Source organism: Excalfactoria chinensis, chromosome 3 (assembly GCF_039878825.1).
Source record: "Excalfactoria chinensis isolate bCotChi1 chromosome 3, bCotChi1.hap2, whole genome shotgun sequence".
Taxonomy (NCBI): Eukaryota; Metazoa; Chordata; class Aves; order Galliformes; family Phasianidae; genus Excalfactoria; species Excalfactoria chinensis.
Window position 1 is genome coordinate 71,078,352 of NC_092827.1, and position 576,716 is coordinate 71,655,067.

General features: G+C 38.1%; 8 protein-coding genes across 23 annotated transcripts in view; 3 read left to right on the forward strand and 5 right to left on the reverse strand.

The window, feature by feature from the left end:
- Window positions 1-4,926: 4,926 nt before the first annotated feature.
- On the reverse strand, window positions 4,927-242,437 carry RGS7 (regulator of G protein signaling 7). 13 transcript variants are annotated; one of them, XM_072332703.1, is made up of 18 exons: window positions 242,319-242,437; window positions 241,042-241,126; window positions 213,949-214,056; window positions 126,306-126,402; window positions 98,135-98,185; window positions 80,592-80,698; window positions 72,060-72,111; window positions 59,347-59,411; window positions 57,435-57,511; window positions 57,211-57,292; window positions 46,707-46,781; window positions 45,696-45,794; window positions 44,878-44,939; window positions 43,474-43,584; window positions 42,913-43,038; window positions 35,516-35,702; window positions 31,973-32,062; window positions 4,927-5,523 (listed from the first exon to the last, which is right to left on the reverse strand). In XM_072332703.1, exons 3-18 carry the CDS (start codon window positions 214,024-214,026, stop codon window positions 5,362-5,364), a joined length of 1,521 nt encoding a protein of 506 aa, XP_072188804.1. In that variant the 5' UTR covers window positions 214,027-214,056; window positions 241,042-241,126; window positions 242,319-242,437; the 3' UTR covers window positions 4,927-5,361. The 13 variants fall into 13 exon arrangements, with proteins under 13 accessions (XP_072188804.1, XP_072188792.1, XP_072188805.1 ...); XM_072332695.1 differs by lacking the exons at window positions 4,927-5,523; window positions 241,042-241,126; window positions 242,319-242,437 and adding exons at window positions 21,095-21,574; window positions 29,749-29,829; window positions 215,000-215,192; XM_072332694.1 differs by lacking the exons at window positions 4,927-5,523; window positions 241,042-241,126; window positions 242,319-242,437 and adding exons at window positions 21,095-21,764; window positions 29,749-29,829; window positions 215,000-215,181.
- PIGM (phosphatidylinositol glycan anchor biosynthesis class M) lies at window positions 242,232-243,746 on the forward strand. The gene has a single exon (XM_072332705.1). It carries the CDS (start codon window positions 242,308-242,310, stop codon window positions 243,613-243,615), a length of 1,308 nt encoding a protein of 435 aa, XP_072188806.1. The 5' UTR covers window positions 242,232-242,307; the 3' UTR covers window positions 243,616-243,746.
- Window positions 243,747-280,161: 36,415 nt separating this feature from the next.
- On the reverse strand, window positions 280,162-297,761 carry OPN3 (opsin 3). Its single transcript, XM_072332679.1, has 4 exons — window positions 297,327-297,761; window positions 285,917-286,236; window positions 284,662-284,913; window positions 280,162-282,920 (listed from the first exon to the last, which is right to left on the reverse strand). The coding sequence occupies exons 1-4, from the start codon at window positions 297,676-297,678 to the stop codon at window positions 282,657-282,659; spliced, it is 1,188 nt and encodes a 395-aa protein (XP_072188780.1). The 5' UTR covers window positions 297,679-297,761; the 3' UTR covers window positions 280,162-282,656.
- Window positions 297,762-303,541: 5,780 nt separating this feature from the next.
- WDR64 (WD repeat domain 64) lies at window positions 303,542-358,953 on the forward strand. The gene is made up of 28 exons (XM_072332207.1): window positions 303,542-303,692; window positions 304,346-304,476; window positions 309,858-309,960; window positions 310,472-310,575; window positions 311,971-312,000; window positions 319,845-319,952; window positions 321,013-321,227; window positions 321,673-321,807; window positions 323,877-323,956; window positions 328,896-329,035; window positions 334,596-334,719; window positions 335,873-336,021; window positions 337,805-337,928; window positions 338,947-339,116; window positions 340,823-340,999; window positions 342,145-342,275; window positions 344,858-344,950; window positions 345,761-345,863; window positions 347,153-347,195; window positions 348,869-348,933; window positions 350,215-350,320; window positions 352,025-352,086; window positions 352,464-352,573; window positions 353,339-353,509; window positions 355,275-355,374; window positions 357,877-357,957; window positions 358,121-358,154; window positions 358,865-358,953. The coding sequence occupies exons 1-28, from the start codon at window positions 303,542-303,544 to the stop codon at window positions 358,951-358,953; spliced, it is 3,129 nt and encodes a 1,042-aa protein (XP_072188308.1).
- Window positions 358,954-366,056: 7,103 nt separating this feature from the next.
- On the forward strand, window positions 366,057-379,986 carry EXO1 (exonuclease 1). The gene is made up of 14 exons (XM_072332597.1): window positions 366,057-366,183; window positions 366,376-366,543; window positions 367,656-367,775; window positions 368,666-368,789; window positions 369,444-369,581; window positions 369,801-370,013; window positions 370,518-370,705; window positions 371,447-371,543; window positions 373,249-373,465; window positions 374,085-374,337; window positions 375,552-376,002; window positions 376,497-376,601; window positions 377,744-377,937; window positions 379,830-379,986. Exons 2-14 carry the CDS (start codon window positions 366,383-366,385, stop codon window positions 379,969-379,971), a joined length of 2,403 nt encoding a protein of 800 aa, XP_072188698.1. The 5' UTR covers window positions 366,057-366,183; window positions 366,376-366,382; the 3' UTR covers window positions 379,972-379,986.
- Window positions 379,987-398,010: 18,024 nt separating this feature from the next.
- On the reverse strand, window positions 398,011-399,858 carry MAP1LC3C (microtubule associated protein 1 light chain 3 gamma). The gene is made up of 4 exons (XM_072332723.1): window positions 399,708-399,858; window positions 399,576-399,631; window positions 399,361-399,467; window positions 398,011-398,552 (listed from the first exon to the last, which is right to left on the reverse strand). Exons 1-4 carry the CDS (start codon window positions 399,763-399,765, stop codon window positions 398,345-398,347), a joined length of 429 nt encoding a protein of 142 aa, XP_072188824.1. The 5' UTR covers window positions 399,766-399,858; the 3' UTR covers window positions 398,011-398,344.
- Window positions 399,859-415,003: 15,145 nt separating this feature from the next.
- Window positions 415,004-426,170, reverse strand: LOC140250376 (ligand-dependent nuclear receptor-interacting factor 1-like). Its single transcript, XM_072333069.1, has 4 exons — window positions 425,967-426,170; window positions 419,055-420,136; window positions 416,467-416,655; window positions 415,004-415,215 (listed from the first exon to the last, which is right to left on the reverse strand). Exons 2-4 carry the CDS (start codon window positions 419,832-419,834, stop codon window positions 415,069-415,071), a joined length of 1,116 nt encoding a protein of 371 aa, XP_072189170.1. The 5' UTR covers window positions 419,835-420,136; window positions 425,967-426,170; the 3' UTR covers window positions 415,004-415,068.
- Window positions 426,171-454,863: 28,693 nt separating this feature from the next.
- PLD5 (phospholipase D family member 5) overlaps window positions 454,864-576,716 on the reverse strand; it is a 160,712-nt gene continuing 38,859 nt past the window's right edge. For 2 of the 4 annotated variants that reach the window (XM_072333156.1, XM_072333155.1), the window contains exons 2-10: window positions 550,549-550,692; window positions 517,290-517,458; window positions 510,674-510,788; window positions 490,097-490,224; window positions 468,662-468,859; window positions 465,176-465,315; window positions 463,071-463,236; window positions 458,494-458,608; window positions 455,634-455,958 (exon numbers count right to left, since the gene is read on the reverse strand). In XM_072333156.1, coding sequence (XP_072189257.1) covers window positions 455,723-455,958; window positions 458,494-458,608; window positions 463,071-463,236; window positions 465,176-465,315; window positions 468,662-468,859; window positions 490,097-490,224; window positions 510,674-510,788; window positions 517,290-517,458; window positions 550,549-550,598 — 1,317 coding nt within the window. In that variant the 5' untranslated portion in view covers window positions 550,599-550,692 and the 3' untranslated portion in view covers window positions 455,634-455,722. Of the gene's footprint in view, window positions 455,959-458,493; window positions 458,609-463,070; window positions 463,237-465,175; window positions 465,316-468,661; window positions 468,860-490,096; window positions 490,225-510,673; window positions 510,789-517,289; window positions 517,459-550,548; window positions 550,693-576,716 lie in introns of all 4 variants that reach the window. The other 2 variants (XM_072333154.1, XM_072333157.1) reach the window with 2 other exon arrangements.

The following is a 576,716-nucleotide window of genomic DNA, read 5'->3' on the forward strand; positions in this document are numbered from 1 at the left end:
ATACAATGACTTATTTCTCTGGGCTCTCCATAACCTTCCATAAATCCCAAGTACCCAGCAACAATGCAGTGGTAGTTTAAAGTCACCTTCAGACCTCCTCATTCTGCAGCATGACTTTGTCATCACCAATCTTGGAAACGTATCACACAAAAAAATTACCCAGAGACATTGCTGAACTGAAGCTGTGATAGGTAATTAGGGAGTTCTCCACTGCTCTTTGATCTGAAATGAGTACAGCAAAGTAGAAAGAAAATTCCACAAGCAAAGAAAGCAGTGAGGGCCAGATATTCACTTGGAACAACTAGAAATCTTTCCATCGGCCTCAGCTGAACACCACTAGCTCATTCCAGCTGCAAGCCTTACCCTAAATGTTTCTCACTGGAAAGCTGCTGCCATGTGTCCTTCCACATATTTCTGGTAATGACAAAGATCATTTGGTGATTATTATTACCAAGTTCTCCCTATCCAAATGAAGGGTACAATTTGCTGGGTTACTGTTCAGAATGTGAAAGTTGCATTAAGAAACAACAATATCTTGGCCTTACTTATTGCAATTAATTATCTGATGGAAGTCAAGCAATTAGCTATTTGATGGCACTGTTCTTAATTTTTGCATTACAGTGCCAGAATAGTTAAAGGAGTTCTTTCAGAAATTGACACCATTTGCTTAACTGTCAGATACATCAATCTGTATCAAAATGGCAATACCAATCTCCATGGTCCACCAAACTGGAGACAGCATTTTCTTCATGATTCTTACTGCTGGAGCTATGATTAGGATGTTCTCGTGGAATGCAGAAGAGTAACTGGGTCAGGTAAAGACCTGAGAAATCATCTTGATACTAAGGCTGAAAGCTTGGCTGCTTAGGAATGGAGCACAAAAGATTTGCTCTCTTCTCTGTACATACTCTGAAATGCAGAGAGCATTGGATCTGATCCTCCTGCTATAACAGAGTAAATCTCCTGTTCTAAAAACTCCCTGGTTCTCAGAAGTTTTGGCTAAACAACCCATCAAGTTCTGAGCAAAAAATAGAAGTGAAAAACATTAAAGGCAAGCATTTGATCACAGGCATAGCAAGGCTGTAGATGAATTTGCAAACATCAGTTATATCTCGATGCAATAGTCAGAGCTATCAGACTCTCCTTAATGCGTTACACAAAAGGGCTTCAGCACACAAAGCCTGGAACACATCAGTTTACAGATCCCAAGAGGGTCCTGTGGAGTCTATTACTTTGATGAAGTGGTATTTAAAACCGCATTACCCAGCAGTTGTTTAACCCTCCAGATGTTGCCCCTGTGGAGTGTTTAATATGATGTGAAGTGCTGGTAGGCTAGGCCATAACCTCATGTCATCTTTTCAGCAGGTCACATCAGGTCTTACTATCTTCTACTAAATCAATACAGGATAACCTGACAGCAGTTTTCTTCCTCTGCTGCGCTTCTCTAAAATAGTGAAATAGGAAAAAAAAAATAAATAAAAAAATAAAAAATTACAGGGAAAAAGAAAAAAAAAAAAAAAACACAGAAGGAAAAAGAATCAACCCAAAAGAGGAGAAAGGAGATCTGGAAGCACACAAACTCTGGGAAACTTTTGCTCAGTTAGGTTCATAGCTTAATCAGAGCTTGCACCAGCAGCATGGATAAAGCAGCCTGGTGCTGCCATCTGCTGTTTTTGACTTTTCCCATCCTTTTCAACACATCAAGAACCGGCTAAAGAGATCAACATCATGAATATATAAACTCTATTTCTAAACAGAAATAAGCAAGAAGTCTGTATGTGCTAAGTGAGATTATTGTCTCTTAGCATTCTTGACTCTTTTTACACCTCCATTCACCAAGTGATGAGGCATAGTTGTGAGTTCAGCTAATTTTATTTCCTTATGATGATGATTTAGAAACATTTGCTCGGAAATCTCATGTAGCTCTCACAAAGTTCATGGACCTGACACAATCTGTTTTTCATAGTTCAGATATTTGGTGTTACAGGTATTTGTTTTATAGACCTAACTTCTAAAGTTCAGAAAATCAATAATACCCCTTTGATTACAGGCGATTACAAAGAAAACTTTCTGTCCAAAGGTTCCCTGACTGCCTGAAGCTGCAGACTGAGCCTTCAGAATTAGATTCACCACACTTTTCAGAATATGAATAAAATCCCAACGTCTACCAGAAGGAATTCAGTTGGCATCTGCAATGCAATGGAAAACGCAGCAACAACAGCAGAGTAACAAAGTCCTAGGCTACAGCAAGCAAGTATACGCTCAAATGCAACAGCATTAGACACAGAAACAAAGGAAAGAAGCTACTTACCTTTGAAAAGCCTTAGGTACACACAGATTTCCAGCAAAATAGCCTTGCTTCCACTGCCAACCCTTAAATGAGGTCTGGGAAGGGGTGGATCCTGGCTGGGGTAGCCCTTCTGGTCACTCAGGTAAACTGCGTGCACCTGAGCTCTTCTGGGTTGGCTCTGTTTTCCTAACAGGTGCTCAGTCACTGGTTCAAGCTGTGACTTCACATTTCCATTACAGTATCAGATCTACATCATCATTCTGATACTTGGTTAGCAGTGAATCTGTTACCATTTGCATTAAAACATAGTACTGCTAGGTGTACTGTTTCAGAGAATTAGTAACAAAGTTAGAGGGGTGAAAAGCAGAAAAATTAACCGTTACATAAAACTCTGTTTTATTTTTGCATGAAAATCAATTTTACTTCTCAGTGAAATTTTTATTGAAGGTTTCAACAGGGCTAAGGTTTCAACCCTTGCTGGCTGCTGTTAGCACAACTTTGACTGCTGTTACTATGATATTATATCTAAAAGGAACCGGTGCTTAGAGAAAATAATAGTTTGCTGGCCTCCTTCTTAGTAAGTTTTTGAGATTGAAGTATCAAGTATGTGTTCTTGTATTGAGCTCACCATCCCAGCACAAATAATCTCTTGACACATGACTGCAACCTCAAAACTCAATGCCATCGTTGTTCTATCAAATTTGAGTGCATTGACCACTTCCTTTCATTGTTTGAAAATCCTACATAGGAATGTGAAGAAGATATCTGTAGCACATGGTAGCACAGGAATGGATTGTCTGTCACACCAAACTGTTGATAGAAATGTTTTCCATCAGCTGCCTTAGCCCTCTGCTATTCTAATAAACAGTCCTACAGAGTGAAATCTTTGGACTGCAGCTAGTTCTGGCATTTCCTTGTCTGATATTAACAACCATAGTAAAGCAGCATTTATTGTTACCAGAGGTTCTTTTCTGTAATAAACAAAGCAGAGATGTGCAGTAACTTCTTGCTCTGAGGAATGCTCCTTTGCACCTTTGCCAGTCCATTTCCTCCATCACCTACCTCTTTCCAAAGTGCAGGGCTCCTGTAGACTTCTGGCAGCAAGAAGCACTTGCACCTTTGCATCATTTTAGAATGAAACAGATAGAGTTTAAAGAAGTGTTTTGTATGCACTTGGGTGAAAAGAATTAAGCAAGTTAATTGAGCAGGTTTGTGCTTACAGAGTGTCAGAGCTCTTGCTGAAGGTGCAGTTGCTGTCAGCAGCAGAGAATGGACTCCAATCCTCAGAACTGCATCAGTAGCTCCAACGCTGATGTGTAATCACCACTTCAGGTCTTAGACTGAAAGTGTGCAGCCAAAAACTCCTCAGATTCAGACTCTGGGACCCAACGTTATAATGCTACTGATACACCCAGTATTTTACTCTCTTCCCTCTTCTCACTTCCCCGTCCACTGAGCTCAAATATCAATGGTTAATGTAGACATTTAGTGTGATGTAAAATGTAAAGTCAATTGGTAATAATTAAAAAATCTGAAATGCAGATATGTGGAGATACTATATCTGAAAACTTCACTGGTGTATTGGAATCACAACTGGTACATTACTACATGGAGAGTAAATATTTTCAACTCATCTTACCAGACTGGAGTCATTTGCACTCACAAGACTGTAAATGTAGGCCTGAAAATGGAGGTCATATTCAAGTCTATTGGGACCATCCAGGAAATAAAAATCACTGTTATTCTGACAATGTAGTTGCAAATTCATGCTATTTGCTTGGCAAAATTCATGTTTCCTTGCTTGATGCTTTAAGGGAGAGAACACACGCAGAGAGCAAGCTGCTTTAGGTGATATGGCAACTACGGCCAAATAAACGTTTACCTTTTCAGGTTGAGCATACTCCCAGTAGTGAAACCAGAAACAGCTGACCTGATCTTTTAAAACCAGTAGTATTATTTGCTCAGACTTCAAGATGTGAGTTGCCCACACATATCCTCACAGTTTCCTTTTCCTTGCCCTTTATTTTGTGAAGACTGCAAGAAAAGCTTTCAAAGACAACACTCCAGTGATTATTTTGGAAAAGAAAGACATCAGTAGTTCACTTGCTCACCACAGTCCTTCCAGTTGGAATTCTCTTCCTGTTCACAGACCAGTTATACCCTCAGTGAGCAGAGCTCCTCACCTCATTTCACAGCAGTCAGGTATGAGGATGGGAGACTTTACACATCAAAATGTGCCTGTGGAAAATGGATCTGTAGCTTTTGTTTTTTACCTCTAGCTCATGTCAACTCACAGCGTTCCCAAACCACCTTCTGCTGTAGCTGTTAACATCAAGACAATTTCCCCTGGCTTTCTTGGGGACAAAGATATAAAAAATAGACTTTGCTGGATCATTTTGCATGGTTCAGTTTACCTTTTGGTACCAATATCATGTTTAAATGGTTTATATATTAGTTGAGGACAGTTGAGTCATTACTTCATCAGATTTTTTTTTCATCTGATCTGATGTTTTCCATTCCAAGACCCATATCTTTAGTATAATTCTGTCAAAGTACTGTTTTCTGAACATCAGAGCTTCAAAAGTTTTAAACTGCTATTGCTACCGACCTATATTCAAAAGAAGAAACATATTTTTACTGCAGAGGAAAATGAATTTTTCATGCTTCTCATATATTATCTTTATTAAACATTCTGACAGATATGCATTCATTTATTATATGAATAACCTATGGCTTAGTCTGAAAATGCTGGCTGAAAGTTCACAAGAGCAGGCTTTTCTGTGAACTGTCTGTATTTATATAACCAGCCAGCACAATGCTTGAGACTAATGCCTGCCTAGCAGTATTTTGCACTGCACCCCCATGGCTACACCAGGGAAGCCGGGTGTTCTACATCTGAGTATTTCATAATCTCCGAGCAGCTTGATTGGAGCTTGATTTTCTTCTGAAATAGTGCGGGTGGTTCTGAGGAGAACACATAATGACAGTTATCTCCTACTCAAATCCTTAGTGGCTAACATACAAAGCTCCACTATTGCTCAGTGCTAACAGAGCTTTCAGTTAAGCAGAGCTTATGGAAGCATTTTGTAGTCACTAGAAAAAAAGTGTTCTTTGTGCGTGCTGTAGTTCAGAGCTGTAAGGTCTTTATGAATGGTTACTCTCAAAGCGCTACAGAAGTTTCCGTGTTCAAGGTGGTTCCTGGCTCCTCGGAAAAATGAATGTGGGGTTCCAGCCTGGGAGGAGAGAAATAAGTGAAAAAGGAGCATCCTTGACCTAGGCAGGAGAGCTCTGCCTAGTGCAGCTCTGCAGTGGTCACCAGTCAGCACGTCACTGGCTCAGAGGAATGAACACAGGTGAATGCTGACCCCAGTAAACACAATGAGCACCGCTGAATGCAAAGTCCCGACCAGAGTAACAGCTCCTCCAGCCTTATTTGTCAGAGGAAAGATTTTCAGATTACAAAACTAGGAGTCACTATGTGGTCACATAATCACATAACTTAGAACACAGAACATCCTTGAATGAGATCCAATTTAAACTTGAGTATGTCTTTTAGATTAAAAAAGCAACAACAACATCTATTCTCGATTTAAAAATTATGAATGAAAGAAAAGCCACAATATCCTATTGCTGTCCATGCCAGTAGATGCACATATCACTGGTGTAGCTGCTTCCTCCTGTAAAACTGCCCAACTCTTGCCACCAGATCTTTTTTATATCTTTATTTGCTAGATGGGAAGACCATTAGGCCTGAAGTAAAGACTTACCGTCCATGATTGGTCACTCTTTAACTTTTAAGCTCAGAGGACTGGGTACCCAAAGCTTCTACTAGAAGGTGCTTTCCAGTCATTTAGTTGCTCTAAGTGCTGTTGTCTTTCAGGAGAACTTTAGGAGTGCCTGAAGTAAATGGGATGCCTCAGAGCTCAAAACATGTATCAAAGAACAAGACTTCCCTGTCAAAATTCATATTCCCAGGAATCACGGCAGTTTTGGACCACCTTTTCTCCTTTGCGTTTGTGTTTGGCTGATGATCTGGACAAGAGACTACACATCCTGTTTAAAGTTCTCATGAAGAGTGCTCCTGTCAGCAGGCACAGCCTATACTCTACATTCCTCTTTGTTCAATCTCATTTTTGTCAGCAGTAGAAATGACTACTGTTCATTCAACTGCCATCAAATGACCAAGTGCTTCACATTTTCTCTGCTTCAGATCCTTTAATCTTCTATGTATGATAACCCTAACCTTTATAATATTCGACAATGTTTTTAGCGAAGCTTTTATTCTCTTGCTGATCCTTAGTAATCAAGTAGCAGTAAAGTAGCACCATATTTTTGCAGGATACTATCAGACATAAAGTTGCTTCCTGCTGAACTGTTCCACTGCAGAAACATTTAGAACACCATTAGTGTGTGTAGCTCCATTTCCCTGAAGTCATAAGTTATTATTCACTTAATGTCTAAGATATTGCCCAGAGTTAACTGTACCGCATTTTCACTTCAGACATCTCTCTCTAGTGATGCAAGGAAGCTTGGCAAACAAAAATCTCTCTATTTCTGTTGTGCTTCTCAGCTGAGAGTGACAAAGTCATTTATTAATTAATCAGCTTCATTTACTAACTGAAATAATATATACTCCATGTACTATCTGAAATAATAGATCATACATAAATAAAGATAAAGCCACAACAAAGATAAATAAAAGTTTCATGAGAACTAAGTGACAGAACATGAAGACGACCCTGGGAGAACAGTGGAAACAATGCTCTGGTGCCTTGTTTTCCTCATGAAAGTAGATTTTTTTCTGTCTGAAAATTGTTCATACAGTCTTTCCAGACTTGCCAACAGTATCTTGGGCTGCATCAAAACAGGAATGGCCAGCAGGAACAGGGAGGTGATTATCCCCCTCTACTCTGCCCTCATGAGGCCCTATCTGGAGTGCTATATCCAAACCAGGAGCTCTCTGCACAGGAGGGAGGCAGAGCTGTTGGAGTGGGTCCAGAAGTGGGCAACAAAGATGATTAGAGGGCTGAAGTACCTCTCCTGTAAAGAAAGGTTGAGGGAATTGGGCTTGTTTTGCTTAGAGAAAGAGAAGTTTCCAGGGAGACCACATTGTGTACATCCAGTACCTGAAGAGAGCTCACAAGGAGGAGGGGAACCAACTTTCTGCATGATTTGATAGTGACAGGACAAGGGGGAATGGCTTTAAACTAAAAGAGGAGATAATTAGGTCAGATGTTAAGAGGAAATTGTTTACTCAGAGGATGGTGAGGCACTGGCACAGCTGCCCAGAGATGCTGTGGTTCCCCATCTCTGAAGGCGCTAAAGGCCAGGTTGGATGGGGCCCTGGGCAGCCTAAGCTGGTGGGGGGCAGTCCTGCCCACAGAAGGGGGCTGGAACTGAGTGATCTTTAAGGTCCCATTCAATCCAAATCATTCTGTGATAAACTTCTATGGTTTACCCTATGCATCAACTCTCTTTTTTTCCTTTTTCACATGCTGGGTGTCTCTTGACGTGTCAGATGGGTCTCCATCAAACAATTCTCATCAAGCTGCCAAAAGCCACATGCATCATGTAGAAAAAAAATCTCATGGCTCCTCTGACACACGAATTTCTGCAGAAATAACCAGCTATAAATAAGCAGGGATACATATTTTCCATGATTCATGCTGCAGATTCTGCCATAGACTGAGAAGCTGTTGCACAGAAACTGTCCTTCACAGGAAAAATGTTACCAGCCTGTATGATGGTGAGGGAAGCCTTCCAAAACAGGAACTGAACATGAATCAGGTCAGGATGACTCAGATTGTTTTTGTGATTCTGCAGAGAGACAATCTGAGATAATAGCTGGGTTGTGTGAACTATTGCTATAATTTATTGCCATAAAAATTCAAAATACAATGACTTACATTCATATTACTGTTGTGAGATAGATTTTTACTTCTGCTATGTATTCCTAGATCCTTTGTGTGAACAGACACGTAGAATATATATATAAAAGTCTTCTGAATGTTTCTTAGGCAAAATGTGAAATTTCACCCTAACAAACACAGCAGCGTCCCTTTAGTGAATCAAGTAAGCACGTTTTGTTATGAAAACAGTACCGTCACAGCAGGACTGAGTTACAGAGGTAGGTAGACAGACTGAAGACACTGAAGAATTCATAATATGATTATTACGTGTTGAAGCCGGGAGGTTATGATAGAAAAACATTTCCTTTCCAGATGGTGAATAAATAAATAAATAAATAAATAAAAATCACTGGGAAAAAGAAGGCCAAGTCTTTGATTAAATATCAAAATTCATTTTCTGCTGCTTTTAATATGAGGAAAGAAATAAACCCAGGCAATTTCTATTTCACAGAATAAAATTACCACCTGGCTGTTGCAGCCAGTGTAGTGTAGGCAGCACAAAGTACAGTACAAGGACATCTATGATTTTTGTGTGCTGTACAGGCAGGTTAAGTAATTGGTTTTAATTTAAATAACCAGATCTTATGACTAAAGGTGCGAAAAATTCTTCTTTAGTGCTGTACTCCATCTTTGCCAGAAAGCTGTTCTCAATCAAAACTATATTTATCCATTATTTACCAGTTTAGTCAACTGAGGACAAGCTGTACTGAAAATATTTTTTTAAATCGGCCAGCCAGGCAGCAATAGGAATAAGGCAAGGAAAGAAAGAAGCAAAAACAAAACAGAAAGACAAAACACATCTAGAATTCCAGGGAAAGCCTTTCTGTTGACTTTACTAGGGTTTGGCTGAGAACTGAAGTCAGCAGATGAGAATGATGGTTATTAAAATACGTGAGAGAGGCTAGACACTCTGAATAAGTAGGAGACAGAGGGAAGGAAGAAGTCTGCAAGGTAAAGAGAAAACTGCAAACAAGTAAAATAAAAATGGGAAAGCAAGTTAGAAGATATGTGAACGCTGACAATAATGGATAGAGATTTTGGGGTTTTTTTTTTGTAGATTTCCCTGAGTGGGTGCTGGAGTCACAGGGTAGGCTTATTATGGCCAGGAAATTAAAACAGCTGCAAAACTTAGAGAAAGACTATGAAATGTTGGGAATATCACATCTAGGTAGTACTAACAGGAAAGATTTATCTTTTCGTTGTAAATTACAGTTAGTTTGGAAATGACTGGGAAGATTTTGTTATGCAAGTTATACTTTGGATCCTCCCCCTGTGAGAATATTTTAATGTGCTCTTTCTACCCCAACAAAATGATTTTAGTAGTGCAGTGGATTTTGTCAGAGTAAATATATATATATTAATGATGACAATGAAATGACAAACACTAGTGAGGTAAATGCACCTTCAGGAAGCCTTACACTAAGAAAGGACAGAGTCTGAGTTTTAGTAAGAAAAAAAAATCCCAACATGTTAAGCAATGTGGCTGTAATTCTATGGCTAGCAAATACTTCAAAAATGAGCCCTTGTTGGAAGAGTAAACATGAAAGGCATATTTTGTCTTTTTTATCCGTAACAAAGACTGACACACCTTCTGAAGAACAAAATACAATTCTTTCTAAACTATGGAGGCTTGACTGGAGAGCAAATACATGATCTGAACCACACCAAGCCTGGGGATGGAACAACCAACTTGCTGGGAATGTACCTTTACACGAATGACACTTAATGATCCAGTGAGTCTTACAGACCTATGTGTTTGTGCTCAGTGAATGCTGATGTTTGTCACAATGGCAGAGAAACCCTGGATATTTTTTCCTTGGTTTTTGTTTGTTTGTTTTTTAAAAAGAAAAAAGAAAAGAAAGAAGAAAGAAGAAAGAAGAAAGAAGAAAGAAGAAAGAAGAAAGAAGAAAGAAGAAAGAAGAAAGAAGAAAGAAGAAAGAAGAAAGAAGAAAGAAGAAAGAAGAAAGAAGAAAGAAGAAAGAAGAAAGAAGAAAGAAGAAAGAAGAAAGAAGAAAGAAGAAGAAAAAGAAAAAGAAAAAGAAAAAGAAAAAGAAAAAGAAAAAGAAAAAGAAAAAGAAAAAGAAAAAGAAAAGGAAAAAGAAAAGGAAAAAGAAAAGGAAAAAGAAAAGGAAAAAGAAAAAACTGGAAGAGCTCTTTTTTCTTCAGTAAAAACTTAAAAATAGGCAGATAGCATAGAAATAGGTAGCTGATCAACAGGTTGGTAGTAGATAGAAGCTGCTTGCTTTTTTTCTCCCATGCTTTTCTGGTTGGTAAGACTTTAATTTCCTTATCATGTTTCTGATTCAGCTTCCAGTGCAGTGAATGGTTTCCATTTTTATTTTGTCACACTTAGGAATTTACAGCTTTTTCTGTGGATGTGGGAAAGGACCTGGAAGTCTTTACAACATTATAAATGATGGATGCACATGCTGTCGATAGTCCAACTAGATGAACGTAGGCTGCCAAACTTCACATGAAAAGGCATTTTCACCCTAGTCTTACAGCCATGAATCGGGACAGAGATGATCCATCACCATAAATATCTTCTGCATAGCCCAGGTCATGGTCAACATCTTCTTTCACTGCACCAGGATACTGGTGTCCTTGTAAGCTGCAGCACCTCCTCACCTTTGGGTCCATGGAAGCATTGTAGACTGCTTGCTTCTGTTGTGGAATGCTGCTTCCAAGTCCACTACACCACTTCCAACAGTTATCTCGCTTGGGCTTCTGCTCCATGCATGTAGGCACCATGAGCTGATGTCCCAGGTGAGAAGGATATTGCTCTTTCCAATTTCTATGTAGGTACAATGTGATTCTTAGTACAAAGTCAAAGAAGAATCTTGCCAGTTCTCAAAATCCTTGGAGAATACAGTAAGGAGAGTCCGACTGACAAAAGCCACCTCCAATGAGAGACAAACAGTCACAAAATTGTTTCTTTTCCTAGCATGCATCTCAGCTTGCTAGATTGCTTTCATCAGTAGCACCCAAGTGGTAAAAGATTATATAGGATTGCACAAAAAGTTATGTAAAGCCTTGCAAGTAAGGAAGAAGATTATTTGGTAGCAGTCTCCCACATTGTAATGCTTCAAAAACATCAGCTCTGTCACTAAATGGCCTGCAGGAATCACTGAAGCTTCCAAAAATCCAGCATTTCCCTGGAAGCCATCAGATCTTCCTTCCTCCATCATCAGCTGACAGGTCTTGAGCAAGCACAAATTACTAGTAATAGTAGTATTAGCAGTAGGGTCATTGCATCATCTAGATGGGAAAAGGCTTCAGGACAATTAAGCTTAAGCATCAAGCTGACCTTCCTAAACTATCACTAAACCATGCCCATTACTAGGAGCAGCAGTAGCAATGATAGCAGCAATACTACTAGTAATGCTTGATCCATAATGCTCCTCACAGGACGCTTTGAAGACCAGTTTTCCAGCAGCGCAGTGCCAGTTGCACACACAGCAGGCAGCAGTAGAGCACATCTGTTTCAAAGAACACGCTGTCTGCAGCAGGCACTCCTGTGCTCATGTACACAAAGACACCAGCACACTTGCTGTAGGACACAGGGGGTTGGAAGATCTGTTCCTACTGTGGCCGAGGATGGAGCTGCGCTGCCCGTGCTGTAGCAGTAAGCCACATGCAGCCTGCATCCTGCTTCTCTGTACATGCAGCACCACACAGCAACACTCACCAGCACAACCTGATATCAGCCCTTCTGCTCCTTGGGAAGTCAGCACCGCTCAAAGCTATGCAAAATCCACAACCAGACCCCTTGGTTTTGGTTCCTGTGCCTGCCCAGCCGCATCACCAGACTCTCTCAATATTACCAAATGATTCATACAAGAGTGATGTCTCCGGGCACTCTGGGAATGTCCTGCCTGCTGTCCCACCTCAGAACGTGACCCCCCACTTTGAGTGCAGCCCTTTGAGTTATCCTTCATTTGTTTGTTGGTGTGTTTCCTCAGATCAGCAGATCGCTTTGATTATTTGCACATCTGGAAGTTGTCACACGCTCTTTCTGACCGTGACCATCTGAAATATTATCCAGCAGGACTTGAGGGAAACACAGTATGGAAACAAAAACGTCCTACTCATAACAACATGTGGCAGAAATTACTAAATGACACCATCCCAAAGGGGAGTGCCATATATCCAAGCAAAGATAAACTTCTCCCCATTCCCTAAAGCTGGGACAATTGCTTTACACTGCATTCGGTCCAGACATAATATATGTATATATATTAAGACATATATATATATATTACATGTAAGTACTTAATATATTTTTTTCATTCAGCATCATGTAATGAAAGTTATCTGTCTGTTACAAGGGCTGGGGTGTAACAAAGCCATTCCTTCTATCCCGTAAGTTTCAGAGGGGCAGACTATCTTCCCACTCCATGATTCTCCATAGATAAGCCTCCCTCAAAAACAGTTCAGAGGACACCAGGCTGTACAGCCTCTTGATCCCACACAGCCCCTGCGGTAAAGCTGCAATTTGACGTGCAAAAAACCAACATCAGATGGAGACAGCTGAAGTAACAGAGGCTGTTTCTCAGCAATCCCAACACACGGACGGAGTGGGGAAGAGGGCAAAAGCAGCTTGAGATGGCTGCCCGAGAATCCCGGTGTATTTGCACGCACGGCTTTCCCCGAGACCCCGCTCCTGTCCCGCGGCTCCGGGTGGGGGCGCCGTTCTTCGCCACAGCACCACCGCGCGGTGAGCGCCACCGCCTGCGGAGCCGTGCGCCCCCGCGAGGTGTCAGCAGCCGTCCAGGCCAGGGAGGGGAGAGACAGGGCCGCTGTCGGCAGCGCTGTACCGAGAGAGAGAGAGGGCTCGGTGAAAGGAAAGGGGCTTTCTGCGCTGTCTTTCCGTAAGCAGCGGTATTCAGCAAGGCTTAACCAGAAGTCCAAACGGAAAGAAAGGGAAAACGATCGCTTCAGAACAACTGGGGAACGTGAGGAAGGAAATAACAACAAAAGAGTCAATGAAACGAGCAAAGAAAAATACAGCCCCCCATCCTCCTCCCCCCCCCCCAGAACAAAAAAAGCCCAAACAAACAGCCCCTCCCTTTTACAGCACCAAACTGTTTGCTTTACTACGCTAAAGAAAATTGCTTTGACTGATGCTGAGTCCTCTGGTTTAGATTTTATGCTCTATTTAGATTCCTTAGATGACAGACTGTAACGGATACCAAAAACGTTCCATCCAGCGCAGATACAAAATTTGTATTTTAAACTATTACGCAAGTCCAAGTGAGTGCTACTGCTCTGATTATACTTTATCCTTAGCAGAATTAAAATCTTGGCCATACTGTGGCAGATGGGCGCTGATACACTGACCGTGCTGGTGATGCCGCATCAGTACCAATAAACAGTGCTGCAGAGCCCAGGGGAGAGCTGCTATGAGAAACCAGCACTGCGTGGTACTGAGGAGGGGTGCTGAATGCTGCAGGCAGTGTTTCTCTGACCAAGTAGGAACTTGCAGCCAGCCACAGGACCACAGGCAACTTTATAAGTCTTTGCCACACCAGCAACGTAGCTGTTTTTCTTCTTCCTTCTTTTCTTTTATACAGTGCAAACTTTGTTTAGATGAGAAGAAAACACAGGGGGGCTCAGCGTGGTTTGAAGAACACACAGATTAGGCTCCTCTGGTGCCTATCCTCGGCCTTTTATTTCTGTATCGAGCAGTGCCAGCAAGTGTGTGTGTCCTGCATCTCCCTCTCCTATGCCACTTCCCCCAGAGCTTTACTGGGATAAATGGAGTGGGGGCTGCAGCCACCCACAGCCACTCACAGGAGGCAGAAGTTGGTGGCTGTAGCACAGGCACCAGTGCCACTGCTGCAGAGGTTATTTCTGTGTCCTGATCATTCCTCTTCCCTTGTTCTATTCATTCCTCTGGGTCTCTTAGCCTCCAAACTCTTTGTTTTTCTTTTCTAGGGCTCACGAAAAGACACAGAGTGATCAAAGGCGCTCTGCCCCATCTGTGTCATTGGTGGAAAGAGACTTCAAAGGCTTCCAGAAGACATGTGCACATGCCCCACATAGGAGGTGGGGTGGGCAGCAGTGAGAGGAGTCGTCAGAAACATCTTTCAGAAGTTTTAAAAAAAACAAAACAAAACAACAACAAACAACACACCTTATTGTACCAAAGAGGTGTCACAGCTGGCATCCAGGTAGCAAGCATGATAGTACCCACTCAGCAAAAGTTAATCACACTTTAAGTCAGTCCTGGCAGGTTTCACATCTCCGACTGCAGTTTAAGTGTGCTGGGAGGTTGGGGCAGGAGGAGGCAGTGTGAGATGCCACCAGAGGCACTGGGAGATCAGCAGATACTCAGCTCTCCTTGTAGACAGGGACCCCAAAGTGCAGTTTTAATGTGGCAATGAGGTCAGAGTAGATAATAGAGGTCAATTAGTTCATCATTTGTTCCAGTCAGCTCTGACCGGCAGATATTTTAGAAATGATCAGCCAAAAAACAAACAAACAAACAAATAAAAAACACAGAACTTTCTTTTTTAATAAATAAATAAATATCTTTTCCCTCCGTGTAAGATGCCTAAGTGTCAATAGCAGATGAACACAAAAACAAAAATAAACAGATCTTATCAGCCTGTATGACAGGAATTGCACTTGTGAAGAAGCTCTTTGGAACAAAATGAAACTCTGACATTATGTGCTCTCATTAGAGGCAAAAAAAATAAACACAAATCAAAATCCCTCCTGCCTACACACGCACCAAGTGGGAGCACAGCTGGAGTGACTGCCCTGTGTCTGGGTTTTGGAACAGAGACAAGAAAGGATGAGGGGAAAAACATGAGAAGGGAGTCAAGAAAGGAAATCTAGACAGAGCTCCTGCAAGGCTATTTAAGTGATTCAGGTGGGGTAAAAGAAGAAAAGGACCAACCTAAACTGTCTTAACAATTACAAATGCATCCTAAAACTGGCTTTCTAGACACCTGTTTCATCATTAAGTAAACATTATCTGTCTAATTACCTTCACTGTATATTCAACAGTTTTAAACAGTCAACTGTTTCAAAACACCAGAACATTTTTTTTAAAGGCTATCTATTGATGAAACTAGAGACTTACCTTCCTTCCTTCAGAAAGCTGCCTGTACAACATGAGCTTCCATATAGCAGTTCATTAGTTTCACTGATAATACCTCCCAAATCAGCACAGAACAGCATTTAGAAATGCTTGCTAATCTTGAGCTTTAAGCTACCTTTCTGTCCCCTCCACTTTGCTTGTTAAGAGACCCAAGTGTTCTACATCAGCCTGTGGACCCTCCCACCCCTCTGTTGCTTGGAGGGAAATCCAAGCTCCTAATTACTCTGAATCACAAATGCCTGCAGTGATCAACCTCTGTGCCTCCACCACATCAAGAGTAACACAGCTAGACTTCCTTTTGACTATACCCGACCAGTGCACCTGAGCTGAGAAATATCCAGCTCCCTCCTACCTCCTTTCAGGTCCACATCTGGGCTTGCCCATCAGTTTTCCCCAGGACAACAACCTAGGCTCTTCCTCCACCCACACTGTTATCTGCTTGGGCCACATCTTGTCTACTTCTGTCATATATGTCATTTTATATGCTGTTTACCAACGTTAGCCAAGTTTAACTGGGAGGAAAAGAAGACAAGGCCAGATAGTCCACAGCTCTTTTACTGTTTCTGTGGCATCATGCTCGATATAAGTATAGGAGTCCCAGTGATCTGCAGGGCATTTGCAGCTAAGAAGGTGCCATCACTAACAGCCATCCTCTAAAGCAGGGAGTTTGGGCAGCACTGGCTGGAGGAAGAGTGGATAGTTGGTGGGAGCAGGATGGGAAAGGAAGGTCCTGCAAGATCAGGTCATGGTCAGAGGTATCATGTGAATCAGCCCTAGCCCCAGTTTCTGCCCAGACTTTAATGTTCTCTCCTTATTTTCTTGCAATTTCTTTCAAGTCCAAGAAGCATAAAACAGAGTGCAAAGACTGTTTGTGGTCACTGTGAAGGAAAAGAACCATAAGAGACCGAGAATTGTAAAAAGGTGTTATCTGGGGGGAGGGGAAGAGAAAAAAGAGAATCTGAAAGAACAGATGAGCCATATAAAGAACAGCACATAGAAATAGATGAACTCAAAGAAATGTCATAGACTTCAGATTATGCATTCAATAAAAAGGCAGAAAAGCAAGTTATATTAAAAATGCCATTGCTGTGCATCTTTCAAAACGAGAAGGTGGAAAGGAGTAAAGAGGTGGATAGAAAAGTTACATGAATAATGAAAAGCTTCATTCACGTGACATAGTAGAAGCAACAGCCACAAGGTTAATAGCAAGGGTGGTAAACAGCATTTGTTTTGAAAAGGTGACATCTACGATGAACTTAATGAGAAATTTCAAAATCAATTCATCAAAAAAGAGAGAGAAGATGAATGCATCAGAATATATTTTGTGAGCAGAGAACATGTATAATAAAAACAGTGCAAATGCCACTTACAAGGTAACACAATTGTGTCTGAATATTATTTGATATTTACTATCCATGTTTACCCTCGTAAATAATTTTTGCAGGTTCTCAGAGTCTATTGTCATGGCAATTGCTCTTAATAATCTGCATATACAGATCCCTTACATCAAATGCTGATGAAGACAGTCACAATCACTCATGCTTTAGCATTAAAGCGCTTGAACAGTGGATTCCTCATTCCCACTCATACAAATAAATACCATCAGGAAAAAGAAATTAAAAAGGAATACAAGTATTTCACAGATTAAATTAAAAAAAAAAAAAAAAAAAAAAGAGAGAGAAGTACAGTCTGAAAAACTAGGATGCTACTCAATGGAAAACTGAAGACACCCCACTGAGCCAGGAATAATGCACTACACACCAGTGGGAACAACACCTATGCGTTACCACAGTGCACAGTGCCTCGTAAGCCAACACAGTTCAGCGGTGACCACCTATTGCAACAGGGGTGAGCTCTGCCACTGTGTGTATAGGCAGACACACAGCTGGCACAACATGAACAGTAGTCCTCCTCCTTGGAGCCAGGGAAGGAGCACTGCGGACTCCACCCAGTGCTGTCCTCTGTAAAAGCTCCATAACGTCTCCAATCTGAAGGAGGGCAAAGGAGTCAACCCACATCAGTAAAGAAGTTATCCCTTTGGAAACACTGAAAGGGGCTGCAGCATTGCAGTGGCCATTTCCACATTTGGGCAATAATGGAGGGGACATTTTATTATAGTCAATGTAGCAGCCTCATAAAAAACTAAAGGGATAAACTGAAGCAAAGAAGATTTTATTGGGCTTCTTCAACATATCTTTAACGCGAAGGAGGCAAAAGCATTAATCTGTTCAGCCTAGTCAGATCAAAAGGCAAATGAGAACTATTTAGCAACACACTTAAATGAATTATGGACATAGAACATGTTCAAATAAACTGTTGGCAATTTCCCTTGAACATCATGGGATTAAAACCTTGTTTTAGAAAGGTTCCTGTAGCTATTAAATTCCCTTTAGCAAATTTTCTATGTTTTATGTACTTAAGTTAGTAAGTTCAGTGGTACTGGTTCTATGCATGACATCTCTAGCTAGAAAGGAAATTAAAAATATGCTAATTTTTAAGTCTAAATTCAAATAGCTGTTAATAACTTGGCATAAAGATAAATAAATGGAAGAGCCACAAAAAAATCACTGACGATTCCCAACTGTTACTTAAATAAAACAGCCTTCTCTCACTTCAGTCATTTACTTTGGCTTTCATTCATATTTTTAATAAGTAAATATCCTAAATGCATTCCTGCAGTTCTTATTTTCTGGAGCTCTTCTTTGCTCTCCTATTTGTTATTTGTTGAACGACTACCTGGCATTTATGCCTTAAGATTTCAAATAATATTAAAGGGTGCAGTTTGAACAAAGCCATTCCATATATTTGGTATTAAGAGCTTTCTTTCAGAAGAAAAATGTCTGAAGGAGCAGCCACAGCTGGTGCTGTTGGATGCTTTCTGCTGGCAGCCCTGCCTGGTGCTGGCGTCTCACCAGTGGCACGCTGCCTCTCCAGCACCCAACTGCTCTGTGTATGAGTTCTCCTCCCTCATCAGTTCCGTTCTGGTCACTGCAATTAATTTTCATTTCTTTCTTTTGTCCTCACTTTCAGCTCATTAATTTTTGGCCAGTCTCCATGGCTCTTTCAGCTCAGCATTTTGCTCCTTTTCCCTTCCCTCTTTAAGGCCTTTTCCTTCCCTTTTTGGTCTCGTAGGTTCGGAGAGAAGCTTTTAATGGCAACTTACATAAGGTCTGACATCCGTTCTGCTGTTCTCAGGTCAAGCAGTTCCTTTAAAGAAAATCAGGATGGTCCCAGCCACCTCAGGAGGTGCTGACTGATGGCTCTCCCCATAAGGCAAAGAGCACAGCCCCTTCCCATTGGGTTTCTCTTGGTCCTTAGTTTTCCTCAGCAGAATTAAGACCTCACTAGACTTCCTAATGGATACACCACTGTGAAACCAAAGCTATACTTTGTCTGCTTGGTGGTTGCCACAGTAAGAACAAATAAGCCTTGCCCTGGGTTAATCCTAATTTGTGGAAGTGGATTTTCATAATGTTTGGGGAAAAAACAAACAAACAAACAAAAAAAACCCTGTCTTTTCTCAGTGGGGAAGTAAAAAGATATCGTGTCTACCAGGAGTTTCCATTCCCACTGTGGCAGCACTGACAGATGACAGTGATCAGTGGAGGGATGAAGAGATCTCAAATAAAGGCTTTAGAAATCAACTGGGTGGAGAGCAGGTTTTGCTTGCTTATCTTTTTCAGCCAAATTCACTCACATGTAACAGTAGAGTTGCATCACTTGAAACACAGGCTCAAATGAAACATCAACAGAGCTACCTCACGACTTTAAAATCCTTCCTGCAATGTATACTTTAACCTTATAGCCATTGTGTTAATTTCTGTGCAAATACAGGAAAAGACTACTATTCAGTATAAGCTTCACATCTACTGAGGCAAAAGAAGGTCTAGAATAAAATGGGCCTAGGGATACAAATAATCCGCATATTTTTATTGTCCAGACAATGTTGCAAAATGCTTTGAGAAGAAATAATCACCATAATTTCCTTAGGGTAAAGTCATATGAAATATTCAATGCATGAATCTGAAGCGTTACTTATTTGATGGGAGTGATTCTTCAAAGCAGACATTGGTATCTAATTAGTTAAATCCTAAGGAAAAGCAGGCAGTATACCAGCTGATGCAATCGGTGGCAGCAGGAGTTGGGAAATAAATATCTCTATTTGGCACTGAGAAGTGAAGCAGAGCTCAAATTTCTGTGGATATCCTGGCCCCAAGTTCATGCCTCAGAGCTCTCATTTCTGCAGTAAAGGAAAATTAAATCTCAGAGTTTAAGATCTGGGGTTCAGTGTGACTATTTATTAGAATTCATCTAGCCTCCCTAGACTGAATATTTTGACTTGACCTAGATGGAGCTCTTGATAAAATGAAGCTCTCATGGGCATTACCAGTGTTCTGTGATAAAACTCAGCTCGGAAGCATTGTGCTGACAGAAACTGCAACACTTTAATGCAGTGATTATTATCCTAGTTAGAAACCAGAAACACCGCAGCATGTGAAAACAAAGAACAACAACAACAACAACAAAGAAAAAACCACAACAATTCCCTTCCCTTCTCCCAGATCTCAACCAAGTAAATAGCAGGGGGGCAGCCATTCAAGGTGATGAACAATCTGTTTGTTCTTGGGTTTATTCAGACCGTTTCTCTGGGGATGCTGCAGTCAGGGTTATGGCAGCTCAGCTCCCTTCTGCCCACAGCAGCCCTGTCCCAGCGGCAGTAAAGCAGGTAGGCATCTGGTGCTGACTGAGACGAATCCAGCACTAATCTATTCTAATGTACTGCTGGATTGTGTCTACGGCCAGCTTGCTTTGTGTCAGGAATGGGGGAGGTGGGGAGAAATATGACATTTTTAGGTTTAGTAGTCCCTCTGCAACAAGATCTCTGTTTATCAATATCATGCAAAAGTGAGTACAGCAGATGGTACCATCCCTGGCTGTCCTGAGCCAGTACTGTGCATGGCTAAGAAGGATCTTTCAGTACGTTTGTCCTACACACCATCTAATACCCTGGAGCTATTTGTCATTTGCCTTAGTTCATGCCACTGCTTTTCTACTCAGAGATTCTGCCACAGTCTCTAAATCATATATTAGGTGAAAGTGCAGCTTCTCTTCTGCAAGCAGGGATAATATGGCTTTAGCTCTGTTTAGCATCAGAAAGCTCTATATCCATTGTCTCATGGACAATGTCTACAAGCTCCTGTGAAATTAGGAGTAGGTCTCTCAGGTGAATATCAGTATTAGACACACATACAACAGCACATGTGAACTGAGCTCCTGAATTAAAATTGCAGGTTTCTTCATTTTCGACCCCAGGTTTGAGCTCTAGTCTCAGCACTTCCAAACCACCATCGTTTCAGCTTAAAATGTTGCAGCATACATGACGGCAAGGAGAAAGAAATGGTGACATATTTAGCGAAAGCATACTCATGTTCTCAGCCAGACTTGATCACGTCCATTCCTAAGAAAATGCAGTTCAGTTGATCTGCTCTTGGACAGCAACTGAATTGCTGAGCAGACTGTGTAGACTGCGCCATTACAGCTAGCTTAAAGAAAAGTTTGCTTATGTGATGATGAGCAAGCTGGAAAGGTCTCACTGCTGCTAGCTTGCTAAAAAGAAAATGAAGAGTAAATGATTGTCAATAAAGTGTGTTTGGTTAGGTGTCACTCAGAGAAAGAAAATGCCATTTCATGTCACTTTTTAGAAAGCACAAGGTATGTAACTTTTGGGAATGGCTTTGCTCTTGACTAATCTTCTGATTTGGTATTAAAATCTCAAACTTCCCAAAGGAAAGAGACTCTGCATATTTTAATGAAAGATAAAACAACAATATAAACATACACAAATTTACAGAGGAAGGATCAACTTTAATACATCTGGAGTAAAAGGTGTTCTTTTTTAAATATGGTATAAAAATAAATGCAAGAAACATTAACAGAGAATATACAGACAACAGACAAAGACACAGGCTTTCTTTCTCAATGTGAATACATCAGTGAAATGAAACCTTCTGTGCTAATTTATTGTGCAATAAATGTGATGCCATATGTATATTTATTAATATATGCATTTTTTACATTTCTTCCAGTTTTTGATTGACGTATTTTTTTTTAATAAACTGTGCCTAGCAGAAGCTTTTTTTTCACTGTACTTGAGCTTGCAGAAAATAAAAAGACACAGATCCAGCTTGATATGAAGGAGGAAGTGAGCAGACAGTTTTCGAAATGGAGGCATCGAAAGGCTAAAGAGTCCCTCGGAGTCTGTAATGCCTTAGTATACACAAAAGAAAACAAGTCAGGTCCTTGCTCATGCAACATCTTGTTCTACTGTCCTCTGATTCAGGCAATCAGTGAGCTACAAAGTATGTATAATGATTTGAGTCTGCTTCCATGCTACAAGGTGATCCTTTTAGTAGGACTGCACTAGACTGGTTAACCTCTTTGATGTGAGCGATTTCCCCTGAGGAAAAGATAAAAACAAAAAACAAAAACAGAAAACAGAGGCATGATCACTGCAGACCTGTTCATCAGCAACCACTCAGTGTTGCCACATCACTGTCAAATATCTAGGGGCACCAACTGGAGTCTGTCAAATCTTAAACCACAGGAAGCCCTGACACTTGCACACCTGCACTGCCAGCCAGCCATTCTGTTTCAGAGCGTAATCCAGCAAATTCAAAGGCCAGTTTTGAATGAGATCGGGTTTGGCTGTTAAGAAACTACTGCTGAGGGTTTTGCTGTTTTTCTCTCCCAGAACTACTTGAAGGTGGCCACCAGAAGTGAGGGTGCCTTGTGCTACAGCGATGATGTGCACACTCTAGCAGCTCCGTCAGATTGCAGAAAGCTACTTTATGGTTCAAGTAAGAAAGTAAGAGGCAGATGGCATACAGGCGGAAAAGCAGCTTTTCCATGAAATTTGCAATAGACTTGCTGAGACTGCATATAATATTTATGAGGAGTATTGGTCAGGTATGTTACATGGAACTACCTAACACTGCATAGAAGGTGTCTGGATTTTCACATTGTCTTTTTCCTCATCAGTCTTCCTGTTGCGGGGATGCTGTTTCAGTTTTTTAGGAAGTTCTGTCCCACAAGAGTTAGATGTACAGCGCAGATAGGATAGTGTAGGTATGTTGTGATGGCATATTTCAGGCAGACCTGAGCTTTAGCTGAGCCAGACAAAAGCCACAAAACCACACAAGATGTCAGTTAGCTCTCCTCATGCCATCCTGCTGTGGCACCAATTCAGCAGAGGCAGAGCTGGCACAGCAAGGTTACAGCACTTCTCAATACACCACAGGGATACCCTGATAACATACCATAAATAGATCATAAAAATAAAATAAAATAAAATAAAAAAATAAATAAAGGGCTCTATCTAACTTGTCATTTAAAGGATATTTAATATTTACATCTATTGTATTGTTCATTTTAATATCAAACTGACTTCAAAGAGACTCAGTAAGAAACGTAACTGTGAAGAGAGAAGACTTCTGCAGTAAATGGTAAATAAACTTATTCTACCTTATCAATGAGCTGTTAAGTAATCTGTTGTACTGTAACTCTGTGGAATTATGATATTTACTGTCTGTTTTCCTTACCAATTAATTTTATGCTCAAAGGGACATGCAAGTTGGTTTTGAACATTTGCTTAAATGCAATATTCCAGAATGGGTCTTGACAAAAAGAATAGCCATTTTACTCTTCATGCTATGAAATAAATGTCATACAGATGAAGGTGAATTTTCCCCCTACAGTGTAATCTTGAAGGGAAATAATGGTCTGTAATGTTGGATTAGATTCCTCATCTCTCAAGTTCACCATATCACCTGACAGTAATAGCACTTGCTTCTTAGAAAGACAGCATGTCTCCTTCTAGGCATAGTCTCCTCCCTTTATCTAGCTGTAACTGTGAATTTCTACCTACATTAAATTCACTTTTTTGGCATTAGTTTAGCCTTAAATTATGCTCTCCCATAGTGTGGTAAATAAGCTATTCACACCACTAAGCTAAACACTTTTTAGATAACCAAAAAGCTTCCACAGCTACGTGGCACTGGACTACTACAATTTAAGACGGTATGCCCAAATTTATTAAGTGATTTTAGAGGTGGTGCAGGGTTGTCAGCCTTGGACATAATCTAAGAAAATATTCAGCATATGCTGATCTTTCCTTCTCATGGTGATTTTTGCGCTTAATTTTGCAGGCCTACAAGCTTGACTACTTTTTGTAACTATGTAGGTGTTCCACAGGGTATGAACTGTCTAAAAATGAATTCCCTCTGGGAACTGGTTTCTATTAGTTATTAGAACAACTCCCTCAGTAATACACTGGAAGGCAGCACATGCTTTTATTGGGGGATAAAATCTGTGAATTAATTTTGTCTTCTCATCTCCAACAGCTGATTCTCTAGGAGTTGTAATTCCATGGAATACTGAGATGAACCATTCTGGCATCTATGGAATGAACTGGGATATTGCATAAAGTAGGAATTTTGGATCTCAGTGTGGGCAAAAAACTATACATTAATGAGTTGTTCTGACTTGATAACCTTATTCTATCTATTAACTGAAAATTTCCCTATAGATGCATTAAGATGTCATGAAAATTTTGTTGCTATTTGGCATCACTTCCTCCCTGGTTACTGCTCACCACAGTAAACTGAAAGACTTTGAATAGTTTTTCTCCTAATTAAGGATTTCTCTGGATGTCTTATTCTCCACCTTCCCTCCCCAGAGGTTAACCTGTTTCTTTCAGGTATAATGTTAACTACATTTCCATAAGCCAAATTTTCTCTTTGGTCAACTACAACAAATGGGCAAGTTCTAAAACATGTGGCATATGACTAATTACACATAGGAAAATGTTTGCTGTGCTAGCAAATTAAAGAACATTCAAAAACAAATTCAGAAGTACTAGATTTTCATCTGAAGAAGGAAAAGGAGAACTTTACTATTTTTATTGTATTCTTGCCATCAACATGCAGGAGTATAGGGCCAAATTCTAAACAAGAGAAGGATTTTTGTCTTTTAGGTTTAATTTGGACATACGAATTGAAACAATTTAACAATTTTATGATAGCACACCAGCCAAATGAAGCCTTGTGCACATATGCAAATGACCTTTAAAAACCCCTTCCTTCTATGATTCTGTGATTCTGTATCCCAACAAGGGAGTCCAGTACAAGCAGGCAGCAGAGCAGCTGGAGTCACTCAATTACATTGATGAAAACCAAATAACTGACCTCAGTTTTCTCTCACCTACCTTAATGTATTAACTTTTTAAATGCAGAGTTGTCCTTCAAACTGTACTTTTAGAGAGCTTGGGGGAAAATTACAGAAGTATGTGCAGATTTATGAGCAACAAATATGCTGACTGACCTGTTTATCTAGCTGGACATTCACAGCTCAGATAATCTGGCAAGTCAGTCAGCAACAACTTCAATTCATATGTGACATATAAGAAACCAATGTGAAATTTATATAGGGACAAAAGCTGAAATATATGAAGGTTAGAAGATTAGTTTTTGAATTCTTATTCTTTCTGCTAAGCAACCTCAGTGACTCCTTTTTCAAGTTTCTTGTTTGTCCCCAGGACTCATACTTCCAGCTGGTAGAACTGGAAAGGGAAACTCCACACATCCAAAAGGGAGAATGGCACGAACCCTATTTGGGTCAAAATGAGACAAAATGAGGATTGGCCCTCCTTGCTCTCACCATTCCTGATCAGCTTGTGCGTGGCATACATGCTGAACGCCAGCAGCTTGGCCAGCATCAGCAGGCATAGTTCCCAGGTGACATCCCTGGTGCCACACACAGTGCTGAGATAAACAGCCCTTGGCAGGTGCACATCTGGAAAGGCACAGGAGCAGAAACAGTAAGCCTCTGGCCAGGATTTAGCCAGCCCTTGCTCCTCTAAGGCAAGCAAATGCAAATGAATTTAGCATTGCTCAGAGGGTCAGGATTTTGCTTTGATTTTCATCCAGCTGTGCCAGCATATTTCTCTTTCAGGAAGGTGATGAAGAGGAAGAGGTTAGCATTTACTGAGTTTAGGGGACAAGTTCTCACCACTACCTTCAGTGCAGGAAAATCCTCTTGCCTATAGTGGGGATTTGCAGTCCTCTCCTAATTTTGCACTGTGTCTGTTCCCTGTCCTGGAGCAGTTCATAGACAAAAAGCAGTGTCTGACAAATGGCATGTTCTTTGTTCGGCATGTTCCAAACTGGGTGATACTCCCTCTTTCTTTCTCCTTCCCCAGTAATCCGCATATTCTGATGAGCTGCTCTAATTTGTGCTTACCCTACAAGCTCTTGCCAGATGGGATAGTTAAAACTTGAAAAGCCATTGGAAGGATGGGGTAAAATCTAAGATTTACTAAGATGCCAATGACAGCATGTACCATGACAGGTAGTTTGTTTTGGTATCATTCTGTATTTCTCAGTCTTCCAGTAGCTTAGGACACAGGCAAATATTTATCAGCTGGGAAATGGCAGTCACTGTCCTAATACCTGAATGGGAGTGCTCTGTTTCCTAATGGAGACAGTCCCAGCTGTGCCAGTACCACTCAGCAGCCCCTCTGCCCCAGCAAAAAACAAGGCAGCGCAGCTCATCATTGCAGAACTGGGCAAGGAGGCCAACCTTCACTGGGATCTCCTAGGGATTCTCCTTTTGATTTTTCTCATTAAGCTGGGCATCATTCCTCAAAAAAAACCCTAGATTTTTAGACTAATTATTAGTCTAAATCCAACATTTCAATTATTATTGTTATTATGTTTCCATTAAGTCATTTCTCTTCTAAAAAAGAGAAGGTTCATTTCTATGATAGTTTATTATTTTTAGGTGTTTTTTCTTTTTTTTATATCTTTCAAAGCTTTGTGCTTTTTTCTGACACACTGTTATTCTTCCATGTTTTAAGAATAAACCTGTAAGCAAATTTCAAAAGTCTAACTAGGAAAACTTCTATGACTGCACTTTCCACAATTGAACAAAAGGTCCTACAGCTGATATTGCATTAAAGCTTGTTCAAAATGCTGTTCTCCAGAAAAATATAGCCCATGCTTGGATTTCAGGGCCAAGTGGACTTCTGGTCTGACTCCCGGGTATGTAAAAAGTTGTTTTATCTGTCCAGAGAAAAATTTATTGGCTAACGGTAAATTAATATCTGCATTGTTTCTCAGTGAAGGGACAGTTCTTAACATCGCAACATCAATTTAAACATCTGTAAAGTCTATACCCCACTGAAATCAAGAAATGAGGAAGCTATTTTAAAGAGTTTTAATTTCCACCTCTAGACCATAATTTGCAATTTTTAATATTAAGTTATACTGGACATTGGATTGCGAACGTGTGCTGTGTTCTGTGGCCTTCATATTTCTTATGCATCAAATAGTCTAATGTTACTAGTTTGGAGAGGAAAATCCTCAAAGGAAACTGATAAGCAAGTGCTAAGCTAAGTGGAAGAGCACGGGTAATGTAAGAGATAGTGGTTTTAAACTCAGTGTTATTACATGGGGTTCTTGCTTATGAGGCTACAAGTGAAGACGATTATCATTTGATGACTCTGATTTAATAAATGAACTGAGTTTGCTCAGATTTTTACTGGCTGTTTTTTCATAAAACACCACAAACTTGCAACAAGCCCATTTTTTCACCCCTACAGTTAAGCAGCAACAGATAAAACTGTGACACTGGTGGTGGCATCTGAAGCTGTCACACACACATGCAGTGATGGAACATATCCCCAGGGTGGCTCTGAGGAAAAGACTGCACTTTCCTGCCCTGTTAACTGGTCTCCTGCCAAGACAGGAAAATTTGCATGTAGTGGAAAAGAAATGAGCCTATGTGCTGTAAATGAGATGCTTTGTTCTGTGTTTCCAGACCACTGATCACAGCTAAACACGGGCAAGTGATCACAAAGGTGTGTTGCTCAGAGACTACCCTCTGTGACTGTCACAGTTCCTGATGTGAAGGAGAAATTAAAGTCTTCCTTAAAGGACCTCTTTTCTCCCATCGGTGTTATCAGTGCACCTTCCTTCAACTGTGGTTTTAATTCTATGCTCTGATGATGTTACTACTTGAGGTGGAGGAAATTTCCTAACTTTATTTAGGAAAATATTACAAACAGAAAATATAAGTTTGTTATTACTTTACCTATATTGTGTCCTTATGTAAATACAATTCTGACACTATTCATATTGTCTCTTGCAGACCACCAAAAGCATTAGCAAATGCGCTGTATAATGTACACAACAAGCTAAATAGTGCTTTTAGTTGTGCACACAGGGCTTTCATAAAGTGTACTGAATTTTTGAAAGCTTGAAGGAAATGGAAAGCTAAGCCTAGATTTTATGTGTAGATAGATTCACTTCTGTTCCAATCCCCCAACCCCCAAACTAAAATACTGATTATCACTGATTATCTTAGGTGATTTCCATTTAATTTTATGATTAATGTAGAGGGATAGCATTTAGAAAGTTTCTAAATTTTTTAGCTTAGCAACTGCTTTCTGATGCAAGCATAACCCACTTCCAATTACTGCTAACAAAAGATTCAGGAATCTCTTATAGTTTCAGCTCAACAAATCAGGTTATGAATCACAAGGTCATCCTCTCATGTACAGTCCCTATACACATCTGGTTGGGTTTTTTAACATTTCAAATAAAAATACTGAGGTCTGATTTTGTTCAATGCAAAGCCACTTGGATGTAATTGAGAAAAATAACTGTGGAAATGAGTCTAAATTTTCTAAATTGTCAGAAGTGAAAATACAATTTCCTTCTTTATAAATCATTCAGAGAACACTGCATTCGGGTAAGCTGTAGAAGACCTGTTTCACATCTATTTTCTGTATTAATCAGAAGAGCAGGTCTTTTACCACAGCCTGTCCCTTCACAGAAGAACAAGTTAATCAGTAGGATATTCTGAGAAACACTTGCTTTATCCCTGCATGTTAGAACCAGTGTACCGAGGCACATAATTATACATTATAAACTCATCATAATGAAGAACAAGAATGGAAGAATAAGGATCCATGCTGGCAAGGGGTCCTGGGTCCGTGTGGGATAGAAACTCAGGTCTCTCACAGAAAAATGTTTGTACCTGAGAACCCTGATATTCTGGAGCTGTTCGAAAGCTCCTGAGGCTGCTCATCTCATCAGGAATATATACTCAGAAGAGATATTTTTTATTTTTGTAGCTGTCCCAACATGACAGATTCCACCCAAATTCATAGGGCAGTAGTTTGAGGAAAAGGAAATGCACAGCATTTACTTTATAGCTTGCGCTAAGAGAAAAGAATCACCTTCTTCTGCTGAAGTACTAATGCTTCACATTCAGAAATCCTCACTCCCCTCATTCTAGCTCACAGCTTTGTTACTGGGCCTGCCTTGCATCTCCAGCATCCTGCTGCTCTGTATTTCTGCCTGAGATTAGTTGCTGAACGTTGGGCATGCCGGCAGGGCAGTATGCTCCAGTGCTGGTGTACAGGGCTGATGCTTTTTTCAGAGACTAACTGTATTGCTTCCCAGTCTGTGTTCACTTTTACAATTCCGCATTGTGTTTTCCTTGCATCTGTCTGGAACTCACTATTTCTCTCCTTACAGCCACTTGTTTATGTACTTTTTACCATAACCAGTTACTGATCTGATGGCTATTTAAACACCCAGCCTATATATTGTAGTTTGTCAGGCACTGTGATGAGCAAAATCTTGCCTCTCAGAGGTCCCAGATGTATTGTCTGTGCTCTCTCTCATTAACCCAGGTTCGTTTATTACTGTGGAACTTCCTGTTAAACATCTCCATGGAAGAAAGTAGAATCATTACGTATAATGTTGTCACGTATAACATTGTTTTATAGATCAACCTGTTCAGACAACACACAAATCACACTGCAACATGCTATGGCAACACCACCATGCAAAAAATAGGGGTTTTTGTTTCAAACATTGAGATAGTTTCCTTTGTGACTGTTTATTTACTTTTTAGTCTCACTGACTTTGTCCCATTGAATTCAAATTTGTTCCTGATTGCAGTGGATTCAAAGCATATTATAGGAAGCCTTTACCTATAAGAAAGTAGTCAAAGGATTACAGTTTTGTTTTAACACATGAGATATTCCTAAAAACTCACAGAACTTTGTACTTTCATTGTGTTTGTTTCTTGTTCTGATTACTGGAATGTATCTGTAATTTAAATACTTGAGGAAACACTCTTAAGCCTCATTATACGGGAGGCAGTTTCTGAGAACTGCTTCTCCTTCCCTAGTAACTAAAAAACAAAAACCATGATCTTTGCTGAAAGCTCTCATATTTGTCATTTCAACGCACACAGCTCCACTAACCAGGTCACAGAAAAAGCCACAGATGCACACACACGCACAGCAGCATCAACTGCACAATTCAACAGACAATGCAGACAAACTTGAGTAGAATCCAAGATCTTTCTACCTCTTTTCATAACAGGTTAGTGCTCGCCCTCAGTGTTGGTGTACAGTTTTTATGGCATGGGAAAATAGGGATGTTTCTGCCCTACAAAAATAAATGCGTTGAATGCTTTAGTTGGAACTTTCACAAAGCTTAAAAAAAAAAAATAATATCCAAAGAAACCTGATAAGTAAAAAGAATCCCACATTTCAAGCAATCAGTGGATCTTTCGGCTGGTGGCAAGAGAATTCCCACAGCAAATTTACCAGCCTTCACATTTTTACCTTGGTAAAATATATTTCCAAAATTGTTATTAAAAAGAAAAATAATCAGTTGCTGTATTCATAATCAAATTGAAATCGCAGTCAAACCCTTCTCTATCATCAGCATCAATTCTTTGGTCCTAAAGAAGCTTTGCTAAGCATTAAGGAGGACAGGGAAAGGGAAATAATTATAGTTTATTTTTCCCTGTCCTCAATTACAAAAATGGGACAAATGCTTTTCTAGTAAAACAAAAAAAGAGATGAAATCCGATATACTTAAACTGTATCAGGCTTAGTATTTTGGGAGGCACCAATAGAAGGACCAACATCAAGCAGGTTTTCACAGATTCTTTACTACAAATTAAAAAAGCAATTAAAAAAAAAAAAAAAGCAAACAAACAAAAAAACAAACCCAAATAATTTAATGCTTCCTAATGTTAAAGTCATGTCTCCCAAAGTTCCATTCCTCCATGTGTGACTGTGGAGATCAGCAGGAAAGGGACTAGGGAGGAGGGGTTGTAATGAAAGTACATTACAAAGCTGACATTCCTAGGAAAATTCACAAACTGTGATAAACAGACTTTTAACTGTCAGGTTAGAGAAGCAAAAAGGGAATGGAAGGTTCAGTGAGGGGGAAAGGAGAAGGATGTTCCATCAGGTTTACTAGTCTTCCGAGGCAACAAACTTACCACATTGCGTGTGAATTTCTCAAAAGATGTTCGACGATCCAGTGTGTTTTCCAACTTAAATTTGAAATAAAATTAAAAGAAAAAGGAGGGAAAAAAGAAAAGCGAGACAAATGGAGTAGAAAAGGACTGATGAAACAATGGACTGCAAAACAAAGTTTGTATAAATAAGGAAGCAAACACAGGTATGAAGCTGTAATGGGACTCTGCAAAACAGCAGATGGGCAAAACAGATATAGTATTTGACAAAAATCATTTTTCATGGGGATCAAAATGGTTTGATTTAAAAGAAAAACTGAAAATAAAAAGAAATAATGAAGTGCACATCTTGTGTTAATGAACTGACAGTCACAAACTTAAGGACTTCACACGGACAGTTGTAGCTTTCTGGTATTTTCAACATCTCTCTCTATATTGGATCTTCAGAAATCAATGTTTGAACAAAAAACAAAATCACACAGTACTTTCATATAATTTTAGCTCGTCATTATAAACAATAGAATGCTACGATGTTAATAACTACCTTATTTCGGCAACGACAGGGCCCTAATTTTGCAAGCATATGGCTACCAGGCTGTTCTAGGAGATCACTATTTAGAGCCCTCTAATAAAATTATTTATCATTACAGAACTCTGCATTGCACAAGCTGCTTCACATACTCTGGGCTGTGCCTTTTCAGGAGTCATTCTGTAATCTGGGCTTCTCTAAGCAAACATTACATGCCAAGACATGAGCCTCTGATTGCATAAGTGTGACATGATCAGTCTTTCAAGTCATATTTCGAATCTGTTTGAAACTATTCATGGAATAATAGGGAAAGGAATAGGATTAGGAGGCCCCTATTTTTATAGTTGGAATCAGAAGTTATTCATATGAATGAGACTGTTTCTAAACACATTCTGTCGATTTTACAGGTGGAATAAAGAGAACAACAGTTATTACATAAGCAAACTTGCAAACATGAAAGACTATTCTTCTGGGATTTTATTTTATTTTTAATGTATTTGTAAAGCACTTTGCAATTTAAGGTGCTTCATAACAGAGAAAACAGTACAATATGGGATGTAAAAATAAAAATAAGTTTTGCTAGAATAACTTATTGCAACATGCCCACATGCAGGATATATACACATATATGTATATTGAACTCCTGTGTGTATGTGACCCTCCAAACACGCCAAGTTGGTCACCTACCAGATATCCAGTTGCACTGGCACAGGGGAGAGAAGACTGAGTATTGTTGCAAACATAACCACTGCTTTGCACAGTGGCAAGACAAAGGCAAGATGGACCAATACCTTTTTCTTGGCCTGTAGCAGCTCCTGGTAGGCACTGGATCGTATAAAACGAGGATAAGAATCACTTTTCATCAGTTTGTAAATGTGCTCCTGAAAGGAAAAGGAGGTGCTGTTACTCCCACAAAAGAAGATATAGGTGAAACAGGAGGCAGATGTATATCTTTAAATGTGTGCCAGCTACCACTACTTGGAACAGGAAACGTTATGAGGTAAGGTTGGCTGAGGTTGCAGTTACTCAGCTAAAGATGAGTTGCTTTCTGCTCTTAAATCAGAAATTCCACTGATCTGTTATATATGAGGGATACAGCATACCTACCTTAAACTTACTGTCCCTATTTTCACTACAGAATTATTTTTGCTAAGAATTTACAACTCACTTCTATCTTAAGGCCCAGTTTCAAACCATTCTTACATCAGTCAGTTCAGCTAAGTGACCACATCAGGAACCTCAGATCCTTTCCCATCAAATTTTGTGAACTAGTTTCTGGAGATGCTTTTCTGACTTGATATGCTTGAAAAGGTGGTAGGTTTCTAATTTAGCACTACAGATAAGTGCTTAAACTAGAGAGGGTGTCCCCTGGCTACTCTTGGAACCATTATTTGAGAGATGTTTATTCTGCTACCCAGCTGATAATATAATAAGGAAAATGTACATGCAAACTGAAAAACAGTTCCAGGCTAATCAAATTTTCAAGACATTTATTCTTCAGAGACACATAAAAATTTGATAACACTAATTGAGAAAAAAATGACACAGGCAGTTTATAGGGCTCTTCTTGCAACATTCTCATCTTTGTAAAATAAAATAAATAAACAAGCAAACAAACAAACAAAAAACACTACAAATCTATAATGTCAAACATCTTATAATCTCATTCCAGTTATGATGTTAGGAGAGGGATTTTTAGGAAAAGCAATCTGAACAGGAAATATCCTCACAAAAATATTTTAAGAAATGTACTGCATCATGTTAGCTGTTTTCATTTTCTTTTTCATTTAAACCCTACCTTTTACCACAGGAAGCTTTAGCAGAGATAGCAGGAAACAGTAAATAAACTCTACAGGAAATACGGTTTCTGAGGTTGGTGCTGCATGCAGTTAATGAATAGAAAAAAACCACCATATTAAAATTATAGTGATGTAAAATTAAAGCTGATTTTTTTATCTTTGATTTGTTAGAAACTCTAGAGAATGATTCTAAGTGCCTTTCATTGTGTTTCCTACACTAAGCCAAGAAGTTCTGGCATATAGTCAGAACTGAGGCTCGTTCATTTGGGGAGTTTTAATTCCATTCAGCTTATACAAGAGCAGCTGATTCAGGCAATTGAGTGCAGAAGGGACTTTGGTACTGGTGTACACATCAGTGATGATGGGCATTAAAATTCTATATCTGTGCAAAAATCTACCCTATAAAAACAAGACAAAATTAGGTTGTATTAATATTGTTAATGTACAAAAAGACAGGAATAGGGGATGGATATTATTTAGCACAACTGGTCTATTTTTTATTTTTTACCACTCTCATTTGATACGGAATCTCACAGTACCATCTTGCAAGTCCAGAAATGCTTTTCAAAGCATTTTAAAGCACAGTTAAATGACTTGGTGTCTGTCAAAATGAGTTGTTAGTGGTCCCTTTCCCAAGAGGAAGAGCCTCACACCTGACTGAACTCTGCCACTGCAAGTGAGGCACAATGAGAGGTCCTAATGTATCAAGCTGGAGTTGGGCATGCACCTTTTACTCTGCAAAATGGATCCTTCCTGGTTCCAGTTGTATGCTGAACTGCATCAAATACACAGAAGCCTGACTGCAGGAAAAGATTATTTCTTGCATATACACAGCATACTCTACCTCTTTCAGAAACTGAAGGGGAGAAAAAAAGAGGGGAAAAAAAAAAGAGTGATCTGGAAGTAAAATGATGTTGAAACTTTACACCTATTTTTATGAAACAAAAATTGGACGCTGGCAAGGAATTTAATTTTCCTTTTCTGACTCAATTGCAAAAGTGTGTTTTCTTTTCAACCTTCAAACTTGCTAGAGCTTTTATTTGTGCAACTTGTCTTTGCTGTACGCTAAATTCCTAAATCTCCAGTGGTTCAGTAGATGTAAGCAACACCCACGTTTGGCTTTATGCACAGTAACTAAAATCAGTATGAATGATATAGTGTTTAATGACAATATTATTGTTGCATCATAGGTTGCTATTATAATAGCAATATGAGAGCACACAATTTTTCTTTCTTTTATATAGGTAGAATTATTTCCTTTCCTGTTTGGGGCAGAGGCACTTTCCCAAAAAGTAGAAAGGTCAGATTCAATTTCCCTTCTGCTTTGACGGACTTACAGCAGTATCTGCTGGCTCCCAGGCTGATGTCCTAATAATCAAGCTGTAAAAAATTCTGAAGGGATATGATCTCAATCTCTCCTTTTGACACCATTTCACTTTTCATTAATAATTAAATTTTCATCACTAGGCTGCTTATGAAAAAGGGAGGATGGGAGTAGTTCTGCATCTTTGATTGCGAATCCAGTTATTTTCTGTTGCATTTCTCAGAAGTCTTCAAATATAAAATATTAAGCTATGAGTCAGATGAAGTTTCTTTTCGTACTGAAGTGCTTGTTTGTTTGTTTTTTATTTTTTTTTCATTAGGGGCATTTTTCTATTTTACTGCTTTGTTTTAGCTTTTGCTCCCATCACAAAAAGTAAGCATTTTCACAACCTAGCTTTGATCGAAAGTATCTTTTGATTATGAACATCTAAAAATGTTCTAACTCAAACCCCCAAAAGCCAGATAAGACATTTACAGACTGTTCTTTACTCCTATAATACTGCTTGTCAGAGAACACATCCTTAGGAAGTTCTGTAGATGATAATTTAATAAAACATCCATGGAATACAATATTTCTGCACAAGCCACTACCAAGTTTTTTTTCTCACAAGTCATATTTTCTTCATGATGAGAAGCCTCACTATTATAAATGACAACAGCACTTTTGGACAAGCATGCAGAGAACAGACACTGAGCCCGTATCAAGGGAAGCCCTTCACAGGACTAGAGAACTAGAAATTAATACATGTCAGACCCACTTGAAGACTCAGGATACAGAAGTTGCATGCACAGAATTAATCATAGAATCATAGATGTGTAGAATACTTAGAGTTGGAAGGGACCATCAAAGGAGTCAAACTCCCCTGCAATGAACAGGGACACCACAAGCTAGATCAGATTGCCCAGGGCCTGATCCAGCCTTGCCTTGAAAGTCTTCAGGGACAGGGCATCAACCAGATAACTAGGCAATCTGTTCCAGTGCCTCACCACCCTCTCTGTGAAAGACTTTTTCCTCATATCTAACCTAAACCTATCCTCTTTGAGCTTGAAGCCTCCAGATGCAAATAAATATTATACATTCAAATTTCCAAAATATCTGTTTGGGAAACAGAACATTACGGTTTAATTCTCAAATACATCTTATTTTATGCATGTGCATTTCAGTAGCTAGTGTTTTGTTTCAGATGTCCACAAAAAGAATTGCAAACTGACCTGAGCATCTTCAAATGTGTATCTTCCAGGGTCCTTTACATTCTGCGTGGTTTTGTCATAACTTTTTGAATCTAGATTGATGGCACTGGGTGCACCTGGAGCAAGAAATTCTTGCCAGATTTCTTGGACGCGAGCAGGAACTTCACGGATAGGCCTCTTCTTCAGATCTTCTACTGCTAACCAGAACCTATGGCACAACACAGCGTCTTGATTTCCAGCTCAATATAATCACTACTGAAATGTTGACACTTTTCTTTGCTCTTAAAAAAAAGAGTAAAGTAACTAAAGGTTTCATTTATAACATGTGAAAATAAGTAAAATCTATCAGTTTATGCTGGGATCAAGACTGGTATGCCATAAAAAGCAATTACAAGCCTAGACAAGACAGATGAGAAATCCTTCATTATTTATGTATGTGTCACTTTCTTAGGAGAAGTTTTTCATTTCACTGTAATTAAAGTGTTTGCTCAGGTTTCATTTCACCTGAGCTACAAGGTCTTATATCACTTATAAACCTATTGCTTTTTGACATTCCTTCAAAAGCTAATAAGAACTTATGCTCTTGATATCAACGTAAATCTAAGAATTCCTGCCAAGCTATCAGCCAAATAACTGTATCAGTAATTTTGCTACTTTTACTCCATAAATTATCTATCAAAAGCAAAAGCATTTCTATAGTTTCATTTAGTTGTTCAGTATTGCATTTCTATACCTTTTTTTTTTTTTTTTATCTGCAGTGCTGAACAGAAGCACCCATTCTCTCTCCTGCTGCAGAACAAATAAGAATTGGGCAGCCACATACAGAGACAGCCGGTTCATGGTATCCTCGTTCTAGAGATGGATCGCTAGAAAGGGCTTGATCAAGCTGTGATCACAGCCAGCTAGCTATAAGCCTTGTTATTCTGTTATTACCTATTATGAGCTCTTTATTCTTACCTCTCTTATGACTATTCGAACTCTCACTGCACAAAATTCAATTGAATTCAATTCAATTTAGTCAGAATCTCATGCTTATGTATGCTGCCGAACACTTACATGGTTGTGTTCTTTGAGCTCAAAGAGCTCAATTAAAGTATGATTTTTATCATGTTGCATATGCAACCACTGTAACTTTTCAGTATTGTTTTGACATGGTTGGGCCTATGAAACAGGTTGGCTGAAGTCTGATGAGAGTTAACTGTGAAACAAGTCAGATTTTTACAAAGCTGACAGCTAATTTGGGTGGACCTTTAAAATGTGGTTATAAAATCAAATTGAAATCTCCTAGCTTTGTCCAACAGTGAATGGTTGGAGAGAGGAATTGTGGATGTGTGTTCAGGTAAAAAAGATTATACCACACTAAGTCCAGGTCATAATATACTTACTGCAACCACTCATAAGTAAAAACAGTAGAGCACTATAAAGAAAGACTTAGAGTATTCCTCCTATGACACATTCTTCAATTGAGATGGTTTACCTTCTGGGCAGCAATTAATCCTTCACAGTTGTGTTTTGAAACTGCTCTGTAGCACAGACGGAAGGAGCCCATGCTCATGGCTTCCAAGCCACTACAGTTGGTGTCACAGTACCAAGCTTACTATTTTAGGTACTTCTACACCTTCCAGTTACCACAGTATTTATTCAGTCTTTCAGTCTGTTGATCACTTAAAATTCTCCAAGAGATAAAGAAGTAATATTGTTGCAGTTTTGCAAATACATTAATAATGTACAGTGTTTTCTACAAGGACGCAGAGTCTGCACCAACACAAAAAAACTTGAGTTTCAAATATTCTGAGGAGCACCACTTTTTGCTATGATCTGCAATGTGAAATGAACAGTTCTGCACAAAGCCCACAGATATATTCTGGGAATCTGATGGCAATGCAGCAAGTATAAAGGCCTCATAACTCAAGTTTAAAAACTGCACAGCTCGGAAACTCTTAACTTGTCTCATTCTGTCAAGTTTGGGCAACCTACTTTGGTTTCCTTAAGCTACTTTTAATATTTGCATTTAAAAGTGCATATCCTGCAGTGCCAACCCCTTTAAACGCATCTTCTGGGACTGACTGATTACTCATGTGTATCGAAGTCAGGTACGGAATAGAAAAATGAAAGAGAAGGACGTTCTTTGCAAACACACATTTTCTGTCACTCTGCAGACATCCTGAGTATCTAGCTCAAAGTTGTCGCATTCTTGTTTGTTCCTTTATATGACTGCCAATATTTCTGGAAGTCACTACAAGCATGCCTTAGGATGCTATTTTCTTTTTCAAGTAAACAGTTTCCATACAGTAGGTTATACTCAATTATGGGAAAATAGATGGGAGAGAAATTGGACTTCTTTGAGTAAACAAGAAGCTTCCAATATGGAATAGCAAGGTTGTATAGATACATTCTCACAGGCTGAACATCAGATTTCCAATAAATTAATTTTATTCTACCCTTCTAACATTAGCATTTAAAAGCTCTATTGAAAATATAAATATAGAAAACACTTTAAAAGCATGAAGAAAATGCTGATTTCTGCAGCATGCTACATCTAAGAAGCTTATTTACAGCCAAAACGCAGTTCAGTATTTTAATCTACTTTTCAATTTCTTAATCTACATTTAAGAAAAAATGCTTACCCTCCTCCCACATAAGAGTTGAAGTCAAATACACAAAATTAGGGAAGGCAAAAAATGAGGCTGCTACCTCTTGCATTTTCTAAAATAACATTTTTGAATATCACATGGCTACTGAAAGCACAGATTATTGAAGGAAGTGGAAATGGATTCTACAAGATCTCAGCAAAGGCCTCAAATCAAAATATGCACCTGTCCACTTTTATAGCTCAGCCTCAAAGTCTGTGACCAGAGCAAGGGAAAACACCAGTAGCAAAGGGTATGTCTGCAATAGTAAATATACAAAAGGGGAAGAGAGGAGAGAGGGGATCCCAACTGCATTTTCTTGACATATCTATGCACAGACTTGGTGCTACACTTCACTGAAGGAACTAGAGCATAGCTTCTTTCCTTGGATGAAACTTGAAAATCCTGCTGATATAGGTTTGCTTCAGCCATAGAGACCTTCTCTAGAGGATGTTCAGTACCATTTGAATAGACAGTCTGAGGGCCTGGGTGTAAACCTTGCTGCCTTGTTCATCCTAGCATTTGGGCTGTCTCATGCTGGCTCACAAGCCAGATGTACAGCTAAGTGAGAGTGTACAGTATATGAGAGTTGTACCTCCAGCCACATGACATGATAGGACACATGTTGAAAGACATCTGGGGCTTATGTCCTCCAGCTGGACTACTTTCACAGTGTGGGTGGCCATGCCAGATAAATAGCACAGCTGTATCACAGCTTCTGTCCCATTAACTGACCTAAATGTCTGAGGCAGCCAACAGCAGATCCCAGATTAAGCTAATCAGTTATATTTAGCACTTAGGAACATAGGAACACAGAGCGAGAAAGAAAGCTGCAGTGATTCTCTACAAATGTGTGAGAATTAAGCAACATCAGGAAAGCAAGGTGGGTTTTCCATGGGCTTTGCAACCAATGTATGTGTCACAACAGGTCAGAGACAGACTCCAGCACTTTCTGCAAGACCTTAAGAAATTTCTTTGAGAAAAACAGCTAGCATTTTTTTCCTAGAGGCATGAAAGATTGACTCTTTGACTCCTAAAAACAACCTTGCCAAATACAACTTCAAACTTCAAGATATAGTAGGGCAAGAGTTCTTCAAAAATATTGGGAGAGAATTAAATCTGACAACTAGTGTCTTCTGATCTGCAGAAATTACAATATCTGGGGGGCTTGGAGTTCACACTTCTGTCTGAAACAGAAGTAAAGCACAGGAAATTTCAGCCTCAAAGATTACATTCTGGCCATGTGAGCACTCAGAACAAGGTCTCATAACCAATGGTATGAGAAATAAACATTACCTGTGACTCAAAGAAAATGTCATTACCAATGATTCTGTTCAGCTTTGCTACACTATCAAGTATAGTTAATTCTAGTCATATGTTAATAACTTCCCTGTTAGTGAAGACTGGTCATCAGTAACAAAAAGCAACAGAAGAAGAAAGTGAAACAAGCTGGATTAACAAAAACAACTTTGCCTCTTGCACCATTTTCCCTCTAGTGCTCTAGTAAAAGTACTGTCATGCTGTCATTTTAAAAATTACCAGTACCACTGGAGTAAATAAAATTAAGCACTATGACTGAAACAATTTGTGGGCAAAAATACACATTTTGGTAGTACATTTTAATTCATTTATTTTGTAAGACATAATCACAGCATCTATTTCCACTATAGAACATTTTTACAGCAATTTATGAGACCATGATAAAAACCTCACACAATATCAGCTTGCAGAGTTCTGAGCACATCAACTTCATTAGGAGAAAACAATTTAACTAGTTTCTCAGTTCTCCTTTCTCTGAACAGACAGAACGCAATACCTCTTTTCCTTAACTTGTTCATTCCTTATGGAAGATAATAAATGAGGGTCAAAGGAAAGGGCAACAGGTCCAGTGGCTTTCGCTTCCGTGTATCATGGATGATGGTCTATCACTGCCCTCCATTCATTAACTTGTGAGGCATCTGCAACTTTGGAGATCACCCCTACTGCAGTACTACATAATAGACTATGGCAGGCTTTCAGACTGGAAGCACTGAAACCATTTAGATCTTCCAGTCATTGTCAGTTCCTACAAAACAACCACATACAGTTCATATATGAATGCTATTTTTCCAAAGAAATCTGTAGCATGAACACAAAAGAAGGATATGGAGAGGAATGGAAATTTTCTACAGAGATGAAGAAATTCCATTTCCAGGTACCACATTTCAGTAAGATTCATTTCACAAAGTGAAATCTTTGAAAATCCCCTTTCACATGCTTGAATAATCTTGCAACTGAATTCAGTAGCACTGGATCATGCCAAAACTTCAGTCTTGTGAATTCTGAATATTGGTCGCCGTGTTAGTAATAGAGGGAATTGTTATAAATTATCCAAACAGTATGTTACATCAGCTGTTTGCTCTCTTATGTGGAACTGTATGCAAAGTGATCCATTCAAAACAGCTGCATGATAAGGAAAGATTGCAACTCATAGATATGTTATGTGATTGCAGAATCCATTCTGGCTATTAATAAACTGCAGTCAAATTTCAATTAAACTGCTGTGCTGATAAAGCTGATCAGACTTTTTCAAGAGCTCTTTGCTAAATGATTAAGCAGAGCTAGATCCATGAGATGACTTAGAGTTTTACTGTATGTCTCAGTTCTCTCCCTCAGAAGCAGGACAGGTATTATTCTTTTGCTACCCTTTACTGCACCCCCGGAGAGGGAAATACTATTAATTCCAATTTACAGGCAAAGAAAAAAAAAAAAAAAAAAACAACAGAGAGAAACAGAAAAAAGAACTGAGCTCTGATTGCATTCACCTTGATTGCACAGTTCCTAGTTTTAACTCATGACTCAAGTTTCTTTATCCCTGTTCTGTTTCTTAAAGCACAGTCTATATCCTCTAAGACTCAGATTCTCAGCCAGATTAGGCATTCTCAGTTCAAGTTAATGAAACAGTAACAGTGGGGACATTTAACTACTTAGATGATCACACTTGAATACAAATGGCGTATCTGGTAGACTTAACAAGAGATCCACATTTCAGGCTTTCTTTTTTTTTTTTTTTTTTTTTTTTTTAAGAGAGGTATAAGAATTCTAATCAATTAATACTGAATCTCTCTGTAGTGTCTGAATATCTTTTGTACTGTGTTGGGTGTCTTGAATCCACAGTCCCAGCTGTCTTACCTCCCTCAGGTTTAATGGCACTTATCATAAAACTTATCATGACTGTATCTGTGACTTGAATTCACACTGTTGCAGTAGGAAGATGTGAATGGAAATAAATATTTTGTTCAAAGTGGCTGCCAAATCCAAAAATAAAAACAAAACAAAACAAAACAAATTGCTGTAGTGAACTTAATAGCTGAGACAACAAACAAGTATTCTTTTAAATTGAATATTTCTCTAGCAATAATGCTTGAAACCCCAATGCCCCACATGCTTTTAATTTCTATTAGTATGACCTGTAATATTTTGACTCTCATACACAATAAGCCTTACAAATACATGCTCTGTAACCTGATTTTACTATTTGAGCTTAACTGTGGATTGATTTCCCCAGTTTGAGAATACATAAATGTAATTCTGAGCTTGTGAGACAGTTTTCAGTTAATCATCGCAGAAAGCTCCTTCAAAGTAAGAATCTGATCCCATGCCTGATTCTTCTCAGTGATGGCCTTTAAGCTCATATTCTCTACTGCTGCTATATATTTTATAATACCTAAGTAAAAATCTAGAGAAATAGAAGACAGCATGCCAAGGAATCAGCTCTGAACAAATTTCTCTAGTGTATTTTTCTGGATCAGTCACTTGCAGTTTGCCTGTGGTTAGTGTTGTAAATAGGATTAGAGAAAAGAGCTGGGGATTATGTGGGTAACACTGTAGTTGGCAGAGAGACAAATGAATCACAGAAATGCACTGAAACTGCAGTACATACTAGACTGGATAGGTTTTTGTTTGAACAGCTGCTCTGCATAAGGAATTGCCAGGATGTTTTGTGAGTGAAAAAAATGACTTTTTCCTCTCTTTTGGTATTGTGCTGATTTCACCACTGGATTTGTTAATTGATAAGAAATTAACATATGTTACTAATAATCTTATCAGCATAAAAATTGGGCTGTATTTCCATGTTCAAGCTATACTTCCAGGGAGGTAAAGTAAAAAAAAAAGTCATTTGGGAAATACAAGGTATAGAGTACATAATTTAGTTCAAAGTTCAGTGTATGAACATGGTCAGCAACTTAGAGAAATCCATCTCTAGTTATTCTGCAGACAATGCTAAATTATCAACAAGGAGGTCTGAGCATTTAAGGAAACAACACCACAAACTGCTAGATGCCTTTTGTAAAATAGCTACATTGAGCTAACTGCTATGAAAGATTATACTGTACTGCTTTGGAATAGGCATGCATACACACAGAAAAAAAAGAGGTTCAGGAATTTTCTAAGTTTTGTAATGTATGCAAATAGAATTTTACATTCCTTATACTACTGGTGAATGAGAAGTGGTACAGATGACGTTTGACAAGATGGAACATAGATAATATTGCGGCATACATGCTTATGTACTATATGCAGTCTGACTCATCAACTGAAATACTGTTCCTGGTTCCTCTGGAGTAATCCTTACTATAAGACTACCTCAGAACAGCAACACCAAAAATGCTGTAAGACAATGGATGGAAAATTATTTCTTTAAGTCAAAGAATACCTCTCTTGAAATATTTGGAATAGTACAACACATATATATTAATAAGAAAATAAGACATATCTTGGGAGCTACTAAAACATTAAGTCTTTCACCTTAAATTTTCTGAACTGAATTCTGACTCCAGGAACTTGAGAAATTGCTCTCTTCCCACAGGGTCTTTCAAAGCTTCATCCATGCCAAATCCCCATCGCTTCACCCTCTGCTGTCCTGGTTCTTTGCTACAGGAGAGGGAGCAATAAAACTCACAATCAGCAATACTTCCATGTTTTAGTGCTCTATGTACAGAATATAGTAGATAAAGTCCTACAGTTCAGCCAGAAATTTCTCACGTTCCAGGTCACTCACACCAGTGCAAACTTCAGCAATGGGTTACGAGGATGTCAGTGCTCATACAGGATGAAGATGAAATACATTCACTTTTGCAGAAGAATAAGGACTTCCAACTAGGAAACGTTACCAGATATCTTTACACAGATTTACTAATCCATAGCTCTTCACATGTTATGAAACTAAAGCTAGAAAGTCTAAAAGGATATTGCATTTACTTTTGCTTCAGCGCTTTCCTTCAATACCTATTTCTGTCTGAAACTTTCACATTTCAAAAGAAGCCTCTTAAGAACCCTTCACACAAAAGACAAAAGAAAAATATATACCTTGCTTCCAGTTCCCAGAAAGTGGTGTCATCAGATATCCAAGGGTTTGAGGGATCAGGGGGCACAAGAAAAGGATCATATTCCAAATACTGCTCTGTATAAGCTAATAGACTAGGAAAACAAGAGTATCAAACATTGTCATTTCAGGAGAGGAGAAAACCTTATCCTGTTATCCAGTCAAGAAGTCACTGTGCCTCAACCAAACCACTGTAACCAGGTACGTATGCATTCCAAAACAACCTACAAGCTCAAGCTAAAATAGGTTTGCTCTGCTTTAAAATAATTAATGATTCTATTAACACTGAACCTGTGGATCCTTGAAGAAAGTGGGTGCTTTGAGTCTTTCTTATCAAGATCTGAAATAAAATAAATTACAAACTTTCCTAATATGTCCAAAATATCCCCAAAAAACCCACAAAGCTGTTCTTTTTTTTTTTTTTTTTTTTTTTTTAATCTTCAGTGCTCATGAATTGGTCTGACTCCACACTAAAAGCTTCTTTATGTTGTGTTCTGTTGTGTTCTGTTACTTTATGTCACCCATGTTCTAATTCTCACTTTCTTTTGCCTAATTATTGAAAATCATTGAACACTGAGCAAAAATATTCTTTGGTTTTATTTACTTCTTACAGTGTATTTAGTCTGTAATCAATTTTAATGTTCAGCAAGCAGAACACAATGCATGTGAATGCATAGACATGTATATATAAGCAAACACTTGTGGACCCACCCATATGAGAGTATGAAGATGTGTTCAGTTTTATTTCCTTCAGTTGACGTTATGCAGCTTAATCTTTCTGCAATTTATCTATATACTTTATCTATATACTTTTATCTATATACTTTATCTAAATACCTTTATCTATATACTTCATGATCCATAAGATAGAGCAGACATTTTCTTTACCTAAACTGAAGGTGAACTTTCTAAAGAGCCTTTTTGAATGGTTTGGTTTCTAGCCCCTTACTTGCATATTTTGTTCCAAGTTGGAAACAGATTTCTGCTAGTGTTATGTGCTCCTGTTGGATGTAAGTTCAAACCCACTTTGCTCAAGCTGAGAGCTCATCACCCAGCCAGCTCTATCAATCACATCCCTTGCTTTGTCAGTGATTACCCTTTTGAAATATCAGAACAATAACCCCAGACCTATTTCTAGTTGGCCTCCCTGTCAGTGCAAGGGGAAATTTGAGAACACTTGGTCAGAGGCCACTACAGTGACTTGAATTTATCAGGAATATCTGGGCCATCTTTTATCAGAAAAAACTTCATACCTCACACTTAAACTCTCTTCAGTTATTTCTGTGACGTGAGTTCTCTTGCCTCTCTTTCTTTCAAGCTATTTCACACTGACATTTTCCCAATAGTTATCAGACTAATTGAAAAAAAAGATGTGACAAAATACTTACCTCTCTGCAACTTTTGACATTTTTAATCGATGTCTGTCTAATTGCATTTGCCAGTGCTTAATCTGCAAGAAAGGAAAGCAGTGTTATGAGTAATTCATTGCCTGACTCTATTTCCATAACCTTTTTTTTTTTTTTTTTTTTTTTATTAGGGCTGTAATTTACCCTGGGGCACAGAAAAGAAGTATATCTGAAATAAAACAACACTTCATCAGTGAAGTTCTAAAATAAATGGAATTTTCCATCAAAGATAAAGATTATACAGAGGCAAAAAAAAAAAAAAAAAAAAAAGAAAAGGACTCAGCGTAACATTTTCCCTACAGGTTCATCAAAAGAAATCCAATTAGCCTTTTTTAGATTTTTGAAGAAAGCTACTAACTCTTCAGACATTTACCTTCTTCCAGTTCTAATGCCTCAGGAAAGATTACTGAAACATTAACAATAGATAAATGTGTGAATCCATATATGCACACATATATGGTTAGCACGCCCCCATAGCTCAAAGTGGTGAAAGGAAGGGTGATTGAGCAGTCTACTACTAAAGGAGCTAGTGGGCTTAGCTATGCAAAGAACCCATCAACTGGACTGTTTCTAACTGTCTTCAATTGTTTAATGTGAGATATAAAAAATGTCACGTTTTGTCTCCATAATTTTAATAGAAATTACATACCTGAGTCTGTATATGTGGTGCCAGGAAAAGATATACTAAGCAATTCAGAGATCTGTTCTGAACATGCTTCCCAGGTAGGACAATTTTTGGTTTACTACCTACTTTCTAAAAAGTTCATTTAGAAGTAAATGCTTGTAGTTAGTTTTCAAACCTCTTGGTGTAGTTCATCTTCTGTGGGAGGCTTAGTCTCTGGTACTGGTGTGTGAGTAGGGCTATGACTTCGGATGTCATTCTGTAAGCCATAGACAGACTGGAAATAAAAATGGAACAATGATAGTTGCTTTTAGACAACATTTTCTACATAAGCCCACAGTACATAACCGGGATAAAGTGCTCAAGACTTTATCCCAGATCAACAGCTTCTAAAGAAACTGTAAATAAGCCATGTGCTCACATAAAAATTTGTTTCTATGTATTAATAAATCATACAAAAAAAACCCCACAATTTCCTAAAGGCATCAAACATAGCATCAATGTGTATTTTTTCTCTATATTAACAGCACAGCAAACATGGGGGATGACACTGAAAGACAGCTATTAGAGTAAGTTGAACTGGTCAGTGGGAAAATAATCTAAATTTAGTTTCCTTTTGAAGACACTAAAATGTACCTCAAAAGGCACACTTTAAAGTTGGACTCAGTCTACATTAGGGGAAAGAGGATTTGACAGAAAATGTTATTTCATTCCACCTCTATGTCCCTAGAGAACTTAAAAGAGTTCGTATTGGGATCCTAGTGTAGGCTTATTTTGTCCAGTTTTTGTACACCCATTTGAAGCACAACTGTAAAGCAGAGGCAACCTTTTCATTAAGGTCAGCACAAGAAGCACTACTGCTGTAGTTTACACCGTATTTTTCATTATTTTCCTTAATTAATGACATAAACATTTTAATTTATTCAAACTACTGAACAACATGAATGCAAAAATGATTTTTATTTTCATAGTCTCTGGGTATTCCTCCAAACACTTTCTTATGTGATAACATTTGCTTAGTATTCGAAAATTTGTAAATAGTAATTAATTTAAGAGCTCGTTAAGTAACAAAATATGTTCATGTGCTTATTCCTTGCAGCAGTAAGAAAAGAAATATATTAATAAACTATGGAACTTCATGCAATAAATTACTTCCATCTCCTGCTTCTTATATAAGAGTGGTACTTACTTTTCTTGTTTTATGTGGATTTCTCATTCTTGAAGACTTTTTTATATCCACTTCAGTAGTGTTTACACATCCAGGCTATTAAAAGAAAAAGAAATGAAAGCACTAGTTTCTTTTAATTTATCTTTCATATTTTTCTTTAAATACTAACTTCCTGTAGAAGTCTGTTCTTTATTCATTTCTGGAAGCAACTAACAACTATTACCCTCTCCGGTGAGTTTTACCTATTGATTCTAAAGGGATTAGGTATCCGACTGAGAGTGGGAAGTAAAATATCTGCTCTCTAGTGAGTACATTCTTAGTGGAAGTAGGTTTGTTTGTTTTGTTTTTAGTGCAATTCGGAATGTTGTTGTCATTTAAAGTGGAATTATTATCACACTAACGGCAAAATTATTAGGACAGCTCCAAAAGTAATGCCTCCTGTTTCATTAAATTGGCTCATAATATCAGAGGTGGATGCTGGTGGTATGATAGTCCAAGTTGAACCTTCCCACTAACATTCTGTTACATGTTGTTGCCATGCAACAAACAGCAGCAGAAGGGCAATCTGACAAAATGCCATTTGACATGGAAGTATGCATGAAGCAAAGGTGTGTCACTGAATTCCTTCATACAGAAAAAAACGGGACTCACTGACCTTCATCAATGCGTGCTGAAAATTTATGGAGAACAAACTGTGAATGTGAGCAGAGTGAGGTGGCGGATGGTGCATTTCAGCCATAACAACAGTGACAGTGAGGTCACCTCTGCTGTCACGCAATCTCTTGCTCAATGCTGGTGAAAATGCATAGCTAATGGTGGTGAATACATAGAAAAATAGTGTTTTGTAGACAAGAATCTGCTCTATCCAATTACTGGTATTGTGCTCTTTTTATCTGTTGTAGTTTCTATGGAAATAAATAGGAGATATTACTTTCAGAGCAACCTACAGGTCTCCTCATCATTCTGCAAAATGCTTGATACCTGCAGGTGAAAATCTTCAAAGAAAAAAACGTTTAAATCTTCCTTATATTGACAGAGCCAAGAAACAAATACATTTCATTAAACAGGACAACGGTACTTTATCTCCAGAAACCTATTTCAAATAACAGCCTGATTTTAAATGCAATATTTTTTAAAAAATTACACTTTTTAAACTGTAAAGTACTACAGTGATATGTATTTTATTCATATTACATTGCCAGAATAAACAGTTCCTCATTACTAAGAATATACATAGTCACTGGGATAATATCAAGACCGGATCTGTGTAAAGTACCAAGAAAACCATTTTATTGCAGAATTTGTATGCAAATGCATTCAAATTCCTTTGGATCAGTACAGAACATTAATAACCCATATATTGAGACTTTTTTTTCCCATGAAAATATAATGTCCACAAATTTTAACATTATCCATGTTACATAAGAGGAACTGTATAAGCCCATTTCAGGGCACATCTGAAATGTTGTGGTTTTTTTCTCTTTTTCCTACAGCAATCATTACACTGTCTTCAGCGCCACTCTTCTCTGCAGATCTATTGGCAATAAATTCTTCTACACTGTTTTCTAATATTATTATCACTGAAACAGCTCACCTGGTGGCTTTCAAGAGTAGGGAAGGACAGTGATTTAACAATATTTTGACTCTCTGTGAGCATTGCTAGATTAACCAATGATTAGACTGTCAAGAATCACGTCTTGCTGTTGTATCTAAGCTGTCGTAGGTGGGTTGGTATTATTTAGGGGAAATAAAGCTCTACCCAAAGATATTTTCATCTTTTAATTATGTAATAGTGAAATAAAATATAACATTTTTTTTCACCACAATAGCATTTCTCCTATTCAGCAACAAAAGTTAATTTTCATTCTTCCTGAGTGCTAAACCTCAGAATATCTTGTAACTTTCAAACCCAACAATAGGTTGAAAAGTACAAAACTCCACATGACAATCGATTTAAAGGCTGAAAGCAATTTCACAGGACAGCACACTGAGATACAAAGTTAAAAGGAAAACATTACATCTACTCCAGGATTGTGGCAGCAGCTGGCCACGAAGAAGACATGAGCTTTTAACAGTATTTCCACCCCTAAAACCAGCAATTTGAATAGCAGGCACACTTACATAAGGTACAAACTGTTACAAGTTTTTTTCAGTCTTCAGTTGTAGTTTGTTAAAAACATGTCTTAAAACAAAGCATGAAACGCATCCGAGGCCTCTTGTTTTGAAACATTTCAAGTCCACTAGCAATAAATGGGCATAACTAGATAAAGCACTTTGACCAGGTAACTTACAAGTTTTGCAGACTGATGACAACAGGAAATTCTGGGATACTTTTAGGAATGGAAGAAGGGCAATGCATGCACTGTTCAGGAGACCCAATCCAATACTGAACTTCTAAAACATGTGGTAGAGTCTTACTGAAACCTGATTGTTTACAACCTCTTGTGGTGATGTTGTGTTGCTGTGGCACAGCAGGAGCAGCAGCAGAGTTATGCAGGCTGGGAATTTAGGAAGCTTCATTGAGCAGAGGGAGGCAGCAAAAGGCACTATTACAGTACTATCACACGCTAGGGTAACAGTAAGGGCTTAGCGCATCTATCACCACTATTACAAGAATGTTCTCATAATATGATTCAAATCATAGCACTGGGAGTGCCTAAAAGAATCAGGGTCATACTTTATTCTTGATTAAAAAATAATTATTAAAGTGATTCTTGATATAAGTTTTCTTCTTTCTGTGGTGCTGCCACACTTCATCTGTCAATATTTAGAAATAAATAACAAATGTCTTTTCAATTAAAACAAAAATAAAAGCTTGCATCATTTGAACATCTTGCCAAAATAATTCAGAGTCTTTGCTGGAAAACCTTTGCTTTGCTGGACAATGTTTCATTTTATTCACATGCCCCTATTAACATAATAAGTATGTCTTTCAATACAATTACATCCAGCTGTGTTTTGTGTTGGTTTTTTAACCGGACTACCATAGTTCAAGTAGTGAGACGCCTGTCAGAGTGCTCGGCTGCAAGACTCCCATTTAGTGTGCAGTATATAATTTCCATACTAATACCATGAATAGTTTTCAAACAGACTTCCTGGAAGATTTGAAGCCTCTTATAAAAAAGTAAATAGAACATTAATTTCTTTCAGGACTAATATACTATATGGAAACAGTTCCCCCACAGACACAAAAACATAGGAAGCTCTTCTGACCTTGTTGAAAGGGTCAAACAGCAAGATCATAACCAGAATAGAATTAGGCCCTTATCTGATGTTAAATACGATGTCTGAAATACTGGCACATATTTAAAGGAACCTAATTTTCTTTTCATCCATCAGTTAACACACACTCCTCTCAAATAATGAATGACACTGTTAATTTACACAGAATCGCAGAGGTTGGAAAGGACCTCAATACAAAATACAAACAATCCACACTGTGGAATGCTCCAGTGAAATGTTCATGGCAGCATGAAATTCATCACACTCTCCTCCAATCTCCTCAATGGCAGAATGGTAGTTGCTTCCTCTGCTCTCTGACAGACAGTGGAGTGTGTTCGCAACTCACAAAAATGAACTAAGGGTTGATTTAAGGAAAACTAAATCTTACAGCCTCTTCAGCTAGAAAAGCATAGGTAATATTTAAATAATTACCTCCTTTCAGCATGCATGCCCTTAAATACAGGGTACATTAAAGCAGCAAATGCTTTAATATCCCTTGTAAAATTTCACTGGGTTTCAATGTCAATTCATTTTGAAATATATATTTGTTTTGCAAGCAGGAACCAACTGGTTAAATGTAATAAAAAATAATGAATTCAATGCTTTAGATTTATGCAATTTAACACAAAGTATCTCAGTTTCCACTTGGAAAAAAAAAAAAAAAAAAAAAAAAAAAAAAAAAGATGGTAAAAAACAGATAAAAGTTAGAGAAAGTCAAATACACAAATGTAAATAGAAGACAGAGATTGAAAGCAGTCTTTAGAAATGTTTTTAATAGGAGACTATCACAAACACAGCAAGCTTGAAATTTGAAATAGCCCAAGTCTCAAATGTTAGTGTTGCTTTCTGTATCTATTCTGCTATTTCTGTCATGATTTCTCTTACTTTATCAGGAAAGGCATCTTCTAAATCTCAGCAGTCACTATTTTTATTTCTCTCTTCTAAATGAGGGGAATGAAGATAATTGGATAATAAATACTTTGAAGAGTACCAGAGTTAAATTTTATCTGTCATTTTAATATTCCAGTTTACTTGTGGAGCTAGCTGGACTGTGCATGGTTGAAAATCAAACAAGAATAAGAAGATGAAAGATTATAAAAAAGAAGCATGGCAAAGAAAAAAATGCCAGTGGTGCTCAGCTGGAAAAAAAATAAATGAGAATAGCCAGAGGAATCCCCAGTTTGACCCTGGATATGTGGGAAAGTTTATTTTTCTCAGACAACGTCTAGCATCAAAGGAGAAATTAAAATCCTTTATTGAGCAAGTTGTCAGTAATGCCTAGGAGTGTTTCTCACAGAGAAAAGCACAAGCTATATTCTCCTGCAATGCAGCAATTTTTCATTTCCCAGAGATGCAAGTTATTGGAGTGTGCAGAGCCTGTGAAGGCTTATAAGGAAGGGCTGAGGTTTTGGTACATTTTTTTTTATATTATTTGCTTCTATCTCATTTTGCTCTACTTTATGCACTTCAGGGTCAATGAGTAAAAAGGCTTTCCTATGCAGGAGCTCAACTATTAATGACTTTGATGATGCAACGGAAAGTCATATAGAAACACTTCCAATGCACCAAGTACAATTGGTCAGCTCTTTTAAAAGACTTCAGAGAAACAACTTTTATCGTAAGGTCCTGTCGAAGGATGGTTGCTCTTTTTTAATCCTTTAAAAGAAAATCGAATAACTGTGTTTTTTGTTTATTTTGTTTTGTTTTTTAATGCTTACCTGATAGCTCACTTTATAACTAGTATCAATCAATCAGCCCCAAATAACTGACAAAACCAAAATCCAGTAGCCGTAGATTAGTCCATGGGAACATTATAAATTTAGTAAGTAGATTAGCTTGATTATGACTTTATATACAGATGCTACCAAGTTCTTTCAACTCCCCACAACTCCAGACAGACTTCTCTAAAATCATATCACGATATTTCTAGTTCTTCCCAAGGACTCTCTTTTCTGTTGCAAGTTAGCTTACCTGGGAAATACAGTGATGCTTTCCAATTAACACTGGTAAATTATAGTTAATGATTAGGAAGCAAATCCCAAGATTGTTAACAAGATAAATTCTGTAGCAGTTATGTTTCAAATTAATTACAGATGCCTTGCAAATTTGGCATGTAATCAGGAAAAAATTATTAAAACCTGCTTGTTCTACTGAAGTATTTTTCACAATTTCTTCAGCCTTTCCACCATTCATCTTAAAACACCTGCACTATGCTACTAAATGCAATCCTTATGGAGCATAAATAGAGTAAATAATGACAGTATTATGAATTCAGTCTGACGCTAAAATAAGTGAATACAATTTGGAAGTGGAATTGCATATAACAGCCACAAATTTGGTTATATTTCTTAATGTGAATATATATTTAAAACATTATTCATCTGAAAAGATGATGGAACTATCAACTTTGAAAATAGTGATCTATGCTCAAGTAATATTATGGAAACAAATTAGTATTACACAGCTTAACTGCTAAAACTTGTCTATATCAGCTGACAATGTACAATCTGTTGGCTTTTAATTACCTAAATATAGCTTTTCATGTTTTCTTTTTCATTTATTGAAATGGCATTTCAGACCTCGGAATACTCAATGTCAAACCTTATGAGAGTGGTTCCTACATAGGAAAGGGTCATCCTGGTAATAATTAATAAAAGATCTGTTAGGATCAAGTGTTCTCTCATGTTGAAGATTTTAACAGAGAACTATGCAGGAAGCACAGAGTGAATTTAAATGACCAATATATGTCCTCTTTAGTTAATTTCATTTTGAGTTATTAAATAACAGAGATATACAGTTACAAACTTATCCATTAAAGTGAAATGAATGAGCAATAAACCTGATTGTGTCATCCACTGGAAATATACTCATGCAGAAATAATAAATTCTTGAGAAACTGCAAATACAGGCATAAACAAAAGCTAAACCTACTATAGACGGTCTTTTGTAAAGGGCAACTTGCCATTTGTACCAATTAGTAAAATCAATCCATGCTTTAGTCAAGGATTTATTTGAAGAAAACTGGCTACTATTAAAATGGCAGAAGGTCCCCTGTTGTTCTGCAGTTTAGGATTAATCAAAACAAGGATAGCATTGCAATTGAAATCAATAAAAATTTAACCACAAATTGTCAAGTTCTCTTGTTTAGACAAGAAAAATGAGGTTCAAAGACTATCAGATACAGAAGAGATGATCAATTAGCTTGACCAAGCTTTAATTAACATGTGCAGTACAGTGAAGTCCAGTTGTTTTAAAAAGTAAGAGATGGAAAGTCACACTCAATAGCAAAGTTAGGGTCACTTAAAACATCAACATCTTTTCTGTATCTTTAAAAAAAAAGAAAGAAAAAAAAAAAAGAAAGAAAAAGAAGTATCCAAACTGCATGAGCTTCATCTTTATAACTGTCTTCTCAAACTACAGCTCAGATCTTTTCCCTGAGTAATATCAGGCACAAGAGGAATTGCAGTGACTTTTCACATAAAGGGTCTTGAGACAGGAGAAGAAGAGATACACAGAGATTTTCCAGACATTTAATATAATAAATTAAGCCATAAATTTAATCCATATGGGAGCACCTTTAATCATGACACTGATGCTTACATTCTCATTTCCTTGCTTGTTTAAGGTCAGATTTAGAACAAAACTGGGTTTTCACCTTAAGAGAATAGGATTGCATCATATCAATTCTGAAAATATTTTTATAGTCATTTCTATGTCACAGAAAAGACATAATATATAAAATTCACATGAAAGGGTTGTTGAAATGTAACAGTGCTGAAGAGTATATGACTGGACAGAAGTGAGATGCTTAATTCTTTTTGAAAGCTAATGCAATTTACAACAGGTTGTTTTAGGTTTGTACTGACTAGTTTTCAGAACCAGATATTACTGTACATAAATCATATAAATTGCATAGATTCAAAATTTGCTTAAGTACTATGAATTTTAATTATGGATGTGTTAATATGATTTTTGTGAAAATTACAGTATTTGTAACACTGATGAATAAGGGAATCTGTTAAGTCTATGTTTTGTTACTTACTGTACTTCCTACTTCAGCTTATTATTCCAGTTGCTACTAGAATTGAGTCTAAAAACCAGGTCAATTCATTTTTCTGAATCTTTACATCACCTCATCAGTTTTATTTCATAATTCTGAAAATGACACATTGTACAATACATTCATTTTATTAGCAGAAGTGTGACTATTTGAGGTTGCCAACAACTGTATTGGCCACATTCCCTGACTGTTGGAGCAGTAACTCCCCTGTGCAAAAGAAGATATGATACATCACCAGATAAGTTGGATGGCATGATTTATGTTTGTTTCCTATAGATGCTTAAAAACTTTATGAAAAAACAAAAAAAGTAAAGAAAAAAAAGGTAAAGCGAGAGAAGTGTTCTGTGGCTGAACAAGTAACTGGCCCAGAAAAGGTCAGGGACTGTAGCACATGAAGTGTGAAAAGGAGGACTGTTCCACGTTGGCCAAGTTAAATGCAGCCCTTTGCCAAGTCTTTGAGGCTGATCTTGAAGAACAGGATGGAAAAGTCATTAAAAGCAAAATAAATGAACAAAAATAAAAAGAAAAGAAGGCCCAGAACAAATAACCACAAGTATCCACTGCATGACCCTGAACACACGGTAATATTACCTTCTGGCTCAGATATTAAGGACCATGTTCAGACCACATAAATTACAATTTTAAAATATAAACAGGTCAAATGAGACCAATGGTAACAGAATCCAGTAAAACTTTTAATAGAGAGAAAAGATGAATGTGTGGAATGTGTGACAAGGCCCTAAGAAAACGACAAGGTTACTTTTTCCTTATTTTGCTACCAGGCAACAATATCATGAAACCCTTAAATCTAGAAATCAGAAGTATTTATAAATTTTATATCATCAGTGTATTGGTCTCATACTCTCTTTTGACCTTAACAGAGCCTGCCTAGATTCAGGAAACTATGAGTTCTTTTACAAAGCCTTCGATCCAGACATTTGATGCTACTTTTGAAAGAAGAACAACTTAATTTCTTTTCACCTTGGAGGAATTGTCTTCCCTGCCTTAGCTTGTTTTGTTACTGCTTTTTGACTGAAACCCTAATTCTCCTAATCAGTTTTCATTCAATCAGTTCCATAGTCTGCTATTTAGAGAAGTTTCAGAATTAGGGAAATGTTCTTTCTGGGAAGATGTAAAGAAAAGCTCTTAAGATATATTCACTTTGCCATTAAAAAATAAATAAATAAATAAATAAATAAAATTAATGTGTTGTTACGTGTAAAGGCCATTAGTCCCAGAGCTGTTAAGTACTATGTTACATACTAGCTGTAGTGTAGAAATTATGGCATGAACTTTAGTCTTAGTTTCAGCTGGGGCAAATTTATTTTAGGTCTGCCATTCAGGATCCCCAGAGAGATAATAAAGTCCTCCCTAAGATGAGTTTGCACAGTTTTACTATATTGGCATCTTAACTTAACTAGAATAATTAAAACATTCAATCTACCTAATGTCATCTCAAAAGAAAGCAGAACCCCAAAAAAAGAACTGTGGATGAAGGAAAAGCATTCAATGAAGAATGGACAGACGAGGTTGTTGGATATTTTTGTCAAGACAAACACTAGGGTACTATGCTTAATATTCGTAATTCTGTAAGGAAATCGTGTCAGTTTTCAAAGACTACAATTTGAAAAGACATAATATGCAAAATCATGCTGCTAGATCTTTATTTTATTTTCCATAGACGTTTTTATGAGAGTAAATTACAATAACATTTCCAAACCCACTTTTTCATTAATTAGTGACCTGTTCAGCCAAAGCACCAATGCTTTCCTTTCCATTCTTCTATTTACATCTCTCAAAGTCAGGAGCCTAGATCACTGACTGTAAACCAGTCTTTTATCTTTGACTTTTCTCAGGTATGTCTACAGACAGGTTAAAAATGTCAGAAAGACTAGGCAGATTTATCCACAGTTCAGTCAAAGCTCTTAATCGCATTCAATTTCCTTTTGCTCTGATGCCTTTAAATCTCTCCTTATTGTCTGTCTATACCTTAACACAAACCTTCAACTACTCATCTTCTCTTCCAAACGTGGAAACAGCATCTCATTCCCAGATTCAAATCCCCTAAATCCATTTCCGCAGCTAGTATAAATTCTGTCTGCCTTTAAACTTCTTATGTGCATAGAAACATTCTGTGTCTCTTCTATTGGCAGGTTCCATGAACATCAGGTGGCAGATTGTTTTTCTGCCCTCCTTTGTTGTTTACTGCCAGTGACTAGACAATAATGTTCTTGTATCCAATGCCTGCAGATTGAATCTTTCACTTCAAATGATTTCTCTCTACTTGATGTTTTAAATCCTACCTAAAAATCCATTTCTTCTACTGCTCTTCCAATACCACTCTATGCAAGTGCAAGCTGACACTGTTTATTATTTTTAATTTGAAACTTTTTCACCCCACTTTTTCTACAGGTTTCATCAAACTGACCTTACCTCCTCGAAACAATTACTGGGAACACAGCAACAGCTGTTGTTACAGTTTAAGCCATCTAACAACCAGAAATAAAAATGAGTAAGCTTTAGTTCCATACTTACTGTCAGTGGAAGATACAGTCCATATTCTATTTCACTGGTGATTATATCAAAACGTATATGTAGATTAATGCTACATATGAAAAACAGATATAAATCTACACTAATGCAAACCAGTGTGATTATTCACTACTCAAGGATCAATCAGATTTGTTGCGACATTTGGCATTTTCTAAGTTTTCACTCTCTGAAGCAGTAGGACTTTTTTTTTTTTTCTCATGACTTTGACAGAGAAATCTGACAAATCTTTTTAAGACTGTACAGCTTTCACAGATCAAAGCTAACAATAGCTAACCTTTATTCACATTAAAACAAGTTTGAAAGTATGACCAGTGAAATTGGAAGGCTTAGCAAGCAAATAATTAGATTAGGACATATTCTAATTTATTTAAAAGCAGATTTAGATATGATGATAATTTTGATGGTGTGACTCATACCTTGCAAAACATTTCAGACTGTAATAGCCAAAAAAATTTACTGTCTGATTCAGGAAATTAGATACAACAAATCTATTTGCTGAAAACCCTAAACTGTGTGTAAACTTAAAAGCAGTCTTAAACAGTGGAACCACAGAAACTGTTGATATTGCAAATTGGAAGGTGGGTCCCTTTACAGCCCTTTTACTTGTTCCCGAACTACCTGAACACCCTGCAGATACTAATGTTTAACATCAGTCCTACTCCCAGGCAGCACAACTCCACCAGCACTCACCACTGGCCGGTGCACATCCCAGAATGCTCGTTCCTGGCTGTCAAGAATTTTCCTTTCTATCTTGTCTCTCTTCTTGTCAACTCTGTCAGTGTTATAAAATATTTAAAAGAAACTGCGTTAGTGATTTGAAACATAAGAGGTTTCCAATATCTTATTTATCCCCTCCTCTCTTTGAAAGCACACACACATACACACACAAAACTCTCATCTTCAAGGAAACTTACTTTGCTTGTGCTTCAGCTTGCATAAAAATAAACTCCCACTTCCGAGCAAATGCTCGCTGTAGCCTGGCCAAGCTCTCCTGAAAACAGATCACAGTTTTGACAAGTTAAGTAGCAATTTAAAGTTTAATAGCTTTTGCCTTACCCTTTCCCCTTCCCATGCTTCCCCCCAAAAAAGATGTAATTCAAGCCATAGTGTGTACTGATGTAAATATAACTTATGATTTAAAGTGCTCGCAAAATACCAAAGTGGATAGAACATTACCTCAATCTACTTTTCAATGTCCTCACTATTCTTGCTTTGAAAATTTGATGATAAGGGTGGATGAAATCCTCTAACAGAACATGAGATTTCTGAAAGATTTCCATGTGCTGGGTGTTAGACTGGGTGATCTTGTAACAAAGTATAACCACATTCTTGTTTTATAAATACCTACTTGTGAAAGGTAACAGCAGAAATTTCCATACTGAATGATCCACATGACAATTCCATCAGTCGTCTATATGAGTGACTTGTGTTTGACAATGTTGGCTACATACAAATGTATTCAAAATATAATAATGAGAAAGCACGAATATTTTCACAATGTAGGAGTCTTTTAAGCTATCCACAGCTATTCTCATTTCAAATGAAATGCAGTCTAATGTTATTCAATACTGCATGAGCAATGTATATATAGTATATTCTACTGATAGTAATAGGAAGAAGAATATTTTCCAAACCTTGAGAAAATTATTTTCTCTGGTGACACTGGAACAGTTTAACGGTCTGTGATAGAGCTTTTCTATCTCTCAAACTTAAGAAGCAGCAGCATGCAGTATGATAACATGGAGAAGAATGAGGTACTTACGTTCATCAAGAAAGATCCCAGTTGCCATTGCACATTGTTTTTAATGAGATTAAGTGAAAAAACGTCTTTACATTTCCTATCAAAAAGTGTTAACTATATCTCTATGTATTGCAAAAGTATCCCAACAAAATTCTTACCAAAAAATAAGATTACAGACTGGAGAGAAGACTTTTTAGAGATCTTGTAAATACCAATAAAGGATCTTATGGACAGTACAGTGGAGGTAAATTTTTGAAGGTATGCAAATATAAAATGATGCATATCTCACAGCACAGTACACTGAAAAGGAATCTTTTGCCAGAAGAAGCAATGAAGTCTGTCAGCATGACGCTGAGGCTGGAATATTTGGCATGTTGAGAGGTCTGGCTGACTATCCTGCTATCATGTCACAGTAACACAGCTGGACAGCTTTCAGTGCAGAGACAGGATGGTGCATGAATTTTATGTTGACACTTTCATGAAAAATTCAGTAACTTTTGTGGGAACAGGGATGGAATTCAAGCCATCTCCTCGGTCAGTGCTTTTCTCATCACCTAATCAAACTCCTTCCCTCTACTGCTCTTCCTGGCCCCAATTACCTTGCTTTCTTGCCTGGGGCAGAGCACGACATTTAGAGAGTGGGAAGTGCCTCTACTCTGTCTTTGCCTATAGTATAACTGATGAGATGTAAGCTCAAATGCCAGCAACACTTTTAAGAATGAGATTCATATCTCTATAGCTACTAAATGCTTCTGAAAACATTGACAGACACTTCTCATTCAAGTCTTTACACTATGCAGAGTACAATTGCTTTCAAACACTTGAGGTGTCTGTGCGATTAGAAAGCAGATGTTTCTGATCCTTGCATGATGATCCAATATTAGAGACGTGCCAAAATGTCAACTCTTGCACAGCCAGCCTTTGCTATAGTCTCTCAAACAGCTTTTATGACTCCTGAGCAATGTCAAACCCGCATGCTGGCAAAAGTTGTATAATTACAGAATGCCCACAAGTTCTCATGCTTATCATTATTTTACATGCTAATAAAGATCAGCAAAGAAATGTACTTTTCCTCAGGTACTTACAGCTTCATAGTCTGCTAGCTCTAGCCTTGCTTTATTTTGCATTGTCCGCTTGCAGAGGTAAACCGCTGTAACAGAATAAAAATCATACAGGATTTGCTACAACCTCACGAACACAGCAGACCAGAAATCTAGAGGCTTCATCTGTATTTTACTGCTTGCTCTCTTTTTCATTTTGAATTCTTCTTCTGTTCTGAAAAGCTTTAAATACAGGACCAATGCTACAAGTAATTTAACTGAAATAATGGGTCAGATACAAATTCATAGGTTCATTAAATAATTACAGAATCTGTGTTATGTAACAGGTACCATATACAAAATGCACGAAATACTTGAAGTGGATTTGTTTCATGGCACATTGAAGACAAAATGGCAAAACCATCTTTAACTGTGTGCGCATTCCTCAAGAAATATAAAAATTGTGTACAGAAAATTTTAATTAGAAATTTAATCCAAAAAAAATTCAAGTCTCATACAGTACAGTCTGCAATGACTTCCATTTAAAACAAGATTAGATCAAAAAATGAAAAAGGAGTAGCTTGTATTAGATACAAAATATTTCATTCTTTTTTAAAACCAAAATCATTCAGCAGATCTGTTCTGTCTCCACCTCATGCAAAATGGAACTAAATACTGAAGGGATGAAAATGAAAGTTAAGGCTACACAGACAGCACAGTTGTTTCTATTTGAATAAAAGCTTGATTCTAAATTCTTTATTCTCCATATTCTTTATAAATCCAACAGAAATTATTTACTTCCCATCACCCCAAAACATTACACAGGATGCCCCAACAGAAAGATAAGGAGAGCAATACAATTCCTTCTTCTAAAGTCTGTCAGCAGTATCTCCCCACACCACTACTTCTGAGCACATTCTTGTGTGTAACATGGGAGAATCATTTGATCAGTGCAGGTAAGAAAACCTTAACATAACAGTAGTCTCTGTGATCAGCAAAATCAGCTAATGGTTCTGCCTAGGAATGGGCCACTACTCCTACCTCACAACTACTAGCTTTTCCACTATAGGTCACAAAGAGAAATAACTACATATAGGAACATCATTCTTGCAATCTCTAGGAAGAAGGAACTGTATGTTTTGTATTTAGCTTTGATTTTTAAGGTAGTCAAACCAATTACGTATGTTTTACAACTCTGAAGGAAATACATTTATGTCAAACAAATCACTTGCAAATGCATGGAAACCCCACTGATAGATGTTATTTTGGTGCAATTAATGACAATCACTTCTCATAACTCCAGCAGTAGCTACAAGCATTACTTGACATAAAATGAAGTTGATACATTTTTTTTGGTCTATTTTTTTCCTCATTCAGTATACATTACCTAGCCTATTTTCTTTCACACTTTTTTGATTCCTTTAAGAAGCAATGACCACTTCCTCTGTTTGTTATACTCCCATGTATATCCCCTCTGGTTCCAATGCAATTTCTTTGTCTTTAATGCATACAGAAACAAATACACTAATCACATACCCAGTATAGCAAGCAAAGAATTCCTATAGCTTCTGTTTCCATACATTCAAATAGTTCTATACAGATACACTAGTGCAGTGGCACACATACTGAAATGTCACAAAAAGGTGAGATGAATTCTGAACCCTTTGTAGCTAGGATGTATCCACAGTACTGGGAAAATAATGAGGACAGAGATGGTCTTTAATATTTAACTCCTCTGATAGTGAAACATATTTCCCCCTTTTCCTTTAAAATATTTTTCTGAACATGAAAGAACATTCCTAAAATCCTTGAAAATATCATCAATAAAATTAATACATTCATTCATTTATATACATATATACAACATATATATATAATAGAAATGTGTAGACAGTTCTAAGAATTCCAGAAGTTAGCTATTGTCCATTCCAACCATTTGAACAGAAACAAAACAATCTCTCTCTTCTCTGCACTTGCTTCTCCTCTTCTAAATCATATTTTCATGTTCCCCATTACAGGCACTTTTAATTAGCTTAGTACTGCCTAGAATCCCATTGTGGATAAATTATGGGATTGACATCTCTTGCTACTTTCAACAGAAGTCATTGCTGTAAAGGCAGCCAATTGTCCACCTTTCTGCCAGAGGAGGCTTCAACAGAAGAGGCATATTCAGATCACAGAGTACTCAGAACTGGCAAGACAACCACTAGGTCACCAGGAGCAGATGAGGATGGAAGAATTAGCTTTCTGGACTATTAATAAATTACTGTCTGTGAAAATCCTTGTCTTCACCGTGTGAGCAAACCACAATATATTTCCTGCAGAGTTCTCTTAATGATCCTTTTTACTTCAACTGCTTGGCAAAGAGTCCATACAAGAACGCTCGTTTTTCATCATGTACATAGTTAGCCAAGCCATGTTCATCCCCTAGACATTTTTTTCTCCAGAAAAAGAATTTATCTAGTCTCCAGATCTCCTCCCTTTCAGGAACATAGAGGTTATAATATTGACAATTTGGAATATTCCCAATAAAGATTTAGTTACCTGGGAAATATAACATATTTTCTAGCACAGAACAAAACAGTCCTCAAGAACATTCCTACTCCTTGACTCAATATACTGTCATTGCTGTGTGCTAACAATTACATCCTTATTATAAAAATGCATGTTTGAGGATCTATTTAAGATCTACTGTAGTCAGAAGAGAAACAGGCAGCAGGCAGCAGCTCAGGAATTTGAGTTCACTAGTTCACAGTCTTGCAAATACAAATCCTTGGCTTGTCCATAACAAAACTCACTAACTTGTTGGAATGCAGAAAGAAAGTGAAAATCTCTCATTTTCAGATGGAACATTTGAAAATACAGAGAAATAATGTTTCTTCCCTTTGAAGTTAAGAGCAATGAGAAATATGGATGCTGCTGTCTTTTTCTGCACCAAAACATGCAACTTCACATTGAGCATTGTGTCTCCTGATCCTCTACCAAAAGACAGTCTTGATTCCTTGGCATTTTAGAGAATGACAGTATCTGCTTTTCTAAGTTTATCATCTGAATGAGCTTTCGGTGATTTTACAGCTTCATTTGGAACTACAATCTGCAGTAAGGTTCTCAAACTAGAAGTTGTTCTATTTTCTCATCTGTTTTTCCAGCACAAAAAGATGATGCAGTTAATGACAACATACCCCGTGTTGTGTTTCCCATTTTTTTTTCCCCCTCCAAAAAATGAACATCTGCATTTGTAGAATGGAAATTACAATAACAGAGAAGACATTTCCAGCTCATCAGTGTTCATTTATGATCAGCTAATGGGAGATTTTTGGAACTGCATCTTAAACTGACTTAACAGACTGCATCATTATCAGATGGTCCTTGGTAATTGTAGTGTATTGGCAGTTCAAAAGAATCTGTAAAATTCTGCAGATTGCTTTTGTGCCTGAAGGAAGCAAGTTGTCAAAATATTCTTTTTGTTCTTACATATCTTCTTGTGATCCTACTGCTCCACATTAGAACTGTAGGCATTTCCAAGCTAGGATGGCTTATGCTTAAACAAAAGCTAGGATGCTGAGAGAATGAACAAAGTTTGAAAGACTTGAAAGAAGGGGGAATGTATCTGATTTTACCAAATAATCAAATTTTTTTGAAGACAGGTTCTATTAGTTGACCGTCAAAAACACAAAGACAGGGCTGCAAATTTTCTTTCAGTCTGTTTGAAGCAGAATCTGTTTTTGGGCCTGCACTATTCTAAACCTGCAGAGGGGGAGGTCCAATAATTTGTAGCAAATGCAATAAATGAAAAAGACATCTACTGAAAGTGACCCCCAAAGACCCTGCTCTTGACCCTCAGTTCACCATAGAGCTGTAAGTGATCTAAGCAGCCCATTCCAGGACCTCTTCTGACCTATAGTTAAGGAGCTGTGATTAAGCTCCTGCTTGATTTGTGCAAGGTATGCCTGTAACCAGCCCTGTATGCTACCAATGCTGCTCTGACTTCCTGGCTGAATCCAGGACTTTCATGGTGAGGGATTAGCCCCTGCCTGCACTGTTGTCACCCTCAAACCTGATATATCTTCTGTTGAGGAGCTGCCTGTGCTTGCTGTTCCTTCACAGGGTGTTGAAAAAAGCTTAACATATGGATGAATGATATACAGGGAACAGGGTCTGATTAATAACCTCAATTTGCTAAATATGGACTGCCACAAACAATCTTATTTTGATGTCAGGGTATTCTGATAGATTTTGCAATCAACATAATTGCCTCCACTAAAGTGAACTATGTATTAAATGCTATATGCTTTACAAGTTACTGATTAGCATGAGAAAACAGACTTTCCAGCAATTTAAAATGCAGTGTGAATACACAACATTTCATACTGAAAGATGGCCAGAGATATTACAAGAGCAGCTCCAAAAGTAATGCCTCCTATTTAATTTTGTTGGTCCAGAACATTGGATGCAGATGTTTGTGGTATGGCAATAGAAGTTGAGCCATCCCACCAATATTTGATTACATTTTGTTACCACGTGACAGATGGCAGCAGAGGGGCACTCTGATAAGTGGCATCTCACATGGAAGTGTGTATGAAACAAAGGTGTGGGACTGAATTCTACCATTCAGGAAAAAAAATGGCACCTCCATGGTAATAAATAGGAGGCATTATTTTTGGAGCACCCTACATTATATAAGTGGGTATTTGAACGACAAATTGGAATTAAAAAAGCAGTGTTATCTATGAAGCAAGCCTACTTGCTCTTGAAAACTCTGATCAGACATTCAAGAGAACCTGGACAATTAGAGAGCTGAAGGTAAAAATCAGAAACGTTCTTTGAAGAGGATGTATAAATGTTTCCAATTTTTTTAATTGTTACATACAATATAACATATTTTCATGGCTAATTACCTTTGCTTCCTGCTCAACTGTTCAACTGTACTTAAAAATCTATAGATCACAGTGATAACTGTAAGCTTCACTATAGAATCAAGAAGCTGGACTGCCTATTCATTGTGTTGAATAAACATACGTACAGAAACAAAAGAAACAAACAAACACCTCAAAACACAGAGCTTCCAACTGAAAGTTAAAGCTGGGAATTTAAGGTTGTTTCTAAAAGGGGTCTAAATCTATACACATCTGAGAAAAAAAGCTTCATCTGAATCCAATGGAAGTATACCCATATCTCTGAAGACCACAGATAATGCCACCTACACATTCACCACCGTGTACACAAACTTAAAACCCCTTACATAACTGTCCCAGTGCCAATAGAGTTACAGCTTGATTCACCCTTAAATGGTGGGTGTAACATTCTGTGAACTTCATTTTCTTCACTGAAGCCAGATTAAATTTATAGCCTCTCATTCCAGAGTCAGCGCCTAGTCATGCCTAGTCAGTATTTAAAGTGCAAAGAAAACAGAAAGTAATGTAAGCTCCAAGGGTTTCAAAGTGCCCTGTGGGCAAACAGAAGTTCTCCATATGGGAGCGTCTGTGTCAGATGGAGAATTACAGGACAATAAGCACAGAGCATGACTACAGACCAGAGAAAATGAAACCAACTCTATTTTAACATCATTTTTAACATGAGTACTTCAAGGGCTATTTATGCCATTTTAAGATCCGCTCTAAAAAAATAATCTTTGGTATTTGTGACAGCTGTTGAGTTTCACTTAATCATAGAAAAAAAAGAAGGTACTTTTAGGTGGACAAATGGGTCAACTTCATTTATCAGTATACATACCACACCCTTCAGTAAATGCTAATGACATTAAGCAAGACTGTGACAGTTTATGTGTGCTAAATATCCAAATAGTCCAAAACAAAATTTCTGTAATAGTCCTACGAGTCACTAGCTTTCACTCTGTGATCACAACATTTCTATAACATTTAAGGAATGTGATTTGATTATAAATTTAGAAAAGTAGAGCCCGTTAATTACAAATTTCTTAGATAAGTCAAGGACAAGAAAGGAATCCTATGTCAAAATATCAGGGAGTTCAAGAACTAGAGAGAGTTCAAGAAAAAAGCAAATCTATCTTTTTTATACAAAACATTCTCCAGATTATGTTGTAAAATTGTGCAAGGTGATAAAAAAATAAAAATAAAAAAAGATACAGAATAAAGGCCATCTAAAACACCTAAAGTTCCATAATTTTGGAGGTAAGGCTAAAAAAGACATTTGTAGTCGTGGCCTGAAATTTCTAACTTTGATATTAATAATGAAACATCAATAGAAACAAACAAGAAAAACATGTTAAATGTGGTAAACATGGTGATTTGAAAGCAGTTCTGAAAAGAATGTGATGCTTGCAAACCTCAGAATCTCTATTTTTAGGGAACCTAGATGCAGATTATCAATGCTTTTAAAGTAGCACTGCCTACTTTAGTATGAATACAAATGCCTTTGCCAAACACACATTGCACGTTACACATATTACAGAGATAAATTACATGTTCATGGGAAAAAAAATTAAAAAAATCAGGTAAGTGAAGAACTCTGAAGTGATGAGGGGACTGGAGAGCATTTTCAGGAAATGCCTCCTACTTACAGAGCCCTCATTGTGGTGGGCTGTCAGTGCCCAAATTAGCAAGTTTCAGAACAAAATTCAGGACGTGTTCGTTCAGGGAAACTTTCTTTTCGTCACTTGCATGACAGAAATAGTTCCCAGTAAGTGAAATTTGTAGCTCTGAAGTGTAATATAATGGGAAAAATCCAGAGCGGAAAAGTAGTTTACTTAGACCATCTTTCTGCTAATGCATTTCTCCTTAAAGCATGTTTCACGGGGTTCTACTCATATTAAATTTTATACTTAGCATGTACCAGACCCAGCCATATTTTCTTGAGGGATGATGTTGCTAGTAAGATTTTATTTCTCACCTAGCCCCATCACCAAGATCTGAGTCAACACATTCTGTATATCTAATTTCTCAACAAAAAAACACTCATGTAAGGAGAGACAAACAAGTCATACAATAATTTGGTAAATTACTTGAGATGGTTGGAAGACACTGTTTCTCAGTGCACCTAGAAATTCAGGAAATTCTGAGATATTTTGAGGCAGGTCCTTACAAGAGAGATTTTTATTAAAGACCCAAGTGGACACTTTACAGGAGTCATTGCTGACATACTGTTGCTGACACGAGGTGTTGAAAAACTGGGAACTAGACATCAAGATTCAGGATTATAGAATTGTAGAACTGTGCAAAAGCTATTTACACTATACTGGTGTTTTTTTCCTCTTTCTCATGGCATAAATTTTAACAAATACATTGTTATTCATATCTGACAATTTACATATAAGAAAAATGCTACTTTGCTACCAGTTTGCCCCAAGCTACTGACTCATATTTATGGATTTATATCCAGAGATGCTGAGCACATGCAGTTTTCCAGCAGAGTTCAGGCAAGCAATACAGCTTAATATTTCTCAAATCGACATTGCTTACTGCTAAGCTGTTGCCAAGGGAATCCCTCCTGAGCATTCGGGCAAAGAAAGGACATAATGCCTCTTCTGTACAGTCCTCCTTCTTTTCAGTTATTCCATGCAAAACAATGCAAAAAGATGTACAAGAAAAAAAAATATCCTAAGAAAATCAATATTTCTGATAGAGATTTGAAACTAGTTATATGCAAAGTAAGTAGGAAACAAATGCTGGAGAGAAAATTATGTGAAAAATTTCAGGATGTGCAAAAAAAAAGGAAACATGTTAGCAATTATTTTTTGAATGCTATGTATCTGTGTATGTGTGGCTGCAAGCTTGGCAGAGGACAGGCAGATGAGCCAGTTGCCATGGCTTGTGCTCAGAAAGGAGCGGCAGATGCTGAACAGAGAGAGGTCTTTTTCAGTTTACTCTTACGTGGTAAAAAAGTTTCTTTTAGCAAAGAAGCTTTGTATGGACTGACTTGTTAGATGAATTACGAAGAAAATGTAAACAGGACAAAATCTTGTTTTTATAGAAATGCTGGAGAATGATATATATGGGACAAAAGCTTTCACGTAACAAAAACAGATGATTTCTTTATTTTACTGTAACTAAGCTGGATAGGAGCATCATGAATATTTACAGAATTGCCATGGAAGTTTACATGCAGCACTTGTTCTTATTGAGATAGATAGCATATATATTTTAAAGGGAGTACTTAATTAAGGCATGTTATTGTGCATTCTCATTTCCTAGAATGCAGCATATACAGCCCATCTTTACCTGGAAGGCTACTAAATATATTTTCAAGATTTGTTATTCTTCAAAACACAAATTACTTTGAATATATAGAAAACAGCCTTATTTAATGCAATTTATTAAACATGTGGTCATATGCTCTTAATTCTCCATAACTTTCCAAGACTCTGCAAAACTCCATTTCTAACTCACCTGGGGGGAATGCACACACAAAAATTACAAGGCAGAAACAGATCCTCTTGCAACTATATAGATACTTATTTATTATTGTCTTCTAGTATTAGTTCAAACTTCTTTTACATTGTAAGTGACTGTGGCACTTAAACAATTTTTTTCTGCTTCTCTTTGAACATCTTTTTTTTACTATACAGTCAAGTGTATGTGAATGACTTTAGGTCTTTGATACTTTTGAGTGTAAACTTCAGCAAAAGTATACTAGAGAGAAAATGATTAAAAGTTAGTTACTAAGTGTCCTTCATATCTTATACACATTAAATTCTTATATGACTTCTGTATTGCCACAAATATTTCCCTGGGTTTGCCTAGACTTTGGCTTGAGATTTGCATTTGGTTGTGAGTAGATATTTTCCCTAGACACTTCTATTTCTTATTTAGCTCATTCAGTGAACTGAATCCCTTGAATGTGCAACAGATGTAAGTCACTACACCTGCAAGAGAATAAGACTAAGTCTTTTTAACAGGGATCCAATTCTGTTTGTCATAAAACCAAACTGAAATTCAAGAATATGACAACTCACAGGAAATGCAAAGTGACTTAAACTACACCGTCCTTTTTTTTTTTTTTTTTTCCTCCAAAGAAACAAAAGCACAAATACTAAAAATGTGAGATGTACATAATTATTTTCATTAATAAGATCCCACTGAAACCAGTGAGATTCTGCACAGAACAACATGTCCTGCATGGGTGGACTCCAAGACATATGGCATTAAAATAGGTCTCTTCAGCAGATGGAATAAAAGAATCCAAATTAAAAAAATATATATCTATATTTGCAATTTGAGGTATCAATCCTGAGATATCTTACAGCAGGATTTTCAAGACAAGATTTTCTGCAGTCTGTGAATATTAACATTCTCTAAGTTCTAGTATCAGAATGACCACATGTCATTACTTCAATAGTTAAAACCAAGGCTGCACACTTCCACTCTGACATTTGTTACCAAGTCCTGCTTTTGTCACTGAGACACAGCAATGCACTACTGCTTTATGAGGAGAACTAGCCTGAAGTTTCTTGAAATTTTGGAACACTGTTTTATATTATATTTTCTTCAAATATCTCTTTTTAATGAATGCTTTTTATTTTGCAAGCTAATATGGGACAACACATAGTATTTCAGAGATGATAACATACTTTATAAAAGTAGTAAGGGCATTTATTTTTGAGTTAGTTCTAATAAACTAACGCATGCTCTAACTCATTTCATTTCTGGTTAAAGATTGTTTTCTGTCTGTATTCTACATTCTGGACTGCAGTCCAGCTATAGGTAAGTAAATATCATAACACAGATTCTAAATTAAAATAATGCTGTAGTGCGCTTTAATAGACAAGTAAAATTAAGTCAGTCCTATAAAATGTTTTTTTCTTTGTTGTTTTCTATGATAAAGGGAGTTTACAAAGAAAGTAGGGGTTTTTTTTGTTTGTTTGTTTTCTTGTATGAAAAACACCTAATTCCCACCATTCATTTGTTTTAGGAGGCCAAAACTGAAATTTGTTCATGATACGTCCATGAAAACAGAAGCAATGCACAGCACTATAATACATGACAGATACTAAACACATTTATGTATCTGTAATAGAAAAAAATCTATTTATTTTCTAGTAGGTAATGATTACTGTGAATATCTGCAGAACCTTGTTGGAGTGTGTTTGAGATGAAACTCAATATCATCAAATCATTTCTATTCTTCTTTGGGTTTTAGAGTATTATTTATTTGAGTTTTCTTTTTTCTTCTAATGGCCATTTGCTTACAACAGAGATGGGATCCTTTCTGCAAACTGCTGTATTCTGTTCTCCAATTATCTTCCCTCTATATTTACAGAAAGACATTAGGGGAAAAAGTCCTAAGGCCACAAAACAAAGGCTAACTCCTGGGTCTGGGAAGATGCAAACCCAATAAAAATGTTATTGAAAAGTAGTCTTAAATTACTGATTTCCTGTTAATGCTCTAGCCTTTGTCATTTCTGGCAACACAAATATTCCATAGGTATGGACTGGGGAGGTTTCTTACAAGCTTGCACCTTTGTCTCATGATTTGAAGGTAGCAATGAGATGGCAGGGTTGGGGCTTTCCCTTCCTTCACCCCACTACAGCAGAGCTTAAATTCACCAACTGGAAATTATTATACTGGTCTCCCACCGAACCTCAAGGGTTCTCAAGCCATTAGACTTACTGCTCAACAATGGTAAGAATCTGATCTCAAATTAAATTCTGTATTTCTGACATGAAAAAGACTACACATTAAATAAGAATTCTGTTCACAATCTTATGCGTGTAATTCATTGCCCAGTCCAGTAATCAGCTGCAACTAGAAAGTTTCTTACAATTTAGATTAAGGGATATAAAAGGAAAATTTCTCAGCCTAACCATGAGTTCAGGCATGCTAGGTACATGCTTATTAGACTTCCCTCAGTAATGCCATACACGCTACAGCTGAAGAACTCAATGTCTCTTAAAACTGCAGCAAATTACTCTCTGATCTTTAACATATTAGGAGACTACATTGAAGGGCTCCTGTGAGGAAAACAAATCACATTTTCAATGAAAGAAAAAACATTTTAATAACTAGTAAATCAAGTATTCCTCCTTCAGTGGTTAATTCCCTCATATGGAGTGGCTAATCACATACTACAGGTGCGGTATGAACTACTCTTCCTTCATAGTCGTTGATGAATACTTGCTGGAAATCTTCAAATATTAGCATTTTCTAAGATGAACATTATTCTCATTCTATAGGATGAAGAAACTTGTACATTTTTCAAACTCTCCTTGAAGGTACTCAGCTCTGCTGAGAGTCTCAGTTTGAAACTGCTTTATTTAGCAGTGTATTTGAAAACAAATTTTGTCAGCTCTGGAAAAGTAAGAAGTGTCCATTGGAACCATCCATTGTCTTGAGGTTAAATCCAACAAGCAGAACTTGTAGTTTGAAATAAAAACTACTGAATCATGGAGGGTTTATTCTGCTCTCCACCCAAAACTTCCAGGTCAGGGGATAGAGTACCCCAATGATAACTGGTATGACTTTTAAAGACAGATGTAAAGTAGACATTGAGAACCTCAGTCTTTTCCCTATCCTCAGTGGTCATACTCTCTGCAGCTTCCAGTAAAGGATGAAGGCTCTTACTCCTCCTCTTACTGCTAATACATTTGTAAAAACATTTTTTGTTCCTGAACGTCCTGCTGCATTCTTTATATGCTCCCCAAATTGTCCATCCCTTCTTCCACAGGAGGTACCTTTTTCTCCTATGTCTCTTCGGTCAGTTTAAGTTAGTTGTCCTATTTCTGTGCAGCAATTTGTGCCCTCTAGTCTCTTGGCTGGCAGGACAGCCTAAGAAGTTGACAAATTAAAATGCCCTCGTCTCTGTACAGCACTGCTCAGCAACAACTAAAACATCGGTGTGTTATCAACATTATTTTTCTCCTAATATGGAATACTGATAAACCAGGACAAAGCCAAAACGCAATATTATACCAGACACTATGAAGGAAGTCAGCACTGTCCCAGCTGAGAACAAGACATACCCTTACAATGACCCCTACAGTTTTCAGCTCCCAAGCACTGAGACTGAACTCACATTACAAATAAATACCCACCTAAATTTCCAAAAGATTATAGAGACTAAAAATTTTAGTTTATCTAAAGGTTAGCCATCATGTGTGTGCTTAGTACCCTAAATAAGTGACCCTGCCTTCAGATGAAGTGAAGAGACTGTACATTGATAATCTCTTTTTATGGAAAAATTAGGTTATTTGCTGTACAGAGACATTTAATTCTGGTTATCAATTTTGGAAAAGCTTAGCCTGAGGATTTTTTGCAGGTCTAAGTACACATCAGTAATTATAGCATGCAAATTATGAATAGAAAATGAAATAATGGGAAAGTAAACAAGGTATTTTTTAATGCACTTCATATTAGAACCACAGCAAATAACTTTAAATTTCACCTATCAAAAAAAGAGACCATAACATGTTACATCTTTGGATCTGAACCTGAGAATATTGCAGAGCTATCAATAAAATGTGTTCTGCTTCATTAAGACTTTGTCACTGTAAATGATAACACTTCCTGGCGGAAATAGAAATTGTAAATGGTAAAACAGATTGGGTGCCCTTTGAGGATTTTGTTATTTTCTCAAATTAACACCAAATCTGACGTCTGCTTTAATAAACTTTGAAAAGGGTAACAACGCATTTGTTTCAATATCAGCAATTATTGCACAGGAATTACATGACATTAATTATGTTTTTTAATGGTGGAATGATTAAACAAGATAGACTACAATGATACGTTCATTCATATAATACATAATTCCTGAAATAAATAGGAAAGATTTCCACACTGACCATAGTCTGTGTTTTCCGGCTCCCAACAATTTGATGGCCAAAAATAGGGCGTCTATAGACAAAACAAAAAAAAAAGTAGGGAATTCAAGTTAGACAATGCAAGCATTACACATTTCTTGGATTTACATTTTTAGCAGATCTACTATAATATTAACTTGATGATTTTGAAATAGGCATCAAAATAGAAAATTAGTTTTGTATGTTCGTTTATTGAACTAGTGTCAGAATGGCACTGAAAAGAACAATATGTTCTTTGTATTTTTAAAGGTACTTTTTCATCTTCTCTAGCAACATACTCATCACACAACCTAAGAATCAGCTTTAGAGGAAGAAAAGATGGAACATACTTTTGGATACATTCAGTTCTTGGGTTTGGAGAGTTCTTTATTGTATGTTAACACTCAAGTTTTCTAGAAGCTATTTGTTAGAAAATGCTAATTAGCATATCCTGTCTTCATAGTTATCAAATTTGTTTTCATTTATGGAAGTCTATTATTTTCCTAATTATTTAACATCATTTAAAGTATGATTTATTAATGCAAAGCCAATAAAATGATTAATAACTAGTTCAATACTATGATCATGAAAGCTGTGCAAATTGCGCTGCTAAAACACTTCTTGTCTACCAAATGAATATAAACAATATAGGGATTTTTCACATCAAGAACTTCATTTTTAAAAATCTAGCTTTCCAGTGAAAATTTAAATGATTATGATATTTATACTTAATGCATTCTTTTATAAATATACATATGCCCACAAGAATTATATATAATTTGAGAAGTTGGATTCACCTAACTAAATACATGCGCTAGTACAAGCAGATTTATTTCAAATTACAGGTACCTCCTTAGGCTCACTTTCTGCTTCACTCTCCCTTTCCTGTTGTTTTTTCTCAAAGATCCGTCAGCAACACAAATGCAAACCTCTCTTGCTGCCCACTTACCTCAAAATTGTTTTAATGTTTATCCAGAAATCAACAGGACTGAAGGGTGACACTTTTACACCCACTACCAGGTGAAACATACATTGTGAAAAATCTCTCCATTGTAAAAATGACCTATCAACTTTAATAACTGCAATTTAAGACTTGCTTTTTACTAAGCAATAACAATGAGCTAAAGGATGAAAAAATAAAACCACAAGCTAACTTTGAAGGCTGAGACAAGTTTCTTGCCAGTATTTTTCTTTCTCTCTAGTGAAGAAGCAATAAGTCACTCTTCCTACAAACTGTTCCTTCATTGTGCCACTAAAAGTGAGTGCTACAAGCACAGATGGAAAGAGAAAGTGAACTCAACAACAAATAGCACTCAGAAAATCCTGAAGAAGCAAGAAGGTATAAAAATAATTTAACCATGCCAATCACATAAAGCGTAAAGTTACTTTCATTTAAGTTTTAGGACCTGGGGGGAGAAAGAAGTACATCCTTTGATACAAACTGCGTTTTAGGAGACGCCTAAGAACAAAAGCTCAACATCTGCTTACGCTTGTTCAAGCTAAACCTATCAAGGAAGAATCCAACAAGGGGGAATCATCAAACATGTAGAAGTCTCACTCACTCAAACAGGTACTGAGCTGAAACTGGCTAGAGTTCAGATATTGTTTGTGAATGAGTAGCAAGTTGTGGTGGAAGAGGGCTAGAAAAAGATACAGCAAAAGAGCCTTTTCAGAAGTAAAAAGGCAAAGATTCTTACGATTGTAAAAATATTTGCAATACTTCTCATAAAAACTTCAGATTTCCCTTTAGAAATTAGATAAGCAACCCTCCCCCCAGCCCCTCATGATGATAATTGAAAAATAAATTTTGTCTTCTGATTTTAATCCAAACCCATGAGATTATGAGGCAGTGCCAAAGAAAGTCTCTTTGCAGAGGTTTTCTTAGGCATGGAAGGTCCATTGGGAAACAACTGAAGGATGAAAAGGTGGAAGGGAGATCACTGTTATTGAAAGAGACCTTACTAGGCATTCAATTACCTTTAGAGAGAAAACACAGTGACAGACCAGTAAAATGACACTGGCAATCTCCAACTAGCTAAACTCAAAAAGAAATCATTCAAAAAGCAAATAAATATACATATGCTAGTAAGGAGGAGTCTAAGCATTCCCATGACACCATCCCTCTGGAGATAAGATGGGAAGATAAAACAGAATATAACATAAGATTTAATTAGCAAAGTACACAATAAATACTTATAAAAGATTTTCTAATGTGTTAGAAGGTAAGCCAAAAGACAAAATTTACTAGAAAGTAAACACTGCATCATGGGAAAGGGGTTCGCATAACAATACATACAAACACAGAGGTCATTTCAATGCATTCCTTGTTTGAGCCTCCAAAAGAAGGGTGACTGTGGAAGACAAGAACCTTTCTGTTGGAGAATAACAAGCAGGTATGAGCTCTCCTTGTTGCTGCTCTCAACTAGGCAGGCACAAGCAGCCTCCCAGCTGCAAGCTGTGACCTTGTCTGCACGGTGCTTGAATGCATTTAATGGGACCTGCTGAGAAGCACAGCTTAACCGCTCTAGTACTGCAAGGTAGCCAGAGCTGGCCTCAAGCCAGCAGGCTCCCAGTGGGAACAAAGTTCAAGTCTCCTCACAATCAGCCATGTGAATATGCCTGAAATTAATTTTGATGTGAAGATAAGACTACAGGATAAAGCACAGAGGGGAAAAACAACAACAACAACAAAAAACAACAACAACAACAACAGGAAGAAAAATATTACATGAGCTCAAATAGAAGCCTGATAAAATACATCACAGTACTCTACTTCTAAACATAAGGGCCAAGTTCACATCTTTTCTCTTCTGTTCCAAAAGTCTTCACATAGTTTCACAGTCCAGATATCTAATAGCCCCATAGAAGAATTTGCTGGAGAGTTTATCTATGAAGACAATGTGAGGATGCTTTTACCTTATTCAACATGAAAAGATTAGGAAGGAAGAAAATATCAATAGAAAGATCTCTGGTCTCAAGGAATGAGGTTAGAATTGAGAAGAAGAAGGGTGTGCAAAGAAAGATGGCCGTTCTTTTCTGATCTACTAAAACAATCCTGCAGCCATGCAAGGAGACTCTGCTCACATAAATGAACTTATCTATACCTGGGGAATGCTAACAAAGATTGGTTTAACTATTTCTTACAAATTATATTCAGAGTATATTGTATCATTATTACAACATCTATTATGTAACACATAGTCCTATAATACAAACATTATACAACAAATGTACCTTGCCTTAAGATCTAGAAACTCTGCATAGGTAAATGCCTTCCTCAGGAAAGTCTCAGAGGTGGTATAAAATGCTGTAACTCAACATGACCATTTTCAAAGGCAAAATTATAAAATATCAACTAGATTTGTGAAATGTAGAAAACCTGGTGGAATTTTACTTTTCCTCAGCAGGAAATGTGAAGCAGTTCGTCATGAACAAGTATTAAACAGGGAACATTTGTCATTTTGCCATGACATCCCACTTATAGCCGGAAGGAAGGTGGGTGGTAGAACAGTTTGGAGAAAGTCAAGTACTGTTTATCAGAGCAGGCAGAAACAATGCTGCCAGTTTTTATCAGTATGCACTGATAAGGCACTTTGTTTAACTGTATCTGCAATTTGAATAAGCAACCAGTCAGCAGCTAGAGAAAAGAGGCTTACCAAGCACAATATGTGCTACCATGGAACCATTTAAGCACTCAGAACAGAACAGGCTGTCATAAGGTTTTTCGTGACCATTGGCAGAGCACTGGTTTTGCACTCAAAAAAGCACTCGGTTTCTCTTGAAGTATAGACTTATATTATAAGCCAATGCTAACCACAGAAATCCATAATCCTCCTTTTAATAAAGTCACATGAAACAAAATCCCATAACATAGCGCCTATTCTGCACTAAACGATTTGTTAGAAGTGGCTGCTATGCATGGTGAGAGATCCTATGATAAAACAAATACATCTGTTTTGGGTCTACTGTTAAATTAATCAATAATAATATGTGAAATAATGAAAGAGACACTTGTGAAAACCAGTGTTGCCCATCAGCCTTTATAGAGCATGGTTAATTTCTATGCATTAAACTGTATTACTGCAGAAAGAAACCATTAAGCATCTTTCAGCTACCATTGTTGATAGTAGTAAGAAAAGAACTGTTTCTGAAGATGCTCCATGACATTTTTTAAATTCAGTAACTGGAATGTGGGAGGAATATTCAAATCACCCATAAACCTTCCTTGACATATTACAAAATCACAGAATCACAGTCGTAGAGCCTGTAATGGACCTCTGGAGATCATCTTTTCTAATTTCCCTGCTAATGAAGGTTCTCTACAGTCGATTACAGAGGAAAGCATCCAGGCAGGTTCTAAGTATCTTCAAAGGGGATTCCACAACCTCTCTGGGCAGCATCCTCCAGTGCTCTATCACCTTCAAAGTAAGAAGATTTTTCTCAAAGAATAACTGAATGTATGTTTGTCTGAGAAGAGTTTAAAAAAAAAGAGAGAAAAGGGCATTGATAGGATAGTCAGAAAGACAAATGGTCTTGAAATTATTTTTCCTGTTTGAAACTTTGACTGCGCCTGCATATGCTGCATATGAACCGAAAAGACAATGAATTAGTTCTTGCACTTGCAATTTCCAAACAAAATCTGTCAAGTCTGGAAAAGATCACCTGCTTCTTTTTTTTTTATTGCAAAACCTGGCTTCCAATAAAATGCTTCTCTCAAGGCACAGATGATCCAGCAAGACAGTGGATAATGGCTAGAGAGTTGAGATATTCAAACACACCTTAAACAGCCAGAGGCCAGATTAGACTGAGTCCAGAGGTGGTTAGCTGAGCAGGATGACTCAGTGATGTTGGCATTAACACTATTTTGCAACAAAGATATTAAAAGATCCCTACAATGACTGCTTATAATATATAATTTCCACTACAAATATAGGAAAAACAAGGTTGGAGAGGTAAATGTATTCATCAATAAAACATTACAGTGGTAGAACTGAAGACATCAGAGATGAAACCATCTTGCCAAAAGCATGAATTTTGCTTCAATCTTCACAAGCTTTCACAACCACAAATTTTGTTCCCATTTCCACATTTTTCTCACTTATGTATGCTTTCCAGCTTAGAAGTCGTAAGACAACAGAACCTAACTTTCATCTCTGAAAATTAAATTATATTAAATCACAAATCATTAAAAAATAAATAAATAAATAAATAAAAATTATCAAAAGCCCTCAATATTCCAGGAGTTTGTTTAAAAACAAAAAGTATTAAAAAACACTACTTTCATTATGAATGTTACTGAGTATGTAATTTGTAAAATAAATCAACATTCTTTACCTGGGAAGCAATTACAGAAGCGTAGCAGCTGAAAGGTTAAATCAGGCATTCCTCATCAGGTCAGCCATATTATCAGCTATGACGATACTGATGAATAGGCACTCACTGAGTAATGCCTGGTCCCTAGGAGATCTTTCCAATGTGCAACTTGCTTTTCTTATTTAAGCCCCTCATATGTATTAGCCTTTAAGTACAGAAAGGGAGGTAGTAGATAGTCAATTCCTTCTTTGGCCCCAGCTTTAAATAACATGCAAAAGCAATGTGCCTTATGTTCAGAATGGTTCAGAAAGTATCATTAAACCAAAGTTTCCACTTTGCTTTGTTGAGACGAATAAAAACTCGCCTCTCTCTAAGTAAGGTAAATAATATTTAGATCTATCCCCTTTGAGTTAAATTGCTATAGCAGGAACTGACCCAATTTAAATAAGTCAAAGCATGATTAGGAATGGTTGTTTATTTCTAAAGCCACATTGTTTAGAATACAGATAAAACTATAATTTTACAGTCATCTTGGTTGCAAGAGTAATAACTGAAAAAGCATAAATTTGTCTGTAGAATGGCATATGTGCAAATGAAGGACAATTGCTATTGCTTTTAGCTTTTTCTATATAACAATTGCATGTTTAAAACAAACTGGAAGTAATTTTACTGTCAGGAGTTAATGTGTCATCCTTTGGAACATGAAAAATGAAGTGAATGAAGAACATTATTAGAGCCAGTCTGCCAGTCTTTTTTTAGTAGGTCAGGTCTTTTTATCGTAGGCAAAGGTTTCTCTGCAGGGATGGCTTAGGAACTTTTCGATGCTGGAAGGCTCGGTGTTTTCTCTTTCTATTTAATACCTAGAAATTTGTGAATCTTGTCCAAGACTCTGAGGGTACTGTTTCTGAAGCATCTAAACGGCTATTTCAGTGCAGCATTCACGCATTTATAGTTATTTTCTCTATAGGGTATGTTATCTTCGTCTTCCAACTTAACAGCCTCAGAAGTAAATTTTATGCTAGCCTCATTTTGGTAAGGAATGTGGAATTTTAATGACAAATCTGGCTGGAACAAGTTCATTTAACAGTTGACACTACTATAAATTTATCTTGTGCTACACATAAACACATAAAATTAAATTGTTCTAACATTGTTAGCATGATAATAGTAAGGCAGCGGGTGCCACAGAGCAGAAAACTGCCAAAGTACTGCAATTATATACCAAATAACACTTGAGGAAAATAACTTATTTCATATGCTTATGTCAAATAGGTGCTAAGTCCTTCACTTACATAAATCAAATGACATCTTTTTAGCATCTAAACCTAACTAAGCCTTCATGTCCAGACATGTAGGCTGTAGACCTCTCCAACGAAAGCTTGTAAAAGGCTACTTGCAATACTCTCTGCTGCTCACAGTGCAACTAATATTCATCTACGCTTCCCCTCAGAAGAAATACAATGCTAGCAGAGGTGATGAAGATTTAGCAGAGTGTTTTTAGAGATAGGGTACTGGTTAGGCTGTGGTTGGACTTGATGATCTTCAAGGTCTTTTCCAACCTGGGTAATTCTATGATTCTATGATGCTTTCTCATTTTTGAAACAGTAGTATGCTGATACCGATGCAGAAGTCAATGTTCAGCACCCCTATAAATTTGTCCTATTCTTTGCAAAAGAAAATTCTCAGATATTTTGTCCTCCTGACATCTGCTCATGGAAAGAGCCAGGAACTGGAGCCTTATTCATTCCATGATTTCTTTCTACCTTTTGCTTACTCAACAACCACATCAACTTCTTTCCCTCAGAAGTAAGCTTTGCCCGTATGCCATCCCTCTCTTATTTACACAAGTGGTGTCCCACAGAGGCCAGTGCTGAGACTGATACTCTTTAATTTCAGTGACACTGACAGAAGGATCACAAGTGCAGTCTCAGCAAGTTTGCTAACGATAGTAAGCTGTAGGTTGCAGTCTGAACACCAGACGGATGGGATGCCACCCAGAGGGACCTAGGCAGGCTTGAGCAGTGGGCCCAGGCAAACCTCATGAGGTTTAACATATCTACAAGCAAGATCTTGCACCTGGGTTGAGGCAACCCTCACTACCTATACAAGCTAGGGGGACGAAAGGGATGACTGCAGACCTGAGGGTACCGGTGGAGTGGAAGCTGGTCATGATCCTGCAATATGTCCTTGCAGCTCACAAAGCCAACTGTATCCTGAGCTGCATCAAAAGAAGCATGGCCAGCATGTCAAGGGAGGTGATCCTGCTCCTCTACTTTGCACTGGTGAGGCCTCACCTAGTGCATTTACATCCAGATGTGGAGTTCTCAGTACAGGAGAAACGTAAACCTGTTGGAGTGCATCCAGAGGACAGCCACAAAATTTATTAAAGGGATGGAACACCTCTCCTACAGTGATAAACTGAGAGAGCTGGGGCTCTACAGCATGAAGAAGAAAAGGCTCTGAGGTAACCTGATAGCAGATTTTTGGTATCTAACAGCAAAGAACATACTCTTTAGCAAGGTCTGTTGTGATAACAAAGGAGGAAATGGCTTCAAGCTCAAAGAGGGTAGAAATAGGTTGGATATAAGGAAAAAGACTTTTACAGTGAGAGTGGTAATGCACTGGAACAGGTTGCCCAGTGATGTGGTTGATGCCTTGTCCCTGGCGACTTCCAAGGCAAGGCTGAATCAGGCCCTGGGAAACCTGATATACTTCTGCATGTTCCTGTTCATTGCAGGGGATTTGGACTAGATGACCTTCAAAAGTCCCTTCCAACTCTAAGGATTTTGATTCCATGATTCCCTGTTTCTACATGGAAATCATCTCATAAGAAAGAATACCTACATTACACTCCATTTTTAATCAGATCTCTTCTAGCGGCTTAATAAGAAAAATAACTCCCACTCTAATGTAAGACTATTTTCGGAATCATTGTCTAGAAGACAATTTTATTTCCTTTACTACACTTCCAAAATACTTCTACAATTTTCATTATCACACTAAGTCTAGGGGTTAAAAAGGTCATTATCATCTTAGCACAAGATACTGTCCTCATTTTCAACATTAAATCCTTCTACCATTTTTAACTTTAAGAGGAACTGCTACCATTTACGAGGTTATGTAAGAGAGAAAGTATTGTTAAAACTTACTATAAACATTAGCATGAATTCTTTAACATGAGCCACCCTTTGCACAAGTCACAAACATCTCAAAAACACTTACCTGGAATCGATAAAAGGTGCCATCATCCTTTAGTGTTAGAACATGGTCTGAGATTGGAAAAAAATAACCATGTGCTGCCATCAGTGTTCCCAAATGTAGAGCTTCCACTGTTTGAATATCAAAACAAGATAAAAAGACATTTTAGAAGTTAGATAACTTATTTTAAGCAATTTAGTTTTCTATTTCCTGCAGATAGCCACTTGAGTCAGTCTAGGTCCTGGCATTATGAAAGCACTCTCTTTTTTTTGTAATGGAATGATACAACCAAGAAAAGTCTTTACTCTCCTTAATCACTGGCTATTAGACATCCCATTTGTAGCTGTAATTCCCCATCAGCATTAGTAGGTGTCTACTGTGACATTCACAAACTTGCTGCAAAGGTGAAAACAGCAGTCCCTTTTATCCCGATGGTCTTGCCTCATTTTCCTCTTCTGAAGTTACAGAATACACAACTTTAAAATTGTTGACTTCTACTGTATGAGATATTCCTCACTAGTTTTAACAGAAAAGTAGTAAAGAATAGATTTTTTCTTACAAGTCTCTCATTATTGGGAAAATAATGAAGGATCACAGAATCACAGACTGATTAAGGTTGGAAGAGGGAGGTCATCTAATCCAACCCCCTCTGTTCAAATAGAACCACCTAGAATAAGTTGTCCAGAATTGCGTTCACTTTAGTGAATAAAACCATAATACGCAACAGTCAGGATTATATGTGTTCTTGTATTTTCAGTAAACCACTGACCATTATCAATCTAAATCATTATCTCTGAAGTCTCATTCATTATTGTTAATATTTGGTTGATGATAACATCATACTGTAGGAAGAGGTGGTCATTAGTCATCCACTTGATAACGTATATAAGTCCTAGTCTTTAGCATACTCTTTATCAACAGTTTAAGGACTCTAGTGCATGTCCCTAAAATACCTGCACACAGCAATTTCTGCTGTTAACATTAACTATTTCCTAGCATAACCTACTAATATAAGTGCACAACCACTGAAGCATACTAATTTTAAAAGATGAAGCTTGGAGAAGATCACAAGGGTTTCTGAGCTCCACGACAAAGCCATCTTTTATGGGAGCACAGCACCAGCAATGTGGAAATGAAACAGATCAATACAAAGGCCATATATGAGGACTGGGGAATAAGGGGAAGCTGGGAAAGAGAAGGATGAAAATGACAAAAGAAAGACAGAAGTAGTGAGATCTGCCTAATAAAGGAAGATGTTTTTTTAACTGAAATATGACATCAACGTGAACAGGTTTCAGGTACAGTAATGTCATGCAGAAAGAAAACTGAGTCCTCAGACCTATGAAGATGATGGAATCATTTATGTTTCAGACATTGTCACTTTGGACATAAGGATGAGATGCAAACAAACTTTTTCATCTATATTTCATTGGCATTCCAGAAAGTTCCCTCTTTCACCCATTTGATCACCTAAGGATATTCATTGGTACAGAAGGCAGCCAAAGCCAGCAAACGTGAAGAAAGAATGAAAGGGGTCTGGACACTAGTTAATTGAGAGCACACAACCCTAAAAGGGCTTATTTGATACCAAATAATTCTTGTGATCTCTGTGCTTTCCACAGTTTGTGATTTCTGGCAGAGCCTTTATCTAAGAAAATCCAGCACCCTCTCTCAGGCAGTGAACTCCTTGACTTGCTATAAAATGCCATAACCCCGTTAACAAGGCTTTTCCAAATTACAAGCCTACAAGAAAATTCAAGAAAAGAATGCAGTTGCACCTCTCCCAGCACATGGGATGTGTGCAAACCCACACATGAATTTTATCCTAATGAGCTTAAGCCCAAGTATTGTTGTTATTCATCTACCTCAAGCTATAGAATTATATTATCCTTTGGATAGGATACTTTGAGCAAATACATTCTGTGGTGAGTCAGTTTCAGATTTTCTTTTCATTTTGGTTTACTTTGCTTATTTTAAAATTTTATTAAGCTTTTCTTTGTTCTTCACACTGCAAGTCTAAAAAGACTTTTTTCCAAGCATTATGAATCTTTGTGGAATAAGAGTAGAAAAACAAAGGAAAAAAAATGTCATGACTTTTTTAGGGAAAGATTTCTTAGATTAAGGGTGACAGGGCTTACCACAGAGCTCTTGACGCAGATGAGAACGCATTCTCTTCAGATTTAGAATAAACTAAATAGGTTCCAGATTTGATTCATGCTTTTGTTGGTTTCTTAATTGTGATATTTTTTAAGAACACAAAGAGATCATATTATTACCTTTTACCTAGCAAATGATAGAGCATATCTGGACTACCATGCCCAGTTGTGAATACCACATCCACTCCAATACAAGAAGGACGTAAGTGAACCTGTCTGAGTCCAGAAGTGGGTTGCTGAGTTGGCTGGGGACCAGAGCACTGCCCTGTGAGGAGAAGCTGGAAGAGCCGGGCCTGCTCAAACTGAAAAAGAGAAGATTTTGGGTGTGCCCAGCAAAAGACTTCCAGTGACTAAGAAGAGATTACCAAATAACAGAGCCCTGATCTTTATAAAGGTGCATGACAAGTGAAAAGAAAATAAATTAAGAGAGACAATGGTCATAAACTAAATCAGGGGTGGTTCTGACTTGAAATATGGAGAACATTTTCATTCAGAGAGCAGCTAAGCAGCAGAAGAGGCTGACTATATAGTCTGGATCCTTGGTGAGTTTCAAGACTCAAAAAGCTGAAGTCCTGGACAACCTGCCTGATCTTACAGTTGATGGTAATTTGAGTACAGCATTGGACTACAGACCTCTTGAGGTTCCTCTCAACCTGAATCATATTTCAATTCTGTAACTCTTAAGTGGATGAAGCAGAAGTGGAACAAAGAACAGAAAGCAGGGATGTAGACAGGTGGAGAATAAATTATTTGGAAGCTGACAGTGCAGCCTATAATCCTGGGAAAGCTAGAAAGTAGGAGTAAGAGTTGATACTACTCTAACTTACTGCTGAGAAACTTACTGCATACCCAACAGCAGAAAAGACCGTGATGGTTTTCTCTAGGCAATTAAAGCAATTAAGGTCAGCTGAGATCTGAATTGTTCCCCATACAGACTATGTCTCATCTTCAGCTATGCATGGAGACTAAGAGGGTTATACTTTCACCTCAAGTACCTTATTCAATTAGGATGAATCTACACTGACTCAGTGTTAAGGTATCTCTCTGCAGAGCCATTACGAGGTAATAGAGACATATAAACTTCCCTGTATTGTCCTTCAACTAATAGACAATTAATTTAAATTTGTACGACTATCAATCCAGCAATTTATTCTGCATAAATATAAATGAATAAATATATCCTTTTAACAGCAACCTAAGATCTTCTGTAGCTCACATAGGTGAGCAGTACCTGTTCCGTTAAAAGAAAAAACGAAAGAAAAAAAAATAAGTGTATGGTATAGCAAAGACATTAACAGAACCATTCACATGGTAGTCTAAAATCCTCTCCATTAATATTATCTGACAATGACGTAACTGCATAACCAAAGCATTTTCAATTTGCACAGAGACTGAATAACACATAAATCAAATATGGATCAACTACCTGAAAAATGTTCACAAAATTGTAAATGGTGAAGAATGTCCAGAAATCTGCAACCCTGCCTCACATCAGACTGACGGAGGCCTAACACTTCACTTCTTGGCAGGAGAGCAATACAATTTCAACATAGAAAGATTCTTATTTCCAACAAACAAAAGGAACAGTTAGATATACATCTGATTTTGCTAAAATCAGACTGAAAAGCCAAATGAAGTACAATTGTAGGATTCAGGAAACAAAACCAGGAAACAAAACCATAAGCTTGAAGAGGAAACTGTAGCCAGCAGCATACTAGTCCTACATGCCTAAATGCCAAGAAGTTCAGTTCAGACAGCTCCATTAGTCCCCAGGTATTCCTGCATGTGGAGTCAGGGGATTTTGACCTAAAGAAGCATTATCTGTAAGAATGGCAGAGGGAGATTAGGAACATTAAGAACTTCATGAGAAGTTGGAAAAAAGAAAAAAAATCCAATCCACTAAATCTGAAAAAAAAAAAACAACTAAACAAAAAAAAACTTTTAAATATAAAAGATACAAGTTAAAAAGTGCCCCCGGTGGCACACGGTGTTAGAACCACCGCTTGCAACACCAGAGGGCCCGGGTTCAAATCCCCCTTGTGGCGCAAGGGGTAAAACTGCCGCTCTGCTACACTAGAGGGCTCGAATCCCGGGAGTTGGACTCGATGATCTCTAAGGTCCCTTCCAACTCGCACGATACTATGATACTATGATACTATGATGATGATGATAAAAAGTTTAATTAATTATATATATTTAGAATAGAAAATCCAAAAATAGGAGGAACATGGACTAAAAGCAATAAACTACAATTTCTTACAAGGCAAATGTACACAAACATGCAATGCAATATGTACATAACTGTTATTTCCAGGCATTTCGTCACTATGCATAAGAATGTGCAATCCATATCCATTGTCAGTTACACACAGAGAGTCTCACTCAGAAGGCATAAGTCAAACTGCAGCAGGCATAACACAGAAAAGTTTGAAAGAAGCAAACCTCACAGAGGTGTAACTGGTAGAACAGAGGAAATTTCAGCTTCCTCTCTTCTTGGCTGCTTATTTTGGAGATGGTCAGTTAAATGAATAAAAGGTTTCAGGCATTGCTTTCTAGCAGTGACAGTACAGGTAAGTAGAAAGTCATGTTCAAAAACCAAAATTACTAAAATCACTCTTAATATTTTTGTGGGTGTAAAAGGGCCTCTAAGTTCTAAGGTCTAAGTTAAAAATATATAAGAGAAAAGTATTAACTGAAAAACAAAAATAGGTCTTTATCAGCCCAATTCATTCCAACAGGGTATGAAATATTTTGATATGAATTCAAAATATTGCTGTGGGTGGAATTTTTACTCTTAATGTGTATGCTATTGCTGGGCTAAAAGCTGAGAGAAGAAGTTCATGTTTCTCTCCACTGTAGAACCGTATTTAGCTGAGTGGGTGAAGTGAACAACAACTGTACATTGATCAGCAATCCCATTTGGGAGAAGTAACGCTGCCCAGCCATCCGCTATGCCATTACAAGGAGAGTGATTCTGATGGATTAAATGCTAGTCACTTCTAATGCACTTTGTTATTAAGAGTGCTATTATAGCACTTTGGGACAACACAAACCTGATGAAGTCTAAAAAATAAAAATACTCCCTGGTTGTTAAATTTTCATTTTATTTTATTTTCAAACATAGTTCAGTTTTCTCCTTATTGTACAGGCTATTGCATGGATTGAATGCTCATTCATCTTAAATTGCAGGCTGTGGTAATATGCATGGAAGAAGGTGATTCTTATGACAACATTCACAGGGGAGGACTGAAGTGGATGGATTATTTGTTTTTCTTTGGAATAAACTTGTTTTTCTGCTTTGAAACCTCTCAAAGGGTATGATTTCATTGAGAAGTGTGGATTCTGCTTTTTCTTATGCATCTCAGGGTTTTAGGTGATGTAGTCTCTACATTTGTGTTTACTCGTAATTCCATAAAACACTTTACAGTTATCACACCACTGTAATTTCAGCCTCACTGCATCTGAAGTAGATTGTAGTATTCTCTGGGAGACAAAGGAAATGGAAACAGGTGTTCCACTTTAAAATGTCATTTTTCAGAGCCTGTTTTATGTTCTTCTGGGCAACTTCTGTGCAAGTCTCAGTGAAAAATTTCCTAAAAGGAATATCATTTGGGGCATTTTATGTTCTTAAGTTTGTTGTATGATGTAAGTAACAGTAAAAACCCCAAATTTGCAAGTCTATCATTCACTTTTCATTATGTCCGTGTCAAAAAAAGAAAAAAAAAAAAAAAAGACTGCCTCCCTTTCCATCAAACAATAAAGTGTTTGTTATTTAGGGCTTCTTCTCTGATCTAAAATCCATCACCATGCTCAAGTGCATGTCTATGCCACATGGCTGCCTGCAAAAAGAATTAATGACTCAGAACTTCACAAGCACACATTCTTTTTAAGTGCCGAATGCCAAGACATTATCACTTACTCTCACCTCACTCCTGCTGTCATTTCATTGCCAGTGTGAACACAGGCTGTAAGAATTAACTTAAGGCAATAAAATAAAACCCACTTCTGATGCTCACATAAAGCGTAGGAGAACCTCCCTCTCCGGGCCTGACTGCGGCATTTAAAAAAGGGAAAATAAAAGCTAAAAAAGTTCTTGAACACCCACATGACTCTGAGCTGTTCTCTTTTGTCCCATCTGAAGGATGGAATTGCAAAAGGAGCAGTAGTCACTGAGAGTCATTTCAGGGAGAGCAAAAAAGACAGTGAAGGAAGAGGCACTACTTACTTAAACACACTTAAAATGATATTCATGCTTACTTCCAAGATACCTTTCACAAACCTCTTTATTTGTCACCACAACATGTAGGAAGGGTTTTTTTTTGTGCCATGTGCTAGACAGTGGCTGCTGATGCCATCAGCAGGCCAGAGGCACCAGTAGGAATATCACTCAGCAGGTAAGAAGGAAAATCTATCAGAGATCTGCTAGGAATCCTCACCTGCCCAAGGACTGGTAACAACTACCCTGACAGTCTGACTTGATCTACATCATAAGGTCTCATGCACCTATCTCAGGACTAGAGACAGGGATGTATATGTGTGTGTGTGTGTGTGTGTGTTTGTGTGTGTGTGTGAAATAACTACTTTATTCACAAAAACTTCCAGCAAAGTAGTATTTGGGAACACTACCAGTCTTGCCTCTTATGCTAACAGGATGTGAGTGAATTGAGACTAACATAACTATCTGACATAAACCAGGTAGGATTTTACCCAGACAAGGTCAACAGAAATCATGTCACTATGAAAGACAAACTGAAAGGATAAGACGACCCCCCTACAAAAGGCACTCGCAATCTGAAGTCTCATGAGGCAGACAAATAGAAAGGTTCTGGAACTGAGCGGTGCTGAAACCCCACATCTGATAGGATTGGTTTGTTTGTTTGGTGTACTGGGAACAAGCAGTTACACAAGGTGGAAGAAATTCATCTAAGCTGCAACTATTATGCAGACCTAATATCAGGGAAAACAGCATACAGTGTCAGTTGGCCACTTGATAGTCAGTTCATTCAGCACAGTTCATTCATCCAGTAATGGAGAGTAGCTTGAATTTATTTAAATTTGCTGTTAGTTTCTTTGCCACCTCCCCAATATTTTACAGGCCGACGTATATCACACTAGTAATCAGACTTTCTAGTGGGGGAATTTAACTCTCTTGACAACGACCCATATCAACATGTAAAAATATATCTTCTAATTTCACTAGTACTTCTCATGAGTTTTTATATTCTCAGTTTTGCCAAAATCACAGTGTTCAGGATTATTATTGACATCTCTTGTCTCCTAAAATTGAAAAGATAGAAAGATGAAATCCAGACTCCTTTGAAGTACTGCCTTCCTCTTTTTCCCACTGGCATTTCCTCTGAAATGACAACTTTTTAGTTTGAGCTTTGATTCACATACTACTTCTAGGCAAAATACAGAAAATAAAAAAAATTATGTCTTGTTCCCCCTAATGATAGTCTGAACTTGTCTTCATAAGATATTTCCCAACACTTCACTCATTTCCCTCCCTACTATGAAACTGTACTCTAGTTTATACAGCCACATGCATACACTTTTGAGTGAACCTGCAAACAACAAAATGAAAATTATTAATAAAAAAAACAACATATTCCTGCAAATACTATACTTCAATATCTCAAATGATTTTTTTCCCCACAATTTCAAGTATCAATAAAAGATACAAAACATAGGACATAAATAACTTCTACTCAATAGCAGAATCTTTATATTATTTCAGTTTTTTTCTTGTGTACTGTTTGCCACTTGCTGTTTGTATGCCAGATCATCCAATTTTCCTCTCTTCCAGTGGCCTGGACTGCAGATGTGTGATCAATTCATTTGGCTGCATATATTTGGTGAGAAGATATGTGATTCTCCATGGCATATGGTACCCAAGAATTTGTGCAAGCACATGTCAGCCAGGAAACACATTTTACATTGTGGTTTCTTCAGACATGCCACTCTGTATGATGGCACATTTCCCTGCTACTATGTAACCACTTTTTCTTTTGTGACGCTCAAGGCACGGTACAGCTAGCCATATGCAACTCCTCTCTCAATCAACTGTTTGAAAAGCATAGGCCCACAAGCAGTTTGGGGCTGGGCTTCATGGGAGGAGACAGCTATCTAAGGTGCTGATCCAGAGCATCTGAAAAGCAGGTGTGGGCCAAGTACCACTTGGATTTGTGGCCACCAGTATTGCTCTAGAGTTGGCACAGGCTTTTTCAGTACACAAAATATTTGTTTCTGAAGGAACTGCAGAATTGTTGAATTAGAGGGATGGCAGCTAATGTGTTGTTTTTTTTTTGAAGTTGGGTGAGGGTAAACAATAGGTAGCACTATCTCGCTATGATTACTGCTGGTTAAGATGAATCATGACACCTTTTTAGTCTGAGTCTGTTTTGATATCAGTTGCTTACTACAACAACTATTAATTTTGTATCATTGTTACACATTGCTATCATAATCACAGAACACCCACTTATGACCAGGCAGTTCAGATAATACAAAGAACATGCTGCAGCAGCAAGAATAATAGTTGCCTTTTTCACTGCACTCTACACAGTAAAGATGAATTCAATCTTCTTCATAACAACTTTCCAGCTAACTGAGGGCATAAAAAGCTGAAGATAATGTATTTCTTTTGATGGGAAGAATGCTGTGCATTTAAAGTCCAGCAGGAGTTAAAAGCTTTGTAAGTAAAATGGTGTCATTCAGATGCACAGCAGGGAGAAATAACCAGAGCTCAGGCAAGCAAACTACAAAGATTGTGGAGATAGCTTTCCAGAGACTAACGTAGGAGTATGATCTGCAATGTCATTAGATACAGACATCTGGGATGAACATATATTTAAAAAGGAATTTAATATAAACTTAATTCTAGAGAGTTCTCTCATTAGAATTTATTATTTTGTCCGGTAAATTATATATATTTCACTGACCACACTTACAAGATAAAGATTCCATTTTTTTTGTTTTTCTTTTGCTTCTACAGTCTGAATCAAATGTTCCTACTGTCATGAAAATCCCCCTCCCAGTGCTTACTTCCCCTGTTGTAGCAGATTTACACAGATAATTGCAGAGAACTGACATTTCAGCCAGATAAACTCTGCTGTTAAAAATATGGAAATACTGAAAGAAACTCACCAGCAAAAATAGTTCAATGAAAACCCTTCCATCGGGGCTTCTTTTCCCACAGGAAAAAAGAAAAAAAAGAAAAAAAAAAAAAAAGAAAAAAAAAAAGAGCAAGCCTTCTCAGTGACTGACCTACTTTTTCTCTATTGGCAGGATTTAAATGTAGAAGGAAAGGATAGCACTGATGACAACAACAGCAATAAAAAAAATAAAATATTGAAAGGCTTTAAAACAAATTGATTAGATGAATATAAACATCTTGCTGGGTCAACATAGTGGTCACTCATAATGGTGACTCTATTTTTAGGCAAGTCAAATATTAACTAGCTGAACTGTTAGCAGCAGCATGCCATTTATCACTTAAATGACCTTAAGTCGAAAAGAAGCTGGAATACATGTCCTCAGATTTTAGAAAGATCTACAGGGGTAACTGGGAGCTGGGTAGGAGGCACGTGAATAGAACAGAAGCTCATAGAGACATCAAGATAGAAGGTATAATAAAGTGGAGAATAAGTATATATAAATGAGACAGAGGGAAGACAGGACACCATTACTGGATGATGCAATGTCTCAGAAGTGTGAGTGTTGTTATGAAGAATTAGTGAACATAGAAGGTTAAGAAAATCTGGATAACATATCAACTTGAACTTCCTGAGGGTTCTTCATGTAATTCCCCCAAATGTCTTTGTAAAGGAAACTAAGTGGATCTGTGATAGAAAGTCATGGTAAAATAATAGTTGGACAGATAGGCATAAAGGTTAGCCACAGTAGATCAGTTAACACAGGGAAGGGAGTCAGTCACTGTAGCTGATCACTGTCTTCAGAAATTATCTGCAGAAGAGTTTGATTGATGATATAACAAAATTTGCTGACAGTAATCATTTCTGAGCTAAGTAAAAAGTCAGTTTTGAAGAGGCATAGAAGGTCTCCACAATACTGATTCAGTAGACAATGCAACAGCAGATGGAATTGATTTTTTGTAAGTCTCAAGTACAAACTCTCCTTCCTTCCCCATGTTCGCAAGACTGTATATGATTATGTGAAGTTTTTTGCTCAAATCTCAAACTGGATCAATTATTTGAAATGGAAAACAAACCAGAAGACATCACATGCATAGAGGATAGCTTGCACACGCCATAAATTCCAAGCAGTGAACTGGTCATTTCATCTAAAACTATGTATGCATGGAGAGAAGTGTTAAAAATCACAAGGGGAATATGGACTGTAAGGGTTCCATACAACATGAGATATCACAAATACATAAGTGGATGGTGGAGGACAGCCATTAAAGCAGTTGGTAAAATCATGACAAGAGGAGCTGAATCAATGAGTAATAATAATTTGCTAATTCTCGTAACTCAAGAACTCAGAGTCAGCCAATGTGATTATCAGGCATATTCTTCCAAACAAAAAATACATCTATAGTATCAGAATAATCTCTGGAACATATTTTCACAGAAAGTTTTAAACACAAAAATGTCATTTGAGTATTATTAAACGTGAAGCTGAAAACAACTGAAGGTCAGGACCATTACACCATTTTTTTCCTTCCGTGATGCAAAAGGGACTGACCATTGCCAGAAACAGCTAATGTTTCAGATGTTCTGATTCTAGTGCTGCCTGTCTTCTGTTCATATTGAATTTGTTATACAAAATTCATTTATCTCTACTGTTCTGGAGTGTGCATTGGATATTAACTGATTTGGATTATTAACTATACTTTCTCTTGCTGTGCTTACTGATTTTTTAAAAAAGCTGTTACTTGCAATCATTATTATACTTAAATGACCTTAGAGGGCACAGTTTCTTTTCATATTAGAACTGAAATCGCAGTATATTCAATAGTGAATTGCTCTTCCTGGTCATAACTTTGACATGTCAGAATATCTTCCAAATGCACTAAAATACATGACTCCATTACTACTGAGAATAATTTCAGCCATCACTGCTATGATAAAAACTGCTGTGGATTGCTAAATTATCTTTAGTCTGTTTCTTGTGAGCATAAGTTTTGATCTGCTTCAGCTAACTGAGAGCATAAATTTTGCAAAAGCTCATTAACATGAACTTTAAAATGCCTGTTCTCTAGATAGTTTTTCCACATTGAGTTTCATTATGGTAGTGGTAGTTACTATCATTTAAAATTCAAGTCAGGTTTAACTGTGGAACTGTAATCCCCACCCTAATTTCTTTAAATCAGACTATTTTAAATATCGGTAGGTGAGGTGACAAATATATGAAGCTCATATAGAAGCTCTCAAGAAACAATATTTTCAACCTTTTTTATAAAGAAAAAATCAAACATTTGTTATTACCCTGAAAGACCTTCAGCAAAATTTCTTGATACAGCAGTTACTGTGACAAAGCAGATTTATTTTATTTTATTTTGCTTTGTTATTTGTTATGATATTGACTACGTTTGAAGATGTAAATAATTCCACAATGACAAAACACAAAAAAGTCACATTTGTAGTTCCTCATAAGCTTCCCAGCAAGTCTTAGAGCTATTTAAAAACTTACGTTTTCCAGTTCATTTACAAAAGAATTTCTTTAAATTAGACATTAATTAAAAAGCAGCCTTTCAAATGAAAATGTAAATTACTTGTTATAATTTCTGTATGTATAGCTGAGATAAATAGCATTTTTTTATGACTGGGTTCTATTACACTATATTGAGTTATGGCCTTAGAGGGAACTGAAATTTTTACTTTATGGATCCCACTGTTCAAAAGACAAATGAGATCTTGCAGCTACAAAAACAGAGTGGACACAGAACAGTTAAACACTTGATTATTCAGCTTCAATTTGTCTGTTTTCCTATGTGAAATTTGAGAATGTGACCAAATGCAACCAGTGAAATTAAAGAATATGTAAATGAAGAAGAAAATGTTAATAATAACCAACAGTTCTAAGCAGACAAGAACCAGATGACACAACAGTAAAAGTAAAGGACAAACCATGGAGATGAAAATGTAAATGACAGAAAATGGAGAAAATGAGAGAAGAGAGTATTGAAAAACAAGAGAGAGAAAGGAATATTTTTCCATTAATGGTGACATAACAAGCAATGTCTTTTCCTTAGTTAAAGAGAGCACCCAGCAGTTCACTTAACTTTGAACCTTCACTTTGCTCCTATATGGACAGCTGCATTTTCCTACATGTGGCATGATAAAATTGAAAATCCCCTTAAAGACAACTAGTAACAAAATCAAGAGAGGTCCTTACATTAACCATTCAGTCATCAAATAAAATATATTAAGAAAAAAAGATATGCAAGATATGAAAGTCATAAAAAAAATCAAAATATTTTTCTTCACTTAATTATAAATAGTTGCAGCAGCAGCTTTCAAGACAAAATAGAACTTAAACTACTTTTATTTAATTAAGTTGTTCAGATACATAATCTCACTTCCACCTACTTGTGCTTTCCATTGCCACACAACAGAGTTCTCTGGGAAACAAGGAAGCAGAAAGCTAATGAAGTCTCTAGACAATTATTTAGCTACTTTTAATTAAATATGCCAGCACGAATCGGGATTTACTAAATATTCTTCCTCTTAAACCTCTAAAGCTTGGTATGATCCCAAAGGTTCAGAAGAAAAATGTAAAACAGGAAAAAAAAAAATTCACAAAAAAAAAACAACTTAGTAACTGTAGTAAAAATAGAATCAAATATTTTATTATGATGATTATTATTATTTAATTCATTAATGAATAAGATTTATTTCTAAAAGGCATCAGAGTTCTTCTTACAAGAACATACCTTTCCCACGATTCTTCAGTTGTATTTTTGACTTTAGCTAAGTTGATAATTATGTTTCATTGTTTTTAACAGCAACAGTAATACAACAGGCTCTGGCTGTGCTAAATAAGCAAAAGGTGGCATGTGTAATGTACAGTTACAAAACAAGCAGACAAGATGGAGAACACATTTAAATTAGTAGCATTTGGTACCCAAAGCCAGTTATTCTAAGAATCTGATTTGTCAGCAGGAAATTAATACTGGCTAGCAAAATATTTTTCTTACTCTGAGATACTGGCTCCATATGCTGAGTGATGACATCACGTAATGCATACAATACCCAGAAGGAGATATCCAGCTTACATCTGCCATTTATTCTAGAAGTACATGGAATATTTTCAATTGAAAACTATAGAACAAAAAAATCACCTGATTTATTATTCAACTCCAAAAGAATTGAAAGATAAGCTTTTGGGATAACTCTGAACCAGTTTTTATCATATAGTTTTACATATAATAAAATAAAAGCTTCATCATAATGCTTTTTGATGAAGCTGTGTATTTTGGAGGTAATTTGATGGAAGAAAATTTCAATTGTGTAATTTAGATTTCTTACAGACTAATTTTTTCTGTGACAGAAAGGATAAAATAGATTCCTTAAATTGGTACAACAGAGCATCTGAAGCGCTTTCCAGTGAAATTATATGAAATTAATGCTTACTGATTTTGCAGTATCTAGTAATAGTTTTGGCGCTTTTTATCAGAGTATGCTTCTTTAAGTCATTTTTCTAATCAGAGTACTTTGTATTCTATTCAGTACCTCTTTCTTACTCTTTGCTCACCAAGACTTTGAAAGACCTCAGTGAAATAATGCTCATACTACCTTCTGAATTCCAGATAAAATGCTGTATTATTATTATTATTAGCTTCAATTTTTAAATTCTTACTGGCACATAAGAGGGGGGGAAGCTCATTCCTGGCTGCCTCTACTGCTCCATAGGCTCCTGGGTGTTGCCCTCTATACAGGGTAACACGCTATACCAAAGTGGAAAAAACTATAGTGGAAATGCATGAAAAAAACTGTATCCACTAAGTCTGGCTTCTCCAGTGGCAGTTTAACTACTGGCAATACATCCTTGTTCACCATTTCTAGTCTTTCCTAGGGCTTTTGACAAATACAATCACCTCTGCAAGCTTTTACCATTTCATCTCTGAATCTTCAAGATTGGCTAGAAGCCCACCAACTATCATAGGCTGCTAAATGTAACATGATAAAGGAAGACTGGCCTATATAGTTTCATCACAACATTAATACAACTGATAGTAAAGACTGCCTGTAAATGTTGACATTTTCTATTCCCTGCCCTTTTTCTGTCCGTCTAAAATTACAGACATTATTTAATTTAAATGCTACAGGACCTGACAAGCTCAGATCGAATTCACACTTGCTTTATTACCACTGTTTTGATTAATGCAAAAATTGCAAACAGAAGTATGATCTCTCCCCTCCCTTCTTTTTCTTTCATAAGAGGCTAGTTTCTCCTTCAGCAAGTTCTGGAAAACACTCCTATGCCTGCAGTTGGCAGGTGCTGTGTCCCAGGTTACAATGATTTGCTGCTTTCATGCTTCATGGCCCATGTTAAGGGTGAAGTGAGTGTTTGTAACTAACACACCTGAAAAATACTAATGATTCTTCACTAAACCAAAAATTGATACTGGTTGCGAGCAAGAACCAAATACAGAGCCAGAGACTGGGAAATTTCAGCAGACACCTTTAAAACTGTTCACCAACCCTAATTGTTCTATTTTTGGACTGGAAGGATTTCAATCTCTAGTGTGGTCAGCCTGGTACATTCACAGCACTAACTGTCATTTTAAAAAAAGAGAAGTACAATGTAGAAAAACAGAATAGATTTTCTTCATTAAGATTAAATGGCACCATCAGTGAAGAGTCAGCACTTACCCTGTAATGGCCAATTCAACAAACATATGTCTAAGTGGCAAACCCCATGCCATTACAATTCTGTAAACTCAGTTAATTGCTTCTTTTCAGATTGAGGTCAGGCTCATTTTTATGACAGAGCTAAACTTCACATTAAAAATAACTTAGATAATTTCCATTCCTTGAAATTTTACAGATGATTTGTAGGCTGAAACACAAACATTTTTTTTAAAGTACATACTGAAAAGTAAACAATATAACAGCAACTGTACATTGCACACAGCTATTCTAGGCAAAAGCTCTATTCTGCTCCTCTGAAATAACTTCAAATCTGGTATAATTCAGCAGAATCCACCCATTATCCTTAGTTTATTTTCTTGACAGAGATTTACAAAATCTTACAAATGTTCCACATAAACTGTTTTTCCACTTTAGATAAATATGTGCTTTATTTTTATTTATTTATTATTATTATTTTCAACCGGCAATTTACACTTGCAATATTTTTGGGGGTTGAAATTACTGTTTCCAGATACTAGCTTTACATTATCACAGTCTGTTTAACTGCTTTGTAATTTGCACATTTGCCTTGCTCATGTGAGTAGTTCATGCTGACATGGGGGGAGGGGGAAAGTTATAAATATTTGTTAGTTTTTTCCAGAGATTACAGAATATACTCTTAAAGTATGTGAACCAAGGTCTACATTATGTTGCGGATATCAGAATTAGTTGGAGATTATAACTTTCTGTGTAAACACAAGGATTATTTATTTCTGCATTGCAAAATTGCACAACAGCTTGGTAATACAGCTTTAAGGAGTAATTTTAAAAGAGATCCACAGTAAAACCCTGGCATATTGGTGAAAAGTAGACAGAAGATAATGGAAATCCAAATTATGGTGACAACAGCTCTCAGAAGGTTAGGGCTTTTTTACAGGAAATTCTGGACAGTCTTTTCTAGAACTGGAACAATATTTGTCAATAATATTGTCAAAATCTACAAAGAATTTACAAACCATAATTTTATCAGAAGCTTAGCCCTGTGGATAGCTCTTGCTTGCCATCTGTGAGGTTCACTGCTCTCTGGCAATTCTGAGTGCTACACAAAGGTAACATTTGGGGTAGCTGGCCTTCTAATGATTTGCAGCCAGACAGCTCCAGAGAGCTGGCTTTTGGCTGTCCAGTCCCTAGACTAGAACCAACATGAATAAGATATTTTTGTTATTGTGGACAGTCTTTCCGCTCATGCAATCTAAGGGGATATAACATAGCTCAGATAAAATTACCACTGTGTTCTGGTTATATATGCAAGTGGCATGTGTGCTTGTTTAATTTCAATTGGGTATTAACGTAGGAAACCATGTTTCCCATTTAGTTTAAGGTTTCTTTTATTGTAAAGTTTCACAACAACCAGATAACCTGAATGACAGCCTATCATCGTACTGCATTTCTGGTTTGACAAATAAAGTTTGAGCTTCTATATCAAATGGTAATCTTTCAAACTCTGGTAAGAATTAACAGGTGCACGTTTTTCAGTTGACAACTGACAAACAAAATACCACACCCATGTATGTGAGCTCCACATTGTCTTCAGGAAGAAAATATTTGACACTGTGTGGGAAGTAATACTAAACTGGCAGCAATTAGTGATCTCCTTTGTGAACTGCATGTTTGCAGATACTGAATTATGTACCCACAATATTATTCAATTTATAAACACGGTGATTTCACTCTTTCCTTGAATTCCACAGTGATTAAGCTTTCATTTCTGATAACACAGACAACATGTTTAAAATTAAAAACAAACAAACAATAGAAAATGCATTCTCAAAAAACTGAAAAAGAAACAGGAAAAATTGGGAGTTTTTTTGATTATGCTCTAAAGATGGAAGATTATCTTTCCACTAAAGAAAATATAACAGGAGTTTCCACAAAATTTTATTTCAGATATTCAACATTTCTACTAGAAAACATTCATTTCTGAAAATAAATATCAGACATGCACCAAGACATAAAAACTGAGCTAGCATCTGGCAGCATAATTAAACCTGTGGCACACCTGGAACGAAAGCTTTACTTCCATATTCCAAGCCAGTTCATTGAGCACTGACACTATTTGCAGTACGCTCTCTGTTTAAAATACTATAAGAGCAACTAAAGTTAATAATACAAACACAGCTCTTGCTAGCAGTACTAGAGAGCACATTTTATTAATTTCATTTATTCATTGATCTATTTGAAATTATGTTAAGAAAACATCATGTGCTTATGAAACTATTTAGTAGAACTATGAGTTAATTCCTAACAGTAGAGCGTAAATTAATTTACTACTAATTAAAGCACTTGTTTTCTTGGACATCATCTTGCTTCCCAGTACACGCTCCAACAAAATGGATAACAAAATCATCAGATTCTTAGCAAAAGTATCTAAATCTTGATGATGTCTTTTTTTTTTTCTACAAAAATTATACTGATGAAACACAGTTTCTGCATTGCAACAGAAGACAAACAGAATGCAATACTTTAAAAAGATAATCTAGAATTTTCTAATATATATATAATATATAGATTCTAATGTATTAAAAAAAATTACCTGGATCTTCTATAGATAAATTCTTTGTCAACCACTGAACAATGTCTGAACCTAGGAACAAAGAAACAGACATTTTTAGATTAATATATTTTCCTATTCTTCTATTCGCTAGATCTATTAATATTATTCTACATGTAAAAGAAATCTCTACCTTTTGGTCAGTTTCTCTAAAATCATCCAGACCATTACGTTACTTTTTAAAGTTAGTTTTTAGTTTCTCCACAGCTTCGGCCAAAGTAACATACCGCTCTTTCCTTCCCTTAGGTCAAGACTCATAAAACACAGAAATGTCAGATAACAGCCTACAGTTTAAATAGATATTATTGCAAAAATTTACATTAAAATCACTCTTCTAGAAGTCTGTATGACAGTTTCCCCACATTTCAAATTAGGTGTCAAATGAAGCCTAGGAAAAGTAAATGCAACACAGATGATTTTGCAATATATGACATTACATGCAGCAGGCCATCCCTGATGAAAGACCTCCTTGGGACCAATATGTACCATTATGAGCTCATTTTAGGACTTCAATTGTAAAAATTCAGCTTTGCCTTCTGAATTTTTATCTTTAGCTCTTGATAAAAATTATTTTTCTGTGGCGTTGAAGCCCTCTCCTTACCACTCCAGAAACTGTATTTCTTTATCCTTGCATTTACTGCCTATCCATTTCTTCTTATTTCATTTCTTTCACTTATCTTAAGGCCATATGTTATTGCTGTCCTCTTAACATCTGATACCAGACTCCTTGTTGTGTTTTACAACGAGTATCCTTCCAACTCTACCTCCTGCTTTCTAACTCTCTCTTGGCTGTGCACTTCCTATCACACTTCACACTTTCTGTACCAAGCCAAGCTGAAGGATGTCTCATTTTTCAGACTGCAAGCTGCAGTTGGACTTCACCACTCTGAGCATACAGAATTACAAAACATATTATGAAGCAGTTTGGCAGACAGAAAAAGACATTCATGATTTAAGCAACTTTAAAAACAAAAACTGGCCCAGGGGAAAACATACTCTAGACAGCTGGGGGTGATGTGCACGTTGTCTGTGTTGCAGAACGTCTCTATTTCAGATAAGCAATCTAAAGGAGAGACATGTCCCAATTTTAAAGTTTCCTTATCCATTTCTAAGCAACCTTCATTTTTTTATAAGAACTGTAAAAAAATTAAAAGATCATCAAAATCAACATGTATCAATGTAAAAAAAAATCAAAATAATAAAATATAACAAATAGACAATAATATAAAATATTAGAATCTGCAGATTTCCCCACCACTCTCAGTTCTTCCTGTACCTCTAATACTGCATTATTTTCTTTTATCTTTGTAATGCAAGGTGTATGAGGCACTAATAAACCAATTCAGAAAAGAAATTTTTATCCTGTAAGAAAGTTTTATCATGTATTTTAGAAAGCCCAGGTGATTCTAATATAACTTTTTGTGTGCATTCACATTAATAAATTGATTATATTGCAATGAAAACTGTGGAGATTTTACAACTGTCTCCAGAGAAAGATTTTCATTACTCTATTACAGCTAAATTTTGATAGATTAAACTTCAGTGGCAAAATTTCTCATAGTATTTACACTGAATTATTTATTAAGTGAAGCAATCTACCTTTACATGCTCTTAGTGTTGGACATATACAGAATGTTTCAGATGGATATTCCTACCTCAAAATATTATATTTTCGTGTATGTTTATAAACACCATTCCTTATTTTTATTCATATGATGTTTATGAAGCTGATGTTGAAGGATGCATTTTAGCTCAATGTAAGAGGAAACTTCATAGATCAATGACACATTTCCAAGCCTAAGCATTTATTTCCATTAGCTAAACAGAGAAATAATCAGTCTTAAATGTTTCCCTAAACCCTCAAAGGTCAGAAGAAAATGTCATCAGAAAAACAACATAGAATTTTTTAGAACTTTTGTTCCCTTCAAATCCCTCACATACCCTATGGGAAGAAATTTTCTACTTTTGATCTCACCTTAAAATGCTTCATTTCTCTTCACTTCTCCTGAACACTCTCCTACAGTGATATATTACAAATCTTAGCCCTCAGCTCCTGCCATTGTATTTGTGTACATGATCTACACATCAGAAATTTCACTTCCATATGTTACACTATCTTCTAAATAACAGTGGGAAATAGGATTGCTTGACAACTATAGTATCTGTTGCTGAAATATCACTACCATTCTATATTATTTTATAATGAAGCTAAAGCCTGAACAGCAGTTTAAATCACACTTGAACATGCTGCATGATTTGGATGACAAAAGCTCAGGCCAATAAATATTAACATTTATGTACTCTCCATCTATTGTGAGGGGCATTTAAATGAAGCAAAGCTACAAGTAGTTTGTCACATCACAAGAGAGAAATTTATCAGTCCATATTCCTTTGGGAGATCTTGTGGGCAACTCTACCTCTAAAAAGAATAATAAAGTATCACCTTTTATAGCTAACTGAGTGTTTTTTATCTGTTACTTTGAGTGTCTGATCAGTAATGTGATTTCATTCACTCACATCTGTCCCTTTTTCTAGAGTTTATTAATCATGCAAATGTGTTTCTGGAAGTGAGACCAGTACTATAACTTCTTTTCTCAAGAAAATAACAAAGCAGCAAAACAGGTAAATGCTTTAAGCCAAAACAGTATTTCATTGGAGTCCCAGCTTTGAAAATCAGGTGACCAGTAAATTTATGTTAAATTTTGTACACTGTACATCACATCTAAAGAAATCAGGACCTGAGAATTAGGTTGAGAAAGGTTACAGACTTTATTAGTTCAAAGTAAGACCTAATTCTTACATCATAACACACCTTTAACCTTAAATCCTGAATCCTTCTCATTCTTTTTAACTAGAAGGAAAAGCAGTTCAGTAGGAGAAATTACAATTCTTTACTTAGAAGAGAAAGTAAAGTAGTTTTAAATAAAGTATCCAGACTGTCAATGCTACATGAGAGATTTAAAACCACAATCCAAAAGATTAAAAATAAAAATAAAATAAAATAATAAAAATTGCTACATCAGAAACATATTCAGTTTCTGTCAGTTACTTAAGGTGGCAGTCACTGGTAATGTGCAATAACAAATACTCTGTAATAACATTTTCTAAGGAGATTCACAGCTGAAATTCCCCAGATCTCCCTGTCTCACTTTTGTGGGGCAGCTAAAGGGGAAGTTTGCTGTTAGATCTCTAATGTTTAAGAGACCTTACAGACCAACCACTAATTCAGTTTTGAAATCCAGCAACCCCCACCTCTCATGGAAATTCCTGCATGAAATACAGACCTTAACAATATGAAGGGATAATCCTCAGAAAACTTTAGAAAATGTTTGCAGCCAACCAGATAAAGGAAATAAAATTCATAAGATCTTATCAAAGTCCACAGTTACAAAAGACTTCCCCCTTTATAAAAGACAGCCACAAAAATACATAAAATGCATCTGCTGAAAAGCCAACTAGTGATTAATTTTAAATGAAGCAGTCTGAAAATAGCAGTTGCTGAAGTTGTCACGACAAGATCTTAAGGATTCACCAGGGCAATGCTAATGTTATCTTTCAAGAACAAAACCTTTAATTTAAACAAGGCTCTACAGAATACATTTTAAAAAGGTGTTGATTCTAAATTTCAACAAAATTAATGGGAATTATAGATATGTTTTTTTACATATCTATACAATAGATACAATGAGCCACGTAACCTCTGCTCTGACGAGAAAGAGGTTTAACTAGATCTGCAAAATCAAATTAATATTAAAATGCTCTATTATTTTAAAAGTTCAAAATGCATTTATCTGAGGAGCATCATAATTCTAAGAAAGTGCATTTTGTTCACCAGAATCACAAGGCATGAGCCCACTGAGAAATGTAACTGGGCTATATTGATCTGTCATTTCACAAGAAGACAGGTTTGATGATGCAAAAATATATATTATTTTACTGCTAACATCTAGCTAACTGAATTCTATTCATTTTTTCCCTTGTAGTCTTCAGAGTATTTACATAGAGTGAAGTACATGGGAAGTTTGGGAAGTTTTCTGCATTCCTTATACCAAGAGAAAGGATTTTGCTGATGAAAAGCCAGCAAAGACTGTATATTTATGAAGACATTTGTCATCTGAACTCAAGGTAACCTAATCATTGCAGAGTATTTCCTGTACTGTAAGAGCCAGGAGGCAGGGTTTGCCCAGAAGCTGCATGTTTGCTGAACTTGCTTCACACTAAGTTGCAGAAACCTGGAGAACAACTTACTGCAGGGAAAGTTTAATAAACATTACACACAAGGTATCAATTTCTAAATTTATGACAACATGATTGCTACTAACTTGATAAGGTAAGATCACTGCCTTTCTATTGGTTTATTATTTTACTTTTTGTCAGAAGAAAAGGGAAAAGTGTAATTTGGGTTTCTTTCTTCAATATTGTTGCTTTGTCACAGTGGGTGAAATAATACAAGAAAATAAATTTAGTTGTTGGGACACACTTCAAAATCCTTGCTCATAATGAAAAATAAAAAAATTAAAAAAAAAAAAAAAATCATGGGCAAATGTAGTCCTCATCATTTATTCAGACATTGAAAACAGAAACTGGATGTAGATCAGTTCGTCAGCACTCACACTTCTTTGCTCTTCACCCACTCATATAAATTGCTCTCTGATGGAGTTGGACTCTGTAAGAAAGTTCACTGATGAATAGGAGATGATCTACATTCTACCTGAAGTTTTCATGGTCACAAACCAAAGCACAGGCTATCACTGAATTATTTCACCATAAATATTTTACAGTTTCTTTCCTTCTTTCTGAGAAATATAGTTTGTATATCTATTCTGCATGCATACATATGAAAGAAATCAAGTACCATACAAATTTTATGGCAGAAGGGCTGAGAGAAAATAAGCATTGGCTGCCAAGTCTCACTGCCAACTCTTTTGATACACTTAAAGTTCTAAATATATTTTTCCATACTTGTATCCATATTGATTTATTTTCAGATTATTTTTTCCTTATGTAGATTATGGGTAAGCAAAAAGGCTGACATCAGACACTTGGTAGGGCTATGGATAGAAAAGTAAACAATAAAAGGGTGTGGGGACTCCTTTCTAAGGCTTGCAGTGGTTCTTGAAGAAATAATGAGTTATTTCACGTTAAGTTACAGCTCCAGTCAGTGCTAAACTGGATTTCAGTCTAAAAATAATAATAATAATAATAAAAAAAAAGAATACGAGGATGCTTTCATTGCTTTCTACCTTGAATTTTTACTTTAACAGCTTTTATTTTCTGTATTCCTGTGGATTATTGAAAGACATATTCATAGACTTAAACCAGTATCATGGTCTAACATAAATGGCAATAGAGCTGAATTTGTAATAATTTGAATACACTGCTGATTACATTTACATATTTAACATACTGACCTCTACTGTTTAAATATGCTGGCTTATAGAAGAAAGACATCACTTATCAAAGTGCTGCTTGATTAATGAAATTTGCATCTCAACTTTCACACGTCTATTTCTGCCACTTTCTCTTTTAAATTACTGTTGAAAATAAATGCATAAGCTTACTCTTTTGACTTATTACAATTCAAGTTGTTACACACATCTGCTGTAGTCCCTTTGCTCCTGCAGGAAGCTTGTAGCTAGTTGCAGATTTAAAAAGCCATATTTTATAATACCCCTAACTGTACAGAGAATGCAGAATATTTTAATGAATCTGCTCAAGCACACACACACACACAAAATATAGTTTTCTGGATTAAAAGCAATATAAGCTGCAAGGATTTCTCTCTCTCTCTCTCTCTCTTTTTTTTTTTTTCCCCAGTGTAAATTTGCAGAAATAGTCTCGAGTGAATCATCTTCTTGCTTTGAGTGGGGCCATTTCATTCCAAGCTCCAAACAATATTCAAAAACACTCAAGCCTGGAATGACAGAAAGACACTTTCTTCTGGGTAGCACAGCCATGTGAAGAATAATACATCTTTTGATATTGTCCAGTTACTGAATCTCTGCTTCAAAGAAGAAAATCCATTTACTTTCATATTGCAAAAGAGCTAATATAAGATGTGAAAATTCTCTCCTAACTCCCATACCTACATAAAAACACTTACTGGTGCTGATCAACAAATTCCAGGAATGTGAATTCTGCAGTTACCCCCTGCTCCATATCCAAGCTTCAGAACAAAAAATCTGTTCAATAAACACAAAAAAGGCCACTAGTCTAATCATGGCTGTGCATCTGCACCCACCCTTTCTTCTAACAGCACAGATACAAACAGGACCATGCTTTCTCCAAGCAAAAGGAACAGCAGCATTGTTCCACAAATATTCGCCTCTAAAGTTTCTCAAAAGACATCCTCTAGTCAGATCTCTTCAACAGCCACAAGTGACTGTTTTAAAGATGACTGTAGCTGTGCGTAATTGGCAACATACCAGTAACCACAGATGGGACCTCTACAATCCCAAAGCTGTTATAATAAGCACTAAAGATTAGCATCTTGCTGAAAAACCCTGCTTCATGATAAACATTTTCAAGACAAGAATGATGCCATTTAGAAAAACTGTGTGCTCTGAAAACGCAGCACAGATTTCTACAGTAAAGAAATTTTTATGCTTTCTTTCAGTATGTTGTAAAGCAATGTGATCCTGTTTGCCTATCAAGAAATATCAGTGTTCAGATGACACAGACAAGGAAAAGACTATTTTGTCCATTCCTTTGGCAGCCAAAGTTTACAATTTCGTCTAAGTAAAAACTAACTGTGGAAAAAAAATAATTAGAAAATATAAGTAAAATTTTTACCACCATAAGGTATTTTTGGGAAATCTTCATCCCCAAGCAGAAAAAAGAAAAAGCCTTAATTCTAAAATACTTCACATATACTGCAATCAAATCTTCTGAAGTCTGAGATGAGCAAGGAGCCCAGGAGGATTTTTAATGAGACTTACTTGATTTTCTGTATGTAAAATCTTAAATAATGGTAAAATATTAAAAGCTAAGTGACTTAAAGTTTTCTCATCCATATGACCTATCCATGATTCATGTTCTCCCGTCAACCAGTTCTGAGAGAGGAAATCTTCAAGACACTTGGGTAATACTAAGAGAGAGAAATATGAGAAATATGAGAATTCAGAAACCCATCATATTCTCCTTTCACAATTATGTTCAGGAACTCTCAAGCTAAATCCCATCCTCTGATTTGCATCAGCCTTCATATGGAGGGCAGGAATCCTCCCAACACCTGTCAACACCTGACAGTGCAACTGTCTAGCACTCTTCCACATGACTGTGCACAGAACAACTCAACAGGCAATGAAGCTGTAATGCAACCTCTGTCCCATCTCTCTCAACCTCACATGAACCCCATATGCAGGTGTGGGCCCAGACACCAGCCAAGAGTACAAACTCTTTTTTGTCTCTCACTGCCTGCTATTTCTGATATTTCCTGAAGCACAGTCTTCACCCAAATCTGCTCAGGTACATGTAGCTCAAGACATTTTAACACAAATGTCTCCATCTCAGTCTTCAGGCATTATTGTCAGAGCCCCTTTTAATTGCTTTACTGGAGTGGTAACAAGTTTGTGTTAAATAGTTTTGAGGGAACAGGAGAAAATAGATAACAGGAGAAAATACTTTAACTTCTACATGCTTAAATATATATATATATATATATATATTTAATTATTACTTTGGAAATTTTTAGGAACAAAAAAACCCAACACACTGTAACCAGCTGGAGATATGATTTACATTGTTTTTGCAGATTTCACAATTATAAAGTCTTGAAAAGAAATACAACTGGCAAAAATAAATAAAAAATAAAAATAAAAATAAATCAAAGCTACACCATCTAAAGCAACCTTATTAGCTTTCTGCAGTGATGTCATCACAAACTGCAGCTTCTGACCTCTCAGTTTTTCCTAAGATGCATATTATCATTAGTCACACATTCTTTCTGTCATATACACATCAACAACTGTCTTCAAATTGCACATTAATAATCTCTAAAATGCAGTAAAAGCTGCTTGAGATTTTTATATTACCTGAGATTTTTATATTACCAGTTTGAAAATAGTGGTTAAAAACCATTTTCAGGTCCAACAAAAAGACACTGTAAAAATCCTCAGCATGCCATTACTTCAAACAATTCTGTATTTTTTCATATTTTCACTTACATATGTCTAAGAAATATTGCATTTTCCATCTGAAATGGTTCTTCTAATTTTTGCCATACTGCCCCCCAAAGACACCCACACACAGATGGCAACGGAAGGAAGTGAAGCAGCAATGTAATTTTTACTAGGCACTTCACATCCATAGAGGAAAATCCTGAAGTTCTCATTCAGGGGTAGCAGAAGTACACATGAAAGCAATATATCATTTGTCTTACAATTTTGACTGCAGGAAAAAAGCCGGTGGAGACAGAGTGACTTATTGTTTTGATGTTTGCCCAGCAATAATGTCAATGTGATTCCTTCATCACAAAGAGCTCCCACACAACAGTTCATTTATACAGCTGGTCTGGAAACAGGTTTTTTCGTTACAGCTATTTCAAAACACTCTTTCAGTGACTCATGCTCTTACTCTTCTCTGTGTTTAAGAACATAGAAAAAAACCTTTTTGATAATCATGTATTTACTGAATTACCCAAGTTGTTTTATTAAGTTATTCTGAATGACATTCAAGGACAGGTAATGATGCTAAATACAACAGCATACAGCAATTTTATGCAGCAACTTCCAATACAAGCTGGAAAACTGAATATAAAGACTGAAAAAATTCCACAAGAACTTGCTCTTTAGCTTGTCATTCTCACAGCTGCAGGAATATTCACAATGCATAATTTCATTCACGATAAAACTCTAATAATTTGATTCATAGAAAACTCTACCATAGAAGCTATGGTAGAGCAACTGCACAAAATACTTGCATTCAAAGACAGCACCCAATGTGAGGGCATCAGCTATAACAAATAGTCCCAAAACACAAAGTTAATGCTGAAGTGCCAAAAAACTTTAGGATTAAAATACTTTCTTTTTGCCAAAGTAGTCACCTTTCCCTTTTTCAGTTTACTGAAACTGAGCAGAAACATTCATACCTAATCCCAATACTCAGGTGTTACACCAGAAGCATCACAGAATCACAGAATGGCTTGGGTTGGAAGGGACCTCAAGGATCATCAAGTTCCAATTCCCTGTAAACCTTGCTCAGGGCTTCTTTTTTACTACTTGAAATACAAAATATTCTAGCATTCAATAGACCATAGAAAATTCAAATGAATTTCTATTTTTGCTTAAGCTGTGCTGGATGGTTTTGTGCTGTTTCCTCCAGACCCATGGCTATTTTAATACTGCTGTGTCTCAGAGTTTACACATCAAAGATCTGCTGTAAGGCTACATTTTTCAAAACGAAAAAGTAATGAATTACAATTGCAGCTACCTATCGTTTGGACCATTTGTCTGGCTGAAAATCTAATTCCATTCAGCTTTTACCAAAATATGGAATTGTTTCAAGACTTTATGCTCAGGTGCTTGGTGTAGTAAAATCATTTACACTGCACACAGAATGAGCTGCTAGAAATAAAATTGATATTGATGCTTCCACCAAATTCAGTATATTTTTCATTCGCAGCCTTTCATCTTTATTTAGACATTATGAATTAACTTATTCTCAATATCAGTAATTGCATTGCTCTCCTGACGGCGTCTTTTCTCAAAGCAGTGAAAATCTCACAGTTCTTTTCATGGTAGCTCCCTACACATGCACGTCGGTTGTTCTATCACAATGAAGGCAAATGGTATTGTCTCTTCAAGATTATTCCTAAAGAAATGTAATGTGTACTGACAACCAAAATTCTCTAGCATGATTTATCTGTCAGTGTACATTTATCAAAAATTTAAATAGACAGGAGCTATCATTTAAATATGCAATTAAAATGTCTTGAGTTTAAGATATCCTTAATCATACCATACTCAACAAGTACACTACTTCATATAAATTTGAAAATTGAAGCATGGTGACTCCTCATATATGCCAATTTCTTTCAAAAAACTGCTCCCTTAAATCACAGTAAACTTAGCAAACCAGCTTACAGAAAATAAAGTCCTCTACATTTTAGCCCACTAAGTTCACTCCTGTGCTGATGAGTTTTCCTGGGGACATTCACATTAGCATTTCTGAGATATTAATTGCAGCTCTGTATCTAGTACCAGCTCTTTGATATTTTCATATAAATTGAAAAGCAGTTTTTGTACTCTCACAAATAACTCGGTAACATTTAAACAAGTGTCTCTTGGAAGCAAAGCATTTTCTTTTCCAGCAGTATCAGCTTCTGATAGCAGCCATGAAGCCATCATGAATGGCTCCAGTTTAGGGTCGTTTCTCAGTGTCTGGACAACAATGACCCCTGCAAAAAACACCTGGCTTCTCCCATCCTTACCTTCACATTCACTGTGTCCATAACTATCATTTGATATATTAATCCATTGGCTTCCAGAGAATAACTGAAAGTTTATGTGAGAGAGTAGGAGAGAGCTATTTTCAGCCACATATTATCAGGCAGAGGAACAAAAATAAAACAAAAAATTTTCTGAACAATGTTGGACCACTAGTCTGTGGTGTAAATGTCTGTATGTAAGAAGGAGGGATGTTTACCTCTATTGTAAAGATAATAGTTGCCCATAACATGCTGTGGATTCAGGCGACTGAGAGAACAGAAAAGTGCATTGAAAGGATTTACCTGTAAATATGGTATAATAGATAATATTGTGCATCTTGGAGCATGTATTCAATTCATAATATTTTAGTGAGTACATTCATGTTATATTTCATGAGAAGAGATAGTGCCCTACTGTGAACACAGAATGGGTCTTTTACAACTTAATCTCGTGAGTACAAAAGCTCTTGTGAGGATGAGGCTGTAGCTCTTTTATTTTTATTTTTTTCTTATTCACAAAATGCAGAAAAAAAATTAAGTTCATATGGTTGCCTAGCAGTAAGCAGTGACGTCAATACTACTTTTAGCACCTGTTGAGTCTTCACTGTTTACCCTGTCAGAGTAAGAATCTTTTAATGAATCATACACAAACGTATTTACAGATGTATCTAAAGCAGCAGTTCTGATCCTCATTTTGCCACCCTCCATACACATACAGTAATTTACTTCTATGTTAGTTTACCTCCTTAGTTATTATTTTAAGACCTGCACATATTTTATCCAAAATTGTTGATGGACATTTCTTCCCTAAGCATCGATTACAGACTCAGGAATGAATCACATATTTTTACCTTGGGAAAATAAAAGTAGGAAAATAAAAGTACTAGCTAAAGTTTTACACTACACTACACTAGCTAAAGTTTTACCTTGGGAAAATAAAAGTAGTTAAAATAAATAAATAAAATAATAATAATAATAACAGAAACAAAAACAAACAAAAAAACCATAATACAAATCCAGTACCTTCATTGGACTGACTCCAGTATGTCCATGTCTCACTTGTACTGAGGAGTCCAGAACTGGTCTCCAGTCTTCCTGGTGTGACCTCACCATACAGGATACAAGGAGAAGGACCACCTCACTCAACCTAGTGATAAAACTACTCCTAATGCATTAGTCTTTTCTGTATCAAAGGTACTTTGCTGGCTCATCTTCAGCTTGGTGTCCTTTCCTTTCCAGCTGGGTGGCACCCAGCAGGTACTACTATGTGAAGATGTGCCTTCCCTCACACAGAACTCTGCAGTTCTTACTGAACTTAATAAGGTTCCTGTCAACTCATTTCTCCAGGCTGTGAAAGTCCCAAACACTAACAGCTAGTAAAACATGACACCTAGAGATGTCACAACACGCAGAAGCATGACCGCAATCCAAACCAATCAGTGGAAATTAGTGGATGCAAGACCAGTGAGGCAATGGGTGCTATATATCAGCAGTTGCCACAGCAAGTCACCTCTGTTGGTGTGGATTTTTATGAGTACAGAATGCAGTCTCGTTCATTGCTGGCAAAAAATGCATAGATAATGGTGGTGGTTATGCTGAAAAAACAACGTTTTCTAGCAGCAAATTTGCTGTATCAAACAGTGTTACTGTGTTCTTTGTATCTGTTATAGTTTCCCAAGAAATAAATAGGAGGCTTTACTTACATATTCGCATGCTACTGAGATGTTCTTAGAATAAACTGATTATTAATTTAGGTGTATATATAAAAAAATATTTATAGATTCAACACTACAACTTTGATTTTGATATTTTTAATAATAGTAATGAGGCTTTGCTCTAATGTTATGCATCTAGAAATCAAGATCACCCAGGAAAGCAAAATAACAGGATCTTACCACAAGCAACACATCTTAAAGCTTCAGTTCTTTTTCCTTATTCTGTGTTTAGAATCATCACATAACTTGGCTTATAAGAGATGTACTTCTAAGTTGGCTTTTTTTTTTTTTCTTTTTAGCAAGTGAGCTAACAAAGATAGACAACTTCTTTTACAAAGAAGAACAAATGTGCACTGAGAAAATAGAGGAAAATTACAGATCTGTTCACAGTTTCTTAAGAAGAAGCACCCACTGTTAATTCGCTGCACATCAAGCAAAAATTTCCATGAAAATTTTACTTTGATGCATGCCTAAACTTGCTATATGTTAGTGGAGACAATGCCCAGGAAGCCAAGCACATGACAGAAGGCATAAGGTCTGGCAGAGGTAAAGCTACCCTGCAGTTTGGTGCTTGTTCATGAATTTCAGCATTGAAATATCTTATACTAAGTGCTATTTAAATACACTGGAAAAGCAAGTCTCTCTCCTAATAACCCTACAATCAGCATTTCTGATGTGGTGATTTAAATGGATAACAAAGACTTTCTAACAACTAACATTCCGTGTTTGCTCAATATAGCCCCCTCCTTCTCTGTTATCCTCTGAGTTTCCCCACCCTAAAGCACTAGTTGATGATCTTCAAAAGGATACCTTGTGAATAACTACAGAAATCATTAAACACCGAAGTTTCTACCATCCATCAACTTCTGAGGTTCTCAAACTTAATTTTATTCTAAACTGGAAGCCCAACATCAATCATGAAACTCTGTGAAAAATGGAAAATTCCAAAATACTTTAATGTTATCAAACTGTTTAATTCAACAGAGGCAAAGTCTTTTTTTTAGTATAAAACAGTGTTTCATCTTCATCCGTCTGACTCATAAGAAAACTTCTAATAGCATAACAGAACAATAAAATCAAAATGCAGTATTTCAGTATTTCCAGATAATAGTATCAAAAAATTCTCATGAAAATTCTTACGAAACAGTCCGTCTGTGAAAACATTTCCCAGCAGAAAACTGATTTGATACATAAAGCTTCACAGAAAGCTCTTAATGGATAATTCCTCTAAATTAAGCAGATGCAGAAGGTTGAAATACAACTAAGATGGATGTGCTTCATTATTCTATGATTTTCTCACCTTTCCAACAAGGCCAGAGGACAATGCTTTATGATCTGCTATACTGAGCACTCAGATAAAGTAAGTTGATAGTTTTAGACACAAGATGAAAAGAGAATAAAGGTCAACACCAGCTTCCATCTTAAGATATTACCTTGTCAATGATTAACTCTACTAGAATGAGTTATAATTGTTATTACAATATTAATAATAAGCTGCTTTCATTATAATCTAATTTGAATTCAAGGAAATTATCATAATGCAACATAAACACTAAGTACAGAGGTGATAATTCTGCTAAGCTCATATGCCTTGCTGTTGATAGTTAGTCGTCTCTCCTCCCACTGAGTAGTAAAGAAAATGTATGAGCCTTGAAAAGCTACCACTTTATGCAATTTCATATAGCAAATAGCATTTAGAAAATATATTTGTGTAATTACAACCCTTGTAACTACTATATATGTTTCCAGAGAGTGAGTTATGCACAGTCAGAATGAAAACACTTGGGAACACTTCAGAATTTAGTTTCTAAAAGATGATCACTTGAAAAGTGGAGTAAGATTCAACTTGGTATTTCAGTAGTTTCAAGCCATGTTTTAAGCTTTACTTTCATGTATATCTTCCATTTTGGTACTGCACCATAGTACTATACTATACAACAATTTCTACTTACTGACTGTGAAATCCAAAGGGATATCATAAAATCATTCTCTATCTTAGTTGCAATGCAACTCCACTATGGCCAATATAATTATCTAAATGTTACAAATCAATATAGTTTGAGGAAATAGCTAACAGAATTACTGAAGTATATCTCAAACTTCTTTCAGCTATGACAAATGCTGAGATCCACAGCAAACAAATTGTGATTCTGTTTCATAAGAAAACTGAAGTCTACTTTTGTATTATTTCTCCAGTGTGTACGCGTGTAAAGTTGTACTGAAGTCAACAATTTAGGGGTATTTAACATCCAAAAAAAAAAAAAAAAAGAAAAAAGAAAAAAAAAAGGAACTTAACTATACACTACCATACAGTTTTGTCCCCAATTACACCTTTGATATGTCTGTAAAATCTGTAAGTGTACTCATAGCAACTCATTTCTCCACAAACTGACCTCACTTATTTTCATAGGCAGGTGAAGTAAATACACAAGGAACTCCAATTCTTAGTCTTATTAAGGAAGATGTTTGGAATGCCTTTCATGGAGCTTCCTGCCCGATGAGAACTGAGGCAACTGTGCTCCAAAACAGACACCATCACAAACTGTTCTTTCTAAAGAGGAAGCATACAGGCTACTTTGGCATAATATACTTTGCTTTACAGAAGGCATTAGAAATACAATATTATCTTTCTTATAAATCCTTCATATCATTTGCATTGGTGACTAAGCATATGATCATTTTTTGTTGGGGTTATTAACCTTAGCATTGTCTTTGGTTTTAATATATCACATTGTATCCTATGTCTTTTTAAAGAAATGAGATTTGGAGAGGCTTGTTAGACTTTCTTTTATATAGTTAATGGAAAATATTTGCAAGGAATTTTGTCCATTTGCACTACAAAGCATGAAGTAATTATATTTATCATTACAGCTGACCACCACTGCCTGCCAGAGAATCTTATAAATCATTTTTTTGAAGAAAAAAATTACCTACCCTTCTAGGGTTAACACATTAGAAGTCAACATATTTTCATATTATACAGCATTCATTTAAAGTTCTTCTCTACAGCTTGTAGCTGCTTCCTACAGCTAATTCTTCATTCTTCTCAGTACACAGGTTGCTATTTTATTAACCATAGTAAGATTCTGAAAATGTCTTTGTATTGCAAGACAGTAAGCTTCCTAGGTAACAATGCCCTTGAGCTATATATCATCGTACACTAAACATTTTATTGTGTCTTACTGCTTAACTGTTTAACTCTTTTTTAAAATATGTTTCTAGATTTTTTTTTAATTTATTTATTTAAGGTAACATTTTGAGTATTAATATTTGACTCATGATTCAAACCAACACAGACGTCACTGATGAAACAGTGGAACCAGAGAGACTGGTATTACCTAGTCTTCATTTTTCTAACTCATTTTTATATATGTTGATCTCAAGTACTGTCATAATCTCCAAGATTCTGATTCTACCCTGCATGAAATCTGCAGACATTGCACTGTTTTGCCAGGTTTTCATTTTCTTAAAATGGTGAAGGGTAATGTAGGCTGAATACTTGAGCAAAAGAAAGAGCTTAACTTCAGGCTTTATTTTCATCAGTATTCTGCCATCAACATATATTACTACCAGATACAAAGATCATGAGAAAACTACAGCATTTCTATAACACTCTCACAAAGCACATAACTCTCTTTAATTCCCACCACGTTTTCTTTCCACTGCTCAAAGGGCTAAGATATACTCCATCTGATGTACTGCACAGAAACTGTTTTGCAAAATGAGCTTCTTTATTTTGCAGTTATGTACAGTTATTAAAGGACAATTTGTGCCCTTTGATGCTAAGTTTTATACTCTTAATAAACACCCTCAGCTGGAAACTGCAGAGAAGTATCTTGCAGATTCTGGGAAAATGCCTTCAGATACCTAAGGCAAAAGTGCAGATCCAAACTGGTGCATTCACATTTTGCCAGATTCTAGACATAATTAGAGAAGTTTCTGGCACAGCCACAGAAGAAGTATCTCTTTGATACGAGCGCACACAGTGCAGCACTGGTTGAAAGTAGTTTGTGGATCCCCAGATCTGCACTTCAGCAGGTGGCACCTCCACAGAATTGGCAAGTCCTCAGCTCCCAGCAGCAGCAGAAAGAGCATGGACTGACCTGATGACAGGGCTGAGTGGAGTACTTGGATTTCTCTAGCCTTACTAGGTGCTGTCTTACTTTTAGTCAATTAATGTTTGCAGATGATTAACTGGTAAGTATAAAAGCAGACATCTGATGATGCTGCCACACATACTTTATACATCAATGCTTAGGCACATAGTGCAGTGCAGATCCTGAGTAACGAAAGACCTAGTTAAATCTGTGCTCAATCTTTTCTTCTGCAGAAGATATTTTAAAAATATGTGTGCATACAAATCTTTCTAAAGAATCTGTTCCTTCTGTTAGCACTACAATTTTAATGTTTATTGCACAAGAAAAAATAATAATAAAAAAAACCACTAGTATTTTATTCAGTTTGAGAAAAAGTGGCAAAAGTGATATCCAATAAAAACACGTCATTTTGGATTCATCTAAAATTACCCATGCTCAGTGGAGGGGAAAGGCACAGAATTTATTTGGGATTTCTGTTTCTATTCTGTCCTTCCAAGTCAATACTCATTTCAGATGAAAATCATATTTTATCTTTAAATGATGTCAGCATGAACACTGTTTTGACTTCCTAAAATGAAAGAAACGATAATTCCAACATATTTCTAATATTGATCCAAATCTTTATTACTTCTGAGACACAAGGCTATAATCTAAATTTTATTCGCCAGATTTGTTGATTTGAGCAAAGTTTCAGCTGTCTGAGGACATCTCCTGCAAATATAAAAACTAACGTATTTGATTTTTCCTTTTGCTACATGTTCTGCTTGCTTTTATGCTTGTTGCATAGCATTAAAGCACAAAACAGGAACTCTCGCTTGTGATCTGTGCATTTTCTATTTATATTTCATTTTTCTTTGCTGGGGGGAGCGGGTGGGAGTGAAGGTATGTGGAATGAAATGTCCTACTTAGATAGCATATGATAAAATAAACAAACAATTTTGCATTTAAGTTCAGTGACTCCATTAATAAATCCAAGTAACACCTCAGCTTATCAAACAAATCTTCCACTTACCAGTACATACTGTCTCCAACAGAAGATTGTAAATCATAATTCATGAAAGGATTATCACCGTTGAATCCCTCTTTCTAATTCTCACTTTTCAAACATTCATGAAATGGTTTCAAAATTCAGACTTCAGTAGACAGAATACCAACGTAATGCACAGGACAGCCTAGCAAGGCATGTCAACAGTTTTACTTCTGGTCTCAAAGCACTTTGATATCTGTAGGGGCAGCGTACAGCACAAGGAAAAGAAAGGTAGTGAAAGTTTATTCACCTGTGCAGAACTTCACTTTTTTTCCACCACTTTTCCTCATCAGCTTGTTTTTCTCACTGTAAATCAAGCACCATTGTAGAGAAAATATACGAGCAGAAATAGAACACAGTTTCAGCTGATTCAAGAGTCATACTTAGTAGGAAAATCAGCTTCACACTCTTCTTTCTCATAGCCCTTCTACATCTCTCACTATGTCTTCATCATGAGTCCATTCTTGAGCACATATAATAGACACTTTCTATCCTTGTTTGACTAGTATTAAACTGAACACAGAGGCTCAGCAAGTTTTGATGTCTGAGTTGAGTTTGACGGTGTGGATTAAAAAGCCAGGCTCCTCAAGTCTGCCACAAGGACATTTCACAACCACTGAATTACAGATTTTTCCTCACCTTAGAACAAAGGATATTTGGCACAAAATTCTTAAACTGGGGTCAACTTCTCAGAACAACAACAATCATTTGATTCAAAATAGATCTAGGATATATAGGAGTAATTTGTTACTTTATTCACTGACTTTCACGTATATTTTAAATTAAATTTGGAAGGACATTTCCTTTACCAAGCAGTTCAGTCAACAGGTAGTGACTTTTACTCTGCTAGATTTGCATGGTTTTTCATAGGTCATCAACTGCTGGGTTTTTTTAGAATCATAGAATTGTTTGAGTTGGAAGAGACCCTTAAAGGTTATCAAATCCAACTCCCCTGAAATGAATAAGGGACACCTACAGCAACATCCAGGTTTCTTAGAGCCTGGTCCAGCTTGACTCAGTGTCTCCAAGGATGAGGAATCCACCATCTTTCTGGGTACCCTATTCCAATGCCTCATCACCCTTATTGTAAAAACCTTATATCTGATATAAACCAACCCTCTTTTAGTCTGAAAACATTTCCAGTCACAGTAGATGCTGCTAAAGAGAGTGCCCATTTCTTACTTACATTCCTCTTTGGAATTTAAAGGCCACTATCAGGTCTCCCCAAAGACCTTCTCCAGGCTAAGCAGCCCCAGCTTTTTCAGCCTGTCCTCATAGATGAGTTGTTCCATCCCTTGAATCATTCCTGTGCCCCTCCTCTGGATGTACTCTAAAAGGTCCACATCTCTCCTGTACTGAGGACTCCATATCTGGATGAAATAATCCACATGAGGTCTCATTAGCACAGAGGGGCAGGATCACCTTCCTTGACCTGTTTGTTGGTGGTTCCCATCCACCAGTAGTCTCAAGTCCATTTCAGCAGAGCTGTGCTCTATTTCCCACCTTGCACTGATAGCAGGGATTGCAACACAGGTGCAAGACCTTGCATTTGGATTTGCTGTACCTGATATGGCTCACCTGGGCCCACTGCTCAAGCCTGTCTTGGTCTCTCTGAATAGCATTCCGTCCCTCAGACATGCTGACCACACCACACAGCTTGGTGTTCTGCCTAATATACAACTTCATATTAATACAGCTGCCTCTCTATAATGTTCTTCAGGTGCTTCATTAGTTTATTATTTCTATTTTACATATCATAATTAAAACGTAGAAATAACGGTCAGTTATATCAAACTCAACTCAAAACCAGTTATGTGACTGGCTAGATTAAACATTGTACATAGTTTCCTATGTCCCTTGCAGGACAGACTAAAGTATGATCAAAATAGGGATAATGACATTTGGGTTTTTTGGGTTGATTGGTTGTTTCTTTCTGCAAAGATAACTGCATCTTTAAGAGGCAAAGAAAAGGAAAGTGAGACAAGCAGCTCTCTCCTTCTTTCAACAACTGTTGTAGAAGAGTGATTTGCTATGATGAATTTTCCAGACACTTTCTGGAACAATAGCCTCAATTTCAGGTCTTTAAGTGATCCAGGATTTGGGGAAATAATCCCTGACAGAAGCTTTCATTTAAGCATGAGATAAAATCAAGATTAAACTCCTAAATCCAGCTCAAAGAATGTGATGGTCTTGGTAACACATCTGTATTTCTCATCTACTTCCAGCCCAGACCAACCAGCTCAGAGCACAGGCAGAGCAGGCTGGGTCCATCTGCCAATGTTGATCATTGCAAGTATGTTTTTATGACTTCTCAATTTAGAACTCGTGGTCATTTTTTAGACAATCTATCAGCAGTCTGAAATATATATATATATATGTAGATAACATGCAATTGTATTTCTGTAACACATTATTTGACTGAAAGCACAAAAACAAAAGAGACAAGTAACTGCCTCCACCTTTCACTGAAATATACTTCTGATCTGTTCTATTGAATAAAAGCCTTTACAAGTATGAAAGGACTTGATAAAAGTGTTTTAAAACAACTACAGTTCAGACAGCAGAAACACAAGAACACTACTAGCTCAGGAAACAACTGAATAGAGAACACTGACTTTTTTTTCTTTTTTCACTTAAGAGCACATAAACAAGGAAATCTCAAGATTACTGAAAGCAGAAAAATCAGGAGAAGATAAATGGGGGAGAAGAAAAGCAGAAGATAAAACTTATGTAAACAAACCATTAATGAGCAGGCTCATCCCAGTGCCTTTTTTCTGTTCATAAAATATTTCCTGCTCTAGAAAGAAGCTGGGTAACAACTGGATGTTTCACTGTAGAGTTACTTTCTGTACTATCTAAAAATCTTTTATTCCCTAACAAGTTCACAGTATATCTGGAGGTACTCTTGACAAAAATTATGGAGGTCTGTAGGCCTATACTAAAGCATTTCTACAGTTTATCTATATCACATTCAATTATAAGAGGTTTAATCCAAAAATACTGACATTGGAGAAGCACATGGGGTGCCAACATCCATAAGATACTCATGTGCACAAGGTAATTTGGTATTTGGCTCTGCCGAGAAAGAAAAATGCAACCAAATGATCTAACACTTCCAACTACTACACAGCTCATCTCAATATCTTCCACAAGCTCGCTACATATTCTGAGCAAGAGTTAGAACGCCGTGCAGTAGCTTTAAACAGCTAATATCCATGCAGTTTACTACAATTTAATGAATATAAGGAATATCTGCATGTATTCTTGACAGAACCAAGATCCAAACAAGCATATTCAAACACTTACAATGCCTTTCTGGTGTTTATGTATCAAAACTACACATATAGCTGTTATACTACAAAAGATTACAGACATTTTCTGTGGCAGGGAAAGATGTGTATCACACTTCAGCTTTTAAGAACAGCTTTTTTATTTTCAAGCATTTAATACACTTCAGAAGGTAAATATTTCAGGAAGAGATGAGGTAGTTCAACTGTCTGCTACAAACACCCCATGAGTGGTGTTTTTTATATGATACAGCAGATATAATAGAACCAAATTCTCACCAACAACTGAAATTCTTCAGATATTATATTATTCTAACAGTGAGAAACTCATCAAATACCCAGAAGTTCCATTTTCTGCTTCTTCACTCATGCACTACCAGATGTCATAATCAAAACTATTATATTACAAAATGTATGTGTGGTGGAGGGAATATTAATACTTACATTCACTTCACCTTTATATACATTTATTTATATAAATATTCACATATAAATTCGCTATTATTTCCACTGGAGTTTGACACCTCTATGTTTTGACAAGGTCTGTATCCTCCTTCATGCCAATAATCCAGAAGCTGGACAACAAGAAATGGCAAAGTACACCAAAGTAGTTCAACCATAAAAGCTTTCTCATATGCTGATCAGAAGTACTCAGACTTCACAGGTACAATCCTTTTCCCCACCCCCCAAAAAATAATAAATAATTTTTAAAAAAACTTGCAAAATTTTACATACAAGAGGCTTGGAAGAAGAAGGTACAAGGACTGAGGGAAACATTTTCAAGACGAAACAACATATTAGAAAAAGTTAGGAAAAAACATTGTATATATTATCAGCAAGCCCCAGAGCTATTTATCTGGAAGCATACTCAGCTGTAAGGCTTCATGCAGCTCATGGGAAGGAGTGGATCATCTGACAGAGATTAGGAAAAGCCTGATATTAATACATGCCTGTCTTAAAATGAAAACAGAAAGCAAAACCATCATTGAATATCAAGGTTATTTGAAACAGTTTTTGACTTCTTTCATTTACTTCTCATTCCAATGGAATACAAGCTGAATGTTCTCAGGTAATCACAGCCCATCCCAGCATCTCACACAGCCATTCTGTAACCCCACAGCTACAGCACTGATTGATAAAACACAAAAGGTCTGTCAAGTTTTAAGCAGTTTAAGATAACCCCTCAATGGCAATACTTCCAATATGCATGACGTGGCCAAGACATGCAAGCAAACAAACAGGAATTGTGAGGTGATTGTATTCAAACAGCACTCAAATATCTACTTCTGTTTTGTCAAGTGGTAAAGCACACAAAGCATCACTAATTAATCAGTTCATTATCTCAGTATTTTTAAATGACTGCATGTCCAATCTTACACTGCAACTTAAGTAAGCTCTTCTACTAATGGCTCAAAAAATCATAAACACGATATCAATAAATAAGAGAACAAGCCTTCTACTGAAAAATATCAACTCCCAAAAGACCATGAACATATGAATGCAAATCAGTCACCTTTTGACAAAATAATGAATACAACACAAAGGAATGATTGGTATTTTAAATTCAAAATGACTACTCATTGGGGGATAGAGCATTATTAACTTTTATTCTCAAAAGTTCTGGTTTGAAAACTGAAACTGCAAAGATTGCAAGATCTTGTCTTTCTGAAATAGCAGAAAAGAGGGAATGAGCCAACTTCTGTCATTTCTGTACTGACAAAGATCTTTTTATTTCATCAAACCTTTTACTAAGATTGAACCCAATCAAGCCTGCCAGCTTGCAGCTTTAACACTGAAGGCTCTGTTTGCAAATAACAAGAGGCTGATCTGGCACAGAGTACCCAGCAATTACTATTGAATTATATGTGAATGCAGGAAAAGGGGGAAGGTGGGAGGGGACTTGAAGGAATTAAAGAAAGCAGGATCTTCTTACCAACCTAGCAATGGAGATACACTGAAGGGGAAAAAAGTACATAAAAATCAAGGCTTGGGATAAGGGAATCCTAAATTCTCCTGCATGGTTATTTTATTCTGGAAAAGATACCAAAAATGGAAATTCAAAACTCCTTGCATTTACCTATAATGCACTATTACATTGCTTCAAAGGTACCAGATGACTGAAGTATTATGCTTCTCTGGGGTTTTCTTTTCTGTCAATCCAAATGGTAGAGCTTTCTCTTGTATTTTTTCAGTAGGCAATTTTCAGTACTGAATTGGATAAACCTATCAGCTCATTTCATATGCAGCACTGAACGTTCATCAGATGCTAACAACTCATTACTCAGTTGGGCAAGATCAAAACTAATGACAGATGAAACACTCTCTTGTCATTAGCCCCCTGAGTCATCCAGTTTCCCCTATACAGCTCTTTTAATTTTTGCCTCTGTATAACAAGCAATACTATTGTTGTAGGCAGCTCCTGTGATTCATTCATATCTGGGGCTCACCCATCGATGATTTGTGGGTGACATGAGCCACCATGACACTGTTTTCTTCTAGAGTATCTCTCACTACCTCTCACCAGACTACGAGACTGCCAGTCTGCTTTTGGGTTGGGTATTTGAGGGTTAAAAATATAGATTCCTTATTTTCATTAAGCATACTATAAACACTAAAATAAAGATTGAAAAATAATGATTATGTGAACACATTCACAAATCAAAATGCAGCATCTTAACAATTTCCCCAGGAGAAAAGAATTAAGCATTGTCTGAGATTAGGAAAACTGATAGATTAAAATGTCATATGATGGCAAAAAACTTTCTAAAAATGGGAAAATGCAGTGCATATATGGAATAGGCACAATGCCATCCTCGCATCTAGGAATGAGAAAAAAGCTAAAGAGTTTATATGGATTATATTTTCCTGGAAAAGATAAATGAGTCTTTTCACCTTCTCTGTGACTCAGGAGACTTTATAAACCATCTTTCTACTGACCTTTGCCTATCATTGCTAGTTCAAGCTGTGACTCCTTTCTAAAAGTACTGAGCCACACAACAGAAACAGCAAGGAACAACTTGTATGAAAACTCTCTCCTTAGATACCTTTTATTCTGCCTCTGCATGTACACTTTAATTGAACTAACATTTCTCATACATCACCCCATTCCTCCAAAAAAACACTAAACAAAATCCCTTACATACATTTACACACCACTCAATGGGCATATTCTCCTTGTATTTTGTTCAGTTTTTTGTGCCATCACGTTCATGAGCAAGCATATCCAAGTACTACATAATTTAAAATCCTATAAAGCATCACTTTGGTAATCTGTAACAACCATGACATCTCTGCATCACTATATCTGCCTTTAAAAATATCCACATCCTGATTAGCTTATGAAGCTTTCAGTACTAGTATTGACCATCTGCATTGCTAAGATCCCTAAAACAAACCCCTGAGTATTTCAGAGCATTATCCACAAACTCTGAATGCTTCTTTCTGCTGGAAAGTGAACATCAAAACTTTGGCATTTACTTGCTATCTTTCCTTAGTAAAAATAAAGATGATATTTTAGAGCTCCTCCTAATCCTTATGATTCATATGTCAGACTCCCTACATTCATCATCATTTCAAGCAAGTTTTTTATCCATTTCCAGGCCTAATGGTGAACCATGTCCCTGGCAAATTGCCTTCTTTTTATTCCTGATGCTCTAATCACTGTTAGTAAAGAACACACATGACAATCTTCATGCAATTATTATTGTTGACTGGCAAGATGTCTATATAAACATCTTCACTCCTCCAAAGCATTTTAAAACCATGGAGACAATAACAGCAAGCCCTTCTTTTGTTCATCAAAATGAAAAAATAATCATATGGAAGGAGCAAATTCTCCTATTTTTTTTTTTTTTTTTTTTTCTGGGATCCTTTTCAGTTTCAAATCAAAGCCATAATACATATCCGATAAATAACATAATTATGACTTCACCTTTAGACTACAAGTTGTAGGTCCTGCATTATTTTAAGTTTAGTCAGCTATCAACTACTGTTTCAAATATGTGCTTCCTGAAAACTGTGCATATGACTGTGGTCATCAGAATTAATGGTACAAAATTTTGTAATGGTACAAAATTACTTTGATCCCAAGAGAAGGATAACTAGAATTTTACCACTGAATGGTATACCATCAAATTCCCCAGGAAACAAAACTGGTGTTAATTCAAGCTCAGTTTTAAATGCCCAGATTTGTAACAGTATGCCCAAAGCTACTGAGAAAACTGATTCAGTCTCTCCCTAAAGAAACTTCTAGCTTACGTGAACTAAACCAGAGATACTTTAGACTCTCTTATATGCTCCTAAAATAACACAATTTAAAAACAAACAAACAAAAGGCACCCATTTGTACAGCTCACCAGTTTTAAGTTGGAGCAGGGCAATAGAAAGTATGTTATGTGATAAACAAACTCCATACAAACATCTAGTTTACATTACCAGCACAATAAAAAGAAAACAGCTACTTTCAAATTATACTTACTGGTATACATCTCATGTGTGAAATACTCTCTTTTAGTTTATCCATTAGTCCTGCTGAAAATGCAGCCTGTCTCTACGGAGGTGTACATGTACATTCAGATTTGGCTATCAGTTATTCCTGAGTCTTCTTTTCACATACTCTCTCTTTAGATATCACGGTCTCTGTTCTGCACATTTTGATACAGACTCAAGGTGATCAAGAGACCGAACAGATAATAAAAAAGCAGTAAAATGATACAGGCAGAACAAATAATGCATATAGAAGTCTAGAAGAACATTCCATGGAGAAATAAAATCTAGTTGAAAGTCTGCTTCTGTTTTTTCAGAAACACTTACTTACTGTGGATCACACAATTAGAAGATGAACATGAAACGCCTCCTCCCTGGAAGCATTCAAGGCAAGGCTGTCTGGGACTCTGAGCAACCTGGTCTAGAGGGAGGGTGTCCCTGCCTATAGGAGGGGACTTGGGACTACATGATCTTAAAGGTCTCTTTCAATCCAAACCATGATTCATACCAATCCAAACCAAGATGCCCAAAGACAAACTCCGTGGCTATTATGAATTATGAAGATAATAACATGAATGGTCATAAGCAGACTATTTCTTCTTCATGAAGACCCAGAAGCTAGTATTTGAACAATGATATCTTCCACCATAGTGTGGCAATATGCTCAAGCAGTCACAGAATCTCAGAATATCCTGAGTTGGAAGGGACCTACAAGAATCATCAAGTCCAACTCCTGGCTCTACACAGAGCTACCCAAAATTCAAACTGTATTTCTGAGTGTTGTTCAAACACTTATCAAACTCCAGCAGGCTTGGAGCCAAGACCACTGCCCTGGGGAGACTGTTCCAATGCCCAGCTACTCTCTGGTGAAGAGTATTTTCCTGATGCCCTGATGCAGCTCCATGCCATTTCCTCAGGCCCTGTTGTCATCACCAGGGAGCAGAGCTCAGCGCTGCCCCTCTTCTCCCTGTGAGGAGCCGCAGCCACCTTAAGGTCTCTCTTCAGCCTCCTTTGCTCTGGACTGAACAAACCAAGCCACTCCTCATGCACCTTACCCTATAGAGCCTTCACCATCTTGATAGTTCTCCTTTAAATGCTCTCTACTAGATATTCAATTTTTTTAGCAATTTTTAAAGAATTTCCATTAGCAATGACCAGTGTGGTACTAACAATACAACATGCCTGTTTTTAACCAGTGATGTTCAAGGATGCAATGGCCCATTAGTCTGTTTTCTACAAAGCTCTCCACGCCTATTCATCTGTTTGTATCTACTCTGAGCCTAGCTGCAAATAACACTGTGGTGAATCAGCTGGATGTAAACTATCATTACAAAGACCATCTGCTACAGCACATTGTAAATCCTTTCTGCTCAAAGACCTCACAAGCACTCGCTGAATGAGGTCAAAGATTCAGTAAGGGCTAACGTCTATTGTAAAAATATTATTGGCCAAAATCACACTAGACATACAATATCCTGTTACAATGGCCCCAGAAGGCAGTTAGCATCAGGAATAATCAGTAAAGCACTATGCTGATTAAGCAACTTATAGCTGGGTAGTCAGTGGAATATCTGCTCTAAGAATGGCACAAACACTGGTATAAAAAAATTGAATGCAATGAAACCATTAGCTCATTGTATCTAAGAAGAAACACTGCAGCATAATTCTGAGGTTTGATATTTTTGTTGCTTGCCATGACAAATTAAAATGCACCACAGACATCTACTGATTAATACAACAGGTTGTAGGTCTGCCAGAAATACAAATTGAAGTCAGTAGTCAGCTCACTGTACTGCACTTCCAATGATTCTTTTATGCAAAGTGCCACTTGGAATTAGTCAAGGATGCATTCTTTCCTCTTCAGTATTTGTTCATTAATATGCATAATAAGCCCTGTCATTTCTGTTTCGAACTTTGAAATATACTAAGTTGTTCACCATAGTTATTTGAATAATATGAGGTGTAATTTTATTGTATAAAAGAATTCAAATGAGTATCATTAACATCACTGATGCTAAACAGCTGTGAGGAATTTCTGCAAACCAAGGGATGGAGTATAAGGAACAGGACATGCCTTTTTTTACGTCCTTGTTTTCAGTGTTTTGCATATTGGCACATTGGAATTCAGTCAAGACATTTTTTTCATAATTCATTTCACTTCCTAGATGTAGGTGACTGAAATGCTGTTATCCAAATTAGTCTGCAATTCACTAGCTCTAGTTTACACCACAGATAAATTTGCTGTTTACTCAATCTTGCACACTCTCAAATAAGTGTGCAAGCCCCTGATACATGTTATGTAGTATTAGTACAATAGTATTTTGACACATGTATGGGTTTGTATTCTTTTTCATCAAATAGCTTGCAAACTCAATCTAAGCATATTCTAATCTGCTAAACTCAACTGAATTATTTCTTCTTGAAAGATTTCAAGAAAGAAATCAAATGAAAACAGTGTTTGAATTCAAGCAGCTTATACATACCTGGGAACATATTCAACGGACTTCAACATTAAGCAATAGATCAGCCCTCCATGAAAACATGAAATATAAAGAATATGTTTTTTCAAAATTTCACAAGGTGAAATAATCTTTAGCATACCATTATTTTTCCTTTTCCTCTGTGGTGGCTTCTTGGGCACCAGCAGCCAAAGCTCATAAAAGCAGACTGTAAGCATTGTAAGAAATGTCAACAATTCAGCATCATTTGTAGAGTGCTATGATTGTTATCTTCTTGTGCTGATACTGTGATAGTTTTTATATTCATATGCTGCCCTATATCTTAAACTCTTAATACTTGCTACATAGACATGTTAAAAATCAGATCTGAAATGCAAAAAAAACTGCAATAAAAATAAATTGAATTTTTGCAGTAAATGAAGTACTGCCTTCAGAAAATCTACTGGGCAAAAACATATATGTGAAAACACATTCCACTGTGCAAGAAACATATCAACAATTTTTATTGTCAAAGTACTGAAAAGATAGTTGATGTTTCCTCAGACCAGGTAACTGTGTATTCCCTGTAACACTAAGGTAAATGTTTGTCATCTGAACATCCTCTTACACAAGGTAAAATGGGAATCTTAAATAATATCAAATCACACTGACTCTTACCAGAAAAGACACTGGGGATCTTGGAAAGAAAACTTTTGACTGTACGAATGGGAATTCCATTTTTCTCATCTTGCATGCGAGCTATGACGTCTTCCATCTGAACACAGATAAAAAAATAAAACATAAAAGAATGAATAAAGAAAGTCAGAATTATTCCTATAAAATCTTCTACAATACAACCTAGGCCAATCTTGCAGAATGCAAAGTCTGTTCTTGCTTCTTTTTTACATTTATGATTTTCATTTTAGATTTATTTATTTATTTATTTATTTATTTTAACAAGATGAAGTATTGGTAGTACTTTATCATAGTCAACAATAACTTCACGTATGGGCTCAAAGTCTTTAGAGAAGAAAATATCAATGCAGAAAAGGTATAAAGTAGATAACATAGTTAAATACTATTGTTGGGTTCAAAATTTAATGTTTGATTGTATTACTGGTATCGCATCAAGTAAAAAAGTATGATACATTCATTCAGCTTTCCACGGTACTGACACAGTTGTCAAAGGCTGTTCAAAACAAAAAATACAGCTTTTAAGTTCAAAGCAAAAAATCCCTCTTTTCTTTTGAGAAGTGGAAAAAACTATGACATAATGCAGTTTTGCAACCCTGGGAACAGCAGGGCCAGAAACAGATTTTTTTTTAATCGCTAATGGAGTGGATATAAAAACACTTAAAGTGTTTTTGTTTTATTTTTCTCATATTTTCCACATTAACCATTCTTTTTTTTTTCAACTCAGTTATTCAGGATAATTTGGTCCATATATTTTATAACTCAAGCTTAACCCAACGGTTCACTTTCATATGAACTACAAACACTTTTGTTGGAAAATACAAAGACTATTTAGACAGAATCATTGGCTGACAATGAATCTTTTTTTTTTTTTTTTTTTTTTTTTTTTGCAAAATTCATTGTGGATTAATATCTTAATTGTATATTAAATAACTTCCACCTTTCTTCTTTTTCTTTCTTCAAATGCCTTCTCAAAATATAAAATAATATTCTGGTGAAATAACTTTCAACTATCTTCTTTCCTTAAGTTACCAATGAAAGCCAAATCTGACTGAACATTTCATATTACTAGTCAAATCTTAAAAAGACCTGTGCTATCTCATCTGTGTTCCCCATTAAGTTCCAGGGAGAGGGGGAGAGAAGGGGGAAGCTTTAAAAGTTTGTGACTGGGTGATGTGGAAAAAAAGAGAAAAACAAATTATTCTAACCACCTTTATTCTGCAGGTCTGATGACTGCAATCAGAAAATAGCAAATCAGCATTATTAGCAACTGTGAATAAATTCCCACAATGAAGGTGCTGTACAAATGCAGAAAGGGAGAGGGAGCTGGGATCACATGCATGGCATATGTAGGGGGAAAAAAAAAATCCATGCCAAAAGTGAAAACAAAATCAAACACTTCCATTGCTTATGGAAAACCTATTTACATGGTGTCTAGAGATTCAAATGCTCCCTCTAATAACAGATAACGTATTAACAATCCAAGGAATACAAATCCAGGGGTGTAGTCCAAAACAAAGAAGTACAGAGAAAAAGCAGACATTGTCAGTATAGCATAGAGGAAGATGTAGAATGCTGGGATTACTGTTCTCATTTAAAGAATATACAAATACAACTCCAAAGAAAGGTAGTAGTGCTTTTTGTCTGTGTCAATTTATGATGTTCATTTAGCATGAAATTTAATTATTTAAGTAAAAAAAAAGCTACTAATAATGTTCCAAATAAACAGTCAAGTAGACAAGCTGTTGCCTACAAAATGGAATCTGTCCCCACGTTTATTGTCCACACAAATAAGTGCAAGTTTCTTTCACTCCCAAATTCAGATGGGAAACCATCTTTATGAGCTCCTAAATGTGAAGGAAGTCTCTCAAATTCAAGTGAGTATCTTTGCTTTAAACAAGAAAGTGCACTTAGAGATATACAGGTTTTCTGCAGAAATAAACATAAGAAAATTTGATGATAAATTCTGAACATGTATTGTAAGCAACGTAAAGCAACACGATAAAGATACACATACACTGTAATAAGGGGGACTCAATCCTGAAATATGATATTCCAGGAAATTATATGCAGATATTTCTTTCTTTGGAATGCACAAAGGTGCACACAATGACTAGCATTATTCATGCTGTTGGCAATCAGTCTTTTGAGTGTATATGGAATAAATTGTTAACTGGCATTCACATATGCTTCCCTAAACTTGCGTCATGAACAGGTTTTAAACTAAGCAGCATAGGACATAATTAGGACAGTGAGATGTTGGACAGCTGAACTGAAAAATTACATACCTCCTGCAGGTATAGCTCAAAATATTGCTCTGTGCCAATTGTATACACCCTTTACTCAAAAGTCAGCTCACACGCCAGACATCACTGTTGTGAGCAGCTTGGTTAGTTCGGCATAAAAAGATTACTGCATAATAACTGGAAATGATCTGACATTCTGACACAAGTTCAAACAAAACGCATACCTTACTCATTATAACTGACCTGGTAGTCTTTTCCATCAGTCAGACTCCTAAATTCTTATTTGTCTTGTCCCTTTTGAACCTAAAGACTAAAAGGTCATTTGTGTTTTACGGTCAACTTAAACCTCAAAGTGTGAATTCTTTAAAAAAGGAAAACTTCAACTAAATATTCAAAATCATCTAATCCAGGCTACAAAAGTGCACAGTTTAACTTCAAGTACCTGTAGTCTGCAGTTTTGGCTGTTTTGAATGCAGCAAACGTATAATCTCTTCCACAGAAAACATGTCCTCATTTAATTATATTCGGGAAGCAGCACTCAAGGCTGCCATTCATCAACAATGACTTAAGACAATGAGAAGGGCAAAATGTTTTAATTAGAGTGATAAACAAAAATGCTCATCTAAATTTGCTTAAGAATTCTAATCTGAGAAATACAAGCTGATGCCTGACATATAAATTCTCTTTTTTTTTTTCTTTTCTTTTCTTTTTTTTTTCTTGCATCTGAGTCACCTGACCTGATGCTCAGAAGGGAAACATAGCTCCTTCATTTCCCTTCACAATTAGGTTTTCCCAGTCTTTTATCTCCTGCTTACTTTGCTAAACCTGACCAGCTTTAACCATGCGATGGAATTAACTTTTTTAGCCCTAAGCCTTCTTGGAGAACTCAAAGAAAACAAATGCACAAACAACTGCCTCATGATCATTCTTAAAACAAAGCTTAACTTATATGAGAAAAAATAAGTTATATAAGCATGCTTCATAGCACTTCTCAGACACGGTTACAGAATTAACAGGGAAAGTACAGAAAGAGGTTTCCAATGTAGCAAGGATTCTGCAGGTACTTTTCTGAGTAATTCCAAACATCAAAGACTGTGTCATTTATTTACTACTGAGTCAGATCTAACCCTGGCAAAACTCATTAAACTTCTGATGCCTAAGGCAACTCAGACCAAACTTATAACACAATATTATTATTTAAAACTTCACACACCTTGTGAAGATAATTTGTAATCTTGGTCCTGATATACAGGGGTACTGTCAAATTTATTTCAAAGATAAATTCTACGACAACACTGACAATGCATCTTGTGAGAAGAAAAATACGATTGTGAGAGCTAGGAATGGAGAAGTGCATGGCCTACCACACAGGCAGAAACCACTGAAAACTGACAAGCCCACAGGCAGTGGTATCTGAGTCCAGCAGTTATCAAGACAGAAGCGAAGGTGAAAGTTTTCAGTTGAGTGTACTTCTAAAAGTTTGAGAAAGAACTGTGCTAATTTGGCTAATTTTCTTTCTTGATGGTCTTCCTGCCACAAAAAAGCCTCTGTCTTCAATCAGTTTCTTCCCCAAAGGTATCTCCATGATGGATAGTGGAAGGCTTGACAACAAACACATCCTAGTATCCGTTATATACTTACAGTTGAGAGAAATGAATCCAGCTCCTAGGAGCAGAATTTTTATAGCTTCTTAAATTTCAAAGACAAGTGGTTTGGGATAACCCAGATCATTACATTTCTAAATCTAAATATGAATTCCATTACTAAACATACAAATCTTGCAAAAATTAATCTCTGCTAATAATTTGGTATTGGTGATTCATAAGAAGCATTTTTTGTGTGAAGAAGTATTTAGCAGTATATTGATAATGAATTACCTATATTTGCTCTTGCTTTCAATAGTAATTTTCTTTTGAAACTCCATTTTACTACACATGCTCCCTCATGCACTCTCTACTAGAGATTTTCTGTTGAAATGCCCATCAGCTAAAAAAGCCTACAATTACAGGGTAAAGAGAATTTGTAAGAAAGCCTTTTGCTGTGCTTCACTGAGGTAAAAATCTGTATGTTTAGACAAACAGCTGAACTACCCCATCAAACCCACTCTAGCTGCTTCAGTCTTTCTTCCCATGTGAGCTGCTCTTTGCAAGGACTACACATGTCAACAATCACTGTAATATCCTTCTTTAATTAAATCATCACAGTGCCACCTGAGAGCTGCCCAACTCAGTGAACCAGGGGTCTTTTTCAGCTAGTCAAGCTGCATCACAGGGAAGTAAAGAGCACAAAATGCAGCAACTACAACTCCCAGGAGGCTGCACCAAGCACAGATACAGGGAAGCTGATCATAAGATAAAAAAATATCAGTTATCCACCAAACTAAAGCAAATCACCTCAGGTCAGGAGAGTTGACAACTGTTTTTGTAAATCATATAGCAATGAAACAGTATGACATCTGTGTACCTAAGAATTTTAGAATTTTTCCTTTCACAAAGTATTGGATTATTTCATCTCTTTCTTTCACTTAGGCTGAAACCAAAGTTTAAACCCTTCTCAAGCCTATAACATTACATTTGTCCAAACTACAAAACTGAAAGTTGGCTTCAAATATCTAACATTAGCCACACCAGTAGTGACAGACCTGCACAGGAGTAGAGAGCTGCCCTAAGAATATCAAATTCAAAAATAATTTATTCAATTAAAAAAATAGGACTTTTTAGATTGCTTCTATCCTCTTCAAAACCTCTATTCCTGCAAAAATTATTTGACACCATAAAATCAAATGGAGAATCATAGAATTTATCAGGTTAGAAAAGACCTTAATCAAGTTCAACCACAATCTAATCATACTACCCTACCTCTAACAAACCTCAGCTAAATCATGTCCCTGAACACCACATCCAAATGTTTTTTAAACACATCCAGGGATGGTGACTCAACCACCTTCCTGGGGAGCGTATGTGCAACACTAACATCTCATGGTCTTGCCTATCTTCAGAATGAAGTCACCAGAGTGAGGAAATAGTTCATACTCTCCCTTCAAATGAAGTGCTTGTGGAGGGCCAAAGAAGTTCTGGCTCCATAAGTAGTGAAATCTGTATTGAGGCATTATCTATGTTCAGTATTAATGATTGCATTTGCAATTATCAGTTTGTGAATAACTAATTAAGATTCAAATTTATTTGTCCTATTTATTTGTACTGTTTCAGATACAGAATATACAAACCATTCCAGACTGGCTGCAATGAGTGGTACAACATACGCTACAGGCATACTCTTACATTAAATGAGTGCAAGGCAAGCCTTTGTGTTTGTTAGGAATAATCTGAATTTGCTTGAAAATCAATGCTAGTTCTGTGTAATTATTATTGAGACCAGAATTACCAGGGCAAGTTAGAGTCTTAAGGACAATTAATGAAAATCTAAGTACAGAGACATCCACCTTTCAGCACTGTTGAGCTATATAATATTAAAGCCAAAGAAAATCATTCCATTTCAAATATGTGGTCTCAAAGAAGAAGAACGCACAGTCTTCATATAAAGTATATTGAAATCACATAGAATACTCAGTCAGTTAAGTTACTGGCAGTTCAAATGTTAATAACTATCAGACTGTAAAGAATCTTCCACAAGGTTATTTTACATGTAATTTAAGAGAAAGTATTTTTGAGTATGTAATAAAGTGCCAACATTAAAAATGCTGGGAAAAATTACAGGAAATGGTCTACTGAAACATTATTTAATTTAGTTCTGTTTTGTACTTTTTAGAGAAAGCATAAATTAAAGCATGCTTTGAACTCTGATGAATAACCTGTAATCGTATAGCCTGTTTAGAAGCTACAGCTGTCAGTGCCCCTAACTAAAGAATGGATTAAGGTTAATACCTAAAATATAACATCATACAATATTGAATTGAAAACCTTGAAGATACTGTACAGTACATTCTGCACACAGTGATTTAGGCCAGCTCAACTGGAAAGTTGATCTCTGTGGCCCCAGCCTGACATTTCAGAACAATACAGCAAAAAGGTTTGGGGAAAGCAAAATGCCAAAATTAAATAGACAAATGCCAGAACATGTTCTGGTACCCTGTGTACAGGCCAATATTATAAAGAATATTTTGAAGAAGAAGAAAACAAAAACACCTATTTTTACTGGAAATGTATAACTAGGGAAGATTTAGCTTATACAAAGCGCCTTCAACTACAAAAATGACAGACAAAGAATGAGGCACTGTGCCTTCAAAAAAAAAAAAAAAGCAACCACAAAACTACAGCAACAGGATATAGCGGAGTCAAGAAAGAAAAAGTGTTATTTCTCAGGAAAATAATTTTTTATTCCAAAATATTGTCATTCAATTTTAAAGTAGACAGAACAGATATTTTCTATGTTAGTACAGCCTTCTTATGTCACCTGATATTAATAGTTTTAAATCCAAATTTGTGTGGTTAGAGACTTCTCCTGTCTTATCAGATGATCCAAAACACAACAAAACCACAACACAGCAGCGTTTCAGTTTAGAAGCAGCTATTGCTAGGCAAGGAGAACTTTAAATAAATATCATTATTCTTCAAATATTGAAGAATGAAGCAGTAATTACAAAAATACTTAACCTTATATTGAGAGAAATAACATTACCAGGTAAATGATGGCAATAAAATAGAAGACCAATTTTAAAGATCAGCCTTCGTACTTTTTGCCAGCCTGCGGCCTGCTCTGGAGAACAGCTGGTGAGAATGCTGATCAAAGTAGGGCATTACTTGTCCATTCACAATGAAAATGCAAGGAGGGACACTTTAGAGAAGAAAGCCTAACTCGTTTGGTGATTTTTGTATTGTTTTCTATCCTGTGGTGATGGAAATGTGAAGCTGAACTTCTGATAACCCTTCAGCATCTAGGAAACTGAGATACCACATATGAGCTATGTTTCTAGCTCTGCTGGCCTTCAAATTTTTCTCACACATTAAGCTCCATTAAATACGAAAATACAACTGCTACCACCAAAACAGATTTTTGCCAATAGCTACACTCTTGTATTCATGTAACAAAGTTGTTTGTGAAAATTGTATTACCATATTATAAGCTTTCAGTGATCAATCACATCTGGCATTTGAAAATAATAACAAAATGGGGGTGCTGCTGATATAATGCAGTAATGTAGCATTACATGAGAGATGGACTGATTTCACTTTTCCCAAAAAGTTCATTCACCTTCTGTTACACAATTATTTAAAAACAATTAGTTTATTTTACCTTATCTGAATAGATGTAAACTAGAGTCATAGATATTCTGTTTTTCTGCTCTTGAAGCATGTATAATTTAACTGTTTTCACTTTAGGAACAACGTAAATGAAAGGAAAACAAATGATTTACTGAAGTACTGAACTGTCAAGCAATATTCTAAAATGAGAAAGAACAAATTCAACAGAAAATACAATCATTACACATTCTATATGCAAAAAATATATATAACAAGGAGTGCACTAAACAAATGAAACAGAGTAGTTAAACCATTTTCTATAAAACTTCAACAACTGACATTCCTGTTTTCCTTCCTTATTAAAAATCCTTTGAGCTATCAAAAATTTCAGGCCTGTTCATTGTTCCTACTACTCTTGAGAACATCACATACAAAAGTAGTTTGGCACATCAGTGCTACATAATATCTCCTGTGAAGTAGCAACTCAGGAACTGCAGTGAAAGGCACAGGTTTATATAAGTAAAACATATGTGTATTAGCCTACCCTACAGTGATATTTCTCAATGTCATTCTTTTCTCTCACACTCCTTATATAACAACTTTTAGGCTTTAATTCTATTTTGCAAATGCTTTTTATGGCTTTGAAATTTATTTTAATCTGAATTAGAGAAAAAAAGAAATGTCAGTGCTTGCTAAGAAATAAAACCATGAAAACAAATATTTCAAGTCAGAACTCTTTCATTTTGACAAAATTTCTGTCTTCTATTCATCAATAGTATAATTAAAGAGTAATTACAACTATTAAAGGTATTTATCAAAGAATGCCCAAATTACCATCATTTGATTTATAATTTCTCAACATTTCCAGAGATTTTTTTTTCAGTATAGGATTCTAGATTCTAATCTAATTCTGAGATGTAATTAAGATTTCACGACTGACTAAATGTTTTCATGGTATCCATAAATTTCTGGTATTACCCTAAAAATTGCTAAAATCTTGACTGAATGTAGCCCTTTGTTTCTCCTAACAGTTACATGGAAAAAAAGTCAAGAGTATTGACAGGGGTTTTAATTTTACACAATAAGCATACAAAACAGAAATGCAAATTCCTTGTTAAAAAGCCTAGTTATACATACTGTCTTATCACAGCAATTTTCCTGGAAGCTTTCTTAAAATGAATCTCTGAAAAAGTTCAGTAGAGCCAGTCTGATGAACTCCTGTAAAGCTTGTAAATATAATCTTATTTAGTTACCTCATGGACATACGCAGTTAGGGACTTGGCTTCATTTCTTCAATTAAGTACATATTCAATTTATATGATTTCTAAAAGCCCTGTCCTTCTTCATCCATTCATAAAATAAATGTTATTTTTCTCACTCTCACACTAAATTGCCATATTTTCACGAGGTTCCTCTACCCTGTGGCAGTTCAGGAGCTATTTCAATAAAGCTTTATTCATCAAAGCATTAAATACTTGGCAAACTTAAAGGCTGAATTCTTTAAGAAAAAGTGGAAGTATCTAGTCATCTAACCAACATTAAAAGGTGGTAGGCTGACACATCAAAACATAGAGGCTGGTACAGAGACGAGTATTTTATTGCACTATTGAAAAAGAACTCCATTCTAATATAATATTTTCTAGTTCAGAATTTGGTCACAGTATAATCAGCAAAATTTCCTTTCAATGCATGTAGTGATTAATCAGGTTTAGGAGTTTTCTGGTTGCTGGAAAAGAATTAAAGAGATTAAAATGAACTATTCCCTTCTGTGATAATTATATTTCTTAATATTTATTTTTTTTCTTTTATGAGCTTATGTTATACTACTAAGGAAAATCCAACTATATTTTAATTGCCTTTGGGAAAAAAAAAAAAAAAAAAAAAAAAAAAAAAGGAACTAATTTCATTTTTTAGTCTATTTTGCCATCAAAACACTAGCTTTTGAATTCTTATAATTTTGACACTTACAAGCAAATCATGTCTGAATGTTCTGTGCTTGTCCAATTTAGTCAGTTTGACATTTACTGAATCTACATTTTATTTTTCTTTGCACTCATATTCCATTTGATTAGAAATATTGCCTTTATTGTCAAATCATGAATGTGGCACAGAACAAAGTAGAGCAGCAACCACTAACAGATATGAAATATGAGTTCTGAGTATTGTGAATGATGGCTATAAAACCATTTGTTTAGTCTACATGATAGACAATTAGGAAAGGAGATATGCTTTTGTTAGAAACCAATTCCAGTATTCACATACTATTCCATTCTCTCTGGGTAGATAATGAGAGTAGAATAATACTAAAATCAGACACACTATAATTTACAACCAAAAACTGAAAATGGATTTGAGTGAGTTCAAAATCTAAATAATTTCAGGACTAAAGCAATCTAGTCATTTGTGCATTTGCAAAGAATGTTATTTTTTAGCCAAATTTGTTTTTGTCAGGAGGACGGACTCACTGTGGGTATAAGCTACGGTGAGCAGAACGCATGAAAAAAATAACTACTTTTGTCATTGCAAAAGATATACAAAAATATTCCAGCTTGTATCTTGTAAACTGACCTCTTGCAACCTAGTACAAACTTGTGGAAACACAGAAACTTACATCACCAAGAAAACATCCTTGGGAAAACAGGGGTGGACAAATTAAGTAATTAAGTGTCAAATTAAGTAATACTCGTCACACAATAATTTTGCCTCCCAAACAGATAACATGTATATTGAACCCTATTGGTGGAGTGTACTGAACATTCACATAAAAGAACATCAATATTTACTCCCCAAATCACTGATTGTCTAATACAGGAAAATTCCACATTTCAGGAAGGACTCTGTTACCAGAGGATAGAAGGCACATTGTCTCTTCAGTAAACTTGCTGTCCTACAACCTACATTTTCTGTGCAAACAAACCAAACACGTAAGTTCTTACTATGTCAAACTGGTCTAGAGAAAACCTGTAGATGACAATGATGTCTCCTGGAGTTGTATGTTGAAATAACAGAGTACACTGCATGTGGAGATAGGGGTTTTGCTTTCCACTATCACTAACTAATGAACTCACTCAAATCTAAATCAATGTACAGGAACAAAGTGAGCTCTGTTTTCCAATAGATTTTTACTACAGGGCAAAATAGCACAATACTGAAGTTTATCTACTCAATGGATGGATACTGAACTGTCACTGAGCTACCAGTTTAATGAATGAAATGGAGCCATGCACTTTCATGTGCACCACTGCTGTTTGTAGGACTGAAGCCTATGGTTAAAGTTAATGACTGATTAAATAACAAATTTAATTAATTCAGTATAAATCAATGCTTGATTCTTTACAGGCAGATAGCAGAGTACTTTAAATATACAGGACACAGCTAACAGTCCCTAGACTGGATGTCCAACTGCAAGGATAGACCAGGCACTTTCAGCTCAATAAAAATATCATATATTGCTTGAGGTAGCCAAATTGCTTATACTTTCCTCTAAAATATATTCATTTAGACATAGCTTTTAATGATAATTATGGGAAGAAATGATATAGCTCATCTCCATAATGGGAACATTTTTGTTGATGTTTTGTCACTTCAGATATATCTACACAATGTTTTTAACTGGAGGCTGTCCACTCCTTCAAAACACTTTAAGTGTCTATATTTCATAAAATCAGAAGAAAAACAAACCACGTGTCTACAGATTGAAAAAATCATACATTTTTTGAGTAATGTAAAAAAAGAAAAAAAAAAAAGTAATGTAATGTTAAACTTAAGATGTAAGCAACTTGAAGTGGATAACAGACTAACATAAACTAGCAAACTTATAAGGACATTACTTCAAGACCCTTCCATTTCACAGACTGCACTGAATGTGTTCTTCCAAGTGAAAGAGCTGCCCATCAAAACCATGTTCAAAAGCGTTGCAAGTATATATTTGAGGGATTCATACAATTAGCAGATATTAAACCACATGTATAATGAAGAGAGCATCAAAATTTTAGCTATCCAGGAAATGGAAGTCCAGCAGTCAAGAAGAATTACTCATTTCAGCACTCGACTGTGCCTCTTGTGGGCTGCAACACATTTCATTAGCTACCTAAGCTGATAAAGGACTGATGGGCTATTAGTAATCTGTGGGGCGATGGAGTCCTAAATAAGTTATTGTATCTCAGCAAAGAGTCATTGTAATATTTTTTTAAGCATAAACTGTCAAAAAATGCAAACCAAACGTAAAGGAATGACACAAAGTGCACTGAGAGCAAAACAGAATCTATTCTTAGGGTATACGCATGTGAGGACAGCTTGAAAAATAATGCACCCCATGTTGTTATGCTTGCCCACAGTGTCAGAGGTAGATGGTGGTGGTATGGCTGTAGAGGCTGAACCTTCCCACCAGTATTCCATTCCATGCTGTCGCTGTGCAACAGATGGCAGCAGAGGGGCAGTCTGATACAATGGTGTCTGACATGGAAGTGTGTATGAAGCAGAGGTGTGGAATTGAATTCCTCCATGCAGACAAAATTGCACAGACTAAATTCACTGAGATTCGCTGAATACTCTTAAGGAGCAACAGTGACTGTTAGCACAGTGAGGTGGTAGGTAGTGTGTATCAGCAGTGGCAACAGCGTCATGAAAGACAAGCAACATTCTGGAGATCCATGCACAGCTGTCACCCCAAAAGTCAAGAGCACTTCAATCAGTTCATCTGTGCAAATCAGCAGATTACAAAAAGAATACTATGTACGAAGCAGCATATTGGCTTCAATGCATTGGAAACAATGATGGCAACACTGGAAAATCACAAAGTTTGCATCAGGTGAATCTCATGCATGCTAGTACAAGTCTTGCACAGTATCTAACTGCTCATCCTGCTAAAGACAAGTGGCAGCCAGGATGATATAGCTGACTGTGGTTGTGCCAAGTGGGGTGTTATCCATTAGCTGAAATAGGGGATTTATCTTTGAGTGACCTAGCAAACATAGCAAGAATTTCCAGTCCTCCAATCCATTACCATGATCTCAGAAGGCCTCATGGGGCACTCGCATGTTTTGGAAGTATTTAAAGTATAACAAACATAAAAATAACTTTATAATCTAGCACAGCACATAAACACGTGAAAGATCATGAATTATAAATCTATCCATATGCTTATATGAGATCTTAGGGAATATGCTTTTTTCTAGCTTGCCATAATTTACATTTACTGGAATCCAAAGTTACATTGTTCCTGGTTCTGAATTACTAATTGCTTGGATGACTTTTTTCACCTAAGACATTTCTTACTCATGAGTTTCTCCCTCGTGCCTATTGAGCCTGCATTCTAGATAATGCTATTTTCTTACTTTGCCAGCTATGCTTTCTGTACATCAAGGTGAGTTAATCAGGTGCCTGTGCTGCAGTAGACTCAATAAGAATTCAATTAACCTTCCTCAAATTTAATTAATAATGTTTCAGGCAAACGCTACCCATCCATCATATAATTAAGGGGGGAAAAAAAAGATCAGTAAAAATATTTTTCTTCTGTTTTGACCCAAAGGAGGATACTTGTAGTAATACCTGTATTTACTGATTCAACTATAAGTTTGGACTGCTTTTAAACAAGCCTTAGTGGTCTTTACTCTGGGGTCAGAAAGCCTAATTAAATTTTTAATAGTAAAAAAATTCACCGAGTATTTAACTGAGAAGTTTGATCCACTAGTATTTGGAAACAAGCAAGTTTCATTTAGCAGATGAAGCACTTGACAAGGACTTGAAAATCACAGAATTACAGAGTAGCTCAGGTTAGAAGGGACCTTGTGAATATCACTTGTGCATTTAACTGTACTTTCCGAACAAACAAAATATACAAGAAATGTGCACATGCAGAATGCTCATTAGAAATAACCAGGTTGATTCAGACCTTCTCTCAGTGATGGTTTGCTCTGTGTTTTTTTTTCTTTCATATGCCAGTTACACTCATTATCCCATCAGAGTAATCCCAGTGCGTACCCTGAACTGTCTGAAGAAGTTGTACAACCAACTGGAAACCATGAATCAGAATTTTATTGACAGCACACATAATTAAATGAGTTACTGCTACCAAGGAACCATTAATAACAATAGCTTTTAGTCTCAAGATCTAAAATTTATGCTAGGTTGGTAGTTCAGATGCCAAATTCCTCCATACAAAAGATCAAAGAAATGTTCTATCTATAACAGAAAATTCCTCTTGTTCCTATTCACTCTAAGTTTTTTTGCTGTTCAACAACCAGAAACTACACAATTATATTGGCATAAGTATGATATTCAGTACACATGAACAACATCAACTAATTGATCAGCCCGACCAGAGTTTACTTCCCAAAGACTGAACCTAGTCATACACCTCCAGATTTATGTTACATATTAGTATGTAAATACTGAAGAGAAGTGGAAACAGAAACTATGTTGATAATTTATACTACTTTTTCTTTTTTTCTTTTTTTCTTTTTTTTTTTTGATCAAAATCTATTTTATTGCCTTTCATAACTAAGTGATCATGCACTGCTACATATATCTTATTTCTTAGTAATTTTAAAATAATGTAAATCCTAGCATGTACAGAGTAGATGAGTTTAATTAATTCTGGATTCTCTTAAAAAACTCCAGGTTGCCAAGCACTGGCAATAAACCTCCAGTTTTCTCCCCCAATCTCACCCTCCTTTCCACCAATTGTAACACTAGTCCCCATCTACAAGACTGTTTTAGTGAAACTAAAGCTTTCAGGAGTTGTAAGGATCTGAATCAACACTATGATTTCTAATCAGCGTGTCCCAGACACACATGTCCTGAGCTATCAAGTCCACAATTTAAAATGATTGTCTTCTTGTATTTCCTCCAGAAAGTTATTGCTGCAAAGGGTCAAATACTTAACAAACAGTTCAGAGCTGAGGACAATTTACAGCTGTATGATACTTTATCTCTTTCTTTTCAGTTCTACAACCTACCACTCTCTATCAGGCTAAAATTCTTAATATTAACAAACATTTGCCTATATAACAAAGTTTTAATATTATCTAGTCTGCTGTATTTCCTACAGTTATGCACTAGAATATATGAATATATCTTTTTCTATATAACCTCCCAAATTATTATTGTTGTATAAATACAACAGTAAATTGTTACAAAAAGCCACCAGATTCAAAAAAAAATCAAAAATAAAAAAAAAAATCAAAACCTGCTGCTAATTACTTTTACAATTACATTAATTTTCTGTTTCAACTACTATACAAATCTCTTGTGCAAAACCAGAAAGAAAATAAGCAATAGGACTGAAGAGCTACGTTTATGAAACTAGAACATAACATCCTCAATCCCATACTGCTTATCCAATTTATGTAACTTTTCCAGTACTACCAGCTTTCAGGAGAGTGCTCTATCTGTTCACCAGATACACCCTGAGGTATCTTTTATTCATGTTTGCACCACATATATAACACTTTATCAGTCAGTGAGGAAGTCTGGCACTGAAGGATAACATGCCTCATACACACACACATTTGGAAGCTGAGACACAGAAGAAGAACATCAAGAGAACAATCCCACAGCATACTAGCACCAACCATCATAGGTTTTGTGTGGTAGGTCTACTCTTTTCAGTAGAAAATATGGATTTACTTCTCCCTTTACACCAAAGTTGGTTTAAAAAGGGTTCAATTTCCATGAATCTAGACTTTCTTATTTCTTCCTAATTAAGTAAAATTGTAAGTTTGGATTGTAAATTGGATCAAATCAACAGAAATTACTGTGATGCGCCAAAGCAAATTTCTGGGCATCAGAACTTGCATCACAGTGGTGTCATCCTGGACGATCAATAAATTAGTATGACATCATGATAAATCCATTACTTACTTATGACCAAGTAAAAGAACTACCACTGAATCACTACCAAGCTAATACCTATTTTTTCAGATGCCTTTTTGTTTTTATTGTGGATAAACTGAATCACCCTCCTCGCAGCACAGAGAATTATTTTCAAACAACCAAGAGATTCTAAGGGCAAAAGCAATATTCAAGACCATGACGCTGGAAATACAATGAGTAGTGGTGGGTTTTTTTTGAGCTGCAAAGCTGCCATAATAAAATTCTGACATAATAAAATTCTGACATAATAAAAGTTCTGCTGTGTTCTATTTCCACATCATGCTACTCCAAGCTATACATTTGAAAGTGCCCCAATAACCATACACTTAAGCAAATATAAGCACCAGTTCAATGGAAAACTCATCAATAGGCTTGACTGTGAAACATCATACTTAGTCTAGGACATGTGAATGTGAAAAAGATAATGCAGACTTCCTGCCATCCAACTAATTTTTTATGTTCTTTTATTCTAAGATAACTAATTAGATTGTTAGTGTGTTGAAAGTGTGGTCATTTCCTAATATCCACTACAGAAACTGTGTCAGAAAATTGTAAATCAAAATATCTTATTCTTATCACCTTCTCACTTAATAGTGCAGCAACAAAACAAAACAGTGAATCTAAATAATAACACAGTATATTCAAATTATTTACAAAGAAATTCACAACATTCTTTATTGTTCCCATGACTATCATTTCTAAAGCCTTTTTTATTTATTTATTTATTTTAAGCTTTAGATGAGGCATAAAGAGTTTTCAATGAGATACCTTAAAAACAAAAAGAGAGAGAGAGAGAGAGAGAGAGAGAGAATAAAATTTTCAAATAAAGGTTGATGACAGAAATTCACCTGAATTCACCAGAGGAGAATATGAGATTCTTCAAAGGGTGTGTTAAGTCTAAATAACAGCAGACTGCATAACCAAATGCACCTCGTAGTCATGTTTTTAAAAATTGTAATACAGGGCTGAGCCCTCTCTGGCCTTTCCTTCAGGGTTAAGCACAGGGATCATCCAAACTCAGTCCCTCTTGTGGTCTCATATGGGCAACAGGACAACACGGACAACACAGCCTCCCTCAAGGGCTCCTTCACTGAAGTAGAAGTAGACTTTCTGTCTGCTTTTGCATCCTTGTCAAGTACATTAATACAGCAATAACTATTTCTCAGTCTCCATAGTGCTCACCTACTATCATTTCTGGAGTTCTTAAATGCCTGACATGATCAAAATTCAAATTAAAATAATTAATAGGTACTGAACTTGAAATTTACTTCACAACTTCAGATATATAGCAAGGCTTATAGACTCTAAAGATTCACAGTGGTTTTGTTACACTGTCTGCAAACCTGACAGCACATAAAACATTCAGCTTCTCTAGATTTTAAATTCAACTGTCAGGTTGGTAAATCAACAGTAACACTCTTTCTTCTGCATATACAAGACAAAAAGAATTAATATTTATGGGTGGAGAAGATGTACTGAAAACAAGTGAAGGGTGGGCAAGAATGAGAAAAGGAACAGAATGGGCTTCATGCTGCAAGTGATAAAATGTGGACTCAAAAATTCAGAACAGAGATGATCAAATGGTGAGGAGACAAATGTGAAAGACATGAAAGGCATAAAAATGAATACAGGAAAATTAATATTTCTCATGATACGTGAACTAAGGATATGAAATTAAATTATACTGAGCAAAAAATTTAAGACAAAGAAAGAAATGTATACGTAAATAGGTCGTAAGATTAGCAACTTCAATTTAACTAAATATAAATTGATGGTTATTTGAGCCTCTGCGGCACATGAAAGACTTTAAAAATTAACTGAGCAATATGTCAATCATGCTGGGATAAAAGCACAGCTTTGCTGTTGCAAAAACCTGTGTCACCGTTTTTAAAGATGCATAATCAACGCTATAACACCTTTAAATGTACTATTCAAATTAAGTTCATGCTTCCTCTGCCTTGGTATCTTGAAAATTTTGCTGTAAAAAGGATCGGAGGGTAAGACTGACAGTTTTCTTCTGAGAGCCTTTAAAACCATTTAATGCCTCAGTTAGGATGATGTATGACAGATGACTGCTATATATATTAATAGTTTCTTTTGTGCACACAACAGAAAATATTTCATACATGAAAGAAGGAAGAAAATAAGGTAGTGGCTCTACAATGAATTCACATACTAATAAAGTGAAATAACAATAAACTGGAATTTTTCTTTCCAAACAAACATGCAGAGCTGTGCATGCTGGCACATGGTTGAGCACATGGACATAAAAATCCTTTTAAAATTTGTTTCCCATAGACTTATTACACACTCATCCTTCTGTAAACTTATCGAAATTTCTGATAACCAGCTAATTAGTTGAGATATAAAACTATTTTACTTAACACTACTATTGTCAACATTTATCTTATTCCAATCTTTATCAAGTAATTCTTTTAATTCCATATTAAATTACTAAAATTGAAAACTGATTTTTTTTCACTGCAAAGTTTCTCTTCATACTTTTTCCATGCATAGGTGATGCTGGCAAACAAAAGGTATGGGGTGATGTAGACACGAGAGAATTCATATCAACCAAACATGAATGAAAGAAGCATACCCAAAGTGCTTGCATGTAATTAAAGTCGTGTCTACAACACAGCTCTTGTAGAGCTCTGGAGGAAGCTTTCATACCTTAGCAGGGAAATCATCACAACAGGATGCTACTCTGAAGTGCCTGTACACCAGTGCATACAGTAAGGGGAATAAAGAGGAGAAATCAGAGAGCTGCTTGCAGTTGCAGGGCTCTCATTGGGATAATGGAGACCCAGTGGGACAGCTTACACAGCAGGAGCTCTGCAGTGGATATATATAGGCTCTATTTGGGAAGGACAGGCTGAAATATGAGGATGAGGTGTTTCTTGTTAAGTGAGAGAGCATTTGGAGGTTCTACCTTGGGATGAGAAACCAGTGGAGTACACATGGGGACTGTGAGGTAAATAAATGCAAGTGATTGCTTTTTCTTTAATGTAAGGGTGACTGAACACCAAAACAGAGAGCTTGTGGAGTCCTCATCCTTAGAGATGTTCAAAACCTATCTGGGCATGAAAGTAAGAAGCCAGATCAGATTAACTCTATTTCATAAATGTGTAGAGTAGCATGGTTGACCAAGGTGACAATCAAGAAACAGCAACTTCTTTAATTCTTACATTTTATAGGGCAGTGGAAAGACATTATACACAACCCAGCTTTGACATTCAATATTCAACCGCTTTTTGCTGGTTCAGAAAGCTGAATGGCACTCCTATAGCATCACTTGCAATATCCCTCTGGCTAGCATGTACTTATGAATAAAATATCTGCAGATATCAAGGAATGGCAAGGAAATGAGAGCAAAAGGATCAATAATGCCTGAAGAGAAGCTTACTAGTCTCTGGATAACTGATTTTATGAAAAGGAGGGCTCAAAATTTTGAAAAATGATGAATGCCTTCATCTATACTGATTTCCATGAAATGATAAAGATTATCAGCAGTTAGCTGCTTGGTTTCCCTACTGACAAAATGAAGGCTTTCAATCAACTAATAGATGAAAGCTATTTAGCAACTAATGAATTACTTTCATTAATCTTAATGCACCTAATGGAAAATTAATTCAGTTTATTCTCTTAGTGCGATCAGCAAGAAAATATTCCACGTATAAACAATTTTGTAGCATCTCTGGACACCAAGCACAGACTTTTTAAAAAATACTTATTTAACGAGTATCTTTAAATGTTTTGAAAACAATGAAAAAGGAGAAAGTCTTTCTGGAAGCCAAGTTTTTTTTTTCAGCACAAATAAGCGGGGGAAAAAAAAAGAGAAAAAGAACCCAGACATAAACTATAGAATCTTGTCTATGAAGTCTCAAATCTCAAGTAGAATTATGAAACTTAAAAGACAGCAATAATACAAAAGGAGACTCTGATTGAAAGATACAGTCATTTAATACAGATAAAGCCTGAAAAGATCTTTTCAGACTATTTTATTCCATGCATTGATGTCTTAGCTATACAATGGATTTCATCAGTGCACTGGTGAATTTATTTCCTACTGCTGACGTGCTCATCTATAACTGAACAGTTTTGATTTTTTCCAGAGGAAACCAGTTTCCCCAAAAAGAAATTCCCTCTCTCCTCAGCCATATTCATTTTAACTCCAGATATTTCTCAAGTTTAAGGTTGAAAAAGTGAGTATGTGAGAACATATGGACGTGACAGCATTTTGAGAAGCAGTGTAATTTGTCTGCCTGAGAGTGAAGACACTTTCTCCATTCCAGGTCTTAGGTCTAAGATTGTCTTTACCAGTATTATTTAATTCTTACTCTCTCCCTTGTTTATTTTCAGTACATATATAAGAAAATATCATGTCATAATATGGACTTTATCTTTCCTCGCAGTGTGCTTTTATGGTAAAATGTTCTTCCTTCCTCTACCCAGCACACGATGACATTGTAGAAAGCTACCAAGTTGGTTAAGCACAATTTTCTCTTGGTGAAACTATGTTGACTACTTCTGTTAACCTCTTCCAATTGCTTAGAGAGTGTATCCAGAACAAGTTGTTCCATCACCTTTCCAGGAACAGAGGTGAAGCTGCATCTTATGATGATGAAAGCAAAAAAGAGACTAAAGGTAAGTACTACAAAGGAATTAAGGAGTTATCTGCCAAGAAGATGACAAGACCAGCTGCCCAGCTGAAATGCCTACACACCAATGCATGCAGTTTAGGAAAGAAACCAGATGAAATGAAGCCACTGTGCAATTGGAAAGCCATGATATAGTTGCTGTCACTAAAACCTAGTGGGATGATTCCCAAGACTGGAACATGACTATTGACAGCTGTTCAGAAGGGACAGGTGAAGAAGAAGGGGAGGAAACATTGCCCTCTATATCAAGAAAGGAATAGAGTGAGAAGAGCTGTATCTGAAGAATGGCCATGATCAAGTCACAAGTCAAATGGGTGAGGGTTAGAGACAGAGGCAACAAACGGAGCCTCATGGTTCTTATCCACCTGACAAAGTGGAGACTATTGATTAAGGGTTCTTCCACCAGCTACAGGAAGCATTGCATTCACAGACTCTTGTCCTCTTAGGGATTTCAATCACCCTGTCATCTTCTGGAAAAGTAGCATGGCAAGCCGTAGGCAATCAATGAATCTCCTGGAATGTATCCAGAATAACTTCTTTAACCAGAGGAGATGCAATGATAAATCTGTTGCTCACCAACAACTGAACTGATTGTTGACATCAGTATTGGAGGCCACCTGAGTTGTAGTGACCATGCAATGGTGAAGTTCAAACTCTCAAGAGATATCAGACAGGCAAAGAGTAAAATCATGAAACTTAATTTTAGGAAAGTCAAATTTCAGCTATTCAAGGAGACAGTCAGCAAAACCCCCTGGTAATCTGTTCTTGAAGACAAAGAAGCAGAACAGAGCTGTCAGATTGTTAAGGAAGCTTACTTTAGGGCACAAGAGCTCTCCACACCACGTGTAAAAAGTCAGGAAAAGAAGGCAAGAGACCAGCACAGATGAACTTGGACCTGCTGGTCAAATTGGGGAGCAAGAAGAAAATGCACTGGTAGTGGAAGCAGGGGCAGGTAACCTGGAAGAAGTATAGAAATGTTGCTAGGCTGTGTAGAGATGAAGTCAGGAAGGCCAAGGCACTACTAGAATTGGACTTGGCAAGGGACACAAAGAAGGATAAGAAAGCCTTCCATAGGAACAACAACTAGAAAAGGAAAGTCCCTGAACCCAGCTAAGATCCCAATGCTTCTGAACCAAAGTTACAGAAAACAAAACTCAGCTCTACCACTCAGAATTCAGGTAGCCCAGAAATAGCAAGTGTCCCCCATGTCATGGATCACTCAGGTACAGCCTGTAACTACCATTTTTTGATCCACTACAATGATTCATTTGTAAACTACTTGTAAATATCTTCAAAGCACCATCTTGGGATTCAATAATCTAATTCAGCAGACAGATGGCCAAGTGTTATTCCAACTCAATTATTTATGATTTTGTAGTTGAGTTATGTAGATTAATTTCTGTAGTTTCTTTTAAGTGTCTGGTAAAAAAGGCTGTTATTGACGGATGTTAAGCCAGATAATGAACACTGTGGATTCTTTACAGAGCAAGATGTACTGCTTCTGAACGAAAGAGAAAAAAATAGCTTGATTAAAATAGCATTAAAAGTTTTAGAATTTTCTTTGATTAGCGTTGAGCTCTTTCTATTTCCCTAATAAAACAAAGTAAAACACGCACACAAAGCAAACAAACAAACAAAAACTAGTATGGAAGATTTCCAAGCTGATGACTATCAGAATTTGAACAGGACACTTTGAGGAAGGATTGCTTCCTTTTGTCTTGCCTCTTTTGTGCTTTATCTAAATATCTGCACCTTCCTACACTGGATTCCAAAGACAACGTGTAAGTCTAGCTCTTCATAGAATCATAGAATCACTCAGGTTGGAAAAGACATTAAAGACCGTTGAGTCCAACCACAACCTGACCATACTACCCTAACTAACAACCCTCTACTAAATCATGTCCCTGAGCACCACATCCAAACAGTTTTTAAACACATCCAGGGATAGTGACTCAATGACCTCCCTGGGGAGCCTATTCCAGTGCTTAACCTCCCTTTCTGTCAAGAAGTGTTTCCTGATATCCAACCTAAACTTTCCCTGGCACAACTTGAGGCCATATACCTTCATAACACTGGAAGTGTTTTCAAGGGACTGAAATAAAAATCAATGATTAAACACTCAAGACATACTCAGACAATACTATAAAAGCAAACAGAACCAAACAAGAGAATTAGTGAGACCCCCAACAGTTGCTTCCAGCAGTACCCATTCATGAAGGCATTCAAGGACACAGTGGATGCTGTGCAGATGCTGTCTGACAGGAAATGGAAGGATTTTAGCACTGGGAGCTGACACATACTAGAGGATGCAACTGAAACTATTCAATCAAATGAAGCTACTGAATAAATACCTCTGTCAAACAAATTTACCTCAATCTTCTTCTATGCTAAGGAAGAAGTATCTGGAAGATGTAGGCAGGCCATGCTGATTGTGAAACAAGACTTAAGCACGGTTTCACAGAGAACTGTGCTGGCTTAAACATGAGGACAAACCATGGGGAGTGGGAACAGATTAAACTAGCAACACTGACAAAACATCTTGGGAAACCATTAACTCGGTTCAAGCCTCAATCTAGAAGTTTTCCACTTTCTTTGTCTTTAATTAATCCAGGTCTCTTTCTAAATGCTTGAAAACACTGTTGCCACTTGCTTCTTCCACAACTGGATAAAACAATACCACCAGCTTCTTTTATATGGATTACTAAGGAGGGTAATTTTAAAAGAAAGAAGAGCAAAAGGGACAGGAAGAGGAAACTGGAAGTTGGAACTGTTGGATAAAAATCCATGCACTTAGTATGTTGCACTGCAAATAATATAATCAACACATCTTCTGATACAATTACAGAAAGATGATCTATTGTAAATAAGAAACCAGTTTTACAATATATTTTTCTACTGCCAAATAGCTATGCTCCAGGATGGATGGTTTTGAAGAAGTTTGCCTTTAAAAATCATACAATTATAACTATTAATTTCCCTTTTCCTGTTCCTTTCATCAATAAATGGTTTACCTTTTCTTGTTTTTCTTAACTGGTTCATTACAGTAAAATTTTACTAGTAAATTCCAAACTTCAGCCACCTTCATTTGCCATACAGCACCTCCACAACAAGAGTAAAATGCTGTAGCAAGACAAGACAAACACTGTGAAGAATTCTGCATACCAAAAACCTAACTGTTGAAAATTCTCTGTAATGATTATTCAGGTTTAAAAAATGACGAGATTGCTAATGCTGTGGCTGTAAGCATCATAGGTACCACTGATATCAATGAAAAAAAAACAGAGATTTCCAAATATGGTGAAAAATCAAGAATCAGAAAGCTGTTCTGGCAGGCAGCCAAACTAAGGAGGTAGAAACTTTAAGCTGGTAAGACTCAGATATCTACAGATCAGATGATGATTTCCACTGATAGAAACAATTTCTACTCTTTCAACACTTCCTCTATTTAGAAGGTTGTCAAAACCAGATGCTTTTTTTTTCATGACACTCCTTCCTACATTGCTGTGATTTTTACAACCTTATCAGTGCCAAATGAATCAATTTGGTGACCCATGCTTCAATGCAGGGGCATTTAGTATCATCAGAAATAATGGCCAGGAAATCTTTGTCAGAAGGAAAAAACTTTTTTTTCTTGTTCGATATCATGTCCTTAACAGAATGACACTGAACAGAGTGCTACCATCTAATTCATTTAAACTATTGGTTCTGTCCATCCATTTGATGATAACTGACAAATCCAGCAGAAGAAGTAAGATTAGAAGTATTATTTCACTTCCATTTTAAGTTGTGAATTTTAATGTTTTTTCATTGCCTCACTTTCTCTGCCTCACTTAAGTGACCCAGAACACATTTTTCCTCTATCATACGTCTACCAGCTTTAATCCTCTACTTACTGCCCACAGGAAGAATCTCAAAAGTAAGAGCAGACTCAGATTGAGTAGGCTATAAACAGGTATCATTCCTTTCCTAATCTACAAAAGATAACACAAAGCATAGTGTTGGTTATAATCTGATGTCTGATAAACCTTTCAGTGTCAAGCTCTCAGAAGAACAGATGGTACTACAGAACACCTTGCTAGAGCTACAAAAATAGAAACATACTAAGACAACTGCTTTTTGGAATTCCCACAGCTGCTCCCCTTATACTGTAGCAAGCCTTCCACTTGTACACTTGCATTTTCTATGCAAAAAAGACAGAAATAAGTAAGACTTCATTGACAGTCAAAGATAAAAGGACTTCCATTGTGAGACAGTGGTAATATGTAATTTGTCCATACTCAAGAGTCTTAGTACTATATTTGAAAATTGTTGTCATTTATATACACATTCAAGTTTATATCAATGCAATTTATTGACCATAACTAAGGCTTTGTTATACATGTGTACACCATGAAATAATAACTTAAGTATTTCACAATGTCCATTACAATACCAACTATAATATAACCAAAATGCAGCAATCTTTTCAAGCCCAATTTACACATAATAAGTTAAACATAAAGAGCCTGATTTGCTTCTATTCCAGAATATGAAACTTCCAATCTTAGGAAAAAAATTCCTTTATTTCAGTATCAGGTACCTGCTTTAGCATAAAATCATAGAATCATGAAGGTTGGCAAAGACCTCTAAGATCATCTAGTCCAACCGTCCACCTACCGCCGATATATACCCACTCAGCTGTGTTCCTTAGTATGGCATCTAAACATTTCTTGATTGCCACCAGGGACAGTGACTCTACCACCTCCCTGTGCAGCCTGTTCCAGTGCCTGACAACTCCTTCAGAATATCAATTTTTCCTAAGACCCAACCTGAACTTCCCCTGGTGCAACTTGAGGCTATTCCCTCTAGTCCTGCTGCTAGTTACACAGCAGAACAGGCTGACCCCTACTTCACCACGATCTCCCTTCAAGTTAAGAAATTTAGTTCTTTTTAAGCTACCAGTGTGATTGGAATTCTTGCTGTTGTAAGATAACAAATTTAAAATCCTTCCTTTGATGAATTAGTGAGAAGGCACCCTCTTTCAAAGTTCCCAAGGTACATACGGACAGGAGAAGAAAGAATATTTAAATGATTGCATAGTTGCTTGCATAAGTCTAAGCTTAAAATTTAGGTAATCTTTCAGAAAATATTTAATAAACATGATCTTTTCATCAAGTCTCCAAAGGAATATTTCTAATCAGCCTTGGTCTCTGAAAAAATACAGGACATTATAGTAAATTTCTCAGCTACAATAGCCGCTCCAAGTGAAGTTATTTTAGTAATAGAGTTTTACTTAACTCATTTGCAAAAAAAAAGAATGAAATTCCTTACAACATGGAAATTGTAGCCACATTTTGTTTGAAAGCATGCTTGCTAATTTTAAGGTCAAAAATAAAATTCATAATGCTTTTATACTAAAGCTTGAATATAATGCCATGTCTACACGTTGTTCTTGTTTTTAGATCTTTGACGTCTGAGCAAAATAGTTACCTGCTGAGACTCAGGTTTAATAGCTTTGCTTTTTATTCTGCTTTTCTGGATTCAGAAATAATTCTTCCACTCAAACTGATGTTTATAGAAGACCCAGCCACACTAAAGGGTAAATGTTCATCTTTCAATTTCTGAAGCAAGGACACCATACACATACTCAATTTTTACATCTTCACTATGTAGTTCATTTTTTTTAACTAAAACTCTGCCCTCCTGTTCCATATGTCATGACTAGAAATTCTTCAAGCCAAGACCTCAACCCTGTTCTCAATGTGTGTTACAGATTTTTGCCTAAGTCTAGTCACAAGGTTTTCAAAATTACAATGAACAAAACCTCAAAGAATTTCAACTGAAAACAGGCTTTGCTTTTTACATGGCAACTGGGAAAAGTTTCTACCCTTTGCTGTTCTAAGGTAACACCTTAGAATTTATTTGGCCAGCAGCTAAACTGAAAAGGTAGAAACATTCAGTAGGTAAGACCCAAACAAGTACAAAGCAGATCTACCACTGATGGAGGGTTTTTTTGTTTTTTTTTTGATTAACATTTTGTCTATTTAGAAGGTTCCCAAATGCAGACATGGTACCTCATATCTGGTAACACTCTTTCTATATTGCTGGTGGTTTTCAGTCTTTCTCTGGGCCAAATCAATAATTTTTGTGATTTCTAAGGTAACGTTTTAGAACAGTAAGCTTCTTATTAACAGTCATAACAAGGCATGGTAATTCATATGGACTTTTTTTTCCCCAAAATGTAAGCTGCTGTGGTTTGGCTGACAGATAAATGAGTCATCAGTCTGTCAAATAAGAGAGTAAAAACAGTAGGTATGAAAGTCTTTGTTTTTCAAGGCATTTGGAGGTCATTCGAACAGTGGGATATGAATTTTAAAAAGAGATGGCGTTCTGTTAGAAAAGTTATTCTCAAGGTCGAGAAAACTACCTGGTACTGTTGGCATTCACTTGTTAAAAAGCACACACTGCTGTAGATGCACAGAGGCTGTACCGAGCCCCGTTTCAGGACAGCATTTAAGAGTGCAGCACCAAGGAGAGGCACCAGTGCTGAAAAGAGCCTGCAGCAGCTGGGAGCCATCTTCTCTTGGGGCTCCAGGCACACACCACTCTGTTCTCCCCAGCCTCACAGCAATAACATCCATAATCTTCTGACCATGCCTCTGTTTCAGCAGTGAAATGACTTTTCTGGTATTACTCAGCAGCAAACACGTGATAAAAAACCTGAGATAATTCTGGTCAGGTGCAGGGAATGCAGCCAAACTGAGTTAAGCATACACCACCTTCAGCTGCCAACACAATGCCTTCTAACCCATGATTTGTTGCCATGAATGAAATGACTGATTCCCTTTTCAGCACTATGGACACCTAGAAAAACTACAGAATACTATATGAACATGTGTTTTCAACAGCAGCAAGATCAGCGCTGGCAGGCACTCAGGTGCTGGCAGGGGCTACCCTGTGCCAGATACAGCTGTACCATTTTGGGTGAAAAATGGTTACTTTGTTCATCTCACAGATCTGTTGGGGACATCTGATAAAAACTACCACTGTTAAGAAAATTCAAGAAGGTAATCAGAACAGGCAAAAGCAGATATCCAGCCATTTCCCTTTTCTGTTCCCCCTCCTTTCCTTTTTGTGATCAGTCAGGAAAACGACTCACACACATACTACATTTTCATACTACATTTTTCTGGTCTAATGGTTTACTGAGGTGACATTTTTATAAACCAAGACTGAACTATGGTTTAGTTGGATGTAGAGCAAAGCAGCTCCTGAACTATATAAGAAGAGCTGTTATCTATCTGAGCTAGAAATTTCAATTTGACTTCTGAAAAAAAGACTTGATGGAATTTTGATTTAATATGATTTACCTGCTTCTCCCATCATCTCAATGACAAAGCAAAGATTACGCAATTTGAAGTATTCCAAGTATTGTGACAAATATTTTGATATTTTGACTATTCTACTGAGGAAGCAATACATTTTGACAAAGGCATACTTGCTTTAAATGGGTTATCTAAAGATCTCCATCTAGTTCAGTATAAATGTTACTGATATTGATGTTTCCCATTGACTTTTGCAGCAGCTTTCGTTCAGTGTTTCATTCATGTTTGTGCTTTTCATCCAAAATAATCACAGAAACTTTTAAAAATCTCTACATCCTGCATAGAGAACCCAATCAACAAGGAGTTTTCCTGCAGCAGCTAGTGTTTTTCGGCACTACAAAGTAGAAGATAACGTACTTTCGCATTATCCTATGTGTTGAGCCACACAAGTTTCATTAACAGAGAAGCAATAAATGAAACTTGCATGCTTTTTTTTAAGGTAGACACAAGTGACAGAAACTGAAGATGCCATGTTGAAAGTTTGTTTTTTAAATTCTTCTTAGAACTCAATTTTCTCATCTTAGCATTCTAAACTGTTCATTCTTATTATGCAGAAAATGCCTTCTTCAGCAAATGGTCTCTTTGTGAATGACTATTAAATGTCGCTTATCAAAACACATTTCAAATAAATAAAATACATTTAACTTCTTCCAGATTACATTGCCATCTGGAAGACACCAATATTTACATATGAGATTAATTTTTCCTAATTTGCTTTTCAATTTCTTTAGGAGAATTCTAATGTAGAGGATTCAGAAACAAAAAACTTAAAAATGCCTTAGGCTATGCTAAGTATAATGATGCATACGTTCATTCCAATTGGACTGTGATTTCTTTCACAAACAAGGCATTTATTATTTTTATATAATCATTCTTATTATACAAATATATGTAACCACTGTATGTATATAAAAATATTAATCAACAATAATTTGGATTGTTATTCAAGCATTAATAAATAAATAAATAATCACCATCAACAAAAAAATCCAGAGGAAAAAATAAAACAAACTTGTAATTAAGGATTGCCTGAACAGCACTACTTCACTGACATGATGTTCTCCATTTCTGACCTTAACATCTAACTATCTTTGTCTCTCTTCAAAAGATGAAAAACTAACTGAAATCAATGAGGCATAGTTGACAAATCCATATGATTTTTTTCTTCAGTCTCCAGTTCTTAGTTGTATTCTACTGAGTTTTTTAATCTATGCTCTCTGGATGTTAGGAATCCTAAACCACCATTTTTAAAAAAATGAATTCTGGGTCATTTCAAAGTAGAACCAGAAAACCTTTAAAAAATCAGAACATATCCAACTTTTCACACCTTTGGACAACACATTCACAAATGGCAAGCTTTCACAAATGAAAACAAAACAACAGTAATCTTACAAGAATTCAATACATTTGTGATAGGAAAACTCACAGGCTTTTTTATGTATGACAGTTCATATGCAGAAACCTAAGAATTAGTAACTATCCGCCTTTTGTTGTTTTCAAACAAAATCTACAGTTCTTTTGAATGCAGTCACATAGTCTTCAGTAAGTTTTAGAGAAGACAGAAGACTGTAGTACAGAACCAGTGTTTAAGTCTGTTCAATCTTGAACACAAATCCAGCAAGTTTCAACACCTGCTAAAAGTTTATTGAAGCTCTTGGATATGACACTCAAGGATGGTTTTTTCATAGTGCTGCAAAAGCATTTATCTGAGCAGTCCAAACTACTGTTGACATCACAGCTCACTGACAGACATTCACAAGCTGTTTCTTTCATCATACTCCTCCTTGTGATCAATGAAAATAACCACTGCTAGTCAAGTAGCAAAAGCACCAGAAGCAGCTGTAGTCACCACTGGTGGTAAAGACCTACAGACACCTCGTTACATTTTTTCCCCATACTTTTCAACCCAAATACGAGAATTTCTTGTCTAAAAACCAAGTGCAGCTCCCCTAGTTTTGCTGTAAAGATTTTCTGAAAGTGACTTACTGCAGCAATACAGTAAGGGCAAACAATACACCAATACCAAGTTGAATTTGGAGGTAATTTGGAGACTACCACCCTCTCACTGACATTAATCAACATCCTCCACTTATTACCAACTCAGGAACTTCAGGGTTCACTGTTGTCTATGACAAGACTATTAATAATCCAGGCACCATTTTGTCTCCTTTTCTGTCACCTGACTGAACGCACTCTTGCTCTGTTGTTTTTCATTAAGAAATAAATAAACCATGTTTCCTGTACTCTTTGCAAATTCACCTTGTGGGATAAAGAACACTGCTGGAGCTGTCTACAAATATTTGTCCCAGCACAGCACAGAAGTCTAATCTAGATGATTACAAAATCATATCCAATTAGAGATCATTACAGAAACCTCTTTCCTTAAATAAACGAAAACCTAAACACTCAAAAAGACGCCAGGTAAACTTCATATTCTAGAACATTTTCAAAAGGAAAAGTATCTGGTGTGTCTTGGAGGAGTTAGGAGGCCCAGGAATAAACTGCACAGGATGACAAATGGTAATAATGAAAAAGGTGTTCCAAATGTACAAATTGCAATACCTCATAAGCTTGTTATCGCAGTTCCAAGTGGCTTGCGAATTTAAACAGCAGCAACCTCATAATAGAAGTGATGCATATTACAAGAACAGTTAAAACAGGATAGAAAAGACAGTGAAATACAGGTGTGTTACCTGAATGTTCTCTCATTAAAATGTTCTCTGCTACACTTTGAGCCTTATCAGCTATTTTATATAATTACACAAATTAGAAAAAATGACCAAAGACTTGGTGGGGTTTTGTTTTTGCTTGCTCAGTTGGTTGGTTTTGGCTTCTTAGAAAATACTAATGCAAGATGAAATTAATAGGATGAAAAAAAAAAAGAAAAATTCTAAACTACCTGCCTTCTTTTTCTCTTTAGTAGCAATTCTGCAATTTAAAAAGTACGTTTGAAATCAGGAAAGAAAAACAAAACAAAAACAAACAAACAAACCCACCAACATACCTAAACCACTAACAGCACCCCATTTTTTTTATTAGAAATAAATGAAATGTTATTCCTTTTATTAGAAATAAATGAAATGCTATTCCTTTTATTAGAAATAAATGAAATACTATTCATTTTTGTTTGTGTCTGTTTTTTCACACCATTTAAGAAAGCAATGATGATTTCAAAAGAAGATCTGTACTCATGCCCATTTTAAGAAAAACAATAGTATAGTATAAGTAACAGGAATTACTCCTAGGTGAACAATTTTAAAAGCAAAGGCAATATACCCTACTTTTGGAAGTACTAGTTAACTAACCATGATCAAAAGCACCTGCTGGGTAACTTTAAGGACTGAAGTTAGGTTGGTTGTTAAGTGCCAAAATAGATTCATGTATTTTACCCATGTCAGCAAATAAGGGAAAGATTATGTTCTAAATGAGCTCATGTGTGACATTCTGAACAAACAGGAGCAATAACAGTCCATCATCTTGATTCCAGACATATCTTACTTCTGTTTCCCATGGAGAAAGTAATTGTCTATTTCTTGCCAGTTATATATTCCTAAGATCCTCCTTTGAAGCATGAAGGCTTCCATTCTTATAGTTCTTATATAAGCTTTTTCCAGGAAGGATTCCTGAATTAACCCGTAATATTTGCATAGTAGTTGTCCAAGGATGTTATTTAAAAAGAAAGCCATAACACCTGACCGAATACTCAGGACCTAATACACAAAAAAACGTCCCATAAAGTTTAGTAGGAGATTTACCTACATAAGAAGCACTATCCAGAACAGAGAGGTAAGATTTCTGCTCCACCAGCTTCCAGCCTGAATCAGGTTAGATACAATGTGCAGTGAAACACAGGGTTAGGCTTAAGATATTTATATTGTGCAGACAGGCACAATATAACAGTCATTATCTTAACGAAACTATAATCCATAGCATGATATAATGGCAAAAAAACAGCACTTGCTATAATACAGAACTTTTTGCTGCTTTAGGGTTAACCTTAAAAATAAGGTATTATAACTGTATTATCTCAGATCCTTTGATGTAGGTGGCCATCACTGAGCTTTTGGCATAGAGCTGGCTCACTGTCCAGATCACACACACTTTTTGTTGGTTGGGTGAGTGGGAGAGTTGTTTTGTTTTGAAGTGGAAGAAAACCATTTTTTAAGAATAGTTTAAATAACAAAATAAATAACAAAAACAATCTTAGATTTCGCCTGAGAGATGGCATTCCAGGAAGCCAAGGCACTGCAGATCACCTCTCCTCTGCCTCCAAAGAGATCTGCGAAGTCAGAAATGGATCTGTCCTATGCCTCCCCCTGCTTAACTAGTAAACAGCATCGTCCAAACACCTTCACCGATTGTTGCTTGTTTTTATGATGACACAGAATCACAGTCGTTGAGATTGGAAGAAATTTCTGGAGATCGCCTAGCCCAGCCTCTTGCTTAAAATGGGGTCAGCCAAATTACAATGCAAGCAGTTCAGAGGACCTGTCAGGTCGCTGCAAAACCTCTATGTTCTATTCAGTAATCTCAGGGCATTTCAGAGCAGAAGGAATTCAAATTTTATGTTGTCTGAAACTAACTACCTAAATCTTTATGTCGCACCTACAAGTCTTTGCATTGCCATTACATTAAACAACGGTAAACATTCTAAAACTGCACAAATGAATGAAAAATATACTTACTAATGAACATTAAATAGCACAACATAAATTAAGATGTTAATGAACATGAGATACTCCTCTTTTCATGCCTTAGGAGCTGCACCTCTGAAAAATAGCACTTTGACTCAGGAAAATTATTTATATTCATTGCTTAGTTTATCAATAAGAAGAATGTATTATTCTTCAAAATGCCTTTGAACTTCAAAATAATATTAAGTGCTGACATGGATGATATTTATTTTCCCTTCTATCCAATTCCAATGTGCAGAATTTGTCCAGAATTAATGCAGTGACATCCTGGCTTGTATCAGAAATACTACTGCCAGCAGAAGCAGGGAGGTGATCATCCCCCAGTATTCAACTTTGGGAAGGCTACACCTTGAGTACTGCAATCGGTTTTAGGCCCCTAGTGACAAGAAAGACATTAAGGCCCTGGTGCAGAGAAGGGCAACAAAACTGTTGAGGGGTCCAAAGCACAAATCTTATGGGTAGCAGCTGAGGGAGCTGGGATTGTTTAGTCAGAAGAAGAGGAGGCTCAGGGGAGATCCTATTGCTATCTACAACTGCTGTGGCAAGGTGGGTGTAACTAGCAGCAGGACTAGAGGGAACAGCCTCAAGTTGCACCAGGGTAGGTTCAGGCTGGATCTGTTTTCCAAAAGAGTGCCCAGGCACTGGAAAGAGCAGCTCAGGGAGGTGGCTGAGTCACTGTCCCAGGAGGTGTTCAAGAAATGTTTAGATGTGGGACATAGTTTAGCAAGTAAGTATTGATGGTAGGCGAACAGTTGGACTAGATGATCTTATAGATCTTTTCCAGCCTTGGTGATTCTATGATTCTAGGTAATTCAAATTACATACCTAACACTTTCATATGCTGTTATTGCCCTGATGTTGAAGAGCCTGAGGATTTCAGCCATCTCAGTGATAGCTCAATCTTTTTGCTGTTCCAAAATATCATGTAAAATGATATCAAGTAGAAAGTCTGTAAAATGTCAGTTAGGAAGTACTCCTTCAGGCAGAATACTGGGACTTACTTCAAGAAAGCCCAGGGGGGATTAAAAAAAAAAAAAAAAAAAAAAAAGAAAAAAGAAAAAGAAAGAAGAAAAGAACCCAAAAACTCAATGCATTCATTCAAGTTCCAGTTCTGCAAATACTTCACATGAAAGAAATCCTGTTGATTGAGAAAATGTAATGTGTACAAAGCGTTGAAAGTTTATTTGTTCTTTCCTTTTTCTACATACTTAATAAAGATTTCTGGTTTCCTTTCCTTCAGTTTGCTTGAGACTCCACACCACTTTGTTGTTTTGGTGATTACCTAAATTTTCAATCTCTTTAAGCTTAAGGGAGAAAAAACATTGACTGGCTTTGAAAAGCATACTGATGATGTACTCTCGGATACATTTTAAGAACCCAAATTTCACTTCCTATGAGACATAGAGCTTATATAAATTTGCACACTATATTCTACAAGCAAAACCAGCAGTATCCAGCGTACACTTCTGTGATGTCGAACTTAGCACAGCATTTCAGCAGATTCCTACTCCTGTGGTGTGACAACGTGGATGAAAAGTATTTCTGCCTATGACTGCGCAATCTACATACTCTGGCAACAAAAAGAAGCTCTGAGTCTGTGACTGAACACTATACCACCTATATCTCAACCCAAAGATTTCCTTTGTGTGAGTAGTCAATTGCAATCACACATAGTCTTTTCCAAAAGACAAGTTCTCTACAAATTCACTGTTATTGTCACCTATGGATCAACTATTTCCACCAGTTGACTAGAGGAAATAAGATGTCAGGAGTTTTACGTGCTTCTAAGAATGTGAGAATACTGAACAAGAACAAAGGCCTTTTCTTATATACAATTACAAACAATGCTGTCTGTTCACAACTATGTTATTCATTGGAAAAACAAGACAATAAGTCAGTCAATTGTTTTAGGCTTATCTAAACTAATGTTAATCTTTACCAACTCTGTAGTTCTGATCTTTTATCATGAAGCTCTGCCAATATTCTGCCTAATGTTCTGGCTAATATAAATTATGTATAACAGTACTGTGGTCCTTGTGCACTAAATACAGACCATTCACATCTTCTCTGTCAGCAAGAGGACCGAGAACTGCAGTGTTTACAGAACTTTTCCATTTTCAACTCCTGGTCAAGAAACAGTCTTTCTTTTCTCTAGAATGCTATCTTGTTACCTTATCTTAATTAAATAATGTGTCAGGAGAGGAGCCTATCTACAAAGGACTGCAGTCAGGAATTAGACCATGGCAGTGGGGGGAGCAACTACTGTACTCAATCACCTTTATGCTTTCACTGCAGTCACCAGAACTTCTATGTAATCTCAATCTCCAAAGTCAGCTATTGATTTGGAAAATGCATTTCTTACTTGTCAAGAGTATCTAAATTTAGCACTTTTGAGAACACTACATTCACCATTGGGAAACACGCCTATTCCTTGTTTGTTTGTTTTTTCCAAGTATTTTTCTTCTGCTTCAAAATCAGTCACTACAAAAACTAAAAATAAAAAATAATAATTAAAAAAAATAATCAGGTATAAGCCAACTTTTATGACATGGAGATGAATACCTTTTCAAATACTTCAAGTGAAACTTTCTGCTTCTAGTTAAGCATTTAAATCTACTACTCAAGAAAGCCTGCGATATGACATTTTTCCTCAGTTAGCATTTGTCCTTGTAAAAATATTAATTATTAGACTATCTAGTGTTTAAAATGTATTCGGAATAAACTCTATGAAAGGATGAATATATTCTGTTTAGAAAAGCTCAGCACATGCTTCAAAGCAATCTGTCCAGGTGAGACAGAATGACAGGACTGTGGCAGTTGTAAGATATTACATAAGGGAAAAAAAAAAACAAACAATGAAACAGCATCTAAGGAAGAGGTGTTACAGATGTTACATGAAGACTGGACTGATGCAGGCAAAACAGCATAGAAAGTAAAAGATTATGCTGGAAAGCTGACTTTCCAAATGTTAATTAACTACGTAATAGGTTTTTCCAAACAGGTGTTCATTTTGAAATCAATCAAACACAAAATAATATGTATAACCATTAAGCAGCCAGAAAAATACCACAACATCATGCTGCAAAGGAAGGCTTCCTGAATAAACTATTCTGAAACTTGCAGACAAAAAAATCTGCACATGAAGCATTTGTGGAACTTCTGCTACGAGAATAAGACAAAGAAACAGTGACAGCAACAGACAGAATAAAGAAATGATCTCTACAGAAGCATTTGAAAGGTATGTCTAGCTTGTACCTTCCTAAAACAGAAGAGAAACTATTTCAATAACCAAAATAATTTGACAAAGTCTAGATTAATGCTGCATATCTGAACAGAAAAAGTAAAAGAAATATTGTTCATGTCTACACAGTCAGAATCACTCATATTCTGAATTCAAGATGTATTTATCTGCCTGAGGCGTCCAGCAGCCAAGAAAATTGAAAAAGAGGTTTAGGAGACAAATCTGTTTGCTAGTTAAGCTTGCAGCTGAATACGTAAGTTAGTCAAGTAGATTTAGTTTGGACAGAAGATTGAGTTTGAAATAGAAAAATATTATTAGTTTAGAATAGTAATAGTAGCTGAAGTTATATCAAAAATAAAATTGTTCTGGAACTTAATCACAGAGGAAAATAAAGATCAAGAATAGAGGCCTACAGCTCCACAGACATCCAGCAATGGAAGATCCTATAAAGAATGAGTCATGGGAGCTTGGGTTCAAGACTTCAATAGAATACATTCCATGTTTGGTTCAAACTTCCAATAACGGTAATTATGTAGCAGTAAAGTTTTTCTCATGAGATTTAATATAAAGTGTTTCATTGATCCTCTGCCATGATACAGCTCAGGTCTACCACCACCCATGAAAAAAAGGAATTAGCATGAAGTCACAAGTCAGACAGTAAAAGCAGCAGAATGACAGCTGGCTGAAGAAATAGGGCTGGCAAGCAGCTTGCTGCTGACAAGAGGATCAGCAGCAAATCCAGCAGATGGCTGCACAGCGGGGACCTATGTGGAAACCATGCACATGGGTAGAAAAAGGTGAATTCTCACTGGAACTACTGCTGGCTGCATGTGGTCAGCTCCAGAAGAGGTTATAACCTGAGCATACCTGGTATTAAAGTGAATGAATCTATACTCTTGTACTAAATTGCTCCAGAGAACTGAAACAGTACCTGTTCCATTTCTATCGCTGAGCTTTTAAGACACTGCTTGATGGCTGAGATGCCAGTCATTTTTCCTAGGACTGGTGGCAGAATTCTCTTGTACATTCAGAAAAAATGTCTGTATATCTGCCACAAGCTGAAATAGAAGGAGGAACTTTCTTGCAGATTCAGAAAAAATGTCAGTATATCTGCCACAAGTTGAAATAGGTGTCTAAAATAGATGAAGAAACTCCAATTCCATTTTTCAGATAATTCATTTGCTTAGACTATGGCTAAGGTTGTTTCAAAATTGTGTTTAAAGAAGATAAACAAAAGTAACTTCAAAGACAGAATAAAAATCTATTGTAAACAGTTTGAAAACCATTTATTTTGGATCTGATGGTATTTTCATTTCCTATTTTGTATGCATACTTTTATCGTAAGACTCACCTTAAGGACAAGTGATGAGAAGCATTACCTAAAACCTTATTCTAAACTTAAACTATCACAGTAATCAAGACCACAACTCACATCTTTCTCTTCATAATCAAAACACTGACTGCAATTTTAGGCTCTGCTAAGGGATTATCTGAGGACACCAAAAGCATAAATTACTGTAGAAGAACAAGTTTTATCTTTGGCTCACTTCTGAGTGTCTTCATCACTGACATCACTGAGAATATTCACATGAATTATAGCTCTTAAAACATTAATGTGATCCTTTACAAGAACTAAAAGTCCTGAATAAAATAGGACTGAAATGTAGTAGCACAATATATAGATGTCTATATGCAGTACACACAAATATTATAAACAAGTTAAAAAGAAATCAATATAGCCAAAGCATAAAAACACACTCTGAAAAGTCAAAAAATAGAAACCCAGTGCCCAACAAATACAATTCAGTTTTATCAAGGTATGTAGGACACTCTGAAAGTAATGCCTCTTCTTTCTTTATGTCTATAAAAACCACAACAGATACAAAGATCACAGTAATACTAATTGCTAGAGCAAATTCCCAGCTACAAAACACTACTTTTTAACACAGTCACCACCATGAACTATGCATTTTGCCATATGGAACAGGAGCCTGCATTCAGCAGGCTCATAACAATCTGCACCAGTGGAGGTGATGCGCCGTCACTGACACCACTGCTGAAATGCACTACCCACCACTTCACTGAGCTCACAAGGCTCTGTTTGGTCTCCTGAAACATTCAGCAAGAGACAATGAATGTCAGTGGGTGCCATTTTTTCCCCATGGAGAAACTCAGTCCCACACTTTTGCTTCATATACACTTCCATATCACAGCCCATTTTGTCAGTCTGCCCCTTCTTCTGTCACCTGTTGCTCAGCAATGTAATGGAATATTTGTGGATATGTTCAGCCTCTACTGTCATTTCAGCAACATCTGCCTCTTACATCATGGGCCAACATCATAAAATAGAAGGCATTACTTTTGTAGCAGTCCTCATAACACTGTTTATGGTTTAGTAAAACAACTATTTAATATCAAAAATTCAATACTGCACATGATAAAAATCTGAGGTACACACTCCCTTCTGTCCTCAATTCCTTTCTTACAAAAAATAATTAATATTACTGAACACTCGCAATGGGAACAGTTTGTCTTGCTTTCTACAGAACAAAAGAATAGCAAAAGCAAAACAAAATAAAATGCAGCTAAAAGTAATGAACTTCAAATTTAGGTGGAAGCCCACTGAACCTAAAATATCTTGTGTAAATGGAACTCTTTCATGTATAGCATTTTCGGATGTAATCATAAGCCTGAATAAACACATATATAAACCAGAATGGAATCTATGAGATTTTTTGGAAAACGTTAAAGGTAGTATGCATCATTAATTATCAGAATATTCAGATGTTAAATGTAGGTATCTGCTAATAAAGTATTTTCCAATCTGTTCTTGATACTGAAAAATTATATGCAGTGCATTATGAAGAGCAATTACTCAAATATCTTTCCTTATTTTCTACAGATTTTTTTTTAATTGATTGAAGTAGTAGAGTTAGTATTTAGATATTGCATTTCCATGGCAATTTTCTTTTTTTTCTTTTTTCTTTTTTTTTTTTTTTTGAGGAAAAGCTGCAGTAAATTCACTGTAACAAAATAAAGTCCTATGTCTTTTTTAACTAGTGCACATGTCAGAAAAAAACAACAACCAAAAACAAAACAACAAAAACAACAAAAAACACTGTTAAAGAAATGAATAAGTACAGCAGCTTTCAATTTGTATGAGTCACCACATCTTTGGTTTGCTGCCATAAAACTGAGTTTCATAAATCCACATCTGTGAAGATTCTTCCAACATGTGAGCACAGCTGTCCCTCAGATCTAGCTTACTACACATTTTCTGATCTTCCTTTTGTCTGCTTGGCAAAATCAAGACTCCAATTAGTATTGTATAAATTATTCTGACACATAGTTAGCATCTTCTTCCCTCCACTAAACATCTGTTAGAAAAGTTGAGTATTCATAAGCAAATTATATTTTCTTTTGAACATAATCTTCTAAGATAGTGCTATTAGATAAATTCCTTATATTCATCATGGGAGGTATTAAATTGCACAAAGAGCAAGTGATTTCAACTTATCAATAGCCAGCCATTCTCAAGCAGTTTCTCCAAAAGCAATTTTATATATCAGACAGTATGTGTTAATGAAAACTCTACTTAAGCAGTTCATATACATCCTAAATGCATTCTGAAAAGTTTATTTATATTTTTCTTCAATGCAATCAGGAACACTGAGGTATTTCTTAAAGTCTAAAACAATATCTAATTCTTTTTTTCTGCTGATGACTTACTATAAAACATTATTCACACAATATGAGAGAACAGCAGTTTGAAAGTGAATTTCAGTCTAGTGTTTGCTAGATATTTTGAGTGTTCATTGCTCTGCCACGTGATTTATCAGCCAGAAGAGCTATTTTTATTTCCAGGCTTTAGTTAATTAAAAACAAAAGAAAAAAAAAGAAAAACAAACAAACAAAAATACCCACTTAGGTTAGGACCTAAAATTTGCAATCTGTATCCTTAGAAACATAACATGGAATTCTTATTACTTGGCTTCCATTTTTCATATATTTTTAACCTGCAGCCAGAGCACACAGCCTCCTGCACATTAGACATAGCTACACCACAAGTAGTGGCAATTTTTAACAATTGACATATACAGACTTATTAATTTCAGCATAACAAAACTGCTTGGGCTGAACAGTGAAGAAAACATTTCTGTATCTATAATATTTCAACATTTCCAATCACCTTAAACAACTGGTTTAGAACCTTTTAACCAAAACATCTAAAATAGTTTGCTTTCAATTATTTGTTCTGTGCTTCAGGCCTTGGAGGCCACTAGTAATATAAAGCTAGATAACTTCAGTATAGACTGACAAAAAATTCTTGACTTTTCTGCTCAAAGTGCATTCATATTTAGTTGCAATGAGAATGAATGGCAACCTGCTGCTTATCAGTGGCTTTCTAAATCTAATAGTGGAAATATAATTTGGAAAATCAGAAACTTTTCCTTTCAGAGAGTCTCTACTTAAAGGAATTTCAAGAAGCGGAAAGACAGTAACTGAAATACATGCAACATCAACCAAAACAAAGTTAATAGTTTTGCATGCTGGTTTAATAACTTCAGGTTCCGTACTTGTTTACCAGCATTACTAGCCTTTAAACTGCATTTAGAATCAAACATTATTTCCTAGTTATATCTATGCAGAATGATGAGGAATACCAAGACACAGACTGGACCAGGTCACAACACAGTGACAAGCTCAAGTACAGAATTCCTGTTTTATTCAAGCTGGAAGCACTTACCTACACAATTGAAACACACTGAAGGTTTCTGAGAAGTAATTCAGCCAATTGAACCATTTGGGCAGACACAGCCACGGTATGCTACCATGCTGTGCCTTGAGGAGAACAGTCAAGTTATGACTGTAGCTGGCATAAGACCATACATTGCAGGGACAAGGACACACTTCATACACTCACCCTGCCCATTTTACCTCTGGGCACGCACTTCAGCTTATGTTAGGGGTTTGTTTCCCAGTCCACAAAGCTAACCCTGCCTGAACATTCAGGTTGGCAATTGAATAACAGTTTAGTGCAGGTAAACTGAATTGATATTAATTGACTATTTTTGATGTAATGCATCAAAAAAGCAGAGAACAAATTTAACACATGATCAAACACGCTTACTAGTGCTATTTTTACATGAGGCATTTCCCCCAGTTTAAAGATAGCCCCAGGCATTTCATCTCTCTTCTTAGTTCTGAAAATGAATTTTCTTGCGACATAATGCCACAGGAACCATGCCACTTCCACTGAATCTTTGTCTTTCCCATGTGAAAGTATACATAACTTCAAATTTGGTCTATAATATCATCATAGTATCATAGTATCATGCGAGTTGGAAGGGACCTTGGAGATCATCGAGTCCAACTCCTGGGTTTCGAGCCCCCTGTGTAGCGAAGCGGCACTTCTACCCCTGCGCCACAGGGGGGGGATTCGAACCCGGGCCCTCCAGTGCCGCAGGCAGCAGCTTAAACCACTGCGCCACTGGGGGCACACAATATTATTATTTATACTGACATTTGTTTCTCATAAAATTGTATTTTGCATTCTGCTGTCAATTATGAAGTTTTAAAACATGTATCTACAATACACTACAGTTTTAATCTAATAAAGGAAATGTGCAAGTACTTCTCTATTCTTAATCTCTGTTGACTTGGAAGGTCTGAGCAAAACAAGGAATAAAACCATCCTCTATCTAATCTATAATACCAGTAGCACTTTTTCATGTAACAGGAAAAAAAAAAAAAAAAAATCCTAAAGCTCTGAGATCACATTATTTCAACTGAAAAACAAAAGCAAAGTGCGTTCCAAGAGACACTGAATTACATGAGAGCTTTTTTCTGCACCCCAACTAATCTCAGTTTTAGGCTGTGTTTCAGGGATACATATCTTAACTACTAGAGAATCCATGTTATCAAAAAGACAAAACAGATGTTATCAGTCCACATAGTCTCAAAATTAATACTCAGGTAGAGAACCAATGGTAAACCCAATAGTTACAATCAATCATAACTTACAAGTCTTTAAATTGGTTCAGACTTCTACAGAAGTTTGTTTTATCTGTCTGTTTGGGTGAAAAACATCAAATCAGCCGCTCATGTTGCAGGCAAAGAGAAAGCACATTACTGCTTCAACTTTGCACCTGACTCTTTTTCCTCTTTGTGTATTCACAAGTTCTTCTACATGACAAAAACACAATTGTTACCTGCAGAAACTTAGGTCAGAATGAGGAAGCTAAATGTATTTAGAGAAGTTAACCTACCATATTATTAGAGCCAGCTCTCAAAGTATTTCTGAAATGTAAACACATTAATTTCTTTTAAAGCTAGAGAACAATCTCAAGACTGACAGGCTAGACCATCAGATTTTGGCACTCAAAAATACTGGGCAATGTTAAACTACTTCGGTGGTACCCACAAGATAAAATGATGTTCCAGTAAAAAAGTAACCAAGCCATATTTCTTTGTTTTCTTTTATATCAGGTGATTCTTCATAATGGTGAGAATAACATGAATCACTGGGTTTTAGAAAGCTTTCAGTGTTGCTAATTGAAAATACTGAAAACACTGAAGATACTGAAATACTTTCCATTAGAACATATTAAAACCATGCAGAGGTATTCAAGGTAATCTCTGACAGAATATCCAAACTTGCTATATCGGTCTTTTGAACACATTTTAAAGATATATAATCTTCTAGTCCTTCTACTAAAACTCTTCCCAAAAAATTGCACAGCAGATTTTTTTTCAGCCATGAGCTATTCCAGATCAGAACAAGTCTTTAACAGTTTCAGAAATTCCCAAGGAAACTTCAGATGAATGAGACAAAAATAACAGCTCACCAAAGATAGCCCTGTTAACCTTCAGCAGCTAAAGAAGGAAAGAAGACATTTCTTCCTTATCATAAGGGAAAAATTTGATTTAAAGGGAGAAAGGAACAAAACAGAAGGAATAAAGCAATTTCCCAGCAAGAGCACAAGTACAGATAAATCAGTATATTATGCCTTATTTCAAAGAATTAAATTTTTTAATTAAATGTAAAGATAAAACACATTCCATTGCTTTTCTAATCGTAGTAGTTAGGTTAAAAAATAAAATAAAATAAAATAAAATAAAATAAAATAAAATAAAATAAAATAAAATAAAATAAAATAAAATAAAATAAAATAAAATAAAATAAAATCTAAAACACTGGGGTTTTTTCTCCACTAAATCAAAGCTTTTTGCATTAATCTACTGAAGTCTACACTGCTAAATGTTCGTTTTAAAATGAATTTTAAAACAACATTATTAGTTTTAATCCTACCAATAGACCCGTTGTCTTCAGCTAGGTCAGGCTGCTGTTTAAATACACTACTACATCAATCTGTAAAGATAATATCTCTTCAATTGTTTTAGACTTTATGAAGAACTAAAGTCCCTGGAAAAACATCCTTTCGTATTTCCCAATTAATTTAAGTATGAATTCCAAGCAAACAAACAAGCAAGGCCACCACTTTCATATGCAGGGAATTCAAACAGTTCACATGCGATATATTCATCTGCCACTAATGCATACAAATCAGTCATCCAGGTCAACTCAAAAGTCACTGGTGTTACTGGACAAAATGCATTTCAAAATCTTGCCAATGTGGTGCTGTAAGAACAGACTCAAAATTAGTTGGAGGAATGTGAAAGTTGAAGTATGATAAAGGATGATAAAATTCATTAAAACAGCCTACTTCCAAGAAAATAAGCATCTGTAGCTCTCCAATTATATGCTCTATTACAAACAATTACTCGCAGCAGTACCAAAAGAAACAAAGCCAACTGTAGAACTTGTAGACATGTAAGTATAGAATCAGGCACGAAGACAGACAGTGATCAAAAGCTTTGTTTAATTATCAGAATTTTGAATGCTGAAGCACATGAATATTTGATGTATGCTAAGGTACCATGTAATATTTAGAAATACTATTTTGAGAAGATACAAATTTAACAAAGCTTCTCAAATTTGATCCATTGCTAATCTACTTCTGTCTAATATGAGAGAATTCCTGTCAAGTACCTGTCTAGGTAGAATAGGAAATGAGTTATGTATGCTAAATAAGGAGATCATAGTAAGTATGCTGGTTAAATTTGTGTAAATCATTATATTTTTCAAAGCAATAAAATGTCACTTAACTAATTGATTTTGTACACCTTAACTATACAACTACAATTTCGTTTGTTAAAATCAATTGAAAAATTTGTCACTTTAATAGAAACCAAATAGTACTATTCTTGTCAACATCTCAACTATCCTTCAAACACTAAAAAAATACTTCACATAATAATGATGTTAAAAATTCAACTTTAAAATAAGTGATTTTTTTTTTCATGATAGCTATTTATAACTGATTCCAAAGAAGAACTGAATCACTAAAATTTTAGTGATTTAGGAAAAGGTAGAGCCAGCACATTCGTTTTAAACAGCCAATTGCAGGTTTTCCACTTGTAATGTTAAAAGCTCTATAGGTACTCAATTTCATTTGACACTGACGTGGAAAAGACTTGAACTTTAATTACCATAAATACTGAATGCACCAGCATTTGTGCATAAAGAGTGATTATGCTTAGTGAAACACGCTAACAGATGATGAAAATGCAAACAAGTATTGGCTGTGCTTTCACTAGCTGGTTTTATACTGATAACTGCATTGACTTGTAATCAGACAGCAAATGAAGATTGGGTTAACTGTATGCAGTAGCATTCTCAAAAGTGCAGGTCAACATTATGAAACCACAAAACTGATGAAATGACGGTGCCTCAAATGAGCAAATTATCAATAATAGAGACTCACGGCTTGACAACATTTTTTAAAAAAGGAGAAACAACAAATTAATTATTTTCCAAACATCATTTGTTGAAATTAATTGTTCTAAGAATTAATACCATCACTATTTGCTACTTAAAACATAACAGGGTTAGACTGCATAGGAAAACAGAAGAAGTTTAGTGTTTAAGAGGTAGCTGTCATAAGGAAATTTCCTTTATTGAGCAATTGAAGTGTTTGACATTGCAGATAAGTGGTTTTTAGATACGTATTAGTGACCAGATTTGCCATTTTTTTTAACAGTTTTTGGCATGTCTTGGATTAGGTAAATACGCTACAGAATTATCAAAGCATGGGCTATTGCATTCTCTCCAGAAGCACAGCATTTATTTTCTTTACGTTCCTGCTTCAGATACCTGCTTCCTTCACTGCAGTTGCTCAGGTCAAGGAAAGGGACCTTGGTGTGCTGATGGACAGTCGGCTGAATATGAGCCAGCAGTGTGCCCAGGTGGCCAAGAAGGCCAATGGCATCCTGGCTTGTATCAGGAATGGTGTGGTGAGCAGGACTAAGGAAGTCATCCTGCCCCTGTACTCAGCATTGGTGAGGCCTCACCTCGAGTACTGTGTCCAGTTTTGGGCACCTCAGCACAAGAAGGACATGGAGGTACTGGAGCAGGTCCAGAGAAGGGCAACGAGGCTTGTTAAGGGCTTGGAGAATCAGCCCTATGAGGAGAGACTAAGGAAGCTGGGGCTGTTTAGTCTGAGGAAGAGGAGGCTGAGGGGAGACCTTATTGCTGTCTTCCAGTACCTGAAAGGTTCTTACAGTGAGAGTGGGGCAGGTCTATTCTCACTACTGACTTGTGACAGGACGAGGGGAAATGGCCTCAAGTTGCGCCAGGGCAAGTTTAGGTTGGATATTAGAAAGAACTTCTTTACAGAAAGGGTGGTTAGGTACTGGAATGGGCTCCCCAAGGAGGTGGTTGAATCGCCATCCCTGGATGTGTTTAAGAGCCGCTTGGATGTGGTACTCAGGGATATGATTTAGCAGAGGTTTGTTGTTGTGGTATTGTTTTGTGGTTGTTTTTTAAGAGATAGGCTACTGGTTAGGCTGCGGTTGGACTTGATGATCTTCAAGGTCTTTTCCAACCTGAGTGATTCTATGATTCTATGATTCTATGATTCTAACAACTGGGCTTACCTCAGTGACCAGCAGTATTAGAAAAAATACAGAAGTACTCACAGATGCTTTACTTAACAGACACAGAAATTTGTTAACTCCAGTGTAGATTATTTTATAATGAAGTTCCATGAGCTATGTGTCAAGGATGAAAACATCTACACTATACTGCACTGGTAGAAGAGAAGCTAGAATATATCTACTGATATAATACGGATACAATATAGAGTAAAGTTTTTATCACAACTAAGGCAGTGACTTAAGATTCAAGATAGCTGAATAAACTTGATTATTTACTGCATAGAAGGTAGGGTTAAACATACACATACAGGAGGCTCTCCCATTGTGCCACAAGATTCAGAATGGACCCCCTTGCTTCTCTAAACTCCCAGAACCACAAAGGTAAAGAGCTTAGATGTAGCTGAATCTACTGTTAGTCCTAGACTTGGTCAATGGTTTATGCCTAAGGGATTTTATGTGTACAGTCAATCTAAGATATAAGCATAGTGAAGTTAATAGAGCTTACAAGCAATCTACAATGTAATCTTAGTGAGGCTAACAAAGCCTAAAACAAACTACTAGTAACTTGCTGAGATCTGTATCAGTAAGGCATCATGACACCAAGGTGTAAAGGGATTTCTGTGCAGGCATAACCTCAAGAGGCTTTCCTGCTCAAGGGGAGATCCTGTCATGCAGCCAGCTGTTGTGCAGGAGAGATTAAAGACTCTGAAGCCACATCATTATCTAAAACAAAAACTGGCATAGTTTTCAAAAGAGATGTTTAAGTTCAGACGTTAATATTCTAGAGGAGAAAGAGAAAGAAAAAGCTGCACAGTTCACTGAAATACAAAACAATCAGAAGAAGCTGTAAACAATAGGAAAAGCCACTGAGAATATCTCAAATGCACAGAAGAACCTAACATTCTGGCTTCATTCTCCAGTTCCATATTTTTGAATGTCACAGTCCATCTAGCTTGCCAATTGGTCCTCAGGACAAAAAGCTTGCAATGCAACTGAGACATACAGGGCTTACTTAAGGTAAGGAGCCACAGCAAGCAAAAACATTAATTAGCAAATCATCATCATTTTTTTTTTTTTTTCTTTTATATTAAAGTTGCCAAAAGCAAGAGAAGACATCTGCCTGTACCTATTAAAAATAACTTCTTCTGTCAGGAACTGAAATACAATTTTGAATTGCAAACAGTAGAAAAACGGAGAAACTACTGTAACTACCAAGTGCCAAGTAGCTGAGATTTGCAAAAACATATATTGCAGCAAACATTGGTTTGATGCAAGCAAATGACATTCAGCACCTCTTTCTTGTATTTGAGGATGCTGAACATTTCCTTACAAAAAAAACTAGCAAAAAAACTCTCAGGCCTACACTCTACTGACTGTTCTATCACTGAAGTCCCTCACACAGTTTTATGCAGATATTAACTATCATAAAAACCTAAACAGAGAGAACAGTTTTTAGAAAGGTTTTTTTTTTTTCCTCATGGAAAAAAAAAAAATTATCTCAGAGATAATTATTTTTACAGGAGAAGGCATTCAATGGATATTTAGCAAAACTACCTACTGTTTATTTTATTGCTGTTCTGTTATGTAAGACACTAAACCCTAGCCCAGCTAAAATGGCATAATTCTACCACAAACTGCACGTGGAATCTGTAAGCAAAACTGTAGATAACATACAGGTTCAGTATGCACTTCTGTTCACCAAATTTTAACAGCAGGTCCTTCGTTAGCTTTGGGATGCCTGATTCCAGGTCTATTGCAGTTCATAGGAATCTGTCCAACTGATTTCAATTAAGCCCTGAAAAACTTCTGCCTTCTGAAAAACTGCTTAGAAGTTATTATAACATTAAATGGGTTCATAGTGGAATTTCAATCAAATAAGTCTCTTCACTCTTGGCTGCCTTGTTTTCAAAAAAACTGTGATGCAAGCCTTCTTTTCACAAAAGACATGCTGACTGGTCCCAAGCATATCTATATGGATTATCTATGTCATACTTCTGCAGTTGTCCACTAAGTGTAATCTAAACTTCTTCTTGTAGACTTGTAATTCTTCAATTTCCACATCAAATGCTTCCTAAAACCCACCCTCATATTTGCCATTCTCCAATCTTTGGTGCAGAAAATTTTAAGGGCAAAGTTACACATCACCAATAGTAATACAGCTATTTCCTCCCTGTGTTCCTGTAGCATTCCTGAGTGAACACCATCTGTTCTAAGCAGTTTGTTATTAAGACAGTATTTGTTATCCAGACATACTGCAAGATTCTTTCTGTTGCACATTTCTATGCAGTATAGCAATCAGATATAATTAAACATTTCAAATTAGCAGTTCAGTAAATGACATGAATCGAATTCATCTGCTGTACTTTATTGTCTGGCTTTTGATATCTTCAGCATAAATTACCTGACTGCTTTGTGGAACTAGAAACCCCACTGACATACTGGGAAAAAGAAGAATTTATGGGGAACTCAGTGTTTTTTTCAATCAAGAAAAAGTAAGAGTAACTAAGTCCACTGAATTTCAACAGTGCACAAACTCACATTATATCTTCATAAATATGCAGATCCTAACATAGTGTTTATGGCAAATATCTAAGGATTCATTTTCTTAGATTTTCTTCTGCTAATATTTGGTAACATGTAGAGTACAGAGCAGAGTCCTTCAGCAAGTAAGCACATGGGAGAAGATATATCAAACATTAGTTAAGAGTAACTCGTATTTCACATTTAAAAGTTTCTCACACGATCTCATAATCATGCCTTAATCATTTACATAATAGAACCAAAATGGAATTCACAGACACAGCTTTGAAGACCTTCTTTGTGGTGTTTTCTCCACCAATAAGCACATACATTTTTACTAATTTTGACTTCTAATGTACTTATAAAAATGTCCAGGTTAGATGCTAGACCCAAGCCATTCTGCTTCGTAATGATAAGGGTCTGACTGATGAATGAAGTCTAAATGCCTCCATTATCTGAACTACCATGTTTCATTGATTCTTCGTTATAAAAGTCAGTTTCTTACTTCACAGCTTGAGGAACTGCCATGAAACAATGCTTTTGGTTCAAGGTCTGTGTTCATTATGTTGAACTGTTTGTCAGGCTTAAGGAACACATGGAGTGCTTTCAGTCAACTCAGTTATACATTATGAAAATTGTTTTTGTTTTTGTTCTTTAATCATATTATACAAGTAACACCAAGCATTGTTAGAGCCTTAGTATTTGATATTTTAATATCACATACATTAATAGCTTATATTCTTTCGTAGGGCAAATATTTCAAAGGACAAAAGGTAGTCTAGCACAAAATTGATATTCACAATCATTTTATACTGATTTTGTTTCTGAAAGTCCTCATCTCAGTTCCAATATGTTATGATATCTTTAGAAAAAGCTATTTTAAAATTCCAGGAGCAGTGTTTTCTGCTTTAAGTGTTTAACTCAAATGGTATCTTGGTATCTGGCACACTGAAAAGCACAATTGAAAAGAGTACTTTTTTAAAACTAATGTCTCCTCTAGAAAAAAAAAAAAAAAAGGACATACAAGTGAGTCTCCTCCTGAAACACAAAACTTCCTCCAACACTTTCTGATCAAATACAAAAGATCACAGGTGAAAAGGAAAAAAAGCCTGCAGATACAGGACATGTAAGCCAGACAGATTTTTCATGAAATAAAGTATTCAAAACTCAAATGTGGGGTTGTGAAGAAAGCTATGCCAGAATTTCTATCACAGACCTGTCAATCTAGAAGTCCTGGGAACCCCAGCTTGCAATCAGGCATGCTTGGAAGTTTAGTAAGGATTCTGGCACTCTGTTGCAGAGCTGTGACTCAGAATCTCAGGAGCCTTTGGCTGCTGTCATGATAATGTCATTGAGCAACCATAGCTCAGGAATGCAAAAATTTAGAAACACTGCACTTAATGTTTCTAGGAAAGAGAAAAGCAGAATCTACAGCTAAAGAGTAAATAAAAAATAGTACTGGCTACTTATGACCAAACCCAGACAAACACAGTGATAAACACAGAATTTCTTATGGATAAAAAATGCTGCAATTTTGGCATCTGCACTCACCATTTGTACCCAGGAGTAACAGATCGGCATTTTCACACATATATCTAAATAATTCACTTATCAGAAACTTCTGACCTGATTACATATAGGTTTGGCCCAGAAAGTCTACCTTTAAGATAGACTTTGAACATTCAAACATTATTCTTTTAGAAGTCCACATTATGATGGTTTGACAATCCTTTCTATCAGTTTCCATTCATTTCAAGGCTAATACTCAGAAAATAAATCAATATTACTTTATGCTTGTAGTGAAATACTTCTCCTGTTTTCTAACATTTCATTGGATTAGACATTTATTCACACACTGGAAGAAAGAAACAAAATAAGCTCCATTTTACTCCAAAAGGCAGCTACATAAAGGTATATTTAATATACCTTTTAAATGTCATCTTAAGTTGCTTCAAGACTTTCTTAAAATACTGTCATGCTCTTTTTCTGGTGACAGCAGTGTTCTAACTTGAATGCTATTGGTAGCCTCGTTTGAGCCCCTTTTCATTCTCAAATTCTGTTTCATTCTGGAAAAATGCATTATCCTGAAGGAGTAAATATTAAGTAAACACAGTTTTCTTACTACCTAGTCTATATGTCAGTGGAACAATCGTCTACATCCCAATTACCTCAGCATGACTTAAAACAACACAAACTGTTTTTAAGTAGTGGAATCATTTTTAGACATCTGAGAGACTTCCCGTGTAGGCAGATTAATACCTGGCAGAACTTGATGCACAGAAGTTAACAGAAGTGACATTTGCTTTCCACCATTTGTTTCCCCCCCCAAAAAAGGCTGAAAATAAAATTTTACCATTGAGAAAAATACTGGCATTTCTCAATGAAAGAGCATTCTGTAAGTACACAGCTGTCTAAGTATACAAAAGTTAGCTCCTAATATTTCAATCTGATGGAAAGTTTTGAATTCAAGTAAACTATCACTAAAGCAGCTATAGAGAAATCTCACACACACACAGTCTAATCAATAGAATAGTAGAATCAAGTACAAGAAGAGCACAGATGCAATTGCTAAAAGATACATCATGGTAAAATAAATATAAAAATGAAATACCAGGGAATACCCAGACAACAGGTAGTCAAATACAGAATCTTACTGTCCAGCAACGGCACTCATTGGAAAAAAACAGCTTGAAAAATCCTCACTTAATGAACCTTTCACAGTTTTAATGAAACAATTTACTAAATTCGTCCAGAGTTATTCATAGTTTTTTATTCCTTTTCAGTGAGATGCCAAATCAGAAGACAGCATTTATCTAGTCATTCCAAAATGAATTCTTCTGCCATATGCCAAAATAACAACACTGTGGTTTAAAAGTATGAAAAAATTGCTGTTCCTGTCAGGTCACACAGAATGCACATGGGGCAATTTTGTGTTTATTTTTACTCCATCACCTTTGGATTTTTTTTCCAGAACATAAATAAATGACTGAGAAAGAATGGGTTACAGGTTTTCAGAATCATAAAAGGTGATTATGTTTCTGAACCCTCATAGAAAGAAACGTAAAGTGAGTGACAAAAAAAAAACTTGATTATTTTAATTTTCCTGTCACCAGTAAGTTCCACAAACCCACAATGCAAATCTGCAAATGAAACTGTATCATCCAGTACAATGCTGACAAGACAAAAATAAAGTACAACATGTGCAGTCTACCTGCCCATTGGCTGTAGTGTTCAGAGTATAATCAAGATTCTCACAGTAGCACTTTTAACTTCACTTCTCCAGTACCAAACAAAAGATTTTTGTATCTTGAAAACATTTTTTATATATATATATACATATATTTTTTTTTTAATTTTTTTTTTATTTTATTTTTTTTCCAAGCAACTCTCATACTTTCCCCTACAGTCTCACAAAACAAACTACCCAGAACTGCCCAGAAGCAGCTTTGATTCCTTGAGGAGTTTCATCTATTAAAATAAAAAAATAAAAAATAAAAAAAATAAATTAATTTAAAAAAAAAAAACCAACATAAAAACCCTCCATTTGGGATTTTTGTTCCTCTTTGTTCCATTTCATGAAGAAAGCCTCAATGATAGAAATATTTTTTGGAAATAAGGGCAGGAGAATTCTTTCTTTAAATTCCATTAGCTTAAAGACAAACAAACAAACAAAAACTAACAACAACACCTAGAATGTTTGGTTGTACAGTCTATGTATATGCTAACAATCTTGGTTGTTATTCCACATGTTAGTACTGAACTTTCTACATACAGGTTTTAGGGCATTACTCCTTGTCCTATTGCTATGCACCACCAAGAGCCTGTCATCATCCATTTGCCTTCCACCTCCCAGGAGACATTTATAAGCATTTATCAGATCCCCTCTCAGTCTTCTTTTCCCCAGTTTACTCAACCTTTCCCCACCATCTTTATGGCCCTCCATTGGACTCCTTGGAGACCTCTGTGTTTTTTGAACAAGGGAACCCAGAACTGGACACAGTAGTCTAAAGGTGGCCACACCAGGGCACAGTAGACGGGAAGGATAACCTCCCTCAACCTGCTAGCCACGCTCTTTTTAATACATGTCAGGATACCACTGGCCTTCTTGGCCACCAAGGCACACTTCTGACTCATGGACAGCCCAGTATCTATCAGGACCCCCAGGTTCTTCTCCACATAGCTCCTTTCTAGCAGGTGATCCCCTAACCTGTACTGAAGCATGCAGTTATTTCCCACTGGGTGCAGGACTTTGCACATGCTCTTGTTAAACCTCATCTGGTTCCTCTCTGCCCCAATCTCCAGTCTCTCCTGGTCTTGTTGAACAGCCTCCTGGTATGTCAGCCAATCCTTCCAGCTTTGTGTCATCAGCAGACTTGCTGAGGGTGGACTCAGATCATAATGACAAATTGACAGAAGGATTCAAATGACAGATTAAAAAAATTAGGAGGGAATTTAAAGCTTTAAAATTTGAAGAGTGACAAAAATTCAGAGAAAGAGAAAGAAGCAGAAAATGCAACTGAAGAGCTGGAGGAGCAATAGAAGCAGCTGGGTGAAGGGGTGGAGAAAGAAGAATCAGTGCTGGAGAGGAAAGTTATGAAAGTATGGGGGAAGGTGTGGGAAAGAAGTGAGCAAGAACCTGAGGGGAGGAGAAAACTAAGGGAGAAAACAGACACCATACATTTTAAAGCATATATTTGAAGAAGCTTTGAATTTTTACCATCTGGCAGCATATGTATTTTATTATGAAGTGCTGGGATGTGTTTAGTGGTGTGGGGAGAACTCTTTCATGAGCTCATCTGAGCTAGATAACTAACATATAATTACCTTCTGACAACTGGGAGAGAGCCCAGCGATGACTCAGATGATCATGTCTAATCCCATCACCAGTACAAATTAAAAATGGTTTCAAACCAAAACCATATTCTCACAGTGATGCAAACCTCAATGCTCAGCTAAACCCCTGAAGGTGACACAGCAAATCTTCCTACTTTGAGACAATATATAACACTAGATTTCCTAGGAAATGCACTATGTGCAGTTGGTATGTTGTTGCTGATGTGCTGAACTTCACTGAGTCTGAAGTGACATGTTTGATTCTATCACTATTGAAGGGACAATTTCACCTAATAATTCTTCTGCTTTTAAGTTCATAGTGATATTAAAGATAAAACTTAAGAAAAAAAATTCCTTTTACAACTCAGTTCTAGCTGTCTCTTTACAAATAGCCATGTCTGACAACAATACTTGGGAGCAGAAGCTGGCAGACCCTATTGCGTCTCAATTAAAATTAAGCATACTTTACAGGTCTCCAAGATCTATCAATTATCAGACTTGAATTCAGGTTTCTATTTACTTTGACTCATTGGTGTCTATATATACAACACTCATTTCAGGGTGGAAAGAGTATGGTGTTTTCTGCTCAGGGCACTTGCAGACAAATCACAGAACAAACTAGCCTGATGAATAGAATCATCAATTTCAAAGAACTCTCCCTGCTTACAGGCACTAATCCGTTATTGAAGATAAGCCATGTCATAAATTCAAAGGCATAAGAACAGTCTGACACAGCTAAAGTTACACTGAAATCATATTAAAACTCCTAATTAACTATCAAGTTGTTTGCAGCCTTCACTTATCAGACTTTACTTAAATACTTAAAAAATTATGAATATTAGAAAAAGCTGAGTATAAAATTTGTCCCATGCAACCATGCTCACAATATTACACCTGTGTGTGTGGACAAAAAAGCTGAAAAATTTTGTCTAAAATCCACGAGAAAAAAAAAAAAAAAAAAAAAAAAAAAAAAAAAAAAAAAGCAGCTTATCTACTAAAATATGCTAAAAGAAATAGCACACACTTTCCTGATGAATTTATTCCAAACTTCTCACAAGTGTACAGGTCTAATCAGCAAACTACCAGAACTGAATAATCATACTAAAGTCTGAATGTTATTAAATTCTGCAGCTGCAGAGTTTGCCACACAATTTCTGTGGAAAATGAAGCATTAAAAAATAAGACTAGTGTAGCTTTTTGGTAGGAAATAAAACCCTAAAAACTAAAATGGCAATTAAGCTGTTGAAGTCATATTTGCCTGAATTTGCAGAAAGCCTGACACAAAAGCTCTGAATTACGTTTTCTGAACTTTCAGCATCACCATTTATTATTTTGTGGTTAATCAAACAGGCTTTTCAGACAAACCAAGCTGTCTCCCACATCTTGCACAGAATAAGCCCCTGTTATTTCTAAGCCATTACAAAGATTTGCCTTAACAAACTTTTATCACCAAGGAAATGACACTACACTATTTACTTTATAGTCAAAACTTTCAGTACAGATCTCAATTTCATCTTTTATGATGAAACCAATGAAAAAACCACCAGCTGCAGAATTAATCATCTTCCAGAAAATGACTTCATCCTCAGTATTCAATACAGCATGCTCTCACAATGTATATTTTTTCAGATATGTAGCCATTTTAAAAAGCTGCTTGTTTCCCAACTGCAATTTAAAATTTTCACAACTATAAAAAAAACATGCCATAATCCCTGGCAAACTGGTGCCGGCAGCCACTTAGCAGCCTTGGCCAATTTCAGAAGAGTCTTACATACCTATTGCAATGTTAGTATAACTGCAGAACAAATATATTTCTGACTGGAGCTGGTGTTTGAGATGATTGGAGAACTGAGGCAAATTTGGCAGGATCTCGATGTCTGTACTCATAGCAAATCACTTTGATTTCAATCTTCAGACAAACACAAGCTAACTTGCCATTATTCTTCAAGGCTTTCAAGGTAGATGTACACCACACTTACACAAATGCTTCATCAATGCTAGAAATCAAGTTCCTAAAAGGAATTATTTTTATAGAATCATAGAATCAGCATGGTTGGAAAAGACCTAAAAGATCATCCAGTCCAACCGTTCACCTATTACCAATAGCTCCCACTAAACCATGTCCCTCAACACAACATCCAGTCATTCCTTGAACACCTCCAGGGTCAGGGACTCCACCACCTCCCTGGGCAGTCCGTTCCAGTGCCTAACCACCCTTTCTGAGAAGGAATATTTCCTAATGTCCAGCCTGAATCTCCCCTGATGCAGCTGGAAACCATTCCCTCTAGTCCTATTACTAATGACACGAGAGAAGAGGCTGACCCCCAGCTCTCACTACAACCTCCCTTCCAGAAGCTATAGAGAGCAATAAGGTCTCCCCTGAGCCTCCTCTTCTCCAGGCTGAACATTCCCAGCTCCTTCAGCCTCTCCTACAGACCCCTCACCAGCTTTGTTGACCTCCTTTGAACACATTCCAGGGCCTCAGGGTCTTTTCTGCAGTGAGGGGCCCAAAACTGGACACAATACTCGAGGTGTGGCCTCACCAGTGCCAAGTACAGGGGGACAATCCCTTCCCTGCTCCTGCTGGTAACACTGTTTCTGATGCAAGCCAGGATGCCATTGGCCTTCTTGGCCACCTGGGCACACTGTCGGCTCATGTTCAGCTGTGTATCAATCAGTACCCCCAGGTCCATTTCCTCTACGCAGCCTTCCAGCCACTCCTCCCCAAGCCTGTAGCATTGACCGGGGTTGTTGTAGCCAAAGTGCAGGACCCAGCATTTGGTCTTGTTGAACCTCATCCCATTGGCTTCATCCCAGCTCTCCAGCCTATCCAGATCTCTCTGCAGGGCCTTGCTACCCCCAGGCAGATTGACACTCCCAACCAATTTGGTGTCATCATATATGCTTTAAATTCTACTCTGTATTAACAAGAACATTCATATTTCTCTGTTTACTTGTCAGTAAAGGAAGAGATGCCAGCTTGCATTCTCCAAAGCATGCTAGGGACTTAGGACCAAATTGGTATACACGTAAACTCTCTCAAAACTAAAGGAAGAGTGCAGAATTTGGTCAATTTTGGTCAATTATAATGCTTTCTGCAAGTACAAAGACTCAACCTCTTCAGGTATAGAGTAGCGAACTCTACTTTTACAAAAGATTGTGTTAACACTTACTTTAAGTAGACAACTTGTAGGTATCAGAAAACTTCATACTGAAGTCATAAATGGGTTAGGTGATGTTCATATAACTTACCATAGAAGACAGAGCCAGATTAATCCATGACAGGCTTCTGCCATTTTCTTCTGGAAGTTCAATAGGAGTTATCCAATTTGGCACTCTGAAGAGTGAGATTCTACAGCATCTAATGAACTAGGATAAATCTCAAAGGCACTCTAAGCTTTTGCTTTTTTAACACAAACCTAAGCTCCTATGTTGTTATGACAAAATGAATTTCCTGTATAATCAAATCATAAACAAACACACCTTTCATATATGTGACAGTAAAAGATGGAACTTAGTACTGAGTCAAGAAAAATATTTCCTTTGAACAACAGATCAATTTCAGGGTTAAATGATTTGTATATATTATGACAGATACTCTTTTCCCAAGAAATGACCAAGTTTGACCACAGCAGGTATGGCAAAGCACCCAACTGGGAGTGTAACTGTGCTTATCATCATAGTATCATAGTATCGTGCGAGTTGGAAGGGACCTTAGAGATCATCGAGTCCAACTCCCAGGATTCGAGCCCTTTTGAGTAGCAGAGCAGCACTTCTGCCACTTGCGCCACAGGGGGATTCGAACCCCGGGCCTCTGATGTTGCAAACAGCAATTCTACCACTGTGCCACCGGAGGCACACAACAAATATCTAACAAATATTTCCTTAATGAGTGGTGTCTAGTTTCTGTCAGTGAGCTATAAGTAGCAAAATAAAAGTCCTCACAAATTTGAAACAACTTCAGAATAAAACCTCCAGATTTTTCAGATATTTAATAAAATATTAACATTATTCAATTACAACAAATAATAGCAGAATAAAAGAGCATATCCAGCTTAGAATGGAAGTTCAGTAAGGCCACAGACATCAAATCAGTTTCTTCTCTATGGTTTTTCATATATTTCAGTCTTTGACCCATGATCACAGATGAAAATAAGCAATTTTATGAATGTGAAAAAGAATATAAAGAATGTCACTATGATTAGTACATCTCTTTTCTTCACTCTACAAAGATGTAAGTCACAGCCTTGCAATAATAGTGGCATAATTTTAGCCAGATCCTGGTTCAGAAATCTAAAGATAGGAAAAACAAGAGTGTCAGTGGATCTCAGCTGCCTGTTATGACATGCACTGGACAACTTAAAGCCTTCTGTGACAGAGCAGATTTAAGGATCTTTTGCATTTTGTCAATCACAACACAGATGAGATATTTTCAGTAGCCATTGCACACTGATAACTGTCATCACCTATCCCTTTTCTAGTTTGGTTCTTCATTTGGAAGAACACACAAGAAAAATAGCAGGTTTCTCTCTCAACAACAACAACAAAGTGCCAAAAAAAAGGAAATTAATCAATAGAATATGTCTACATCAGAATTAGCACTTATTTGCAGACACGTGCTATTTCTCAGCCTGCACCTGATCAGTTACCTAAAGCCTTGACTCTTGAAGCATGTGGCAGACAATGAAAAATTTCCTAAGGAAGGAACAATATGAGACCTATCATGGTTAAGAGTCTTAATTGAAAGAATTAAAGAATTCAGATCTTTCAAATGCAGGATAACCAAACAGGGAGGGGGTGGAAAGAAAAAAAAAGACAGCTTCTTCGCTCACTTGCTTAGTTACCAACTCAAACATTCTCTTACATCTCTGCCTTTATTCCTTAGTTTCCAGCCCTGTACTGTTTCATTTCCTCTAATCTCTGCTTCTTTTGTTGATGCAAAAAAATTTCACTAAACAAAATACATCTCAAGTAAAATGGGGGAAAAGAAGGTAAGGTGCTATTTTCAGCTTTGTTTCAAGCCTCCACTCAATCCAGCTTCCTGGTTCCAGCTTCAGAAGTTGCACCATTTCATATATTTACCGCCAATAAGTAGATGGCTGTTATGCTCATTACATTATAGTCTGGCTCATAACATCAGTTCCTTTCTATGGAAGGTAAATACAAGCTCACAGTATGTGAGACTGCTCCATGAAGCTTAGCAGTATTAGTAGGGAAGGACCAAGACCATAAGTAAGGAATTTAGTCACCTAAGTGATATTGTTTTGTTTTTTTTTTCAGTATGATAGTCATCATATCATTACAAATTTACATTACTCCAAGACTATATTTAAGTAATTTACTCTGAAGGTTCCTTTCTTGTACATATTGTTTTATAGGCAGGAAAGATCAAATGATCTTTCTTTCAAAGTTATTAAATATTTTAGTTTCAAATAACTATAATTACTACTTCTTTGTTTCCTTCTCCACTGAAATAATAGAGGTGATTAAACTATTTACAGGTAAGTTATTTAGATGTAAAAAGTTCCTCCTGTTCCTATTCATTTTACAGTAAGAAGAAATGCCTATTTTGAAAGACAAAGCAAGCTATAGGAAACAAGAGGTCACATATATTAAAAAAAAAAAATAAAAAAAAAAAAAAGCCAGTGTGTGTGCAGAGAAAGAGGCTAAAAAAGAAGTTAATAAAGTGAAATGGGAACACTTGCATATTCTTTATTATTGTATTATCAATTTATTTTTAATTATTATTATACTATCAATTAAAATACTAAGTAAACAGAAATACAGATTTATATTCCTTCTAGAATACAAAAACAATTTTTATATAGGAATTTGCAACTTGTTGCCCCCAGCTAAGAACAAATGCTTCTCAATCTAAAGTAGGCATTGAAATATAATTAGATTTTATAGTCAGGCTTGATTAAAGTTGCAGCTTCTGTTACGAACAAAGCTTTAACTGGGTCATCTATAGCTTAGGCAAGAGTTTAATCACAGCTTCTCTCTGCTTTTAGGATAAAAAAAGTAGGATTTTCTGGAACAGACCACTTCTTATCTTTAGCTTTTTCTGGTATTATCATCACAGTCTGAGCTGATTGCCATTTGTCTTGCCCTTAACATATCATTGCACATGATAAGCATGAAAATTCATGTTTCAAAAAACTGCTTCCACTGTGCTACTTAAGAAAGCCTCATCTTTTATTTCCCTACTTCCATCTCATCAAAGCAATTTTTTTTCTAATTTTTTTTTTTTTTTTTGGGGGGGGGTCATTTCGTTAAATGTTACTGACGTTGAACATCACCTTGTTTTCCTAGTGTGTAAAAAGGTGAAAACTGAGAGCTATTGAAAAGTTCTGGTCTGAGTTTCATAACATTGCACCCTCCATGCAAGATCAGATCATTTTAATCAGTTACTTCCTATGCATACTGTTGTTTGTAACCTCAGGCCAAATTTGCCTTATGTTGCTGTTCAGATTTACAATGACTGGAGAAGTGTTGTGCAACCTTTTGGCCACTGCCAGGTTTGTACACTGAAAGCTTATTCTAAACTGATTAACTGTGAGAAGGATATTATGCATCCAAAATCTTAAACAAATAAAAGCCATCTATGCCCACTAAATTAAGGGATTACAGAAGAAGAAATACTTGATTCAAGACATCAAGACCAAACAGCACTGAGAATATGCAGTAAAATATTTAGTACATGGCCTATTTGCTCTGATGTGCTGTGGCTCCGTACTAATCTTCTGTCTTAGAAAGCTGCTCTGCCTCATGGCATTCAAGAATATGTAATTCAAAAAGATCGACAGAAACGGCTGCCTTTGAAGTCAGCCAAATTCAGCTAAAAAGGCTTTATGATAATGCAGAGGCAAGTTGCCATTTTGAATGTATGAAGCCTTCTAATTTTTAACATACAAAATTCAAGCTTATTTCAATATGGAATATATTTTATTAGCTTTCAGCAACTCCAACTGAACTACATAGGACTTCAGTATAGACAGTTTGATGGTTCCTACAACTCTGTCTCCCACAGCATTGTTCCATAGAAGCTGGCAGCACATGGTTTGGACAGATACACCCTTTGCTGTCTAAATAAATGGCTGGATAGCCAGGCTCAAAATTGTAGTAGTGAACTGAGTTAAATCCAGCTCGCAACTGGTCCCAACAGGCATTCTCCAGAGACTGGTATCAGGGCCTGTCCCATTTATTGACGCCTCAGGATGAGAGCATTGAGTGTAGCCTTGGTAAATTTGCAGGGAAACTAGAAGGAACAGATTCAAATTGTACCAGGGAAGATTCTGGTTAGACATTAGGAAATGCTTCTCCAAGGGAGTGGTCAGGCACTGGAACAGGCTGCCCAAGGAGGGGGGTGCAATCACCAACCATGGAGGTGCTTACAAAACGTTTAAGATGTTGTACTGATGGACATGGTTTAGTGGAAAATATTGATGAAATGTGAACGATTGGACTGGATCGTCTTAGAGGCAATTTTACAATTCTGTGGTTTGAAATGTATTAGCCACAAATGAAAAAAAGTTCTAATGCTTGTCATATCCCTGGAAAACAGTAAATAAAAAATAAATAAATAAATTTGCTATGCCATTATCAAGTTGTCATAAAATGGCATTAACATGTATAATTAGTGAAGGAGACAAGTCTGTGATACAACACACACCAGGATTTGGACATTTGTTTCCATTTACCGCTACTGTTTCACTACTATTAACAGTGCCGCTACTGTTTTGACTAACAAAACAAAAATGTGTTCTTAATACTGAAGGATCTGAAATTACTACCGTGAGGACCGAAACAAATGCCAGGAAGCATTTCTATAGCCTCCTCTCCAGAGCACTGTCCTCTTCTGAGTTCTGCACTGTTAAGTCTAAGTCAACTTTTCTACACGTATTTGATTATTTCTCCTGGACATTGAGCACAGTGAACTACAAAAAAATGCCATCAAACTCCTCTTACAAAGTCATTGCCAGAATATTCTTCATCATTCCTTCTGAGGTGATGATGTCTCTGAAGCACCCATAGCTGTTGCTGATAATCCAGAATACAATTACCCTGATGCATGTCAGCAGTGTACAGAAAAGGCAAGATGCACAAACAGCACTTCTGAACACTAAAGCAAGATTTTCTTTCACGAACTCAATTTTACTAAGAGGGCTTCAGGAATAACAAAACTGTCCTGGAAAAAGACTGCTTTAGTCTCAGCGTCTTTTTCTTTATTTTTTTTTTTCTTTTTTTGCAAAAATGCTCAGATTTATTTTGTAGGGAAAAAAAAATAAAATAAATCAATATATTTAATCATCTGATGGTGGGAAATACTATCAGTTATCTGTTCCTGTGCAGAAGCAAATATGCCCCTGCAAGGCCTGTCAGGACCCTACCCTAGACAATTTAGGTCTTTCTTCTTTATTACATTTCTAGCTGGGCCAGTTACAACAGATCTTCTGGTTTCTAGCAAAGAGATGCATAATGAACTTCTTTGTGGGTGGGCTATGGAAACACAGACAAACCTGACCGTTTTCAATGACTTTTCTGTAAATCTCCTTGCTGGAGTGCATGTAAATGCCAGCAGCAGCAGTTGCTGCCATAGCAACAGAGTTATTTAGGAAATAATTTTAAGTGAATAACACAGCATATTCAGTCTCTCGTAAAAAAGGCAGAGTTGGTAGGAAGATGGGAAAAGGCAGAAAAAATAAGGTTCATGACATTTTTTTTTTTTTTTTTTAATTGAAACACTAGTTTACATGTTTCCCACCTACTTACCAATATAGAGGACTCTCTGTAAATCAATACTTTCCTTTGAAGAGTTTTGTAACTTTTACTGCATTTGAGAGCTGAAAAATTAACAAACACTTGTGAAGAACTTCACAGATACAGCATTTTAACTATGCTAAACCATGTGGAAAACTATTCTCTGAGAAACAGTCTACATGTCAGGTTTTCTTAGTTTAATGAAAGAATAAATTGACATCACAGTTTGTGGCACTGTACTTAAAATCACAGGCTCCCTTAGAGAAATCCAGCTTACTTACAAGATAAGAATGTTGGATCCTTACAAGAGAGGATTCTTAGTGACTGTGTATACCTAGATAAATGAAGTAATCTGTTTTGAGATTTTCTGCTTTTATCAAATTGAAAGTTCAGAGCTAGAAGACAATTGAATAGTTAGGAGACTATTTTAATTGCAGACAGCTTTTGGATTCTAGACTTTTTTCTTACTATCATTTCACATAAATATATGCAGTGTGGACAACATCTTCAGAAAGTCCAATGGAATTCTACATATCTCATATTTCTTATCTGCTCTCAATTTAGTCATCCATAGAGATAAAAGGCTAATACACAGAATACCACAGAATATCACTGCTAGGGACCTCTGTGGGTCATCTGGTCTAACCCCACTATTCAAACCAGAACACCTGGAGCAAGCTGCCAAGAGCCACATCCAAATACCCTGTCCAGATACCCTCCGAATATCTCCAAGGACAGCAAATACACAATTTCTCTAGGAAATCCACACCAATACTGTTTCCCAGACAGTTAATATAAAAATGTTTCCTGATGTTGAGACAGATGTTCTTGTGTTTCAGTCTGTGCTCATTTTCTCCTGTCACTGGACACCACTGAAAAGAGCCTGGCTCTGTCTTCTTTACACCCTCGCTTAAAGTATTTGTATATATTGATGTGCCTTCTCTTCTCCAGACCAAACAGACTCAGCTCTCTCAAACTTCCCTCATAGGAGAGACGCTCCAGTCCAACAATCATCTCAGTGGCCCTTTGCTGGACTCTCCCTCAAACACTTGGTACTCCACCAAGTAGATTCTTGAAGACTGAAGTGTGGGTTGCTGAAGTCCAACACTGTGATCTGGCTTTTTGTGCTGCTCCCTCCTCTTAGCATCCTGAACTCCAGCATCTCACAGTCACTTCAGCACAGCACCCTTATCTACACTGGATCCCCTACTATTTGGATCAGGAAGCTGCTGGTTGTTATCATCATTAACTCATACATTCCTTTCAAAATTTATGTGATTGCTTGGACACCAGCTTCTAAAGAGGAGTAAGAAGGAATAATTATTTAATTATTTCTCCTTGTTAACTAATAGAAGAGGAACAAAATGTTTCTAAAGAAAATATGAATACTAATGCCAAAGCAATAACATGATAGAAAACAAAGCCACATCACTTCATACTTACATAAACAAATAGTATCTGTACAATGTATGTAGCTGAATATAGAACAGATACATGAGGTTTTCTACTTTAAACATCTTCAAAGAAAACCTATGTTGGAGACCAGGCCAAGTATTACGGTCATCACTGGAGAAGGAGGACTTCTGTTTGTTTTTGAAGAGAAAAGGCCTTGAGTTACAGGAGCACTTTTTCACCAGCTGCAAACCCCACTGAACTCAAGTAGGCTTTACAGATCAGAACTAAATCCTGTCAGAAGGATTTGGCTAAAATCCCTTTAAACTTCAGAGAAAGCTTCCAGCATGAAGCATATTGTTGAAGGTTGTGTGTGGGGATTTCTGTTTTGTTTTGTAGTTTTGTCATTATTGTTTATCCTCCCTCAAACAAAATATAGCGACATACCTTTCAGAAAATAGACACAGGAAGGATCAGAAAAGAGGCTAAGAACAGAAAAGTGCTGTTGTAAGCACAAATGTTTCAACAATGACCCCCAAGAAATCTGAATAGTTCCTCAAAATCAAGGCCAGATACAGCACAGCATAAATTCTTCTGTATTTGATACACTATATGAGCTAAATTTCCATATCTATGCTTTCATTGCTCTTGTTCCATCATTTGCACATTTAGGGCAGCTACAGCCATGCAAATCAGTAGACTCATTTGCCTGCTTAGCACCAAAAATATTGTATAAACATATACGCTTCATTTTTTTCAAAGCGTGAATGTTTACAGTAATGACAACATAAATGCTCTCCTCAAACCCATTATTACATCACTCAGTCTTCTACATTTGTTTTTAAAAGTAATATTTACAAGTGTACACATGATTCCAAAAAGAGCCGTTAATGGTATTTGCTCACCTGCTGCAGCACTGGTGTAAACTGATACCATTGAAAAATATTGTGCTGTAACATTCTCTACAATATTCTCCTGGGTTAGCTAGAAATGAAATGAAAGAGCTAGACACATTTCTCATCTTTCCATCTACACCACTTTCAAGAGCTGGTACAAATAATGAAGTTTATAAACTCATTCCTAAAAGCCAAAAGTATTTTTAATGACAACCTCTATTATTTTAAATACCACAGAGTGCCACTTAAGCAAATACTAACAGCAATCTATATCAGTTCCATCATATTAACAAAAAAACCTGAATGTATCTCATATTCTGAAGTAATGTACTTTGTTTCTGACTGCTCTTCCTTCTTTCTGGATAAGTTATTATACCCTCACCTTGTGAAAGAAAAATAAAAATCAGCCTACAGTAAGTAGGTATCACTGTGTATTAGAATCCAATCAAAATTTCCCTACACAAGACTGGACAGCTGCTGCAAAATACAGATATCAGTGTGTAACAGGACTTTGAGACACGTCTTGTTCATGCAGACTATCGTAAGAGCTAGTTTCCTATTCACTTCTATTCCTGTCTCTATTTGTGCCTGACAGTTACAACGAAGTCTTTTTCCTTTTTCTAAATGGTAGTCAAGCTACAGTGCAGTTCTTTAGATCATGTCTTATTAATCATCACTAAAACTCAAAGTAAACATACTAGAAGTTTCTAGTGCTGGTGAGCATTTAAAAGTGGAACCAGACACCCCTACTCTTTGTTTTTTAATGTTCAAACTTACTAGAGGTTCCTCTATCTCTACAACTCCACAAGAACTATTGCCAAATGCTTTATCCCTCCTAAAAAACACATTGGGGATAAGTTAACTTTAACTTGTGCTGGCCCAAAACACTTTCTTGTAAATCCCTGCCCTAAATTAAAATCAATAAATAACACAGTACTGTCCTATCTTTTTCCCACCCTGTGTCCCTATGTGAAAGTAAATCATCCACATTATGTAATATACCACCATCAAAGATGAAGAGGAGTTTTTTCTTCACATCATGAGGTGCCGTTGCTTTCTGAGACATTTAACCTAAATTCTACAGAGCTCAGTTTGCAGTTACAGCAGGTTAGCTCACTTTGTCTTGCCAGCATTGCTCTGTTTGGAACAGGCAAGCAGTAAGAGAAATAAATAAAAATAAAAAAAGGAAATGCTTTCTACAAATGGGCACGCATTTCAAATGAGTTTGCTCCAGTCGTGTTTGTATACCCTTCCTGTATTCAGATGTCTCTGAAAAGTAACTTAGCTTTGTTATCAAGAAACAGATGCAGAAATTTCACACAGAATCACAGAATGGCCCAGGTTGGAAGGGACCTCAAGGATCATGAATCTCCAAACCCCCTGCCTGGCAGGGCCACCAAATTTCCTCTCAAGTTCCATCAACTAGAGGTTCACATGCATTACTACACTACAGGAGAACACTTCTATATGTGACAGGAACATAAATAAATAAATCAAACCTCATATCATTTAATAGTACAGGTCATAGTTTAGTCACAGTCCCAATTCTAGTAAGTAGACTGATGATTCACAGTATGTCTGTCTAGAAATTTTGGTTAGAACTCTGATTCAACACTTAAATGCCCCTTCAATCACTGCCAATTTTGATATGAACTTCTGGCAAAGAACTAGGATAAAGAAATATGGTTTATTATAATTGTAGCTCAAATCTTCACATTATCTGTCTACAAGCACTGTAAACAAAACTGAACCAAAGCATCACTGTCTCATATTTCTAGGTTAATCCACCTGCAAAATCAGAGTATTTCCTACAAAGCATTACCACATAACATTGGAGAACAGCCTACCCAGTAAAGGCAGGACAAACAGAATTACTGAGCAAGGCAAAAGCAAGGACAGATTTAGATGAAAACACCTGAAAAGGAGGCATCAGAGCAATCAAAGCCAACTGTTCTGTACGTGCATTGTTGTTGGTTTTTGGTTTTATTTTTGCTTAAAGAAAAAAAGACAATAGTAAATGTTTTTAGATTAAAAGACTTATTTTTACTATAGAATATACCCAGAGACTAACTGCATAGCAAGGCTACCATTTACATTCTGTTTAAATATGTTTTTAATATACAATTATGATATTTCTGGAAAAGAGAAAAGGGAGATTATGAAGATGTAGGTCACAATGACCAGAGACAAGGGCACAACCATCTCACTAATTAAAGTTGACCTTAAAGTTGATCACTAGCTTTTAAAACAACAATCCACCACAGACTGGTACCTCTCAGTCCCTATCTCAAGCATCGTATTTCAGGAATTACAGACCTAAACAGGTAAAAGCAAGGACTGTCAGAAAACATTCTTTTCTGTTTAAATCAAAAATGAAGAAGGGGAGGAAAAAAAAATATATATATATACATATATATATATGTATATATATATATAAAATGGCAAAGCAGCAAAGCCAGTTCATTCAGAAGCAAAAGAAATCTTCTCCATCTTGGGTCATAACACTTCCCAGAAAAACATGTCTTTGACTTCTTTAATAGGAAGTTCCAACAGATCAGTATTGCAGACTAACATGGCCTTATGCATGACACAGGAGAGGAGAACAGTCTCTTCTAATGAATTCTGTAGCAAACTTAAGTCTTTTAGCTGGATTTGAAAGAGGGGGAGAAATAAAACAACCTCCTGCATTCTTTGTATTCACAATTCCCTTCCTCCACCCCCAAAAAAACCTTAATCTTTCTACATAAAACAGCACTAGTATGAGAAGCTTTCCCTCTTTGGGAAAGACAGACAACATATTTTAATTAAATACTTTCAGATCCTAGTGAAAGTATTGGTTTAAAGGCATCCACACATAAGTAAAAGAGAGCTTTCACTGATTTCATTAAACAGAGTAACCCCATACCTGTCAGAATTTTTTCCTCTCAAAAGAGCGTGGCATTTTCTAGCTAAACATAAGGGTTTCAGCAGCACCTTGTCAATGCAGCTGTCATAATACAAGCAGAGATAACAGAGACAACTCCAGTTACCTAGATCAGTTAATCCACTTGCCACTGTGAATGCGCATTTAGGGAAGAAATTGTTCAGGAGTATTTAGGTCACAAATCCTTTCCATCACTGGCATCTGGTATTAGAATTGTGGGCATCTGCCATTTAATGTTTGTTCTAAATGTAGAAACAGTTTATCCTTGATAAGTAGTAAACTGCATATGACTAGGCCAAGAGATATTTCAGATTTTTTTATTAATAGAATCTGGTTGTGCTCTGTTTTCTAGATTTAATACTCCCATCTATATCTATATTCATTCAAAACATTTGTTTCTATGTTACCAGCTAGTAAAATTAAGAGAGTTCTTAACTTGAAACACAGAAAACACCTTCAAAGTGAAGGTAATATGGTGATAGACCTGCAAGAGCAAACGTTTCATGACATACAAAGCTTAGACTTAAAAAACATGTTGTGGGTTGTTCTGAAAGGAATAGCCATGCTTCTTTAAAAGGAGAAAGCACAATTGGTCGTGCCGCACAGCTTCCCTTAGCAGAGAACTGTCTAAGTAATGACCAGCATATCTTGGAGCTGCCTTCCACATATGGTTCCCTATAGCAATGCAGGAAGTAAACCCATCAGAAGTGCTCTGAGAGCACAGCAGCCTCATTCTACTTTGCACATGACAAAGGGTATAGCAGAAAGTTTCTGAGCATATGAACCATTTGTCATTAATTTCCTCAAAGATTCTTTCACCAGCATAAAATAATAAGGGAATATAAGCCAGAAAAGATTTGTCATAATTTTTCTGCAGTGTTCCAAATGTGCCAAAAAATAAACTATCTGGATAATCTGCATGCTGTGCGCCAGCACCCTTTAAAGTGTATTCTACAAGATGTAGTATCAGGAATAGCTCCACCAGCTGGATATTAGATAGATAAATTGGCATTAGGAACCAGGAAAATAATGAGATGTTTTGCAAGAGAATATTAATTAATCAAAAAGACAATAAATTAATGTTTCCCTTCCTTAAAAGATTACAGATTTCAGAACAGTTAACTAAAAAGCAGGTTTCTTTTATATGCAGCTGGCCACAGTTTTTTTCCTATTATCTCCACATGTTTTGGATACAGTTTGTATTTGGTGAGAGAGTGTGAGAGGTCTGCAATTTGGAATTACTTTCCACTAGCTTATTTTTTATTTTTTTTTTTAAACAAGGAAGCTCTATACTAAGCAGTCATTGGTGTGACAGTGGACAACCAATTACTGAGGAGCTCTGAGTCTGAAAGACTAACTCTGAAATGGAGAGGAAAGAGTAAAAGAAGCAACTATTCACCTTCCACTCATTTACGCAGATGTAACTATAGTGGCTCAAAATGAACTGGCTGGAACTTCTCACTTCACTAAGCAGATGACACAATGCATTATGCCTATTTTTGAAAAAAACAGCAGTTTTACAAGGCACAGATGCTTAACCAACCATTTCATCCACTCTCACAAATAACTGGAAGAGGGAAGTTGTTAAACAGAACTGGTTTCAGATTACTGTAGGCAATGTTAAGCAGGCAAACAAAGAGTAATTAAAGTTGTACTAATAGGAACACACATTTGAAACTAACATTATAATTAATAGTTATGTGAAAAGACACACACATGCCAACTCTTTGGTAATAACTGAAATAATCAGGCTTTTAAAGTTAGATCTGCATTTTGACTGATTTGAAGGAACACACAGTAAGTGAGTATTAAAAAAACAAAGGGATCCACACCAGTTTTTCAAATTAATCATCTTAATATTGCAAAAATGTAATCTTCTTTTCCTGAAGCTTCTCCATGGTTGATATTTTAAATGGAAATATTTTCATGTACATAGTATGTTATGCATTTCACCTATGTAGCAATTTATAGATTATTAAGAGAGCAAAACAGTGAATGAGTATTACTTGCAGTTAACTGCTGAGGATCTAGAACAGAAAGACTGATAGATTTCCCAATCTTAAACAGAAAGACCATGTAGAACAAGCAATTATCCTAACATATCTCATAGTCAAAGCTACAAATATACCTTTCTACTTTGCATTATACGGGCTCTCCTTAGAGGGCCTTGCCAGAGGGCCTTGTCTTATAAAATCAATATTAACGCACACATTTTTCTGTATGAGTTAAATTAACAAATTTAATTTCATTCATCTCAACTTAAAATTATTGCACATGCCTCCAAACAGAATTTTATCACGTTGACTGAATAAAGAAATGTCATTTTCTGCTAAAGCATCCAAATGTTGAAATACTGAGAGGGAAAAAAAGAAAAAGAAAAAAAAAAAATCAATTGTAAACTTTCTTCCATTAAAAAGACCTCAGATTTTAAACAAGAGTCAATGTTAACCAAATATGTCAAGGAAACCTCGCACAAATATGTTCGCAACACTTCTCTCTATTTCTACAATTCTTATCTCTTCTGTGATTCTCCCTTACAGCTCTCAAAAAAGGGAAGAACTGTTGGCATATCCATAAGACCAAATTTAGCATCAGGAACAATGATTTTTGAGCAGGCAACTAGAATAAATGATATCCAGAGTTTGGTTTTGTTTTCTTTTCCAAACAACATTTCCACAATCATACAATTACAAGCAGGAATGCTGAAATGCAAAGTCTGTCATTTGCAGAAAATAGGAAACATCAATCCAAATGTTTTGGAAATCTCATGACCCATTAAGCACAACTAAGATGCTCACTTGAAGCCTCGGTTTCTATCTAGTTGTTTTATTGCTTTTCAGATATAGAACTTTCCAGTGAAAATCAGAAAGACTAACACTTCAGCTATCAGAAAATGATATCATGGAGCACCAGCAACAATACCAATGAAAGCCATACAGCCTTTCCTTTTCCAGAAATGGTAGGTTATCTATTTCATAAGGCTGTCACACTGGCTTTTTTGACACCAACTATAATCACAGCATTTTAAATATAAATCTGAAAATAATTTAGAGATTAGAACCTCTCCAGTTCAATATTTTCTCTATTTCTATTGCATCTTCTTTCATTTTTGCCCTTCAAAATATGCCTTCAAAGGGATTTCAACAACAAAACAATACAGGTGGAGGGGGCTATTTAAATGTTTAACATCTTCTACCTTGATATGAGTGTGTTAATATCAAATGGTGTATTTCTAATATTTTGGTTACAATCAGCCATCTTCACAGCTTATCATATCACATTATTCCTATCAAGTCACTTTGTGTCTGCAGCGACTTTCACACCTCAGGAAGGTTATATATTCTCCAGTTCTGCATATGCATGCAAAGCTTTGCATTAGGAATGAATGTTTTCTGTTTCAAAGAGGATTGGAGTACGTTACTATTTACCAGTTGACTTAAAAGAACTACTCAAATATTGAGAAATTCAGACATAAGGCATCTTTACTGAACAGATCTGTTTGGAATATGGCAAGATAGAGTAAAATTTAATAATAAAAAATAATAATATAAAAAAAAAAAAAAAAAACAGGAAAATGAAGAACAACGAAGAAGTATTCAGCGAGAATAAAAATATGCTTTATATGTTAAGGCATAAGATACCAGAACTCTTTGACTTAGGGTCTACAAAAAGATGAACAGAAGAATAAAATTATGTCACTATCCAGAAAATAGCTTATACTTAGAAAACTCTTTCAGCGGCATCACAGAAATTGGAGTTCTATGTTATCTTTGGGCCTGCAAACTCAATCATATAATTAAAAAGGTATTTTATTCTCCTTTTGCATATTGGCACAATTGGCAGTTGGTTGAAGGACAAATTCCAAGTTTTCAGTACCATCAGCCCTAAAGCAGCGTACCTCCTATCCAACACAGACACCAAGTTCTTTCAATTTTCATAGCATGTCAACTGTTTTTGAGGAGTACACTCTGCTTTGTCATATAGAATGATGTCTGTATAACTGACAAAGGTGCAAAGCAGTTTGAAAAGTTACTACAAAACAGAAAACCAAAATTATGAAGGAATGATAAGTGGGGAACACTACAGATGAGGTTGCTCAACACTGCAAGTACAGGAGAACTACTATACAGCAAACCAAAGGCTGAAGTTGGTAGCTCCTACATAAACCCTTCAAAAATTGAATGTAAAGATAAGACATCATAGAGAACAACTTTAATTTTAGAAGAATCTGGATTTTAACCTCTTCTTGACATTTCATAAGACTACTTTTTAAGAGACCACAAGCCTGGGAAAGCCAGTCATTTCCCAAAATCCAAAACCAGTACACAAAAATAATCATTCTCACAATCATTTGCTGTTTAAAAAAAAATTAACAATAACACAGGCAGAGATGTTTTCAGAAACAAAAGATGGAAAACGTTTATTCATTTATTGTCACTTCAAACAAGGTTCATCTCTTCAAACGCATCCATTTACCTGCAAGTAGATTTTAATTGTGCACTCACAAACTCTTGTAAAACTCTATGATAAAACTACCATCTCAATAATCTTCCTGCTGTGCGCTCAAATGGCTTGAAAAGTTCTTCGTGTCCTTGGAATAAATTGACTCAAATACAAGAGTACAAGATACAAGATAAGCAGAGGGATCGATAGAGTAATGTGCAGGTAAGCAGTTGAGCCAATAGATACTTATCAGTGGCAAAGCAAGTAGTTTATATATAAAAACAACACAGTCTAAGATCATTGTACTGATAAATTAGAACGGCATCAACCACCAAGTGTTCCCAAAAGAAAGTCATCAAATGGCAAATGCTACCACGTGCAAAGTAGCATTAACAAAAGTCACTAACAACGAAATTGGCTTTATATCCAATAAAAAAGGTGCAAAATTCCTTTCAGAAGTTATTTGAAAACTAAATAATTTATTTAGATTTACATCTGTATTTTTTTAGCTTACAAAACAGAGAATAGCTAGAGAAAAAAAAAAAAATGGATTACAGAGCTAGGCAGGTACATGAAGAACTCTCCTGGGTAAAAATAAAAACAATAGTATTATTTCTTAAAATCTTCTCAGCAAATTTCATCAGCAGCTTATTTTGTTCTTAGACAAATATGGAACATCTGCTGTTGGTGCACTCAGTTTCACCATTGCTGTGAATGCTAAAATTATTTTAGAAGGAAACTATTTAAACTCAAATACACACCTTCAGTTGTATTACTCACTAGCAAACCTTTCCATGTGTTTGTCTCCTTAGAATAATGCTCTGAAATGCAAGAAGACGTACCATGCCAAAAGTCATGCTGGCCAGCACTGCAAATTGCATCCAGTAGCTGCTGTGTCAAAGACAAATTATATACAATTTGACTTCCTTGAACTACAGAAAGGTTCTGACAATATATCGCCAAGAAGTCTTACTAATGAATGGATGCCTTACTGTTTTTGCATCCTTAATACACTGCAACACTCTGAATTTTTTCTTCCACTAAGGTTCCAGCCTTGTTGCTGGTTCCTTCAGATGACTTGCATTCACTGAAAGAAAGGTGTTGATACATATCAAACTTCAGATAGCCACAACTATGCAGACAGGAAAACTACTACCACAGTTTAGCATACAGTCAATACATGAAGTGCCAAAAACTTTCTAACAGTTTTATGACTTGGTCACTGTATCAAGATCTTGTGATTCTGATCTTCCATTATTTAAAAATGTTTTCATTTTTCATTCTGCAACTGAGATACTCTTGCATAGTAGATTTCTTAAAAGCATGCACTAGTCTGAGAATTCACACTGACTCCTTAGTCACTTGCGGCATTACAGAAATGCTTGTTCAGACAAGCATCAATGGGTTGTATGTACAATATTTTCAATCCTTATGGTAACCAAAAACTGAAATGGTGATTGAGAATGGTTATACAGTCACATGATAGATGTGCTCTTGCAAATACAACCTTGAAATTTAAGAGCCTCATGAACAGAGAAGACAAGATTTTTATGACAACTGCAAATATCATTAAAAAAGAGTTTGTATATTTAATCCCTCAAATCTGCAATACAAAAGCCAAAGATTTTTTCTGCAACATACGTAGGTAACTCCAGAAGTAATGTTTCCTACATATTTCCATGGAAACAACAACAGAAAAAGAGCACAATAACAGTATTTGATAGACCAAATTCTCAGCTACAAAATACTATTCTTCAACACAGTCACCACCATTATCAGACTCACAGAAATATGCTGATAGAGACACTCCATTTAGAAGTGTGACATAGCCATTTAAAAACTTAGCTTATCTTTCACATCACTGCTGCCACTACTGAAACACAGCATCCATAGCCTCATTGTGCTCATATCCACTCTTTGGTCTCCAGAAATGTTCAACATGTGCTAATGAACATCAATGGGTGCCATTCCTTCCCCATGGAGGTATTCAGTATCACACATTTACTTCTTATGTACTACCACGTAAGACAATTAACTCACACTGCCTCTCTACTGCCATCTGATGCACAGAAACAAGATGAAATGGAATGCTTACGGGAAGATTCAACCTCTTCTGCCACACCACCAACATCCACCTCTGACACCACAGGTCAACACAATAAAATAGGAGGTATTACTTTCAGAGCATCCCTTGTACCTTCCTCAGCATATTTTTCCCCAGCAAGATGATTTGACAGAGTAAAATATGTTCATAAAAATAGTAGTCTTAACTTGCAAAATAAAGTTTTTAAACAATCTAGCTTACACATATAAACCCATCAACTCTTCCACTGTATCACTGCTTGGAAAATAAACAAACAAATAAAAAATAAAGAAATTTTTGGAAGATATTTGTATAGACAAGCATCGTATTTGAATATGTATTTCAAAACAAAATCAAGAAAGTACAGCGTAGTTTTCAATCATCCATGTATCTCCCTATAAAAATAAATAAATAAAAATTAAACATACTGAAGCAAAACTTCATGTAATAGTGCAACTGAATTCTAAAACTGAAAAAGCAATTCTAAGTGAAAGAAAATAAAAATATCTTCCCTTAGGGAAGTACGTCTGAAGGTAGTCGTGAAATAACATATACAACATCCTCCTTAACCTTGTGTTTATTAAGTCTCTTTTCCTTCAAAAAGAATCCATAACAGACAAACTTCAGAACCTGCAAATTCCATTTTAAAAACAGTGAATAGAAATAGATCTGAGACATTAACACATCACTTTTAAGCTTTAAGATCAAGCAATACTCTGTAGAAAAAAATCAATTTGTCAGACCAAAAGATGAAATGCATTTGCTCTTGCATTCCTAGTGAAGCACAGACCATCAAAGACTCTTTTCATCTGAACTGCAAAGTCTGGTGAGCAGTGCAAGATAGCAGATTGAAAAAAATACTGACAGTCAAAACCAAGAAAGGCCCTTGTAGATTATAATTAACAATAAGCTAGGAGGAGTCTGGCTTATTTAGAACTTCTATTGCTTTAAAGTGGCAAAGAGAAGCAATGGTTTGAAGTGGATCTCAAATCTTAGGCCATGGAAGATTTACAAGACAAATCCTGTGGCTTTCCAGGTACTTCAGAAAAAGCAAAAATTAGAAGCTTAAATAACATCCTTCAAATCTACAAACCAGATTAATTTGTTTTTTGCTATACTATGAAGTAATTTTGGTAACGTAGCACCCAAATTCTTGTAACTACTATCTATTAAATGTAAATAATTAGCAGAACATTGTATCTATAAATAAACAGACCTCTTAATGCAGATCTTCAACTGCACTGTGTGTGTGATTCGGTTTCTTGTTCTAGGATTTAGGATAAAATTTAAATACAATAAAATTAATCTCTTATTAAACTTCTGTACTGAGCTGAATCAGTGAAAAATGAAACAAAATGCAAAAAAAAAAGTATAATGGCTCATAAAAAAAGTTTTGTGATTGCAGAGGGAACAGCTTGACTGGACATGTATTGTAATTTGTCATACGCCTACCTCAGACACAACCAGAAACATTACAAAACTCAACATATCATCAGGCTTAAAATAATCCTACCCTGGACACTACCAGAAATAGCACAAAATCCAACATAACATCAGACTCAAAATCCTGCACCGTCTACGATTATGACTCAGCCTCATTAGCGTCCAACAAGACTCTAACAACTTAAAGTGATATCGATCTCCCTGTTATTATTTATAACTGAAAAAAAAAAGACATCATCTGAGGAGATGCTTTTGGCAACTAAATTGGTCTATAAGTGACATACTAAGGTGCTTTTAATCTTATTTAATAAAAGTTTATGAAAGTGAAAAAAGTTGGACTCTAATACAGAGTGGATAAAATATTTTAAATCATTAGCAAAGCTATCATCCCAGGAGCTACAGTTTTATGAGTAGAAGTAGTAAATGAAAAGAGACTTACAAAAACAAATTGCAGTATCTGCTGTAGAGGTTAAAAGGGAACATGTGGGACTTGCTAGCTCAGAAGCAATACTTGAAACAAAACAAAAAAAAAAAAATTGAATATATTTTGATGTCTTCAATTAAACAGTACACAGCTACCACAAAATTATCTGACAGAATAATAATGGTTATGAAATGCCCAAACCTGCTGATGCAGTCCTATAAATGAGATACATTTTTGATAGTATTTTCTCTAGGGGGAAAATCACTTCAAACACACTTCTATGTATTTTGCACAGATAGATATATGGCATTATAGTGAAAGAAAGGAACACATGCTGATCAAGCATGGATTGATTTATGCTGGACGGAAAAGCTTAGTCATAACTCAAACAGCTGCAAACACATGTACACGCAGTTTGGGGAAACAAATATTACTGGCCGTAACATGATGTCAATAACGTTAACCTTAGTGCAAAACACACATTATTTATAGCCCGCTGTTTTGCAAATCTACTCACATTTCACAGGAACACTGCACATAGAACAGCATAAGTTCATTCAGAGTCATATTAAACACATGCTATCCATACGAATGAAGATTAAAAACCAGGACTTAGCATAGTGAATGTTCCAACATTAAGATATACTGCTGAGAGGTACAATTACAGTATAGGTTACAAAAAATAATAATAATAAAGCTTGGTGAAAACAGTGTAAATGAATGCCTCTTCACTCACCTCGATTCTTATTCGGCATCCTGATTACATTTAAACTGCTAGAGAGCAAAATCCCTCAAACATAGCTAAACACGGCTCCCACACTCCACTTTAGATACAGATATCCTCTCTGTGTTTCCAGAATTTCAGAGTATTTCAAGTACAGCATTCATTGGCACTACAGAAATGAGGTTAGGCTACAGTGGTTAGAAAACACAAAATTCCACATCATCAATAAAGGCAAGTACTTCCAATATTCTTGTTTTAGCACACAAGTTTCCCTAGACAGTTTACAAGAAACTGAAACGAAGATAACCAAATCATTGGAAAAACTATTATAGGTGCCATCTGGTATTCACAGATGGGCCTGTACTGTAGGTCATGTACATTCCTTTCCTCTGTCATTACTCAGAAGAGAACTCAAAACAGGTAAAAGAACAGATAAGACGACTTCAGGAAGGATATTACCAGCACACCATTTGGAGATTTAACCACTGCATCTCTCCTCAATGCTCCACTGGAAGTCAAAGTCCTCCATGCTGGAAGAACTTCACTCAAAAAAAAAATACACAGAATCCCTTAATCACAAAGCCAAAGGTCAGATCTGTAACAAATCAAAAATCACAGCAAATTCTGAAAATTCAACTGGAGAAAGAGTTATGAGGGCAAAGAAGGCAATATTCATTACTGTGGTACTGCCATCACGATACTACCCACTGTCCAAAAACATAATGTTATCTTCAGTGTCTCTTTAAAGTCTAGTTTAATTCTCCATATATTACAAATGGAAAACTGAGGAACAAAATTGCAACCATTTTCTCAAACAGAGAACAATGAATCATATCCACACTCTCAGTGCCTTATTTTCTAAATGCAATATTTGACTTTAGTCAAGCTTCTTTGCTCTTTTGCAAACTGCATTCTTGTAATAGCACAACAATTCACCAGCCATGAGGAATCTAAGGTTTATGCAGTATGAACAGTTTTTGTAGTATCAATTTTGTTTCTCAAAAATATGGGTAAGGGTTGTTTACTTTTAAGATACACACTGATTCATCCATTTTAAATAACAACTATGTCTTAACTTAGCTGCATCCTAAACAGCTAAGCACAAAGGGCCTGTAAGTTTTTCTTCCTTGATATGCAGTGATTTTTTTCAAAACCATTCAGCTGCACAATGTAGACAACCTTATTTCTCCCAGGCTCAGTCTCCCTCTGCAAGACCACACTGAATCTTTAACAGAAGGCAATAGGCTGAGATCTGACAGATTAGAAGTGTGATACAACAGATCATTCATCAGAAATCATCCTAGCATTAGCAAAAAGTACGACTACTATTGCATTTCAATGCAGTATTCTATTTGCCACTGCTTTTCTACTATATTCTAATGCAGACTACATCCTCAAGACATCATTCACCTCTTCATTCATGAAAAAGGAGCTACAATGGCTATTGACTAATCTCGTTCATTCTCACTTGTCAGAAGTCATTCACTGCTTTAATAGTGACATTTACTTTGAAAGGAAAACAGAAAACACAAACAAAACATAGGATTCCGTTTAAAGCATTCTACATTACAGCCATTTTTGGTGAGAAAAGCTCACTTTTCACACTTCCAGCATGCTACCATCAGGCCACCAATAAATAAGAACTTCTGTAGCATTTCACCTTCACAGGCATGACTTTGTAATTTTCAAGAACTTAACATTAATAACCTGAGAGTAGACAGCATTTATTCTGCATTTGGGGACGCACAAAGTAAAATCCCATGTCAACACCTTTTTACTTTGTAGGAAAAAAAATAATAATAATAAATCACTGTTAAAAATGCAATCAGGCTGAATGCTTCTGTTAACACTATGAAGTAAAGTATAACTGCTAAAGAAGCGTGTAAGCACTCCATCTATTCAGCATAGCTTACAAAAAGAATAGGACAAAATATTTTAACTTAGCCAACAATATGGATAAACCTTTGACAGAAGCTAAGATTCATGTCAAATTTGACTACCCATCTAAAATCTATTTACCATGTCTCACTACAGATTAAACAATAAGCTCAAAAAGTGGGATAATGGGGAAAATGTGAGACCATACACAATCCCAATTATTTTTCTTGCTAAGGCCTGCCAGGACAACCAAAACCACTAACATATAAGAACAAATCACGTGAATGACTGAATTTGTAACAAGTTCCACTTCCATCTTGGTGATCCTGACATATTATTCTGAAGGTGAGGCAAAAACTATTCAACACATCAAGGAAAGAAATAGATGGAAATTAGCTGGTCTCAGCCTGTACTGAGCACTATCCGCATATCTCTTAGCCATCTTTGTTTTTTACTTAAGAGTGCAGAATTTCAAGCACAGAAATTATAATTTTCAGTTTGCTAGCAGAAGTCTAAAGCCCAACAACCTCCTGTGTTTAGTAAGTGCTGTCGATAAACTTGAATGTTTATCTTGCTTGGTGAACTCATGATTATAATGAAGGCCTTCCATCCTGGTAACCACAGATGAGAATTAACTGATCTAGTCTTTTTTTTTTTGGTTGCTTTTTAACAATTTCACCAGCACATCAACACCAACACCTACCATGGAAGGTGTGGTTTATGAATCCAGTACTCCTTCCCTCCTCAGCAGAAACCCTGCCAGTATCACGGTGCAATGTTTGTTCACTACCCCGGGGGAAGAGCACCACCTAGTGAAGCTTCGGCATTACTTGCAGAAACACCTGCAGATCGGTGCTGATCTCACTCAACCCTGCATGGCTCATATGAACAGATTGTAAGGGACAAAATGATGAAATGCTAAATATTTTCACTTCAATGCTTCATTTGCCGATTTTCTTTTTCCTTGAACTTACTCCATGTCTTTTAACACAGCTGAAAGCAACTAAGCGCCATAAAACGATCTAGCTCAAGAAACACGGGGACACGAAGAGCAGAATTTCAGTTTGAAGTCAAAGCATGAAATGTAGTTCCTCACTACGTTTAAATAGATGGAAGACAAATCAAAGGAACTTTAAAAAGCATACACGATTCTGCGTAATGTCCCTCCAGACAACATAAACTGAACTCTCAGCATCCATGGTTATCTTTGCAACTTGGAATAAAAAAGACTGAACCAATCTAGATTTACACATTTATACCTGTCGGACACCCTAGTTTCCATAGCTTAAATAAGAGCTCCTAAACACTGGAGTACAGAACTAAGAAGGAATCCAACTCTAGTTGAATTAAAGCTATCCCTTGCTTTTATTTTTATCCCTTTTATTATGGCCTGCCTGATCAATTGTGTTCCTGAGTTTTCTGTTAAAAGGTTAATGCGATAACAGCTACAGATCCATCAAAACAGATAAATATAATTTCATTCATAATTTTATATTAATAAACCACATCTATGCTTTTTTTTTTTTTTTCCTGGATATACATCAGAATGAAACACAACACAAACATTACCTGAAGGAGGACAGCACAATGTATTTAAGTAATTAACTGAATATGCACTTAAAAATCCAAACTTAGTTTTAACATTGGTGGAATTGCTGATAAAGCAAAAGATCAGGACTATTTTTGTCCACAATAAATATAACAGTCAACAATAGAGCAGTTGCCCAAACATTGAGAATTCTAGCACTTAAAGAAGACATGCAAGAATGAAGGAACTCATTATCAAGGGGTGTAGTGAATGATCAAGAAGTAAAGCTTTTGAAGTAAAAAAGATAGATTTGGATTACGCATTAGGAAGAAAAGCATTTTGCCTTCTTTAGGACACCAAACAAATGCTTTATTCTCATGAGCATTAGTATGGTTCTTCTCTTCTTGTCCATACTGTTTGCTATACTTAACCTCAGGAACCAGAACCTTATTTTTTTTTCCCCTGCTTGATTGATAGTCTTTGGTGCTACATTTGTGAAAAGTTACAAAAAAAACTTCACCTCTTCCCAACTTGAATGAGATTTGTGGTTGCTTAGTAACTATGGGGGAAAAAAAAAGGAGGTATTTGAAATCTAGTAATACTGTGAGCAGCTGGGTAGAACTCTTGTTCTTTATAGCTAAAGCTGAATTCCTATGATCACAGTGCTTTAGTATCTAATGTAGTACTCTGATAAATTTAGGGTACTCTGTAGAAACAGTTAAGTTTTACAGAATATCATCAAGTTTAATTTTAATATAGAACATCTATATTACAGATGACACAGATAAACTATTCTAGCCATAGAGAAATCTCAGCGCAGCCCTCTGTGATAGCAGGAATTGATAGAGTAAGTTTTACACTTGCTACTAAGAAGTCATCCCATTTTACAATATTGAATTTATTCTTCAGATCACAATTTTCTTGCCTGTATCACCAAAAACACCAGTCACGGTACAGCCATGAAAAATGGCACTACATACAGATAGAATCATGCAACATGGCAAGAATTCCTACTGTAAAACACCTAGCTTAAGGTTACATAATTTTGAGGGGGAGTTTTGTTTTTATTGAGCTTTGCCTTTCTATGTTGATACTGATTCTGTAATCTAATGCAACTGTATTGGCTCTCACTGATATCAAGAGCTACAGTGAAACTATACCTGAGGGCAGAATCTAGTTCACAGATTTATATTTCTTACAGTCTGCAGTTCAGAGAAGCGTAGGTGTTAAGAAGCCCTAATATGTCTTTCTTTTAAAAGACATTCAGTAAACTGCTTATTCATTCTGATATAAAAGTCGATCAGATAAACTATGTTTTTCCACCAGAATTTAGGGCACTTTGAATAACAGCTCTTCAAAATACTTTAGTACTGAAAACAGAACCTCAAAGAGCAAGGAAATTCTGATTAATTTTAGTCGCAATGCATGAACAGGTGGAATGAATCATATAGACCAATACGTGCAATTCATTTATACAGCATGGATACAGCTACATGAAATGTAGAGATTCTGTCTAAGACTACTACACTTTTATACAGTCACTAAACCAAGCTTTCTGTTCACATTTATGCAATTTTGATCAATTATGACTCAGTAATCATATTACGAAAGAAATGGTTGGTTGGCATAATATTCCTTCCAAAATAAATTGAAAGAGAACCAAAGCAGCATCTGAAGAATTAAACATTCAAACACGAGTACAGGTTTACAGGAGCACAAAAACAGGCCCCAATAGTAGAAGGCTAAATAATCCAAAGATTGTAAACTTCCCACCACAGTAAGGTGCCACATACACTCAGCACAAGTTGGTTTAGTCTTAAAGAACCAAGAACCACAAAGAAGAAAATTAGAAGGTATGATGGAACTTTTCAAAGAATAACTGGCTGCTCACAATACAGACCCACTCCTTATTTGGGGGAGTTCAGCAACAACCTGAAAGGAAAAAAATCTTAAATCTGCCATTGTATAACCTGTCATACAATTACTTCTGAATTCTCACAGCGTTAAAAACATTTTGAGTTCTAATTTAAATATCATTTTTTGAACATTTTTTTTCTTTTTATCTGAATGTATTTTTGCACAATTAAATTTAACAGGCTACAACATACAGACATTTAAATATTGCAGGTTGCATTTCTCTCCCATGTTTTGGATTGTTTGTTTGTTTTCTTATGCCAAACTCTTATCCCTGACAATTAAGAAGTTTACATGCTATCTAGTAAAAGACTTTACTGACAGTTATGATGGCTATATGAGGGGCTATTATTGTTCCTATAGCCCTTTATTTATTTATTTTAATCCAGCCTTCTTGCCTGCAGAAACTTCAAGCAGTTCCCACCCTGGAGATGAAGCTACAGTTCTAAACCCTGGTCCTCAGACAGCTCAGCTCTCACGTTTCCTACTCCTTCCCCCTACTACTGTAATTTGTTAAATAGAGAAACTAATAATGATGGAAAGTATTGGAGACTTTCCGGGTAGTATTTCGCAAGCTGAGCCCTGATGTCTCCCTCTTCTGTCGAAAATGGCATTTTCTATTTCACAAAAATAAAATAATAACTTCTAGCTTTTCTGCTGCTTTGACGTGTCACTGTCATGTCTCAGCTTGTCCATTAGTAGCACTGAGAATAACTACATGCATCTGTTACAAAAGAGATATCTTTTTGCAGAGATGTGCTTGAAAAACATATGTTTACACTGTATTTTGTTATACAGCCACCGCTTAACCCCTTCCCCAACACTTTGCCTGAAAAGTTTTACTGTATGTTACACAGCCATGCTCTGCTGACATCTTTATTCTAACTATTTACTTCTTCACAGTTTCATCTGTCATTTCAATTGCAAATGGACTACACAAACACAATTCCTTCTCTTTTAGCGGTCTTTACAGATTGATTTGAAGAGAGATTCATGTGTTTCATATGTTTTCATATGTCATCATCTGATACAGATTACTATAAAAAGAAATCCTGTACAGCATGTTACAAGTCTGAAGTAAAAAAAACAAAACTCATAACTCCAAAACAAACAGTTTCTTACTTCAGATTGCGCATCACTATCAATAGCATCATTGTTTCCATAGTTACAAATGTATACTGCTTCAAAGGCAAAAAGGAGAGAAACAAAAATGACAATACACAATCAAAACAGGCACATACAGTTTTCAGATAGCACACGTGGGATGGAGAAAGGAAGCAGCACAGTGGCACAGAATTCTGCAGTGTTTTTGTATTTGCCCAGTAATGCTAGTGATCAGAGCACATCGAGCTCAGAACAGTATGAAGCAATGAACCTCTTGCTGCAAAATTACTTTATACATTTCTACACATAGCGGAAGGATGAGGAGAACAAGTATGAGAATAAGAAAAATATCAGCAGGAATCACCAAAAGTAAATACACAGAGCAGGTGTGCCTCTCAACATCTGCAGGTCCAGCCACCTGCAGATTCAAGTACAAGTATTCTTAATCAAGTTTCCTTGGGTTGCATTATCTGTGGATTTGTATAGTTGTGAGACAGTCAATTCCTTCACACAATCATTATCACAAATGATTCCAAAGCATATAATGCTCTAGATAGTATTGACAATAACCATTGCAGGACGGGATACAGCATCAGATGGCACAGCAAGTAAATACAATGGATAAATCAGTATGCAAGAGAGATGAGAGCATACAACAAAATGTATTCTCACCACATAGAAGACACAGAATCTAGTAACTATACAGTCCTTCAGTATTAATTTCCTGCCCCCCAAATACCATCTATTTTACTTTAACTACAATCTCCTACTGACCAAACTATGACAACATCTCCATGATGTTCACTGTGAATAGGGAGGAAAATTCTATTCTTACAGTTGTAACTCCCAAGGTCCATAAACGTGGATATGTCAAAGTCAATTCTGTACCTACGAGAGTCAGAATGAAACCAAAAACAGCATCCACGCTCTGCACTAACTCCAACATCACAGTATAAAATTTCTCCCGAGAAGAATAGTGTATTTATTATACACTGTTAATATAATAGTGTGTTTACTCTTTGGATTAAATGACAGTGTTTCATGTCCCTTAGTCTGTCCTGGCATTTGCATTTACAACATAGTAGTAACAAACTGCAGTTTTCACTGGGAGCAAGACGCAAGCATAGGTTGTGACAGTGCATTCAGAAATACGGAGTATCAAAGCAATTATTATTGAAACGAGTGACAGCACTTAGAAAATTCCCACCTACTATGTCCTCCCTTGGTCTCACAGGCTCTAATGAATACCTTATCTGGCGTATTATCTGAATATCTGGTGTAATTTTTTTTTTAACTATCATCTTTAAGCGAACACTTGATCAAAGCCACATGAGAGCATCTCATTATATGCAGTCAACACAAAGTCATCACTTGTACAAGTAGATGATAAAATGGTAATTAGAAGAAGTTGGTAACAGTGCTCTAATGCTCTTTTACAACAACCTTTTTAAAATATCACATCTGGGAGGCTTAGTTTCTAGCAAGAATATCAGAAGATGGTAAGCTAAGAAGTACTTTGAGATTACAAATTTAGCATTTTCAATACAGGGGTATCAGCATATAGGACCTTCAACAACCAACACAAAAACAAAACACCTCATTAGCTTCATTACAATTCTGGATGCACCACTAGTAATTCTAATCAGCTTTGGCAAAAGCTCTTTTAACATGTGGGGCAATGAGGAAAGCAGAGAGAATCCAAGTCTCGGTCAAGAGACAAGAACTCAGACTAGGGCAATCTCACTGCTGCAAAATAAGGCTACTGCCTCTCAAATGAAGCTAGTTCAGACAGCAATGTAATGACCACCAACCTTCCAAATTAGAACTCTTAATCCTTTCAGTCTACACTTAACTAAAAAAAGTAAGAACAGATCAGAAAGATAAACAAAGGTTTAGAAGGACCAGCAGTATGCCTAAAATGAGGTTCTTCAGAAGACAGTTCCTACTTATTTAATTATCTGCGCCACACACAAGATGAAACAGGATAAGTTCAGCTCTGAAACTAGGGAAAATTGCACATTATAAAGACAATACTTCAAATGTAATGTGAGGTTTGAGACCTAACTTCCAGTCATAAATTAATGTTGCAGAAATCTAAGATTCCTGTATGAGCAAAGAGCAAGCATTCTAGTGTCTTATATCTTTTAAGTGCTGACTGAAATGGACTCGGTTGGAGAGGAAGTAAAAGCAGGAGTTTTAAATTTTTCATGTTGGCCTCAGGCTACAGGCAGAAAAAAAAAAAAATAAAAAAATCAGGAGTTTTTCCAAGGTATGTCAGTATTAATGATGTGTCATATGTCATTACTTTATAATTAGGCTGATAGCCAAATAGAATAATGCAACTGACATTCTATTAAAACAAAAAGTATTCCCCAAGGCATTAAAGCACTGACACACGAGCATCTTAAGAGTCAGGGTAAAAATGATATAAGGAGCTATTTATGTTTGTTACTAAACTTTCTATCACAGATTCAAATAAGCATTCAGAGTTAGACATGCACAGAATATTTAATTCAAAAATTCAGCATAAAAATATATCTCATTTCTGAAAGCAGAACGCAATGAAACTTTTCTTTCTCTGAGAATACAGGCTAATATGCTGTCTACACTTAATATAACTCTATTCTGCATATGAATAAACCTGTCTTTCTTCAGTCTCCCAGATGAGTAACTAATCACAAACCAAAGACATTTAAAAGAAAAAATAGAAAACAACAACAAAAAACAAGCCTGCATGTCAATATGTTTCTATGCACTTAAAGTGCAATAATGACTCTATAACAATTAAATACTTAATCTGGAAACACCAAAACATCATTCTGTAAAGAATTGTCTTAACATTTTCTATAAAATACTCCTGACAGAATGAGGATTTAGGAAACCCGGGACTGAAACTACACATAGCCTAGATTGTATTTAGTTCAGCGTATAGAAGTTAGACTAAAAGAATTATCAAAACTACAAAACCATGGTTTTTTTTACCCAAAGGCATTGTCTTCACTCATCATGGCCAAATTTTAGTTCTTCATTATCACAAAAAGATATCTCACCTATTTCTTGCAGACACATATTACAAAACACATGCTAATCCCTGTGCTGACTCTGTATAAACTATAGCCAAAAATATCCCAGCATTCATGTATTTCAGTTGTGTTATTTAAAATACAAGGCTTCAAATTCTGCTTCCTTCTAAAGCCAGTCAACAGGACTTCTTTTTTTTTTTTCCCACATGTATTGTGTTTCCTAATGTACTACAAGGAATCCCATGATTTACTTGTTTCTGTTAAAGAATGATATTCAGAGATCATATATTCTGAAGTGAAATGACTTCTACCTATCTTTTTCTCATGTACCAGACAGAATTTATAAAACATTCAACCACAGCACTCTTACTACAGAAAAAGGTAGGTGATTTTTGAAAAGGTTCTCTAATGTTTTGTTGCCTATTCCTTGAATTCTGCCATAGGAAGGACTACTTAGTTTACTCTTTGTACTCTAACCATCTTAAATGACCCTTCCGATTTACTATGACAAAAAAAAAAGCAAAAAAAAAACCAAAACAAAAAAAACCCAAAACCAACAACTTTGAAGTGCATAAAAATAAATATGGCAGAAGGTCAGCATTTGTGAAAGTTTAATACTCAGTCCACCACTTGCACTTCAACATCAAGAGGAGGATCACTGTTAGAGTGGATGACACAAAATTGATACCATCCCCATGCCTCTGATTTAAAGAAAACTGAAAAGAAATTTGAAACTGAGCGACTCCATGAGGCTGTATGTCCTACTCCCACTCCTCATTTTCAAATTTTCCCTGTATCACCAACATTTTGTTCACTTGCCTCAGAACTTTCCTTTTAATCTGGAAGCTGCTCAGGGGCAGCGTTAAATTGTGGCATAAAATTAGACTAAATACAGCGGATAACAAGCTCAGCCTGCTACTCAAACACAGACACCACAGAAGGAGACAGTTTCTGTTTTTTCCTCCTCTATCTACTAAATAGGCAGATAAAATACTTCCTTCTCAGCAAAGAAGTACATGACAAATATGAAAAGATGCTGTTCAGAAATGCCAGAAGCCTATGAAGGACAATATATGCTATACTTATTTAAAACTGCAAAGCACATTTTCTACATATAAATTCATGCAAATTATTTCATTTTGAAACACACTTGTCAAGTTACTGGTAAGGTATTCTGCATTTTTTTCCAGATGTATATTCTCACACATATGCATAACTAAGGTTAAGTTCATAAATCTCATTTGTGTAAAAAGCACAAATACCACTGGAACTCACTGAAACCAGCAACATATAGGAAAATAAGAATGAAAAGTATGTATCAGCCTTCATTTTGAAACTACTTTATAATTTCTGAGGAAAAAACACCACAGTTACCGATGATACTTCAGATCACCTCAAAAACTTATCTGAATATGTATCAGATCTTTCCTATTACAGTTAAATTGAAAAATAAAAAACAAAACAACAACAACAAACCTCTAAGAAAAAAATATTGATTTTTCCACCCAATAGAAACAACCACAAACAAGTTAGAAAGCACTGCATTCTAGGAATAAACAAGTAGTTACGTAATTACACATTTCAGTTTGCAAGAACAGCTATTCTTCTCCGTTATTAAAGTGCGTCACTCTCCCAATGAATAATAATAATAAAATACGATAAAAAACAATTGTCAAGTTTAAAATAAATAAAAATGGAACAATCCATCACAACATCCCCAAGCATCTACCTTAACAAAAATGAAAGTGAAGAGGCTGCATAAATCACACTGTTGGAACTCAGTGTCTGGAAATTTGTATATTAATGGCATTAGAATAACTACATTAGAAATGCTTTCCAGAGAGAATCCCCAGAGCATGTTTATGTTGTTGTGTTTTGTTTCAGTTTTTGGAGTGGTTGGAGTGGTTTTGGTTTTTTTGGTTTTATGTTCTGGTGATTGCAGATAAGTATAACGTATGCATTCATTTTACTAATAGATTTTGCCAGCAAACACTTAAGCCCACAACATTTTCCAGACTCTGACACATCACAACCATCACATATCATATGTTTCAATGCATAAAATGAAGTAAATACATGAAGTAATTCAAATTCTAAACTGTTTCTGAACACGATTCAAAGTTGAAGAATGTATATTTTGCTATTCAAAATAAGAAATCTAGTCACTTCATAAAATAGAGTCACTAGCAGTTCTTGAGATACAGATCTAGTTCTCACAAGCGTTCTGATCTGCCTTAGGTAGCATAAATGTCAGCAGCCAAAGCATTCCAAATCCATATCAGGTGACCGCATTCTGAAATCACACTGCTCCATTCATGGCAAAGCACAGCTGTAGCTTCTCTCCAGGAAGACGGAGAGAAACAGTAAAAATACTGGTCTCTCTTGCTAAGCATGAGAGTCAAGGACATCGCCATTTCCCGAAGCACCTCCCTCAGATTTCAAAGAACATCAAAGCTTACCTTTCTGTACACCAGCATGTTTGGGGATTCATCAGCCACCCCATTGCTGCTTTGCCCATAATTATTTCCTTGTGCCATGTCCCACAGATTTGATCCGCTTTTGGTGTGCTGTAAAAGGTACAAGTGATCTCAGTAAGACACTTCCTCAGATCTCCTTCCCTCCTTGATGATTAATGGACGTGATTTTATACCAAGACATTATAAGATTCAGTGTATGCTCTAAACTTCTATGGATATTTACACGGGAGCAAAGAAGCTAATTCACCATTTACTGCCATTACTCTCTTTTGCCTGTAAATAATGAATGTAACATGTTAATCTAATTCAGACATTAATGAATTGTTGCTCCAAATAGCTCCCTGACATCTCACTAAGCACCACATCATTAGGAGCCTCTCCCCAAGCACTCCCTCCTGACGTGCACTTCCAACCAGAGATACTCGTCACCCTCCTGACCACAGTTTTGACTTTATGTTCAGCTCTACCCTAACCTCGCGGTTAGGGCAAAAGCAACTTCCACAATCAAGCTGCAAGAACAGCCTCCTTAAACTTCTCTCGGCATCAAACAAGAAACACGACAGAACGCGCTCCCGCTTGCTTTCACCTACTTTCCTCATAGTTCACCGCAAAGCCTCGTCTGAGCCGCCAGCCCCGGCTCCTCCCGCCCTCCCCCCTCCGCTCACCCGGGAGCCGCACTGAACGCTCAGCCCCTGCCGTAGCTCCGGCTTTGCACGCAGGTGTAAGAATGTGCTCCATCTACAGACGGCACCGGAGGCTGCGGAGAGCGAGGCGGACTGAGCTCTGCCACAAACATCTCCCTCTGGAGCACCCCCCGGACCCCTCCCCAGTCCTCCCGATGGGGGCAGAGCCGCACCTCGCCCTCGGCGCGCCCCGCCCGGCGCCTGCCCCGCAGTGCCCGCACCTCCCAGCAGCCAAATGGCCGGGGGAGCCCTGCAGGCAGAGCGGCGCGGCTCTTTCAGCACCGCGGACAGCGGCAGCGGCGACCGAGAGGTCTCGGCACGGTCGCGGGGAGGGCGCGGAGCTCGGTTACCTCCCGGGCCAAGGTCAGTGCGGAGTGCCAGCGGCTCCTCGGCTCCTCCTGCCGCTGCTCCTGGCTCGCCCGGCGCTGGGGGTGTCAGCCGGCGGCGGGCGGAGGGACGCGGCGATCTCTCATCACACACACGCGCGCACGCACACACGCTGCGGCTGCGGCTCTCCCCGCTCTGGCGGAGCGGCGGCAGCTCAGCGCCCGCCCCGCAATGGAGCGGCCGTCACGTGGGGAACGGGCACGTCAAAGGTGCTGCTGTGCTGCGCTGCTGCCGCCGCTCCGCCACGCAGCGGCCCAACGCCGAAACCCGCGGCCAAGAAGCTGCAGCTGCCTGCGGATCTGGCGGTAGCCCCCGTAAACGAGATCAGACGGCCCGGAGGGCTGGGCAGGAAGAGAAATGCGGGCTAGGGAAGGAAAGAGAGTAGCCGGCGGTGAAAGACTATGGGGGAGCAGACGTCACCTGACTCTTTCTTACACATTTCCCGACAGTAACACGGGCATCTATCTGCCCGTTCCTCTGCCGGGGCACTTCCGTATTTCTTTTTTTCCCAGGATGAACTGGGGAGAACTCGTGCCCTTTTGGCACTGCAGATCTCTTAGCAGCGGGGAAGCAGAGAGCAAGTCTGTTCCAGCCAGCAGGAAGCAGTCCCGAGGACACCTCAGGACACCGTCAAGGCTGTTTTGCTAATATGCAGCAACCGCCTGATTTGCAAAGGCATAGAGCTGACCACGATAAAAATAAAAAAATAAGGTCTCTTAAATCATACTTGCTCATCACGTGGATTAGAATGCTTTCATTTTCCAAAAGCACTGAAATACCTCACACTCAACATCCACAAGAACAGCTAACTGGTTAGCTTTGGGATATTCCCATTTGAAAGTGTCCAGTCTGGAAAAACAAGCTCTTATTACAAGGATGATCTTGTGGAGGAAAAAAAAACTAAAACACAACAACGACCTGTGTTCACTTCACCTTGTGGATTGTGCACTGCTTGAAGTGTGTAATTCAAGCACAGAGATTCCAATACATACTCCATTATCCCACTTTTTCTACCTTACTCCCATCCCAACAAGATTCACATCAGCAACATCCTGCAGGAAGTTATTAGCAACTAGCATTAGCCATTAACTCCTCTTCCAAACTTGGCAAATATCTTGCAGTCCTTTCAAAAGTGAGCCATGATGGATCAAGCTAAAGCATAAATAGAGTCACAGTGGCCACTGCACAGTAAAGGAGTCAGGACAGAGTCAACGTGGACTTCTCAGAAAGCTGAGGAAAGAGTATCAAAAGTGACCCTGTAACAAACACTGGAGTAGAAAGCAGACCTCAAGCATGAATATGAATGTTCTTCAGGGAAAGCAGAAGTAAAAGTTGAAATGACCTAACAAAATAATTTCCCCAGCTTGAGCATACACTTTCTGAGTAAGCAGCACTGCAGTGGCTCAGAAATGCACTGGCAGTCAAGAGAAATATCTTCTAAGATATGTCAAGAATAGTTGTATGGCAGCAAAAAGAACTTGTATTCTTACTTATTAAGATACTGTTCAGATTTCTCTTTCAGAGTAAAAATAAGCACCGCATTAAATATTCTTCAAGTTTTAAGAGGAGGAAAACCAAAGAATGTTGATTTTGCACATGTTCCTTCATTTGCTTGGCCAGCCAATACTCAGTATAGAATTTGTGTTAAAGGACATAAAAAACAATCTTAAACAAGTTTCCAATGAAGTCTTATGCTTGTTTTCTTACTTTACCTCATCTAATTATAAATCCAAGTGGAAAAAAACAAAAACAAAAAAACACTACAGAAAACAAAATTATTTTGTCCTGGAATTCTTGGACTACATACAAAGTTGTTACAAGATGTCTCTAATCTACCTATTTGCTGTAAACAGAAAGATTTTGGCAGGGATTATGTGCCTTTGAAAAACTCCCCAACAAAGCTGACTAATTCAGGCAACTCATTACCAAGCTTTTACATTCTGAGGATCTCTTTTAAAGAAAAAAAAGGCAGGGCCAAGTTAGAATTTTGGCTTTGCTGCCTCCAATCAAACTTTATTCTTAAGCATTCTGATTAATTTCACAAATAAAGAAAAGTCATACTAATTGGGCAAGGTTTCTATGATTTATGATAATTAATTTTATTTTCAAAGAAAACTAGTTCTATAGTAAATTTGTTCAAGTATGCAGACAGAGCAGCAATCTAGACCTACTGAAGTCAGTATGTTTGCCCACTGACATCAAAAGGAGCGATATTTCACCGTCTTTAATCTTGTCCTTGAAAATGAAAGTCAGTCAATAATCACTGCCACTTATCTCTTAAGTACAGACTTGCTACACTGAAGCATATCAAGAAGTTTTCACTTCACCAGCTTGTCCATTGTCAAAATGGAAAAGAAGCTTTAATCTCAGAGAGGGCTAAACAGAAGAGCAAACCAGAAACAACCTAACAGAATTTCTGTCCGCCACTATTTTGTGATGAAACAGACCCCAGAGTAGACTGCTTCATAAATGCAAGGAAAAATAAATTAATTTATTTTTAAAATACATAACTGATATGATAATTTCATTCTAACACAGTTGGATATGCTTGCTCAATAACCTATAAAAGACTTTATAATTCATAAATTACTTACGCATCTTGTCATGTTGAGAGTCATCACTCATTTCATATACGATCAGCATTAGCATCCTCTGAAAGCACAGTCTGCCAGAAGAGGAATGTCTTGTTTCAAAACGCAAAGCAAAACTACTCATTAATAAAACAATGACGATTGGAAAGGCTGCCAAGGGGCAGCTTTATCTAACAAGGCAATAAAGTACACATGATTTAGCAAGGTGGTGACTACATTTTCTGTGTTTAGTTGGCATTGTCAATACAACTCAAATATTCCAATAACATCATATGCACATGGTACACATAACACAGGCATGTTTAAGTCAAAACATTAATGCCAGGATGTTTTTTCTATCTGAATTTAAAATAGATCAGAAATGTTTATCTCTGTTACACTGACCAGTGCTGTAGCATTACGTCAGTATGTGTCTATATCCATCAATTATCTCATTTTATACCTAGACTAAATGTTCCTTGGAGTAGACATGATGTGCAAACTCCTAGAACAGTATGATCTAGCTCCATGATGAAGCCTTTAAAACGCAACTGCATTATAAACAATCACATTTTAATATACTAAACTAACAGAAACTTTGTCATCTAGACTCTAAACCCAAAATACTGACATGAGTTGTTACTGTGCTGCCTTAAAGTATAAAATCCAAGTTCTTTTTCTGCTAGCATCGTTGCACACAAAGACAGTCCTACTTTAGTCTAATAGGTATAATTATGATCCTACAGACCTGAGAGTGTTTTAGTGCCAGGCTCTGAATTAGTAGCTAGAGACTCCTGGTCAAATTCACAGCCTTTCTGATGAAATTTAGAATGCCTGCTCCTTCAGGAATGAATGGCAACCAGCCCATTTAGTGTAGGTCATCAAATGCCATTCAAAATATTACAAGTTACAGTATATGTTTGCTAAAAGTGTACCTTGGACTGACTTAAATTTCACTGTTTCCTTCATGAAACTTAATTTTAAGCCACAGGAAACTAGTTTGCCACCTACCTGCCAAGTTTAATTACTTTTAGCAACTTATGATGCTGAAGAACAAATTATGTATTCATTTTACTAGGGCAAGGGGTCAAAAACAAAAAAACACAGAAGAGAGGATCTTTAAAATTAGAAAGTAAAAAAGTAACTAACACTCTAATGAGGAAAAAAAACACTGAACCAATAAAACAAAGCAACAACAAAAAAAAAAAAGCTAGGTTATGGTCATGCATAATCTCACATGAAGGGGAAATTAATAAAAATAAGAAAATCCCACATTCTCATTAGTATGATATACTCACACTATATAAATCACGCATAGCATGATATTAAACTTAAATGCAAGTAACTAAATCTTCTGGTGAAGATGTTGACTATTACTGTCATAGATAACCACAGCTACATAGATATTGATATTAAAGTGGCATCCACCTCATTCATCCATGGAAATTCATCAGCTTCTATAGACAAAGCAGGGCAACTTCAAGTAGTCGTAGCCCTGGCAATTAAACCAATTCTAATTACGTCCAAAAGAGGGCAGTCTTTCTCAGTTAAAGAGGTTACAGTAGATACCTGATATACAAAACTATCAACATTAATTTTCTTTCCAAACAAATAACTATCGCAACCAGCTATACACCCCATATTTCCTGAAATAGTAACAATGTTTACAGAAATAATAAATACTACACAATACTCCTTGAAAATTTCCCAGGACATTCAAGATTAACTACTCTTTAATTACTCTTCTTAAAGTCAAAAATCACCAACTTGAAAAAAATCACTTTAGCACGTAGGAATAGAACAAACATACAGGAAAGACGTTTTTGTTTTAGTCAAGTTTGCATCTTATGCCGGCATCCTCTCTTACTGAAGAAAGATTGAGAATCCTGCTCCCCCAAATCCCAAAACAGCCCTTGGAGAGGTTATTTCATTTTGTGACACAACATTACTGATGGAATGAACCTAGAGAATGTGAAATGGGACACTTGCTCTCCACTTCAGATAAAATATTTTAAATAAGAGTCTATTGTTTTCAAGCATCTCTTACACTACTTGCTACTTATGACACTCTCCTGAGTTGCAATGAATAAATAAATACATAAATTTATAGGCTGTTATTCACATTTTCAGAAATGCTTCACATCTCACGTAGTGTCGTAACTACTGAGCAACTTACATGAAATAAGAAAACACAATCAGAGAAACATATAATGGCTTAGGTTGGAAGGGACCTCAAAGATTATATAGTGGCTGTGATTTTTATGACTTTTGCAATAGCTGTAGTTCTTTCTGGCCAAACCATGAGTTTAATTCAAGCTGACACCAGTTTCAGGTTAAAAACAAACAACCAAACAAAACAAAAACAGACTTTTGGTTTGGGGTTTCATTGTTGTTTTTGCAGCTTAAAAAACAACTCTCAAGTGTTAAATTAGCATAATCCTTTTACTCAAGAAAATCATTCAGGCCTGATTTATGGGACTGTACTTGCTCAGATCAAAATAGAATAAGCCCCTTATTAAGGATTAATTAGAAATAAATCACTGATTCAGAATCCTTTATCATAAAAGGACTAGAGAAAGGAGAACTCCAACACCATATAGGGAAGGAGAAAAGTGCATCATGTATAAGAATGCCATGGTTACAGACCAGAACAGACTAATTGTTGAAAGGCATAAGGGAATTACCAAGAGTCACTGGAAACTAGATGGAAGAATAATTCACATGGCAAAGACTTAAGCTGATAAACAGAGATCAAATTGAGAAGTTAATGAGGAGATATTAGAGAAAACTGAGGAATTTTGAAAAATGAAAATTGTTCCTTACTCCACAAAGGGCTCCTCCCCTGCTTATGCAAAAAGAATTTCTAGAATCTTCTAGAATAGGAAAGTACTGAAATATTCTGTAATTTGGGAAAGGGTTGTTTATTTGTTTGTTTCCCAGTTGCCCAAAGTGGTTTCTCTTACTGAAATAAATAAATAAACAACTTCCTCCAATATACTTTCCCAACAGTAACCCAGGTTTCCACATATCACAAAAACAATAGAAGCTGAGGCAGCCAGCCGGCTATCAAAGAAATGGTGGCACCACACCACTGTAGGTTCCCCACAATAGCCAAATTCAGCTCAACAAGCTCACAAGCTACTACCGGAATTCCCTTCTTTACTAAATCCTTCCAGCAGCCAGGAGTGATGTGACTTAATTAGATTAATTCACCAAGCTGAACACACTAGAGGAAAAAAAAAAGCTCAGCAGTTTAAAAAGCTTTGTTTATCATATTCCTTCCTTCCCCCGCATTTCATTTCAAAATTCCCCCTATCATTCACAAACTCCCTGCCTTACATCCACATATAATCTAATCAAACAGCCTCCTCCCCCCAAGGTCGTTTTGTTTTTCTAAAGGTTTAAGTCAACTCTAGTCAATTTGCTGACTGAGCATCACAAACTGAGCCAGACTTTGTTCACTTATACCCAAGTACACGTGAAAAAAATATATATACATTAATATCCTCACAGAAAGAAATGGAGTTTTCATTCTTTTAAAACCCTATATAGCATTCTGACTGAAATGAGAGCTTTTGTAATTAAATTCTCCAGAGCCCCAAGAGACTGAAAAACAGAAGAAAGAATGTAAGTAGGTGTCTGGGTCATCTGAAGATTTCCATATTTTAAATGAACATGATAAAACCATAAACTAGGGCATTTCAAGGCATTTTTAAGGGTTGCTTTTTTTTCCCCCCCTCCCCTCTCAAACCACTGTATGAATTTGAGACCTTTCCAGAACTCACTCCATATCACAAAGATTTTCCCTTCAGGTTACACGATTATTAGCTGACATTCAGCTTCAATATATTTCCTCAAATATTAAAGGAAACTGCCTTAAAACTTGAAACTGCAGCTCTGAGAATATTCTATACTTTAAAATAATTGACTGACAAAGAAAACTGTATTTGTGAGAACACCTTGTCTGCACTTGCACTAAAATGATAATGAAAGTTAGAGCAAGAGTTGAAAAAACAACAAATATAAGTTCAAAGCATTCAGCTAAAAGAGTATGGATAGTAAAGAAAACTCTCATAAAAACACTGATATACCAAAACTTGCCTCAGCTTTCACTGCTTGGTGGACAATGAGTAAAATACACTTGTTTATTTAAAATAAACTGTAGTATCAAGGCATTTTGCAAGCAAAGAAAGTCATCATAACCTACAGCTGTTAGCCTGAACAACCAGGCAGTGAGGTAAAACAAGAGGGAGAAGGAAATAAAAAGATGCAAGACATGTAGGAGAAAAATTGATTTTATACACTCTTTCCAAAATGCCATCATGTCTATCATTATTGCAACACACAGTACCATTCTCTAGTTAAACAGGAGTGTGTGTGTGTGTGTGTGTATATATATATATATATACACACACACACTCCTGTTTTATATATATATATGGCTAGCTTTCTCACTGTCTTCTACTTCAGTACTGGCAGACAGTGAAGCTTGATATTTATATCATAAGATAAAACATTTAGCCTAAAAGGAATCATACCTTATTTTGTTGCAGAAGAGAAACTGAAAGGAGCAGTAAACTGGGACTAAAGAAAGTAGAGTTTTGGTGCACCTAAATAGGGAACATTCTACACAAGGGAATCAGGCATCCAGCAAGAGATTTTCTGAATGCAAAGACTTAATAAGCACTGGAAGAGAGAAAGATGATTAGTCACAGGTCTTTGGTAGCAGACAAGAAAGAGGTGGAGACAAGTGAATCAAGAGGTCATGATAGTCAAAGCAGGAAGGCAGCATGAATACAGTCAGACAGAAAAATGTTTCCCAGTGGGAAAGGACAGTACTACTTATTAAATAAGGAAGCAGACTGAAATCAGACTCCACAATCACAATGACTCTGTATGCCAAATGAAAATTGTGCAGCTGTCAGCGATGAAGGAAGAAGATGGGCTAGGATGAGAGAAAGGAAGCAAGGATAATTCAGAAAGTGAGGATTAATCCCATTTTCTCTGCAAACTGATTAGATTATCAGGATAAAATTAAGGAAAAGGAAACTAAATCCAAGGATATAAAGGAAAAATAAGCTGAGCACTACAGGATAAAAAAAGAACAATCTTTCACCTGTACAACAAAAAGAGAATTAATGATAGGAAAGGGTGAAGTTCTGGGATTCATAACAAAATGAAATACTTCAGGGACTGGACAAAAACAAATAAAAAGTGCACTACAGGTTACAGAGGGAACAAAAAAGGAAAGGAAAGAAAGTGAAAGTGCCCGTTCTTACTAGGCAAGGACAGACTGTCTTTAAAATTAATTGGTGCTAACCGCTTCCTGACTACAAATAGAGAGAACAACAACAACAATTAAAAAACCCAATAATTTATTAGTCTGAGCAACAGCAGTTCTCAGGGATTTTTCTAAAGACATTTGACACAAAAAGCTATAATAGGTGATATACACGAAAAAAAAAGGAAAAAACTTTTACATGACAGAGGAAATAGAAATGTAGAGTCATGAACTCACAGAAGTGTGTTTATTTTCTTCCATAATCTCCCTTTCTCACTCCTATACAGAATTCGCTTGTCTGAAAAAAGCTACAGAATACTAAAGCAAAGGTTATTTTGTGTGTTTGGCATAACAGTACTACTTGTTCTACATCCACGACAGTGGCTATGTAATGCATGCAGCAGATAATATTATGTCATTGTAACACAGTTATGCCTAGCACACACTAATCACAGAAAGTGGCTTCACATTGGCTCAGACTGTTTCAGGTAATTTAATAGAGGAAGTACAAACAGAAGTGAAATCTGGCTGTAGCTCAGTTAGTTCACCTCAAACTAGAAGCATGCCTAGCAAAAAAGCTGAATTCAAGTAACTGCCTTTGGCATGCCACAGATGTTCAGAAGTGAATGAAGTGGACTGCAAAGTCAGACTTAGCTCTTTTCAGTTGACTTCATGTTTCCTGTCTGCTTGCAGGTGACTTGTGTGTCCATCTTACCATTTCAGTACTCTTAAGTAGTATTCTTTTGTTCTAAAACACCAAACTCTGCAAGAACATTTAGGAAAAACAAAAAAAACCTTGAAATGGGAAACCAACCCTGCGATCTAGACTGATAACATCTAGCAAATTAACAGTCACTTTCAAAACTAAATTAATCTGGCATGACATATATCTAGGAAACAAACTGCAGATATGGAATTGTACGTATCTGTGCCTACCTAATCATTTTCTTTAGTCAATTAAACGCCACTTTATTTTGGTGAACTACATTCTGATAGACTGCCGTTAATGTCACAAATGCCTACACTGCCAGTCACAAGAGATCTTCCAACTACTTGTCTTTCCCAACTTATTCATGAGAATATGCACAGTATCTCCATCATCTGTTTCCCCACACTTACGACAGTGGAAAATCACATACATTAATTCAAGCAGGAAAAGAACTAAGTCATGAGCTTGTGTTGCTGATGGGCAATGTAGAAGTAGCAGGTTTCAGTTCTAAACGTTACCAGATAATAATGTTGTCATCACAGGAGGTTAGTGCAACACCTCTCCCTTCTGGCCTTTTCCCATTTCACTCCCCAGCGCTTGAACAATGCTACCTCAATAACCTCACCATGCCAGCAATTCAGGGGGAAATAAACACATTTTCTTCTTGTACACAAAAATAATTTATTTTCTGCTTCCAACAGCGTACACAAACATTAAAAAAAATTGACATTCAGTAGTTCAGTCTGCCAGTACCCAGAAGGCAGCTGCTCTACAGCACGTGCCAAAGCAGCCAAACTTATACTGCAGTTTTTCTTACAAATAAAAATCCTCCAGGTGTCCTACAGCTTCAAATAAGTCATTCCTGAGATAAAGTCTGCAGGAAGCCTTAGTAAAGTAACAGAGAAGCCCTCTTCACAGGTCCTCAAACCATCAGTGACACAGAGCTCAAGTGGAAGAATACTGTCGCCGTACTTAGTGATATCAAATAACTTCATCTATCAGCACAAGGAGGTGAGTGTAATGAAGTTTCAGAACTCCTGTCTTCTCTGCAATATTATAACTGACTTATTTTCATAGAGCAAGTCAGGTACACCTAAATCTCTCTAAACCAGTCTTCTAGAAAAAAAAAAAAAAAAATACAGAAAAATACAGCACTACGATTAAGAAGCAGAAAATCAGATAGAAAAATCAGATGAGACTTTTAAAGTGGCCTACTTGAAGTTGTTAAGGTTATGTCTTTTCCCTTAAAGGAATTAAAAAACTAAACACTTAAATCCAACACTCATTTTCAAACATGATAAGCACCCCTACAAACAAAGGAACCCAGTAAAGTTCAGCTAGTTCCCATGCAATATATAGTATGGTATTTCTTGCTGTTTTCTTGAAACATGGAATTCTAGGAATTACATGGAATCATACATGGAATCTAGGAATCAAACATGCAAAGAAGCAAAAAATAGAGCAGGGAAAAAAGGGGCTTTCTCACACATCACAAACAGAACGTAATGCAGGTAGGTAACTTCTTAAAGTTCTGCCTAATTAAAGGAAATATGTTACTCATGTGCAGGTGAAGTTGCTTTAGTCACCAAGTGCTTTGTCTTTTGTACTTAATATCAGTTTTAACCATACCACATATTCCATCTATGTAAATTAATTGATTTGTGGGAAAAATAAATAAATAGAGTATCTCCCCACTAATTTGTTAAGTAAACACTATTTACTGCATCCACCTTTGTGCCTCAGGTGTTATGGTTCTCATTCTCTGAGTAATATGCAATACAAGGGTCTGGGTACAGGGACTTTCCAGCTGCTTCTTGTTCCAACAAAGGATTTCACTTTCTGGAATCACTAGAGACTAATGCAAAAAAAAAAAATTCTCTTCAGGAAAGGCAAAACAGGAAGGAATTACTTGTCACCTGCCCTGCTGTATTAGAACTCATATATACACCAAACAAGCAGATTAACAATAATATCTGTCCGATTTATTTCTCAAAGAGATGCTGAAAAGTTTAAATATAGTAGCCATGATTGTCAGAGAAACACCTCCAACATAGAGCTTGGAGGACTTTAACTCCTCATCATGATTCTGGCAGCACGATTCACTTCTGGGTTGCTGAGAAACTACCCTCTTCTTTTCTTCCTGCATTGTTTTCTCTCGTTGGGAAAACACAGGCTTCCAATATGAGATGCTAGCTGACCTGGAAAAAAAACTCATTTCTTGTACAGTAAATTCAAAGTCCAACCTGCTCAGTGGGGCCTGAATTTTACCCTTCAGCCACAGTGTTCCAGCACTAAGATAGCAACAATCCTTTCTCTGCCTAGCTTTCTTCTACTCAATCCTGCACTTTTTTCTGTACTTTACATAAAGTACACCAAGCCAACTGAATCAGAAACATCACAAAGAAAGGTGTGTAATAGTACAGCGCACCTATCCAGCAGGCATTTTCTGTTGGTTTTTATTACTAAAGCTCATACAGGGAAGAGGGCTGGGAGAGAAGCTAAAGAGATAAAGACACTTACTTACATAACAGTCTGACTCTTTTTTTCTCTTTTACTAAGTTTGCCCTGGACCCCATACCACAAGCAATGCATTCAATGTCAAACCACTACATATTCCACAACAATTATAGGTAGTAAAAAAATAAAGTCAGATAAAGTAGGTTCTTTCTCTCCATTTTTTAAGCATGTAATCACATTCAAAAAAAAAAATATATATATATATATCATATATATATATCTTATATATATATACACACACACATACCCTTAAAAGTAAAACCAAACTACCCATACTGCTTGTTTTCAGTTGTATTTCCATAGATAGCTGCCTTTGAAAAATTAGACATCAACATGCTATTCACCCAATTCAAAGATTTCATTATTCTCTATAAATGAGTATACAGAAAACAGCCAAAACTATCAGGCTAGGATTAGGGTGGGGAAATAGTCAAGTCTACCATTATACCTGCATCTGCAGCTCAGCCAGTGTACAATAAATAAATACATAAATAGCTTTCCAAATTGTTCTGACCCACTTTAGATGAAAATGAAAAGCCCAGAGCTCTATTATTTGTTGTCTTACATCTTAGCTTCATTTAAATTGAAGCAAATCATCTAGAATTGCATTCAGGTACTCATATTGTATCTAACATCCACTACTTCAAATTAATTACCAGTGTTATTTAAGATGGGGACCTCTGCCAAACCAGCCAATTCCCTGGGCTGCCCAGCCAGGCAGGAGCACAGGAACATTCAAAATACCAGCACCCAATACAAGACAAACCTACCAACAGTTCAGAAAAACCCAGAAGCTGTTCTCAGGACAACCACAAATTCCAGACTTTTACAACATGATGCCTGAAGAGCTCAGATAGGCTCAGTACTTCCACAGTTTCCAAACTCCTTTTTTCATGGCAAAGTATTCCAAAATTGCAGTTAATTGGTATAATACTACAATAGGACAGTAATAACAGGGTAGCAAAGTCTTTGGCTACAGTAAATGAGTACAAGCCCAAACGCAGCAGCCACAGATGCAGAAAAGAAGGAAAAGAGCTGCTTACCATTAGAAGACCTCAGGTGGGCAGAGATCTCCAGCAAGAGATGCCTTCACTTCCCCCTGCCGACCCTCAAATGAGGTCTGGGAAGGGGTGGATCCTGGTTCCACACCTTCTGGTCACTCAGGCAAATTGCACGCACCTGAGCTCCCCTGGGCTGGCCCTGCCTTCCCACCAGGTGCTCAATCACTCTTTCAGGCTGTGACTGCACATTTCCACTAAAGGAACTTTAAAGTATACTAAAGGACAAAAATCAAAGCTTCAGCACTCATACATACATCTATGTCTGAAGACATCTGTCTTTCAAAAACACCTGGTCAGGTGTTTCTAGGATCACATAAGTATGTTTTGCATAAGAGTGAGAAACTAGAAAGAAGGGCTTGTCAAAAACCCAAATGAATACAGGAAAACATGACCTAAACTGGTTACCATTCCTTTCCCATCCCAGCTGATGCAAAAGCAGAGACACAATTGCTTCATGTGAAGTTGCCTGAGAAACTGACCTGTGGTCCTGGTAAGGAAGGTCTTTGAGATAGGACTGCTTGTTCAACTTCGTCTGAGTTCTCCTTGACAGACAGTGATATCACAGCTTGTGATATCAGTACAAAAGTAACAAGGTGTAAGATTACAGCTTCTTTATTCATTTTTGTTACTGTGAATATTCTACTTAGAATTATTTTCAGACTATCATATTGAAGATATGTTAAAGATATGCGACTCCTTCCCACTACTTTATAAAACCCAGGGGGAAGAAATAAGCTGAACTAGAACAGTTTGTGAAGATAACACATCCAGTACTGAAAAATTACAGGCAATGGCAAGAGCTATACACTTAGGGTATTTGTGCTAAGCATATTATTTTATCTCATTTCCAAATTTAGGCAGATATTCCTCCTACTGGTTGTATGGCAAACACTGCAATGTTGAGAAGTTCTGGGCTCTTGAAGCATACATGCACAATGTCTTGCAAAAACAGTTCTTATTTGTTCTTGTTTCCATGAACGCAGAACCAAACCTGTTTTGGTTTAAATCTAACATGCTAGCAAACCTCTTGAATTTCAGAGCATATTAAGGACTTCCCAAAGTAAAATATGTAGCACTAAGCATAATACATATGACTGAACGAACAAACATACAAAAGGCTGAGTTAAAGCTGGCTAACACTTCTCTTCAACACTGCTGAAGTTGTGGAGAAATCTGTCAAAACCGTTGGGCTAATTTCCACAAAAGGTGTTGGTCCTAGACTGAATTTTTCTGAAGTCTTCAGCAAGGTGGTGAAAGGGTGCCATGAACAGGTATTTCCCTACGCTTTTGTTTTGTACTTTTACAGACCAAGATGGAGGCCAGATTCTACATTTTGAACTGCTATCTTTTTGGAAGAAGGAAACTGCATTTTGTATAAAGATGCCACAAGAGATGAAGAGGAACAGATCTGTATGAAGAACAAAGAAAGACTTTCCTCCCGGAAGGGTCAACTCAAACATTAGGGAGTTTAAATAGGAAAGCAATACCAGAACTCTCTGGTCTTAACAAAAGGACATGAACTGAAAATCCAAGGCAGTAGACACTGTAACAGGGTAAGAAGGGAGTGCGAGATGGAGTATAGGCAGAGAGACAGATTGCAGATGGATCTGAAGGAGGACAGATATTGATTTATGCTGCTGAGTAATCCTGGAGTCACTTGTCCACTGAGATGCCTTTTTCAGATATACAGTCAAGTTAGCCATATGGATAAAGTATCCTAATCCAAGAACAAGGAAGACAGGAGGGTGACTTTCTATATGCCTGAACTGTCCGGGATAAGAAGGAAAAAGAAAATCTTCAACCGGTTACAGACAAGACCTTCTAAAGTACTTGGTGGAGTATGGCATCTCACATAACTTTAAAAAGTTAAAGATACTAGCTTTCTTTTTATGGTTTCAATTTTCACTTCTATCTAGCATTGTTGAAACCCAAGGTATATTCCTGCATATAGGAAGAAAGTCTGCAATCTTAACATATCACTTCAGGCATGGGGCCTGCGAACCAATGTACTCGTTTCTTTACAGAAGCATTTATATATACCTGCCATCTCCTGACTTTTATCTAGGAGTAGGTACTTCAGGATTTAAAGCCAAGAAAAAAAGCTATTAAATAAAGGAGAAGACTATATATTGAAATGTCAACACATTTTATGGCTCTATATATGAATCAGTAAAAGAAACTGAAGGATGGGCAAAATAGAGGCAGATGAGCCCACAGACAGTATCACAGATAAATGGCTGCAGAAAAGATAACGCTGAAGAGATAGAAAGAAACAAAATACATGAAGTGAAGTGAATGGGAGCAAAACACTTCCATAGGTGGACAGAAACTGCAAAGGCTGATAAGTTAATTGAAGGTAAGGCAGAAATAGTTTTGTAAATTAGGCCAATGAATAGATTTTTAGAAGTAGTTTTCCAAATTTGTTTTCTCCATTTTGGATTTTCAGACCATTTGAAATTTGAGTACAAAAGCTTTTATCCCCCACTGCCACAGAAAAACAACACAAGCTGTTCCAAAATTAAAACAAGGTCTCATTAACTCTTAGAGTTACTTACTCACACAGTCTTTTGATATATCTTGACATATCAAGATAGGCTTTGCTATTCAAAAGTTTTTGCTAGGTTCTAATATCAAAAGATTTGCTGATGGGGGATTCCTTGTATTTTCTCTACACATAATCAGAACTAGCTAGAAACATATATACATTCATTAATTTACTTAAGTGGGTTCCACCTAAATACAGGGCCTTTTAGTCAACAAAACTTTGGAACAGAAATCTAACAGTACACTGAGCTTATATTAAGATTTCACCACCACCCCCTCCCCACCCACCTTAGGCTCTTTATTTATTATAAAGGACTAAATTTAGATTATTAGTTCATATGCTGAACACTGTCAGAGCAGAAATGGTTCAGTAAAAGCCACCATACAATTACTACAGCCTTTGTGCTTCAGCTCCTGAATAAAATTCTTTATATGCCTCTCATTCTTCTTGGGATTGACCAAAATTGATTGATTATATTTGTCCCATATTATTTCTTTATTATCATCTTTCAGCTAAGATCAAATTCACAAACTGGCATTCCTGACTTCAGTGAAACTTGTTACTAAAAGGTATACACAGTATCCATAAACATATTTTATGTGGTGTAGGAAAGAGAGGCAATAGACACAGTGACCTTATAGCTTAGTGGGACAGAATTATTAGTGCCATGCCCTGCAAGACCTGAGGAAGGGAATTTTCACATCTAATGATTCATTTTAAGAGCATATGAAAGATGCATAGAAGCTAAGTATTTCTCTCATCTACCACTTTCCATCTGTCCTATTTTGGTGGAGTCATCTGTTCTGCTAACTGGACATACACCTCTTTTCATTAATTAGAGTAGCGATAGCTTAGGTTAGACATCAAGCTTGTAGAAAGTTAACAGTACACAGAGGGAATTCAGGCTACTTTATTTCAGTGCTATACCATGTAAGCATTTCTAGTCCATTCCTCCAGCAAGAGCATTCTGAAAGCAATCAGTTCTCAAATCTACAGAAGGTCAACTGGCATAGTTCTGCACTACTGGCTTGAGTATCATTAGTGACTGTCTAGACACCCCAAAACTTGGTATTTTGCACCATCTTGCTCTAAAAAAGAAAACAGGGTTATCATGGTGAATCATATTGATCCTGGAGCCAAGGACTGTTTTTAGCACTTTTTCAACCAATACAGATTTTAACTTTTAAAGGCATTCTGCAGAGGTGGAAAGAGCAAAGGCTTAAAACTTGAAAGCAAACAAAGTACTTCTTTAAAAATCAACACTCATCCAATTCTTTGCTTCAAATTAACCTCTAAAAGCTAGTAATCCAAACCTGCAAGACATTATAATTTATGTTTCCCTCTCACTAGCACTCTATTTCCCTCTGCTAACTCAGTTTCACCTTCAAAAAGTTTGATCCAGGTCTTTTGGAAACAATCTTCAAAAATATTGAAATCAAATCAACTCTCACATGGAACTGTTATTGCCAACCCGAAGTCTTTTTATGCTAACTTTAGAGAAATAGAGAAAAGACAACATTACTGAAAACTACTTTTGATTTCTCTTTGCAATTGTTTACTTCAAACAAATTTAAACCAGCAAACACCTGCCAAGTTCAATTGGATTTCCTTCAATTTTAATACGCCTCTGTATTTATGCAAAAAGCACTAAGGAAAAAAATGAGTAATTAATGTCATAATTGTTCACTGGACTAACAGAGAATTACAAAAACATCATCAGTACACATGCTGATATGTAATCAAAGATATGTTATGACGTACATAAAGCAGTTTAAAAACGATCAATGCAATCAGAAGTTTCCGGGAAGACTAATGAACCAACATTTTGCTTTATGTAATTGCTCACGTTTATCTCCTAGAATTTTATCCTTTTTTCCCTTTACTTACTTACAACAACAAAAAATTTACCCTTAGAAAATAAAGAACTTTTCAGAGCAGGCTTACTGGGTGTGCTTCCATTGTGCAACTGGGAGTTGTGCTCCAGTATATAAGCAAACATCCCAAAATAATTACTTCACAGAAAAATACTGATTGTATTCCACAGAACCATAGAATGATTTTGGTTAGAAGTGACCTTAAAGTCCTTAAGCCCACCCCCCCCCCTCCCCCCCCCCCAACCATGAGCAGCATTGCCAACCGCTAGACTAGGGGTTTGAAGGGCTGAGATAACAGCAGATCTGACTGGATCAAGTTAACACAGATTTCTGTAGTAGTTTCCTGGTCAAAATGTTAGGTTTTTTGCCTACTTATGGAGCTCTTTAAAAGCACCTGACACAGGTGCAGGACTTAGCATTGGCTTTGTAGAACTTTAAGAGCTTCATATGGACGCACCTCTGAAGGTCCCTTTGGATGGTGTCCCATCCCTCCAGTGTGTTGACTGCACCACATAACTTGGTGTCATTTGAAAACTTGCCAAGAATGCATTCAATCCCACTGTTTACATCACCAATTAAGATAGTAAATAATACCTGTCCCAATACAGATCCATGAGGGACATCGCTCATCATTGAAATTGAGCCCTTGACTGTAACTTTGAATGCGATCATCCAGTAGTCCATCTATTAAATTTATGTATCCCTATTGCAGAGACAAGAATGGTGTGCAGTACAATACCAATTGATTTGCACAAGCCCAAGTAGATAGCATCAGTTGCTGTAACCTCATTTTGGCCACTGAATTTTTCAGGTACAGTTTGCCCTTAATAAAGCCACAGTGGATGTCACGAATCACTTCTTGATCTCCACATGCCTTAACATAGTTTCCACAAAGATTTGCTCCATAAGCTTGCCAGGTGCTGAGGTGAAACTGACGGGCCTGTAGTTGCCCATATCCTTTTTAAAAGCCAGGGTTATGTTTCCTTTTCCCAGTCACTAGAAAATTTATCAGCCTTCCATGCCTTCTGAAATCTGATGGATAGAGGCCTAGCAACTTCATCTGACAGTACTCTCAGGCACATCCCATCGGGTCTCAGGGACTTAAGCACCTTCAGGTTCCTTAGACAATACTGAACTTGATCTTCTCCAACAGCATGCTCACTGTTCATACTTCATTCTCCCAGTCCCTGCCTTAGAATTCCATGGGTTGAGTAGTTAAGATAGAACCAGTACTGCTTCTGAGGCAAAAAAGTCACTAGTTACCTCAGTAATCTTTATCCATGTTCTGTGTAAGCAGGTCTCCCGTTTCATTATGCTAAGGGTCCACTCATTTTGCTTTACGATTTGTTCTGAACATGGATGCCCATTTGCTGCCTCCTCTACAAGCGTTCTGCTACAACTAAGGCCAGAGTTACCACCCCCAACCTTCCATCAGCCTATCTCACACCTTGCACATAGAAAAAAAATCACAGGTAGACAAGAATGCTCCAGTAAGGAAATCGATCATATGTGTAAACAATTCTAGATAAATTATGTCAAAATAAAGTAATGTTAAAACAAACAAACAAAACACCTTCATATGACAAGAAACAGAATACATTTCAGTTTTGAGCTTAGATTCCTGTTTTATATGAAATGGCTTATTCCGTCACCATCTCCATGGTAATCCTCAAAGCAACATCTTGAAGACCAAAAGAGAACATATTTACTGATTGCTCCAGCCATTATTACAAATGTTATTGTAAGCATCTACTTGTATGCAAGTTCTTTTTTGCTCCCCCTCCTCACAACTTCCCAAGAAAGTAAGAGAAAAGTTCCTCAGCTCTAACATCAATCTCAAAAGACAGAGGATAGTGGCCAGGTATTCTAGAAGTACGCACACACACACAAATAAATAAATAAATAAATAAATTTCAACCACTCTGAAGACAAAAATCACTTCTAGCATTTGTTTCATCATTACTTACTTATAAAGAGCTAGGTTTAAACAAGTATAATGTGTTAATATTTCCCATATTAAAAAATATGAAGTTTTAGAAGAACACAGATTAGAATTTTCTATTTTAATTTTCTCTAGTTTGTGTGAGAGCTGGATTAATTTTCTTCTTTGAAAGCGCTCCCCTAGAAATGCATGATACTGCTGTGATTGCTATACCACATGCAAAGAAAGCTGTGGCAATTCTGTGAAGCAGAAGGCGAAACAGATGAAATAAAGGCTTAAAGATTATTTCCTGTCCTGAGCTTGTGAAGTTCTTAAGAATTCTCCAAGGGGTCAAGTAGACACGATAATTTATTTCCATTGGAAAACACACACGAGAACTCGATCTTTTTGCCTTCACAGGACATCAAAGGATGTACGTAAAGCTTAAATCTCACCACGGTATTACTTTATACGTGAGAGTTACTCTTCATAGAAGACTGAACTTTCAAATTCAGAGGAACATCAAAAGGGATACTGAACAAATGAATCATTCTGTTGTTGATCATGCTAAGGGGGACTGCAGCAATATTCCCTAGGCAAGTGCTATTCCATTTACCCCTGAACAATTCCAGGGATAGCCCAGCTCTCAGAAAGGAAAACTGTCTTTATACTTCAATTGTAAAGCAGCCAGCAATTCAACAAAACAAAACATAGCCTTTACAGTTACTAAAAATACTTCAGCAGGAATTAAATCCTGACACGGCAGTTCTCCTGAAGAAAGCCACAGGTTTACTGATGCGGAAATCTCACTTTTCTGCTGCCTCTGCTTTATGTTACCTAAATAGTTCTAAAGAGTAATTTCTACTGAAAGTAGAAAATTTTTCACCTCTTCTGATTCCCAGCAGCTACTCCAGAAAGTCCTTTGAAACTAAACATTTAAAGAGGGAGAGTTGGGGCAAATAATTTATATTTTATACAAGCATGTCACATATTTCAACACAGCGCTAATTTTGCACTGTTCCAAACTGAGTAATACAGGGAACACTAAAGTAGATTCCTATCATCCTAAAATAGCACAGCTCAGTAAGTATCAACTGCTGACTTGCTATTTTTACAGAAATAACTACCTTCTTATACTGCCTTGTGTTTGTGCAAATAGCAAGGAAAACTACTTTTCATTGTATCAATATTTCAACCTAAGGTACACCTCGCCTGAGGGATATTTTTGTGCTGTATTTTTGGCACAATCAGCTCTTTGAAAGATTCATCAGATAAACATCAGATATAGCTGCCCCCCTTCTCTCCAAAGGCAGCCTTTCCTAATCTCCTACTTTACATAAACAAAGCAGGATCTGCTCTGCCACAAGAAAATTATTTGTTGACTCTCTGCTGACACATGCAAAGTTTATGTCAGCAGACTCAAATTCTGGCAGCAACCTGTCAAGCTCAGCGACCTGGCAGTCAGCAAGGACAAATATTGAAATTCAACACTAATCATAATGAAGATAGCCAAACAGTAGTGACAGAAAAGCCGTGCCCGTTACTACTTACACACTACACAGCGCAGAGGGAGAACGCTCCATATAATTCTCTGACAACTATGAACATGACTTGCCCAAATTCACTACTACTACCTTACATAATTTTTTACTTTCCTGATGATTTTTACTACTGAAACAGAGTGTTCCTTTCTCCTTTGATTCAGGTGCAGCAGACCTGCACAGCAAAAGGGGCTAAACAGTACTTTAAGGTTGTGTGCGAGGGAGAACATTATTTAGTACACCAAATGGGGGAAACTGATGAACAGACTGACGGCACAGCTGTCACTTGGAATCAACACTGAAAGAATAAACTCTGAAGACCAAGTTAAGAGATGCATGTATTTAAAAATCACGATAGTAGCATGCTATGCAAGGAGGGAACAGGTAGAGGTAGAACTGTAACTGCCAAAGACAGCACCAGCTCTGTTACTATGTAATTATACACTGTAGAAGCATCACTCTCTGAAAGCATATGTTAAGAGGTAGGGCTCAAACAGGAAGCGTTTGTAAACTACTAATCCAGCCAAATAGCTGTCAGACAGTTTGGATGAAGCATTACTAAATAAATATTCAGGAGATGAAAAATACTATTTAGTTACTGAAAAAAAAAAAAAAAAAAAAAAAAAAAAAGTCCATTTTCACAGACAGCTACACAAAGATTGATCCCCTACAGCAAACTCTCTCTACAGTAGCCCTTTCCTTTAGCTTACAGTCGTATAGTGCCAAGTATAACAGCACCGTAACCACTATGAAACACAGAATAAAACATCACAAAAAGAATTATTAGTCAGGGATATCTATATGACAAATTTAAAAATAATAATAAAAAATAAATAAATTAGAAAAACAAGTGTTTATTTTCCTACTAAAGCATTTAATTAATTAAATTGTGGATTCCTTTCCTGAGTAAGACCGTTCCATCACCTGAAAACTGTTTAATAACAGTAGTAGCAACATGCTATTTCAAAAGATATTTAACCAGTTCAAAATACTTAGGCCATAAGACAGAAAAGCCCTTTACTGGTTAAAGCCAAAAGCACTGCAGGTAGCAAAAAGAATATTTCATTTCCTTACCAGAGGGAATACCTTCAGTTTTATCCATCAGAGAACAAATGCTTTCTGTAAATCTTTCAGACACAGAAACCCAAGTGGTTTTCATACACCTATTACCTCATATATTTGTATATCCAGTTATCAGTACCAACAGTCATCCAGAACTCTTATAAGCAAAGCCAACAGAGAATTTATTTATTTATTTATTTTGCTTTCCAACTCAGACTTTTCCTACCCAGGTAGATGTAGCTTAGAAGTAAAGTTCAGAACAAGCTTTGGGAAAGTCACAGGATTACCCATTTCTCTACATGAGAAGAACCCCTAATGCCTGCTACTGTTGCTTTACCACCTTCCTGGCACAGAGAAGCTGAGAAACCCCATCTGAACTTTCTTCTAGACAGCCTGACTGAAAAACAGGAAATCAAACACAAGAATCTTCACGGAACAATACATTCCCTCTTCTACCACTTGCACAGGAGAAATCCTACACACTCCCCATGTTCACACTCTTACCTGTTGCAGCTCTTTGTATGGTCTGGAGCCCTTTCACCACAGTTAGCCTTAGCAGCCAGGCTCTGCCTTTCATAACAGCTGCTTCTGATCAGCTGCACAACCACAGCTGGGTAAATAGGCTTCACTGTGAGGTAATAAGAAGCCCCATAATAATCCAAAAGCCATCTAATTATGCTCATAATTTTTGCCAGTGCAGTGTTTAGAGGCCTGATACTTTTTAAAACTTCCTCGTGACATAATATCTCAGTCTTCTTACCCATTCCTGTGAATAGCTCTTCAAGACCTTATGGCAGTACAAGTAAAATCCAGGTGGTAGGACACGAACCCTTCACCCTAGCACTGTGATACGTTCCCACTGATCCCACATCCTCCCTGAATTATGTGTTCCCTTCTTTGTGTTTTGATTGTGTCTACATCAAAATGTCATCAGGAAACAAGAAGAAGGAAGGTTAGGAGACTCTTTTTATTTTCTTTTAATTTACCTGACAGTATTTGTACCCTGTGTTGAAGTGCAACAATGCTCTCAAGGTTAATGACAGAAGAAACATTGAAGATATTTACTGTTGAGAAGGAAAGGCAGCTTTTCATAAGGCTGTTTACTTTTTTCTTTTTTTCTTTTCTTTTTTTTTTTTTTGTCAGAAAACAGAAGAATTTAAGATATTAACTTCCCTGACACATTGATTAGTTTCGACCATAAAGACAACAGCAAAAAACCACATCATTGATTTTATTAAGTAATTTTAGAAACCTTTTAGTGCTACATAAGAGAACTATCTACGGAAGAGACTTGGAACTAATCTCTGTCTGCTGGGAAAAAAAAAAGCAGCACCACATCCTGGGAATTCCATTCAATACTTAAAAGTATAAGAAACAGAGGGGGAGAAGATCATCTCTTACTGTTCATCTCAGCCAATATTGCACAATTTAGTTTGAGATTATATCCGTAAGTGGAATTATCTGTCCCTACTTCAACAAGCAAATGCAAATACAAACATAGCCACAGAACTGCAAAGCCTGGTTCCCAATAGCTCTGTGTAACTTTGCTGGAAGAAGGGATCATTTCTGATCACAGCACTTAGGAGCAACAGGGTAACATTCATTCCCCAGTGTTTTGAATTCCTGCTGCAAACCTTTGTCATGCAGAAGCACTGAGAGCAGCTCTCATAGTGTCAGTCACCTTTCTCACACAACCAGCAGAAACAACTGAGAGCTGAGCTCCTCCAGCAAATCTTTTTTTTCTTTTTTCTTTTTAAGCAAGAACAAAAAACGACGCTAAAACAGGAGTTTAGATCAAACTATCAGTTAAAATCTGGCTTTCCCCACTATCCGCTTTCTCCAAGGTTCACAGCACTATTCTGCGGGGATGCAGAAAACATCCTTAAACTATTCCAAATGCATCTCAGAAAAATCACCTGACACTCAGCCCAAAGGGCATTTTATTAGAAGTTCTGTAAATTTACCCTTTCCAGTCTCTACACATTTTTTTTTTTCCAGCAGGAACTCTTAAGAAATGTTACCTGCACTTGCTAACAGTAAGCTGTAATTTTTGACAACCTTACTCGCTCAATCCGATCGCTTATTCTAGTTACGCTGAAGAACATGCCAAGTAATATGCAGAAGTCTATCACGGTGATGGTTATTTATATGAAACAAAATTGCAATAGCAAAGAAATTACATTTCACCTTCTTCCTTCAAAGGGAGAAGGTCACTGAAGAGAGTTACACTATTTTTTAACTTGTCTGTCATTCCCATTCCTTTCATTAAGGTAGCTTATTTAGTATTTCTCGTCGTAACACTACTTCTTCTTGCTCTCTTAACTGGGAGATTAAAAGAGCACAGCATAGATGGTTGCTCAAGTGGATGTAAATGGAGCTGTGGGAGGTTACAGCTTTCTGCTGTATTAAAGGCTTCATTAATTAGAACTGTTTCCATGCACTTTGGTCACAGTGAGTTCATATACATTGTGTGCATCTCCCTACCTCTACTGCAGCAGCATAATACTGAACCATACTCAGAGATTAAATTCCTGCTAACTTCATGAGAACAGGCAGTCACGTAAAGCAGAATTATGCTATGAAGAGAAGGTAGGGAAGACTGAGGAAAACTATGGCTGCTTCTTCCTCAGGATAAGATTTAACCAAATTTCATACCTTACTGTATCAGACTGAATCCAATGGTCATGTAAGCTAGAAGAGGTAAAGTTTCAAAGTCTCCATAATTCAGCTACCCAGAAAAGTGCATGGTCTGTGATCCGGTGCCAGCATGTGTTCTTTCAAGGGATGGAATAAAAATTCTGGCCTCAGCCACAGCCTCTGTAACTTTTGAGTCACAGCCCATAATTCTGCACTTATCACTTTAGCCACTTAGCCAAAGAAGTCATTTAGATCTATTTCCAAACAAATTATTGATGATTAGCTCTCGTGCCTTTTCATGTCTATAGCTCATCTGTTCCGAAAGCAGTGTTAGAAGAAAAACAAACTTAGTAGCAGAGCTGATATGATTTTCTTTCTACATTTGACGTCTATTTGTCAATCTAAAAAATAAGAACAGAACATCGAAATATAATTTTGTGCCTCATCCACCTATACGGATATGACCTCAGGAACTGGGTATTAGCAAAGGTCTCACCAATATAGAAGGTGGTGGTCTATCTTACACTCAAGAGAGATTTTATGTGCTATAACTACAACCTGTCTTTTATATGTGATAAAAGAATAGTGTGAGAAGTGTGAAACAGATACTTCCCAAAGTTTGTCTCTTTCCTTTCTCCAAATAATTGGAAAACATCGTATTAAGTGGTTATAGACTCAAAGTACACAAAGTATTTCCCATACTCACTTATTTTTTATGTCTTGTGACTGAAAGCTGTTTAGGACACTCGTGGCTGCCTTAAAGCAGGAACCTTTCCCTAGGCCAGCATCATACTTCAGAAGATTCAACGGTAGGGTTTTTTTCTGAAACGCTAACCTTTATCAGGTATCCCTACAAACTAATTTTTATCAAGTACTTGTTTTTCCCGAAGGAATAGCATTTTACTCGCTACTCCAACATACAGCCAACACAATCACTGCAAGAAGAACTCTGCAAGCAACACTTAAAGCTTGCTGTGAGAAACCATAATGTGATGAAAAAAAATTTCCTTTACAATCATGGCACATTCTCTGACTAACCACATTTTTAGCATAATGTGTGAATAAGGGAATAGATTTACCCATCAGTATGAATTAAATACATTAACACCAAAAAGAAAGTGAAAACTTGTGACTTTAAATTTATAACAGTGATTTTCTTTTGCGAAGAGATCTAATGTCTTTTTCATCTTATTTTTGAAAACCCTACTGTATTATTCATTCCGGTATTAAAGCAGAACTGAATACGTCATTTAGTATTAGCCATACTTTCCTTTTGCCAAAAATAGCTGACGTTCAACCCAACGCAAATATTTGAAAGGCATCACTTATATTTGCAGAAAATAATTTACTTTACCAAGCCCAAAATATCTAACAGAAACGTTACTCAGTTTTTCTATCAAATTTTATGTGCAGCAAGAAACAGATCGTACCAATTGCTTTATCAATCACACTGGCAGTTGGTAAATACATTATGCTGGGATGTTTCTCTTGTAAGGAAACATTTGAAGATCAAAAACCAAAGAAATTGGAAGGGAAGCCAAATAAGTCATAGCACAGCAGTCTACCCTGTTAGAAGCTCAAAGATCTTCCATCCTACATACTACCAAAATCATCTTAGAGTTCAGTTGACTTCTTTACACCTCTTGAGTAACCGCGAGTTTATGAAATATCTGATGGTATCACCTTTGAGACTGTGTAACCCAAATACACAATGGGTAACAGAAAAGGTCTGTATACCATGTGCACACACACACAGATGCTCATAAAATAAACAGATGTGCATATATTCCCATACGCATTTATATTTAATTCATATTTAATGCATGATTATGTTCGACTCCGCTCCACATTTTCCTTCATACTGTTTCCATCTTCAAGTACATTGGAATCAATCAGCTTCAGTCTCAGTGGTTCTATTAGGTTTTTATTTTCTAGCATTTTCTAAAAGTGGCTTCTCATGTCTTATATAAATAAAAGCAGCATTTTACAGGAACCATAGATTTACAGCTTTAATAAGACTGCCCTCCTTCCTGCATTAAAGTCTACAGTACACGACAAACCAGGTTAAGCAAGCTGGTATCAAATCTGAAGCCAAATACCTTTTTGAGCCAGACATTAATTCTCCACAGAGCTTCAGGCCTATTTTCAAGATGTTAAATTATTGATAAGGAAAATCAATTATTTTTTCAGCATGAGCAATGTCATACAGTTACATTATATACAACAATAGCTAAGGTAGTTCTTCTATCCTATTAACTTTAGAACACTTTAGAATTAAATTACCTACCTTTTCTTCCTTAGAATCCAGATAAGCAGTCACTAGGGACAGCCTCACAACTCCTGTTAACTTCAGTGGAGAATAAAATACTTGTCTGAAAACAAACAGAAACAAACAAACAAAAAAGCATCTTAGAGACCTCCAAAGGGATACGTTTCTTTATTAAACCCGTACTATTTAAGCAGCAACATTTAATTTTGACACACCGTCAAATGAACTTTGGCAAATCCTCTTCTAGCAACAGACAGGTTCCGCTAAGTACGCAAAACAATAAAACTTATTCCATTAAAGGTAGTAACAGAAAAATCACAGGGAGGAAATGGGGAGAGGGCAAGAACAGTTCTTTTTTAGCAATAAACTTCCTGAAACAAAAACTCAGAATTGAGTATCTACATGCGTGATTTTTATTGGACTTGTATTTTCATAGCATATCAAGCAATTTCAGTTCCAATGACTCTGTAAGCTTCTATTATTTCCTAGGTTTTCCAAAGGGTACCCTGGCCACTGCAAAAGATGAGGTGACAGAGCTTTCTGTACAACGTCCCAACCATTAAGGTACAAGATATATAAAAGGAGGAAGGAGATGAAATATCACCAGTCTTTCTTGTTCTGAAGTGGAAAAGCAGCAATGACTAAGCAATTACTTACGAAACAGCAACAACCACCCTCACACTCCATCCCAAAAATACCTTAATTATCAGCTTTTGGACTTAATGGTGTCATATGGTGAATTAATGGAGAAATTTCATGATGATTCCCATGAAAGGTGTCTAATTGGTATAAAGGCTGCTCTGAAAGTAATGCCTCCTATCTTATTATGTTGGCCCATGACACGGAAGGTGGATTTTACATGTTGTTGCCACGTGACAGACTGCAGCAGAGGGACAGTCTGACAAAGTGGAAGTGCTGATGAAACTAATATGTAGGACTGGAACGCTCTATGCAAAAAGAACTGTACCCACTGACACCCATCAATGCTTGCTGAATGCCTAAAGAGACCAAACAGTGGATGTGAGTACAGTGAGGCAGCAGGTGCCGCCATTACAGCAACACCACCACCACAGCAGCTGTGGAACAGTGGGTCACCTCCACTGGCGCTTGTTTTGAGGAGCATGGCATGCGGTTCCTAATACAAATAAATGAGAAACTTAACGCGGAAGGAAGCCGACTTAGGTGTTCTTTACATTAAGAGCTTTACGGCCCCGAAGGCTCCCCCTCACCTCGCCGTGCGGAGCAGCGGCTTCACCGCCACACCACGCACGCGCCATCACGCGCATGCGCCGTACCGCTGGGTGCTCTCCGCTGAGCGGGCGGAAGCGCGCCGCCATGGCGGGGGGGCGGCCGGGGTTGGGCTCGGCGCTGTGCGCGGGGCTGCTGGGCAGGCTGAGCCTGGTGCTGTACGGGCTGTACCAGGACGCGGTGATGCGGGTGCGGTACACCGACGTCGACTACCGGGTGTTCACGGACGCGGCGCGGCTGGTGACCCAGGGTCGGTCGCCCTACCGGCGGGCAACCTTCCGCTACACGCCGCTGCTGGCCTGGCTGCTGACGCCCAACGTTCACCTCGGCGAGCTGTTCGGGAAGCTGCTTTTCGTGGCCGGGGACCTGGCGGCTGCCGGCGTAGCCTACCGGGCCTTGCGGCGCCGAGGGGCCTCCCCGGGGCGGGCCTGCGGGTGCTGCGCCGCCGCCTGGCTGCTTAATCCGCTGCCCATGGCCGTGTCCAGCCGCGGCAACGCGGAGGCGCTGGTGGCTGTGCTGGTGCTGGCCGCCCTGCACCTGGTGGAAGCGGGCAGCGCAGGGCGGGCCGCGCTGTGCTACGGGCTGGCCGTGCACCTGAAGATCTACCCGCTGACTTACGCGCTGCCCATAGCGCTGCACCTACAGGGCAGCGGGGAAGGGGCGGCGGGTGCGGGGCGTGACGGGACGGCCAAGTTGACGCTCGTAGGGGGCGTCTGGCGGCGGGTTGTACGGGTGCTGAACCGCAACGTGCTGCTGTTCGGAGCGGTCGCTGGATCCGTGCTGGCCGCCTCGACCGTCGGGTTTTACCACCTCTACGGCTGGGAGTTCTTGGAGCACGCCTACCTCTACCACCTGACCAGGAGGGATATCCGACACAATTTCTCTCCCTACTTCTACATGTTGTATTTAACTGCAGAGAGCAAATGGAGTTTTGCCCTTGGGCTCGCAGCTTTCCTGCCACAGCTGCTTCTGCTCCTGGTTGTGTCCGTAGCGTTTTACAGAGACCTTGTTTTTTGTTGTTTCCTACACACAGCAATTTTTGTGAGTTTTAACAAAGTGTGCACGTCCCAGTATTTTATCTGGTACCTCTGCCTTTTGCCCATCATAATTCCTAATATTAAGATGTCATGGCGTCGCGGCGTGCTGCTGCTCTTCCTGTGGTTTATTGGACAAGGCCTGTGGCTTGCTCCTGCCTACTTTCTGGAGTTCAAAGGTTATAACACCTTTTTGTTTATATGGTTGGCTGGCTTGCTTTTCCTTTTTATCAATAGCTTCATACTTGTACAGATTATTTCACATTATCAACGGGAGACACAAGTTGTCAGGAAAGTCAAAGAGCAGTAATAAATAGACCAAAACACAGAAATGGCATCATTGTCTTCAGCAAGGGTTTTCATACCAGCAGCACTCTGGTGAACATAAATGTGTACATTATATAATGGATGCGGTATGTAAGCAATGCTTTGTTAGAGCTCTGAGGTTATTCACGGGTCTTAACTGCAGTGAGCAGCCTACCCTGATCGCTGGCTGTAAGGGAACCTGCCTGCTATATGGACTAAAACTGAATTGTAGCCTTGATGTGGCTGCCTGCTGCTGCTCGTAAGTGAAGTCACTGGAAGGACCTTAGAGCTGGTTCATCACTTACCACATCTGGAGCTGCAGGTGGACTCCATTACCTGTGCTTATCTCTGCCTGCTGTTGACAGATATGGTGGGGCTCTGCCGTGGCCATCAAAGGAATGGCCTGTGGTGGGGGCTTCTTTCTGGCTCATGCCTTCCCACAGAGCAGCCTCAGTTACGTTCCCCAACACCCTTTTCCTTACTGCCCTTGTTAAGGACTGTGGCTTCTGTCTAGGAAAACGCAGACGATTATAGTCAATAAAAGGGGATGTTGTGAGCTTGGTGGTCTTATACATTCCAGTAAGTGGGCGGTAGATTTTGCAGAGGTTAAGCTAATAAATTAAACAAATAAATAAAAACACAATAGATATGCTGGGATTCTTTTTTTTTTTCTTCTCACACTTCAACATATCAGGAATGTACTGTTTGGGGCCTGTACCCAGTCTTTCTTAGGCAAAGTAGGGATAAAATGCTTGTTTTGCACAATTCATCAGCTCTTGAAACTGCATTTCTTTTAAAATTCAGGGTTTCTTACTTTCTGACACATTTTTTCCCCTTTGTGGATTTCGAACAGGCAGACTTAATCTGTTCTCTTGCTGGAGGTAGAAACAAATACCTGTCTTGGATGACAGAAACATACAAAGCAAAAGTATTTGTATTCTTGCTGCCACAATCTTAAAAATAAAGAGGCCACTGCTTTAATCTGTGTTTTATTAGCAGTCATTGTAGATGCTAAAAGAAGCAAATGCAAAGTACAGCTCAAATGACACCTGTGTCCCATAAGCACCATAGTTGATATTAAAGAGCAATTCCAAATAGTTTCTCAGTAGTTCAATATCTCTGCTGTTAAAAATGAATGAAAAAGAAGGGATCTGAGGAAGTGTAGCACTTGCCAGAAGGGAAGTTTTAAAGCAGTTTTTGTGTCCTGTCAAAATGAGTTATTTATTCTCAGATGAGACAGGAGATGTGAGTGGTAGCAAGAGGAATCCAGAGTCATCTGGGAGTCAATACTCTCCTGAAGAACATGCTACCAGAGGCCTGCTCTCCACAGCTTTTGACAGAGGAAGTAATTAGCTGTGTGTTTTCTAATAAGATAGTCTGTTTAAATAGATAAATGCCAAGTTCAAGAAACTTATCTTTACCTCAACTTTAAGTTATGCCCTACCGAACTTCTACAGGAAAGTGAAATTTGTGGAGTAATGAGAAGAGTTCCAAGGCAAAGTAATTCCAACCAGTGCGACTCCCAGTGGTACCAGCAGGAAAGAACAAGGCCAAAGTTCCTATGTGATACTGCCTCTTAGAATCCCAAGATCTCCTGAGGGAGCTCTGCTTCCGCCAGGCTGCAGCAGCTCCACAAGTTGCTTACTGACAGGTTTTTCTGTCCCAGGCGTAGTTCTATCTCTTAGGCTGTGGGTTTTTGTCGTGTGAACTGAGGCAGTTACAGAAAGCAGAGGAAGCCCCAGTAGCCTCAAGCCAAAGGGCACACTACCAGATGCAGCATATCCTTGTGCTGTTCCAGCCTCATTGTGTGGAAACTGAATAGCTTCAGACACCGATAAAAAGCATTAAATCAAGTAACTGTAGCCAAGTGCAAAGCAAGTTGTAATTCATCAATAAGTCATAGCCATTAATTACAAAATCCTTAAAATCTTTCAAATTCATTTCCAGTGGAACATTACTGATTTTGCTAGTGTTCTGTTTTTTCCACTTTGTGATTATATACCCATTTTCCTTCTAGTAACTGGGAACTGAAGTGTCTGGATGGTAATACTAGCTTTCATTCCCTTCTGTGGGTTGTGAAAGCTGTAGTGCTGTCTATTTAAGTAAGAAACTGCAGAACTGCCTAACAGATCTGTGTTTTGTTTGTACATTTTATATATTACACTGAAGTCAGCCTTGAGATGCTAAAGATAAGATGTGAAAAGGGGAAGAAAAAAGAAAAAGTCAAATAACATTTTTACACTGTAGCATGTAGTCCAGAGGCTCAGAGTGAATTCACAAGAGCAGTTAGTCAAATCTTCAATACTGGATTGATTTGCTGCAGAATTTATCCATGAAATTAGTATAATAACATAAACAAAAACATCACAGTAAATGGTTCACTGAGTTATAGGCTGAGCACGCTAAATTAACATCTCTAACCCAGTAAAGGACAGCTTTAGAATGCACATCCCAGTGCTAGCAGCACTATGGGATAGGACAATGTCTTCAGTGAGATCAAACTCAAACCCATTCTTCCTCAGGCAGCAAGGATAGTGAGTTGGAAGAGACTTTCAAGAACCAGCTCATACTGATTATATCTGACTGTACCCATTTCACCAGTATTCTTTTTTAACAGTGTAAGTCAGTGGCACTTCATTCCAGATTTAGTTCCCATGACCATCCATTCACACTCCTGCTAACCTCTCAGCAGTTCCAAGTCTCTGAACTTATTTGTGCCTTCCATCAGCAGACCCTGAAACCATTCAGAAGTTATAGCTGTAGCAACACCATTTCCCACATAAATGAGAAGTAGTGTGCGTTATTATTTTACACTGAATTGAAGCACAGAAAGATTAAGGAAGTTATATAAGATGATAAGACAGGATATGGTAGCACAAGTTGTAAAAGAAAACACCAAATCTGTGACTCCCCTACAAAGCCTTAACGACAGTGGGGAAGCAAACTAGAACATCTGTGCAAGTAGTATCTAAAGGAACTGTCTGTATCTGATTCTGTAGGAGGACAGAACTTCTGCCTTGGAAATCAGTTGACACACAGGCAAACTGAGCAGTATGCTGTAGCAGGGAACAGACAATATTTATGTGGAAGATATTCTATCAAAGCACGCTTTCCTTTTCCACATGAGAAAAGTGAGATTTGGTAACAGTTATCAGGCTGAGTGAACATAACTTTGTTTCTTTCCTATTACCATAAGAAAAATCCATAGGATGTTACATCCTACAGTAACGCTTACAGAGCTGAGCAGGTGTGACTTGGAATAGCGTTTTAATAGACAATGCTGTAGTGAAGCAAGAGACAAGATATTAGTGTGCAGTAACTCCAAGAACACTTCTTGAAGGTTAACGTAAGTAAGAACTGATTCCTGCTTCACAGGCCAGCAGTTGTGTTAATAGAGATGGTACAGTTTCGGCAGTAAATTTCCAAGGAGATCTGCACCCTGCGGCCCATATGCTTCCATTCTGTGCTGAAGAACATTAATTTTAATCCCCTGTTGATCTGACAATCAGCATTTTTTTCAGTCTCTCTTGTCCCTCCCACTGATCCAGTAGATTGAATTAGCCAGGAAGCAGGCTTAGAAAATGAAGTGGAAAACAAAGTATGACTGTCCTTATTTCCCTTATTGTATAGTGTGAATATGTTAAATAATTAAAAAGATTACCTTTTGGAACGCAGCGCCACTTCAGCTTGAGGTAAGAGCACTTTGTTAATATAAGGCATCTTACCTAAACACACCTGAGAGAAACTTGACTCAAGGAATGACTGGATGTTGTGTTGAGGGACACGGTTTAGTGGGAGCTATCGGTGAACAGTTGGACTGGATGATCTTTTAGGTCTTTTCCAACCTTGGTGATTCTATGACTGAATGAGCCACACAGACTGCCAAACAAAGCTACAGACAGCCTACAGATAGCCTGTCCATTTCAATATTAGCACTATTTTGCTTCTAGAACAAGAATGTAACAATGACAAAAATATATATGTATATATGTATATATAACAAAATATATATAACAAAAAATAGCAAAATTTGTAAGTTGTAGTTTTAAACTTCTCTCAAAAGATTTTAGAGAACATACGGTCATAAACACGCTGAAGGAGAACAAATGCAACATCACGCACCACATTAATAATTCATTAATTATTATGCCTTTCCCACAGATAACACCATCCTGTAGATAAAAAAAACAACACTTTTTTTGGTAATACATAGTCCAGAAATTCACATGAGTCTCAAGTACCTCTCCACCTTAAAACTGTGAAACCTGTGTGAAAATAGATTTTAATTACCATTAGCACTTCCAAGTTTAGAGTTGGCAACAGCCAGCTTGTTAATTCAGGCTGTACAGGAACTGAAGTCATGACCAATTTTCCTTCATGCTCTAATAAACTGTTTGATTAAGTATAAGAAAGTTTGTCGCTGGAAGCAAACCAAATGTTATTTATTCACTGCAAAGAAATATGGCACGTCTAGTGCCAAAATTTACGCATGCAGGAAGGAGCAAAGTGATCAAAAAGCAAGGACAAAAGTGAGGCCCACAAGACCTTGACTATGATCTGGTTTCTGTCACTAATCATTAGCAAATGACTTCAGTTTGCTGTGCTGTTTTGCTCTGCTGCTTCTGGTTGCTTGATCCATTCAAATGGCTAATTCCAGCCATAATGGGCCTCCTGATCCATTCCTGCAACACACACTCAGAAAGTGATTGCAGTCTTGTTTGCAATGATTATAAACCTGATTGTTAGTAAATCATAAATGCCTGAAGAAATTGTGTTTTAAAAATACTCACTTTTTTTTTTTTTTGCATGTATATAAATCTTTTTTTTGAGATGTGTTAAATTCCCAGATGCATTCCAGCATTGTATTTATATGAAAGAGTGGACCAGAGCAGAAGTTAAATGAAGATTTAAGAGTGGGTTAACAGCATTCATGGTAAAAAGCTAGACAGTATAGTAAAGACACTTTTAAAAATAACAGGGTTATTTGATAATACAAGTAAATAAAATTTTATTATTAGCAGCCTGCTTAGATTGTATTGAAAGTGGTTATTGAAATGTATTTGGGAAATGAAACCACAGACAGCTCTGAAGCTGGCATAAGTAGCTGCTATTGTCTAAGATGCAAGACAGCACTTCAGATGTGAGATGTGTATTCATAAAACATCCTATACAACATGCTTTTTTGTTTTACACACAAAAATTAATAGCTGTCCTGCACTCTGAAGAAGAATAATTCTGTGTTCAGACAGAGGTGAAAATATTATTTCACTCCGATCTTCTCCCACAGGTTTAAATAAAAAAATATAGACTACCAAAATTGAATCCAGGCTAATGTACTGTACAAGGAACAGTTACAGGGAACTCTGCTTCAGCTTCCTGGGCTACCAGAACAAGTGCATGCTCAGTGCAGGAAGCAGTGTGAATGCACAGATGCAAACTTCCCCATGGCATGCCCAAAATAAAGCCTACCATGATGCTTAAGGCAATCGGATGTTGCCTTGAGATATGCAATGATATGCTGATATACTTAGTGAAACTGATGACTGCCACTGCTGTTGTTGTAAGGAATTCCAACTGCTTTTTAATTGTGAGGCCAAGCATGAATTCATATGCAAAACAAGAAGCAGGAAAATAAATGTGGCTCCAAGCAAAAAATCATATTTATTATATTTCTAATTCAGGTCTGGAAAGGTTAGATAGTCTAGAACTGGGTTTCAGTAGAGAGAAAACCAATGCAAAGACCAAATGATTGTGCAGTGAGAAGTAACTTTGACACTAGCCTGTTTCCATCATTATGTATTGTCAGAGACAAAGCTCTCACAAAGGATTTCTGAACTTCATTACACTCTTAAGGACACTCAATCATTTTTACCTCTTCTGAAGGCTTGAAGGGAAAAGTACTTGGCTCTCCCCAAAAGCAAACAGGGCCTTTGCAGATCTGCTAACAACAGAGATGGTGAATAAATGGTCTCCTAATTTTGGATGCTGAGAATGCTAAATTACAGGGCTATGAAAACAGGTGGGCAAACACACAGAATAAAAGTCTGCAAGGCCTCCTGAACACCAAGATATCCCAAAAACTTCAAGAATCCACTTTGCTGCAAGACATAGCAAACTAGCATTGTATTTCTGGACAATCTTTTCTCTGCTTCTCTGGCCAGATTTGTAATAGGATGCTGGTTTCAGAGAGCATTTGGTGCTATTCATTGTAGTTGTTACTAAGTTCATAACTAAAGGAGTGTCACCAGCACTGTCCCCATAGTCATTCACAGTTGTTCCCTTCCCTGTACAGCACCACGTGTCAGTCATTGCCTTAGTTCTTTCTGAGCCTGTGAGTGCCTGCTTGCTCTTTTTTCTTTTTTTCTCCCCAGAAAGGATGCTATCAGACTGGACCAGTAAAGCACAGCCACAATGTATTTCATTAGCATTTCACAGATGACAGTTTAGCAGCTGCTGGCAGATTGATAGGCAAGAAGATCAGAAAGAGAAATCAAAGCTGACACAACAAATCTGTTTGATCAGAGAGGGATTTGGGCTGGCTAGGCAGTTAAAAACTAGGTAGACTCAAACTACTATTGAGCCAGCTTAATTCAAGCATACTGAGTGCCTGGAGCTTGGCTTTCTTCTCTCCTGAAGGTAACACACATCTCACTTATGGGACCATATCTCAAGAGATGAAGGAAAAACAAACGTGCTGGCACAGCTCTGGTCATCCTTGTCAAAGTGATTTATGTCTATGACTTCCAGTACAGATCTGGTCCTTGTCTAAAACTATCCTTACAACATTTTTCCATCTTAATAATAGTTTACCTTCAGCTATGGAATGACACTGCTTTTTATAATGATTAAATTCACGTACAGGCAAGAAGAATGGTGATGCCTGTAGGAAATAAGTATGATCTCTTACCAGAATAGAAATCCTTTCAACATACTGCTACACTTAACAGGGTACAAGGTTAAAACATTTTCTAGAGTTAGTATCCAAAATATTAATTAAACACAGAAATTAGCAATGATTGGGGTATAGCCTGTGATAGAGTGACCCGTTTGGAAATCATTTTACCTTATAAATCCCTGCCAGGCTGAAAGCAGGGTTACATGGTGGGGCTCTGGAGGTCTCATTACATCTGTTGGCTCTCTTTGTTGTGCCCAGTTCTTCACAGGGACTTTCCCAAGTGCTCCCATCATCTGCCTGTCCCTGGCACATCACCTTTTCTCTCAGGGAAAAGCAGCAGACAAGTTTTCTGTAAGAGCAGCTCAGTCACCATAACAGAGAACAACACCATTGAGGTGTTACTTTGGACAAAAAGAATGCATTTGCTTTTTCAGCATTTTAAATGCAAGGGTAAAAAGAAAGCTCATCATGTGTAGCAGCAAACTGCCCATACCTTACAGGTATATGGTTTGGCTGCAGTCACTGAGTTACAGTTCCTATCTCAGTACTGCGCTGTTACATATACAGATACTTTTTGGATCTCATGGTGCTGCATAGTTCTGGTCCCAAGGTCTTTGCCAGTGTTAATCCAGTGCAAAAGAGCTGTTAATTTATTTCTGTCATTCACTGATGCTAATTAAAGAGGATTCCTTGCAAATTCAAAGAAGGCAAAAGCTATTAAAAGTCTAGTTGGTCTCTTTGTTTCATGCTTACATACTTCATTTCTGAGTTTTGGCATTGATTCACCTCTGAAGAAAGAGAAGCAAACTCTGGTTACAGAGGCATTGCATGCAATTTACAGTACCATATAAAATGCAGTTTCATTGCAATTCAGCAAGGCTAACACCATATTAATTCAGCAGTTTGAAATAACTACAACTAGTCTGATCCTTACTGCTGATTAGTATCTGACATTTGCCTAAAGTTAATCCTCAGGATGACAGAGGAGATCTCAGGTGGGCACTGAGGTGCTTGGAATTTGAGCATTATTTGGACTTAAATAAAAGCATACTTGCAAAAACTGAGAAACTAATACAGTTACATCTTCCTGTCAAGCCAACGTTTTAGAATTAATTCAGGTGCTTTGTCTGCAGGCCAAATGAAAGTGTTTAATGTGGCGTGATTCCTTTGTAGTCACTGAACACATGTATGGTTCAGCATCTTAAATGTCAAAGAAATTCATGAGAACATGTAATCTTATGTATGTTTGTCAAATGAATATGATGAACATATCTGTTGTAGAAAAAAGGATTAGAATACTGCAAGAGAGCCTTGTGGCTCATGCTTAGATGGGCAATGTGGATGTTAATCCAATAACAGACTTCTGCAAGGCAGTTTCAAAACCACACATGGAAAGTAAAAGATGTACTTCAACCTTGAAAGTTTAGATAGGTCTTATAGCACCACATGTTCAAATGAAAAAGCTGTAGGCACAGAAATAAATGAGGGAGCGAAAAACTGCCCCCCCTCACCACCCTTCTTTCTGCTCTGATACCATCCCTGCATGGATGAACTCTTCCAAAGGGCTTGCCTCCATCTTCCTTTCTTCTTCCGGTGTCCCTCCTTTTTCAGTCCCCATCTCTCCCATTCAGGATGTCTCTTTCCTCAGCTTCAGACACTGCAGTAATGCCATACAGTGGGGCAAGGCCAAGGCTGCTCTGCAGCCATGTGTTCTCCAGGCCTCATCCCCAGCTGCTCCAGACTACTGCTCAATTTGTGTTATCTTGCACTTTTTGCTAATGGTGCTGTAGCCTGAAGTGACTGAAAACGTTTTAATCTTTGAAAAATCTGTGGGTATACATTCCATTTAATTGAAGAAAAACCTGTGTGGACATATCAGCATTGGAAACTCAGGCTTTCTGATCCCTGTGGAAATCAGTGCAAGTACAGAAGGGTAATTAAGGGCAGAATTTGGCAATCACATTGGAGATTTTTCAGGATGTTTTTGCTGTGCCTCGGTGTGAAGGGGTACTTCCTCTCTCCCTGTAGCTGGGAGCACAACAAATCAAGTCTAGATGAAAGGCAATAGTCCTTCCAGATGAAAGTCTGCCACTGCAAGAATTAAGCAGAATAAAGACAGTGTCTCTAGATTTTCTTCTATTAAAAGAAAAATAATAAAATCATTTGTAGACAGATTAATTCTGAAAATCATCAGTCTGAAATCTCCGTTCATTTTTCCTTCCTGGAACAAAATGTTTTCTGAGGTTTCTTTGCCAGTATGGAGGACTGTCCCTCCTGGTCTGGCATTTGACATGAGAAAAGAATGTGCAAGAAGAGCATAAAACAAGAGCACCTGATCCGACCTGCTCCTGATAACCCTCACAGCTAACTTTCCTTTCCTTTAATTGTATGACAAGTTTCCAGTTCTTCACAGAGCTGCATCTTACTCATATATTGGAGATCTTTCAGGGCTTCCAATTTGGGCGCCCTAATTAAACACACACAGGCAATAAAGAATCTCTTGCAGGGACTGGGAGCTGAGCAGCTTTTTACTAGCAATTAGCTCGCATCTATGTCTGGGGAGATATGGTAGTCACGTCTGTACTTGCTACCAGTCAGTCACACCAGCAGCAGGAGCTCTTGTGTGAAAAGGCACACTTAGTGCTGTTACTTCTGTAAGTATGATCATAACTACAGCTAACCAAACAACTACGCTACGACAGACCCATTGCCCACACCTCTTCTTCAACAGCCATTTAGGAGATGAATTGTTCAGCTAGTGCCTCTGAAGAAGAGTTTTACTAATTTTCCTTAGTAATTTTCCTTAGCAATTTTCATAATTTTCACCTTATTTTCACTTTCTTTTCCTTTCACCCACTTAGTCATTGTAAAAAAAAAAAAAAAAAAAATCCTCCGTATTTTCTTTTTTGCTGTGTTCCCCATTATTTCCTGTAATTTTATTTTCTTAATGTCTGTTTATGAATTTAATCAAAGGCACAGAAATAGTTATTGTGGATAATGCAGTTGAACTTCATTAAAAAACTGCAGGAAATGATAATAGCCTTGTGGTGCACCAAAGTGGAAAGACACTCGCTGCTATTCTGCTCTCTGAAAACACCCTTATTATCCAAAATTACATCTTAAATTATCATATCCAACTATTACACATGGTTCTATTTCACACACTGGCAATTACTCTGTTTACATCTTTAATTTCAACCTCGTACTGAGGCCAAGCTCTGCATCTAAATTAACCATCTTTGGCCCTCTCTGCAGTCATTCTCCTTCCTTTGATTCAGATTATGGAGAAACTTCAGTACCACCTACAAAATTCAGTCCTGTGAATTGTCTAAAATGTATCATACTTGTAAAAAATGTGTATGAATTTGGCCTTGCAAAGCCATTTAATATACTGCATTAAAATTTAATCTAAATACTTTGCGTATTGACTGTACATTCACTCTGTGAAAGCCTCATAGGCTCATCCTTGGCCAGTAGACGTTCTGTAGAAAGTAGCATGCTTGAAGAGCTTTGCTATGCTGAGTCCAATACCACTGGTTTCAAAGGTTTTGGAGCACATATCAAAGGCTGCCTTACTATATGTTTCACCCATGTCACTATTGTCCAGGCAGCCATGGAAAACATCCCTTTCTGCAGGTAAATTTACTTGAAGAAAGCCTGCAGGATAGCTGCAATTGCTACATTCAGAAGTCTGACTGAAGGATTGCCCAAATCGGGACACCTGGCTGCTAAGACAGAGCAACATGGTGTGGCACAGTGTGGACTGATACTAACATCCACTTCTGTCTTCTTCAGCTTATACAACAGAAAATGAGTCAGGTGTAGCTGTGGATGAGATTTATATATGTAGGTTACAGTTCTAGCTCACAGTGGTCCCGGTGGTCATTTTTTCTGCTTTCATTCAAGGCTGATCTGCAGAGAATGAGCACACATGGCTCAATTAAGACAAATGATATTATAAAATATTAAATAATATTAAATAGTAAGACAAATAGCTGATGCTCTAACAATGCAAGAGACTGAGCCTAGTGGAGCAATTTCAGTATCATTTCAACATGACTCAAATCTCTTTTTCGATATAGGATCAGCTCTACCTGATGGAAAAAGCAAAAGCTTTACAGAATTCTTTTTAATTAGCTAAAGGTCAACTCAAACTACAGCCCAGTGTGCCCACTACATAAGGAAAAGTTCCAAGCATGGTCTGCAGGTGACCAAACCACCTGCATGCAGGACTGTTATCCCTGTTAGGAAGCAGCGTAATCTTGCTCAGAGCATCTCTGATGTGACACGTCCTTACAAGGAGACCTGCTTCAAAGCAGGCTGTGGGCTCTATTCTTCTACTTCAGCAAACTTTGGTCATATCTGTAGCACTGGTTAAACTGGCAGGTTCTCACCATCTCACCATGCCTCCATGTGATGCTCAAGATGTTAAATACATGATAACAGTATGAAAACACTGGGTGGATGAAAATATATATTTACCAAGCTTGAGTTTTCCATAAAGCACTGTTCTTCTGTGATGCTCTCCCTATAAGTGAGCAGTGTGCTTGTACAAAGAATTCTTCTTTAGAACATATTCCGCCACAATTTGACAACATTCCGGGAAATGGCTCCCCCCAACACATGCCAGAGCTTCCCAAATGCTTAACACTCCCCCATAAATCAGAGGCTCAGGGAACCTTTTTAGGCACGCATGTCAAGGAAGCAAAGTTCAGGTGATCCTGCAGTTCTCATGGCTTATCTTCACACCTTCAACAAAGATTACTCTTTTACTATTTGCTCTGTTTTTCACATATGAACAAACAAGAAGCGTTAGAAAGCTAACTGCAACAAACCAAACTTCCCAATCACTGAAAGGCAGAAACTACAAAGCAGGCAAGGCAAGTGATGGGTGATGCAACAGCAGCATTCTTCCGTCTGGAAAAACAGACAGTGTTGGTGTCTGCTGAGGCACAGGTGAAGCTGTTGTCACAGTTAGGACCTTAAAAGTCATGAAACCTGCAAATCTGCTGAGCATCACTGGCAGCTATTTTAGCTGCCAGTAGGAGTTATTTATAACAGAGCACAGTGCAAATTGCATGACTGACCACAGTGACTCATACGGTTCTAAAGATTCCTCACCTGCAGCCCAGGAGCATGGGATAACTCCAGAACTCCCTGAAGTTTGTACCAAAATGAGAGTCTGCTTCTGTTCTGAATAAAGAGAAAATGTTGTTTCTCTAAATTTTCACCTTTCTTCCTCAAGTAGTGACTTCTTCAAGGGTGGCCACTGAATACTGTCTCTGTCTTCAGGAGAAACAGCAGGGGTGAGACTGCTGTTTGATTGTCTTTCCTGGCTCTGTTCAATTAACATCTTTTCAAGTGACATTTAGAAACTGCAAATCTGAAAGAAAAATATGTTGCTGTTTTATTAAGGAGCTTTTCTATCTGCCAGCTCTTGAAAAAACTGGAAAGTTGCCGGCTCACACGCTTAGTGTCATACAAGCATTGAAACAAGTTATATGGCTGTTAAAAAGATCATTAAAAGCATCTCCTCCATCTGTTTTTAACTCTTTACAAGGCCATCCAGACCTTGAACAGTGACACTCTGTTCATCTCCCAAGTCTCTTTAGAAAATGCAAACCAGACATCAAAGATAAAAAACTGGAAGGAAATGAAGGTTGCCCGTGTAAATTAGGAAGTCTTTCTTGTACTGTGCACTCACATTCTGTAACAAATGGGCTGATCAAGTCCTTACATGGCCCTGCTTTCATCTAGCATAGGAATAATTCTCCTTTTTAGATATCTGTAAATTTAAATTGTAAAAGATGCTCTTGTCTTTGAGGTACCGGTATTCCTAATGTGACCAACATTCTTTGGGTTTTTAGTAAATACCTGATACGTGCTTATCATACTGGGAACTCTCTTACACAATGTACATGAACAAACTCTATTTCACAATTAAATTGCTCTTTATAAAAAAAAATTAAACAGGCAGCAGAATCATCTGCAGCTCTCTGTCACTGCTCTCCTTCCTCCGTTTTCGGTTCCCCATGGTGATAAGGAAAATGACTCTAAGCCAAACATTTCTTTGGGCTTTGCTGCTGATCAGTCTGTTCTCATCTGAGGAATCCAAACTCGGCAGCTGCTTTTGGTGCCATCCCTTCGTTTGCTCTCTTGGCAATCTGGTCTGCCTTGTAATATCCTGTGGAAGAAAGAAGGAAGGAAATGAGGGATTACTCATGGCTGGGCTTGAAAAGCAACAGCAATCACAAAGTGCTTTTACGATACTCAGCTATTAGACAGTTCTGTTACATTCTCTTTGAAAGCGTGCTTGGGACAGGTCTTCTCCCAGGCACTCCTGGGAAACCTCCTGAGAACAAAAGAGGTACAGAGACAGGACCCTGATCAGAGAGGAGCTCTTTCTTTCTTGACTAAAAACAGAACAAAAACTATGAGCTGTTTTTATTGCCTCCCTTAGCTCTTGTGCTACTGAAGCACTTTGAACAATAATTTTACACAGTTACATTCAATCATCACATTTTTTTCTCCCTAGCACTGGCTGGGGTAAGTTTACCTTCATGAAATATACACAGTTTTTGATCCTATATGGAAAACAAAAGAAAATATATGACCAGAGGTATATTTGGATTCTTGGGAGCAGAATAAGGAAGAAAGGCAGATGAGACAGTGAGTGTCACTATTATCTCAGGGTATTCAGTGACCTCAAAACCAGAAGAAAATAAGAAGAAAAACATAGCTCTGACATATAGGAGGGAAAAAAGGGAAGTTCACATTCTCCACACGGGACATCAATTGCACTCTGTCTTCTCCTGGTACCTTATCTCATCCTGAGCCCTCTGAGCCATACCCAATCAGTCTCCTGCTCTCCCCAGTGAAATCTTCTCCTCATAAGTACTTATGTAAAAATTCCCTATCATTTTTAGCAGCTCTTGATATAATGTCTTCCATGCCAGGTTCTGATCTGGCATTTGCATGAGTGTTGCCAGGTTGTTTCATTGTCATTGAGAGAACACTGATATAGACAGATAACATCTTAGGCCTATGTTGTATCAGCTATTTTTAGCTCTACATATACAGGAAAAGCACAGAGGAATTGGTGCTGTCACTTCTGTGACATTCATGCATGGTCACCTGTCTAACAACTTTATTTTTACCTACCCAGGGAAATCACACGAAATCATGATGAAATCATTTTCTTCTCTCTTTTTCTGTTACTTAGAGATCTTTGCTGCAACAGATGCAGGAACGGGGGAAAAAAAGAGGAGAAAAGAGTTTGTGCAAAGGACATAGCCTCATGGACATGGTTTTATACAGAACTTATTCTTGTCATCCCTGGCTGTCCAGGTTTTGTTCCCTCCCCCAACACCAACTGGATCCAGATCTGCCAAATGACATCCATTTTCAGGTGACTGTGCCCAGTCTCCACTTTCATGGAGGTTGTAAGTCACTGCTCTGTTATGTACACCGGCAATATAAAAGGCTCTTGAAGTGTGTGTTAATGGAAATTGTACCCTTTAAGGCCCCTTCATGCTGTGCAAAAGTTCTCACATGTAAATTAGAATCAGGTGTAATGGTTTTCAAACCAGTAGTATATAAATGGCAGTCATAGAAGGTGAAAATTCCTTTCATTGATTCCTATTTTCTAGATCCAAAGTGGGGAGGGGCATGTGCTTCTTTAATGCTTAATAGCTTACAGAAAGATGCGCTTAGAATGACTCAAGGAAGCTTATTGCAGATAATACCTCAGGCTACCTCTTTGCATGTCCTTCATACTATTGTTTTATTACTGTGAGGTCAACACTGTGGCAAGGCTCTTTGCTGTAGGCACAAATTCTGCTCAGAATGAAAGTGCTTCCCTTCCAGGATGGAAAGTCAGACTTGTCTGACATACCAGGCAGATCAGGATGCACATGATCCCTGACCTGTGTAGCCTTGGCCACGTGAACTCAGGACTTATTCTGCACCCCCAGCAAGAGAATCTCACTTTCTAGGGCTTAGCTAGAATAGTGGCCTAGCACAAGCTGCCTCTTCCTCCAGTTTAGGATTAAAACTATCTCCCCAGCAGTGCGTTCTCAGCATCATTCCCATTGCTGGGTTGTCAGGAGCAGGATATTGTGGCATTTCCAGGCAGGTTTGCTTGTGTGTCAAAGTGACTTCCATGGCTCCTCAGTCATGTCAAGTAGCCCTAGGGAGCATTTAAGTAGTCTCCAGCTCAAAGACAGCAAACCACTGCCGACTTTTGGTTTTACCTGTTTTACTCAAACAGGATGGATCCTACTTTTGCTTCCTCAAAGTCCACTTTTTCATATCCTCTTACTACCTTCCTAGCTTTGTACATGGAAATAAATTACCAGCTAGTTATCTGTGTTCCAGCCAACACTTTTTAAAGAGTAATCTGAAAATTCCTTTGGAGATATTCTTCCAAGTTTTCTCTGTATCTTTGCCAAATTAGCTTGCTGTGCAGTCTCACTCCCAGTGCTTTCTGGTTCAATAGCTCTGACCTCAAAATGTTGTTGTTGTTCACCTCTGTTCCATAAGCTTCATGTACAAAGCAAGTAGTCAAACATACAGCACCTTCCACAGTAAACTAAGTCACAGTGTGTGCTGGAAATGCTACACCACCAAAGCAAAACTAAAGGCATTTAGCTCACCTTGTATCCTTGACAGAGTAAGGTTCAAGGCGAACATTTGGAAGCAGTGTGGTAATTCAAGATATTTAAAATCTCATTTCCCAAGAAAATCAAAGTTCCGTCAGTCCCTCAGTTCTTGAGCTACTTTGAGAATTGAAATGAAGTTGCCCAAGCCACTTATTGGGCACCTCCATTCTATCCCAATATGCATAATTTCTAGAGATCACAAGCTGTTTCAGAGACTAAGACTAGTCCATATGCACTGTGGACTTACATCTCAACTGATTTAGGAGGCCTGATGCAGGTAAGCCCACAAACATATGGCTTAACTACACTTAGTCCTTGTGATAATTTGGATACTTCACTGCACTGCTGTATAGAAGCACTAAGTTAGACTCTTGCAAAGAGCATATTCTTCATCTCTCAAGTTAGAAGCTATGAACTCTTATGGTTTAACTTCCCACGGCACACTAATGAACCTGAAGATCCTATGTACTTCAAAAGGAGATTCGTAAGAATACTGATTTTTTATTTGTCTTCTAGAATGGATCCCCAGGTTACATAGTGCAATTGTGGGTTTTGTGTGGCTGATTCCCACTTTTCATCTGGGACATCTCGAGGTGTATTATTTTCATCAAAGACGGCGTGTATCCAATAGAATTAGCTAGCTAATTTATGATTTTATTTGAGCAAGTATTTTCTTGATTGATATTCATTGCTATTGACTGGCATCTGGTGAGACTTGCTCAGGTAGTAAGCAATTTTTTTAATTACACTTGCCATGAAAACATTTTCATTTGGCCACTTTCCCAGACACAGAAAGGGAATTACATACATATGCAGGCACATGCAAAGTTTCAGGTTTGCCCTAAGGAAAACAAAATCTTCCTGCTGTCACTGGCATTTTTAAAAAATCCAATGCTGTTTTACACCTAAATGACTGCTATGAGTTCAGGACTGTACACCTAATCCAAAACCAAATATTGTTTTGTCTACTAATACATCCACTCACATATTTCCTCACAGAATAAGGTTAGCTGGCTCCCACTGATCCTAGTTATTTTATTTTGCTTATCCTTTCACCTATTAGCTACTGCTTGGCATTTCGATTCCCTGACATTGAATCATGAAAGAAAAGAGGAGGCAGGATTAAAGGAGAAGACAGATTTTCAGATGCACTGATATTGTCAAAGAGAGCAGTAATGCGCTGACCCTGCTGCTGGGTGTCTTTCATGCCTGCTGGTTCACAGGGTTCAAGAGAGCCAAGTTTAGAGAGAAATCAAAAGATGTTCAACACTCTTTTCTAATGCTGTTATTAATTTTCCTTCTTTTGGGACTGGAATTTGAAATAAACTCATGCAAACATAAATTGCTGAAGAAGAGAAAAGAACAAAAAAATCAGCCACAGTCTTGTCCCAGTCCCTCTTTTTGAGCTTTTCCCTTTCCCTTCTTCTGATGTGCTCCTCTGGTCCGGCAGCTGCAGTCAGATGTTTGGTCTGGCCAAAAGGGCAAGCAGGATGAGCAATGGTGAAACCCCCTGCACAGGTACAGACTTACTATAACCATGTATTGCTACACATAGCACGTGCCATGGGCACAAATCTTACTCTGACTTACTTATTCAATTACATCCTCCTTTTGTCCCTGTGAAACTATAAAGTGCAATTGATTATGTAGCCTGAAAGCAAGAAACTGAAGCCACGTTCTTAGAAGAGGAATACTGAAGAACTACACAATTCACTTTCTAATATTATATGAAATAAAGGGCATAATTATTGTCAGACTTAGCCCCATTGCAACATTTGGTATGTTTCCTAGTGATACAGAGGTATTTATATTCCAAATAATGGAGCACCCTGAAGGCAGGAATTACAGAGTGCAAGCAAACACTATCTGGACCTCCTTTGCACTTTAAAAATACATGTTGCAGGATGACAAATGGGTATCTGCAGCCACAGCCCATCATGAAGTGAAGTCCTTCTCTTTCTCTGTGTGACAGCCTTCAGAGCAACCCTGTCTGCGGAATACCTCACCTCACTGTCAGGTAAAGGACATTGCTGAAGGAAACCAGCAGACCTTGAACAATGCTCAGTGTTTAGCTTCTTAGTTGAAAACAATTTAATGTGCTTGACATTTGCTTGCACTTCTAATCGGAACAGGAATAAAGGTAAGTGGACAAGAAAGGATGTTCAGCATTCAAGCCACATGTTCGTACAAGAAAGGAGGTGACTGAAAAAAGGTTTCCCTGGGGAATTATTGTTCATGAGGCAAAACGATGGGCACAACAGAGTATTTGGTACAATCAACCTAGGCAAAGAGCACCCTTGCTGAGTTGTATGGAAGAACGAGCAGACAGCTAATAAAAAATGCAAAACAATGACCTACATGATTTTGATATGAAATGTTACTCATTAACCTACAGCTGCAGTTTAACATTCCTCTGTAGTTCCTTAGCATATCCAATGAACACATGACTCACACCCTCAAAAGTCTGTATTCCCAGCTCTCTTCAAGCTCCTTACTGACAGCACTCTTCACCCTCTAGTTTGTATATAGTAGGATTTTTTTATATACACTGTTATTTAGCATTTGAGATCTTCAACATGAGAAGTAGGGAAGATGTTAGCCTGTTAGACTAGCAAAGAAAAGTTGCCATTCTCTTTCTGATACAACTTATTTTTAAATATGGTGAAACTATTCACTGATGTAAATCCTCAATTTAAATAAACACAGTGGATGGTGAAAGGGAGGATGGAAGGAGAAAGGAGTCAAAGAAAAATGTTGGTAAAAATGGCCAGTTTTGAAGTAATTTATGATTTACCTTTCTCACTCTATGCCTTGTTTTTGAAGTAGATGAATTCTGTGTACTCGGGCAGGCACCTGCCTCAGGCTTATGTCAACATGGATGTTCAGCTCTGTCACTTCCATCAAATGACTTTCTCATTAGTTTGTTGATCCCCCATTGGCTTAGACTGTGACAACACAGCTGCCAGTGAGGGAGATGCAGGCATCTCCTAAGAGGTTTTAGAAGTTTAATGCGTCTTTGATCTGAAGAACATTTGTTTATTAGAAGCTATGCTTAGCAGTTTTGGAATATGAATTTTTTGTATAAAATATCTAATATGGCACAGTAATCCAACAGATACAACTCCATGAGTAAGGCCCACGCTCTATACCATTTTCTTTTGCCCTCTGTGTATGTACCTTTATTTTTCCTTTCTGTCTACACACATACACACACCCATATACATATATTTGCTGATATTTACCATCCTGTATTGGTTGTTAATATACAGATGGTAGCAAATGTACAGAAGGAATAAGTAAAGGAAAACTCACCAGTGGTGGTGCCTTGGCTGAAGAAGCTGGGGCAGTCCTCACTAGTGAGCAATCTCCAAGAGATGCTGCCTCAGTGGGAGTCAGCCCTTAAATGAGGTCTCAGAGGGGGATGGAGTTGAGCTCCACCCCTTCCAGGAGCACAGCTACATCACTCTCACCTGTGCTCCCACAGCTGACCCCACACTTGCCTCAGCTGATTAATCAGAGGTTCAGGCTGTGATTACCAACCTCCCATACACATCCACTTCAAAACTGAGCCATATCAAAGCCTAAAGAACTTTTTAACAGTATGGTTTATCCACATCAGTCTGCATCAGAGCATTTTGTGGACTGTTCTGAGCTCTCTACATAAAAATATTTCATGGGCGTGTCATTAGCACTACTTTTGCAAAGCAAAATGAAGATTTTACAAATGACATCTGAGCTAAATATACCACAAGAAGGCATTTGTAAGTTATGCAGCTTCACAATCAATAAACTTCTAGCGTGATGTGGTAACAATTTGCAGCTGATCACAATGCTGAAAAAAAGCCAAATTTCTGCAAAACTGGAAATTATAATTTTGGGAATTTTATTATGCCTCTTCAGTATGCCGATCTGACTCACAAAAAGTTAGTCTTGCCAAAGGCTTCTAACAAGCTTCCTTAGTCACTTAGAAATATGCCTTGTTAGTTCTGCTTTGGTCATGCAAAAACAAACTATATTGCTTCATTTTTTTTTTCTGATGTCTTCTACTGTTAGGGTACTCCCCTCCAGAGAGCATGTTGTGTTCTTTTCATTTCTCTTTTCCTGTCTTTGTGTGACTGACTGTTTTATTTCCCTTTCCCCAGTCCTATATATTATTTACTATTGTGAATATATGTATTCCCCACAAAGAACCAAAATTGCTTCTGACGTGGGAAGAGCTGGGTTTCATTGGAAAGGGAAGAAAGAAAAGCAGAGATCTCCTTTATTGTGTCTTTTCACTTCTATTCCTATTTCTACTCAAAAAATGGTGCCAGAAAAATCCCAACGGTAGATGAGTCTACTGAAAAAAAACCCACATTTGCCAGCCAGCCTGCACAGTCACTTGTTAGATGTCAAGATGGAAAATTCGTCATCTGAGGATCTGAGTGAAGTCCTCCAGCAATGACCCAAAGCTGAAGGAAGTCTGGTCTTTCTCCTCCTTTGAAATTCACTACTGAGACTGTTAAAGTGCTTGCTATATTTTAATTTCCTTTTCTCTCATCCTCTGATTCTCTAGCTTTCACGCCTGCCCTTTTCTCTGACCTCTGCTTTTGTCCTTTAATCGTTATCCTGAAATCAATCTTTTTGAACTCTTTTATTCCTCAGTGCCTACTGAAACCAATTCTCTTTTCCCCTATTGCCTGTTGAAAGTTACTTTCCCACACAGCTATGGAGATTCAGACAGTGCAACTTAAGCTCCTCTGAGGGCTTCATACAGCAGGTGCTTACCACAGTACATGTGGCTCCCCTCCAGGGGTGATACAGGAAGGATCACAAAAGCTCACAGCAGTATGAGTATGACTTCCAAAACCAGGACAGGCTGAATCAGCTGAGGGAACCATTCTATCACTGCAGTCAGTAGCTTTCACTACGCTGTGTGACAAAGCTGTAGATACAAAACCCACTGGGTGTCTTTGTTGGAGCACGGACAGGTTAGCAACCAGAGTTACTCAGCTTGCTGATGGAAAGATTTCTTAATGGCTCCATGGGAAACGTGGCTGGCTGCTCTTCATCAATTCTTATGCCAATCCTGTCCCTGGAATGTACAAACAAGGTGACAGCCTTTTGCAAAACCAGTAAGAAAGCTTGAGATTAGATTCCTGGATTAAAAAATGGAACGTTTGATATTATGCACAAAAAGCATATAGCCCACTGGGAAAAGCATGCAGTATGTCCATCTGTCACAGTTAGCGGAGTTCCTGCTATGGCTATATTGGAAGGTTACATTTGAAGTTGCATATTGTTTTCTCTTATTTCCTGTACACTCTAGCTGGATGTACATTATTGCAGGGATTACTTCTACAGGGCAGCTTCCAACAAAAACAAGCAGAAGCATCAGCTTGTGAATATGCCACTGAGTCTCTTACCTAGAGTTACAAGGACAAGTGTTTTTAATTTTACAGTGGCTATCTCACACAGCAGGGATTATAAATGCTTTTTGAATGAAAGTGCTGCTACAAAACAAGTACCTGTTTCTGATCCATGTCAACTCTTCTTGATCAAATTACACATTGCCTAGTAGGTACAATATTTTAATATAACAGTGAACATTTCTCTTGGGTTGCAGACTATACACTAGTTTGTGGTGCCATCACTGTATATACTAAGGAGTACATTAAACCTAATTAAAAATATACCAGATAAAAGTTTGGCTCCCTGTCTTTTTTTCCTAGTAACTGTCCCAAAGTAACAAACGCACAGGGCTTTAGATGTCATTGATATTTAAACCAAGAAAGAATCAGTTACAAAATGCAGATGGCAACCAGTTGTACCTCACAAATGCACACGCACTGCAAACATTTTTATTCTTTAAGATAAAGAATGAGCATGTTGGCCCTTCTTGTTTATGTACTAGTGCTTTAGCAAAGCTTTGAACACTGTCTGTAGCAAGTCTGGGGAGACACAGAGGAGCTAAATTTTTCATGATATCAGTCCTCAACCAGCTTCAACTACAGCTGCAAAAGAGAAAGTATGCCCAAAAGTGTTGAGTTACACCGTGCTTGGCTGTGGTACAAACTAGAGCAGTCACCCAACTGCAGGATTGGGACCAATAGGTCTCCATGTGTAGATATCTCTCCAGAATCCAGAAAGAAGCTGGATGTGTTTTAAAACAACATACAGCAGCAATTACAGTGATCATGTCTATATGACTTGGGAGTATACCCTGAGAGCTATAGGGACAACTGGGGCAGGATCGGGATTTTAAACCCTGCTTTTCAGCACTAGCTTTGACATAGATTTTCTGTCTGGGTTTAGGCAATCAAGCTGACCTTCCTGGCTTGCTATCTGTGCTGTCTTCTTTCCCAGGCAATAATGAGAATTAGTATTTCTAAAGCACTTGAGAGACTTAAAGTGCCCCATGCTGCCCATGGCCTGAATTGCCTTTTTTTTTAATGCTTCAAGGCCCCTTTATGCAGTTAGTAATGTAGAGGTCCTTTACCTAAGTAACTGTTGGTCCCTACGTATCTGGGACACCCTGTTTTATCTCTGACACCTGTTGTTAGATCACTGTTATCATCAGGGATTCAGCTTTCCTCCAGCACAGGTGTCCCTCAGCTTCTCAGTGCTGGTGTGGCCCAGTTACCAAAAGTGTTGTCTTCCCACAGACTTCTTTTCTGTGAGAAATACAGTAGCACAATCCATCTTCAAAGTCTAAGCTTATTAAATGAAAATGTCTCAAGCAACCAATCATGGGCTTGAAAACATTCAGCTCAGAGTGTCCATTTCCACCTCCTACTGTAAAAGCAGCATCATTTTTCTCCCAGTGACTAGATCTGCTACCATGGTTACAGCTTCACACAGAGTAGGGTCACCTTTCCTTTCAAGAAAAATCAATGAAAGATTTCATTTCCACTAGCTCCATTATTCCCCACACCAGTCACTTTTTACACCAGTTTTGCAGCATTAACGTTAAATTCTCAGAAATGAAGAAGTACACATGATGTCACCAGTGAGACTGATGAGGGAAGCAGCTTTCAGGTTAATAAACAGATTCAAGAGCTGACGTATTAAAGAGCTAGACACATTAATGAAACCTTCAAGCGGCATTTCTTGTTCTCCTTTTCCACTGCACTTGTAAGCTTGCATTGACCACCATTTAGTATTTCTAAGAGAAGGAGCTTTTTGAGTAATTAAACAGGAAGTTTTTACACTAAGAGAATCCTTTGGAATCTCTCATTGAAGCATACCTCTCATGTCCTTGACAGCTATGTGCCTCCTGGCACACTTAATTACAGTGGACAAATGCATAAGTTCAAAACCTCTTTTTTAATATCTTTTTACCAACACTTATTTTCCTGACATGTCAAGATCATCCACAATAAGGAAGGCTGTAAAATCAGCTTTAGTAGAACTTGTCTCTGATTAAGGGAAAGAAGAGAAGGAAGTATCAAGGTGACGAAGGACCCATGATTTAAAATCAATTACAGATGTTATTCAATGGAAGGCGGTACTGGGGACTTCCAAAGTCCTGAGAAAATACTCGCTCTCTTTCAGCTCAGAATTCATTAATGAAGTGGGATCTTTTCACTACAAGTGTAATGTGGGATGTATCCGTCTTGAGGATGGTAAAGTACAACTACACCCGTTATCTCCTTCTCTGTCTCCCTGGTGCTCCCCAACTTGCTCTGTCAACAGACTAAGCAGTGACAGAACTGCCTGAGGATACTGAAGAATCTGTGGTCCTGGTGCCTATTTTACCTCACTAAAGTCCTGGAGAGCCAGGGAGGGCACATACCACTTGCTGCCAATGCATAAACATAGGACGATTTATATTGAAGGGACAGAGAGAAAAAAGGGAGAAGAGAGGGGAAAGGAGGAAGTGGAGGAAAAAGACAGGGAACCCAAGACACACCAACTGCTGTTGACCCATCTCCTGATCACCCAGCAGTGTCAGTAGAGGAAAATTGATTCCCCACATCCTCCCTCTAGCACTGGATCCTATCTCCATCCTTTCCACTACTGCCTTCTTATGACGTGATTAAATAAGTCTCTGCTTAAAACCCTTCACACTTAGGATGTGAAAATTTGGTTTTATCCATTCTGCTGCGCAGCACTGAGTTAGTTCAGTGAGGAAAATTTACTCTGCAGGATACTTCATTTCATGACACCTGTGATGCAGCTGACAGCAAAATGCTACCTGCGAAGGCTTTATAACAGCCCTCCACTGACAGATGACAGCCCATTGGTCTTGGTTTAGATGCCACAGCTTCCTGATAGAAAAGAGTTGAGGGAATACCATTCTATCTCAAATTTAAGATATTAAAAATTGAAAAAAGCACAGTTTCTCAATACTGTATCACTGAGTCAAGCAGTACTTTCTGCCTGCCAAACACTTTCACAGCTGGGAGTGAAGAAAACAGTCAAGCTTCCAGCTGTTTTGTCACTGAAACTGAAGGGTGCCTCTTCTGCAACAAAATGATGGCATTCCCATTAGTTTTTTGTAACCTAAGATAACCCTACCTGAGCATAGTATATAGCAACTACATACTGACTTTGAGAAGTCTTTCCTTCAGACTTGAAGAATCAGACTTATTGACTGATCTTACAGCAGACACTTTTAAACAGAGGATTCAGCAATGATGTGACTTTTAAAGAATGACATCAGGTATAAGCCTGCCCCAGTTTTTACCTCTGCCAAGTCAGCCCCTGTATTCCACTTGGAAAATATATTCCCATATATAACAGGCTGAACTCCCAGCATGAGTTCAAAAGGCAAATCTCGCTTTGAAGATGTTTCATTACAGCTTTTGCAGGTAGCAAGATTGCAGAACATTATTTAAGTTTCCTATCTGAAAATACTCCTTACTCATTATATCCTCCTTTTCATCTTGCACCTTCCACACTTTGTCTCTGCCCAAGGTGTCTACAGCTTCAGAATAATATCTTCCCTGACATCTTGCAGCTGGAGTAAGAAATACACTACTTCTAGTTCAAAAGAGAAAGTGTAGACATAAATATAAATACAGACAAGAGCAGAGGCACTGGAATTAGCTGGTGGGATGCCATAACAGCACTGCACACAGAAACGAAATGTGCTTCTTTCTTAAGTGCTACAAGCTGCAAGTGCCAGGGAAGTGATGCCATTGCAAGTCACAAGTCACAGGCTTTGTAGTGAATTTTCAAGGCCTGATGACCAAAAATTGTCAGCTTGCCCTCTGTAGACTTGTGGACTGCAGCTTTGCTTTCATTTGGTTTGGCTGTAACACAGATTTCCGAGTGACCATGCTGTGACTAATTTGCTTCGCTGTTGCTTCTCTTCATAATCAATTTGCTTTTCTTTTGGTAATAACCAATTTTTTTTTTTTTCATAGGCAATAGTAACAAGTAACAAATTATGTTTTATATAGAATGAGATATTTACAACTAACATAATGAGGTAGTATAAAGAAATGCAGGCCTACTCTGACAGGAGGAACCTTAAAGAGGGGCCATAGCAGCTGCAGTGCAGAGGAGTGCAGGCACAGAATAAGAAGAAGTAGGCAGGCCACAGACCAGCACAGGAGACCCTAAAGATATGAACAGCTCACCAGTAGACACAAACAGGGCACAGGAAAGGGCAGCTGGAGCAGCTTAACTTAAATGCAAAATACTACCAACATAGGTCAAAGTTTGATGTTAAAATGGCTTTAAGGAGTTTAATCATCATGTAATTCTTTAATTCGTACAGCCCCGTGTATTTCACATAGTTGTCTCCTACTGGGTCTCACTGTTGCATCTAAAGCCTTAAAATGCATGTGTTTCTTTGTGCTGTATTTTTCCTGCCCTTGAATTCCAGTGCTCCTTTATGATACCCAAGTATCCTTATGTACTAACATGAAATTCATACTAATAGCTTCTTCATGCTCATGCAAACCAAAAGGAGTCGGATAAATGAAGCTCTGAATCAATGGCTTGATATATAATAAGGACTTGATTCACTTCCCAATTACCACTAACAGAAAATGGCAGTTGCCAGGAATGAAAAGCCCATGGACCTTGATGGCGTATACACAATGCTGTTTATAGACAACTACTACGTAAGAGCTGACCTTGAGGAGCGCTGCTGGGTCTGCAGCTTAGCTTCTCCTCTAATGCTTCCTGTAAACAATAGCAGCTGTCAACATCAATGCAAAGAAACCGAGGAGAAATGGTATAGCCTCACTTAAAAAAAAAGCCACAGATAATGAAGGCAATTTCATCTGTTAAATGATTGTGTTTAACTCTGAAGAGCAGTGCCTACATCAATCTCCTACTGAATTTAACCTCTTCTGTGGTGAGCAAGCACAGCTTCTATCAGCTAACTGACCTTTGAAATATATTCTCCTCTAACTCAGCAAACTCAGCTGTAAAGGCTATTTGTCATTTAGCCCACGTTAAATGAAGATTCTTATGTATTTTTGGTATGGATTTCAGTGATTTTTAGTGACATTTCTGGAAAATCAGCTGTGAAAATACAGCTTCTGTCTATCACCAGCAGAAGAGCTATGTTTATAAGCAACTATTCTGTTTTCAGGATTGTCTGGGCAAGGAAACAGCTACTCCTAAGACCATCAGATTCCTGGCAACTTCTCCAGACTTCCTCTGCTCTCATCTCCTGTCCAGTAGATCTGTCATAGACCTTCCTCCTCGCGTCCAGAGCACCTTTGTTGCTGTGTCCCTTTTGCCATGCCCTGTCTATGGGTCAGATGCTTCTTAATTCAGTGTTAATCATTTGGCCCAAGCCAAAACTCTTTTTACAGCTATAAGCAGATTTTTCTCTCTTATCTTCTTCTTTCAGTGTTGCTTCATCCAAGTGCTTGCTTCTTGCTTATCCACCCTGCAAGGGCCCAGGCACAGCTTCCAGCATTACCTGCAAGGCATTCCATCATGAAGTTCATCCGTGAACACAAGATTATATTTTACTAGTCAAGATCAATCCTTGGTTATCTGAACAGTCTCTACAGTAATCACTCTTGCCCCTTTGGAGCTATTACTCCATGTGCTAAAACTTCCTCCAGCTAGATTTCTTGCAGAGGAGACAGTAAGAGTGTTAACACTTCTTTTCTATATGAGACACTATGGTTTGCAATGTAAGCTGTCAAATGCTTCAGATTAATATTGACTAGAACGAGCACGCTATAAAAGGAAAGCATTCAGACCCAAACTGTTTGATTTGTTAAGGTACTAATAATTTTCTAAATTTTACTACAGCTAGGGTTGGAGTATAATACTGATATCCAAATGTAAGAGTGCCTGTAGGGATATCTGACACATGATGAAGCTGGAGTAAGATTCCAAGATGGGAAGGCACTCAACCCCTGAGCTCTGTTTTCACGAAATTGAGGGAAAATCCATCTCCAAGACAAACAAAGCTAGCTTTGTTCAGCATTCTGAAGGTTAAAACTTATGATGACTTACTTCGTGCTACACTATGGAAAAAAAGCTACCATGTCTACCAGTGTTCCCTATAATTAAGTCATTAGCTGACAGAAAGATATGTCAACCATTACTATTACTGCTAACAACAGTATTTGAAAGAGATTCTTATATAATCTCAGTGGTCATACTGAGCCATGGAAAAGCATCTACTAAATCTTTATGTCCTGTGATGTTCATGCTTGCTAGCATAGCAGGAGTGGAAACATACTTAAAGATAGTTAATCTCTATTATTGTCATAACATGTTTTTTCATTCTAGAAACAATCATTGAAAAGCAATGACCTGTGAAATTTATAGTTAGCATTTTGTGACCTTTACTTCAGCAGCTATTTAAAATGAAGATTAAAAAAATAATTAGACACTGGAATTAAATGTAACTTTCAAATGTTCTTGAATCCCAAAATAGCTGCTAAGGAAAGCAGTGTTGAAAGTTGAGACTGTAAGTTATTTAATGAAAGACGATTACTTCATAAAAATCACCCCCCTGTGGCTTTCCGTGCAGAACCTGCTTTCTTCTCCTTCCTTGTTTTCAGCAGTAAAAGTATCTTCTTTCCCAGCAAGAAAAGTAGTTCAAATCTCCATTGGAGATATTGTCTATTCAGGAGTAGGACAATCCAAAGAGCACCAGGCTACAGGAAAGCATTCCTCTTGCTACCACTTTCCTCTGTGATGTTTCAGTAGATTGGATACTTTGATAAGATCCAGTACCGTACCACTGTAGAGGAATGTGAGAATAATTTGGGATACTTAGGCAATACAATAATAGTCACATGGAGATGCCCGATGCTCCAGGACTTCAGGTAGATTATATTAAAGCTTTATATTGAGGTCCTTTTTGACTTATATCTCATGCAGTTTGTTTCCTCAGAATGCAAAATGTACAGAAATCCCTGCCACATTAATTTGGCAGCATTTTGCATCTCCTTCCCACTGGCCAGCAATGAAACAATATAAACAAGTAGGAAACTTTCAGATTCAGATCACTGCTACAAGTTTGAAAGAATAAAAAACATTGGACTTGAAAGATTCTTAGAAAAAATAAACGTGTCAATTGACAGCACTCCACTCTTTATGGAGAGGTAAAAACTCTTTTTCAAGTTAATGTTCTGCTCCCAAGGAAAGTTGTTTAGCTTACAGCATGTTTTTCCTCTCTTTTGCTAAGTCTGCAGTATGTAGGTCACCCTGAAAGTAATGCCTCCTATTTGTTTCCATAGAAACAACAACAGATACAAAGAGCACAATAATACTATTTGCAGAGCAAATTCTCAGCTACAAAACACTTTTTTTTTTTTTTTTTTTTTTTTAACATAACCACCACCATTAGCTATGCATTTTCTCCAGCGATGAACAAGAGCCTGCACATAGTGCTTTTAAAAATCTGCACCATCAGAGGTAACCCACTGTTTCACGGCTGCTATGACAGCATTGTTACTAGGAAAATGTTGCCCCCATAGTTTATATTTTGTCATCCCAAACAGAGGTAAATCAGAAGGTAGCAAATCTGGATGATACAGTGGGAGTAGGACAGTCCAGAAAAGACTGGCGATGCACTCCACAGTCTTCAAACTGGTATGGGGCCTAGCATTCCCACGTCACAAGAGAGAGGCTGCCTTCTCTGGCCTGACTCTGGAATTCTGTGCCTTCAACTTAGTCAGTGCTGCTTCTCAGAGTTGACGGCTTTTCTGGATTCCAGAAAATCTAGAAGGATTCCCTCTTTCCTATCCCAAAAGACAATGCACATCCCTTTATTCACTGAGGGCTGCATCTTGAACTCTGACGGGAAATTCACATGTTGCTATTCCATGGACTGCCTTTTTGAACCAAGCTGGAAGTGGTGACACATCTCAACACTAATAATGAGTGATTCCAGGAAACCATCCACCTTCAGACTCATAGCGGTTCAATAGACCCTGACAAACTTGCATGTGGTGTTCTTTCTGTACTTATGCGAGCACTCATGGGACCCACTTTTTTATATTCTAATATTGCTACCATTGTTTCCAATGCACTGATGCCAATTTTCTGCTCCATACACTGTTCCCCCGTCATAATCCAATGATTTGCATGAATTAGCTGATCAAGACACACTTCATTTCATGGTGTAACGTCTGTACATGGCAGTCCAAAACATGGTTTGTCTTGCATTTCTCTGTCATCACTGCTGAAACACATTACCCACCACCTAAATGTGCTCACATTCCTTTTTTGGTCTCCAGAAATGTTCAGTAAGCATTGATGAATGTCAACAGGTGTATTTTTTTTTTTTTTATTTTATTTTTTTCTGTGTGGAAGAATTAAATTCCATGCCTTTGCTTCATACACCCTTCCAAGCCAGACACCATTTTGTCAGACTGCCTGCTGTTGCACGGCAACAAAATGAGTGGAATATTGGTGCAGAGGTTCTACCTCACCTGACATATCGCCAGTATCTGCCTCTGACATCATGGACCAACAAAACAAAACAGGAGACATTGCTTTCAGAGCAGCTCTTGTAGCACTACCTCTATCACTGGTTCAAGTCCATAGTGCTTCAGCACCTGCTCAGTTTGAATTGACTAAAACCCCTACAGACTGGAATGAAAAACTTTTTCTTTGTAGAAAAGACTGAAAGACCTCAGTTTGTCTGATTCTTCCTAAGTAGTACTAACAAAAAATATTCCATCTGAATCCTTTTTAGTCAGAAAAAAATGATTCCAAGAAAATCATACTGTTTAGTGGAGTTGTATTTTTCAGAGTTAAAAGTCATAAAAACTTAGCAGTGATCATGATGCACAGACAGAGCAAAGTCCAGACAACAGCTTTCCTCAAACTGCCAGCGGCATGATATAACTGTAAAAATCTGGGCCAGATCGTGCACCTGGATTAACTGTTATTTCTTCTGTCAGCATAGCTGCCATGGAATTAAGCTGTCCAGGTAAAGTTTATAGTATCCTACTGAAGAAAGAAGGAAAGACAAGAGAAACAGAGGAGGCAAGGAAACAGGAGTCCTCAGGTTTAAGCCAGAGAATCACCCTGCTCAAGAGCAGAGCTGTAGAAGATTCAAGCCCAAATTCAGACACCTGTATTTGGGTGTATAAAATGTAGTTACTTCAGTATGAACTCAGTGTATAGAGTCATAGAATCATCAAGGTTGGAAAATACCTCCAAGGTCATCTAGTCCAACCATCCACCTATCTACTACCAGTATTTCCCCACTTAACCATGTTGTAGCCAGTGAAGATATATCTCCATACTTCTGCAGTTATGTAGGTGCCTCCTGGCTACTGGGATTCTTTAGAGTATTCAACACATCCAGGGGTGACTGATAAATTTGATAACAGCACCAATGACAGAACTGCACCATCCCCCATGATTGCCAGTGCCTACCCTATGGAGAGGGTGACTGCTTTAATTGACAAAAGCCATGAACTCATCTTTCAGTTGATTCAAAGAAAACTCAAAAACCTTTACCACAAACAGCAGGACAGCTTTTCTAGGCTCTCTAGTCTCTGGTCATGTTTTACAACAGGGATTAGCTTTGCACCTGTGAAATCAAGAGAATGTTCTGTTGACATTATTGTGGATATAATTTTAGAGAGCATTAGGCTTTTTTAAGGACTACGTTGTAGAGAAAAATGAGACAATACTTCTGTTTGGCATTTCCTAAATACTAAATGGGCACTAAAATAGGCAGCAATATTGTATAGATAGTCAATATCTATGTCTTTGGATGGGAGCTTTAGACAAAATAAAGTTATAGGGGATTAAAGCATCTCATATTTGGACCTGCAAAAGAACGTAAGCTCTCCTTGGACTCACACCAACATCAATGTGTGAAATGAACAGCTCTTCTCTATGCATGTTGTATTAGACTGGTGGTGAGCATCATCTTTTACATGAAAGCAACTCATTTCTCCTTTCTTCTGTCACAGCAGAATGCTGCTTTCATTTGCACAGAGCATTGTGTACTCAGATATGATATTCAGATAACTTGCACTCTTGTGAGACAGGCTGTATTTCATACAAATTAAGCACTGCCCTTGCTACTTTAGAACAGAATGGACCTTTTCTCCTGTCTTTTTCCATTTGCAGAGAAACCATTAAGCATTTATTTTCACCTCTAGGAAGAACAATTTAAATAGATGGACTTTGCAATAGCAAAACCTGAAGAAACACAGTCATAAGCAATCGTGCAAATACTAACATATATATTTACATATATATTAAAAACAAAACAAAACAAAAACAAACAAACAAACAAAACTACCAAGATCACAAAAACAAGTCAAACTCCAGCAATAAATGTGTCATAGTTTTGCTTGGCTTGACAACTCAATGGCTCCCTCTGCAGGGTGATGCCTTATTCAGATAAATACAGTCTTTCTATGTAATCACTGCACATCTCAAGCTGTTTTCAAAGAAAATTACAATATTCTTAGGAATAATTAATTCCTTATATTCAGATATAAGCATGTACTAATTGCAAACTAAGCATGTGGATGCATTAGATTTAAAGTACTTGCCAATCTGACTTTACATCATCCTCTTAGAAATTTCTGTAGATCTCAGTTCAGCCCCATTTCCCCACAGCCAAGTTGATGCTGTCCTCACATACCTCCTTGCACTAAGCTGGAGTTCTCAGGAAGCATGTTGTATTTCCCTTTTTTACTCACCAAAAGCCACATATTTGAGGCTTTCTGTTAGAAAAGAATAAAATCTCAATGAAAGAGTGTTATGACCAGATGAAAAATAGAAAAATGTGGAGGCTTTCACTCAGAAAAAGCAATGCCTTATTAGTCCAAAAATTCAATTTCAAAGAATAACTGAGTACATAAAGAATGGGAGACATTGTTACCAACTTTTCCTATATTTGACAATTTAGAAAATAATTCCTTTTGTGTTTCATTATCTTTCTGAGAAAGACATCATCATTTATATGCCTCTTTTAATGTCTCAAGGACCAGTTATTAGGAGATAGTATTTGAAAGGTAAGGCTTGGGACATACTGTTCTGGGGAAATGTTCTGTTCACTTCAAGCAGCAACGTGTCTATTTCTAATCACTAATTTCTCATTTCACCTTGGAAATTGGCAGCTTATGTTCTCCCAAATTTAAAAGCTGAGTTCCTTCTACAACAGTACTCTGATCTGGATGCACAAAATGTAGTTAGAGGAAACGCAAAGTAAATATGATTATTATTCTATCACACGTTATTCCAACAATAGAAATCAATAAGCAGTTTCAGTACAGTTACTGAAGCAAATGTTCCCCAGTGTCAGGACATTTCATAGCGATTCTCTGGAAACCAGACATGCTATTAACTTTAATAGAAGTACCTTCAGGGCAAGAAAAGAAGATGGCTATGTCTAAGCTTTTATTTAAATTTTTAAGTACATCTAGTATTCATGAAGTGAACAATTTTGTGTAACCATAAATAGCTATGTTAATTGAACTACTTTTTTTTTATTTAGCATCTTTAGATCAGGCATCGTTTTAGTGTTTATGGGAAAAAAAAAGTCTTTCTACACCTTCATCATTGCCTTCTCCTGATCTATTGTCATCTCATTTAAAAATTTTCAGGCAACTGAGCATACATGTTTCCATGAATTGTAAAGTTTCATTGTTTTCTGAGTGGATCAAAGAAAACACTTCATTTACAACCATCTCTACAAATGAGTGATTCATGATTAAGAGAAGCTGGCATATGAAATAGAAGTTTAGACTGATGTTATGCGTAATTTATGTAAATGTTTTACTGTCTACTCAAATGATCATGCAAGCTTAGAGATGAAAGAAGGTTCAGAAGTGGACAAATGTCTCTTCTATATTTTAACTCAAGGAGGATAATTAGAATCCACATTCAATAGCATATAAATCATCCTTTAAGCTTTCCTAAGACCCAGCTGGTAGATAAACGTTAGTGAAATTGTGATTTAAAAAAATTAGTATCTAAGGCACTGCATTTCTTGCATATTTGACATAAGAAATTTGGCATATTGCCTGACTGTCTCTCTTCTTGAATGCTTCAGCATGCCTTAGTAAAAGGCAATTTCAGACAGAATTTGAACAGACACAATTCAAGACATCAGTCACAGCCTAGACCATGCATTCAGTACACCACTCGTACCAACACAGGAAAGCAAAGCAAAGACACGGCGTATTGAGTGTCTACTGATACTAAACAATTAGATAAACCATGAAGGCAACAATATATGTAAAAACAAAGTATTTTTTTCATTTTTTGCCTCAGATCCACTCATAACTGAAACAAAATCCCATTTCAGTTACAACCAGAAACTCACTAATGTAATAGAAAGTCACTTAATATAAAGAAGAGGATGGCAGCAAGTATCATTTCTGTTACATACCAGGCCTATTCAATAGAATTTATTAAGTCTACATCATATCCTGGCCTCAGTCTCATTCACATATCTATAAAAATGATAAGTGGAAAACCAATGTGGCTAACTGTCCTTTCTCACGTAAACCTCAACCCTACCTTCCTCTGGAGACAGCTTCAGCAAGGCAAAAAATGGAGTTAGGCACACTTTAACATGCTGCTTCAGCACCACACCTACACAACCTACAAAAAGCAGCCTTCTACCAGTATCTGCAAAGACATTACCTCTTCCAGATACCATAGTAAAGGATCAGATTTCCTACAGACACGTTATTCCCATTATTTTTCCAATACAGAGCCACATGCAACAGAACCAAATTACAATAGACTCTAAATAGACCTAGTGAGTCTTCTCATACACAGGGAAAATGCATAAGGAAAATCTATGTGTTATGAAGACAGGATCTTCCTTCTATTGTAGGTGTTAAGCTAACCACAAGAGGGGGTAAAAGCGCTGTTGAAAATAAATGAAACACCTGGTAGAAGAGCCAGGTCCAGGCAGCACTTGATGCTGAGCCTGTTGCTAATAGCCTGAATTCTAATTTGTAGTGAAAAATAAATTTAATTTCCTCTTCCGATTTAATTTGTTACAAGTAAATCTTCAATATTAATCTGTTAAAGAGAGAGAGAAAGAAAGAGAACTGTTCCAACCTCACCCCTCCTCTTTTCCTTTCAAGGAGTCAAAAATAGGGCTCCTTAACTGGTGAAATGGGCATCAATTCTCAGCAAAGTTTACATTAATGCCACATAATACCATTAACACAATAGCCATGCCCCAGCACTCCCTCTTCTTCTCATTTCAAGCTACTAAATATATCTTTGCTGCTCAGAAAAGCAAATTCCACATCCTTCACTGCTTTCCTGTGTACATCATCAAGGCCTACAAATCTGTTACTCTTCTATGTGTTTTTTTTCTTGAACCTTCTCCATTAAGCTATTTATACTTTTCTAGTGTAAACTTCTTTTTAAAACAAAATTTTTATGCAAAACATAATGCAAAAATTATTATCATCTCTATTGCTTATCGCTCCTTTTTCCATTGCCACTTCTGTTCACTAAGGTCTGAAAAGAGTAACTGTTTTCTCAGGCTTCCAGTTTGTATTATCTTCCAAAATTACTTCACAGATCTTTGACTCTTGATTTTTGTAATTATTTTCTTCCAACAAATGGATGCACTCTCTTTATATTTTATAGAAGAGGCTTTCCAAAGCAACACCGTCAGTGACAGGTACTGTAACTGATGAAATTAGTGGATGCTTGTATCATCAAAGACAAAGGCATCATCACTTTCCAGCCCTAAGGAAAAGTACCCCCAACTACTAACACAGTTCTATGCTCCCATTCCTTCACTGCTCCATCCTCCCATTTCTTTGAATCTCAAAACTTCATACCAAATTCTGTTACTGAGATGAAAGCTGTTGATAAAAGCTTAGAATAAATATATTCTTAAAAGCTGTGCTAAACCATCCATAAAAAACACTACACAGCACTTGAATACCCATTTCACTTCGCTGCCGCTGCACTATTTTGGCAGGAAACTGCATCCTCTTCCACTGCTGTTATGGAAAGGACAGATACACGACGGATAATGTTGGTGAATACTGATTGCCTCACAGATTTAATCACTGTGGTAAAAGATAATATCTCAGTACTATAAATCCAACTTTCCTGCATGAAAACATTTACATTCAGCATAAATCCAGCACATTATAGGAGTTGAAAAAGGAGGTCAAAAGCTGCGACAGATCTGCATTGAATATCCCATAGTTTCCAGTCTCCATGAAATTTAGGGCAGCAACAGAGACCTTGTGTTGGCAAGGCCCCAGACACACAGCCTTAGGTTCATGGCTGCCTCAAAACACAGCACATTAAGATGTATAAAGGTATCTCAACAGAGTGCTGATGCACTACTGGCTGTTGTGAGACAATTTCACTGTTTTAGGCTACTGCATGTCAAGGGTTACAAACAACATTCTAACATTCTAGCTAAATCATCATGCATACTTTTCCACTAGTGCACAAAAAAGAAAAAAAAAAAAAAAAAAGAAAAAAAAATCAACGAAATCTTATTAAAAGAAATTAATCTTCGAGGTCTTTTCCAGCCTTAATGATTCTAATTGGCTTTAAATCTGTCATGGTGCAGCTGCTTCTCTAGGCTTGATGGGATAATGATAATTCTTATCAACTAGCTTATTTAATACCTCCTAAAATTGTGTATCCTTCTCTTCCCTTCTTTCTTCTTCTTTTTTTCATCCTTCATACTTTTTCCTCTTTATACTTTCTCCTCATTTCCTCTTTCTTTGCATTTCTGTCACTTTAGCTACAGCTAATGGTCCAAATCTCAGTGCTGTATCTTCCTCTTCTATTCCCTGGAATGGGAGAAAGGTCTCTGCAACTCTGCTGGAATAAACCAGCCATGTACGACTCATCCTCAGAACAGACCAAAGAAAGATTTGCAATTTAAAAATGATAAACTAATCTGTACTAATCTGACTGACTTACTAGTCATAGTAAGTTTGGTGACGCTCTCAAGATCAAACATTACAATATTAAATTCTGCAGCAGAGTGTGAACTTTTTGTCAGTGCTGCAGATACTCACAGAAGACACAGATTTTACTCACAGAAAACTAAAAAATATGAGTAAGTGGGACCACAGTATGCTAACTGCACACAGCAGCACTTGTAAAGCTGGTGACATTTTACAGGGCAGCAAGAACAAGTTACTTTAAACACTTTAAAAATTCTATCATTTTAGGTCACCAATTTACAAGAAGTAGCCAAAATAACAAATTTTGAATAGTTTCTATTGATTAGCTTTCCTTTATAGTAATATAAGTTTAATTGTTCACAGTAAATATCGTGTCTTACCTGAATTATTACAAGTGTTCTTAATTACCTAAATTTTACCTTCGGAAATCTGAACGGTTTCTCCTTATGCCAAATTCATATTTGTTCTACAAAATATCAACTGTTAACTTGAAATGCTACTTTTTTTCATTGCCTGATGATAACCCTTCAAGCTGCCTCCAACAGGTGGTGATATCAAACCATCTTCCTCTCTGTGGGAAAAGATATTACACTGAGAACACATTAATATAAATTAGATAAATTTAATCACTTATTGAAGGCTCAATATACATAAAACACTAAAATATCAAACATTTTGGTAAAAGGATGGAATCACTGTATGTAACACTAGGGTATCTTTCTCTTTTTGCAAATATAAAAGTGCATAGATACAGTGACCAATGGCTGAGAACGAAGTTGCTGGCACTGAAATGAACATGCTTTTTGTAAGGGCAAACCCTTGACATTCTAAGACAATTTATCTATGCCTTTATAGGCATATATAGCAAAACAAAAATAACATGAAAGAAATGAGTAATTATCATGTTTTCTCTTAGCTTGTGATTTAATCTAGAAAACAGAACGTGCACTAGAAGTACTTCTAAACATGATGCAGAGCCAGATTGCCAGTGCTGATGTTCTAGAAGAGTGCACGTATAAGTAATGTGCCTCTTCAAAAGCACATGCACAAACATATATTTTGAGTTGAGGTCATCAATCCCTACTCCCAGGAATATGATGGTATCTTCAGAGATTGGGGCCAAAAGGTTCTGTATCTGGGGTCTGATTTTCCTTTATTTGAAGTCTTATTCTTGACCACGAGATCAATGGCTCCTGGTCCTGGCAGTTATTCTTCACATTGCCCTTATACCCCTCAAAGATTTACCCCTAGAGGAAGCAAGCAGTTTCTTAATAGCTTCTGTCACAGTTTTTACCAAGCTGCATGTTGTAGATCCACGCTGCCCATTTATTAGACTGAAGCAAATAAATTACATCAGCTTAATGGATGTGACAGAGAATCAGCTCCCAGAGCTCAAAATTAGTTCTCAAACTTACTCGTCCAACATGACAGGTGGCCCTGCCCAGAGCAGAATCCTACTGTCATTTGGTATGATCAACATTTACAAAGGCGAGAAAAAGCTGTTTCTGTTCTGTTTACTGAACAATAAATAGGACAGTCATTACTGACACTACAATGTAGGCAAAAGTTCCTCTGCTCTTCTTTAGCCACTACTTTTGCCAAAGTGCCAAAGCAGGTTAGCATTAATATAGCATGAGGCTCCTGTTAAACATATATAATAAACGTATGTGGGGTAAAGATGCATAAAGTATATTTAAACAAACAAACAAGCAAAAACAAATCAAAACTGATTATCCTTTTTCACTGGTTGTTTTTCATTGGTGCTTTGATTTGCATGACTTTATTACGCAACACAGATAAGGAATTCCACCAGGGAGCAAGAAGAGAATGGCTTACTGAGTACATATGTACAGCCATTAGGTGGCTTTTTGTTTAACCACTGCCCCAATCATTGTGGATATCATTACTTTGTTTTGTTTTTTTTTTTTTCTTGTTTTTTTTTCTTCTTTTTTTCTTTCTTCCCTGCAAAGCAGCAAGTGAGACAAACTAAACCTCAGCCAATTTCAAATACTTCTCCCTCATTCCTAAGAACTCTGTGCACTGGAAGCACTGGCAGTTTAGGGAATCATAGGATAACTCAGGCTGAAGGAACCTTAGGAATTCCCTGTTCTAACCTGTTCCATTGCTTGGCTGTTAAAAAAAGCTTTTCTTTATATACTATCTGAATCTCATCCTTTCTGCTCATGCCCATCTCTCATCCTTTCAGCACGCATCACCCTGAACATCCTGGTTGCATCTTCCTGAAAACTGCTTTGTCACTATTGGAAGATTGCTACTACATTCCCCTGAAGACTTCTTTTCTCCAGGCTTCTCCAACACAACTAGCTCCAGTCTCTCCTCACAGGCCAAGTGCTCCAAAACCTGACAATTTTGGCATACCCAATAAATTCACTCCTGTTTACAAGTGCCTTTCTTGTACTGGAGGTTCCAAAATTGGATGCAGTGTAAATGCGATCTAATGAGCGCTGAGTTGAGGGGCATAATCATTTCATTCAATCTATCAGGCTCAGCCATTGTCAGTGTAGCCCAGAACGTCAGTGCCCTTCCTTGTTCTCAGGGTGCACTACAGGCTCATGCCCTGCTTGTTTCTCAGAAGGAACTTAAATCCTTTTCCACTGAGCTACATCACAGACATCCAGGGCCTTTCCTGCTGTGCTGCACATGGCTCTTCTCCAAGCACAAGTCTCTGCACTTGGTCTTGTTGAAGTTAGTAATATTTCTGTCAGCTCATTCCTCCAGCCCGACCATGTTCTCGAGAATGGCAGAGTCCTGTCCTTGAGCCTAAAAATTGCTCATGCCAAGTTTAGTATTATCTTCAAAACTGAGAGGAATGCACTTGTCACTTCTCCAGGTCATTGATAAGGATGGACAGGTCCCACCACAGTCCCCAGCAGGACTCCTCTCTTTAGTGGCTTCCAGGTAGAGTACAATCCATTAAACACACTAGGATATGCTTTAAGGAATTTCAGAGTAGAACATCCATCAAGTCTGGCACAGATGTGAAGATTTCTATATTGTGACCAAAACTGAACTGCCAACAGAGCTTCTGATGCACAATTACTTCAGTACTTCACAGGTTAATATGACTTCCTTTGGCAGACCACAGGCACTATAACTGAAACCAGTCTTCAGCCCAAACAGTCACTGACTGGAGTTCATCAGATTCTAATGTCTCTGTATCTCTTCCCTATAGTGGCTTTACTTGGATGACATTTACTTTTGTCCCATTGTGTTTGCTGTTATCATCTATTTGCTGAGTGTCATCACTGGCAATAACAAAAATGATGGAGGAAGAGCTGAATGTCACTTTCTTCTTTGGCCTGTCCCCTACTTTCTGAGACATTACTATCGGTCGTATTGGTTTGACATTCCCTGCTCCTGAGGGCTCTTTCATGGTCCTCTGGAATCTCATCAGGCGAAAGCACAGAAGTTGCAAAAGGCATTGTCGAAACTGCAAGAGGAAATACACAGCATGAAATTACAACTTCCTAAGTGTTCACTATTATGAATGATTCAGTGAAGACAGTAATACAGTAAGTAACTCAAAATAACTGATTTCTCCTTATCCCCCCTTTGTTCTCAGTTGGTTTGAATGTTGTAATGAACATGGTGGCTTTTTAGTGAGCACTTTTCCCCCACAGACCCAAGAGGACATAGGATGACACACCTAGTAGAGGGTACTAAAATGCAATTTAATAAATTGCATTTTATTATTATTATTATTATTTATTAATAATCTGCAATCAATAAAGAAGACTCAGCCTCAGAACATGCTGTAGGTATTGTTCCATCTGAGTATTTAAAAAATTACAAAGTTCATTTAGCAGGGGAAGAATATTCTCAGAAGTACTTCATCAGAGGAGATAAAGAAGGAACAAAGGGCAAAGGGGAATTAAATGAAAGGGAAGTTTCCCATTCACATAACTCAAGGGATTGGAATTTTGACAAAACCACTGAATATCGAATAAAATTTCAGAAGTCAGTAATGCAAAACTAAAATGTTCCCTTTGAACAGGGAAGGAATCTTTCAGCTAACTAAGAAGCCACTTACGACACAGGTAGCCTGTTCCACATTGAGACTAAAAAATGCAAGATATTCAGTGAAAGCTCTCAGCAGTAAGTAAGATGACAATTTCAGAAGCAGCATCGTTCTCAATGCTCCAGTTATGGTCTAATCCTCACAAAGTAAGCATTCAAGTATGAGGGCTTATAAGATGCACCCATTCAGTAGTTCCAAGTCTGTGCACATCTAAAGCTTAAGTATGACCATCTGGGGAAATTCTCTGCTTTTACAAGAAATATGTTGGTATCCTCCTTTTAACTCATAACAAGGCATGCCTGAAGTGCTCTTGGAGAGCACTTCAAACACAAACAAAGAAAACAAACAACGAGCACACAAAAACAAACAAACAAAAAAAAAAAACCAAACACCTTTTCTCTGAAAATGTAGTAAGACATCCCTCTCAGACACCTTCCAGCTAGCTATTTTAACGATTATTCTATATTATCCTACATGGCCAATGACTTTGTTGTCTAGCAAAATACAATAAACTCTCCGGCACATCAGTTTGGAACAAGGTTTTATAACAGGAAATGAATTCTACTCTGATACAGGGGAGGCAGTAGATCTTGTTGGGAAAGGAACCTAAAAAGACAATGAAAGGTCATCTGATGCTATGTGAAAACACAGCAGAATGGTCATGCAGAGGCCTTGAATATTTCAGAGTTAATGTGGTACTTCTGAGTAGCATGGAAGCATAATCAGACTTAAGAAGGTCACAACAGTGAAGAATTGGTTTTTCATTCCCAAATTACCCTGAAAGATAAGCAAAAATATTATCACTTTGGTCTTAATCTGAAATGAAGTGAAAAGTACTTCTTCATGCAACTCCAGTACAAACACTAAGCTGAATCAATCTTTTCCCATCCATGACTTTACTGGCATTTTTACCTGGTACTGAGCTCATCTGCTTCTGGGTATCAGAACCTAGAAAATCTTCATCAGATTAAACAAATCAGTCTGACATCTATGTACAGAGTCACTATATTAAAATCACTCAATTGATAATACTCTTTTGGAATACAATTGTTGTCAAGGTTCGAAATGAAGTTAAACAGTTCTACAACCCCTTTCCTCCCTCTCCACCCCCAAGGTTTAGCAACCCATACCCAGGGCCAGCTCTTGTACCTACCTTTCTACTCATGAAGATGTAGATGACTGGATTATAAGCAGTACTTGATTTGGCAAAGAAAGATGGGATTATAGCTACTGTGGGAGTTACAAGGTTGCTATAGCCATATGTTACTAGGAGGGAAACAACTGCATAAGGCATCCAACAAATAAGGAAGGTAGAGATCATTAAGAAACACATTTTAGCCACTTTCTTTTCATATTTTAGAAGTTTAATCACTTGAGAAGTCTGAAAATCTTCCACACATCGAAGCTGTAAAAGGCAAAGGAAAATGTTAAAAGCATTGAATAGTACTATTTTTATTTATATAAAAAAAGGTTCACTAACAGTTTTAGGCCTACATGGTTATATGCTCATTTTATGAACTGGAGCTCTTCTGAAAGCTTTTTTCATGCTTCCCAGACTTTTACTGTGTATATTAAGCAATATAAAAACTTTAAAGAACTGGCTTTATTTCATCCATTACCATAGATAGGTTTGGTTTATATTTACTAGTCCTTTGTTTGTAAACTCAGGTTAGGCTGCAATTTTTTTCTTTCCCTTAAAGACTGCTGATGACAATTCCATAAATAGATTTCTCCGTATTCTCTGCAATTTAGTCTGTCACTCTGAAACTGTAAAATCTCTAAAGCAGAATTGTAGGCAGCATGTTCCCAATGTCATCTGAGTTAATGTAACAAAATGCAGAAAAATGGGACACGTATGTATGTTCTTTGCAAGAGCTGTCAGCTTTGCTATTACTGTTGATCACAAACTTGAATAACTTGAATGACATCATTAGATTTACTATCCACAGAACATGAAACACTAATACTTTCTAATACCTGAAGGTCTGGCCTGAACATGGAAAACTTGTTCAACAGGGCTTGGAATAATACACAATTATCATCTCAAGAGCAACAAGGAGGAGAGAGAAGGAGTTATTTAAAGGTAAGATCTGCAACTACTGTTCTCTCTCTTTTAAAGAAAGGATCTGCCATTGATTGGTAAGCACAAACAGCTCCCTAACCTGACATTTATCTATAACTTACTGCCTAGTGAAACTACTCGACAAATAGATTTGGGTAGTTCTAGGTTGATTCTCCTTCAACTCTACATCCTTTCTAACAGTCCTTCACGTAGCTAAGCATTAAGGTCCTGAAGTATCATTGGGAAGTGAGAGTGTAAACCTAGGCTCTGATCTGAATTTAAAATACAGTATCAGCATTTCACTGAAAATATCCCATTCAGAGAAGTCTTATTTCCATCAACTTACCATTCTTACTGCATATAGGATATGGCCATAGCAATAGGCCATGATCACAACAGGTGCTACCAGACAGCCAAGGAAAAAAAGTAGCACAAACGAGGTATCATTGGGATCTTTTGACTTCCAGTCCATTGAGCAACCTAATCCATGAATTTCCAGTGTGTATCTGTTCCAGCCCAAAAGAGGTGCTCCAGTCCAGGCTAATGAATAAAGCCAAATGTATGTGATAGCTCGCCAAGACCAAGAGAAGTCAATCACTTTTGCATGGACTACTCGAATGTAGCGTTCATAGGCAAGAACAGTGAGAGTCATAATTGAAACAATTCCTGTAAGAAAAGGAAAATCAATTTAATCATTCAGAAATGTTGTAAATTAGAATGAGTCCTCTTGATAACCTTGTAGCGATTGAAACATTTAACTCAAAATTAGCTGGCTCATTATGAATCTAACACCAATAAGCTTTTTTGCTGACAACTCTGAAATCATTATCAACTTACTCAAACAGCTCCTCTTACTTCAAAATTACTCAGAGCAGGGTACTGCAATCTGACCCATTATCTATGGAGGGCAAAAAAGAAAGCAGAACAACCAAAAAGAAAGAGTAAGTGCGTGCTTATCCCTAAACATTACTTTATTATTGAGGGCACATGCTTCAAAATTCTGGGGTTTCTTGCTTTGTTCTTTTTTCTTTCTTTTATCCTTTTAAGAAAAAGTTTTCACATAAAAACATGAGAACTAACAATAACAAAACCTATTATGAATCCAGGCAACTCAGAGTTGAGACTTAGGTCAACAGAAGCATTCAAGAACTGGAAGCATTGAAATACACCTGCAGTGTGAACAAAACACAATTAGCAGAACTCTAGATTCTTTAAAGAATTCATATAAGTCTTTCTGTTCCAAAGAACAACTGCTGAAGCAAAGTGACACATTGCTGAGGGAGTTCTGTCTGGAACTGATCTGGTTATTTTGAGTGTCCTTTACTATCTTGCTGCTACCATAAAAATACCATAGTCTTCATTTCAGTTACTTCTGCATTTCTGTCCTTTTCTGTCCACCTCTAATACACTACATGCTTAATTTGTCATGACAGAAATTGTGTGTCATTTCCAGCTCTCAGAACAATTCTATCCAGACACTTTTATAATTTAATGAAGTTGAGGTAATTCTGTCTTGATTGGAATATAAGGAACTCAGTTTGAGTGGTCTGTGGAATTTAATGCTCAAGAACAAATCTTCTCATTATACATATGTCAGTCAGTTTAAATCAGTAATGATTCAAACATCAAGCTCATCATACACACAGCCTTTTAAACAACACAACCTACACACAAAAGGGTTTCACAGCACACTGTAAGTATATTCAAATGTGTATGTTTTATCCGAAAGAAAGCATGAGTATTTATCACACATAAACACAGGGTTTCAATTCCACAACTGCAATCACATCTGTCATAATATATTTACAGAGCTATGAGAAGGTTAAATGTGCAGATCTGCTAAAAAGAGAATAATCCTTACATCAGAATCCTAATCAGAAACCTTCAAAGGATATAATAAATTTCTCATATCACCTTGAAAAAGCATAAGCATTAAGCAGTACAAATTTACAATAGTGTGTTTAAGCACCAGCAATGCGAATTTTAAGAAGACAAGAATAAAAAAAGTCTAGGAAAATATTTAATCCCTCTGCTAGTAGTATGCTTGTTTTGCTGATTAACTGAGTACCTTATAAGACATGCTTTAAGATCTCTGTTAGAAAGGTTGCTTTATTCTGCAAGTATTAAGGGTTATTTTAAAAAGGTTATGAGTTCAAAAAGCTTTCTTGATTAGCAGCATTAACACTCGAATGGAAAATGTGACATTTTATTGTTATTATTCCTCGTGAAGTGAAATAATTAACTTTTTAAAATTTTAATTATGTACTTTTTTTTTTTTTTGCCTGTGTTATCTGTAAACTTTCATTGCAAAGAAATGTGGATATTGATGGATATGCAGAAAGAAAGGTCTATTGATTTCACAATTTTGTATAGTTTAATTTTTTCTCATGCAAGTCATTGCAGTAAGAGTTTTTTCTACATGACTTTAAAGAGAAACTAGAGTATCAAATGTGAACCTGAGTGTGACAGAAAGACTTGAGGTTTTTCTTTCCTCTGTTTTTCTTTTTCTTTTTTAATTAAGCTCATTGGAAGTTCTTTATTACAGCACCCCTGTCCAAGACTTAATATACTGAAAAATTGACTGAAGGAATTGGAACTAAGCAAGACCTTAGCAGGAATCAGGAAATAACAGAATTACATAAGAGATATTCTATGCTGTTATACTCACAGAGGTATATGTTTTGTACAGCTAAATGTGATCTACTTCTTGAACACAAAGTAAGGCACGAAGATCACCTCCCAGCTCCCTGTGCACAGAAGACTAGGAATTATAAAATTTTACCTGATGGGTAACAAAATCTTTCTCAAATGTAGTTATGAAGGAGAAGTCTCATTATTCAACTCTAGGCAAAGTTAGGTTACCTGGTATATGAAGCTTTGTTTGTGAACAATGTAGAACAAGAGGACTCTGCCTCACACTATGGTGGAGCAAAATTCCTCATTTAATGCCTTGCTCTGCATCACTTCTTTCTGTTCCATTAGAAGCTCAGGGATATCAAGATGATAAATAAGGTACCTACAACATCATTTAACAAGTAGTGTCCCCATTTATACTTAATATTTCACATCCATATTCATATGCAAGCACTGACTTTTGGCTACGACAAAATCAAAAGCACACATGCTTGGCTGAATGATCTGAAAGCACAGGTGTTCAGTTCAGCATTAATAATTTACTGAGTCCTTGACATTTTCAAGAAAGCCACTGGAGGTTCAGTATCTCTAAGAAGTGGTTCTTCCACGTAGTTCAAATAGTTTTAGCTCAAGCCTGAAAACGGTGCTCCTTAAAAGGAAATCTGAGTTTTCTACTGGAAAAAGGGACTTTGTCAGCCAATGCGTACTGAAATGGAAGTGCTGGTTTTCTGGGTATTTGGGAAGGGTCTGATGACAAAATGCACATAATGCCAGTCAGAGCATATCAGGTTGCATTCCTCTCTTTGATGTGGATCTCTACTGTAACACGACACATGCAGTGGTCAAAGTAGTTACCAAAAAAAAGGAAGTCAGAAACAAAACACATTTCCAGGATAAGACAACATGTAGAGAATTTTGTCCCACAAAAGCTATTTGGAGCCATGCCTGCCTATTTGTGGTAGATGACAAGCAGAAATAACTGTAAAAAGAGGAACACCAAGATCTGCTCTAAAGAGGTATGTTTTATGATTTCCATAACTTGCCCACTCTCACTGAGTTGCTTTCTGTGGTGCATGTGCATTGCACAGGGCTGGCAGCACCCAGAAAACTCCTGAGCCAGGACAGCTCCAGGGGAAGCAGAACCTCATCAGGAGCCAGCAGTGTTCAGATGGTAGGTTTGGGGCTTCCCCGCAACTACAGACTAATTCTTAATACTGATATGCCTATGTTGAATCTAGCTATGATTCAATACAGCAATCAAGTTTCAAAAAGATCCCAGGACTTACCTTCCACCCGTTCTCTAGCAAGCAAATATTCTTTAACTAATCATAAGTGGAATCACAGATGCTGGCAAGTACATGTCTGCTGATGCTATAGAAACTATCATTAGTATTGATGGTATCAGTTTATAAGACTCCATATCCTGTGAGGTTGAGCCTCCATGGGGCTTGGAGGGCAGCAGAAGGTGGTTATTTGTCATCCTCAGTATCTAACAAATGGCTGCACACATCTGTTACTTAGCTCTGTATTGGCTAGTCAGACTCTACAGATTCTCTTTTATAGATGACACTGTAGTATGGATTTATTTCTTTCAAAGGCTAGATCTATGGCATTTCACACATCAAGTAAATGTAACATTCTTCAGGTATGCAACATTATCTGTCCTAATGCCACAATCCTCCCTTAGTGCTGAGCTGCAATTTTGAGTGGAATGACACCCATATGGAGCAGCAAAAACTGTCCACTGACTCTTAGAACTTGTAGCTGTTAATGCAGGAAAGAAAGGAACTCTACACATATTTTTTATCTAGAATAGGTACACATGGGAAAAAAAAATCTCACATAAGGGTTGCTCTGAATGTAATACCTCCTACATGGCCCATAACATCAGGGGTAGATGGTAGTGGCAAGGCAGTAGAGGTTGAACCCTTCCTGCCATTTCATTACACGCTTTTCTGTGTGACAGATGGCAGCAGAGACACAGTCTGACAGAATGGCATTTGACATGGAAGAGCATATGAAGCAAAAGAATATCATTAAATTCCTCCATGCAGACACCCATTGACATTCACTGACACTTGCATATGTGGATGTGACCACAGTGAGGCAATGGGTGGTGCATTTCAGCAGTGGAAATAGTGCCACTAAAGACAAGCCACATCCTGGACGGCCACACACAGCTGCCACACCACAAAATGAAAATGCCTATTGTAACTACTGAATGTAAAGGTGTTACTTAGATCAAGCCAAATCCTGGCAGGGTTCTGACAAGAGCACCCAGATGCAGGGCTTCTTGTGCAGCCCACACAGAAATGTGGTGCTCTACATAAATGCTATCCTTTGAGTGGGATCAGTAGTGGCAATTCTCACCTATAAAAAAGTCTTTTTAGCCCAGTAGCTACACACATCATCAGCGCTCTCGCACTGCTTCCTGTTACCTTACATTCTATTTATGTATGTACATAGCTGTTTGTTTCCACACATGAATCAGGTTTCGTGGCCCGGCATAGAGGAAAGCACTGAATTTTACATATTTTTTTTTCCCCTCTCTAAGCAGCTTTTCTACAAATGATGTAGATTTTGTCCTGAATGAGTTTTACATTTTAATATAATGAAGTATATGCTGATTAAGTAAAACAAACAAACAAAAGCGCTACAGAAAGCCATTATGGATATTACTTGGGTATTAGCTCCTGGTATGAGAAACTGCACTTGTTTTTTTTTTCAAGCAAAGTAGGGAAATATGAAAATATTTTAATTCTCTTAACAAAACATGCATTTAATTATTTTTGTTTGTTTTTAACTGAAGTTATTTTTTCCTTTTCCCAGACTAAGGCCCGACATTCTGAGGATGGATTTAATTTACTAGCAAAACAGAGATTTCCAAACTCCTTCTGGAAGACTTGACTAACCAGTATTTACAGATAATGCTCCTCTGATTTATAGATTGTCATCTCAGAGAATACTTCTTTCTCTGAGTGCTGATCATAAATGCACTGTGTTAAGGAATTAAAAACAAACTAACAAACATAACAAAAAAAAAAAAAAAAAAAAAAACAAAAAAAAACCACAAAAACAACCCATTACTTTCCTACTGAAATAGCGCATTTGGTGTAGGTTTCTTCACTTCTCATCTATATGATATTCTATCTTTTCTGTACCCCTGTTTTTTCCAGAAGTCACATTATTCTTGATAAATTACAGAATACCTCCAGCTAGACAGTGTAAGACATCACGAAGAAGAGCTCAACAGAGTGCCAAAGTGAGACTACGCCTTGTGTACTGTGTTCAGTTTTGGGCTCCTCTCTCAGGCATCAAGGCCCTGGAGCATGTTCAGAAAAGGGCAATGAAGCTGTGAGGGATCTTGAGCACAAGTCTTATAAGGAGCAGCTGAGGGAACTGGGATTGTTTAAACAGAAGAAGAGGAAGATCAGGGGAGACCTTATCACTCTCAACAACTCCTAGAAAGGAGGTTATGGTGAGGTGAGGATTGGCCCCTTCTCTTGTGTAACTAGAGTTAGAACTAGAGGGAATGGACTGAAGTTGCAGCAGGGGAGGTTCAGGTTGGATATGAGGAAAAATTTATTCTCCATAAGAGCAATCAGGCACTGGAAAGGGCTGCCCAAGGAGGTGGCAGATTCACTGTCCCTGGAGACATTCAAGAAACGTTTAGATGTTATACTAAGGAACACAGTTTATTGGGGAAGTATTGGTGGTAGGTGGATGGTTGAATGACCTTGGAGGTCTTTTCCAACCTTGGTGATTCTACAATTCTTTGTTTCTATGATCCATCTGAACTTCAGTGTATCATCCCATACAATGTGTGTATACTCTGACTTTCTAAATCTTAATTAGAACAAAATATTGTGACACCTTTCAGGTGGACTGAGCAGCTTTACAAGATAACTACAACCTAATGCAGCAATGAGATTCACTTCTAAGACAGTCAAAGTCTTCCATCAAAGAGCACATTACCATTGCTGTTCTTGCAACAAATTTTAACTGCAGTCCAATGTAGGCAGGCAAAAATCACTTCTACTGGACAGAACAGACTTGAAAGTATATTTCATATAAATCTGAACTATAGAAGTACAGCAGAATTAATCAGCTCCTCCAAATTGAATCCTGCAAGTGATTAATTCACTGCAAACAAATTGCTAATGCTGAAGGAATACCCATCAAGTCTCCCGCTGCCTGTAACACAAGATCCTAAAACCGTCTGCCAAGTAACAAAATGCTTTTACTGATATTACATCAGTGCACATAACATACACTGGTAATGCAAAATGGTGTTACAGGGCAGTATCCTTTCACAGTACGTAGAAATAAAACAGATAAACCTGTAGATGCACAGTTATGTTGCACACATCACATTCTACAACAGTCACTATCATTTTAAAATCTTATTTGTGAAGAACCAATAGATGCCAACTATGATCTTAGCCAGTTACTACACAGCTAAACAAATATTTCAGGTAAAGGGGTAACCATCCCTGTTAAATAAGACATTAGGATGTATTTAACTGTCAAGTATCTTCTTTTGCTCTTAGACCCAAAACTCTACACCCTCAACAACACAAAACCTTCCAAGTGTGAGTTGTGTAACATAATCAGATTTAGAGATTACACAGATCTCTACTACTTGCATCATGGTTGACTACTATAGACAGGAAAAGATTTACAAACTTTCACATACAGAGAGGGGGGCAGGCTCGGTGGCACCAACACTGAATTGACTACACATCTCTACAGAAAGGTGAATCCTACAGATTAAACGCATCACTTAATTGAACTATTTTACTCCATCGGGATGGTGCACCTGCTAAAAAATAAGCATCAGAACTGAGTAAACAAAGCTAGATGGGAATTATTGTCCAAGTCATACTACCACGTCATCGAAACTTAAACTTGCCAGTACTCATTTGATATATGTCATTTTCCCCACACTGGTATATGGAGTGCTGAGAATGGCTATGCAATGCGTATGGAAGCTCTTTTCATGACCTCTGCTGTGATGATGTAGGCACCTCAACTATAGCTTGTCTTACATGCAGTATGTCCCAATTTATACAAAAAAAGGAAGCAGAAATTGCTACACAGGCTTGCACAATGATAAAGTTATGATAACGCAAAAGTAGACTGCTGCAAGGAACACAAAAATAGCTGTGTATTCCTAGGCAGACAATCAATCTGTAGCTCTGTTACCTTCTTCTCAACTGAAAAGTTTCAAAATACGTATGTTTGCTTATAAAGCCTAAAGTTCTCATGTGCTTCCATGACTGGTACAATCAGAAGTACTTTTGCAAAATAAATATGCAGATTCTCTGATGCAAAGTTTCTATAAGAGATGCAGAGAGGGCTCTCAAAACAAACAGGTTTCTTCATGACTTAACAAAGACTTCTGAAAATGCAAATGCTACCAGTTTTTTTTTAAGCACACACTCTGCCTGTAACATTATAGGTGACAATTAAAAATACAGCTGCATGATCATGACTTTCAAAGTGAATCCTAATTTTGATTTATTAGCTACAGTAATTGGAAAGAATCTGATTTTCAAAACTTGTTGAGAAAAAAACTCTGTGTTTAAAACAGAAGTCACAACTATTTTAAAGTAGCTTTAATCATATATTCTAAACAATTTCACAGACAGGGAAAACTGTAGTTTAAATTGTTAAAAACCTAAATTGCTCAAGACTGAAGTGCTATAAAGTCAATAGTGAATATCATCCTACTATTTGAAATTGTTTCAATTCATCTTCCTCAAGGAGGCAGTTTGAATTCATAACATGAATAATACTGTGATCAGAAGTCGAACGCAGAGTCAGGAGAGGGTCTGCAACTCAGCATGATAACAAATTATTAGAACAAGCTGCAATAACAGGCATAGAATGGGTAGTGCTTTTCAGCCTTGTATATCTCAAATCCAAAAGCTTTCCTCCCAGTTCTTATCTATGCACCAACTACAGACCATACAACTATTTCTGGAAGGCATGTCCTTACCAGGACAGGCTGAGGACACTTGGGTTATCTAGTTTGCAGAAAAGCAGGCTAAGAAGCGACCTTGTTCTCAACTTCCTGAGGAAGAAACCAATCCTGGAAACCAACCACAGGACAAATGGGAATGGCAAAAAGCTGTAGCAGGGGAGAGTTTCAGAAAAATTTCTTTACAAGTGTGAACACAGGAACATACCTCCTAGCAAGGTGGTTGATGACCCATGCCTGTCAACATTCAGGAAGAATTTGGATAATATCCTTTGACTTTTGGTAAGCCCTCAAGCTGTCAGGCCATTGGACTCAATGATCTTTTTAGGACCCTTCCACATGAACTATTCTAACTGCAGAAGACAGCTTAGACCAATGTCATGGGTGTTCTCCAAAGAAAAAAAAATTAGCTTGAAATTGACCAGCCTTTGGATCAGAAGAATGCAGAATGGCTTGTATACCAAAGACCAAGTTTAATACTCAAGAATATAATCACATCACTTTAAATAAACAGGTTCTGGTCATTTGGTGTGAAATGAGCTGAAATGTGTCCAAATCCAGCAGACAAAGAGCCACAGAAGCGAAGTAACCTCACAGTATTTGTCATTACAAATGAAAGAACTCCATAGAGATATCCCCTCCCCTTTATTCTAGAAAGGTCTTCACTAGACCTCTGGTTTACTGAAGTTTGCTGAAGTTGAAAGCTGCAACTATTTTGCTTAGTTAGTGAGGTCTCTACTTTTAAATGTCAATTTAAGCTGTCAATCTGATCAGATAGTGTACTATTCCCAGAAGTTCTCAAACGAAGAGTGCTACACTTATTAACTACTAGTTATTATGAATACAATATTTCATTATTTTACTTTCCCCCTGCCAACCCTCACCTCAAGAAAATAGTTGAAGTGGGCTTTTATATACAAAGAGAACTGTATTTGTGGATATAATACCTGGTTACACTAATAGAAATCTCCAAGTAGCCTGTTTGATACCACCAAAATAGAACAGTATCCTTAAGTCACTGCTTTCTTCACAGGCATATTAAAATGGAAAGCAGAAGCTGTGGTGACAGTAGTCCAGATGATAAACATCAAAGATGCTACCTGCAGGGCATTTTTTTTTCTTCAGTATTTACATGCCTCTGCTGTCCTACTTGCTTAGGTGGTGAACTATTAATCTTCAGTGGCAGAAGAGAACAGTCTCTGTATTTCCAGCAGAGAATTTGGAAGCAAAAATATGCATGAGAGGGAACCTTTTGACTGGAATTAACTTTAGTAGGTTGGAGTCAAATTATAATATCCAAGTGAAAAAAAAAATTATTACTTCACAAGGCAGCTGAATGAAGCAGTGCTCAGGAATACTGAATGCCTGAATTAAGCAGTGCACTTACCTTCCACTTCTATGTGAAAGACAGTACACACAAATGCATACTTTAATACACCATAAAAAACTTGTTTACACTGACACACACTACCTAGAGGAAAATAACATGACCAACCAAGCACAAGAAGATGTAATTTTGCAAACAAAAATGCTATCTGAATCATTCTGTAAATAAGACCCATGAATTTGACTTCTTTGGAAATAAGTTTTATACCAAAGCAATGCAAGAAAGAAACTATATATATGGGATGTATAGTGACATAACAGAAATGAAAAGTCACATATGAGCAAACATTTCACATCTCATTATTTCTATTTATTCCAACTTTGGAAGATAAGAGATGATTAGCATAGTCTCTTTCCATTGCCCTTACTACACATCTTATTTTTTGACTCTACACCAAATGCCTTCACCAAAAATCCTAAGCAACACATAAAGGATAGAGAAAGGAACAGAACAATATGTAACTTCTCTTGCACAAGCTTAACATTGAGCTGCCCAGTACAATCAGCTGGAAGTACTTGAGTGGGCTGACTGATGCAGACAGCCTAATGCTAGATGTGTTCTCTGGTACTTTCTCTTGTAACACAAGGAATCAAAAGTCTAAGAGCCACGCACAGTGAAAATTATGCAATGCCAAACCTCGCACAAAGGTCTTAATGCCTCCTGAATGCACCCTGCCTTCCAAGATCCAGCATTTTGGCAATGCCATCCAGCAGCAGCCAAGTCAATCAAGAGGAAGCATATGCCTTCCTCCCAGCAGCCCACCAGAAGCAAACTACTGAGTTATGTGAAGTGAGAATTAGGCAGGAAAGCTTCAATTCTTACAGATAATAATAACAATAATGTACTTAATTATTTTGCTTTAATAACATCAACTTTCTGTGTGCACACATTATGTGCATGCACACAGTGACCCACCTCTCACCTACATACCTCTGCCAGAAAAAAAAGGAACTTTTCTTAGAGATCGGATACTAACTTTAACCACTAGAAACACAAATGTGTTTTTTACAACATCCTTTGTCAGCAAAAAACCAAATCTCACTATTCCTTTTAAAGGATAGCACATCTGTTTAAAACACAGCTGGACTGCATCCTCTGCAGATTTCTGTAAAGGGAAAAAAAAACTTCAGGAAAGAAAACTGAGACCCATCATGTGGGTTGGTGGTGGTGGTTGGTTTTTGTTTATTGGTCTGCTTTTTAGATGGAAGTGCCTCTGTAGCCCAAACATCTCATTTCACAGCAATCGGCGATTGCCCAAACACCCCTGTTGTGGCTGAAAAATCACACTGAGTTTCTCATGAAGAGAAAAAAAACCCTCAAGCTGCTGCCACGTTTTGGATAGTTTTATTGGCAGAGAGGTTTGAGTACTGGGGAGGCTGCACCCCTCGCTGTAAAAGGAGACACTGAAAGCAAGCACTCCGTTTTCTACCAGTCCCACTGACGAAACCGTACGTATCCCTTATCCACACACCGTGGAAAACACAATCTGTTACACTCAATAAGTTCGTACGGGCACCTCTAACCACGTTTTCGCCGTTCTCCACAGGTTTCCCCTCACACCGAGGAACCAATCGATGACGAACTCGGGCCGAGCTCGGCCATCAGCCCCCCCCGGCCGGAAGGTGCCTCCCGACCGCCGCCGAGCGCCGGGTGATGGCGAGGGCGCACCACGTTGGGATCCCCGGGAGCGCGGCAGGGAGCGGGGGGACCCAGGGCCTCAGGGGTCAGAGGGACGGGAGCGGCGGCACCCACCGAAGAGGCTGTTGCTGAAGCCATCCCACACGCATCCGGCGGCGTCCCACACCCAGCGGCTCCGCAGGCAGGACATGAAGGTGAGGCTGACGCCGCAGACGGACACCAGCAGGTCGCTGAGGCTGATGTTGACGAGGAAGAGATTGGTGGGCGTGCGGAGCCGCTTGAACTTGTAGTAGAGCACCAGCACCAGCAAGTTGTTGCACACGCCCAGCGTGCCGATGGTGGCGATGAGCAGCGCCAGCAGCTCGTAGGTGCCGGCGCTGAAGAGCGGACGCTCGCCCGGCACCTCGTGCCCCGCCGCCGCGGATTGCGGGCGGCTCGTCGCCCCCGTGCCGTTCCCAGAGTGCATGGCTCAGTGCATGGCTCAGTGCATGGCTCAGCTCAAGCCGCGGCCCGGCCGGAGCGCGGCCGCTACCCAGGAGGAGGAGGAGCGCCCACCGCCTTCCCGCCCACGGAGGGCGCGCCCTTCGCCCCCGGTGTGGCACCTCCCAAGCTCTGCTCTGCCGCTTGCCGCAGTGAGCGGTCTAGATGGGGTTAGCATGGTGCCGTTCCCTGCTCTTGAGATGCTCCGCGCGTTTGGGCTCGGAGATGCTGCCGTCTGTGCGTGGCAGACCTTTCAGCTGTGCTTCAGGAAGACGTAGAAACTGTTAAGCCAATATCCAGATGTTTCACCAGCACAGTAAGTGAAAGCCCTTACAGTGAAAATAGCTTACGTTAGGACTGGCTTCTTTTTGTGGGTGCATCTCCTAGTGAGGCGGAGTTAGCAGTCTCCACTTACACCTATCTAGGACTAGCGGCAGAGGGGGAAGGTGCTTCCCGTGGCACTCTGAGGTGGCTGTAACAGCTGTGCCTTCACGAACCGACTGGCAGCGTCCTGTCAGGGATAACCTTGTGGGGCAGGTAAGTTGTGGCATAGTTGTACCAAAGCTCACACTTCAAACTAACCAGTTTTTACACCATTATTTCCAGCACGTGTTGTGAGAAAATGGTATGGAAACCTTCCTGTGGACAAGTCTAGCTGGAAGTAGTCCAGATGCACCACCAGCCACCAGCTGAGCTAGGTCTGATATACTGTCTCCAAACTTTGCATCTCCCTGAATATGTATCACTGCAGTTTTTGCTCAGCATGGCTTCAGGCTTAACACATTGTGCCAGAACAAACATCAGTCTTACCCATGGGAAGACTCCCGTTTGTTTTCTTTACTACCTGACTTACATGTATTGTGATCGAAAGGTTCACTGTATGTGCTGGTGCGGACCAGCATTCACAGGTGTGAGGGAGGTAATTGTCTCACCCTACTCTGCCCTTTTAAACTCCACCTGGAATACTGCAACCAGACCTAGGGTGCCCAGTACAAGAAAGATGAGAAGCTGTTGGAGTGGTACAGGATGCCCAGGTGGGTAGCAGCCCTGCCCATGACAGAGGCTTGGAACTGGATGATCTTTAAAGTTTCCTCCAAAACCAAGCCATTCTGTGATTCTATGATAAAACTCAGTTTAGATCTATTCCTGGTTTAGACTGAAAAAATAACCAATTGGATGCATCATCTGTGGAAACAACAGAATTTTCATGGAAACGTGGCCTGGCAAATTTTACCTGCTTAGTTTGTGTTTGTTTCCTTGTTTTTCCCTCTCAGTACAAATAGTGGTACTTAGAGGGTTGGTCTGAGAGCATGATTCCTTGAGGACTGAGGCTGAATTATAGGTAGTTGAAATGGTCTTGATATCTTCAAAGAAGCACTCCAGTATACAAATTATGGGCTTCAAGTGGCAATCTTATGACAAAATACTGTTGGAATGCAATGGGTCAGGAAAATGAAACTCTGCTTAAAGTGTCTGTTCTTATCAATATAAGCTTTACTTACAGTGTTTTCAAATCCAACAAATACAATATATTCAATAACTGAAACTTACTTTAAAAAGCTAGTTCAGTTTATCGCTGGTCTTCTGTCCTTGCTGCTTACAAAAGTAGAAGTCTTTCTCAAATCATTTCTGTTTTCCGCTCTGAAATTTTGGTTAGTGGAAAAACACATTCAAAGCTTCTAGTAACACACCAGTAACACTTCAGCATGAGCATTAGGGAAGCCTTAACTTTTATCTTTCTTTGTTAGTAGAAGTGATTTACCTGTGCATGATGGACTGTGTGCAAAATTATTATGTCAGTACACCATCATGGGTTGTTTTACCAGCTGCTGCATGGTAGAAGTCTAATCATTATAAGACATGACTAGGCTAAGTAGTGATGCACCTCATTAATGTGAAAGGATCTCTTTCTTCTGCTCTTAAAGGAAAGCCTTAAACTGAGAGCATACCTTACTTTGCCCTGTAAAATGAGAAGGAAAAAAAAGCTGCTAATTTAGTGAGGCAAGTAGTAAATTCTAGACAACGTACTGCCCACTGGCAGATTCCATAATATATTTAGAGTTTACAAGTAATATCTCAATTACAGCACCTGTCAGAAACACTCACTCTAGGTGTCTTCTGGGTTTCTCAAAAATAGGAGAAAGAGAATACATAAATTAAGTTTGACAAAGATGATATCTCATAATTCCTGATTAGTGATTCTTTTTCATAACAAAAATAAATAGATCCATAAATATGCAATCTCTTCAATGCTTGATTTTTGTTGTGGTCACGTTATCAATACAGTCAAATTGCAAACATTATTCAAGCGACCTTGAATTCTTCTGAAGAGCAGCGTTCTGTTTGTCTTCCAGGCAAATGCAGCATCATAATTCATTTGAGGGCAAACAAAAAGAAATGCTACCTTATTGTATCATGTCAGACCAAAGAGAAAGCTGGAAACTGGCTCCTGGCTTCGAGTTCTAGTCCAGCACTTGTCCTGCCTAACAATGCAGATGGACGCAGCCAGCGTAGCTGTGTCATCTAATTAATTCCAGTATACAGTATTGGAATTAATATTATTTAATATAATATAAAGTCTCCATTGCTGTACCTTAAAAGCAGTCCTTGAAAATCCCTCAGTACTCAGTAAGTTTGTTCACATATCAGATGGTGCTGGATTTTTGTTGCTTGTTTTGAACTCTCTAAAACTTATTGTTTCATAGGTATGGTAGAAAGCCAGACTGCAATCTCTGAAAGAAGAAGAAAAATAATAATAATTACATAAGAAAACAAGAGAAAAAAGGTTACTAGTCTTCAGCTTTTTAATTAGGATTTCTACAGCCTTCTCCTAGCATTTGTTTTCATACATGTTCTTTTTGCCATTCTTTAGCCTTAAACGCAAATGAAAGCCCAGTGATTATTCTCTATATATAGCTGCAGCACCTATCTATAGCACAAGGGTTTATGGAAAGAAGAATCCTTTTATCTTGGCATTAAAGTGCACTTGACATTAAAAAGAGTTTTTTAATATAGATGGACATCTGCTGATAATGCAATATATAAGAAAAAAAACAAACGTGCAAACCTAATGGCAAGAGTTCAAAATTAGGCCTTGATCTTCCAGAATTTGTAATCCTAGCTATACAATGTAGTCTGTATTGGGATGTGAACTTTAAATCATAGAACAGGGTAGACAGAAATGTTGTAAGAATCTGGATTGAGAAAAGAGGCTGCTTCAAACACAGTTCAATGAGGCAAGTGCAGGTACCTGCAGCAGGGAGGTGACCCAAATAGGTAATCCTAGGAGGTGGAGATACTGTTGGAACATCTGTGCCATATCTGGAAGTTGACTGCAGCATGTACAGTAATGTCTGAGCTCCAGAACACCTGGTATGTGTACAAATAACTGTACTAGATGCAGGTGCAATTCATCTCACCTAAATGAGGCATTTAATAGTTAAACACTTTAAGACCAAGTGCTTATTTTGTTTCACTATTGATTGGGTTATAAGCTGGCTTGATAATTAATTTAGATACCTAAGTGAGATCGCATTAATTTCGACTTGTCTATAGAAATCTGTGGGTTTGCAGTACACAGTTGGCATATGCATGTTGATACTTCTGTGGCACCTGTTAATTACTAAATAGAGCGAGTAAAATAAGTGATGATACATACTTGCACCAGCTGACAACATATCTGCCCCGGATGTACAAGTACAACTCCTAGGGAAGCTTGAACCTTAAACAACCACGTAAACCTAAATCAGACAAATATCACCAGCTTTTGCAACAATAAACCCATGAAATTCACTAGTGATAGGAGCTTTATTTTATAGGGATTGTTTTCCACAGGAGTTTAGCAGTTCCACATGCAGCAATTCACGCAAGCCTTGAGCAATGAGCCTGTCATCAGTCTTGGCTGAAGTAATACAAAAGCTGATGTGGAGATGAACAAAGAACAGTACGAACAATTTGATCTATGTAGTCCAGTGACAAGAGAGTCTAATAGATAAATTTAAGTTCATTATTTGACCAGCATGACAGTTTGCTTATTATCATGTTATATGATTTCAGCATTTTTTAAAGATATTAAAAACACTGAAAAATGCAGTAAAAAATCACAGAGGTTATTTTGAGGCTGGAAGAAAAGTGTGGTATGAGCTAAAGAGCTCAATGTGCTTTAAATAACAAGAAAATGGAGATGTAATTCAGATACATAGGCTCCTAATTGGAGAACCACCAATTATTTCACCAACTATGAAGACATTCCAACAACTGCCAAATGGAGGCTGAAGCAACACATTCAAATGAGAGGTTTAAATTTAAAATATGTGAGCAGTTAACTTTTGGAACAAATGTGATGGATTCTCCATCTCTTGGCTTCTGCATGTGAAAACTGGATACCTTTCTGCAAGTTGTGCTCTAGAAGAACACTGCTGGGAATGATAAATTGCTGATATTTAAAGATCTGAGATACAGAAGATGTTGAAGCAGAAGAAGTAATGGTTTGTTTTGTACTTAAATGTTATGAATTCATGGTGCCACTCTTCAACATGGGAGTAGGAATTCTAATTAGGGTAAGAGCATATTTTGGCCTGCCTGTTTTAATCAGATTTTCTTATCCAAAATCTAATCAATTGTCTGCTTAGTAAAGCATCAATGTCTCCACTGGATTTTAAAATAAATAAATCCAGTATTGTATAAATTATATACATGAGTGGAATAAAAACATAAGGTGTTTCTTACAAAACCTTTGGAAGATATATTTTTTTAGTTATTTATTTATGGGATGACAGAAAATACCAGCCTCTATTCATTATCACTAATGTACTTGTCTGAAGTACTTTGGAATTTAATGACGATAGAAATGTATTTTCATTAATTAATGTGAATTAATGACTTCACTAGCAGGAAGATCGGAGAATAAATGTGAAATTTGCTTAAACTTGGCGAATGCCATGAAAACTTATGCTCATATTTGGTTTGTTCTGCTCTTCTTAATGTAGAAACAGGCATCTTTACCTAACTGAGGTCTCTGACCAGGGCTTACAACAGTAGCAAGTGCTAGAATATCATCGGACTAGTTTAAGTCCTATCACCAGCAAGTACAAAAGGAGAACTGGTGCTATCATTCTTCACCAAATACTGTGTGGATCCAGGGGACTCCACAACAGCAACTGTTCCTAACTGCATTAGTTGGTAGGCAGCTCTTGGCAGAAAACTTGAAGACAGTCCGAAGTGTAAGAAAACAAAATGAAATTTAGAGATAGCTGGTATAAATTTCCTTGCTCCTCATTCAGTACAGAAATCTGAAAGATAGGACAAACTTGTAACAGGTATATTCTTACTAGAGAATGCTATCTTGTATTGCTAAAGCAAAGCCAGCTGAAGCAGAATTGAAACCTGATTAAGTCAATGCCTGGCTCTGTAAGTGAGGAAATTCACGTATGTTCAACCACCAACTGTGCCAGATTCCGAGAACTGATCTTACTTCCCAAGTTATTAGTGATCAAGTGGGTGACAACCTTGCCTGTGCCAGCAAGATTGGAACTAAATGATCTTTGAGGTCTCTTCCAACATAAGCCGTGCTATAATTCTATAATTTTGGTTTGTGACCTAGGGCTCCTCAGCATGTAGAATTCTGTGATGTATGGGAGGGTTGTGACATCAGCTATTCTCTAACAGGTTTGCCAACTTGAGATGCTGAACTAGGGTCACCTTGTTATGTACTGTTTGGTATACCTGTTGTACAGCTGCATCTCATATGAACTCCTGGGGGAGTCTAAGATTTAAGGAGCAAAACAAGACTTGGACCACATTGTAAGGAGAGCTTTCTCTCCTACCATTTTGTCTTCTCTTATTAAAGGATGTCTGAATCAAAGGGTTCTGATAATGAGAGTTGCTCTGCTCTTGAAGTGATGGATTTCAAGACTGCTTTGGAGCAGTTCCAGAAACTAGTTGAAAAAACAGTAGCCCAGAAGACAAAGGAAAGATTAGGCTTGTATATTAAGGATGACGGTAAGAGATATACTTTCTCATTGAATGTGTAATAATTTTCACATTGATAGTAGGTGCCATAGAAAAAAGACAGTAGGAATAATATCAAACTGATATTCAAGCTGTGACTTCTTGACTTGCCCTGTGAAAGTGATTTTAACCTCCTTTTATGGCTTATGGTAAATTATAAAGCCATAGTAATTGCTCATGAAATACAATTGACAGAGTTGCCACATACACATATTAGCACTTCTGTGGCATTTCCACTGTAGAAGTACCTAATGCATTATGTGAGTCCACTGTCTTGATTGTAAACAGTTAGGACAAAGTTTTGCTTTTTTATTCAATGCAAGTGACTATTGCCTGAAAGGATAAACTTTATCCTAGGTCATTTTTCAAGTTCATTTCAACAAAACAAGATTGTATTATGGAGTTAAGGGAAGACAAGAATAACTAAAAATATTTGAGGTATTATTTTACCTATCTGTTTCCTATCATTTTTTTTCTAAATGGGTGGTTTTAGAGAGTAAAGCTGAACATCTTTTTTGGCAAAATGCTTTAATGGATCCAGCGTGAGGAGCTAAAACTTGTATGTTACTGATGCTGAAAGAAAAAACAGGAGCTAGGGAAGATAAGGACAGTTTTTAACTCTGGATGTTGTCTCTCCAATACAGATGAGATAGATTATGATGAGTTCTATAAAACCACGCTGACACTTTTTGGTCCAGAAGTCAAGGAGCATAATGTTAAGGTCTTTTTCAAGAAGATGTGCAACAATCCTGATGCAAGGACAGAATGGTGTGAGGTAAGGATATTTAATATTTATTAAATATAAGCAACTCTACTGCTATACCACCAAAATTCACCTCTGTCATTGTGGGCCAACATAATAAAATAGGAGGCATTTCTTTTGGAGCATCCCTCATATGTCAGCTGACCTTTCAAATCAAAATTCTTGAACATAAATTATGCTACACTGTTTATATGAGTTTGAGGAAGCTGTTCTCTGTTCTAAGGTCCTTGAACCAATTACACTCACACACATGAATGCATGTTGAATAGCCTGACTGAATAAAAACATTTTTCCTGCTTGTTTCATGAAAGAGCACTGAGATGTTTACCAGAGCTGCTTATCCTGAAGCAATGTTTGATACACTGAATTCCTTACATGGCAGATGGATCTGGAGCATGGACCTGAGGCTAGAAATCAGTATGTCCAGCCATGAACTACTTTACTGATACACATTTGCCTCAGGCATTGTGATGAAATGCAAGAAATATTATCACTACAGTATGCAGTTTGTGCCCTGGGGCTAGGTCTAACTTTAGCTAGACCATCATAAATTCTTCCTCTCCCTCCTCTCCTTCCACTTTACTCAGAGATAAATCTGCACCTTACTTTAAATGGGAAACATTAAGAGCTACACTACCATTTTAGAAGAGCGTTTTGTAACAAGAGCATTCTTCCTTATTGAATTCTGTTGTAATTTATTTTTCTGTCTCTAATGGTAAAGAGCAAATTTTGGAGAGGAAAAAAAAAACAAAAAAACGAAAGAATGTAATAATGAGGTAAGTATGAAATAGAATCTAATTTACCCCCTCCCAGCTTCTGATGGCATATAGCTTAAGGATTTTCTGTGCCAGATTTGCAGCTGCAGAAATGCTTAGTATCCTTCAATGGGCTTCTTATCTAACTGTTCATAAATTACTTCTGCATTCATCAAAAAAAAAAAAAAGAAAAAAAGATCAGTATCCACACTACGGTATCCACAGTTTTATTCTTTTTGTGAAAAAGTATTTTCTTCTGTTTCTTTTAATCATGGTGTTCTGTTTTTCCTGTATTTTGTTTGCCTGCTTGTTTGTTTTCATTTATTTTCTTTTTTGGGGAGAAGTATTTATCACAGAGTTGCTGTAAGGGAAGTTGTAGTTCCGTTATTAAATGTACAAAAGGTCAGACTATTTACATCATTCTGACTCTGATTTTTTTTAACTTGATGTGGCTTTATCCATCAAAGTTTGAAATACAATACTACTTCATTGAAAACCTGCAGTGAATTTTTCAAATTTTAATCCTATTTAGTAGGAAATTAGTTGGTGATACATATCATCAGATATATGTGCATTATGGAACATGTTATCAAGCTCTGTTCATGACAAGAGGATAAGATTTGCTTACAGGAAGTGTGGATATAGAGAAAGAGATGAAAAATGAATTAAGAATTCTGCAGATTTAGCTTACACCAAAAGTACATTGTACTGATCACCTGATTGTCATTTGAGCCTAATTTACATCAACTGTAACTTGAATGTTGGCTTCTGATCTACTGTAATTGTCGTAAAATCCTTTCTGATGTGAGTAGACCAAGACAGATATTTTTCTATTCTTTTTTTCTCTGGCAAACTAGTTTCAATTTGGTCCATTGAATCTTGGAGAGCTACAAATGTCAGAAATTAAGTCAGTGTTCATTTCTTCTAACTATGCTGAGGGTTTATGACTGTAGCTACACTGCAGCTCAGTGGTCTTCGTATCGCTTTTTCCATTCTCAATATTTAAAAATGTGTGTATTTATGCACTGGTAAGAATGACAGATTTATTTATTTATTGCACTTATACTTTAAGCCACTCCTATTTTTCTGTTTTACTTTTTTGAAGTTGAATTTATTTAACACTTGGTGAGCTTAAGTCTTGTTTGCTTTTCTCATCCTCCTTAGGCTCTTCATTGCTTTTAAGTAAAACTTTTATTCAAAGAATCAAAATTTCTGGCTTTCCTATTGCAAACCCTATTGGAGAGGTAACTGTCCTCTTAAGAGACTGAAAACTATTCTAGGTATTCTGCTTGTAACCAGTTGTTTGAGAAAGACAGTGACAGAAATAAATAAGTCTCCTCTAATTGATACATTCATTCGTATAATGTTCATTAAACTACTAATTATATTAGACAAATCACATTTCTGACCTGCAGCTGAACATATTAATTGCCCCCTGTGAAAAATTGAAGTAGCTTTGATCTTGCCTTAGCTTCCTTTTCATCATTTATTTTTTCAAATGTATCATCGATCACGATTACTTTCTGTAATATACCCAATATTCATCACATTTTCCGCCATCTGTGTTCTAGTTTTTGAATTTTATTCTACAAGGACTTTATTTCATCCCTGTTCTCCTGAATTCCCCTGCTGTTTTTTGACACTGGTGAGCATTTCATGTATCTTGAAAGCCAAGGAAGATACATACATGTCACTTCATTCCTTTGACATTCCTCTTTCATCATCTCTGTCTCTCTGCTTTCCCAGAACTCTTAATTCTGACCGTTTTCCTCTCTTCTTGCTCTCATGGTTATAAGCTTTTCAAATTTACCTTTCTATATCTGGTACCTCTTTAGCTTGACAAAATCTGCAGGATTTATTTCTGTGGCCTAAAGGAGCAGGGCCTTATGTGAGCGTTCCATTCCTTTCTCTTCCAGATGTTTCTCTTTTTCAAGTACCTTCATTTTCAAGAGTTTCCTAAGTCTCCAGCACTCTCCACAACAATATACCTATACTCAAATGGTACTTTTCTGTGAGAGGAAAAAAAAAAAAAAAAAAAAAAAAAAAAAAAAAAAAAAAAGTGTACTTTTAAAAATCTTCTATTTAGTCATGTTAGATCCTACTCCTAGGCATTCAGTGGCTTTAAAATATATCCTAGTCTAACAGCTGTCATTTATCAAGACCTTGAGAAACCTCTGCATTTCTTCCCTGAAGGTAGCTGACCCTTTGGAAACTCTATTTTTAGTGGCAAACATGAAAGATATGTAAATTGCATTCTGCCTCATATTGTGTGTTCTTTCTCAGTCTCTGCTATGTGCTGTGCGTTAGTTGAAATCCCCTGTCTCCATGTTGGAGTCAGCAGAAGCCATGTATGCTGCTCTGAGGAATTGCTAAGATCATAGACTCCTAGAATCCTTAGAGTTGGAAGGGGCCTTTAAAGGCAATCTAGTCCAGCTCCCCTGCAATGCACAGGGATATGCACAGCTAGATTAGGGTTGCCCAGGACCTGATTCACCCTCACCTTGAAAGTGTTCAGGGATGGGGAATTTACCACATCTCTAGGCAACCTGTGTCTCACCACCCTCACTGCAAAAGATTTTTTATTTACATTCAACCTAAATCTACCCTCTTTAAGTTTAAAGCCATTTCCCCTTGTTCGGTCACCACAGCTCCTGCTAAAGAGATGTGCCTTTTTAAGGCAATGTTCTGCCTGCTGAGAAGGAATGAAAGATTAGACATGTCATTGTCTCATGTCTTCAGGAGGCATAACAGGGCACACCTGGGCATCTCACTTAGAGAGCATCCACCTCTCTTGGCCTTAGGTCAGCTACTATGCTGGCCCAACCATACTATCAAGACTCAGGAGTGACCTCATACCAGGTCAGTTTACTATTTAAAATATATATATGTTCTCCTACTGAAAACAGTCCCGAGAAAGGTAAAGAACTAATTTGCCTGGAAAAATGGGAACTTGCTAAAAACGCAGTGTCACCCTTGTCTTCTAGCAAGATTAGACGAATGATCCAGGGAACTAGAGGACTGTTAACCTAACCTCAATCCCTGATGAAGGTGATGAAACTACGAGTTCTAGAAAACATATCCAAACACGTAAAAGATAAGAAAGTGACTGGGAGTAGTCAGTATGGGTTTGCAAAGGGGAAATCTTAGAAATCATGCTTAACCAACTTAATAGGTTTCTACAATGGCATGAATGTCTTGATGGATAAGAGGAGAGTGATGGATGATGTTTATCTTGACTTTAATAAGGCTTTTAACATTGTCTCCCATGACATTCTCTTAGTTAAGCTGACCAAGTATGGGTTAGCGGGCAGGGAGATGGAAAGAATGCTAGCTGAATTTCTCAGCATCACAAAATCCAGTTGAAGGCAAGACAATATTGATGTATGTGCCAGGGATAAATATTGGGGCCAGTGCTATTTAATATCTTAATTGATGACATGAATGATAGTCATTCCAGGTGTGCACTTCTTACAGAGATTCAAACATGAATCTGTAGTTCAGATTCATATTTGGAAAAAAAGATGGAAAGACAAGGTGATGGTACAAGAAATTAAACAGAGAAAAGGATTGTAATGGATGATATTGACTGATGTTTTCTGACAGACAATAATTGTGTATGTAGTAAGGAGGGCGCTATGAAATGAAAGACAGAAACTAATATTGTTCTGTAAGATTATGCAGAATACTTTTTGTTGAAAGATGGACACGTGAATTGCTCAGAGAAGAAAATGGGAAGTTCTGGTGTATGAAAAATATTAAACTAGAAAGAAGTGTTAAGTTTTGTCTTGGGTACTAATGGGCTTTGTTTTCAGAACACATTAAAGAAAGTGACTATATTATGTCTACAATATGACAAAAGAGATGAAAAAGTATCTCTGTACAGCTATAAGGGGCTAACCTCATTTCCTGAGGAGATGACTAACCTACAGTTGGGTGCAGGGATTGAATTGCTGTGAGAGCATTTCAGCTGGAATGTTTAGCCACCCTGGGAGAAATTAGCTACCCACCTGCATTTCCCCTCTGGGAATCTTCATTACCATTAGTACAAATGAAACAATGCCAGGCTGAAGGAAGTAGTTGAAAAAAAATCTTTTTAAATGAAATGTATACTATTTTTTGTTTCTCCCCCCAAGCTAACAGGAATCTATGGATCTTCAGGGAAAAGCTCTTTTATGCAGACTAACCATTCTGCTACTTTCAATCAGTTTACAAACATAGTGATTTTTGTTTCATTTTCCTCTTCCAGTCTTTCATCCTAGCTGAAGCTCAGGAAGCAGAAGTAGGTAAAAATAGAAAAAGGAAATAGAAAGTGGTTGTCATGCAGGCAGTCATGACAAACCAAATTGATACTTTATTGATAGATAAATCAATTAGTCTGCTTTTATTTCCGGAACACCATTTCTCCTGGCTTCTTTCCAAACACTGATGAAAGTTGTGCCTGGCTAGCAACTCACTGCAATCTAAAGTCATATTGACAGTTAATGACTGAGAAATAATTGAGGGAAATTTCTTAGTCAGGAATCTGAAATGATAGAAAAATGGCAGATAAAAAGTTGACTTTATTTATATAAGCATGTGTTCTAGATAGAGATAGTATAGTTTTAAACTGCTGTCTGTGTTCTATTTTGTTTTGTTTAGATTTTTGGCTGTTTCATAGGAGGAAACAGTGCCATGCCTTCCCATGTGCAAGGAGAAAACACAGTTTTCCTTACATCTGAAAAACAGCGGATTACTTATCCAGGTGAAATATTTCATCATGTGTTTAAAACGGAAACTCCCAAAATGTGTCTGTTCAGTGCTCCCCGTTGCCCATCTTATTGAAGTTACAGTGACAAAATCTCAGGGCTGCTTTTGTTTACTTATCATGCTGCTTCTTGGGTGTTCCCAAATAAGTTTTTTACTAAGCTACCTGAGCATTTCTGAATCATTTTGAGATTACTAAGGTGTCTGACTCAGACTATTTGCCTTTTTGTGTGTAAAATGTATATACTAATATATGTATTATAGAAAGAACTAGCACATGTATAATGTATTTCTGTTATTTAAAAATGCAACATGATTTTTAAAATCAATTGCAGAATAATATGACATAAGGTTTTACTGCCTTGGAGTTGGTGCCAATATGTATTTCAGGAAGATAAAATGTTCTTAGTACATGGTTTTATTTGTTTAGTATTATGGGAGTTTTTTGTATGTATTGTATGTAGACTTTCATGTCTGTGAGATGAAGAGTCACGTTGTATCTTTTACAGTTGTCAAGGAACGAGATATGATTACGAGCATGGTGAAGGTGCCCCATCTGGATTTCACTGTAACATCCTCTCAGAAAGGAGTGCTAGCTATTTTTAACAACAAGGTAATTCTGACGCAAACAAACTTTTCCTTATTCCAGTATATATATGTAGAATACACATGAACTGAGCGAACTGTGATCTTGTGTGCAAACTTGCCCACAAAAAAACAAGATATCTTTTTTTAAGTTAACTTTTCCTATACTTTTAAGTGCAGTGGTAAATGTACATTGTTATTTTTAATTATAAACCTACCCAACAATCCATAAAAGCTGATAGTAACTAGAGATTGCCAATAAGAAAATGAATATGTCAGTTCAATATAAGATAACCTGCCTTTTTTTTTCTTTCTTTTTTTATGTTTTCTTAAATTTGATGTATGTTATTGGAATTGCATACAGTGGAAACCAGAGAATTAACTGTTTTCTACAGCTACTGGGAATATTTAGAATGGTGCCCAGTGCAAATATGCTTTCCACAAGATCAATTTAGTATTGTTCTGTCTGTTCTTTGGAAAGCACATTTTTAATTGATACTGTGTGAAACCTGAGAATAGTTTAAAAAGGCAAAAAAACTAATTTACAAATAAGAAGAGCAATACAGAGACTTCAAACCCCCACGCAGCTTTTCAGTGTAGTAAACTTCAGTTTAATGTGAAACTTGTTTAGCAGTACTCTTCTCAAAGACCATCCTTACTAACACTGAGCATCACACCTTTATGAGAAGGTATACCATGATCACTGCTTCTCATTTTATGAAATGAGGAATTGCTGGGACTGGAATGAGGCACTACAGGTTTATTATGGATGATAAACACGGGCAAGTGGAGGTGAAAAAGCGTCTACTGGTGTTTCAGGAGAGAAAAGACTCCTTTTGAAAATTGAACATAGAGCTAGAGCACAAAGAAGGTGACACCCTGTCTCTGCTGTATAATGGCACCAGATATGCCTACCTTCCTGTGACTTCAACATATTAGTTTTCAAGACATATACTATGCTGTCTGTCAATAGTTAACGTTTCTGATAGGTGCTATATCAATATGGCTATTCCTATTTGCAATGTAAGGTACTGGCTCTACCTGCTGGCATGAGTTCACATAATCTGGGCCAGAAATCAGCTTGTGTTTCTGTATCCCACATCCTACCTCTCATGGGAGTTCAAGCTGTGAAATAACATTAGAAGTTCAATTTCATTAGGAAAAACAGCAGATCTGTACTCCACTATAAGAAAGCTCCATCAAACAAATAATAAAAACGAAGTGCAGTAACTGTGGTAGAAAAAGAGAATTTAAGTTCCTCACTTTACATATAAAGGAACAGTCAGTAGGTTTAAATATCTTTCTCAGATGTTAACCTCAAACCTTCTCTTGGCTAATAATCTTCTGTTCTGCTGGTGGTGCAGCAGAGCTGTTTATAGACTTCTGGTTTAAATGCTAATGAGTTATTATTTCTATTTTTCAGATGAAAGCTCTGGCAACCACCACTGTTAAAGTAAGTTCATTTTACCCCTTCTTTTAAATCATTTGAAGTAAAATTCACTAAGTATTATGGTGAAATAATAGAGACTGAACATTGTTGCAATGTGTCTTCTGACCTTAAGATTTCTGCATAATCTGACATGGGGTGCCATTGGATGAACACACTCAATTTTTTCCTTTCCTTTCAGTTATGCAAACATTTATGTAATCTGATTTTTTTATTCTGATAAAAAGAAATCTGAGATAAATTTTGCTTTTTTTCTACCACACTGTCTATTGGTAGAATTTCTACTCATTACTTTTCTAAGACATTTTCTTCTAAGCTCTAACACTTCCTCTGTCAGTGTAAAAATGAGAGAAAAAATAAAACTTTATTACTGAAAAACAGTTCTACATCTCGCTTGTTGGATTGGTAGGCTATATAGCGTGTACTTTAAAAGCTCATTTTACCCTGTGTGAATCACTGCATGTTTTAGGTAATTAATTTCCTTCAGTTAACCTTCAGACAAGAGAAGTGCCATCAGACCTAACATAGTGATGTGATCCCTTGACCTTAAAGTCTCTGTAGGTGTCTTGTGCCAGGGGACGGTGCATTTTTTGCTGATTCTCTTTCACATACCATGAATGTTATAAAATGAAGTAGAAATAGTCCAGGCCACGAGGCCAAACTCTTCAAAGTTAGCAAGTCTGGGCATGGTTTGCATTTAATTTGTTGCAAGGCTAATCTGTCCTGTGGAATCAATGTGGAGAGTGAAACAGTAAGGAACATTCTTGAGACCTTTTGACTTTTGTAAACAGCCTAGGATCAACTTAGAGCTTTTCTTACCAGTCTTGCAGAAATGAATTTTAATCATTTGTTCCTGCTTCATTTCTAGGAATAATTTTTCCAGTCCACACATGTAAAGATAGAATTAGATCAGAACAGTGTTCAGTGGTTTTCCCCAGAGACACCAGGAGGAAAAATCTGGGATGCCAGCCTGATATTGCATTGGGCAGTATGTGGGCATATGGTCCTTCTTTTTCATTTAGGCACTAGATACTAATTTTAGAATTAATCATCAGTAGAGGTTTTACTGTGGTAGTGGGAAAACATTGGGCTGCCATGGCAGAATTTGCACTGTTCAAGGAGACCTTTGCCATATGGGGGAAAGGAGGGTGGGTTTAAAAAGACAGTACCTTTCCACTCGTAGTATAATAATTGTTAGAACTGTGATTTCAAATGGATACAATACCATAACTGGTACATTTTACATTGTCTGTGAGCGCAGACAGCTTCAGCTCTGCACCATCTTCTGTCTCTTTTGTTACATTCCACCTTCCAACGCTTTTCCAGCTGAGGTTCACCTACTTGTGTATGTTTCCCTAGGGAAAGGAAGAGGGAAGATAGAAATAGTTTAGATTCTTTGCCTTTAGGGTGGAATATCATTGCTGCTGGGTGTCACTGGATTGGTGGAAATCACTGCTGCACACAATGCTATGAAACCCTTCTAGCCCTCTGGAGGATTAGTGGTTGCTAATTCCCTTTTTTGGTATTAGAATTGTGAAAATTTCACCACTTTTGTTAAAATGTCCCTCTTCTTCTTCCTACTCCGTCTTGTCCAAGAAAATGAGTAATGTTAATTAAACATTCCTATTTAAATTTTTGCTCTGCAAAGTCTTCTCCTTAGCTAATACAGCTTCCTCTCATTCTTCCTCTAATTACTGCACTGAAAACAGAATTAAACTTGCTATTTTTGACTGGAACTTCTTGATGCTTTTAAAAGATTTAAATCTTTACAGAGCACACTGTTTTAAGCTACTTTATTTTTAAAACGGAGATGCTATATCCTTATCCCAAATTGCCGTGAAATAAAATGTGCTGAGAGAATAAGTTCCGCTTTCTGGGGAGGGGTAAGAGAATAAATTCCACTTACTTCCCATGCAGTAGAAATGTATGTGGAGCAGAAATACTAAGTCATGGCTTGAACCAGTGATTGAGTATCTGGTGGGAAGGCAGGGCCAACCCAGGAGAGTTCAGGTGCAAGCAGTGCACCTCAATGACCAGAAGGGATGGAGTCAGGATCCACCCCTTCCGAGACCTCATTTAAGGGTTGGCAGTGTAGGCAAGGGTGTTCTGCTAGAGATCTGTGTGTAGTTGAGGTTTTCTGAAGGTAAGCAAATTCTTTCTTAAAGCAGAAAAGCTGTGAAATACAGTAGTTTAGGAACAAAATCAAGTAAGTTGCAGCCATTGGAGCTTTTCCAGTATCATGATAGAATAAATAGAAATTGAACTATGACTACATCATATCAATCATCTATGATTTTATTCCAGATATTTCACGGGGAACAGGTCACTTCAATCAAACCTGATTTCATTCCTTGATGAGATTATGTAGCTGAGCAGAAATCATAGAGGCATAAATATCAAACTTAAAACTGTTCTGTATTTGACTTATTACCACACGACTTTCTATTTTAAAATATGACCACTGCAAAAGAAAGAAATACTGAAGTGCGCATTAAATGGGTTAAGGACTGTCCGACTGACAGGTACCAAAAATAGTAGTCAGCATGGAAACTCTGTTGAATGGGAATACTGATAGTGAATAGGTTGCTTCTCTTGAAGCATGGGGGTGAAATGCCTTGAAAGACAGAAAATACAGAATAGCATAGACAGACTTAGTGGATGGAAGCTATAGTCAGACAAGATAAAAAATTGTATTAGAGATGACAGAGCGAAGACAGAGCCCTGGAGTGACAGGATGGAGGAAATGGTGAAAACTGGTGCAGCTGCTTGGGTTGTCTGACAAGTACTGCAGTGTAAAGAGGAGAAGCACATAAAGCTTTCACTCTAAAGCTGAATTTAGGCCACATGTTTTGCTTTTAGTCTGTCAGATTCTCCTATCTGCAGCTTCTCAGTGAGTCAGATCAATCTGTCAATGAGCACATTGCTTTCTTCAGGACTTCATTCTGTTTCTGATAAGTCTCAAGTCCCACAAGGGAGTATGTTTTGGTGAGAAATTTCATCGTGGATCTTAAGGATATAACATCATACTCTACTATTTACACAGCCTGTTTATTCCATAGGCTAACATTCTTGAATATAGAACTAGCCTGGAAGAAAGCATTCAACTTGGGCAACAATCTCTGCATCTCTATTAAGCTCTAAATTTCTCAGTGGATGTTCTCTGGAGCGTGCTATGAAGAAAACCAAATTGAGTTGTCTCTGCAGATCTTTGTATCTATGGGTCTTTGGTGTCATTTAAGTAATTTCTCTTGAATTATTTAAAACAAATTTAGTGCAGCTTTTCTTAAGATATGAATCTTTCATTTATATATGTAAAAAAAAAAAAAAACTCTCAAAGAAAGAAGAAAAATACTGCTGTAACGGGGTAAATATTATTTTCCATCTCTCTGTTGATGTTTCATGAAGACTTTTTTTTTTTTTCCATTTATAGAATGGCACTGGAGGTAATTTACTTCCCACTGTAATGGCTAGTAAGGCCTGTCTTTCATTCTTCTAGACGCTACTTTGCAGTATTTTGTCTCCTTTTGACTGAAGAACATTTTTCACTCACTGGACCACCTGCTGATCTTACAAGATGTGTCTTTTCAGACTTCAGTCCAAATTCAATGAAAACAAAATCCTTAAAAGATAATAAATGTGAAGAGTTATAAAACTGTTTTGTAGCATAGCAACAACATTATGCCACGTGACTACTAGAACTAGCATGGTATCTTTGCAGCTTATAAAAATATTTGCTATGCAATTACATATGTCATCATATTCACCATTAATCTGAGTTTTCTAGCCTGGCCCTCTCATTCTTATTAAACAATGCAGAACTTCTGAACACCCTAGTAGCACCTAGTGCTAGTTTTAGAAAACTAGTATGTTTATAGAAATACTCTGATAACCTCAGTCTCTGTAGTTAATGGATTTTTTCATAAACCATGAAGTTTTGCTTTCTGAAAATAGTTTTCCATGTGGAGGGACACTAAGTACTTCTATAGATTTGTGAGTTCATATATAGCTGTAACCAATGAGCTATTTTCTTATCTTCTACTGAAGACTTTATGGGCCTTGATGGCAGCATGTTGTTGAAAAAAAAAATCTACAGATTATTAAGGTCCTAAAAGAAGTTATATCCAGCTACATCTGTACTTCTAGGTTAGACAGTTATACCTTATAAGGTATGACTATTTCTTGCATTTTCAACAATATTTCTTTATGAGTAATTTCTTGTATTCTTCTGTTTCTGTCTTCACAGAACAAATTTATTTACTGCAGCAAATTATAGGATTTCCATTTCATTTTAGATCAGTTGATTTCCTTTCGAAATCTAGATACTTAGTAAATTTTCCCCTTGCTTTCAACACATAAAACAGAAGAGGTTCAATCCATTTGATCTTTGAAAACAGTAGATTTTCAGGCAGGCAATAACAATACAAATTTTTTTTTACTGATGTGATATCTTTAATAGAGATTTACTTTTTATTTAGATTTTAAGTGTTTTTGAAGAAACAAGCAATTGCTGCTAAAATTCAAGTCAGTAAATCAAAAGGACAAAAATTTGTTATTTTCCATTTCTGGAAGAATTACAGCCTGGTTCTTTTTCAAATGCACTACTTGTCCTGTCAAATCAATGCTCTTTTAAACCAGGCCTCTATTTTTGAACCACTGATGTAGAAAGGCTGTGTCATTTCATAAACAACAACAAAAAAATGAAAGTGATAGGTGATGTCAGTATTCTTCTTTAGACTATACTGGGTTGTCAGTAATCCACAAGCTGTACTGAATTTGTAACTGCATGGAGCAAGATCTTTTTACAAATCTCTGGATGCCTTACTGTTTCTATGAATTAGTTAAGAGGCATAGGGAAACAGTAGGGAATCGTTTTCATATTTTGTAGCATTGTTTGAAAGCATTTGCCTGTGGTGCCTATGTACCTTTCTAAAAATGTTTGAAACTTGGAGATTTCAGATAATCAGGAATTTCTACTTCATACTTCTGTGCTAAATCTGAACAAGACAGTTACCTCTTCTGTTCTTTGTGGTATACTTATGCTTTAAGAATTACAGAGAACCTTTATTTAGGAATTTCAGCAGATAGTGAGCAGAAATAGCAAAAATAAATGTACTCCTAGTACTGTCCATTTCTGTCATCATCAGAAGAACAATTAGTATGCATACAAATTCTAAGAATAACTAGATTTAAGCTTTTACCAGGTAATCTCACATATTCTTCTCCTAACTGCATTCTCCCTGTCATGTATATCATTATAATTGCACAGAATTACGTATCTGTTTTCATTAATGCAAATTGTTTGCTTATGAAAAGATGTGCTCCTGTGATTGCTGGAATTGTTACCCTAAAAGATGGTGTGCAATTCTCCAAAATCTTATTTTTGTTTTTGCTACTTGTTAATTTCTTTGGTTACTCATCAGGGTCCCACACATTAACTGGATTGTTTCTCTTAAGTAGGTGAGAAATACTTGGTGCTCACCTGGGGTAAATCCCTCCAGAAGGTGTGTACTGACTGTCTTTTGAAGATTCAGTTACCAGGACAGTATATTCAGGGAATGGGACTTTCAGAGGAGGAAAATGTTTTAGCTAATAGTATCAGATGTCTTCTCACATCACAGTCCTATAATGTGATTAGTTTTGTTTATTTGTTCCAAAGTAATATCTTTGATTCTTGGTTGTGTTTCTAGGCAAGTATTTGAAAATTATTCTGGTTTCTGGTTATCAGGGTTTTAAGTCCTTTCATTGGGGCCTATTTTATTTCCTAAAATTTAACTACAAAGCGCACACACACAAAAAAAGCCTCTTAGACTTCCACTGTAAGCAGTCAAGAAGTGCAGAGGTTCTCCTTATTGCTTGAGTTTGGTTATCCTTTTGCATCTGTGTCATCTCACTGCATATGGTAGCCTTCGAAGCCTGTGCAAGATGCAGCTTGGTTATTCTGGCTGCATAAGCACAAACAAGGTCTACGAGGTGGTAACTTAATTAAAAATGTGAAACCATTTTTTTTTTCATATCAGTTAGTTGTTGTTATCTGACACAATTGTGGAAGCCTCAGATAACAGAGGCTTCTGTAAGAATTACTAAGCATTCTCCATAGCATCTGGTGGGCTATAGTTTTCCTCTTGTCTGTTAGAGAAAAACAAGAAAATCCTTGTACATGGATTACCATTTGCACATGGTCATTAGAAGGGAAAGGAACAATACAGTATTGACATCGCTGTCAGGATTACGGACCCTTTACACTAACAGCAAAATCAATATTGTGTACAACATTTGAAACAAAAGTGGAAGCATCAGCTGCTGCCTCGTCCTGTCACGAGTGAGTAGAGACCAACCTCACTCTCGCTGTGAGCACCTTTCAGATATTGAAAGAGAGCAATAAGGTCTCCCCTCAGCTTCCTTTTCCCCAGACTGAACAGTCCCAGTTCCCTCAGCCTCTCCTCATAGGGTTGATTTTCCAAGCCCTTCACAAGCCTTGTTGCCCTTCTTTGGACCTGATCCAGCACTTCAATGTCCTGTCTGTACTGGTGTGCCAAAAACTGAACACAGTACTTGAGGTGAGGTCTTACCAATACTGAATACAGGGGCAGGATGACTTCCCTAGTCCTGCTCACCACCCCATTCCTGATACAATCCAGGATGCCATTGGCCTTCTTGGCCACCTGGGCACACTGCTGGCTCATACTCAGCTGACTGAATGGTGAACTTCAGTTCACCATCATTTTAGTCTTGTGCTTTTTGCTTCCTAATTCACTTCAAGGATGGAAACTGTATATTGAGCACCACAGATCCCTGTTTTAGCTATTTATCAAATGCTTCCATTGGAGCTACTGTTGGGTAGATATAGATTCCTTGAAGATCTGGGAAAAAGAAGGAATTTAACTCTTTATCATAGTTTAATTGTAACTTTTAAAATAATGGTTTTGCTGTTATAGGTATATCAGAAATCGTCATGTATTTCAGTGCATGAAGTTAATATAGAAGTAAGATAAATATAGGTAGGATATTCAAGATAAGTAGGATAAAACCTATTAATAAACCATGGGATAAGATTTCTGAAAGGAAACTTTTAAAAGCTTTAAAAAAATAAAATAAAAATTGATACAATCTGGAGTATATTGCTTTTCTACCCCACTCTTATTTTAGGAAGGTCTATTACATTTTCAAAAATTAATAGTTGTTCCAATATAGATATATATCTAACAGTTAAACAAAAGTGAATTTCGGGGTACTACAGTGAATTTGAGTCTCCACTTTGCAAGATTAATTATTTTATATTATGATATATATAACTGCAGGTATATTGAAAAGATGGGTTAACACGGGCATATATACTGCATATATTTGCAAATATAGAATCTACCTATTAGAAATATAGAAAATATTTCTTTTTAAAGGCTTTCATTTTTGTAGGATTTACTTTTTGTGTAGGATTTCACCTACAGCTGGAAATTTGAGTGCCTGTAATCGTGTTTGCTTTTTTTTTAACAAATCTGTATCCAAGGAAAAAAAGTGCTTTTAACACAGATGTGTAACTTCTTAATTTAGATTTGCTGAACTCAGAATAATATTTTTTTTCACTATCATCACAGTTCATCTAACAGTTTACTTGTGTTATGTACAATCTCTGCATCTGGTGTGAATTACTGATAACAAGCTGAGCCTAGCTACTGCATTTGTGAGCTACAGCTGGAGTTAGCACTGTCTCACTAGCCTGGACTGGACCTAGCAACGGTTATTGCTGAGTATGTGGAATTTATACAGAGATAGATAAATACTTCTTAAAACAATAGACAAGGTTATAAATTCTCAGAAAATCCTTGTTTAGCCACTCTTTTTGCTTTCATCAGGATGCTGCTTGGATCAATGGATGTGATTTCCTAACTCAGCTGAAATGTGTTGTGGCTGTAACTGAAAGGACAATCGTCGTATGGGACTATAACTCAATACAGAAACAGGTAGTGTGTTGGATCAATGAAATATGAAAGGAGGTTTGAAAAAGATTAATCTTTTTTTATTTTTTTTATTTTTTTTTAATGTGTATTCGTATCCCTTTTGCCCAACAGGATGAGTGCATTAACTTTTGTCCTTGTAGGAAGGAACTCAACGAAACAATATAATTCATATTAAAGAAAGAATACTCTTTCCATACCAGATTTTGTTGTTAGACTGTCTTAAAACTTGGAGGGGGGAAGGAAAGTCTTGTCCTACTGTTGCAAACAAACTGACAAAGCAGTTTTTCTGCATATATCTAATGCAGAATGTGTATGTATCTGATGTATGTGCACAGATATCTTGGGCTGTATTAAAAATCAAGGGACAGGTCTTCCAAAGGAATTCATCATGGACTCCTTTGAGGTAACTTCCTGATTTAAAGATGATCTTGCTTCACATATTATATTTTTGTTTGAACTTTTCATGCCTTGGATCTTTTGCCCAGTTTCTGTGGTTTTCTCGGCAGTTTTGGGGATATTTAAGTAAAAGAAGCAAAGTAAATATTTTTAGATGTGATAAAGCTTTATAATTTTTTTCATCTGTTCCCTTAAGATTCAAAGTCCTATTCCCATGCTCAGATAAATCAGTGGAAGTCTTTCTTTCCATTCTGTTGGAATTCTGAATAGGAAGGCTTGAACCTTCTCATAGAGGTTTTCTCCAGTCATATCAGTGAGAGTCAGGTTCAGGTTGGCAAGGTGCTTTAATCAAATAACAGATGGAGTCCAGACAGTATAACCGGTAAGTAGTGTAATGCAGATGACCATAACTACTATTCCCAGGGCTTCTCATTGTAGGAAAATACCACAGTGGCTTGGAGCTTTATTCATTGCCCTGTCTCAATATCTAAACCTGCCCATTTAAGCACATTTGTTACTCCTAGGCTGTATTAAATTCTAAACTGTATGTGTTACTGTTCATTTTATGATTTGATTGATTCTGTAAATCGGTATCTCAAACTCCCTGTTGACAAACAGGATCTTAGTAGATACACCATCCCAATAAACTGTTTACTGAATTTCACAGGGTAGTTACTTTATCATCAAACCAATAGAAAACAGTCTGCTCTGTGTTTGCACCGCAACTACGTCTGATCAACTGGCTGAGGATACCATCCTAATAGGAGATGACAAAGGTTATGTTTACCTGATCAAAGTAACCGGTGATCATTTGGGATTGAAGCAATGTAAAAATAAAAAAGGATCTCAAGTTCAGATCTTGGATTCCAAAGATTTTAACATGTAAGTTATTTATGATAAAATATTTTATGTTGGGCATTATTAGTTAGTTTGAGGTGTTCTCTGGCCTGAGTGAACGGTCAGCTAATTTGCTTGTTGTTGTGTGAAGGAAGTGATAGAATTTTCAGTAGATCCTAGAACAGAAAGGCTGGAGAGTGAAATTCCAGGGAAGAAATCACAATTGCTTTTGTCCAGACATAGAAAGATTTATTGTGTCTTATTAAACAGAAGCATTGTTATTACTAGAGAAGAGCATAATTCAACTCTAACACTAGCTCTGTTCTAATGTTTGCTTTTGAGATGAAAGAGGTGTTCTGGACCCGGCTTGGATATTAAATGACAGTATTTATTGTGTACAATCGTACTGACAAATATTCTGCCCAGCTATGGGCGTGTTGCAGTAGATGCTGCTAAATCCTAATAGTAACATCTCAGTTTATATCCATAGTGTTAAACGCAAGCTACACGATGACTGGGTTTTGAAAGTTAAATACATTTCTGACCTAAACTGTTTTGGATCCTGCTCCTCGGACAGCAATCGTTCATTTGTTTTGGATGACATAAAGCGATTAGAGGACAACTTGTAAGTATGTGACAAAGTAAAAAATAAAATAAAATAAAATAAAAATAAAATCTTGCTTTATAACTGCATCAGATTGGTGCCTTGCAAGATGTCATTTGCTGCATTGAATCTGTCTTTTCTTAAAGCGCTGATAATGCATATAAAAATACCACTGCATGAATACTTGAATGTTTTTGTTTCCTAGCTTACAGTGTAGTAAGTACTGAAGCATATGTTTATTGGTCATCTCTAAAAATATACTACATTGGCAGTGTTGTCTGATTTACTTCTCAGCAGGAAAAATTTAGTTATAAAAGACTGCATTGTTATATGTATATCATTTATCTACTTATTTGAACTTGATATTCCTAAAAATCAAGGAGGATTCAGTTACAGACTTAATTTCACAGGATTCAGCTTCACTAGCTTTAATCAAGAGAACAGTATGTTCTGGGAACTGTGAAATGTCCCATTTGACTTTTCTGTAAGTTTTGGAAAGCTAGAATTAATTTGGAAAGAAAACAAAGGGTCAAAAATCAGAATAGTCAGAAGCATACATGCTACCACCAATCACTGTTTCTTATATAGAATTTTAACTGCAAGTGTCTTCATATGTCTTTTCCAATCAATAACTCTGAATGCAATAAATACATATCTCTAAGCATTTTCATAAAATGGCTAACTGAAATTATATTTAGTCAACTGAATAATAACATTCTTAAAATAGCTATGCATCAAATCACTTTGAAATGCCCTTTTCATAGGTAATTGTGATTCCATTATATGATTTATTAGTGCTAACAAAATAAATTCCCCCAATTATGTTTCCAGCAAGCAGTTGCTACTGTACTTGAAAAGGGATGGAATGTGTCATGTCTTCTGTGTGACTATTTAGTTTCTTTGTAGATGATGGCTGATGAGTGGTTATAATCTTTTTCCTGTGAAGTACCTATGTTTATTAAAAAAACAAAGTGTGGCAGAGATCACAAGGTACTTTTGTTGCAAGGCCATGACTTGGGCAGGATCTCACACTCTGGAACCCCTTATTCATGCTGTTATGGTAGACAATCAAGCTGTTTGTTAAGGGGTCAGTAGAGAAGTATCCTTAATTCTTATATTTAAAATTTCAGTAAAAAAGATGAGAAATCATGAAGCTATCTGCCAATCACACATTTAAGTCAATTACTTGCTATTTTACACCGTAAAGATAAGGCTCCTTTGTTAGGGCTCTGGAAAGAAAGCTGTTCTCCCTTTAGTTAATAGAAACTCAACAGTCTGTTATGTAGATCTACCTAGAAAAAAAACACTTTCATCCCCAATTTTTTCAGAGGCTTTCATATTTACTGTCATCCACAGTTATGGTTTGTGGTGCCTACAGTTATTCTCTCATTCAGAATAAATGAACTACCTACCTGTCCGCATTTCAGTCAGAAGTGCATGCTCATTTCAGTCTGTCTAGCCTAATTACATTGGCGATCATTGTTTCCAGGCAGAGATGAGTATTAGCCACGCTGTTGCTAAATCCCAAATATAAGAAAATTCTCATTCATTGGTACCAGCGCATGAAATGTGAAGAGACGAGCATAGGTTGCCCAAATGATGGGCTTAGATGGAACAGAGTCAATCTCTATTTGTTGGCTGAATGCCTGTTTTGGTGGTGTTTTGTTTTAGTCAATTAGGGAATTTTTGTAAAATTTATTTCAGGATCTTGTCAGTCTCTTCATGTTCTATACAAGATAAAGTAGGTAAAATAGTGACTATGTATGAAATAATATGAAATAAACAGTGGAAGAAAGTACTTGGTTTATGTAAAATAGTAACCATTCTATATCCAAAACAGACAGTTGATTTAATACTTGGAGCATGCTCTAAGCATGTTCTTTTGTGAAGGTGGACACTTCATCGTATTCCAGTTTCATTTGTGCTAGTATCTAAATCACAAATATAGTAACTTGTTTAAAAAAATAAAAAATTAAAAAAAAAATTAGACATTATGCAAACAGATATTCTATATACCACTGAGGAATGAAGTGAAATTACTCTTGTCTGTGTTTTCCTAATGCTTCTTACTCTTTTATTAATGATTACAGACCAGTAAAGGAATTTTCTGTTCCTAGAGGAGTCAACGCCTTCACGTACTGTGGGAAAGCAAAGGTCATTGTCACTGGGGGTAAGTATGAGGCTTATATATTTTTGAAAGAGAGTCATTTTTACTAAGATATTGTTCTAAGCTTTTGTTATCAGTCAAAGATCAACTGAAATCTGAATTAGTATTTTAAGTGTATAAATAGTAGCTTCTTTCTTAAATGACGGGAAACAGAGGTCTTGCTTATGGTTGCTGGGAGCTTGGCTCTGAAGAGATGCAGTTCCTGATAGGAATCTAATAAGGACTCAGTCTGCATTTGATTTGGGGATTACATTATTTATATTATAAAACAGGAGAAAACAGTAGTTTGAACTACTATAAAACACTTCTCCAAGCTATAGTGATGACTGTCTTGGTCAGGTTTTAGAGATTTCTGCTTGCTCCCTTCCCATTACTCTTTAGCCTTTCTTTCTTGTCATAAGCAGTCACACTGGCCCACTCTAAAAATAGTACTCTCACATCCATTTCGTCTCATTATCTAACATTTTAAGAGCTTTTCTATTGCAGTGGTCATATTTCATTCTATAGAAATGTGTCTAGAGTATGGCAGCAGTCTTGTTAGTGTATTCTGTTTGATATAGTAGTGCTTTGGAGTGACTACAGTGATGCTGTCTGTTGCTGAGTCTTCAGTACCACAATTCTGCCTAAGATTTTGTTTGAAAGTTGTTTTGCATGTACACATCACATCGTAATTCTTGTGTTTATATTCAGTAAGAAGAAAAAAATAGCCAAGGCTCTGCTGCTCAGCCTTTACAATAAGTAAAACATGTTAAAAGATATTTGAGGGGAGGGGGGGAAAAACACCTAGACAAGAAAATAATGTAATTCAGGATGAAGTGAAAATTACTACAGGGAAAACTAAGTTATCTATCTTGTCTAATATTTATATTTAGATGTCGTAAATTCTATTGTTTGTGGTTTTTTTGTTTGTTTGTTTGTTTTTGTTTTTATAGACACAAAATTAAAAGGGAAAGCAATAGGGCTATTAGTGAAAATCCTAAAGTACAGCCTTTGAGGAGACCTTATTTAGATTGATTATTTGTCACAAAAAGATAGCCTGCAGAAATTTAGTGATGACATAAAGTAGGGAAGCCCTATAAAACAGAATATGATTAGTATTTCTTGCAGGTAGGACTAGAGAATTTTTCTGTAGTGAAAAAAACGGGGTAAAATATCTGAGCAAGGCAGAAGATAATATACACAAGAAATAATGGTTTCTGTTACATGCTGGAAACTCTTCCTAGGGGAGGAAAAAAAGTCTAGATGAACTTTCTATAAAAATAAGAACAGCAATGGTATAAAAACAGGGCAATCATGTAGCAATACTTGCTTAAGATGCTTGTGCACCTCTGAATAGTGAAAGTAGCAGAATTATTCTCTTCAATTTAAAGCAGCACTTGAAATTTTTTGCAAAAGATAGATGACATATTTGTGTTGGCTAGACACTAAACTTGGATTGTAGGGCCTTCTATCCTATCTAAATCACTACCTAATCAGAGTATTTTTATAAGATGTATTTTTATAACTTTTGCCTTTGCGTTTTGATTTGTCATGACTTTCACTGCACAAAAGCACAGAAAGCATAGACAACATGGCAAAAAATTAATATTGTGTTCAAGAAGGACATCAATTATGTCTTTGAAGAATTATGCTTGCATATAACAATCTTACAGTTTATTCTTTCTCATAACACTTATATACTTTTGTTTGGGACTTCTGTCTATCTTGTTTGCCCACTGATCTGCACTGACGTCAAAAGGCATCCTCCTGCCTCACTCTTATTTATAGAGCTTAGTCTTGCTGCTTCCCTTGAGTACAAAAGGAAATAATTCCTCGGCTGTACTACTTATAGTCACAGGCAAGAGTGGGAATGAATGGCTAAACCAATTAAAAGATGTGAAAGTCCCTTTCAAATTTACTGTGACATTTAATGAACAATGAATAATGAATGCAGGCCCCTGAGTTAGTAAAGTCTTGTTGACTAGCGAACCTGCACTTTTATCTGTAATATACCCTAAAAATCAATGGCCAGAGCAGCTAAATAATCCTAAGAAATCTTTATATAAGATTCCTAGAATGTACAAACAGTTCTAAAAATTATTTGTGTCATATTCAGCAATTAAAAAGAAAATTCAACCTTTGTTTGCACAATAGCTTTTTGTGTAATCAAGAAGGGTGGCTTGCTAATGACTTTGCTAAGCCTCAATCTATTCTTTTTTAGTGATATATTTATAGTACAAGTGGTATGCAAAGTACTGAATCCTACGATGCATTTTACACTAGGAAGAGACTTTAAAAAGTGATTTAACACTGCTGCTCTTCAATCATTTATTTAGTTGTGTTTGAATACTGTAATCTGTTTCACTAGTACTGTGATACAACTGAATTTTGTCTTCCAGATGTTTGACGTTTATGGTAATGAATGAGAAAGATAGAAGCAAAACTGACACAGAGTCCACTTTTCTTGCTAAAACCTATATTTCTTTAATGAATGAAATGATATAATCCCATTAGTGTCTTAAAATATAGAGTCCGTGGTAGTTTAGAGTAACTTAGGTGTAGTAGTTTGCATTATTGTTATGCTTATAGTGATTTTCCTCTTACTTATTTCAGTTCTAACTGTGTCTTAGTCAACACATCAGGGAACAGTTGCAGTAAAAAGCAAATTATGTATGTATACAAAAGCTGAACGTTACCAGTTTTAAATTATATGATACATCCTCCTCTAACCCCATTAATTTTTCATATCCAGTTATTATTCTCCTGTGAGTAATAAAGCAAAATCCAATCTGTTAGTGATTTCATAGTCTAAAAGTAGCTGTTTAGAGTGTATGAAAATAGTCTTTTGTGCTTACTCAATAGCCTTTGCACATTCCTGGCACAAATAAAGTAACTGGTAAAAACCAATGGCCTAATCTGGTACCCTTCTGTGATGAAGCGTTGGTGTGAGTAGACAAAAGAAGGGCAGCTGATGCCATTTATCTGGAATACTGCAAGGGCTCTGATATGGTCCTGTGTCACATCCTTATCTCTTAATTAGAAAGATACAGATTTGAAGTCTGGACTATTCACTGAATAAGGAATTGATTGAAAGGTCAACAGCTTTTTGTCCAGGTGGAGGCCAGTAATGTGTAATGTCTCACAGGGGTCTGTTTTGGGACTGGTATTCTGCAGCCTCTTTAACAATAATGTAGAGAGTGAGGTACAGTGCACTCCAAGAAATGTTGTTGAGGACACCAAGTTGAGTGGTACAGTTGTTAAAAGGAAGGGATGCCATCCAAAGGGACATGAACAATCTTGAAAAATGGGTCCATAAGAACCTAAAGAGGTGTAACAAGGACACTTTATGCTTAGAGGTTGATGAGGCTCTGGAATGGATTTCCTGGAGAATCTGCAGATGTTCTGTCCTTGAAAGTTTTCAAGGCTGGGCTGGATAGGGCCCTGGGCAGCCTGGTCTAGTTGGTGGCAACCCTGCCTATGTCAGGGGGATTGGAACTAAATGATTTTTTTGAAGTCCCTTTCAACCTAAGCCATTCTATTGTTAAACTTTCAGAGAAAGTCTTGGAATCATAGAAGCATAGAATCAACAAGGCTGGAAAAGGCCTTCAGGATCATATAGCCCAACTGTCCACCTACCACCAATGTTTCCTCACTAGACCATGTTCCCTAGTATGAAATCTAAATATTTCTTGAGCACCTCCAGGGGCAGTGATTCAATCACGTCCCTGAGCAGCCCATTCCAGTGCCTAATCACTTCTTCAGAGAATATATATATTTTTCCTGATATTCCCTAATATTCAACCTGAGCTTCCCCTGGTGCAAATTGAGGCCACATTCCCTCTAGTCCTGTTGCTAATTAAGTGGAAGAAAAGGCTGAACTCACACACCACTCTTTCAGGCAATTGTAGAGAGCTGTGTGATCTCCCATGAGCATCCTCTTCTCCTTCCTGAACAGACCTCATTACCCTAGGCATTCCTTATAAAACTTGTGCTCAAGACCCTTCACCAGCTTCACTGACCTTTCCTGGATATAGTCCAGGGTCTCGATGCCATTCCATCCTGTTAAGTTTTCTTGAATGTGCTTTGCACCCATGCCATATGCATTCTGAATCCTGAGGGCATATTTGGATCACTGAGAGAATAAATGTTCCAGTGAAGCTGTGAATATTTGCCCAAATAGTTGTTAGGGCAGGATGAGCACACAGCTTTACAGTAACAGGGCTAGCCTGGCATTAATCCAGAAAGAGAGGAGAGAACACATCTACTATAACCATTCCACCATCATCTCAGCATCAGTAAAACAAACTAATCTATTTCATGTAGGTAACATCATTTTACATAGGGAAAGGTTTTCTTTCCTAATGAGACTTATTTACCTAAGATATTAAAAAGAAGAATAACGAGTATTAGTGATTCTGTTGTTGAAAGTAATTTCAGTGTTTGAACACACAAATAAAAGGAGAAGACATAAATCTCATTTATGTTAAGACATAAAATCACTCATCAGTAGTTACTATTCCACACCAACGCTCAACTTTCATTTGTGCTCCCCTTCCCATTACGTATGACCACCCCCTTCACTAAGTGGACATAATAATTACTTTGATCATTTTCTTAATAAGATCTTTGAAGGAAAAAAAATCTACCCCCCTATTCTGTATTTAGTTATGTGTTAAGCTTTTACAGGACTAGTACATGTAATCGCAGCTAGTGACTGACATTCCTATAACATAAAAGTCTTCAAAATGCATATTGGTTACATGGCTTTAGTAAATGCATGAATGAATTTTATTGAATATATGTTAAAACATAAGCCAAAATGCAGCTTTTAGAATGAAAAGTTCTCACGTGAGTTGACTGTACACTGAAAGCTGAGATGTATGAGCAGCATTAGCTCCATTAAGAAGCTTACTTACATTAGTGACTAGTCAGTCTCTTTGAATATATATATTTTTTCTCATAGGTAATGACAAAGTCCTTCGTTTGTGGCATCCCTGGATTAATACTAGGCCTACAGGAAAGCTGTCAGGACATCAGCACAGTGTTGTGGAAATTGTGACGAATGAAAAAGATCAGCAAGTTATCAGCCTTTCTTTTGCAAAGGTAAAATGTTATTTTTAATTTTGGAAATCAGTACTTACTACTGATAGTGTCTGGTCCTGATCTTATTGCTCGTCTGTTTGTTTATTTTAATTAAAATGTAGAGTTTTAGCTTAACATTTCCTTATTATTTTATTTATAATGAGAATTGACAAATTTGACTTTTTTTTCTTTCTGTGTGTGCAAAAAAAACCAAACAACAAACCATAGTAGATATTAAATTTCTGATAGATTCTGTGTTACCTATCAGCTGACAGAACTATTACATAACTAGTATCTGAATGCTGAACTCAATAGCAATAGTCTGCAACCATGCAACCACTTCCCACTGCTTCCAGAGCTTAAGCACTGGATTAGGCTCCCCGGGGAGGTGGTTGAGTCACCATCCCTGGATGTGTTTAAAAACTATTTGGATGTGGTGCTCAGGGACATGATTTAGTGGAGGGTTGTTAGTTAGGATAGTATGGTTAGATCATGGTTGGACTTAATGACCTTTAAGGTCTTTCCCAGTCTGAGTGATTCTATGATTCATTTCCCTTCTTTCTACTTGTCAACCTACGAAATCTATATATGGGTTTTTTTCTTACACTGACTACTCTATACGCCATGATAAACTTTCAGTCTCTTTCTGAATAGTGTCAATTATCAAACTTAGTGATTAAAAGTATTGTTCATTAACAGAAATAGTGCAGATTTTTACAAGCACGGCAGGCAGACTCTTGTTCATCGCTAATAAAAATGTATACACAACAGTGATGACTATACTGAAAAACAGTGTGAAACATTTTACCAAAATACAGACTTTTGCATACAGCACAACCTCTTTGTTAAAGTAGCTGTATCCTAAGAGTCTCCTATTAGCCTACAGTAAGGGTGCCTAACAGTAAATAATTTCACTATCTGATATGGTAGTGCTTCTACCTGCTGTTCACTGGCTACTGCAGCTCAATCCTGTCATGTTTAGGAACAGCCAAAAACTGTGAGCAAATAGATTCTCACTGATAGAGTGAGATATCTCAACAGAGATCACTATTAACTGTCCCTCCCTATCTGTAGTTATTTTGCCCATTCTTTTGCAGCTAGAAGCAGCTGTTGTTATTATTATTATTATTATTATTTTAATGCTGCAGAGCACTTTGTATGCATTCAGAAAACATTGAGGGGAAAAAGAACAGTCATAGCTGTAGGGGTTTTTAAACCTGGAGATGTGGTAGGAAGTAGGTTGTTCTCATGATCTTTCCCTCAGAATGATCTATGGACATGGGAAGATTAAGGACAGTGGTATAACACTTGTACTGAAATGCTGTGCGGCAGTGAAAACCATTGTCTCTCACTTAGTGTGAAGTGGGAATTCGGAACTAGAACAGTAGAGACCAAGGTATCTTGTCTTGTCTGCTAAATTATTGATGAAAGCCACTAAGAGAATTGTCCCACTAATTTTACTAGAACTACTCCTATGGTGGGCCTGGTTGAATTAGGCTGCTTAAGTGAGTCAGGTGAGCAAGGTTTGATACTCCAAGCTTGAATGCATGATATCAATTGTTGATCAATGGGGCTAGGATAAGGAGTGCATTCCTGTATAACTTTCTATGCTATCCCTTGTAAACAACACAAAACTTTTATTTTCAAATCAGTGGAAAGAATTTTGCCTTTCTTCTCTTTAAAAGTAATTTCATTTTTGATAGCTAATACTTAAACAGTGTGGTAGGAAAGTACTGCAATTGTAATAAACAGGTTCATTTCTTGAGTTTCCATTCTTGGGCATGATAAAATTTCACTCCATTCATAATCTCTTCCAAATCAAATGCAGCTGTTTAGATATATTGTTTATAAGCATATAAACAATCCCTTGGATTTAATTTTCTTCTTTGGATTTTCATGCAACTTACCTACCTTTCTGGTATTTTCAATGCAATTAACCTTTTCTGCAAGTAAGAACTGCAAAATTGGCATAGAGAAGAGCAGGCTCAGGGAGCTTCTCATCAAAGAAGAGCAAGGCTCTTTTCATTGGTACCCAGTGACAGGCACAGGGCAAAAACTGAAACATGGGGAAAATGATGCACACATCAGGAGGCACTTCTTTACTCTGGTGGTGGCTGAGGACTGGCACAGGTTGCACAGACAGAGAGGTTGTACACTTTTGCCATTGGAGACTCTGGTTATGGTGGTACCTTTCCAAAATGCAGTTTTTCAGTTTATATGAGAATGCATGAATTTCATTTATAATTGAATTGCCTTCATATATTTTTAGCATGTGTGAAAGAAATGATCCAGTAGATTTTCTGTTTCCGGGCAAATATTTGATTTTAAATTTGATTTGATTAAATATTTGATTAAATAATCTCTATTTGATGCAGAAAAGATCAAGATCCATATTCAGCCTGTGTTAATTTCTTTAGATTTTCTAACCAAAAACTGAGATTTAAAGATTAATCTACATTAAAAATAAATTTGCAGACCTGTAGTTTTCTAGTTCCTTTGTTTTTTGATTGGTGAAGGAAGAAATATTGGATCTTAAAATGTAAGTGAGGTGTTTACATGAAGATTACTTCAGTACTACATCTAAGGTGAGAACTGTGTCATGAGCAGGAAGAGCATGACTGTTGTTTTGAGCTCACCCAACCCAGGTGTTCATGGGCACAAATCTCTGTCTTAAACCTCAGACTTCTTCTACAGCTCTTTTACAAAATCTGTCATTGTTTAGCATCCACTAAATAGCCTGCAGTCCCATTAATTTACAACCAGGCTCACTGTTGCTTATTACCCTGTTTAATTTTTTTCCAATATCTCTCCATGACTGGGAAAAAGGAAAAAAAGCCTTACATATTACCAGGTTAGTGGTACTATTTAAGGAGGTGATTTGAAGTGTATGTAATTTTGAACTTCACCAAATTACTGTCTCAGTAAGGCACTAGGTATAGTATTGGCTGCTGCATAACATTGTGTTAGTATGCTTAGAGCTAAATCCTCCTTGCCTTTGCCTCAAAAGCAATTCCATTGACATCAATTTGTTCCTAAGTCTTCTAATAACTACAGGGAGTTCTAGTACTTTGTAGGATCACCTTCAGAGATCAAAGGATGCAAAACTGAACTCCACAGGTAACTTACTTTATTGAATAACATGGCAAGCAGAACTGTAGTTTGACCTCTGCTTCATGCTTGGTGATTTTTCTTTGAGGGTTCAGACTTTTTGTATAAATTTGTGACTTACAACATGGAACCTTCAATGACATGCTGAAGTAGGTATGCTATGTAGCAAATAGAATCCCTGAAGAAGGATCTCTGCACAAATACATAATTACATAATAATTACATAATAACTGAGCCAAACAAGTATTTTTCATTGATGTAAGTCAGCACTGCAGAAGGTATCACTGTTAATGTAGCTTAGGTGTTCCTGTATGGTGGAAGCAGTGTGAAGGATGAAGACAGTAATTTTCAAAAGCAATTAAAGATCCTTCTTGCTGCACTCCACCTCCACTCCGATTTTGTTTTCTCAGAAGTAGTCTGTGTGTGATTTCACAAGACACAGTCAGAAAGCATTTTACCATAAAGAGAATGTTTTCAAAGGGCTTCAGTGATTCCCAACACTTAGCAGGATAGGGAAGTTCCTCAGTGAATAAATAGAACAGTTTTAACAAAGTGTTCCTCAGGCAACTCCCCCAGTCACCTCCTACTTTCAAATTAAGAACGCCTTTTGTTTCTTTTCTTTCCTCCTGAATTCATACACATTCAGATGTGCTGGTGCAGATGAGCAGCATCTGTGACATTGTATCACACAGCCATGCTCTTGGTGCCTTGTGTTACTCATATGAAACAGTGATTTGTATAATCTCCCTATCTGATGCCTCCAGGATGGAGAAGGAAGAAAGGTTGAGTGGAAGGAGGAAATTTATTAATGACCAGATTTTTGCTGTTACTACAAGTGACTACATATTCTTAATGTGGCATTGACATAAATGGCTGAAAACAAGCAAGAAACGGTACAAGAAGTTCTTACTTGTGCTGTAAAATCATTTCCTCTGTGATCTACTGCTGTGATAAAATGTCAAGCTTATGTTTTGACTGTTGACCAATTTTGCTTGAAAAAAAACATGATACTATTAAAATTGTCTGTCTTCAGTTTTATTCCAATTTATATCAGTTTTATTGCAATTTATAATAGATCTGGATGACGTTTCCAGGAAGGTCTCTGTTCAAGGACTTATTCTTCTCTCCTGACTAGAAAATCTCCACTGGTACTTACTTCTGATTAATCTTCTGTTCTTGGAGCTGTTTTTACACCTCCTAATTGAGATTGTGCCAGAAATCAGCTTGGAGATTTACCTTAAACATTGCCCTAACTTTTTCAACTTTTTCAACACTGGCGTATCTATTTATTTTCTCTCCTTTTTCAGAATTTTGCTGGATCCTCTGTAAATTCCTTTAAAATCAGGTTATAGAAGGAAATTACAATAATCTCTACCTCTGTCTATCCATCTCTGTTCTTGATATTGCATACTCCTGTATAATTTCCATCAATTGCTCTTGCTTTCAATATTTTATACTCCCTCATTTTGCAAACAGTGTAGTCTTCTATTTTATTTCTTATACTGTATTTTTTCTATGCTGAGATTGTATTTTAAGGAAAAAGATTTATACTTCAATACTTTATTCAGACTAAGAAATTGAAGTTCTTAGTTGTGTAGCATATATCTTCTGAAGAAATCATCAAACCATTCCTGGCAATTGCACTGAACTTTTCAAAGCATTAACAAATGCATAAGTGAAGTTTTCTCAATGATCAAGAACATGATTAAGGGCTGAGCATACTGTCTGTGAATTATAATGGGTACAAATGATGTTTAACAGAAAAATAAATAAAATTCAAAATGAAGAAAGGAGTGGAATATAATGAGGAAAACTGAATAAGTCAAAGCTTTTGTTCTGTTTCAGAGTACAGCTTTCTGTGTGTCTTTTGGGAAAACATTTACTTTCTCCATTTAAATGTGTGACTTTCTTGTTCCTGAGTAGAAATATTTAAGCTTGTACATAAATAGACAGATAAGACTGCAGAAATCCCTAATATAAAATATATATATATATATTTTCATACATATATATATGTATAGTCCCAAATTCAAATTTGGAAAAATATTTCTGAGTGGAATTTTGCTTTCAAATATCCTTCTAATAAAGAGGGATTAAAATCAGAGAGTTGAATTTTCTGAATTGTCATAAATGAATTTGACTGTTACTATTTTGATTTTGAGTTTGACAGATGTCACCTTCATGTTTCTTTCTCAGAGTTCTTTTATGTTCTGCATTGGTGTTAGAGAAGATGAGCTAAAAGCCAATGTTTTTCAGGTCAACATTGCAAAACTTAGCCTTTCTATGCCTTTTATTCTCAGTAAAATCAGGATGAAGATGCCTTAGGTATTTGTCTTGTTTGTTTTTGGATGTAACACACGTAACAACGTGACTTGCATTGGATGCTATGTCATTTTTCTCATACAAATGAAAAGTATTTGAAAACTCAATAAAGATGCAGCATTAAATTTTCTCCCCCCACCACTCTCTCTAGATTTTCATTGTATGGGATCTACAGACCCTTTCAATGCTGCAGGTCTTCCAGGATCAAGAGAGTCCTAGAGGAATTGAGCCCCTTGTTATGGTATTTGACAATGCTTGTGGCACACTTATCACAGGTATGTTGCTGTAACTAATGTGTGAGAGCTTCTCCCCTCTATGTAAACCACTTCAAAAGTAACATCTCCTTTTCATGGGAGTTACAACAGCTACAAAGAGCAAAATGACCCTATTTATTAGTGCAAATTCTCAGCTACAAAAAATAGCGACCATCATTAGCTGTGGATTTTTTGGCACTGATGAACAAGAAAGAGCCTGCATGAAACTCTCATAAAAAATCTGCACCAGCACAGGTGACCCTCTGTTGCATAGCTACTATGGCAGAACCATTACTAGGAAAAGGTTGTGTATGCAGTCCATCTTTCATCAACCCAAACAGATGAAATCAGAAGGTGCCAAATCTGAACAATATAGTCCTCATGAAAATGAGATAGCTTTGTCCTTACAAACGAAGACTGGATGGAGCAGTGCCTAAATATCTGTAAAAATCTAGTCCTGGGCTCTGTTAATGGTGCCATTACAAGGTTAAGTGAATTTCCCAATGCTCCTGAATAGGACAAAAGACTTGAGGCTATATGTGGGTACATTAATTCTTATGGCTATGTACCTGATTTTATGAAGGAAATTTTCAGCTATTAGTTCACTAACATCCATAAATTACGGCTCACCTTCATGTTTATTTGAATGCTGCCACAGGTTTCCTTCTGTGTCTTTTTCCAAACTGCTGTCCTGTGTGCCTGGGCTCTTACCAAGAATTATGCAATTCCATCCTTTGCTGTATATTCACTGCTGACCGAGTTATTCTGCTGTTACAATGTAGCTGTGCTGGAACTGAAATAGGAGTCTGGATTGCAAGCCTGCCTTATAAAAGCCTTCTTTCGTCTTGTCTTCCATATCTGCCTTTCTGTCTATGCAATCCTTCTGATCAGAGAGCACCAGAAGGTGAAACTCTGTTCAGACCTGCAGTGCTGTATAAAGGAAGGTACAGAAGAAATCTCACTGCATGTAGATAAAATTGTCTTTTGTCTAAGGAAGTGGCTTGAGGCAGGGACCTACTTACCTATCATTTAACTGGGTTGTCTCTTTCCAAGAACAGATAGTCTCAAAACACAGACAAGATTCCTTATGCTCTTCAGAAAAACTCGAATAAACATTTACTTCTTATATGAACCGTTTTATAAAATATGCTTTCTCTTGTCTCACTACATGCAGGGGCAACTGTCATTGATATTTATCCCCTAACACAAGTGATACAAGATACAAAGCAGGTCCCAAAGACACATGAGAAAAGCATAAATGTTCTGGCTTATAACAGGGCTTTTCATCAAATCCTCACTGTCTGCTCTGAGTCAATACTGAAGGTGAGTTGTCCTTTAAGCTGTAAAAAGTCCCAGATTTTTTTTAATTACAAATAAGTAATTGGGCAGTTAGTTAACCAATTAGTGTTTATTATTTAAAGAGTTGGCTTTGCGGCTATTTTTGTGCCCACATTCTTCAGGGAAGAAGTAGTCAATGATGAATCAGATGTATTAGATTGAACAGCATTAATTTTATTAGAAAACTGCTTCTCTGACTTGTACTGCAAACACCAGGAAGATTGAGCAAGGCTTTGGAAGCAGCAATTTTATTTGTGCTTTTATTTCCTTTGGCCATATTTTGGTATACTTCACCTGTTTGGAAATGGATAGTACAGCAATAATGGTGTCCTATTTAGTAGCTGCCAAGCAAAACTTTAAATGCCAGGTCAAATATGTATCCAAACAATAACTCATGTAAGCCTTATTGCATGCTGTTCTTCAATTCAGAAGGCATATATCTCATGAACATCTCTTTAGGTACGGTAAATGCTTGAGTCCCAGACAGCTTAGTGGGATACAAAAGCATACTTCAGATGCTCCATGGGTTGGTATAAAACATGAATAACCTCACTTTGTAAAAACAGGACTATGGAAAAGATGCTGCTCTGGCATTAAAAAAATCTTTAACTAGCATTGTCTCTCAGATATAAAGATTCTTTTACTAAAATTGAAAGTTTTGATGGTGCATTTGGTGTGACCAAATCACAGAACCTGATTCATTTATTTTTTTTATTCTCCTGTTATTCCTTTTTTTTTTCCTGAATCTGTTTCTGTTTGACTAGCAGATTTGGAGCCAATTTGCTGACCTTTTGCAGATCCTTTTATCTTTCAATTTCTTAGAACATGTTGTTCTGAGCCTTTGGGATTTCAGTCATACAGTGAGAGAGAAGTGTTGAATATAACAACCAGTTAACAAGAAAAATAAAGTGATGGAAATGTCTCACAGTTCTTACTTTTTATTACTGCTTCGTGTTGAAACACTATTTTAAATATTAAATATGTGTATTAATTTGAACCATTAAAAGTAGTCACTGAACAAATATTAGAAAACCCATAGACAAATATAACGAATCATTACAGGTGTAATTAGCAGTGTGATACTGGTTGTCAGAAGCACTAATGACCTGCAGTTTTCATTAATTACTGATGAATTTGAGTTGCATGATTTGCAGGGTGAAGTAGCTTCTCTTATTGAGCCAGTTGGTGGTGCATACCATTTCTTTGGCAGAAGGCTTGTTTGTGTAAATTGTCTATGTTATACTCTCAATAGGATGTTATTTCTCATTGTAAGCCTCCAGCTTCTTTAGATCATGATGGCTACAAAAACATTACAGATACAAAATAGTTTTCAGCATCTGTTGCTGAAGAACATCAGATCCAGACAGTGCTTAAGACATGAGAGACTACTTCACAAATCAAGTTGAATCTGGAGGAATTACGTTAGGATCTCAGTAGAAGGACATGGTAGTGTACTATTGAGTCTGCTGAAATAACAGAGAATTTATTTCATGGAAGTTTAAATATGTTCTTGGAAGGGAAGTATGCATCTTTATACAATTACACTAGAAAAAAAAAGGTGTGAGGAGTTTTAGAGGATGTACTACAAATGATTAACTTTTTCTTTTCTTTTCTTTTCTTTTCTTTTCTTTTCTTTTCTTTTCTTTTCTTTTCTTTTCTTTTCTTTTCTTTTCTTTTCTTTTCTTTTCTTTTCTTTTCTTTTCTTTTCTTTTCTTTTCTTTTCTTTTCTTTTCTTTTCTTTTCTTTTCTTTTCTTTTTTCTTTTAAAGGTCTGGGATCTAGAAACAGGATATCAAATATATCAGATTGAAGATGCACATGGGCTGAACATTGAAGTGACCTGTGCAGCAATTGAAACAAATGGTTTTTATCTTGCTACTGGGGCTCGTGATGGTAAACCAACTGAATAATTACCACTAATGGTTGGACTGGAAGATCTTTTAGGTCTTTTCCAACCTTGGTGATTCTATGATTCTATTCTATGATCATTTTATGATGTTTATGTGAAATGACATGTAAACAATCAGAACTCTTTGTCTTGAGCCACTTTGTCTCAGTGATAGAATGAATTTCGGCTTTCATCCAAGGTGGGAGAAAGTATTCTCACAAAGAATTACAGGGCTGTAGGTTTTGCTCTTGGTCAGAAAAGATATCTCCTTATCTCTGGACCTAGATCTCTTGTACAGTGAGTAAATGGCTCCAGGTGGCTACCATTCTGTAGTGTTTTTTTCTGATTTTATAATGTCTCAGATCAATACGGTAATGAACACCAGAATATATATATATATATATATATATCTTATGTGTTTTCCGACTTTTCCCCGTGTTATATAAGGTGCATCAGTTATACAGAATGTGAGAGGATCACTCCAACATATTCACATATTTGGTGCTAGCTACACCAAATTCTGCAGCAACTTCAATAATTCTGTAATCTGTAAACACTGAAGAATAATTCTCCTCACATTCAAATGTTCAAGTATACACCTGAATTATTAAAATATGTGAAATATATGAAGGCTGCTTCACATAAAAGGAAAATACCCTTTTCCCACACAGAATACTGAATAATATTTAGAATTTTATATTTTGCAATAGAGATTGAACTCTGTGGATCGTAAAAGCATGACCATAGTTGAATGCTATCAAGTCATACAAAACTGGAGTCATAAATAATAGCAGCCTGTCATGGTTTTTCCTGGTTTCCCTGACAAGGCAAGACTTGCTTGCTTTCTCAATAAACGTATATGCAGTTAAATCTTCTTGAAGATGATTGACTTAGCTCTGCACCTTCAATTCGATTTTCTTCTTTCTTCTCCTTTCCCTATCCTAATTCAAGTTCCTGAGTGTGAAGCATTATCAGTTGTTGAAAGTTCATTCCCTTTTGTGTATGTTTCTTATTCCTGTCTAGGAACAGTGAAAATTTGGGATTTTGGCAGTGGACAGGAAGTTAAAACCTTGCCTTTGACCCAGCACAGCAAGGATGAGCATTGCGTGCTGAAGTTAGTCTATCTGAAGGCTAATAAGAGTCAGCATGTTCTTCTCATTTTGGAACAGAGTGGGAAGATGAAAATCATTCAGGTTTTTTAACATAATTATATATATATGTGTTTGTGTATATATATACATATGGATACATTCTGATTATTACTATTTCATTTATTAGCTACTAATTTTCAAGGTAACATAAGACTTTCTCATTAATCAGTAGATAAATGTATAGAAACTATCAAGAAGTTATCCTTTCTATAACTCATCAAGTTAACTTTTCTTTGTAAGTTCATTAGTCTATTGTTGTTTTGAGCATTCTGTTCATTTCTTTTCACATACTAGCTATAATGGAAAATAAGTATTTTCTGTTTGTGATTGAGACCTTTTGATTCAATTTCTTAATAGATTGTCACAGTTATCAGGCTCTCAATCCTGTTAACAATTAGTTTCTAAACAAGAGAACCAAGAATTTGTTATGCAGCCTTGGATATTCAATACACATTGTTTAGCTAGTTTATACAACACTACAAAAAGTTAGGGCTTACATGCATAGATAGAAACCAGGAGCCTCACAGTGAGCAAGATTGGAATGGGCTGAGTCATGGCTATGTGCAGAACACCTTGGAGCCATTTACTGTTCATGGCTTGTATAGGCAAATGCTCCCCTCCCAGTGCATTTAATGTGTATGAGCTGGCAGTTCACAAAGGGACAGGAAGTACCATTTCACTCCTAAAGATAATGTTTGTGTTAGGAAGCAGCTGCTTAGTGCCTTGATTGCATTCGTTAGTGCTGATGCAACAAGAAGTTTGTGTAAGTTCACTCTGGCTGCTCTGGAATTTTCACAACCAGTGCTCACATACAGAGCTCCAGATCTATTTGTTATAGTGATAGACTTTATGCTTTTGATACTAAGTGATATCTGAAATTCTACTGCGCACCAATTACTCTGCAGTGTTAGTACTTGAAGTTGCTGAATTATTCATGCAATGTAAACGAGCCCATTGACTAACAGGTTGGTAAGGAGTTGAATCTCTTCTGTGTCTATGTGAGTCTAAGTAATTAATTCTATTATATATAATTGCAGAACTACCTTTCTATAAAACTGTTCCAGTAATACTGAGTAATACAGGTTATTATTATGAGAGTTTAAAGAGGCTCTAAACACAATAGCAAGATAAACCTGAGTAGCACTCCAAACACTGTTTAGAAGAGTCAACCGTACTCACTCACAGTTTTCACTCCTTCCCCATATTTTTCTTTTATTTTCTTGTCTGAGACAATTAATATTGTAGGACTTAGTGAAATCTTAATCATTGCTCTGTTCTGGAGCTTGAGACAGCTGTGAGAACACAAGAAAACCTAAGAAGCTGATTTTAGTACCATTTTCCAAAACAGAATTTGTAAGGTTAAAAAAGGAACTGGTTACTAAAGAAAATTCAAAATAGTTGGGAAAACTGTTAAGGTAATTTGCGGGAGCTCTAGGTGTAATGGGGAGGGACTGATAACTCAAAGCAGTGACTTAAGTATGGCTTGTTCTCACAGAAATGAGATAACCATCAGCTGTGCTAATATGCTAGATATGAACTGGAGACTACCCATGTTAATAAAATAAGTAGCTGAAACTCAAGTTTCTTAACTTAGTTTAAATGGGAAATTAAACTGCATATGCCAGATAAAGTTTGAAATGTTTTTTTAAATTAGGCACAGAAAACAAGCTTTAGATGCACCCTTGCTGATCATTTTCTTATGAGTAACAAAATATTTTCCTCCCTCTTTCGTTAATTTATTTTAACAGGGTAATGAAACTCAAAGATACCTAGAGGTTACATGGGTGCTTCCTGAGGCAGTGTTGTTTCTACAAGGAAGTCCAGTTGAATTTCTGTCACTGAATCCAGACACTTTACAAAAACATGAATTTTTTCCAGATATCCAGCTACCATCTGACACCAGTTCTCTAAGCAGTGATGCAGAGGTGAGAAACACTTTAAAGTTCCACATCGTTTACAGAAGATTGGAAAGTAAAAAGTTTACTGTGCCCTTGAGGATCTCGTGGTTTAACAGCAGGATAAGAACCAACTTAGTATTCCATACTTTCCAGTACACTGGAGGTCTTAATAAATTATGTAAGAGAGCTATTGTTTCTGAGATAGATCTGCTTAATAACTCATTGCACTGTTGTTGCCATGGTTAAGGAGCTCTGAATACACACTTCATACTCCTGTACAAAAAAAGAAGTTGAAGTCCTTGTGTTAGGAATCTTCTAGAAATCAAATTTCCTTCAGTGCTATAGATAGCCTGGCCTTCAGTGATAGTGGCACATGAAAGTCAAGGTGAGTGTTAAAGTGATATCTGTTCCCATGTTTAACAAGTCCTGCAGCTGCAAACACATCTCCGATTCCTCCTACTTGTTCCCCTTGCTGCATACACTGGTGTACAGGCACTTCATAGAGGCATCCTGTTGTGATTTCCCTAGTAAGGTGTGAAAGCTTTTTCCACAGTGATGTCCTGTGGTAAGGGCTTTATTTGTCTTCATGTACTTAGAGTGGGTTCATTCATTCCTTTTTGGTTGATACGAGGTCCCTCATATCTACATCACCACATATCTTGTTTACCAACCTGGTCCACAACCTCTTTGCTTTATTTTTTATCATTGTTTCCCTCCCCTGTTAGTCCTAATTTAAACCTCTCTTCAAAGTTCGCCAACCTGTTGGCAAATATGTTTATGCTCCAGTTTGTCAGGACAGCCCACATATCTCTTGGGAAGAACATTTATATCCACTGGGATATGCAGGGTGTACTAAGTAGTCTGAAGGCTAGGCAAACCCCAGCAGCCTCTTCATAATATTCCAAATCTAAGTTACCACCAAGCAGAAGATTTCCCTGGATAGCAAGACAGGTTGGTAGATGGAGGCCTTCATCCTCTGCAGAAGGGAGTTTATCATTACTCTCACTCTCTGCTTCCTTCTGGTTCTTCTGTCTAGCTCAAATACAGTAGTATTAGAATAATATTGAATATGAACTGTTGATTGACACATCATATTAAGTTAGCAGTTAAAAGAGATCATTCTGTAGTGTCTACATTGTTCCAACTAAATTTTTTTTTAATGTTCTTTGTAGGGATTTGTACCTTCTGTGGAAATGAAGTGCTTTGATGTTTTGAAAGTAGAAGGACATAGCTTGATAACTACAGGAAGTGAAAATGGTGCAGTAATTCTGTGGGATTTTGAATCTGTCTCTGTCAGATACATGTAAGTCTTGCTTTTGTGGAGGAATTTTCTTATCTAGTATTTCATATGAACCTTCCAAACAGCATATTGGAAGTTCTGAGGTACTCAACTGTAAAGGATGAACATCAATCAAGAGTTAAAGCAGAAATTTGACTGGGCCCCTCTCCCTCCCACTTCAAATCACTTTGCTAGCTAGTCCCCATGTTGCAGTTAGCAGAAGTAATTAAAAGAGTCACTTGTGAAAGGAATGAAGTAATCAAGAATAGCATTTTCACATGTCAGCACTGCCACTGAAGGAAACTTACTGAGCAAGTCACTGTCATTGGTTAATGGCTGCTATGGAGCCATAGAATTTCCTTATTTATTAAGTTTTGTGTTTGAGAGGATATCTGGAAATGAGAATATTTCAGCTAATGATCATGGATGTATTACATTCTTGCTGACTTATGTGACTGTAGTTCTGCTCTTTATTTGAACTTATTTCTTCATATTTCTTTTGGAAAGAAAGGCGCCTAATAAATAAATAAAATAAATAAATAAAGTTGTTCTCTTGCTATGAAAATTTCTGGCAGTGTAGAAATGGGCAAGTAGATTTGATGTAAGTTTTTATATGTCCTGTACAAAAAACTGCCTAGTTTCTTCTTATCTTATGGTGTTTCTGCAGTACAAATGTTGAAATAGGTAGGTTGTTGAATCATCTCACTGTTCTTGTTTGCTTGGACTGATGATTAGTCAAAATATTTTTCTCACTAGCAAGGAGATGACTTTCACAGGTGTGTACCTGAATTCCAGCCATTCATTGAAAAGGGAAATAGAAATGTGCAATATTGGCCTATATTGGTGGTATTATTTCTCTTTGCTCTTTCTGATTTCAAATATCTTCTTGGTCTTACCTTCAAGTCTGATTAAAATACTCTCCTTTTGAAATATCTATCTTTTCTTAAAAGTAAGACATTTTACAGAAAGGTTTTTTTTGTTTGTTTGTTTTTTGAAGGTTTTTTTTGCCCACTCACTGGGGAGCAGCAGCATTTTGTTGAAAGACCTTTGTGATTCAGACGTCTGGCTGCTCAGATAAGATGCCATACCACATATTTTTGAGTGTCACTAATCAATTTGCTTAGTTCTAGCAAATACTTTAAATAGTTCAGGAGTATTAACTTAAAAATTCTTGGTTAATTAGTGCAGGTTTCTTTGGAAGCTGAACAGAGGGGAAGAAAGTATGTTTTGAATTAGCATGACCTGAAAACTTGTTTCATTTGCTTCACCTCCAAGAGTACAAAAATTGATCAGGCGATAATGCTCACTTCAACTTGAAATTCCTAGCTCAGATATTTGTGAGAAAGAGGAAATAAAAAGCTTGTTTCAGAAAACTGCAACATTGAATATCCTCTTCACTCATTAAGTCCCTGGCTAAGGTACTCCTCAGTAATTTGGTGATATGGACTCAGGTCCTATTTCTATCTGCATGGTTTTAAACCCACAGCTCTCACAGGAGTTCTGTAACTATCGTGTTATAAGATATTCTGCAGAACATAAGGCAAGAGGGAACCTTTGATTTTATTTATTTATTTATTTATTCTGGAGTAATTCCAGCTCGCAAGGCAAGAATGATCCATGAACCCAGGTCTAGTCAATTATTTATTCACAGTGGAAACAGGAAAGGTAGAAAACCTTCCTTTACTTCATCAGAATATGTACTAATTGGGTACCTCTTTGCCAGTGTCATTACTGGCAGTTTTTCAGTGGTTGCTTTGAGGTCATAATTCTCTTTACCTAGAAAACTATCGTATGACTATGTATAGTCGTATTTAACAAGAAGTCTGAAGTGATTTTGGATGTTTGGGAGTAAAACTCTTTCACTGAAAGCAGCAAAATGGATGGGCAGGATATTTCCAAAAATTGTTGCATGGGATGAGTTACTACATCAGAAGGGTGAATAACTGAACATGTCTGGTTAGACTGAGTGGTGTGGTACAGCCAGTCTTCTGTGTTGGAGATGGAATGTAAGTCTTTTTAAGACCATAAAAACTCAAGACTTAGCTATCCACTCCAATAGTTTCACATCATCTGTAATGTGTAGAATTGGCACATTTGTGAAAAAGTGAGCCGAGTTTTACTTACACCACAGAAAATAATAAAAACTGCAGTTCTAGGTTTGTCCCTTTGTTTTTACTTCCCCATAGATGAGGGGTAAATCATTGCTTTGTAAGGAAAGTATTTTACCCAGAATTCACACATATGACTGGCTTGAATGCCAGGAACAAGGTATTTTTCTAATAGTAATGTAACTGGTTAATTTTGACATAGGTTACTTCAGTTTTCTCTAAAATTATCTCAAAATTATCTCAATACTTGGCTGAATGAATTTACATTACTCCATTTGGCTCCTGATTTTTCTTGCACAAGTACATTCTTTACCTACCTTCTTACTATCATTAATCCATCACAGTTATTTAACTAATGAAAACTGTCTAAAACCTTAGATGACATTTTTTAGGAAATGAAATGTTTAAACTTTTAGATATGAATGAAGTATACAGGGTTTTCTGGAAACAATACACAAGAGATCTGATACATTCAGTACAAACGTCATTATTTTTCAGGTATAAAATTAATGAGAACAGCCAGGCCTCAGTTCCTCAAGCATCAGGAGTCAATGCTGTATTATTCCTTGTGCATAGTGCTTCCTCTTCCAGGTAACTGTGACTTCCACCATGACAAGGGTTATCATTTGGAATTCTACTGTTAACGTTAACCAAGAATCCGTATTTAAACTGGAAATTGTTTTGTATTTAAATAAGTTCAAATGGTTAATTTGCTTTTCAATCCATAAACTTTTGTTATATTTATCAACCCACATTGATATCAGGCCTTTTCAGTGGTGCCCAGTGCCAGGACAAGGGGCGGTGGGCACAAACTGGAACTCAAGAAGTTCCATCTAAACATCAAGAAGTACTTCTGTATTGTGCAGGTGATGGAGCTCTGGCATAGGGTGGCCAGAGAGTTATGGAGTCTCTTTGACCTTTCTTGATTCAGGAACAGACATGAAACACTACAACCAACTTTTTTTTCCTTCCACACAATCTTATTTCTGAGCATTATTTTAACAAACCGAAAAATATTTTTTATAATTAGCTAAAAACTCTTTGCAAAGAAAAACACTGTGTAAAATGAAAGGGGAAAACTCACTGTCATGCAGTGAATTTTCCCTCTTTACTTTTGGAGGATAAATATCAGTGTTAATTTTGATTTACTATCGATTTCACTTGCTCGAAAGTCTTGATGGGAGAATTTGGATGTGCAATACTGTAAATCTTATCAAGTTATTTGCATAAATTTCTAAAGCACCAACAATTCTTAGTCTAATCAGTCCAATCATTTCTGGAAATATTTTATTGTGCATTATTACACTGAACCATGTTGATTTCCAGATAGCAAGCAGCATCTTCAAGACGGTTGGTGATCTTTTCAACCATCTTAGTCCAGTTATTCTTTTTTTCATACAGGAAAATTAGTTCTCTATCCTCTACTGCTGTTGTGAGTAGTGATATTGATAATGATATAAGTGATCTTCCAGAGTACGAGAACAGGTATTGGAACAAGAATAAGGTGGGCATAGCAGTTTCAGGTATTCAGTAGCATCAAAAACAGATTTCTTTTTAGGTTTTAAAATCTTGTAGATTACTAAAATCTCTTCATAAAGCCATGCACAGAAATTAGGATCAGGAACTATAGAAAAAAAAAAGATCTTTCAACTTGCATTGGGAATTAGGTAGAGAATTAACAACACATTCTATTAGTCAGCTAGATCTCTGCTACATGGAATATCTGACTACCTAAGTGTGTGTCAGATGCTTGTCACTAGCAATTCTGACTTTCAAAGAGGAGTATGAAGAGCTAGAATGGGAAGGTAAAACAGACAAATTACAAAGTACTTGAATAAAAAGAGGTTTGTATCTGTGATGCAACCACATTTACTTGGATGCAATTTCAAGGGCATTTTCAAATGACTGATAGGATGTTTTTAAATTTACCATCAAGTTGCCTGTATCTCAATCTGCACATTTTTGCATTATTGTAGTCCTTTTATGCCAGAAGAATATGACATATCTGCAGAGCAGTAAGTAGCAATTAGGTGAAGGGAAGAAAATCCTGCTCATTCAGTTTTTTTCCCAGTATTTTGTTTCAGCAAAGCACTGTATAGATTCCTAAGTAGACATAAGCCTAATTAAAATATACAATATTCTGTGCTATGTAGTTATTTGAATTAAAAAATGGACAACCATTTTCAGTTCTCAAAAAGATCCTCAGAAGCCCAAAATGTGAACTCTTGCATATTGATGGGATAAGGTTGAAAGGGCTTTCTTCTAAACCTCAAACACTCATAGACACAATTTATCTGACCTAGCAATTTTTGAAGCCAGTACTGATTGCTGTCAGTCTTGGGTCTCCTCAGAAGCCAATATAATGAGAAACAAATGCAGCAATTTTCACACTGAAGATATAGACATGAGTAAATACAGTGGCTATTCATTCATGTTTTCATCTTTACACAAGACAATAATGACGATAAGAATATTTGGAATTACATTCACTAAGAGATCTAGGGCACATTCATATGACTATAAATGATGAATTTTGTTTTTCCTAAAATATAAGTACCCTTCAATCAAATTTACCTTTAGCGTTCTCCTAGCCTATTCCAATTAATTCCATCTGTGATTTTTTCATTTCTAATTTTTATTTCCTTCGGATGAAATGCTATGGGATGAATAAAAATTGGGGAAAAATTGAATCCTCCATTTAAAAAATAAATTCCTGAAATAATTTCCACTAGAGAACTGTTCCATCCGAAGTTCCATTTTACAATTCTGTTACATTTTATTCCTTGCTTCTAGGACAATGCAAGAAGTAATGAAAATAATACTCAGATAACAGCAGGTATGAAGAACCACTGGTTTTCATTATCGTTTTTATTGATCCCTGACTTCTGCCTGGATTATCATAGTGACTGTGTCAGTTTTTCTGGTAAACTGATTTTAGAATAACAGAGCTACCATTGTTTTTGTGGATGATACACTTCTGTTTTGCTCATCCCTGCTCTGTAGTTATTTCCCAGAAGCTAGGTCAGGATGCAGGATCTGAAAGGCTCTATTGCTGTTTTTTTCTAAATAGATGTGATTTGATAACCTTGCAGAATTTGGGATTGTCAGTAATAGAAATTTGTCTCCCACATAAGCCATGAATTTTTGAAATGGTAAAGCAAGAGCCAACTTCAAAAAATTCAAGTAGAATTTTAATAGGAAAAGTCTTTCTTAGGTTGCTCCAAAAGTACTATGATACTTATTTCTGTGGAAATAATACTATATTCAAAGAGCATGATACTACTATTTGATAGAGGAAATTCTCTGACCAAACACTATTTTTCAACATATTCGCCACTATTAGTTTTTGTTAGTAATGATCAAGAGCCTGAGTGCTGCACTTAGGGAAAATCTCCATGGCTCACTGGAACATGGCTTGTCTTCATAATGCTGTCTCCACTGCTGAAACACATCACCCACCACCCCACTGTGCCACTGAATGTCAATGGGTGCCATTTTTTCCATGTGGAAGAATTAAATGACACGTTTTTGCTTCATACGCACATCCATGTCAGCCACCAATTTGTCAGACTGCATCTCTGCTGCCATCTGTCACGTGGCAATAACATGTAACGGAATACTGGTGGGAAGGTTCAACCTCTACTGCCATACCACCAACATCTGCCTCTGATGTCACGTACCACCATAATAAAATAGGAGTAACTATTTTTGGAGCAACCCTTCTTTATATCCTTAAACAACAGAAAAATAAAACAAAACAAACAAACAAACAAAAACAAAAAAAAAAAACAGGCAACCATGTGCTTAATAGTTAAAGCTGTGCAAAGGGAGTTAGTGCATTTGCAAGAAGTAGATCCTCTGGATTCTTCTGAGACCCTTTTTTATTATCCTCTGCTTGAAAGCAGATTTTCTCAATAACAACAAACATGGTCCCCTGAAATGTGTTTTTAGGCTAAATATATTCAGCAAAGGAAGCATACTCTGAAAACAGAATATTCCTAAGCCTTGTAGCTGCTCAATGAAATGAACACTCATGCTTTGTCTTGCTGCCAGTGAATGTCTAGCTTTGGGGAAGTCAAATCACAGCAGGAACTCAGAAAACAGTGTGACCACTACATTGAATTTATCTTTGAATTTGAGAAATGAGTATAAAGATCTATGATTTCAGTCAGTAAGTGTTATTTAGTTATTAAACTTTGTTTAATTGCTAAATTTATAGTCAATTCTGGAACCCTCATGCAGAGGCTTCAGAACTGCTTCTCAGATGTCCTGATAACCTCCTTCACTCTCACTAGCACATGCAGTTTCTGTAAAATCTATTGCTATGCTCTGAAAAAGGTCCTTGAAGTAATAATTCTGGCCAGCTAAGATGAGACCATTTAGATAGTTTTCATTTCTTGTCAGCTGTCTTCCATCTGTATCTGTAGCATTTTCATGATAATGCCATCTTTATGTTGAAGTTTATTTTCAAATTTAGTTTTTTCTTGTGTTATGTAATTTCTCATGTAGGAAGATACTCACCAGTGCTGGCTTCTGCTCATGAAAATGGCTACATCTACCTATGGAGTATTCAGGTACCTTTCTGAATGTATTTGGGATGGGATTCGACTGTTAAAATGTTAATTCTACTGATCTTTGGAAACCTGTTTTTCAAGTAGCACTTGCAGCAGTAGATATTTCATCGTTGTTTGTTTGTTTGTTTTCGTTAAGAGTTTCTTCCACAGACAAAAAAATAGTTCTGCTTTAATAAAGGTAGCAGAGAGTAACATTGGGTGGAAAATGAAGAAACATAATTTATAATGAGAACTGGCTGTAAAGTTATGTGAAAATGTAGGAAATGATTTTTCACCCACTTCATGTACCATCTAAGAAAGTATAAAACACAAAGCAGAGTATCCTGGGCTCTGATGAGGAGAAATACGGCCATAGCATTTCAGAAGCCAGTTAACACTAGTAGGGTTACAAATTAGGAGACAATAGTATCTGAGTATGTCTAATCTGTAGCTATAGTCATGTAAAGCCAATCTTGAAACAGAACACCAATGGTTTAGTTGACATATCATATCAAATCCATAAGACTATCCCAGAAAGCATGTTATTCTAAACAAGAAATGAAAAGTAAATACAGATAGAAGGAGGAGCCTAACAGGAAGCCCTAGGTTCTTGTAAAACAGCAAATGCAAATTCTAGGGAGAATTCTTCAGAAAGATGGTGAAGTAGCTTTTGATGATGTTTTATAAACAAACAAAACAGAATAGAATGGTAAATGTTGACAAAGTAGATACAGACTTGGTGTGCTTAGATTCCTATAGGAGTTCACAAGTTCAAATGATGGTGATGTCATCACTGACATGATCATTATCATCATCACACTGTCAAGATTCTCCTTATCTGCATAACTTTCCCTCACCTCCCAGACCTGAAGGGATAGTAGGGGAGGAAGACTACTGGTACTTGCTTGAAAACAAAACAGGTTGGTGATGGAAACATCATGTGTCAATTTTCAGCAAGAAATAACAGGCCAGTAGAAAATGAAATGCATAGTGATATTTCAAATGAAAGGTAAGTGTTGAAGTAGGGATAGGTGTAATTGAGTTGTGAAATGGAATTGCCTCGAGAGTAGAGCCTGTTGTGCTTTTGATGTAGAAGAGATGACAATCCAGAAGAATACATCTCCACTATATTGGTTGTTCATTAGATTAGGAAATACTTTTTCAGCAGCTTTCCAAATGGGTATAAGCTTGGCAGTGCTGAACAGATCAAATGAATAGCACTCAACTTCTCGTGCATTTATTATATATTTTTTTTCATGTAGATGTTATAAAGAGAAATATGATTTAATTATTCTATTTTAGGGGAACTTACTGAAAGAAATTTTGCCATTTTCAAAATATCATCCAGTTGCTCTGACAGCAATGTGTACAGACGTCTCTACTAAAATGCTTCTGGCAGGCAGCAAGGGTAAGTGAATGTACTAGTCATTCTGCTCAGGACAGTTTGTAGAACTCATAAGATCATGCTGTTTATGTGCCAGAAATGTGAAAATGAAGGTGCAAATGCTGCTGGACTTTCTCCATCAAAGCTATAATTAAACAATTGAAAAGGGTATTTCCTGGTATGAAAGGCTGGTAGATTAAAGCTTTGAATTAGTAGCATTATCAATAGTCTTTCAAAAAGACATTAAAATTGTATTTATTTACAGAATCTGTATACAACTTCCATCTGAATTACTGCATTAATACCAAAGGCTACTAGGAACAAAGAACAAACAAAAATATCACACCTGCAGTAACATAACTAAATAAAACCTGATCCTTTGGCTGTACCAAGAGCTGTGATTCAGACAGTGATACTCTGATATGGTATGCACAGTAATGGCCTCATTGATACACAGCTGTGTAAGGAAAGAAAGCACTTGTGGTCTGTGCTAGCAGCTCACTGTTAGACTTAATTTCAAACCAAATCCGGCTTTTATCTGGGAGAAAGTCTGAGAGTTTATCTGCTGTCTGACTCTCCCCCAAACCTCTCCGTTCACCTTGGAAATGTTCTGCATCTGTCATATGAGATCTGTGTCCTGTCATGTGCCACTTTTCTTCTGAAGTATCTATTAGAACTGTTTCCTACTGGTTTCCCACTATTATGCTATCAACATTGGGAAAGATTGAGGTGTTTGGGTTTTTTCTCTTTTTTCTCTTTTTTTTTCTTTTTTTCTTTCTTTCTTTCTTTCTTTTTTTTTTTTTTTTTTTTTTTTTTGGTTTGTTTGTTTGTGTGGTTTTTGTTCTTTCTTATTTCATCTGGCTCAAAACTGAACAAGAAATTGAAGTGCTGAAAATGAAGAGGAGTTTCCACTCTTCACTGATTCAAATCAATAAGGTAGCGTGCACTGAACAAGATTTTAATTAACTGTGGAAAAGCATCCACCCTATTACCTCTTCATCTGACACTCTCCCTTTGTCCTTTTGTTTTTGCGCCACTGAGCGTATATGCTTCTCATGCCTTCTGCATTCTTCTCTTTTATCTGCAGTGCTAATGTCTTGTTCCCTTTACTGACTTTCCTTTTTCCTTGCTCGATAATGCTCAGTCCTAAAAGTCAGATATGTCCAATATGAAGGCTGGAATAACACGAGATTCCTCTGTCTAGTAGTAGAAATTATGTATGTAAGAGGCAACAACAGGTCTTGAGAAAAATGGTTCTTTGATTCTAGTTCTACTTAATGCACTAGATGGTCATATAACATTAAGCCTTCATTATATATGCAATTAATCACAAACTTTGTCCATTTTACCAGGACTGAAAAATAGTTTTTCATCCTCAGAAGCTCATATATATCTTGTGTAATAGATAACAGTCTGGAAAAGATTACTCTTGTTACTAACTCTTGTCACTCAAGGAAAGAACTCTGCATTCTTTCAGTTTCAAATCTATTTAAAGAAACATTATTCAAAATGATATGTGTATTTATTTGCATACTACTAAATGTGTATTATTTTCTACTCTGTGTGCTTTGACAATGAGATAGTGATTTTCCCACTAAAATAATTTCCACTGACCTGTGATTTTGTTGTCAAGCTGCCTGGTGTTTACCAAGAACATATGTTAGCAACAAGAAACTGTGTAGCAGTAATGAAATTTATTGACGTTCTGCTTTTTCCTTTTTTAAATAGAAGGACACGTTATGTGCTGGAGCATTGTCTCATTCTTAGAAGATCCAGAAAGCAGTAAAAATGTAAGGGAAAATCTGACATTTTCTTAAACTGAGTAGTATAAGAACAATAGCAAAAATAAATATGTATGCAGACCTCTAAGGGGTCTAAAATTGTTTCCTGAACATAAAAGTCATAAATGAACAAGCAAACAAACAAAAAAAGCCATAAGTAAAATGCTGATAGCAGCATCCTATTAAAAGAGATTACATTAGAATGAATTTATCCCTGTCTTCTAAGCACAATTTCTACCACATACCATTTGCAGCCTCTTTGGTGAAGGGAACAGGAAGTCCTCACTTAATTGTCAGAAAGCCTTGCTGGTAAAAACTGCTAAGCCAGTAACCACGGTGATGTACAGAACTGCCTAAAATGTGGTTTTGTTGCTTTTCCCCCTCAGCAAATAAAGGAGGAGCTCTGTTGGATGGCACACTCTGCTGAAATCATTGGCTTATTTCACGAAGAGCAAAAAAATGTGGTAGTAACAGCATCTGTTGATGGTTCAGTCAGGTACACAGTTCCTAATACTTATTACTTCTATGGCCAGTTAGTTGAACTGCCTCCTAAAATCCCCTTCTTGATGGACTCACATGTAGACTGGGACTTAAATAAAGTACAACATTGGATACATTTTCAGTTCTGCACCTGCAAGAGCTAAGTTTCTAATATAAACACTTCTACTTTTCTCAGTAAGCCAGACCTTTTACAAGAGTGTCATTTTCTTTCCTAGACTGCATAGGAAACAATTCCATATTTTTAGAAATGACCTCCTGTTCTAATTCCATTTTGGCTTTTAGCACTTGCTAAGTTAACACAGAGTGTAGCAAATTAAACCATTGTAATCTCAAGCCGCTTTATAGAAAACTGTGTGATTCCTTCTTGGCTAAGAAGTACATTTGAAGGGGTGCCTTTTTTGTTTCTGTTGTTTTGGTTTTTTTTAAGGAGTCAGTGAGGAAGTTTTGTATGGACCTTGCTGTGGTGACAGCACCTTACTGCTGGAGCAGTTCAGGATATTGGTGCCTTTGTTCCTCAGTTTAATTATAATGATGAACTATTTATTTGTTTTTTGACATTTACAACATCCTCAGAATTTTTGCTCTCAAGTTACTTACATGGTAAACAGAGAACTTCACTCTCGTTGATATTTTTTTAGCTAACATACTGCACTCTAGAGCAGTGCTGCAGAACCTGATAATGTATTTTCACTCTTGCTCCACTTCTAAAAGCATTAATTTTCCTTTCTGTCCTTTGGAACTACTTTTACTATATCTGTAGACTCTGGCATGCCATGAATGGATGCTATCTTGGTTACTTTGGACAGCCCAGGAAATTTGAATTATCGGATATCAGTCGATTGATTTTGCCCTGTGATGTTAAAGATGTTCCAGTGATAATTAAAGAGGAAAGTGAGCATATGGAACAGAAGAGCATGACAGACAGAGACAAGTAAGATCTCAAATATTTACGTAGATGCGTGAGTGGGGGAATAATTCTGAAATATTATACTTTCAGAGCACCTTTTTTTTGAAGATCATAGAAGTAAAAATGTTTCCCGTGAGGAACTAGTATTATCCTCTAAAAAAAAAAAAGGTTTTACAAACCATGGATAAATCTCACTATTGTTATAAGTAGGTGACTGTCGTGATTAGGTGATCAGCAAGGTTTGAATTGTATAATAGTAACAACTAGATAATCGCCTCTGACTTTAGCCCAATTACAGTTTGCTTGTTATCTACACTGATCAGGTTAGTAGCCTATTTTTTTCTTTTTTCAGTTCCGCAAGCTGTTGTACTTCTGGGATACCCAAAACTTCATTAGAAAAGCTTACTGTGAACATTTTCAAACTAGAAACAATATTTCCATTTAAAAGATGGTTTAATTAAGTTTGCTGGGATATTGTAGATGCATTCACATACCTCCAATCCTAACGTTCTGACACTGACATGAATTTCGTATACTCAGTGGCAGTGTTGGGCCTCTTTCCCTCTAGGCTCTCAAGGGATGTGGTAGCTACAAGTCAAGCTGGAGAACGTTGGTCCTCTAGCTAAGGCTGTAATAAGTCCCAGATCTCCCTGTTTCATTAGCCAGTGTTTTGGGGAAATGCAGAAGCAAAATGCATATGGCTGTTACTGACAAACTGAAAAGTTACTGTATGGCTTAAAGAAGTCAAACGGGCTTTAATTAAAAGGTTTCATGTATTCTGTGCATTTTTAGGCTGACTTTTAATCAAGGAATTCTGAGAAAATGGGAAAGTACTAAGATCCTTTACTGTTAGCCCATTTAGACTGGTCTCTTGCTAACTTGTTACACAGAATTCTTACTAATGTGAGCAGTCCTGCTGAAGTCATAACAGTAACTCATCAGTAAAGAGAAGTTCTTGATTGTGTTTGAAGGACTAATCCCTACAGTCTTTTCGAAGAGGCAGCAAATAGTCAGAAAACTCTGGAAATGCTAACAGCTCATCCTGGGGGCCCCAGGCTTGGACACACTACTCTAGATGGGAAATCACAAGGGCAGAGTAGAAGGGAACAATCACCTCCCTCTCCTTGCTGGCCATCCCTCTTTTCTTTTGATGCATCCAGGATACAGTTGACATTCTGGACTGCAAGAGCACAATGCTGGCTCATCTCCAGCTTCATTTCTATCCAGACCCCCAAGCAGGGCTGCTGTCAATGAGTTTGTCTCCCAGTCTGTACTTGTACCTGGGATTTCAACTGAAAGTCACAATTTTTCAAGTATGACAGAGAATGGCTTGGCAACCACATCAGCCAGTTTCTTCAGAACCCTAGGATGCATGTCATCTGGTCCCACAGACTTGTACATGTACAGCCTCGTAAGGCAGACCAGAGGGAAGCTTCTCTGATATTACAGAAGCATAGAAGAATTGTAGTCAGAAGTGGGAAAAAAAAACATTACCAGACAGTGAATTAGCACTGAGTTGCAGTAAAGACTGTTTTGTGTATTAACTTATCCAACTTCCCAAAGATGACAAGCCAGTATCTGGATTGAAGAAGTGTTGGTGAAACACTTCGGGACACATTTGAAGCTCCCAATGTAAATTATATTTTGAAGATATATGTATCTGTAATTTGTAATAGTAATTTATACTTCAAAATGATTCTATTTTGGTGCCAACTACAGTGTTGAATTTCAATTTGCTGTTTAGATATGAGCTTCTGATTTTTGGTCCTTTTCTGTTTTATGTGCACAGGTGGAAATCCCTACCCAGATCACCTTCAGTTTTAAAAAAGGATAAACATGTGGACAAAATTCAGAACTTGAAGTTTTTCAAAGCTCTGGCTTCTCGGAAGGTATTTGATGCAATTACTGATTTGTTTCAGTTCTGTGCAACATAGTAGGAACTGCAACTGCATTTAGAGAACAGTCATAAATAACCCCATATAATCTCATTCAGTAAAGAAGCTAGAACAAAAATGCATTAACAGGGAGATCCATGAATTCTGTGTTTTTCACTCTCTTTGTTTTACACTTCTAAATTCCAGTGTAGAACAAAGAGCATATTGATTCACTTGTTTGGCTTGATGGCATAAAGAAACCTACAATCAACAACAACAAAAAACCTCAAACCCAAAATACTCACATGGTTCCACAGAAGTCCATGTAGTATCCAAGGTTTACTAGAAGGATGTGAGCAAATATTAGAGCAATGGTGAGCACCTACTTTATATATAGTAGTTCTTTCTACTGCTCTAACCGAATAATGGTGCAACTCCTCCATCTTTACATGCCATAGCTTTAAAAGTCATGGGAACAAATGAAACTTCTCCTTTTGGAACTGGACTAGAAAAAGATGCAAACTCTATGAGCACTTGTCAAAAAAAGAAAACCTGCCATTAACACCTTTCTGACTATTCTTGCCCCATATTTAGTGAGGACTATGAATTCTTTACATCCTTTCCTAAAATGTATGGTACATTGGGTCTCCTATGTACCACAGTTCATTCATTATCCTAATACTAATATGGCCAGCTAAGATCTAAACAGCAGTCAGTGGAAGTTATTACTCCTTGTAACCAGTTCTCTCTGGGTAGCTTGGGTGAAATGACAAGGAGAATGAAACACACTTCTCTAGTGTTTCTTGCCCCATCTTGCCCAAACAGTTCTTTCCTTTTCCTTGCCCTCTGATACCAAGGATCAGCACTCATCTCCTCTGAATGTTCAGCTAGTTGGAGATAGCAGATTATTTGTTGCCAAGCATAAAAACTTTGAGGCATTCTCTTGAGGTATTCATTTCACCCCAAGGCAGCAACAAGATGACGAGCTCCCTTATGTAACAGTTATACCAGTCATGGATGCTACACAGTCTCTAAAGTGACCTCTGTATAAATCAAGAAAACTGCTTTTATACAGAAAGAGCACACAGTACAAAGTAACAGCAGTTGAACACCAATCCCCTGCTGCTCAGTAGCTGTAGACACAGCAGAGTATAATAAAAGAGAAGTGTAAGTGGGAAAAAATATGTTGATGCTGTGAACAAAACATGAAGTTGATGGTATCAGTCAGTGTCTGAGTATACCGTGGGACAAGCCAGTAGCGGTGAGTGCCACCTTGGCTTTTACATAGTCATTTGAGAAGAAGACTCACAGTGGAAAATACCTGCCTGTTCAGGCATGTTGGCGCTGGAGCTTTTGCTAAGAAAATGGTTTGATTTCTTTTCATTAGCTGTAACGAAAAATAAACTGAGTTCAGTTTGCACTTCAGACTAGAAGTTTGCTATTCAGTGGCTGTGCAAATACCAAGAGTGTACGATTAACTCATTGTAATCCAGATGTCCAATCATCCTGAAAAAGTGTAATGCCTAGTAATTAACATACATAAGTGATATCTGGAATGAATTCCTTGAGGAACGTTTTTCATTGCTGAAGATGTGATATTTCAAACTGTTATTACTGCACCACACTCGGTTGTGTGAAATAATGTTTGTAGAAGGTCTCTGTGTGTTATACCATTTCAAACTAAGCTCACTTTCAGATGGGGTAGAATTGCATTATTTGCACTATTTCAGTGTTTAGGTACATTCTTTTTCCATGTTAGAGGACCACGAGATGTTCTCCTAGGGTGAAATCACTACTATGTTATGTAAGAACAGTTAGATTTCCTGCCCTGTCTGTCTGTATAATACGTAGGTATGTCTAAGGATCCATGTGAATGTGAATGTGGATGAACTATCAAGGTAGTTGAGGTATTTTCACTAATTTGAAGCTTCCTACAGTTTACAACATCAATGCCTTTTTGTTCACTAACATCTTTCCAAACTGGCTGCTGAAGTGTTTGTGATTTGCATAGCTCGGAAGAGTGAGTCAGACTGACAGTCTGTAGATGAAACTATCATGTGGGAAGGAGTTCCTACCCCATTAGCCTTCATCTAGCTTTCCACTGTCCTCTAATAGCATGCATCCACCAAAACAGACAAGTAACATGAAAATGATTCCTGTATTGAACTTAACAAAACATTGATAGGTGATATAGCTAAGTATTTTAAACAGATTTAATTTAGGTGATTTAAAATAATAATAATAGTAATTGCTATTAACTGCATTGAATTAACTTGGGAAGCTGGACTCTTGCCTGCTATCTCTTTTTTATAGCAGAAGAAAAATCCCCTTCTGATCTAAAAATGTTCAAAACCTGTGCATAAACTACAATCTCTCCACATAGTAATGATATTAACTTCTGCAGATAACATGAATGCTACCCATGCTATTCAATAAAAGTAATAGGATGTAATAGGATTTCTTCATTACCTTTTGTTTTGAACTAGTATCAAACTCACATTGGTTTCCATTGATCAGCTCCCTAGACAACCTTTGGAGAGCATTGTGTCAGGAACCAGAGTGACTGGTGCAGTATATGGGCATCTCCCTTTATATAAGGTAAGCACAAATGCTTCGCACACCGTGGTGTTCAAGCAGCAGAAGTCCTCAGCACTTGTAATTAACATCATGTGCTCGCTCTGTTGTTAAGTGTTTCTCAATTTAATTTTCTGACACGCTCTGACTTACTACCAACCCAACTCTGTTCTCTGTTTGGTGGAAGCTTAAGAAGCCAGCTGAAGAGAGCATCCTTCAAAGTGAGTAGTCCAACCACTTATTTCTCCCGTTCACCCTCAAGTCGTTAAGTTATTGTTTCAGAGTCTTTTCTTTTAGCCAGACTATTGATTCTACACAATCTGTAAGTTAACTGTAAGTTAATACAATGTTGTAGGTACTGTTGATTAGATTTATTATGAGCTAATGAGGCTTCCTAGGTTGCTCCTTATTTGGAGTGAGACCAGAACTTCCACAGCATCATCACCACCAGTAGAGGGTGGAAAGAATCACCCCTTGAAGTAGTGCTGATTTCTCTCTGTAGAGAATGCCTAGTGAACCAGCTTGGACAAGACTGCAGATATTTAGGTGGTTCATTAGGTGGAATGAATAGAGCATTCAAATATATATGACTTATGGTTTTAAAAAGCAGAATTACAGATGGAGTATCTCATCCGTACTAACCTAATGAATGCAGGAGCTTATACGTATTGTTCAAATGGATGGCACATATGCTGTTTTTCTGACCATTAATGTGCCTTGGAACTCTATGTTTTATTTTCTTCCCTGACAAGTTAGGAGCAACTACATTGAAGCCAATGGCACCACAACAGATTTACATAAAACATCATCAAATTTTTTTGTGAGCTGAATGCACAACAATTTTTTGTCTGTGCTGTTACAAAACACTAGAAAGTGGTCTGATTGTAGGTATATTTATTATCTCTTGAAAAACTGCAGTTTATTTCTACAGATCCTCAGTGGAAAAAACCTGAAGTGTCCACTCTACCTGAACTGACAGTGGAGACAGAGCTCAATGAAGAACAGAATCAAGACGAGTAAATATTATGTTCATATTAAGGCAAGTAGTTTATCAGGTTCCTTGAATGTATAGAAATAAAATCTCTACATCCGTCCCAGTTCTTCAAGCAGTGAAAAAATTCTAACATGATTATAACAAGACACTTACAGAAAAGCCCATCTTGTTCCACTTCTTGATAGTTAAGAATGAAAAGCACCTTACTGTGATTGGCTGCTTTTAAAGATTCAGGGCCATAAATCTGCAAAAAATACTTCTATTGCTGGCATGCAGATGTCTCTGAAGAGTAAGAAATGCACTAATTCTGCCTAGGATTAAGCTAGTTTTTTTCATAGCATTCCACCTGCTGCTGTGTTTTGATTTGTGATTTAAAAAACACAGTAACAGAACAATGTTGTGGCGATTGCTACGAGTTGTCATCAAGGTGTTTTTTTCCCCCACTCCCAATTATTATTAACAGGATATTAATTATTAATAATTAATTAATAATTAATAATTATCAACAGGATGAGAGAGAACACATCTGGTATGGCTGACATGAACTGACCAGAGATATCCCACACCATATAATGTCCTGCTCAGCAATAAAAGACTGGAAAAAGGAGGAAAAAGGTGAGGTGATTAAGGCGTTTGTCATCTTAAGTAACTACTAAGTGTGCTGTGGTTGTGCTTCCCAGCTAGTGGCTAAACATCTGCCTTGAAGTACTGAATGAATTCATTCTTTTGTTTTTCATATCAGAAGAAAAGCAGAGACACCCGATTTTATTGAATAGGCAATCTACTAAAGCACCGGACTATACAGAATTAACTAGAAGAACAGACACATTGTATCCTAGAGAACAAAGGATGCTACAGGAAAGAAATTAAAAACAGAGAAGTTCATGAGGCTATTTTTCCCCTAGCATCCACAGTTATATTTCAGGTTTAAGTGTTTTAGGTATATCAGTTGTTTTGTTGTTTCAGATCATTACTACATTATGGAAAGGTATCTTAATTAAGACAACATCAGCATGGCAGAAATTTATGCTTGAACTGGCTGCAGTAGTTAGTTTGCCAGAATTTCATTACAGCCTTTGCTAGTGCTTTACAGAATTTGGGAAGTTCTTTAGGTGCCCTCACCCACTGTGGTAGTTCAATCTGAATAGCATCAACAACACCAGAACGTCGGGAACCAAAAGTCTTTGTTATATATCCACCACTATAATAGTTCCCATTATTTGGGCTAGGATTGGATGGAGAAGGCACACAAACATAACTGTTATTTTGGTCTTCAATATATTTACCCAAACTTCTGTTCCCTGCAAGCAAAGTCTTAAAAGACACACCTGCTAGCTGACTGGCCAGATGTCGAATGGAGGAGTTTGATGCAGAAAGGACACCTGAGTTAAGAGAAGTTTTTGAAAGCATATAACCTAATTCTATCCACTGTTCAGGATGTGCTTGTCCATGAATATCCAGAATCAGGCCCCCTGTCATCTGTGATTTTGCAGTGGTCAAAAACCCCATGTAATCCTCCCAGGCCTGTTCTGCTAGGGGAACTCCAAAGGTGGCCTCTTCCTTTCCCCTGTTGGCATCCATCTTGAACCTCTGTAAGTGGTTTAAAACAATATGTGGAAAGAAACCATCAGTAATTTTGTTGATTTCTTCAGCAAGAGCCTGAGCCACTTCTATTGTGTATCTGTCTTGTTTGGTAGATACTTTACACTTGTCATAATTTTGAATGCTTCCAGGAGGACACTCATGAGAGAAAATACAGGAAGATGTCTCTGCATCCCAGCATCCAGCCTTTCGGTCAGGGATGTCTTCAGGTTCCATTGACCCACCATGTGGGACTGAGAGGATCAGGTTCATGTTGCCCACTTGATACTCAGTGAAATGGTTATGGCCAAATATAACTTCTCTGCTGCTAGTGGGTTTCAGAAGCAAATATAGAATGGAGAGGAGGAACAGATACATAGTTGTCATTTCCTGCTGGAAGACTCAGCAAAAAAAGAGTATGGCAGTACCTGCATAAAAGTAAAAGACAGACTTCAGATTACTTACAAATGGAAATAGATGAGTGTAGAACAGCTGCTACTAGAAAAATCAGTTACGAATTAACCTCTTCTGATTTAACTCCAAGTAGTACAAAGAATGAAAGTACTTTCAAGAGACACAAAAAAGGAACGGGGGACTTTGTGTGGATAGATGTAATTGATACAGAATAACAGGGCGAGGGAAATGGCAGGTTATGGGGAATAAAGGAGGCCCAAAGAAAGAACGAAGATTACTTGATCATATTACGTGACACCAAAGAATCACTAGCATAAATATTTTAAATAAACATTTTCCTAACTAAGTGTTTCTTTTTCTCAACCCGGAAACATCAAGAAAATTCTAAGAGAATTTGAAGGAACGTCTGTATCTCATTGACTTGAGTGAAGTATCTTTCCATTATCCACGTGCTTTCAAAACTAGAGGTTATGTCAGCTCAGACCATCTCTATGTTTGTCTAAAGTAGATAGGCTGATAAAAATTGAGTGCTGCTAAGGTCTACCTTTGGCTGTTCTCCAGGCTGAGTTACTGTGAAATCATCACAAATGTATACAAGTCCATTGTGGAGCAACTCTCTTTAGTTTTCATGTTTCTTTTCAAGAGAGCTAAGATACTTCTAAGCTGTCAGTAAATATGACATTTTTTGGAAAGCTGTAGTTCAGCAAGATACTAACAGAGCTTTCAGGCATGAAGGCATCAGACTCATAGAAAATCCAGTCTTACACATAATCAAATAAAGTGAATAAATAAAGTTGGGGAAAGCAGAAGAAAAGGGTACTTTCAATTCCGCCAATTAAAAAAGCTTCACATAACATAGGCCAGTTGAGGAGTTTGTAAACAAGTACATTAACAGGCTGTGCTGTTGTCTGTCCTGCCTTTATCATCACATCACCTGCAGAAATACAGAGGATTTGAGATATAGCCAAAGAAGAGCAAAAAAGCTGAAAAACTGCAAGACTCTGTCTACCAGACTTGTCCTGAGAGTATGTATTACAGCATCTATGCTTACCTATATGGAGCTTCCTTATACTACTGTGCCCCACATTTGTCAACAAATCTGAAGGAGCAGTAACCAGCAAAGATATTTTACAACCTACACTTGACATGCTGCCATAAAGCTTGTTTGTTTTAAAGGATCTTCAGTCATTACACTAGAGTTTCCAGCTTAAAATAAGCTTTTATCCACATCAGTACATTATTCATTCTTCCTTAGGTTTTACCAAGGCATAGGCCTTTATCTGCTAGTTCACTGTGTGCACTACCAGAAATGTGAAGAAAATAAGTATTTTTCAGAATCCCCTTTTATCAGAGACAAACAGCCCACCTGTAGAAAGCAGCACAAGCCATCCACATAAGTCTAAGCATAGCTTACCTGAGGTGCAGTGAGGCTCAACACCAAATTAAGGAAGTCTACAACAACACCTCCTAGGTGCTACTCAGCTGAATCAGGAATCAAGTTTCCTTTGCCTCAGATGTTCAGCTTAAATGTGATGACACAGCTGTTCCTTTCCCATCACCTCCCAGACCAGTTTGTTTGCATCTCTGCAATTTCCTGTTAATGATTGAATCATACTGTTAACACTATTAGACCCTGTTTTAAAAACGTCTAGATACTTAGCTCTGTATGATTCCCTAACTAGGAGAAAATCATGCAGGCACAGCTCAGGCTCTCAGCAGCCTCAGGTAGAGCAGAGGAAACCAGTGACCTGGGACTGGTTTATGGTTTTCTGGGTAACACAGGTACTGCAGAAGAAAAATGTTACTCACAGGAATACAGACTTGAAGGGTATTTGGGGCTTTATAGCAAAACACACATCTTCCCAAGGGATTTGAACATCTGTTCTTCTCCTCCAACAGAGGAACACCTGCAAGTAGGGAGGAATGCACTGGAAACTTTACCTGTTTGTTGTCTTCTCCATAAGGAGGAGGTCCATGCGAACAATAAATAATTGAACCCTGTAACAGGCTCCACGTTTTCTGTATTGGAGATAAACATATATTATTGTGAGGTTTAAAAAATCCTCAGTATTTTAAACTGGTAGAAATTGCTGCAGGAGTAGTTTGAAGATCTATCTACAAAGAAAGGGAGAGTGAGCTGCTCCCAAATCAGTGCCTTCAAAAGCGAAACTGAACTGACCACTGCGCTGGGTTTCACTCTGGACTCTGAACTAGCAAGTCTCTAGTGGGCAGGCCGAGTCCTGCAACTGCTGGCACAGAGACTTCTTCACCTGCACCTCGATGTATAATTTCACGATGCAGAGATCCCAGAAGGGAAGATAACATATGTGCTGGTATACTATGTGCTTAGTGAACTTTTGTTCTCTGTGCTGACATCCGTTTCTAGAGATCAAAACCAACTTGTCACAAGCACCACAGCCACACCAGAACTCTGAATAGCTGATGTAATTAGCGAAGATGAAAGTATGTGATTATTCCACAACCTCTTTTTGCCATCGCTTATACCTTTATTTCCTCCTAAAAAAAGAAATCATTAGGTAAAGCGTAACTAGCCACAATGCTGTTATTTCACTTGGAATCTGTTTGTGCCGATGATTCCACCTTTTTTTTAAATCAAAGAAACAAAAAAAACAACCCTGCATCTGGGTATCTGGGAGGAGAGCTCCTCACAGCCAAGAATTACTGCTCACGTATTCAAAATGAAGTTGCAGAACTCACAGCAGTGAGGCAGATGACCAAATCAGAATGTTGGCAACACATTGGGGTGGCAGACAGCCGGTTCCCACTGGCAGTAGGGATCACATCAATTATAGGTCAGTGCTCATTTCCATAGGATTACTCACGAGCAGCTTGCTTCTGCTACTCACTGTCAACGTGTAACAAGTAGGTTCATGTTCTTTTGCAAGGACACAGAGAGGTCAGATGTTCTTGGCTCTGACAGACATCTATTTCAAATACTTCTAATCTGGGTTGTTGTTTTTTCCCCTTTTGAGATCAATGAGCTTCACAAGGTATTACTTAGCAGAACTGTGTTTGCTGCATAGCCGCATTCTCGTGAAGTTGATGGGTATGGGTCTTACCTCAGCAGACTTCCAGCAAATAGAGTAAGGTTTGGTCAGGAATGGAATGCCAGAATCACATTCACTCATCTTTTCAATGGAAAATGATTCCATAAGCTGTGTGCACCCAGCAGTGAACAAATCGTGACCAGCCCAGATGCCAAACCTCTGACAGTGAAGTAAATGTAGCTCTGATGCAGGAAATCGATACGGCTGCTCTTCTGTTCCCCTCTGTACCTGTGCAGAGGTCTGCAAATGGCATTAGAAATTTAACAGTTGACTGGTGAAATAAGGCCAAAGCTCTTGGCATAGCCTGACTGCGGCAGGCATCTGTTACAATGTTAACTTAAGGTTTTTAAGGACTTTACTAGCGTTATTGATACAATCTGATTGAATATACTTTTAACAAGCCAAATACTAGTGCGTATCGCCCACATATTCCTACAGACACACTTTTGTGAGATCCTTGTTAAAAGTAGATTTAATTTATTTCCACATGACATCTTAAATTGTACGCTTATATCGTCTTCCCTGGTTATCCTCCATCTCGTGAGCAGAATAGCTTAAGGAAAACAGAAATGTTAAAACCAATATAAGAATGTGTTTTTAAGATAAGCGATCACAATCCAAATTTCAATTACATTGAAAGTAGAACTGCAGCACTAACGTGTCAGGATGTCTTATATTACACTGCAACACAAGCATTGGGAAATATAAAGGTATGCTCTGACTAGCTCAGGCTGGGCTCTTCCAGAATTGAGAGCGGGATCTCACTGGGACACATCAGACCAACATGGACAGAAACAAAGAATGGACCGGCAATTAGCTGATTTTCATGTTTTGCAGAAATGGGGAACTTTATATATAGAAATAATTCAATTCCTGTCTGTAATCATAAAAGGGCCTGATATGCAAACTCGGAATTATCATGAGAAGTACATTTGATTCTTCCTCCATCCCTGTAGAGTCCCTTGCTGCCCCAGTTTGCAGGATGTGCAGACCATGTGCCAACTATCAAACTACAGCTGATGTGTTTAACGTGTCAAATAAGCAGAATGAGATAAAGCAGCTGAATAAGCAGATGGTTATGTAGGAAGTCACTCCCATGCACGAGAGGTCCAAAACCATTAACTAGATCTCCAACATAAAAATGTTAGCTTTGTGCCTTTTTTCATGTGTGGCTGGACTACCACAGTCAGACTTTGGTATGAGATATGGATGCTCAGGGCTTTGTTTTTTTTTTTTTTTTTTTTTTTTTTTTTTTTTTTTTTTTTTAATGAAATCATTTATAGTGATACATAAATACAGACTTTAAATTCTGACTTGGAACACCGATTCTGACATTCACCCCAGGGTTTTGTCCCTCAGTACAGGAAGGATGTGGAGCTCTTGGAGTGGGTCCAGAGGAGGGCCACTGAGATGATCAGAGGGCTGGAGCACCTCTCCCATGAGGAAAGGTTGAGGGAACTGGGCTTCTTTAGCTTGGATAAGGGTAGACCTCATTGTGGCTTTACAATACTTGACGGGAGCATTTAAACAGGAGGGGAACAGCTGTTTATAAGGGCAGACAGTGATAGGACAAGGGGGAATGGTCTTAACCTGAGACAGGGGAGGTTTTGGTTAGAGATTAGGAGGAAGTTTTTCACACAGAGGGTGGTGACGCACTGGGACAGGTTGCCCAAGGAGACTGTGGATGCCCCATCCCTGGAGGCATTCAAGGCCAGGCTGGATGTGGCTCTGAGCAGCCTGGTCTGGTGACCCTGCACACAGCAGGGCCCAGCGATGAGCCCTCCCCACAGCGACGCTCGGGGCCAGGCGCGGGAACACGAAGGCGGCAGAGGAGCTCAGTCCCGCCAACCTAAATGGCGCCCAGACCCGCCCGCTTGTACAGAGCGGAGCAGCCTCCCGCCCCGCCGCCATTCGCCCGCGCGGAGCACTCTGGGATTCGTAGTCAGCTCCGGGGCGGGGCCACAGCGCAGAGCGCGCGCTGCTTAAAAGCCCCGAGGCGGCGGTCGCGCGTTACGGTTGAGCGCGGCGCCGGGCAGCGGAACCGGGCTGCGCTCCGCTTCTCTCCGCTTCCCTTCTCTTCTCTTCCCTTCTCTTCCCTTAGCGGGGCAGCGGCGCGCGGGGCCTGCGGCCGTTGGGGGCCGTTGTCCCGCTCTCTGCTTTGTCCCCTCCCGGATAGCGGCAGCGCGGGCCGAGGTAAGGGAAGGGGTGACGGGAGTGCCCGTGGCTGAGGAGGCCGCATCGGCCTTGTCGCCCTTGGGCGGACTCTGGAAAGCTCTCCATCAACTTGTGGGGGCTTCTGGGCAAGGCCGGTGCCGCCCGCCGCCTTCTCCGTACGTGGGGGCTGCGCTGTGGGCGCGCTAACGCCGCGCGTTTTGTTTCCCGTAGCCGCGCTATGGGGATTCAGGGGCTGCTGCAGTTCATCAAGGAGGCCGCGGAGCCCGCCCACGTGAAGCAGTACCGCGGGCAGGCGGTGGCTGTGGACGCGTACTGCTGGCTGCACAAAGGATCCTATGGCTGCGCCGAGAAGCTGGCCAGGGGAGAGCCGACGGACCAGTAAGTCACGGGAAGCCCTCGGTTCCGGCCCTTCCGCAGGCCGAGGTCTCGTTTACCTCGGAGTTTTTGAGTTAAAAGCGAAGTTAATGCAGTTTCAGTTGAGTTCTGGTAGACACTTGGGACAGTATTTTGCACAGAGCTTTTCATATATTCATATATTTAGTTTAGCTCGTTCTTAGTTATAGTAGCTCTTGTCTGCAAGATGAATTCTTCCTTTATGTAGCCTCATTTCTAAGGAGAGGCATCAGTAAAAGCTGGCCACGCTGCAAGTCCAGCTTTGGAGCATGGGTCAGATTGGCATGAGTTCTTGTCCTTTGTTCTCGCTCTAGAAAATGGAATTATCTTTTAGGCTTTCTTCTAGAATATTTTTTTCTGCTTTCTTTTTAGAAATAAAAGTACTAATTAGTCTGGACTCAGCTTCATTCATGGGGTTTTGATTAAGTGTTTGGCTAGAGACAAAAGAGCTCTGATTACAAATTGATTCAAAACCTTAATTCCTGCTTCTGTTGATAAGAACAACTGCAGAGTTTCATTCAGCTCTGCTGCTTGTCTTTGGAAATAGTGGAAATCCCTTAGAATTCTATATATGTTTTTAAGTGAATTAACAAGAAACTGGTAGTTCAGCATTCCCTCCTGGTCCATACTCTATTTTTAGTGCAGTTTGGGTTACTGTCCCATCTCTGAATGTTCTCAGTAGCCTGCCTGTAGGTTTAGGGTCAGAGGATACTTTTACATGTCTATGTATATGCTCACGTCTGTACATACCCACCAACTGAGAATTGGATAGTTCTGTGGTTAGAAGCTTTATACCCCATTGCTCTTCTAAAGTGCACTCAAGGAAACTTTTAAAAGGCTCCAGGGGAAGATAACGTAGAACGCTTGCAATCTATTTTATCAGAGTCAGCTGAATGCTGCTTGAATTCTCAGTGCATTTTGTGCAAAGAAAATGGAGCGTGGTCAGCTCAGACCTAAGCTGGGAGGTAAAGCATTTGTTTATTAAGAATGGGCATTCATGTGTTCTTAATCTTCCCGTGATACAGGAAAGATGTAAAGCTTGTTAAGATCCCTGATCGCTGAAATGAAGTTTTTTTTCCCCCCTCTTGTTGACACAGTTATGTAGCTTTCTGCATGAAACTTGTTGACATGCTTCTCTCGTTTGGAATTAAACCAATTTTGGTATTTGATGGATGCACCCTGCCTTCCAAAAAGGAAGTGGAGAAGGCCCGAAGAGAGTAAGTATTGATTTAGCAGCCCAGCAGTGTGTTTAACACCATCGTCCATTTTCAGAGTTGGGAAAACTTCAAACTCGTTAGGCAGTGATCTTTGGTGATTCTTTCCTGCAATTTAGTTTAACTTCCCTAAATTTACACTTAAAATTGTATGAACGTCTTCTTAGAGATTTAATTCCAAAAATAGAAATGTTTCATAAATGAAAGCATTTTTAGACAGGAAGGAAGTAAACTACTGCACACTGTTTCCTGTAATGTGTTTAAATCCTTTCAGTTCACCCAGAGCTGATTGATCTCTGTGGATAAAAATATTCTTATGCAATATAACTTTATTTAAAGTTAATACCACCGTCCTTTTCATTCTCTTCAAATAAACAGATAAAACTATTTGAGCTTTGGATTTGAGTCCTATATAACTGCGTCTTGCTGAAGCACTAAGAATTTTTCATTCAAGTGTTGCTGTTTATCAGTTATAGAGCACATATTTCCTCAAGCATGGTGCAAACCATTTTCAACATTTGAAAGCAAGTAAATAATACCTTCCCTTCTGTAAACCAGTGAGCATCATCAGATGCTCCCAAAATCCATGACGCTTATTTTACTGCATCCTGATTGTGAGTGCAACTCTTCTTTTTCACTGCTGACTTCATGTGGAGTTGTTGCTGTTTTCTCACTGTGTGTTTCACCATGCCAGTCTAGGTGTCTTTTTTCATGTGGTGGCTTGCAGTTTTTTCTGATTTTGAGAACACAACACAGTAGAATGGATTTGGCGTGCATTCAACTGCAACACAGCTTTCCTGCTTTTCCTATCACTATTTCCTGGTCCTTTCTAATACCTGTTCTTTTAAGTAAATATATATATATTCAGTGGTCAATGGATGTTTTTCTTTCAGGAAGCGTCAAGCCAATCTTCTGAAAGGAAAGCAGTTGTTTCGGGAAGGGAAGTTTTCAGAAGCAAGGGACTGTTTTGCTCGCAGTGTGAATGTTACGCATGCTATGGCTCACGAAGTCATTAAAGTAAGTTGTCAGTGCTGCTGAAATGAACCATATCAAACAAAAAAATCAATGCAGTAAATAGCGTGTCTTACTCTGCTTTTCTTTGTCTACAGTGCTACCGCATCTTAATAGGAAGGAAAAATATTCCCTATACCTCCTCTTAGTCTTCAGCATATACTTGATTGTTTTAGATGCAGTTAACTTTGCTTCAGATTTACTATGCCCAGTTGTATGAACAACAGTGATTTGTCAGTCTAAATACAGCTCTTTCAAAATCCATGAACTGACTTAAGCAGCATCTTGAATGTTCAAAATTAGATACCCACCTCAGAAAGTTCCTGGAATAAATTCTGGTGTCTTTAAAACCTTCCCAGGTTCCCTTGCATTACTCCACAGCAATTATAGGACCTTTCTTTAGAAAAACTGTTCTTTTTTTTGTGCAGAATGTACTGTGCAGGAGTGTGAAGCATGCAGTTGTGAACAGTGTATACAATGCTATATGCCAGCACAGAGGAGGCTGTTTTGTAAGCCTTCCTTAAATTCTTTGAAAATTGAGTTTTAAATGTGAAAGATAGGACTTTAAGACAGGGGAGAGTGGGAAAAGAGAAGGTGGGGTGTACTGGTAAATAAAGAAAATGGTTACTAAATGCTTGTATGTTTCCTGCTTGTTTACAGGCTGCACGAGCCCGAGGAGTTGATTGTATTGTTGCTCCCTATGAAGCTGATGCTCAGTTGGCTTATCTTAATAAGACTGGCGTGGTTCAGGCCATAATAACAGAAGATTCTGATCTCTTAGCTTTTGGATGTAAAAAGGTATGGAAGAAAATACTAATAGCCCTTAATCCTCAGTGATCTCTTAAAAGCAGAGTTGAAAGTTGCTAAATGTGTGTGACTTGCTTTGTTACAATAAATTGGGGAAATTGAAGAGATAAGAACAGCACTCGCCTCTATTATTTCTGCCAAGTGCAATAAGCCAGCATGTTTACAAATGGAACAATGAGCCTGTATTGACAATTATTGTTTCATTTTCAGGTGTTTTTGAAAATTGACAAATTTGGAAATGGGTTGGAGATTGATCAAGCTCGGCTAGGAAACTGCAAGCAGCTCGGGAATATATTCACTGAAGAGAAGTTCCGTTATATGTGCATTCTGTCTGGTTGTGACTACCTCTCATCAATTCATGGAATTGGGTTAGCTAAAGCATGCAAGTTACTGAAATTAGCTAACAATCCAGATATTATAAAGGTAATCTTGATTTAGCTTTATGTTGGCTATTTGCGAGCTTATGTCTCTGTATATAAAGCACTGAATTGAAAATGTGAGTGGTTCTTAGCTTTCTCTGTTTTGAGAAGAATGGTCTAAATTGTTTTGACCTGTGCTGTAGATATTTACTTGTTGGACAACAAGACTTTATGAAGTGTTGGCTTGTGATAGTTATGGCTATAAACAGCTAGAATTGAGTAAACAATACACAGGGCTATAGTTTTCCTGATTCATCTCTCCTGTTTAAGCTGATATTTATAACAGAATGCATTCCACACTTAATGATAAAGAAAAATACCTGATAACTGGAATGTAATTACCTTTTAATTACTTGAGTTGTTTTGGAAAAAACTGTTTCTTCTCTTCACATAATATTTCTATTATTTGCTGAAATAGGAATTCTGATTAAAGATTGAAGGGCTTGGAATAATACTTGTGAAGGCAAACATGGAATTATGTTATTTGTTTTTTTTCCTTTTTGAACAGGTTATTAAGAAAATGGGGCACTACTTGAAGATGAATATAACTGTATCAGAAGAATACATACAGGGTTTCACACGAGCCAATAACACATTCCTTTATCAGTTGGTTTTCGATCCCATCAAGAGAAAATTAGTTCCTCTGAATGATTATGCTGCTGATATTGATCCAGAAACACTAATTTATGCAGGACGGTATCCTTGTGGTATTGAAGCTGGGAGGGAAAATTCTATGTGAATAGTTGAGGTGCAGTGAAAAACAATGCAAGACGCCACCACTATTGGCTGAATCCTGCTTTTTATGCAGCATTGTAAATTATAAAGGAATAAAGAGTCTTTCCTTTACATAATAAGTGACCTATCATTTTATGTAGCTGCTATTTTATTTTTTAATAGGAAGTAACTCCTGAAGTACAGGTTATTCTTCAACTGTTTGAGTTCTTCCATGACTGTTGTTAGTTTGTGCCTGTGTTCTGTGTTGTAGTCTCTGTCACTTTAGATTATATACTCATAGCAAGAATTAAACATTCCCTGTTTTACCAGATATGTCTTCCTGCAAAGCAAGTATTAATACTTGTCATAAATTTCAGCATGGAAAATGAAGAGAACAAAGAGAAGGGACTGTTTAAGTAGTTGCTAGCTTTGGATGTTCTTCAGGTTAGCTAGTCTGTCATTTCAGATGCCAGGAAGGAGGAAGATGGTGATTCTTCCAATGACTTCTATTCAATGCTTTAATGCTTACCTTTAGGCTTGCTTAGTTTGCCAAGCACTGCAGATACATTATGACTCGTTGGATCATACTGAGCCATAACTATTAGAATCAACATATATGGTTAATGCTATATCACAAATTCAGAAATAGCTGTTCTAACTCAAATGCTACAGTTCATTTATTGCACTATTCAGATATATTTTCCTTTATTATGATGGGTACAGACACTTTGGAGATAGCACTGGTTTTCAGGTTGCCCTTGGGAACATTGATATTGATACGATGGAACAAATTGATAACTACAACCCTGATACTGCGCAGGTAACACCTTTGTTCTGTAATTATATACTGAGATAATAACACAGGTTTGAACACTGGTAGGAGAAAACTAGATGTCGGTGAAAGCTTTTCTGCTAATACAGGAACTGTATGTTCTCAGAATTGTATGAAGAAGTATGATACAATGAGCAGTCTGGTATCAAATGTTTTAAATTCTGACTATGAATAGGGTGTTAATATTTCTTTGACGTACAAGTGACATCTAGTCTACAAACTATTGCAGCATCTTCCAAAACCTAACTATAGTAATTACTGAAAATAATTAAACCAGTAGTTACTTTTGTGGCTTTACAACTCATCTAGTTATTAAAGAGACCACCAGGTAATGCCAGATGCTGATACATTCAGGCAGTTCTATAATTACTAATCCAGGAAAATAATCTTATGTGGAGTAAACTGTGTTTATGGCACTTGAGAACTGAAATTTAGGTTTTTAACAGTCATAACCAGTAAAGTCTTCTAGAGTATCTCATCTAAAACGTTCTGGAAAATGTAAATACAAAGGCATGGTTTTAAGAGCCATTGTTTTGTGACTGTGGTTCTGACAATGCATGCCTTCCAACTGCTCATCTGACTTTAGTCCTTTCTAGTTGCCAGTCTTCTGCGTTGCTGTACTTATTTTGACAATGGTAAAATGATCCGTGGTCACCTCATCCTCTAGTCTTGTCATTTCCCTTCAAATTATCTGCATTTTCTGAAAAAACAAGCAGGAAAATATTGTGACCTGGATGGCCCTTGAACACATTAAACACGAACTACAGTGGCGCTAAGAAAGAAATGATTTGGTTACATCTGGAAGAATCCTTACTGGATTCTTCCCTCATGTGCTACTTGCTTCTGATCGAAAATTCTAAAATAACTTCTGTAAGTAAATAGTTGTGCAGCCAAGACTGTACATTTTCAGAGTTAAATCTTCTATGTTTACTCTGGTGGTTTGGTGTGCTTTCAGTTTTGTTTTTCCCTTATTTCTTTAATGGGCATGTTAGTAAACATAAGTATAGATAAACATAGGAACAAATTATTTCCTGGTGAATAGAAGGCTGTTAATGGAGCTCATTAAGTGATACGTGAGACTTGGGGGATTTTCTTTCCATTCCTGACATGATTGTGTTCATCCAGTTCACATCAGGGACTTGAACTAAGTTGTGTTGGCTAAATGTTGGTACTGGGGGATTTGGAGAAGATGACCCTAAATTAGATGACCTGTAGCATATAGATCCTTAGTTCTCATTCTCTGTACAAGTAAAACATCACTTGTTAGAGTATTTGTCATTTTGTTTTTTTGTTATTTGTCTGTTTTACCTCCAGCCTTTTTCAGTAAGTCCTATTTACTGAAGTAACTAAGATTTATTTTTTTAGTGGTTTGGAGACTGTATTTCTTCCAAGTAAATTCAACTGTGAGGAAAATATTTTCCAAAATTATTCTATTGAATATTTAAGCTTCTAATTTTGAGAAGAGCAGGTAGCAACTGATGGCGTATTGGGATAAAGAGGTCATGGCAGCACGGCAGAAAAGGAATTTGTAAGAAAGCATAAGAAATTTGGGAACGAAATGGAAATGTATCTGTGGAGTAGCCATGTCAGCAGTGGTGGGTGTGTGTCAAAATGCTCTTATGCTCAATGAGGAAATCTTATTTAGAGGGCAAATTTATAAGACTATTTTTAATTTTTAATTTTTCTTTCGTAGCCTATGCAGCAAAGAAGCCATGGCTGGAATGACAAATGTGCTAATCGTGTAAACAGCATTTGGAGCAAAGACTACAAGCTTGGCCCTACTATGGATGATGCTCCTCATACAACTCATGTACCAGAGAAATCAACAACAAAAGGCATTGAGAAGATAATCAGTATCAAAGGGTTAAAACTTCCAGGCAAGGAGCTCTTCACAAAAAGGCAAAGGAGTGGTATGTTTTTAATTAAGTAAGAGTAGAAGCTTTTATAAAAGTAAGGATTTTACTATGTTACAAAATGCTGTCCCTTTCAGTTTTGAGATGCAGTTCTTAAAAATGGAGAAAAGTGTACTAGATATTTTGTGTTTTAATTTCTATCTTGTTGCAGCACATGAAGAAATGAAAATAGTCTTTATCAGAGAGCTGAGATTAGGCTGTATAAGAATTTGGCCTGATAAGTTTTTCTCTGTATTTCTTCTTTTGCATCCTCCTTTCTGTTTACACTACTAGGATTTCATTTCCACCTTTGTTACTTTAGTCAGTCTTCCTACTCTTTAGCTTATCAAAATTTTTAATTAGTTTACTAGACACATGCCTTGTAGCTTTTAGTAAAGTTTGATTTCAAGGTGTTGAAACTGTAATATGCTCTTACTCTCAGCTGGTTAGGCCCTCTCTTCATTTACCTTTCCAAAGTTACTTTAAGCTTATGTAGTACAAAGTAACAAGAAAAGCAACTTCTGAGCCATAATGTCAAGAACACTTTTTAAGGTAGAAGAGATGAATAATGTTTATTTCTCTCATAACTGGTTAGTTTTAAAACAAGCTTCTTCAGTGATTCTTGAATTGTCCTTAGATTTAGAAGAACTCTCAGATGGAGACCTGTTGAGTCAATATTCATTTTCAAAAGCAAAAAAATTCAAGGAGAGTGGTGAAGATGGTCAATCACTGAAGAGCGTTTCTGCAATACAAAACATTGATTCTTCAGGGAATTCTGTCATTAAGGAAAGCTCTAACTCTCTGCCCAGAGTTAGAAATAAATTTGCTTCCTTTCTGCAAAGGAAAAACAAACAGACAGATGCTGTGATTGTTCCAGGAACAAGAAGCAGGTATGCTTGCGTCACGTGTTTCAGTGAATAGCAAGATACTATTTGGTATCGTGGTTACTGAAATGTGAATACTGAGAAGTTGCTTTAGGCTTTCTTAAGCAACTGTACCAATGCACTTGTAGTTTTTAGTTGAGATGGGCAACTTCTTGTAATGAATGTGCAATATGAGATGCTTAGGTAGATAAATAAGTGGTTTTTTTAACTGCAGAAATAAAGGCTGTGACACAACCCAATACAGGTTAGTCTCTATATATCAGTTATCTAATGTTGGCCATACTTCATTTTCATATGACAACTCATTAAAATAAATAGACATAAACAGGGAAAAAATAATATAGCTGCCTTGGTCAAATAAATAAGCAATACTTGTGTACTGGCTTATCTTTACTTGAATTTTTGTTTACTTGTTTCAATAAAGCTGTACCTGGTTATGCTGTATGATACACCACTTATTATCTGAACAGAATTGGGTAAGGTTTCTTATTTTTCCAGCAACAGTTTGAGAAGAGGGACTTTGGGTATCTCAGGTTTTTGGTTTGTATTAGACCACAGCTACTTGAACTGGTTTTTGCAAACGAGTGTCCCAGATCTGTCTCAATTTTTTTATTTTTTTTTTTTACCTTGAATAATCTGGAGATTTGTGAGAGAGAGGTACAATTTTATAAAACAATATTGATATTCTTTAACTCATACCTTCCTTGAGTCAGATATTCAGCTTAATCGAAAGCCAAGAATTGTCAGATGTGGCAGGCTTTTTTCCATATGAAAGCTCAGTTTCTATAAAGTAGAGAGGAGGAAACTTGACTAATACTCACTCTTAAGAGCTGCTCCTATAGCACTATAAAAGAGCTGGATAGGTTCTAGATTTCTCAGTGAGAGTTTCATCATCATTTAGATTTATAATAATATTTATCTTAAATTTTGTATAATTTCTGCTTTCTTTCAGAAGAAGGGCCTATTATTATTCTTAGTCAATGAGTGACACATTTACAGATGTTTCAATGGAAAAAAAAAAGCATAAACTAATTTTACTGTTTTCTTTTAAATGCCTTCATGAAGGACTCAAGAATTAAAACCATGGTGATTTGTCTGTGGTCAAAACCATCTGTCATTTCAAGAGTCAAATTGATGGATAGGGTGTTAGAGATGACATGCTCACTTGCAGTTACTTTTCTGTTGCTTTTATCTCTACTAAACTTAGTTGTTTTTTTTAGGTTTTTCTGCAATGATGCAGATATGCTTGGTTTTAAAGCAAAGGAGGACAGTGATATAATTCAAGATGTTGAGGAGGACTGCAAGCAACAGGAGGTAGAACATGTAGCTGAAGATGAATCTCCTATTTTAGAAACTGAAAAATCAAAGACTGTCTCATCTCTTCCTGGAGAAAGACCGAAAAGTTGTTTTCAGTGGCTCAGCATCCTTGGAAATCATTCAGGAAATCCTGGTCCATCTCATACCGTATTTTCACAGCAGTTTCATCAACAGAAAAGCAACTGCATGGCATCCCGGGCTGATGACAGTAATGGCGTACAAGCAGAGAGTGGATCCATGTGTAGTGGGTCAGATGAAGAGTCCTCTCCCTTAATAGAACCGCAGTGTTTCTCCCAGTCTCAGAAGTCTTTTGAGCCACCAGAATGCAGTTTGGAGTCTTCAAAAATACTAAAGGTATCTAACAGCAATTCAGACACAAAACAAAAAAATAAGAGACATTTCAACCTTGGCTTACTTTTTAAGATAGAAATTAGGTTGTGAGGTTCTCATCCTATGACTTATACCCTACTGGTTATGTAACTTCTACTCTCAAAACCTCTTGGTGTTTGTTGCAGTTGTGTAGTATGAATGACTTACTAGCTTAAAGCAAGTATATATATATATTTTTTTTTTTTTCCCCTATCTTTACATTGCTGTTACTGCAATGAGTTGCAGCAGTGCAGTTGTAGGCTACCTGCTGTTCTCTGCTTTTTGAGTCCAGGAAGAAGTTATCTGAGAGAACTTGTGTCTCAGACTGGTGTTTCACTCTGAAAATATACTAAGGATTTTATGTAGGTTCTTAGAATTGCTGGAAATTTACTTTATGTAGTATAGATATTTAAATGTTAAACAACATGCACAGTGTAAAAAGGTGCTTTGAAAGCAAAATTTCATTTTTTTCTCTGAAGGAATCTGACTCCAATTCAAAACTGCTCAATAACCAATGTACTCAGAGGGCTCCCGTATTTTCTGCTGTTCAGACTGACAGAAAGAATACGGTAGCGAAGATCAAGGTAAGGATTCCTTTAATTTTACTATTCTACTGAACACTGAAAATGAGTCTTCACAGTCTAATAGTTTGTTCTAAAACCTTCAATGTAACAATGTACCTGTTAGCAAGAGAAAATTACTTTCTTTACTCATCTTTACCAGAGCTGAGATGAAATATATGCAGGCTCCCTATGACTGGTGTGATTGAAACTTGCTTATTACGAAGTCAAGCTAACTCAAAAAACTCACTTCTTTATTTTCCTCTGGAATGCTAAAAACAAACTTTAGGATGCAAATTGCAATCATTTTAGGTAAAGTTGCAAGATGCAGTCTCATTTTGTTGCACGTATGGATGAGTCCAGTAGTTCAGCAGCTTCTTGCCCTTTGACTAGAGGAAGCTTTTTAACTTAAAAACCTGAAAAAAGTTTTAACTAAGCTTCCTTAGTTGTTTTAGTTATAGGCTCTATTTGACATTAGACTACTCAAGAATAGTCAGTTTCCCTTCACAGCCCACATTTTGCTTACTTTTCCTGTTGAGGAATCTTACGTGTCTAAGAATGAACTTGCATTTCCTGTCTTCACGGCACTTTTAAGAGCTGTACCTGTCTACTTTACAAAGCTTCTAAAACCTTAACTTCTGAGGGTACTTTAATAATTCCTTAGGTGTTGTCATTAGAATTGGTTAAAAGGTTCCAAAAGTCAAGGGTAGATGCTTTTGTTCTTTCATGTACGCCCCTGCTTGTTTCTTTCCCATAGACAATGAGAATCAAAATCAAGCTGCTTTGCAAAGCACGAGTACCGTGCATGCTGTACAATAGTGACATCTTGTGGTTATTCTCATAGTTTCTAAGTTAAAGACTTAAATTCCAGCTTCCTTAGGGAAGACCTGTTATGAAAACTAGCGCTTATTTGTTAGAATAACACTTTGCCTGCTTCTCTTCAACAAAACTAAGCCATGAACTGGAATCCCCTTAAGAACAGGGTTGCATTGTGGCTATTTAAGATGCAAAGATATACAGAAACTCCATGTGAGATAAAGATTTTGGATTAGAGAAGCTGTCTAAATCTTTACACAGTGTAAAACACTTCTGAATTAAACAACAGATTATGCTGCTTATAGGTTTTTATTTTAATCATTAATATTCTGGTGTTGAAAATGTTGCAGGTTCCTGGTTTACGCAAATCCAGTTCTGTGGGGTCACATATTGTGACAAAACTGAAGCCACTGATACCAGCTAAAGTAAGTGGATTAAGTAAGAAACTGTCTCCTGTGCAGAAGAGAAATCACTGTGATGCTGAAAATAAGTTGGGACTCCAAGCCACCATTGGTGAACTCTGGAGAAACTTCCAGTTTAAGAGGTGAGATGCTTTAACCCTTTACTTAAGACCTTTGTAAATCTTTGAGTCTTTGAAAAAAAAATTTCTTCAGGTATTCAGTATTGAATCAATTGGAGGAAACAACAAGGAGAATGTCTTCAGGTATCTATTTCTACACACAGTTCTTCATTTCCTGGGCAAATTTATTTTTGTTGTTCAGTATAGACATGAGTTATAATATAAAGTAGATATATTTTCTACTTCTAATATTTTTTCATACTAACCAAAAAGAACCCTCAGCTAAAATCAGTCTGTTTGAAGTACTGCACTTACTGTAGTGTGATTCATATGTAAGTTATTGCTGCTAGGCTTTACATCAAATACCAACAGGCATTTCTCAGCTCAGATACAAAAGCAACCTGAAAGTTGCCAATCTTGATGGAAAGCATATTGGTTTTATTTAACTTTGATTGCCTCTCACACTCCAGAATGGCTGTTTGTTGGATCTGTTTTCCTTTCACAATGGTGATGAGATGATGAAGCATTGCTAAACAAAGCCTCGTCTTGTGAGAAACTTTTTTACCTCTTCGGACACTAGAAAATGCATTTTCCCTGTGTAGATGATTTATTTTCCTATCAATAACAAAAATAATATTAAGTGTGTAGGTGTTTTATTTTGTGCTGTTTCCATTTGGGATCATGTTCAAACTTAAATGAACTTTTTTCATTCTCATTAACATGAGGTCCCTTCCCTGTCTCCACTGAGAAGATGAATACTTTAACTTTGGAAAAAAAAATAATCTGATAAATGATGTAGATAGAAACAGAAAACGTTAATACTTAGATTTGTGTATTGATTTGAACTGATGTTTGACCCTTATTGTGCAGGAGATGCCTCTTATTTGTAAGAAAAAAAGCAGAAATGCAATTAGTATGGAGAAGGGACTGAGCCTGCATGTTAAGTCTGAATAACTGTTGATAAGTTTGGGCCTCATGCAGGTTATTGTAAGTTTACAGTTGTTTTCTGTTTAAGAAATATTACTTCTGGTACTAACGTCTCTTAGAAATCTTACTTATCCTTTTGATGCTGATTAAGACCTGGTTTCAAAGTGCTAGTGACAGTGTTTGTGTATGCACTGCTTGGCTTCTGATTGGGAATGTCTGCCAAGGATTGTTAGAGAATCATTGTTTTCATCAATGATGAATGCAGATGTAATAAGACAGTGAGCCTAATAGCACTGGCACTGTGCTCCTTTACTCTGCTGGTGGTTTTAAGACTTAGGCCCCAGCATCCACACTTCTATCCACATTTTTGCAGGTCTGTAATTTCTGGTGATATACCAGAAATATATATTTTGAATAGATTGCTTAATTTTATGCAATTAAAATAAGCTTCTTAGTTTAAGGGATGTTGTTTGTGAGTCTTCTCAATGGGTTTTCCTCACTGAGAGGGATGGCTTAGATCTGAGTGCTCTGCTTGCTGTTTTTGCAGATTTAAGTGAACTTCTGAAATTGTCTATAGGCCATTATATTGTCGGAGGGTAAACAGATCACACAGGACTCTAATCTGTTCTGTCCTTAACATTCACAAGATATATACAATATTATAGTCTTCCAGAAGACATGGAAGTTAAGGAAACACGTACAACCCAGTGTAGAATGCGGTACATACTACACTTCAGATGTAAAAATAATAGCTCTTGTTCCACTCACAGGATAACTGAAATGGTTGAAATCGGTTTCAGTGAAACTGTTAGCAATAGTGAAATTGGACATAAAACTTGCATTATCACTTCTGTTTTGGACTTGCTGGTGGATGAGAAGGTGGTTGGATGAGAAGTCTAGTTTTTGGTTAACCTGTATGTTCTTACAGGTGTGTAGTTATAAACACAATGTCATAACTTTGGGTTTTGTTTTGTCTGTTTTTTCTGCAGAGACTATGAAAAGCTCCCTTCTTGTAAAAAGTCAGACCCACTGTCTCCAATCAAAGATAATATTCAGCTCACTCCAGAAACAGAAGAAGAAGTCTTCAATCACCTTGAACATTCTCATGTTCAGCGAGCTATATTCCAATGAACTGTATGCTGTGCAATAGAATACATTTTTATCACTGTCAAAGTTTTTTTTTTTTCAGACTTCATTAATATAGAAAAGATACTTTGAAAGTTAACTGTATGTTTTACTCTGATTACTAGTCTGATTTCTCATCTTTTTTATAAAAAGCAAGTTGAAAGGTACAGTTTTATACTGACTGAAATAAAACCTTCAGATCTCCATTCCGTTGTTGAAAATTTAATGCTGTTTTGTCCAAACCAATTTCAGCTGATCCTGAATACTTTTTGCAGGTCACGTAGACATGATAGAACTCTGTACAACAGCTATGGCTTTACTTTTGCAGAAGACAGCAGAACATGTTTTTGTCTTAATTTGTAAGATCATTATTCAGTCATCGCTATACTCTGATAATGATTCTTTCACTATACGGTAAGATCTTTTCTCTCGATGGTTAGCTTTCTGTACTTAACATAAAATGCAGCCATGTTATTGGTGGGAATAACATGGGAACTGCTGGAAGGAATATTACAAGTACAGGGATGAATGTTTATGTTCACAGCCATAGAACTATTGGCTAGCATAAATTACAGTGTTGCTGCAAGTATGTTAATAGTGATAAAACTGAAGTTTTGAAGGGAGGACATGAACTAATTGGTTGCTTTCATCACTTAGTGTGAGAAAAGTAGGGTTGCTTTGTACAGCTGCCCATTGCCTGTGCCTTTCACTGAGAGCCAGGAGTTCCTGTGGTAGTGGAACATCAGAAGAGACAAACTACCATTGTCAAGGGCAGGTACTTCCAATAGGAGTATAGGACCTCTGACACAAAAGCAACAGGTATGGACAGAACTGAGGTTTTAATTCTGTTATCTGCGGACATATCCTTGCCTAATTTTGTGGTTTAACTATTGAAGATACCATCACTTGTTCTTCTCTAGCTTCTTCAGACAGAGAATCAGAGGAAATAAAGGAGGCACTACACATACGTGTTTTGGCACAACTTTGTCACTAGTATGTACCTTGTTTTGTTTTTCCTTGTGTACCCTTTCCTGAGGAGTATGAAAATATAATAGTACCTTACACACAGGATGTGTAACAATTTGGTAGAGTGTTATTTCATTGGTAGGTATGGTGGAAATCCTTTATGCAAGAGTACTTCTCTGTCCTTCTTGTTCTTAAAGTAGACTTCTTAAGATTGTTTGTTTTTTAACTTCTGTTTTGTGCTTCAGAAATCTTGGGTTTTGACATGTTATGGGGGAGCCTTCAGAAAGGAGCACTCTAATATCACAGATTTCTACTTCACATGTAAGCATATGATAAAATTACATGTAAAGGTTATTGTTAAGCATGGAGTTCTTGGGCTGATTGCTTTTTTCCTTTATGAAAGATGCACAACAACATATATGCAAACTAATATCTGCAAAACTTTTCCCAAGTTCAGACTGATTAAGGGAACATTCCATAGCAATAAATAAATTCAATTTCAGAATAGCAGAAATTGTTCAGATGACAATGGGACAGGAGAAGAGGGGGAAAAGTGTCCTAATGGAAAGTTTAGTTTAAGAAGTAGGTGTTAAAAAGCTGGAGGATATAAGCATTAAAAAATATATATATATGGATAAGTGAGAGCAGATAGCACCATGGGGATATGTTTGTGCTGGGTGTTTATTAGTTTGCTTTAATATGACGTTCTTTTTACGTATTTAATTCTCCATAAATAATCTCTTCGTCAGCAGGACTTCAAAATGTTCTTATGAAATGGATGGAATCTCTGTATCCTGTGGAGGGAGTGAATCAGGTCTATAAAGCTAAATATACTGATAGTGGTCTAATCAAGCTCCACTTCTGGAAGTGCTGGCTAGCTACTCCTGAAGCCAGAAGGTAATCTAAACTGCAAATGTTCAGTGTGATAGTGAATACTTATGACAATGAGCATCCTAATCAAATGTATGTTTGATAGTACAGGTAAGAAGACTTGGGTTTTGCGGTCTTGGTTTTTTAGAAAAACACACAAAATTATTGTAGTATTTAATAGAATTTGCAGTGTTTTGGTGTTTTCTGTTATGTGTTGGCAGTTACTGATACTTTAAGTGTTCCTATCCTCATGTCTGCTAAATTTTTTTGTAACGAAGTCATTTCTTCACTCTTCTGGAAGTGTAACTACCAGTTCTTTTTTCATTATAGGGCTTAATTGTAGGTATAAAAATATTACAAAGCATTGTAACCAGATCAAGCATGAGATTAATAAAGGTACTGACATAGAAGGGGAAGGAGGGGAGCTAAATCCTTTTCTGAACAGTAGAGGTCACTTCATGTTGGTAACAGACCTGAATCTGTCTGCAAAAACCTAAACTTTAGTGCTGATAATGATAAAGAAATGTGTATACTTGTTCCTTTCCTGTGGCCTTCTTGTGTTATTACATACTTCTGAGTTTGACAGTGAAATCAAGGTCATAGATAAGGGAGATTTTGCTCTGCCGTGTTTGGATTGGCAAGTTTAATTCTCTTAGTCTCACTTGAGTGTGCAAGTGCTCAAATATCAGGACTTTGGATTAGTTCTACTCAAAGAAAACAACTGAGCAAAATCATCATGGGGAGGCTCAGCAGTAGATTGTATGCAGTTCATTCAGTTAGAGATTGTACATTCATTAATGAAATGATTACTACATAAGAAGTGATAGCAACTTTTTTCTTCATTGTAGAAATTCTCTTACCATGCATCAGAGGCTGAACTTGAGTAAATACATTTGTTGTGCTGTGATTTAAGAAGATTCTAGTAATCAAGAATGCTCTAAGAAATTAATCTAGTTAGCTGGCATGATTGTACACGGAAATGCTGAAAGAGTTATTTATGTATTGGATGTTACAAATGTTACTGAATTTTAGGACAAAAGGTGATTCTGATGAAATTCCAGGCCTTAGCTGTCCTGGTTATTTCTCTTAACAATTTTTGATCTAATTAAGCAAAACATCTGCCACAGAAACATTCATGTGACACAAACAGAAATAGGTATCAGAGTATTTAGTAAAATTTAGTAGATATGATCTCAGCTGATAATTTTCCCTTAAGGCATTCAGTGAACATGAGATTTTTGAGGTCAGCACCCAGATTTGCATCATAAGCACTGGTTTTTGACAATTAGCAGATACATCAAACTTTTTTAGTCTGGCGTTCATTGCAATGACTGAGAATAGCTGGAATAACATTGCCTTTGACAGAGATGAGCAAATGCCATCTTGATTAGTTCCATTTTGGTTTGTTTTGGTTTGTGGTTCATGGTTTTTCATGGTGGTTTGGTTTAAAAAAAAAAAAAAAAAAAAAAAGCAAGAAAAAGCAACATGTATTTAAAAATGGAAAAAGCTGTTCTCCCAACATGCACTGAGCAAAGAGGTTGGTTAATGGCCTGAAAAGGTAATCAAAGCCAAGCAGGATGATTGCCCTGTAACTAATGCATGAACGTTCAGAGACATTACAAATAATAATTAAAAATAATTAAAAAAACCTAATATTTGTGTTGGCTTAAACGTAGTTCTTGGAGGTCAGTCACAGTGAGAACGTCCATCTCGCTAAACTATAAAAATAATATAATTTTGGAGGTTTCTGTGGTTGGTCTCATTTTTTCTCTTGGTTTCCTGTGTCTGACATACAGACTTCACCAATGCAGTGTTCTGAAGCGTCATCTCCCATAACTTGCCATTGGAAGATCTGTGCTCACATGAAGCTGAATTCTGTTCTGCTGCTGTTTTCTGACAGATATCTCAGACCTGAGAGAAGAACTTGGTCCTGGTGGAATGCCTGCAGCTTCAGCTTTTAATAGAGAGGTTTGTTTTAAACTGGAATGTAAAAGAGCAGAGGGAGTCTTCAGTCTTCGGAGAAGCACCAGTCAGTATTCTGTGCTCATGAATCTTTGGATTGTAGTGAAGTATACTTATAGCCATCAGAGTACATTGCAACTAAGTAACACTGTCATAAATTTAATGACAGTAACAGATAAACCAGGGTATGACTGGGGGGAGGAGTAAGGGAAGAAAATGGAGGAAAAAAAAAAAATGCATCCTTTACCTTTTAGGGTCTATAAGAACTGCCCACCACCAGGTAGTATTGAGAGGTACAGTCTGCCTCTTTCTACCCAGTCTACTGCACCAGCAACTTGACAGATAGTTTTCTTCTGACTTCTTAAGTACTTCCTGTCAAGATACAGGAAGGAAGAGTAAGCCAGAGATTATTTCAGTGGACCAAACCACATGGTAGTTGCAATGATAGCATGGCACATAGGGGGTTCTCCTACTTGAATTTCTAAAGGAAAAAACAACTTAAAAAAACAACACCAAAACATGTCTGTGCATCTGAAGGTATTTTTTCCCTCTAAATGAATAGAGTTCATCATAAAACTGTGTCAGGCCTTTACAACACTCCAACTTTCTTGTATTACCTACTGTTTGTTACTTAGAGTTCTTATGTTTTAGTCTTCCAAACAATTCACTAAGTACTTTCTCTGTCATTGCTGGTTTAAAAAGCAGATAAAAAGCAAAAGAAATTTTGTTTTTATGAATGAATAAATTAAAGTGAGGACCAAGACAACTTTCTACATTATTTCTGGTGAGGAAATACGGGTGGCAGATAAAATAGTTTATCTATACTTGTATTAAAACTTTGGCTGCCACAATGTATCTGTGTTACCTGCAGTTTTTATGTTTGTTAAACAGAGTTTAACAAAAAGAATTGTTTTTATTTTCTTGAGTATATTGAAGTTGTACTTATACAAGTAATGGAGGCTTTTATCTATCTTTTTATTGATCGAGTTGTGCACTGCCATTAGGTATACTTCTAAACTGGTTTTTTTTGTTTGTTTGTTTTTATTTAAAACCAATTTAAGTTCAGCTTTTAAAAAATTGATGAAAGCATAGTAAATAATGGGATTGCATCTCTGGAGCTCATATCTCTAAATCAGTGGTACAGTCCACTCTAGCATGAGTCTGACTCTGTCTTTCTCTGTTTTATTATTTATTTTAACAGAAATTCATCTTAATAACAAACAGGAGAAGTTTGCTTTGGAAGAAAAACAAGGTTCTTTTTCTGAAATAGCTGGTAAAACACAAGGGAATAGACAGTAGTTTGTTCATACTGTGTAGTAGGAGATCTGTGGAAAAATAAGCAGTAAGTAATCTAAAATCAGAACAGCACGTTCTCTCACACCAAGAAATAATTGTGCTCTCAGTTCTTCTTAAAAATCAAAGAAAAACAATTAAAAAAAATTTAGCAAAGAACATCATAATTTTTCTGTAATTTTCTCTGTAAAATATTATGTAGTGTGAAGCAATGCAATGAAGTAAGGGGTTTTCTAATCAGTTGTAGCATTTACACTGTTACTATCTAGGGCATTAAATGAGACTGTTCTGCCAGAATTATTAGAAATCAGAGGTAACTTCTGGTTTCCTGGCATACTGTGTACGTGCCATATAATATAGTAAAACAACTTAAAACTTTCTGGCCTTAAGACCCTGATTGTGCATCTGTTTCCGAACCCACTTTTCATGTGGAAAGAGCATCTCCAAATATTAATGGTCAGCTTAATAAAGAAAGCTCACTGAACTTACCAAGGGTTAGCATATTTGAGCACAATGAAGTGATTCTGGGGTGCAAATGTTCTACACAAGACATGCAAAATATTTCCTCCTCTGTCTTTGACATACTGGTAAAGCTCAGAGTACTGTTTTGGGCATCATAATTCAAGAGAAATGCACACCCACTGGAGTTGGTCCAGGAGGGAGTAAGAAGAATGTGCAGCAGTCTGGAGGGAGCAGGCAGGACTGTGGAAGGAACTGGCATTGTTTAGTCTAGAGAGAAGACTACAAGATAAAACAACGGCCTGTAGAACTGTTACTGGAAAGTAGAAAATACATAGTTTGGAAAAGATATAATGAAAAAAACATTTGTTAAAGTTTTATTAAAATTTTGTCTCCATTTGCTTTTCAGTTTAAGTGTTAAATGCAAATACCTGCCAATATTGTGCAGTGCAAGAAAGCTCTGTACATATGTTTTAACTTCAAAGTCCACTCTTAAAAGTGTTGTAAACTTATACTGGAATAACTTGATGTTTGTGATATTAAGTACATGTCAGCAGGGGATGGGGCCCTGGACAGACTTGTCTAGTAAACATAGAAGTTTGGTGGCCCTGCCAGGCAGGGGGGTTGGAGCTTCATAATCCCTGAGGTCCCTTCCAACCCGGGTCATTCTGTGAACAGTAGATCATAGCCACTTGAGATGACAGGATTTAAATTTCTGAATTGAAACTGCACATAATCTATTCCACTATAAGTAGTGGCGTTCAATTTTTATGTGGGTTTCTATCTGACTTTTCACACCAACAGGAAAATCTCATGAGATGATACTTATTCAATCTCATTTTCTCATTGAGGTTTGTCATTGTATAGGCTATTGAATAGAAGTATGAGTTTTGCTCCTGCTGTGTACACTCTGAGCCACTTTCTTATTTCCTGAACTAAGCCAGTTTTAGACTTTCAATCCATAGCTTTTCAGTTGTTCCAAATCTTTCTTTAAACAGGAAACTTTTTTTCCTGTTTATATCATCTTTAAGTAACTTGGAATGTTTTGAAGTGAGTTTTCAGTCCCTGTCTTCTTGCTCCATTCCTGCTACAGATTAATATGATAAATTCAATGGAAAAATCTGTAATAGCTATAAGCAAGACATAATCAATGCAGGAGAGATATGTAGATAAACATAGCATTAAACAAAATCTCATTTAAATATCAGGAAATAAGAGAGGAAATCCTGGGGAGGAAATCATATCTAAAATGACATTTTAGGCTCCTTAACTGAGCCACTGGACCTTCTTTCTTCTTATTTGTATAAGAATCCAAATCATAGTGTATGTGCTACTCACATTTGCTTTATTCATGTTTTCAGAGACTTGATCTTTAGAAGGAGAGTTTATCTGTGATCCTAGTAAAAGAAGATGAAGATGGAGTTTCCTGGTCAGAGTGCTCTTAGACATCACCAGAAGTGTCAGGTAGATGGTGTAACCTCCATCATAACTGTATTTTACCTACTGCATTATATTTTACTATGCACTCTTCTTGATGATGCAGTTCTTCTAGAATATTTACTGTCTTCACAGAATATACTAACTGCAGCACATACAGTTAATAGAGAGACTTCTGCATGGCTTAAACTCTTTTAAAGTGAGAGTTTTCAGCAACCAGGTGTCAAAGCTAAAACTATCAGTGGTCTTGTCCTTGTTTATAAAAATCTGAGAAAAATAAAGGATTGAAGGTGGGAGAACGGCTGGTGTAAGAATGTATTTCCACTGGGGCTGAATATGCAGTAACACCGTGAAGGAAGGCATTCCATAGCCTGGGCAAGAGAGCTGGGTGCAAGGAGGAATGCAATGCTATTTTCAGATTGCTTGAGTGCTTACTCAGAAAGAGAGACTGCAGTTCTGCTCTGGTAAAAAGTTTACATGTTTTACAGTAAATAGGATGTAGTGAGGAGGGCAAAAATGTGAAGAAAATAGAAACCTGTTTTTTAGCTCATACTACCAAAGGCCAACTATGTATGCACACTTCCTTATTACAGCCTGTACGTGAGATATTTTAAAGTTTTGTGTAGATAGCATTTAAACCTAGTAAGATGTCATAAGGAAAACAAGACAGTCATATTCAGTGAAGGTCTAAGATCAAGCTTTTATAATTATGCTCTGCTATGCCAGCAAAAATTGATACCCAAGTAGGAAGAGAAACAAAAAACGTCAAAAAGCAAAACAAAAAAAACAGCAGTTAAATCTGGATGTGTTTTTGACACTGCCATGTAATTGCTATGAACAAAACCAGCTTAATTCTATTACAATTTATATCATAGCATTTCTCAGCTAGCCTAAGAAATATCCTATCTTATCCTAGCCTGGGATAGCTCGTTTTGCATCAGTTAGAATTTCTTTTCATTTCAGTCGCTGTTTTTCTACCAAAGCATTGCACTACTGTGACATATTTTATTTATTTTATGTAACCGAGTTAGTGCTCTTATTACACTGCTGTATATCCCATGGCACTTTTGCAGGAGGAATGATTAATCTCGACAGGCTTATCTAGTGAAACTCTTCAAATAACTGTGTGTGAAACATATAGTTTAAGATAAAAAGCATTCTGAGAGTGGAATAATGCCAGGAACAGCAGCTGTTGCTAACTGTGTAGTGAGATTTGATAGAGGGCAAACCAAAGCAAACTTTAATCTTCAAGAATCCTTGAGCTTACATACTCTAGTTTAAAAAAAAGTACAAGGCTACAAAGCATTTACTACTTTTAAGTTAAAAATGATGTGTCTTTTTTACCATCTTGTTTACCATTGAATTGTTTTCCTTTCTAAGTAGGATGAAGTGTCAGTATGTAGGGAAGCAGAGACAGCTGGTAGTTATCGTCTGGAAGTTTCAGAAAAGTGGAAGGCTAGCAGGGAGAAACTGAGGTGTGTGATAACACATCAGCTTCAGGATTCAGAGCGGTAGAGTGGCTGGTTACTGATTTATTTCTCAGGTAAAGCTTGGAATCTGGAGTAGGTGAGACTAGTGTTTGTTCCGCTATAGCAAGTCTGAGTTTTTGTGCATTTTGTCCATTTGGAGGAATCTGTGGAGTAAGTATGGTAGGCATAGAACTTCTTCCTTCAGTCCATCTTTCCAGCCCTGTAAATAGAAGACTACTCTTGTAGGTAACCATCTGAATTTGTGACATTTGTGGTATTTTTCTATGTCAAGTCAGTTTTGACCCCTGGATGTGACATGTGAAAGCAGCGCGAAACAAAATTGCAGTAGGCAGAAAGTCCTTTATCAAGGCAATACTGAGAATTTGAACTAAGAATCGCTTTCCAAAAAGTATGCAATTTTGCATTTAAAAAATGCTAGAAATAGGTAACTAATGCTGTTAATTTCAATAGCTCTCCTATGTTCTTCACCTTCATCAAACAAAAAAATCTGTCTTGTTTTGCTTCATTTCTTTCTGGTACTGATCTTACTGGAGTTTTGTCATTCATCTCCTGGACTGAAGAGTCCATCACCAATGCTTCTTGCCATTAGTAAGGATTTTGAGTGTGTGTCCTAGATAAGGTAAAGAAGCTGAGTTCCTGAAACTTTGTTCTTTGCAGGTTATCTTTTTTTCCCACTGCTTGAATGTTTCTCTTTACAGTTCTCTGTTTTTCCAAGCTGCAACATCAATCCTGAATTGTACGCATTAGCTTGGATATAGCAATAGTCATTCTAGTGCCAGGGACAGAAGTAGGACAAATTCTCTTGCCTCTACACAGATCCAGTGACTGTATGAGCCTTTTCTGATGATTGGCAGCACCTTAATATCATTGTTTGTTCTGCAAGACAAACCTCTGTGTTATCTCCTGTAGTTATAGCTTCTACTCTGACTTCTATGTAGTTCTCATTGCCACTCTATGTGCTCACCTCCACATCATCCAGTAGTAGTGACCTGCCCTTTGTTATATTGTGTAATACCAAGGCAAAAAAAAAAGGCAAGAAACGTAACATGTTAGTGTGGATACCTCTATAATCATAAACAGTAATCCTATTGAAGACTTCGCTAAACAAGTTCTATTTTCAGTGCACACATTGATATTGATCTCCTTTTAAACTCTCAGCAGTTAATCTTAAGTCCTTGATACACCCTACAGGTATCAATATCAGGCTTGAAGTTTTGTGTTTACCTTTGCTAATTCGTTTACTCTTTCAAAATACTATCACAATATTAGCTTTCAGTTAATCCTCTCCTGTTTTGAGTGCCTTAAATGATATCAACTATGAGTCTTATATGGTTCAGCACCGGTAACTGCCATTTGATGATTGGAAAGTCAGAGCATAACTCTATCCGTCTTCTGTAAAATGGATATAATACTTGCCTAATCACAGGATTCACTTGCAGGAGCGGCCAAGTTATCTGAGACCTTTCTCTGTTTTTAGGGGCTCTGCTGACCTCTGGGACCAGATGGATCATGGATATAAAGATGCTGGCAGGAACAGGGAAGTGATTGTCCCCCTGTATTCAGCACTGGTGAGGGCCCACCTTTGAGTACTGTGTCCAGTTTTGGGCCCCTCACTGCAAGAAAGACATTGAGGCCCTGGAGTGTGCTTGAAGGGCAACAAAGCTGGTGAGGGGTCTGGAGAAGAGGAGGTTCATTGTTCTCTATAACTTCCTGAAGGGAAGCTGTAGTGAGCTGGGGGTCGGCCTCTTCTCTCAAGTAACTGGTGATAGGACGAGAGGGAACGGTTTCAAGCTGCACCAGGGGAGATTGAGGCTGTAGGTTAGGAAATGCTACTTCTCTGAAAGAGTGGTCAGGCAGTGGAATGGGCTGCTCAGGGAGGTGGTGGAGTCACTGACCCTGGGGGTGTTCAAGGAACGTTTGGACTTTGTGTTGAAGGATGTGGTTTAATGAGAACTATTGGTGATGGGTAGATGATTGGACTGGATGATCCTGTAGGTCTTTTCCAACTTTGGTGACTCTGTGAATTGCTTTCTCAGCCTACAGGAACTCTGCTGACTTGTTCATGGCACTTTTGTAAAGAAGTTTTGTTAAACCACATCTTTTCCAACTGCTCAGCTTCTTCAGTTTTTCATTTCTTGTTCTACTTTACAAAAATGCATGTAGTGTCTTCATTTGGCCATCTCTGGATCTTATGCATGCAAAACAGTAAACTTTCTTACAGATTTATTTGCTGGCAAACTGCTCCCTGCTGCAGCTCATTGCTCTGCTTCTCTGTTTTTTATAGTTTGACATAGGTACTCCTCTTTAGCTTTATTTTTTTTTATGTAGTACTGCAGTTAACAAATCATCCACAAGAAAATGGCCATAAAACACAGTGTGACCAAAAGTGTGTGACTGTTATATGTAACTAAAGCACACATGAAGCCAAACAGTGATCTTCCCAAAAAATTATTATGCTGAGAATTACCAGAAAACCCACCTTGCTCTTAAATGAGGAGACACCTAGAATAGAATAACCTGTATTTGCTTTTCGGTGTTACCTGTATGCCTGTTCCCATACATACCACAGTTTTTTGCTGCAAGCCGCATGTATTACTCTACAGTCATCAAGCATTTTCTTTCATTTGTCTTTTCCCCTCATATTAAAATAGCAGAAACAAAATTAATCTGGTAGGTAAAAACTACAGCAGTCTGAGTAGGGAAATAATGGTTGGCAAAAGCATATTTAAAAAAAAATCAAAAACAACTTTCCAACTAATTAACTGTAAACTTTTTGTGTCTGCAACATTTGTGTCTGCAACAGTGTTTGACCTTCTGTTCTCCACCCCCCCCTTACTTAAGCTCTTCCTCCCATGTACTGTAACATGGTAGCTGTACCTCTGCTGCCTGTGTGGCTCTAGGCAATGCTCAGTGCAAGCTCTAGCTTCTACTGGAACTGCTTCATTTACTTTTATAGAGTTATGAATCAGGCCCTTCAAAACAGCCTATGTTTTTTCCACTAGTAAAATTGAAGCCTCTCACACTGTGTTACAGTTGGATAATTTCCAAAAAGAAAATGTAAGCTGGAGGTCTTCATAGGAGCTGGGTTCAAACCCTGCAGCCATGCTCTTCCACTGTCTCTCTGTGACGATGTAGCTTCTAGCTGCACCACATTCATTTTTCTGTGCTGGGTCCAGGTGCTAACCAAAGCCTGCAGTGTGGAAGATGTGGCTCTGGCTCATCAGGCACAAGGGTAACCCTAGCAATGTCTCCCCAAGTCCAGATAAATTATTTATCTGTTGAGTTATACGGGATGCTCTGTGAAGTACATGATGCATAGTCATGCTCCATAGTAGCTTAATGGACCAGCTGTCTTGGATGACAGAACCGAAGAATTCCTTCCTTTAGGGTCCTCGTATCATCTTCCGAGTCAGTTATGGCAGCAGCAGTTCCTCATGCCACCCCAGTTTCTTGTAACATGCTCCCTCTGGACCAGCAAGCCCCATCCTTCCTAGAGATTGCCAGCATCGAAATATCTTGTGTGAAGCATCCTCCTTCTGTGGCAACATCAGCTGGGTGAGCTGAGGCACAAAATAAACCTGCATGTTAACCCTGAAGCTAAAACAGTTCCCCTAAATGATCAGCGCTAAAACATACAGCTGTTCTTCAGCTTATTCAAGAAGAGATTGGATGCTTTTTCTATCTCAACCAAAATTGCTGGAAGGGAGAGAGCAGTAAAATGACAGTAATGACCTCAGTTATCCTATCTAAACTCCTGTTCCAGGTCTGCCAGAGACACCAAGTCGTAGCCAAATTTCATGGCTCTAACATCAGTTAAATTACAGTAACAGAACAACTGTGAATTCTCATACAAGTGTGTTACATGGCAACAGAGCGTGTATTATTTATAGTTTTCAGCACTCTTGGAATCTGTACGCAGGTTGTGCACAGAAGGCCTGATTCCTTTCCAAAAAAATTATAAAAAAGTCAATGAGCACGAGGATGGATGGGAAGAGCTGGGGGTTAAATCACATACAGCTGCTTCCTAGGAAATGCAGTATTTCTCCTGAGGCCTCTCTTGACGGTTTTGACAGGTTTATAACCAGGCCAATGCAGTTTGGAATAGCAAAATTATCTTCCTAACCCCTGTAGTGATTGGCTTACCCTGACCGTCTAGACTGCACAGATCTGTCTGCACTAAGTCACTGATCCTCCCCTCACCTGTAGCACAGCAGCTGTTTTTCCTATAGATGACTATTTTATTTTGTTGATGAGTAATGCGTAAAGCTGCTGGAAAATGCTCTTCCTCAGTCACTCAGCATTCAAACATGCCATTCATATCACTATTTGACTTCTAATTTGTAACCGCAGATGCAGCTTTTTATGGGAAGGAAGGTCAGACAGAGCCTATGTCCATCAGTGTTAGGTTTTTAGTTTCTTGGAGCAAAGGCCAAGTCTTCTTGTGAAGTGGTGCCAGCACTACGAATAGAATTTCTCTGTTCACCATGTCTTCCTTTCAGCACTCTCCAGTGCTTTATTTTTTTTTTTCCATTGACAGAGACCATTTTATTCAGGAAAAGGCCATATCCACAAGTGTGTGCATGCATGTTATTTCTCATAACTTGTCTTTTTGAGCTAATGGGTGTAATAGTTATTTGAGTGATGTCATACTGAGGCTCAGGCTTTCCGTTCAGTCACTGGCAGGCTTGTAAAGAACACATGGCTGCAGCTGCTTTGGGTGGGAGCAGTGATACAACTCCTCAGTGCTTCTCTCCACTCCATCCCCTCTCCTCACTCTCTGGTTGGCTGACCTAAAGATTTCCCTGCAACCCCATCTGGCAGGCTGTAAAGTCTTGGCTCTGTTCTTGAGAACTGGAAGTGAGCTTCAGGTCTATCAAGGGGCTCAATCAGTGGCAATGAACCTGGCTTTTAATGTGGAATCAACAGCTTTCTCACCTTTCTGACATAAATGGAGTTGGGCAGATAGCCCAATTAAGAACCTTACTATGCTGTTATACGCAGAAAGTGAAGTCAAGTTCTTGCAGTATTTGCAGAAATAAACACTGCCAGCCAAGCCCACCCTTCAACAAATCATGAGCGACCTCATAAAGGTCCTTTGCAGCCTCATGCAGGACATGATGTAAGTGTTGAGTGGTCTGTGCAGCCCCTGCTGGCTCCCCTCCTGCCTGCTCTGGAAACTGCACACACCCACAGGGCACACTGCCCACCTCCCTCTCGAGGGTCTGCCCTACTGCACTGCCCTTCAGGTTCCAGCATCAGTACTTGCTATGGCTTCTTCAGACCTGCCCAGAGTATGCTGCTGCTGACAGTTGTGTGTCATAGAAACGCTACAGTCAAATGCAAAATAGGCAACATGTGGAAAACAGGAGACAGGGACAGACACAAATATGACTGTAGAGGGGAGCCTTAAGGGCATTGGCCACCTCCATTTAAATTACATTCATGTTTCTCTAAACTAAGGCCAGATTGCTAATTATGATAGAACCCACCTGCCCTCATGTGCTATGAACTATATACAGACAAGCAGCAAATAGCTATGAAACTAGTGCTCTTCAGGAGCAAAAAAATAATGCATCAATGGAAAGAGCTGCGCACAGCAACCACTGAAGGCATCTTAGAAAAAGCTAAAGCAGTTAAGCACATTTCTACAGGTAGAACTTGATTATTTTTTGCTGATCTAAAATTTGGTAAAATTTGGCCTTTTTCAACTCAAGATATTTTGTGATTCAGAACTGTATGAAAGGAACGACATATTTTTATACATAGCAGAAGTATCCAGGGGTATTTCTCGTACAGTGATGCTTGGAGGATGCGTGTGTGGCATTAGATGTTTTGTGCACTGAAATTCATCTTACAGTACAACCTATTTCTCAGTCACCCTTTAGAAACCTCTTGGGAGTTTTCCAAAGAAACTGTCCTTCTCTTCCTTCTCCACTCTATAGCACATACATCACAAAGCACTGCTCTGAAAGTGCTTTATCTCCTGATTAAGTCTTTTGGTTTTATCCCTGCAGTTTCTGTAAGGACTTTCTTAACAGGGGAAAACAGCAGTGCAACTTGATGCTGAAGGTTGTGTTTTGTCCTATTATTTCACTTGGCTCTCCAAATTTACTGTGCCATACAGAACTCTCCCCCATCCCAGCCAAAAAAAAACCAACAGAAAACCCACAATCCAATTTGAAGAGGAGGAGGATGCAGTCTGACACTGAGTGCGGATGGTTGTTTTTGTAATGTTATCATGAAGCCACCACCACTTGTAAGCAGTCAGCAGGCAAAAAACAATAGAAAGCCCATCTAAATTCACAAGACTTGCTGCCTGCGATACTTGAAAGAGAAGATTAATAACCCCCTTTTGTTCATTAGTTCTATCCACACAAACTTAAGTGATTTTAAAATCCAAACAGCTTGGAAAGCTCCTGTTGATCCTCACTGCACCAAGGCCCAATCTGAGGTTACCTTTGCTTTGCAGCAGCAAATGACAATTTGCACTCTATAAAGCATCGTATGCATTTTGTGGCTGTATGTGTACAGCTCTAGGATGTCAGCTGTGGCATGGAAAGTACTGACAGCTGAATCTCTGGTCTTAGCAGGCACAGAAAAAATATGATTTCTGGCCAATTGAAATTCAGGTTCATCAGTGAGATGTTTTTCCTTTTCTTTTTGTTTTGACCAAAGCCCAGAGATAGATGGTTGTTTTCTAAACTACTCTGATGTTGTCCTCCAGCTGTCCTGATGAGTGTTAGGAGTACTTGCAGCCTGCACGATATGCTCATTTTGCATAACCTTTGCTCAGGCTTTTTCTGAAGAAAACTGTCCTGTTCCCAGAGCAGTCTCTATGCAGGCATATATTACAAAAACAAGTGATACGCTTATTATTATTACAATACCATTTTGTGCAGCAAAACTCCTGATTCTAATTACTTTTGTATTTCCCTTTCAATACCACTACTAATATCTATGGTTATTAACACTTGGGCTTTCCAAGAGACTTGGTGAAATTAAGAAAAACAGGCCTTAATATTTTTCCCCCCGGTGTTATTTCTGTATAATTCCACTGAGCCAACTGTGTTGAATCACAACCCCCCCAGTGCTCTATTTTACACAGTACTCACTTAAAAATAAATAAATAAATAGATAAGGACTTAAAGGACTCAAAAGCAAGGGCAGTTTCAGACCTCGTTCCACACTTTAGTTCAACGTCCTTTCAATTAAACGGGCTTCACATTTGAAGAACTGGGAGATGAGATACAAAGTTTGACCTCGCAAGGAGCCGAGGGCTGCGCACCCAACCTGACAAGTTACTTCCACAGAGCATGTAGATTTGGAGCCCGAGAACCAAGCACTTTCCAGGGATTACCTGGTAGCCTAGAGCAAAAACAGAGCATCCTCAGCGTGCTTTCTTTCCTCTGATGCAGCTTTTGAGTATTAAAGAGCCAGAATCCATGTAGTAATTAATTAATAAGTGAATACACTTACACAAACATTATCTCTGCCTTCCCTGTTTACATTGGTGTTACCTAGGAGAATACTACAGAATTTATTTATTGAAAGCTTGCAGTGGTATCCTTCATTGCAAAAATTACGTACCCGTCTCTAATCAACACCTGATAGCTCAAATATTAGCTCTTCAAACAGCAGCTCACTGGAAGCAGCTGTGGTTATCTCAGCTGCTTATGTCAGTCATCAAAGCAAAGTTTCTGTGTTTGCTTCATTTTTAATTGCTGTTCCCTGCAGTCCAAAGAATAGGTTCCATTCAGAGCTTCTTATCACACCAAGGTGACTCCACCAACAGATTAAACAATTTATTTGGACATCTAATTCCCAGCTTATTATTTTGAAAACTCTTTGAAAATTGTCTTTGATGATAAATCCTACTTGCTTTGACACCTGATAGAAGGGTATGCCTTGTTTCTATTACCCAATGACGGAGCTTTACCAGGCTCCTGTGATTTGGCTCTGGGTTCAGCAGGCCAGTTTAAACAGGTTTATAATGATGCTCTTCACCTGCAACTGACCTTCTTCCCATGTCACTTTATTATTATTTTTGCTAGACCTCTGACTCAACCCATTAGACAACATACAATCTAATGTCAGTGAAAGCTGGAAGGGCCAACATTTAATCCTTAGCCACTACATTACCAACTGGAGTCAGCTGTCAGACACAAAACTGATCCAGCCAAGAGTCTGTAGCACTTTTCACGTACCACACAAGACAGGAAGACTACCACAGAGAAGCCAGTGAAGCAAAATATTAGCTAAGCTTTTAGGCTGGCAAGAGAGCCTGAACATGGTAAGACTTCCCCTTGCTTCCACACTGTGAAGTTCTCACAGCTGTTCAACATCCTTGAGTAGTGCTCCTGCCAAACAGGTGTCCTTGCCTTCCTGAGGGCTTCTAACAAATGACTATTTGCATTCAGTTTCTGAAATGGAAACTACTGTTTCCATTATGAGTAGAATGGAACTCTATCCAAGTAACAGATTCTGGGATCCCAAAGCCTGTGTGTTTTCATAAGCTATACTTTTGACATAGCCTGCCCACTTCTAGTGAGGTCAGGTCCATTTCTTTGTGCCTGCCCCTTCTCCCCATGTTTTACGAGCTGGCAAATAACACCTTCAGTGATACAGGTGCCCCTTACAGGGAATACAGTAGCTTTCAGGTTTAGAGGCTTGAACCCAGGTATGCTTAAAGCTTTAAGTTCAGGAGAGCCACTACAAAAAGCTCTTCTGCTTAAGGAAGGGATGTATGTATGTATGTATGTGTGTGTGCATAATTCAAACACTGTCAACATTTCTTTCAGTCCAGCATCTTCTACATGGACCATCCTGCAAATCAATTCTGTACTGAATAGAACCATTATGATTCAATAATTTCTATGTAACAAATAGTCAAACTGTTATATTCATTATCCTAAGCTGAGGCTTCTGAAGGCTAACTGCATGCTGCAACAGATTTTGACATAACCTGGTATTCTGATTATGCACAAACTGAACATTTACAACTTTCTGACACGTTCCTCATATATTAGAAGGCCAGCTTGAGCTGCACTTCAGCTTGAGTCTCCTGTCAAGAGATTCTTCTAATTCATTGTCAGGAAGCTTGTACATTCAATGTATCAGCGTGTCACTACATGACAGTCTTGACATTTTCCAGAGATGCTGACATACCTCTGTACGGTACAGCACAAACACCCACACTTGAGGCAAGGCTCACTGAAGTCCCTCAGCAGAAGAGCTGTGCAGGTGCCTGTAGGTGAAGGAGATGACTGGCTTGCCTAGAGACCAGACTAGCAGAATTCAATAGAAAGAACAGATTCCTGAACACTGACCCCTATTCTAGCACTGATGCAACCCTGCTACTCCAGGTACTTCACTGTTTGTAGGTATGAGTCTACTGCTGCATGAGCAGACTTGAGTTTTGTTATCTCATTGTAAAACTGAATGAGTGGCTGTGCAAGCAACACTCCATTGCAACAACTCCATTCTAGCTTTGAGCCCAGAATCCAGAATTATTCCTAGGACCTTTTCCCAGAGAGTCTTCCCCCAAATTAAAACTGACATTGAACCTAGTACTTAAAAAGCTTCTTTATTTTATTCTTAAGCAACACCTTAAAAAGCAGTTACATCACAAGATCGGCATTGCAAAAAGAAGTGGAGGTGTAGTTCCAAAACAAAAACAAAAGAAAAACCCCACAGTGCCTCCCAAGTATAAAAATATACATCTAAATTATCATCCATGGAAAAGTGTACCACCATCTCTGCCTTGAGCTGGTCCTGCCAGCTTTTGGGTCATAACTCCGCAGTACAGAGCTCAAGAGCTCATACTGGAGGGAGCATCTCCGAGTCTCATGTCACAGGCATGATTCATAGCACAGTGGCTTAGCTGCAGCATATAGACCCCAGCATTAGGTTTTATGGTGGCATTCCATAGTTTTCCCTAAGGTGAGTGAGCAGCATCCGAACATCTCCTGGGAAGCATATGTCATGTACACAAAGCCATCTTCATCCTTGTAGTCCCTGTACACCTCTGCCATGGTCAAAGACATACTGGCTAAGCTCTTGTTGTTCACCAGCAGGTAGAAAGCTTGCGTAGCAGTCAGAGCCATCCTGCTTCTGATTGAAGAGGGAAAAGGAAATAAAGGACCAAGCATTAGCAAAATTAAGAAGGTTTCAACCTTAGTCTATAAAATACATTAAGCAGAATAGTTGCAACAGTTCTTGTACATAGTTTACGCACAAAGACATTGCTTAGTTTGATATCTCCATCAGAAAGTTAACTGTACTCAGAAACAGGAGGCTTGCTCCAGGGAAAGGCTTAAGCTGCAGGACCATAGCTGCTACTGAGCCTGAGCTTGGGGCTGCCCATTCCCAAGAAGTACAGCTATAATAGGGAATTTCAGCACAGCCTGTTAAACATAAGGCCTGCCCGCCTTCAGAACAGTCTCACCTGGAGACTTTACACATGAAGACTGGCTGACAAAAGTATCTTCTACTTAATACTTTCCAGTTAATAACTGGAAAGATGGCTTCTACACACTTTTTGTCACTGAAAGCCTTACAGTTCCCCAGCACTCCTGCACAGAATGCCCCCCTATAGGAGACTTCTTTGCCAGTGTATTTGAAAAGAACACCTGGGATGGAGATACCACAGGTTTGGGCAACCTGTAGGCGCAACAGGAGCAGCAGGGCGGCAGCAGCCAGATGCAGAGCACAGCCCAGAACCACCTTCAGCAGGCAGAACGGGAGCAGAGCAGAGCAGCAGCCTCGCGCCGCCCTCATCTGGCAGTGAGGGGGAAGAGGGACCTCGGGAGCCCCGAGCTCCTTCCCCGTCAGCTCTCGCAGGGGAAGGCCGCCACAGGTCCCTCTCACGCCCCGTGCCAGGCGCGGGTGGTACCGGGAAGCGGCATTGCGCGGCCCCTACCTGATGATGGTGATGAACTGCGTCATGGTCAGCTCCTCGGGGACGAGAAATTTGGTTTTGTCCAACAGGGGAAGGTATTTCTCCTTCTGGTACCTCTCAACGATTACCTGTTTTTAATTAGAGTCACTTAGAAGCCCCAGCGACGTTCTGTTCCCCTCCTTCCAAAATACTCAAGGCAGAAGCCGGGAGCCTCCGCCCGCGGAGCAACGAATTACCGGGATCTTTGTGGGGAACTTGGCCCTGATGCCGGCCACCTCCTCCCGCCGGGTGGCTGCGCGGGAGAGAGCACAACCGTTACGCGCGTGCCGCCCGCCGCCCCGTCCCGCCGCCCCGTCCCATCGCCATACCCAGACTCTTGCGCAGCTTGAAGGGCCGCACCGCCTGCATCCCGGGACCCGCCTGCATCCCGCCGCCTGAGGACACCGCCACCCCGCGCCGCGCCTCTTATGGGCCGGCCCGGCGCCGCCCCGCGGAATAGAGGTGCGGCCGCGGCCGGCCCCGGCCCTCCCGTGGCGGCCCGCCCCTCACGGCGTGCGGCCCGCTCCCAGGGGCGGCGTGTGGCGGGCGGGCTGCCTGCTTCGCATTGGGTTGTTGCCTTGGAAGTATCCATTCCAGCATCCATCCCAGAGGTGCCCAGCCTTGCGGAGTGAAGAGGAATTCCCTCTGGCTGCGCGTACATGCTTTGTACCAAAAGGAATGCCTCCAATTTATTTCCACAGAAACTGCAGCGTATTCAAAGAGTGCACTAACACTGCTTCCTGGGGCATGTTCTCAGCTATGAAACACTATTCTTCAACGTAGTCACACCACTAGCTGCGTTTTCACCGATGGTGAATAAGAACCTGCATGTTGCGCTCGTAAAAATCTGCCCCTGTGGAGGTGACCCACTGTTAGCACTGCTGAAATGCACCACCACCTCCTCACTGCGCTCACATCCACTCTTCAGTCTCCATCAGCATTCAGCAAGCATCAATGAATGTCGGCGGGTGCCATTTTCCACATACTGGAAGAGTTCATTTCTACCTTTTTGCATCCAAAATGCATGAAATTATTTGCATAACTCGAGTTATCACCGCACTGCATGCTCCCTGTGCCCTGGTTTCAGCCCAGACAGTGCTAACTGTATATCGATGTTTGCTTGTTGCTGAGAGATGGGTGCACATCCAGGGCCAGACCGGGCTGCTCAGTGGGCATGTGCTGCCGTCACGATGGCACAGGGTGGCCACAGCATGGTCTGGGTTGGGCACGTGGCCCATGGGCTGCAGATTGGACATGCCCGATCTATTCCATCTGTCATGCCAAAGGCAACTGGGAGCTGCTGAAATCTGTGAGTGAAGGTCTGCAGGTGGTGGTCTCAGCTGCTGTTCTGAGACAAAATCAATGACTGTCACTGTGCATACTCTTACTGTCAGTCTTGCAGTGTGTTCTGCAAGACTCAATTCTCTGCTCTTGAAGTTTTCCGATTGAAGGAGAACCTCAGCTCTCATTTAAAAAGTAGAATTAGGTTTGTAGCTTCAAAGTCTTTGTTAGAAGTGTTGTGTAATACTGAACATGCCCTAGTGAAACAGTGACCAGCAGGTCACTATGAGAAGGAGCATCTTTACTGAAATGCATGTGCAGTTGTCCTGATTTCCAGCTGCCTTCCAGAGTGTACCACACAGGGCTGAGGTCAGGAGCACTGCTGAGCTGTCAACTCCTCACCTGGAAGTGCAGGTTTCCATCACATCACAGCTCCCCAGATGGCACAACGAACTGAAGTATGTAGAGAGGACAGGGTGTGTTGCTCTGAGGAGCTGCTGAGCCTCAGACTTGGGAGGGGAGCTGTGTTGACAGCACCCAAACCTACCACAGCTCCCCAAGGGGCCCATCCCCAAAGTAGGCCTCCCCAACTGAGCAACAGAGCTCCTGGGCTCCAATCAGAGATGCATGTGGAGCACCTGGGCTTGGTTCCATACAACCACCAAGTGCCTTGTTTCCAGAGGGATGATAGCCTTCACAGGCAGCTGTTTGACAGAAAACTGAGCACCTGACAAGAGAGAGAACTGAAGAACAGACTTTCTAATGAGATTCTCGGTTGTGTCTCTAATTTCTACTGCAGCTAAAAGTGAGCACAGTTAGCAGGTGCCCTGCATTACATCAACTGGAGACAGAGAGCATGGGAGGTCATCTGTGCGTCTGCATAGCACCTGTGCTTACACTAGCATCAAATTATCCAGATTCAGACTTGAATGTGGAATGTGATCTTTTTTCTCTCCTTTCCCTTGGAAGTTTTTCTCACTTGCACACAATTATTGAACTAGTGAAGCACTTCTGCACAGTGAATGGAGTTCTCAGAGCGCCGCACTGAAGCACAAGGAAGAAAGGTAACTGTTATTCTTTCTTTGCCTGCTTGCATGCCTGAAGACTGCACTGATGGGAGTCCTGTAAGTTCATGGACCTTAATGAAAAAGGTTGGCCTTTATAATCTAATCCTGTGTCACTGCCATATTTATAGCCTTTTCCAGGTTGTAGCTGTATAATTGAATGTTGATCTATCCATTGTCTCTAATGAATTGATCCCAACCTCACTGACCTACTTATTAATGGAGTCTGGTTCAGAAGAAGTTAGCTTAAATTATGCAAAGAAGGAGCGTGTTCTTTGCCTTGTTTCATTCTAGCTAAAGACATTAAAAACCTCTGTCAAAGTATTAAGGTGCTTCAGGCAGGGAATTGTTTCCCCTGCATAAGAGCGTACAGGGGGTCCGTAGTTTTTGTTTCGGTGGTCACAAAGGATCTCCCGTGATAGACAGAACTGCAGTAGCCTGAGGTGAGCTAGTAGAAACTTCCCAGGAAAGGAGAAAGTTTGGTTTGTCCTGAAAGTGTTGCTGAGCTCTGCAGTGGTACTGCTGGAGGGGAGCAGCGAGTCAGTCAATGACTAAGCAAGTGCCTGCAGGCTTTGCTTCCTGTCCAAGTGAGATGACTTTCTGCCATGGACTCTCTAGTCTTTGTGAGTTACCTGTCCAAAAATGTAACTGTTTTGCCTGCCAGATTGTGTTATACTTTCAGGAGATTCACTACTTTCCTTGATTCTTGAACTTTCTCATCCTGATGTTTTGGTGTATCTTGTTGTCTTCATTGTGTTTCAGAGATTCAGGATGAGGGTGATGAATGGGCTCTAATGTAAATCCTTGCTTTTAGACTGCTGTTCTACTCGTGCTGGTGTTGCTCTGAGAAAGATCTTTATCTGCATTAGAGAAAAGCCTGATGAATTAGAGAAAGCACATTTCCCCAAACTGTTCTTAACTGTAGAACTGCTTTAGTTGGAAGGGACCCTTAAAAAGCCATCTAGTCCAACTCCCCTGCAATGAACAGGAACATCTACAGCTACTTCAGGTTGCTCAGAACCCCATCCAGCCTGGCCTTGGATGTCTCCATGCATAGGGCATCCACCATATCTCTGGGCAACTTGTTCCAAAAAGCAGATCAGAAAAAGAGAAGCCTGCTCTGAAGAACTTGAAATCTGAATTTCCCAAACAAGATAAAATGAGGCAGAAAGAATTTCAGCAGCTGCAAAAACCTGAGGTGCAAAAAATGTGTACAATAGTTTGAACACAGTTTCAAGGGGAAGACTACAGTACAGCAGACAACTGCTTCTATAGTCTTGGAGCACACAAAGATTAAGATCATCACAGCACGGGACCAATCTGCTTCTTTGGAAATTCAACAAAAAGAAAGGGGGAAATAAAATAGATCAAGCAGGCAACCACTGAGCCTTTGTGTGACTGCATGAAAAACTCTAAAAAGCTATAACATCTCTGGCCAGATCCCCCCAGGCAGTTGAATTCTGCATGTTAAAAATCACATTTCCTAAGCTTTCCAATAGCTCCTGCAATAAGAATAAAGAAATATAAAGTCACAGACTGCTTGAGCAGGTACAAACTGCTTCAGACAGTGCTCAGCCCTTGCACATCACAAAGGCAGGCTTGCAATCACATATCAGCCTGTCAAGTGTGGTTGTGCATGTGCGTCCAATTGCAATGCAATGGATCTGTAACTTAGTCTCGCCCTGGTGGGAAGTGCCAAATACGTCTCCCAATGGGGGATTCTCTTTGGGCTTTGTGAATGCTCCTCCTTTCCTGCCCTGAAGCAGAAGTTCCAAATTATATTTCTGTAGCGTGTATGAGAGTTTGGATGACGTTAGCTGTGATCCACTGTGGTTATGGGTTGGTTATTCTAAGCTCTGTAGCAACAACACATATAAGTGTAAAAGATGCTGAGGCTTCTGCATCACTTTATTGGAATCTCCTCCTCCCTTCTGCAAGTGCTTTTGTATCCTCAGATGTGTTGTAAGGCACAAAACACAAGCAGGCATCTGCAGGAACTGCAGCACTGCTTTCAGGTGCATATAAGATCTGCTGTGGAGCTGAAGACTGAGAGCTGCCTGTGCTGATCAGAGGACTGGGATGCTCTGCTGCCAGCCTGAGCAGCATATGCAAATGCCAAGAGGCTCTGGCCAGTATTTGCCAGCTGCTGAGAACATTCAGCTGAAGTCCCTGTCTGCAACCACGTGGCATTCCTGCTTTGGAAGCCTCTGCAGTGCACTCTGTGCCTGGGTACAAGCCCAGGGTTCAGAGTCAGTTGAGAGAAAAACTCAATAAATGGAAAAACATGGATTGATTTAGAAGGTATTTGTGCTCCTCTGGAAATGATTCACTCCATGTTACGTGGCAAAAGGCATCCTGGTACCCCATAAAGTGAGATTAGCATTGCTTTGTCAGTCAGCATGTAAGTGTTAATCCCAGTGCAGCACAGCTTGGATGACAAACGAAGCATTGCCCTGGTTATAAATTCTGTCCAGCATTAATGGTCCTGAATACAAGTTGATATATCAAGTGAGAGGCTGAGGAGTTATGTGCAGAAGGCTCAGAACGGGTAAATGTAGGCTAAGAGCTTAAATGCAAATTATGCAGCATTATAAGGACAGAGATTTATTAATTTAAGCAGCCTAGCTGAACAGGAAGAAACATTGCAGTGTGATGTTCAAGGGAAAAATGTGAGCTGGTAAAACCATGGCTTATTTGTTGCCTGTGAAGGTTTGTGTGTAGTTGTATTAAATAAATGTTTTTGTGAAGGCTGTCTATATGTGAAAATAGAATATTTGAGTCAAGAGAGGTTTGGAAAGCCCTGAAGTGGTCAGGCACAGCCAGCCAGTATAATGGTTTTTAAGAGAGCCTTCCTCAGCATAGCTAGCTACATGCAGGGTATCTTTTGCCTCCTTTCCTTCTGCAGCTCCTCACCTGCCCATTTCTCCTCCTGTGTCACAGAAGCAAACCACCAGTCTACCTGTGTGCCGTGTTTTCTATCTACAGAACAAACAGAACTGAATCAGCCAGATTTCTTGGTCCTCCTTGTGAGGAGGAAATACTCCCCCATGCGGTCAAGGCACTTAGCTTTTCTTTGGAGTACAGTGCTTCAGGCAATGAATTTCCCTTTGAGGAATATCATGACGTGTATTTGCTGCTGCTGTATGGCTAGCAGCAAAGGAGCATACTGAATGATGCTGCTCAGGGGCTCCTGATAACAAGGCTCTCCAGTGGATCAAGACTAGTTAATGGGTGCTGCTGCCAGATCACTGGCTTTTTTGGGAGCTTGAGCCTCTTTTCCTGTTACAAAGAACTGGTGGTACTTCACATGCATAGCAGCAACAGCTGGTGCAAATCTTAACAAAGGGGAAAATGCTAAAAATTTTGCTCTGATTGGAATTTAGTGAGCATCTGTTTGAATAAACCTGACTTTTCTGATGTCTGTTTTGGGCTGGAATTTTGGAATATATTTTGGACCATGATTTCCCTCTTCTGGTAATGAGTCTTCTGTTCAGTGTGGGAGCATATTTGCATTCTTTCTTGCTGGTTTTAGTAATATTACTGTGCACTTCTGCTTTGGTGAGAGAAAACAGCATGCCATAAAATCATAGAATCACAAAGGTTGGAAAAGACCACTAAGGTTATCTAGCGCAACCACTATGCCCACTAACACTGTCAACTCAGTGCCACATAATGTTCCTCGTGTTCTGTAAAAATGAGTTTAAAAAATATGCTTTGCCCATTTAAGATAGAAAACTTCTTCAACCCATTTTGCCTTTGCGTACCATGTTTTAAAGCTTTCCCTCAAGTATGGCTGAGCTGTTTTTAGATGGGATGTCAATGGCTTTGCCTCCAACCTTTTCCTGGCCTCCCTGTGAAGCCTGCCAAGACTGTGTCATATGGTGTCAAAAGTAGCTACTGGGGTTTGGGTTGTAGATGCAGAAACTGGCTTCTATCTCAGCCTTCAGAATGGGTGTTACAGCTGACAGAGATCAGGGGATTTTAACAATATCCTTAGCATGTCCCTGCAAAGCTGGCAGCTTTGTCATAAGTCTGCTGGAATACTGGACAGAAGAGCCAGGAGACTCGCTGTCTTTTTGAGCAGTGATGAAAGAATGGCTCACTGGGAGAGTGATGTACAGCAACTCCAGGAGAGGCCAGGTTCCTTGGGCACATCGCCTTGAGGCGCATGTTGAAGAGGTTGGATCTCTATCAGGAAATTGCTCTGCACCTCGTGAAAATCTGAATTGTTTGAGATGTCCAAATTAAGCTCTCAGAAATGATGGCTCTCAAGATTTGTAGTCCTTTTAAATTGTTTTCAGCAGAAACATCTAAGGTTTATGTCCAAACTACAAAACTACAGGAAAACAAACAAACAAACACCACAAAAACAAAAAATAACAACAAAAAAGACACCTCAAATTATGAAGGAAAGATTTGAGTCCCTGCTTTACAAATTCAACTCTGTCACTTTGTCTTGATCTGATAAGGAGACCCCTTGGATTACTATTTCCAGTACATGCTTGACTGTGTGATCTTAAACAAGTCCTGGAAGAGCAGCCAAGCCCCTGAGCCACGTCAGGTACTTTTCTGCACAACAGAGGTGTTACAGGGCTTGGCTAATGTGCCTATGGCAAGCACAGAATTTGACAGGAATCATGTGAATTTGCTGAATATGAAAATGCTGACACGTGGTTTGACTGATACAAGATTACTGAGAATCCCTGTAGTCTTCTTGCTAGTGTAAATCCTCTCCCCTCACAGGCACACCTGGCTCTGCACTGGTGCTGTGGATGTTTTGTGCTGCTGCCTAGAGGACTCATTGTCTCTGGGGTTCGTTAGCCAGAAGTGTTCACCTTTAGAACCAGCTCTGTTTGCAGCTTGGGATTTTTCCTTCAAACCAAACATCTCCAAGAAGGCTGTGATCAGACTCTAGAAGGAGGCATTGCCTTTTTCTTCCTGAACATTGAGCTGTTCTCCTTACTTATACTCTATCTAGTTCAGTATATCTCTACAAATTTCATCAGGTGCTTCTCCTGCAAATAGCTTTACCTTTATATCAATTTTTGTGAGCAGTATCATGATATATCGAATATTTTATAACTGAAATACACATAGAGAGGTGTATTTGCATGTATCACTGAGAGCTAACTGGGAAATCAAGTTAGCTTTGTAACAGCTGTGGCATACATTTGTATGATCTTAATGTGGACAATCAAATTAGTCAGCCTTGTTCCTTATGTAGCATTAGCTCCATGGAACTGGTAACTGTAACAGCTGAAAAGAAATGTTTATTAACATAACATTTCTTATATTTGAAATTTCAATGTTCCCAGTGTATTGAGTCAAGAAATTCTGTTCTTGTAATTTCTTTAATGAAAAGTGAGCTATAGTATCACATCAGGCAGCGCATGTATGCGTACATACAAATATACATAAATATGTCACCACATATTTTTGTATATATTTACACATGGAGAGGTATATGCCATTTCTTTTCCTCTCTGAAGGCTCATAGTCAGACATGCACTGTGGATTCAGCAAGTTGCTATGGATGTACATGATACATAATGATTAAACAGGTCAGCTGTCTGTGGTCAAATGAAGCATTTCCCCAAATGCTTCTCCAAAATAAAAAGTCTTCCAAGGAGTGATTTATAATTTAGACCTGTAAAACGGTTTCCTGGATAGTATTTGTTTCTTATGTGTAATGTGGTTTGAAATCTGCTTCCTGATCCAGCTCTCAGCAGTTGTCTCTGAAATGGGTTTGGTGATGGATGCTGGCAGGCTGCCTGAAAGTGACTAGATCTAACATCTGCTTCCAGAGCAGTGACTTAGTGTCTAGCATCGTGTTAATGTCACGCAGGAAATGGAATGGGGTAAGAGAGTCACTAATCAAAAATGACTTGAGCTGGACTCCCAGAAGAAGAGCTATGGAGCCAACTGCCTGGTCTGGATCCTCTTCTTCAATCAAGCTTTACAAGTCTTGTCAGAGAAGGTTTTGATCAAGCAGAGCAGCTTTTGGGATTGAGTTCCTGAATAGGAGTAGAATCAAAACTTGCGTGTTGAGAAAACCAAAATGGCGGGATGGGTTGAGGAAATCAAAATGGTGGGATGGATGAAGCTGAGGCAGGTGCTCAGTGATGATGGGACCCTTGGCCTGGGAAGGTGCTGGAGCAAACCTCTGACTGACTGAAAGTCTTTCATCCTGTGTTATCTTCAGTGACCTGAGTCTTGGTGTCCTGAACATGGGAAAGTCCTACTCATCAGGAGGCAGTCAGGTGAAAGCTCCTCCCCTCTTTCATGCCCATCAGAGCCTCCCATGCAGTCTGGTAACTCTCAGTGAAAATATCTTTACCACTGGGCTCCTTGCCACTTTTATGTGGCTCTCCTTTTGTTTCCCAGAACTGAAATGTCAGCTAGCCAGTTGTGGCCTGTCCCAGACTGTCATCTGAGAGCTGCCTATAGAGCTCTGGCACCACGCAGCAGGTCATTACCATGAAATACTTTGTTTTAGTACTTCAAATTATTTCAGGAAAAGTTTGCCTTGTGTTAAGCCTCACAATGGAACTCTGGCTGCTTTTGGAGCATCTTTCCCATGGGATTTTCAACCAAGGTGTCAAATACCTTATTGCAGGGATTAGCAAAATGCTACTTTTTTCTGATTTGGAATACAACTGGTCTCTTGAAATCTAGAGAGCAAAGAAGATGCCGTCATTTCCTATGCTTAGAACTGGGGCTATCCTATGAATATTCTGTATAGAAAACTGATATTTATGAGGCTATTTCTTAAAAACAGAATTGCGTGCTGTGACTCGTGCATATACTTTTAATTTAGGAGCTAGGGCACTTTTTGTCAGATAGTTTTGAATAATGAGCAAGTTCAAGTAGTCTGAAGTGTGTTCATGCATCCAGTAAAGATGTAAGGCTGCATACGGTCAGCTTACCCAATCTCTTTTATTTTTTCTTTGCTTTTAAATTACTAAAATATGTAAGGATGAGCATGAGATGATCAAATTAAGCAATAAGAAATAGGCTGCCTTTTCACAGCATGCCCTGGTGTTCATCAGGTTTCAGATAAAGTGGTTGATTCAGGCATATCAGGTATGGTCCTTGTTTCCTAATTGGGAGCTGGGGAAGGCAGTGGTGTGTGTCCATGCCATAGGCAGCTCTGACTCAGACACACAAGGAGCACATCTGCAGAGCGAGCAGCAGTAGTTTTTCATACGGACTATTTTCACACCATAACTGCACTGTGACAGACTGGAGCAAAAACTTCAGTTAACCTCTGGCTCTGCACAGAAAGCCTTGCACTGTCAAGCAAATAGGGAACTTTTGATTGTTTGGCTCATAGACAGATGGCCATTTAGAGACTGGAAGTTTATTCCCTGTGGTCACTGTGCTTCTACAAAGATAGGAACAATATGCTAATGTGCTCCAGACTGATTTGTGCTCCAAACATGAAACAAGTCATACTTATTTTTTTCCTCCCAGCTGACAATAGGAATTAAGGCTGTAAAAGTTCTTCCTAGCAGGGGATTGTATGACTGTCTGTGAGAGACATAGCATCAAGACATTTTCACTCAGTACACCATGTCAGATGCAAGTTGAAACTGCCCAGGATGAATGCGATGCAGCCTAATGTTCAGGTGTGGTTTATTTAAGATAGTTGCCCAGTGAGATGGTTATCCTGGAGGGCCCTGAAAGGCTCAACAGCACTAGCAATGTTAAGTGAGTGTCTGTGTTCTCTTTCTGAGCACCTCTAGAAGAGTAATGAAAACCTTATGACTTTTCTTAACACAGGAATTCAGGCAAAGGAAGTCATCAATCTGCACAACCTTATTCTTGTATTAAGGGGAACTTTTCTTACCACAGAGCACCTGGGTTGCTAATTAAACAAAACATCCTTTACGTCTCCAAAAATAGTATGGCTGAATATCCACTGACAGAGAATTATATATTTTAATAATGGTTTTAATGGGAGTTTTATTACTTGTGTTTTCTTCTCATTTGCCTTCTCATGCTGAGTGAAATGTTCGCACTGTTCAAAAAGGAGGATCTTGGCATAAGAGTTCCTGGCCTGAGTGCGGGGCAGGACACTAAGGTGTGTAAAGGGGCAGAAAAGATGATTGCATGGCTGCGCAGCATGGGGGAGGGAGCTTTGGGGTGCAGACACGGGAAGATCAGCCACTCTACATGCACTAAAGAGAGGCCAGAAATATATTACTGATATGGGATGTCTTACAGGAGTTCCCATAAGATGAAAGATTTAGCATAGGCTCATTCCCATTTTTGTCGATGTGACTTGCTCCTACTGTGCAACACCTGGTCCAGTATCCACTCGATTTCTCCTTAATGCTGTGAAAACTGGTTCGTTAGGCAGAACTTCCAGATGAAGAGATTAGCTTTAGAGTTTCAGATGGAACAAGCTTTGTTTGGCAGATTCTAGGTTTTAGAGACTGCAATCTGAGCATCTGAGACAATCTGAGACAGCATCTGAGCAGCTTCCTGCAGAGTGAAGGGCTGCAGGGGAAAAAAGATTTCATCTCATTCAAACCAAAACTAAATTTGAGGGGAAAAAGAAAAATATCATGTTTCTGGTTAGCAGAAGCCCACTTTCCTGGCTGTCCTCAGTTCTAACTGGGATCCAGACATCTAAATTTGGGATGTCTGTGATTCTCGACCTCTGTAGTTTCAATAGACAAAAGAGAAGTATTATGACAGCTGATTATAATGAGTGATGTTAATGGGAAATGCAGAAGGGAATTATCTGCATTCAAACTACCAGCCTGTCTCCTAACACTGTTAGGTTTTTTTTATCCTAAATCTCTGAGAAAGTCAGACTAGACTTTAATGGGTGTGTTCTATGGTTCCAGAGGTGAATAATCTGACTGCTGGGTTTGGAAGGGAGTTTACGCCATCAAAGCCCAAATAGGTTTTAAGTCAGCAAAATCAGCGTGGCACTTTCACTGATTTGTACAGTGTGTGGGCCAGATGAAAAGGTCAGAGCTTCTAATGTGACATCAAGTATAACAACAGCCATAGATAGCGTGCTTTCTTCCTGTCTTAACTCTCTTCTTACACGAGAGTAGATTCTATCTTATTACTGGGTAGTTCCTAAGATCTACCCTTCTCCTTCACCAGGCCATTTAGGTCTTGCTTATTACACAGTGTGCAAGTTTCAAATGTTATTTCCATAGAGAATACAGTATAACATTAGTGTGAGTTTCAGGGAACACTCATTCATTCTTCCAAGTACTGATAACGAGAATTAAAGGACTTTCCCATCCACCTCTGAACTTCAGACTGGTTGTCAGCTGCTGCTCTGGGCTTAGTTTAAGTTGAAAACATAATTGAGCCCATGCTTTGTGACTGTTGCTTACAACTCTGTTCTGCTGGGCCTCTTAACTGAACAGTGAGGTGGTGTTTTAAGCAAGTGTCTCCATTAATATTTATCACATGCAAATTTGGGACAAAAAATGTTACATTGGTATCTATATTGGTCATGCAACTTTTAAATTTATAACTGCCTGGCAGCTACTCATTTTCACAATGGATTTTTGTACCTAGGATCACCACATAAGAAAATCCAGGGGAGAGCCGTTCCCCAGTACCCACCCTGTACCATGCAGAATCAGAGGTACATCCTTCTGTCTTGACTCAGTGCTGATGGCCAGCACTCCTGGCCCCCCTAGCTCAGGTGAGTGTGCTGCTTTGAGGTAGGGTGTAGGAGGGTTAAGTGAGCGTCCTCATGGGATTAGGATTCTTTCTATCACCAGTCTGACTACAATGCATAGCAAGTTCCCTTAAAGGGAACTCTCTTTGAACTAGACTTGCTGAAGAGATCTTCATCTGAATACCAACCTGCATCACAAACTGTCTTCTCAGTCCACCTGTCAATGCACACAAATCTGTGAGCAAAGCTGTGGTCCAGAGATGCTCCTTGGCTGTTTCAAAAAGCTCAGCACCTTAAATAGCAGAACTTAGTTATCCTGAATGCCACACCAGAAATTCTTGGAGCAGGAGGACATTGGGAAACAGTGAGGGGGCTAGCTGCTGAGGGAGAGGACAGAAGGCTTCTGCACAGCAGGATTGGGACAGTGGCAGGAGAAGCTGGGGGAGAAGCAGCTTGGCCACAAGCCAGCATGTGATAACTGCTATACCCAGTCTAAGCTGGGAGGAAAAGTTCTGTTAGCTCCAGGTAGCATTGTCCAGGCAGGCAGATGTGCTTGCCACACAGTTTAGATCACGCTGGTCAGATTTCCCACGCTTAAATCTTCAGATGGCAATTTTGACAGAAAGAGAAAATTTAGCTTTTATGGTTTTATGAAGTAACTGGCAGTTTGCATGGAGTAGACAGACATGAAAGCCCTATGAATGGTCACATTTCTGGTTCATGATTCCTACAGCTGCAGGAGCTACAGAAATCAAGTATTCTTCTGGTGAAGCTTTCTAAGGTCAGAAGTGACAATAAAATCAATAAAGATAAATGAACAATGTGTTAAAACAGGTGCAGCAGTGGAGAAAGTAGGCCCATGTGGTCCTGGCTGCCCACAGATAGGTGCTGGGTGCATTCATACTGACAGTCACAGACTCCACTGTAGTTTGAGTACCCAAAGAGCATAAAGCTTGGGTGGTTGTGAATGACTCCCACATGTCATTTGAATGAAGGTACTCTGGAGACTGGCTATTAACACCTGAAACAATTACTACTCTGCTCATGGATTTGACCACATCAGACAGATTAATCACAAGAGGGGTTTCACATGGCATTGCACAGTGAGAGCTTTCACTATAGAAATACCAAAGTCCTGACAGCAGCTTGTGACAGAAGGCAGTAATGATGCTCATTTGCACTTGGAATATTTGCATGCAGTGGTGTTTGTAATGTATCCTGAAGGCAACGTGGCCCTTCAAATCCAAATTCATCCCCTGCAGCCAAGGCCACTTGTTGCCCTTAGGAAAAGCAGTCACAGAGCCAAGGATGCCTAGATACATGTAAAGGGGGAGTTCCTATGTTATGCTGGAGGCAAGCTGTAGAACAGTGAGCTGCTGTGGCATAAAACACCAAAATGTTGGCTCGTGACTCCATGAAGGGGTCAACATCAGCAGCAGTAACTGGGTGGCTAATTAGAGGTAATTCTACATGGCAGAACTTTCTTCATGTGTCATTTTGAACCATCGGTAGCTCCCTGAGTGTGGCTGTCTGGGAAGTAATTCACATGCTTTTAGCCTCAGGGTTACTTGTGGCTGGATTCAGAAACATAGGTACTATGGTATGTCACTAATTTTTGATTTATAAAGTACCAACAATTTGATTTAAGAAATTGTCAAAGTTAATCTAGATTTTATGCACTGTAAATGCTTCATATACAATATACTTTCCTGTAAATATAAATTGTCAACATAAAAAATAAATTAGGAAGCCTTCTTTCACTTTTTTAATTAGCTCTGTTTCAGGAGCAGAGGCTCTGCACTAGGAATAGGTTTGGCAAGCATATTCCCTTAGCGCTTACCTGTTCAAGCACAGCAAATTTCTATTCTTAATTCCTGATTTTTGCTTGCCCTTCTACTGCAATATCATTTTTTATTTATAAAGCCCTCCACTGATGTACACAATATCTTATTTGGAAGCTAACAAGAGATGGCATAGTGGGAAAGGCTCTTTAACTGGACTCCTCTGAGATGCAGAGGGAAGTAATGGAGAGAAAGTGTTGGTCTTTGTTTACTGGAAGCAAAGAAATCCCTGGCGGGCATCCCTGTAAAACTGCTCTGCCACTCTTGAAAGGCAGACAAATAATTCTTAGCACAACACAAATGTTATTTGAATATGTGAAAGGCCTAATACCAAACTCAGTACGTTGTATCTGAGATTCACCTTCACCCGTCGTGTATGTGGTATTTTCCTGTATTACTTTTTTCCCTATGACTTATGAGGCTTTGAACTCACTTTCTGTCTCGAGATGGCAAACTCCAAGCATTTTTATGTACTAAAGCTATTTCAGAATTTTAGTGATAATTTCAAATATCTTTAAAAAAGATAAAAACCAAAAACCCACACAACACCTTGCGGTCTTAAATCACCTTTCCCCACCCAACCCCACTCCACCATCTCTGCTTTTCACAGTCTTCCAATATCTGACACTTGTCCCTTTGGAAATAACCTACTTACCATGCTTTTCTAGCATCAACTACTTCTCACGACATGTAAACCGTGGTTTGTTTGGTTTTGTTTGGTTGTTTTGTTTTCCTGGACTGTCCAGGTAATGCATTACTTCTTTATATCCTTAGAAATTGTTCTCACTTTGCATTTGATGTTGAAATATGGTGCTTCTCTATTTTTCTAAACGGACTACTTACTTTGCTAACAGATGCTAACCATCTTGTCTTGCATATAAAACACTTTGCAGAGGTTCTCTTTAGAAAGGGGAACTTGTGTGTGGAATGAGCTTCAGGAAGCATCAACAATCATGGGTTAATTCCAGTACTGCAACCTATGCACAAACCCAATTTTCAAGAAATTATCACAAACAAGAAAAAGGTAAGGATCAATGATTTAGAGGAGGTAAAACATCTTTTTATTGCTTGAATAATTCTAATTACAACAAGCAAAGTCTGAATAAATGACAAAACAAGAAATTGAATATAGTCTACAAAGAGAAGGATGTGGCAGTAGAAAATAGTGAAAAGGCAATGACAGTAACAATTACAGTTAATGAGAACTCGTAACACTGTTGGTACCTGAAAAGTTCTCAATATCAGATAGGCAAGTGGAAGCATCCGCGTGAAGCAGCTCTAGAATAAACATGAAGTGTTTCATTAGATATTTGATTGTACTTGATTTTTGGAATGTATGTTGAGAAATGAAAACGTAGATAGATGGAGAAACACTGTCAAAACTAAGAACCTGCCTTGGGCTTTTTACTGGGGGGAAAAAAATAAGATAAACGACAGCCAGCACAATTATATATATAATATATAATTATATATATATAATAATATATATATATTTGTTTTGTTTTTACAGCAGATGCTTTATTTTGGTACTGGAAGAAAGGAAAAAGCAATTCATACCTGTGCTCTTTTAAAATACTCTGGAAAGTATTGCTTTGTCTGGCTTTGAAATATTTCACAAAACAGTTATAGCACATTCTTCATGAATGCTGAATATGCACCAATGTTGTTTCCACCCGGGGACAATAAAAGTAGGTCTTTATCAAAGACCTTGGAAGTAGACATTGCTTTAAGATTCAGTTGACAAAAGGTGACAAAATGTTACAGACTGAACAAGAAAGAGATAATAGATCAAAGAGAAACAGTAACTTGTTACTGATTGTTAACTTTGCTGCGGAGAAGCAGCTGAATTTCATGGAAATGTTAACCTCTCGAGATGGATTCTTATGTCTTTAACGATACCAAATTTCCTTCTTAGTTCACTGTTTTCTTTCTGTTGTGCTACTCTCTCAATTCTCCTTTGCGATTCTTCAAATGGGAAAGCAGCCTTCTTGGGGAACTGAAACAAGAAAAAGTAGAACTTTACTGCTTTGTTTTGTGAATAATTCTGACTGCAAAGAATACAATCTAAGGAATCACTTGGTCTCAGAACACTGAAGCGTAATTCAGTCATTCCTGTCTCTTCAAGACAAGAAAACCAAAGATTGGGATTTCTAACTCAAAAATAGACTGGAGAAAGTGTTTGTATTATTGCAATAGAATTGAAGTAATAATAGCAATAGAGTGAAGCAGGATGAGCTAACTGAAAAATGTCAAGTATTTAAACCTTGCCATTCTCTCCAGGTAGATCATTTTTGTTCGTGTCTGCCTTGTCAGTTCAGATGGATTTGATCCAATGGCCAAAGAAAAAAATAAAAAAGAAGTTGCTAATGAGAAGAAAGAACGAAAACACGATCTCAACTTTTTAGAAGGTAAAACTTGTTTCTGTTGTGTTGGTTTTGGCACAGTGACAGAAAGTCAGATGCTTGAGGAACTGCTTGTTCCTATTTCTAGGAATGAATTTTGGAGAGAAGTGGCTATTTAGTTTGTACTATATGGCTTATGTGATACTTGCCAGATGTGGAGTGTTTGTGGGAAAATTATAGATGGGAACTCAGTTTTGCAATGATAAACTGGGGCTGTGAGGCACATACAGGCAGATTGCTATGAGAGCAAACCAGTGTAGAAAGCAACGTACTCCAGGGTTAGTGGGATAGGGCTCACACTTCACACATTTCTTTAATTTGCACTGTACTCTAAAAAGGCGGAGGTGAGGAAGCTTGTTGTCAGCGAACATACAAATTCACTGATGGATAGAGGAACCTGTAAGGTGGCAAATGTTATCTGATTTTCTGTCCTGATAATATATTCAGCATGATGTGCTACTCTTTGCAGAAATGACAGAATGTAACAAGGGAATGAAATCTGCAGAGTCAGAGTTTCCTGACTTTCAATAGCTGTGTATATGTCTGTGTGTGTATCTATGTATATACATATATATTTATATATGTATAGGTGCTGTAAATCTCTCTAAACATTGTAAGCTCGCAAATAGAAAATGTTTTATGACAAGGGCTCAAGAAGCCTGAAAGTTTTGAAGAGAGTACTAATGATATGTAATGATTACTTCAAGGTGATGAACACTGTATATTTTTATACTGAGAATTAAGTGTCCTCTGTATATGGGCAAAAACATCCTTTGACACACTTTTTTTTTCTTTTTTTCTTTCTTTTTTTTTCTTTTTTCCCATTTCTCTGTCCCAGTGGTTACCTTCCATTCAAATGTAGAAGCTTCGTCAAAATCTTCTTTGAGTTCACTGGGATTTATCCTCTCGAGATGTATTCTCATATCTTTCACAACACCAAATTCCTTTCTTAGTTCTTTGTCTACTTTCTGTTGTGCCTCTCTCTCATTTCTATTTTGGAGTTCTTTGGATGGGATAGCAGCCTTCTTGAGGAGCTGAAACAAGAAAAAGTAGAACTTTACTACCTGAAAGTGAATATTGGGTAGCAGTTTTCCTCCTGCCTCAGTTTCTTTCATATCTCATTTCTAGAGTCTTCTCTACCTCAGTCCTATTAGGAGGAATTAATTTAATTCAGGATTCAGCCAATTCAATTCATCTCCTGCCAGCTAGCCCTTTCTCTTGTCTTTAATTTCACTGTTGATTTAAAATATGATCATGATGGCACTCATCACCTGTTTTTAGAAACAACTTCTTCCTTGGGAGTGGGGAAATATTGGTGGTAGGTGGACAGCTGAACGGGATAGTCTTGGAGGTCTTTTCCAACCTTGGTGATTACATGAATATACTAAATCTGGACTTACTATTCTCCAAATAGCACTTTCCTGCTCACAGAAGTGCAGTGCTTTCACAATGACCATTGTCATGGTTACGTAATTTTTGCCATTGGTATTCCACATCATGACATCATGTGAAGCACAGACATAAAGAAGGCATTCAGAACCTCTGCCTTTTCCTTGTCCTCAATGGTCATGTTCCCAGCCACATCCAGTAAAGAATGGAGATTCTCCTTGGTCCTCCTTTTACTGTTAATATATTTGTAAAAGCATTTCTTGTTCCCTTTTACCACAGTGATCAAGTTGAGCTCAAGCTGGCCTTTTGCCTTCCTAATTATCTCTCTGCTCATCCTAACAACCTCTTTGTACTCTCCCCAAGTTGTCCATTCCTTCTTCCATGGGAGGTAAATTCTCTTTTTCTCCTGGAGCCTTATGAAAGCTCCCTGTTCATCCACACCTGTCTTCTTCCCCAGCAGCTCATCTTGTAGCTTAGGGGAATAGCCTGTTCCTGCATATTTAAGACCTCTCCCTTGAGGAGTGACCTGCCTTTCTGGATCACTTTGCCCTCCAAGACTGAATCCCAAGGGAGTCCCCCTACCAGTATCCTGAACAATTTGTTCAGTCTTCAAGAAGTCCAAGGTAGCAGTTTTGCTGTCCCCTATCCTGGCTTCACCAAGAACCATCTCATGGTCACTCTGTCCAAGACAGCTCCTGACTTGCATATCTCCTGCCAGACCTCCATTTGTGAACAGCAAAGCTAGCAGGGCACAGCTCTCCCTATGGCCCATAGGGATTCAACCTTATTATCCCCAGTTGCAAGCTCAGTTACATCAAAACACTCTCTAACATAGAGGGCCATGCCACCACCCCTCCTTCCTTACCTATCCTTTCTGGAGAACTTATAGCCATCCATTGCAGCACTCAGTCATGGAAACGATTCCACCACATAATTGTCCGGGGGGTGGGGGTGGGGGGGCGGATCAGTCTGGGGAGTTTTCTAGAGATATCCCTGACCCAGGCCCCAGGGAGGCAGCCCACCTCCCTACAGTTAGAATCAGGCCAAATTATAGGGCCCTCCATTCCTCCTAGAAGGGAATTGCCTACAACAATCACCCTTCTTACTTTTCTGGTGGAAGCAGTCTTGAGGTGTGGAGCTGACTACCTCACCCTAAACAACTTTGCAGGTAGACCTCCCACTGCATCCTCACTCATCTTTCCCTCAGGTTCCAGGGCCTCAGACCTATTTCATAGAGGTACCTGGGGAACAGAGGTAAGTTGTGATGGTGGTTGCCTGCATCACTGAGCTCAAACTTGTTTCCATTCCTTCTCTTCTCTCAGTTTGTTTCCTTCTGCTCAACTATGGCAGATGAGAGGGTCCACCACCATTTAGGGGGTATCAATCCAGTGTACTACTGAAGAGAGTTACTCTACTAGTCTGTCTCCCATTCACACTCCTTGATGACCCTTAATCTCCTCCTTAAGCTCCACTACCATACTTAGTAAACCATACACCTGCTCACACCTCATGCAGGTGGAGTCCTTGGCAGCAGCAGTTCAGGCTCTCCCTGCCACCTGAACAGCCACATTTCCTGGCAGGTCCTCCATCTGTGTCACCACAGTCTTCTTTGGACAAGCCCGCTGCCTGGTGGAGATCATGTTTAAACCTGTGGTCTCAGAGACTGCCAGAGAGCTAGTCTCTAGCAAAGAGGGTCAGCACTTCCATACCCTGCCACTTGACCCACCTCCCACACCTGCTGCTACAGTACCATATGGGCAGCATGGGCTGTGCTCATGCACTGATTACCCCTCCCTATTCTCAGTGGGCAGTGAAACTGTTTGCTAGCCATGTGTGATCTCCCTAAGACTGCTTATAGCCTTACAGCCAAGGGTCAAAGTGAAAGGCAGGCAGTGCCAGCTCTACCCCCGCTCACTGAGCAGTCCACCCACAAGCTGCCAGCCCCCAACACAAGCACAGCACTTTTGCTGGCTTTATAAAGCCCCCAAAAGAGCTTTCTTTGTCACCCTTTTTGCTTCAGATCAATTGCACAGTGCAGTCTTACCTGTCCTGTTCTTTCACGGATAGTTCTGCAAGTAATGAAAGAAACTGTGGCCTTCCTGAGCAATGTATGTTGATTATGTGTTTCCATTTCTGTTGACAAAGTTTCACATCTCATTATGTAAGGGATGTAGACTTCTCCGTTGTATATTATCATTGCATTTTCCTTAAATGGAATTTTCACTTTCTTTCCAATAGGGCTAATAGATGAAAGTGGTAAAATATTTTTATAATCCTTAGTATTAGCCAATGATCTTAGAATTCCTGAAACAACAGCATTGGAAGACTTTAAAATAAGAGGATATGATTTTGTCATCTTGCTGTCTTGCTCTTCTTGTGCAAGCTGTTTCACTGGGGTTACTTGGGAACATGTTACATCTTCACTTACTACATCAGGACCAGAGCAATGCCTTGCTAAGTTTGGGCTGTTTGGTACGAAGGAATTGGGAAGTCTGTCCCAGGAGTGTTTGTAAGCCTCTCCTACCTTTAATACTGGCCAAATATAAGTAACAGTTGGTATTTCTGTAGCCTCCCTTACTTTGGAGACATGTTTAATTCTGGTAGATATCAGTTGCTGCATTATAGGTGAGAAACAGGAAAGTGGTACTGACATGACTTGGGCTTGAGGTGGTATCTCTAGATTGTAGTTTAAAATCTCTGCTTCAGGATCTTTGGTAACCGTAAGATTTTCAGCAATTCCTGAAACCAATGCAGTGCCACCATGAGTAAATGAGAGGCATTTCTGCATATGTAGCTTTTTAGCTGAACTCTCATTGCTCTGCATATTAAGAACCGTTGAGGATAACTTCTTTTCTATCAGCAGAGGTCATGCCAACGTTTTCTATTACGTCGAAACTTTTAGTAGATAAATTTTCTTCACTCTTCGCTTGCTGATACTGTAGCATCAGAGCAGGTCTGTTACTGTTACTGGCAATGGAAAGCCATTATGTTTTTGAAAATGCATTCAATGCAGACAGATGAGTTACCGCATCAGGCAGTGATATACACTGATAAAGCTTCCAGAGGAAAGAGAGTGAGGAGGAAGTTTCAGTAGGTCTCATCCATCTTCATGTATTTCCTGAAGGGCTAACAAAATAAAAATTGAAATGAATTAAAATGTGACTATATATTTGTAAATGCACAGAAACAGCGGTTAGTTGTTGTTTTGTTTTTTCCTACTTGGCTGTTATATGAGATATGATTTTTAAATAAGATTTAAAAACAGAAATATATTTGTGATTAAAGTATTAACTAAAACTTATCTAGACAGGAGGATTTCTCTACAATAATCATTCTTCTGAGATACTTCCAGTCATGAATGAAACGAGCACTGACTTTCTGCTGGTTTCAGTATGAGTTGGATTTTACCCAATACTGCAAACTGCTGGTTGGCAGGATGCGTTTTGTTTAGGTGAAACACTCCTCCATACAGGAACATACGGTCTTATGTACCATGCCATTGAAACATATTTCTAACAAAATCGGGCTTGATCAAAGATCTTCAGACCTTTTTTTTCCTTGCTTGCAGAATTAATTGACATCTGCAGCTAGTTCCAGCCTACAGCAGTCTCTGCTGTCACAGAATAAGATCCACAAACTGCAGTGGTTTTTAATAAAGACAAGAAATCAAATATCTAGTTGAACCTATGACAGAAGGAAAGATGAAATTTGTATGGAGAGAAAGGTGAACACTCTGGAAAGGATTAAATCCAAATTAATTTTGAATTTTCTGATTGTATTCCAGTGCTTATGTTCTCTCAGGAATAACCTGCTTAGCGCTATAGACATGATTTTGTAGAAGGTAAACATAGATATTCACTTGTTTTGCATGTCAGTCACACAATTCAAATGTTTCTTATCCTTCCTGAATATTAATAATAAATCGTCTCCTCCATAACTGAAGAGTAACTACGTTACTGACAGCAACAAATGTCATAAAGACAGTAATTTCACTCTTACAAGTTCTGTGAGCCCCTGCTTTAGGGATCATGTAAATTAACCTTCCTTGGTCCTCTTAACTAGTAAAACTGAATACACTGAAAAATGATGTTTCTTCAGCTTCTAGGTTGTGCCTCCTGAATTTATGATGCACAGATCTTGATGTGATCACATAATTCCTAATTGTAATCATTCTTGATTAGAAATAGTTATATTAATTGTCAACAAATTATTTGAATAATTGATTGCACATGTGAGGGTAGTGCTGCACGTAATGAGACAAGCTGTGGTCTTGTAGAGCGTCATACTGTGGGAGTGTATTTCCATTTCTGGTGATAAAGCTTCATGCAGACTTTTCTGCAGAAAGAAATTATACTGGTTAGAGAAGTTTTATTTAAGACTTAAATCAAAGATGAGTGAGGCTCTCAAAAGCTAGAAGTAAATCCATTTCTTTTCCTTTGTTTCCTCCCAAGAGTGTTTTTGTTTGTTTTTCCACTTTTGGATTTAGAGTTTCTCTCTGCATTCTAAATTACAACATAAAACAAACAAATCCCATCACAACCACAGAAAAGCACACAAAATTTGCTTTCTCAATCTTTGCGGCACGTTGTAGGAAAGCTTTCTGAGCTCACTGACTGTCAAGGAGGCTCAGGGAAGCATGAAATTCCCTGTTATTATTGCAGGTGACCAAAGGCTTTGTGTCAGAACTGTTGAACTGGTTTAATTTCTCCTGCCAGCACAGACTAGTGCACTTTGTGCCATTACCAGTGAATAGTGCAGGAGATACATAATTTTGCTGTGTTCACCATAGAGGTGTCAAGAGCACTTTATAGACTGCAACAGGAGCAGGGAATGCAGCCCATATCTTTGACAAATCTCCACTGTACTGCAAGCTTGACTTGTGGCCTGTGAGTGAGGTGTGATTCACTAGAATAATTATTTTGGCCTATAACCATCTCCTGGTACCTTCATTCCTGTGAGAGCCATGAAGGAGCAAGAGGCTCATCAAGAAAAATGGTTTGCTAACAGCACTGCACTCCCAGCCACCATCTTCCTGAGGAAATTCAGGAGCACTCCAGATGTGTGTACATATGTACAGTATGCACTAAATGTGATAGTCATAGGAAGCCTGATAGTCATAGGAATGTCTGATCAAGGCATGTCTGCAGACGCCAATTTTTCAGTCATCTTGGGAATGTTAATCTCCTCCTTTGCCTTTGGAAGACATTGTATATTTTGTTTGGGCAAAAAATTGGGGCATCAGTTCTCAATACTGTTCTCATAATATAAAAGTGCAAAAATTTAGGGGCTTTGACTATCGTGAATCTGAAAGAAGACAACTCTAACAATCCCGCATATGACTGAAGACTGTGGTAATATTAGAATTACATAAATTAATAAAATCTTCAGTCCCAGCTCTTTGCCATACACAGCAACCTGTAGGCTGTGCTTATCCATCAGTGTTGGACAAACAAAGAGATACAGCTCCAGCTGAGTCAGTACTGACTTCAAATAACAGTAAATCACACTGATGAAAAAATGTATTCTACCTAACAGTTTTGACAGTACAGCAATGATGGCAGCTGTGTGATATTGTTAATCCTTAAATTCAAGGGATTACTATTTGCATCATGAATCCCAAGGTCCCTGATGCCTTTTAAAAATGAACAGTGATATTCACATACCTGAAAATATCCTTGTTTACACACAGGAAATAAATAAATAAATAAATAAAAATGTATGAATTTGTATTTTCTGCCTCTGCCTTAAAATCAGCTAACTGCAAATAGAGACTCAGACTTAGGAAATAAACAGATTCACTTCTTACTTCTAATTTATGCATAGAAATCTTTTCCATCTGAAATGATATTACAACATACATTTTACAAATGATTCACCAGTACTCTGGCTTAATCAGAGATGAAGGGAGCAAAAGTTTTAAGTGTACATATCTTACAAAAATATTAAAAACATTTTTTTTCTTACATTCACATGAATATTCCAACTTATGGAAATGTTTATGTTCTAACTAATTCTAATTAGATTTTCATTTGCAAAGCGTTGGCTTGGCATCTTAGCTTAGTTATGAGGTCTGTTATAAATGTTTCTTATCTTATTCTTAGCAACAGTCCAAGGTAATCCTTGAGAAAAACGTGGACTTTCTGAAATACAAGCATGACTGTTGCTGCCATGGCATAGACTATTTTTGCCTGGACTACATATAACTAGGCAAAATCCATTTCATGTGTTACACCAAAACACATTATCTTATTTAAGTACCCTTATTTCAACATCAGCTCTACATGGAAGGGTCATTTTATGAGGTCTCCAGGATTTCATAATGTGTGCTACAAAATCCAAGTACAACACAGGTCACTAGTTCTGCAACATGGTTTAACACACGTAATTCCTTTCCTTTTTCAACAGCTGACCCACACGCTGTCATAAGCACTGTGACAGTCCAACTGCGGTTGGACTTGATGATCTTCAAGGTCTTTTCCAACCTGAGTAATTCTATGATTCAGAGAGAGCAGTTTTGAGAGTTACTAAAACAGGGAGGTGTTTTATTGTAAGGCCGCTGTTGTAACAGTTCTCAGAGTTTTTCACATTTTGGGCAAATAGATAAGGTGATATACTGCTTTCTGAGAAGCAAGCATTAGTTTTTCAGGTTAGCAGCCTATAAAGCAAGCATATTTTGCTGTTAGCAATCTCTCTGCCAGGAACTGAATGTTAATAGTATACGTAAATTGTAATGGAAAACACTCAGTGAGTCAAAGCCTGAGCTGGCATTTCATCCTACCTCAGAAGACTGTTAAGACTCTTTCATCATTTACATATCACCCACAGTGCTGCTGCCCAGCTATTTACCCTCTTGCAGCCAAGGTTCCCCTGTCTGGCTCTTTAAGCAAGGCCGCAGCTCTGGCATAGAAGCTGTATTAAGCTTCACATCAAAGTTATTTTAAGAATAAAAATCAGCTCACCCCTTCTCACAACCAGTGACAGCTTGAGAAGAATACAATCTCTACCCAGAGAGATATCCTTCCAGTCACTCAGATGCATAGCTTGCTCCTGAGCAACCTGGGTTATCCACCCCTTTTCACCTGGTGCTCAACCATTGCTTCAGGCTGTGGCCTGGCAATTCCAGTGCACGCATATAGCATGAGGACATCAGATATAATTTATTTACAGCTAAGTAGCACTTATGAATGTTTAAAAGAACCAAATAATCACTTCGTAAAAAGCTCCACCCTCCTGAAGTTTGCAGCCTTGCACTAGTTCTGGAATAGAGGGTTAATTACACTGGTTACTCACAAGGGGATCAAGGGTCCTTCTAGCATAGTCCTTGACAGTAGCCAGAGGTGACTGGTCCACAAGTATCACAGAGTACATGGCTATACCCTCTTGAATAATCCCACCACCCAACAGCCACAGTGCAAGGCCTTTCAGAGCCAGTGAATTCCTTGCTAGAATGACACCCTGCCATGCAATGCTGCCCACATCCACCAGTTTCTGACCTTCATTTGTGCTTGGCTGGGCCAGATACAGCCATGAAATCTCCTCAAGTCCACAGTTTTGGAGACAGATTTTGAATTGCTTGGACAAGGTCTAGCCTTCCCAGTAAGGCCTAGCAGCTGCAGTGGGCTGGGCCCAGTCAGAGACAGCGCAGGGGTTCACAGTTTGGTTACCTTTACAGGAGCAGCACAGCACTCGAGAAGGAAGGCTCTGACGCTGTGGAAACTACCACCTGCACAGAACCTTCCAGAGTCAGGGGCCTGCAAGCACTGTTGGCTGCCAACTAATGGCTGCCAGCTTCAACAGCCTTTTCAGCACCAGGGGCTCTTGGGCCCAACCAGTGCTATTGCTGCTGCCCACAGTCAGGAAGGTTCAGGGAATGAGATAGAGACACACAGGGACCGCCCCTCCCAGCCTAGCCCTTGTTCTGTGCCCTGTGTGGCTGTCTGTACCTGCAGTGTTCACCCGCTGGGTCTCCACCCTCCTATGCTTGCTGTCAGTGCCACAGAGACTGTACTTGGCCCAAGTTTGACCTCCACAGGACCTCAGCACCGTACTAATCTTGTGGTAACAAATACAGTGTAACCCTGAACACCTTCCTGCCATCTCCCGGCCTGGCCCAGCTCCCTGTAGCTGCTAAGCGTCACTGGGGAGGCCAACTGTCTGCAGGTGAGAGACAGAGCACACCTCCTGGGGGTGACACACTGCAGCATGAATCTGGAGGAGGGACAGACTTCTGACTGACTTAGAATCACAGAATCACCAAGGTTGGAAAAGACCTAAAAGATCATCCAGTCCAGCCATTCACCTATTACTAATAGCTCCCACAATGCTATTAACAATGGGACTTAACAATGCCCACAGCTGTGTAATTTTGCTTTCTTCCACAAGCAGCAAGATCACCTAAGCCCTGGTGATGCTGAGGTGCTGGCCATGAACAGGAATTGAAGCTGAATGCCCATAAGCTGCCTATGACTCAGCTGCCACTGGCTGGAGGCTCAGAGCAAAGCACTATGAGGAAAAAAAAAAGGGCTAGCTCAGATGCTCAATATTTCTAAGGGAGGATGTCACCACATGAGACTTAAACAGTTGTTACTTCTATTTGACTCCCAGTATGATGTGCTCTGAAATAGCCTACAGTCTTAGAAGGTGCTGAAAATGAGTAAGCTATTTTATTGTTCTTGTCCAGTTAGCAGCTCCTCTTAGAAATCTCTCCACAGAGCAGTGTTAAGCTTTACCCTGGAAGGCAGCTCAACATCAGGTATCCATTTCTTTACGCCCTCCAGCAGCAAAATGCAGGAGAGAGTTGAGATAAAAACATAGAACTAGTGGGCTGACATAAAAATTTACTAAGAAAAGGAAAGAAAAAATAATAGTAATGATAACTACCATATATATTGATATATACAGTATGCACATGTATTTACCACAGAAGTGATACACAAAGCAATTGCTCATCACTCACCAACAAACGCCCAGCTAGTCCCCTGCAGCCAACTCCCCCAGTTCTACTGTTCATATGGTATGGAATGTCTCTTTGGCTGGTTCATGTCAGCTGTCCTGGTTCTGTTCCCTCCAAGTTCCTTGTGCCCCCACAACATCTTGCTGGCAGGACCGCATGAGAAGCAGAAAAGACCTTGACTTGTTGCTGAGCACTGCTTACACAAACTAAAACATCAGTGTGTTATCTGTGTTGTTTTCCTCCTAAATTCTAAACAGCATCATACCAGCTGCTAGGAAAAAATTTAACTCCAGCCCAGCCAAAGCTAGAACAAGCAGAGTTAGACACTTGCTCAAATCAGTGAAATACAGATAGAGAGATATGAAACAGGCACAAAGTAGCTGGTGAGATGCATCATGAAGATACCTGGTGCTCTGGGTCTGAGTCTGTTCACCTTCACTGAATTTCTCTAGCAGTCATTAGATTAAATTCAACCTGATATGTGAATTTCCTGAGATTGTTCACTGTCAGCCACCATCTGCCAACGATTTTTATATTTAGTCAGAGGACACATTTCAGAACTGTCGTGTGAAATGAACACCAGCTGCTTCTTGCTTCCCACAGCTGTAAGGCTGCTGACGTTCAGTATTTGTTCTCTGTTAGTATCTACGGATGCCTCAGAAATCAAGGCCACTTCCAGTCAGGCAATAAGAAATATAGTCCTTGCTCCAGAGAGCTTATCAAGCAGAAACTTCAGAAAGACAATAAGGACTTTTTTCTCCTCTTTCTGCTGACCTACAGAATTTTGCTGAAATGATGCCGTGTTGGGGATATAAGCAGATATGAGAAGCATAAAGAGACATATGTGGTTCTAGCACAGACAACAGCTTTCTTGTGGGCAAACCTAGGAATCACCCCAATGTTCAGCATTGTCTCTGAGTGTGACAAGATATTCAATGTCAGCCTCTTACATGCCTATCAGCAGATTTGGTGAGAAACAGAAGATGTAATGGAAGGCAAGAGTTGAGCTGAAAGACAAGGGTAAAGAGCAAAATCAATCACAATTTTGCTCTTCCCTCTCTTCTTCCTACCAGCTTCTTTGTGTGAGCTGGGAGACAGTGTGAGTAAAGAAAGAAAAGCACTTTGGCTGACTGTGATGTGACCACCTACAGCTTTGAATAAGAGGTATTTTAGGGAAGATAGGAGTTGTTGTGCAGCCTGACACAGAATAGGATACAAAGATGTTAACCCTAGCTAGTGGCATCTAACTGGGCATGACAAGAGCAGTGGGCGTTCTGACTAAGTACACATGTGCTAGTGGGGGAAAGGGAGGATTGCGAGGCAAAATTTTCTGTACAAAGCACCATGTTAAAAAAGAGTATTTGAGCCTTACTGTTTCAGACCTTTCTCTGCCTCTCAGCTGGTGAACATACCTTCTGTTAGGTTAGCAGAAATTCGGGGCCCTTCCTCTGGCACTGCTTTTTCTTACATCCTGCAAATGTTGTCTTCTGGTATTACTCGGTCACACATCAGAAAGGAAGATATGGCATTAGGTTAGCTGGGAAGTTGCTTCTAGCATTTGGAAATTGCTCCTTTGTGTTAACCTTGCCTCACACTCCTTGGCCACAACTATTGATACCTGTTCCCTTGTAGTTATTCACGACCTTATGTCTTTGCCAAAAATTGACCATAAGAAAAAAGAAGGAAACATCTGAATTTTCCCTGATGCATTTCCATGATTCTGCCCTTCTGGTAAGAGGAATATGAGCCAGCAGACTGTATTCCTTACCAGCTCACAGCTTGGAAAGAAGGAAAGAGGTTTCATTAGCAACTCTCCTTCTCAACCTTCTTCACACAGAGTTGGAACTTGCTAATTAGTTAGGGAATAGTTCAGTGATAGAGCATATCACAGGCATTGAGTAGGTGTTACACTTCATCTTTATTAATTTTTTTGTCTACACAACTGTTTTCTTTAAATGCCTGGGGAAATATTCCAATTTCAGTGGGTTCAGGACCAAGTCCTAACATTTTGAGTACTTGCTAATAATACACCCCTGTTTATTTATCCATTTCAGATGTTGATCTGTGACATATAAATAAAAGATACTGCAACTAGTTTGGATAGAGGTGACCTGAAATAAATCCTGACTGGGAACAACCCTCTAATTATCACTAACACACACACATATTATATATGTGGTATAAGGTACTGCTTGCAACACTGGAGTGTTTGCAGTGCTGCCAGCAGATGGCACAAGATACTTAACGGTCTGCCTTCAGGGTAACATGAAATGGATTTCTTTGTCAAAATGTCTGGCTAGCTTCTGCTTAATAGCATTGCTACGCGTGTACTCCACAAAAAGAGAGGTACTGCAGCATTCCTATGTGGTAGTGCTAGTGTAGTAGTGTAGTAACCACTGTAGTAATGCTACTTCATGTGCATCAAAAAAACAAACAAACAAACACTGAATATGGAACAGTGATATCTAGGTAATAGGAAACTCTAAGGAAATGGTATTGAAATGCCAGCTCTCTTGGGAACAGCAGAGTGACAGAAGCCTTTATCGTGTCAGAGAGAGTAATTATCAACAGCTAGGATCACATGTAATAAAAAAGAAAAAAAAAAAAGCACCCTTCTGGAAGTTAAACAGGAAACAGTGACATATCAAATAAGGGCTCTTAAAAAGCATAAAAGCATTAATGAAGTTGTGCATGCAGTCTAACTGGGTACCAAGCAAAGCATGACCTGTAGTTCTGTCTAGTGAAGCAGGGTTAACTTGATCTCATTGCTTCTATACCTCTTCCAGAGCTGGATGGATTGAGTTCACTCAAATAGCTACCTTTTTAAGTGGCTTTGATTATGTTGGTTCTTGACTGATGCCTGTTCCTAATTGATTTTACCTGACTACATGCAGGTTAGGGAGCTACGTATTTTATGGTCAGTAGCTCTGACATTAAAGATGAAGGAATTACCACTCATGTTGGCAGATTTTTGGGTCTGTATTTGGCCCTGAACAGACATTGCTTCCTACTTTTCTTAGTAGTAAATGTAGCTTATTATTGGGCACAATAGTACAGCAGGATTTGGAACCATACAAGAGCATGGATTGAGCTAAGAACTTTCACAAGCTCCCCTGTAGCCTGGCACACAGCAGGGCTCTGCTCCATCTGCACACTGCACTCCAGTATGATCTCTGACCTCAGGAACAGCTGTACAGAAGTTCTCAAGACAAAAACTAGAACAGGAAGAAACTGGAGAAAAGGGAGAGCAGGGAAGTTGAGGATGGACTGTTGCTAGCAGTTGCCACAGCTGAATAGGGCTGCTGTACCTGCAATACTCACATTATTTATCATACCTGGGAACCCCCATGGTCTGGCTCTTCTCTAGGTTATTTCTCAGTCAGCTATGGACAACTATGTTCACATCACAGTGCTTAAACCTTTGATGGTTCATCTGCAACTGAATTCAAAGGTATTTCAGCACTGAAGCTATTACTGACTGAGCATCTGGCTCCCAGAAAAGACAGACTACAGAGTAACAGGAGAGATGAACAGTTATTATCAGCCTGTCATCTACAGTGCTTGTGCTGACATCAAGATTATTCTGGCCTCAGAGCACAGGGAGATAAGGGGTTTCAAAATTAAGTGATGAGTACGAAGATAAAAGGCCCATAAAGCTGGCTTTGTACCTTTGTACTTCCACCCAGCTGAAATACATTGACTACAGGATTGGAAAAAACACGGGTGCGAGAGGGAGAGGTTATGCCTAAGCATAGAAACGTTCAAGACTGGACTTGCAAAACTGAGAAGAAAGTAAGTGCCCTGAGTAACATTTCCTTGTTACATAATGCTATCCGCTGGGATTTGCTATTAACAGATGAGGTAGTTCAAATGAACTTGGGATAAATGAGTCCACAGGACTAGAAGACATGCTGTCTCACAGCCAGATTAGCACAGACAGAATACTATTGTATTGTCAGCTAGCAGCAATGTTTGTATGAAATAGAACCAATTTTTAGAGATTTTTCACTTCTTACTGCCTCATATTTGTCACTGCGTAAGACAGTGTACATCCTACACTATGCTCATGCAGGCTGTTATTGCTGTAAGCTTCTTCCTCTGGAGTGAAAAACTGAAGCTGTTGTGTCGTGATAGGGTAAATGAAGCTTGCATGGTTATCCTGCATCAAGTGCAGCAGGTTGCCTAACAACCTGCTTCCCCAAGGACTAACGGAGTCAAAAATAGAAAGAGATCCCAGCACCTGCATTCAAGATTGCTTCTTGAGTGCAAAAACTGCCTGCCTCACAAGAAAAATGAATGGGCACATGGCTTTGTCATTGCTCACATCATTCCTGAACAAGGCAATGGCCATATTGCAGTGATTTTTCCACACTTCAATCTATGTAGAGAGCATATAGCAAAGAGTCTGTAGGGCAAGGTGTACAAGGAGTGGCTGAGGTCCCTGGGTGAGGAAATTAGGGAAAGCCTCACAGAGGCTGCAGCTCCTCACAAGGAGCTGGGGGGGAATGGGCAGAGCTGAGCTCTGTTCTCTGTGACAGCAATAGGGCCTGAGGGAACAGCATGGAGCTGTGACAGGGGAGAAGCAGTGGGGGTCAGGCACTTGTCACCACACTGAGCCTGCTGTAGCTTAAGGAATGTTTGCACAATGCTCACAGACATAGACTTTGACTGTTAAGTAGTCATGTATGGGGCCAGGTGCTGGACTTGATAATCCCTCCAGATATTTTATGACTCTATTCTACAGACTGTTTGATAATAACAAACTGGAAGGAAAGACCCTTGTGAAGTGGAATGATACAGAGATGATAACAGATATTCAAAAGGTTATTTACAGGAAAAACTCACCTGTATGGAAGCCTTCAGTCTGCTGGGAACCACTGAGGCACTCTCCACCAAGGAGCAATCACCAAGAGATGATGGGTGGTCAGCCCTTAAATGAGGTCTAAAGGAGGTGGAGTCAAGCTCCACCCCTTCCAGGAGCACAGCTAAATTATTCTCACCTGTGCTCCCACAGCTGACCCAACACTTGCCTCAGCTGATTAATCAGAGGTTCAGGCTGTGATTACCAATTTCCCATACAACCCTAAATGCAGGTGTTGTATTTTTCTACTTTTAGTTATTTTCACTGTTAGGGATGTGTGATTTTAGGCAACCTGGATGTTTAGGCTTTTTTGGTCTCTTTCTCTCTTTCTTGTTTTGAGTGCTCAGCTCTCGAAGGCTGGTGACTAGTTTGTGCCCCATTCCTTGTATGTGCTGCTCACACAGTAACAAATAGATTGGAAGTTCTTTTGCAGTTGGGTACGACATGTTGGATCTTGTTTGAGAACAGCAGCTTGGGAAGGCAACATTTAACTAATTGACTATTGTCTTTCCTGCTTTTAAGTGATTACGTGTTACCTGGAAAAATGTTCAAAGTTTTGTTTCATGCATTGTAGCAAGCACCTTTGAAAACATGCATTCGAGTTCTCCTGTCTTTTCAGAACCCTAACAAATATGGCTTGAAATTGTAATGGATGTGCTGAGATAAATGATAATTTTTTTTTATTTTTTAATTTAATTTTATTTTTTTTGACAGTGATCCCTGGGGAACGAATTGTTTTGCTTTGAACACCTCTATAATATCTTCTTTTTCCTATTTTTATATATCCTTTCACATTTGTGTGTCCCTTGAGAATCACACTGGTGGTGACGTAGGTGGCACAGAATGCTGGGAGGCATTAACTTGATTACAAAAAGGTGCCTAGATAGTTGAACATGCCCTACAGATGCTTCAGATTCAAAGGCTGGGCTTTGAATCCTCTTCTTGACACATGAAACCTATCAAACATCAGATTTATGTGAAATATGTGCTGAAAAAAAATGTTTCAGTTCTGTAATGGATATGTTAACTTTAGTTGTGAAGGTGATAGTTCTTAAAAAGAAACTTGTGCTGACTGTGCTGCTTGTGCTGTCTGAAAATTCTTTTTACCTTGCAGATCCCTTAGGAAACATATGCTTTAGTGACTTGTCACGCTGCATGCTTCAGGTTGATGAGATTTACTGTTTCAGGAAGGCTGATACGTAGCTTAATGACAACCTTATTGAGACTGAAATGATCAAGAAAGAAAATACTTCCATAGCATCTTGTCTGGAGCATCTATGTTTCTGTGACATGGTTATGTTATCCCTGTAGGTACTTCTGAATCCTTCCATCCTCACAAATGTTAAGAAACTTGCTGAAATGACTTCTGGAGATCCTTGGTGATCCAAAAGAACTCTTTAATGTAGAACAGTATTTGGTGTAAGATTACTGAAGGCATGGCTACATCTAGCTCATGAAGAAAGAATCTTTGTACAGGAATACAACTGAGATTTTTTGCTTTACAATTTTTATTCCCTAAGAACTCCAGTATCTACTACATGTCTAGCTATTGATCAAGTAAAGATATTTTGAGTATGCCAAGACAGTGGTAGATGGGTTTACTTGCTTGGAATGCTCCTCATTTTTTGATCATAGGAAATGATGAATTTATACCTTGTTCACTTTTGGTTTGTGGCCATGTGGGGTCAGAGTGATTAATAGAAGACATTTACTTGTCCTATCTGTGTTTAGTATTGTTATTTTTCATAAAATTTCCAACCCCTGGTTAACATTTCTGAATCCTGAGATTTTTCCTTAAATAATGTTGATTACTGTCAGGTACGGTGGATGTCTAAAAAGAGCGGGGCCTATTATACAGGTGTCTCCCTCTAAGCTAGTAAACATATTTTTTCTGATATTTGGGAATGTTACTGTTTTCCTTATGTCTTTCGCATGCGTCCCTACTTCATTTAGATGAACAGTAAAATCTAGTAAAGGATAAGGGTAGGAAAAAGTTGGATTTGTGTGCCGTTACTTGTTGTCAGAAGTAATTCTAGAAGCTTAGAAATTTAGTTATACCTTTGAGCTCAACTATTCAATTAGCAGGGTTTAAACTAAGCTGTTTTATATGCCCTAAAATAATTCTCATGTAACCAGCAGGGCACTGTTGAGGGCTGAATGTACAAAGGTTTTACAACCCATATAATTTTTTAATTGTAGAAGCAGTTTGATGCAAGAATAAGATCTCAGAATGTCTACCACACACACTGAAAACACCTTGGAATTTTTCTTAGATTTTTATTTATTTACTTATTGGTGCCTCGAGCTCCCAGGCTTCATGAGGGAGAAATAGTTTAGTCATTGCTGCACACTTGCAAACATCTCAAATTAGGTGCTCTTGCTCCTTAGAAGACTGATGCTCCCACTGCACCAAGTACACGTAGCTTTGTGCAGAGCACAGCTCTAACTGCTTGTTAATGATGGGCTGGAAGGGTAATGCTGCCTCTCCCCTCAACACTGTAATTAAGAACCTGTTGTCCAGAGCACTAGCAAGAGAGGAGACCTAGATTTGGTTCCTGTAAATCTTTGCTTGTGAAGTCTCAAATCACATGTTTTACCTTCCAGCTACGTCTTCACTCCCAAGCCTAGGTATTATGAAGATAGATCAGGTTTTCTTCATTCTTCACCAAGATGGGAAAGGAGGCAATCTTTTGGGACCCTCAGTGTGATGCATTTGTCATCTTCTTAGCAGCAGCTATACCTGTCATTAGGAGACAAGCACACAAAAATACCAATCTTTGACAGTATGGTATGCAAATTACTCGGATAAAGGGCAGGTAGTCAGCCTTAACTGCAGTATCTGTTACTTTTGGCATTCATTTCTTGCAGTTAGCTGTTAAACAACAGCTGTCCCATTTTAATGAACTTTTAAAAAAATAAATAAATAACACATCTTTTTATTTCTGTCTTTCCTAATAGGCCCATTTTAGAGGCCTTCAGTTACCAGCTCTTGTGATTTATGCCAAGCAGAACTCATTTCCATGACTATTAGGATAATTTGCAGAGAGTTACATATAACACAGCATATATTTGCTGTGAACACTCTCTGACAACTCATTTTTCTGTTGGCAGTGGCTCGTATCACAGAAGCACTGTGACCATCTGTGGATCTCCCTGCATCTGTGTGTACAGAAATCCTGTATAAAACCCAAAAGGTTAAATGAAAAGATCTACTGCCATAGAAACCTCCTAACTCTTTTCAGCAGCTCTGCTCTTTTAAATGTGCTAGGTCCCATTCAAAATTTCTTAATAGAAGGGACCCTCATTTTGTGTAGGACTTGCTTACATATATCCCAAACAAAAGGCAAATTCAGATGCATGAGGAGGATGAAATATGTGTCTGGGTGTCTAACAGAATTTTGCTCTCACAGTCTCAACTTTAATTCTCCAAATCTGCAAACAGGTAGCAACTTTGAAGGCTAAATAAAGCATAAGCATTCAGAGCTCCTGGGCTTTACTCATAAGACACAGTCAGGAGGACATTCAGCTCAGCATAGGTTCTTGCACAGTATGAACCTGCCATCGAGACTCCAATCCCAAAGTTGTTTACTGACAGTTAAATAGGGTGGCAAAGCTGGACCTAGTATTCAGTATCAATGTGTAATGATCTAACAGTTTTTGCAGTCCCCATTCTCCGAATTGAGGCATGCTCTGTGCAGAATTTAATATTACCTAGAAGACACATTGAGTTTAGGTAGAGCCCTGACCCTAAGTCAACAGAAGCAGTAACAAAGAGGTGATTATTGTTGCTAAAGGAGTTTAAAAACTCAGGCTGAACTTTATACTTAATGAAAAAAATACACTTTAGTATCTATCACAGCTGTCATGGTAAAGGAAGGAGTCATGAATTCTGACCCTGCACATATGAATTACAGAGACTTGCATTTGATTGCATTTTTCATATAATCATAGATTTTTTGCTTGTATTGTAAGAAATTATGCTTTAGATAACCTATCAGTTATACCTGTTAGAGCTCTTTCAGGCTGATGATTTTATCCCTTGTGTCACTGGGACTGAATACAGGGCATACACGTTTAGCTGCAAATGATATATGATGTTGTCTTGGCCAACAAGCAACTTTTCCCTGTGCTTTGTTCACCTTTCACTGTGTTCCTCTAGAGCCTCCTGCCTGTTGCAATAGCTCTCACCAACATCAGCTTTTCATCACGCTTTCTTTCCCCTGAATTAATCTGTTGCCCAGAGCTATAACCTGAACACATCTAGGAACTGAAAAGAGTTCTAAAATCAAATCCCTGCAGAGAAGTTGCATTTATTCTTTCCCAAATAACTTAAAAATGAGTATACCCCTTCCAGAAACAAAGGAATTGGTCCTGTAGAGAAACTGATGCTGCTGTTCCTTGTGAAGGGGACAGCAGAGAAACCAAATGCTGCTTCATACTGCAAGAGACCTTGGCGCAAAAGGCAAGGGACTGTACCTATCTTTGTATTTCCCTGTTATGCACAATGGGAGTGAGAGTCAAGCTGTGTGGTGTGCTTGACATGCTTGATGAGATGTCATTCAGAGAGAACTAGACAGGCTTGAGTGAACCTCAGAAGGTTCAACAAATCCAAGTGCAAGGTCTTGCACCTGGGTCATGGCACCCCCCACTGTCAGTACAAGCTGAGGGTTGTAAGGATAGAGCACTGCCCTGCAAAAAGGATCTGCAGGTGTATTGGTAGATGTCAAATTAGACATGAGTCAGCAATGTGCCCTTGCAGCCTAAACACCAACCATATCCTGGGCTGCATCAAAAGAAGTGTGGCCAGCAGGTTGAGGGAGGTGAGTCTGCCCTTCTGCGCTGGAGGCGCAGTACCTGGAGTACTGCATCCAGATGTGGAGTCCTCAGTACAGGAGAGACATGGAGCAGTTGATCCAGAGGAGGGTCACAAGAATTATCCAAGGGATGGAAAACCTCTTCTATGAGGTCTGAATGAAAGAGATGAGACTCTGGGGGGACCTGAGGGCTACCTTTGAGAATCTAAAGGGGAGTTATAAGAAGGAAGGGGAAAGACTTTTTAGCAGAGTTTGTGGTAATGGGACAAGAGGAAATGGTTTCAAGCTAAAAGAGGGGAGACGTAGACTGGATAAAAGAGAGAAGTCTTTTATATTCAGCGTGGTGAGGCACTGAAACAGGTTGTCCTCCATCTTTGGAGACATTCAAGGTCAGGCTGGATGGGACTCCCAGCAACCTGATGTAGCTGTAGGTATCTCAGTTCACTGCAGAGAAGTTGGACAAGATGGCCTTTAAGGGTCCTCCTTAACTCAAATGATTTTATGACTCTAAATGACCATTATCATATTCCTTGTGAAATCAAACAGAAAGCACTGCTGCCATTTCCACAGCTCCTAAGTTCTGGTTTATTTTTTTCCTTTGTTTACAATTGCACTTCAAATCCCAAGCTTTTTCACTGAATGGACATACTGCAGAAATGAACATACCTGCCTGGCAGACTACGCATGCTACCCTCTGCGTGGCAAATAACCCTGCTGCAGGGTGAGTCGTTCTGTTTCCAGTGTACATTTCTGCTAGGAAAGCCATTTTTCAGTAGCATGGCAGGGAAAGCAGCGGCCAGAAAAAGGTGACATCAGCATGTATTTACTCCAGCTTAAGCTGCATTACACTGAGAACATGCATCTTTAGACAGGAAAAGAAAACCAAAGGCAAAACAAAGCATTCGTCCTTCCCAGAGCTCTATAACGGCGACTGCAAAATACGGGCGTGTGAAAAGGACGAAGCCATGCGCAACGGCCGCCATTTCAGCACCCATCTGGTGGGCAGCGCCGGGGCGGCTGCACAAGATGGCGGCTGGGCAGGAGAGGGACGGGGCGTGTTGTGCGGCGTGTCGAGGTGGCTGCAGAAGCTTCTAGAGCGTCGCGTAAGGTAAGGCAGCGGCAGGCTGGGTTTGGCGAGTTGGTCTGTTGGTTTCCATACCTGGTGTGGAGCTAGATGGGGCCTGGTTTCTGTTGGTGTTTTTTGTTGTGTTTTTCTTTTGTCCCGGCTGTGAGGCATAGGCAGCAGATGCCTCAAGGTGCTTTTGTTTCTGTCAGGGCTATGATAATTTGTGCTTCTTCGGCATAGCCAGTCATAAATTTGCAAAATTTATGAGCTGCTTGCAATAGAGAGGTGGTATATTGGGAGGCCATTTAGGACAGAAAATAGTTTCTAGAGTATCGCAGATTGCTGTGGGACCAAATGGGGGATAGAAATGAACACTGTTTTAACTGAAGTTAATGGATCCCTTGCACTGGAGCATGGGCGTCCAAACTTCTGGCTGGCCTGGGCCAGCTGAACGAAGAGGAACACATATATACAATAACTATATTATATACTTTATAAGCAACAAAGCCTATTTTATTTTTTAACACTTCAAAAAATTATTAGAACATTTTAAAAAGAGGAGCACAGCAAAGAATTGGTGGGATATGTGACCTTGTTTGTGTGATTCATCAGCCTGGTTTGCAGGCAGTGGCTACAGTTCTTAGTGAGCTCTGAAGATATTTTTTTATTTTTGATGAAATTTACTCTTCCTGTGCTTGCTCCCTGGAAGAAAGTTGTTCACAAATGTATGCACTGCCTGACAGCCATCACCACAATAAGGCATAACTGCAAAGCAAGGGATGTTTCTCTCTGGTAAGAGGAGACTTGTGAGAGTCTGGTCAAGAGATATGATCATGTTGTTGAGTTGAATGTCTGATGGCAGCTCTATACACTCCATTTGAAAATTTGGCAGGCAGTTTATTTTATTGACTGGAAGTGGAGTCACAAATACACAAAAAAAGGATGGTGGTTCCCTGCCTTCTCCTCCCCCAATCTTGAAACCTATTATCAAATTCCTTTATGGAATTTGAGAAGAACTGAAAGGAAGGCTACATTTTTTTTTTATTTTATTTTTTTTCCTCACTACTCATAGGACTATCAAAATGCTTGAATTTATTTGCATAACTTGCGTTACTACTTCACTGCACCCTTCCCTTGTCCTGGTTTCAGTAGAGATAGTGTCAATAGCACACCAGCGTTTGGTTGTTGCTGAGTGCCTGGGGCTGAGCCAGGTTGCTTGACCAGTATGAGCTGCTGTGATGCTGATACAGGGTGACGTTGAACTGGGATGCATACAGCCTGTGGCCTAGACGTGCCTGAGTTAAGTCATCTAGGCTCCTGATGCTAATTTCCTGTTTATATCTGAGTAATATCTGATTTATATCTGAGTTTATATCTGGTGTTACTGATCTTGTTTCCTTCATTTTACCTATGCAGTAGTTTTGCAGACATTGGACCAACATGACACTTCAACTTTAGGAGCAAGAGACATCAGTCTTTGTACTAGAGCCAGTAACTGATCTCTGCACAAGAACAAGCATAGATCACTGTTGCCAAACTTCAGTGTGGTGTTTGTGATAATTTTCTCACTATATGGTGGTTGTGGACTGATGAAAAACAGGTGAGGCAGTGATTTCCAAAGGTAGAAATTTGTGCGGCTCTCTTCTGAGGCACTGCTAGGATCAACTGGTAATGATTGCATTGGTAGCTAAACTGAAGGTTTTGCTCGTTAACGCAGGTGATTCAGTCTTCTTTTGTCATTATTCAAAAGCAGTACAACCTAGCATTTTGTCCTTCAATTGTCACAGAAGTATTAGCAATGTATTGTTGATGGCCAGGAAGCAGTGTATTTATATATGAAATTGAAACAGTTATTCTGCCATCCTTTAAGTTTCTACTTAATGTTTAACAGTTTAAGTAGGAGAATCAGATCTGTGTGTGAAGCTGAAATGAGTAAATGAATGTGAATATGGGATAAATACCTACAAAGGTACCAATGTAGTTGCTGTTTTAATAGCACAGATACGTTCCTGGAAGCTTGTGTTATGGTAGGAGTGTGGCTGCCATAGAGTGGAGATGCTACCTGTAATGCTATAATGTGATAATAACAGCAGGCTGGCAAAGTCTTTGGCTACAGCAAATAAGAATAATCCCAAATACAGCAGTCACAGATACAGAAATGAAGAAAAAGAGCTTCTTACCTTTGAATGGTCTCAGATAGGCAGGGATGTCTGGCAAAAGATGCTCCCACCTCTACTGCCAGCCCTTTAGTGAGGCATGGGAAGGGTGGATCCTGGCTCCATCCTTTCTGATCACTCAGGTGCACTGCATATGCCTGAGCTCCCCTGGGTTTGACCCCACATTTCTACCAGGCACTCAAACACTGTCTCAGGCTGTGATTTAGCATTTCCATTACACTACTACGTGCTAGGAAACTGAAAATCCTGTTTTCTTCAATGTTGACTCTCTTATGACTCTGGGCTATTTCTGTGCTGCATTTCTTGGTTGTTATACATCACAAAATAGGGGAGAACCTTAAGTGTGCTGTATGAGGCCAGGCTGTGGTGTAGATTAAGTTACCAAGTTTTGCACAGTGTTTAGAGAACTGTTGAAGAAGTGAGAGACCAGGTTATTCCATTATTTCAAATAGTCATTTGATGAGACTGGTGGGGTGTTTTTTGTTTTGATTTCGATTTTGTGGGTTCGGGGGTCAGTTGAGATGATAAAGCAGTTTCATGAAAACATGCAAAAGGCCAAGGGCTGATGCCACATGGACTGCTTTTCATCCTCTTCTGTTTTGTGTGTTTATAGATATGAGTTGGACTCATATCTATAGAGGTCCCTTCCAGCCCCTGTGATTCTATGACTCTTAGCAGGGTCTGTTGTGACAGGACAAAGGAAATTGGATTCAAACTAAAGGAGAAGTGATGTAGATTAGATAAGAGGAAGTTTTGTTTTTTTTTTACAGTAAGGGTGATAAGGCTGAAACCAGTTGCTCAGAGAGGTGGGGGATTCCCTGTCTTTGGAGACACTGAGAGTCTGGGGCTGGTTGTGACTGAGCAACCTGATATAGCTGTTGGTGTCCTTGTTCACTGCAAGGGAGTTGGACTAGGTGGCCTCTAAGGGTCATTTTTACCTCTGATAGTTCTATGATTATGTGATCACAGACTATCCATAGTTGGAATGAGCCAGTAGGGAAGATTGAGTCCAACTTGCAGCTCCACACAGAACCATCCAAAATTCAAACCCTGTGTCAGAGAGTGTTGTTCAAACAGTCCTTGAACTCCAGCAGACTTGGTGCCTTGTATTTCTGTTCCCCACTGTGGAAGAGCCATTTTGCAGTACAACCTGCCCCTTCCCTGGCACAGCTCCATGCCATTCCCTGCAGCCCTGTCACACAGAGCAGAGCTCAGCGCTGCCCCTCGGCTCCTTGTGAGGAGCTGCAGCCGCCGTGAGGCCTCAGCTCCTCTGCTCTGGGCTGAGCACACCCAGGGACCTCAGCTGTCCCTCCTACACCCTGCCCTATGGATCCTTCACCATCTTTGTAGCTCTTCTGTGGATGCTCTCTCATAGTTTTATGTCCTTATGTTGTGACACCCAAACCTGCACACTGTGCTTAAGGTGAGGCTGCACCAATGCAAAGATCTTGTTATTCTTTTTCATATGTTCTACCACTACGGCAAGATGCTGTGTTGCTCTTTTTCTTTCATTGTACCATTTGCAATTGGCTTTTCACGGCATGCAAGCATTTCTTTTTTATTTTCTGGAGGTATTCTTGAGAGATCTGAAGCAAGCTTACCCTCTGTGCCTGTCTGTTTAATTACAACCAAATCTCTAATGACTGGTACCATGAGATTTCACCATTTTTGTTTGGGCTCTAATCTTAGGCTTCTTGTGATGTACTGTAGCTCAGAATTGGCACAGATATTTAAATTAAAGATACACAATCAATTTACTCAGACTTTTATCATCAGGTACTCCTGATGTGTGTGCTATTGCTCCTTTGAGCTGTGACAGTTCTGATACTTGGCAATCTCTGAAGTGTTACATTTGAGAGCCAATAGTTCCTGATGTAGTTGAATGTTAGACAGTCTCAGTGAGAATTTGAGTCACTGTGCACTTGTCTGGGTCGCTTGGGGTCTGGGTCGCTTGGGGTCTGGGTCGCTTGGGGTCTGGGTCGCTTGGGGTCTGGGTCGCTTGGGGTCTGGGTCGCTTGGGGTCTGGGTCGCTTGGGGTCTGGGTCGCTTGGGGTCTGGGTCGCTTGGGGTCTGGGTCGCTTGGGGTCTGGGTCGCTTGGGGTCTGGGTCGCTTGGGGTCTGGGTCGCTTGGGGTCTGGGTCGCTTGGGGTCTGGGTCGCTTGGGGTCTGGGTCGCTTGGGGTCTGGGTCGCTTGGGGTCTGGGGCTTGTTTTGACTCACAAATCTTCCAAAGATCTTTGATCTGACTTCAGTTGAGCCAAAAGTTGTTAAAATGTTAATTTTGCTAATAAATCACTAGCCACAGGATCATACTGGCCTATCTACAGGTGTGATATGTATCAAGTCAGGCTATATTTGGTTCTGAAGAAATAGGGTCAAGAACTGAGAATGAGCGATACTGAGCTTACAAGGAGAATGTCGCTTGGTTGAGAGCGTGTTCCCAGGTGCCCTGACTGCAGGGTGGTTTTTCTCTGGAGTGGGCTGGTGCTGTCCTGCACATGTTTTCAGGACACTGCAGATTTGTCTAACGAGGCTCCAGCAAATGCTGCAGACTAATCTTTTGGCCATTGTTCAGACCGCAGCCTATATCTCATGGAGCCCTTTTCTACAACATCTGGTTATTCTTAAGCATCCACCCAGGACTGTACTGTACACCTGACTCTGGCAAGTGAAGCCTTTCTGGTCCTTGCAGAGAATTTATCACATGTGAACTTTTGTGGGTCCTGTGGGAACACCAGTTGGTGCTGGGACCTGCTCTGAGCGCTTCCCTCCAGTCTTGTGTTTGTTAGAGTCTGCCTTTATTCTTATGGAGGTGCTGTTGTAAGTAACAGGTGTGCAGTATCAGGTGGGGTGAAAACCCAGAAGAACCAGGCAGCATATTTAGATAAAGGCTCCTTCCAGATGGGAGCTTCTGATTGTCTCATTAATCACCTAGCTATTAATATAATTCCAGCACAATTCCTGTAAGTGTTCCAGAAGCCATAATGGTAATATATACCCATCTTGCTTGTTACTCATCAAACCAAATTCAGACCAAGCTAACAAAAGTTGGTGGAACTGCAAATAAGAAGTATAATAGAGTATATATAGCTTACAGGAGCTGGCTTTTCTCATTCTTCTCCACTAAAATGGCAGTGGAACAAGTAGCATCTTATTTGAACTGCTCATCCTGGCATCTGTTACTAGTGTGATTTGTCTGTCCGTGGTATGCCATAGGCAGCAACATGCAGTCCTGACAGTATGGACTTTATACTGAAGATCACAATTTTGCCATTTTGTTTGTAGTTATGTTTTGTTTTTAGGTTATTCCAATATATCTGTTTGCACTCGGTTCACAGTAACGACAGTGCTTTTAAAGAGATTTTCTAGTAAAGCATGCTTTCTTGTGGCTATTGCTGTCTTTTCATGTGACTGTTTAGATAAGCCAGTATCTATGAAGTGTTTTGTCCTTTGTTAAATGTTAAGTTGTAGTATCCAGCTGCATGGTATTGCGGTAACTTAGAAGATGTTTTTCTCCAAGTCAGATGATCAAGAAAACAATGGCTTCAAAGGTGATCCTGCTGTCAGTTTGGTATTTGGAAACAACATAAGGGTGTGGAATTTACAGGATAGTAGACACAGATTGGAATGCTGTTTTTATTGTCTGCAGCCATTTTCTTTAGCTAGTGCCACCAGCCTCCTCCACCTCAATTTTCTGCGCATGTAGACCAAAGACCTTTTGTCAAAAGGGATCAGCGTTGTACCTTGGACTGGAAGCTGCCTGGCTGTCGGTTTTGCTGCTTTACTTGTCTGTAAGTACTGGCTGCACCGCTAATAGAGCTGTTGTCCAGTTTGAAAGAGCCATCTGTGAAAGTTGTGATTTCAACTCTAAATGTGATATCAGGATGAACTGGAATGAATTTGCTGATCCTTTTCTCTGTGCAGTTACTGCATTGGTTTAAATGGTGCATTTGGTTAGAAATGAGTTAATACAAGCAGTTCTGTAACATAAAGAGTGCATAGCTGTAGTAGTATGATAGTTCTATGCGTGTTAAGATGCTTTAAGCATTTATAAGCCTTTAAAATGAGCTTGCTTAAGATTGCTTTGCTGCACAATATGTGACCTTTCTGGTAGCTCCTAAGTCCCTTTAAAGTCCAGTATTAATATTTTGTTGGTTGAATGTAGTCTTTGAGAGTATTGCATTACACCAGCAGTAAAAACCTATTTGATGACTTAGTGCTCTGCTGATTGATTCTGGCTATAATCATTGGAAGGATACAGAGCAGAGGCTAGAATATGACCTTCTGGTATTGAGACCAATTCTGTGCATCATGTTGAAGGGATTGTTCAACCGTTGACTGCAAAAGTGATGTACTTCAGAAGTTTCATTGTAATGAGCCAAACATCTGTGATGTGTGTCTTTCTGGCTCTGCTGTTGAAGTCCATAATATATTTCCATCAACCTGGATTACTGTAAGCTGTGGCAACAGCTTAAAACCTGGGCTTTTCTTCAGAGGAGTTCTCTTTAGGCGCACCAGTTTGGTGTTGGGACAACAACACAAGGTATACACTGTTCAGGAGTCAGTCACAGCACTGTATTAGTGTGTAACATCCCTCCACTCCTTTAAAAAGTGCACCATTTAAAAAAGAAAAAGGCTTTTGGGGGGAGGTGACTGTATAACATAAAGTGAATCGGCACAGTCCAGAAGCATACCATAGCTGATTTGCTATTGCTTTTTCTCTGTTGTGCGCCATTGCTTGCTGGGTTCCTTCACTGCAGTGTGTTACTTAAATACATTTGTGACACTCAGTAAGTAGTGACTGTTGGGACTCAAAATTAATGAGAGGTTAGAGAGGAGCTGCAAAATTCTGATTTTGAAATGTCAACATCTTCAGGGATCAGTGCCCTACCTTATTAGGCCGTATCCCTGCCGTTCCTTCTGATGGACTGCTTGGCTCACAGATGCACACCTTTGTGGAAAGTCTCCCCCTCCCAAGCAGTGCAACAAGGTCTTTGGATAGAGAATTCTGTTACTATTTTTCATAATCGAGATTTTAGGATGAGAGGGGACCTGTGCTATCATATAGTACTGATTGTTTTCCTATTGTGCATTAATTTTTCAAATGTTTTCTTGCTCTTTCAGATCTAATGGGAGGTTGATAGTCTCACTTTATATTGAATTAGAGCTGCAAATAAAATTCTGAGCCATTGATTCAGGGTGTGCTGTCATTTCTGGCTGTATCCTAGAACAAACTATTCTGTGACTGAGCATCCGAGGGAGAAAGCAAGGAAGGGAAGCTGATATGCAATAGGCCAACAAGTCTTGTTCTTTAATAGCCAGAGCAAGTAATAAACAAGGGAGAAGAAATTACTCGTTATTTTATGCAACTTTCCAAGCATGAAAATAGGCTGTACATTTTCACACTTAATGTTACTAGCCTGTATTAAATGTCAGTGCTTCTGTAGGCTATTATTCTGTGCTAGAATAATTGTGAGTTAACATAGAAGTTGTACCTACTGTGCTGTTACTGAAGCAGCTACTTTCAGGTGTAAAGCGTGGAAAAAAGAAAAGAGTCTGAGCTTGTTACTATCTCCTTTATTGGTACCATCTGATAAGCTCAGCTATTCCAGTAATTTACTGCAGCATCTTCAGGTGCTTCCATTTCATTACCCAGTATAAAATGTTTTTTTCTTCCTGCTTTGTAATTAGCCTCCTGCTGGTGTAAGCGGCTGTAACCCCAAGAAGAGGTTGGGGCTTGAAGTGCAAAGTGAGGTTCTATGGCCTTGATTTTTGGCAGAGCTCAGATTAGACAGTTTTATTTTTTTCTTATACAACATAAAAAAATAACAGCAACAACAACAAAACCCAAAACAAAACAAAAACCCGACCCAAACCATTAAAGCAAAGAGCTCAGCAGATATTCTTTTCCTACTGTTAGAACATCTCTTCTAATAAATGCTGTTCTTTGTGTATGGTACAGTGGGACAGTTTATGGTTTCAGCAGCAACTGGTCCTGGTTAATTGGGGAAGAGCTGGAAATGCAGAGGCTGTTCCCTGCTGGGTTGGAGTGCAGTAGGTAAAGGACATCCTGGAGAAGGCTGCACTTTTGCCTGACAGCAAGAATTGCTGTTTAGGTTCGTATTTGGATGGTGTAGTGTTAAGGGTATGAGAGGGGCCAAGAGCGGTTCCTTGGCTGTATGGCTAGGCTGCATGGATCGATACAAGTTGCCCAATCTGTGCTTTTCCTCTTCTTCCCCAGGGCAGCTGCAGCCAGCTGTGCTCAGCTGTGGCACTGTCTGGTAGAGAGCTATAGCTGTGAGCCAGCAGGGGGGTGCATCAAGCTTGTATTGTGCCACCGCTTGACTTGCTGGTGTTGACTGTCGGCAGGGCTGCCTTGCAGACTGAGAGTCTGTTCAGTGTGGACACAGATGACAGAGGGCTTGATATGCCCGAATCATGTTTCTAGGCACAGCCTTAAATGCCTGAAGCTTAGAGCAGGGGTGAGCAGACCTGTGCTGCTGTTGCTGCAGCAGCACACAGCCTCAGTGGAAATCTGTCAGTGTATGCCTCCATCTGTGCCTCAGGGCTGGGAGCTGGGCTGGGCCATGCTCAGAGACACAACTGCTGACCGGAGCACAACCAAAAGAAAATAGGAAAAGCATCACATACTGAAACAAGATTTGTTTTATTTCAGTGCAGTACAAAGAAATAGGAGTTACTTTGCTTTGAACAAAAATACCGAAACTAAAAACCAAAGCTGATGAAATTCATTCGTGTAGTACTAGGAATCCTTGGATATCAAAGCAGTGAAAAATGATAGCTATGGTGCTGCAGCATTAAAAGAAATATTTACAGATTTTTAATGTGTGGTTTTTCTTTTTCCTTGAAGTAGTGTTATGTCATTGGTAGCTTAGTTTGCAGCAGTGCAGTATTACCCACTTCCAAACGCTGACAGTGCTCTGTTAGCCATCAGTCTTTCAGACAGTGATTTCCAAATGTGCAACATGCCCCGGTACAGCAGCACCCAACCTGTACCAGGCCACAGCTTCCCCAGTTGTTTTTAGTTCCAAAGAATGAATCTGCCCATTCAGTTGAGTACATTGAATGTTGGTTACATAGAGTAATGCTGTAAACAGTGGGCCCAGTTCACAGACAGATAATATGAACTCATTGTGGTAAGATCGTAAGGAAGTCGTTTCAAAAGAAGAAAACAGTAATAAAATAAAATTGCTACATTGCCTGTCATCCTGCAGCATGAAACACAGCAACTGCTCAGTCTGCGGATTTTAAACAAGAGGGTTTGCTTTCAGATTGACAGGTCAGCTGTTTCCCTTATAAATGCAGATGAGTTATGTTTCCAAAGGTATCAAAACATACCAGCGCACTGGTTTACATCAGAGTTCATAACCCCGTTTACAGACTCTGATTTTATTTTTTGACTAAGTAAACGCCCATTACCCAGGTATTGCTATGAACCAAGCCCATTGTAGAAAGGAAGCACATTTCTTGCCAAGTTAAAAGTCTTTATATAAGAACATGTTTTTATAATGGATTTGAAGAGCTGCTGTGTGAGTTATTAAAATCGTGTGTCTTCCTGCTTGCGCTTTGTAACAACACAGAAGATGGATAAATGTGGTAAAATGTAGTGTCGTTTAGAAAATAACGTGTAAAAAAAATTCAGTATCTTATATTAAAGCATTTACACTGCATAGGCATTCATATAAGGATATAGTATAATAAAACTTATCAAATATATAAGCATGCAGCAGTTGCCTTATTCACAGTTCTAGAAATGACCACACGTTGATTTCCTTAAATACAAATTGGGTTATCCAAAATAGATTTTGCAGCCACTCTCCTTTGCGGAGGCAGACTATGTTCTCATGTGCATTGCAGGTACTGACCTATATAACAGGCCTAAGCTATGCCACTGTATTGTACACATCTGTGATAAATACTGTGTTCTGAAATAGGAAGGGTGATGAGAAGGTACCCATACTTCTCATAGAAGAGCTTGGAGACTACACAATGCTCGAATTAACAAAATATATAAGCACATTTACTGTATTCTCCTTAGAGAGTAATACTGCAACCTTGCCACGTATCTAACTACTGCATAAGCTGGCCATGCAGTTTTCAAAATAAGTTTAGACAGATTCTTCTATTTGATAGAGGAGGCGTAGTAGTAAACTCGTATAGTACATGTCCTGTCTGCCTTGCAAACTTGATGATAGACTCCTGTTACTCTCAGCTTGTGTAGGGAAATATAATACAATGCAGTGCCAAAATCACACCCACGGGGAAATTTACTTCTTTTTTCATCTACTTTCTTGAAGGCAGTGTTTGCATATACAATAGTGAGCTTGAACTGTTCATCTGTTGCAAGATGACAGTACCTAGGTTAGACTTCTCAATGGCTGCAGGGAACCTGGTGGGGAAAGTGGGGGCTGTGGAGCTTGCTGCTGTGCATGGTTTTGCCTTGCTTGTTCTGCACAGCTTGGCAGCTTCACCTGGTGTGGGACTCGGGACAGCAGTGAGCAACAGGTTTGGGGGCAAAGCTTTGTGTTCAAGTTGTGTGAGCTTTGATGCTGATTATGACTTAAACCCCTTCTCCCATTCAGATATTTTATTCTGCTTTCCTTGTCTGTCAATGTAGTAAAACTAAGGTTAAAATGTTGTTTTCTTTAAACAACGTGCTCCTCTACCTCCTTTCTCTTGGCACTTCAGGTAAAGCTAGCAGAGGTAATGATGGAGGATGTCACAGCACCCCAGATGCAAGCTGCAGGGATTCATTGCTTTGTGCAAAATAGCAAAGGAGTCCTACACAAACCAGCGTGTAAGAAATAATAGCTCAAAAATGGAAAAGGAAAAAAAAAGCCAGGTAAGAAGCGGAGGAGGAGGTAGCAGAAACACTGTCTGGTAGAAAAAAATGGTGTGGAAAGAGAACAGGAAGAAGTGGAGGCAGTGGTAACTGGGGAGGAGGGGAAGGAAAGTGTAATCCTCCCTGTAGTGTTCAGCTGAAAGAGAAGCATTGCCCTTTGTTTTTTAAAAAAAGTAAGCTTTGGCACACATGTATGTGGGAGTGAAAAGATGTGTAGAACGGCTTTGGTTTGTGCTATTGGAATCTGTTATGTTAATGTATTTCTATGCTGTGGCCAGATTACTTCTGTGGTTTGTTATCTATAGTCTGTGTGCATGTTCTATTCCCATTTCCTAGTAGATGACACGCAGCCCTCCCCAGTCTGGGATGTGCTGTTTTCTGTCAGCCTCACAATAGGATGACAGCTGAAACAGTTACGATGCAAGAGATGTTTCTGGCTCTTCTGACGCAGCCATTTCTCCTATGAGGATGCGGCTCTGAGTGTTTGTGTGTGTGGAGCCTCAACTCCACATCAGGAATGTGGTGTGAGGACATTTGGAATCTGAGATGGATATGGGGGCAGCATGAACTCTTTACTGTATTAACTCTCTGACAAGTGCAAAATGTGTTTACAGTGTCCAGACTTGAGATTTCTTTGTTTACAACCTGAGGACTGTCAGAAGTGATGCCTTTTTTTTTAAGTGACTACTTGACAGTAGAGCTTGTATAAATGTACACAGAAACCTTTTTTTTTTTGCCTGACTTTAAGCTATAAACTTCCACAGGTGGACCATAAGACCTTTAATGCCAAAACTTTGGGCAGTGCATCAAAGCTAACCATACTCAGACTCCGCACTCTGTCGTATTCAGAGCAGCAGTTTACATGTGGTGACTGTCCAGAAATGTAATGGCTTGTTTATTTAGAAATGTCAACTTTATTAATGTGGGGTATTGTGCTGGCATCCCAGACTTCTTCCAGTTCTCATTTATTTTTTAAATGTTGGCAAAAATGAGAATGGGCTTCATTTTGATCGTGACTTCTTAGGCATCTTAACATTTGTATTAGGTTCCTTAGTTTTCTCACAGAATCTGCCATTCTTTGTACTTTCGACAGGGAAAATTCCTTCAGTCTTGCCTGGGAATTTATTTAAAGCATCTGCAGATCGTTAGAAGCAGGTGCTGCAGCTGCTTTTAGTGTGGTGCTCTCCTGGAAGTGGAACAGATTGTACTTCATTGTGAGCCCCAAGTTCCCACAGGTATGTATCACCTTTAGAATACAAATTCAATTCCTAAAGACAAGAGTCCTCTCTCCTTATTTTACACTTAAGTTAACAGCAAATTTCAGTCAATAAAATCTGGCTGTATGGTAAAATATATACATATATGTTTTAGACCAAAATGAGGCCATAAGAAGGCTGTCACCAGAACCTCTACATCACTTAAAACTTGCCAGATTTCTTTTTTCTTCCATTTTTCAATCCCCCTCCCACCCTTCTGTATGTACATTTCTGCAGTTGAACACACCTTCATCATGTTTTTGGGCTCCTTTATTATGCTTTCCTTAGTACTGTATTAGGTAAGGGCTCTCTGAAAAGGCAAAGGCTTGCTGAGCCGCCCATGGTTTTTATACAAAGCAGGTAAGTAGAATGTTTTTTTTCTTTGCTCCTTGGGCAGTCACAAGTGGAAAACCCAGAATGTGCTATTGAAGGAGAAGGAAACTGAGAGGGCAGGTGAGATTGGCTCCCCAACCTTTAGAAAGAAACAATTGCCGCGTTTCCTTTAGGGATCTCAAGTTTCAAGAAGAAAAAAAAATACAGGTACACTATCCCGTGAGGAATTACATATGAGGAATAAAGTGGAGTGATGGAATACTGAGGAAATCTACTGGAAAAATTTTGTTAGCAAGTCAGTCATTAAAATGTGGCTCCACACACTTCTACTTAATAGTTTCTCACTGTGTATGTTACATACTGTCTTGTTCAGACAATGCAACATATAATGTTCTGTGCATTTAATCTTTAAAATGAAGTTATTTCCCCATGAAGATCCTAGGAATCTCCTCAAGGTTACATTTGAAAACATAGTTCCAGCTTCTGAGTTGGCAGTAAACTTTATCTAGGCAGCGTTTCTGTTTTTAAAAAATAATAACTGATACATACATATGCTTGAGTGCGATTCATGTATCAGATTCGATGACCTGATGCTTGTGCTTAGTTTTCCCCAGTTAGTTAGTTCAGAATGATATCTGTCCAACTTGGCTGTATTTGTACGGTGAGAGAACATACCGAAATATGACATAGGATACTGTATCTGGAGGTATTTGCTGTGTTAAAACCCTTTGTTTATATAGCACTAAAGAAGCGTGATGTACAAGAAAAAGCTCCGTTTCTAATATTGCTTTACTTCTCAGGACCTGCTGCATAGAATTTGGTGGTCTCTTATTCATGCTGATTTCTTTGCTTTCTGTTACACAAATAATTTTGTAATTGTTGAAGTTTTTTCCTCCTCATTCTGGAAATAAATTATGGGAATTCTCTCCTGAAGAAGAGAATGGCAGGTGCCTAAGAAATGCAGGATTTTGCAAGGAAAGAATTAAAACAAGAACTTAGCCCAGAGCCTTTAGGTCAGCATCAAGTCTGTTAGCCCAGTCTGATTCAAGTTGTTTTGACTCTTTGGCTGTTTTTCCTTCCTTTCTTTCTATCCAAATTGCATGTAAAGCTGTTGAGGATGGGACTGCTATTAATTACTTTGCAAGATATAATGCCCAGTATGTGTTTGCGATGCAGGTACTTTATGTTATACAAATTCGTTGCTGTGTAACAGAACTTTTCAGTAGGAGCACAGAATAATCCTTTGGAATACTACAATCATGATCTGTGTTGCTATATTCTCTTTTATTCTGTAACTTCAATCAGCTATCAACCTTATTTTTCTTCTTAAAGAGAGGCTTACTATGTTCAGACACGCAGCTCCCTGACTATTACAGGACTAGAGTTCATCTGCCGACTTCAGCATCTACACATTGTAAAGTGTGTGAGTTCCTTTCATTGTCTAAACTGTTTTGTATGAGGTCTCTCTTCTGCATGCTAGCTTGGCAAGCTTCTAAGGCATTTATGTGAAGTAGTGATGCAAAAGCTACCTGATTCAACACTGAGAAATTCCTAAGTAATCAGCAGTATTTGTAGTGGAAAAATTACAGGTGAGGAAAGCATTCTGTCTAGCGTAACAGCTGAGCTACTCTAGTGTGTAGTGTTGTAAGTGGAATATGTTCAATGGTGTGTTCAACTCAGGAGGTATCACTGTGAACTTAAAATACACCAAGGATTCATTCTTTTTTTACAGTAGATTAAATTGGACGAGTGAAAAAATGTGAGTATATGTGTATAGAAAGGATAGGGGTGGAGGTAAAACTGCCGAAAATTAGTGTCTCTAAACATACAATAGGTGTAGTCAATATTTTTGTATTAAAATGAAGAGTTAATTTTGAAGTCCAAAATGGTAACTTACAACTCTCTATAAGGCCATTCTCAGGAGTCAAGTACATGATGCTCAGGAAGGTATTTGTAAAGGACTTCAATTTGAAAATCTGGAATAGCCAGCTGATGTCTTACCATCATATCGGAAAAGTCTGTGCTATTTTCAGTGAGTACACACTAAAGTCACAAAAAAACCACCATAGAAATGTTCTGTTTTGGTTTTTCCTTGGATTAGGATGAAACAGTAGGTAATATTAAAGTGGATCTTAGTTCAGTTTTTATATACGCAGTACTCAGTGAAGCAGTACAAAGAATTTAGGTGGTTAGTAGAATGCAAAGAATGAGTGTCTCTTAAGAGTAGAATTCTGAGCATTTTTAGTTATTCCTTGAGCTTTGTTCACTGTCTGGATTTATTAGAAGGAATACTGGGCCCTGAATTGTATAAAACATTGCACAGCAAGGCCAGCCAATTCAGTTCAAAAATGCATTTCTTACAATGGCCACATCTCTACCCTGACTAGAAAAGATTTAAGTAAGTTTATGTCCAGTTTACTTTTTTTTCGTGTGGTAACACATAATACATGCTTTACTGGTCACTGGAGCGAAAGGGAGAGTAGCTGTAGATACCTGTTCAGGGCAATCATTACATGCCCAGTGTACTGCATTTTTTTCCTCCAGTATTAAAAACAGAAGAACATCCTCCTTTCCTACACCCAAACAGACCAGATGCTAGAGGCAGGAAAAAGCAGTGTCCTGCCCAAAACTACTTAAGATGTAACATGTGAGACTTGTCAAGTGACCACTGTACTGGACTTCACGCTGTGCTTTAAAAGAAATCCTCTGGTGATGGTTTGCTGTCAGCCATGTGTTAGGAGACTTTCGATGTCACTTACTGTTTTTTATTCTTTAGCAGCACAGACTGCCTTGATCACTTTGTGGGTTAGTTGATAACAAATGCAGGAGTAGTTTGTGGAGTTCAGTTTTAAAACTGGGCTGGGATAAAAAGTTCTCAGAATCACATGCTTGGCATTTGGACCAACATTGCATGTACAGTTTTTGTCTTTTTGTGACTTTAGTGTCAGGTACTGACCTGTAAACATCACACTGTGTAGCCTTCTTACTTAGGAGGCTTGCTGTATGCCTCAGAACCAGGTACAAGATCTTAGCAGGACTTTGCTCGAGGAACAGTGAAACTAAAACTATGAGTAAGGCACTAGTAAATGCAGCAAACAACAATTACAGTCTGTATTCTTTAAGAATAAAGCTGTTCTGTTTAGGAAATTGCTTGTAATATGACAGAGTTACCAATGCCAGCTAGAAGGGGATTAGAGAAAGTGCATCTTTTGGATTATGTCTCTGAGGTCCACGAGACACAACTGAATGCAAATTCCTGTTAGGTTTGGAAATTGTGCAGTGGAGATATTCAGAAGAGCTGAAGCAAGAGGTAACTGGTCTAGACAGATCTCTGCTAACTCAATGTGAAATAGATTTGTTACAGATTTATTTACATTGGCAGACGGAGCTGAAGCCACATTTGAGGCTGCTGTGGCAAATCTAGTTAAGCAGGAACAATGCTAGCCAGAAACAAATAATTGGCTGCAACAGCTTTAAAAAATAATGTTTATATGATGTTTTTGTTTGTTTGTTTGTTTTCTCCTTAATTTCCTACTTGCTGAAGTCCAAGGATGCACTTTGTCTTTTGGCTAATGTAAAAGACGAAAGCCTTCTGTGCTGCTTTGGAGCCACTGCCATTCTGAACAGCTATTAAAACACCAACCTGTGCTTTATACCAAATGAAACTTGAGCCTGCCAGTCCGACTGTGGGATGGCTGACACTATTTCGCATTAGAGTTGCTTAGAGAAAACCAGACCCCTTCCATCATAAAAAAGAACATACTATTACACTGTGGGGGGGTCATTGAGGCATCAGAATTTGTTGATCAAGTCAGTAAGAATATACTTGTAAACAGATGGACCCAGTTAATGCTTAGGATTGTATTTCCCTAGAATCTGTCCAATGAAACTACGATTTGAATCATTCATTTGGTATACTAAATAGAAGGTCAGTGGTAACTCCATTGTCTCATCACTAAATACTAAATCGAAAGAGACAGATTTGACAAATGTCTCTTTCACTGTAATGTCTTCATTACAGGTACAAAACGCCATTTCAAAAGCTTAAGACATCGTTAGTATCCATAATGCGAGGGAGAAAATACTACATTGATTCTTCTTGAATATTATTGCCATCAGGTGCTACAGCAACCAACTCTGGACAGTGGGGAGAAAGGGTTCTGTGTAGGTTTTCTTTTCCCTTTTTCCAAAGTCTCAGTATTAAATTTACCTCGAGCCATAAGATCACCCATCCATGGGGACTTTCAATCTCTCAGAAAATTTACAAATATTACAACCTGTTTTTAAAAATGTTGTTTTTTAAATTATTTTTTCCCCTCTTGACTCAGAAGACAAAATTCATTGGTGATGTAACGCAGCTGAGGGGTGAGAGTTTCACCAGAGATGTATCTGGACTAATCCTTATTTAATAATAATAATAGAAAAGACACCGTTAGTTAAGTGCTGGGGATCTCTCCCATACCTGCTATACATATACTGAAGTTATATACAGAAGAAGGAAAATACAAAAGTTTTTCTTCGCAAAGATTTCTCCTTCAAACTCAGGTAACTTTTCTCTCTTCAGATTACTTTGTTTCTTAAATGAATGTCGGAGTATACGCTTTTCTCTCTATCTGTGAAGGCTAATAAATTGCATCGTTTATCTGAACGTTACAAAATGTTCCCAAGCATCAGAGCTCTGCACTTTACTGTAAAAGTTGACAACAAATAGAATTCTTCTCAGTAAGATGATGTACAGCTGGGAAATGGCAAAACAGTGTTTGTGAGATGTGTGCTTTTGCCAGTCCCAACTAGTTTCATGGTGTACGCCTCCATCTCCAGCGGGCAACTGGCAGAAAATGACATTAGGAAATATTAATAAGATGCAGTTTCAAAAACTCTGCTTACTACAGAATAAAACTTTTTTTAAGCCTGTAAATGAAACCTGCATTCCGAGTCAGGGTGTCCTTTTAATTGACTTGTTCTTAAGGTGAAAATAATCCTTTGAGACATTTCTGTTAACCCACTGCTTTCAAACTGTCCCTTCTGTAACCTTCAGCATGGTAACAACAGTCTGCATTTTGAATACAGTATATTTTCAACAAAATAAAGAATGCAGTTTGCTTTTGCGGCTGGATTTCTTCAGCAGCAGATGGTGATTTTCATTAAGAAACTAAGTTAAAACGGGGCTGGAGAAAAGTCTGTTGTCACACATTAATGCCTTTTCTTAAAGAGCAAATTCTCAGTTCTACAGAACAGTTACATCTTAGTGCAGCTGAGTCATGGTTGTAGAGGGACACCATCAATGCCAGCTGAAACTGGGGCCTAAATGAAGAAAGCATCACATTTCTGTTGGGCTGATAGATTCATCTGCATGGATGACATTCCAAAAAAAAAAAAAAAAAAAAAAGCCATTTCACTTTTTTTTTAAAATTAATATGAAGGGGAAAAAAAATATAGGAAATTAAACAATTTTTGCATGTATTTGCAGAACCCTTCACTATTCTAAAAAAAAAAAAAAAAAAAATTGTCTACATGCAGTTGTCCAAAAATGAGTCAGCAAGCAACTGCTGACCTGCACCAGACAGTATTTAACTTCAGTAACTTTTTCTCTTGAGCTTGCAAGAAAAATCAATGCTCGATCTTTGCTTTTACTGAAGAGATTTACATTGTTATACACCGCTGTAATTATAAAGAGCAGCTACATTGAAAGGAATCCATGTTACATTAATGAAAATTGATTTAACTGAGAGGTTCCAGGGATTCTGATGAATTTGACTGCGTCAACCTCAATCCCTCAATACCTTCATCCCTTTAGAGATGAATAAATTCCCAGTCACAGAGCTCGAATGTAATTTAAGGCTATTTAGAAGATATGTAAGAGCGATGCTCACCCTAAATGCTGAAAACTAGGAGAAACTTGCATGGCTGGATGTTTATTTAGAGAGAATTATTTAGATAGGTGAATATACCCTTATTCTGCTATCTTTTCTAATACAGTAAACCTACCACTACTTGCACATCAACAGTAACCCATCTTACAATGCCATTTCATAGCCAGTCTCTCAGTTCTGCCAAGGGTTTGTTCTAGCCTGGATGGCAATTAGGGAAATTCTTGAAACAGCATGAATCAATTCTTTTGTTTCTGTTAAGTTCAAATGAGGAACATAAAAAAAAACATGGAAGCAGAAATGACATTCAGTGTCACAAGTAACAAACCTTGAGAGTCCCAAATCAATAGAGAATATATTTTAGACAGTTTTTATATAAGTAAGTGTGCTTTTTCCTAAAAACAATTCCCCCCCACTCCCCAAACTTTTTTTTTTCTGAAGTCTTTTGTCTGTAAATATGAAAGAGGGCTACACCCCAACGTAATTCTTCATTGCCATACCAAACAGTAAAATAGTCTTTCTAGTTCACATTGCTCACGGCAGTCTTATTTGATGTTGCTTTACTGAGTTTGTGATTAAAGCAGTTTGGCATTTTTGTTGGTTGTAAACTTTTGGCATAGTGTGAATACCAGTCTCTTTCAAAAACAGCCTTGAGTTGCTTTATGATGCTTGTGCTGTTCCCCGCGTCTGCTTGGTTGATAACGAGGCCTGCTCCAGCGTTCTGCGTAAAAGCATTTCCTACCCAATCAAAATTACCTACGAGTAAAGGCAGGAATACACAACAAGTGAGAACAAGTTCCTTATTCAAAATTAGTTTGCTCTTGCTTTTTATATACTATGTATGCATGTATAAATACATGTGTGTGTATTTGCTATCAACCTCTTCAGTGCCAAGAATGAAAATACTTTTGGGCCTTGTAAACAAGCTGATGGTGATAGATAGCAGTTGCTCCATAATGCTGAGCTGAAGTATCTTTAGGTTACCTATTGACAATTACTTCAGGAAACTAAAACAGGATTTTAGGTTTTATTCCAGTTCTTACCACCTTTGTAAAAGTCTAAGGTAACGTGAGCATTAGAGATCTTGGTGATAGCAGGGAGGGTAGCTGCATTAACGGAAAACAGGTAATCCAAGTATTTCACTAGAACTCATAAATCCTTAAGATCTGTATTTAGAGCACATGGAGTATTTTGGAGAGAAATGCTGTTATTAGAGGTCAAATCTTAAAACAGTCTGTTTAAACATACACACATGAAGTTCTGAGGTATTTGAGAAACTTGCATCCTTTCCTTGGGAGTCATTTTAGCTGCTTCAATAGGAAATGTTAAGAATTCTGAAATTGTCAAGAATGGAAAATTGACACCTCATTGTAAGGAATCATTCTTCCTGTGCTTTCAAGGAAAAGATCTATCAGGTCATTAACATTATTGTGACACAGATTTAGTTGTATATTTCTTTGTCTGTAAATCCATGTGTATATCAATTTATATGTAGCAATGAAAATACAGATATGGGAAAGACTAAAACAAAACAAATTCCCAACAAAGAGCTTAGAACCAATCACAGAATCACAGAATGGCCCGGGTTGGAAGGGACCTCAAGGATCACGAAGCTCCAACCCTCTTGCCTGGCAGGGCCACCAAACTTCCACGTTTACTAGATCAGGTTGCCCAGGTCCCCATCCAACCTGGCCTTGAACACCTCCAAGGACGGGATATCCACAACCTCTCTGGGCAGCCTGTTCCAGGACCTCGCCACTCTCATAGAAAAGAACTTCCCCCTAACATCCAACCTAAGTCTTCCCTCTTTCAACTTAAAACCATTTCCCCACATCCTGCTATTATCAGCCCTTTCAAAGAGTTTACACAGTACTCCAGATGGGGCCTCACAAGAGCAGAGCAGAGCGGGACAATCACCTCCCTATCCCTGCTGGCCACCCCTCCCCTGATGGAGCCCAGGATACCATTTGCTTTCTGAGCTGCAAGAGCACATTGCTGGCTCATGTTAAGTTTCTCGTCCATCAGGACCCCCAGGTCCTTCTCACCCATGCTGCGTAGATGTCTTACAAGGCACTGCAAATTTACTTGGGTATTAGAAAGAATTTATAATGGAGTACAAAGATGAATAGGAAGCTCATACAATATTTGGGAGGGCAGAAGAGGGTAAGCTCAGCTACCTGAAGTGAAAAGTAAGACTTGGATAGATTGAGAGGAATGTGTGCACACATTAAGCGTGCATTAGTGCATACTCTTCAGAAATCTCATTACTTACTTTTCAATTCACTAGCTGTTTTTGATCCTGCAGCTCAAGCACACCTCTATCCTTTTTATTATTTTGTTAGTTTTTATCATGCATTCAGTGAGCATATGCTTGATAGTGAAATTTTCTAGGTGCCATGCACAGACTTAATACTTAAGTCACCTTCAACCCAAATTACCCATTAGACTTATATCTAATGATTAAATGAAAGAAAATGTCTGAGATGTTGGTAAAGTAAAAAGGAATAAGAAGATGTCAGAAGGGAAGGATGACTGCTGGTTGTATTTAGTAGAATTGACTGTAAGTTTAGTAATGACGTATCATAGTGTATTGTAGTAGCCTTTCAGTACCTGAAGGAGGCCTACAGGAAAGCTGGGGAGGAACTTTTTATAAGGGCAGGTAGCAACAGGACAAGGGAAAATGATTTTAAACTGAAAGACAGTAGATTTAGACTAGAAATTAGGAAGAAATTCTTTACTGTGAGGGCGGCAAGACACTGGAGCAGGTTGCCAAGAGGGATTGTGGATGCTCCCATCCAGAAGGTTTTTGAGGCCAGGCTGGGTGGTGCTTTTAGCAGTGTAGTCTGACAGTCGGTGTCCCTGCCTGTAGCAGGGGGGTTGGAACTAGATGATCTTAAAGGTCCCTTCCAACCCAGACCACTCTGATTCTGTGATGTGGGAAATGGAGAGCAGTCCATCTTTTTTGGATTGCAGAAACAGTATGTTAGTCATGTTTATTCCTGTTTCATGAAGTATGTTGTATTTGTATTTTCTGTCTGTTTTTTAGACTCTGAAAACATCACACTACTTTTGAGAAATCAAGTCATAGGAAAAAAGAAATTTAAGAGGTTTTAAATAAGAAATTCAAAGCTATCTTCATTTGGGTTCCCAGAGCAATCTTCAGTCAGGTTCCCAAAGAAATCAGACCAGTAACTTAATAAGTAAATCAGCTGTAGATTCCTTAATTATAATTGAGCATTATTTCAGGCTTGATGGCTACAAATTGGAATTGCTGGAGATATGGTTACTTACCAATGTATGCAGCTCCATCAGTCACCATGTATTTGTTACGGTTTAGTTTGGGAAGGGAAGTGTTCTTCTGATCTTTGAGAAAGCATGCACTCTCTTCCTCGAGGTCAAAGAATTTCTGCCATAAAACAAATGAAACTGAGGTTAGTCGGAACCATTCTATCATGGATTAAAAGAAATATTCTGCTCTTCTACTCTTCATTGGAAACAAGTTAGTGCTGTAGAACAGCTCAAGTTCACAGATAAGCATTAGTTTTATAGAACACAGCACATTGTATTACATACTGAATTCTCACTGTGATATTGAGTATTCCTTTGCATTGTGAAGTATACAAAGTAGATGGCTACTGCATATAGAAGTGCTAAAATGCTGCATAATAATGGCTGTGAAATGAACAGCAAAAACAAACAAACAAAAAAACCAACAAGGCAGAATTGTTGTTTTCTGCATGAGAGCCAGAAACTTGAGCTCATTTTCCTTTTCATCAAGGAATCCTGGCATTTGAAGGTTGCTATGGGATACACATTTCCAGGTATGACAACAAGTTGAATGCCCATCTTTACCTTAGGCATTGCATGGTTTCCAGAAGGAAACTTGCTGATCTTAGAAACTCTTCAAGAAAAAAAACTGATGGGCAAAGATAGAAATTTACCAGACGAGAAAAACACATCTGTTTTACCCAAAGAGAGATAGTCTGCTCAAAGCTGTTACACTTGCCTTACTTGGCTTAGTGCCAGCCAAAAATGAGATTTCCAGTACAGTGCTACATATTGTTTGTTCTGTGAAGGAAGCTCATAGCTGGACACACATTCCAAAAATAGAAATGGAGAATAACACAGTGAAGTGGAAATCAGATATTTACTGCATGACTTGGAAACTTTGAGGTGATGGTGTACAGACTCAAAAGAAATGTCATTCACAATATATTGTTGATGAAGGTAACTGGCTGTATGTTGTCTCTGCTATGGTTGCCTGAGAAATCTCTATACAAGCACACACCCACCCACAACAGAGAGTGTGTACTTGCAAGTTGGAGATGGATCTGAATCATTCTGAAATACCTCACATTTCAGAATAAAGCCAGAAGAAAAGGGCTTTCTTTGCTCAACAAAACAGGAACAGAAGTAATTAGCAGCCACCAGGTGTCCTTGGAGGGTACTTGCACTAACTCTTCCAAGCGATTTGGAAGATAAAGCAAACCACTGCATAGCTAACTATTGTTGTAGGAACTAGTCTAGAGATTGCGTGTGAGTATTCAATGCCACGAACCAAAACATGACAAGCTCTCTTCCCAGGGTTATGATACTTAACAAAAAATTACATATCTTGCCACAAAAATAGCCAAGCCCAATCATCATATCAACTTCGAATTGTCAGACTGAGATAGATTCAACAGACGTTGAAACTGAGAAATCATATGCTAGTTTCCTGTTTGTGTATGCTTGCACAAGAGAAAATTTCAGCCTCAGGAAGGAAAAGATAAGATGACTGAATATGTAACGTGTTCTCCAGCAACAGCCGACAGGTCATTCCTTGTCAGTACAGATACCAGTAGGGAGCTGCATCTATTCTCACAAACAGAGTACAGAAATTTCCCTTAGCTAAGCAAGCAAACCATCACCAGCAGCAGAAATACCGTGTTGATAACAACACCTTTTGCTAGGATTTCATTCATAGTTTCCATTCTGTTTTAGGAGTTTGAAACTTTAAGCACCAATTTTATTTTAGGAGTAAAAGTTTCATATTTAATGCACAACATTTTTTTGACTCATAGGGCAGCTCTGTTTTGATGTTTCTGTAAAATCAGTGAAAGGTTCTGTTTTTTCCTGTCCCTTACCTTAGCTGCAGTTGGTGCCATAGATCTGTATGCTGCTCCACAGCTCTCCTTCCTAGGCTCCAGTTCTCTAGTATCACATCTAGTTACTTTCAGTGGGCCCTTCAGAAGCATGCACCTGCCTGCGTTCAGCATGGTAACCAGCAGAGCTGGGTCTCGTCTACAGCTCCTTTGAGAGTTAGAGCATGCTTTCTTGCACTGTAGCATGTACTTAGAATGTCAAGCAAACTGAAGTGCAGTACTCAATGACAGGTCAAAGAGGCACACCAGTGAACTCTTCACCTGGACTTCATGATTCAAGCTTTACTTTCACAGTCACATTTGGTACAGTGTGGGGAGCGGGACAGAGAAGGAGCTGAACTGCTGAAGGAGCAGCAGTTTGATGGCAGCTTACTTTGGTGTTTGGCGACGTGCACCTTTTTTGTCCCTAAGCAAAGCTTTTTCCTCCCATATCTTTTTTTTTCCCCCCTCCCTCTGCTCCCAGTACGTGCACTGAGTTTACACACACAAAGCAGTGTCAGGAAGTTTTGTGGCAAAAGAGAAAAAAATGTTTCTAGACAGAGAATGTGGTTAAAATTCAGCGTTTGCAACAGGGAAATTGTCTTGCAGTCTGCGGCCTTCCTGACCTCCCCATCAGACTGCAAAATGACTGCTGTTGTTCTTGGTCAGGGCGCTGCTAGACACAGCAGGTTTGCAGAGCCCTGGTTTTTAATGTCGTGTTTGTACCAAAACTTGCTCTTGTCTGGTCAGTGGCCACAGGAATCCAGGAGGTTCCTTTCTAATGGAGAAATTAATCTGTGCTGCCCGCTCCAAGGTGACCGTGTACCTTGGGCTGCTGCCTTTGGCAAAAAGCTGCAGCTGTGTGCTTTGCTGTGCCTGGAGCTTGTTTTTTTGGAAATCGTTATATTTCTATTTTAACTAGATACTCTGGCTAGCATATCTAACTAGAAGTCTAGAAATCATGTGAGGGTTTTTTCCCCTATCACTCAGCTCTTTACAAAATAAGTTCTGTGCTAAAGATTTTAGCTGTTCTGAGTAGATGGCAATGGATATGAGTATGTACAGCAATTGGTGCCACTTCAAGAAAAAAACCAAACATTTTAAAACATACATAGAATTTTCATGCTAAATATGGAACAGGTTAGAAGTTAACCAAAACAGAAGTGGCTTAAACAATGTCAGTTGTATATGTGTTGTTGGTCTTCAAAATACACTTTATGCTGCTTCTCACTTAAGAAGAAACGGTGCCTTTCATAGGAAAAATCTCTGGTTTTAGATACGTATAGTAGATCCCACATTGCATGTGAAACGCAAACAGTACTTCTTTTTCCCCTGCAGTTCACAGTCACAGAACGGTTTGGGTTGGAAGGGAACTCAAAGCCCACACAGCCCCAATCCCCTCCCATGGGCAGGGCTGCCCCCCACCAGCTCAAGGCTGCCCAGGGCCCCATCCAACCCAGCCTTGAGCACCTTCAGGGATGGGGCACCACAACTTCTCTGGGCAGCCATTATTTTTTTTCTTGTACTTTGTACATAATAAACAAAAAGCAGATGCCTAAGCAGTTAAACAGTAAGGTTGCACAAATCCAGACTAAAAGATGTTCATGCTGTCACATTTACAGCCATAAGGCTCCAATTCTCTGGGTTAGCTTTGCTGTGACAGACCAGATGCGGTGTTTTATGCAAGCTGTCCCCCACACAGACTGCCTTTTAGTATCATTCTGTTCTTCTCTCAATTTCAGTGTCTGTTACTACTAGGAATAAATTTAGTTTACTATACTATGTAGGCTGCTCCACTATTGCTTGTTGCCACAGGAACTACAACAGGCGCGAAGAGCACAATAACATCTCATCTACAAAACACTTTTTCAGCAGTCGCCACCATTAGCTTAGCTGTACATTTTTGCCTGTGATGAAAAAGAGCCTGCATGCTGCACTTGTAAAAATCTGCACCAGTGGAGGTGTTCTGCTGTTTCACAATGTTGTTGCTGAAAGCCCCACTGTATGGTGACAATAATGAAAAGATGGTGGTAAATACCCAAAAGGTTATTTACAGGAAAAACTCACCCATATGGAAGCCTTCTGTCTGCTAGGAACTGCTGAGACAATCTCCAGCAGGGAGCAGTCTTCAGGATATACTGCCTTAGTGGTGGTCAGCCCTTAAATGAGGCCTAGAGGAGGTGGAGTCAAGCTCCACCCCTTCCAGGAGCACAGCTACATTACTCTCACCTGTGCTCCCACAGCTGACCTGACACTTGCCTCAGCTGATTAATCAGAGGTTCAGGCTGTGATTCCCAATTTCCCATACAACCACCTACTGCCTCACTGTTCTCACTTCCACTCTTTGATCTCCATCAACATTTCAGCAAGCACTGATGAATATCAATGGGTGCCATTTTGTCTGCATGGAGGAATTCAGTCCTACACCCTTGCTTCATACACGCTTCCACATCAGATGCCATTGTGTCAGAGTGCTCCTCTGCTGCCATCTGCCATGCAGCTACAGCATGTAATGGAATGTTGGTGCCATATCACCATTGTCTGCCTCTGACAGTGTGGGCCGGCATAACAACATAGGAAGCAGTACTTTCAGCTGCATCCATTTCCTTTGTTCTTTAATGGAATTAAAAGGCTTTGCTACTAATGGAGGATGCTTCTCAGATGTCAAATTTTCTTCATTCTGTTTTCAGGACAGGGCAGGGAGAATGGATAAGATTTCAAAGAAGGAATGTTGTTTATACTTACGACTTTCAAACTACAGCTTGGAACTTCAGTGCAGATAGCTTTGAGAGACGAAACAAAGTTAAAAGTAAGGGGATCTGTGTCTCTTGAGAAACTTATGAGGAGTCGTACTTTAATACTTCGTAAAACTAATGCTTCTCTTATCTTCCCATCTAGAAATGGCCAGTATCTGTGGAGAAAGAATACAGTATGTTTCACATAACATAAAAAAACAAATAAACAAACACAAAAACAGGATTTTTAGGCAGCCAAGCATAGAAGACTTCACAGGAAGAACTAAACGTGTGAATTTGATTTCCTGTTTAAGGAGTGCTGCTCTCATTTGCAGGAGTTCTCACTGAGAAGATTAACCAACATCCTGTTCCATGTCACTCTGTCCTGCCAGGGCATGGAGCAGTGCAGGTGGGGTAGCTGAGCTGTGTTAGCCCACAACTGTGACAGTTGCTCCTGCATCAGTGCCTGCAGTGAGAGTAGTAGAAGGAGCTACAGCTAGAGGGTGCTGCTTACCTAGCCCAGGCAGAGGAACAGGAAGGATTTTCTGCTGATTGCAGGCGTAAGGGAACAGGGACAATGAAGTCTCTGCCATGCTCTCCTTCCCTTCCGTCTCATACAGGGAGAGGAACGGAGACCTTGTGTTAAGTTCATGCTTTGAAAAGGAGAGCTGCTGCTGTGCATGGTGTCTGCATCCTTTAATAGCAGAAGGAGGTGGTCTGTTTAAGGAGGATGCTGCCTTTTCCTGAGAAATTCTGCCATGAACAGGATACTGGCCTCTGTGGTGCTGTTCTCACAGCTGGTGAGAGAGACCTGTTGTCCTTAGCTTAAGCATGGTGTTCCCAAACATTGGTGAAAGCAGGTCGGGGACAGGAAAAAATTAGACAAAGAGAATACACTTTTGTTCTAGCAGCGTCAAGACATTCAAGCTACTGAAATCTGAGCTCTGTAATGCTAGGAAATAAAAGTAAAAAAATGGAAGCTGACCAGGTAGGGAAGCTATGACAGTGCCTCAAATACAAAGCTACAGTGCTAATGTTGCAAAATTCACACAGGTGGCTTTCTTGGATCTCCCTGAATCCAAGGGGTTTCTGAATTATTTAAGCATGAGAACAAAGAAAGGTGGAATACAGAAGGTAAAATCGTGGGCAACACAGCTGCAGTTCTGTATACATAGACCCTTTCCAATCTAAGGAGAAATCAGAGGGATGGATGATGTGACACTGAGGTTCCTGCAGCTCGCAGTACTCAGGATTCCATCAGTGTGACAGAAGCTGTATGTAATGAGTTTATCTGAAAAACCCTCTTCTGGATTTGAAATAGTAAACAGTATATTAGCCAAACCTTTTTTAATTTTTTTTATTTTTTTTAATTTTTACTGACAGTTTTGAACAAAACGTATCTTCGTGCAAAACTGGAAAAAAGCACATTTGGCCTAATGGCAATCAAAGTGTAAGGGTACAACAGCAAGCTTAACGAGATGTCCTGTTCATAGGAACTGATACTGCAGGACCACTGGGTACTTGCTTTCTGAGCTTAATGCTTTTATAAAATGGTGGCTCCAGTTTTGAGTGATGGCTGATTTTGCTTTCGGCATTTCTCAGTTAAACTATCAGTTGTGATAAAACTTAAAATGTGATCTACGCTGAATTTGGAAAGAGCTTTAATGTAACTGTGTATTTCAGTAAAACTGTGACATCTCCCATGCTTCATACGAGAACTCACAGCACACAGTCTCACTTCTGCATGCACAAATACTCTCTCCTGTTGAATAGCAGTGTAGTTGTGGTATCAAAGCAGTGTGAGGAACAGGATTCAAGGATGTGTAGGTTCTTGTATTCCTGGGTCTCAGTCACTTGCGCATGGTCTGACTAGACAAGTTCTGAGCTCCTTTGAAAGGCAGATCCAAAGCTTAGGACCCTGAACTGGAAATGTCTTCTTAGGTCCCAATTCTGCTCCTATTTAAGTCAATGGCAGAACTCTCACTGATTTCAATAAGAGCAGAATTGGGCCCCAAGAAATTGGTCCACATAGCAACTAATCTCCTGTGGGTTCATTCTCTCCAGCAGACCTTACGGCATCGTGATAGCATGCTAGCCCTGCACATGGACACTCACCGTTTAGCATTTGTGTCAATGACGATCGGCAAGTAGTCCATGACAGCTATGTAGACAAACTGTTTGGCATCATCGATAACATTGTATATAGCTTCAATATCCAGGACTCTGTCCTTTGGGCAGAAGAGTTTAGGTGAATTCTGTAAAGGCAAAATTCAAATATTGCATTTAAAATAGAAGGACAGGTTCTTTTCTTCTCCCTTCACATGTCACAAGGTCGTAAGCAGTATCCTGAATTTCAGTAGAGACTGTTAACTTTACCCATCCTGCTGGAATACTCAAACATACAAGGTAATTTTCAAGGCTTATTTTTTCCTTGAAAACACCATCAGGTAGATACAGCTGGGTAAAATGTAGACAGCACAAGCTTGAAAACCTCTCTGAATCTGCTGCAGAGTCCCAGGACTGGTTACTGTTAGATATTGTAAAATCTGTGAACCTGATCTATTTACTTGCTACCAGAAATTAGTCTGTTATGTTACTCATGTGCCCATGACCATACAGTTACCATTTACTCAATCATTGCTGCAGGGAGATGCTGCAGTTTTGCAGGAAGCTTATCTTTTAAATCCTAGCTTCAGGTTTTACCTGGTACTGAGTTGGTAAGTAGCAAGCCTGGATTTCAGCTTTTCTGTTTTGTGTGTGGGGATATAGAAGGTGACAGCCTGCTGGAGTCACCCACCTGCAGCACAGGCCAGGGCCTACTGCTCTTTTGCCCAGCAGAGAAGAGGCGGAGCCATCTGCCACACTGCTCCTGGTGCCTGAGAGCAGGGGTTGCTAAAGGCATTTGCAGAGTTAGAGCAGGTACCAGTTCCTGCACTGCTGGCTCTGCCAGTGCACTGCTTTCCTTCTGTTGTGCCATCTCTCCCTTGTTTTCTGCTTGGCTTGCATCCAGGCTATATGACTTGTTTTTCTTTAGGGGTGTTGATATATTCCCCCTCCCTTTCTATGTACAGTGATGGTACCTGGTCACTGATTGGTGAGAAAAGACTTCCTACAAATAAAGAAGTTAGGAAAATGTTAGAAATTTAACAGTAGCAGAATTCTAAGACTAGTATTCCAGATGCATTCTTGAATACTAAGAGACCCAAACAGAACATGGGTTTTTTCAACCAGTCTGGAAGATGATCTTGTTGCTAAGCAACATTACAGCGATGACTCCTGACTACAAGAAGGAAAGTTCAGTGACTTAGTGTTATGTTTGTTGTTTTATATAGCATAAAGGTTGAAAGTGAAATACATTTTCAAGGAATAAGTCTTTAACTCTAGAAGAGGTGTAAAATGAATTTGTTCAACATAATTTTCCCATTTTCCCTCATCCTGTCACCAGTGAGACCAACCCTGCTCTCGCTGTGAGCACCTTTCAGATGCTGGAAGATAATAAGGGCCCCCCTCAGCTTCCTTTTCTTCAGACTAAACAGCCCCAGCTCCCTCAGTCTCTCCTCACAGGGCATACTCTCCAGCCCCTTCACAAGCCTTGTTGCCTTTCTTTGGACCTGTTCCAGCATCTCCATGTCCTTTCTGTGCTGAGGTGCCCAAAACTGAACACAGTACTCGAGGTGAGGCCTCACCAATGCTGAGTACAGGGGCAGGATGACTTCCCTAGTCCTGCTCACCACACCATTCCTGATACAAGCCAGGATACCATTGGCCTTCTTGGCCACCTGGGCACACTGCTGGCTCATACTCAGACAGCTAGCTGTCCATCAGCACACCAGAACATTTTAACAGGCTGAATAGTAAGCAGAGCCCCTTCACTGTAAGCAGGCTTTCTCTAGGATTAATGGTTTCCTTATGGATGGCTTTTGCTCAGCTTTCATGACTGAGTGCCCCCACATGAAAGGCTTCCAGCAGGATTTCTCGGTTTCTTACAGATTGCTTAGAAGAGAGTAGGAGTTCACGTAATTTTAATAACAGCAACTACTTCAGGGAGAATTCATTTTGCAGCTCCTCAGCTAACTGTCTTAAAGTAAGTTCTCTTCATTTAAGCCAATCCTTGAGACTCTCCAGAATCAATAGAAGTATACATGTCTCCTCAGAAGACCGTTAGTTGTGGCTGCCTTAGGTACTTCAGATTTTCACTCATTTCACTCCAGAGCAGCTCTCTGTGTCTCCAGTGACTATAAAAGTCTGGAAATCTGGGACACCTGAACTTTCTGTGGCACCCAGCAGGTGAAGGCAAATCACATCCCATTAACTACTCATCTGCATCAACATCTTGTGCAAGTAGCTTGTAAAAATCGAGAGCCACATACTTTGCATTGCTTTAGACTTACCTGGCTATAAAACAGCCCCTTGCTTTATGTAGAATGGAAAATAACTCTTACAATCTTCAGTATATTCCTGATTTTGATGGCTGTTTTATTTTACTTGTGAAATAATGCCCAGAAGGAAAGATCCTTCAATATCTATCAACCTGTGTACTTTTTTCCAGTTTTGCTACATCACATCTGAAATGGATGAGTGTTCTATTTCTTCCCATTAAAAATACAAACACACGGGCAGTGAATCCACAGGGAATGCTACTTGAATTTTAGAAGTCTGAGAATATCATTTAAAATAAAAGTAGATCATGTTCTACAGTAGCATGAATGCTCTCAAGGGAACAGAGTGAAGATCCTTATAAATACCATGGATAAAAATTCAAGCTCTGACATTAAGTTTATAATACATCATTTTGGATGCCTGATTAAGAATTCATTTACTTCAAGCTCTTCACCTTGTATCCATCATTGTAAGTAAATCAGCTAATTTGAAGGTCGTCCCTACCATTTTCTAGATGAAGGAGGAAAAGTGGTGAAAATGACAAAGGAAGGAATAAGAACATGGCACATGTTCTGCAGCACTTTTCAGTCATGGCAAATTGCAGATAAGAACAATTTCACAGAAATCAAAATGTAAAAATATACTGTGATTAGTTTCTTTTGCAGCACAGGAATAGATAAAACTTCCTTAAAACCTTGCAATTACTGAAATAACCACTTTCCCAGACAACAGAGTGATGTACAGATGACAGCTCTAGTGGTCTTATCTCTGTATCTATGTTTCCAGTCACCTGCACAAGTCTCAGTGTTAATAGCTGCTTCCAGCTGAGTACACAGCAGTAATGCACATCTTCTTCTCTTAGGGTCAATTGAAAGAAATGCTTAAGTACCAGCTTAAATTATACCGCATACGTTCACGTTAATGGTAATTTCTATCAGTTGTCCTGATAATTTCTAATGGGTTCACGTGCTTTCCTGAAGACAGATTCAGGTGCTTTCAAAAAGCCACAAAATGCTAGAAAATAAAATACAAGATATAAAAGCCAAAGTAGTGAACTGTGGAAATAAAAGCAGCTATTATCTGTCAGGGAGAACACAGCCATGTGATGGACTTCATCCAGGACACTGTTGAACACTTCTGCTTCAGTAAAGAGGCACTGCAGTTTACATGAGTTAAATCATCTTCTCCCCTTCCCTCCCTCTGCAACATTTCAGAACTTACCGACACAAAAGCTTCTGATTTTGTCTCATTCAGCTGCAGTGTCAGTTTGTTTTGAGTATCGTACACTCCATAGAGTCTCTTAGACCAACTTGGAGGTATTTTATTCTTGTATTTTAATGAACTGTACAGGGCAAATATCCTTTGTAAATCCAGGACGAGGCAGCTGCAGTTGTACACAATGACACCAAGTTCTTTCATCTGTGAAATTAAAAGTTCTTATTATTAGTGGTATTTTGGCTGAGGAATCTGTGGAAATAAGCAGCAAGAATGTAAACATTTCCTAAGAGGTGACTTCCAGAGGCGTACCTTGGGCTCAGTAGCATTACTCTCAGCTACAGGAACATTTGTGAGCAATACTCTGTTAAAGGAAAACACATGAGCTAAATGTTCAAAGTCAAAAGCAGCCAGAAGCTGTTTGTATGCATAGCTGTGTCACAGCCACGTATCCACATATGACAGTACACCACACCTGACGCATGGACACTACTTGAGAGCTGATGTCCATTTGTCACAGGCACCGTTTTTCTTGCAGCTGTTGCTCAAAAGTTACGACTCTTGGCTGGGATGGGTCTTATTTTATTATTTTTTTTCTTGTTTACAGGGAAAGCCTCCTTTCTGCTGAGTGCCAGGAGCACACAGCGCTAGTGGTGACAGCTTCTTACATCAGAATAAGTTGTCTTCTCTGACTCTCAGAAAAGCTGTATGCAAAGGGGCTTAAGTTATCTCTCTGCTGAAGAAGAAACACGTATCTTCAGCTTCTAATAAAAGCATGAACAAAACAGATCCTTCGTACTCTCAGCAGCTAGGTCCATTACGCACAGTGTGCTCCAGTATATGAGATGCACAGTTAAGACACAAACACATTTGATTCTTAATGCTGCCTTTGCTGTGGTACCTCACCTACTGGACTCCAGATTTCTGGACATCAGTTTTGTCGTGTGTGAAAACCGAGACAGTGAACCACTTTGAAAGCATCACTGTTCTCACATGTAAAGCATGAGGGAAAATAACCCAAGCAAATATTAGCAGTATGAGACAGTTAAATGCTTTAACAGTCTTCATACACTGCTTAAGCAAGGGCATGTCTTGTGATTATCCTTAAGTCTTGGTTTGGTGGAGATCTCATTAATTACACATACCCAGTACTTCTGCTGTTGAACTTACATATATTCCACTTAAAAGTTATTTTCTGGATTCCGAAATGAAAGTGTAACGACACACCCTCTGTCCCTTCTGTTTCTTTACACACTAGGCTCAGAAAAGCACTGCTGACGACACAAATGCTATTGACCTCTTATTATTTGCATTTCATACTACTTCAGCCATCTTCAAAAACCAAGACAACCTGCCTAAAACAACAACCTGCTATAAAACAACATACAGAACAAATATTTAGAGGACTGATGCAGTTTTTCTGCAGGCCTCTTGGTAGCATGTCCCAGAACTCTTCCTGACATGCTGAAGAAAATGAGGATATGGGTTCTCCAGTATGCTCATGCTTTCAGTGACACAACACATTCCTCACTGGTTGCATTCCTTCAAATGAGCTCCCCACAGTCACGCTGGGCAGTTTCTGATAGGAGCGTATCTTTTTACTGAGCCTGTGTGAACTCGGAGATGCACACAGTTATCTCAGGGATTGCTCCTGTGCAGTTCTGTCTGCGGATAAGAAACACTCTGCAAGAGTGGGCAGAGGAATGGAAAAGAATAGAGTTGAACCTTTGCTCCCTTCCAGTGGTGGGAGAGGAAACAGCAAACAGGAATATTTACCTCATAGTTTTAGCCACAGGAACATTACCCCAAATTGCTATTGCCTAAATCTTAATATTACTATGAACTTTTCAAATTTAATTTGGAGAAAAAGATGATGCTCCTCCACTAACCTGTAGTTAAGCCAACAGTTTGTAGGTAGTTGAAAAACACAAACTGCTTATTGCACTGCAGCCTCTTATTCATGAGCCAGTAAATTCATTTTGATGATAAATATAAATTATTCTAAGCTGTGCCCAGCATCCGAGCCAGTCTGTTTGGAATAACATCTCTGTTTTTTCCCCTGGGTACCGCTATCTTTGAAGATGCTCCTGTATTCAGTTTTAAGCTGTCTCTGGCCTCTGCACGCTGTTTGTCTCCAAACATTTTTAACTGTACATTATCTCTGTTTTCACCAAGTACTGCAAGTGCTGTTCCCTTAATTGCCAGGCACGTCATTGCAAGGGACTTACTAATAATATTCAGTTACATGTATCTGCATAATAGAGTTTAATCGGCTTTTCATGGCTGTTAGTTGATTCTGACATAATTATGTGGTTACAGGTTCCCTCTCACTTTCGAGTCCCACTGTTACCATCCCTCTTTATCCCTTTCATTAAGCACAGGGATAAAACAGTGACCAAACAGCAAACCAGAGCCTGCCAGCCTTGCATCTGTGTGAGCAGCTCTCTTCAGAGAAGTGTGCTTTCTCCCTCCCTGCAAATCAAAGTATTGTCCTTCTACCCCTGTGCTTCCTTACCTACAGAGAGGAGGAAGCAGCCTGGGGTGGTACCTGCTTTGTGCCTGTGCCATTTTTATGACCCACCTTGCATCCACTCTGCAGTGCTCTCTGTTCCCGACAGCAGGCCACAGCCCCAGCAAGGCCTTGCCTGGCACATGGGCTTTGGTGACACCATCCCAGGAGCTGCGTTCACATTGCAATAACAAACCCAGCTGCCCGCAGCACTGCATTGTGCAGTTCTCTTCTCTGGAGGCACAAGGTGATCAAAGCTTTCCCTGCTTCTGGAGTCATAATAAGAACTCTCCCCATGCAGGCTCACTAGTACATGATATAGACTGGACTCCTCCTTTTCCTCTGGCACAAGAGTATGCTCTTTTCCCAGCTGCATGTTTTCATTAAGCTTTATGGAGTTCAGTTCAAAATTGTTTGAACTTAGAAAGTAGCTTGAAAGTTACTGGAAAGGGCTGGCAGCAACTCATGCACTTACTGTGCAGAGCTCGTTTCCTTAGAAAATGAAGTTACATGTTGCTCTGTGGGCTTGTTGCAGTCTGGTTCAAGTCACCTTGAAAGGAAAACAGCATAAAAAAAAGCATAGAAACCTCAGCCCCATTGTTCTTGTGGAACAGCCTCAAGTAGGCTTGGAGACTAAAACGTGCTCCTGCTTCAGAAGCATCTTCCACACAGAGCCTGTTTTTACTCCCATACTCATGTGATGAGAGACTGCTTTTTTCCCAGTTAATCACAAAGCCTGTCATCCTGGAGGCACTTCAGAGAGTGGGCTGCAAGGATGCTCTGGTGACAGACTTAGCATGAAGTTGTATGGCATCCAGATAAGGGAAAAGATTTTCCCTTCAGTTTGAGAGCTGCTGTTATTACAGACATGAGGTTTTTTTTCCCTTTCTTTCTTTCTCTCAATAGTCTCAGAGGAGAGGCAGAAAAAAAACAACCTATATTGAAAGAGTCAAAATCTGTGCATTGTTCCCGACTTCCAGTGACTGAAACCTGCAGCTTAAGTATCATCCAAGATACCTGCTGTGGTAAAATCCTCCAGGCCTAGAGCTCATAAGGCAAGGGAAGTATTTCTTCAGCCCAAGCTTCAACACTAACTTACCTGGCAATGAAAATAGCAGTGAAAAATTAAGTGAAGAAGGTCTCAAAAAGTCAAAGTCTTAAGTCTAAGGAAGATAAATCTGAAATGAGAGTCACAAACTTGAATGCCTCAAAATGGAACAGAAATACTGAGATAGGAAAATCAGAAAAAAAAGTTGCTCATGATATTCTAGTTGATATTTTCAAAGCCTACATTGACATCTGGGACAGGGAATGTTGTGTCCTCTCTTTTCTTACTTAAGAGCCACCATAGGTGCCCTTTTCAAAGAATGAAAAATGAAGGAGAGGGCTTCCCTTGTTCTTGCTCACGCCATTTCCATTTGTACAGAGCAGCTATTAAAGACTACCAAATCAACATCTGTCTTTCTTGCCAGAGAAGCAGATGGTTACAAAGACCCAAGGAACAATGACAGTGGCCCTGTATGATGATGGTCTAACTACAGAAGACAGTTAAGCTGCAAAAAATAGTAGAAGATTAGAAAATTAAGAATTGTAATTAGAAAAACTGATTTTTATGGCAAGAGGAAGGATAACTTCCTAGACTGGACTGTGAGATAGATTTCACTCATATAAATTTTTGCTTGCTCTTTGCTCTAACGTGTTTGTTGGTGTCTCTAACCTAAAGCAAAAGGGTTGTGGATCTGTAACACTCAAGTTCCATAATCTGAGAAGCCGTGTCAGTAAGGCTTTTTAGAAACTTGTGGATAACGGGGTTAGGGTGCATGTTGTCTCCTTAGCCCACAGAGCACAGACCAGACAGCATGTTCTATATTTATCTTGGGATACACTGCAGGAAACAACCCCCCTGTGTAGGCAAGGTACTATCTGACCTACATAAGAGTGGTACAATCTGGTTCACAGCTTGTAGTATCTGACTTGTAAGCATAGCAGGAGGCTTTAGAAAATTCCTTATTAATTTCTTAAAAAATAATTAAAAGTGTAATGAATGCTCTGTCTGAGGTCTGGTCATCTGGTCGTGAAAATGCTGTGCAGCTCTCTTGAGGCACCAACTTTTGCCTGAAAGCACGGACAATCTACAGGCGCCATCCATTGCCTGTGCTAGAGAGGCACTGGAATAACTACAGGGAGTCTGCTGTTGGACTCTAAATGTACTCAGCAGACCTTTGTGTATTGGGCTGCCTGTGTTTACCTCCTGTCTGCCCTTTGTCTGTGTTTGAAAATGTACTTCATTATCTTTTCAGCCCTGTGGGGGGTTTTAATGAGCAATTTCCAGATGTATGGCTGAGCAAAAGCAGAATAACAACACTAGGGTAGTGGAGTAACAAGAAGCGTGATCTGTCAGTTACCAAGGTTTAAAAGGTCCTAAGATTCTTCTGTAGCTTCCAAAGAAAACTAACAGGCAATGTGTTAATTACCACCATAGAACAGGCTGCAGGTATTTGCAGTGGTAAACTCAAGATCTTCTCATCATATGTACTATAGATGCGTGGTCAGCCTGTGCTCCAGACAAGGGGTTCCTTTTCACTCAATTATCAGCCTCATCCTCATTTCCCCATCTCCCTCCAGTTTCTGTCTGGCAGCAATCAGTGCTCAGTGACTCTCCAGTCACACACAGCATCACCCTACGGCTGCTTTTACACCACTGTTCCACAGCCCTCACCAAACCCACTGAGAGGGACAGGAAGGATGTGTGCTGGGTGCCATGCAGCCCTAGTGCAGGACGACTATCCCCAAGGGAGGGAGAGGTGGGAGATCTGAGAAAGGGAGGAGTGTTTCTTGGTATCGTGGTGTTCAGTAGGACTATGGTAGCAGGCTTAGCTTTAATGGGATTATAGGAGTAGCACTCATCACAAATTCATTAGGTGTAACAGGCCCCACTCGGGTGGCTGTCACTTTGATGCACAACAAGAACACAGCCTGACTCTGAAGAGGCTGTGCAGGCTGCAGCACTTCTTCGCTTGTCTCGCAAAACAAATGCAGGCATTAGAGCTCACCAAAATAGCAAAGCACAAACCTCAGCTAATGCTTCACTAGAAGCTGCAACCAACCCCTGTGCATCCAGAGCCAAAATACTCCCGCCATGCCTGGTTCTTAATACAGTGCAGAGGCTTCACGGCCCTGAAATTCATAGAATTAAACTTTCAACCATTCTCCAATGTATTAGTTTGCAAGACCTGTTCATAGACCTTCCTGGTGCCTGGCCTACATTCCAGTGCTGTCTAGTTAACGTAGGAGTTACCAGCTGTATCACCTTGTCCTCTGGGACTCGTTTGTCCTAGGTGGGTTCTGTAACAAAATACACTGCATAAAACAACAGTTAAAATGTCTGAACAGAAGCTGTTGGAAGGGTTAATACTTTTACAGACCTACACAAGTTAAAGCACAAGATGGATAAACAGAGTCCCAGGCTTCTGTAGTTTTGGCGTGCAATTACAGTATTTAAATGCTACTGAGAGCAGGATGTTTGTGTTTCCACAAGATCCAAATCTACATTAAAAATAGTCAATGAACAACAAGAAAATCAAGTAAGAGGCATAAGAGTTAATTCAGAGAAGTACAGCTCAACCCCTAAAACCTGGGTGACAGTGAATGTATGCAAGCTTAGTGCTCTTTCACTGTAAGAGCAAACTGGGGGTGACCTGTAGCACTGCAGCACTGACAAGTGAAGTTTTAAAAGAAGAGAACAAGAAGAGTCTTTCCTCCTAGGCTCACGGTTTTCCAGACTAATACAATAAAGAAGAAAATATTACGTATGTATAAGCCCCTGAAGGCATTAAACGACCCCCCTTTCTGTAGAAGTTTCAGTAGCATGCACTAAGGCATGCTTGTTCAGTAATGAAAAGCAAAATGCGGAATAGCTGTTGATTTGGTATGGGAAACCCATTGCACAGCTGGAAGAACTAGAAATGTTGGGAAGAGGCCCGTATGTCAGTAAACATTATTGCAGTAGCTGTGCATAAAGTAGGGTAATGTTACAGAGGCATCTTTTCTAGCATTTCTGCAGTTTGGCAACTTTGTTTAGTTTAACATACTGACACCGTAATACAAGAACTCTGCACAAATAACTCCTTATGTTTTTCCGTACGGAGCTAGCTTTCTAAACGTGTACAATCTCATCCATGCCCCTACCACAGCCCAGTCCACAAGCTCTTCCCAGTTCCATTTTTTTGCTCCTCGTCAGTCCCAGTGTTTTCTCCTCCTTGGTCACTCACTTCAGTGACAAGCACTGGGCCCTGTACAGGCTCAGCCAGCACTCCCTCCATGGTTTCGTATATTATTTGCCATGGGACTCAGCTTTTCAGATTATTAAGTTTTCTGGGTTGTTTTTTTCACTGCTTTCAACCGTCTGTAAACACTGCTATCGCTCAAGGTTAAAGGTTAATTCTCTATCATCTTGGTTTTAAGCAACTCAAACATAATTGGCAGGCAGAGTGTCTACTAAACAAGAAAAAAATCCCTTCCATTTGACATCAGAATACAGTGTCAACCTAAGCTGGGAACTAGATCCCATCACTGAAAATGGAAAACTGTCATTCAAGCCACTGTGCTGAAAATAAGCCTGAACACGTGACTGAGGAGAGGTCACACAGTCGATGCATGGGGCACACTGCATTTGCATTGAACGTCAGTACTAAGCCATGCTTTGCTCTCACCAGACGACAGGAAGGGACATCAAAATGGACCAGTTGTACTCTGCTAGAGTACAACTGAATTGGCAGCCTCTAATCAGTTCACCGGCCTTTAATTCTCACCTCTAGAAAGTACATTTGATAGATTTCAGTCTGTGGTTCTCTCAGATTAGAAGTGCCAGAGAAGCTACAACTTCATCTGTTACTTTTGCTTTTATTTCCTAATGGTAAAAGGTTGCCACAATGAGGCAGATAATTCCAGAGCTGATAATTTGGTTCAGCATTTCATTTCTGCTGAAAGATATTGCTGCAGAGAGACAGAGGAAGCTAGAAATGCCAATGAAGGGACTTTCTGTCTGATGGCACGGACTGAAAAGAGATTTGTGGGGATGAGTTGGCCACGTATCATCAAAGTAGAAAACAAGAAATCCCCTGTGTCCTTGGCACAACAGAAAACAGCACATCATAATTCTTGTTTTTCAGCCATCTGTTCATTGGTATGGAATTCATCACAAATAAATGCACTTTTTCAAACAATACAAATCAAATTTGTTTAAACCACTGCCCACTGTGTGGTGACGTTCCCATGGAACCCAACACAGCACAGAGAGTGGAATTTGGGCTTTATTACCTCCATTGCTGCTTTCACTAACAAACCAAGCACAGCAACACATCACTGCCTGTCAGCGCAAGCCAGAAGGCAGAAGTGAATCAGTTAAAAATTTCCTGCTATAAACTCTATCAGCATAATTAATATCACTTGGCATAATCACAGCCTAATTTATCATTTTCAAATGACTGTTCAGTTTACAGTTTCATAACTCCTTCAAAGCAAGCACAAGTATCTCTTCAGGGAAAAAGCAAACTGGAAACTGCAAGAAACCATTTCTCCAGAATCAAGCTTGATTTATTTCTTTACTGTAGAATGCACATTAATTAGATTTCCTAACTTGGTTCCATTTCTCTTTTCAAATACAGTTTTTGTTCATTATATTAAAGAAAAGCTCTGGTTAGGAAGGAAAAGAGCACATGGTGCTGGCCGTGATTTCAGTGCTGACAAGATGCATCGCATTCAGCACCCATGTCACTCACATGAAATCAAACAACTCACTACCTTACTGGAACTGTAGCAGAATTAAAAGGTGATCTGAAGGATCCTGCTAGCTTCTGGAAAGCCCTGGAATCTCCTTTACCACACACATGCGCATACATGCCGCTGCCTCTTTCCGACACATCACAGTCTGTATCACCCTCTGTCAGCCCTTATCTTGCATCCTCCTCACGCAGCTGGAAATCACAGCGTGAGCTCTGAGCATTTGTTCTCACTCCTAGAAATGCTGCAAGGGGCAGCCTCCCAACATCTTCTGCTGCACAGCACATAGAGGAGAGCACAAAGGACTGACCTCAGAATAAAGGCGCTATTTGTGTGTAAACCTTTTCTATCAAAGTACAGTTTCTTTGGGCCTTTCAGATTCATGAGCTTCAGGGAAATGCAGCAGCACATAGCTGACTAATTGGATGCATTATTTATAACACTACTGACACACACAGTGGGTTTTCATTTTACAATCTGAATGTAGACTGGTGGCAGGCATGCTGCGGACAGAAACTGGGACAGTGCCTTTGCATATGAATTACTGCTGTAACTGTTCAGCCTTCCCAGACTACCTGATAACAGACAGTGAGGGCCAAAAGCTCTTTTTTTTTTTTTTTTTTTTCCAATCTTGATTAAAGAATTGTATAGGGCCTTAAAGAAAGCTAGAAATCCAACCAGCTTAGAGAAGTGATTTAGTTAAATATTACATAGGCATTACACAGGCAGGCCCAGGATAATGGCTAGCCTATACAAAAATGTGTTTAAGAAATCCATGCTTGCTCCTTTGTTCCTATTCTTCTGAGTAGTAGGTTTCAGGCTTTTCTGACACAGAAGCAATCACATGTGGCCATGTCCTCCAATGAAAAACAAAACAAAACTTAGCATTAAACTGGTATATCATATTCCTCTGAGAACTTAAGATTTGATGCCATTTTGCCATTTCCAATTGCAGTATTGAGTAGTAATCACTAACTTTATAGAAAAAGGAAAGAAACACCTGAAAACACACTTGAAAGTATGTTATTAAAATACAAAGGGATTGCCCTTTCGATCTGAAGATAGGAAGATAATACTTTTCTCATATAATTTCTTTTTAAACTGAGTTCCTTGTTATGGCGCTCAGAGTTGAAGGTACTAAAGTACCAGTCATGAAGATGATAAAAGATATCATCAATACTCTATATGTTAATAAGCAGAACATACATCATGAAACTGTTATATATGTACATGGTGTGTATACATGGTGCACATTTTCTGTACCCATATGGCAGAGCTACATACAAAAGGATCTGCTACCCTAGAAACCTACCATGCCATTAACTTTGAAGGAAATGCCTGTTAGTCACTGTATCGATTACAGAACTTTGATTGCCTAACAGAGGAATCCTGAAATTTCCTGAAGATGTATCTCACATTTCTGTTGGCATGTGCTGCCTCCCCATATATCTTCATCGGGCAGGGAATAAGTTTGCCACTGAGCACTTCCATGCAAACATTGGTGATCTCACTGCTTTGGAGACTGCTGCTTACTTGGCAAAGTTAATAAAGGTCAATGCAAGATGACTTCCAAACCAGGCTTCAATGCTTATGAAGACAATGTCAAAGTCTGAAAAAGGTTTAGAGGGGCTGTTAATTCTGCACATTCATATGGAAGGAATGCCTTGTCAGAATGTTTTGTTCTGCTCGATGACTTGTATATATAGAAAGATGAGATTTTATACTGAACTGTAGACTCGTTATTCCTTTCAGAGAATGACTGAAATGATTGTCCTTTGCCATACTCACAGAGATTTACAGCCTTGCCTTTCAGCTTGATGTACCAAGTATCTTTGTCACTAAACAATATTAAATCCAGTTTTCCTTGGAAGGGCTCCATTGTTAAAGTGAGACGACTGGGCTGCTGCACCAGGGAACTTTTAGGAGCTGAGGCAATTCTGAATGGAGATATTTACCTAGAAGGGAACTGTCTGTGCAATATCAGAGTATGTGTGTGTGGATGGAACCACTGACATATTGGGAATATACTGTCATGATTATTTTAATGCTGCTATTTTAATTGTTTAGTTGAACAAGACTGATCTGATGGGGTATGCTAATAGCTAAATTCCTCTGAGAGGAATCTGCCTCCATTCATTAACATTACTGACCAAGATTAGTTGCCAGCATGTTCTTGTGGGAGATGACAGAACAGGCTGTGGTGCATTACCTCCTCCTCAGAGATTCAGCTGGGTTTTAATGATCAAGTTCTCTTTCAGCTCAACATATATTATACAGAATTTACACCTTTCTTTCATCCACTTAAGTTTACTTATTTAAGACTCTGCCACCAGGCCAGTGCAGAAGTCACACAGCCTTCTAGTGCAGTACCTGTAGTCACGCACATTACCATCTCAGCACATCTTGCTACTTCAGGGTTTCTTAATTAACACAAGACAAATGAAAACACAGGACTCACGCTTGTAAATGTATTTGGTTGGAAGATCTATAAACTCAAAGCAAACCCAGTTTTGGACATTCTCTTCTGCCATTTACTGCAATCAGCTCTTATATAGGCTTGCTTAGACACCCTTCTCACCATTCTCACCAGTGACTTGCATTTTCTGTAATTCCTGGTTATTTTAAAATGTAGTGATTACATGGCAAGTATTAAAAAGCAGGCAAACAATTACGAAAAAGAATCATTCTAATTTTCTTTTGATTTTTCTTTGGACTGTGGTGATTCTCTTACATGAAATCCTGGGCTACCTTGGAAAGAAATGACTGCTTAAATGGGATGTTCCATTATTTCATTCTGTAGACTTATTATTTATTGATGTAACCAATTTATTATTGATTACTCCAGTGGTAGGTGAACCTCTTCTATAGAACTTCCACAATAAATGAAAAATAATGTTGAAAATAGATGTCTAATTTCAAAGGTCTGAGAGAATGATGAGCGCATTCTTTGAGTCAACAGAAATTGAATAAAACTGAGCAGCAAGATAGTTTGCCCTGTCTGACACTAAATGCATTATGCAGGTATGTGAGAATGGAACAGGGCATTAGGAGAGCTCGGCTAACAGGGAATGCCTTTCTACCATGTTGCAATTGGGGATTGGCTCTGCATCTTGAGACACTAGCAAAGCTGATGTGTCACAGGAAGTCTTCTTGGCTTTAAGTGCAAAGAGAATACACAGCCCTAGGCTATTTTCACTCACTTGATTGCAAAAAACAGAAATCTGCAGAACGAAGGAGGAACCAAAAGCAGTGCCAGGCAGCAACAAAAAGCACAAAACACAAACGTAGCAGCCACATTATCCATATTTCTATCCAGCTACAACCACTCTTCTGTTTGTTTGCAATGTACAGCATTGCTAGCAAGGGACGCAACAGCCCATTTGCTTCACCGAGATTTGTTTGTAAATAATGAATGGCGAGACAAAAAATTTCAAGCCGAGTGAGCATAACAGGAAAATGCTGACTTTCCTCATCTACTGAATGTAGCAGGAAAAACACGGCCTATCTCAGCTAAAGAACAAAATAAAGTGCCAGACTTCCAAATATACAAACTCTGCACCATGACAAAGGCATGTTGTCCTCTGAAGGACCATCTGCAATACCATCACAGGGATCTCTTAGAAAGAGTCCAGCAGAGGGCCACAAAGATGCCTGGAGCATCTCCCTTATGAGGAGAGACTAAGTGAACTGGGTCTGTTTAGCCTTGAGAAAAGGAGGCTGAGAGAGGATTTGATCCAGGTTTATAAATACCTGAGGTGTGGGAGCCATAGTGGCGAGGCTGGTCTGTTTTCAGTAGTGCGTGGGGACAGGACTAGGGGAAATGGGCTGAAACTTCAGCATAGGAAGTTCCACACAAATGTGTGCAAGAACTTCTTTACAGTGAGGGTGACGGAGCACTAGAACAGGCTGCCCAGGGGGGTTGTGGAGTCTCCTTCTTTGGAGATATTCAAGACCCACCTGGACGCCTACCTGTGTTGTAGTGTTGTAGGGAGCCTGCTTTGGCAGGGGGGTTGGAGTCGATGATCTCTAGAGGTCCCTTCCAACCCCTATAATTCTGTGATTCTGTGATCACAGCAGATCACACACAGAGAGAGTGATCACTTTGCTTTCTATACTACGAGAACTAGAAGCACAAAAAAGGTATTTAAGTGTCAGTACAGCTGTGTAACACCTACTCACGTATGTTTTCTTCCCATCTTGACTCATCCACCTATGCTTAAAGATCTGGGTTACATTTTAATCTTTATAACATAGGCTAGTTTTGGGAATAATCCCATTGCAGTCAATCAGACTAGCAGCATGAGTATTTTCAGGATTGCATCACAGAGTTAATAATATATAAAACTTAGTAGAAGCAGATATTCTCTGCCAAATGAGAGAGGTAACATGAAATGTGGATTTAGATGCAGTATACAGGTAGTCTGCTATATATACTTTCAGTATAACACTTACCTGTCTGAGCTTGCTGGAACTTTGCTGGATAATGAAGTTGCAGGAGTTGTTTTAAGTTGTTCGGCAGTTGAAACTACGCTTGACTGACTAATAGCAATAAGATACCTCTGGGACAGTAAGAAAATTAAGCAAATTATTAGAAGACGAGAGTAGGGATTGGCAATAGTCTGAAATGCACATTAGGGACATAACTGAAGTTCATACAAGAACAGCGTTCTATCAGTAGAAACACAATGTAATATTTGCTAGAGTGAAAAGCTCCACTAAGTGTCAGACCACGAATCTTATCTCCAAAGAACCAGATGCGCTGTTACGTAACTTCAAGAGACTAATTTAGATAAAAGTTAAAAAAACGACTGACCAATGATAGTGCGCTTCCTGCTCTGTGCCGCTCGGTGCAGATAAGATGCAACTGTCATTACTAGAAATTGCAAATGCACAGATCCTGCCTCAGTGATCAGTCCGGGGAAGTGGCTGCGCTACAGCAAGAATTTTGGAAGGCAGTAATAAACGAGATCATCATGATGTACTTTAAAGTGTAGAGAAGTTCAATACTTACATACATTTTTCTTATGAAAGGATAACATAGATGACACGAATAAATAGAAACTACAGTTTTTAAGGATACGGTTTGAGGAAATAATTATTCCTCTCACCTGAGGGAAAAAGAAAAGCCCCATAGACTGTATTTGCTTGCAGGAGCATTCAGGAGCATCCTGAGTTTCAGGAAACTCTGGCTTTAGACCTGTGTCAAAGGATCAGGCCCAGCCAGCATGGGTTTGTGAAATATTGATCCAGTCTGACCAACCGCATCTCCTTCTGTGACCAGGTGATTTGCTTGGTGGATACAGGAAAGGCTGTTGACATGGTCTGCCTAAACTTTAGCAGAATGTTTGATGTTGTCTCCCACAGCATTGTCCCAGAGAGGATGGCAGACTGTGGCTTGGACAGGTGCACTTTTTGCTGGGTAAGGAACTGGTTGGATGGCCGGGACCAGAGAGTGGTGGCAAATGGAATTAAATCCAGCTGGCGACTGGTCATGAGTGGTGTTCCCCAGGGGTTGGTACTGGGGTCTGGCCCATTTCATGTCTTTCTTGGTGATCTGGATGAAGGTATTGAGTGTATTCTCATTAAGTTTGCAGGTGACACCAATCTGGGAGAAGTGTGGATGTGCCTAGAGGGAGGAAGACCTTAGAGAGGGATCTGAACAAGTTGGATTGATGGGCTGAAGCCAACGGGATGAAGTTCAGCAAGACCAAGCTGTGACAGAAATAGTCCTCCACATACAATTGGGATGAGACTTCAGAGTAAGGAACTGGATGGATTGCGTCTCATTGATTTTACTCCTTGAGCAATCAGAGCAGTGCTCCACCAATATTCCCACAATCCCAAACTGTACACAAACTGCCGTTAAGTGCACTTCTTGATACATGAAACATCATATTTTTCTTTCAATTTCTGTCATCTCAAAGTGACCAGAAAGAAAAAGAGGTTAGGTTTTATCAGAGGTCATTTGTCACAGGCAACAAGAAGAGGAGAAGATGGTAGAGAAGCATTCTAGCTACTGCTTGTCTCCTATTTTCTGTTATTAGAGAGAGGGCCTGAGAAATAAACAAGTGCTCCTGCACTCATCCTGCTGCAAGCTTTCATGCAGCCGAGTTCAAAATCTAGTTCATACTAAGGCAAAATACTACCTAGCAATTTTTGCTTAAGATTTACACACTCAAAAAATGTACATTTTGTCTTCCCAATAGCTGCCTCATTCTTAATTTCAGAACAAATCAGAATCCAGCATACTTTCACTGTAAGGTTGCCCTGGATTACTCGTTTTCTGTAAAAAGCATAACCTTGCTTGTCTACTCAGACTGCAGATGCTTAATAAACTTTTTCAAAATAATTAAGTCAGCTCTCTGTCATTTCACACAGACAATCTGACTGTTGTTTTGAGTGAATTATTAATGGAATAAATGAATTAAGCAACTTACTCGTAGTTATTTAATTGTAACCGATAATTCATAATTGCTACAACTCTTTCGTACTTCAGAAATTAATATTACTGTATTTTTGCCCTCTTGAGCAATTTACTTAATATCTCAAAGGCACTGAATAAAAACCTGGACCCTCAGATAGAATAAGTCACTGCTTGTGTCCTAGGAGCGCTGGGACAGTGTATCTGCTTTTCTGATTAGCTTCGATTACGCAGATATGATCAGCAATTTCTAACTTATAACCCCAAAGGAGAAGAAAAGTACTGAGAGAAGTAAAAGTCAAAGTAAAAGGCCACTGACAGAGAGTATAGAATCACAGAATCATAGAATCACAAGGTTGGAAAGGACCTACAAGATCGTCTAGTCCAACTGTCCTCCCTTTACCATACCTACAGAAAACCCCTAAACCTTATCTCCTAGCTCCCTGTCCAGTACTGCGGTTTGTCTAAGAACAGACAGGGGGCAGCTTTTCTAGACGCTGAATTTTTGTGAGCGCACTTCTTTGCTGTCCACCTTGGAAGAGAAGAAGTCCCATCCCTTCAGGGAGGTGGCTGCTGGCCTGGGGCGCTGGAACACAAAGTTGGAGCCATCTCTGCTTTGTGGTTGCTCACTTTCACACCTCTCAGTTGATGCCAGCCAAATTCCATGGGGGCATCACAAGCCTCCATCTCCTCGCAGATCCCTGACCTCCAGAATCTTCCCCTACTTCTAGGATCCTTTCTCCAACCAAGAACTTAACCTTATTTTCAGGCCTACTTCTTTTTTCCCCCAAGACTGTTTCATCCCAGCACCCCGTCCTTTTCTGGGATGCCAAGACACACTTTTTTGCTCAATCTAAACAGTTTGTGTGCTGAAGTACAATGCAGGAGTGGCCTCCCAGCTGATGGTCCTGACCTCAGTCTCATAAATAACTGGATGACTCTGGGTGTGCCACACTTGTTTAGTGGTCCAGGTGTTCACAACCGGTCTACCAGTTACAGGGAAGGAGCAGGCAGCAGCCTGTTTGAGAGCTCACAAGTTCGGATGTGGACATTAACTGCACTCATATGCTTGCAAGTAGTAACCATAAAGTTGCGAGTAACCATAAAGTAGAATATGGCATCATTGCTCCTTTTATTGTTACTAGTGCAAATCACAGGCAGCAGCTGATAGAGTAAATCTGGGTAATTTTGCCCCTTCTTAACCAAATATTTTAGCAGGGATGCATGCATTTTGCTGACTAACAAAAGACAATGTGTGTCTCTACCTTAAATACATCCTTCAGTGTGTTGCCCAGCTCTGTCCCATAGATATTGCTTGGCTTGTTCACAGGTTGCAAGACTGACTTCTTAGGTGACAGCCTGGCAACACTGGGAAGATGCCTCACCAATTGCAGCAATTAAGAGATTAGGGTGATGACCACATTGATCTCTCATATGAGATAGAAAGTACAAAATGTGATTTAAATGTTTTTCTTTATAATCCACCTCTTCTAAGTGTGCCTCCTAAGACACATTCTAAAGGGCAAACAGCACCACAAAGAATGAGTGACTGCCTTTATATAATTCTTCCAGGTTTGCCAGCTTGGTGAAGGAATAGTTTATAGTCTTTTCACCATTTTATCAGTTTAAAAAATGTACAAGAAAGGATCTAGATCGGTGAAAAGATTATTTTACTGCTACAGATCTTAAAGGAGACAGGAAAACTTTTAAGGTTTCTATCCCAGTTCAGAAAGAAAGGTCCAGTGCAGCACAATTTAAAAGAAAACAGAACAACAACAAAAACCAAAATGCAGAAGAAGCAACAAGACCAAGCCACACGCTCAGTGTTTGAAAAGCATTTTCGCCAGCTCAGAGGACTGTGGAAGGTTTATTTCCCAGTCAAACAGAATACTACAGCTTTTTGTAGTGCAATAAAGAAAAACAGTAAGAGGAGCTTACTGTTGACATTAATTTTGAGGTGCTTTTAATGTCTTGGTTAAGCACGTAAATGATGGTGAAAACCAGAGCCTGAACAAGAAGAGGCAGACTTTCTCAGCTCTTGGCTCCCGGTCCTCACCCACCAGTTCCCAGTGCAGACCTCCACGCTGCACGCCCAGACTTTGTCTTTTGACAGAAACTCCACTCCCAGCCTCTTGTCCCTGATTCTGCTCAACAACCCGCACTTGTATTTTCCTGGCACATCATCAGACAATTTCTCACCTCCTAACTGATCTCACAACTCTCCATACCTGTGCAGCTTCCATCTTTTCAGCAAACCTGTCCTGCGATTTAATCTGCCTGGCTTCCTCACATAGCTAATTTCAGCTTTCCCTGGGATCATTGTTATTCAGCATCTTCCTTCCTTCCTTCCTACACCTCACCAGTCTCATTATCTTGCAGTGACAGTCTCCTGCAGGTTCCTCATCCTCCTCCCCAGCTGGCTGTCTTGCTGTTGCTTTATTCAGAGCATCCAGACCAAACCTATGTCCCTTGAGGTCCAGATCAGTCCAGCCAACCACTTATCTTCTCCTTTCTGGTCTCATCTCCTCCCATTAAACCTCTGCATTTCAGTGGTACTCCAGATCTCTCTGGGTCTAGCAGTGTCCCCGGGCTGAGGTCTGTAACCACATGGAAGCTCAGGGGATGAAGTGTGACAGACAGGAAAGGACTTCCTGAAGAACTACTGTTAGGCATTGACAAACGGCAAACTTTCAATAGATGATGTGATTGAGGAGTACGGGGTATATATTGTTAACAGCAGTAATAGATACATCCCTGACAAAATCTAGACCTGTTCAAAGAAAAGATCAGAACATTCCACTTTGAATAAGAAAACATTCATTTTTGTAAATTTCTTTTCTCAGAAAGGCTCAAGCCTATTTTTCAGTTGCCTGCAGGGTTTGACTTCAGACAAAAGCAGGTAGCTGGCAGAGATGGTTTCAGCCAAAACAATTACAATTTTGGAAATCTTGCAACCCACTTGAAACACAGTTTTACATGGAAAACGCTGAGCAAACTCAGTAATAGGCTGTGCTGTCAGTTTTGTCAGCAGTGTCAAAGCTCAGATTCAGGTAAGTACTAAAACTTTAATGGCAAAAGCACAAGGATATATGTAACTATAATTGTTATTCGGTAGGTAATATATACACAGTATATGAAAATGTCTCTCCCTGAAGCAGAAAAACTGCTTTTAAAGTTAATACTTAGTGCTGCTTCTTGTCAGTGATGGAATGTCAGGAGAATGGCAGCAAAACTTAGCCAGCCTCATATGAGATTGATTTCTGGTGTCAAGCTTATAAATGCAGAGAAGAGTCCTCCACAACTGTAAAAGGAAATCTGACACCTTTGTATGTGTAAATCCCGGTGCTGGTTTCAGAGAAGCTGTTCAAAGTTAAGTAATTATTTCAGCTTTAGATTTAGATTCACAAGAAAAGGACAGTGCTGTAACAGGTAGGGAAAGAACAACAATACAATCAAGTTGTACCTACCACAGTAACCCTGCATAAATATTCTGTTGTGCTGAGATTTGTGACATTACAATACCAAGCATTTAATGAGTTTACACTTCCAGCACCCCTGCAAGCAAGAGGTAAGAAGGGTAATGATTCTGGGACTGTAGCCCCATGTGAGTATTTGCCAATGTACAAAACTTGCTCAGGCTCAGAAAGCTGTGAAGCTGTTGTTGTTTTGATGTGTTTCTTTTAACTGAGGTTTGAAAATCAGGTAAGTGGAGTCAGGCTCCATTCCCAGCTCTGCTGCGGATTACCTGTGCAACCCCTGGCTTGTAAAACTTGATCTGAATACAAATGCAAACTGCCTGAGCACATGATGCATCCAGGGAAAAACATCTGCCAGAGGAAGGAGATGTGGAGATCTTATGCAGTACATTACAATCCTGATGGCACAAAAATGTTAATACATAGCTCCTATTTGAAATGTTCAGATTTTCAAATAGTTACTCTCCTCTATGACAAATAAATAAATAAATAAATAAAATCAAGCTAGAATAGTTTGTCTGCTACAGTTCTGTGTATGTGTTTCTACAGTAAACACCACCTCCTTCCATGCTAAAGGCAAGGCTATGGGTGTTTGAGTTGAGCAGGACACAGCAGCGTGAAAATCTGTAAGTAACTATGTAGGTAAAGACACAAATAATTGGGAAAAATATCGGTTTCTCAAGAGTGATTTTTTCTTGTAGAAAGAAACACGCCATACGCAGAGGAGAAATGTCACGGTAAAAGGGCCAGCTCACCACATTTCATCCTGTTAGTACCCTACACGGCCCTGAGAATATGCTCTTTTGTGTAGTCTGTAAATAAACACAGAAATCTGCATTGTTATTCCCTTGATTTGTACTTGAACTTGATCTGTACAACTGGAAGAAGAAATCTAAATGTACAGCCTGAATTAACTCCTCGAGCAGCCCACCTTGCAGCTTTATGGTTGCGTTGAGTTCCTGTTATTTTTTCCTTAGAAGTAGCCTGTCACTAATTCAGACAAGTAAATAAAGTTATATTCTGCTAACATTCATTTATCAACACGTACCCTCTAATTATCAATGACATCTTTTAAACTCCAAACCAATTGCTGAGGCTTGCATCGTTTTTTGTTAACTTCAGCAAGGTGAACACAAAAACTCTTGGTTGCAGAGTACGGCTCCGGCCTCATGCCTAATAGAATCGGAGATGTATTTGCACAGGTGATCAAATCTAACAGTCACCTACTTGTATTTAGTACATTGTTAAAAGTGAGCATCTTTAGCACTACCGCTGCATCAGTGGAGCAGGAGCTCCTATAGGAACAGTGCGGTGCAGTGGCCTGAATGTATGCAAAGCTCGAGTAGGGAGAAAGCAGTAAATATGCATGTAGAAAATACAAGGGGAGGCATTCAAAAAACACATGATAACTGTGCACAACTAAAATCTTAAGCTTTTCATTGCATTTCAGATACTATTAGATGTCAGTCTGAATGCACTCAAATAATTTACACTTAAAGCTGCTGAATAGAGCTGCTGCTAGTGACATTGTGACTGACTCACATGGAATGTTTTCTTTGAGTGAGAAGATGACTGCTGTGCTTGATTGGCCAAAGCACCATATGTTTCTAGAATAGCACAGACCTACTTTATCCTGTGATTTGCGGTCAGGGTGTTTGCTGATTCAACATCCACAGTTGTGTTACTCTGTAAGTCAGATGAGTTTTTAAAGAGGCCATATGTGAATAACCAGCAGCCCAGTCTGCTTTTTCACAGCCCCTTCCTTGTAGATAAAGCCAGGATGGAACAGTAAATATGTAGTGACATCTTCAGAGAATTCCCTGCTTTCACTGCAGAAATGCAGGAGTTCTGCCCTGCTGCCAACACTGCGAGCGCGTGGCTCTGGGCGATTCTCCCTGATCCTCTATTTCCCAGTTGTACTTGGTGTGTACTCTTTGAGGCTGCTTGAAGAGGAGGAAAGTGGGGCCTGATCCCTCAGGCACAGCTACACGAAGAGTCTGAGAACAAAAACCAATGGGAGCTGAGTCTCATTGCAACACTGGGCCCTGTGCACATGCCAGAAAATTCTCCTTGAGGAAAGCACTCAAAATAAAATGGAGGAACTCTGTGCTTGCTTTGCCTCTTAAGTGAAGAGCTCAAGACAGATTATTATTTTAAGAATGCTTATCAGATCTTTTTGACAGTAATTCTGATGCATTAACCTATAAGTCTGGGGTAAGGAAATTGGATATTCATACCTGATGTCAACAAAAAACGCACATCTCATGTCCTTAGGCTCTTCTGAAACCCCACCATACATTTCTCAGCTAATTGAAAGCATATTTTCTTTAACATCAACTTGCAAGAAGTACTTATTTTTTCTCCGTGAAAATATTCCTCTGGGCTTCGTCTTATCACCACGTAAAATTATACCGGTACATGATGGTAAGACCAACAAGTTTTCCAAACATATGCAAAAAGGACAATAAAATTAACAGTGAGGAATCATATTCAAAATACTAAAATAGCATCCAGTTTAAGGTAGGTATGCTATATGAACAAAGACTTACTTCACTCTGAGAAGACCTATCCTATAAAGAAGTCTTAAAAGCTTCATACCAAACACACCTCCTTCTTTATAAAATCCGTACAGTTATCAGAATCATGATGTTTTTTTATGTTCCTGCTCACATTACCAAAATACTTCTTAAATAGAAATTAATTGCTACCAACCTAGAATGCTTCCTTTTCTCTCTGTTGTGCAATACAAAAGTACAGGTTCCACTCCCTAAACATCACCAATTATGATCTCACATGGTTGTTTATGCTCCGTTGCACTATTACAGTCTTTTACATTTCTGAGATATTTGAGGGGAAAAAGAAAGCTACAGACACCTACAAAAAGACAAACAACATTACTGACTAATCACTTCTTCATAGCAGCAGATCGTAGTACCTCAGCCCTGGTGGTTGATGAGGCTTACTCTTTATACTTAATCAATAAACCAGAAACTACAACCTTCAAACAACATTGTCATCACAAACATCAGTAGAAGGCAATCTCTTTAAAAACAACCAACCAACCAATCCCAAAGCATAACTTTGAGGATAAATGTTTTGATTCAGAGAATTACTAATTACAGCACTATGCATTTGTCAATGCAGAAGAGTCAAGAGCCAGCAAATCAGAAACAGAAAGCAATATATTTCCACTTGTTGGCTTCAACAATATTATATGCTTAAATGCTGTAGGGTTAGTTTTTCCATTGAATTACCTGTCCCAATGATCTCCAGTCCAGGCTTGCACTTCCAATGTACACGTGCTGTTTATCAACAATCCAGAAAGATGACTGAAGGCGTCCTTCATTATATGCTGACATGTTCATATATAGCACTTCTGCACCTACAAATTTAGAGACACAATAATAAATAATATTGTTTAAAAGAATAGAAGTTGCAAGCATTAAAATGAAGAAATTTCACATTCTGTGGTCTCAACTATATAAACTGCTGAGGGACATAATTAAATATATTATTAAGACTTAAAACCAAGGGTAAAGTGTCACTGTCCCACAACATCAGACTTCATTAACATATAATTTATTAACATATAATTTATGGGGAAAAAAGGGTAAAGGAACATCCTCTTTGCTTATTTATTTCCCACTTAAAATCAGGTAATTGCTTTTTTTCCTGTATGTTCCTAAAACCAGTTTATTTTTGAACATCTCTTCTGTAACTCAAACCTGCCACGTACCATAATGACCTCTGAAATAAAAAACCCTTTCTGAAAAGCAAACTCAGCTCCTTTCCTCTGTGCAATGCTTTGAGTGCACAGCGTACATTGGGCTGCCACATGGAACAGGCGTGGGGAATACGACAGAGTGAGGAAGGAGACAGCGGCCTGAGGTACACTGAGACTGCTTTGTGCTGCTTGGCTGTGACGCTGAACCTGCTGATGTGAACGGCATGGTTTTTATTAGGATCATGGGCCACTGGAATCAAAAAACCTGCATGTGAGGAGGTAAAAGCGTGTTGGCTCCATCATGAGTGAAAATGCCTGGATCAGCCCTGTCAGTCTGTATGCAGCTCTACATCCAAAATACATTTAACCTTAGGTAAGTTCAAGGGGTTGTTAGCATCATCTTTTTTCAGTGCGATTAGTTTTTTTCAGCAATATTTATATTTAAGATCAAGTGATCAATCTGAATTAATTATTGCCAAAGGTAACCTACAGTAACCCAAAGTGACAACTGAAGTGAGACTGATGAATCAAAGTGGGAGTAGACTGGAAGGCAGTAACAGTGCCAGCCACCTCCCAGAAAGCATTCCTGTGATCATCAGTACCACGCATTTCCATAATGTCTCAAAAGAAATTACAACTTCAAAAACTCCAGGAAAATTAAATATATTTTTAACTTCTTATTTCTGACTGTCTAAGAAATATTCTCAATTTTAACCCACAACTACCAGTGCTGGATATTCCTTGTTTTTATTTTGAAAATTGTAAGTCTCACTTGAATGATTCTAGAAATTCAGGCAAGAAAATAGAAAGAAATTAGATACGGTGAAGCACCAAACACACAACGCAGGACTTTGAGCAAGAAAAAGAACACGCCTCATGGTCTCTACAGTTACATATACTTGGATCCAGCCAGCTAAGCTTCTGTTTTTTTCTAGATATCACCTATCCACATTCTTCAATTCAAGGGAAGCAAAGGAAAGGCTGGAAACAAAGCATTCCCCCTTTGAACATTCTTGCTTTCAGTCCATGCATTAATGAGTACAATTATGCTAATTAATGAGGTAACGTGTCTGAAATGGTAAAGAAATGAGAAAACATAGGGGCGTTAAATGGATTAGATTGTTTTCTGATGAATAAATAAAGGCAATTTCTCTACTAGGTAGGGCAAGCGACTCTGGAAAGCACTGAACTTCTAGCTGCATGTCTGAAAACTGCTGAAAAATCAAGTTTAACGTAACAGTTTGCTTCAATCATATTTTCTTACATCCTATTTGCAACATTAAACAGCAGTTTGAATTTAACACCCACGGCCCACCTACAGCAAATAGCTTATAAATGAAGTGTTAGCATTTTTATATAGGAAAGGTAACACTGTCAACAGAAACAACCATCTTCCTTATAACTGAGTGCCTAAAATAAAAACCTTTTAAAAATATTCAGTGCTCAACAAAACTGCTGATTGCCAAAGCCATGGCAGTAAACTATTTTACCAACAACATGAACATCAAAAACAATAGCCACGATCAGTAACCCAACACAAAATTCTGGCTATAAGCAGCAGTTCATGTATTGGTATGATCGCTGGGACAAGACTATTGCTCTAAAACATAAGGTAGGTTTTGATTACCAAAATAGTGAGTACAGAAGTGCAGGAGATATTGCTAGCACTCATACAATTAAAAACAAAACCTGGAACCTGATTTATTTTCCTCCAGGAAACAGCCCACTTACAGGGCTGAGGAAACAGCACCTCCAAGATAATTAAGAAAAAAAAAAGGCATGTGTTGCTGCAGAAGCTGCTGTACAGCCTATTAATGAGCCCTTAACTTTTGATGAAAGGAAACATGCATCAGTATTGATAATTGCGTCTGTTGCAGGAACCCTTGAGATGTTTTGTTAAAATAGGCTTATCGGGCCTTCAACACAATCCATCATCCCTAGCACAGCCCAGGTCCCACGAGGAAATTAAATTGGACTGATCAATATGTGAAACCATAACAGATCTCTTTATCATACCGCAGCCTCAGTTACACAAAGCTGGGTCTACTGAGTTCAAGCAGAAGGCACAATTTGTAGGTTTGATTGCTGCCATAGATACCAGACTCTTTGAAAATAAATCCAACAATTTTGGTTCACTAAACATTAAAGAGCAAGATGAGAGCCTAGAGAAAAACAGTGCCGCCACTCAGAACTCGAGTGGATTTCTCACAAAATTGTGCATAGTAAGAGCTGGTCCTGAGTGCCCCTTTCCCAAGGGAAGAAATAATGCTGTAGGTATCAAAGCATGCTTTAAGTGGCAGGCATTTCTCCAAGTACTTTCTCTTTTAGGCCTTAAGGTTCTGCACCCCAGAACAGAGCAGTGGCTGAATCAGGTTGGGGTGCACAGAGAGGACCCTGTCCTTGAACACCTGGTCTTTCTGCAAGGCAGGCTGCAGCAGGCACAGGGCTGCCCCTCAGCCAAGTTCATACCACAGACTGGTGGAGGCGAACAGAGGCTTTAGATCCCACATCTGCATGCAGCCTGGAATAGCACCAGGCTGACATGCAAATTCTCAGCAGTGCCAGTACCAGATGAAGCTCACCCTGGAGCCAACAAACATAATGCCCAGGGAACAGAAGCTGTGTTGCTTCTACTGTGGCTAAAATCGGCTTTCTGTCTTCATAACTTTCTTACTCTCACTGTGGTGTTTTTAAAACCAAAGAAGAAAAGGGAAAGGGGAAGGATCTATGGATTGAGAGAAGAGCAGACAGGTACCTAGGGTGCTACAGCAACAGTGAGGGGTGACTCACCACAGGCAGAGCAGTGATGAAGGCCTGAGAGCCCTGACAGAAAGAAACTGCACAGCAATAAAAAGTTGCTGGGAGAAACAGAGATAGGCAATCCGATAGCACATTTTGGGGCAGTTTGTGGTGCAGTGAAAGTAATGCTGCTTATAGCTCTCCGCAATATTTGCAGTTTGAAACTGGCAAATGTCTCCTGCACTACATCCAATCCAGTGTGCATCCCCCAGCCACCACTCCCCACATGTCACCATGCTGGCCGCAGGAGGCCATCATCTTACCCATCTTGCTGTCCCTTCACTCATCGCCATGTTGCGCACCCTTTGCTCATGGCACTGTTGTTTTCCTCTTCTCTGAAATGTTTGCTTGGGAATACAAGTAATGTGACTTTTCAAAAGGAATCTATGGGTTTGAGCCATGGCCTATTTGCTTTGCACTGCTGCTGGCAGTCACTTGGCACAAAGATATTCATTTCTGATCCATATATTTTGGACTGTGGCCTCAAGCTAGAGCCAAGAGCAGGCTTACCCAGTCCATACCAGGAAATCTAGAGCTCACAGGTCTCACATATACTTGAGCACAGGGGTGCTTGAGCACTCAAGTGCGGGTGGAGCATTACGCACTTCACACTGTGCTGCTGTTGTGTCAGGGGGCAGCTGTCCTCCTCCAGCTACTTTGACTTTTCAGATTGGCTGTGATGCTGTCAGTGTGCGACTCAAAGCTCAACAGAAGATCCTTTATTACCCCTAGACCTCAAACTTATTTTTTTAAATACAATTTGCTCACTAGGAAATATGAACGTGTGTACACTCATCTATGTAGATGTGCATCTTTTCAAAGTGAACATTTCCTTACATTATAGAACAGATGTTTCCATTTTACTTACTTGCTTTCAGCCACAAGACAAAGTACACCTATAAATAAAAATAAAGTTTCATTCTACTGAGACAGACATCCAGAATTTTCCATCCCCTGCCCAGTGGCAGAGTAGCTGCCCTGTAGTGTACAGACACAAGAGATCCCGGCAGAGGATCGGCTCCCCTTCATGCTTTCTTCTTAACCGATTGCAAAGCCTCTGGAGTTGTTCCAGAAGCTCCATTAGTGTGACCTGCCAGTGCTCAGAGGACAAGTACAAAAGCAGAGGAATGCACAACTTGACAACACAAAGTTGTTTTTGCCTCTGAATGATTAAAAGGCAAAATAGACTATTTACTATTTCTTGCTCTTCATGGAATATTGGATTTGAAATGTAATTTCAAAGTCTGCCTGGTTGCAGAAGGATTAATGATTCAGACTTCTATTATGGAGAGAACACTCATGGACTTTTAGGGAAATCTCTGATGTCAGGGCAGTGCCTTCAGTGCACATCAGCTGTTTGGCTTATATACTCTCCTGTTTCTCTCTCACACACCCCTCCTTCTTGCAAACAACCAGGACTGATCCTGACATTCTGGAATTACGTACTGTTCACCAGTTCAAACCCATGGTAATCAAAACAATACATCATCATACATACATTTTCTTTAGCAGCTCCATATGCAACTGCCACATACATACAAAAATGAAATAATTGTTACACAGAGAAATTACGTTCTAGTACAAGGCCAACAAAACCAAGAGAAACTACTTACTACAGCTCGTGGTCACAACACCTTGACCTTATATTGTCTGTCTTAAACTGTAGCAAACAGCCTTCCAGACAAAAATGTCCTCTTCCTGCATGAAATACCCACTCTCTGCTGATGTACAGTCATAAGCGACAAGCACATACATATCGTCTCTAAACAATATCGGTTCAGTAAATGGGTCTATTTCTATTTGAGACCTTATCATGGAAAATTACTGGATTGCTTGCTGCCTTACATTACATCATCTTGTAGTTCCTGATACAAGGACAGCTTTGAGGAATTCAGCATGCGGAAAAAGAATCACCAGCTGCAGCCCCACGGGCCCCTCCAGTCCATCACAGGAGAGATGTGAGTGCCTGCAGTTGCCCCTGGAATTGAACTGGATGGGCTCACAGGCCCAGGGCTGTAGTGTGGGTTCAGAGAGAACACACAGAAAGCACTCAGCTCTGCTGGCACGCTCCCCAGCCAGCTCGTGTGTCCAAGCCTGACTGTAGCTCAGAGGCTGCTAGGAGAGCTCTTCCCTGAGCAGATGGGCTGCAGTCAGGGATCTCCTTGCGGAGCTACGGGTGTGATCAGAGAGGCCTCTGTCACTGCCAGTTGCCTTCCCAACCCCCTCTCTGGGCACCCAGCCAGCTCCTTGGCTGCTTCCCTTGACAGACCATAGGATGCTGCTGGGCTCAGGCCTGTGTGATCAGGGACAGTAAACATCCATGTTCACCAGTGGGTTTTACATTGTTTTGCACCTATTTAGTGCATAAAAAATAAAGTATGTGAACCAATGCAGCCCCAGAAACTGCTCAGTCCTGCTTTTTAAAATTAACAGTGATAGAACACATCTCATTTTCAGTGACTCCTTCCCTCCAATAGCTCCTCAGCTGTGCCTGAGTCACTTTTTGGGCATCCTAATAATGCACTGGATCAGAAAACAGATTGAGTTAAAAATATAAGCATATAACAATTAAAATATATATATATATATTTCAAATGAAGAACAGTTCAACTAGCCCAATTCACCATAAAGCAGGGAACAACTTTTCTGACACAACTGAAGGCACAGCACAAGGATGGGAATGAGTGGCTGCGGCAAGATTTAGGAACTGCTTTCCATCAGCGCTGCCATTTAAACGTATGTCAGTGTGAGCAGAGTCTCGGTTCCTCTCAAAACCAGACACAGTCACAGTGCCATTTCCCAGTACATGTTTGCCTTTCACCTCGCATAATCACTTGCATCACAGAAACAAAGTAGATATGAGGGTAATATTGGTATTGGATTGTAGTGACATTTCCTGCATGCTTACACAATGGTTCAGATTGACATAGAAGATCCAGAGAAGACCAACCAGGGGATGCATGTGTGTGCAGAGTTTGCCCATGGTATGTGGAACAACAGATTCTTGAGAACAAAGGAAAGGTCAGAATTAATTTATTTCAATTGCTTGTTTAACTGCAGCGACATCTTGGGAGCTAGTTAGTTCCCAAGGCAACATTTATCCAAATACACCACAACAGTGGTTTCCAAGATTTCAAATGTCGGCCTTTGTTGCTTGTCCATGTAATCAAAATACCAATTTCTCAGCTAAGTACATTGCTCTAGACAGAGTTCAGCATCACAGCTCTCACCCACGTGAATGCATTTTACACTGACTGCCGTGCCCTTTGATTTCTTCAGCAGAAAACCTGACAAAAACCCAAAATGCTTCTTTCCATGGCACAAGAGGAACGAAAGAGAGGCCTGACAACATTTCTTTGTAAAACCTACTCACACAACTAAACATTTCTGATTCCCTAAACAAAACACCAGAGGTTCATTTTAATACAAGGTAGGCAAACCATGCCAAATATGACAGTGCAGAGAAGAGTTAAGAGACCATTTATAATGCCATACTTTGTTGGGTTTTGTTTTGTGTTTTGTTTTAATCATCTGCAATGGTGCTTTCCTTTCTTCCTGTTTTGACTTCTAAAATCCCGTGGTGTGTACTTGAATTTTTAGGTAAGAATTTCATCTGTCATTATAGAATTTTCCTTGCCCCATTTTCCACAAGAAAGCAGAAGAGTCTGTAAGATAACTGCTGTACAACAAAGTTTGATAGAATATGTATCTGTAATTTTAATTTCCACATCATTTTTTTTGCCTTCCGTTATTGGGAGAGTATGCTGCTCGTTGACTAGATGAAGCTATAAAAGTGATTGCTTTACAGATTGGGAGAAATTATTTCCTTTCTTGGCTGATTCAGGCAACAAAGCATATTATCACTTAAAGGAAGACTATTATACTATCAATAAAAGCATTTACTGAAGCTTGATTGAGACTTTTTTTCCTTTGCCTAATTATAAATGCATGAGTTTTTACTATAAAAGAAAGCTATTTTAAATATAACAGAGACTAGTAAAGTCATGCACTTTCCACTTTCAAAGATTCTTTACTTGGATTAGCATTATGAAGAACTAGATTCCTTTATATATTTCCTAGATTAAACATCCTAGAATTCAGGGACACTGTTTCATCTTACAGAGGGAATGAGAATCACAACCCCTAGGAATGAATATTTCAGGGTTCAATCCCTAAAAAGCAATTTTTCCTCTTATGGAAGCTACAAAAAGCCAGAGGAACAGCGTGATGTAGTCACAGTCATTTAAGCAAAACAGAGGCACAGACAGCACTAACCCAGGTCTTCTAGTGGCACAGCCATTTATTTTTACTACTCACTTCTCTCTCAGAATCTTTCCTTAACTCTTTCCTTTGATCCCATTCTATCACCTTGCCAAATCAGCCTTCAACTTTTCTACTTTTCTTCCCAGATCACTGCTATCAGAATTCCAATAGTACTTTCATCTACCTTGTCACAAGCCCACCAAGAATGTGCCTGGCCTCTTACCAGCATTCTTTTCTGATGTTTTCCTAAATAAATTGCTCAGTTTTCTGTTCCTTTCCTCTTTCATCTGGCTAATTCCTCATTAAATCATAGAATGATTCTTCTAGATCTACTTTTTATTCCACCTGCCCCGCTACTTTCCTCCCAACATCATTCTTCACACTCTCCCACTTCAGCCTTAGTTCATCCTTACACTCTCGCCATGCCCACTCAACCACTGCTCAGTTATTCATTCACTCCCTCATTCTCTCATTACTTGAGGACTATATCTTATTCTCTAACTATATAAGTAACATGATGCATTCTACAAGCCTAAACACAAAAGTCTGCAGAAAAGAAAGAATGAATTTTCCCGGAGTTTTAAGAGTGTTCACAGTTTTGGGCTCCCCAGTTTGGTCCTAATTTTATTTTGCATTTGCTAGAACACCTGCAAGTGTTAACTGAGGATATACAGCTCTTAAGGTAGTCAGATAACTGGCAGCTGCTGCAGATTCGGACTCTGTATTTTATTGTTTTCTTAGTCTCAAAACAACTGAAGTTGGGTCTAAGGTTTTTACCAGAACAAAGCACTTCTATAGTTTCTTCTTTAATAGCAGTAAGTATGCAGAATAGACTCTGCAGCTCTGCTGTATCTGGCTCAAGTGTCTCACAATTTACTACTGCCTCTGACCCATGTGGATGCATTTTTAAAGACTTTAGCATTCTACTTTGGCTACAGAGGTGCTCCATACATTAAAATGAGGAAACTTTAAAGGGACAGCCTTAGCTGTTGGCCATAAGTAGAAAAATCCATACAGTGCACTGAGAAAAAAACAGGAAGTTTGTAAGGAAAAAAATGCTTTGTCTCTGAGGAAATACATAGGGGACACAAATCAATAGCTTGTCAGTTAGCAGCTTTTTAACACAACTTGACTTTTATACCAGCAGCCTATTTGAAACCTAGAAAGCAAAATAAAAGGAAGTCACAACTCCAAAGATTCTGTCATTAACCGAGTGAAGGGCAAATGCACTGCACAGTCAAAAATTAAGCAACAGCACACTGAAATCACAGAGGAGCTTAGTGTCCTGAAGGACTGGACCACAGGTGTCATCTCATTTCTTCTTTGTAAATGTCAGCAACTGTCTGTGGAATAAAGATCCAACACTACTCCCTCATGACACCTTCATCAACCAGGTCTGTAGAATTTTCCTTACACTGGAATCCCTATGAAAGTGAAGTCAGAAGATAGCGCACACACTTCTAGTCCCAACAATCACATCATGGACTTGATGCCAATCCCTTCAAAGCACTCGCTCTAAACTGCAGGAATAAGTGCTGTCATTATTTCAGAGGCTCATCTGAAGTAGCTATCTGGAAGGGAAGCCTGAGGGATTAGAGTGTAAGAGAAAAGATAGAAGGGAAAATCAACTAGATTCAATGAAAGGTCAAACTGCCAGCAGTTAACAAGGTCATACAAAGCACAGGAAACAGTTCTGCAAGGGAAGGCCTTGGAATAAAGCAGTCTGCTGCTGAAGGACCCCTCTCATGTGTTACAAAAAGCAAAATGGAGCAAATAAGGCTAAGTTTCAAGAGAAAAAAGAATAGTCTCATATTTTAAGCTGTTTCAAAGTGCCTAGAATTTTCAGATCCCACAGTTGATGTTCCAGAGAGCTGCTCTGTGTGAAAGAAGGCAACACAGGACAGCTGCGAATTTCATATTCCAAAGACATAACTTGAGCTCTTGGGGTCTAATTTTATTCACAATGACGCTGATGCATATTGCCCACCTACCACCAATATTTCCCACTAAACCATGTCCCCCAGTACTACGTCTAAACACTCCATGAACGCAATTAAATAAAAACAAAATGAAACAAAAAAACCCCACAGATTGTGCATGTCAGAAACTGACATCAAAATAAGTGGCTGTCTTGGCACTTATCTCTGTGTCTTTTCCTCATATACAAAATGGGAACTAAGTTATTCCTCCTCTGTGATAACAATGGAAGTTTATTCTTGAATATTAATGAAGCACACTTATTTAAGCATTAACATCATAGAAAAGAGAAAAAGGCTGTCTACAGATTAAGTCTTGATCGGTGCTCATTAAGCAAAAGATGAGACTGCACAATGAAAATGATAGCAAAATAAAATACCATACACATGCTTACATGAGCATAAGTACCCCTGCACATTAAATTTGATAGGGTCCAGTGGGAAGAAGAATGTCATATTCAACTGACATCATAGCTATAAGAAGTTTCATGGCATAAAAAGACATGATAAAAAGAATGTGGATTTTTCATACCACAAATTTATGTTTCTCATATTAGGGAATGCAAAAGTGGAATATCAGCTCTTTATTTCTTATGAGGAATACATAGCATCGATTCAAGCTGCAACTATCAAAAAGCCCCTGCAAGGATGACCACTCTATACTTAATCTCACTGTCTTTGTAATGCTGATGCCTCCATCTCTCGAGCCCCTTCTGGTAATACTTGATTTCAGGAAGAAGGCCTTCATATCCCAAGGCTGTATGCTAAGAGGAAATGAAAAGCCAAAGAGAAAAAACTGTACTGGTTTCCTGGAAATACTCAAAAACATTTTAATAGAGGCTCAGTGTTAACATTTAATGTTACCACAACCCATCTCTTCCAAGTGATGATACAAATACAGTTATAAACCAGGCTAGAGAAGAATATTAGTTTTTAAATTGCATCCTTCAATAAGCATATTTGAATCATAGAATCACAAGGTCAGAAGGGACCTACACAAGATCATCTAGTCCAACAGACTAGGGTTCAAGAGATCAAAGTAATTAAAAAAATAGAAAGGAAAGAAGACAAAATGAAAGAAAATACACTTAGATAAGCTAACTGTTGAAATAAATAAAACAAGTAAAAGAAGATTTCAAGAAGCAATGGATATTAAAGCTGCAGAACATTGCTCTGCATGTAGTGCTTTGTGGATGACAAAAAGACAAACCGATTCAAAAGTGTTTCTTCCAAGATCAAACAAAGTGACAGATTTCTAAATTCCATCACAAGGGAGCCTGGAATCTACAGATTGCTGAAAGAATAAAAAGGGAAAACAGAATATTTTACTCTACTTGTTTCTATTACGCTTGTTGCATAAGCACGCAGTTCTGATTACTCCACCAAGGCAGACAATATATGCTCAGTTTGTGTTTATTACCTTATGGCTGGAAAAATTTGCTCAGTGACCATTTGCATGAAGTGTTATTTCTGAAAGGCATTGTGACCTTAACAACACACTGCTGACATAATCTTGAACCTTAACATAGATATTATGCAGTCCTGTAACTTCACTGATATTCTTCACATCACATGGCTCCTTAGATTAAAATCATCAGCAGCAGAAATCTGTTTCATTTTGAGAGATGCAAGTGACTATAAATTTCTGCACTAGATGTTAATATCTGTTTACTATATGCATTTAATATTCTGTCTGAAGGACAGAAAATTTGCTGAATGCACTCTCTTCACAAGTGTCAGCATTAGAGATATCACTCTGTAAGAATAGGTGAAGAGAGATGGAAATGATGGAGAGTAATGTAGAGATATCATTCTGGGATCTTTACTTCCAGATGAATTACTTCAGAGCAAGCTTAACGTAATTTCAATTCCAACCACTAGGCTCTATAAAAATTTATAAAACTCCTTAGCATTGTAGAAATCTAAGGTTACTTTGAAAATTAATATATGAAATCTACAGAAAGGTTGGATGGTGCCCTGGTCAGTTTCATCTGATGAGTAACAACCCTGCCCACAGCAGGAGGGTTGGAACTGGATTATCTTTAAGGTCCTTTCCAACCCAAGATATTCTGTGATTCTATGCTAAGTCAGCAGTGACAGATCAAAGCACAGTTCTAAGAAGTCAGTCAAGTTTCAAGTGGACAAGAAACATTCGTGACCTAGATGGGCAGACAAAATTCATCAGAGATAAAATACACTGTTTTCTTTGAACCCCTACATAAAATATCATTGGCAATCATCACCTTTTGGGATGAGACAGCACCAGTACTTTTGCAACTAAGACAGAGTGCGGGGTACCAACACTGCCACAGGTGGAGCACAGCTACCTAACAAATGTTTTTTGAGCTCATACAGTCTTGGCAACTCTTACCAACTCTTCCAGTAACAGTAGGTAGGAACTTGCATGCAATCTATATGTTGTAGAAATGTCATAACTAATTTTGTCTAATGCCATCTGTTATTGGTTTCTCTGTGCCAAAAAGTGTCAGTGATTCAAACCACTATTGTCATACAAAAACCATCCGTGCAAATTATCAGACAAGATTTGGAGATATTTTCTGTGGTGTGAACCTGATATAATGGACCTGACTACTTATCACTAAACAAAAGCAATGTGACTGTTCACAAAATAACTGGATTATCAACACTTCTAACTGTTCTGGAACTTGCAAAGCACAAGCACCCATTTCCACCAAATCTATGAATACACACGCACTAGTAACAGGCTTCAATGCAAATAAATTTGCAAACAGCAAACATGTACAAAAATACCAATCAATCAACTGTGAAAGACTTTTCAATTAAAGATTTTAAAGCAGAATTATGCCACTGTTTCTACTAACCATCTAACACGTTAGAAATGCCTTAGAGTGAATATAATCTTAATTCATCAAGTCAGATGTGTTCCTATTAATTATGGTTCTTTTAAACAATAGCTACATATATTGGAAAACAAATGAGTGATATTATATAATGCAAAAGTAGATACTACACATGCATTACCTCCAAATATATTCATTTCTAAACCTACATATACAAATGTTGTAGAACTTAAAATTAGACTTTGCCACCTGCATATCTGGTGTCTGTGGGCACCAAGAGGTTTTAGCTTATAAACCTTTTCCCCCTCTCCCTCTTTTGAAAACAAGTCAGTACAACCCAAGGCCCTGATTGCCTCTAGAAATAAAAGATTTTTTTTTTCTTTCTAAATTATTGGCATAACAGTTTCATACTACTGATTTCCTATTGTTAGAGAACTCTTTAAGGCAGACTGTGCCTAAACCCTCTTAAAATTGGTGGGTTTCAGACTCATAAGAGAAAATAAGCTGTTTCACACTGCAATCTACTATGGTGCCTATTTTGAGGATATTTGTGCGTCTGATGAAGTTTTAATTCCAGAATATGCATTGTTTCCCAAAGAATGTTAGACAAAAGCTGGACTACAGCACCTTATGTTTTTGAGCTAAGACATCTAAACTAGACAGTAGGCAGTGACAATGGAAACCACGCCATTTACCTCAACAACTCATTCAGAACTGCACAGGATCCATTCTTTGACCAAGTTTCAAAATCCTGCCCTGTAACCAGAAGCTTAAAACAATTCTTCCAAGTTTATTTTAAAATATGTGAGAGTAGCAGGAAGAAAGCAGAGCAAGTACTAGATAGCAGGCTTCTTCTATCCCAAATTAACGTCATGTTCAAATGAAGGCAGAAATTTGAAGAATTTCTGCAAACTGTTAGAGCTTAAATATCAAGGACCCAGATAGATCCTCTACAGAAAGACTATCTTCTACATTTCTTAAACCTTTGTGATCACACCCCCTATTTTCTGAGGTTAAGGATCTTCAGTACTGGCTCAGTCTGATTTTTGTCATGTGCCTGGTAAGGCAGGTAACTCTCTTTCAAGATGAAAATTTAAAAACGTTTACATGGATCAGTATTTTGAACCATTCTTCCACAATTCAGACAGATGTTCTGTGTCAAAAACATTTTGTCCATCTATACGCATCTCTAAGATGTAACAAAAGTTCTACTTGCCCTCTCTTTTTAGTCATGATTAATAAGGTTGGACATGGCTTGGCTTACCTTATATTGCAGGATCTAGCTCCCCAGCTGAAACAAATGAGAAACATTTCTTATGAGTCTTCATGGGATTTAGGCATAAAACCAATGCTGAACACTTCTGAAGACTTCAGTGGATGTGTGCACACATAGTAACATAAAATCAGTCAAAGAAGCTTAGGTGCCTAAATAGAAAGGTCTAACAGCTAAACAGGAGCTTCTGCATAATAGTGTTGCCTAGATGTTAAGTAGATACTTGAATGTCCAATGTGAAACTGAATTATGTGAAATTCAGATCCAAATTGCTTCCTTCAGGACTCACCCTTGATTGACTCAAAGGATCCTACTTACTTGTTTCTGAAAACCCAAAGATGAAATGAGTCTATTTTTGGTACTTCTGAATTTTAAGATATGAAACTTGTCTTTAACAACCCTCCTTCCACAGTCTTACAGAACCTGGCCTAGGAAAGACTGACTGATAAGAAAGCAGTGAAGCTACAACTCCATTCAATACCTTAGATATAGCCATTAGCTGGGTTTCAGTTCTTAAAAGCACTCTTCACACTCTCATGCAGCAAACATCCATTAGCATCCATTCCAGTTCCCCACTGAATGGAGTGTATTATTCCTTATTTAGCCTTCACTCTGTTTTTCACATTGATTCCCAGTATTATCATTATACCAAAGGGACTTAAGTGTTACTTAAATACATAAGTTTAGGTTATTCTTCTATATAATGCAACTACTAAAACTATCCTTTAAACAAGTCTAGACCAGTCCTACACACCAGAGATAAACACACATAAGACCGCAACTCATAGGGGCCTGCCTACTTTATTAAAATCTCCCATGGTTTCTCTTTCATAATCTGCTCAATGTTCACTGTCCACTTGTTTGGAATATTTTTTCTAATACTGAAACCAAATATTCTAGGCTGAAGATTTAAATTTAATCATGCCTTACCCAACCATCTGCCTACAGAAAACTGCAAACTCTCCCAGCTCTCCTCTCCGTCTGAACATATTTTATGTCAATATAAAATTATCAAAAGGTGCCCCTGCGAAATCTCATAGGTTTTTCTTTCCCAAAGAAGCAGTTTTCTCTCAAATGGAGGACTCCATATTCCTATGACTTGCATTACATTAACTGGACTGAGGTTCTCAAATGTTCTCCATATTTCGATAACAAAACACAAGTTTTTCAGTTTTTCTATAACATGTTATAACTACGAAATCTTCTTCCCATTCATTCACACCTTGACATAAAGAAAATGAATGTGATTGTGGTCGAAGATAAGAGCTAATGTTCCAAAAGCCTGACAGCTCTAAAACCACTCTAGGCCCTAAGTGTGCCAACAAAAGCAGACAGAATATGGTCTGAAAAACATTTAGGTATGATGTATAGATATTTAGCATATACAATAAATAAACACATTTAGTTAAATATTCACTACTACTGTCCGTTGGGGAACAATTTCATTAAAACAAAAGTAAATAAAAAAACCTTCTAAAACACTAAAAATTATGAAGTGTTACATGAACATGCAGATCAAGTCTGTCTAAACTAAGTTCCAGTGGTTCTGCTCCCACTGTCAACTGCAGCTACGTGTTTCCTATCCTTATGTGGTATATAACCTGTGAAATAACACACCGAGTAACGCAGAAATCAAATGCAAATCAGAATTATGCCAGTAGAGAAAAACAAAACAAAACACCTAAAAAATAAAAGCAGTCTGTAGCCAAACCAGCCCCCTAGACATATAAGCACTGGTGCAAGGAAGAAGGCAGGGAGGGGCAACATATGGTGGGGAGCGCAAAGAGCAGCTTGGAATCACGCAGCTGCCCAGACAGATTTGATTTGTCATGGAATGGTAACTGCTGTTTTTTGCAATCCAAAGTGCACAAATAAAAGCTCAAAAAGCTTACAGTGCTCCACTTTCTACTAATTTATTTGTTGCTCCACAGTAATAAATTTTGTCTTTTTTTCTAATTTGGTTGTATCTAACCAAGAGACGGTAACCCTGAGCAATGCTCATAAACTACTTAGTAAGTCAGCGTATCATCTTATGATTAGACTCTGCCTTACTTAACACAGAGACTTCATATGATTCATCAGTTTCTGTACTAAAATTCAATAGCTGTAAGTTCAATTCTATGATTTTTTTAAAAAAAAATCTTATTTGGAAACGGACAGAGTCCTCTTTCCTTATCTGCCACAGAAAGCACTGGCAAAAAGCATTCCTTGCAAATATATGAAAAATGGTTTATGAAATGGAAGTACTGGGGAAAAGGGGAAAAAAAAGAATGAAGCATTCGTATTGAAGAAAATGCACTGGCACGCCTTAAAATCAATACTGTCAGCTAAAATAATATTGTAATTAGCATGGAACTTAGATTCTGTGCACGTAAGAAATGATACAACAACCTGCTAATTGAAAACAATACCATTCAGATGTTGCTAAGGCACAAAGACCGGTGCATAATTATGCACAAGGAACAGGAGGGTTACAAGAAATGTTTCAATCTAGTGAATCAAACAGCTGAGAAAAGGCTAAAGCAATAACCTTGAAAACAAGAATTAATAAGGTACTGTCACAGCACAGGAAGGATAAGGTGCTTGTTTACACAGTAAGCCAAATTTTGCCTAGAGGTAGGTCTACTTTTCAGGAGACAGTCATATACATACATGCATAGTATTTGTATACACATGTGAGAAAGTGAGTAACGCCTTTAACTAAAGAGAATCAAGAATTCACCCTAGATCTGCCTATTATGAAAGGTCCTATAAAAATAGCATCATAATTTGTATGTTTAGTGATAAACTTGGCAGTGTTAGAGCTGGAAAAACATACTTGTGTTTGCTGTTGCTTTTTAAGAAAAAAATGAACATATATATTTACAGCTATGATTATAAGAAACAAGTGCTTGGATCTAGCTTTTGGTGCCAGTGCTGGAATTAATAATTGCCAGACGTCCCTCAGGGAGAGAAGCAGCAACTGACCTGCCTAACAGTGATGCTGTAAGAAGAAATTCATTAATAGTGTATTTGCAGAGCACTCAGATACCACAGCAAGAAGCACTATGGAAAATCCTATGAGGAAATAAATCATCCTGTATGCAGTGTAGGATCCGGCAGATGTGCAATAAAGAAAGCCTGCAGACATACATTAAATACGAGATAAAAAAAGATTCTACCCATTATCAACAGAGATAATATCCCCTGAATGAGCATCTTCTCCCTCAGGCATTAAATGTTTGATGTATTCTCATTTGATACAATGGAAAAGTCTTCTGACGTGGTAAGATTACACCAAGAACCAGTTAGGTATTTCATGTAAAATATAGCAACAGATAATGTAATTAAAGTCTATCATAGATGTATGTTCTGGAGCTAGTATTTCCTTATTACTGAACGTCTAATTTTGCAACTAAATAACACTCCTGCAGTGCAACAATTATTAGCAAGTGTATACTACTGTAATGCTCAGAGGTTCCTATCACCGCAGCCCTAGGTGTGCTGGCAGACTAAATCTGTTCATGCTTCACAGTGCATTTGCTGAACTGGTTCTGTAATCACGCTACCGTTTTTTATAGCTAGCTCAAGTCAGTAAGGATAGCAAAGACATGGCAAGGAAAAGATCAAAAGTGGTGACAAAACCTGCAGGTTCGCTGCTAACTCAGTTATCTGTACAAACATCGCTCACTGTTCTGTAAATTACTCATTATATTTTACTCTACACCACTTCAGTTCTGCTCTTCTGCCCATGTAAACTGAGCTTTGTCTTAACCCATCATCTCAAATCTGAACTCAGAGTTCAACTTCCTCCTCTGTCAAACAGCAGGGACAAGAAGGATGTGTAAGGAAGACTCTAGGATGCACCCCTGGGATGGAAAGATCTATCAGAGCTATTTTCTGCAGTAGACCAGAAATGGTGTGAGGAAGCACGAAGACAACACTCACATCTGCCCACAAAAATGAAATATCTGATAGAATAAGCTGGTTTTTAGCTGTAGTCCCAATATCTGTGCTGAGATGCAGCAATGCTGTTACATATTATGGTTCTTAGTACCAAAATAAAAAAGAATGCATGAAGCACGCTACCTAAAGACGCACAGCGATAGAGACATCCCTGGGCTAAAGAAGTGCAGGTGATGTGTGAGAAGCCCTGACTGCACCATGCTTAAAGGGTTCTCAGGCACTATTTGAACAGGCACAACCTGTGGTTGATAATGCCCAAGTTAACACTCATTCTGACGCCAGGATCTAGACTGCACAGCAGAGGGGCACAGCTCATGGGTGCCGATCATCTAGTCTGGTGAAAAGAAAGACAAAGCTCTTCTACAACCTCTGTGCAATGGATAGGTACTATGGTTAGGCTGCGGTTGGACTTGATGATCTTCAAGGTCTTTTCCAACCTGGGTAATTCTAAGTATGAGGAGCGGCTGAGGTCCTTGGGTGTGCTAAGTCCAAAGCAGAGGAGCTGAGGGGCAGTGCTGAGCTCTGCTCTGTGTGACAGCGACAGGGCCCGAGGGAATGGCATGGAGCTGTCAGGGGAGGGGAAGTGGGGGTTGGGGACAGGGTCTGCACCAGAGGGCAGTGGCATGGAACGGGCTGCCTGGGACAGTGGTCATGTTCCCAAGTTTGCTGGAGTTCAATAAGCATTTGGGCAAGGCTAACAGAAATACGGTTTGAATTCTGGGTGGTCCTTTGTGCAGACAGGAATTAGACTCAAAGATCCTTGTGGGTCCCTACCAACATAGGATATTTCATGATTGTACTATGTGGAAATGGTCTGAGTATTCCACACAATCTGCTTTAGAAAGAAGATGCTAGTCTATGCTTACCTAGCAAGGGGAAGGCAGGCTCAGGAATGTGCAAAACTCCCAGAGACAAACAAGCTATGTAAGTGTTTTCTCTCCTCACCACTGCTTGCAGCCTTGGCTACATGAATATTTGCTGCTTAGGAACAACAACAGCTCAGTATATAGGCTGGTGAAGCATGAAACAGCTTGGACCCTCCTCTGCCCAATTCACCTTCTGATTGAAAGTGCCATGTCAAAACTAAGTTGTCTCTTAGGAATGCAGAACCAAATAAAGATTAACCAGTTTTCCTGGGAATAAGAAACAACAAACCAACATAAATGTGAAGCAATAGAGCTGGCAATCATTTCATCATCATTAAGACATTTTAACAAAAATTCAAGAATCTGAAGAAATAAACTAAAACACAGAATGAGGAAAAGCGTTCATACTTAGAAAAGCAAGAATTTACAATATTGATCTTCAGAAATGGCCAAAAGTAGAACAGGGTTCTAAGAGGACAGCAACAAAACTCACAAGAATTACTACGTAACAGTCACTTTGAATCTTTGTAGCTCAGAGCACTCAATTTTATCGATCTCTTCATTTGAATACTCTAAAATTTCCTGTCTCAGGAATCTGCATTAGTCATAAGGGAAACTGAAGCTAATAAAATAGTAAAAGCCTATGTTTTATTTGCTTGCTCAGCAAGTTAACGGATCTAATTAATTCCCACAAACTGACATAAATGTTAATGACAATTGGTTTCCTTTCCTAGTTAAAGTTTTTGCTCATCTTTCTTGGAAAGGGGATAATTTTTGATATTTGGCATACTAAATAAATTATATCTAAAATATCAGTTGTGAGGTACTCCAATATAAATGTACAGGTCCTACTTTTAACTGCATTTTACTCTGTGCAGCTTGGGACATCAGAATCACAGGGGAATGAAATGACTTTTTTGAAGACAGTTTCATTGGTGTTGATCTTAGAATAGACATTTATTTTTTGACACATCAGAAAAATACAATCCCTTCTTTCACAGATGTCTGCTAAAGCTGATGTAGAGTCTGTGGTTATCAAAGGATCAGTATCACCTTTAGTCATGCAGAAGAAATAATCAAAGCCCTGGAACAGGCAACGTCATGACGTGACAACTCTCCACAATGATTACATTAACACTAAAATAACACAACAGTCTTCAAAAAGTATGCCAGTCTTGTTCAAAAGGCAGTCCACCTAATGAAACAGGACTTCCACTTGTAATTTTTTGTTTTACTTTCCCAGACAGGAGATTATAAGGAATTTAAGCAAAGATCAATTTTTGTTGGAAAATCATGTTCTTTATTCTTTATCATACAAACACACGTTATGTTAGGGTGCTGGCACAAGCAGTAAACATTTACCTTGACCTATTTTTTTTATAATATCCTTTCTGATCCATATATTAAAGTAACCTGTCTCAAAGGTGATGATCATCAGAATATATAGATTATCTTTTCCTTTTAAAATTTATCCTAACACTAAAATCATGCTTTTATCAGATTATCTCAATACTAAAGGTACTTGACTATTCAAGATAAATGTGTGTGAGGTTATCAAAGCTCTTAAGAGATCCTAATTTCTTTTACCATTTCTTAAATCCTCTTCACTTTATTTTTTTTTCGACAGTTTTACATAAGGGAAGTTTAGTCATGTACCCTCAGTGTGCACCTCCTCTTTGAACAGGGATTTTGAATTTCAAAATAGTCCTTATGCAAGTAGGCACCTGAGAATACACACACAACACAGATGCCTGTGTCAGTTGGCTAAATCTGACTAGAAGTATTTTCCTGTGCTTCGGAATCAGCAGTAGCATAGGTATGTTTCATTAATTTATTTTGTCATTGCTTAAAATAGGAAACTACTTGGTCCCACAGAGTATAACAGCAAGTTCTCTCTACCACTAGTATGGCTGCAGTGAGTTTAAACATCTATCTAAACACTGCATCACCTTTTTAACCAGTGCAATCAGCAAACGTCTACTCCAGCCACGGTTAGAGTTTCAGATTTTTTATAACTATGAATCAAAGAAAACTGAAGGCTCACAGGACAACACCGCTCAACAACAGTTTGCACTTTATACATGCCATCTTGGTCTGCATTTAAAGTAAAGTGAACATCAGGTAGCAGTCAGTGTCATAACAACATAAAGATGTTGGTCTTACCCTTTGATTTCAGGTCGTTTAATACTTTTGATTCCACAGGCAGGATGTCACTCACTAGTTTTATCTCAATATTTCGGGATGCCAGTTCAAGCAATTTTTCAAAAAGACGTTGACCCTGGAAAGGAAAGTAAAAGTGGTAAAGCACTGAATTGTTTAAACAGCATATCACTGAATTAAAGATACATGTCATATACATAGCTAGTACAACAGGTGAGTAAGTAACTTCCTAAATATGGTTAAACCTACACCACAGGTTAGTAAGTTACTGTTCTGAAGGCTAAACTTGCCTTTTGCTTTCCCTAGGCATTGTTGTCACTGATGACAACAAGCAACGCACAGAGAGTGAAGTGTCTAGATCTAGATGCTGCATGAGTGTATTTCTATATTAGGTTTCTTGTAACCAGTTACTTCATGTTAAATCAGGAAAAAAGTGTATGAAAAAGACTTCATCACACACTTTCCCACTGATTATTCATTGTTTTTTTGAGTGGTTTGAACTATAGTGCAAAAAACTTCCATGTTGTCATATGCTCATATTTAGAAGAGCTACACCAGACAGAAGAACAATAATCTACATGTATTTTATGTACATAAATTTTCCCTTTTATGATGCATTATTTTTACTATATAAGCCCTATTATCTAACAATGATGTTTAATTTCTAGGTCCAATATTTACTTAAAGCAAAACACTTGGTTAGAATCATGTAGCTACATGACATGAATAAAATATCCTATGTACCATATTGTGCCGTGTTACTACGGTCACAAAGTTGGAGCTTCTTTCCTTGTTGCCATTTGAGCTTACTTCAGCAGACACCAGTTACAATTAGCAGTATCATACACAAAAACATTTGGGTCTAATCAGTTGAAAAAAGTGTCTGCTCTACCTGTATAACTCAGTAAATTCAGTATAATGCTAGCACTGGGGTAAAATCTTGCACATCAAGTTTAACAGTTACGCCAATTTTCAATTAAGCAGGTAGAAAACAGAGTCTTTCACAGGACTGCATTAGAGAATTCTTTGTACGCCACCTCCAAACTGTTCATCTGAAATTCTTAAAAGGATCTTTCTGTTCTACAAAAACAGCCACTGCAAAAGCAGATTCTGATGAAGGGATGTGATGTAAAATGGACTAACAAAAACTCATGCAGAAGCCCTCCTTCCTCACCACACCATGAAACAGCAGCCAATGGGAGCAGCTCTTTGCCCTGTAATGCCCATTGAGCCTTACCAGGATTTCAGCAGGTACAGAAAGTAGCTCTTCATTTGCGTACAGTACACATATTTCTTAAGGTTCACTTCCAAATGTACAAACGTATATGGCAAAATAAGAATACGCAGCCTCCTGAAAACTAGCTTTCTCAAAATTACAGAGCAGCCAGAGGCTGCAGTGGAAGCACAGATCTGCTCTTTGTGCCTGTTTGATGGCTCAAATCCACAGCACAGCTCCCTGCTCATCCCAGGGCTTCTGGGAATTTATTAGTCAACAATACGCTGTACCAATGAAAGCAAGAAAACTTAATGATAAAAGCATGATCTACATGAAGAACTAAATACTTATTAGACTCAGCACTTTTGAGATGACAAGGTGCTCCCATTTGGATGAAATAGCACACACATTTTATCTCACATACCTAAAAACCTTTGTTGAGCTTCTATGCAAATCAGCCATTCCCATTAGTCACAAAGCTAAAAAAGATCTTTCTCATCTTTTTAGTTTTATTTATTTTTGAAGGATGTTAGTTGGAAGAATTTATTTATTAAAGAAGGCAGATGTTACTAGAGTTAAGGATTAAAGAGATAATAGTGTGCAGGAGATGGGTGCTGCATACAGAATTATGCAGCAGCTCCAATGCAACCCTTGGGCAGCAGCATACTGCTACTGACCAGCACCCCTTGCTGCCCTGGATCCCCCTGGGTCTCTCCTATAATTACTGCAGACTAGTGCTGCTAGACTACAGTCAAATTTAGGGGCCACAATGAACCGCACTGTTTCCAGCCCGTGCCTTGACCTGCTGTACCTAATCTTAGCATTTGCTGATGTGTCCAGTGCAGCACCGTGACTGTCTTCTACAGGCCACTCTGACAGTTAGTGGCCCACCTGAGGGGTGAATACATCATTTGGAGTGATCCAGTTAAGACATCACCTCTGAAAACAGGTCTGTTTTCCCATCAGGAACATCAGAAGCTATGTGTCTATCGTATCCTTTTTTGTCCAAACATGTTCATACATAGTGAAACCTCAAACTGATAAAAACATTTAAAAATCTCTAAGTAGCAATTGTTACAGAATCATGAAGCGTGGCTGGCTAAGACTAGGACTGCACTCACTACAAACATCTGTGCTTATACAGGAATACAAAAAAATATCATCCAGCATCCGAACTGGAAATAAGTCCTTCTGGTACATCTCTTGCTGCTTAACTCCTTGCCAGATATTACAACTCCCACAAAGGCTTAGTCCAGGCATTCTAAACAACTATTAGAAATACACAAGTTGCTTTCAGAAATCCATATGTACTCTAGTAAAGTAGCATATAAGAAATTCCTTCTTGTTGTTGAAGTACCTGGCCTTCTTTTGCCATTAACATTAATTTGAAACTCAGTTTCTATACTTTCTGACATGTTTACTTGCAGTTTTACTGGTTTGTTCTACGAAAAAGAAAAGAGACAGGACAGAAGGTCTGAAGAGTTTTGTCATTGTTGTCAGCACATTTGAAATGCTTCTGTTAAGTACAAACCCTCATCCTGTCATACAGACCACACTTTCTATGTGAGACAATACTGGGCTGCTGTGCCACTATGTGACAGAGATCTGAATCACTCTTATGCAGTTAGATTGCGAGGACTGAGAAATAGTAACAAGCCAAGTGCCATGGAAATGCAGCACACTGCCTTTCACTGTATTTGCATTTTAGCAGACAATAACGTTAAGAAAACAGCTTCTCCTGATAAAATACTATCTGACATTTTCACAATGCTGTGTCAGAAAACCTACTGAAAAAGCCAAAATCACTTGTAAAAAGTATATATCAAATGAACAAACAGCTTTAAGCTACCATCCATCTCAAACATCCGTCCCAACTATCCATTGCACAGCAAGCTGGTGAATTACATTAAAAAAGAAAATAAAAAAATAAGTCCGAACTACCAGAAATCTCTGGAATTCCTCACAGAGAAATTTCTAATCTCTTCATAGGCAGACTGATTCTAGCCTGGATGATTTCCTTTGCTTACTGTTACCTTTGTCAGCCCACATTCCTCATTAAAAATAAAACAGGGGAGATAAAAACCACCAAATACATTTGCTGAAGTTTTCTAAAAGTGAGTGTCTGTCCCCTTCAATATCTACAACTTAGACAACGCTCAGCTTTTTATTTCAACAAAAATAAAACAGTTCTAGAATTTTCTTCTGAATTTATTTTACGTAGTTCTACTCACAGTCTTAACAAGTTGTCCTATCATCAGTTGTTAAGTCATATCTGTAAAACATCACTAACAAGCAGAGCACTCTGGCAGAAAGCAATACAGTAAATAAATGCAATTGACCCACAGCTCACATTCAGAGATTTTTTTACCAAGCTGGACAGCTGTCTTACACAAGATATTCAGGTGGAGTGGGAGACTTCTCCCATCAAGCCATCTGAGAACAGCTTCGGAAATAGGGACAAAGTCAGAACCAATTGGTTTTTGTACAACCATTGTAAAAGATCAGACACACAGGTCCATCCACTGATCAACTTAGGATACTCCAAATATCCATTCAGAGGGAAGTCTGCCATACTTATGGCAATATCAATAAACTAAAATAGCATTGATCCTTACTTGTTAACATGAAATTGGTGAGGAAAGACTTACTGAAACTATGTAAGGACACTGCAAATTAATGTTTTTAAACATTAGAAAACTCAGAGGAAACCAACCGAAAAAAAATCGTTACATCTGCATGATTTTATATTCCCATCTCCTTTTATTGAAACTGAACTATAAGCTATCTTCAAAATTGTTGTTTCCAATGTCTTCTGATACCTCTAAACATCAGACTGCCACAGGAGGATTCACACGTTCACATTCTGCAAAGATCTCAATGTCTTTTGTTTAACAACTACCCTGCTGTCTCGAAAACGCACGCAGATGACAGCAAAAACCTGCCAAAACACAGTTTTCTTCTGAATGAGAAAAGCAGGTATGGAAAGCTTATTCAAAAGTTTGAAAAACTAATATTTGTTTACTTGATTTTCAAAGCAGTGGAAGACCACAAAACATTTTAGCATTGTGTGTTCACATTTGAAAACTCCAATTCAGCAAGACTTGCGCTGAGCACATCGGTCAGCACTTCACAAAGAATTCAGTCACAAAACATGGAGAGACAACTGTTAAGGAGAAAAGGTAACGCAAACAAACAAAACTGAAGAAAAATAGAGTGGGAAATTCCACAATTTTATGTACACACATGATGCATACATATATATATGCACAATCATAGATAGACATATGGACCATAGGTTTATATGCATGTACGTGTGAAGCTAAAACTGTGAAATTTACCACTCTTTTTCTTCAAGATGTATTTTGGACTTACATATACATACACACAATAGATTCATGCATGTCCATAAATACACAAACACAAAGAACATAGCTAGGTCCTTCAATCAAGAAAAAACAATCTAGCCTACTCAGCCATTCTCCTCCAAAAATCAGGTCTGGTCAGGTAAGGAAACTTACTTTGTAATACATCTTACTATTCACCAAATGGAAATTCTAATACAGCAGGATGTGAATCCCTAAAGAAAATGGTTATGTTCTCAGTTTCTGACAAAAGCAGAGTCATTTAGGGAACGACTAGAACTGCCTTAACTATAACCACAATAGCACCTAGAAGTTTCGCAACACCCCCTGCATAACATTTCTGTTATGCGAGGGTAAATTTCCCTGCATCTGAATTTGTAAAGATCCAAGGACACTCGACTTTTGAACACTACCAGATAACAATTACTGAAGCTCCTCTGTCATTTCTCTTTCTTTTTATGACATTAAAAAGCAAATGCAATAATACAAGTTTTCTTCCCCATTTTTCACTCACTAAGCTTTGTATACACTCTCTAGGACAGCAATTTGCTAAGAATCCCTGCCTCTTTGGCAATTTCTTCAGCAATTAGATTGGCCAATAGCAGCACACTGTTTTAGGATGAATAGACAAGCGTGACAGAAAAATCTATCAGCTGTTCAGCCCACACTGCTGTACAAATGAGGGAATGACTGGAATATTAATCACCTTTTAAACAGAAGTAATTACTTTTGTAAGACTACTCCGTATTCTAAATAGAAAACTAAAATAGAATATTACTAAAAATATGTTACATTTTTATGGCTTTAACAGTGCATATAAGGGTGAAGAAGCAAATCCACTTACATGCCTCTTCTTCCTCTTCCCTGTTCTGACACTCAGCAACATCTCACAGTTTTTACTTTGCATGAAAATGTGGAACAGTGAATGGAATTGATGCTCAACTACTGAAATCCCAATTTCCAGTTTGCTATTTTTACTCTCTGTTTGGGATTTGTTCGGCTCTGCCGGTACTGAAGCAAATGACATGTTAAATTTTTTCAGACAAAATGTTTCTAAAAGATTCATGCACAGACCAATTCATGCACATCTTGAAAACATCTAAGGCATTCTCTGTGAATTCGTCTGCTTGAATGACAGAACATGGGTTTTAAGTTTCTTAGGCAATGAATTTCATAAAGCTTAGCTACATAATTACATTGTGAAACGCTTCAATATTTTGATATTCAATGAATTGATTCACGAACTCTACTCCAATATTTATAAGCATTATAAAAGGAAGGGTTTGCTCTAAATTTTCCATTTCAATGCTCAGCTCAGGTTTTCACTCATTTAAATGGACGTAGAGGAGATTCTGAAGAAAGTGGATGTATGCCCTTCAGCTATGCAACCGCCTCTCTAAAAAGAAGTACCATTCAGTTGATTATGTGAAAACATAGGCAGTTCAAAGCACCATCTTTGGTTACTGAGAATACCAGTCATTGCCTATCATTTAGCATAAGGCATTTTTTACAGCACAATATCATCCAAACTAGAGAGGAAAGTGAAAAGTTTGTGACATAGTATAGTATTGTAGATTCCTTATGTTTACCCTACTGTGATTTTAACTGAATTCCATTCCAGCTAATAATCCATTATTAAAAAGACACACTAAGCCCACCCCTTCTTCAATATATCAATTTGACAGGGTAACACTAAGTGGAAACCTGCTCTTACCCCATTTCTATGGTGACTACTATATTATAGACATGTTCGAATATTTATAGTTTTGCAAGTTTCTTAAGATTATACAATGACATTCTTTCCTAAGATGGAAGTGATCTGAATGAGTTAGATGTGTTCCCTAGTCCAGTGTGCTACCACTCCCAGAAAACTAATATCTTGGCAGAACAATCCTCATTAGAAAATGTTTGTGTGTTTGTTTTTGTTTGTTAAACTACCCAAACAAATCGGTTTGCTACATAGAAGGGATGCAGCTCTAAACAATTCACAGACAACAAAAACAGATTGTTAAAGTCCCATCTTTTTCAGTCTAGAACATACCTGGCATGCTGATGGATGACTGTGATTGAGGTCCCACTGGGAAGATACTATGTCAACAGACTTTTCAGCCATATTAAGCAAATTCATCCAGCCTTGGAAAAGAGACAAGTGGGATGGTGCACTGTCTGAATAGTTGATCCCTTCAGGAATATTTTCCACAAGAGCAACCCTGAGAATAGATAAGGAAAAAATAACCACTTAACATGAACACTTTTCTTTATAAAAAAGTCTCCAATTGTAAAAAAATAAATAAATGCCAGGTTTGGGCCTGTGGTTCAACATCAGCTCCCAGAAGCTCTCAGCAGTCCGTTATCTCACAACTCATTCTGAAGTTGCCAACTGCCATGCTCTGCACTTCCCCAAACAATAAAACATGGAGATGACCTAAATGCTAAGGCAGTAAAGCAATTAAAGCTTTTGAAGCCCTGAAACATCAGCTTAAACACAGAAAAGCTTAATTCTTATAACAAGATGGAACCAGTCCATAAAGAGAAGATGGGAAGCATAAAACAATCTCTTAATTCTTTGCAATTCTTCATCCTTGCATTTACTGTCTCTTCTCTAAGCAATGTGGCAACATGCATACTCCCTGACATCCTCTTACATCTGCTTTGCAGCTGACATTTTGTTATAAAAAAAGTGTCTACGTATGCATTTTCCCTCTCAGTTGCTCCAAGCTGCCTAGTTGTACTCTTAGGGTTTTTTTGTTTGTTTGTTTGTTTTACCTACATAAGGCTTTGACTGGGATCCTGTGGATAAGGAAAGGATGATGACTATGGGGGTTTTTTTGTTAATTTTCTGTTCGTTTTGAAAGGCTCCTTACTGTCAATACTGTTCAAAATGCTTGCAAATTACATACATTTCCATGCATCCAATCCAAGAAGCTAAACAAACCTCTTGATAAACTGACACTTTTAAATACGCCTCTGTTTCAAGGAAATTTTGTTTCATTCAGCATGCTTGACTTTCTTAAATTACAGCAGGTAAAGCTCCTCACTTCACTCAATAGAGGAACATTAAAAATAATCACGAGTAAGAAGAGTGCCTTTAGGTAAACAGGTGAAATTATCGACTCGTACAAGTTGCACTTCTGTAAGTGCCTCTTTTAATGTGACTCAAACAAATTAGATTTAGGAAAGCTGTAACAGGGACTCCGTTTCATTGCAATCAAGTATAACAAGTTTTTCCAAGTTTGTTTCTGTACTACTTATTATCAAAATTATCAACTTCAGCAATATAATTTTTTTTAAAGTTTTGTTTTGTTAGTAAATAATCAATATAAATATCTAATATAACTGAGAATTGCGCACTTTCTGCCCATGAAAAAAATAATAGTTCTGTATCTTCTATTACTGAAATTCATCCCACAGTGTTATATGGGAAATGTTACAGCTATTTCACGAAGTCTAACATGTTTGTGAAGCTCAGACACAGGAGGACTGAAGTTTAGTGCTCTTTAATACTATGGGGCAGGTTGGGTGAAGTATTGTGAGAATGTGGTAATTATCATAGGCTTATTCTTCCTGCCTGGCAAAAACAAACCTACACCAAACTAATAAAAAAACAGGCACAGCTTTTCCTTTCAATAGCTTCAAGTGTTCTCAAATTCCCTAAAACAACTCAAACAACATACGTATTGCTGAACTACAGTTACTGACGAGACATTCCACCAGATAATTGAACATACTACTTTACTGATGATAAACATTAAACTTAACAGCATTACAGTAACATAATTGTAACATCAACAAATTAATGATGAGAGGTTAAAAATACATTTTGTTTTTTAATGTCTTTAAGCATACTTTATTCTAGAATATTCTAACTACCCTGTTTATAATCTTTCAGAATAACTAGTCCTCAAAAAACAAACTACCCTTTTGTGCCTATTCGCAATGCTAAACTTTAAAAAATAAATTATTTTAGCCCATGTTTATACATACATTTCTGCTGCACCTGATATTCTTACAGAACTTATTAAAACTTTACATAAATCCCTTAGAAATCTAGTTTGCTTCTTTTGGCATTGTTAACGTTGCTAAGAGCCCTGACAAAATTATAAGTTTTCAGAGTCCCAGAGCTCTTTTAATACAACAAAGATACTCAGCTACTATCTAAAGAGAGAAAAAACAATGTACAGGAGGTAAAGTGATTTCTACATGTGCATAATAAAGAAAAGCCACCAACAACAATTGAGCAGCAAAGATGTTAAATTAATCCATGTCTTTTATGTCCTCTTCCATTGTCCACCCAAACACAAATGAACACAAGAAAGTGACTTTAAGTATTCTCCGAAGACATTTTACATATCAAGTGATTATTCCAAAAATAATCCATCATGTTTATTTCTGATTTAGCAATAATTTAAAAGTGCACAACATTTCCTAACAGCAGATCTGACGAAAATCTCCCAGTATTGCCTGACATTCACAGTGGTTTATGTAAACAAATAGACATGAACCCACTAAATATCTAATAGGATCAAATATGTCCAGATCACTTGCGGTGACTTGCAGCAGTGTTTCCTATGGACTGTACTGAACTGCTGCCTCACTGCAAAGCATTCAACTCTCCCCATCTTTGTCAAGCTATAATTTGATAAAAAGGTAACACTCTTATGGAACCACAGAAGTGTTAAGATAATTTAGGGATCACCTAGTTCATCCCTCAAAGCTGGATCAATCACAGCAGGTTGTCCACTCAGGTTTTGAATAGCTTAAGTATCTCCAAGATCAAGAAATTTAACATTATTTTTGAGATTAGAGCCTTGATCCAACCAAACACATAAATGCTTATTTCTGCCATATTGACTTCACCTCAATAGGTGTGAAGTAGGGGAAAACACTACAGTATAATGCATATACATTCTATACACAGATTCCACAAGCAGCTGGTAGCAATTTCATAGAATGTAATACAAACACTGCTGTGGATGTCAGCCTCTATTCTACATACACATTTGAGTACTGATACCACAAAGATATGGAAAAAAAAAAACCACCAACCCAGTTCGTAAAGTAAGTTATTTTTGTCTTCACAATCTTCCCTCCTCCTTGGGCATAGCAGCAAATGTCCAGACAAGATGACTTTTGTTTAACTTCCATCATAAAAATTTGAGTTCACAAGCCCCAGTTCCACCAATAAAATCTAAGCTTATTTCTGTTTTGTTCCACTATGACCCACAAAGTGCTTTTTTGAAGGTACTACAAAAAATTTCCAGGAGAGAAGGGCATTTGCAGACCTTAAGGAACATCAGACATGATGACACAGTTTAGTCTGCAAAAGTGTCAAAGCAAAACAAAATAAATGTAACACAGTGATTAAAATAGACTTCACCTATGGTCAAAAGTCATTAGAAGATAACCTTACACCTGTTAGATATTTTTCCTCTCCCTGATTTCCTGGTGCTTTATTTATTTCACCTAATTAATGCCAACATAACCTAGTCCCTTCAGTAATATAGCTGAATGTTCTCAAACCTACCTCAAGCAGACTTAGAAACCTGAAAGTAATGTATGATTTCTGTGATGTCACAGAGGGAGAGAAGGGTCAGAGATGAGATTCGTGCCCCTCTAAGTGAACAGAAAAGTGGTAAGCAGTATGGCTGTATTTAATGCCTTCCAAGGAACAGAACTTGACCTCTATAATAAGAGGCCTCTGAGCTCAGCTGCATGACTCACATATAGAAATTAAATCTGAATTCTGTCCCATGCTGAGGATTCTCCTTTTTCTCTGACAGTCCATAGGACAGGAAAAAAAGATTCATTTCTGTTCTCAGATCTTATTTTCTTCTCAAAAGGAAACAGTTTAGGATCTGAGTTAATTAGAGTAGAAAGAGCGCTAGCACAGTGAAAATTGGCCGAAGCTATATGCTTGCTGCTTCAATAAATTTATTACATTAACAAATATTTATAGCTTTGCATAAAATGGGCTCCAGTTAGTCTCTTTCCAGAGTCACACATGAGATCTGGTCTAATGCACCTGAGTGCATTCATTCCCTTCCAGAAAAAGTATAACTACTATTTCAAAATCACACAGAACAAACTCTCTGAGAGAAAAAGCTTCCTAAGAAATAAATAAAACCAAAGGAGGCATTGGCACAGTTTATCAATACATTTGGCTGTTCCATTACAGTTAGTGGTAAGGACTTGGAAGGGCTGCTTAAGAGGATTCTTTGATTTAGATCTGCACCAAACACAGAAGTGCTCAGATTTCTTGTGTTAAAGATTCTGCAAACATACAGCATAGATACAGAGCTTTACCTGAACATTTCTGAGTATTCAGGAGAGCAGACTACTGCGATGCTTAAATTAAAAAGCTGCTGGAAGTGCTTCCCTAATGAATACATATATTTTTAAATTATTCTATGCAATCAGTGATAAAACACTGCAATGAGCATATTAACACTTCTCACTTTAAGAAATCAAACAGCAACCATGTGCAAGATATGAATGGAAAAAGGAGAAAAATGAGGACATAGAACTAGATGTTCTAACCATATTTCCTAAATTTTCTTTCCCTGCATAATGAACTACAACTAAGAGGGACATACAGGCAGTGGATTAACAGTTGATAGCATGCACCTGAACAGGACCACCTGACTACCACATTCAAGCATATAAGGAAATCAAGCCTTAGCTACAGGCTAAAGCAGCAAAGCAACATTTCTCCCAGCTGCTTCAAGCCAAGGAAGCGTATATCACACTCCTGGGCTTTTGTACTTCATCACATATAGTCAGTCAGCAGCTCCCCAGTCACACTTGAGCCAGTGTGGATGCCACAAGAGCATTCTGACACAAGAAATGGCTACAACATTTTAGACCACGAAAGCAAGATACAATCTGCTAAGTAAACGCATAGCCAGAGACTGCTAAGCTGTCCTGCACCTATTGCAAAAGGTTTGACAGACCTTCTCACCCATGGCAGCTACAGTTTGTGACTGAAATCAGAACACACTGCTCTCTCTTCAGTCAAATGAGTTGCCCAGTTCTGTTTAACATGCAGCTGCAGGAGGCAGCTGTGGCATAAGAGTGGGAATAAAGAGCCTTGACAACTTCAAGTGTTCACTGACCTCCATCCTTAGGAGCTTCAGCTAATACCTAAAACTAGTAGCACCTTCTAGCTTCACCCTTCCAGGTTTGTGCCTTCTCTGCACCTAGTCCCCTTCCAATTCTTCCTATTGGTCTGCAGAAGGAATTAACACAGGCTATTACCCACCTGTATTTTCACATCTCATCACTAAACCTTTTTATACTTTTCATAAGCATCCAGGAGACCATTTCATTACTGCTATTCCCACACAGTTGCTTTTGTGCCCACTCACCACAATGTGTACAAAGCCAAATATAGCATTTAGACAAGTGCAATGCATCCATCATCTTAAGGCCCAGATTCTTAGTCAGTGGTTACCTCAGTGAAACAACACTGATTTTCAAAAGTTGAAGATTAGACTTGACTCTGAGACTCGAAAAAATAACTATAAGCATCTCCGCAATATCTCTTCTCTGCGGGCAGTCCTATGGATCATTATGTGAGAAAAAGATGATTGCCTCAAAAAATATATATATGTATATATCTCCTACTGTTTCAGCTCCCCTTAAGTGACACAAAATTTAACACATCACAGAGATTACTTTCAAATGAAAGACCTGCTATACATGAACACAAATCACCTAAGGTTCAAAAATGTGAACAACTTCTAATTAAATGTATTTTAGGTGATATTTCAGGTGTCCTATTTAATTATTTCTCTTCAGTGGGAATCCTACAAGAACTGATGAGCACCGGCTCATCAATATCTCAATCCAGCCTGTGTCAGCAGCTATTGAAGACCCTCTGTATTGCCTCAGAAGTAATCAGAATTGAAACGTAATACAAATTAAAAACTAACCTTAAGGTCCAGAACCCAGAAAAAAACACAAAAAGATGCTTGGAAAAGCTGATAAGACCAGTAAAGATATAGAAAAGACAGCAGCTGAACCAAATTAGCACAGCATTCTTCTGACTTTTTCCACATACTGATGGGATGTTCCAAAATTGGCATCATACTCTATATTACCTAGTCATCTAATTCTTTGCTTATTGTCATGATTTTTGTTTGCACTCTATTTCAATTGAATAATTCCCACTGATAAGAGACAGCTTTTCAAGATTCAAGTGGCTTTTGCTTCACTGAACAATTGTTTGAAATACTCAAAAATTGTTCTCTAATGCAACAGTGACACTTTTGTCAAAGAAAGCAACATTATCTCTAGACACTAATCATCATTCATTTCAGCAGAGACTGTAGCTGAATTTCACATATGAGAAAGCACATCAATACAGAGGTCAAATGTTCAGTTCATGGCTTTCTTCATGCGTAACAGAAATAAGCCTTGGGAATACATCTAAAATTCATTTAGTGGACACAGACTAAGAGTAGAAATTGCCATCTGTCAAACACATATATTTGGGCTTTAAAACATTTTCATTAGGCTATTGTAACAGTATGTGCTAACTGTGACAAGAAGTACTAAAAGTACTACTGACATACCCATCTTCTTCATGCTTAAAGATACTGCAAAACTTTGCAGCATACAACCATGACTGAACAGCTTCTATTTAGAAGATGATACCACAACAGGATTTTAAAGACAGTGCAGGAAGAACAGTTTTCATTGTAATGGTACATAAAATTTAAAAGAAAAAAAAGAGAGAGATAGATGAAGGATGCCAAATCAACACTTACAAATGGCTGACATTTTTCTATGGTCACAGCAGCAACCCAAAAGCTCATTCTGATCAACAAAACTTCAGGAGAGTAACAAATTTCTCCCATAAAACCTTCTCTATGACTATCTCAACTTTGTTTTTAATTCCCCTTGTTTCTTATCATTTCTCTCCCTCAGCATTTTCTAGATGCTCGAACATTCATTCCAGCTCATTGAGGAACATTAAATGACAGAGAACAAAGAATTTTTCTCACAGCTGTTTTACACAATGAAACAAACTCTCCTGGCCAGTACTCAAATTGCATCACTTTGAACGAACTATTCTGTCTTGGGAGATTTTCTTACCCATGCTCTTGCAAAAACGCTAGGAAGCAGACAGAGAATGGGGTCAACTAAGTCGTCTTGTGGGATCATTAGGCTTTCCAAGGCTAACTGGCTGAATCCTCCATGATTTTTTCTCTGCATTCTTTACACAGAACGGCTTGCTCCATGCATGTGCCAAATTTTCCTTCACCATCTTTTGCTTTAGTTCTTCTCTGCTTCCATTCCTCTGAGTTCTCCTTTGCCTTGACTCTTTTTTTTCCCCCTGAATATTACATGCTAAATGACCTTTTTATTACTCTTTGGTTTGTTCCCTGTAGCTTTCTGCTCATTAAATCTCTTCCAAATGAGTTCCCTGGCAGAAATCAGTGTTGCTGTGAAATCTGTATGTGTTCTGTTCAGCTCCTCGACTGTCTTTTGTCTGTGCACACTGAAAGCTCTTCAGTAGTAGAGTTCCTTGTTACACCAGCAGTAGTGGGACCCATCTACAGAAAAATCCTATTAATCTCTGCAGTAGAAAAAAGTAGCATGGGTCTATAAAATGTGATATTCAGGGACAGATTTCTAAGTGTTGATACTTAAATTGTCGTCACTCCTTATATTCTCCTTATATTATTAGTATTATCTAATTTGGCCATTTTTAAAGCGTGTTTATGAATATCTCAGCAGTTTCCCAGTAACAAAAAAGCACTGCTCTATCAACTAAGATTTCTAATTATTACTGCTAGTGATAGTGCTTCTTTGAAAGTTTGGCACAGGTTACTTTTATTTGTAATAAACAGGAAAAACAGATAAATGGATTTAGAAGCATGTTTACCGTATGTATGCACAGCTTACTTGGCAATACAGTAAGCTATAAACAATGTGTAGGGACTTAAGTAGAAGTTCCTATCTGAAATGGATAAGGCTTCATGGGAGATCAAGCACCCACATCCCTGCTACTTCAGGCATTTCTTTTCATATACTTTTACTCCTAAATTATTAAGATGAAGAAAAGATATTGGGACCAGGAAGAGTTTTTACCTCCACTTTTCAAATTGGTATATTATTATCTTGTTTCTATCGAAGGCAGAAATTGTCTCACTTTATATCCTTTACTGCCCTATCCTTTATCTTCAGTAGCTATCTTCCACCTTGGAATTCCTTTCCCCTATGATTTTTTCATGAATGACAATCATTTTCCTTCTTAGCTTTCACTTTCCATGGCCAAGTGCCTTTAGTGCCTTTTCATTAAGTATGCTTCTAATTCACAGGAGCTCCTTATTTTTGCTTGCAACTACTACTCAGCATGAGTTCAGCCTTACTGAACACTGATGGCAGCACTTCTACATAGTAATCCAGTTTAAAACTTACCCGCATCTTTCAGACTGACATTAATAATTCCTTTGCACTTCTAGATTGAAATTCTAATCAATTCTGTCTTCTTTTATTACAATTTCCCTATGGAATTGCTAACATCAAACATTGTAACAATGGAAAACTCAAACTGTATTTGGATTGTTGCCTAAAAGTGACTATAATCAAACTGTTGATCAAAATGGCATGTATATCCCCCTGAGAAATCAAAAGATAATTAAGATCCATTATAACCACACAAATTTGAAAGACTTCTCCCATTTTCAGTTAGAGGAAAGGGTATTTTTGTATCACCTATATTTATTTTCTGCTTCCAGATCATACATCTTCTGGTTCAAAGTCAATTCTAATGATGTCCATAGGGAATGTGTCTTTGGGATGCTCTATAATCAGTTAGTGTTTAGTTCACACACCTAGTTAGAAAACTGTCTGAAACAGAACTCTGCCATTGCCTGCTTCTGCAAGACTGCTAGGTTAAGTAAAGTACAGTGAGAGAACCAAAGCAAAAAGAAGCTAAGAACAGACCAATTAAATGTCAGATGAATGCTGAAACATGGAACAAACTCTAAAAAAATGTTTTAAACAACTCTCTTCTGAAACTGCAAACAACACTTTCTAGCAGAATAGTAGAAAACTAAGGCAGCTGTATTTCTCTGAAAGTTGCCTCTGATGATATTTTATCATTACTTTCAGTTCATCCAAGGCTACCACAGAACCTGAGCAGTGATAAGCTCCATGAAAAAATGAAACATGAGAAATGTTATAAAGCAGAGAGGACAAAAACAAGGTCAAACTATAGGAAGGCTGGAAAGAGCAATTTTGAGGAGTTAACCCAATCACTGATAAGAAATTGTAAAATTGTATCATGATGTGGATCTGCGGGAAAAAAAAAAAAAAAAAAAAGAAAAAATTCTACTTTAAGACCCAGATTTAACCCTTAGCAAAAATGCTACAGATTGTGAAAACAGAGAATCCCCTATGCTATACTGAATTCTATGGAAGGCAGACATCCCTACAGGAAGTGAGCATAAAGAACTCTCATAAGTGTAAGGAAGAACATCACAGAAAATAAGGAGCTCTGATCTGGACATCAGCAAACATACAGCAAACACTATTACCAAATAATTCAGGCTTAAAGGGACACACGGAGGTCACATAGCCCAGTGTCCTGCTCAACACTGTTCCACCCAGCTCAGCTTACTTAGCATCTTTCTGGCAAAGCATCGAATATCACCAAGGACAGAGATTCCAAAGCCCTTTCTGTTGTGTGCCTCTTTTGATATTTGACCTCTTCCACAATGAAAAAACACAAGCTCCATACTTGACTGGAGTTTGCTGTAATTTGTATCCATTGCACCTCATTTTATTACTGGGCACCCTCATGAAGACACAGCCGTCTCATCCTTATAATCAGTTATATTACAGCCATAGAAAACACCAAGATCTCTCTTCTGCCATTCTCCAGGTTAAACTGTTATCTCAGCCTCTCCTTGTGCCTACAACACTTGACTCTCTAGCCAGTCTAGAGACCTGCTGGATTTTCTCCAGCATGTCAGCATTTTTCTGAACTCCAGACTGGACACCGTACTTCAAGCGAGACCTCAGGAGTGCTTAACAGATGGGAAGAATTGTTCCTCTTGCACTGCTGGTTGTTTTGCTGATGAAAAACAGTTTGTAGCCTTTTAGTTTACTGTCTTAACAAGACTCTCAGGATCCTTTCTGTAACATTACCTTCAAGGCAGTTTTCAAACTAGGTGCAGGACACCACATTTTCTCACTTCTCCAGCCTGTCAGACTCCCTCACAGGACTTGCTAAGGATGACTCCGTCCTACTGCACAGGACATTAACAAACATATTAAACATTTTGGCCCCAGTATTGATAAACCCTGCAGGATGTCACTACTAATGAGCTGCTAGTAGAATTTGTTCAAATGATTATCACCCTCTGAAGGTAAAAGTACAGCTCATATTCTATCCAATTTCTGCTCTTTCTTGATAAATGACAATGGCATTAACCAGAGCTTCAGCTGAATAATCACAGGATCATAGAATTACCCAGGTTGGAAAAGACCTCGAAGATCATCAAGTCCAACTACAGCCTAACCACAGTACCCTAACAACCCTCTGCTAAAACACATCTCTGAGTACCACATCCAAATGGCTCTTAAACACATCCAGGGATGGCGATTCAACAACTTCCCTGGGGAGCCTATTCCAGTACTTAACTACCCTTTCTGTAAAGAAGTGTTTCCTAACGTCCAACCTAAATGTACCTTGGCACAACTTGAGGCCATTTCCCCTTGTTCTGTCACTTGTCACCAGTGAGAAGAGACTTGCCCTGCTCTCACTGTAAGCACCTTTCAGATACTGGAAAAGAACAATACTGTCTTCCCTCAGCCTCCTATTCCCCAGACTAAACAGCCCCAGCTCCCTCAGCCTCTCCGCATAGGGTTGATTTTCCAAGCCCTTCACAAGCCTCGTTGCCCTTCTCTGGACCTGCTCCAGTACCTCCATGTCTTTTTTGTACTGAGGTGAATAAAACTGACGGAACAGCTTCTTACTAAGACACAAATACAAAATGTATCATGTCTTTATATGAGTGAAACAAGTGTTTCCTGATTATTTGAATATGGTCCAACAACTACTCAAGATTATTTTAACATTTATTAAAAAAAAAAAAAAAAAAAAAAAAAAAGACATTATTAACTTAGAAATAAAAAATCTATGATTTTTTATTATCAAGGCTCCCGCAGTTCTTCATTGATAGCGCTCATTCTTATTTTCTCTCTGTAAATGAATGATTTTGCACTTTGGAATATTAAGCTCTATACTCCAAAACCATAAGGATCATCTATTTCTTTCATTCAGTAGTCCTTGACTCCTTCACAGAACTGCCAGGTTCTTTTCTAATTCTGACAGTGGTTCTTAAACACTTTTTTTGAGCAAAATACATTAATTAAAATATTAAATAGTGTTGATCTTGAGGATCGCATACTATTCAAAAACACTCATGGTATCTTTCCTGGTCATTACTTTTCAGTATTCACTGTTGTCTTTCCTTGTGATGGTTTCTCAACCACAAAACAATAGTGACACACAATAGACTCTCTGTATCAGCATGTTAAAACAGATACATTATCATAGGTAATACAAAATCAAGGGGTATTTTTATTCCTCTTTCCAATATCTGCATGCTGAGGAATTATATAACACTGAAGTCAGAATTACAGGCTCTAATGACTTTCTTTTCTTTTTAAATAAAGGATGTGTTGACCTACAAACACTACTCAGCAAAGCATAAAACTCCAAGTAACCTATCCCAAGGAGACCAGGCCCACACCATAACAGATGAAAATAATTTCACTTGACTTAATCATGCATTATAATGAGTAAATTAAAAAAAAAAATGCAATACAGATGTAAAAACATGCTTGCTATAGTCAGTTAGAGATATGGAAATGGATAATCAAACAGTTACAGAGCAATACCTGTGAAACATGAAAGGTGGATACATAAAACCAAAAGTAAAGCCTATTTCAAAGAAAAATCAGTAGGAATTCCAACTAGAAAAGCAAACATATTTCCAAATAAACTCCAGACACTGTGCTTATAAAAAGATTTGGAAATTTGCAGCTGATAATCTCTGCATAAATACATGTTTAAGTATAGAAAGACAGTATTACAGAATCACAGAATCGTAGGGGTTGGAAGGGACCTCCAGAGATCATCAAGTCCAACCCCCCTGCCAAAGCAGGTTTCCTACACCAGGTTTGTCTAAGCTGCCTGCAGTACCCGCACTGGCTAACTACCAATCTTTCCACCTTCTGATTCAGAATAGTTACCGTAAGCTATGTGTGACAGCATGTCATGGTAAATAAGATACCTAGACCTATAAAAAAATCAAGGATTATTTGACAGATGCACATGGCTAAAATTTTACTTCCCCACTGCAGGATATAAACATTTGATGAAAAAACTCAGCAATACTTTGAGGTCAGAAATATCGATCTTCTCAGCAGTTCCACCCACTCTAGCATATCTCCTGTGATGACTATTTTGTAGATTTAATGAAAGTTACTACAGCTGACTTTCTTATTAGATTGAAACTAGTTTCTTTCGCTTTATAATCCTTCATAATCAAAGGAGTTTTAGCCTTTCAAAACTCCTCTTCCTGCCTAACATTACAGGAGAAAGACATGAGGATTTCAGATCTCCACTGTTCCCGGCAGCAATGAAACCTCAAGGATGAGAAGGCACAGAGGACTTCACTTCTGTGTAGTGGTACTCACTATGTTTCAATTTCACCCCCTCGCCCCCCCCCCCCCCCCCCAATCTGGCAAGAGAAAAAAAAAACAACAAACATAAAACCAAAAGCCACACTTTCCTGAAAAGCAGAATTCCTATGCTTTACTTCTCTTTAAGCAAACCACGCAAATCAACAGAGACGCCAGGACAGGACAAAAATCATCCAGTAGGTCCTTGGCGAAAGTGGTGTTCCATAAACACAATATTTGATCAATGCGATGTGCAGCATCTTCAAAACAAAGCCACAGATACTGAAACAAGGGCAAGTCTACAAAGAGTTTTATATTAACGACAACAGGATTGGGAAAGGAAATAAAATATCAGGTCACCTCTCCTATTCATCCACTGGCAGACAAAGACACCTCACAAAATTGATGATGTTCTTCTTACCCTTCGCATGCCCATTTTTTTGTTTTAATGGAAGCTGCATTTCCAAGAATCCCCACGAGTCCCTTGTCTGAGAAGGCAGATGGTGGATTGTGGTGAAGTAAAACAAATTAAACACTAGCCTCCCTGAAGTCAATAATAAAATTCCTAACAGTTCAGTTGGAACAGAATTTAGCTGTAGCTTAATCATTTTAAATAGCCTCCAAAAAGCCTGTACATAAGGGATTCTACAGCAGTTCACTTCTCAAACCCATTAACTGTCTGTTTGATCTCATTAATGCTCATCTTTAGTTAATTCTGGCCCAGCGTTTTTTTGTATCTCATGAGTTTATGCACATAACAAAAAGAATAATCAGTATGTAGATGAACCACAACTGCTTTAACTTGTGAGACCCAAAAAACTGCAAGTGAACACTTTTAACAGACTAGCTTAAATGGTTACAGATGATCAAAAGCAGCATAGGAAGAAGCATGTTCAACGTGTACTGCAAGTCCCCCCTGACACACAAAACACAATCTTACCCTGGCCTAGTCCCTTCATACAATGATTAAAGTAACTTTCTGAAAGGGCAGATGCAGAGGAAAGCTTACTGCCCAGCTCCTGTGCACTCCATAAAGGCAGCAGCCACCTACTGACCTGGACATGAGTGCAACCTCAGGTCTGTGAGTTGGTTCAGTTTAAGTACATCTGCCAGATCAAGGGTTTCCCAGAGAAACATTCTGACTGAAGCTGACATTTGCTGAAGGGGAATATGGCTAAAATGGTAGCAGCTTTGGAAATACAGAGCATTGCAGGTTTGAGGTAAGCTTTTAAAAATGTGGTTAATTTTTCATTTTCCCCTTCAGCAGTTTTTAAACTAGCTTTCAGCTCCCAGATTCTGCCAAATTTTCATGTTAGAACACAAAGTGAAGTAAAAATTACAGTGAGGTAAGGTGAGAGGACAGTGATAGTAAAAACAATTGAGAGTACTCAAAATAATTTGAAAAAAACATCAATATGCTGATAATGACAACACAAGCTATTGCCTGGTCTACTCTAGCTCTAGAATAATTATACAATGAAGAATTTCATGGACATAGCAGCCAGAGATAAAATCAAGACTGAAAGACTGACTGACTTTTAACTTTGCTGAACTACAGTAAGGTCAGAACTCATTCTTGTGCCTGGGGAATATTATAAAATGTTCCAGTAACTTCTTTTAAAGAATTAAGATCAGGTCTTTGCTAAATAGTGTTTCCTCTGCTTTTATGAGTACCGCACAGATGAGAAATAAACCACTCAAGACTATTATCTTGACCAGGCAATTTCCATTCTATTGACCTTATCTTTATTAAGCTGTCTTCTGACTTGATTTTTGTGATGAATCCTTACTTACGTGATCAATACTTGCTTATGTTACAGACGCATTCCTAAAAGAACTTTTTCATATATTAAGTTAGGACCAGGAAATCTATCTTGGATAAGAAAATGTAGTTTAGATAACAACATAGCCATTACAGTTATTTAGAGCATGCAGGTAAACAATTGTAAATCATTCTTATTTTTTGCTCTGTATATCCCTCTCCTACCATCCTGTTTCCAATTCCAGTGGGTTGAAAAGACTCATCATTTCACTTGCTGCATACAATCAGAAAAATATGGTTTCAAAGACAAGTCTGCTTATAGCAGCAAAGATTTTTTTACACCTTATCTCTACATACACAGTAACATAAATATTAATCTTCAAATTGCACGACTGGAAAATAATTTGGGAACCCTGGGAGAAGAAACTAAAAAACACCATGAAATTCAAAGGGATTTCCTGAGTAATATGTCTCCTCAAGAGTTTGTTTTCATAAGTGAAAACAAAACTACAGAAGGATAAATTCTAATGGAGGGTATCAAAAAGAAAAGTAGCACAAGCAGGAAAGGTCTGAGATGAAAGGAACAAGCATTCAAACAGACAGAAGGTATGCAAGCAGTTCTTCCGATGCCAAAGGTACGCTCCCAAACACCATGATATATTCAGCCTTTGAAGTTTAGAACAGACTTCTTAGGTTCTGATACTTGGAAGTGGATTTGGCTTATTCCTGTTACTCCCTTCTGTGTAGTGTCAATGAAAACAAGCTGAAAGCAGAGAAATATGAGATGCAGACTCAAGATAACAGAACTGAGAACAGCTTGATACAGTGGGGCACATTCTGCCTGAAAACTGCTTTCAAATATAAATAGCAAGCTTTAAACAGAAAATAGACTCCAGACAAAAACAAAATACTGATGGTCCTAAGTGACATGAAAGTTGCCTCTTCTAGACACAGCTGGCACAGTCACCAAACATCTCTGACTGTAAATAAGTAAATCCATAACAGTACCCCAAAATGAAACAGGATATCTATGCTGCAGCAAGCACTGGTCTTCATAGTACAGAAATACTACAAAACCCCAGAATAAACAAATTAAAGTGGTTTGGAGACAATTATGAATGAATTCTGCTATGTATTTAATTCATTATTAGTGTGTGAATAGTAAAAGATATCCCAATAATTTTATCCTTTGACAGAACTGAAACGTTGGGTATTTGGAAAGACTGAATGAAAATGAATCAGGATGTTAGGTCATGTATCAAATGAATTCCAGATATTATTTGCAGTATTGTTGGTTTTTTTCTGTTTTTAAAGCAATGACACTTGAACTACAATAAGAAATCAAACAAAAGTGAGGTTTGTGGCAAATTGAAATTAAAAATTAAAGACTTTTGGTTTCTAGAGGTTTGTTTTCCTTTTAAATTTTAATGAACTCTCCCCCATTCCCTACATAAAGCAGCAGTTTTGAGCAGCAACTGCTAATTTTTAACACTCCTTTACATGTATGCAAACCGTGTCTTCTTCTAGGCTGTACTTCTTCCCTTTCTTCATTATTGCTGAAGTTATAATCAGTATTTAACAAATGCATTGTCATCAACATTTTGAGAGCTCTAGTGGAAGTCATGCATTTGTCACTTAAAATGATAACATTTCTTTCACTGCTTATAATTTAGAGAGAAACTCAAGTCAATTCTTGCATTCTAGTTCCAATTCCTGGAATGGGAGTACTGGAATACATGAGAATTCATGCACCATCTTCTCAACAGACTGCCTGACGACAGTGGGGTCATTTATGAAAACCAAATCCTTTTCTATTATATATATATCAAATAACCTAGTGATACCAAACAGCAAAAATAAAGATTAGGAAAATAAACTCACTTGTTATTGACAAAAAAGTCCAATTTTAAAAATAACTAAACACATTATGAAGCTTTGCTGACAGAACAGTGTATGACTGACAAATCCCTTTCAAACCTGTCAAAACTGCACACTTTGAGCAAGTTAAGGAATGTTTTGTTGTTGTGGTGATTTTTTCTTCCAGTTTTCACATAGGTGAATTCTCTCCTGAAAAATCAAGGCTGCATTGGGCTGCCTTTGCTTGTATACAGTGAGATGTCGACTGGTTAATATTTGGGCTTTCTATTGTGCTACAAGGTACAAAAAGATCATGAATGAACCCACTTCACAAAAGAAAATAAAATTACTGTATATTTTCAGCCAAATGTTGCCAAGAGTTAACCAAATGTTTTGCTTCTAGTTAGCAGACATGCAAAAAATAACAGCATTTCTAATGAAAATCACTTTTTTTTCCCCGAGGTTGACTTCAAATTCACTAGTTTAAATGTGTTTTCTTTTAAATCAAATTGTTTTTGTCCACTGGAAGTGAAATGTCTTCTAAAGGTGCAGCGAAGGGTTAATGTTCACTGAAACATAATCACTCCTTCCAGCTCACATACAGACTTCAAGTATCTACAACATATCATAAATGCTTTGCATACCAAATGTATTTTAGATTAAACTGAACTTTGTTCTTAATGAGACAAATCTTGTTACTAAGAATGTACTTTTTACTGTCAGCATATTATCTGAAAAAATCTTAATTGTTTAAATTGATATAAGTTTTTGGGAAACAAAAACACCTTATCTGTGAGACAGAACCTCTATAAACAAAAGAGACCCAAGCAGCCACCTGATGACCGAAAAACTACCCCAGCATAATCTTTTAGCAGCATTTTCAACATTCAACTCAGTAGGTTCCCACACTAAATCTCAAAAGTGATAATTCATCCTCCAAAGAGGTAACAATACTCCAAGAGAGAAATTTAGAAACATGAAATAAACACCCAAAGACTGCAGAGGGAGACAGCTTGCCCCAGGTCTTTGCTGGTCCCAATAGCAAATACAGCATGCTGCTAGCCTGCCTGTGGTTGGGCTCCTGTCCCACAAAGAGTCAACTGCTGAGGGGAGATTTGAGAAGCACTTTAAGAAAAAGATGGCAACAGTTTTACAAATAAGCAAAACGCTTGATGGTAAAACTGAAGGGTGTGAAGGCTGATGTAAAGGATGATCATTATTTCACTTAGCGATGTGACAAAAAATTCAGTAACTCCATCCTCCACTCTTGCAGATTGCCATCCTTTCCTCTTAAATTCAATACTAGTATGGGTCTAGCATCACAAGCCAGGGTGAGCTGGGAAGTGCTTTGCCTTTAAAGCAGTTGCAGCTGCAGCCCACAGCTGCTAAAAGCAATGGAAGAGAGCCTTCATAGATTTAAAAAGAAACAAACAAAATGAAAAAAAGCTGGAAACACACCCTATTCCCAAAAAAACCCAAAGAATCTTTCTTCATATTTTTCTCTTTCTGCCGCAGAGATGGACAGTTCTCATTTATGTTGCATCTCATGAAATCAGGTATTCTTCTCAGCTGGCCACCATACACACAATATGATAATCTTCCAGCATTCATTAGCTGTCTAAAATGCTGGTACTGAGCCATGGGACTGTATTTACAACATACACACATAAGGAAAAAAAACAACAACACAGAAAGCAGATATCAAAGTTCTTCTACTATTTCTGAACTTGAATGAAGACAGCAGCACACAAACAGAGTATTTCCTGGGGATTAAGGAGCAATATCTAAGGCTTTTCACTGTACCTCTAGCTATCTTGTACTCCTAGATTCCTAACGTTTAAGAAGACCATCCCATAATGTAGTTGTTATTAATAAAAGGCCAATCAGTATTCTTGCCTCCCAAGATGGTGAAAGGCGTAGAGAGCCTATTAAACTTAAAAGGGTATGTCAAAAGAAAATGTCCATTTTTCATCGCCATGTGAAGTATGAGTTCAGTGAGTTCTCACTAACTGAAACCTGGAAGGAAAAAATGTTCCCTACCATCATCATGATGGATTGCTGGGGCTGGAGAACACATGAGAGAGAGGATGCAGCAAGAAACTGATCTTTACCAAGTCCTTCTCTTGACTTCAAACACAAAGTAATTGAGTTTTAAATAGAAGGCAGCATTTAGAAAACAAGTGGTTACTCCTTGATCTTTGCTACTGATTAAATACCACATCTCTGCATCTCCCAGAGAAAATAAAAAGAAACCTTTCATTGTTCAGGTTTGAATCAAAGTTTTTACTGCCTTTAGTTAATATTCCAAATAAAATCACTTTGATTGAAACTAGAAACAACAGTCAAAATTTATGAGTTAAGATGCTAGCAAAGAAAAGTTCCAGTTTATTTCCAGATACAAGAGAAACAAGTGACACGAGAAATTCTAAGGTTTCAATTAAAGAAACCTACAAATAATTCTATGAATTTCTACAAGTGGTCAGCTATCTGATGGCACACTATGTCAACATTATTGGGGCAGGTGGAAAAAACAGAGAAATGTATTTTTAATTAAATTACTTACTTATGTTTATTTTCATTATACCATAAATATGTTAGGTCAATATGTAAGATAATGCATACAATATTAGTGCCATAATACGTATGCTTAATTTTCAGCCAGCTCGACTGATAATTACTCTTACCTTGCAGCATGATTTCTCAGATGCAGGTTAAAGACCAGGTTTGATACAGTGAGGGGTTAGCCAGCTGATAGGCTGTTGATTATTAACATGGAACTTCAAAAATAAATAAATCAATGAAAATCCAATGCAAACCAGTCTTTGACTGCTGAGACCCCAAAATGTAAACGCTCATTTGTAAATTGTGCCAGTGCTGCTCAGCTTCTCAAGAAGAGTTAAAAGTCCTTCCAGAATTTCTGGATACAATCCTTTATGGGAAGGTACAATTCCTGCTACCTTCATTAGATTTTGCTCTCATATATTACATTGAATACCAGAGCATGACCCAGATTTTTCTCAGAATATGCTATAAGAATGTCCGAATATATTTTCCTGACTCTCTTCTGGGTGCTTACTCAAAAATTAGACAAGATTGAAATATGCATATTAATTACAAACTGTTGTGGTCCACTGTGGAGCCCACTGTGGAAACTTGACCAGAAAGAGCTGCTGCTCCTTGATATTGCTGAATAAAGTAATGCTCATGAAGTATTTATATGCACTTCAGTAGTGTTATGAAAAAGTCTCTTTAGAAGAAGTATTATCTTGCCTTATAATTTATACTTGTGCAAAACATTCTGTAGGTACTAGTGACAATCCATAGAGACATTAACATGTTGAACTGCAAAGGACCAATCTTATTTGTCTGCATCATGAATTCTCTAATGTAAATCTGAAAGCTAAAATGAAATGTAGCAAAACAAACACAGTAGCTTAATGTAGGTGACCATGCTTATGGGGCAAAGGAGGGCTAAAGAGGATGAAATTACATTGTTATAGGAAGCCTATTGTTACAGTATGAAAAAAGCAGAGAGATTATCAACTACTTCATTCGTTTTCTGCCCCTGATTTAGAGACAAAAATTTTAAGACTGAAAACAGTCTTAAAATATAATATATGGGACAGATGATAATTTAAGCTGAGATGAAAGAAAATAATTTTTAAATTTTCTGATCAAAGATCAAAGCCTGTTTCCAATTCTAGATAAAGCATTCACTATTCTTTTTAAGCAAAAAGACAGAATCTCTCCAGTTCAGCACCCCACAGACAGTCAAGGACACAGTCCTGGGCCTTTCCCTTGGCCACTGCGCTACAGGACATCAGTGTCCACATGCAGTTAAAATCTCCACTGAATGAAAGCTGACCCTCCCACCCTGCTGTTATATAGAGCTTCTAAGTACAGTTACTTAGGCAGGGGAAGATGGTGCCATTTTGAAGCTTACAAAGAAGTCCTTCCTTTGTGCCCCAACAGAGCAGATCACCTCTTAGCCCATTATTTTCTATTAAAAGAAAAAGGTACAGACAGCAAGTACTCTGTGCCAAAGTCCTGAAGTGACTGAAAAATACTGGTGGGTCTTACTGATGGCATAAGCTTCTCTCCCACTGCTTGGAACTGTATTCCAGCTATACCAAAACTCCCCTAAATCCTTACTCAGCAGTGAAATATTTTAGAAAGCATTCCTTGGCATCTTGCCCTTCAGCAGAAGAAAATTTACATTTTTACAGTGTTTCAGCCTGTCAGCACTAAAATATTTTAATGGGTTTTGCAGCTGTGTGAGGAGAATTGAGAGATGGTCAGCGGATTCTTACAGCATACTGCTGGGAGACAAGTGCCCAAGGATGCTGAGGCAGGAGAAAGCAACTAACCTGATCAGTCTTCACACACCACAGAAAATCCAAACAGCGGATTTTACCTGCAATGAGCATGCCAAAACAAGGACATTTATGATCCATTGGCTCTTTGTAGCAAGGAACATTAAAATCCTTATTTCTCAGTTGATTTGAACAAAAGCAGCAGCTTTCTGTAAAAACTAATGAAAGAGCAAAAGCATACCTAACTGCAGCTTCAATTCCCATTAGCAGGTCTTAAGATCTTTATTGTCTAACAGCATGCAAGAGCAAAATCAGAGAAGCATGGTGTCCCAATGTTCTACTTGGAGGAGGGGATGGCAGGACATCCAGCTTCAAGGTGCTTCTTCTAAGGACATTACCTAAACCCACAAGCAAGGGGATGAGCCTGCCAGGGCAAGGAGGCAGCAGCAGTGCCAGGAGCTGTCAGCACATGCGGACTCAATGAGAGCTTCATGCTGATGCATCTGGCACAAGGAGATTGCAACACCACGAGCTCATGGGAACCATTCACTGTGCGGACACTAACTTTCAGTGGAAGGATTAAGTCCAGCAATCCAAGTAGTGAAGTAAACCCACATTCCTTCAGCTAAGAGCAGAGATGCACTCCTTCTCTATGCTTTCTTTTGCTTTATTTCTCCCTGAAAAAAGAAATTCCCTTGGCCATACCAAGAAGAATCTGTTGTCGCTGCTTCAGTACATTTTATTAAAGTCTACTAATTGCGGTCAGAAAAACATGGACTCACCATAGGAGAATTACTCCTATGCATAAGTATTTTGATTCAAGTCTAATAAAACTGAGATCACAAAAGTATATTCATTGGATTAACTATTTTATGCAACAATCCTTAATAATTACACCAAAGCATGTCTTAACTAATTAGCCAATTTTTTCTCTTAGTTATATTAATACATTAAAGTGTGGATTTGTTTGATATTTGCAGTGCTGTGGCCAACACAGATTTATCCCCGAGACACTCTCTCTCTGAATATAGACTTGAGATAGGGAATATGAATATGTGTAGGAGGAATCTTGTAGAAGTTCCAAGGAATGAAGTTTATGTCCCATGCTAAACCACTAGGGGATGGAATACCACAGAAAGGCCTGCATAGAAAATCCTAACTGAGACACAAGCAATGCTGTCAGAACCTCACAAAGCTGATTCTAAATGACAAGGAAATGAAAGAGAAGAAAAGCAGGGTTATGGAGTCTATCAAGGATCGGGAAAGGACACAGCTGCAAATATAAGAAAGCAACAAAAAAACTTACTACATGGCAAAATCCTATCAGGCCTTAAGCCGGAAGAAAACTAGTTTTACAGAGCAGTAACACCTCACAATATACCAAAGTATTCCACAAATATTAATAATTTAGCATACCACCATTTATCACAGAAAATGTTCACACTCAATCAAGAACTTTCTGAAATTTCTTACTACTCTGATTTGGAGTTAATGTGAGGAATGGGGTTCCTCCTCATTGCCTGCCAGAGTCTTGCCCGCAGCCACCATACTTCTGCCCTTGTCCTACAATCAAGGTGCTACATCACTCAGCACCTTAAAAAGAGTAAGGCCTTGCCCACGTCAAGAACTGATCCTGAGCTGATCTTATTTTGTTATTTTATTATTGGCAGCAAGGTGCTACCTTGAAGAGCAAAACACAAAAACATGGGATTCCTGAGAAACTTCTAAGGTGAAATGAAACAGAGTGCAATGATGTATGGATTACAGTTCTCCCACTAAAGAATGAAACAAGTGAACTGGTTCCAATGAATTCTGCACAAGAAATTTCTCTGCTGCCACTGTTTCTTACCTAGAACATAAAATACACTATAAACAAAGAAAGACTATATCATTTAGTTTTCTCGTGTTCACCATCATATTGTAATCGAAGATATACAGGATTTGCTTACTGAAAAACACTCAATTGTCTTGTAAGTTTCCAAAACTCACACTTAATCTCTACTCAGGAAAGAACAAGATCAATATTTCTAGTAACTAAAATCAGGCTTTAAGAAAATGCTATTTTTTCCCATCTCAGTTTCCATCTAATTTTGAGAAAAGACCAGCCAACTTCAACATCCATTTTTGGACTGGATTATCTTTGTAGGTCTTTTCCAACCTTGGTTATTCTATTATTTTTATTTAATAGCATCTTGCCAATCTTTTGCCCCTTAAAAGTTACCAAAAAATACTAAGATTGAGCTTTTTATTTCTGTTCCAAATACCTCCACTGCAACTTTATGCCACAGTTTTTCTTTACTCACAACTTATACACCAAAAAGAAGTTCACATTGGGCTTATTTTCTAACAGTTTCTTTATATTTTCCTAATTGTTACTTAATGTTTTCAAGCTTCACTGCCTATAAATTTTTATATGCTACTAATAAGCTATTAGACATTCTAAAATAACAATTTCCCAAACACACTGGTAGGCAACAGTTTCCCTACTATCAAGTGGGTGTATCCAGGCAGTCCCTGTAGGCAATCCACACACTTTCCAGTTGTAGCAACTCTGCATCTCAGCTTGTGCAGGCAGCTGTTTCCTTTCTAACAGTAGTTGCGATTGTGTTTAACTGTGAGGCATACACCACACAAACAGAATAAAGATATTGTTTTTCTGATAAATTAATGTGATCTTATGGTGTTGGCAGTAATTTAATGAGAACCTTCTAAGTAAGAGCTCTCTTTCCCAGAAAAGGCACAAAAGGATATTCTTTGACATTGTATTCTATGACCCAACAATTCATTAAGTTTAGTTAATGCCCTTCTCACACAACAATAACAAACAAAATTACACTGCAAAAGAATGAAGGAAAATCCAAGGTAAAACTTCTAGTCAGCAACTATTTGAAATCTGCACTGCAAATTCAGCAGATCTGCTGTAGGTAGAAAAGGTAATAAAAAACCACAGATGAAAAGAATAAAGTACTTGAAGCATTCATTCCCAAAGGGCATTGCTAGCACTCAGCACTCAAATTATAAAGGCAACAGTCTACAGAAATTTCCAGGAGATCTTAGAAGCATTAAAATAGATTTGTCCATTATCCATTGCTTCAAAGTATCTACTTATATTTCTGCAAAAAGAAAAATAACTTATTTTTAAAAGAGTAGATTAGTTTAGTCCATATACAATTGCAAATGGTGAAAATTACATCTGGTTAAATTTTGGGATAAAAGCAGGTAAAGAACAAGCAAAAAAGTATAGTCACAATGAAGAGAATCAAAGGGGCTCTTCCCAGAACAGACACAGGATATGTATCTTGATAAATTAGTCCTTATATTTCTATTGGAAGAGTAATTTTGGTCTGATGCACTTAAAGTAAGGCAAATGACCCCAATTCTTGCTTTTAGGTTTTACTAGAAATCATGAGCAGTTATTCATAGTTACTTTGTCCAGAATTATATTTTTTAATAGCAACATTCAAACTCCCAAACTAAAAGCCCTGAAAACATGAAAATATCCTGAAGTATTATAAGCACGACAGAGCCAGAACAGTCAGTAGCTCTAACAGAATCACTTGGCTGTTCATCCCAAATATTTGTATCACCTTTCAAGAGCAGCTCTGACATCCCTTGTTTTCACAGTGTTCTCCTTTCCAGGCAGTCCTGAACAACTGTTTTGACAAATGAGTGACTGGCAACAACAACAAAAAAAAGTAGTTTGATGCTACTTTTAGAGGTTACATCCCTGCTGCTTTCTCAGACCATTCCCATAAGATGTCATAGTAATGGACTGGCTCCAGGCTGTGGAAAGCTGTCTTTGGCTAAATCTGGAAGGTGTTCAGGATATCTTTAGGGCGGCATATGATGTACACCCATAAAAGTCACCAGATGGGGCAGCTCTTGAGCCCAGTAGCCCCAGTTGCATACATGAGATAATTCTACTAGTCCAGCACTTCAGCCTCTACGGCTCAAAATACTTCACCTGCAGTGTCCCACAGTACCCTTTATTACACTAAACATCTACTCTCTACAGTCATCTGCAATGAATTGCAAAACATGCTCTGTCAAACTGATACAAATGAACCAAGAAAGTCTGATGATGTTTTAACACTATTTGAACAAAAATCAAAGCTCTAGGTTTACACTTCAGCATCCCGTAGCAGGTATGCATCACTTTCAGTAAGCTTTGATGACTGGGAGCTTGCTGCTGCAGAAATGTGCCTGTATGTGTATGTAGGAGCTCCAAGTCTGCCCCTGAGGAAGATAGCGTATTCCACAGTAGGAAGGGGAAATGAATAGATTGCATGGCCTATCCATGGATGATGTGCCACTGAAAGAAATGGTAGGTGAGACTAGATGACCGTAGAGGTTTTTTCCAACCTTACTGATTATATGACAGTTGATGCTGGGTGTGCCCTAGGGTGAGAAGCCTGAGTTGCCTTCACCATCCCTTGTGCTGGACATCAATGCAATGCACTGTGAATGTGCAATGATTTCCTTCAGGAACACCTCTCTAGTGCAGAGGGATATACATCCTCTTCCCCTTAGTTGCATATGTACAGATTTTTCTACTGTCTTTACAAAAATCATTTGGTTTGAATCTTCAGGCATCAAATATAGCTTTGCATGACCACAAAATAGTGTACTTTCATTCATCTACTTTTCTAGTGAAATTTGTTATGGTTTTGAGAGTTTATGCATATTCATTGAGTTTATGTATATTTGTATCTTGCTAAGTTACTAGCAACACAGTATTTTTCTCTTATACACATTCAGAAGAAGTTAAGCTTCAAGATTTATTACTGTAGAGACTGATTCAAGTTCAGCTGGCTTGAAGATGTAGTGCATAAATGACACCAAATAATATTCCTTTTATTTTCCTGACTGTTCCTAAGAAATACATTGTAAGACCAATTAGCTATGTACCTGTCAAGCTGGCAAAAGATACCAGAAAATCACCTGTGTTCATGTTCATAAATATGAATCCAACATACTTATTTTCTGGGAGAACCAAGTAAATCAGTAATAACAGTAAGAGGTCAAAACCAACAGTTCTCATGTGCTGTTAAATACCCTTCAGGACTCTAGCGTCAGAGGCAAAATGAATCTTCCCACACACATTGGAAGGAATAAAAATCACCGATGGCTCTTAGAAGAACCATTTCAATACTTAGTATGTGAAGAAACCAGATTTAAACTTAAATTATGATGCTGTCAGCCTTGAAAACTAACTTTGAGCGGTACAATGACTTTCAAATAGCTTTACTTGGAGAGGCAGGACACTAAGTAGAGAATAAAGGACATGTAGTGACTTTCATCTGGCAGAAACAAAGGCTGGTATTTGTGCTTCATTTTTCTGTTTTTTGGTCAGATTGATGGGAAACAAATTTGTTAAGGAAAAAAACCCAAAACACATAACATGAAAAAATAGTACTAGTTATAAGATGGATCAAGATCTCCAGTACATTTTTTCATCTTGGTCAGGAGGGATTATATATGAGTAAGTTCAATGAGGGAAGAAAGCTCTCACTTCTAAGTTTAACAAAAGCCAAGCAGAAAGGTTCAGCTGTCCAACAAACAAGCAGTTTATTCCTAAAGCTTTATTCATAGACAATGATTCCGTGAACTAAATACACAAACACAGAGAGATCAGTGCTTCTGGCTCACAACTCTTTTGTTAATGTAAGGAAAATAATGAAGGAGAAAATCTTAAAAATTACATAATGTATTCTGAAAGCTTCAATCTAGTACATCCTACTGATACACAGAAAGAGCACATGAAGAAAACAGGCCTAGCAAACTTCAGCCACTTTCCACTGGGGCATTAACACCAAGATCCACTGCCACCTGAATTCAGCTTCAGTGCTACAACTGACAAAGTGTGCTGCGTGCTTCTGAGTAAGATGCTGTCAGCTCCAGCTTACCCAAGAAAACAGTACCAATATCTCTAGGATGCTGATGGGGCTCCTACCAACACCCCAACTGCTTACTCATAATTGATGCTGCCCTGGCACTCTGGGCAGATCATCCACCCATGCACTGGTTGGGGCACCAAAGGCAGTGTCTAGAGTGTCTCACCTGAACTCTTGAAGAGTATCAGATAACGCTTTCTGAAAGGACACTCAAAGAAGCACTGTAGTATTAGACACAGATCTCATCATATCTACTGTAAGCTGACAGGACATGAAGTACCTTTTAAAATACTGCACTGAGTATGGAGTAGCAATTAAAAACAAATGGTGCCACTGGATCAGGTGCTTACTATGGTCTGATACAAAGTTAGCCTGAGATGAATGCACAAGTCACCCTGAAACAGTGCATGAATTCAGACATTCTGGTGGAAAATTTATCCCCTTTCGACACAGAGGAAAGGAAGAAATATTTATCAGAGAGCTTTATTAAGTTGGATTTCTATTCTATTCTCAGCAGACAGAATAAAAACCTCACTGTTGTGTGGTAAATCAGTCTTCAAGATCAGGAGAATGACCAATAATTCCAGATTTAATAACTTTGTTTAAAGCAGGCTTACAGTCTGGTAAAGAAAATGACCTTGAGAATTTTATGAGTCTTGCTGGGAAGAAATCATCTGAGTTTTCTGCACACATTAAGTTAAGAAAGAATAAAGAGAAAGATTTGATTATAGAGAACATCCCCAGCAGACCAGACAGGAGAGGCTACCTGGTAAAACAACTTTTCTTCTTTCCCATTTACATCACCCAGGATCCATGAAGTAATCAGAATTTGATTTCTGCAAAGGTTGTAATATTTTCTCCAAAGTAAGCTCACAAACTCTGAGTCATGAAACAAGAAACAAATGAATACTCAAATTTATAAATTCCAAGAATACAAAACACATCAACCTCAGCATTACATCATAAACAACGCAGAGCATAATAGAAAAGCTGTTTTAAGGAGCCTCTGGTGCACTCGGTCAGAACACAGAGGAAACCATTAGATTTAACTGAGAAAAAGAGTAGAAAAACGTGAATTAGGACAAAACGAATCGAAGCCCAAACTCATCCACACAGTGTAATTAATGCTGGACCATCTTTTGGCAGTAATGCTGTAGAATAATATCTAAACAGAACATGTTCATGAGTTTTGGCACACATCTTTTCATTTGTGAAAGCATTCTTTATAGCTGAAATTAAACACAAAACAAATTGATTCTCTTTTGATATTGGCAAAGGAACAGAGGAAAGAAAAATTTATTCTGTACAGATACTGAGGAACTGTCAATAGAGTATCTTTTCCACAGAATATGTTAAAAAATAAAAATAAAAGGAAAGGTAAGAGCTTCCCCTGGTAAAAATGTTTTTTAAAATTACTGAATCCACCAGGTTTCTGTACCGTTCATCCACAAAAACTTCAATAGTAAGGTTGTTTTCAGGCAAAAATAAAAATGACTGAGAATATGGATTATTAAATATATATACATATGTATATAAGTGGTTTTATAGCTCATTCTCTCCATCACCCCAAAACAGGAGGACAACAGCCATCATGGTGACAGAAGGCATTCTTATGCCAAGTGCCATAAGTGTTTTGTAAATAGAAATCTTCAGCTGCTCTTTAACAGACTTGTTTTCAAAATCTGAGCATCTTGTTCTGTTGAGGCATTAAATTATTATGCCTGTCATAGTTTGTTTATTAAATAGAAATCAGTCGATATAAACCTTGCTATATTCAGAACTCACACAGCACAGAAAAAATCTCTCCCACAACCAGCCAGGGGCAAAGCATTTTCAAGGTATAACTATATAAGCATGTGGATGCTGTATGCTCCAAAGTGCTGCAGAACCCTTCTGAGTGAAGTAGCAGAGGTAGAGGTTTATAAAGCAATACAAAATACGATCAATTTTGGGTCCTCTCTCACAATACAACAATAAAAGGCACATCTGAAACCAACACGTACAACACAGAACTGATTAATGAAAAGTACATTGTGTATAAATAGATTTAATCTCTGAATCTCAGCGCTGAGCTCCGTTGAGGTCTAAATCTTAGCATATCAAAGGGAAGATTCAGCTCCTCTACAGGATACTGAAATTATGAAGGATACAAACCCTTATCCAAAACAATTCAAACAATTGCCAAAGCAAATGGAAACACAACCTTAGGATCATCATTTGCTTGCTGTAGGCAGAATTAGTCAGTGCCTTCCTACAAACACCAAAGGAACCACCTACACTGTCCCATTCACATCATACCCAAAGGCAAGTTCCTTCAATGCAAATCAAACTAGCTCAAGTACCTTCATTACTACTCTGAGGAAATGATAATCAATTAAAGTAGCAAAGCAGCATCACTGAAACAGAATCCAAGCCAGAATCAACCCTGAACACACACAAAACCAGGTTGCCAGGTTGGATGGGGCCCTGGGCAGCCTGGTTAAGCATTAAATGCAGAGGTTGGTGGCAAGGTGGTTGGAGATTCATGATCCTTGAGGTCCCTTCCAACCTGGGCTATTCTGTGATTCTGTGATTTGCCATTAAGAACTACTCTCAGAAATCTAGAAAAGCAAAAATCCACGAAACAAGAAAATCCCCAGAACACCATCAAGAAAAGGAGGAGGGGAGGAAACAGAAGAAAAAACCTATCCTCATGAAAACAATCTTTCTACACCCCAAACTGCAGCTGGGAACCATACAAAGTATCCATCATTACTACCTTTTTCACCTTGTTCCTCCTCAGTTCCCGGAGACAGACAGTACTAGACTCAAGGCCACAGAAAGATTGATGTTTTTTGCCACAACTGCTTCCACGGGCACTGGAGAGGCCAGCAAGACAAGAAGAATTAAGACAACGTGCAAGTTCTGTTGGACCCCTTGAATGCCTGCCAGCAGCAACAACCAGAAGAAGAGGTTTACTGAATGCTTGATTTACTGGTAACAGTCAAAAAGACCTTGATTCTAACACCTCAGATAACAGAGAGCATATTTTGTCAGATGTAATTTCTTGTTTTCCACACTTTGATTTTCAGAGATCACCAGCCAGTTTTAACAAAACCAAGTCCTGACTTATGTCAGAGGCTAGCCAAGATTTATTTAAATTAAATCAGCCATAAAAAGGTACTATTTTCAAATGACAATAATTTAATTTTATTGATACAGTGTCTAATGGACCCAGGACAAGACAGGCAAAGTTCCCAGACTGCTAAGCATATGCTCTTAACCAGCCTCATCTATCAGGGCCTGCCTAACAACATTACGGTGGGCATCTCAAGAGAATTATTTGCATTGCGTTTGAAGTGCAAACTGCAAAAAGCCCACTTTTCACAGTCATTACTATTTGTTATTTTTTTAATCTTTAAATGTCAATCAGTTGACGCTGCTTTTAATAGAAAGGGCAAAAAGCCATTTGTATTATGTTGTCTGGTATTCTATAATCAAATTTAGTGGAACCAAGCCAGGAACGCACAGCACTCTCTGAACTGAAAAGATGCATCTTAACCGACTTGATCCAAACGTAAAAATAAACATTTTTTTAAAGGATACAAGAACTGCTTTCAGTAAACCAGTTTCTCCATATGCAACTCCTGGTTTCAGTGTTATGTGGGAGACTTTATTTCATCTAAACCAATCAAGTTTGCCAGTTAGCAGAAGTCAGACTCTAATTTCAATTCCGAAGCCCAAATTTTTCTGCCAAATAAATTCCATAGACCTTTGCCCACCTCCACCCAACTCTAATTTTGAATAGCACTGTGTGTACCAATAGAAGATAGTAATTTTTACAATGGTTCTTAGTCATTATTTTTATGGTACATATATTTGCCCTACTATTTGCCCTTAACTACTAGGACAGAGTTGTAATTTCTTCTAAGTTACTAATTTCTGTACTACTATAAACAAGCTTAAAAAAACAAAATTCTGTATAGGAAGGAAAAAAAAAAAAAAAGAATAAAATAAATAATTTCATTCATCTCTTAGTCAAATATTGAACATTTGAGCTCTTCTTGAATACTCTACTCAGTATTATTGAATATACTGAATTGTTTACCTGCCTGTATAACAAAGTGGAAAACTGTTTGTAGCCTCCAGGCACCTGACTTCACACGGTGAGACACAAATGGCCTGTAAGGCAAAATGCTTTTTAGAGTTCTTGATTAAAGACTGAGCTTTTTAGCAAGAAGCTTGAAGGTTACAAATCAAGTCCTATGTGCTCATTAAATAGATGGCAATAAAACCTTCAGCAATTAGCAAAGACGTGTAATAAAGTCTGCTCTTCCACTTGCCTGCCAAGTCTTTATTACAAAGTTCCCAAGAAAAATAAATACAAGGGTTAAGAGAAAGGTCTTTTTTGACAACAAATTCAGTAAGTATTCATTATGCACTAGGAGTTTAAGAATTAACAAAAGAGAAGCCTCATGTTGAACTACAGTAATCTCATCTGGATGGTTTTATTCATATTCATGAACAACAATACAATCATAGTAATAAAAAGATGATATAGAGGGCTTACTGGAAAATACTGCTTAAAACACAACGATTTCTCTCTCGATCTAGAAAAGACTGGATTTCTAAAATGGCTTCCTTTTACTTCTTTCTGTTTTCTGTCACTCACTGCCTTTTTTATTTCTAGTTATAGAATTATTCTAGACCACAGTTCTCTTTTAAATATATTTTCCTATAGAATCCAAACACCGAAATGAGGTTGATTTTCAGTAGAAGAAAAGACTTGACAATTCAACAGCATTTTTCCCATCAAGCTTATTCACAAACAAAAATAAATCTAGAATCACAGGCATAAAACTTGTATTTGATAACAGTTTCATCTTAAAAAATGACATTCTATTGCCAACTGTCTCAGCACATCCTCCAAATGTAAGTGGCTGTTCCCGAATTTCAGTCAAACTCCTCACACAGCAGAAATATAAGAATTCAATAATTCTTGTCTTACTTATTAAAAGTGCTTACCCCAAGTACTAAATATATGTCACACAGCAATTGATCTCACAGCACTTCGGTGAAGTCTGCAATATATTTAACACATAAAGGAGCCCGATTTCCATCATGCAAAGGAGGATCCAATGTTATTAGGTACTAGCTACCAGCACTTGGATATTGCAATAGCTGTTATGAGAAATGGTTTATACATAGTGTTACGGTTCAAGTAGTAGTAGCTGGATCACACACTTGTATCTCTCTGACAAAGGCATCTTAGAATAGTGCTGAGATCACTTTTATCATTGCAAATGCAGAATGGTTTCATCGGCTCTAATGGCTAACATCAATGTGAAATAATTACTCCCAGATTTCACTTTCACAGTCCAAGAGAGACAAGCATGACATATGCCAACCAACAAAAAACTGAGCAAAGATGAGCACTTTTGGAAAGAGAGATTGCCGTGTCCCATAAAAAGCATTTGTTCTTTGAGACATGGAAAAAACCAATATCCTGGTTTACCATCACACTGTACACTGCCCCGCTCTTGTTTTTTGTTTTGTTTTTTTCCATTTGAAAAGTACAAAGAGAAAAACAAGGCCTTTCATGGTTAAGCCTAGAGACAAAATTGGGGACTGCTAGATTATGAAACTACAAGGAAAACATGGTCTATAACTGAAGTCATGTGCAGTGCACTGAAGCAACTTAGCAGAAAGAATTTCCCCTCGTCTGACCTAGTTCTGTCACAGATTCCCACATTGAGGAGTGGGTGTAGAGGTGACACATACAGTTGTCTTCAAAAATGTTGGAAGGCAACAACTGACAGTAAAGAATACCACAGACCCTGATGAGGAAATAAAAGCAAACTGAACTCCAGAAAATTCAGACAAGTATTAGAAGGCCATCCAGAACTGTGAGTGTACCATAAACTGAACAGGCCAAGTAATTTTACAAGGGAAAAAAACAACAAAGCCGGTGCTTAGAAAAATGAAAGCATGATGTGGACAGGTTTCTGTACCCAAAGAGGTAACACACCAAATCAACAACTTGTAGAGAAGATGAGAAAAGGTTACAACAAGCAATAACATCTGATTATTCTAATATATACAAGCCATCTCCAGATTGGAGGTTGGCCGAGCCATTGGTAGCTGAGTAGATTCCGCACATGTCCTGTGGGGTCTCCATTCTTACTGAGAATAAATTTTTTCCCAAAATGCAACCTGAACCTCCCCTGGCACAACTTGAGGCCATTTCCTCTCATCACTGTTATATGGGAGAAGAGGCCAACATCCATTTTGCTACAACCTCATTTCACAGAATTGTTAGGAGTGATAAGATCTCACTTGAGCCTCAATACAGACAATACTCTGGTCTTTCTCTCTGTACCCCTATTTTCCTCACAGTTCTTAGATAAGTCACTGCATATATTAGGGGTGTGCAAGAGCAGTAATAGGTTATATAAAAGGAGCAGTCTCAGGTCAAAAGCAATCAGTGACCTTCCCAGAAAGAAAGAAAGAAAGAAAAAAGACTTGATGAAAGAAAGAAGCAGTGAAATTGAGAACAGTGCGAGCTACCACAGGCCTCATTTATTGAAATGCAACAAACTTTGACCCAGGAACACAAAATAACTGAACTAACAGGAAGACCTTGATCAGAACATACCACAAAATGAAAGCGTTTCACTGGATGTTATCTACTTCTCTTACTAATTACACCACCGAACTACGGTAGTTACTACATATCATTATATAGTGCATATACGTTCTTATCCACCCCAAAAGAGAAGTTTTGTTTGTTACCTCTTACCGACAGTTATTTTGACAGTTCTTCTCTGAGAGTCCATCCTCATCTTCTCCCATAATATCCACTGCCGAAAATATCAGTGCAACAAGAATTGCAAAGCAGCATACCAGCGCAAAGATCACAATGCATCTTTGCTGGGACTGAAAGAGATTAAGATTAAAAAAATTTTAATGGAATGAGCACATTCCAGTCAATGACTTGAGACTAAAGACATTTTATTTTTTAAATAGAAATCTAGAAACCTTTGAAGACCTTACTGCCATAGCTGTAAACACAAAACACACCTCAGGATGAAAATATCCTCAAAACCATCCTTGAGATTATCACCTTGAGATGTGGTTCATACCTCTCAGGCATTATTAAATAATTCATGTCACAAATAATATTCATAATTTAAACTTGTCTTCTGTTGGCACCACAAGAAAAGCATTAAGAAAAAAAAAAAAAAAAGCATTATGCATTAACATAATAATTCTCACATTAACTATATACTTTCTGACTGCACATCACAAACACAATATACGCTTCAGCATGGCACTCAAAATCTTGAGAGTTTTGTTGTGTTTTGCTGAAATAAAACAAGTCATTGCAAGAAGAATGAAGAGCAAAGTTACTTATTGCTACAGAAAGCAACTAACATTGTTAAAACTGTTGCAGCAACTGAGACACTTTGGCCAGTCCTTGCCCCACAGCACTTAGGAAACAAAGAAAGCAAATTCACAAATGCTAGATTGCACTCAACAAAACAATTCGAGATTGCTGGCAAAAAAACAGCATAGCACCTCCTTGCTCTACAATGTGCAATCCTGCAGCACTAAATGGGATACGAGTACAGCCCTAGATAAATGTGAAACCTTCTAAAGGATTTCCTGACATGAAATTTATACAGCTGCACAAATAGAAAGATTATTTTATTCTGAAACCTACTGTTCAAATATACAAATATATTTTTCTTTCAAAGAAAATCTGCACAATCCAAAATATATTTAAATAACAATTAAAAAACTCTGATGTTACCATAGTTATTCTCTTATTTTTTATCACTGCCCTGTACATGAATTTTTACTTAATAAAAGCTTTATAAAGAAACAGGAAAGAGAGAAAGTGCAACCTTGTGTTTCTTCCTGAAAAACAGCTTCACAGTATTTCCATGTTATTTGACATTTAAGAGGTAATAAATTTCAGAGTACCACATTTGCATAAAGAAAAGGCCCAACTTTTATTTTTTTTAAAGTGATTTTCCAAAACTTCCAACACAGTAAAACAACTTCCTCAGTAAAACAGAAACAAATCTTAAGAAATTCAGTGAGAAATGTATCCCTTTACCTCACACTGAATAAATTTAGGTTATACGTGTGCTTTAAATATAATGCATGTCAAACATTTTTATAACTTTCAAATACATATTTAAATCCATGCCAATACATTATCTAAAATCTTATAAGAATGTAGCATAAGAAAACCCTCTTCAAGCATTTAGAAAACCTACTCCTGAATTAAACGCAATTTGGACTTGCTTTTCTGCTAGGTATAATCATGGCTATGTATAAACAAGAACTATAAGCGACTGCATTTGTGTGCCCCAAACTAAAGCTGCAGTCACGTGCACAGTAGGATTTAATAGAGAAACATTAAAACACTGCCTCATCATAGGAGCAAGAAAAACTAAGTGCCAAAGAGACATTCAGACCTGGGACACCGCTTTATGCCATCTCCTCAACAAGACATCTAATCTCTTGCTACAATGACCTTTGTCTCATGCAGTTTGTTACAATTCCCTAAGTGTATGTGCAGAAACTGATGCAGCTTCTTCCAAGCGCTGGGTTTATCACCATGGCAGCAAGACAGCTGAGCTACTCCAATGGCATTAAGCCCAGAAGAGCCAGGGCTTACTCTCTAGCCCTGAGGGCAAGGGAAGCCAGTCAGGACAGCTCATGACCCTAATGTTCCTTTCACTCTAATCACAGGATAACTGCAGTCATCCTGCTCACTGGGAACAGTCCTAAGCCCGTATTTTAGACAAAGATTGACACAACTGACACAACAGGCATCCTAGCTACTGCACAACACTGCTCCAGCAATTGGCTCCCACCTTCTTGCTGGTGTCCGCACAAACAGACGAACAAACAGTGAGTATCTCAGGGCCTCGAACAGATAGGAACACATCAGGCTTCAAGTCTGGGCCACAGACTAAGGCAGCAAGAGACGTGTTAAAAGGAGTTACCGAACATCCCTGAAAGTCCTGTTTAAAAGCCAAAAGCTATGTAAAAACTACAGAATATTTAAAATGATATCACAAGAAGGAAAAAACAAAACAAAAAACACAAAAAAACAGCAACACAAAAAAAACCAAAAGCAGGTGAGCCTGACACCTAATGTTCCTTCAATACCAGGAAATTTGATGGTAGTCATTTCCAGATGGTGATATTCCAGCAATAAACAAAGTGGGAGGCCAAAATAATCCACCTGATCTACCTTAAATCCCATTTCACATCAATTCAGGGAACACACTCAAGGCTTCTGAACTTCAGTGTTGTAGCTTGAATTTGTATTAAGTTTAAATCTCTATTATTTCAATTCTGAGTGTGCACATTTAATAAACTCAGTAGTCTGACCGCTTCTCAGTACAAACAGCATCAATGATGAATAAGACCGGGATAAAAAACTAGAACAAAAAATTAGGCATTTCTGTTTGAAAATAATGACAGATCAGTTGTTTCATTTTATATTTATTTTTTATTATTATTCTTATTATCTTTAAAAGTCTCAGCTCAATGGCATATTCACTTGTAGCAGAGACGACCTTTAAAATTCACCCACACTAGAAATAACCTTATCAAAACCCAGAAACTGATTTTTCTTCTTTGAATGAAAGATAACACAAAATATTCCACTTTCTGAAAAAGCAAAAATTCCAAGTTACCACTCTGCTAATCCCAAACTTTTAATTATGGGCCTGAAAGGCTGGGTAAAGATCATTTAGAAAAAACATTATACAGAGTAATATGTAAGTAGTACACCTCCTATAGTAAAGGGGGTTTTGAATGGATCTACAGTTGATATTACTCTTGTTGAGTAGTGACTTTTGATGACATCTAAACATCTACATTAGATAAGGTATGAATATTTAAGTACTGCTTATCTTCAAATTGATGCTAGTATCACAAAACAAAGAATGAAAAATAGCTGCTGGCACCAAACGTGTCTCCTGAGCTTTTCTTTTGACAGAGATAGTAAATCTTAATTTCCATCGCTAATGTCAAAACTGCAGGCAATTTTATAATAGGCTTTTTCTAATTAAAGAAGATCAGAACAGTCCATGCCTCTATTCTGTTCTACTATCCACATGTGCATGCATGTGTGAGTAACAGCAGGCTTGTTGAAAGAAATTAATTCAAAATAGAAAAGCTCACACCACAGAGTCATTAGAAGGAATCTGTTAGATTTGCTGTTTGGGCTCGAGTTCATGTGCTTGGGAAAACTGCTTGATGCAACACTGCTTTGCCTTAGCTTGGCAACTGGGCCTGTCAGCTCTGTCCTTCTGCTTTCTTCAGTAAATGCCTAAAACCCCTTTGTCTTTCAGACTTCAACACTTTGTTAAGAAATACAGAGTAGAGAGAGGCCTCTAAAGCTTATGTAGTCATTTTTTTCACAAATATGATTTATTCAAATACTACTTTAAGATATATTATCTAACCTGTCCCTAAGAATTTCCAGTTGAAAGAGATCCTACAGGCTCTTCAGCTAACCTACTCACATGTTAGTACCTTATTGATGCCTAACTTGCTAATCTTTTTACTTCCCATACATGTTGAAAACAGAGAAGAAAGTATTCTATTCTTTCCTGCTGCCAAGTCTGTGCCCAGAGAATCTGTTAGGTTGACCACACGTCAGAGGACAAGGATGACTGAGAGTTTCTCTCTCAACAAGTTTGGAGACCATTTCAGCATAAACCCGTAAACTCTTGCATGATAGATTTCTTCAGGGCTTATGAAAGACAGGGAAAGAAAATCCTGCAGAGATTAGAACCATCAAAAATGCTGTTATTTTCCACTTTCATGAGCAAAATGTGTTTCTTTCACCTGCCTCATCCAACTTAGTACCAACGTTGAAAAGAAATCTGTCAAAACATTTCATTTACTAAAATAAAACATGGTACTTTTCATGCTGTTATCCCCCTAGGTAGAGAGTGAGAAAAAGAACAAAATCTGCACAAAATGAGTATGCAGTGCAGCACCATTCAGAGAAGATTTTCATCTGAGAAGGACATTATCTGTTTATTTATTATTAAGAAAAATGTTAGTCTGAGTCGGTTAACGTTGCATTAGAACCAGTGCTATCCAAGCAGAATTTCAAATGAGAGCTAAAAGAAAATGCCATCCACTTTCGCTGCATACCCATTGAACAAATCCTGTTAAGAACTCTTCAATGGCTCATAAAGCTTTCACTTTCTTCACAAACAATAGGTATTTCTAACACACTAAATGTAAAGAGGAATTTACTTTTCCCTCAGCAGAGTACAAAGGAAAAAAAACAACCAACAACTCATCTCCCCAAATAAGAGCCATGAAATCACCACATTGCAACTCCTGAGAGAATAGAGTACATACCAACCAAACATGTCATGGCTTTGAAATAGTGCTTTATTTTTATATCTATTTGGAGAACAAAGGAGGCAGGATTTACTCAGCATAATAATACAGAGGTCATGTCTGCTTGTCAGAGCCACAGGGGCTCTGAGAGGTTTTCACATGTCTCATATTAGTAGCCTGCTCTGTGCTGGACTGTGTCTGAAGACCAATGTGAGAAGCCCTCACCTTAAGCACAAATAAACTGTCCAACAGCACATAAAATTCTGCATAACTGGGATTATATGACATGCTATGCTACATGCTTGAGTACTGTGTTTAGTTTTGGGCCCCTCACTACAAGTAAGACATTGAGGCTCTGGAACATGTTGAGAGAAGGGCAATGAAACTGGTGAGGGGTCTGGAGCACAAGTCTTATGAGGAGTGGCTCAGGGAGCTGGGGCTGGTTTGGTCTGGAAAAGAGGAGGCTCAGAGGAGATCTCATTGCACTCTACAACTTCCTGAAGGGAGGTTGTGATGAGGAGAGGTTTGGCCTCTTCTCCCAGGCAACAAACAGAACCTGAGGAAATGGCCACAAGTTGTACCAGTGGAGATGTAGATTAGACATAACGCAAAACTTTTTCCCTCAGAGTGTGGTCAGGCACTGGAATGGGCTGCCCAGGGAGGTGGTGAAGTCGACACCCCTGGGAGAGTTCAGGAGGCATCTGGATGAGGAGCTACAAGAAATGGGTTAGTAGCTTGTGGTAGCAATGGTAATGGGAGGATGGTTAGACTAGATGATCTTGTAGGTCCTTTCCAACCTTGTGATTCTACGACCTATGATTTGCCAAAGGTAGTATGCAAATAGACTTCAGGGATTAGAAATCACCTTTCTTGGCTCTTAAGATCATTATGTGCATCTAGTAAAGTGTTATGTAAAGGCTGTTTCACATTAATCTGGAATCCACATGCAGCAGAAATATCCAATGCAGTCTTACAATCTTACAGCTAGTATATTTAATATCTTTCACACTTAAGTTCCTATCATAACCAGGAAGGCACTGATAGGAGAGCAGTGGGATATATGTTATGTATTTTCAGACTGGTTTCTTTGTATATTTAAGGTTCAGGATAAGGTAAAGACAGAACTTTAAGCACCTTGCACTGCAAAATCATGAACGTGAATGAAGTATCAGAAGACTGCAAAAATGATTTTAAATTTAAGACAAAAATGTGGACAGGGCAATGGGAGTTCAGAAATAAACCAGTTATTCCAGCTTCCATTTCTAGAGAACTCTTGAACAAGACACAAAGACATTACATGTAAACATCTAGGAAATAAGAAATTGGACTGAATAATTATTTTGTCATGAAAAAGCCACATCAATCAATTTACTTTTCCAACTTTCCTAGTCTGAAGCCTTGTTATCCTGCTGGAGAAGCTAAGAATAACATACTTTGTCCTTTTATTAATGGAAAAAGGATTTTCTTGCAAACCTGAGTAACTGCATTCAGATTATTATAGGAGACATGTAAGGTTGAACTGAATTTCATACTCATTGAAAAAAGATGAGAGGACCCTTTAGATGGGATTAACATGAATGTGCTGCATGCCTGTTTTTGTTCACATCTTTATCAACGATCTAAATTGTGAAACTGAGGATATGTGCTTACTAAGCTTTCAACCAAAAAAATCAGGGCAAACTGAATGCATGCTGGAAGGTTAGACTGAAATTTCAAAATATTCTTGATAAATTTAAGAAATACATTGAAAAATGTTAAAAATCAATTAAGGAAGAAAAAAGAGCCACAAGTAGGTGCAAGCAAACCATTGCACAGATAGAGGAACTTAGAAGACATTAAAAAAAAAAAAAAAAAGAAGAGAGAGAGAGAGACAATAAAAATCATAGGCTGGAACAGATGCTCTAGGAAGAGAAAGCCAAACAGGGTACGACTCTGTACTTTGGCAAGAAGAAAAGTCATCAGAACATTCGGTACAGTGAAGCCAAAGGTGCTACTCACCAAGTATCACAACACCAGAAATGGGGAATGTTATTGAAACTAATAGGAGTTAAGTTTCAGACACATCAAGTGGAACTGAACATCTGGAATTTATTCCCACAGAAGTCCATGAAAGCAAATAGGAGAGCAGGTTTAGAATGGAATTATGTAATGCTTTCAACAACATGTCCAGAGCAACTGCTAGACGAAACAGGCAAGGATGCACTCTCTAATACAGAAGCTGGGTGACATGCTGTCACTGTTAAACACATAGTACAGGACTAGATATGCAAATGGCTGGCGCATTAGGATATATTTTCTGTGCTCTTGTGTTACCTAATTTTTCCATGGAAGGACCCACTAGTAATAGCAAAGCACAACATGAAAATGAATCAATCAATCATGACACACTCTAGTATTGGCTTGCATTTCTATGTCTTTCTGTAATGTTTGTACTGCATCCAAGACAAAAATAATCTCTATCTCTACTTAAGTATGCATATTTTGTTCACCTTTTAATACTGAATGGAGAGAGCTAAGAGAAATATCATCAGTAACCTTTTATTCATATAGTCACCACTGAAAGTTAATTCTCCAAAAGACAATCTTTAATGTTGGTGTTTTCCAAGCAAACAAGGTATATGAAGTCCCACTGTCTGCCCAGTATCTTTTGAATCTGAATTCAAAAGAAAGATCTATAAAACTGTAATTATCTCAGATGTTTTATGAAATCCAATACCCAAAATAGTGCCTCTACTAAGGGAAGGATGGTTGAAAGTTTCACCTTTGAGTGCATATATGCCTTAGCACCATGCAGCTTCATGCAGTCAGGGATGAGAAGAATCATCCCACAGGGTGTGGGACCTTTAGCATGCACCTGCAGCAAAGTAGCTGTGGTGGTTCTACTGCTTACTGAACAAATGTTTGATCAAGTAGATCAGGCATATAGCACAATGACAGACATATTACTATAAAAACTGGAAACTACCTCAGAAGAATTCCAAGGCTTTAAATACAACTTATCTAAACCTCCTCCATACAAAGCACTATATTACAGAAAGCTATTAACTTTCAGAATAGGAGCTCTAAGTTAAAAGCGTTTCCAGCACATGAGCAGCTAACCTCTAATGCATCATATTGACCAAAACTGGCACAAGAGAGGGGGCTGAAGAGACAGCATTCAAGTGTCATTTTCCTGAAACAGGGTCATAGAATCACAAGGTTGGAAAGGAACTACAAGATCATCTAGTCCAACCATCCTCCCTTTACAGAAAAACCACTAAACTGTATCTCCTAGCTCCCTGGTCCTGACATTTGACCAGGATACACTGACTCAATCTTTACAACAGTGTAACACAGCACTGTCGGCCAGGAAAGGCAGAAAAAGGCCAACATATACCCTAAGTACAGTCTACCCAAGTTCAGTGTTCAGTGTCTCCTGGAAGGACAAGTGTATTCAACAATCAGCCTGGCTTGAACAATCAACTCAGAGTACAATTAATACTCATTAGTTAAAAAACAAAACAAAGCAAAAAGTACAAAACAAACAAACAAACAAAACAAAACAACATAAAACAAAACAAAACAAAAAAAACCCAACACCATTTGTATTAATTCTATATCATAATATCAATTAACACATCTCTAAACCTGAAGCCTGTAGGTAACGACTCTTACCACAATAGCATCAACTCCATAGCTACCTTAGGAATATTGCAAATAAAACTTGCTGCTCTAGAGAACGCTTTCTTGATGAACACTTCTTCACATGGTGAAAGATGAAGTACCTTCAGGAAAGATGGACCAATTTAAAAGAAAAGTAAACAAAATAGAAACAGCACAAAACCCCAGAAGCAAAAACTGATGGTAACAGTACTTAATGAAGTTTTTGGGATGATCAAGGAAAGTTCATGAAGTACACTGAAGGGAATGGAAAAAAAAAAAAGAAGAAGAAGAAGAAGAAGTGGGGAAAAAAATATTCAGTGTACTCTTTGTTCAACTTCTAGTCTAAAGATGTTACCATCTAAACAGTCTGTCCTTAAACTGAAACATACCTAAGTAGTACAACAAGGTTGTTGCTAAATTTTAGAACCCTTTTGGCTGATACAATTTGGTCCTTTGTGAGCCTTTCCTGAAGAGCTAAAGCTGTCCAATAGTTGCTGCAGTCCTCCCTAGTTTGGGGCAGAACCATGATGGCAGAGCAATGTGGATTACACCAATTCAGGGGATGTGTTACAAAGACATTAAATTAGAAGAAAAAAAAAAAAAAAAAAAAAAAAAAAAAAATCACTTTCATTCTGACGAGATAAAATTTAGGGAGAAGTTTTATTAATGATATTATGTATTGACAGAAGTTCAAAAAATGAGATTATTTCACAGTTTAAGCATTTATTTTTAGCTCATTCTACTAGCGACACTTTGAGTAGATTTGCCACTCAGCCAAGCCAAGTTAATTCCACTGTCACAGAGAACACAACCAGTGTGACATTCATAATAAGAATTATGTCCTACTTTAAAGAAAGATAAAGGAAAATAAAAAGAGGCTTACAATCCAGAGCTAATCAGAGGGATAAAGGTAAACTAGTTAATCATAGAGATTATGTGTATCTGATCCATGCTTTCTTTGTTATGACAAACTTGAGAGGTAATTTAGCTACCAAGGCTTTTATCTTATAAAATTCTGTACTCTAATTAAATGACAGTGTTTATAACTTTTGTATCTTAAATCTACTTGTTGTATAATTTCTTTACTGGATAGAAAATACACAAGAATGAGTAAAGACTGGACTGTTGTTTTGAATTTGGATTCTAGGAACTCAAAATTGCACACAAAAAAAACTGGCTCCTACTGCTATTTTTGAAAACTGAAACATATTTGGTCCAGAACACTCCTCGCCTGCCCACTTCCCTGAAAAAAGGAATAGGAGACAAAAATCTTCCTGCTTAGCATTCCTTGTCTTTCTCACTCACCTGACACCTGTCAGTGATTCCACATGACCCTTTTTACAGTGAACAGGGGACAGAAGAGTGGGGTGTCACCAAGCTCTGACTTGAAGAAAGCCAGACTGGAAGTCTCAGCTCCCATCCCGTAAGAGCGCCTTGAATATCCTTGATGGGGTTCACCAAGGAGCTTCATTTTATTCATACTTTCCACGTAAAACAAATATTTCAGTTCCAATGGTTTTATCTTGTGGCTTTTGTTTCATTTGTGTTTGCCTGTTTTAAATGAAAGCGCTTCCTAGTGAAGCTGGTAGGTAAGATTTAAATAAAGAAAACAATTTTCTCCAAGTTTTCAGTAACTGTAATGCCTGTTGCTAGCTATTATTAATAACTGATAATTGATTAGAAAGGATCTCCCTGAATCACAACAAAAGAGAAAAGTTGAATAATTACTTAATTAATTAATTGAATGGATATAGATTTTTGAGCACATTAAAATATACAAGGCAAAGCGAACCCAGAAAAAAGCATCAAGAAATAAATAGCTATAGAGCTTCAGTCTTACATTCCCTTATGTTTCCTCTTTCTGTATGAGATCCATTATGGTGTTCTCCATAGAGCTCACTAGAAAAACAGAACTTTTCCTAACCCAGTGGAGGAGAAACACGTCTCTAATGTGGAGGGGAAACAAAACAAAACAAAAAGAATCAAGTAAACTGGCCAAAGTAAATTGTTTCTGGATGCCCTCTAAATGTCCACTATTCCAGCTATATTTACCTCCTTCCTTGCTACAGCAGACAACAAAAAAAGTCACTGTTCTCAGTTTCCTTCTCACAATTTCCATAACCTTATACATAAGGATAATCAGTCAACATCATAATTGAAAGAACATACATAAAAATAAAAATAACATTAGCTCAGTTTCTTATATGACCTGTTTTGTCCTTCTTGTTTGCATCAAAGTCACTGAAAATTCAGGTAAAACAGAGTTCATCATTTAAAACATTTCAGTGTGGACCATCACCTAGCCAAATGTTGTTTGCACAGCAGCTATCCTGTCCATTAGACCTCTTCTTCCCTCAACTCATCCTCAGTTTTAATGTCACCTGACTGAAACCTACTGAACACTTGTATCTTTCTGTTACAGTTTAAAACAAAATATAAAATACAGCTTTTTTGAAGTTCTACTTTATTATTCTCAGTTTTGCTGCACAGAATCTCCAAGGCAAAAAAAAACAAAACAAAAAACAACCAACTTAGAGAGATGAAGATGAATGCTGAATACAAAATCCTGTCAAGCAACAATTTGAAGTAGTAGATATGTGCATCTCACTGATGTTTCAGTGTTCCTGAAAGTACAGGAAGTGTATTGAACCACAGCAGTACAAGTGATGATGTATTTGAGGAAGTTCCACTAAAAGTAGCTGCACAACAGACAGTATCACTAAACGTTATCACCTTTCATCCTACTGAGCAGTCCAATATTCTTCCCAAGTTTTGTTTTGACAGCAAACTTCAGTGGGAATATTTAAGAGAAGAAGAAATTAGATTGTTTGCATTACAGGGATCGTATCAACTGAAGAAAACTGTTCTGAGCACAGATTTATGCTCACAAAAATCTTCAAAGTCCTTTCTAAACTGCAAAATGAAATGCAGTTTGAGTTCTCAGTGTAGATTAGATTAAGCATAGCAAGTTTGTTTTTAGACATGAAGGGGAAAAAAAAAAAAAGAAGAAGAAGAAGAAGAAGAAGAAGCCAGTCTCCATCTAGCTACTGTAGTTCAAACAGAAGAAAATTACCTAGCAACTTATAAACTCAATAAATAACACTGCGCTTATCCAGAGATTGCTCCAAGGACACTGAAACTATTTGCTATATTGGCAGAAATTAATACTGTCACTTGCTGATGTTTTGTAGCTGTACAAATTACTTTGTAGATGGCAACTCTGGAAATTTGTCTTTTTACTATATAAGAGCAGACTCAGAGACTGTAAATGACTGTTTGGGCACTTTGACAAAAAGCATCTCAATACAATATGTTTGGCCCAACGTGAGAAATTCCCAATGCTCTGTTCTCTGTTAGACAACCCCAATTCTTCACACAGCCAGATAAAAGAAAGCACCTGGGGTAAAGTTATTGACCGTCTGTGAAATCTACATACACACAACAACAAAAAATGCAGAGTGAGAAACTTTGCTGTCATCTTCTGCTTATTTTGCCTTGGATAAGCACAGTACAGATTATCTAATCTAGAGAATGGTTTGGATGGTATCCCTCTCAGAAAGCAATGCTCTACCTTCTCCTCCCTCCAACATCTCTATCCTGTCATAAAGCCAGCAAAGCTACATCAATCAAGGAGGGTACTTAATGTGTAGGTAACACAGGCTACACTTCTGAGGCAAGACAGGGGAAGGGAACAGCCATGCCTCAATATTACTGCAAGATAGAACGGCTACAGGGCAATAACAATGCCATCAAACTGAATTAATGCTCACTAGATTATGGCATTTCCGAGGCGGCCAAGGCCGATGAAGTTGCAGAAATTCTTTAAGGCCACTTTTCTCCACAGCAAACTTGACATATTGTACAAGGTGATTATAACTGAATTAGCAGATAGTGTGCTCTCTGTAATAGCCATTGCTGCTAAAAAAACCTTTCTTCTAAAAATCTTTATTATTTTTCCAAGGTACATACAGTCAGTAAGATCAGGTTCTGTTGATGTAATGTTTCAGGATCTGAACTACCCTTTTAGCAAATCTGAGAGAAGACAGATCTACAAACCAGGAAGAGGCAAGTCTATGGGGTGAAAGAGGACAAGAAACACAAACTGAAGTTGGAGCTAACCCAAGAAGAGTGATGTAATAATAAGATAGAGGATAATAAAGAACTACTTTTAGAAATGGGAAAAGATAAATACCACAAAAATATTAATGATATTTTATACTGAGTTAACCTGAAAACTGTATTTTGCTTTAGAGGCAAATCTGGCAAAAGCCTAAAGACTCAACTTTGAATCCTCAAGTCCAACCACTGTGAACGTTCTAGCACTATCATAGTATAACTACAGCACTTGAGCGCTTGTGCCTGCTCAGTGTCCTTGATACTGGAGCATGCAGTGAATGAAGAGAGAATCCTGCCATGGTAAATCTCATATGCAGAAATCTCTTCCGTAATGAAGCTATGCTCAAACTCCTTTAATTTTTTATTTTTTTTTTCCCCCTTCTCTTTTAGAATAAAACAAGGAATAAAGTCCATCCTTCTTATATAATGATGGCAGTGTATTTTGCTGCTGCTTCTTTGACTGTGTTATCTTCTTGCCACCCACTCACTGATCCTCCCTGAGTTTCAGTTGGTTTTTCTGCCTCATCTTTGAAAAGATGTCTTTGCACTGGCAAAAGAAGGTGCATTTAAACTTCACAGCATGCCACAACACCTTCACTCAAAACACTAGAGAGACTTCAGTATGTTCTACAAAAATCTTCTAACTGCTGTCAGAAGGATCAGAAAACATCAAAGTCCCCTAAGATTATGAAAAGGTGACAAAAACAGGAGCAGAAGCAGCAATATCCATCTACCATTTTAGATAGTCTTCATTTCTATTATGTATTCCAAAACTCAATTATTTGTTTGCCCCACCCTGCAGCCATAGCAAATAGCTTATTACTGCTCTTATTATAGCTTAGTCCACCCAGGATACCTTATAAAAAGCTAACAAAGTGTGGCACTTCAATCCAAAATGCCAGTCAAGTATTAGAACACTACATATTGACTGCCACAAAGACCTCCCTTATTTAGGCTACCTGAAGCACGTTTTCTACAGCATTATTTACAAAGTAAGAAAGAGCTTTTTTATCCTGTTTGAATACTACACTGACTTCAACCCCTGCTGTAAGAATCTTCTAAAACCACTAATCTTGTTTGAATTCTATTAGTTAATAGTTAATACTTTAGATACATTTAGATTATAAATACATTGCAGGTATACATAGATAGCACGGAGACCTTAAATTCCAGGAGTATGGAGGAATTCCCTCTTTCACTTCAGCATCCTCCCTCAAACTACTTCAGAGGCTGGGCTTCAATCTCAGTCCCAAAAAAATGAACTGGGATTTAGATTTATCTTAATTTAGACAGTTCTGAAGATTGGGAACCAAGAGAAACACTGTTCAACTTATTTTAAAGTGCTACTTGGCTAAAACCAATCTCAGTATCTCCCTCGTCTTAAATAACAAACCCCTCAGGCTCCACAGAAATTATTCATAAAATCACACCAGTAAATTACTGTAGAGTCTTATAAAGAAAAGCTATTATAAGACTTCCACCTCCAAAATTAACAAGTGTTTTTTGAATAAACATAAATTACTGCTTTCTTTGTTCAATTTTTTTGCTAAATTACAATTTCCTTTCCAGTAGGCAGACAGATGATGATACAGTGTTAATCTCACATTAGTAAGGAAGGCAACCAAAGGCAAGAAATGGCAGAAGGATCTCCTTATATGGAGTGACTGCACAGTAGCAAAAATAATGTAGCTACATACAACATAGCACACTAAAGTACACATGATTCTTCCAACTTTATTTGCCTCAAAACCAGATTTAGTCTGAGCAGCACAATCTATAAGCAAGATTACAGTTATACTAAGTAGTTTTATGGGAAATATTAACTAAGAGTCCAGAAGTCAGAGGTCAGCTGAATTACAGGAAAAGAAACAAAACATCAAAACAAAGTCCTTACATTAATGAATAAATTCTCAACATGCCCACAACCTTAAAGCCACATGCAGTTCTGATCAACTAATCTCAAAAACCACAGAGCAATAGGAAGAGATATGGAAAAAGATAAGGAGTGCAACCAATATTGTCGTAGAATATCCTGAGTTGGAATGGACCTACAAGGATCAACCAACCTTGTTCCCACAGGACCACCCAACATGCAAACACCATCTGAGCGCACTGACCACTCCATGAACTCTAGTGGCTTGGGACCATGACCACTGCACTGAGCATCCAGTGCCACTGACCACACTCTGGTAAAGAATCCTTTCTCAATCCCTGCTCCTCCCCTGACACAGCTCCACGCCATTCCCTTGGGCCCTGTCACTGTTAGTAGAGAGCTACCCCTCTGCTCCCCATGAGGAGCTGTAGGTCACTATGGGGCCTCTCTTCAGCTCCCCTGCACTGGGCTGAATAAATCAAAGGGCCTCAGCCACTCTTTGTATGTCTTGCCCTACAGACCCTTCACCATCTTTGTAGTCCTCCTTTGGATGCTCTCTCATAGTTTGATCTCCTTGCATCTTGGCACTCAAAAATGCACTCAGAACTTGGGGTGAGGCTGCACAGCACAGAACAGTGAGGGACAGTCCCTTCCCTTGTCTCACTCACAGTGCTGGGCCTGGTACACTTGAGGGTATGGTTGGATTTTGTGGCTGCCAGGTCCCAGACAGCCACCTCAGGAAGTCACTACTCCACCCTGGCACATTGACCAATGGCACGCACAGAAATAAAGCAGTCTACACCTTACATGGAGAAGCATATACAGTCCTGGAAAAGGAAGAGGAAACTAATTTTATTGCTGTTGCTAATGCCTCAAAATTTGCACCAAAGGATCGCCTAACTGATCACAACTCTTAGGGGTGCACCTTGTGAATTGAAGGAGGTTACTGTATTGCATGGGCTGCCACAAGAGACAGAGCTCTCAGCTGCACCTGCTTAAGAACTCTGAGTTTTCACTTCGGTTACAGATAAAACATTAGTACAGTTTACATGCATAGTAAAGCGTGACCATACAAACAGATTTTGTATCTATATGACTTAAAAGCATCAGCAAAGTCATGCTGTTTAAATGCTTGTAAATCACAGTAAAATGCACTTCTATCTGAACAACCTTGAATTTCCCAATTTCAGATATCACATGTACACTCCGTACAAGTAACAACTTAGGCTTTTTAAGCCTGAACTCTCAGCTTATCCTGGAGCCTTTCACTGAAGTATCTATTTTGAAGGACTTTTACAAGGTTTCTTTCTTGCATATCAGTGTGGAGTGACAATTGACATTAACCTGCCAGCTTTATTTAGTCACCATTGCAAAGGAAATGTATTACTTGTGAAAAATAAGAATAAAAATCAACCTGTGGACAGTTAAGTTAATTTTATCCACTGGATAGGAAGAGAAGGAAGAATAATTTCTAGCCGAGGAACTGTCAGGACTAATTGACAGGTGTTTAAACTAGGTACGAAGGGGGAAGGGGACAAAATGAGGGCCGCTGGGTCTGAGGCGGCAGTTCAAGGCTTAAAGCAGAGCGTGTTGGGTGCTGACAAAGGGGTTCAAAGGCATGGAGAGAGGTGGGGAGATGCTCCTTCTCTCAAGTGCCTGTATACTAATGCGCGAAGCATGGGGAATAAACAGGAAGAATTGGAGTTTTGTGTGCAATCGCATGGCTATGATCTCATTGCGATCACAGAGACGTGGTGGGACAGCTCGCATGACTGGAATGTTGTCATGGAGGGCTATGTCCTTTTTAGGAAAGATCGGCTAGCAAGGCGGGGTGGTGGAGTTGCTCTTTATGTGAGAGAGCAGCTAGAATGTATTGAACTCCACCTGGGGGAGAGTGATGTAGCAGTCGAGAGCTTGTGGGTGAGAATCAAGGGCCAGGCTGGTAAGGGGGACACTGTAGTGGGTGTGTACTACAGGCCTCCTGATCAGGAAGAGGAGGTTGATGAGGCCTTCCGTAGCCAACTGGAAGTAGCATCACGCTCCCGGGCGTTGGTACTTTTGGGGGATTTCAATTATCCAGATATTTGCTGGACGACCAATATGGCCAAGCATGCGCGGTCCAGACAATTCTTGCAGTGTATTGAAGATAACTTTCTAATGCAGATGGTCGAGGTACCGACGCGGGGCGGGGTGCTGCTGGACCTTATTCTCACCAACAAGGAAGGACTCGTTAAGGAAGTAAAAGTCGGGGGTAACTTGGGTTGTAGCGACCATGAGATGGTGGAGTTCGAGATCCTGAGCGGAGGAAGCAAAACAAAAAGTAGGATTGCTACCCTGGACTTCAGGAGAGCCAACTTTGATCTCCTCCGGGACTTACTTGGGGCCATCCCGTGGGCCAGGGTGCTAGAAGGCAAGGGGGCCTGTGAGAGCTGGCTAGCATTCAAACGGCTCCTCTTCCAGGTTCAGGATCGGTGCGTCCCTGTAACTAAGAAGTCAGGAAAAGGTGCCAGGAGACCTGCGTGGATGAGTAAGGAACTCATGTGCAAGCTCCGCAGAAAGAAGAAAGTACACGATATGTGGAAAAAGGGTCTGGCCACTTGGGAACAATATAAGAATGTAGTCAGGGACTGCCGAGATGCGACCAGGAAGGCTAAAGCCCACCTGGAGCTGAATCTAGCTAAGGAGATAAAGGATAATAAAAAAGGGTTTTTTAAGTACATTAACAGCAAAAGGAAGGCTAGGGAGAATGTGGGCCCCATACTAAGTGAGGGGGGTGTTCTGGTAACGGGGGATGCTGAGAAGGCGGAAATACTGAACGCCTTCTTTGCCTCTGTCTTTAGTGAAAGGGCTCTCCCCCAGGAATCCCAGTCCCCGGTGGTTGATGAGAGAATCTGGGGAATGGGAGATTTCCCTTTAGTCAGGGAAGAGGTGGTCCGTGAGTGCTTAGGAAACATTAATGTCCATAAATCCATGGGACCTGATGGGGTGCACCCGCGGGTGCTGAGAGAGCTGGCGGAGGTTATTGCTAAGCCGCTCTCTGTAATTTTTCAAAGGTCTTGGAGAACTGGGGAGGTGCCTGAAGACTGGAGGATGGCCAATGTCACCCCAGTCTTCAAAAAGGGCAAGAAGGATGACCCGGGTAATTATAGGCCAGTCAGCCTCACCTCTGTCCCAGGGAAGGTGATGGAACAGCTTGTGCTGGATGCCATCTCCAGACAACTGGGAGAAAAGGAGGTTATCAGGAGTACTCAGCATGGGTTCACCAAGGGGAGGTCGTGCTCGACCAACCTGGTGGCCTTTTATGAAGATGTCACTAGCTGGGTGGACGGGGGGAGAGCGGTAGATGTAGTCTACCTTGATTTCAGTAAGGCTTTTGATACGGTCCCCCATGACATCCTTATAACAAAGCTGAGGAAGTATGGGATAGATGAGTGGACGGTGAAGTGGATCGAGAATTGGCTGACTGGCAGAGTGCAGAGGGTTGTCATTGGCGGTGCGGTGTCTGGCTGGAGGCCTGTGACTAGTGGTGTCCCCCAGGGGTCTGTGCTGGGTCCAGTCTTGTTCAACATCTTCATCAACGACCTTGATGAGGGGATAGTGGCCACCCTCAGCAAGTTTGCTGATGACACGAAGCTGGGAGGATTGGCTGACACGCCTGAAGGCTGTGCAGCCATTCAGAGAGACCTGGACAGACTGGAGAGCTGGGCAGTAAGAAACCGGATGAGGTTTAACATAAGCAAGTGTAGAGTCTTGCATCTCGGTAGAAATAATTGCATACACCAGTACAGGTTGGGGGAAGACCTGCTGGAGAGGAGCTCTGCTGAGAGGGACCTGGGCGTCCTGGTGGACGACAGGTTGGCCATGAGCCAGCAGTGTGCCCTTGTAGCCAAAAAGGCCAATGGCATTCTGGGGTGCATTAAAAAGAGCGTAGCCAGCAGGTCAAGGGCTGTGATCCTCCCCCTCTACTCTGCCCTGGTGAGGCCTCATCTGGAATACTGTGTCCAGTTCTGGGCTCCCCAGTACAAAAAAGACAGGGATCTCTTGGAAAGAGTCCAGCGGAGGGCCACAAAGATGGTGAAGGGCCTGGACCATCTCCCCTACGAGGAGAGACTTAGGGAACTGGGTCTGTTTAGCCTTGAGAAAAGAAGGCTGAGAGGGGACTTGATCCAGGTTTATAAATACCTGAGGTGTGGGAGCTATAGTGGCGAGGCTGGTCTCTTTTCAGTAGTGCGTGGGGACAGGACTAGGGGCAATGGGCTGAAACTCCAGCATAGGAAGTTCCGCACGAATGTGCGCAAGAACTTCTTTACGGTGAGGGTGACGGAGCACTGGAACAGGCTGCCCAGGGAGGTGGTGGAGTCTCCTTCTCTGGAGATATTCAAGACTCGCCTGGACGCCTACCTGTGCGACGTGGTGTAGGGAGCCTGCTTTGGCAGGGGGGTTGGACTCGATGATCTCTAGAGGTCCCTTCCAACCCCTATAATTCTGTGATTCTGTGAATAAGACACTCCTTTATAGAAAACTTTAAAAATGTAAGGACATCGGTACCTGGATTGATGACAGTAGGCATTATTAATTGATTTCTTAAAATTAATGACACCAATAACAACAAGCAGTGACAGCTACATATAAAGATCTTCTACGTGAATTTAGAGAACTGGCTCCAGTGGCACAAAAAGAAGAAGAAAAATATAGCTACCAGGAGCAGTGTTTAAAGGGATGTAACATTATCTGATTCACTCTATCAAAAAATAGTAATTCTATCAATTTAAACACAGATAGTCGTGAATTGGTTTTAGCCCAGAGACATACATTTTTTGTGTTATTGTACAAGGCTTTGGAGCTGCATGGTCCTAAATACTAAAATATGTTCTGTACCAAGCCACAGCTTCCAGAAAACACTAGATTCATGAAGACAGCATTTTGTTCATCTATTTGCATTTTATTTTAATAATTGGGAATATTAAGTAATGTCTGTCTAACTTAAGATCAGTCCTTATATACCTTATATATATTGATTTGTGTGATTTCATAACTATATATTTCATACAAATGCAAGCAGCAATACAAATGAATCTTAATGACTGCAGTGACTGCACAGAAGTACTCTGTATTTTTGCTATATAGATAGCCTGCTGCTCTTCCACAAATCATAATGGAGGATAAATTTATTCTGGCAGCACCTCACAATCACCTGAGAAGTCTAGTCCTCAGAATTATCTCCACTTTAACAGGCACCTTATCAAGTTGTTTTGTACTGTTTTGAATAGACTGTGATTATAGTTAGAGATAGTCAACACAACTGAAAAATAAGTAAGAAGGATAGGTTTCAAGCTCTCTGAGTTGCTGTAATTACCAAAGATCTGGCATGACTCTCAGGAAACAAGGGCATTGTACACTTAACGTCAGTGAATGAAGGAGGATTCACTGAATTTAATGGAACAACTGGCATGAAAGTTGCTGTTTTACTTATCATTACAATGAATGAAAAATTTTCTGCTAGTCCCACTGGAAGCTTGACAAGGCCATAACTGATGGCAATTTCTCTTAAACAGAATTAACAACTAATAAACCACACAGAGAAGATAACCACCATCATCACATCACGGCCAAATGACCCAGGCAAAATGCATCTCATATGGCCAACACAAAAGAGACATATTGGATATATCTTTGACCAGTCTCAACAGAGTTATTCCTCTTCCTTAACTTAATAGCTCTCTCATACCCTATAAAAAAGTTTCTTTCTGTTCTGTTCAGGCTTGAGGAGTATTTGCAGTAGGCAAACCACCTAGCAGCAAAAATACGGAGTCTACAATAATTCTGTGATTAAATCAGAGTTTAAAGGGCCAAGACCCAAGGACCACAAACTAGTTGTGTAAGAACTAGAGTTATTAAAATAGAAAGCAAAATATAGATTCAGACAAACAAACAAAAAACAAAGTCAGATCATACCAGTAAAGCAAAGTCAACTAGGATTATAAAAAAATGGAAAGTTTCTTAATCTTACAGAGCAGGATCTCACTCCTAATTTATAAATGCATTCTAACATCTCTGCAACAGACTCACATTCCTTACACCTAAAAATGCAAATCCATCATGGAATTTTTTACTGGATTACTGGTTTCTAAAACTTAAGAAGCCCTAATATACATGAATAAAGCAAATTCCAGCACTCCTTGTCCTCTATAATATTGATTCTTCAGGTAGGAGGAATATATTCCAATTCAGAAGATGAATGAAACATTTGCCATTTTGTCCTATGTACTCTTCCTGCTTCTCTTCATCTAAAGATGTAACATGTACAAGACCAATACTGATAGCTCAATTAGAGTTACATTAATGCATTATGAATTTCTTAGAGTAACGCTAAAAGCAGCAATGAATCTTGAATTGAAAGGCTGAAAACGGTTCATAAATTCAGAGCATCAATAACATATGCATCTTTGTATTATACAGTCTAAAGGAGGAAAAACAATAGAATTTATTGCTTTTAGTCTGAACTTAAGCAATGAACTTGGAACTATAATCAGATCTAAAAAAAAAAAACAACACAAAAAAAAAAACAATGAGAGATGATTCAGTAATTCAAAACAACATTCAGAGAACTAGAGATCCAAATGACTTTAGTAACCAGAGAATAACTTCCAGTGTTCTCCTTTCTTAATATATTGCATTTTCTTTTATGCTTTCAATACTCTTGCCATTAAAAAAAATAATAAAAAAAAAATCAAAGATTGGTCTCCAAATCAAAGCATGTAAAACTACCATGCAGAAGACAACATCTTCCACTCCATAAAGTTAAAAACTTCTGGTTAATTTTTAAGAAAACAGATTCCTAATCTGATTCATTACAAGTGACTGGCTAGAAGAAAGGGATGAGGCTTCAGAGACAGAGGCAATATGCAGCCTGAACTAGGTCATTTAAGCTGCCTTGGAAGCATAGCTTGAATAGAGATGGCCTTGACAGCTTCCTGGAAAACCTCTTCCCTAATTACAGAAGTTGCACTGAACAAAAGTGATTATGAACCATTGTAGCTATTAAAGTCAGATGCTTGGAGCTGGAAGATTTGAATGTTCATTCTATATTTTAATTTTCAGCCATGCTGGAACACAGATTTATGAAATTAGAAGATATTATGGATGTACTCCATTCTTACTGGCTTGCAATGTTTCTTTGAACACTTGCAAATTCACAGCAATCACTAGAGACAAGCAGACTGATCCTGTCGGGGCTCTTCCATTATTTTCAGGCTACTAACTAACTAAAGCAGAAGATCTTTATACAACTGGAGAAGCAAATGCACAATTCTTTGTTGAAAACAAAGCTTGCTAGATAATTTTCTAGTAGTGCCAGGTGATTTGTAGCTCTCAAAATTCATACTACACACCTATCTCAACAAAAGTCATCACCAAAGAAAACTGAAGGCAGCAATTTTAACATTTTAGGCTAACTCCCCAGATTTCCCATTTCCACTTCTAAATTGCAAATATCATCCCAGGATGTTTTTGCTGAAGTCTTCAGCACAGAACTTCCTGGAAGTCCTTTTCTCTCAGTATTGAGCAAGGAAAAATCTGCTTAGTTTATCAGATCATCTGTTGTCAGTGTGAACTGCAATAAAGCATTAGAATAATGGTTGTGAGCTGGACAATTATTTGAAGATTGGAGAGAGTTTTCTAGAGTTTGAATTGATCCAATTTTTAGCTCTCCACTTTATGGAATGCAAGACAGACACGGGCCATTTTCTGATAACACACATTTTGAGGGCAAAGATTTGATGGCTTCGGGACTCTGCCTCCACCTCCAAGTACTTCCTTCCTCTTCATAAAAAGTTGTGGCACACTGACAAAACAGCATGAGGAAGTTTGGACTGCCACTGTCTAGGGAGCACATATTCCGTGGGCAGGCAGACTATTTCATTTGCCAGAGCTGTCAAGCCACCTCTTTCTACAAACACGAGCTTAAGACAAAATAAAAGAAAAATTACAATAAAATATTTTAAAAGCTGCATGCAGAGTGCTGGAGGAAATGCATAGTAATTAACCGGTTTCCTTGGCAACCAAGGGCAAAATGATCAAATCTACCTGTGTAACTTTAAATTCTTACATTTAGTCACTTAAAAGTTGCCCAACTTCGAGGTTTTTTAAACTGCAGTTGTTTTGATTAACAGCGTATCTCCTGAGGTACAGGAGCATTAGTCTATAGTTTTGGGAAGCTGAAGGCAGTAAGATTTCTCTTTCACAACTGCCAGTTCAGTATGTAGTATTGAAAGGGCCCAACGTGCCAATGCTTCAGCACCCACAATCTGTAAGCAGAAACGACCTTTCAAAAAATACAAAAAAGGTAAGACTACATTGAGACACTGAGACTAACTATGTCTGCCAACCCAAACAAACGCAGGTGCAAATGTAGCCTGCAGCATTAGAGCGTGTAACATGAAAGACATTAAATTCCTAGTGTCTAACTTAGAAGTGACAATTAATGGCACAAACTCAAAAAGAAATCTTGGAAAATTCCCTCTCTCAGTCCCCTCAGTATGCATCCACACTTCTTGAAAGGAACAAGAGGGAAATGACACAGGTCAAGTGATTATTTGTTATCCTGCATACGTCCTATATCCTATATATGTCCTATAACTATGCCTAAGTCCTCATCCTGATGGACTTCCTGCCTTACAAGCCTAGTATGGGTGCTCCACATACAGTGTCAGTCTTTTTTGCCTTCTGTTTGTCAGCATTGGCAAGCATGAGAACTCTGTAATGAGCTGTTCAGCAATGATTTAAAGAATTACTCTGAAATTTTATTTACCGCATAAAGAATGAAATGAGCACCATGGCAGATGGGCAAGCATGAAAGAGGTTTTGGACTATAAATCATTTTTATTTCAGGAATAGATAAGCTCTAGTGCAGCTTTCTAAACCAAGGAATCAGACATCTGGAGACCTAATTGTAGCTTAAAACTTATTTTAATGTATTTTTATTTTAATTTTTGGATGTAGGACACTGTATGCATGTGAAGGAAAATAGCATTAATTAGCTAATCAGCTGTTACATACTGCTTACAAACAAAATCTATAATGCACGCTTTTTTTTCCTGGTTTGTATGAAATATCAGCCAATTCCTGGAGCAGCTCAATGAAATGACTGAATTCCCACAAGGATTTTGTCCAGGTGTAGAAGAAGTTACATGTGTGTGTAATTCACCAATTAGGATTCAGAAAATAATCTGCTGGAAAAATAAGAAAATAAGAAGTATTCTCTGCAATTCACTCCTTTATCTATGGGTGAGAGAGAGAGGGAGAGAATACTCACTCTAAATATGTGTACACACAGAAAAAGAATGGCAGGCTGTGTCTGAATTGTTTTTCAACTCTTTAAAGAACGGAGACGTGGGAATTTTCATCTTTCAAAATAATTTGAAATCTTCAGAACTCTATTCTCTGTGGTGTTTCCTAGAAGCTTTTCTTCACTAATTTAAGCAAGAACAAACAACGCTGAATTTTAATTAACTGTCAGGTACATCAGTGTATACTCCAAACCTCCTCCAGGAAACAACTATTTTAGAATTTAAGACAGAAGAGTGTTTATACCACAATAATAAGATGCTGCAGCTCAGTGCAGCACAGTGTCAGGCTTAAAGGTAGTAAAAACCTGAAGTATGGTATTCCACATCTTGCATCCGTTTCCCTGGAGAACACTGTCCGTTCAAAAGTAAGAGTTTTGGTTTAAAAGATATAAACACATTTGCACAGCTGAAAAAATAAATGCCCCTACTGATCTCGTGGGTGACAACCCAGCCCATGGCACGGGCACTGGAACTGGATGATCTTTAAGATCCCTTCTAACTCAATTCTATGGTTCTACTGAAAATACAGGAGGCCTATATGGGTTCAGGTTAGGATCCCAATGTATAGATGCAGCAAATTTTCCACATTCAGATATAAATTTCATTTCAACCATTAAAACCAACAGCACCTACTTTATAAAGAAGTTGTACAGGATTACATTATGAATGCTCTTAAACCTGACAGAAATATGGTTTCATGGTTGTGGCTGGGATTTCTCTGCAATAAACGCATACTGAATCCACATACTTTTTCCCAGTTGCCAAGACGTTATCTAGGTCAAAATTATGTTTTCTGTGCAACACTTGATAGCAAATCAAAACTAAACTGGCAAGAACACTCAGCTGCACATCCAACTACAGTAATACATTGACTTAGTGGAGCATGAAGGCAGGTGGAATATCCTAAGGTAGCTCTTACTCAGTAGCAAAGTTTACAGTAAAGCAAGCCAAAAAGAGCCTGTCTTTTAAAACTGAGAACAATGGGTCAGCTCTTATTTTTTAGATGCAATGGTATGGGTTGCACTGTTTTTTTGTGTTTTTAATAGCAGCTGAGGAAAGCCATTTGATAGCACCAATGAAACCTTCCCAGAAATAATGGCTGCATCATTTTCTATTCACCATATATTCTCAAAGCATTCTCAGGAGAGAGAAGGCCACTTTGTGCTGAAGGTTTCTTTGAGCAACACTGAGAGCACCTGTGGTTCTGCCAAAGAGTTTCCAAGGGTGGTTAAGCTGTCTGGTCTAAGAGACAAATGTCATCACACCCTGTGCCTACAGCTTTATTTGAAGAAAGCTTAAACAAACAAGATCCACTAAAGCTGTTTCTTTTCCCACAGAAAATGGAGGAATAGTGGGAACTGGAATATTTTTTGTGTTTAGGACATGGTTAATTCCAAGGAAGTCATAACACGCTACATGTGGTAGCAAGCATTAGCAAGATTAAGCCCCAAGGAATTGACTTTGTTTTCATATCCAATGTCTGAGTCACCTTTGAATTACTTTCTAAGTAACACAGTATTTCACAGCAGGTGAGTTATTATTGTGATCTTTTCCAGAGGTTATGTGCTTTTTTGATTTTAAAGCATGGGCGTGATCTCACAGCAGCAGCAACCACATAAACAATTTAAAGTGCAGTAAAGAGAGGGGAAAAAGAACAACAACTAAACTGGAGCAACAGCAAAACATTTCTGTTCAATGAAACAAACAGTGACAAGAATGGCCTATATTAGCTCTCTATTAAAATTGCCATATAACAAGTCACTAACACATTTTGATCTAAAATTACTTTCTGAAGAGACAGATTATTAGAAAAAAAGAGTACATTACAATTAGGAAGCTATTCAAAAAACCTTTACACTACTGGTAAATTAATAACATATGCTATCACTCCAGAGAAGCAGTTTTTCACCCTATAATTATCCATTTCTATTAAATACGGTCTCAGGCAACATCTTGCAGGTATCTTTTACATATGTGCATTTAATTATGCTGTTCCTGAAAATACCCACCTACTCTCTCTTCATCATCTACTGGAAGGATGTAAGTGCTTCCCCTCCAGCAGAAGAACCAACAAAGATCTGAGCAAATATTTCCCTGTTTTTGACCACTAAAATGATCCATGGCAAACATATTACTTCCATTACTTTGCACCAGGGAATTAATATAGCTGCTAAAAGTCCTAAGACTACTAAAGTCATTCTAAATAAACATTCACTAGCAGTTGTGGGGTTTGGGGTGTTCTGTTTTCAGCCTTTATTCATCCCTAGGATTCTTCTAGAAATATTTCCCCGTTTTTCTTTCTTAAGAAGAGACTTCAAACTGTGAAGGCAACTTCAGCAAACTTAAGAGAGGTACTGCACTTGGGGAACTTGTGACACATAAACAAGAAAGGACTACAGATATTTATGTAACCAAATCACATGCCTATTATTTCTGAAGTGTCATGTAATAACCTTCCTTCTATAACACAGATAAGAAACTGCATGTTCTCCCTTATTTTACAGCATCATAAATGGTTTCTTCAATTAGATCGTTCATTTTTCATGACTTTAGGGGGTTCTAAAAACAACACAGTAAGACTCACATTTACCCTG

What these genes read in the sequence shown, in the direction of transcription:
- RGS7 (XM_072332703.1), bottom strand. Translation starts at nt 214,026, where the DNA reads ATGGCACAAGGAAATAATTATGGGCAAAGCAGCAATGGGGTGGCTGAT. An exon ending in GCACCTTTTATCGATTCCAG is followed by an intron (nt 72,112 to 80,591) that starts GTAAGTGTTTTT and finishes TTTTGTCTATAG; the next exon opens with ACGCCCTATTTTTGGCCATC. An exon ending in CAAGCTGAAGCACAAGCAAA is followed by an intron (nt 57,293 to 57,434) that starts GTAAGTTTCCTT and finishes TAACACTGACAG; the next exon opens with AGTTGACAAGAAGAGAGACA.
- PIGM (XM_072332705.1), top strand. Translation starts at nt 242,308, where the DNA reads ATGCGCCGTACCGCTGGGTGCTCTCCGCTGAGCGGGCGGAAGCGCGCC.
- OPN3 (XM_072332679.1), bottom strand. Translation starts at nt 297,678, where the DNA reads ATGCACTCTGGGAACGGCACGGGGGCGACGAGCCGCCCGCAATCCGCG. An exon ending in TCCTATATGCAGTAAGAATG is followed by an intron (nt 284,914 to 285,916) that starts GTAAGTTGATGG and finishes TGCCTTTTACAG; the next exon opens with CTTCGATGTGTGGAAGATTT. An exon ending in ACATCTTCATGAGTAGAAAG is followed by an intron (nt 282,921 to 284,661) that starts GTAGGTACAAGA and finishes TTCCTCTTGCAG; the next exon opens with TTTCGACAATGCCTTTTGCA.
- WDR64 (XM_072332207.1), top strand. Translation starts at nt 303,542, where the DNA reads ATGTCTGAATCAAAGGGTTCTGATAATGAGAGTTGCTCTGCTCTTGAA. An exon ending in ACAGCGGATTACTTATCCAG is followed by an intron (nt 309,961 to 310,471) that starts GTGAAATATTTC and finishes TATCTTTTACAG; the next exon opens with TTGTCAAGGAACGAGATATG. An exon ending in GCTTCTGGCAGGCAGCAAGG is followed by an intron (nt 350,321 to 352,024) that starts GTAAGTGAATGT and finishes TTTTTTAAATAG; the next exon opens with AAGGACACGTTATGTGCTGG.
- EXO1 (XM_072332597.1), top strand. Translation starts at nt 366,383, where the DNA reads ATGGGGATTCAGGGGCTGCTGCAGTTCATCAAGGAGGCCGCGGAGCCC. An exon ending in ACAATCCAGATATTATAAAG is followed by an intron (nt 370,014 to 370,517) that starts GTAATCTTGATT and finishes CTTTTTGAACAG; the next exon opens with GTTATTAAGAAAATGGGGCA. An exon ending in CACAAAAAGGCAAAGGAGTG is followed by an intron (nt 373,466 to 374,084) that starts GTATGTTTTTAA and finishes AATTGTCCTTAG; the next exon opens with ATTTAGAAGAACTCTCAGAT.
- MAP1LC3C (XM_072332723.1), bottom strand. Translation starts at nt 399,765, where the DNA reads ATGCAGGCGGGTCCCGGGATGCAGGCGGTGCGGCCCTTCAAGCTGCGC. An exon ending in CAAGCTGCGCAAGAGTCTGG is followed by an intron (nt 399,632 to 399,707) that starts GTATGGCGATGG and finishes TCTCCCGCGCAG; the next exon opens with CCACCCGGCGGGAGGAGGTG. An exon ending in AGTTCCCCACAAAGATCCCG is followed by an intron (nt 399,468 to 399,575) that starts GTAATTCGTTGC and finishes AATTAAAAACAG; the next exon opens with GTAATCGTTGAGAGGTACCA.
- LOC140250376 (XM_072333069.1), bottom strand. Translation starts at nt 419,834, where the DNA reads ATGCAGAGCAATGAGAGTTCAGCTAAAAAGCTACATATGCAGAAATGC. An exon ending in TCCGTGAAAGAACAGGACAG is followed by an intron (nt 416,656 to 419,054) that starts GTAAGACTGCAC and finishes TTCTTGTTTCAG; the next exon opens with CTCCTCAAGAAGGCTGCTAT. An exon ending in CTTCTACATTTGAATGGAAG is followed by an intron (nt 415,216 to 416,466) that starts GTAACCACTGGG and finishes TTCTTGTTTCAG; the next exon opens with TTCCCCAAGAAGGCTGCTTT.